A 521,094-nucleotide genomic window follows, 5' to 3' on the forward strand; every position below is an offset into this window, starting at 1 on the left:
TTGAGAATCTCACGTTAAAAGTGTCATAACAATGAATAAGATTTTGCACGAGAGGAAGAACAACGCACAACTGATCCTGAGATTCGTTTTGGGCCAGGCTGATAAGAGAAAGCCCATTAAAGAAACATATTGGGCTGAGATTTTATAAAAACCCATTAAAGGAAAAAGTTAAACCAACTAATCTAATACTAATCTCATCACTTAATTTATTAAATCTAACACTTGTTTGATTATTTTATTTATATACTCTTCTACTTAATTAACTAACATATCATTTATTCAATCTTGCTTATGTGTTTTCATCCTACGATAATTCCCAAGTTTTCTTTCCAATTTTTTAATGTTCAACACTTTCAAATTGTATTCAACACAACAACACATACTTTATTTAATTTCATAATACTTTTATAAACTACTTACATGGCTTATCTTAGCTTAATCAGATATAATTGTTACTAAATTATTTAACCAACATTGAATAATGATAGTTAGTTGTTATTACAGGACTTAGAAACAATTAACTTTTTCTTTTTCTCCTCCTCTCAAATTCTCGATCTTTTACTGATGACTTGGACTTTCGGTTCCTGGATTAGTAGCTAGTTTGGACTCTTTATTACATGGACTTGAGCTTGCTTTCAGCTATTAGATCTAGATCAACTCTCGGCTTCTAGATCCAAGATCACTCTCAAATGTGTGTACCTGCAAGGTACTCGGATGATAAAGTCATAATCAGTTTGTTTATTTATTAAATAAAATACACTCTACTTACCTACGTGCTAAACAAATTACAGTGGTTGTTGTTGAACTTTAACTTTTCACCTCTTACCGTTACTAAATATGTGTTTAGTGTTTTAAGACTATTTATTAAATTTTTGACACAATGTTATTTTATTTTATTATTTATTTATATTATTTTATCTTTTAATCATTAAACCACTCGACATAATCAATACATTAACTAAATTAAAACAACATACCAATTTCTTGAATAATTATAAGTAAAGAAAACCAGACAAAAATAAGATGCTACACTATGCATGTCAGAAAAAAAAGCCATTACAAAATAGTATAAAACTACTTTTATCCAAAAATGAGTAGTTAGAGTTTGTAGTTTTTTTTTGAATAAAATGGTAAATAGTTGGGAAGTTGTAGATGAAGTGGGAGAGATATGAGACAATAAGTGTAGAGTTGAATGGAAATCCATAATGTTAGGTGGGAACAGCCTATGGAAACTGTTTGAAACTTGCCTGGAACATGATTTGTGGTTGAGTTTGGTGGTGTTATTGGTCCAAGACAAAACATATCTGCTAAAAGCTGCTCCTTCACTTCTTCTGCCCAACTCATGCTCTTTTCCATTAAGCTCTTTCACTTCCCTCCCTTTCTTCAAAATCTTAAAACCATGCTTATTTTAAACTTAGTCAATTATATGTGTACCAGGTGCAGAAACAAAATTGAAAATGCAGAATAATGAAGTGTAAGAGAAAACAGAGGAAGAGACAAAGTAGCACTATAAGGTGTGTTTAAAGACTGGTGATATTCAGTGAATGTTGGAAGCAATACAGTTTTTGTAACACATAATGAAAACAAAGTAGCAGGAAGTGATGTGAAGGGTGCTACTCACATTCCCCTCCAATTACAACTATCTCAAGCTTGTTCACCAAACCAAAATCTCATCTTCACTTTAATCATCCCCAATCTCTTTTCTTTTCCAGTAATATAAATTCATGTCCCATTCATGTCCCAAATAGGAAATGAAAAGAAAACCATACTTCATAGTGGTCCCCTTTCTCAATTTTCAATTTTTTGAAACTTGTTTTCAATTGGGTAATGAGAACGATTGTCTTCCTTCTTGGTAAATCGGCCTATCTATTCTCTTTCTAAAAATGATTTCGGTGTTCTCCTTTTACTTCACTACTCCAAATTTAGAGAGTACCTGCAAAAGACAATTCGACGTTCAAGTATTGGATGATGACGTACTTCATTTTTAAAATCTGTACCTATTTATATGGTTATTATGAACTTTTCATTATTAGACCGAATTAAGATTTTGAATCATGATTAAAAGTATATTACATAATGTTTAACCACTTATTAATTTTATTAATCTTCTATTTAAATATCGCCAATCTCCTTTCTTTTCCAGTAATATAAATTTAATGTTCCAAATAGAAAAAGAAAAGAAAACCATACTTTCATGGCCAACCCCCTTCTCAATTTTCAATTTTTTAAAACTTATTTTCAAACGGTATTAAAACCAATAGAACTATTGTCCTTTTTTTGTCACTCGGCCTAATTCTCTTTCTTTTATAAATGATCTTCGTTCTCTCCTTTTAGTTCTTTATTCCTCGTCTGTGAACTTTAAGCTTAGAAGTACCTACAAAAGACACTCCAACATTTAAGTATTGGATGATGTCATACTTAATTTTTGAAATTTGAATTTATTTATATGATTATTATGAATTTTTAATTATTAGTTCGGATTAAGATTTTGAATCATGACTAAAAATTTATTACAAAATGTTTATCACTTATTGATCTTCTATTTAAACATAATAATTTTAGTTATCTCAATTGATGAAATGTTAAACCTTCCAATATCATAGGAACCTATCAATTACAAAACTCAACTAAAAAAACAAAGAAAAGGAGCACCCATATCTCTACTCTAGGTATCTAGTATTGCACTTGTATTTGGTATGTATAAATAAGTGTAATGATAATATAGGGAAGGACCATATAATATTCCCTATAAAATCCCGAAACTACCCCTAGGGTTGGTTTTCCCGCGCAAAGGATGAGGAAATCCGAATTCAGATGACGACAACCACCACCATCATCATCATCAATGTAAATGATGCCTCTCTCCCTCTCACTCCCTTGGGCCCCACACCCTTCTTCACTTTAAGAATCTAACTGTCCTCCATTACCCGCAAATCAATGTCACCAAAATTACCAACAATTTTCTTCTTTTTTCTTTTCCATTTTCCAAATCACAACCTTCTAATTTCCCTAATAAAAATTATTTTAAATTAAATACGCCGTTCAGTTAATCACTTTCACACTGTTCTTTTCCTTTCACAGAGTTCAATATGTTAAAAAAAAAAAAAAAAAACCTTTTTTGAATGTATAATATAAAGAACCTTCACCCACTCAAAAAACCACCACGTTTCGTACTTCGGAGCTCTCTCCTCACACACTACTTCCAAAATGTGCCTGGGCCTCTCCGCCCCAGCGCCGCCGTCCACGGTGGTTTTGTTTTTCTCCCTCTTCCTTTTCGTCCTCCTCGCCGGGGGGCCCGTCGCGGCATGGCGGCCCTGGCCGCAGACCGCCCAAATGAACGTCACGGACTACGCCTTCGGGGACTCCAAGAAATACGAGGGGTCCTCGGAGTTCGTGAAGCTCCGGTACCACATGGGGCCGGTTCTCACCACCAAAATCACCGTCCACACAATCTGGTACGGCAAGTGGGAGCGGTCCCAGAAGAAGATAATCCGCGAGTTCATAAACTCAATCTCCGCCGCGAACTCGCCGCACCCCTCCGTGGCGGGGTGGTGGAGGACCGTGCAGCTCTACACGGACCAGACCGGCGCCAACATTTCGAAAACGGTTCGGCTCGGGGAGGAGAAAAACGACCGTTTGTATTCTCACGGGAAGTCGCTGACCCGGTTATCCATTCAGTCCGTGATAAAAAGCGCCATCACGGCGAGGACTCGGCCGTTACCGATCAACCCCAGAAGCGGGTTGTATCTGCTGCTGACCGCCGATGACGTGTACGTTCAGGATTTCTGCACTTCGGTGTGTGGGTTCCACTACTTCACGTTTCCCTCGTTGGTTGGGTACACTCTTCCGTACGCTTGGGTGGGTAACTCCGCCAAGCTCTGCCCCGGGCAGTGTGCTTATCCCTTCGCCGTGCCCGCGTACATCCCTAACCTGAAACCGTTCAAGTCCCCAAACGGCGACGTTGGGGTGGACGGCATGATAAGCGTGATTGGCCACGAGATGGCGGAGCTGACCACCAACCCCTTGGCCAATGCCTGGTACGCCGGTCAGGACCCCTCTTTCCCGGTGGAGATCGCCGATCTCTGCGAGGGCATTTACGGCACCGGCGGCGGTGGGTCCTACACCGGTCAGGTTCTGGACGCTCGTGATGGTGCCACGTATAACATGAACGGGATCAGACGGCGGTTCCTTGTTCAGTGGCTCTGGAGCCACGTTCTGAATTACTGCACTGGACCCAATGCGCTTGATCACTGATCAACTTGTCTTCTACGATCACCACCGTTTTTTTTTTTTTTCCTTTCTGTTTTTCTTTGCTCCGTTCGTTCTGGGGTTTGTGGGAATCTGCTAATTTTGTTAAGGTAGTTAAGTTTGTTGATTAATGCAAATAATGTAATTTTATTATTGTTATATGATAGTATATGGATTATGAAGGTGTTTTTTTGGGTAAATTGAAGAGAGTAGGAGTAGTCGCTAACAATATTAATGGAATTAAATAGAATTAGGTGAATATTTGATTGATGAATGAAGATTTAATTTGGTAGATCCTATGATTGAATGCGATGGAAACTAGGATGTTTAGCTGCTGATGTTTGTGTAGCACCCCACTTTTGCCCATTCTCATGTCCTTCGAAACCTACCATGGACCCTTGTTACACACAAGAACAAAATAACTGAAATACGAATATTGCAATTATTACACCTTATCAGTGTAGGGTCCCATGCTATATATATATAAGATAAACTCAAATTGGTTTGTAGTTCATCTTTTTACAGAGTTATGAGTGGTTTGATTGAGTGGAGTGAAGAGGAAGAGATGAGAAAGAGTTGATCTTGGTGGGAAGAGGATAACGAATAAATCATGTTAAGGATGTCTTATTTGAAGTTTAGAATGTTATTAGTAGAAGCACTTCTGAGGCCCCTTTTCATACTTTAATTTGAAGTTCGGAGCTTTTCATACTTTAATTTGAAGTTCAGAGAAGAGTAAAAACTTTCTCTTTTGCATTCTGGTCTCGTAGAGGTAGCACTCGACTTTCTTTCTTCTTTTTTCACCTCTTTCACTCGTCTCTCATCTTTTGTTCACTCTTGCTTTCAACTTTCAAACAATTTTCAAATAGGTTTAGGGTTTAGGATTCGGTGATCAGTTGCGATGATTTTAACATTGACTTAGATGAAATTAACATCTAATTCATTGTTTACATTTTATTCTTTTACTCAGCTTAATACATAATCGATTTGTATATTGTTAATCCAAATGAAAAAAAAGAAAAAAAGTAATTGAATCTCTTCCAATCAATACATATTCGATTTGTATATTGTTAATCCAAATGAAAAAAAAAAAAAATATTATTGACATTATTAAAAGTGAGAAAATTAACACAACCTTCAAAAAAAAATAACACAATATAAAAAAAATTAGTAAAAAAACAACTAATAAAGGAAAAAAACACAAAATAACCACATGATCTGCATGGATAAAAGATAGAGTAACTAATCGATTATGTGATTCACTATAATCAATTATTTTAGAATCGTATGTGATTCTTCTGCTATTGGTGCATCTTAAAAAGAAAAATAAAAAACATCAAACATCATCGATAAATGATTATTTATTGTACATTATATATTTAGTTTAACTAATCAATTATATATATATATATATAACATAATCGATAATAGATTATGATGATGATGTATGTATAATATAACATAATATTAGTAAAATAAAATTACAAATAATAATTAAATAGTATGGGTAATAAGTTTCTAGGGTTTCTTCCATTTATCACAATATTCAAATATATTTTCATAATGTAGAACAAGAAATCTCAATTAAATGAGTCACATGTTTTTTTTTCATATTTCACTTAAAATATCATACACTTATTTTTTTTTCCCTTTCGTACGTCTCGTCTATTTTTTCTCCTCAAGAAAATAGAATTATCTCATAACTTTCTTCATCTTCAGTATGTCTTCAATAAATCATATATTTGTATAGTTTATTATAAATTTTGAAAAGAATATAGTGCTCACTTCTTCTCCATTCTCTTCTCTTTACATTAGAACAAAATGATTATCAATTCTTCATTCATTCAATTATCCTATTTATGTTTCTCTCTTTGCCTTTTAATTATTTTAAGCCAATTCTTAAATTTTTTCCAAATTCACTACATAAAGGACTGGTATAAAATCTTCAAAAGTTATTTCAATTTTTTTTATATTAATCCTATATTTCAAACATCTTACGTTTTTAAGAGATTATCTATTAAAAAAGTGAATTACAGAATATTAATAAGTATTATAAAAAAAATCATTCTTTCTTGTGTTTGTTATTAGATACGTATTAAAACAAATGTTAATCTTGTTAAGAAATTTTGCGATTACAATACTGATTTAGATTTATTTTATTATTTGCCTCTGTAAATATTATGAATATCTATATTTTATATTAATAAATAATGGGAAGAGAATTTTAGAACCATTAGCAATAAAAGTTAAGGTGATGCTTGGTAATAAATTTATTTAAAGGTAAAGATATGTTAATATATTAAAATATTCTCATTCGCTCTTTTAAAATTTATAAACTTTTACGTGAATAATATTTTAAAACCCTATCTTTTACACTGAATATTACTTTTTAAGAAATTAGGTAAAAAATAATTAAGTAACTCATCATATAACCTCTTAAATGTGACAACGATGGTGTTTTGTCTTGAGGAAATTATCATTAAAATCACTTTTGGAATCTTTAAAACTAAAACGAGTGTGTGGAGGACTTACATTGGAATCATCAATAATGCTTTGCTACTTTACTTTAATTAAACATCACTGCTTAATCGTTTTGGAAAAGAAGGCATCAATTATTGACATCGATGCATTACTATTTCACTGTTTGCTAATTCATTTGCATCCAATACTTGTTCCATTATTTCACTTTCACTCAGATAATTCCATTTCTCATATTAATTATTAAAATAGATAATGTACCGGTCGAACCTGAACGATAGACCGACACCATCGAACCTAAAGAGGATTAACAAGACTAATCAATAATCAGACACTATATAATATATTATTCATTAGGAATCACGTCTTTAATCCGATCCAATAACAAATGATACATTATAATCATATAAATAGACACAAATTTTAATAATAAGGTGCGTCATCATTCTGAATGCCGAATACCAAAATCTCACTTGAGCGTCCAAGTACCTTTTGCTGGTACTTTCTGAGTCCGGAATTTACAAAGATAAGTAGAGAGGTGGAAGGAGTGCAAGAGGTTCATTCGAAGGAATAAATAACAGACCGACCGTTCGAGGAGGAATATAACCGTTCTCTTGATTCTAACATGAGAAGAAATAATTTTAAAAAATTATCGAAATTGGTAAAATGTGTTAACATGTTAAAATTATCAAGATCAGTAATGTGTATCAACATGATACATTTTTATTAAAAAAAATCATATTAAAATGATTCGATTTCAATAAATATAATACGATTTTAGTGTAATTAGATTTCAATAGAAATCTTGTTATCTCAGTTTTAATAAAATTTTACTCAGTTTTAATAAAATTTTAAAATTTTACATCTTTCAATAATTATTGTGTGAAATTGAACTTAATTAATAAAAAAATCATAAATATAAGATAATAACATTAGTATTATAACTTATGTTAACAACTATTCCTTCATGTCCTATAATTTCAGAAAATATTCCCCACGTATAAAAGTTATGTGGAAAGGTAAGAAATTAAAATGTATTTGAACCTAAAAAATAAATGATTCCCATATTTATCATCTTCATAAAGTTCGATCGAATCAATGTAAATTCTAAATAATGAAACACCTAACTTTTGTCACGGAAAATTTGCAATACAAACACTTGAATTTGTACTTAACGTATTTGTACATTTCTACTCTCCATTGCCTACACTTATACGCAACATCTCTCAAAATGTACTTTAAATATCTTAATAAAAAATCAAATATACTTATAAGTTTTATGAGTTATCAATATTTTACAATTATTAACTTGGATAAATATTTCTTTGTTAAGATTGTTTAGAATTAAAGAAAAACAACCAAATTTAGTAGTTAATTTATTATTATAAAAACTCCATCATTATGATAAAAAAAATTAAGATTTGAAGAATAAAAAGTTTCAACTAAAAACTAGAGAAATCAAAATAAATATTAGGGATTGATTAAAATAACTTGATTAAAAGAGTAATAACAGTAAATACCGTGTACAAATCCAAACCAACGGAAAAAGCAATTTAAAAAATTGAAGAAGTTAAAATTGCTCATAAATGATTGAAAATGATAAATAATTTGGAAAAATAAATTAATAAAAGGTAAATGTAATTTAAATTCAATCAAAGAAAGAAAAAATAAATGTTGAGTAAAACAAAGAACTAAAAATATCATACATATCAAACAAGGTAAAGATCGTAAAAAAAACATATAAAAGATAAAAATGGTGATAATATAAAAGGAGAAATTCATTTTTATCTTTTTTATTCGTAACACAAGTGTATAGTATTTGTGTATTGCATTCTTTTACATCGAATGTAATTTTGTTTGCGTATTTGTAACAATGTATTATATATATATATATATATATATATATATATAAATTTGTATTCAATGTGTTTTATATATTATTTTATTTTTCTTATTAATTATTATATATTGTATAAGAATTAGATCATCTTTGAAGTGATTCATATTTATTTATTATTTTTTTGCTTACAGACAAGAATATTAACGATTTCAAATTTAAAACATTCAATGTAGTCAAGAGTAACTTTACATTTAGCTAGTGTGTATTTGTTTCTTCCTTGCACCTCTTGATACATATATACTAGTTCCTTTCGATCATGTATCTAGCTTATTACTGACATTCATTCATAATAAATACTATCATTTATTTACAAACTAGTAATTTGGGATTCCTCCAATTCGTGTTGGCATGAAATCTGTTCTAGACAAATCGATAGACGACCTGAGATTTAGAACATTCAATGATAAAAAACAAGTGTGTTCTCGACCTAGTGTGTTATTTTTTTTTTCATTGAATTTGGCTTTATTTATTTCTGATCATGCTATGCTATAAATGCTTTTTACTATTATGCTGAGAATCTAAACTTTTTCTAATTTGTCTCTAGTGAAATAAAACCTCTTAAATACCCAAATCAACGGACAATTATTATACCTTATATTTTGAACAAGACCCAATACTCTACTAATCAAAACTTTAAATACTAGATGAAATGAAAACCTATTAACAAACCATGAGACTCATTAGCCATGACACTAATGAAACAACTTTAAAATCTTTGACCTAATCTATGTTATGGATGATGTCTCCTTCATAAATTTTGATATGTAAAGTGAATAATTTTTTATATATATTGTATGAAAAAATGGTATTTGATTAATGGGATGATAAGAGAACACAAAAACCAAGAAATGATGAGGCGTGGGCAGGGCCCCCACGACAGGACCTACTACCCTTGGCCCCTTTCTTAAAAAATTGAAGATAACTTTATGGGGATTTGTGAGCCAAGGCTTATGATGTTCTCCTTTTTCTTTTTTTTCTTTTTTTTTTCAAATTCAATCTTCAATATCTCTTTTTCTTAAAAGTGGGACACGTTTTGTTCTGTACTAGACAAAAAAGCACCCTGTTGCTCCTTACAAACCCAACCATAAAACCTAAACACTCTCTTTTTTACACTACCACATCACCAATTACAATTGCATTTCTTTTTTATTTTTTAAATTAAAATAGGATAATTTTATTAGATGATTTATCCAAATGGATAAAATTTTAAAAGTTTATTAAAATTGATAAATCATATTAAATTATCACAATTTTATTATTAAATTTCAGTATATTAGTATTAAAATTATATAATTTGAGTATAATTAAATTTTAATTGAAGTCATTACATTTTAATATAATTTTGATAGTATTTAAATTTTGAAAATAGTAAATTCGTGTCAATCTAGTTTTAAAATAACACGATTTACGATAATTTTTAATTTTTTTTATCAATTTTAATAATTGATCTATAAAATTATAGTAGTTTGTTAAAAAGACATTTTTCTAACACACCCTTTTCTTTTCCTATCTTATTTTTCTTATGAAAACTTGACTCCACACACCACACATCAAATCTTTACCATACCACTATGTCCATTACATTTAAGTTTTGGTTTCTGTTTTTGCAAAAACTCCATTTTACAAAAGAATTTGTGAAACGAACCAACCTTATTTACCATAATAAACTTATTAATTATTCATATTAAGAATTTTACCATCTAGTAACCGACTTTACAGTGTGAAATAGGTGACAAGTTTGAAGATGTGACAAAAATTTGATTGTGAAAAATGTAATGAAATAAGAGAGTAGATAAAAATGAAAGGAAAGTTTGAGTTGATTGAGTAGTTGGTGATGAGAGCATTAAATACGAAAGGTTGACTGAAAAGAGTGAGAAATTAAGAGACCATTGGTCACGAAATGACGCAATTTCCGGAAGCCAAGCTGGATTTCACTTCTGCATTTGACTGCAATCTGAGACAAAGAACACAACAGTTATAGAATAGAGAAGAGAGATAGAGTAGGTGTAAGAGTCTATGTGTCTTATGCCTCTTAAGTCAAACAACACCAAAACCACTTCTTATCACACACAAAAACCTTCATCATCTCATAACTCATACCATTTTATCTTTTTACTTCTGCCTAAAATATAACACTATTTGATTCTTTTTTACATGTGGATGGATTATTGAAAAAAAATCACCAATGCTATCAACATTTGTAATAGTAGTTACGTGACTCGTTCACTAAAAAAAAATATCACGTGATCAACTTATAAATATTCATTTTTGAGTAAGTACAATTTATCTTATATCATATCTTTTAACTTTCATCTTATAAAAAACTTGTTATATTTGTACTCTTACAATCGAAAAGTCATTTTCAGATAGACTTTTCATTTCACATTGGAGACCAATTGGAGCTCGACATCTAAGGACAACCTAATTTTCATGAAATTGCACTCTCGAGCTCATTTTCGATAGAATAGTGTATAACTTGTTTATGATTGCGGCGTCATGGGCCGAGCCGATGTGACACACTAATGGCTCGTTCGAAGTTAGTCATGCGGGTAAAAGTTTTTTAACCTCATTGGCTTACGCCTGAGGCTAAGTAGGTGTAATGTTATGGGTTGAGCCCGATGCAGCATGTTGAATAATCATGTGTCGATCTTGTTTTAAAGGGGTTTTTATTCGTTCCAAGCATGAATAGTGAGAATCCCAAAAAATCAGCATATAAATAAAGGAGAGCGTTTATTATGAAGGAGGATCAGACATAAGATCGGATACAGTGAAAGTAAAGAGGAAAAATAATATATATACCAAAGAAGTCATAAGAAAAAGACATAAAACATATTTGACTGAAAATACACTTATTTTTAATTACATTGAAAATTTTAAATTTGTGATCGTCAATACTCAATTACGTGAACACTTGGAGAAAAAAAAAATCAAATCGAATAAATTCCTTTATGATGTTCTCGAAACCCCTGCTTATGAAATCTGGAGAAGACAATAAGTTGGAGATTAATACTTTAATTATTAGTAAATTGATGTTAATGGAATAGTTACTATGATAAAACAATATATAAACTATGAAATTTGAGGAGCATAGAATAAGCGAAACCAACATGCATCTTGAAGCGTCCCAAAATCATTGGAAAAAACACCCTAAACCATGAAAACATGCACAATTTCAACACACTCACTCACACTGCCCAATTCCACACCATCAGCCATCTAATATAAAATATCTTTCTTCCATAACTTTTCTATGAACCTTTTAGTCATATTTTTTTTATTATTATTTGGTTTTATAATTTTTTATTTTTCCTAAATTTTACCTCAAGTACCTAATTTTGTATTTTGTAACAAAGCAATAGAAGCTAATTCATTTGAAAGACAAAAGGCATAAAAGTCATAATTTTTTTAACTAAAATCAAGATATTTACGTTGTATTTTCAAGTGACAATAAAGGATTAATTCATCATGCCTCAAGCTATTAGGATTAGGGTGGAAAGAACATGATTGGTGGTGATCACGCAATTAGGGTTTTCGGTGTAAAGATAAAACAAACGAACTCCTTTTTATATGGTATTATTCATTTCATATTTTCACTTTTTCTTAAAATATTTTTATTCTTCTATGTGTTGGAAGTTTTAAATTTCTATCAAGTTTTTTTTTTTATGATCTTATAGTTATCTTTCTAGGTTTGAAATGAGTGAGGTCATATTTGTAAATGGTAGTTTAACACTTAAGTAAATTTTGAATAGTTGAGAATGATAAATATTATTCAATATCTTTAGATATCCAAATTATTTAATTTCGTAATAATTTCAAATCAAAATAGATACAAAGTTTTTCACGTCTATTTAAGATATAGTTTTACCTATATTTGCTTATATTGATAAATTAATTATTTTTTAAACCAGTTAAATTTAATTTAATTTTTTAACCATTATAAAATTCTTTTGGTAAACAATTTGATAGAGCAAGAGGTAATTATAGGTCTATATTGTAGTTTTATGGGAAACAAACGCATATATACAAAGAAGGTGAAGTAATTCCTCAGTGATCACAAAATCGACTCAAATTAATTATTTTTTATTAAATTTATTTTTTTTTAAATGATTTTCTTTGTAGTGATAGAATTAATATCTAACTCAAACTTTAAACAAAAGTTTAAATATTTTAAGATAACAAGTTGAAGATTCTATTTCAACAAAAATTAAAATCACCTAATAATATATAAATAAATGTAAATTTTCTTTTACATACTCTATCAAAATTTGTTAATATCAATCTATTATTTCAGTTTAATGTTAAATTAAATGAAACTTCATTAAACGAAGAAGTTAAATTTCCTGTGGCACTACAAGAAAAACACGAAATAAAAACTAATTTTTATAGATTAAAATAATTAGTTACAATAGTAACTAAATTAGAGACCATTTTAGAAACTAAAAAAATTTGATTTCTAAATTAGTTTCTACTATTGTTAAATAATTTCTAAATTGGTATCTAATTAGCAACCAAACTTTTAACTATCAATTATTTAGTTTTTAAATTTAGTCTCTAAAACCTTGGTTATTAATTAGATATCAATTTAAAAACTATTTAACAATAATAGAAACTAATATAGAAACCATTTTTTTTTCTAAAATAGTCTCTAATTTAGTTACTATTATAACTAATTACTTTGATTTCTATTTCATTCTATTTCATGATTTTTTTTTTGTATGTAGTGTATCTTATATTAACCATTTTACATCTTAGATTGCAAACTTTGATTTTGTTGATATAAATTTGAATGTTGTTGAAATATTGTAATCGATAATGATTTAGAATTGTTGAAATTGAAGGCAACAAAAGCAATGGCATTTGAAAAGTGGTTTTAGCGGCGCCTGAATTTTTGGGTTTGATTTGACCTTCGATTTTTTTATGCAAAACTGTTTTGAGTCCTGTGACTTACTTCTTATCATTATTACAATTATTCATTATTGCACGCCTATGCAATCTCCTTTATTCAACCTTCTCCACTTCTTCATGCTTAATCACTCTTTATTATAAAGTTTTTAATAAAATATATCATTAATCTCTTATCATATAATATATTCTAACATTCACATGTCAAAATTAGTGTAGTTAAAACTGATTTTAAGTTTTGGGTATTTATAATATTTTCAAACCAACTAGTTAAAATCAAGAGAATTATTGTATAATTTCTCGGTGAATCATTTGGTCTGCATCTTTTTTATTTTGGACAACTCTTGTTACTCTCGTTCCTCTTCTTCTTGAATTTTGGATCCGGATAGTATCTGTAAAAGATACTCCGACGTTAGTTAAACTTTGACACTCGACACTCAGTATTTAATATTAAATGATTGTGTGTTTGATTATTTGATATTTGTGTTTATTTATATAATTACCATAGAACCTTTGTTCTTATTGAACATAATAAAAACATATTAACTAATGTTGGTTCATTGATTAGTTTCGTTGATCATGTCAGTCAGTCTCAAACGAATACCGAGTCTCTAACTTAGTCGTACAGACCTACCAATATATATACTTTAATTTTTTTTATTAAAGTGGCATGAGATGAAGACGTACTCTGAACATTTTGATTTAGGATATTCTGACAATTTTGGTTTAGGATATTCTTGTTTTGTGTACATGTTGATAAAGAAAAAAAAGGTTCAACTATGTTGTTTCCTTTACCAATGATGAAATGAATAGACTTTTTTTTTGAGAGAAATTTACTTAGGTGAAAATTTTCTTGAATAATTTTTCCAAAAAAGTTCTCCTAGGTAAAAACTTTATTGATATAGATAAAGTAAATGAAGGTCCAAAAGTCATTTACCTGTTGAATCATGTCTTATTTATATTATTTTATATAAAAAATCACCTATGCTCTATAAAGACCTAAATTTATCGAAAGCCCATTATTTAATGTGGTAGTTCTATGACAATAAAAGTAATAATTAAAATTAATATCCTTAATTATTCTTCGTGATCAATGAACATTTACTATGCCACCAGTGACAACTACCAAGATGTATTCTAGCTGATTAATACTTTGTCTTATATTGTCCACCTAATAATTCCTCTAACTCTAACATAAATTTCATAAAAAACAGAATAAAATAAATAAATTGTGGTGTTAGAGTTACTTTTGATTTTAATTTGGTGTTCGTGTTAACGTTACAATGACACAACAGTGCATTAATTAGATCAAAATTGTAGGGTCAAGTGTACTTATGAGTGCCTTTATTAAGATATCTATTAATGGTAATCGTTTATTAACCAAATGATTGATCCTTATAATTTGTATGGTAAAATATTGTTATCTTGCTAAAATATCATATTTCCATAAATATTTCCATCCATATATGTTCAGTAAACACATCAGGTTCTCAAACTAAACATAGGGAAATTTTTTGCTATTTTGTTAAGGAATCAAAAGTATTTATTATTAATGTCATGTTTATTATAACTTCCAACACACCTTATTTGCTTGCGAATTCTTTAATTAATGCACTATAAGAACCAATCAGTTTGTTGACTTTCATCTATACTTATATATACCTATATAAGAAAGATTTATTTTATAAAAATATTTAGTGTATACAAATTTGTTCTGATTCTACCATTATTTTATATATATATATATATATAATTTTATTAGTATCATGGATGCTTTTGTTATTTTATATAATTTACTTAAAAAATAAAGAAAGAAGAGCATACTTCACCTTTATTCACCTTTATTCCGTTCCAACACCAATTCTTACATAAAATAAAATAACCTTCATTTTCAATCAGTTTCTCCACTTCATTTCAAACAACTTTATTTTTTGGTAAAATCATCATTCTTTTTTATCTACCATCAAATGAATCATAATTTTACGTGAATATCATCACACTCTCTGATATCAAAACCACTAATGGAAGAAGAGAAAAACTTGAAGAAGTAGAGAAACTTAAACCATAAGAGAAGAAAAAAGAAGTTAATTAATCAATTTATCAATTTTCTTTTACATGTTATTTTTTTTTTCAATTTCAACTCATCCAAAGTTATTTAGGTAGGTATGTATGTTAAATTTTTATTATCATGAACTTGAGAAAAAAAATGCTGATAGACAGACGATGTTGCATCTGTGTTTCCACTAGTTATTTCTCCTAGTCATATATAAAAAGAATGGTTTTTGGTTAGGAAAATACTTTTGTACAAGTGTGTTTGATTATATTTGTAAAATTACTTCAAAAATAGCTTTTAAAGAGTAGTTTTCAGAAATGAAAAAAAAACAGAAATCAGAAAAAAGAGAGTAAAAGTAGTGGTTGAAAGTCAGAAGAGTTTAGTTTTAGAAGGTGTGGGAGTTGGTAAAAGTAATTAAATCCATCACTCTAAGCTAATATTATTATGGGCCATTTCTTTTCATTGATGGGGACAACAGCCCACTGCTACTGCAACTTATTACACCATAAATACACTCACCATATGTTCCAAATCCAACATACTAGTACTGGAGTAGCATATAAAAAAAAAATCAGAGATATCTTGAATCTATAATATTAATATTATGCATGCATACTCCATCAACATTGCTAGATGATAAATATAAACTCATGAATATTTTAATTAAACTATTATTTTTTATGCACTTTATAAATAGATTACTCAATAATGTGAATAAGTATGCAACATTTATTTGTTTAATAAAATATATATTTCATTTTATCGTCTTTGTTGTTCCTTTCTTTATATGAGATATATAGAACTAATATTATACCAGAGTCATTTAAAACATATCCTAATAAAAGTTTGTTGAGTTTATCAGGTCACTCGTTATCATATCGATATCATAAATTTTTAACACACGAATTGTCAGGTCTCGACGTAATAATGTATGTTGAAACTCTCATATCGACTAATAAAAAGAACATTTCATAATATATAAGTCGATGTAAACTTCACCTGTAAACCTAAAGTTTTTATAAATTGATTGTGATGAAGGGGTAAATATTAGGAGTGGGGGGTTAAAAGAATGTGGGAGCAGTGAAAGGTGTGTTGTAGTAATTAGTAAGTGTGACCCACCTAAAGGTAGAGACATGAAGAAGGAGTTACTTTAGTGCGAGTATTTTGGCGTGAGTTGAGGAGGAACTGCTTCACCTGAAACTTCACAACACACCTCTTTCTTTCAATTTCATTCATGGATACACGCAATGCAAAATTTAATGCCTTTTCTTTTGTTTTCTTTTGCCATCACAGCTGCTACTCAAACCATCTTTACCTAAGTTTCAGTGGTCCTCTTTACAAAACCTCATCAACAACGACACATCGCATCCCAATGCATTGCATTGCATTTCCTTGTCCTATTATTTCAAACAAAATTTTACACAGTGTTGCGTAAATTACCGTATCTGTTCTTACTAAATGTTTTCTGTCTTTTCTTTCTTTTCTTCTTCTATTCCTCGTTAACTATATTCGAGAGGTGAGATGTGAGATATCTGTAAAAACACTATGACGCTAAGTTTGATTAAATGAGTGTTTAGTGAGTTTAGAATCGGAAAAGTCAATATTCTTTAGAGTAATGATATATTGACAACCTACATGTTTTATACAACCATGTTACAACTACCAATATTATTATTTTAATATTTTTTCATATCATTTAATTCCAAACTTATTCTTTGTTATATATATTTATTTTTAAACTCATTACATCAAGAGTTGTATACAACTTTCACGATTGTGAAACTATTATTTTCCTTATCCTTTATTATGAGAATCCAGACTTATTTATAATCTTCTATTGAGTCTTTTGACTTAATCACGCTAACCCAAACCCAATCATTCTTAATGATATTTAGTTATTCACTAATTTTAAATTAATTTAATTAATTAACTAGACAATTAATCATAAACCCTAAACTATATACCACTATTCGCGGATTTTTAACCGGATGTGATAATTTCTTTTCATTAGATTTAAAGCTTTATTCCAAGCAAGTCATCAACCATAGTTGATGTGATAAGTGAAAAACAAACTTAGCTCAATTTTCACCATCAATAGTGCCAAAGTAATTATTATGCTAGAAATAGTGCGAGTTTACATAATTGTGAGATAACTTTACCCCTTTAATCTATTGAAAGAGGTAAAGTTCTTATCTGGATTCAAGTAAAGTTCATCTTTGTCTTTTAACTATAAAATATTCTAACTTCACCACAGAATCAATTATCATACTTTACTTTTAAATTGCCAAATCAAGGTCAAGTAAATAAATTTAAAATTTATAAAGTAAACTATTTTAGAGTTCTGATATGCTTTAAAAAGATTAAACCTAGAATGATAATTATTAATTAGTTGTATTAATTATAAACATAGAATGGGATATAGGTATATAATTAAATTTAAATTAAAAGTTATCATTTTGCATTTAAAGCTCTAAAGAGCATATCATATACATTAAATTTTCTTATTAATTAGGTTTAATTACTTATTTATTTTTTATAATTACAGAAAGTTTTCTCTTTAGTTATACACCTAAAAATAATTTCTTATAGTCTTATATTATTTTTAATTTCCTATAAGAACTACAAAGATACGTTTAAGGATTAAAATGAATTGAGAATGAGACGTGTAGGAATTAAATTGACGCGTTGTAAGCATATAATAAGTTAAAAGAGTACTTTTTTAATTATAATAACCAAACTAGTAGTAATTAAGTCTATTATTTTTTATGAAATGAGAACTTTTTTACCTCACTTTTTTTTATCAGTAATAAAAACTAAATAAATGGGAACCACTTCAGGGGTGATTCAATCCTTATACATAAAGAGCAAAATACCTTATCATACTCCTACCACGCCTACCTGATTATCTAAGGAACAACCAAACTAATCACATGAAAACATTAAATTACCATCTTCATACAATCCATTGGGTTCAAAACCCAATTAGAGTACCCAAAGGAAGCACAATGAGACTTTGCGTAAATCCACTACCAAACCTTTACCTGTACTAAGGCGAATACTTCGAGTGCATCTATCACCCCCTATCGAAGGACACGCAGTTCCTATGATTCCAAATACCACTCACAATTCCAACCCAAATTGCACCCCAAACGTCATTAACCGAATCTGAAGTCTGACTTAACCTGAACTGTAGAAAGTTTGCCAAAGGATCATCCTTATGAATAACGAAGGAAACGCCTAGCCACTTAAAACAAAGACACCAAACACGCCAAGCGAAATCGCAGACGGAAAACAGATGACTGGACGACTCTTCCACCATCCCACACATACAACACAAGGGATTCTCAATCACCACCCCGCGTCTTTCCAGATTTATCCTAAATACTTTTTCTGTTATGGTTATACTATATCTTTCTCGGTAATTTATAGCTTTTCAACTTCATTATTATTTTATCTTTAAAAGACATATCGATAGATTAAGAGAGAAAGATGTATTTAAATGGTTATTAAACTGATTTTTTTATGATTGGTACTTTAGAGTTTTTGAACGCTACCATTGTTTTATCTTAAAAAGATGTTTCGATAGATTAAGAGAGAAAAATGTATTTAAACGTTTCGATATTTTTTTATTGTTGTTAAAAAAAAAAGAGTAAGAAAAGAATAGGTGAATATGAGAGAGGAGAGGACCACAGGGTTGCTTGCATAGGAGAGTAATGTTGTACCAACATGTCGTTTGTCCTTCTCATGTTTTGTTCTACATCTACGTCGAATACTTCAAATTTATAACATTTTCTTTTTAGTTTCTCAACTTGCATTTCATTAGTCATCTCCCATTCAAGAATCTGGAACACACACTGCTGCTTTGTCTGCTTCTCAAACTGAAAAGGATGGATGAACATCAAAATAAATTCCAATATTTTCTGTTTTTTACTTTTACTCTTTTCTTTTTCTAATTTCACAAACAATCCTTCCATTGTTGTTTTTTTACTTCCCATTATTGTTGTTATTAACAGAATCTTTTTCTAAATCGAGAATGTTTTCAGTTCAAGAATAATTTATACATATGCAATTATGAGTTTAGTTATAAAAAGAACAAGTACCACTTTGTTCGGAACGATAGATGAACTCGTACTCTTGGATATTTTTCTAATTTATTCTGATTTTGTTATAAATCCTTATATTAATTGGATACATGTATGGTAATATTTAATTTTTTAAATTTAGTGTATGGGCGAGAATGGATATGTATATATTAATCTCAATTTTATATTCATTTTCATTCCTCTCTAAATATTTAAAATACTTCAAATTTATTAGATAACTTCAAATTAAAATACTTCAAATTAAAATAATTTAAAATTTATATTAATTTTTTTTAATTCTTAGTTTTGTAACTTACTTTTAAGTCATACATTTGATTATTATTATTTTTAATAATTATTTGATACAATAATAGAGTATACGAGTTTCTTTATAAGAATGAGAATGAGACGAAAAATTTATACTCATTGAGTTTGAGGATAAGAATGAAGATAAAATTTTACTTAGAAAATAAATGAGATAATGAAATTTCTATGTACATCTTTTAGGGTGACCAAATTTACGTCAAAAGAGAAAATCACAAGGTGTCCGAGTTGAGGGATGACGATTTCTTCCTGCACCCCATACTTTATATTCAACTTGTTTTTTGATATATTTTATTAAACGTTTTTTTTAATTGTAGAATGTGAAATCGAGAGATTTTTCAGATTGTAAAATTTAAAATAAATTTTTGTATTACAGAATTTGTATTCCAAATTGTAGAATCTAAAATGGATGTCTTCATATTTTTGAAAATATGGAGAAAATATGGAGGTGCAGGAAGAAATGATGGGAGGTGGAGGAAGGAATAGGGGGTGCAGAAAGAAATGGCTTGAGAGATTAATAATAAATTGCAATAAAAGTGTGAAGAATTTGAGGCCTAAGCCCACGGCCGTCAAAAGTTGGAACTGAAATTGCTGATCGCAAGTTTCCACTAGGAGAAATAACGTGTGATACATTATTAGTAAAGTAAACAAAGAGGGTTCAATAAACAAAAAGAAATTATCTTGTGATGGAAAGAGGAGATTGAGAAGCATACGACCAAACCTATGCTTTCTCTTTTATTTTAGCACAATCAGTCAAACAAAGGCCCAATTTAACGAGGGCGATGCCAAAAAGTATATGAGGTTTGGACACACTTCTTAAATGTTGTGTTCGTGTCAGATATACGTATTGATTATCTATCCTCTTATAACACATGTCGGTGAAATTTTTAATTTAAAAAACATTTAGTGGATATCTAACCATTATAGCACAATTCTAACACAATTTTAAAAAAGAGAAATACATTAATTTTCTAAAGACTTAAACTTATTGTACAATTTTTTATTATGATTATAAAAACAAGAACAAATCTTTTTGAATCAGTCATTAGAAACATTTTTCTGCTAAAAAAAATTGGAATATAATTATGCACATAAATCTTTATTGTCAATTTATATAATTCATAATTATAAAATATATAAATTTGTGTGTACGTGTCATACATTTTAAAAATTATATGTAATTTCGTGTCATACATTTTTAAAATTATATGTAATTTCATGTCATACATTTTAGATATTATACATATTTCTTTGTCCGTATCGTATCACTCTCCGCGTCGATGCTATATTATACTAGTAACCTACCTTAGAAAAGTTCAAAATCCAATGCAAAGATAGATTTCATAGCTAAAATGACGTTTAATTACAAGAACGAATCCATTTCAAAACTCTGTTACTTGGCCCCATGATTCAATGTTTATGTTGCTACTAGGGATCCAATACAAATGCTTCTTAGAAGAGTTTTTCAGAAGTTCTTCACACAGCCTTCTTCCCATCTTTCATCTCAGCAACAAAGCCGAATAGAATGAAACCGAAACCAGGGTATGATTCCGATCGCTGTCCCTTCTAAGGCATTGGACTTTTTACATTATACATGTGACATTATTTCTGCTCTGTGATTTTTTCATTCTGCAAATACTTAAACACCCCATATGAAACTGTTCCAGCAACAAACAAGAAAACTTCAGGGGTAAACGATGGATAGAGATACTTCACAAAAATCTTGTCCCACTCTTCTGGTAGGAAGCCTGCAAATACAGATTTTAAATTCAGTCTCCATATTTTAGCTGTATCGAGACACAAATTTCCAACTACAAAAAAATTACAGTCCCCTAGTTCCCTATATCTATGGTACCACATAAAAACTACATAGGAAGAGGTTTTCCAAATTGCATTTGAATTACATATCCAACACTTAGGCACTTTGGTCATAGGAAGTTCTCAATTTTGATTTCCACAACCAGATTTTTGTAAAGGATTTAACCAAGTATTAAGAAATGGATTATAATCCTACTTCACCCTCATAAAATTCAACATACAAAGTAAAATTTGCACTAGTTATATGCTATAAAATACACTAATTTTTAGTCGTTGTGCACCACTTGCAAACAGAATACACGAATTGCTTTCTAATACAGATAAAACCATTGTCATTAATCAAAAGTGTTTGAAAGTTAAGCCCTTCAAGCAATGGTCACAGAATTCAGTTTGATAGCTTGAATTGAATCTACTACTGACACACTCACAGTTATTTGTTGTTTAAAATTCTGAAGCTAAGGTTAATAAAAAAAGTGAATAATAAGATAACTTTTACCTGATGCTGCAAGACCAATACCCTCAACGAAAATCACGATGCCAAAACCAAGCATTGCAAGAAGAAAAGCGCTTTCATTCTTGCCCTCTTCTTGGGGCTTACCCTTTTGTTCCTCCGAAGCAAAATTGGGTTTTTCAAGTGGAGTTCGCCGAATTACAGAGGCCCTTTCTCTCTGTCCTTTCGGTTTCTGCTTCTGATTCTTTCTAGCGTTTGCAGTGCTGGCCGTGTCCGATAAGCCAAAACCCTTCGGAGCAGAATCATCATCGGAAGAGGAATCGGAGGAAGATTTTTGGGATCTAACAGCAATTCTGAAGGTGGGTTTGATGAGAATGGGAGAGAAGACGAAGAGGGTGTGTTGAACTGAAGAGAGAAATCGCGTTTGCAGCAACATCTTCATGTGGCTGGAAATGTTTCTGATAATCTCACCCACATCTCTTCTTTCTTCAAACTTACTACAAAAAATTAACACATCAATTTCATTTCAAAAATATCATGACGTTTAACAAAATCATTGTTTTCTAATTAAATAGTGTATGCCATTTTGTTTTAATTTAGTTCATAAAACATTGAGACTTATTATTATAATTTTTTTTAACTCTTCAAAGAAAAGCTGATAAATGTTGGAAAAATGTAATCAAAATAAAATTAAAAATATTTTTAATTTCTATAACTATAATTTAATTTCTTTTTGTCTTTAAAATAATATTATATTTTGGCATTTTCTAACATTATTTTTTAGTCTTTATATATTTAGAGGGGATTAGTTTAACATTAGAATAAAAATTATCAACGAACAAAATTAAAATAATAAAAAATAAAAACTTAAAATCGTTAATTTTTTAGATAGATCATTTAAATATAAATATATTTTTATTTAATGTAAACAAAATAATTATATACACTAATTTTTTATTTTTTTGAAACATACATAAAGCTTGTAATTTAAATTTTAACTTATAATTTATTTTAGTATGTTAATTATGATATTATAGTTCTGAATTACGGTTAAATAATTTATTTTCTAATGCATAAAAAACAAATATTTTATCTTTAAAACAAAAGTTATAATTATTTTTGATATTTTTTTAAGATAATAAAATATATTAAAAGTATATGTCATTTTTAAAAATAATTATTATTCTTTCTTTTCCTTTTTTAATTTGTTTTGGAAGATGATATAAAATAAATTTAGATTAATTATTTTTAAATTAACTATTCTAAAATCTAAGTCTTTGTTTTTTTGTTAATTTGTCCGGTAATACCTGTATTCCAATATCTGGGGTGCAAATATGAAGAACTAGAGCTAGCCTCGAGTAGTTTTTATTGGGCTGGTGATAATAAAAGAGGATTTTCTTCATGTACGCCATAATTCTTAAAATTCTAAAACTAGTCTTGACTTTTTATTTGAAATAGGTATCTGCATTTTTTGAATTACGAGTTTGTGAATCCATGCATTTTTTGCATTATGAATTCTGAAATCTGGAAACATCCATAAATCTACAAGATTACCAGACTGATCAATCCAGAAGATTTATGGATGCACCAATTTAGGAGTTATGTGAATTCAATATTTAAAAAACAAAGTTCGAATTTCCTATTCTTTAAACCTAATAGACTATATTATTTGGAATCACACATATGTACTTAAAAAAATAAATCCATAATAAAAACAAAACTATAGATCCAGAAAAAAAAAAAAAATACTTACCTTCTTCTCCTAGTAGAGAATCACCAAGAGAAACCATCGAATCACCACCAAGTCGTCAGAGACACCAGTAAGAGAAACACTTTCCTATGTCTGTCTGCGTTCAGCTTGTGTGCAAAGGAAGAAGAAAGAGTAGATTGTGCGTGTTGTATGCATTTTAGGATTTTTAGAAAATATTAGGGATATGTCTGTCTTTGCACATTATTGAGGGGCAGAAAGAAAAACGTAGGGGGTGTAGGAAGAAACTTCCTAATAAAAGAGCTTGTTGGGCCTTCTTGGGCTTTGGGCCCTGAGTTCAGTTCTGTGTTGAATAAACTTCGCCTGTATGTCTTCTTGCTTTTTTTCTTTTTCTTTTCGTTTTCCTTTCATTCAACCTAAACGACGACCACCGCGTCTTCCTCTGTATCGCAACCATGGTACGGTGAACATGTTTCTCGATCCCTTTCCCTTACTTCTTCTGCCTTATTCCATTTCATTACTCCGTTTTTCTCGTCCTCGCATTTTATATCGAAATTAGATCCTTCTTCGGAATAATCGACCATGTAATCATTCGCACTATCAACTCCAAATTTCAACATCCTGTTACGCAATTTCTGTTAGTGTAGCCGTAATGTTATTTTTGGTATTTTAATTTTAGAAAGTTTGGACTAGAATTCAACTAGTGTTGTCGTGATCTATAATTTGGTAGTATTATTGTTTCAGTGGTTTGGGGAATGTGTAGTGTTGCTCATTTCTAGAGAAATGAATGATTTCGGATAATTCTGACTCCATCTATTTGCTGTTTTCCGATTTTACTAGGTTCTTCTGCAGCTAGATCCGTTTCTCAATGAGCTCACCAGCATGTTTGAGCGTAGCACTGAGAAGCGCTCCGTTTGGGTTACTCTTAAACGATGTTGGTGTTGATTGTTCTCTTCTTGGTTAGTTTGGGTTAAACTTCTGTGTTTAATGTGCCTGCAAACTTATTTCGTTTCTGTCTCTTTTAGCTTCTTTGAAATCTAAGTCGCAAAGGAATAAACTGGTGACTGCTGGGGAAGCAATTGAGTATAGATGCCTTATACGCGCCACTGATGGAAAAAAGACTATATCTACTTCTGTACGTATCTGAGTATAATAAACCTAAAACTTCCCTTATTTGTATACTCTTTTCTGTTTTTATATTTTTTCTAGATTTTAAAACAGATTCACTAAGATTTTTTAATCAATATTTGATACTAAAATGGTTCAAAAAAACCCAATCTAGACTGATTTATATGGTTTTATGAGACTGGTATTAAATTAAACACTGATTTAGGTCAAGATCATACTCCTATCAATCTCTCCTGTACAGTTCTTTTGAAGATTATCCTTTCTCTTTTACTTTTAGATTGGACAATACAGTTGCAATTTGCAAATGTTATTATTTGTTAGCGGGGGGTTTCTCTGTTGTGGAACTTGCTTAATCCATTATAGTACAATTTGCTAGTGTGGAAAGCTCTGTAGTTTGCTCAGTAGTCAAACGTGTTGTTCTAAATCCTGCTAGACTTTTTGTTGTTAAATCTTTATGTTGTTTGTGCCAAGGTTATCCAATAGTTATTCAAATTATGATTGTTGAGTTATTTTTTGAATCGTGTATTGTAAGTTTGTATCGAATTGTAAGATTTAGATACAATAGAACAATTACTTATAGATGATATATAGTGTTCAACACAATTTAAACTAGAAATGGATAAAACAACTTAAGCAGAAGTCATTGAAAACAAAACAAGTGTTTTTTGAAATTCCTTTTCATTTAAAATTTAAGCTTACATTACTGTTTTTCCCTATGAGTTGGTATAAATATAAAGCATTTGAATTGTTGAATCTAATTGGTGATAGAAAATTGCATAGATTCACTCACGTCTCTATGAAGTCATTTAAGACTTGTCAAGTAAGGGAAAATATGAAATTATAGTAACTTGTGAAAAATGTCGATTGATTTGAAGGCGAGGGAAAATTCTAGTTATTCTGTTACGCTCTAGCGATTGCTTATTCCAGGTTCTTCTTTCTAATGAATTGCCATGTCTGTCTGCCCCAGCTGATTTTCCAGTCTTAGGCAAAAAAATAAAAATAAAAATATTTGCATGTGATTAATGAAGTTTATTGGTGCAAGTCTTCATATTTATCAATAAAAGACATGTTGCTATCTGAAACATCAGTGAAGTATTATTTCTTATAGACTATCAGGCATTTCAAGACTTGTGTGTATATTTATGTGTGTGTGTGTGTGTTTGTTGTGTTACTTGTAGAAATTTGAGTTCGCCTAGACCTTCCTGGTTATACTGCTTCCCCCTTATTTTCATGTTCATATAAATGGTTTCCACTTGTAATATTTTATATTATTGGGTTTTCATTGCAAAGGTTGGACAGAAGGATCACCAACGCTTTCAAGCTTCTTATGCAACTATATTGAAAGCCCACATGACTGCTCTAAAGAAGAGAGAAAGAAAAGACAAGAAGAAGCCTGCAGAGGCTGATAAAAGAGAAGGGAGTTCGAAGAGATCGAAGAAGTCTTAAGATAATCTGCTGACATTCTGTGCAAACTTCGTTTCCTGCTGACTCTGTTTTTTGTTTACCCCCAGTTTTTTTGCTTTGTTTTCATTACTAGAGTGAGAGTGAAGGAGAAGGGAAGGGAAAAGGATAGAAGGAGAGACAAAGATAAGTGAATGATTCTTGCACTTAATCTTTAGATAAATATTCATTCAGTGACAATTTGTGAAAATTTCCTCAGTTCCCCAGGAGGTTATCAAATGAATCTTTAGGACAGATTTCTTTTCTATTGCACCGTTCAACTCATTCCGAATAATTTTTGCAGTCGCGTCACGTCCCCTTATTTCTACTTTCTACTTTCCGAATATTCATTAAGTCATTTGGCTTGTGGATGATCCAACCAACTTAACCAATTTGGCTTGTGTTTTTTTAGAGGACTAGTGGGGCAACCATGTGATTCTTTTTGTTATCAAACTTCACAAATTCGAGGTTGCAGGGAAGAGTTTCCATGTTTGTCAGAGGGTATTGGCTGAAATCCAAGTTCTAAAAGTTAAAAACTAAGTAAAGGACTTTTCAGTGGGAGGAACAATGAGATGTAAGTTTATTTATGCAAAAAGTTGAACTTTTGAGCTGTGACTTCAATGTTGTGCAGATGCAAATTGGTAATTCATGAAATGAGGGGAAAAAACAGAGCTTACGCGGATCCACTATTATTACATAGTCTGGGTTGTCCTATTGTGATTTGCGTATCATGGTTTGTAAAATAATAATTTTGTATAGGAAGAAAATATAGATACATTAAAATAATAATTGTGAATACGTACATGTAAGTTCCTGCCAAACCCTTATCGTGGTTTCAATATGGATTTTATAATTTATATACTAAGCTGCAATGCCACTGTAATAAGAGAAATTGTAACATTTTATCTAAAATGTGACCGTGACCTATGATTATTTTTAAACAAAGTTGTTTTTATGTAAAGTTTTATGCTTCGATTATTACAATAGTTATCAGAATTTATGTAGTAAAAACGTTGATATGAAACGAACACAGAGATACGTATAATATTTGAAATGTATATTTAATTTTTGTTAGCAGAAAGATGTTCAAAATGATTTGTTCTTTATTTTTATAATTCTAATAAAAATTTATACAATAAATTTGAGTTTTTAGAAAATTAATGTATCTCTTCTGTTTAAGATAGTATTAGTGTTCGATACGCGTGTCAAACACAAACACATCATTTAAAAACGTGTCTTACGAGTATCGTGTTTGATAAAAGAATGTCCGAGCCTGAATTGACTTTTAGATTTTTTTTTATATAGAAAGTTGTGATGAAAAATGCAAGATGAAGTATGTAAAATTCTCTTGAAATTAAATAAATAAATAAATATAAAAAAAAAAATTGGGAATAGGGAGGGGTAAATATTGGGTATGGAACGGGGACGGTTAAGGAAGTTGGAGCGGTCTTGTTCCCTCCCACGCGCACAGAGCACATGACACGTAATATTGAACAAACTTGGTTCGCGGGAAGCACGATTGACATTGCTCTTCCTTCTTTATTCTTCAACGAACTGGGCTTAACTGAAAATCCCGCTTCGCTGTCTCCATCTTCTGGTTCCGCTTCCCTTGAATTTCTCATCTCATCCTTCAATTCATCTTTTCTTCATTCAAATCTCTCTCTTCACTCACACCACACACGCACACACTCACAATGCCATGAAGAATCCCAAATTCATCAGCCTCCATGTCGTCCAACCCTCCGCCGCCGTATTCTTCGCACAAACCCGCCAAAGACCATTCCGCCACGGCGATACCGTCGTCGCCTTCCACCAGAGCTAAACTCCGCAAGATCCCGCCCATTCCGATTCGACGGAGTAAGTTAGGCAATGAGGAGCAGGAAGAAGAGGAAGACGATGAACGCTCTGATTCTTCTTGCATCTTGCTCGCGTCCTCTTTAGGGCTGAATAACATTCGAACACGTTCTTCCTCTTCGCCTCTTCGCTATTCCTCCTCCGTTGGCGCTCCTTCCTTCATCACACAGAATGCTATCGCCATCAATGAGGCCGGATTTAGATCCAGATCCAATTCCCATCCAAAAAGAGACCTAGGTCTGCGTTTCTCCTTTTCTTAGGTTTCAAAATCCAATTATTGTTACTTTCATTTCCTATTTGGGACTTTGCAGTGATTTTTTATTTCGTGCTGGCTTTTGCTAATGTAGTTGTCATTCTTTTAGGGGGGATTATTCATTTGAATAAATCCAAATCGCTCAAAGCTCATTCGCAGCTCATTCCTGTGCTAGAGGTGATAGACATGATGTATTATTGTGCATGATCATATTTACTGAATTAGTGGATTTTCTTATTTAATTGTTTCGTTTTTATGATCGATAGTTGGAGAAATGTAGGTTGCTCAGGTTCATTGCATGTGTTTTGCACAGGGTCATCATGCAGCTTTCGCCAAAGAAATGCAATCCCCACGTTTTCAGGAAATTCTGCGACTTACTAGTGGACGCAAAAAGAGAAACCCTGATATCAAAAGCTTTTCCCATGAGCTCAACTCCAAGGGAGTTAAACCATTTCCAATCTGGAAACATCGTGCCTTTGGCCACTTGGAGGTATTCTTCTTTTAACTTGTTCAGGTTTGGTGTTACTGTTCATTAATTTAAAATATATAAAATTCTTCAACACTTGTTTTCCCGCAAAATCAAATATTGCAGGAAGTAATGTCGGCGATTAGAGCTAAGTTTGAAAAATTTAAGGAAGAAGTTGATTCTGACTTGGGTGGTTTCGCTGGAGATTTGGTGGGTATTCTTGAAAAAAACTTAGTGTGTGATCGTGAATGGAGAGAGAAGTTGGAGGATCTGTTGGTTATTGCTCAACAATGTGCAAAGATGTCTCCTACCCAGTTTTGGATCAAATGCGAATCTATTGTTCAAAATCTAGATGACAAACGTCAAGAATTACCAGTGGGGATACTCAAGCAAGCTCATACACGCCTACTGTTTATTCTCACTCGTTGCACTCGATTAGTGCAATTTCAGAAGGAAAGCGGATTTGAACAAGACCACATTCTGGGTCTTCACCAACTCAGCGACCTGGGGGTCTATCCTGAGCAAATTTTGAAGGCTGCACAGCAGAATTCAAGTATTCCACTCGCTGTACACGAGACGGCTGAGAAACAGTTAAAAATGTCACATAGTAAAGAGAAAGAAAAACCGAAAACAACAAAGAGTAAAGCTGATCAACAAGTAAGTGTTGTGATTGACAACCCGGAGGTTGCTTCGGTCAAGAGTGTTGAATCAACTTCTGGCACCTATAGGATGTCTTCTTGGAAAAAGTTTCCATCTGCTGCTGAGAGAAAGCGAAAAGATCAAGATGCTGTAGATACCCCATCCAAAGGTGAAATGAACCACTTGCTAGTCAAAGATGAAAATGCTGAAAATTTGGATACTTCCTCTTGTCATCCTGAACATTCACAATCATCATCAAGAACACGAAAGGTTTCTTGGGGATTCTGGGGAGACCAGCAAAATCTTACATACGAGGATTCAATGATATGCAGGATTTGTGAGGTTGAAATACCGATTGTACATGTGGAGGAGCATTCAAGAATATGCACAATTGCGGATAGATGTGATTTGAAAGGTTTAACTGTAAACGAGCGGCTTGAAAGAGTTTCTGAAACCATTGAAAGGATACTAGAATCATGGACACCAAAAAGCACACCGAAAAGCACTGATACTCCTGGAGAAAGCTTTGACCTTGCCGCTTCAAATGTGCTTGAAGAGTTCAGCGATTTATCTCTAGAGGGAAATAACATGAGTTCTAGATGCTCTGAAGACATGCTCGACTCTACTACGGAGCCTGACAATACTTTTGTCATGGACGATCTGAACTTTTCACCCAGAATATCATGCGAAGCACGCATCTTCGTAAAACCTGATCATGGAACAAAGGTATCTTCAGCTGGGAGCTTGACACCGAGATCACCATTGGTAACACCACGAACCACTCAAGTGGAAATGTTACTTAGTGGACGGAGAACACTTTCTGAACTTGAAAGTTGTGACCAGGTATACACTTATCATAGTTGTAATTCTTCATTTATATCATTGCACAAGAAACATTAAATTAGATGAAAACGTATTATCAATATGTATAATCTGTGAAGTCTTCTCTCATACGGATAAGGAACCTTAATATCTTCACCATTATATTAATATTTTAATATTTTTTTAAACTTATATTAATATATATTATTAAAATAAAGTTGTCGGGTAAATTTTTTTATAATGGTGTGAAAAGTGTAATTTTTCTATTTTCTTTACATTTATTTTTGGAATTTTATATTGATAACTAGACTGTCAAATGATAGATAAGCAAGCTAGTTGAAATAGCCCGTGCTGTTGCAAATGTGAGCAACTGTGACTACAGTGCTCTGGAGTATATGCTTGATCGCTTAGAAGACCTGAAATATGCCATCCAAGACAGAAAAGTGGATGCACTTATTGTGGAGACTTTTGGACGACGAATAGAGAACCTTTTGCAGTGAGCCCCTGTGACTTTTTTTGTTTTGCTCTAGTACAGCCACTTATTTTTTTATTCTATTTCAAAAGTTTCTGTAAGATTTTGCTAGCATTTTTATAGAGCCACTGTTTTGCTCTAGCGTTTCTAATTTATTTTTTGGTACTGGCATGGTGCTTAAACCTAACCTTGAATTTGCTACTTCATTTTGCAGGGAGAAATATATAGCTCTTTGCGGGCAGATAGAAGATGAAAAGGTGGACTCATCAACTAGCGTTGCTGATGAAGAGAGTTCAGTGGAAGATGATACAGTTCGTAGCCTTCGTGCTAGCCCTATTAATGCTTGTTCCAAGGACCGGACCACTATTGCGGACTTTAAAATAATAAAACCCATAAGTAGGGGTGCATTTGGGCGAGTTTTTCTTACCCGAAAAAGAGTAACTGGTGATTTTTTTGCTATAAAGGTTTGTTTCCTTATCAAATAGAACGATTTCTTTGCAGAGAGTTAAAAGATGATTGAGATAAATAGATTCATAATAAACGGTACACAGTAGCATCTATTCTTAGGCGGCCAACTAGATTATCAAGACAGAAATTAACATTAAATTATAACATTTAAATAAGAAATTATGACTAAATGAGAAGACATATAAGTAACATACATGTGATTTCCCTAGTACTAAATTAAAGAATTAAAAATTATATGCCAACTTCTCATAAACTTCAAGTTTTGTGTTTTAAGATTAGTTTTGTTTATTAATTTTATTTGTTCACACACAATAAATTAAAGAATTAAAGTTTTAATCTATCAATGTCTTTGCCATTATTTGATTTTTTCAATCTTTTTAGGTTAGTTGGTGGGTCAATCCAGCCCAATCCAAATTCAATAGTGGGCTAGGTATAATGTGAGTGGGCTAAGTATAACTTTTTGATGGTAAATTCTCCCTCACCCTTCATACTTTCCTCTTCCAGTGAAAAGTCAGTCTTAACCTTTTTAATATTTTTAAATAATCCTAAATGTAATATTTTTCACATTTTTTTTAGATAATCTCAGTTGTACCCCATATCTTCCTCAGAGTTACAATACTTCCATTATTCTCTAGTTGTTTGAGAGAACAATTTCATTATTTGAGCGTATGTGAGAGGGTTGACGATAAGATTCCTTGCACCTTGCTGGGTTTTTTTGGGTTTTGTGTCTTCCAAAAAAATGAAAAAAAATAAAATGAACGAAAGCAAACACATCACCGATAAAAGCACCACAAAACTTACCTTAACCATCAACTTTCACCATCACTCACCACAAACAACCACTGTCACTTGAAAAAGAATATACCACACTTTTCACCTTACTCAAAAGGGTATTATTGAAATATTAAAAAGTATGGAAGTGAAGGGAGAAAGTATGGTGGGAGAATTTGCCTTTATCAATTGTAAAACTAGTTTAGCTTTTACTCACCCAATTTCACCCGATTTAAACCCATAATAGACGGAGTGATATTGAATCTCATTGTATTTTACCACTCTACTAATAACATTGAAATCTTGGTGTTACTCAATCAAAATTTTTAAAACTTATAAAATTTAAGTATTTAAAAATATATACAGTTGAATTATTTTATAAGAAAGATTTTTGATGAATTTTATGTGATATTTTAATAAAATGTATAAATATCACACCTTTCAAACAATCTCATCCAAAGTCTTTAGACTTTCTTCATTCTTTATCTTGTCAGGTTATTCTCGGGCTTTTTCTTTTACATAACATAATTTATTCTCTCATAGTTGAAGGCGGTAAAGGCATTGATCTGTAGTGGTTAATAATTTTCTTCATAAGAAATGTTATTATGATGAATTTTCATTTTCAATATTATTAGTTAACTTGCTTTCATTACCGTTTGGAAATTTGTATTGCCTTTCCCAACATAAATCTCTAAAGTCCTTTCCAATCTTTTAATTCTTACAATGTAAATCTGCTAAAATTCAAACTACAAATTTTTAATCATAATAGTCTTTAAAAATATTAGAATATTATCCGTTTTAAGTTGTAAAATTGTAAGAGCATTCTTTTTTGTGGACCACTGCCAATTGGCTATTAAGTGATGGCTAAAGAAACTACTAAAAACTCTTGTTAAATTGACTAACTGATTACTTTGAATGAGTTGGAACCATTTTTTGATATTTTGTAGGTTCTGAAAAAGGCAGATATGATCCGTAAAAATGCAGTTCAAAGTATTTTGGCAGAGCGAGACATACTTATATCTGTTCGAAATCCTTTTGTGGTAAGCAGACCTGCAATATACTGCTCAATTATGAAGTTGTTGCATATTGACACACTTCTCTAATTTTCATGTAACTCTGATGAACAGGTCCGATTTTTCTACTCTTTCACATGTCGGGAAAATCTTTATCTAGTTATGGAGTATTTGAATGGTGGAGATCTTTATTCAATGTTGAGAAATCTAGGTTGCTTAGATGAAAATATGGCTCGAGTATATATTGCAGAAGTTGTAAGCATACTAACTACATTAGTTTTTCACCAGGATACTAATAAGTTCTCTCTACAATTGTGTTTATGTTCTTTATTCTTTTCCTCCTATCCTCTTGGTCGCTCTACAGGTTCTTGCATTGGAGTATTTGCATTCCTTAAATGTGATTCACAGAGACTTGAAGCCAGATAACTTACTGATTGGTCAAGATGGCCATATTAAGGTCAGCATTATTAATTGAAATTACCTCTTCTCTTCCTTATTTCTCCAATTAATAAAGGACACCTCAACACAAAATTTCTCTTAGTTGCTGATCTTTTTTACCCATTTAAATTGAATCAAACTCTCCTCATGTCCTTTCACATTGCATTTTTTATCAGAAAGTAGAACTTCAAAGAACCATTTTATTAAGCTCTTAATAATGTTGATAAAATAGTGTATAAAATTTTAGTTCTTCCTGAACTTGTATATTTCAATTTCTAGGAATGGATTGGATGAATGGACTTAGATTAAGCTAACTTAAGGGGAGAGAATTGTCTAACACTAGTTCAGGACCACAAAGTTCATAGACATTTGGGGTGTTTTCGCCGTCCTTCATGTCTACGACATAAAGTATATGGGATTACAAACAATTTATAACCTATGGACACACTAGTTAAGACTAAAATACGCTTTGCTATATATTTAAATAATGAAGATAGCTAAATTCACTTCCATAAATTAGAAACTTGAGGGAGTTGAATAAGTTCAAGCTCACAGTGATCAATTCAATCTCATTGAAGAAAAAGAGACTGATTCAAGAAGTTTTTGCTTATTCATAAGGATCACAAAATGATAGCTAAATTTTCCTCCCAAAATTAGCTTGAAGGAAGATAACGTTTAATTACTTCATTACAACGGGGTACTTTACTCATACAGCAAGTTACGCTGGGATGCTAATATACCCTTCCTCGGCTCTAACCACGTGTGGAACGTCTGTTTCCCTCATGCTAATAGACTCATCTTTATGTCATTCCTAAGGCATCATGATCTCGAGAACTTCATTCCACCAAGCTTATATCACTCCAGGAGTTTTAATCTACGACAGTTACACACTTTTTTTTTATAGGCAGAGACACATAACACCCATAACACACTTTATTCGATGACACTTGAAAAGTAAAACACTTAAAAAATTTACCTTCGAAAGCTAACTGTTAAAGGATAAGAAACAAAGATCATCTGTGATATGAAACTTAGACACCCCATAATACATAGACTTTATTCTAAAAGCTTAATTTCTGTTATTACAGTTGACAGATTTCGGGCTCTCTAAGGTTGGTCTTATTAACAGCACAGATGATTTATCAGCGCCATCATTTTCGGCCATCCTAGAAGACGATGAACCAAAACCTACACATTCTTTCAAACGGGAAGAGCGTCAAAGACAATCAGTGGTTGGCACTCCGGATTACTTGGCACCTGAAATACTTCTTGGCATGGGACATGGTTTGCAGTTTATCCGCTGATTAAACAGTACATCTTATACGAAAAATGCTTTTATTTAATAATTTTTTTGTATAAATAAATTTACTGTGCTTTCAAAACCATTTTGTGATTTACATTTTTTTACACGATTGCTCTCTTTGTAGGTGTAACTGCTGATTGGTGGTCTGTGGGTGTCATACTGTATGAGCTTCTTGTGGGTATTCCACCATTTAATGCTGAACATCCACAGGTAGCTTCTTGTGATATCTTGAGTCCTTAACTCTGATAACTAGAAAGAATGATTTGGACGACATTCTTCATTAAGATTTCTAGAAGAGAAAAACAATGAAAAATTGAAATTGACTTTTTCACTAATTTAGACAGGTCAGTTTCATTTTTTCTTTTTCTCAACTTAGAAGTTCTTATAAAATAATTTGTTGAAACTGAACTTATGATGAAAGAATACCATCTATGATAGCATTCACTTTCTTCTCGTTTTCTTTTGCTGTTGGAATCACATTTAAAATACTTCTAGGCTCAAATTGGAGCATACTGTAGCTCAATTGTTCTCCTCTCATCTTTAACAGGGAGTTGTGTTTATACGGTGGACTGTTATTCCTCTTAGATCTAACACAACATCCTTATAAATCTTCTAGCCTTGCCGAATCATTTTCAAGTCAATTCCCTGCAATCTGCTTACTTTTATAACCACCATATTTGTCAATTGATATATGGCACATATTTTATGCTAGTTAATAGAGGAGCTTTCTAAATTTTGTCAATCACCTCGGATTTTTGTGAAGTTATTTTTTTGGTTAACTTGCGTTATCTACACCATTTGTATTGTTGTGGCTACTTACGTTTTAATATAATAATAAATAATGCATTTTTGAATTTTTCAAAATTTGCCAATTGAATAAGCTCGTTGTTGTGGTAACGTGACAAAAGGGAAATGAATGAAAAGAGTAACCTAGTGCAAGAGGCGAAGACTTATTAGGGTCTGAAGAAGGTAAATGTATTTAGCCTTACTGCTTCAAGAGAATAAGATGTTTCTAGGATTTGAACTTGTGACCTCAGATCATAAGGCAGCAACCTTAACTTTGGCCACAATAATTAAAGCACTCGTGCTCCTATCTCACATGAATTTGTCATAGAAGTTTTACACCTATCTCCCTATAGGAAATTTTAGCATCCCAATAACATACAATAACCTTATGGTTTGATAGGAATCCGGGCAAATTCCTAGGCGAATGGTTTTGGGTTTCAGCAATATGTCAATTTTATGATGTCCAGTCTGGTGTGTACAGATCTGGTGATGAATGGGGATTTCAAAGAGAAGTAATCATAATGCATAAGATGGAGATAAAGACAGGGGCCCGGATTTAAATTTTTTATTATGTGGGAATCTTGCTGATCTATTGTTTTGTAAAAACTTGTGTTTGTATCACAAACAGTGACTATATCACTAGGATCAAAACCAGTTGGGTTGCTTAAATGCGAAAATCTATTGGTAAGATCTGATGAGGTCCTGTCTGTCTGTTGTTATTTGCATTTACTTCCATGGTTTTCAGCTTCATTGTGTACCAGTTGCTACATCTTTTTTATCAGGTCATTACTCATGGACATCCAATTTTGCTTTTTTGCTCAATGTTCTTTGCATGGTTATGTTTTTGTGGATTTTAAGTTCATCATATGTATTCCTGTGAATTTGTTGGAACTTAAAGAGGTTGATGTATATTTTTTTTTAATTATTTGGAAATTGGATGCATATCTGAACACTTTCACACGGATGCTTGTTTTGCAGCAAATTTTTGATAACATAATTAACAGAGACATACAATGGCCCAAGATTCCTGATGAGATGAGCTTTGAAGCATATGATTTGATAAATAAGTAAGCATTAACAAAGTAGAGGTGTCTTGTAACAAGGCCACAAAGTAGTTTTTTTGGGTATGCTATGCAAAGTTTCTTTAAAGCTAATCGACTTACAAATGGAAAATATCCCTGCATGAAACTTGCACATGGACCAAATCGTGTAAAACACGCATTAGAAGCCAACATATATGGAAGAAGTAACGAAACAGGATAGACAATTTTTTCTAGTGTTTTGACTTTCATGATACCTCCAAACGCTTTATGCAATAGTTGGAAAAAGTTGTCCTTTTTAACTTTGTGATGTTGTGATTCTTTCATGTTGGTTATGGCTGACAGTGTATTCTCTTTTAGATTATTGAACGAAAATCCAGTCCAAAGATTAGGCGCAACAGGAGCTACAGAAGTGAGTTATTTATTGCTTAGTAAAGCTGCAAATCATGGTAAAAGGCAACCATAAACATACTTTTTTCTGGCAGGTTAAACGCCACGCCTTCTTCAAAGATATTAATTGGGATACACTAGCAAGGCAGAAGGTTCTTTCTAATTCTATAAGAGCTTTGGTATGTTTGTGCCATATCTTTTGTTTTGTCACACTGTATCTCCTCTGATTTTCTGCAGGCTATGTTTATTCCATCGGCTGAAGCTCTTGATACAAGTTATTTTATGAGCCGGTACATATGGAATCCTGAGGACGAACATTGTCTCGGAGTTAGTGATTTTGATGAGATTACTGAAACATGCAGCAGTGGTTCAGGCAGCGATATGCTAGATGAAGATGTAAGAATACTTTCTACTTTCAGAGTATAGATGCGCTATAAACTACTTTAGCTTTTGAAATGCTTGCTTCATAAGTAGCTCAGATGTTTCCATTCCTTTGATCATAAAATAAGAAGTTAGATTAGTTAACCGTACATGCAATTTTTATCCTTTTAAATTAAATTTCTAATTTGTGGTGTAACAGCAATTTTATCTATTATACTTTTCTAGCAGCCTTGTTTGACCATAATTTTTCTGAGTATTGATACTTGGAACTTGTTAAGCAGGGTGACGAGTGTGGTAGTTTAGCAGAGTTCGGTGGTCCAGCTCTTGAAGTGCAGTACTCATTTAGTAATTTCTCATTTAAGGTAATACTTGCCGTGCCTCATGTTCTTTTTTCTCCATATAAATAATTCCACTCAACTATCCTAAATTGGTGTGCTTATTGGGTGAAGAAATGCCTCTTTTGTCTCTTTTTTCCCCACCCTGCCCTTTAATGTTACCTATCCTCAATTTGTTACTGCTAGAAATGTAAGGCTTTGCCATGGGATGTTGGTTTAGATTGTAAGGGAAAAGTAGTGGTTGCTCATTTGCTTTCTTAAGTTCAAATTCTCACGAATAGGCTAAAAGTTGAGCATTGAAATCTGACCCTAAAGTAAAACATTAATGGATAGCAATAAATTTTACCTAGATTTTCGCATCACATTACTTTTGGCCAAATACCATATATTCCAACCTCAAGTTCTAAGATCAATCACCATACCTGAGCGTTTTGGAGGTTAGTGCTCTATCACGGTTTTGTCTTTAAAAAATGTTTCTTAAAGACAAAATCGTGATAAAACACCGATTTCCAAAGCAGACGATATCTCAAATACAGTAATTGACTCTAACTATGATATCTCTCACTTGAGATCTGAACATTATATAAAGTTAATTTTGTACTTTTCCATGTGGATTAAAGAAAATTCTTTTTTCTTGTTTTCTTACAGAACTTGTCTCAGCTAGCTTCTATCAATTACGATTTGGTGATCAAGAACTCCAGGGAATCAACTCAATGACTCCAGGGAATCACATAATTATAATTTCATGAACATTGGCAATGAGGATTATAAGATTCTGTATAGATATATTACCAAGGGCATGCTTCAAATAGTTGGATTTCCAGACATGTTTAGGACTCATTCTACTGTCCTGCATCTATCACCACTGTATTCATATGATTTTAGATGCACTGCGACATGGTCCGATAGTTGGTTTTTCTTGTCTTTTGTCACTTTCAGTTTAGAATGACAATTATTTATTTATTTATTTTAGGATTTGATAGATTGATTGTAGTATTCTTCTATCTTTTTCCCTCAGTAAATAGTGTCTTGTTACCTAATAGAGAAACCACGACCATTCAAATTGTGGGTTATTAATGACTATATTTCATTTTCTTTGCCTAATATCTTTTTATCTCTTTTTTATCATCACACCATATTTATTATTACTTTTTCTTTCTACCTTTTATTTATTCCTCCTATGACTATTCTGCGCACAATGGGCTGAATGTTTAGTTTTTTTACAGGGTCTTATTAACTGTTCTTTGCAGTTTAATAGTTAACGTTTCAAACATTGCTGATGACACGATGTAGTAGTACTGCTAGAAAATTAAAAATTATAATGAGAAAATCTTATGTACTTTTACACTAAACTTTCTTATTTTAGTATTCTCTATTAAACTTTGCTCTACAGTACTTTATTTACAATAATTACTTATTTGCTTTCTATAATAATTTTTTTTTGTATATTACAAATTTATTCCTTTCTATTGTATGCGTTGTTTTCGATTTCTTTTATTTCTTTCATATTATACGATAGAGACTAAAAAACAAAAAGAAAATAATGAACCCTTTAAAAATAATGAAAGCATACAAATAACCCTAGTAAGAAATAAAATAGTTTGAAATCAGAAGATATAGTGTGATGGATCCCATCTGATCTCATTAGTATTTCTAATAAGTTGTTAAGCAATTTGAGAATCATTCTTCACGTACACACCACCCAAGTGCCACACATGCTCATGGATTGGATTCACAAAGAAGTGCCATAATATTAATATCTACATATCGCTTCGCACGTTTTCCTGCTTTATTTATTATAGAACAACTCACAAAAATAATAACTTTCTTAGGTTGTTTGATACAGTTTGAAAAATAAAAGTTGAAACAAAAAGAATTAGTTGCATGTTTTATGCGCAGAAAAAAGAATTACACTTAAAAGTAATTTTAGAAAAAATAATGTACATAAATGTGGAAATTTTCATATTAAAAAAAGAAATAATATTAGGAGAGTAAAAAGAAGGAAAACGAGAGAGGGGAGGGAGGGAAAGCGTTGTCCATTCCTCCAGCATCCCATGTGTATTGTAACTCCTCCGCCCTGCACCCAGCAACCACCCTATCGCAACCGTAACCTTCAAATTCAAACCGTCGTTTAAGAAACCCTCATCACTCATCTCACTCACTTCAATAACAATCAAATACGAAATCAGAAACAGAAATGTGGAGACGCGCAGCCAAATCATCCTCTTTTCTTCCTCTTCTGCTGGTAACAATCTTCTTCTTTCTCTCTTCATATATTCATACTCTCACACTCACTACTTTGTTTTGATTTGCGTTTGGATGTTATCCTCCACTCAGCAACTTCCTAAACACGACGCTTCTCTTCCCCAAAGATTCACCACTGGATTTCCCTTCCACGCGCCCTTCCAGGTATTTATAATCAACTCTTCTACTTTTAGGGTTCATTGTTTTTCTTACGCACACATATCACAGCCTAACACTTCTGCTTCTGGATCGCCAATTTCCTCTAACTCCTTTTTCTTCTCTCTCTCTCTCTCTCTCTCTCTCTCTCTCTCTATATATATATATATATATATATATATATATATATATATATAACATCACTGTGCCGCTTCAGTTACTTGTATCGCTTTCTCTCGTTCATATTTACTCTTCCTTTCCGATTAGCTACACATGCTTCTTATTTTACCGTTGCTATTTGCTGTTTGTATAACCATGCTACCGGAGGCCTTACAGTTTTTACACATTGTATGTCTCTGGAGTATAATATTTGATGATCACCGTGTTTCTTTGTTCCCTTCAATGCAGGAAAAGGGTGGGATTTCCCCCAAGCAAGTAGCTCCACTTATAACTTTTGTTTTAGGTAATCACACGTTTATTAAATTGTTCACTAAATTGCTGTCAAATCATTATGTAAGTCTTGTGCCATCACAACTGCGGTAATCGAGGTGATAACTAAATACTGATTTTGTGAATGCCTCAACGTTTGAATTACACGATTCTCTGCATATCTCGTGTTTCTATGCTTACAGATTGCAGTGTATATGGATGGCTCTTGTTGTACAATTTTATGGAATCTCAACACCCATATATGTTTATGCATGTTATTTGTGTGACTGGATTTTACTATCAATGAAACAAGGGTGTTGAAAAGTATAATCACGGATGGTTAGTATTGGAATTGAAGCTTTACGGATGTTTGAACGTTAAGCTATTTGTCTCTATTATCCTTAAAAGCTTATTAATGGTCAAAAGTAAGTGGAAGAAGCACATAAAAAAATTGAAATTGTTCAAACTAATTACTTGATTGATTGTTCTCATGATCTAGCTAGATATTGGCCCATCTTGAAGCTTGAAAGAAAACTGTATTAACCTAAATGAATCTGTCGAGTGCTAGAATGTGAACCTTAAAACACCACATATACTTTGATAGACTTTCTATATTTCTGTTGGAAATTGCATACTCTTATTTGGCAGAAAGGATAGAACATGCAGATAAACTTGGTGACAATTGCCAAGTTGAGAATCTAAACCATCACTCTTTTTCTCATGTTATGTAACTGAGTAAAACTGTTTGGGCTCTATTACTTTAATAATTGATATAATGTATTTAAAGAAATGCATAAAGTTCTTAATGATGCTATCCATGCCTTTTTACTTTTTTGAGGTTTCCTTAAATAAATGATAATTAAAATTGTTCTTTCGCACTCAGGAGGTCCTGGTAGTGGAAAAGGTACACAATGTGCAAAAATTGTTGAAACCTTTGGATTTAAGCATCTGAGTGCTGGAGACCTTTTGAGAAGGGAGATGATTTCTGACAGTGAATATGGGTGATGTTGTCTTATCCTAATTTTGATTTTGTTTTGTTGGTGTATCTTTGGGATTTTAGCATTAAAAATAAAAACTCCAAAACAACTATAATTCTGAATACAATTAGTGAATGAAAATGATTTGTGATAGGGAATGGGTGACGTTGTCTTATCCTAATTTTGTTTTTATTTTGTTGGTGCTTCTTTGGGACTTTTACTTTAAAAACACCAAAACAGCTCATCGATTCTGAATACAATTAGTGAAGGAAAAATTGTTCCATCAGAAGTTACTGTCAAATTGATTTTAAGAGAGATGGAAGCTAGTGACAACCAGAAGTTTCTTATTGATGGTTTCCCTAGAAGTGAGGAGAACCGTGCAGCTTTTGAACAAATTGTAAGTTTGACTGTTAACCTTGCTACTCTTCAATTTGAGCTGAAGGAAGTTCAAACCCCCCTCCTTCTACCTCTTCTTTCTAGTTTTAAGTTGATATATATGCATTTAATTTACTATATATTTGCCTCATTATGTGCATTGAATATGTTTTCAAATGACAATATCTATGGATTTACAACGTAAATTGTCATGGTTGAAAACTGTATTCAAGGGTAATCCCATGTAAATTCTTTTGTGTATTCTTTTGACTAAATAAACACACTCTTCACTATGCAGGTTGGAGCAGAACCACGTTTTGTACTTTTCTTTGATTGCCCTGAAGAAGAGATGGTGAAACGTGTGCTAAGCCGGAATGAGGTTCCTATTAAATCCGTGGAGATTTAACTTCAGCAGCTGATTACAATCTGCTGTCTTACATATTTTTATTGCAGGGTCGAATTGATGACAACATAGATACAATGAGGAATCGTCTTAAAGTGTTTGAGGCTTTAAATCTTCCCGTTATTGATTATTATTCTAAGAAGGGGAAACTTTACAGGGTAACTATATTTAGTTTCAATGTTCAATTGGATCTAGGAGAACTGACCTTATTTAAGAATTGCACCATGACAACTTACACACAAAAATTGAAATGGTTTCTGTTTACCATTTTTTAGAGGTCTTTTATTTACTTACCTTCAAAGTGTGATACTAGTTCTTCTGAGTGGGAAAATTTCACAGTATAGCGTTTTTCTTGAATGATGATTGGCCTTTGGATTTACTTCTCTGATTGTATAATTTATACAAGGATAGGATTTGCATGCAATGGAAATTATTTGAGAAAAGTTAGCCTCAGGTCAAAGTATTTTATGCCTTTCTTGCTAAACGCACCGATTTTGGTTTCGACCTCACTTTGTACCCCTACATGGATTATACCGTAATTATATGACAAACTAATCTCTGCAGATCAACGCAGTAGGTACAGTGGATGAAATATTTGAGCAAGTTCGGCCAGTTTTTGAGGCGTGTGAGGTATTGATTTATTTATTATTTCTATAACCGTTAGTTAAATGCTTAGGAAACAGTTCCTTATTTATTTTATTTGATCAGCAAGAAAACAGTTCTTTATTGGTATGTTGTGTTTAGTTAAACATGACTTTATTTATTTCAGTTTGAGCTTTTTAACTAGGAGAATTTTAAAACACCATATTTGTTGAGTAGATGTAATTTGAATTTCATGTCCACCTTGGCTTCTCTCTATCTGGATTAAAATGATGTATTTTGTTTTTTTATTGCTCTAATGACTTGCCTCATTCTATGCAGCAGGAGGCTAAATGAAAGCTGTTTGATTTGGCTGAGAGCACTCTCAAGTTGACTAAATTTTGGATTTAGTGGTAACCCAACATTGTTACCAGTTGATTACGAGATCTGTCAAAATTCCTGGCGCTTGTCTTTTGGGATTTGGTAGCTCTAAACTCATCCGCTGAGGAGATGGTTCTCGTTACCTTTTTTTTATTTCCTCGTTATAATGCCTAATGGCCAATAAACAGCTTATAGCGTTATGTCTTCCAGAGAAATGCCTAAAATATTATTCTCTCTTAAATAGTCTTTAAGCTAAACAAATTATATAGGTAATCATCGAGTATTTAATGTGCTTGAAGATTATTTGTATATCTTAATTATTTTTAAGGGATCATTGGGATACTACCACAAGCGTGCCCTACTAAATACCGAGTTTAAGTGATAAAATCAATACTTTTGGACATGACATAATCTCCTCAATTAATTTAAGGATCCTAACATCATAATTCGACAAAATTCGTTGTTACTGTTGTAAGTGACGCTTCTTAGGTCAAGAAACATGATCAAATTGCAGTGGTAATAATTACATCTCACGTTGTTATCCCTATATCGTGGAAATTTCAATACATTCTTCTTGTTCATGTAACTTCATCTCTTGTTCATGTAACTTCATCCTAATCCTAAAAGAGAAGGAACTACATCTTTGGGGAGAGTAATCTCTATTTTAATGACTTTCTTTAACGTCTTGTCTTGTGTTACTTGACAATATATATATATATATATATATATATATATATATATATATATATTATTCCCGTCTGACTGCGTGACATTAATCCTTATCTTCTATCTCGAAAATACTATGGGGACTGTATAACAAGGTCTCCAATTTGCTGAATGTTTACTAATAAATTTGTTAGAGAAGTATTTTCGTCGCAGTGTATCAGTGTATCTGAATAGGAGAATCTATTCTCCATTAAGACCTCCAAAGTGTGCAGCTCTATCTATGTTTCAGATGGAAATTATATAAATCTTGTCAAATAACAAAATATGTCAAAAGATGACTATCCTCCTCCACAAATGAAGTTCATTCGTTTTTAAAATTACATATACTGTGATTATGACATCCAAATGCCCAATTTGTGATCCAAGAAATTAGAATGATAAGCATGCTAGTAAGGTTCCCTCCAAATGCCATGAGCTTGTGCTCCCGGAAGAAGAATAAGAACAAAAACAAAACTTGGAAAGAAAGATGCTTGGAAAGACAAGAAAGAAGAAACGTTCTTCGTTTCCCCAAACCCAAATCAACCCCACTCCTTATCCATCGCCGACCTCCTCCCCAAACCCAATCGGAAGCACTTGAACAAGTCATCACAGACCTTGAAGACTCTCTTGAGAAGGGCATCAGAATCGACCCTGAAATATATGCCTCTTTATTAGAAATCTGCTATCGCTTGCAAGCCATTCGTCCCGGTATCAGACTCCACCGCCTTATCCCAACATCCCTCTTGCATAGAAATTTTGGCATCTCTTCCAAGCTTCTCAGGTTGTATGCTGCATGTGGGCTTGTGGATGACGCCCACGAGCTGTTTGATCAAATGGCTAAGAGGGACACGTCTGCATTTCCCTGGAATTCACTCATCTCAGGATATGCCCAAATGGGCCTCTACGACGATGCCATTGCACTCTACTTCCAAATGGTGGAAGAGGGTGTTGAACCTGACTTGTTCACTTTCCCGAGGGTTCTCAAAGTTTGCGCGGGAATTGGGTCTGTTCGAGTGGGGGAAGAAGTGCATCGCCATTTGGTTCGTGCTGGATTTGCCACTGATGGGTTTGTCCTTAACGCACTTGTTGACATGTATTCTAAGTGCGGTGACATTGTAAAGGCTCAAAAGATCTTTGACAAGATGCCTCATAGAGACTCCATTTCGTGGAATTCCATGCTCACTGCTTATGTTCATCATGGTCTTGAGGTTGGGGCAGTGAACATTTTCCGCCAAATGATTTTGGAAGGGTGTGAACCTGATTCTGTTAGCGTATCCACCATTCTTACAGGTGTGTCATCTCCATGTCTAGGCGTCCAAATTCATGGATGGGTAATTCGGCGAGGTCTTGACTGGAACTTGTCCATTGCTAATTCCTTGATGGTGATGTACTCTAGTCATGGTAGGTTAGAAAAGGCACGTTGGATATTCAATCTAATGCCAGAGAGGGATGTTGTTTCGTGGAATTCTATAATATCTGCACATTGCAAACGCCGAGAAGCCCTTGAGTTTTTTGAGCAAATGGAGGAAGCTGGTGTCGAGCCTGATAAAATAACGTTTGTTTCAACATTATCAGCCTGTGCCTACTTAGGATTGGTGAAGGAGGGAGAGAGAGTGTTTGCTCTAATGTCTGCAAAACATAAAATAAAACCAATTATGGAACATTATGGTTGTATGGTTAACCTTTATGGAAGAGCAGGACTGATTAAAAAGGCTTATAGCATCATAGTGGATGGAATGGGCTCTGAGGCTGCTGGTCCAACTCTTTGGGGAGCTTTATTGTATGCTTGCTTTTTGCATGGAGATGCAACTATTGGGGAGATTGCTGCAAACAGGCTCTTTGATTTGGAGCCAGACAACGAGCATAACTTCGTACTTCTTATGGGGATTTATGAAAATGCAGGCAGATTAGAGGACATGGAGAGAGTTAGAATGATGATGGTTGACAGAGGATTGGACTATTAGGCAGCTGTACATCCTAATCATATGTTTTTCTTGAGTCACCGGAAATGTTTGATGCTTGATTCATTCAGTTTCCATTTGGTCCCACAAAATGTGATTATGGTAGACATTCTTTGATGTATACAGCATCAGCACATAACATGCTTGATCAAATTCCAACTTGGCTCTGTCTTCCTCGTACACCAGAAAATATATTATTTTTCACCTGTGCATCTTCACACCACACGTAATTACTGGGTTGAGTACCTTGGCAGCTAGAACAAGAGATTAAATAAAAGTTCTTCCATTCGTAGAAGTTGATTTTGTGATGCCTTTCTCGATTGTATCGTCTGGACTTATAACACCAGAAATAGTAAATTCTTTGACATTTTATGTTTTGAAGCAAGGAATTGAGTAAGACATGCTTAAACGTAACACTGTACAAAACTCTGTTCATCAACTAACACTCCATCCAATAAACTGATCCTTGCAGCAGCAACTTGCACATGCTGCAGCCAAGGACAGGTAAAATAATATTTTTTGTTGACTAATATACGTGCATACTACTGATATTAATATTTTATCTGACTCTGCACCAGCCTTCTTGGGGTGAAAATGGAGACCCTAAATTTATGGGCAAGTTGTTTTGTAGTTAATTGGAATTGTTAAAGAAAAAGAATAAATGAAGTCTGAAATGGTACTTGTGGCCTCAGTTTAAGATTCCTTGCTACCCTCAACTCAACTCTTCCGTACGCCAAATAAGTAATCCTACTACCATTTAAGCAACTTATTTCTTTTTTCTGTGTACAACTATAACGCCATCATTCACAAATAATCTCTTTCTTTTCTTATGCTTTGATTTGAAGCCAAGTACCTGTTGCCCCTTTTTTTAACAGTGAGACTTAAGAAAGTATACAAACAGCGCAGCACAGAACGGTTGGAGTGTTGTGGGGACTTTGCAAACAGAGATTTTGTCAACGCGGTGTATGCACTTTTGGCTCCCTTTAGAGCCAATTAAACACACATTTTGGTGAGTCTTACATCATTTCTTCTCATTTTTTTATGCCTAAGGCCGAAGAGATTGTGGCAAGCATTGAACTAGTGAACAACTATCTAGGATTGCACAGACACAAACACTTATACTGTTTAATATGTATAATCTCTAAAATGAAATCTAAGACATAAGAATACCAAGAACTATGTTAAAATTTTCAGAAATTCAAAAATTAAATATTTTTTGAATTTACACTTCACCGATACACCTAGATATACCTAGGAAAACAAGGCGTGTCTAAAGAATGCCATTTTTGTGGCTTTTCATAGCAAATCATCCAATGAGTAGTAATTCCACTAAGCCCATAAGCAATTCCTTAAACCGTGGAAAGATGGGATGACACATGCCACGTGCTCACTCCGCAGCACTCTCTAAATGCACGTGATTCCGTATCCATGAAGAAAATCAAGATCGCGTTGCGTCTACTGTAACATCAAACATAAAAAACTAAACACAAAAATGGTCGGCACTTGCACATGATTAAGAAACTCCCACTCTAAGCTACTACGAGGGTGCATGAAAGACATGAATATATAACTGCTGGGCACCCGAAACAAGAAAAACAGCACCAAAATGACAATGATGCCAAAGACATTGTTCACTCTGTTATTACTTTCCTCTGCTTTCTCAATAACCACATCAAGAAAACATTCCCACACCAACAACATAGATTGGTGGTGCAGCCAAACCCCGTACCCCGACCCATGCAAATACTACATGCAACAAACCCACCACCATCACAAACTCAAACACAAATCCGAATTCAGGGCAATTCTCATTCACTTGGCGTTGAACAGAGCAATGATCATGCGAAGGAAAGCACGCGAATTTGGGCACAAGGGGATCACCAAGAAGCAGAAATCAGTGCTCCGTGATTGTTTGAAGCTCTACGACAACACCGTTTTCCATCTCAACCGCACCATCGAAGGCCTTCACCAGAAAAAAAGCTGTTCACCCTTTGATGCACAAACGTGGCTCAGCACAGCTCGCACAAACATCGAAACATGTCAGAACGGGGCACTCGAACTTGGAGTTCAAGATTTCATGGCCCCCACCGAGAGATGCAACGTGACCGAGATCATAAGCAATGGCTTATTCGTGAACTGGGCATTCCTGAAGTACGAAAAGGTTCATTACACGGAAGATGCAGAGGCTGAATTTCCAAGTTGGTTTTCCACGCATGAGAGGAAGTTGTTGCAGTCTTCTTCGGTGAGGGCGCATCTTGTGGTGGCCAAAGATGGTTCGGGGCATTTCAAGAGTGTTCAAGCTGCTATCAATGCCGCTGCAAAGAGAAGGTTGAAGAGCAGATTTATCATACACGTGAAGAGAGGAGTTTACAGAGAGAATATTGAGGTTGACAAGACCAATGACAACATCATGTTGTTCGGTGATGGCATGAGAAACACCATCATAACAAGTGGCAGAAGCGTTAATGCCGGCTTCACCACCTATAGCTCCGCCACAGCAGGTCACTGCTCTCAACCACTATTTCATCTTTTTCTCTCCTTTTATTTTCTAAAGAAAGTGCACTTTTTGATTTCTTCACTATTATACGTATGAAAATTTCAGGCTTTCCCTTTTCGAATACTTATGATTCCTCTTCAAATCTATATGCAAGTCTTGTTTTGTTTTGGTATGCTTTTCTGCAGTGTGAATTCTTTGTGCTTCGTTTCATCTGATGAATATAATATGCTAGAAAAACTTAAACCCTCAAAATGTATTCATGTGAATAAATTTATATGTTTGTAAGATTTTGAGTCATAAGAATATGTTGAATACTTGAGCTTGTACACGAAGTTAAATGATGCCTTTGAATGAGTGGCGATGCGTGTAACTTTTGGCATGTAGAGACTTGGCAGCATAATGACATGGAGAAATGCTTGCGATTTAAGCATATGTATATAGATAGATTGAGGTTTTAGTAATGTTTAAAGTATGTGAAAAGTAGCAGTTTTTTTGCAATAAAAAAAATCTAATAATTAAGAATTTGCACTAAAAAAATCATGAAATAGAAACCAATTTTAGAGATAAAAAATAATTAGTTGCTATAATGACTAAATTAAAGACAAAAAAAATTTTTAGTTTCTAAATTAGTTTATATTATTGTTAAATAGTTTCTACATTTGTATTTAATTAGTTACCAAAGTTTTAACTATCAATTATTTAGATTTTAAATTTGGTAGAAAAACCTTAGTAGCTAATTAGATAGCAATTTAGAAACCATTTAACAATAATATAAACTAATTTAGAAACTATTTTTTTTTTAGTTTTTATAATGGTATCTAATTTAGTCACTATAACAACTAATTATTTTTTAGTCTTTAAAATTGATTGATTTTCTTGTAGTGAATGTCTCTTTATTAGAACATACAATTAAGACAGAAAAAAGTAGTTTTTAGTCCTAAACCGTTGTTTTGTCATGTCATCTTATTTTCCTTATATAGGATAGTATTTTTCCTTTTTTTCTGTATTTAGTCTTGTTTTGAATTATATTTACAAATGGATTAGAATCTGCATATACAATCAATCTCTATAATTAACATCTTCCTCCTATCCTTACGAGAAATAAATAAGATTTTTTTCATTAACTTCATAGATCAACATTAAGACTATTATCGAATTCCGTCCATAACCTAACAGTGAATTATTATAAAATATCAGGAATTGATGGGCTTCACTTCATTGCAAGAGACATTACCTTCAGAAACACTGCGGGTCCTCTAAAGGGTCAAGCAGTGGCACTTCGATCAGCCTCTGATCTCTCTGTGTTCTATCGATGTGCCATAGAAGGTTATCAAGACACACTCATGGTCCATGCACAACGACAATTTTACAGAGGATGTTACATCTACGGCACAGTTGACTTCATTTTCGGAAATGCCGCTGTTGTTTTTCAAAACTGTGTCATTCTTGTAAGAAGGCCGTTAAATGGCCAAGCAAACATGATCACGGCCCAAGGTCGAGACGACCCATTTCAAAACACTGGGTTTTCAATCCACAACTCTCAGATCCGGGCTGCCCCAGATCTCAGGCCCGTTGTTGGCAAGTTCAACACCTTCTTGGGCCGGCCCTGGCAACGTTACTCTAGAGTTGTGGTAATGAAATCATTCCTAGATAGCATGGTGAGCCCAATGGGCTGGTCTCCATGGGGGGACTCTAATTTTGCTTTGGATACTCTGTATTATGGAGAGTACAAGAACTTTGGGCCCGGTTCATCCACCAGAAACAGGGTACTGTGGCCCGGTTTTCATAGCATAAAAAGCCCAAATGAGGCATCGCGATTCACAGTTGCTAACCTTCTTGCTGGGCGCACGTGGTTGCCAGCCACTGGTGTGCCATTCACTTCTGGGCTTTGATCTTCTTCATCATACTCAATTGGTTGGAATTAAGTTATGTTGTAGTTTGTGTCTGCAAACAACACAATATTCTTTTGTACATTCCAAGACAAAAACAATAACTTATAAATAAATAATACATGCATCACCGTGTAAAAACTCTCTTCCATTATCATACACTCACAAATTTTCTCTTTTTTTTTTTATGATAAGTAACATAAAGTTATATAGTTTTGAAATTGTTAGCTTTAGGGTTTTTTTAGATAATCATCTCTCAACAAATTTTTAAGAGTAAAAAATAGAATAAAATAAAATTAACATCTTTGAATAACATACTACCTTTTCATTTACATATCAACCAAAAAGACCTCATACTCTCTATCCCATCTCTACCAATAATAAAAGAGAATAGCGAGGATCAATCTTTATAAAATAAAACTACTAAATTAAATGCATACATTCCAAGGGTTCTAGACACCAATAAGAGAATGAGAAATTAGCTGACGGTATCTTTGATAAGATCCATAACCAAACCTTAACCTGTGTCCGAGAGAAAACTTCAGTATGATCAACCACTCCACCTTTAAATAAACACTTCCGTGTCTCCAAATCTCACTAACCACCGCAATCCACATGTTGTCCATAATAAAATTAACTGAAGTAGGTGCATCCAAAATCTTGAATCCAAAATCTTGAGAAACCCATATGCTGTGTGTATTTTCTTGTCTCACCAGATATGCTTGATGAATGATTCATTCACTGCATTTTGTTCCAAAGATGTGATCACGATAAGGATTCTTTGATGTACAACATTGCACTACCACGTAACTTGTTTAATCAAATTCCAACTTGTCATCCCCAGTGTCAAATACAGGAACTACATGCTTAAACGTAAGATGGAACAAAACTCTGTTGATCAGCTAACACTTCATCTAATAATTGATTCTTGCCGCAACCTGCACATGTTGCATTAAGCAAATCTAAAAATACTGATATTTCTAAGTTAATGTGGGGCTCGAGGCGTGCATAAATAACATAAATACTGTTACTCTCTCTAAAAAATACGATTTCTTGAGATGAAATAAAGATCCTAAACGTAAAGTTCAACTTGTATTATAGTTAACTGGAAATTGTGAAAGGAGAAATAGTATAAGTTTAGTTTGAAAACCCGGTGCCTTGACGATAGAGTTTTAGATGTCTTGCTATTTCCTTGTCTTTTTTCTTTTTTTACAACTAATTGTGTTACCTTTAACCAATAATTTCTTTATTGATCCTTTGTTTTTGAAACCTTATATCGGAAAATGGAGTCTAGATAATACTTGTGAGCGGACAATTGCTGACAGCTGATGTGTCGTTAATATTTTATTTGTTTCCTTCAAAACTCATTCCTTAAATGCTCACGCTCAATTGAGATGATCTGTAAAAGATACTCTGATCATCAAGTAAGTACTTTTGTGGAGAGTGTATTCTGGTCAATGGTAAAAAAACGTACTTTATTTATAACACTGGTTATGGGTCTTGATCATGATGGATCAGACCTTAGTTACTTACTGACCTGCATTGTGGTCCCATACTAATAGGGATGTATATTTTTTCGTTAATCAATTACTTAGCTGATTTATCGGATAAACCTTTCACAGTATTTTGGAACACTAGTTATGATTCCTTAAGTATCATTGTAACTATCATTACTATCTTTTATTGTGTGTCTTAATACGTTCTTTCACTTGGTCAGTCAATAACCAAAACTGACTCGTCCAATACCGACTAATATAAGTTACTTTTCACTCGCAGCACAAAATGTTTGGAGTAATGGGGGTGACTAAAAGAAACAGTTAGAAAGTTCATAACCCTGATAATAACTTACTTTGTAGCAAATGAACAAAATGATAGATATGATTAACGAAGTTTGCAAGACGAAATGAGTTCGTGATTCTAATCTCTTGTTGATAAAACATGTCAATCAAAAGATCATCAGAAAGGGACACAGTTTGTGAAGTTTGCGATGAGGAGCCTTTGTCACAGGTCAACGCTGAAAAAGTATTGCAACCACGTTCAGACATGCATTTTTATATTACCTTTCATTTTGATATTGCTTTCGATTTAAGAATCCACAAAATAAACATAAGAAGATTCCAAATATGCTGACTTGGAAACTGTGCTTCACCAACGAACGAATCAATCACAAAAATTCAATGCTAATTGAGATATAACAATGTGATCATAACTATCTCTGGTTTTCAACTTTAATAAATGTAAATTATAAGATCCAAGTTATGTTTTAAGATGTACATAAGCATATTGGGAACGTTGACTTGAATAATAAATAAAATGTTGAACTAAATAATATTGGCATCTTCAGAGTAAATCACGTACTTACATAATTAATAATTTTATGGTCTACATGATCTTGACCAAACTGTTACATCAGAAGGTCAAAGAAGATAACTGATATGATATCAGTGGAGAAACACCACCATCTAAGGTGCAATGAATCAGGAATTCAAAATGCAACCTCTTCCCTAGTTTTTATTTTTTAAAAGCAAGGAGGTACTAAAAAGTGAAAAAAATAAAATAAAAGTATTATTAATTTAGATAAGTATTTTAACGAACACAATCTAATCTAATTTTTTCATAAATAGGAAATTAATCCATTATAATTAAGTTCATCTAGTAAATAATATACTTCGTAAATGCATTATGCATGAGTCTCTTTTTTCATTAATTAAGACCATACATATTTATATATCAAATAAGATCAACATAAATAATGAAATTAATTTGAACTTTTCAATCAAATTCTATTCCCACTATTCGGTCATTTTTTTCTAAATGATGATTAAAATTAAAGATAAATTAAAGATAGATTAAAGATAATAAGGCACGATTAAAGGGTATTGGACCTGCGTTAATCTTTGTAGAATACAAAGTTCAATAAAAAAGTATAAATAGAGGTAAAAGGTAATAATGATACTTTTAGTTCTGAATCCAAATAAAGTTCAATAAAAAAGTATAAACCTCGTGATAAAAGGTAATAATGATACTTTTAGTTCTGAATCCAAATAGATATATCACTACTTTCAACTGACTTGAGTGTTGGAGTGTCTTTACAGATAACTCATCCATTAAACTTGATGGGCTGACAGTAGTAGAAAACTAGGAGGAGATATTCGATCTCTCATTTACAAGGAGATTGAGTTTTTTTTTTATTTCTCGAGCATTTGACCTTATAAAACATTTGTTAATGCACTAAAATATACTTATGTTCGTTTCCATTTGATTTTTTAACATTATAAAACAAGTTTCTCTTAAGTAATGTATAACATAAGAAATCACACTCTGAAAGTCACAATTTTACAACAATGTGGGTGATGAAACAAGCAACGCAAGCACAGGTATATATCCCCAGAAGAAGGAAAAGATTGTGTTTGTTTACAGTTCTTGTGATATATATTGAAGAAACACAGATTGAAGGAGTATATATCAGAAAAGGGTGTTGACGAATGCCAATGCAATGCTAATCAAGGAAGAAACATTATAAATGGTGGTTTTGATCTTCTTCTGCAGTGAAGAACGCACTTGAATTTCATCAAACTCATCGATGCATGTAGATTCATCTGTTATGGAACCACTCACCCAAGTCTTTATGTTGTCCCATTGAAACCTCTCATCAGCAGTGGAGTTTCCGTTCAAATGTGCCAACGCATCAGAAGATTGCTGAAGCAGATCCAACGTGTCGTCTATGTTCTCTCTGCAGTCATCAATCACAGACGTTTCTCCATCTGATAGCTTCCCCTTCGACAACTTTTTCAACGTGCTTTTTGCTATCTTGGCTTCTTTTAGAGCCACGTTGATGGAGAGTTTGGTGAGTGTTACGTGGTTTCTTTTGATTTTTGATGCATATGGGGAGAGAGCCTTGTAGCATTCTATTGGATAAGTGGTGGAATTGCATTGATCTTTTATGAACTTTTTGTAGGTTTTGAGGGAATCGTTGGTGGTTGTGGATTGTGCTAGTTGGAGAAAGGTTGAGAGGAATAGAAGTGATAGAAGTGTTCTAAAGAGAGCCATTTTGTGTCTTTGTATTGCATTGGTACAACTCCAATGAGGCTTTTATAAGAAAACTAAGTGATCACTATTTGAAGCTATCAATGTGAATGCTTAAAGGAAATGGGAAATGATTCAAAGAATGTGCTGAGTATGTATTTGATAAATCCACTCTGTTCATAAGCAAATCAAACCGTACAAGATGGGATGGCACATGCCACACCCACATGCTGCTTTTTTCTACACTTTGTATCAAAGATTAAGGGAAAAAAAGTTCACCACATGATTCTATAATTCATTTTTGAAACATAAATAATAAATTAAGTTTTGCTTTCTTCTCCTCATTTTGTTACTAACATTTTTTTTAATTTTTAGATTTATGGTCATGATCGAGTTCGGTAGTTTCTTGAGTGAATCAGTCTTATCATGACATTTACAAGATCTATTGTTTACTCTCATACAAGAAAAATGGGGCGGAGATCATGAAAGTTAGCAGATATGCAGGATCAGAGTCGTCTTATTAAATATAATTAGGAAACGAAAATGAATGAGACCAAAATAAAAGGAAGAAGAGATCAAGTCATAGAATAACATTTCGTAAGGACTATACTTAACTGTATGTTCTAGTAAGGAAACATCTCTCTTGGCTAGAACAAGATTAAATATGTTTTTTCTTTTATTTTCACATGAAGTTTGTTTTCGTCTTTAGTTTAAATTTTAGATATTCTGTATTATTTTTAAGAAAATTATTGAAATGAGTCATTGTCAAAATTTCAACAAGATGTTAAAATATTTCAGACTAACTCATCATTAACGTAAATGTTATAATATTATAATATAGTTTTGGATGTCTAAAGTATCATTTCATTTTTTTTATTACAAATAAATATTTAAGAATCTAAATTTTAGATTCTAGATTAGAGATAAAAACAAATTTTGGGAAATGTAACACATATTCAAACTTTTATGTTTTTATACATGGTGATATTCTTGTAAGTTCAAATTTTTGGAGATATAAAATATTGACTTCCGTAATTTAAATGTAGAAAGTGAACATTTTTATGCAATTTAAAAATCAGCCTCCAAAATTGAGATGCAAGAAAAGTTGCCATTGTCAAAGGGTCGTAGAAAACACCTACGAATTTTTATGCAATTTTTATTGTAATTTTTAATTTGAAATAATAATAAATATATTAATAGTGTTCGTTAATATAGAAAACACATATATTGACGAGTTTTTGAAAACTAAAATATTTAATTAAACTTTACTAATACAAAAACTTAATTAAAAAGATAAAAAATAACTAAACCTTAAATTTCCTTTTAGAAACAGAACGCATAAGAAAAAGGAAAAGTAGATAAAGGCTTGTTATTCTACGATATTAATTAAGGACCATAAGTTTATGAAGTGATATACATATAAACTATGCATGATAATGACAAATACCAAAAACATCGTATCGTGGCATTTGTAATATCAATTTTCTGTCAAATGCATTGGTTTCCTACCTTAGTTCGAAATAATGAAATAGAGAGGTTTTATGGATTCTAAGTTGTATGGTCACAATCTCTCAATTAATTTTTGTAAGTTTAATGAAAACATCTTATATAATATATATTATTTATATGTACTTACAAAAAGAAAGGTCAGAATGGTCTCAAACTTTCTTTAAGTTTATTTATTTTTTATCAGTAAAAAAAATTAATAAATATTAATCACTTCAAGGGGTGATCCAACCTTTATACAATTACACTTTAACTTCGTCTACCCTCCCAAGAAACACCTATCAAACAGACAAAACCACTAATACTAAGAAAAACAAAATCTCCGAAGAACATCAACAAACCAACCTCATGCAAGCCAAAGAGTTCAAACACCAATTAGGATAAGAGAACGACCTAAAACGAGACTTAGAATAAAATCAAGACCAAACCTTGACTTGGACCATTGCAAACACTTCTGACACATCCCTTATTAAAAATTACGTTGTTCCTGTGTTTCCAAATTTCACTCACAACTCCAACCAGATTGCTCCCCAAAATTTGTTAACCAAACCTAAAGCATTACACATCCAGACTAAGAAAAATTTGACACAGGATCAATGTGAATCACAGACGTCACGCCAAGCCACTCAAAACAAAAACACCAAACAAGCCAAGCAAATCTCTTAAGTTCTTTAAATCGCTAATTCTAATTAGAGATGTTGTGTGATCTTCAATATTCCGTCAGTGTAGGTGATGTACTTGCAAAAGGTATTCTTATATCTAACTCGGTAAGAGGTAATTGGAAGTAATAAATATTATTTAATGAATATCTTTATCTTGGTTAATGTGTTTATTTATAGGGTTGTAATGAACTTCTAGCACTGGATCGAGAATAAGATAAATTTTCAGATTAACCTTTGGATTTTATTTATACGGTAATTACATTAATCATTTTTTGTTAAATGATGTATGTCAAGACCATGTTCGAGAAGTATTTAGTCAACGATCTTGATTGAAATCCTCTCTCAGAATCGTACGATACACTATATAATTAATAATATATATATATATATATATATTAATTTTACTATAATATATTCATTTCATTTATATATGTGTATATTTTTTGGGCCTTTATGATCACAATAAATATTTCCAATTGATCATACACACGTGTATTACGTACCTTCCTCCAGTCTTAGTATTCGAAACATAGCTAGTTCAAAATCTTTATATTTTCATAGGAACCTCACTCTATTACAATTATACAAATAATTCACCAAGAAAAGAGAAAGAAGAAACAGACAATATAACAACCCAATTCACATTCACTAGAACTATCCAGCCACTGGTTGGCACAAACCACTCACACTTAGTAGCTGTCACATAAATCTCATAACTAAATACTCTAATTGTGCAACTCGATTACTGATTTATAAAATAAAATTTATATTCACATATATACTATAAATTTTTTTAATTTTTAATCGACGAGAGAAACGAGTTTGAACATATATATTATAAAATGTTTTAATTTTTAGTCGATGACGACGGAGACGAGTTTGAAGGTGATGATGAGGTAGTTAAGCATGATTGGCCAGCTGATTAATCAAAGCCAAGGCATTGCTGGTCAATTGGGCTACCTGCACAACGAGTCCTCTGACACGGCTCTTAGTGTTCGTACCATCAATGCTCATCTCACTCTCTTCGAACCCATCCATGCAAGTGCTCTCATCCGTCAAAGCAGCACTCACCCACGTTTGCACGTCACTCATCGTCATCTCAAAATTCGACCTTCTCAGATCACTCATCCCATTAATCGACCTTCTCAGTTCCTCCACCGACTCATTCAGCACCTCCACGCAGTCCTTCATCGCCGCAACCTCTCTCGGCTTCAGCCCCCGCCGCTTTGCCATCGCCGACATCACGGCGGAGGTCGATTTCGCCGATGCAAGAGTCACGTTGAGCGCTGCGCCCGTTAAAACCACGCGGTTTGTTTGGATCAGCTCTGCATGCTTCACCAAGGAGCTGTAGCAGAGTCTCGGATAAGTTGTGGAACTGCACGATGTTCTGATGAACACTGTGTTAGCTTCTTTGTATGGTGTTTCGATGCCTTTGTTGGCACTGTGTGTGGTGAAAGTTGAAGCAATAATCACGAGAAGATTTGTGAGAAGACGCTTGGAAGAAATGAGTTCCATTGTTTTGAAATTGGATTAATTTTGTTGGGTGAGGAAAAATGGGAAGGAAGGTAACCTATATATAGGACTCTAAATTCTACCTTAATTTTACTATTGTAGGGTCATAAACAGAGCCGGTTAGTGTTTATGGTTATGGTATTTATGAGTGATTGGGTGAAGATTATGATGATTGGAAATACACAGATTAGAATTATTGAAACTTAACACAATTAGGAGAACAGAAATAAACGACTCAGCATAAAACAGAGACGATTATTCTGTTTCTGAAACCTTAAAGGTGTTGGACTTTTGCCTTTGACAATCTAGATAGTCTTTCATCCGGGATAACCAGACATTTTCTATTGTTAGCCAAAACAAGTATTGAAACTAAACACTAAAAAGCAACATATTCTCAAGCTACGTGCTTGACACCAAAGTAGTATGACATTTTAGTCTTTCTTTGTAAAGATGATAAAATTGTCTTTGGTCATGTAATGTATTTAAGTAACCATAAATCTATAGCTTTCGAATTAGGAGACGCGTTTATAAACAAATCACAAAAAAAAATACGGGAAAGAAAAGATAAAGAAAATACAGAACGTTTTGTTTTCGGAAAACCAGTTTTGTTCATTCTCTCTGTCTGGGACTTACTACACCTTACTCAGGTATACTAGACATTCGTCATTGTGTCTATTGAATTTTGACTGAGATTTGAGCCACAAATTCGTCACACCACAAGATTTGCAATAAATTTTTTATTTATCACTGTCAGGATTGAAAGAAAGGTTCGTTTGTGTGTGAAACTGTTTGATTTTTTTCGTGGGTGAATACTTATCCTTACCTAAAATTTGTTGTGTTTTTTTCCAAATTCAGTCGAGATTCTTACGTGAAATTTCTGGAAAAAAAACTATTTTGAAAGAATTTTAAAAAAATTTGTGTAAATCAAGGCTATTATCTTCTAGGAAAAAGACTTTTCTCTTAACTAAATAACTACGCATCATAATTAAAGTGAAATGATATAATTTTCTAAACATGGCCGAAACTAAGAAATTCGGTTTTTTATGAAGAGTGTGTGGTTTTTCTGTTCAAGAAATTAGTACCCTCCAATAATTGAAAAGTAGTGGGGTTACCTGTTCCCTCAAAATTTAAAGTTCAAACTATGACTACCACGCGAATGAAGTCGCTTTCCTCAACCAAAATTCATGTATGACATTTCATTCAACGTGACATTGTTTTTTACATGAGTGAAAATCCTTGTATCACTTACATCCATGATGAAACGTGACATTTTGTTTGTTTTGAAGCCTTGAAGATGAGTGATAAATAAAAAGTTTGTATAATTTTGTTCTTTCGCATGTTAAGTTAAATAAATATACTCCCATTTGTTGTTTTGTGTGGGTTATCTGAAGTTTAAGCAAAATATAAGAGAAAGAAGGGGCAAATGCAATTGGGTCTTCATCATTACCTTTATGCTACCAAAAATGTTTTATCAAAATTGTTGAACGAATTATAAGTAAATATATTATTATATCAATTTATACAACTTTAATCATCATATATTTTAATTATCTTTATGATTTTCTGTCTAAATATAACATATTTTGGGTGGTGGCCTGATAAACCCAATAAATACTCGCTAGGATACATTCGAAAATGGTTCTGATACCATGTTACAAAGTGTACTTTAAACCTAACTCAATCCCATAAAACCGGTTCATTGAGGTGAGGTTTGCACCCACTTATATATTATTGATCCTGCCTGTTGACCAGAACGTTGGAACTTGCCTCGTCAATGGATCGACGTGTGCACCGCTTCAACCTCCGTCCTTCGTCACGATCCACCTCAAGAACCTGCAAAAGAACAGAGCGGCGCCGCTGCGGCCGATCGCACTCCAACGCCCAAGTCAGTGACTGAACCACCAAATACTTCAAGAGTAACACTCAAGAACTCTCAAGGAACCGTGAACCAGTTCTCTCTCTCTCACAGTATGCTCAAGAACTCGTAAGCGTAAAGAAGACAATCTGAACGTGCGTACCTCAGAAGTTCGTTGGGAAACCCTTTTATACCTGTCCACTTTCTCTCTCCTGGCAGTTACACATCTGGACACATGGCTCGCATCCAGTCGTACACGTGCCATCATCTGGAGCCTCCTTGACTTGGGCGCTGCTTCTGACTCTCTTTTGGCTACGTTACTTATGCATGGTACTGCCCAGTGCACAGCTAACTTGGAGCGCGATCTCTACTGGGATTGGCGAGCTAGGGTGCCTTCGTACACCTTCCCTGTGGTCTCGCCGACCGCCTTCATAATCTGCACCACCTTCATCTTCGGCGATGTGCTTACTCCGGCGATCTCTAATCTAGATGAGTTTACATCTGGCGACTTCATCTTTAACCCGGTGACCGCCGGTTCTGGTATACTGGAGATCGGAGCACGCCAACTTAATAACTGGCGATTTCACGAGCCCCCGACTTCCTTCCCTTCTGCCAACCTGGCGTCTTGTCAACACGCCTATACTGTAGCTTGATGCCACGTCATCACTTCCGACTACCAGGGCGGTACAATTATGAAAAAACTCTAATGTTTAATCGATGTGGGATCCCCAACACTCATAATAATCTTGATATACTTACAACACACTTTATTTGAGCACCTAGTTGTATATGTATTTGAGAGCATATTCATGTGAATTACTACTTTTAAGATACCCAATTAAGAGGTTATTTAATAATTGAGACGACAAATCAGGGATTTTAGAAGTTTAGACGACAGTACTTTGATTTGCTGTTGGAGACATTAACATTATCACAATATACTTATATTGCTGTTTGATTTGTGATTGTTTCTTTTGTCACTCTGTTATATGTTGGAGAATTTATATAAGATTAAGGTATTTATGAAATATTTTTATTATTTAATTTTTTTATATATAAAAAGAATATACTTATATTGCATAGCAGCCCATTACACCTTCAATGATTAGAGTAAACACAAAGGAAATTTTTGTATGGTTGATAATCACAGTATTAAGGTTCTCACACTATCATAAATCAATGTAAGTTATAGGTTGAGATTAGTTTTCAGTCACACATTCCAATTGGTAAAACTCCACCTTACATAGTGTATATATAGTGTATATATAAGTGGTGGAGAAGGTTCGTGATTATATATATATATATATATATATATATATTGAATTAAAAATTAAAATTAATCTTATTAAAACGGACTTAAGTTTTAACATATATATTTTATTTTTTCACTTAAAATTATATTTCTACTTTTCAAAAATAAAATAAAAATAGTTTTGATTGCCGAAGATAAGACTAGACTTACTAGACTTAAAAATTATAATCGTAACATCAAGGATCGAATACGATATTGTATATAAATGATTGTCTATCGAGATGTATAATAGAAAATATTAATATTGTATCAGCGGAAACTACGGAGTTCTGGATAATCGATCTTTAAAAGAGGGTAACATTTATTATTGAATTATGCCAATAACAAAACCAAATACAAAGAATATATAGTAGAAATTTTAATATATATTAAAAAATACAAAGAGAAAAACAAATTGCACACTAACTAAAAATATACCCTATTTTTTACTATACTTAATGTTTTAAGTCTGAGTTCCCTAAAACTTAAAAACAATCTGTACAAAATATAAATGAAATGAATAAAAATTTATTAGACAAAACATATATAAGAAACATGTGGCAAACAATAATTGATTAATGAAAAGGGAGAGATTATAGAATGAATAGTAGAAGATATTATATGCAAAATGAAAGTCTGAAATTAAGATAGTACAATGTGAATTGACAGGGGCAACGTTAGGCTGAAATGAATCTATAGAATGTGAAGCTACATTAGTGTTTGTGTTTGGAGATTATGATGGGTCTTCAAAAATCTTATTATAAATTAATGCCTTCCTAATACTCATCACATGAAATAATAGGTACTAGCCCTTCGTGTGGCTACCCTTTCAACTTATTATATTATTCAAATTCCCTTCAATTATTTCATTAAAATGCCCCTCAACTTCCTATCCACCTAATCAAAGGTTCTCACTAAGAAGACATGCTTCATCAACAACTCTTCCCACATAATCATAACTCTATATTATATTAAATTATAATTTTTTTTTATTAAAATGTACATTCATTTAAAGAGGTTAAATAATTTTAGAATTAAAAGACATGTTTCATCCACAACTCTTATATCATTATAATAAAAAAATCATTAAATAGAAATTAATTTTGAAAAAATAATAATTAATTGTTATATTGATTAAACTAGAGACCATTTTAAAACTAAATTTTTTTTTAGTTTCTAAATTAGTTTTTTTTATTATTATTAAATAATTTTTAAATTGATATCTAGTTAGCTACCAAATTTTTCTATCAAATTTAGAATCTAAATAATTAGTAGTTAAAACCTTGGTAGTTAATTAGATACTAATTTATAAACTACTTAACAATAATAGAAACTAATTTAGAGGTAAATTTTTTTTTAGTCTCTAAAATTATTTTTAATTTAGTCAATATATAACAATTAATTATTTTTTGTCTCTAAATTTTCTATTCAATGATTTTATTGTAATATATACAATCATGATGATAATTGAGTGTTAATATATTGACAATTCTGTATTAAATTATAATTAAAAAAATTCATTTTACTTTAAACAATTTTAAAATTACATTATTTCATATAATAATTGTTGGGTTATGGGCTTTGGGTCGACCTTTTTTCATTTAGGTAGGAAGCCGATGTAAATGAATGTAAAGAAAATAGTATAGGATGAGGATTTTGATTAATTAGCATTAACCAGACAGTAAAGAGAGAATCATAACGACAAACAAAGGGTTAAGACTTACTCTATATATACTAAGTAAAACCTCACATATAGACAGATCATAAATTAGGTTAAGAGCACACTTGTTCTTTACTACCTTAAATGTTCTAAATTTAGGTCTCCAATTGGCTTGTCTCGAACAATAATTATAAATTTGTGTACTTGTAAAAGTAATTTTTTTTTTTATATTATGGGTATACCGAAGTTGTAGAGAGGAAAAAATGGGATAATATTGAATAAGCCATTATTCACAGTCCCTGGCCTCCTTTGTCTCCTCCTAGGCACAATTTGTTATTCTATGTCACATCTTACTTTTTTCAATACACCATTATTCGAGATATTTAGTAACCATTTTGCATTATCTTTTATTTAGTGGTTTATTTAAATTTTTCAAAGAAATATAATTATTAGTAGTGTGATTTGACAAAATAAGTGACATTATATTAGGTTAGAGATCGGTTTGCTTTATTTTTCTTTCAAGTCTTTTAATTTTTGTTTGATATGTTGTTGATCCGTACGAAAGCAAATTCTCCAAATAGCTATGTATTTTCACATTTTTTTATTTATTTTCAACAATATTTTTTTAGTATAATGAAAGATATTGTGTCTCTTTTTTTTCCAGTGTTGATGACTGTTCTAAAATAAATAAAAAAGTAATTAAAGATTAAAATAAATAAGAAAACATTTATCAGAAATTATTTTGCAGCATGTTCTCTATTCCTAAATCTGGCATTAATTTATTTCTTACCATAGTATCCTTTGTTAGCAGTAATAAATTAAAATAAACTGCATGTTCAATTATTGTTATTGTTTTATTTTATTAATCCTTAATTTTCAATTCTAAGACAATTGTTAAGATATTTATGTTCAATAGTTTTCATTGTTGGTTATGAATTTAATAAGATAGGACCCACCAACTACTTATGGGACATGTATAACTAATTCAAGTCGGTTACTTGCTTTGTGTGGTATTTTATAAACGTTGAAGCATTTTGAAATGTTTGGTTCTATTTATTTATTTATTTTTTAATAACAAAATTATAAATAAACGAAAAATTATATCCACAACTTTTATTTTCAATGTTTCATGAGACATAATTTAATTTTAAAATTAAACATATAAAAGTCATCTAATGGTAAAGATTAACAAATATATTGAGAATTTTTGCCACCGACTAAACAAAACAACCTGGTTTAATAGCATATGTTTCAAAATAACGCTACTTTATTATTTTATTTACAATTTCACACCACTTCAATAAATCACTCATATCAGTTTATTAATTTTTTTTATTTAACTATATTTTTGGAATCCACCTCAAACAGAAACAATGTTAAATTTATATATACAAATCAATTATACGAAGATAAGTTAAATTTATATTATTTTTAATATAATATTAGAAAATTGTTCTAAAAAAGTTTGTTAGTTTGTATTATTCATTGGTAGACTGCATAAATATTTAATTTTATTCATAAGATATTTATTTAGAATGTATATTAAAAAATTTACATTAATTAAAAATAAATTAAATTTAAAATTACTTTGAAAAAATCTCTTCCACATTTATCTAGGGGTGGCAAAGTGGGGTGGACCGTGCAGGCCGGCCCGCGATCTGCTGAAAAAAACGTGGGGCGGGTTGCTTATTTCAACCCGCTGGTCCGCTTAGGCCCGTCCCGCATAACCCGCAGCCCGCGCGGGCGGGGCGGGTTGGCCCGCATAAGTTTAAAATGTATAATTTTTTTTTCACACCCCTATATTTTCTTCATGTAGCCTTATATTTTACATCCCAAAATTTTTAATAACATCTTACTACGCATGTTTCATAAAAATAATATTATGAGATCATCTACCAAATGCATCTAAATTAAAAAAAAAATCAAAATTTTTATTTAAAAAATTATTATTTTTAATAAATATTTCTTATGCGGGCTGGCTCGCGGACCAATCCTTATGCGGAGCGGGTTGGAAAAATCAGCCTACAAATTCTATGCAGGACGGGCCAACCCGACTCACTTTTTGCGAGCCAAATACAAGACAGGCCTATACGGGACAGGTCAGCCCGCATTGCCACCCCTACATTATATGATGATAATTTCTATAATAATCTTAACGTAGATATTTTAAATCTAAAAATTAGTTGTACATATACTGTTCTATCTCTATCCTCAATTAAGAATATAGAAAAGGCTAGGCTATTTTTAAAAAATTTACGAAAATGTCATATACCAGGTCCTAGATTTCTCCCTAAAATTATAATGTCTTGTTATTAGAAAAATATTTTTGATTTGATATTGTATTGTATCTACCCGTAACGAATTATACTGATATATATTGTAATAATAAAAATTTAAATCAAATGCAATTTTATAAATTAGACATAATTTAATTAAATCTCCCTTATGGTATAACTCATATGATTATACAGTAAAAAGTTCATCAAATTATATAACTTGGATGTCTAGTAATTGTTAATTGAATTATATGTTTTATAATATGTTTTAATTTATTTTAAATAATTTTCCAACAGCACATCTAAATTTATTTTTTAAGTGAATCTCCTTCTATCATCTTCATCTAATCTAAGTCACAAAAGCTCAAACAAGGTTAATTATCATCTTTTACTCTCTTTTTTATCAGTAATGATTATTAAAAGGGAAGATTTTAAGAGTGTTCTAATCTTTATATAAGTAAAAAAAAATTCACACCACTTAACTACAATCCAACACAAAGCAACAAACATAGGCTTGTGTTTTATATGGCATGTTGTAGTTGGTTTTGATTTATGGTTAGTCTCCTTAGAATGTGTTCTTTTGATGCTGCAGTCATGGAATCTTTGTACCTATGCAATTTGGATTGCTCTAATGGACTTAGGTTGTTATGTTTTGTTATGGACTTAGGTTAGGTTGGTATGTTTTGTTGAATGTGTGGAAGGTATAAATTAAGAAGCCTAAGTTTACAAGAAGTTTGGTTCTCTTATTAATAAAAAAATATAGAATAATTATGCAGTAAAAATCTGCATAATTTCCAGCATTAGCAATACAAGTAGCAACATGGCTTTACAAGCATTACCATGCCATTACAGCAATATAACACCACTTCGGAATTCCAGCACTGCATTCGCATGAGAACATATAAAAGAAAAAAGTGATTCAACAACAAAAAAATAAAAGACAACATAAGAGTCTAACTAAAGCACTGAAATGGTCGAACCAGGTAGCAGCAGGGACAGTAACAGTTGAACATTAGGGAGACATAAACCAGAACATTTTTTGACAGTTGATTGGGTAGCTGGTGTGTGTGAGTTAACCATGGGAATTGGCTAACTGATTTATCAGAGCCAATGCATTGCTGGTCAATTGGGCTATCTGCACAACTTCCCCTCTCACAGTGCTCTTAATATTGGTAGCACCAGTAGCTGTCTCTTGGAACCCATCGCTGCAGGTACTCTCATCAGTCAAAGCAGCACTCACCCACGTTTGCACGTCGCTCATTGTCATCTCGAAGTTGGAGCTTCTCAGATTACTCATCTCATCGATGGACCTTCTCAGTTCATCCACGGAGTCTCTCAGCTCCTCCACACAGTCCTTCATGGCTGCAACCTCTCTTGGCTTCAGCCCCTGTCTCTTTCCCAGTGCCAACATCATTGCTGCTGTCGATTTCGCCGATGCAAGAGTCACGTTAAGGGCCGTGCCAGTCAACACCATGCGATTTGTTTGGATCAGGTCTGCATGCTTCACCAGGGAGCTGTAGCAGAGTGTTGGATATGTTGTGGAACTGCACGATGTTCTGATGAACACTATGCTCGCTTCTTGGTATGGTCTTTCGCTGACTTTTCTGGCACTGTGTGCGGTGAAACTAGAAGCGATGATTATGAAAAGGGACGTGATGAGGTGCTTGGAAGATATGGCCTCCATTGTTTCCTACCTCGATTATGATTAGTTTGGTTGGGTGAGAAAAATGGGAAGGAAGATGACCCATATATATAGGATTCAAATGTATGTTCTATCTTGCACACTTTTACCATTAGTCTTTGGATTTGTTTTTAACGGAAAAAAAAGAATAAATTAATTGTAAGTATTTTAGGTATAATTAACTCTTATACAAAATCAATCATTTCTCAAAACTCTAAACACACTTAAACACTATGACACATTAGACTTAGAGTCATAACTGAAAAAACTAAACAATCTCACAACTAAATATAAACACCTAATATTTTTTAACCGAATTCATACATAAATCCAATTCATACATACCAAAGGTGAAAAACACTAATTACAACATGATTCCATAAGTTTTGGAATTCACTCATCATCGTACATTCACTTAAAAAATTCAATATAATTTATTCGGTCACTCTATAAATCTTCTTATTCTTATGTTTTGACAACTCTCTTACTTGAGTTGTTTAGATATTATATACAATTCAAATGAGATTACCATAGGAAGATATTTTTAGGAAGAAAAGAAAGATTTTTAAAACGTGACCCAACTAGAAAGATCGATTTTTATGAAGAAAATACTCAGCCATTAAGAGAGACGTGATTTATCTACTTGCTCCAATAATTGGGACCAGTGGGATTCTCTTGGTTCCCCTCAGTTTAAAGTTTAAAAAATGAGTAGCATGTGAGTGGGTCACTCTATATATGAACCCAAATTGGGTGCAACATCTCTTATTGAATTGAAGTTGAGCTTGTGATTTTCTTCCCATGTTTGTGCATATTATAGTTGCATACACTTCATGCATAGTACGTAGTAATAAAAACTTGCAATTTTCAAAATCCAGCATTAAATCATCTCCTTAACATAGACCAAATCCAACATTATGTTCTGTGCCTGTCTCCTTCTTGCTACTGGCGTTTAGCACAGAAGTAGTAAAACATGTATATGTACTATCTTAGGGTTCAAAAACATTGTCGTACGTAGTACAGTTGACTCACAAGTGGCGGCGGCTAAACGTTTTGCATGGTGGCTGCTTCCTAAGCTATGCATCCTTCCCCCTTACCGTTCATGACCATCTTGGTTAATATTATTTTTTTATTAAAAAAAATAAAATAAATAAATTTTAGAAATAACTCAACTCTTATACAAGAGTTTGTAGACATTTTGAAATTTGTAATAGCCTCTACCCTTAAGCAAAACTATTATTCTCACCCTCACCAGTAATCTTTAAACTTTTTAATGGATCTCATGCATACCAAAAATTTTAGACACCAATCAGAATAAGAAAAACATGTTAAACGTATCTTCGATGTTATCCAGTTGTGTTGTCTTTCCTTACTCTACGTGGGTGATGAATCCTTTGGATTGTATGAGGATGATTCATTAAGACTGTTTGGGCCTCTGGTAGGTGTCTTTTGTTAGGAGGTTGGTAAGGTAATTTTTTTAAAGGTTGGACCATCCCTGAAGTGATTCCCATTTATTTATTTTTTATTGCTGATAAAAAAAAAAATGACCACACCTTCAACTGCACCATCAAGAATCATTGAGAAAATTTTCCATGTGATGAATCTTTTTATTGTTTTGCTTCCATAATTCACCTATGAATTGCTATCCACACAACCAGATTAATAGCTTCATTTTCGGCTCCTGATTTACTGCAGATGACAAATCTACCCACTACTAAAATATTATTACTCTTTGTTGATGTATTATAGACCCCTCACTTCCTGTTACATATTAATACAAATTAATTAACGTTATTTAATTTAACTAACTATAATTAAATACAACCTTTTCGTTTTTCTTTTATTAAAAATTGAATCAGGAATAAGAAAAGAATTAATAAACTTTTAAACAAATGAAAATATTTAAAAAACAACTAAAGATGATAGAATTAGTTAAAACTTGTAATTCATGATATTTTTATATATTTAAATAAATAATAATAAGTGCTCACTATCAGATCCTATCAATAATGTATCGCATTGCAGAAGATATTTTGTGAATATTTTGTAGTTTGTGAATTGATGTGGGGTACATCACCATACTTTCTTTTTCAGAAGAAGTTAGAACGTCACATTTTTAATAATACACTCCAATTGTTCATGATGCAGACAATTGCAATTGAAATTGAGAAGAAACAAAGACGCCATTGACGAAAATAGACGTTGTAAGGTTAAATTATTTTGGTCAAAATTATTAAGAGAATCTATTCTCATCATTTTATTTTATATATGTGCTGTTAATTTGAGAGTTTAATTTGATGGATATTAATTCATTTAAGCATGAATGCAAAGTAGTAGAATTTGTAATTAAGAAGAGAAAGTAATGTTTGAAAGGAAAAGGAGATAAAAACAAAATAGAAAGGAACAAAAATTGGGTTTGGTTCATTCCTATCTCAAATTTGAATAAAAAAATGTATATGAAGGAGGCTGCTGCAATGCAATCATGAAAATGAGAAAGAGAATTTCAATTTCTTAGTTTTTTTTTTATCAACAATAAGAAATAAATAAATAGGGATCACTTTAGGAATGGTCCAACCAGAAAAACAAGACATCAAACACCTAAAAACGCTCTACCAACCCGACACACCAGCACCCAAACCAACTCTAACCATAATCAATGAAACAGCCTCATACAAGCCAAAGGATTTAGAACCCAACTAGAATAAGAGAAATAAACTCTCACAGTTATATTGCTTTTAAATTTTTTTATAATTTTTACTCTAATAAAATAATTATATTTTAATTAATGATTTATTTAATTGTTGATTTTTTAATATTTTTTTTATAATATGTGAACCTATTTCATTTTTTTTTTTCAATATTTTTGAGCCAATTGGATTACAATAAAATCCAATTATACACGTCGTATAAATCATAAAAAATATTATAGAAAATTAAATAAAGTTTCGATTAAATGAATATTATTAAAATATTCATATATCATTATTCTAATTCAACTGGATATTTATTTTGCGCTGATATTGAGAGGTATGTATACTGCTTTCTAAGAAAATTTTCATATTATTAGGTTATTCGGAATAGGAACGAAAACTTTATAAGGAAATTAATATAGCATTAATTAAATAAATTTAGTGGTATTGATTTTAATATTTTACAATTTTCACTAATACTTGTAATTTTAAATTTTTTCCAAAATTTAACAATGTTTTTTTATATCTTTCTATTTAAAAATTATTTTCAAATATTTTTAATTTTATTTTATGATACATATATATTAAAATTCAAATTATAAAGTTCTGACTGTAATTGTTTTAAAATATGAAAGATTTGATGAGTGAAAAATTATCTTTTAAAGTTTTAATTTCATACATTCTTGTAAACGTGACATATACATCATAATTTTTTAAGTCGATTATAGAAAAAAAAATTAATTATGGATACAAATATTAAAACAGTTACGTATTTTGACAATTAATTATATTAGTTTCATTTTTTATTATAGAAAATATTAAGTTATTATTCGGATGAGGAAGGAGATTAAGTAAATTTCTCACGAAATTTTATTTTAGGTATTATTATTACTACTACTAATAATAATAATACTAATAATAATATATTGTTATTAACATACAACTTGTCTACCAACTAACCATAGATGAAAAATATTTAATGATTCAAGTTATGTTTTTATTACATTTATTAGTTAAAGTTTAATTTTTCAATATATAGTTATTATAAAATAAATTTTTATTATTACTCAATTAGATATTATATTAGATCTAGTTTGAATGGTATATAAAATTAAGATATTATTAAAGTCTATCTTAATAGAGTGCGTTAATACAGTCTGTCTTAATTAAGTTTATTGAAGTTATTTAAACTATAATATTTATTTGTCACTTTCACCCAACTAAACTATTAACTAATTATTCAAAAAATAATTATTATATATAATGTCTAATTAAAGATTTTTAAAAGGAATTTTTCTTATCTAAATTGAGAAAACTTATTATATTAAATCATGTTGTTGGGCTTGATTGCATCCTATGGGTGGGGTGGGTGGGGTTTTTGTTGATAATAATTTAGTTCTACAGTTTCTTTTGTGTGGGGGTGGATGTCTTTGAGAATGGTATTTTTGGGGATAATTATGATGTTAATGATGATTTTCTATATATAATTTGTCTTTTTATAATAAAGTTGATATATTTCTAAAATATTTTATATTTATTAATTAATTTTTTATTAAAAAATATTAAACTTGATTTGATAAAAAAAGTTTAAAATCACATATCAAGTTCTCTGAATAAGTTAGTTGTCTAAGTTTTGTTTTCTCATCCATCTTAAATTCTCATTTTTTAGAATAAGATCAGGTCTTCAATAATATGAGTTATGGATAATCTTACATGATTAGGTTTCATTTCAGAGGAAATATCTTGTTGCTATGAAAATCTTTCAATTTGAGTTCAACATTAATTTGGTTGGTTAGAAAAAAATGATTTTTTTAATTGCTTGATTCTTGATTTGCAAATAAATAAAAAAAGTAATTTGCAATATTTTGTATTAAGTTTTTTTATTTATTTCTCAGCTGTTGTATTAAGTATGTATTTGGGAAGTGATTAACTATGAAAACTCATGTTTCCCTGAAGTGGGAAATTTGAATCTTGGGTAGGTATTTTTTCTTTATATATTGAGTTTTATGTGGTCAAGTTTTGTTATAGTGGTATGAATATGGAAGTAATCTAAAGCAATTGTATTTGGACATTTTAAATCTTCCAAAATGTGTAAAGTGGTTAAGTTTAATCATAGAACTAGATTTTAAAAATGATGCAAAATGCATAATTCATTTCAACAAATGGAATTTTGCTAAGAAAATTATATTTGAAGAACCAACTTTACTCTAAAATATTGGCTTAATTAACTTTTATAAAATTGATTTAATAAATTTAAATCCAATAGCAATGAGGTAAAACTTTTGTTTTAATTTCGCTTAATTTATTTTATTATTAGCATATTTTCCTCAAGCTATATGATTTCTTTCTCTAAATTATTCATATTTATATCTTTTTTTCATTGCCCATCTCTTAAAAAGTATTGACACATCATAATTCGTTTTATATCTTTAAATTTAAGACAACAAGATTTGTTTTTCATATATGATCTTCATAATTTTATCTTTCAATATAGAAAGAAAGAAAGAAATTAAAAATTTGTAAGAAATAGATTGACATCAATGATTTATTGAAAATTGTATACAATATGCTAGTTTTGGTTTAGACATATCCTTATTAATGTTTTGCAAGAATCAAGTAAGAGTGGGTTTGTTAAGGTAAGCCAAAACACCAACAAAAGGAGCGTTGATGTAGGTGGTTGGTTCTGATTGGGTGCAATTGTAACGAGAATCCTGAAAGGAATCATCGAATGCTGGTCCTCCAACAACAGCACCTGTGAGAACGTTGGGATTGGGTTCATCTGATTTGAAGAATTCATCTCCATCTCTGCACCCAATGTGTGCTGGGTGTGCATCCAAAGATGCTATCACTGAACCACGATGGTGAATCTTCTCAGGAAACTTGCTTCCAAACCCCACCATGAATGACATTCCCAGTGGATTTTTCCCCAGAATGTAATCAGCCTGCAATCATCACATCATACGCATAATCAAACATGTAATCCAATTCAAGAAGTAGGCTTAACCGTAACTCAACCTTAAGCTTATAAAATGAGGTATTATACCTGACTTTTTGCAATGTTTATCAGGGTATTCGGATACACAACTTCTTGCCCACATGGTATTGTTTTATTCACAGCATTCATGTAACGTGCATAAACAATTGAGAGAAATGACAGAGCTGTTGCGTGTTGTAGATTACTTCCTCCAGGTTTGAATAGAAGACCACCTAATCAAAATAGTTTGATAAGTGTCAATATTATACTACAACATTATTAACATTTTTACTCTTTCAGTTTGATACCTTTGGAGTAGGACACTGATTTGGTAGGTGAATTCGGCAGAAAAGAACACATAAGTTTATCTGCATTAGGAATGAAAAGGTTTGCACTGCTTGAATCACCCATCGCCCACTGCAAAAATTCCAAGGATTGAAAATTTATTTAGATCAAAATAAAAAATCTTGTGAAAACCTGAGTCAGAAGTTACACCAAAAAAGATTATGAAAGATAACTAACCTGAGAAACAAGCACATTTATCCCAGCCTGTTTGCTATCCCATCCAAAATCAAAAAGACCAGCGTCCATAGTTTGAATGTTTGATTTTACAAAATCCCAATAACTGGCTGTGTTTGTGGCTTTATACAACCATGATGCTCCCCAAATCAACTCATCCTGGTTTTTGCATGATAATGGTAATGACTTGTATTTGGTTCTTGGTGAAACAATTATGAATATCATGAGAGTGAAACATTAACACAAACACATACCATGTAGCCGTTAAAATCACAGTAGAAGGGGCATGCTCCCTCACCTACGCTGGTATTATAAGATCCACGATATTTGTTTCCAAAGTCAAACACCTAAAGAAAGACAAGTTTCTAGAAGGAATTAGTATTAATAACAGTTGGTGAGTATGTATTTAGTGTAAAATTGAAATAATACCTGGATAGCTCTATCAAGAAGAATTTTGGAATAGGAAGCATCGGTTGCCCTAAATGCCATGGAAGATGCTGCAAGTGCTGCTGCAATCTCACCAGCGAGTTCTGAACCTGGCTTCTGAGGAGTGAGAAAGTACGAGGTTCGAGGAGTGTCCATGTCTTCTGGTCTCTCCCAACAGTCATGGTCGGCATTTGGATCTCCAACTTGTGCCACAATAATATTAGGAGACTTTGTGGCTTTAAGGAAATAGTCTGTTCCCCACCTGATTGCATCTAATGCATTGTTCAGCTCCGAACCCATCAGATCTCCAAATTCCACCACACTCCATGATAGCATAGTCGTTGTGAATGCCATTGGAAAATTGAATTTGACATTGTCGCCAGCATCATAGTATCCACCCACCATGTCTATCTGAAACCATTCAGTTTATAGAATGAAACATATATGCACTCTTCAATTACCAACACACATGTTATATTATAGCATAATCATGTAATGAATACTTTCATTCAGTTAATTCATTTATAAAAGTTAAGGAAATGTGTTATTTAGGCTAATTAGTAGTACAAATTTATGTATAATTTATAACATTAAATATATATATATATATATGCTTAACTTTTATATATATATGTACGACAGTCAGAAGTCTCAGCACTAACAATCGTCACACGACCAAATTCATTATGCTTAAACAGAAGATTAATAAGACTAATAAGTGATCAAACATTAGGTAATACACTCTTAATCATGGTTCAAAGTCTTAATCTGACCTAATAACAAAAGACTCATGATAATCATATAAATAGGTACAAATTTTGAGAATAAGGTACATCTTTATTTAGTACTAATAGTACTGCATATCGAATACTGAATACCGAGATTTCACTAAAGCGTCAGAAAACCTTTTGCAGGTACCATTTGAACTAAGAGTTCCCGATGACGAAAAGTAGAGGAGTGAAAGGAGAACGCTTAACCCATTTCAAGAAGAAGGAAGGAGTACTAAATGGACCAACCAAAAATAAAGACAATCATTCTACTTCCAATCTTGTTTGAAAATTATTAATATGTTTATGATTTTAATTTTTTGTTAAAAACAAATAATAGGAAGGTGACTTAGAGTAAAAAGGTAAAAATAGAGAAATAAAATGAGGAATTAATTACACGAATATCCGAGCCATCAGAAAGTGCTGAATCTTTCCGCCATTTCATGCGCTGAGAAGGTGGCAACTTGCCTGACCTCTGACCTTCGAAGAACAAAATGCTCTTTCCTAATGCTTCTTCATAGTTTATCGAATCTTCACTTTTCACTGTAATAATCATCATCATCATCATCACCATAACTGTAATTCCTACTAGCCATGATGTTTTCGACATTGCTACTCTGCAATCTCACCATTCACCTCTTCAACACTATAAATAACAATACACACATATAGAACAACATAAATCTATGTATGGAAAAAATAATTAGTGCTAATTAGTATCTGAAATATTGAAATATTTCTGACAAATAATTACTTAAATTTGTTGTCTTTGAATAGCGGTTGACAACTGTGAAGAACACTTTCTATTTTTTACATCTTTTTTATTACGATTTTAAATTCAATATTTATGTTAACCGTTATTAAAAATTCTGTAATGTTTCAATCACTTCGAGTTTACAGAAGTTTTGCAAAATCAATTATAAAATTTGGAATGTAATAAGCGAATATAGAAAATCAATTATCAATTAAAAGAATTTTTGGAATATTAAAGTATCATGCACCATTTCTGACAGTTAATTACGTTTATTTGCGGTGATAAATATTGTAAGTTAAGTATATATAGTAATTTTCAAGTGTCATAACTTTTTATTTCTTTCTGTATCAATGGATGTTTTGTCAAATAACTACCCTCCTTTATATTTTCTCATTTTCTCACATATTTTACTCACTCTAAATCATACACATTTTTACTGCATAAAAATCATTAAATAAAAATTAATTTAAAAAAAAATAAAAATAATTAGTTACTATATTGATTAAGTTAGATGCTATCTTAGAGACTTAAAAAATATTTTATTATTGATAAATAGTTTTTAAATTGATATTTAATTAGCTAATAAGATTTTTGCTATCAAATTTAGAATCTAAATAATTGGTAGTTAAAACCAAAACTTTGGTAACTAATTAGATATCAATTTAGAAACTATTTATTAATAATAAAAACTAATTTAGAAACTAATAATTTTTTTATTCTTTAAAATAGTATCTAATTTAGTTAATATATAACACATAATTATTTTTAGTCTCTAAAATTGGTTTCTATTTAATGATTTTTTAGTAGTACTATTTTTAATATATATTTAAGACATTACATTTATACATTATTTTCTATACATTTAAAATAATTATTTTAAGTTATCTCTCTTCATAAATCAAATGTCGTGGGGTTCACCCGAAGGTGTCAAAAAGAAAGTACTATATATACTCCTTCATCTTTTTAAAATATTTTTTTATAAAAGTTGATGTTCTTTAACCCATTCCTAACTATTTTTAGTGTTCAAGAATTTTTCAAATAAATAAAAAAGTAATTTGCAATATTGTTGTATTAAGTTTTTTTTTTTTATTTATCAGCTGTTGTATTACGTATGTATTTGGGAAGTGATTAACTATGAAATCTCATGTTTCGCTGAAGTGGGAAATTTGAGTCTTGGGTAGGTATTTTTTCTTTATATATTGAGTTTTATATGGTCAAGTTTTGTTATAGTGGTATGAATATGGAAGTAATGTAATGTAATTGTATTTGGACATTTTAAATCTGCTAAAATGTGTAAAGTGGTTAAGTTTAATCTTAGAACTAGTTTTTAAAAATGATGCAAAATGCATAATTCATTTCAACAAATGGAATTTTGTTTAAAAAATTATATTTGAAGAACCAACTTACTCTGAAATATTGGGTTAATTAACTTTTATAAATTTAGGTAATAAATTTAAACCCAAATGCATATATTAACTTTTGTTTTAATTTCGCTTAATTTATTTTAATTCGCTCAGAAAATTTCTAAAAAAATAACAAAAAAACTAAAATTTTATTATTTGCATATTTTTTTTGAAATATATGATTTCTTTCTCTAAATTATTCATGTTTATAATTTTTTTTTCATTTCCCATCTCTTAAAAAGTATTGACACTTTATAATTAGTCTTATATCTTTAAATTTAAGACAACAAATTTGTTTTTCATATATCATTTATAATTTTATCTTTCATCATACCTTCCTTTCACAATTTCATATATAGTAGACCATTTTTCAACTACTTTTAACATAATAGTTAATATATATATATATTTTAGCAAAGAGGAAAGTCACCTTCCTACAACATACAATTGAACTAGCAACTTAGTCTTTATTTCCTTTTAATCTTAGTTGTTTCCTTTCGTTTTTTACTCGCATTTATCTCGAATGATTTGAATTTTGAATATCCACCTAATTCCATGATTCCCATTTCATCACTCCTATTGGAGTAAATACATGTTTTCATAAATATCGTGATCAATAACAGATGTTCTTAACAGTATTATTGAACTTGATCCATGACCACACAAAATAAATATATATATATATATATATATATATTATTTTAAAAATTATAATGAAATGATTATTTGTATTAAGAAACATTAAAAAGACAATGGAACATTGAAAATTATTGAATAAGAATTATCCATCTTAGGTATAAGAGATATATATATAAGAAGAGGAGAGACAGAAAACAAACATAAGTAGGAGGTATGGTGAGAAAGAAAGAAAGTGAAAGAACAAAATTGAAGATTTGTAAGAAATAAATTGATATCAATGATTTATTGAAAATTATATACAATATGTTTGTTTTGTTTTACACATATACTTATTAATAATGTTTTGCAAGGATAAAGTAATAGTGGGTTTGTTGAGGTAAGCCAAAACACCAACAAAAGGAGCGTTGATGTAAGTGGTTGGTTCTGATTGGGTGATAATGGAACGGGAATCCTGAAAGGAATCATCGAATGCTGGTCCTCCAACAACAGCACCTGTGAGAACGTTGGGATTGGGTTCATCTGATTTGAAGAATTTATCTCCATCTCTACACCCAATGTGTTGTGGGTGTGTATCCAAAGATGGTATCACTGAACCACGATGGTGTATCTTCTTAGGAAACTTGCTTCCAAACCCCACCATGTATGACATTCCCATTGGATTTTTCCCCAGAATGTAATCAGCCTGCAATCATATCATATGCATAATCAAACAAGTCATCGTATTATTTCATATAAGAGGATTACTGATCTCAAACCTAAAACATTCAGTATAGTCAAAATATGTGAACTCTTAGTTAGTGTGTAATCTGTCTTTCTTTCTTTCTGAGGTATTCTCTTGTATATATATTAAAGTTTCTATCCTATCTCTTTTGTATCTGATCTTATTATTGACATAATTCAATAATTAAATATTGTGATTATTCAGAATTCTTTGATTTACACTGATACGATATTAATGTCCTTAAATATGAATATCGGTAGGATGATCTGTTTATACATAATATTGAACTCGACCCATGACGTACACATATATATAATCCAATTTTAAATTTTAGTTATAACTTAACTTTATAAAATTTGCTAATAAGTTACCTGATGTTTTGCAATATTTATCAGGGTATTTGGATTCACAATTTGTTGACCACAGGGTATTGTTTTCTTCACAGCATTCATGTACCGTGCATAAACAATTAAGAGAAATGACATAGATGTTGCATGTTGTAGATTACTTCCTCCAGGTTTGAATAGAAGACCACCTAATCATGTGTGAATTTAGCAATATTATACAACAATATTATAAACATTTTTACTCTTTCATTAATTCTTAATGATGTTATTTGATACCTTTAGAGTAGGAGACTGATTTGGTAGGTGAATTCGGCAGAAAAGAACACATAAGTTTATCTGCATTAGGGATGAAAAGGTGTGCAGTGGCTGAATCACCCATCGCCCACTGCCAAGATTCCAAAATTTATTTAGATCAAAATAAAAAATCTTGTAAGAACTTGAATCAAAAGTTACACCAAAGAAAAACTATGAAAGATAACTAACCTGAGAAACAAGCACATTTATGCCAGCATGTTTTCCATCCCATCCAAAATCGAAAAGACCAGCGTCCAATGTTTGAATGTTTGATTTTACAAAATCCCAATAATTGGCTGTTTTTGTGGCTTTATACAACCATGATGCTCCCCAAATCAACTCATCCTGGTTTTTGCATGATAATGGTAATGATTTGTATTCGGTTCTTTGTGAAACAATTATGAATATCATACGAGAGTGAAACACTAACACAAACACATACCATGTAGCCGTTAAAATCACAGTAGAAGGGGCATGCACCCTCACCTACGCTGGTATTATAAGATCCACGAAATTTGTTTCCAAAGTCAAACACCTAACAAAGACAAGTTTTCAAAAGGACTTAGTATTCATTTATATAGTATAGATATTAACATGGGCACTGATCCAATATGAACACGAAGATACGTATAATCTTTAAAATGTAGGACACAGAAATACGAATCTATATATTATATAATTAGAAATTATATAAATTAATGATAAAAATTTATGTATACAAATATGTTTTAGATTTTTTAATAGAAAAATGCTTTTCATTACTGTTTTAAAAGAATTTGTTCCTTATTTTTATAATCATAATAAAAGTTTATACAATAAATTTGAGTTTTTAAAAAATTAATTGTGTTAGAATCGTGCTTGAATTGTCATAAATTTAACAAATATTTTTTAAATAAGACATTTCACCAATACATATCGTACAAGTATCATATGAATGTTGATGTCCAATACGTATGTTCAACATAGACACACCATTTAAGAGACGTGTTCGAGTTAATAATAGTTGGTGAGTATGTAAAATTGAAATAATACCTGGATAGCTCTACTAAGAAGAATTTTGGAATAGGAAGCATCGGTTGTCCTAAATGCCATGGAAGATGCTGCAAGTGCAGCTGCAATCTCACCAGCGAGTTCCGAACCTGGCTTTTTAGGAGTGAGAAAGTACGAGGTTCGAGGAGTGTCCATGTCTTCTGGTCTCTCCCAACAGTCATGGTCGGCATTTGGATTTCCAACTTGTGCCACAACAATATTAGGAAACTTTGTGGATTTAAGGAAATAGTCTGTTCCCCACCTGATTGCGTCTAACGCATTTTTTTGCTCCGAACCCATCAGACCTCCAAATTCTACCACACTCCATGCTAGCATAGTCGTTGTGAATGCCATTGGAAAATTGAATTTTACGTTGTCGCCAGCATCATAGTATCCACCCACCATGTCTATCTGAAACCATTCAGTTTATAGAATGATACATATATGCACTCTTCAATTACCAACACACATGTTTAATTATAGTGATAATCATGTAATGAATACGTTCATTCAGTTAACTCATTTATAAAAGCTAAGCAAATGTGTTGTTTAGGCTGTTTAGTAGTATAATTTTATAAAAAAAATCTATAACATTACCATATTCTTAAACCTTTTAAAAATATTTTAATTAATTGTATTAACTATTTATATATATATATATATAGTATCGGTCGGATCCATACGACAACTGGAAGCCTCAACAGTCAGTCAGGACCGATTGACATGACCAAATTCATAAACAGATGATTAATAAGACTATTTAGTGATCAAACATTAGGTAATGCACTATTAATCATGGTTCAAATTCATAATTCGGTCCAATAATAAAAGGTTTATGATAATCATATGAATAAGCACAGATTTCAAGAATAAGATATATCTTTATTTAGTACTAATAACACTGAATATCGAATACTGAGTATCAAGAATTTACTTGAGTGCAAGAGTTTCTTTTGCAGGTACCATTCGAACTAAGAGTTCACGAGAAAGAAAAGTATATGAGTGAAAGAAGAACGCTAAGACCATTTCAAGAAGAACGAAGAAGAGATATATCCACCCAGAAGAAAAACAATCATAATCTTAGTTTCAACCCCGTTGAATATATATATATATATATATATATATATATATATATATATATATTTCATTATTGATATGTTTATTATTTCAAATTTTTTGTTAAGCAATAAAATAGAGAAATAAAATGAGAAATTAATTACACGAATATCCGAGCCATCAGAAAGTGCTGAATCTTTCCGCCATTTGATGCGCTGGGAAGGTGGCAACTTGCCAGACCTCTGACCTTCGAAGAACAGAATGCTCTTTCCTAATGCTTCTTCATAGTTTATTGAATTTTCACTTTTCACTGTAATAATCATCATCATCATCACCATAACTGTAATTCCTACTACCCACGATGCTTTCGACATTGCTACTCTGCAATCTCACCATTCACCTCTTCAACGCTATAAATAACAACATAAATCTATGTATGGAAAAAATAATTAGTGCTAATTAGTATCTGAAATATTGAAATATTTCTTACCAATAATTACTTCAATTTGTTGCCTTTAAATAGCGGTTGACAACTGTCCCTGGTGAACACTTTCTATTTTTTACATCTTTGTTTATTACGATTTTAAATTCAATCTTTATGTTAACCGTTATTAAAATTGTGTAATGTTTCAATCTTCGAGTTTACAGAAGTTTTACAAAATCAATTACAAAATTTGGAATGTAATAAGCGAATATAGAAAGTCAATTATCAATTAAAAGAAATTTTGTAATGTTAAAGTATCATGCACGATTCTTCTGACAATTAATTACATTTATTTGCGGTGATAAAATAGTATTTTATTTAGATAATATAACACCTAATTATTTTTAATCTTTAAAATTGATTTATATTTAATAATTTTTTAATATTGCTATTTTTCGTAAATATTTAAAACATTTCATTTATACATTACATTCCATATATATAGTCCTTCATCTTTTTAAAATATTCTTTATAAGAAGTAATTACTATACAAGGGAATAATGAATGAAATATAAGAGCATAAAATAGTTTTATGAAATTTTTAGAATGAGGTCATCTATGATGTATATTATTTTATTAGAGAGAGTTAACTTCTTGCTTTCCTAAATTAAAATTAATTAATACCGAAGTTAAATTTTTAAAACATCTTATTTAAGTTTTACTGAGTATTATGTTGTATATAAATTAAGTTTACAAAATAAAAGCTTATTTTCTACTTAAATTAAAATCTAAAATAAATAAAATTTCTATGTTTTTTAAAATTCTAAATAAATACAAATTTTAAATTATTTAATTTTCTACTTAAATAAAAAAACTAAAATATATAAACTTTTAAATTGTTTAAAATGTTAAATAAATACAAATGTAAAATTATTTAATGACCTACATAAATAAAAATATGAAACATTGTAAGCTATTCAAAATCTTAATAAATTTTTTAATGTTCTATTTAAATAAAAGTCTGAAACAAATAAAAGTTATAAATCATTCCAAATTTTAAATAAACATAAATCCTTAATTATTTTATATCCTACTTAAATAAAAATATAAAATAAATTAAATTTCTGAGTTTTTCAAAATCTTAAATAAATACAAATTTTAAATTATTTTATTTTTTACTTAAATAGAATCTAAAATATATTAAATTTTTAAAAATCTTAAACAAATACAAATTCTAAATTATTTAATTTTCTGTTTAAATAAAAATATAAAATAAATAAAATTTATTTAATTTTATGTTTAAATAAAAATATAAAATAAATAAAATTCCTAAATTATTGATTTGTTAGTATGCTTACTTTTTATTATTATCCACAGTTTGACTTATAAACTAAAAGATTAGATATCTACCCAAAGTTAAAGAGTTAACCCTACGACATCCTTGAAAACATTCCTTACAGAACTCATCTAAATGATTTTGTTCATATTTTTTTAAACTTTTTTTTACTCTTTCTTTTAGTCACTTAAGAATAAAGATGTTTGATGGCTGTTGAAATTTTATTGAGTGTTGATTTGTCTTTTTCCTTTTCAAAAAGACAGTCCGGTATAGTGATGTTTCTATAGTAAACAAATGAAAAGAAAACAGAGAAGGAACAGGGAAATTAAGCTAAATAATAATTGTTCAAGATAAGATAAGAGTATAAGCGATTTCGTATTCTTTCATATATATTAAAATCTTTTCACTACCTCTTCTATATCCGGTTTTGTTACTAGTTTGATTCTATAATAAATGTTTGTTTTCTACTATTCGGGATTTTCTGATTTTCACGGACAATGCCCTTAATCACATAACTAGTCAGACGACCGTTATTCTTAGAGTCGGGCTCGATCCACGATGCTATAGTCCTCTAACCTCATACATAAGTCAATGAAACTAAACTTAAGTTGATTCGGTAATCATGATCACCAACCGACTCACCTCTTTTTTAGTCGGATTCAAGCCACGATGCTACATTAATAATAAAAAATAGAAAGTAAGTAAGATAGAGATTCTCTTTTGTTTCCTTTTAATATTACTCCCTTGAGAATAGTTGAAATTTGGGTGTTAGAGACATACCAGCATAAAAACTTTATTGAAAAAAAGAAGTAAAAAGGAGTTTGTATGGAGAATGAAGTCTGAAAAGTTTAGGGTGAATGTGACTTGAAGTAGGCGAAAACACCCACAAGAGGTGCATTGATGTATGTTGTAGGTTCAGAGTGTACAAAATCTGCTCGATGATCTGCGTATGAATCATTGAGATAAGGTCCCCCCACAACAGCTCCTGTGAGCAAGTTGGGGTTTGGATTTTGGCTTTCAAAATAAAATGATCCTTCTTTGCAACCAACGTGAGGAGGGTACTCATCCATCGAAGGCAATGACGACGCTCGATGATGTATTCTTTCAGGATATTTTGCTCCATATCCTACCATGTATGACATATTCAGTGGATTGCTTCCTAGTATGTAATCCACCTGCACCATCAAATGTATAATACAAAACAACATTAGATGTTAAGATACCATGTTAAATTTTTTTATGCATATGATTCTGTTAGGGATCCATGTCGATTAGAGATTAAGACATTTCATAGTATATAGGTGAAAGTAAAATCTTATAAAACCAGTTTATAAAGTGAGATTTGCACTCACTTATATACTATGAAATGTTATAATCTCTAGTCGATATGAGATATCCAACAAATTTCTCTCACGCTGAGGTTACCAACTCACGCATGAGACTATATATTATGGATGATTCGATAACGGTCCGATAGCGGGTGACCTAATAAACCCAACAAAGTTAGGATAGACTCAAAATAACTCTGATACCATATTAACTATCTTCTTTTTCTAAATGAGATATATAAAACTAATAGATTGTTATTGTGAGATCATGGACCGATCCATATACGAGTCGAATGAGGGGGACCCAATCAGGTCAGGTGAAAGGATGAGGCGGTTTGTTAAGCCTCATTGGCTCACGCGAGGTTAAGAGGATGTAAGGTCATGGATCGATCCAGTCAAACATGCCATAATGCTCCGACATCGAAGGGTCAATAACGTTACAGAACCTTCGTAACTCGGTAAAACAACCGATTCAAGTTATCTTTAATGTTCTAGAAGAGGGTTATCTGTCTTCGCCACAAAAGCTATATTTCATAGATTATATTCACAAAAATATGTACCTGGCCTCTTGCTATTTGTCTAAGTCGGGTTGGAGAAGCAAAAACATTACCACCACAGTCAATCTCTGTATTTGTCTTCTTCAAATAGCCAGCATAAACCAGAAACAGGAATGAGATTGCTGTTGTATGCTGTAGGTTACTCCCCCCAGGCTTGAATAGAAGCCCACCTAATTTCTCAAAAGTGTAATTAACCGGGTCAAATCATCAACACCAAATGAGAGTTTGGAAAGGCTCTGAATCCAACAATGCAAACTTGCCCATAATTCAAGTGATTATATACTTTTGGACTTATGTGTAACTAATCTACCTGGAGAGTATTTGACTGATACTGATGGTGATTCAGGCAGCACAGCACAGACAAACTTCTCCGCATTGAAGATGAAAGGCTTAGAATCTGAGCTGGTATTATTAACTAGAAGCTGCCAGTGATCATGGTCAGAAAAACTAAAGAATCATCACCCAGAACACAAACTCACCATGTAGTAAAATATGAACAAATGTAAAAATAAGGTAGCTGCAAAAAAGAAACAACGGTTAATGTTCAAAACAAGAAAAATAGTGTTATGTACCTTTGAAAGGAGCACGTTGATGCCAGCATCCTTTGAGTCCCATCCAAATTCAGCAAAGTTTGTGAGATTATGAATATTTTGGTCAATGTAATCCAAGTAATAAGGGCGTTTAGTAGCCTTCAACAACCATGCTGCTCCCCACACCAATTCATCCTATATTTATAGACATCATTGACATTCTATATAAGTATTTTCCTTCTGATACCATTGGCAATGTTTGTAAAACTAGAATCCACTTTAATCTTGGTGTACCTGGTAGCCGCTAAAATCACAATAGAAGGGGCATACCCACGGTCCAAGGCTGTCATTGTATGATCCTCTATATTTATCAGCAAAGTCGAACACCTAATTTCAAAATTGAACCAGATTATATGATTGTGAGAAGAAAATGAAGGTGTATGAAGCAGCATATATAAATATATTTATAGACTTTTCTCTTATATATATATATATACCATGATGGCCCTTCGGAGAAGTCTTGAAGCATAAGCAAGGTGATATTTCCTGAAGACAATAGAAGATGCTGCAAGTGCTGCTGCAATCTCTGCAGAGAGTTCAGAAGCAGGGTGGTCCCTGCTAACAGCATAGGCTGTTCTGGGAGTGTCCATGTCTTCAGGTCTCTGCCAGCAGCTATGATCAGCATAAGGGTCACCAACTTGTGCAAACACTATTCCAGGGATGCTTGTGGCTTTCAGAAAATAGTCACTGCCCCAACGAACAGCGTCTAGCGCATGTTTAAGATCTGCACCCATGAATTTTCCGAACTCTATAACACTCCACGCCAGCATGGTCGTTGAATACGCCATTGGAAAGTTGAATTTCACGTTGTCACCAGCATCGTAGTAACCCCCCACCAAGTCAACCTATTTCATGGCTCATTGCATTGCCCAATCGTCTTCCTCATCAGTTCATTTATTCATATTTCCAAACCCAATACCATTGCTTCAAAAACATCAATTTTCCTAAAGCTATATCTAACTTTAAATGTCGTATGAGAAAACAAAGAGCCATTACTTTCAACTACACACATGCATATCAAAACCAGTAAAATAAGAGTAAAACTGAAAATTATATATTACTATTAGGGTGAAGTTACGTATTATAATTGTGTCTTTTGTGTATTGAGAAAGAGCACAACGTGGCATTGCAATAGAAGATGAAGAGCATATGTTGTAAATAAAGAAATGGAAGCATGAAACAATGGAGGAAGTGAAAGGTTGAAGTGAGTACTTTGGGAAGGAAAGGAAATGCAGTAGTAGTAGTGTGTGGAGGGAGAAGATAGAGATCTTGAAGTGCAGAATCCTTCCTCCAAGTCATTCTCTGTGTTGGTGGCAGCTTCCCTGATCTCTGCCCTTCAAAGAATAATATGCTCTTTGACAACGCTTCTCCATAATTATGCTGCAAACCCCTCGCATTCACACAACTCATCAATGGTAGCATGGTGCAGACCAACGCTCTTATCATCAACACTAACCTTAACCTTTGTCGGAAACCCATGTTTTCTCTATTTTTTTTATACAAAAAATATATAAATAATAGAAATATTTCAGGAATATCTCGATTTTTATACAAACAGAAGAACCTAAATTTCCTACAAATACAAACACATCCAGCCGAATCACTTCTTACACGAAAAAGATAATGAGCAAAACACCTATTACAAAACTATACTATATGCAGAAGTCTACCAACAAACCCCACAACCTCACAACCTGATAATGTTTTTTAATAGATTTCTTATAAATCAACGGCTTAAAACACCGGTTAGAATAAAAAAAAATTGTAAATCAAAATTTAAATGAGACTCAAGATCAAACTTTTAATTGTAACATTTAATTGTAACATTGTGAAAATATCGATACAATGATGTTCTCTATGTGTATACTGATTTCTTGGAAGAAGGGAAAGGACTAACTAACTCATCATACATACATATGCATGAATATATATGATGCAAATGGACGTTAAATAAACAACCTTAAAGAAGCGTATATCCATGAAAAAGTTTAAGAAAGTTAAGCGTATGGATTATGTTTATCTTAAAAAGGCAGCAAGAAAGCATTTGCATGAGTAAGGAAAGGGAACTGACAGAGAAGATACATAGGAAAAGAAAAAGAGAAATGTTGACACAAATGGAGGAATAAAGCATGCACTTGGGAACTTGCGTATGAAGTGGGTGTCTGTAATGTTAGCTACTTCCAAATTAATAAAGTTTTGCAAACAAGAGAGAAATAGGATTTTTTTTATATAAATAATGCAAAAAAAAAAGTAATAAAAACATTATATAATTGTGATGTTCGATCTATTATTAAATAAAAATAATTATTCAACTTGGAGCAAAGACAAAGGAGAACGGTTTTCTTGAAAATAGGATAAAAAAACTAAAAGTATCAAAGAGAAAGAGGAGGATTTTTGGGGAACGTAAAGAAAGAGAAAAAAAAAACTAAAGATTATGATAATTTGTAGATTGATCATTGTAACGGATAGAAAAAATATTTCTAAGCTTTCGATGAGAGATTCGGCTGAGAACAATAATTATATTATATGAATTACATTTTTTTTTATTTTTGCTCTTCTACGTTTCATAGTTATGTTCAATGTAAGTACTATCTTCTTTTGGAGACAAAATTGAATATGAGTTTTTTTTTAAAATGGATAGTTCCCAAATGGTTGTTTTAATAATATGATATGTATATATTATTTATTGACAATATAAAAAACTATTATGTTGTCGGCACATTATAATTAAAATTTAAATAAAAACAATTTAATCTCTTGAAATTTTATTTAATTTTAAAATATCCGTACATTACTTTAAAAACACTAAAATCCAAAACAATGAACAAAGCCTTATTGGTTTTTAGTTTTTTTTATAGTAATAAATAAATAAATTAAATTATTTGAAGTACGTGAGAGATACTCCATAAAAATAGAAAACAAATCTTATTTTTTAAAATCAAAATCTAAAATATACTCTTTCTAAAAAAAAAACCTATTTTTATTTCCAAATATATCTGATATGAAAGTTGAGGTATCTCTAAAATATCTATATTTTTTTATCAATAAAAAAAAACTCCAAAAGAAATTCCAAATTTTATATGAACAATTCATTATAGTTTTCCACATATTTATGAAAGTTTAAGGGTTTCATGGAAAATATAGTGAAACTGAATATGGTATTCAGAACTAAGACTTAAAACGTGTACATTAATATGAAAACGATGTCCTTATTAACTACTCAATTTGATTAGAGGAAAACGATGTCCTCATTAATTCAAGGAAACGTAAAATCTTTAAACTCATCACAGTTGGGCTTATATTTATTAGGGTGTAAAAAAATTAAACTAAACTAAAATATAAAAAAAAACTTAACTGTTTTATTAAAAAAAAAAATTAAACTAATTTTTGGTTAATTTTTTAAAAAACTTAACTATTAAAAAAATAATTTAGTGCACTACTTAAAAACTTCAAGAAAAATATTCACATAATCATTTATGGTCTATTCTTAAAGTCACTCATTCTTTTAGGTGAATTTTTAATTATAAACTTTCATCAGTAATTAAAATATATATTACTATTTCTTTTATGAGCAAAAATATCATTAGAAAATCATGAAATAGAAAGTAATTTTAAAGATAAAAAAATAATTAATTGTTATATTAGTCTTTAATTTAATTAGTATAGTAACTAATTATTTTTTGTGTCTTGTAATGTATATTGCTAAAAATTGTATTGCACTTTGAAAAAAAACATTACATCATATGGTGAAAAAGTTACCATTATTGAAAAAAAATCATCCATATTAAAGCTTTAGTATTACGTTGGTTTATTAGATATAAGGTTGGTATACATCTTGAATAATTAAATAAATTTATGTACGAATTTGAGTTAAAATAAATATAGTGATAATTTTTCTTTATTTTTCTCTTTCCTTATATAATAATAATATAATTTAGACAATTAAATCAATTTAATTTTTAAAGAAAAAGTATTCCCTTAAAAGACCTATATAGTCAACTAAACTAAAATAATAGTGTAGTTCAAAAATGTAAAATGTAATTTATTAAATTAAAAAATAGTGTAGTTGGGTCTGCTTGAATGAGTGTTTTAGTTTCAAATTGGTTTGCATAAATTATTTTTAATTTAATTTAGTTTTTCTATAATTAATTTCGTTGAACTAGTTTGAGCACCCGTGATATTTATTTTAAAAAACGTTTGAGATTTTGAACTTGTAGAATTAATTTTAGTGTCCTTTAGTTGAGACTATCGATAATAATTTTTAGGTAAACGTTGACTAACACGAGTTATGATATTTGATAAAGTATGTGATAGAGTGGTGCATGGGAATTAATTAATCAAATGATTCTAACAATTTTTCTAATCTTTAGTTGAAAGGGCATAACTATTAAAGTGGGTCATTTTTTTTGGTTGTGTTAACTTTAAAAATAGCTTCAATTTAGAAGTCATAGATCATAGACCGATGAACATTAATAAATTTATGTATGTGACTGACCATTCTTATTATGTAGCACTTCAAATTAAGAAGGGTTGTTGTATGCTTGATTTGAGTTTTAACCTTCTTCTCCAATTTATTTCTATTAGTAAAATAGTTTTTTGAAAATATGTTTTTAATTTATGTGAATAAAGTTAAATTTGTTTTTGTTGGGTCAAGTCTGATATTTTGCCTATTGATATTTATATTTAAAGACATTAATATCGTATCAGTTAAATCAAAAACTATTAAATAATCAATCTTATTTATTATTGAATTAGACCAATAACAAAGTCAGAAAAGAATTAGGATAAAAATTTTAGTATATATCAAAGAATACACCAGAAAGAAAGACACGTTACACACTAGTTCAAATTTTATACATTCTTAGATATACTAAATATTTTAAGTTTGACATCGTGAATACTTTTGTCTGAATTATTTTTTATTTTTTTATCACTATTTATTTTTAATTCTCATAAATTATAATTTATTTATTTATTTGCAGTATTACTTATTAACAATAGCTAGAATTGGAGCTTTAAAAATAATGCTTCAAATAATATATCAATAAATATGTTTATCTTAATAATATAAGGTTGGTATACAACTAGAGAAAATATACAATTAGAGAAAATGTTAATATTTAAGACCTCTTACAAATTATTTTTAAAAATATTATTAATTAATAAGTAAAAAAAAATCCAAAAGCAGTTTTACTAACCATATGGGATTGGGATCATGACCTTTAATTCATTATATATGATAGAGAAAATTCAAATCTTATATAACCATTTGCATTTTACTACGAGAGCATGACATAATGAAGAGCTCATACATATCCATGTTCTTTCTGGCGTGTGAAAACAAAATAAAATACAAGTGTCTTGTGATTAATATGAAGTAGTTTATTGCATAAAGTTAGTGAATATGATCATTCTAAACACATTTCTTCTAATCCTATCCATATCGTATTCATATTATTACGGTTATAATTGGTTTTATCATTTTTAAGGTGCCACACATAAATCAACATGTAATCATCTACATTTCCATGTTTTTGTTATCATCTAATAACTTTAGGTATTTCTGAAAACAAGGTCATGACACAATGGAAACTGCAAAATTAACACAATTATTAAAATCATTAACCCCAGAGGTTCATTGATGAAACAAGTTGACAAAACATGGATACACATACATACACATAATGTTTCTTGTTCTCTTTTAAGAACTTACTGATGTTTTTCTGGGCTCACTTTGATGCGAGGATCATTAATATCATATAAAAAAATGATGACTTTTTTTGATTCACATGGAGCTTGATCTTCTTGTGAATGAGTAATGGCCTCCATGTTCCCCCACAGAAAATAAAATAAACTAGTCTCCACCCTTCTTTGTTTCCTAGAACCATGTCAATAGTCTCATATTTTCATGTTTGTCTCACCCAACAAAAACCACCTGATGCTTCTCTTGCTTTCAGTTTTCTTCCAAAGATCCTTCTCCCTCAATTTTGGCTGGCAGAACAGGGTAAAAGTTTATATATAGAGTATATGACAGTGACTTACATCATTACAAATTATATTTCTGATAACACATTTGTACCATACCTGTATGTATTAATACTCACAGCTTTACCATTTCATGCTCACCTCACTTACATTATACTCTCTTTTTGAGAATATTTTAAAAGATTATATATTTACTGGTAGTTTGATAACAGTTTGACACTGGATGTTTAAATATAATAAACTTTAAATAACTCTATATTATATTTAGAAGTGAATTTTAAACTTAATTTAATCATATAAAACTGATTTATAAGATAAAATTTGTATATATTTATAATGTTCTTATCTTTGAATCACATGTGATTTCCAAAACTCATATTCCTATTTTATCGTGATTGAATGTGTAGTGTTATGGGCCGAGTATGATGGAAAGACTGATAGTCTCGTTGGATCAGGTTCGAGATTGGGGGATGTAGCATCATGGATCGAACCCAATATAATGTAAAAGCATATTGTCTTTCGATCTCTTTTTATAAACTCATTTAATATTGTATCAGATCGAGAGTTTCTTGGTTGTCAGTTGTAAATGGATAATGACGTTTATTACTGAACAAGATTGACAAGAAAGACAGAGGATTCTTGTCTAAATAAGAGAAGACACAAGAAACTAAGTGAGTGGTTCAGATCTTTAATTATAAATACACTTATTCTTATTAAACTGAATATTCTAAAATGAACAAAGTCTTTTTTTATCTAGAAGAGAATGGTACAAAACTTGAGGAGGGTCCTTGGAAAGAAAGGGTGGTGTAAAGGGCAACATTGTCTTGTGGAAGTATAAAAGTGTAGGGGAGAAGCAAGCAATAGCAACCCTAGACATGGAACCCTACGATGCTGCACAAAATGGGAGGAACATCCATAATGTAAACGAGATAGTGATATCAGAGGTGGGGCCCCATCTGCATTTCAGAAGCCGCATCCACTCCCATTTGTTGCCTTGCCACGTCACCAACAAGTGATGATTCATCACTAGGGCCCACTTCATTCAATCACAACCCCACATCCAAAGGTCAACTACATTTTCTTTTTTTATTTATTTGAAACATTGATTAATGGGTGATTCCTTCAATCCTTCGTTATTGGTGCTGTTCCTATTATTATTGTGAGGTGCAAATAATACCCACGCTCACACAAAACCCAATTATATCACAACCTTTTCCAAAATTAATACTACGAGGATCAGACCCTCTTATTAAATGATGTATCTGTATTAGACTCATATATCGAATATCGATATTTGTAACACATATCTCACTAAAGTGCTCAATTTAAAAAATATTTATTTTATATATACTTTTGTTATGATTGTAAAAATAAGAAACAAATTCTTTTGAATTAATCATAAAAAATATTTTTTTATTATAAATAAATATATATCTATATCTCTGTATCCGTATCATATTCGTGTCAAAAAGTCTGTCTTAACCAATATTGGTTTATGTTGAATAAAAACAACTCAATGCTTCACTTTTTGTCCTTAAGTTTTACACAATTATTATATTGGTGAACAACCATTTCTTTTGGTGCTAAAAAGACAAAGTAATATTTGGGTTCAAGAAAACAGGCACAAGAATAATTAGGTTGTGAGTAATAAGTTTGTACTGCTATAATGACTCGCACTGCCCACTCGGCTAAAATTGCACGTGTTGTTGCACTAAAGTGTGTGTGAAGTGTTGAACATCAATTTCCCAATTCCCAACAGAAAAAGCCCGTCATGGACCACGTCTTGGGCCCACGTACCCTAGTGGGCTCCGCACAACTCAGCCCAACTTGCAATGCTAATCATATAGGCTAGCTCACGCCGGACCACAAGCCGCTACGTACACTCAGCCATCAAACTTAGGTGGGTCCCACATTCCACCACACTGCTCACTCATCGGCTCGGCTTCCTCGGCTTAGCCGCTTTGCAATTGGCTTTACTTTTACAATTACAATTAAAAAACTTCATAATATATTTGTAAAATGGTTAAATATATTTTTGTCGCCGTTTTTATTTTTAATTTAAATTTCAAAAAATTTAGATACTTATGAAAAATAAACTATTAAAATAATTTGTTGTTAATTTTTTTATATAACAAATGGATTTCATACGTGAATTAAGATGTTAAAATATTTTATGTTGATTTATCATTGACATGAATTTTATGATATAGTTCACAGCTGAAAAAGCTAACATAAATATTGTAATATTATAATATAGTTCACTCTAAAAAAATTGTTTTTTATATCAGAAAAATAAATTGTAAAGACTCATTTCAATAGTTTCTTTATTACAAAATATTCAAGAGGTATAAAGTTTAGAATAAAAACAAAAATTAATTTCGCGTTATAGTATAGGGACGAAAAACATATTTAATCATTTCTAAAATAATAACTATAATTTTTTTTGAATTAATGTGCATAGTTTGTAATATTTTTTTAATAAGCTGTTAAGTTTTATGATGTACTTTGCTCAAACTAATTCTCTCACATGGACCTTTAATCAGTTTTTTTTTTTTTTTGCAATCTCTACTGCAAATAAAACCTAATATATACCTTCTAAAAGAATGTTATTTCATTCTCCATGCGGTATATTTAATTAATTCAATAATGAGATTACAAAAGTATGACACTGTTTTATGTATACAAAGTAATGACGATGTATATTGCTTTTGAAGTACAACATATTAAAGATCTCAAAACACCAGACATGAATATAAAAGTAAGTAGTGTGAGAATCTACACAAACTACAACAAGAAATCAATCCATAACTGGTGAAAAAACATTCAATTTTAACTTATCTCGTGTCAAACATCACAAACACGTGATCGATATTCTAATAAAATCTCAACCAAATGATTATATACACAATGTACCCAAATTAAAATTAAACAGTTATTTTTCTATGTACATATATATAAATAAAAGTAATTACACGTGCAGACTAAAATGGTTATGTTAAAATGTAGTACCCAAATGCAAAGAAGTGGGGATTCATACATGCATAACTAGCCTTAGGTTCTTAGAAAAAAACACTTGTTAAATTTTAAGATGACTATGGAAAATGAGGTTGTGTGTGAATAAGAGTCAATTGTGAAGATATAGAAATTAGAAGATTTTCAAGAAGGAGGATAAAATGCATAGAAATCTTCACTATACTGCCGTGGAAGGTATGGTTGTGGATTTCTTTGAAGTTCGTTTAGTTAGTTTTTTTATTTTGATTGGTGTTTAAGGTCGTTGTTTTGTATGAAATCTATTAAAAAGTATTTGGTGGGGTAGGGACAATTTTGGATTGTTGTTTTGCTTTGAATCTTTTTTTTTTATCAGTAATAAAAAATTAATAAATGTGAATCACTTCAGAGATAATTCAACCCTTATACATGGTACACCAAAAAAGATAAACTTCATACGATTACCAACGACTAACTAAAAAAAAAAAACCTTGCCCACACCAAACCCTGAAAAAACAAACTTCAAGACATCATCCTCATACATACTATAGGTTTTTTTTTATCAGCAAGAAACAACTAAAATAAAACGGCCTACTTAAGGGATGGTTCAACCCTCATACAAAACAAGAATGAACAGAAATACCTTTCCACCTATACATTTAAATCATAAGGAATTTCCTACTACCTTTCCCTACACTACCAGCTAAAGAAAGAATATTAAAGCGAATACATACATACCAAGGGTTCAAGACACCATTCAGAGAACGAAAAATTCACTGACGATATCTTTGAAACAATCCATGACCAAACCTTAAGTTGTGCTAGGGAAAAAACTTCAGAATCATTCGTACTATAGGTTCCAAACACCAATTAAAAAAGGAATACAAAGCAGAGCGAATTTTTACTGTAGTAGTGTTAGTAGGTTTAGACCAACATGTTTATCTGAAATACTTATATTATTTATTATTTTTTTCCTTATAAAAGAAAAGGTAACCTTAAGTAGATGAAACATGTGAAGTCTCTGAGAACGGGACGGGGGGGCTGAATTCCGTAATGAGTTCACCACCTGTGAGAACTATAGATATATAACATCAATTATGACCCTCGATAGTGTGATGGAAACGCATTGTTCTCAACAAAATTAGTTACATCTAATTGTAATAATGAAATCATGCCATACCAATATATATGGGATTCATTATACACTAATACAAATTTTTTAAAATTAAAACCATCATTGTGTCCTAACTGCTATTTTTCTGAACTAACAATAAATATTAATGCAGTTTAATAAAAATTACATTGGTCAAAATGAGTTGCACAGTGCCTTCTATTTCCTTTTGACTTTAAGTCCCTGCAATGAGCATTGCATAATCATCTATTTTTGTGCATTTGGGAAGAAAGCAGATTAATTGTATCTCACAGTACTGAGAAAGATTATCCTCACAGTACACATATTTGACTAATATTTAAGAAGTACCTATTGAATAAAGTTTACTTCAAGAAATTGTAGTTAATTTTACTCAATAAGGAAAAGAAAGTGTTTGCTTCAAACAACTAATTTATATATTCTGTTCTTTTGTCTGGTTCAAGACAAATGAAATAATTATCACTTTAAAGACATTAACTTTTCCACATTTACTCTGATATAATTATTAGAGGAACAGCCATTGTGAGGGAACAACTTTGACATTAATGAGGTAATATGTTCTAACTACTACCATATATGGTTAATGGTCATTTGAGATTAATGCAAGGCCTGCAAGAATTGTATCATTAGACTAATTATAAGGCAAACAACCATCACTGGTGTTTTTTTATCATAAAAAAAAAAATCAGCTATAGAGAGTTAACAAAAAAAGAGATATAGGTTTTTCTTTATCAACAATAAATAAATAAATAATAGAAATATTACAGAGATACCACAATCCTGATACAAACAGGAGAGCTTAAATTCCTTACAAATACAAACACATTTTTTTATTAGCAAGAAAAGATATAATAAATGTCACCTACATTAGGGATGGTCCAACCCTCTTACTCTTACAAAGCAAAAGAGACATACACCTCAAAAAAACCCTCTGACGGTCTATCCTGGTACAACTAGCTAAAAAATGACTTAGAATTTAAAGACCGACTCTACCACCGTATCAACAACTATTAATTGAGAGAGACTCGCTGAAGATACCTTTGACAAGCACAAACACATCTAGTCGAATCAGAATTCCAACCACACCAAACTATTACAAGCTTGACGTCCTAAGACTTTTTATACAGAAAAATACAATAAATAGAATACCTTGTAGAAGCCTAACAACAAACCACACAACCTGTTAATGTTTTTTAATAGATTTGAGACAAGATAAGCTAGGTATATGTGTTGGTTTTGTTTTGAAGATTTGGCATATATGAGAGAGGGCAATGTCCCATAGAACATCCATGGGATCCAGTGTCACTTCCAATTGAGAGCATGATGACAATTTAATTACAGTTGAGAATCGAAGGTAGTGGAAATGGTAGGGACTAAGAATGAAGGAGGGGGCCACCATGCCTCATTTGTGTGTGAGGGAATGCATATGCATGCCTTTTTCTCAAAAGCCAGAGCCTTGGCTGTTCCATTACGTCACCACCAATGCCCCCCTTACTCTTTTTAGTGCCTTGTGGCAACCCTTTAAGATTCGTGATTGGTCTGAGATGCTACTTCCTCTCTTCCTTCACCGTTTCACCTTCCTCTCTACACTCTTTACACTACAAAGCTTCCTCACAGATACATAGAAACACAACCATTTCCTTGCACCTCTTCCATTTTTCTGCCACCTTTTCTCCCTCAGAAACCTTTCCCACCAATTCAGCCAAACCGACACTGAGATCTTCTTCATCATACACATATATATACCGCATATTGTTTGCCAGAAACCAAAGAGAAGCATGTATATCGTTAGGGTTTTATTTTTTCATGCTACTTTTTTCCTTCTTAGTTAACCTACTTTTTCCAGAAACAAAGACAACTATTTCCGCCGTTGATCCTTTCAGTTCTTCTTTTATGCCTTTTCCTCCTCGGGATCCGATCCCACAAGTAAAACACAGGTTGTTTCTTGTGAGAGAACAAAAAGCTCACAGAAAAAGTCGAGGTTCTATTCCCGAGGACTTGTGTTTGTTACTGTTTCAACCTTTTTCAGTGCTTTTATTGCGTTGAAAATCTTTGTCTGGTTTAGGAGCTTCCTCAATATATCACCACAGCACCATTTCTTCTCACTTTGAAGGAAGATTCGTGACAGAATACCAGATCTGTGAAGACTGCTGTTGCTAGCTTGATCTGTGAGCTCTCTTACACTTTCTGTCTAAATTCTTTTTTTAATTTTCTTTGCTTTGTCTTCAAGACTAAACATAAGATGTAGAAGTGGCATGACATAACCCAAAAATAGAAGTGTGAGAGTTCTGAAATTGCAGATCTTAAACTCAACATATGTATCCTTAATGTGAGCAAATTCAAAGGGGTTTTTTCATTCGTTTGATTTGCACCTCCTTTTCTCCAACCCCGAAGGAGGGTATTTTCTATATGATCTTGTTTAAGTTTAAGCATATATACTGTTGGACATTATAAGAAGGTTCATGAACTTTATCCCTTTATAAGCATGGGTCATATATTAGTGGCTATCACAATGAGTGACACTCACTTGTATGTTCATCTAGGACTAGTAAGTCTTGTGCGTGTCTCCTATCGCATGTGTGTTGACTATGTGAGTATTTCACACTCATAATCATCATGCTCATGCCTTTTCTCCATATATATTATATTACAATTCTATCATATACTCACTCTCTCATCGATAATCTTTAACACATTGTAGACATTTTGTTCACATGTATAGCTAAGTATATGATTATTCTCTCATTTGCATGTATCTGATTTAGTCTTGTTTGTTTTTTTAGTGTTAGTTTTTTGTTTTAGTGTTTGGTTAAATGTTGGTTGTTGTGTTCTAGGTGTTTTTAGTTTTTGGTTTGGTTTTAGGAGATGTGTTATTGTTATGTAAAAAAAATATAATTTATTTTTTTTCCAACTTTTTGACAGGAAAAGAGGAGGAAAAAGGGGAGATAATTCAGGTAATTTGACAGTGAAAGATAGAAAGAAAAACGAGTTACATAAAAAAAAAAGTATATAATTCATATAAATCCATTAAAATTAGTGAGAGTAATTAATTTGGGTTATAAAAAGTAATTAAATTGGGATTAGTGATAAACTTGATGATTGTTATTGAGTTTATGGACTGAAGTCGATTACTGGGTAGCTAATTTATGCGCAAAAGTTTGTTATTTGTCGTACGGGAACCTCATTCACTAATTTTCAAAAAGTTACTATTATATGCTTTACTAATGAGTGGAAAACTACTTTTAACTCACTCTAATCATGGTTACTGTCAATAAGTTCGGGGAAAACATTATTAAACCAAAACGAAAGAAAAGGAACTGAACAATGCCTCACTACTTCTTTTAATGATCAAATTTGCCTTATCAAAACAGTTATTTGTCCTTCCAATTTGAATGGCTCAAGTGAGATATTTGGTGGCGATGCATTGATTATAATAGTGAATCCAGATGTTAATGATCCTTTCACCTGGTTTAAAGTGGAAATTAATTTTATAACTTTATTTGGAAAATGAATTTCCCTCAGTTTCCAATCTGCTAATAACTTTCTGTTGCTTGCATATAACAAATGATTTGATTGTATATACAGTGTACTGTTACATTTTAATGAGACTTTCTCTTTGGCTCATTAAAGATTTTTTCTTGAACCTATGTTTGTCTAAATTCTATTTAGATTTAGTTTTTAGTTTGCTGGTTTCTGGTTTTAGAATAGTTTGGTTGATTTTAAAATGTATTTCCTGAGTTGTATAAGGATTAATTCCTATGAAGCGATATATATTTATTTATTCATTATTAATGATAAAAAAAAAGTTACAATTGCAATATTTAGTATCATACTTATTTGATCCAATTTAATTTGCAGGAGTGAGGGAGAACATGGATACTTTCACTCATGTACCCCCCGGTTTTAGGTTCCATCCAACAGATGAAGAACTTGTTGATTACTACCTTCGGAAGAAAATGGCTTCAAGGAGGATTGACTTGGATGTCATAAAAGATGTTGACCTCTACAAAATAGAGCCATGGGATCTTCAAGGTAGCACTACTCCATCTAGTTCATTCGTTTTTTTTATTGGAATTGAAGTATCTCTCAAATACTTCTCTTACTTATTCATTCGTTTTTTTCATTTTTTTTTATCAGCAGAAACATTGTTAATTAACTTCTTCATTGTTTTTCCTTTTTTGTTTAAAATTTTAAAGAGATTTGCAGAATAGGAACGGAAGAGCAAAATGAATGGTACTTCTTTAGCCATAAAGATAAGAAGTATCCAACTGGAACTCGCACAAATAGAGCAACTGCAGCAGGGTTTTGGAAAGCAACTGGAAGAGACAAAGCAATCTATTCAAAACATGAGTTGATAGGGATGAGGAAAACCTTAGTCTTTTACAAAGGTCGAGCTCCAAATGGACAAAAGTCAGATTGGATAATGCATGAATATCGCCTTGAAACAGATGAAAATGGCACTCCACAGGCAAGTTCATTTCTGCAATCACAAGCTTTTCACACAGAAAAATAAACTGTTTCTCAATATTTAGCTCATGTTAATTCAAAGAAGATGATACTTTGACACTGTTTCAGTTTTTTATATTCGTTGAACAGTGGTTTTGGTATGATTTGTCCGTAGAGAGAAAAAAAAAGTATGATAGAAATTTGTCTTAAAAACTCAGACTCTATAAAATATAAATAACCCTTTTATTCATCTTCAATTATAAGCATCACCATATAGAAAAATAAAGAGCAACATTGAGTTCATTTTACAGTTATAGCGTGTTACAATAAACTACTGAAGATTTAATGTGTGCAGCAGAGACTCTCACGAGCTATTAAACCTTATTGGGAACTATTAATCCAACGATAAAAGGAAAGAACATAAAATCATGCATGCATGCATATGCATGTAGCATTTATAGTATAGTTCACCTTCCTTGTTGATGAAACACTGATAGATTTGATAATGAGCTAAAAATGTGGAGGGAGACTTGAAATTTTGTATGATTGAAGCAGGAAGAAGGATGGGTTGTGTGTAGAGTATTCAAGAAGAGAGTAACAACGATGCGTAAAGTGAATGAACAAGATTCTCCTGGTTGGTACGATGATCAAGTATCTTTCATTCAAGACATGGACTCACCCAACAACACCTCTCAATCTAACTTGGTCTACCAGCTTCCCTATCCTTGCAAGAAAGAGCTAGATTTGCCCTATCAGGTCCCTCGCGACCACTTTCTCCAGCTTCCACTTCTAGAGACCCCAAAACTGCTTCAATCTGCTTCAGCCATAACTCCTAATCCCATGCCACCATATCTTCTAGATCATGTGAACCACTCCACTTCTCTACTTCCCTCATTACTCATACAAGAAGAACAGGTTATTACTCATCATTTTGCTCGTTTCTCTAATTGGTGTTTTGTTCTCCTCACTTGTTTGTTTCTGCTAGTCTCTCGTTGTATGTCTTGTGTGAGTTGAGTATTGGTTGTTTGGGATGTTGAATTACGCGTCTCTTTCAAGTACTTTTTGTTTTGTTTTGTTTAATTAGGTTGTTAGTTATGTTATTTTTAGTTGAGACTGCGTATGTTAGTGCTCTGATTTCTCTTGTTAGGTGGTAGTTTTTTTTTCTCTATTGGAAGTGATGTGTTGGAAGTGATGTGTGTGTTTTATTTTCATTGTCTGTATAAGGATTGGATTTGGATCACTCATAAAGTGTTTCTATTTATTCATTCTTTCTCGCTGATAAAAAAAAACTCAGCAAATAAACTTTCAGGCAACTTATGGCAACAACAACTCCAATGAAGCAGCACTGGATCAAGTAACTGATTGGAGAGTGCTTGACAAGTTTGTTGCTTCACAACTCAGTCAAGATGCATCCAAACTCAATACCTACACAAACTCCACAGCCAATATCTTTCACAGCACAGACAATGGCAATTGCAATGTACAGTTCAGACATTTGGAGAAACAAGAGATAGTGATGCCTCAAGAAAATGCCTCAACATCAAACTCCAGCTGCCCAATTGCATTGTGGAAATAGTGAATGCTTTATAAATTGGTTTGGGTACATACTAATTATAGGTACTTAGCTAAAACATCACTTGCAAGAACTGTTAAGTGCCTGTACATAATAAACGTAATGGGCAAAACCTTAACTATTGTGCTACTACTTCTATCTAGCTTCTATCATATTCAATTGAAAAGAGAGAAAAAAAAATTAATGGGACATGAAATAGTTAGTAAAAAACCATATATCTATATATTTCCCTGAAGATGGAAAGGTTTGTTAGGTTAAAGATTGCATGTTGGGTACGCATGCATGATGAGCTCTACTATATGTAAACCAAGGTCCACATATATATCATTCTATGTCTCTTTGTTACAATTAAATCAAATAGTTATAGAACAAATTGTTCTTTTTTCTTTTTTTACTTTCTTTGTTAATTTTGGACATCTATTTAACAAGCTATGTTTTTCTACGTTGATGATGCCACATAAACACTTTTTTTTGCTAAACGTCATCAAACATGAAAATATAAATAACTTAAAATGAATCAACTATGAAAGTAAATATATTATTATTTGATGGGTTATGAAAATAAAAAAGTATATATGTAATATTGTTAAAAACTATCAAACATTAAAATATAAATAATTTAAGATGAATCAACTGTGAAAGTATAAGTGTTATAACTCTATTAGATATTTAAAGGGTGTTTTTTTTATCAAAAAAAATGAATGAAAAAATACATCAATTCTTATACAAAAATTTTATACCTAAGTCTGTCTCTTTCCAACCTCGTTATAAAAGCAAAAACTTTAAATGTAACCTCTTATATAAAACCTAATTGATAAAGCATTAAAACTAACACCACTAAAGTCCCTCTACTAAACAACTAGACCTACTAAAAAAATTTGACAGACTTCATAGAAACCAATGACTCAAGACATCAATCAGAAAATGAGAAACATATCCTGCGGACTTTGAACTTTATCCAAGACCATGTCTTTAGTTACACCAAAGTAAAAATCTCATTATGATTTATTCTGTCACCTCTAAAAATCCTTTTATTCCTGTGTTTTCATAATTCTCCTACAACTGTTATCTACACACAACCTCAAATCTGATTAACACTTTCTTTCACTCAATCCTTTTGTAGCGAATCATTTATTAAGAAAAATAAATAAGCTTAACACAAAAGCGGAAAAAGATATAATATTAACTTGGTCCAGAGCATCTACCATTATACCTACAATGATTGGTCATACCATTGTTATCCATAATGGAAAAGAACATTTACCTATTTATATAACAGATCGTATGGTAGGCCATAAATTAGGAGAATTTTACCAAAATGCTTTTTTGCCTCCCAATTATCCGTCAATGTCAACTTTCAACTTTAAAGGGTGTAGTAAAATTAAAGAATGTATATGTACTATTTTTCTAAAATTAAACAACTTGTTCTTCTACCGAGAGAGAAAGCCAAGAAAAATAGAATAAGTCTTATATAACTTGTATAATTTTTGTTTATAAACATTGTATCTCTTTTTTCTAAATAAATTTGGACAGGGTTTTGTATAATTCTCTTTTAATTTCTTTATGCTAAAAGTTATTATAAACTTATATAGTAAAAAGCGAGATCCGAATGTAAAATCTTAACAAATATAGTTTTACTTGTTTTGACACCTCTCTCTATATATATATATATATGATCTTCTCCTTCAAAAAATAGTCTTAGCCTTTTATGTGTCATGCTCTCTTTCCTTGGAAACAAAGATTAATTTTTTTTTTATAATGATTCACTATGGTCCATCGAGGATCAAGCTTAAATACTAAGACAAATCAAGGGTTAAAGATATTCTCAAAAGTTAATTAGAAATCTAATTAAAAGTGTCCAATTCCCTACATCTATATGGGGTGATCTTGATTTGGCTTGTGTGATAATATTTGATGATGAAGCAACAAAAGAAATAAGTACTTAACACACACAAGACAACAGATGGTATCACATATTCTTTGCTCCTAAGTTTCGCAATATATACCCCATATGCATCAAAATCTACTTGAGGTTTAGAAGGCAAGCAAAAGATACACCTAGAACCTATGCTTCATATTGGGAATGCAAGAAGGTACCTATTTAATTACTTATTCCAAGTGGCAACTAATCATGGAAGAAAATTATTACAGCCATGATAAATATCACAAGTGTCATATGATATAATACGTAACTTCAACGCCTTCTAGTAGACTCAAACTGATTTTAAACAAATGCCAATATGTATGGGATATGGCACTATGTGCTAATAATGCAAGCAAACTCCAATTCTAATAATATAAGTAAGGCTATGTAATTGAATAAGAAAGAATCAAAGTGCAAAAGAAACAACTAGTTTGAAGCAACTTTGACTGCAAAAAAAGATTTTTTTTTTCAAAAGTAATTAAGTAGACTGGAGATCCCACTAGATATTAGAACATTTAATAGTATATAAAGTTGGTGCAAGTTAATTTTATGAGATTGAGTTATGTTTAAAGTTTACTTCTTAGTATGATATCATAGTCATTTCGAATCTATTATATCAAGAGTTTGTTGAGTCTATCGTATCATCCGCTATTAAACCGTTAACAAACTATGCATAATATATTGTCTCACGAGCTATCACTCTTCTTATAAGCCTTAAATTAGACTTAAAAGTTGATTTCTTAATATAAATTCTTATTTTTGGTAAAAAGATTGTTATTGTTTCGGAAATTTGTATCAAAACTTATTTGTACTGAATTAAACATCAGCAAACTGCTATACCTTGCAAATCAGCCACTTTTGTACTAATTAAACATTCAAACTAAATGAGGTAGAGAGAGAATCGCATCACAATCTTATATATAATAAACTTCAAAAAAAGAAGCTTTTCACAACAAATTCAGAATGTATGATGATGAAGTTTCGGATGAAAGAGTACGATATGCAACAAAACAGTAACTGTGTCTCGGAACAAAAAAAAACTGTGGCAATTGTAAAACTTACAGACAAAGTAAGCTATGGCAACATGATATAAAAACAACGTAAGATAATGTTTTTTTAATCAGAAAAAAAAAACAATATATACATATAAACTATTTCAAGAATAATCTAACTCGTGTAAAAAAACAAAGGCATCCAAATAACACAACTATTTACAACGAACCTGCCAAAAACTATAACCACATGCAATCTAAAGCCAAAAAAAACAACGTAAGAAGCATGAAACCAAAGTTTTTTTGGATGGAACTGAGAAGTAATCCTGATAGGGTATACCTACCCAGAAGAACAAATGGCCTAGTAGAAGTGGATGCAAAACATAATGAAGCTAGCTAGCTCGAAAGAATGAAGGAAAAAATATAAGAAGTACCCTAGTAGAGTTCTATATAAGGTGTTAGAGCTATGAGTTTAATATATACGCAAGAGAAGAGAAGAAGAAGAAGCAGAATGTTAGAGTTTATTGATTATTAATATACATGGCTATGACATTTATTTGTTGTGAAGTGAAGGTTGATCTTGTAGTGTCTTCTTCACTTTTAAGCAATTATGTTCCCAGACGACACACTCATGAACCATGGTGTAGGTGGAAGGAGATAAAGAGGCATAAAAATGGAGGCATAGTGATGAAGTTGTGGATTCCAAGGTTGTAAAAGAAGGTGAAAGTGAGAGGTGTTTTGTGACTTTGCTTTGGCGTGTTGATTCCTTGATGTTATTAAGTTTGTGACAGAGAGAGAAAGCATGTGCATGCGTTTAAAAATTAGGCAGAAGAAGAAGAGCATGGCGTAGCAATAAGAGTGGGTGAATAATTAGAGTTTACAGTGAGACATTTTTTTAGTGCATATTTATGTTATTTGTGATGGAAGGAACGATAAAGTAAGATTGGTTCACACATAGGAACATGTCCATGTGAATGCTATTATGTGCTCTCATCCACTACATACACAAATCTAATTTCTGTCCCACCATGCATCAATATCATAAAAGCAACACCCACTCCATCGGCATATGCTATAGTATTTCATACTAAGTATGACAAATTTCTACCATGGAAAAAAAATATAAATGTTTATACATGAAAACCATTAAATAGAAACTAATTTTAGAGAAAAAATAATAATTAGTTGTTGTAGTGAGTAAATTAAAGATATTTTAGAAACTAAAAAAATTATTGATTTTTAAATTAATTTTTATTATTGATAAATAGTTTGTAAATTGGTATCTAATCAGCTATCAAGTCTTTTGCTACCAAATTTAAAATCTTAATAATTTGTAGTTAAAATTTTGGTAGTTAATTAATTAGATACAAATTTAGAAATTATTTATCAATAATAGAAATTAATTTAGAAATCAATAATTTTTTTAGTCTCTAATTTAGTCAATATAACAACTAATTATTTTTTGTCTTTTAAATTAATTTTTATTTAATAATTTTCTTATAGTGATATAATTATAATGTGATTCGAGTGAAATGAATTGTGACATTTTTTTACTGATAATAAATAAATTAAATTAAAATAATATTTAAGGTACATAAAAAAAAATCAATAAATCTTATAAACTTCGTCTCAAAAGGACCCATTACATAGCAATGGGCACACTATTCTTCCTAATATATTTAACTTATAAAAAAAAACTAGGCAATTAAAAAAAAACAAGCAAAACTGGATCAAAAGTCTTTGGCATTTTTGGATCCACTACAAGAAAATCATGAAATAGAAACTAATTTTTAGAGACCAAAATAATTAGTTGCAATAGTAACTAAAATAGAGACCATTTTGGAAACTAAAACAAAAATTGGTTTCTAAATTAGTTTCTATTATTTTATATTATTGTTAAATAGTTTCTAAATTGGTATCTAATTAGCAACCAAGGTTTTTGAGACTAAATTTAAAAACTAAATAATTGGTAGTTAAAACCTAATTTAGAAACCAATTTTTTTTTTAATTTCTAAAATTGTCTCTATTTTAGTTCCTCTTGTAACTAATTACTTTGGTCTCTAAAAAATGATTTCTATTTCATGATTTTCTTGTAGGGTCTAATTTAGTCAATATATCAATAATATAACCATTGTTTATATATTTTATTTTCTTTGTATATAAGTTAAGATATTTAGGTGTCTTTCATAGTATTTATTTTACACATAAAAACATAACACTTTGCCAATACAACATACAAAATTATTACATACAATATCATCGTTACTCGTAAACTATTTTACATTATTGTCAATGACATGGAAAAGATACTAGTCAGAATTCACACCTTTCTGACTTTTACATTATAAACTATAAACTTATTCGGAAAATATTGGAATAACACAATATTCATGTTACAAATTATTGTATAGTTTGCACACCATTTGGTAATAGCACAAGTACAATGTTCATACTTTACTTTTAATGTTGTGAAACACAACACAGTCACCATATTTTTTTGCTTTTATTAAAGCTATAATTAAAACATTATAGAACAACTCATTAATAGAGTTGAAAACTCCCATCTTGTATAATCAGTGGGTATGAAGCATCTGTGGCAAATTGAACAAAGTTATGAATTGCAGAATTCTCCACAATCTGTAAAATGTAAACTTATATTAGAATGATTTTTTTGGAACAAAGTATAACTTTTCAACTTGTTTTTAAGCAAAATATGTACTTAAACTTGTTTTTAAGGAAAATGTGTACTTAATAAATAGAAATAAGGTATTACCTTAGCATGGAGATATTTATTTGCCTCTGTAAGTGTTCCCTCCTACAGTCCAAAAAGGTAAAAAGTTGGTTTTTGATAATATAAAAATATTAAGAATTACCCAAATACAAAAAAAATAAAAATTAACATTCTAACAAAAATTGAACTTCCTTCTATTATATATTTTATCATGTTTGTTTAATTAGTTTTATACGTAGTTGTGTGTTTTGAAAGGTTTAAGTCGTTAATTATTTATTTTAATTTTTTAAGGTCTTATATATCGGTTATTTTTATCAGATAATACTAGTTTCACTTTTATTTTTTCATCTATTATTTTTTATTATTTTTCTATCTAATACTTTTTTGTTTTTATTTTTTTATCTAACATTATTTCAAAAGTAAAAAAAGAATTAATAAATTAAAAAAAATTATAATTTTAACTTTGGATGCATTAAAAAATAAATGTATTAGTTGTAAAAAAATATTTTTAATGTTTAAAATAGTTGGAAATATAATTATTAAAAAAAGAAATAAGTTTTTATAAAATAAAAATAATAAATAATAACTTAAGAATGTTTAGTTTAAAATTTATTTATTTTTTATAAAAAAGAAAATAAAAAATTAAACCTACAACAACGTAAAATTGAATTTATAAAAATAAATTGTATTTATTTTTATTATTATTGATGATCTAATTATATTAATTTTAAATAAAAAATATAATATATAACTTATGACATATATTTATATATAATTCATTATTTACATAATCTTTCACTTTAAATATAATTTGTTTCTTAATTTTTATTTTAAAAGTATAATTTATACATTTATTTTTTTGAAAGGTTTAATTCGCTAATTATTTTATTTTACATTTTGTAAGGCTTCATAAATCACTTTTTGTTTTAGATTTTCAAAAAAGTTAGTAAAAGAAAAGAAAGTTCTTTTACACTAGTTTTTTTTTCCACTTCCACGTTTTTTTTTAAATTAATATATACAAAATTGTAAAATAGAATAATAATATATTTAATTTTCAAGTGATTGTAGATTTTGTTTAAAAATATCATTGCTCTTAGTAGAAAGGGTTTTCTTTTCGTGAGATTTGCTTGTATGAATCTAGTATAAAATAGGTTGAACCTATACGAAGCAAAAGAAATTGAATTAAGCTCATTATTTGTATGAAAACATTTGTATAATCTTCTATTCGTGGATTACCATATAATTAATCTTAAAGTGTATTAAATACTAAGATGGTAAACTTGAATATATTTAAGAATTTTTTTATAAAAATAAAATAATTAAGCTAAACAATATGGTCTTAAAAAAATTAACAAGTAAAAGTTAAGTTTTTTAATATTAGATTAGTTTAAATCAAACTTAAAGGATTCACCTTTTTATAAGCCAAGTTTAAAATTCAAATATTTCGGTTTGTTTGGATTTATTTACACTCTATAGAAATATATAACTTAAATCACTTTAAATATTTAAGGAATATTCAAATTTTTATCTAACAAGAATTAATTAAATATCCCAAAAACCAAGGGAGTAACTTTTTTATTGTATCAATTTGTATTCATTTTCTTTTGTTCTTTTAGATACCTATATTTTATTTTTATTATTTACCTCCTTTTTTCTAATAGTATATTCCAAATTCAATTTGTGTATAAAGTGGTGGAATGACTAATTAGTGTGTTTATTTTAACTTATCTGTTTATTTAAAAATAGTTTAACTTAAAATGTTTGAATACTGTTTTTGGTTTAGGGATCAAAGTATTTAATTAACTACTAAAATTTTAGCTACTAATTATTTTAGATTTTCAAATTAGTTGTTAAAATTGGAGTAACTAATTAGATAACAATTTAAAAATTAATTTATAAATTTTATAAATAATAGAAATTATTTTAGATACAAATGATTTTTTTAGTGTTTAATTTAATTAATATAATAACTAATTATTTTTTTTCTAAAATTATTTTTTATTTAATAATTTTTTTGTAGTGATAATTTATGATACACCGAAATTAATTTATAAACATAATAGCAAGGATAGAAGTATGAGAAGTAAAATATTTAGAAATATGAAAATTGAATAATAAATTTATGCTAACCTTGTCTTTCAATGCTTCAATTTCTTGTAACATGATGTTCGTCTGTTGTTCATCATATATACGTATACCAGTTAATCATCCATGTATAATACACAAATAATATACAAATATTTTTATTATATAATAAAATATTTTTCACTACCTTCATTGAGCGAATATGATATATCCAAGTTTCCAAATTCTTCTCTAGCACTTCTAGTTCATCCATCGTCGAAGTCTTGTTTCCAACTCCAAACAAATACCTAAATAATATATTTTTTACCAAACAAATATTTGTATAAGTCTAAATCTCATCTTATTTTATTATAAATTTTATAAAATTAATTAAACTTAAAATTTATTTTTAATATAAAAAATGGTATGATTTTATATTTATTTGGTAAAACTGATTCACCTTTTAAAAGAAAACTAGATAATTGTGTTATTCCAAGAACCAACTAAACATACCAAAAAACCATTTCATTTATATTGCTTCTCTAAACATAGTAAAATGTACTTTAAAAAAATCAAATCCCGATGAAAAACAAAATTAAGAAACTATTCTAAAAAAAATTTATTACATTGTGTACACAGAATTGTAGTATTCAGTTGGAAGATAAAAATAATATAATAAAATAAAATAATATTCGATATTGTGTACCTGATACTCTTTTGCAGTTTTTGGATTTCTTGTTTCAGCACATTAGATTCCTCTTTTGCATCCTATATAACAATTAAGATCGTTAATAAACATTACAAGAAAATTATTAAATAAAAATTAATTTTAAAAACAAAAAATAATTAATTGTTATAATAATTAAATTATATACTTTTTAAGAACTAAAAAAATTATTGGTTTCTAAATTAATTTCTATTATTGATAAATAATTTATAAATTGGTATCTAATTAGTTATTAACGTTTTTGCTACCAATTGGTAAATAATTGGTAGTTAAAACTTTAGTAACTAATTAAATACTAAATTGTTTATCAATAATATAAACTAATTTAGAAACCAATACTTTTTTTGTCTATAAAATAGGTTTCCAATTTAGTCAATATAGTAACTAAATTTAAATTTATATATTAAATTTATGTTTATTTCATATGCTTCCTTGGTACATATGTCTTTTTATGATAGAATCTAATAAAAAATTATTTTCTATATTTTGATATGGATGGATGAGAACTAACACTACAAGAAAATCATCAAATAGAAACTAATTTTTAGAAACCAAAATAATTAGTTACAATAGTAACTAAACTAGAGACCATTTTAGAAACTAAAACAAAAATTTGGTTTTTAAATTAGTTTCTATTATTTTCTATTATTGTTAAATAGTTTCTAAATTAGTATCTAATTAGCAACCAAGTTTTATCTACTAATTATTTAGTTTCTAAATTTAGTCTCTAAAACTGGTTGTTAATTAGAGACCAATTTAGAAACTATTTAACAATAATAGAAACTAATTTAGTTACTATTGTAACTAATTATTTTAGTCTCTAAAAATTGATTTTAATTTATGATTTTTTTTGTAGTGTAATATGCGTAAGTAATTCAAATGTACATGAAAGTTAGATTCAAATGTTTAATTTCAGGACTCTAACTTATTGATATTTTCTTAAATTATATTTATTCTAGTAGCTTAAATTGTAGCTTTTACATTTCAATCAAACTAATTTTAAATCAAAATGGATCAATATATGTGCAAAATTTCTATTATTTGAATAAATATCACTGTAAAAACAACCTATTTAACTCTTGTAGATATGATAGTCTCATTTATCATTGTTTGCTACGAACTTCAAGGAAAGGTTGGAAGAATGAAGAATAAAATAACAAATGACAACAAAAACAAACAAAAAATTACAAGTGAAAAAACACTTAAATAAAGTTGTTCTGAGAGCACGACATATTTCATTATTTTTGTGATAGAATCTATATTTAAAATTGACTATTATAAAAAAATATAATATATATGATAATTTTTATGTCAATTATAATAGAAAATAACCTAATATTGAGTTTTTTATTTATAAAAAAAGTCATTATCTTTCTTTCAATCATAGTTTCTAACTAAAACTATGCATTGTAATTTTTTGTTAGCAGTATCAAGTGAGAAAGAGGAGAAATTCGCATGAATAGTAAACACTTAATTTATTTAATTTTCTTGGCATAAATATTTTTTTATCTTTTATTAATAGTGTAAAAATTTGGTTTTAAGAAAATATTTTTCTTTAAATATATACATAGACGATGTTTAGACAATTTTCATCCCGTGATGACAAGTACACTAGTTAAATAATTAATTGTTAAAGCATTATCTAATTCAAGGAATATTTACATGTTTGCTTGAAATTAAAATTAATTACTACATTTTTATATTTTTATCTCTAATCAATTTTAAATAGTTTACATGTTATAAAATGAAAAAAACGGTAATAAATATCATAAAAGTGAAAAAACATTTTTAATATAAAAACTGTTTCACATATGCAAACTCTATGACTTTTTTCACATGTCTTTTCTTAGTGTTAATGAATTCTCAGTCAAATTAATTACAGTGAAACTTAATTTTTTTAAAATAAACACTTTTACGAAAATACAAAATATAATAGTTTTTAAAGATTAAGATGTGTTAATGCAGTTCATAAACAGTGTTAATGTAGTATTTTAAACTAATTAAAAGGTTTCTGTAAATACAAAAAAAAAAAAAAATTGTGGAAGGAAATATAAGAAAACAGAGGAGTGTGACTTACTCAAATAATTAAAAAAAATTGTGAAGTTTAACAGAGGAGGAGTGTTGTGGTTACTGTTGATAAGGCATAATTAAGTGCAATGTAGTGTATGACACTTATACCCCTCTAATGAAATTTCTAAGGGAACAAAAAAATTGAAGAATCTAACCTTGTATGCGACAAAATTTAGTGGACAGGGAACAAAACATTGGGTGATTCCTTTGCATATTATAATGAGGACGACAATTAATGTTCCATTTTTTTTTATGAGAAAATGGTTAACTATTTATTTTGTTGATTCTCCAATGGTGGTTGGAAATGATTGCAAGAAAAAAAAAAAAAACAGAAAGAGAAATCTGTTGTGTACCAGAAGAAGTGGATGGGGTGGTGCTTCAGGAAGAGCCCCTCGTGTGAACTTCATGTACCTCTCAATCAGCCCTTGCATGGTTCTTTCATTTACACAAAAAGAAATAAAGTAAAAAGTGAAATAACCGAAAATTAAACTTTAAATCTAATTCAACCTTATAAAATTAATTTATAAAAAAAATTTGTATTTATTTTTATATTATAAAATATCATAATTTCTAGTTGATTACCTATTTCATTATACAACACCTAAGTAATGATATAAAATAAATATATTTTTGTTATCTAATAAAAAATTAAAATTTAAGATAAAGAAAAAAAATTGTATGTTTGTTATTTTTCTAACATAAATGTTAACTTATAAATAAAATTTACATTCATTTATATACTATAAAATATCATAATCTTTATTAATATGTAATGTTTAATAAAAAAAATTAACTTATAAGTAAGATTTGTATTCATTTATATACCATAAAATATCATAATTTTTAGTTGACGTGAGATTTTAAAAAAAAATTAAAAAATTAAATTAAATTTAAAGTTTACATATAGAAAGAGAGAAAGAAAAGAACCCTTTGGTGGCTAATTCGGTGAGTTTTCCATGGGCGGAGAAAATGAAAAGAGCAATTTCAGCATCGCACAGCACAGAGAGCTCCTTAGCCTTTTTAAGAAGCCCAGCTCGGCGCTTACAGAAGGTGACTTGTCTGTGCACTGGGTTCTCGATTCTCTTCAGCTGAACCTTTCCGCGAGCCATCGATCTTCCTCAGATCTCTCTATCAATCAATTCTTGTTTTCTTCTTTCTGTGCGCTTATGCACACAACCTCCCACTAGTTTGAACTAGCTTCGAGGTTGCTGCAGCAGGTACGCAGTACCCTTTCTCAGTCTTTCTCTCCCAATTTTGCTTCAGTTTCTGCGATTCAACACCTTATATAACAAACCACACTATATTCTAGTATTTCGCCTTCCACGTAGCAGCGGAATCACCACTTGTTCTTAATTACAATTAGTTTATTCTAACCAAACTTTACACCACACTAACTTTTTGTTTACTCTCTAATATCCATCACTTCCAAGTCTATGGATTCCAATTAATTTCATCATAAATCAAATCAAAGCATGTGATTCTAAAGCTGCTTCCGCCCATAGAATTTGGTTCATTTTATTAAAATATTTATGCACAAAGCTTTATTCCTCATTTTCTATGCGCGGAACTCTATATAGATTATACATATCCTGCTTCTTATGTTATAAATGCTACTCTGTTATGCACTACACTGCTTTTCAATGTCTACTACTCAATACATCAAATATAGTGATTTATAATATTTCATATGCTACGGGATGAGAATTATTAAATGACAGTTTACTTTATCGTTTAACATTAACTACACACATTATTGTTATCTTTTAATTGTCAAATAACTATAAAAATAACTTTAATAATATATAGTTACTTCATAAGGTCTTTATCTAAAATAAATAGTTAATAATATTCTTTAATACTCTCGTGAAGTAGAATTGTCTTACTATTTATTTACTCATTGTATTCTTTTGAATTTGATCGGACATATACTCATCAAGTCAAAGTCAAATGTATCTCATTCTGGTCTAAATTGTGAGAAAATTCAAAGTAAATTAACCATGATGATATTTTAGACTATTATTATAAATCCCTACATAATTATGTTAGTGTAATAATGTAAATTTAGATAAATATATTATGAAGATCAATCTTATTAATGCACTATTAAAGTGATTTTAACTCACCGAATCCCTACCTCTTTGACTGCTCTAATTTACATTCACAATGTCTTTGATTATATTGCTTAAATATTCTGAATATATTACAGAATACTCTGATTTATATACATGATACCATAAAATGTTACATTAAAACCTAAGAAAGCAGTGTCAAAGATCCAAGTTCATGAAGACTTATAAATAGATGACCACTCACAAGGAGTATCCCAACTCAAATTTTAGCATTATATTCACTATATACACAAAATTTGATGTTTTTACTGACTTGAAAGAAGATCATTCAGAACTCATCCAGATTCCGACCAACTTCATCTTGACGAAAACATTAACTTATTAAATTATCAATATTCTTACTGACTTGAATATCGAAAAATGAAACCATTAAATAAAACAATTGAGAGAATTTACACCACTCAGAAACACCCGAAAAGAAAGAAAAGTAAAAATATCATGTTTCAATAATACATTAAATTACTAATGTCTATCCAGGTGGATCCTATGGTGTGCTAGCTCTCAGCTGCCAAAACTTAGAACTTTGTCATTCCCATCATTCCAAAGCTGCAAACATAGAAGAAATGGGGTTGGAAATAAAACCAGGAATCAAGTAAAGCAGAAGAAAGTTAATGAAAAAATGGTATTGAGCTAAACTATTATTATATCACATCAAATCCAGAAACAATTCCCCTGATAGGCTCATATATATTCTCGTTATCACGTTATTCTCGTTTCACGTTAACTATAGTACAGAACGAGGAATCATATGAAATGAATATCAATTTCTATAGTCAAAATCAGAATTTTCTTGCATTCGTCAAATCATTCAATCTAATTTATATAATTTGTGATGGATGGCTTCAATCAAAATTGATGTAGGAATGTTTCTGAAAGAAAGCTGAGTGCCATTCGGTCTAATGAAACTCAATTTTATTTTATTTTTAATTCTTCCTCGTTGCCATTGCCCATTGCTTCTCTTGCTTGTTAGTTTATAAATAAATTATATTTGAAAATACTTAGAGTTCTATATAACTTTTAAAAATTAAATGATATAAAAAATATTAAAATAATAGTAATGAGAATTATAATCTGATGGTATAAAAAAATAAGTATCAATCATTAAGCGGATAAATAGGAATTTAAGAATTGCACCTATGTGGGAAAAATAATGATGCATGGTGTACTATACATATGTGAACAATTTATTTTTTCAAAAATACTTTTATAAGAAATTAAAATTAAATTATGTACTAATTTATTAGAAAAACCATTAAATTTGTATTACTTTTTAAACAGTGAATTGAAGTGTAAGTTAAGAGTCTCGTACTTTAATGAAAATGAAAAATATATAATATATAAAAAATAAAGAAAAACATAAATTTATTGTCTTTAAGATATTTAGATTATAAGAGAGAAAGTGATTCTTTATTTTTATTTTGTTTTTAATGTGAATTGGTTCATGATTTATGCATATCAAACTTTTTCAACATGTTCCTTCAAAAAAATTTAAAATATATATATATATCAAACCAAACATAAAAAATAAAAGAAAAAATATCTTTAGAAAGATCTCCGTATATAATTCCTAGACTTTAATTACTTGAATAATCTCAAATAATGGGGCTATTAGGCCCTAACATTATATGGGAACTCAAGGTAAAACTTATAATTTTAATATAGAAAAAAGTTTCTTTCATATCGTGAACAATAAACTACATACATTTAACACTGTTAATAATAATATAATAATATATGGTATATGTCACAAGATTTTTCATTGTTATTTTTTCCTAAGGAGGAATTATAGTTTTCACTTTCACAACTAGTGAAAGGGAAAGGGACGTATAAAAGCTGAATTCAATTGCCAAATCTTGAGTGAGGCCTTGATGTTTATGTCTGTTGCATTGTTGAACACAAACAATCTTGCAGCTTCGTATATTGCTTCTGTTGGATAAACCCTAGATGAGATCACAGTTCTTCCTCCTTGAGCAAAACTCTCAATGATTGAATGGTCCACCTGAGATCCTCATGTTCAAATTTAAGTGTCATCAACTTCCATAGTAATAATGGTAACCAACAAAACTATTCATGTGTAAGTATTCTTTGGTTCAAAAACCAAATTTATAGTTAGTGAAAATAAAAACTACAATATGCATTAAGAAATAATTTTAAGTTTGACTCAATTTTATAAAATCGGTCCAACAAAACAATTCATGTGTAGAGATTCTTTATAGTGATCAAAATAAAAGCGCAAAACAAATATATTTTATTAAGAAGTGAACTTTAAGTAACTCAATCTCATAAAATCAACTTACAAGATAAGATTTGCACTCACTTATATATTATGAAATGTTTATGCCTTAATCTCTAGTCGATTTGATATATCCAAACATATATCTTATTGACACTTACCAATACTCTCATCGATAATCTTTCATCGCCGACCACTGGTACTTCGCTTCCAAAAACGAGTTTTGAAACATCAGAAGCCTTTGAAGATCTACATTATCCAACAACATTTCATAGTATATAAATGAGACTTTTGGAACGAGATGGTTTTTTTTAATGCAAGTAAGCAGATGAAAAGTGTAGTACCTGGTTTCATCAACACAGAAGAAAGATGTGTTAGAAAGATGGAAATAAATTGGTGTCAGCTCAGAAAGTTTGTCATCTGCAATAGCCAGAATGCCAAATGGTCCCAAACTACTTCTGTCAAAAGCTCCATTTCCACACCCTACATTTTCCTTCTTCCCGGTCCCTTTCGATGCTAAATATTCGATTTCGAATTCAGCAAATATGTCCAACTGAGAATATTTTAAGAAAATTTTGTATTGGTTTGCTATTCACAATTTATTATCATGCAGCAAAAACTAAGTGATTTGCTTAAATGGTATTAGCAAACCTGTGTGGCTGGGCCTATCTCCAGTGGTACAACTGAGCCAGGCTTAACCACAACTTCTTCAAATTCATAACTTCTAAGCCTTAAGCTCTCTATTTCTTCCACTGGCCACTGAACCAAATGAGTTCTAGTCTTCTTGTCAAACACCACTGTTCTTGGAATACTCTGATTTCCATAACAAAATCCTGATTCAAATCTAACGTAGCATACACGGACACTGATACGATACGGATTTGGATAAAAAATAAGTATAATTTTTAAAATGTAGAATATGAAAACACGAATATATATATTATATAATTATAAATTATATAAATTAATAATTAAGATTTATGTGCATAAGTATGTTTCACTCTTCTTAGCAGAAAGATATTTCTCATGACTATTCAAAATGATTTGTTTCTTATTCTTGTAATCATATTAAAAATTTGTACAATAAATTTGAATTTTTTTGAAAGTCAATCTATTTTTTCATTTTAAAATTGTGTTAAAATCGTGTTATAGTGGTAAAAAATTCAACAAATATTTTTTAAATTGGACACTCCACCGATACATGTCCTATGAGTATCGATGTCCGATACGCGTGTTCAACACAGATACATCATTCAAGAGGCGTATCTAAGTCTGATAGGATCAAACTCATAACCTTAAATAGTTAAAAGAGTAAATTTAAATTAGATTCCTTTAAGTAAATTGGTGTGGAAATTACCTTAATTTTGATAGCAAAAACGTTATTGGTTATATGTTTGGGGCAAAAAAGAGTGTTCCATACCTGAAGAGATGCCCAACCCTTTTTGAGGTCAGCGGTTTCGCTGTCTGATTCGTTGATCCAACCCCACAGGACCCTTCTCTTTTTGTTTTGGTCATAAAATGTCTTTGACGCATAGAATCTTCCATAGTCCAACTTCAACCCGATACCCACATCCTTATTCGGGTCATCGGGCACCCATGTATCATTTTCAATGAAGTACCTCCCAATCGCATAATGATCCCCCCTAGTGTCATCCAAACTGGACTTCAACACATGTTTCACACCCGGCCCATTTACAGATGTATCCAGCCCATCAGGCCCATTTACTGAAACCGGGTAAAAGTCCACGCACTCCCACATACCCGTACCCGGAACTTCATGCATATACTCATCATTGAGTTCGTAGTGGATGAAATCTTGGGTTTTATACACCAACGAAAGCCCTGTCTGGTTCACCTTTGACCCAATAAGGACCCTCCATTTGTGATCTGGCCCAACCCACGCCGTTGTTGGGTCACGAAAATCCTTCGGCCCAATTCCTGGTGGGGGCAACACGACCGGGTTATCCGCGTATTTGACCCAATGAAGGAGGAGGGGATCGGATAGGTTGGCGGGGTACGCAAGATTTTGGACTTGCACGTTCTGATGAGTGTTACCGGTGTAGAGCATTACGATTCTGCCATCTGGCAAAAGCGTGGCTGATCCTGACCATACACCTTTTGCATCATACCAGGAATCTCGAAGCATCGCAATGGGAAGGTAGAGCCAGTGAATCAAGTCCGTTGATACAGCGTGGCCCCACGTTATGTTGCCAAACACAGCTGACTCAGGATTGTATTGGTAAAATATATGGTACCACCCCTTGTAAAACAATGGACCTGCATTGTTAAAAATTATTATTTTCACTGTCATATTAACCTAATAATTTCTTTAATTTTTTTCGCATTTCTAATAATAATATTGGTCATCTCAAATCTAAAACTTTCAGTGTAGTTAAAAATATGAAAACTCTTAGTTAATGTGTAATTTGTCTTACTTTTTATGTATTATTTGATATATATTAATATTTTCACTCTATCTTCTTTATATTTGGTCTTGTTATTTGTTTAATTTAATAATAAATATTGTTGTCTCTTATTTAAGACTTATTATTCATAATTTCTTGATTTATGCTGATACGACATTAATGTTCTTAAATATGAATATCAACGCAATATCGGACTCAGTCCATAATGCTACAGCCTCCTAACTTCAGACATAAATCAACAAAACTAAACGTCAAATTTACTCTAACGATCTCCAATCAACTTACATATCTCTTAACATCGAACTTGACCCATGACACTAAACTAACTTTGTCCAGTTAAGAGTCACAAATTTCAAATTTCATAATTTTAAGGTAAAAGTGAAAGCATGCATAAGTTATAAACTTTTTCCGTGACTAATCTTGGTGACTAAAAATAAAGAAGCAAAATGATAAATATAAAGAGTAATTCCCAAATGAAAAGAACGTACCATTAGGATCTGAAGCAGATACAACCGAACATAGCAACCCAACACGACAAGAACACAGTGTTGGTTAGTTATAGAAAATAAAAACGAAAGGAATCAAAGAAATGAATAAAGTGGATCTTAGGTTTATATTGAAATAACTAGTAATTTACCCTACACTTATTTGCATTTGTAACTAAAAGGAGTTTTAACTGATTTAAAGACAATAGTAAAAGATAGAATAGATTACTAAGAAGTGAACTTAATTTTCAATAAATTTTCGTTATAATAAATTTAATATTATATTATAAAATAAAATTTTCATTAAATTATGTATTTTCAAAATGTCATTATCTCTAGTGAAAAATATTTTTTTTTGATAAACTAAAAATATATATATATACGTAATTTTTTTAATGAAAGTCTTCATGTTAGGCATCACTATGCAACTTACATCTCAGCTAAGCTGACACCTCAAGTAACAACAATCATCTGTCATCACATAAAAGAAGTATTATTTAAAAAAAGGAAAAAGAAAGAAAATACAAAAATATGGGGAGACTAGACCAAAATCCAAATGTTAACAAAAACAATACATAGGTAGACTATACTTATTCATAAAGAATTCTAAAAACAAGATGAAAGTCTATTATATCAATATAATGATTCTCTATGAATGAACCCTAAATTAGCTAACTTATCAGCACATTCATTCTCTCACGTAATTGAACAAAGGTTTAGGTACTATAAATATTACCGTTCATCCAGTTTTTTTGAGGTTGAAAATGAAAAGCTGTTCTTTGCCACGATAGCATGGCATTTGTCCAATTATATGAACCTTTCTGCCACAGATAAGGATTTGACTTGGCTGAAACTCCTTCTGCAACACCTCTGGGAAACAATGGCAGGGAATTTTCCTCCCTTCTGAAAGCCTTCTGAAGATTATGGATATGCAGGCTTATGAAGAGTGCAGCCAATGGCAAGAGAAAAAGCACTGAAGCAATGAAAAGAAGGGTACCCTTTTGTGGTCTTCCCCCACTTTCCATTGTTGGGGAAGTTGGAGGAATGAGCAATGGAATTTGTGAATCAGGGTTCATTGTCTTTGTCTTCTTCATATCATATGTGTAGCTGAAATCAGACCAAATATATTTATGATGATGAAGCTTATATATTTATACACATATACACACAACTGTACCAAAACCATGGACAGCTAGGCTTCTTTATTTCTTATGGATATGCCTTTATATATTATTTTATGCCAACTTAAAAAGTACACACTGGTTTTTATCATAAATGCACACTTTTATTCACTTTTCTTCATTTCTAAGAGTATTTTTTTTTTCAGCCATTCACAAAATTTAAATTTAATTTTTTTTATACAAACGTGTTAGATATTATTATATAATTTAACATCTCAGTAAACTTATATATCAAATAACAACAATTATATATCATTACATGAAAAATATTATTAAAAAAATATAAAAAATAAAAAATTAAATCAAAATTTATATATTAAAAGAAATAATAAAAAAAACTATATATATTTTTAAAGAATTCTAAAAATAAACTAAACAAAAATCTATTATATCAATATAATAATTATTTATGAATAAAGAAAGACAGCACGTAACTTCATTTTCTTGGACGGCTATACTGAAAATTAAAATAATACTATATGCTTGTGTAGGTCAAATAATTGGTTGAAAATAGCTTATCATAAGTTCAAATGTAAACAGTTTTTCTGCTTTGGATTGCAAAATGGGAACACATGTTTGCTTCTTTCCAGAGTTTTTCTTTTCCATTTAAATCTATCACGAATATTTATTTTATAATTATTTGGGAGTAAAGATTAATAACAGTTTAAATTCACTTTTTTTTCTTACTTTCTTCTTTAAGAACAAAATCATGATAAAATATCTATTTTCAAAATAGATAATATGTCAGATTGACCTTATCAATGTTATCTCGAATTTGTTTATGAAAATGAAGATTTGATTTTTTTTATCAAATAAAGTATAAATAAAATTAATTCATTTGAGTTTCCATTCATCTTTTAGAATAAAACTGTTTATTAAACCTATATTAGTCAATTTAAAAATAATTGTATCAGTGGTTGGCAATAAAATTAAATCATAACCTAGTTAAGTGAGTTGAACTCAAATTATAATACTTTTATAAATCAAAACTCAACTTTCTATTTAACCTTTTTTTTGTTCAAATTATAAATTTAAATGGGGTGGTGACAGTTTGGCTAGCACGTAGGCTTCATAGTTTTAGATTTAATATGTTAAAGCATGTTTAAATTAAAATATTATTGTTAATTATTTTTAAAACATAAGACATTTAGATGTTTGAATACTTTTTTTTCTGTTTCTTAACACGTATCCTTATAATACGTTTATTTTAATAGGCCTTAAGAATTCATAGAAACAAATATTATTAGTATTAAAATAATATTTGTCTAATGAAAATTAAACTGTTGGTAATGTGAAAGTCGATACTAATAATATTATTATATTGATCATAAAAAAACAATGTGATCTTATAAGATAAGGTCGGTTTACTCATAAAGTGACTTCTTTTATCTTTTGCTTCCGGTCTTCACGGTCTTTAGGTGCGGTGATCTTTGATTGGTTCTTTCTTTTATCGAATAAGTGAAGGAACTTGTAAAGGCACTCTAACAATCAAGTTAGTCCGAGTACAATGTGCAGTTGAATCGAAAGAAAAAAAATTACCTCTGACGTTTAGCTTCCTCTGATATTTATAACTTTTTATGGACCTCGATTGTCATTTGGATCCAAAAGAAGACTCAATCATGCCTTAATCACCATTTACAACTAAACTGACTTAATTATAATTAACTATAGATTTACCGACTGTATTTTGATTAAGAGAGGCATTCGACCTTACCATTCAGCCATATCGACCTTTTTAACCATTCAGTCATGTCGACCTTCTCGACTATCCCGTAGTAAAAAAGCAATATATATAATTAGACTGGATTACAGTATAAAAATTTACTCTATATAAAGTTATTTGTGTTAATGCGATTTTTAATATAATATATAATATTTTTCTACCTTTCTACTGTTCAACTTATAGCATGTAATTTATCGTACAAACTATATATAACTTAGCTAGTTATGGCCAATACAGTGTACAGTTATATTATTTGACAGTTACTACAGTTATAATAATTGTGTTGTCTGAAATTCCAAAACTATCTATTTTTACAAAAGAAAACATTTGAAAATTGAAGCTCAAAATGCTGAAACAAAATTTCTTAATTTAAATCATGGATGGTTCTCGATAAATACGTAACGTAGAAACGTACACTATATTGTTGAAAAATATGTATACCTAATCCCATAACTTTAGTTAATACCAATTTTGACTGTTTTGATAACTACATTATTGATATCGTAAATTGCACTAATACGCCAAGTTGCTACCAATTTCTGTACGTATTTAATTTGTATACGTGTCTGATATCACAGTACAGTAAATATGGTGGAAACATTTTGACTCAGGACGTGTCATACTTTAATTTTACACTCCATCTTACATTTTTTTCAATTCATATGTTTCGTGCAAGAATACCATTTTCTATAAATTATCTAACATATATGTTTGGAGATTCACTATAAATTCCTTAGAAAAAATTATATTTCATAATATATAAATGAATATAAATAGGTATAAATCTATATACCACAGACATTAACATGGATACTGGTATGATACGGACACAGATACATAAACACAAAAATACGTATAATTTTTTAAATGTAAGACACGGGAATACAAATTTATATATTATATAATTATAAATTATATAAATTGACAATAAAGATTTATGTGTATAAATATGTTTCAAATTTTTTTAACAAAAAGATGTTTATCATGGCTTTTTCAAAATGATTTCTTTCTTATTTTTGTAATCATAATAAAAATTTATACAATGAGTTTGAATTTTTAGAAAATTAATGTATTTCTCTTTTTTAAAATTGTATTAGAATCGTACTAGAGTTGTCAAAAATTCAATGAATATTTTTTTGAATTGAACACTTTGCCGATATGTGTCATACGAGTGTTGGCGTCCGACACAGACACGTCATTTAAGAGGAGTATCTGAGCCTCATAACCTTATCTTAGATGTTTGTTTTACAAGGTTGAGTTAAACTTAAAATCCACTTATTAATATGGTATTAGAGTTATTTCGAGTTTATCTTAACGAAAATTTATTGGTCTTATTAGAGCATCCAATATCGAACTACTATCGAACCATCCATAAATATATAGTTTCGTGCAAAATTGGTAGCATAATAAGAGTGTTTAGATTATGTTTGAACATGATTTTCTTTATCTTTAATTGCACATTTAAGAGATTAGAAAAGAAGCAGAGAATATGGTGTGGATTTAATGGGTGAGAAGATTGGAGAAGAAGGGAAATTAAAGGGCTATCAGGTAGTTCTTGTGATTTAACAACCTTTCCTCCTAAATTTATGCACCAATCTCGTGCATCTTTTTAAAGCTCTTCTATCTCAAAAACTAGAACACTCTCCTAAATTCGAGGTTACTTTTGTTCTCACCAACCAAACTACAATAATTTATTTGATACTCAAATGTTACTGCTACAATTCATCTTTAAAAAGCTCACAGTTTCACAAAGACATTTTTTTCCTTTCCATGACTCGTCATGTACTTTTCCATATCTCAATTCAAATAATAATTGTCTTTGAAAATCGGGTTTCATATCTAAGATAAGATATTAAAAAAATATAACACACACACATATATATTAACATTTATATAAAAAAGTTAAATTAAAAATACATAAGAAAATACTAATGAACTAAATTTTCAATTTACTGTAGTTTCAAGTTGGATTTGGTCGAAAATAAGATAAATTTCATAATAGATTAAAAAAATATCCGAGTTTACCTACCATCACTCACAAATCCAAAAAAAAAAAGATGAAAAAAATTCACCTAATTGCTAAGATAAGGTGAAATAAAAAAATTAATTCATTATATATGAAAGCTTGGAGTTCTTTGCAATTGAAAAGTGGGTTATTGTTACATTTTTAATTTTATGCATTAAGTGAAATTTTAAATTCTTAATTATAAAGCCTTAATTTTTGTGTATACATTTTCTTAAATAAAGAAAAAGTATATTTCATTTTTTAATTTTTTTTTATAATATTCATTTAATTTACCCATCCCTATGAAATCGAGTTATACCAATACCTTTTTAGATTCAATACTGAACAAATAAACCCTTGTAACTCGTTTACCAAGTGTTAAATCTAACTATAACTATAATAAAAATTATTGTGTATACTAATTTAATAAATTTGCATGGATAAAATTAAATTACATGTTTACCTTATTCTTAAAAAATAATATTTAAAAGGATATTTTTATAGTTTAATCTGCAAAAACCATTCTCAATTCGTTCAGTCCATACTTCTTTCACCTCTTTTATTTAACTGAAATAAAATTTTAATTGTTTGAGGCATAGATATTTAACTCCAGATTCCAAGCATTTTTTTTTATCATAAATTAAAATTATTGGACTGAAATAAAAGCTAATACCCTTTTTCTTTTTTCTTTCAATGGGCAAAAAGGGCAATAGCAGATATAGAAATAAAAGCTACAACAGCTATATTATATGATTCCAAAAGTCACAGTACATGCAAAAAGAATTAACAAATGAATGATGTCGCATGTGTAACCCCCATTTTAGTGGTTAGATATAGTGATCAAAACTGAAGCAGCAATGATTACATACCAGTACATTTTGTAATGAGAGGAGGAAAAAACAAAAAAACTCAGCACAGTTTCTTAATTCTTGAAGATATTTATAATTATGAGGCAGGAATTTACAGCTAGCACAGAAGGATTGAGCAAAACAAGTGGGTAGCGACAGACAGGGCTGTTGGTACCATACGAGGTCTTCTGTGTGTAAAACTGCTCAAGGAAACCTCTTCCAATGTTTTCAGAGAAAATAAAAATCCAAAAAGCTGTTTTTTTTTTACCATGTACTATATATATTATAGTATAGCAGAGTATATTCTCCTCTATAATCTATATAAGACTTTTTAAGCAGCTTGACTTCCATAACACTAGTGACTTGAGAAATTCCATGACCTGTGCATATATAACCAAATGACACCAACATGCGCAAGCACAACGAATTAGTACAGAGAAATTGAACAAGGAACAAGAAGAAATGTTTCAGTTAAAAGTGAGATTTACCTCTGATGGATCACGAAGAGAGTAAATTGCGTTGCTTTCTTTTGGTGATGAAGACACCAAGATCCCATAACCTTTATTCCCCTCTCTCAAAACCTGTAACAGATTGTTTGGAATCAGATTGTTTGGAATCAGATTTAAAGTAATCAACAGAACAAAAGGAAAGAGAAAGTGAAAATACAGGAAATAGAGAAAGCTAAATACTACCTTAAATGCATCTTCGTCTGTTCGATCATCTCCAATATATATAGGAAGCACATCATCACAATTGTTTAGCCCTGAAAAACAAAATTTCTATATCACTTATTACTGCAACACAAAGAACTGAGATCGTTAAAGGAAAAAACCATATCAATAAAAGCAGAAAATGAACTCACCAAGTGACTCAAGTAAAAACGTGACAGCTTTTCCCTTATCCCAGTTAATCACAGGTCGGATCTCTAAAACCTGGAAAATAGTAGACAGAAATTAATTTATAAACGAGAAAACATGCTTTTGAAAGCATTGAATAGTAGATTCTCCAAAATAATTAGTCAAAAGGTTGGCTTTGGCCATACAAACAGTACCTTCCGCCCATGAGTTAACCGCAAACGCGGATATCCCTTCAGAACATCATGAACACGTTGCCCCACCACATCCCAATACTGTATCATTAAATTGAAAAGAAAAATAATTACACACACAGAACAGGTAATAAGTTTGGAAAAAGGCAAATCAACTTAGCAGAAAATTATTAAGCATAAGAGCAGAAGCCTATACCTTTTCATCAACATTCCGGTAGTGCACAGATACGCAAAATTTATTGTTCTCTACTTTAGCACCTTTAATGTCTTTGGTACACTCATCAAGAGACTTGAGGACCTGCCCAAGCATGGGCTAATCAGGATATCAAGTGTCAATGAAGAAAAAATATTGAAAGATGATGATTCGTGGTAGATTATCAAAAGCTTACCTCATTAATCATGGGCAGAAATTCCGCAGCAGGTTGGAATAAATTTACTTCCTTACCCTGTAAGTTTTAGAACAAATAAAAGATGAAAAAAAAACCTTTTAGAGGTTGAAAAGTGAGAGAAAGATTCATAAAACAGGTGACAAACTTCAACCCCTAGTACCTGCTTGTCTGTAGACCTAATACAATTTGGGTGATTATCAGATTCAGATTGTCTAACAGGGCCAATGATGTCCATCCCGTGACTACCAGCGTAGTAGAGTTCGGTTAGTCCTACAAATTTATATACCTGAGCCCAAGAAGTTAGAACCAGCAACCGACAAGGAAGCTTTTTTTGAGCAGGAGTATGTGCAGGCGCAGTTACATTCAGATAGATGAGCGAATTTGAAGATAGATAGAAAATTGTTTGTAATTTCTAAAAACTGCTCAACTACCTTGTCACGACTTCTTCCACTAATTATTGCTGTTGGAAAATATTCCGCCACCTTTTTAACAGAAGCCCGCATCTGAGGAGTTTACAGGATCATAATTAGCCAAAGAAGGATGAAAAATAATTAAAACCAAATGATGTTATGGATAGTAAGCCCAAGGAGAGTGCCATACATTGTCCGACATGAACGCACAGTCAGGATTATCCACAATTGGGGAAAGAGTTCCGTCATAATCCATAAACAATGCAATTCTTTTCCCTTTTGCAAAGTTTGTGATTTGATCAAAACATGTAAGCGCAGATGGGTATTTTAGCTGTGAAATTAACACATTGAAGGAAAAAAAGAAAGAATAAATAACCACCTTACACCTATGAAATTCAGGAACTAACCAAAAGGGGATGTATGTAATACCAGCCAGCTAAAATAAGCACCAGCAGTATCAGAATCAGATGATGCAAACCCATGGCTAACATCCTTTGTTATCTTTCTGGCTGGAGGCGAAGATGATTTCATGGCATCCAACCAACCACTAGAACGAACATCTTCAAGAATTCCTGTCTTCTTCCTCGGGATAGTCAGTAACATTCCATGCGTAAAGGCTGCCCCGGAATGGGTGTAAGGCAACAAACTGGAATGCACGCACAGCCTAGACTTTGTTACGGGTGCAGAATCGGTGAGAACAGGGGTATGATTTGACTTCAAGTCCATGGGATCCAGGTTTCAGACCACTTTACGGTCCAGTAACAATGTAAGAACTTTAAGGAGTATTGAGCACTGATCAAACTAATTTCTATCAGATGTCCACTTCACCCAACTCTTTTATCAATAAAAAACCACCTCTTTAATGTGTTCTTGTCACTGCTCTTGGGGTAACAGTCCATCAACTGCCGAGCTCCTGAAAATAATGATCATAAAATTGATTTACTTTGAAGTACTTGAACATCAGGTGAAAAGAATAATTTAAACAAAAGGAAATCCTGAGTTTTAGTCCACTTGTTCATCTTATCAACCAGCAAAGTAATAAAAGAGTTGAAGGCATGTATTGGAAAACATTTAAAAATGAAAACAAAAAATTGTAGGTCTAATGGATGTGAGAGAAAAAAAGGCACAGCAAAATGCTATGATCAATATTCAATCAATAAATACCAAAGATGCTTCAGATGTATAGAAGTTATACTATGAAACACATGAAGCAAGCAAATGCAAGAATGGGGAGCAGGAAGCGGAATAGTGAAGGCAAACAGCTTCAGGAACCGATGGTTATCAAAAGCATAATTATATAATACATTTAATAACCATTTAAAAAATAAAAAGAAAGCAAGTATTATTGATTATTTTATTCCTATCATTTATTTATTCAATAGAAGGATTATTCTTATCAATGATTGGTCCAAAAATGCAATTCGCTAAAATCCAAATAAAGACGTTAAAGGGTCCATCCTACTTGTAGTGATCTGCATACATACATACACAAAGCACAAGTTGGCCTTAATTGACAGCTAAACATTATTGAGGTTACCTTGAACTATGGTTGAGTAATACATAGGTGTTAGGATCATGTACATTCAAGTAACTTGTATAAGAAAAGGTTGAAAGAGTAAAGGCATCTATTGCAATTGTATGCACTTACACTCTTTCTTACTTTTGTAATTAGAATATAAAAAAGGAAATAATTTAGCCAAATGGAAAAAGGAAAAGATTAACAATTCTTGGACTATATTCTCGATTGTTGCTTATAAAGTAGTACAGCAACAGCAGCTAATGAACAGAAGAAATAGCATATTTTCCCACCATATTGACAAAAACAGACACTCATATGATCAAATGCCAAGTCCTCTTCCAGATTCGAATCTTTCCATATAAACTCAATTTCCCAAACTTTACAGGGATAATAAAAGAACCCCGTTTTAAGAAAATCAAAACCCAAAATATTGTTCCACGCTTGATTACAAAAGGGTACTCCACTCCTGGAAAGGTTTCAATCAGTGCGAAATGAACATGACAACGACGAATGCTGTAGATATTTATCAAAGAATGGACAAACTACTTATATCTACTACAGAGTAACAACTAGATAAATATGACAAATGATAGAAATCACTAATGATGACTACAACATGACGCAGAATAAATATGAAAACAAACTAAACACTGAAAAAAATCGGGAATGAAAAAATCCAACTACCACTACTATCAACATAAAGGAAGGTAAAATATTTCAACAGTTCAAGTGTGCTAAGCTGTCAATGATTAATGAAACAATTAAGAAAATACTGATTTTCTGTCTAATGTAAAGTTCTACTACCCCACTCAGTGGACAAGGAAGAAAACAATACCATATGCAACCACACAACTTGGGCCTACAAAGAGTGGGAGTCAATAATACAAATGGACCCAACACATAAAGATTCTGCGATGAAATAGACAAACTGACACAGAATATCAATAAACAATGACAAAGAATAAAAAATTTCCCAAACTCTATAAGGTACATCTCCTTCAAAACCAAACGTAAATTACAAGTATTTCCACGGTTTAAGTTTAAAAATACTTCGAAAGACAACCCAAGACCGGGAAATCAAACACAGAGTGATGTAGACTTGAGAATTTGACATTTTCCTTCATATTTTGCATTCTTTTAAGTGGTTCACATTAGTTTACACGATGAGGACAATAAACAATTAGACTTAAAAAAATCAAGGGTGTAACCAAAGAACATCACATCAGCACAATCAAAAACAACTCCAGGGAAGACAAATCAGAATCAATAGTCGACAGCACCCATCTCACGGTCGGGGAAAAACTCAAAACTGAAAAAACCGAATTAACCAATCACTCCAGGATCGGTCAAAGTAGAATACGATTAACTAGAAAAAAAAAATATAAAAAAAAAACATTTTTTCAATCAAAATAAGTTCAAAAGAGAAAATGAAAAGCTGGCTTGCAACGCTAGATTCTAACCACCACCTCCCAAAACTTTGCACCATGTTGAATATTAATATTAATAATAACTACAAGAGAGAGTAACACGAAACATTCCCAAGTCAAAACGGCACCGACCCTTTTGAATGTCAAACGTTTCACCAATCGGAACCGAAGCAGAAAAGAGAAAGCAGCACTGAAAACAAATTGGAAGGCAGAGGAAGAAAGAATGGAAAAAGGGGGAAGAAAAAGATGAAAAATTTTACCTAAAAAACGAGCTCCAACCACGGGTAGAAAGAAATTAGATTGGTCATGAATCTTCAGAATGCAGTTTCTGGTCGAATAATCTTCAAAAGCGAAAAGGAACAGTCAGAAGAGGAAAAGCAAAACAAAACACACGCGCACACTGATATTTTTCGTTTGGCGGCCAGCAAATAAATAAGCTACAATTTTTCTATACAAAAAGAAAAATAAAGAGAAAGTGGTAGAAAACCCAGAAAGGAGACAAAACGCACAAGTTGTTGTTTGGCAGAAGCTAAAAATGGGGTAAAATTATGGGCAGCCAAACAGGGACAAAGAGACAATAGGGAAGGCAATGCTTTATTTGTACTTTCGGAGAGAAACACGAAAGAGCGATAATATTCACCTGAGAAAATAATAATAAACAAAACGAACGAACCAAAACGGTGCGTATAGAGCGAAGCAGCTAAGAGAAGAAGAAAGAAAATGGTAGGTACCAAACGGGGTATTTATAGCGTTTCGCTTCTCACAAAACGTGCTTTACAAGAAAAACCTTCGCTTCGGATGTGTTGAATTCGGAAGCACCACCAATAAAAAACCTCCCACTCCATTCCCCTTCTCGCCGCCGCGCGTGCTCTCCACTCCCGCACTCTAGAGGCGCAGCGCGTCACCCCGACGACGGCGCGTGGGTTTTTATGATTAAGCATGAGCGAAGTACGAAAAGGGAAGATTTGAGCTCATTGGTTCGCGAACCTTTTTTAATTAAATAAATAAAGGGAAATTGGGAGAGTGGGTCCCGCGGAGTATGTGGAGACACGTGGCCGAGGGAAAGCGCGTGGAGACACGTGTGCATGAGACGAGGTCGACGTGGCCACGTTGCAGGTGGGGCCCGCCACGTACGTGGGGACGACGTGTGCGAGCGTGGTGTCGCTCTCGGGGAACGAGTGGTAGTCGTCGGTGACGGTGGGGGTTGTCGGAAACAGCCAGTGAGGTGGTCCCACGTGGCATGGGTGGGACCCACGTTGGGAGAAATGATGGCCTCATAATGAGGTGACGTGGCATGGGATGGGGCTTCATGCAGTGGCCGATATTATCAACCTCAATCCGAACAACGCGTGTCTATAGTAACATTAAATAATGCTGTCACTTTTTCAAACTTCACACCTTTTTTTTTTTTCTTTCTTTTTTCATTTTTTTTATTTCACTCATTTTTGTTTCGTTTAGGAAGTAACCAACAAAATCAATAAATGATATTAGTTGGATTATATTACAACACAATTTATTGCTTTTATTAATATAATAGAATAAAAGGTACATAACTTTATTTTATAATTTTTTATAACAGTTATTCTTCTTGTGGAAAATTATAAATGCAAACTAGGATTGTTTGAATATCATACCAAAGGAGAGAAGTTCTTCAATACTTTGAAAATCAAGTATTGAGAATATAAAAAATATTAGTGTAATATGTATTGCATAAAATAATCTGTTTCTTGGATTGGGAATTTTTAGTCGTTTTTGTAACATTCAATCTCTTCTAAAAAAATTGTAACAACTATCTCAACTGTCTTTCATATTTCCTGTTACTCAAGAATGATGGTATACAAAATATCTTTTTTTTTTATGTTTTGTTAGATGTATGTTTAAAAAAACGTGAATAAATTCACTATTTCTTTCTTTTTCGATCGTTTGAAAAGAGCAAAATGTTTCTTTTGTTCCTTTTTTAACAATTTATGGTTTCTAGTAGACCAATCAGCAGGATTTGAACCAGATGAAGTTCTGACCATCTGCCAGAAAAAAAAAAATGAGTGATTCTGGTAGAATTCTCAAAAGTGTCTCCACAAACTTTAGTAACAAGACTAACAAGTTTGACTTGGATTTTAACTTCATCTTAACCAAATAATACAGTTATAAATAGAAAAGAAAACTTTATTTATAAAAGACTCTCAATAAGAAAGTATGGAAAGTTTGGTGTGTATTTTTTTTTGGGAGTTAGATCTTTGGTTGTTAGAGATGGAAGTTTCCTTCTTCCATTTTGAGTATTTGAGAGACATGCAATCCAATGCAAGCATGACATCAGAAATCCAACCCACAAGTTTTTTCTTTGATTGTGTTGTGTGTGAAAGCTCTCCTAATTTAGTCAATTGTCTCCATCAATTAGGGTTGCCTTCTCTCTTATTTCAATGCAAAAGTTGGAAACACACACTTTCCACATATAAAGGCCACAAGGTGTTATGTAGTTTTTTCAACTTACCTAAATTTAGTGAATCTTAGATTTAATTCAACAATAACAAAACACTTTGGGCATAGATGCATGTTATAGTCAAATAAATAATTTTTACGACAAATAAACTAATACACCAATCAAAGATATTTTCTTTTAATTACAATTGCTATATACTGCAATCTAATATGTTTTTATAATTATTTAAAATGTATGTTTAAGAATATTTTTAATTAATTTTTATTTTGCAATACCAACTTCAAAATTTTTTATAAAATTAAATTAATAAAAAATAATAATAATAATAAAAAAAAAATAAATATATATATATATATATATATATATATATCATACCCACATTGAAATTCTAAATTTTGCTTGAATCCGAAACATCCTTCGATAACTTCAGTATCGGACATTACTATTTTTATGATTTTATGCAAATGAAGATTGATTCATAATCGTTCATGCGTTAAAAAGAAAATGTAATTCTCAAATTATCTCTCTTTCTTTGACCAAACACATAGTTAAAACAAATAATTTTATTTCTACTACACTTCATACTAATTTTTTATTATGTTTAATAATTTCACATCACTTAATGATAATATATATATATAATATATATAATATATATTTTAACTCATGATACGTATTTTAAAAATAAAATCGTAACGGAGTTTAAATTCTAAAGCGGATAATAATTCAAATATGATGATTGATCTAGTAGTTTCATGAACTTCAAATTTGAACACGGATGTCGTGCAGGCAAAAACGGGAATCTGAATACAAATCACCGTTCATTTAATTCTCAATTAAGAGAAATTCGTTTCCTTTATATCTTGATTGGAGAATTTATTCTAGTTAAAAAAAAATATCTCAGATTGGATAATTGATCTTAGTAATAATGAATATAATGTCAGAGGAATTTAAATTTAAATTTATATATAAGTTACAAAGATCAGCTTGAATGTCATCTAATATCAATTATCAATGTTAATCTTCTATTTTTATCCATTAAACACACAACATTACTCAATAAATGACACCATTTTTAGTGAAATGAATCTTAGAAAATTATATAAGTTTGAAGGAAAAAATTAAAAGAGCAACGAATTTGCATATTGAAGCCTTGAATCTGATTTGATCTGATCTGAGGTTGGTAAAAAGTCCACCATTGTTGAAGCTATGGCTTACTTGAAGACGATGAAATAATGTTTAATCACGTTACCTCACACGTGGTGGTTGTAACATTATACTAACATTTAATTAATGTATCGATGTTAATTATAAACTTTATATACATTATTAATGTTAATTAGCATGATACTTATATTTGAAGATATACTTTTTTAAATGGATATATGTGTTATTTATGAACATGAGTTTTCATGTATGACAATGGATATTATGTATCCATTATTTATAAAATTACATAAATAGTTTATATTAAAACAATTCATATAATTTTTAATAGAAATATTATATTAATAAATATTTAATTTTTTCGATTAACATGATAACATCTTATTAAAAAATAAAGCAAAAAAAAAGGATAAATAAAATTAACCTTATAGAAAAAGAAAAAAAAATGTGAAGCTCAAAATTCAAAACATAACACTAGTTGAAAAAGTATCTAACAGAAATGGTATTAAAATAAACTCATTGTCAAACGCAACTAATAGAGATTTAATAATGTTTATAATTAAAATATTCGTGAAACATATTAAAAAAACAAATCTGAAAAGGTGCAAAATAATAAAAATGACTTAGAAAGTGAAAAGGTTATGGGTCAATAAAGCATCTCTCTCTCTCTCTCTCTCTCTCTCTCTCTCTCTCTATATATATATATATATATATACACACACACTCACTGCCAGCTAGCTTCTGCAGAATTGTGTAGTACCTTACATGGGAAAGAGATTATAGAAATATTATTATTTAATTATATTAATGATTTACAAACTATGAGATCTATATATAGTTCTAAAGTTATCAGAAAAAAGGAATACTTTGATATGAAAGGGAAAAAAGGTAACTTAAAAAGTGTTGTTGTAGGCCCAGAAAAAGATTTTGTAGCCGAATAGCAAGGAAATTTTTCACTGGCATTATCATAATCCACTCTGTTTTTTAGGTATGACTTTATTATCAACTTCAAAAATAATAAATTTACATTGTTACAAGTTTGAAAAAATATACTTTTAAAGAAAACATATTATGCTTGTTCTAATCTTTTCAGTCTACCAATCTAATAATAGATTCACCCAAACAGAGAGATATAACAGTATAACACAGCTCAACACTTTCCATTCAGAATGTGCAAAAAGTTCAGCAAAACAAATACCATTCGATGAAAAGCCTTAGTTTAGAAGTCTTTCAAACATAAACTAAAATACGTCTAACAACAAATTACAACAGCAGAAGGAAAGCATGGAATACTAGGTTAATATTACGTTTTTGATCTCACAGTTATGGTTCATAGGTGTTGCTGCTATTCTCTGCTTCTTCAAGCATTTGCACAACCTGTGCAACCCCTTCTTCAATTTCCTTCCGAATGACTCCATCAGGCATATCAAATGTCCTTCTTTTGAAGGAGAGTGATGCTGATCTTCCACCAGGCTGGGGATCTACCACATCAAGCATTGCTTCTAGCTCATCCACCATTGACCTCTTCGCTGATCTTACCATAATATCAGCTCCCTACAAAACAGAATATGAACAAACCTGTTAAATAGACCAGTAAATGGCGATTCCAGATCCAGAACTTATATTTTATAATGATTTAGAGTCACTATTAAAATTTATAGAAATAATGAGAACTTCCATTCCTAAATCCTAAACCAAACATAGATAGAGGCATGTAGATGAGACACAGCGTCCAGTAAAATTCTCCGACGATTAAACAAGGCAGTAAGGATTATGTTTAACACAATATGAGCTACCTTTGAATATTCAAACTTGTATATACATGTTTTTCTTCTAGGTTATATTCTGCCGTCTGGACTACAAAATTAAATTACAGACTTACTACTAAATTAACATCTGGTATGATGTTTAGCAGAGTTCAAAATTGTGGAAAAAGTTAAGTTGAATCTAATAAAAAAAAGAGATCTATCACTACCTCAATGGCATCAACAGTGAGGAGCAAGACGATTATTTTCTCAGAGAATCGCTGGCGCTCCTCTGCATCACGAGCTATATGACGTCGGTAAGAAAAGTTATTGAACTGGGCTCTGATTTCCTTTAATTTAGATTTTGCAACAGCCAGTTCTCTAAGGGCACGGAGAGCTTTTGACCTACGGATCAAGTAAGCTCTAAAGCTGATCTGGATCAACAAAGCAGCATCTTGAGGAGACCAGTCCTTCTTTTTGCCCCTATTATTTTGCACAGCTCCAAACCTCTTGGCAAATGCCTTCCCCAACAAGAAGTTGGATACAAAAAGAACAACTCAGCATACTGATAATCTTTCAAATTATAAATATAATAGCATTTATGAGTATGAATGTACAATTCATAAAAAAGAAATCAAAGATAAAGGTCTAAAGCAGCTAATATTTCTCTGACTAAAAGTCCGACGTTTACAGACATGTTTATTTGATAAGGCAACACCGTTTATTAGAAGAATATGTATTGAAACATACATTTCATCCATGGAATTTGGTTGTAAACATCAATTCGGTCTGCTGGCTGATAAATTTTTTTAACAAAGCATCTCCTATGCCAGAGCACAACTAGGAAGAATGAGCAACCACTAATAAGAAAGAAACTCATACTCAATAAGATGTGAAGTTAATGTTTATGAACAAGAATTTGGCCATGACTCAAGCTTTTGGGTTTTACTTTCACCTGCATATCTTCAATCCCCCCCTCCCATTTTTTATTATTATTTTGGATAATAAAAAACAACAAACAAAAGTCAAGACATTGAATAAAAATAGAATTACATTAGTAAACTCGTATAATAAATACTAATTCAAACATGTTGTCAGAAGCAGTACATATTATCCCAGGTAGAACTACAACGTGAGCAGATTCAGGCATAGATAAATACGTGCAAATTGTTTCCATAATACACAGTTTATGATAAAAGCAATCTTCTGAACAGATCAACAAAATTTACGAAATATAAGCTTGCATGTTATTTTGATTTTAAATGGGACATATGCAAGGTCTTAGGAATGAACTCTAGTTCTTGAAAGAGAAATGTGAAAGCGTGAAAGTAGTTAAATAGACAGCAAATGCGTGTTAGCAAACTTTCAAATGGGGGCACACCTTCCATAGCTGGGGTTCGAGCTTCTGATGCTATAGTTAGTAGTTACCAATTTCCACTTACTATGTATTCCATTAAACTATGAATGCAAAGTACATAGGTAACCAGTAATGTTAATTTAACTAGATCTGTCCATATACATTGACCATTTAATCTTATCTAGTCATACAATGGGCTTGAAAGAAAGCATTACATTTCCAATAATCAAAATGTTGAACTAAGCCTTGACTATTTTCCATTTATGCAATCCTTATTGTTTTCTAAAAAGGCATCAGTTAGATTATTCAGACTGGATAAAAATTTGTATTACCTTACTCCTGTTTACTCAATAGTGGCATTTTAACTTTTACACCCTCCCCCCACCCGAGTCCAGTCTCTGAACCCCAGCCATATAAGGGACTTTCAGAGTTTAACTCTGTAACTTGCACTTTATTCATAAGCACAAATCATATTTCACCTCAAGTAATGCTTCAAGTTAAACATGTTTCCTACTTCCTACTGATTTGTCTCCTTAGATTCACACCCAAAAGAAATTAGACCCAAAAAAAGATTACACGCAACTTAACAGTCTAAATCCAAATGCATCACTGTCACATAACCCTGATATTGACCCCAACACTAGCTCACCCACCAACAACCAAATTATTGATCTACCAATTAAAAGTCACAAATTTAAAGCTACGAAAACAAACAAGATCACACGTCAAAATTTAAAGAGTGTTAAAGGCTACCCAACCTGTCTCAAAACCTCATCTCTATGATTACTTGGCTCGTGAATCTCCACAATGCGCAACCCATTTCCCTTCTTCTTTTCCTTCACATTCTCCTTCTCCTTCTTCTTCTTCTCAGCATCTCCACTTTCCACCTGAAACGTGTACTTCCTAGAGCTCCCACTGTTTTCCCCTTTCCCCGAGATCTCAGCCGTCCACTTAACGTTCTTCGCAACACCCTTCACCAACTTCTTCTTCTTCTTCTTCTCTTCCTCCTCACCCTCACTCTCCACCTGAATTGTCCACGTCACATTCTTATCCTTCACCACCTTCTTCACCTGCTTCTTCTTCTTCTCTTCCTCAACAATCTCCGCAACCCACTTGTACTTCCTGTCAAACCCATTCTTCTCCGCTCCCTTGATCTCCGCCGTCCAAGTGTACTTCCGATCGCCGGCGAGCAGACGGTCGAACCGCGACTCCAGCTCCGCCACCCGGTCGCCGAGGCTCTGCAGGCGCAACTCGCTCTCCGCGCGGCGGTAGGCCAACGCCGGCGCGTGAAGCAGATCCGCGACGGCGTCGAAGTGGCTCGGAGCCAGAAACAGGTCGAGATCGAGGTCAAGAGAGTCTCCGGGAAAAGACGGAAAAGGTAGGGTTTGGAAGGGGGAGGAGTAGCACAATGGGAACGGTTGTTCGATGAGCTCAAATCGCCTGAATCGGCTCATGGTGAGTGAGTGGACTCGGTGTGAACTCGGTTGGAATTGAATAACGAATATTATAGTGAACGATCAGTATCAGCGATGATTCAGTGTGATGTTGAAAGGGAATGAATGGGTTTAAAGAAAGAGGGGAATGAAGATGACGACAAAGAAATGAGGGGTACGAGGACGCAGTGCAACGGAAATGATGAGGGTAAATCGGGAAATTCATCATGGATTTTCGAAGTGGGTCCCGCTTTGGATCAAATCACGGGAACACTGAAAATCAGTGGGTGCGTATTCATCTGTAACTCTGGTTTGGTTTGCCATGTGAAGTGACCTTTTTACCCTTTTCTGATTTCTGCACCCACCATCACCTGCCACATCGCCACCACGTTCTCTTTTATCTATTTCTTATATTATTAGTTTCGGACACTGTTTAATTTAAAAAATATTTATTGTATTTTAATATAATTTTAAAATAAAAAATACTAATTTTTTAAAATATAATTTTTATTATGATTAAAAAATAAATAGCAGATTTTATTGTCATTTTATGTACTGGTATGATCGGACGATGTGAGTCAGCACTCAGTCTATGCCGCCACCTAAACATTAAAGAGGCGATCACATTGTACACGATCGACCAATCCATAACGTTTATATCAAAAGTTGTCCAGATCAGCAAAGTTAATCTATGGTCAAGGGTGGTTTAACACAACCCTAAACCCAAACAAACTTCCTTAACCTGACCCAACAGTAAAAGTCCATTAAGGTAATATAACTAACATGCATTTTAAGGACAAATGTACATCATTATCTATAGTACTCTGACAATCGAGTGTCGACACTCCGACTGACTTGAGCGTTTGAGTGTCTTCTGCAGGTACTATCCTCGCCTGAAGAGCAGAACAGCCGAGAAGAAGGAAGCATAATAGGGAGCACAAATGCATTAAGGAGTTCCAAGAGTACCAGACCGATCGGACGCAACATAGGAGCAATTGTTTTCTAGACTAAAAACTCGTTCGAGAACAATATATATAATTTATAATTATATAATATATAAATTTGTGTTTTATTTTATACTTTAAATATTATACTATCTTTATGTTTGTGTTGTATTGACGTTTATGTTACATAGGTTATACTGATAAGTATGTATCATATTATAATATTTTTTTTTTAATTTTTAATTTTTAATTGAGTGTTAATAGGTTGATAATCTTACATTAAATTATAATTAAAAAAATTCTCAATTCTTATTTCCTAATTTAATATTAATGTGTTAAGAATCCTGGACCAAATTATGCTAAACAGCAAAATAACTAGCATAATAATTTTTTATTCATAGCAAATAATTTTAAAATTATATTAATCCAATTATATTTATAAACTAATGATTTCACATGTCAAAAGTAACATTTTACTTATTTTAAAGAAAGTTCACTTTTCAATGCTTTTTTCTTGAATCTCTATAAGGCCAAAAAGTCTCCCTCCATTACGCACAAAGTTACTGTCTATTTGTCAACATTGTTAAAAGAAAATTAAATGATTCAAAACATCAAACATAATTTCATCACCTTTGCGGTTGATCCAATAATCACTCAAATATAGGTTGCCTTAAATATTAAAATTCAAATTTTGTAAATAAATAAAAATGTGTTATTCGAGACTAATACTAATACAATACAGACATAAAGATATATGTATAATCTCTAAAATATAAAACACGAAGATATATGTATAATCTCTAAAATATAGAACACGATGACAGAAATTTATATATTATATAATTATGAATTATATAAATTGATAATAAAAGATTATGTATATAAGTATGTTTCAATTTTTTTAGAAAAAAATATTTCTCCATTCAAAATGATTTGTTAATTATTTTTTAATCATAATAAAAATATATACAATAAATTTAAATTTTTAAAAAGTTAATATATTTTTTTATTTTTAAAATTATGTTAGAAACCGTATTAAAATTGTCAAAACTTTAATAAATATTTTTTAATTAAACACTTCATTCAACAGTACTTATCTTACAAATATCATATAAGTGTCTCTGAACCTTTTGTATTATTAGCCAACTTTATTAAATATCACTAAAGTGGATGGATATCGTGTACTAATAAAACGGCTAACACAAGATTTTAGTTTTTTCTTTTAATGAAAGAAATATTTGTAATTTCAGTGTATTCGTGGATGGTACTTTTTTTCACATTAAAATTTATATTATAAATTAATCAAAATGTTATAAATAACAATAATTAAAGTAAACAGAATTATCCTGTGCAACGGAAAGATATCCTTATTACAGGACTTGAATTAATTGAATTCATAATGATTTTGACTGATAACAGTTATAACAATAATAGAATGAGTTCGGTAATCGTAATTAATGTTTAGGTCCGGCCCAAAGAAAGCAAGGAGTAGAAGGACGGTTTCTTCCTGCACCTCCATATCTTCTTTTGGCACCTCCATATACAACATGAAAATACAATTTTATCCTTCTTGTGCCACCCCATAGAATAGTTTATGAATTATGTAATCCGGAAACACATTTGAAAAAAGAATTCCGGATTACATAATCCAAAAGTTAAAAAAGACTTCCGAATTATATAATCTGGAAGCTAATTACAAATTTGAAAAATGAATTTCAGATTATGTAATCCGGAATATTACAGAGGGTATGTTTGGAGGTGCAGGAAGAAGCGGCCAAGTAGAAGAAGATGCAGGCCCAAGAAAACTAGTGTCGGAAGTTTGTTTGGGTCAATTGAACCGTGTGGAACAGTTTCATTACCAATTAGACAATTTACGAGAAGGTGAAAGGGTTGAGTTCAGAGTTCAAATCCGAGAGATTGTCGTTGATTCCAATTCACGACGGAGGAGTGAGGAATCACAACCTCCACCGGCCGAACACTAACTGTCGGCGACGCTCAACCTTCCTAAAACGCCGATAGGTAAACCGATTTCACTCTCCGCTGCGCAAACACTATATTTTCAGCGCTTATTTATTTACGTGTTTTTGTTTGGTGTTTTTATTTTATCTGTGAATTGCTTGAAATATTGAAGAATCGGAAGTTTTACACTAGTTTTTCTTAATTTAGGTTTTATAGATTTGGTTGCGTTGTGTTGATGAATGTTAACGTGCAACAGTGATGGAGAGTGCTTTTGCAAGCGCTTCTGCGATTACAGACCAGAGGCAAAAAATAGAGCAGTATAAGAGCATACTCGCTGCTGTCATTTCGTCTAATGACATTGCTCAGTCTAGGAAATTCATAGATCACAGTTAAGTATCTTTTTTCTCATCTAGGGTTTCTTTGTGGTTGGTGTTCCTCCATTTCAAGCTCTCAGACCTTCGTATTTCGTATTTCAGTGTTATCAGATGATGTTCCATTGGTAGTGTCGCGGCAGCTTTTACAGACTTTTGCTCAAGAGTTGGGAAGATTGGAGCCTGAGATACAGAAAGAGATTGCTCATTACACCCTCGCCCAAATTCAGCCCCGTGTTGTGTCGTTTGAAGAGCAGGTTTAATTTTTGTGTGTTCAACTGAAATACTATATAATTGTTTTGTTTTGTTTCAGCAAATAGGAAAGTTTAGTTATTACTACTTAATTGCAATTGGGATTTTGTCTTTTGAGAAAAAGAACGAAAAATTACAATATATGTACACCACTTTGAAAACATTCTTTTCATTTTCTTGACTAACTCTGCCCTCACTTTTCTAATATTCAATTATCATTTAGTTAGCTATTTGCTTATTTAGGGATTAAATTATGTGATGCTAAAGATAAACGGAAAAAAAGTTAGATTTAGTAATTTTGAACACAACTTTTGCGTTATTGATTGTATAAATTGTAGTGAGGCAGTGGCTGGGAGAGGAAAGAATCATTCTTTTCTATCAGAATCACAAATTAGCTTTACATGCAAAGACTTTATCAAAAATGTATTTCTGCTTCTATGCCAGTCAAAAGGGTTTTTGATGTGTGGAGAAGTTGAAAGATAAAGTGAAGTTAGATTTTAAGGAAAACAAATAAAATTCATTTTTGCCAAAATAAAATTCTATTAGGAAACTAGTTACCTGTAATTGTGAATGCTCCTTGCTTCCAAGCAAAAAGTGTCTCTCATCATCTCTTCATATATTTTTGTTTTGATCCATCATCCTATTATGGTGAAGTATACATTTTTCCTTCCTCTTGTATTCTGTCTACTCAATTTAATTACTCTAATGGCCACTTGTTATTTTATTATAGGTTTTAGTTATTAGAGAAAAACTCGCTGAGCTTTATGAATCTGAGAAGCAATGGTCGAAAGCAGCTCAAATGCTCAGTGGTATTGACCTAGATTCGGGAATGAGGTCTCAGAATTTCTTACCTTCCATATTTATTTGCTTGTGTAAACTATTATATTCTGCCGAAATTGAGAATGTCACTTTTACTTATTTGTACTTTGATTTATTTTATCAGGGTGATTGATGATGCATTCAGGTTGTCAAAGTGTGTCCAAATTGCTTGTTTATACCTTGAGGTATCGACTTTGTGCACTGAAATTTATGTTTGATTTGAAGTAGTGGCTAAGACCAAAATGAGAGTCATTACAAGTGACACGCATGAGTATCTATTTCTGTGATTTTTTTAGAGTCTCAAAGCATGTCCTACCTATTCTTCTTCTACATCCTCGTATTCAAGAAGACAATGCTTTTATAACTAAAACATTCACGTTCCTCATACTCTTATGCACACACATAAGGAATAATTTTAATTTTGTAACTATGGGGACATCTGGTCCCTTTTTAAAAACATGATTGGTATACTTGCTATTAATGCCAGACTGGAGTCATAATTTTTTTTAAGCAAATTTTGTTTTGCAGGATGATGATGCTGTCAATGCTGAGGCTTTTATTAATAAAGCATCATTCTTGGTCAGCAGCAGTCAGCATGAAGTACTCAATTTAAAGTACAAGGTTTGAAAATTATAGCTGCTTAGGGGTAACTGAGCCAAAGGAGGGATGCTTGAGCCTAGCCTGATCTGTTTTTCCCTTTTTTCCCTATTTGTTTTCAGGTTTGCTATGCAAGGATCTTAGATTTGAAGAGAAAATTTTTAGAAGCAGCATTACGGTATTATGATATATCTCAAATTGAGAAAAGGAAAATAGGAGACGAGTACGTATCTTCATTGTTATCTTTTCCTTGCTATAGTTTTTTCATAATCTTTTTTGTGAGTGAAGGGAATCTGTTTGCATGTATCTGAATTCTGTGTCACTCTATGGCTCCCTTTTTTGTAGTTGGAATAGTATCTGGTGTTTGCTTATATATTCTTCAGCTTAGATTTTCTTTTGTAATAACTATTGTTGCAGATCCCATAATTTAAAATTTCAAATCCTAGCTCATTCTAATTCAGTAAATAAGGGATTTAGTTTCATAAAATGTTCTGTATTCATTCTTTGAATTTACTTCTAATTACAAAAAATAGCTCATTCTAAGATTCTGACTAACAACTAAACATGGGATGCTCGATAGAATGCTCAATGCTTGTATACCTGATAGTTGTGTCAGTATGAAAATCTTTGACATTGTAAACAAAACTGTGTAGTGTGTTTGGAAGCAGTCACAAACAGTGTTCAATGGCAATCTGCCAATGGAACGTGGGACAATGCATATACAAACACACACTGTCTTCGTGTGAAGTTTTGGTAAACTACGTTTATTTGTTAATACTGTACACTTCAAAAAATCATTAAAATTAGTTAGTGGGGGCCTTCTTTAATTCTTATGATAATTATCACATTTTTTTGTGATCCGTAATGAATCTAATTCCTAAACTGCATTTCAGTTTGGTTAGCAAACGGTATTACTTCATGTAATTAACATTCTATATTTCAATGTTGTATCTCAGCATTTATTAAACCAAATTATGAACTTAACATGTGAGTGAGGGTCTAATGATGATAAATGTTGTACATGACAGGATCCTTGACCTTCAACTTTACTGTCCCCTGATCTGAAATGCAACCTATATTTGTTATATCTTTTGCACGTGTCCATTGTGGTTTGTGTTTAGCCTGTATTACTTATAATTATTTCTTGAATGGTATGACTCTTAGGCAGTTATCACATGTGGTTTAATTATAATGTTATAGGGAGATTAATGAAGAAGCACTTGAACAAGCTTTATCTGCTGCTGTCACATGCACGATATTGGCAGCTGCAGGACCTCAGCGTTCCCGTGTTCTTGCCACTCTGTACAAGGTGAATGCTTCACTCATTAAACATTTTAAAAGTCCTGTTTGCAAAGGTCAAATTTCATCACATTAAGGTTTGTGGGCTTGGATTAGGATGAGCGGTGTTCGAAGTTGAAGATCTATCCAATATTGCAGAAGGTATTTCTCCCCCACTAGCCCTCTCTTTTATGGCTTTCCACAAGGACCATATAATCTGAACCTCTTCTACATCAGGTGTATTTGGAGAGAATTCTAAGAAAACCAGAAATTGAGGCTTTTTCAGAAGAATTGAAACCACATCAGGTTATATAAGTCTATATTGTATCTTCATAGTTTTGGAAGTCATAGCAGGCACGCCTCATCTTTTACTTTTTCCCACAGAAAGCTCTTCTTCCAGACAATTTCACTGTGTTAGACCGGGCTATGATTGAGCATAATCTTCTTAGTGCAAGCAAACTTTATACTAATATCAGGTTTGGGAAATTATACTATCTGCTTACTTCTTTCTTATAACTGCATTATTTTAACATTATTATTGTTGTGTTTCATGCATCTTAATCTTTGTATGCCTCTGTTGCAGCTTTGGTGAGCTAGGCACTCTGTTGGGGATCCCACCTCACAAGGTATAGAACTATTGATAATGGTTCATTTGGTAGAAAGAAACACCCTTCTCTATTGAATTTACCTTTTTCATGTATCTTGGGTATTTTTTTAGGAGTGCTTTGTACGCATTCTAACACACTCTAAAGTAAGTTACAAAATCATGGTTGAGACCATCAGAATTTGTAAATTAATGAAGTGTGGTAGAGGGTGTGTAAATAATATTTCTCTCTTTAATGTCAGTGGGTGTAGAGTTTGTTCGATTTTATCTATGTTATTTTTCTCTCTTAACAGTTATTTTTCTCAGGCTGAGAAGATAGCATCAAGAATGATTTATGAGGATAGGATGAGGGGATCTATCGATCAGGTATAAATAGCCATTGACCTCTTTATGAAAATACTATAAGGAAATAGAAATAATTATTAAAGGAATCTTCGTGTCGGACTGCTGGATGGTAATTAGGAAAAAGGTTTGGGGTATGATGCAGGGGGAGAGCCATTAGCTGTTCTGATAGCGAGGAAAACATTATTGCAAGGTTTTCTTTATTAACCTCTTTAACGAGCAGTGGCCAATTTTTGTATGATTTATTGCAGGTTGAAGCAGTCATACATTTTGATGACGACACTGAAGAGTTGCAGAGATGGGACCAGCAGGTAATTTTGTTATAAAGATCTTATATCTCCGGGTGAAGTGGTTATAGGTGAACTAAATAATAATCAGGGAATCTCAACCGCACTTGCTGCGGCTACCTGAATTCTAGTGAAATATTACAGCGCACATTTGGATTTTTAAAAAAAAACTATATGAATTGCTAAAACTCTGAAGAATTGAAGCATTCTTTCCAATTTTAATCGTTTTCTTGATCAACGAATCTCAAATGAAATATTTCGTTGAGTTTAAGTTGTTTATATATACCAATTCCTATGAGCCTGAAGAAAGGAGGATTAGAAAACTAATTGTATAGTGGTTAAGTATGCTACATTTTTTGCTTAAATGTTGTTATAGGATGAACCGTTGTGTTGTATGTGTGCACCTATACATTCACTGGCACATATTCTTTGAGGACCATATTGTTTAATTCACTAGCGTGTTGTGCCACTTTAGTAACCTTCAACGGTTCAATTTCCTCAAGCTTTTACTAATGGTGGTTTTGGTTGCAGATTGTAGGCCTATGTCAGGCCCTCAACGATGTTTTGGATAGCATGGCCAAGAAGGGTGTTCCGGTTCCTGTTTAACATGGATGATTTTCACAATTTCTTTGTTTATACATTCTTAGTAAAGCATCTTTTTTTTTTCTTGTTGATTTTTTGTGAACTTCACTATACAAAATATACAATTAATTTCCTCATATATTAGATTCCAAATTCGGTTTATGGGCATGTTTATTTACTGCTAACTACAACTTGGTTTTCATAAGTATTTTATTTGGGGGAGAATTTTATTCAAGAAATGTTTTGTTGTTAAATGGCGATATCTACTTATTTCTTGTCTACTGCATTTTATCACCAACTTTATTTATTATCGAAAAGGATTTTGTTCCATTAATTTTGATAAAAACATTAGTTGGATGAAAGTTATATTTTCCATGATGAAAGGAAATGTGTCGATTTTATAAGATGCAGGAAAGAACGTCCACTGTAGGTGGATGAATCAACTCTTGCACTTATGTCAAAGGAATAAAATATTATATATATTAGTATAGTATCAATGTAAAAACAAGAATCTTGCATCAAAATAACCACAATATTTCATAAATCACAAGTTAACTAGTGTAGTTATAGCAAATTTTCATTTCTTTAACTAATTTGATATTGCATTCTTATTTCTATATTAGTACTAGGATATGTTTAGCTGAGTTAGTTCACAAGAGCTTTTAAAAAACAAAATATAAAAAACACTGAAATTATTTTTTTAGTAAACTATAATTTTTTATATATAAATAAACTTTTACAAAATTTTTTCTAAATATTCTTATAGAAAAGTTGGTTCAAACAGTTCTCTCTTATCACAAATTTCTCCCATTCTTCACTTTCCCCCGTACAACATATTGTAAGAAAAAATGAACAACATCTCTCATTCAGTATTTGCTTAAAAAAATTCTAACAATGCATTTTAATATATTTATTACGAATTAAAATGAATCTGAAATAAAAAATATTTGTTTTTCTTTTTTTGTTCCTCGACTTCCACATCCACTCCTTTTAACTGCAGATCAAGAATATATTAATAGAAATATATCGCTATCATAAAGAATATATAAATAGAATCATATCGCTATCACACCCTTTATTTTGCAGTTTCAGTGTTTCTTAGTAATCAAACACATAGTTTTGGGGATAAGAAAAAACATTCAACATTCCTCCACTCAAGTCACAGTCAGTTTCAATTTACACAATAGATCTTATAAACTGTGTGTAAGTTGAACGAGTTTTGGAAGTAAAAATTGTATAGAAGAAGCATAGAAGCAAATTTTAGCATTCAATAGCTCATACTTCTAAGTTGGAACTGCAAAACTCAGGTCTTCTGCATAATGAAACCAGTGAGAAGCATTTAGCATGAAGATAATGAAGATGATGAAGGCCATGAGTATCATCCCAATCACAACCCCACAAGCCAGTGCACCACATCTCTTCCCAAACCTTCTCTCTTCTCCTTCCAAATCACCACCTTCCAATACCACAACCTCCTTCTCTCCTTCAAACTCCTCAAAAAACTCCTCTGCCTCTTCATAATCAGAAGTTACCAACTTCTCAGACCCATTCTTCACTTCTCCCCTCTCTTTCTCTTCCTCATCACAGTCAGCTACATCTTCCACCATACCCTTCTCACAATCAGAACGAACACAACCCTTTTCTGGTACTTCAAAAACCACCAAACCAGTTTCATCATTGACCAAAGTGGAATCTTTGTCCATATCATGACCGGGGAGTTCTGATCTGAAAGAATCCCAGTTATTAAAATCCATCTCCAATGTGGATAACCGCTCTGAAATCTGCTGCAAGTCATGGGGTTGTGAGCCATGAGAAGAAGCTTCAGCATATAGAATGGTGTTGATGAAAGCGAGTTTCTGTTTGATGCCGCTTGAGATGGAGTGGTGGGAGTGAGTCTCAGGGCCAAGCAGCAAAGCTTCATCCAGCATACACTGCAGTTCTTCTAGCTTATCCTGCAATTTTTTGTAACTCTTTGTCATCTTCCTTCTCTCTCCCTTCACTCTTCAAACACTTCCCATTGTGTTTCTGGAAACCGTTCCACTCTTATACATCGTAACTGCTGTCACCTCATTTACTCAACCGTTTTCGTCTTCGAAAACCTCAATAATCATTTCCTAAACATAATTTCATGTTCTAGATATGCTAAATAATTTCATAAAGGCCTCAATTTTTTTAAAAAATTTCTCTCGTTACACAAATTTATATATTATATAATTATAATATATATTACATAATTATAATATAAATATGTTTTGGTTTTTTTTTTTAAAATATTTTTTATTATTAGTTGAAAATGATTTGATTTTTATTTATACAATAAATTTAAATTTTTAATAAATAAATATATTTTTATTTTAAAAATTATCAAAAATTAAATAAATATTTTTAAAATTGAACATTTCACCACCGATATTTCACCATCGATATGATATGTGTGCCTATATTCGTAGAGTTTCAATATGTTGACACTCTCTCCACATGACACACATTTGACATTGCACACGTGACAATGATGTGACAGAGTGAGATTGAGCACGAATGAGCAGCGCGAACTTTAAAATAGGGTAAAAAATAGTATATTATATCGATTATTAAAAACAACTGGTGTAATATGTTTTTTTTACTCAGAATGACTCATATTACATCGGTTAAGTCATTTAACAAATGTAATATATGATCCATATTTGCGTGTGTCAGTATATGTGGAGGAACCTGTGGCTGGATAACCAGTTCTGGTAGGACATCGGTTAAGTCATCTAATTGATGTAATATATGTTTTTTTACATCGGTTAACCGATGTAATACATGATTTGTTTAAAAAAAGTTGATTTTTTTTTTTCATGAAGAGTGGATGACTATAAACATAGATATAAACACACGAGTAACCAATTTTGAGTGTACTATATGTCATATATTATAATATAGAGTCAATATTACTTAGTTACCAAATGTCACTTAGTAAAAGAGAGTCTTAATAAAACATTTTTCTTCGTAAGAGTATTGGATACGTGTTGATCCACCGAAAACACCATTTAAGATACTTCTCCAAATGTTTGTTGTTTGGTTGGTATGAGCTTAACCTCAGAAAAACACAACCTTGTTCGTCTTCTGGAACAATGTTCAAGCATGAGAGAGATGAAGCAAATCCACGCCTACGCCATCACCACCTCCCTCGCTCGCTTCACCTTCATCTCAAGCAAACTCTTGGCCTTCTGCGCCCTCTCTCCCCACGCCGATCTCCGCCACGCCCACACCCTCTTCTCCGCCATTCCTTTCCCCACTCTCTTCCACTACAACACCATCATCGCCGCCTTCTCCCGCCACTCCTCCTCCCTCTTCCTCCGAATGCTAAACGACACCGTTCGCCCCAACGCCCGCACCTTCACCCTCCTCCTCTCCAAAGCCTCCCCTTCTCTCTCCTTCCTCCACCAGCTCCACTCCCTCACCCTCCGACTCGGCCACCTCGCCGACTCCTACGTCACCACCTCCCTCGTCGCCGCCTACTCCAACCACTCCCGCACAAGCGCCGCGCGCCACGTGTTCGACGAAAGTCCCCACCCAAACGTCGCGTGCTGCACAAGCCTCCTCACCGGCTACTGCAACAACGGCCTGGTAAACGACGCCAGGGAGGTGTTCGACGCAATGCCCGACAAAAACGATGTTTCATACAGCGCCATGGTCTCCGGCTACGTCAGAAACGGGTTTTTCCGCGAGGCCATTGAGCTTTTTCGTGACCTCAGGAAAAACTGTTTCGCAACCGTGAAGCCCAATAACTCTCTTCTGGTGAGCGTTCTCGGCGCGTGTGCTGCCGTTGGCGCGTTCGAAGAAGGGAAGTGGATTCACTCCTACGTCCACCGAAGTGGGGAGTTGGAATATCACGAAGTTGAGCTCGGAACGGCGTTGATCGATTTCTACGCAAAATGCGGCTGCGTGGAGCCTGCTGAGCGGTTGTTCGGGAAGATAAAAAGCAGAGACGTGGCGGCGTGGAGCGCCATGATACTGGGCATGGCCATGAACGGGAAGAATGGTGGGGCACTTGAGGTGTTTGAGGAAATGGAGAAGGTGGGGCCCAGACCCAATGGGGTTACCTTCATCGGCGTTCTGGCGGCGTGCAATGACAGAGAGCTGTGTGGTAGAGCAGTTGGGTTGTTGGAATGCATGAGGGAGAAACATGGGATTGCGGCGTGGATTGAGCACTATGGGTGCGTGGTGGATGTGTTGGCTCGTGCAGGGAAGATCGAGGAGGCGTTGGAGGTGATGAAGGGCATGGAAATGGAAGCTGACGGAGCCATGTGGGGGTGTTTGGTGAATGGGTGTTTGATGCATGGCTACGATGAGTTGGGACACAGAATTGGGAGGTATTTGGTGGAGTTTGAATCTGGGCACAGTGGAAGGTACGTTGTCCTCTCCGAGCTCTACGCCAGAATGGGAAGGTGGGAGGCTGTTTTGGACACCAGGAATTTGATGAAACAGAGAGCTGTGACTCCTGTTACTGCCTCCAGTTTCATAGAGATTCGCCATTTCTGATTATCCACTGTTCAACCACTGATGCAAATCATTGTACTTTTTACACTGTTTCTCTTGGTGGTGAACTTCAATCAATGTAATTTAGCACTTCATTTCACGTTGTAAATAGAACAAGAGAAAGAGGAGACAACATGGAAGAAGACAACACCATCAAAACAGTTAGATAATTTACATTTTGTGGCTATATTCTCCTATTAATCAATTATTTTTATTTTTTTTATATACATAATTCATTGTGTGCATAGTTATAATCGATTATGCCCTAATTGTAATTATTATGTGAAATGCTTTTAAATTTGTTGGTTCATATGAACACGGAGATATATAAAATTTTCTAAAATTTAGGACACGAAACACGTATTTATATATTATATAATTATTTGTTTCTTATTTTTATAATCATAATAATAATTTATACAATAAAATTTGAATTTTTAGAAAATTAATGTATTTTTTCTTTTTAAAATTATGTTAGAACTGTACTAGAATTATAAAAAATCTAACAAATACTTTACCGGTATGGACGAGGCCGAGACCCACCTAGCTGCCCGAGGCCGAGCCTGACTAAGATCAGAGGAACCTAGCCACCCATTTGGGCGAGACCTTAGAAGACTTGGCCGAGATGACTGAGACCATGGGAATTTGGCCGATGGCCAACTCATACTAGGGGAACTTGGCCGACGGCCAACCCCTATCACCGTTAAAGCTCAAACCAAGATCAGTGAAGTTAATCTATCATTAAGAATTAGGTAATACAACCCTAGCACGCATCTCAAGGAGTAAGGTATGTCATTTATTACTGTTCACCTACCTGAGAGCTGACCACCCGCTTTACTGACTTGAGCGTCGGAGTGCATTCGCAGGTACCACACCATCCGGTGTTCACCCGAGATCGAGTGCCGAAGGAGAAGTAGGAGGACGAAAGGAATCTCAGTTCATCACCCAGTAAGCTGACCGACCGAAGGAAGGAGAAGAAGACTTCAATGGTTCTCTAGGTCACATCTCCCTAACAATAACAAATACTTTTTGAATTAACATTTCACGGATATATGTCTTACAAAAGTCAGTATCTGATACGAGTATCGACACCGACACGCAATTTAAGAGGACCGTGCTAACTTTATAGCTTGTGTACTTACTCTCTCCACTCATATTGTTGTTTATTTATGAATTTGAACATACCAATCGCATTAACTTGTTTTCCTATCAAGTTATGCGCATGTGATGACTCAAATCTCTGGAAAAAAGCATATTTTGTCAACGTTTTATGCAGAGTGAAAAACAGTGGTTAAATGGAAAATGTTCACCATGTTACGTAGTTTTTTTCCCTCAAATCCTTACATATCGAGAGACAGAGTAATCACTATTCGGGTGGATCACTCTCCTTCCCTTTCATGCAGAACCCTTGTACAAATCATGCACAATCCTTATCCAAATCATGGATATATCTTAACATTTATCTTTCTCAATAGTAAAAAGTCTTGACAAATACAACCTTAAACTACACGACTTCAATCAAAACACGTTTCAAATGTTCAAATTTAGAGAACATCATCCTTAGTATATGCATAAATATATATTATTTTACCAAAACAATAACTCATATAAAACAATTGAGAAATTATAGTAATATTCCCTAAGGTTTTATCAAGTTAGATTTACACTCTTCCTTTTTTTTTATTCTTACAATAACTTATCTTAAAAGTTAAAACTATAATGTTCTTTTAAACCTAAGGGTTAGATTTATAATATAAAAAAATATCAATTTTATGCTTTTTAAAAAAAGTTGAAGTATATGTATAAACTTTTAATCTAGAATTTGAGTGAATTTAATCCACAATATCTTAATTTAATAAAATATAAATATATACTTAAAAAATTGGATAATTTTATACAGACCTTTATATATTTTTATAGGAAGTTGTTTTTCTCCATTTATATATATATATATATATCTATTTAATTTAATGTATGTAATTATTTATTTTCAAAAAAATCTAATGATGTATATTATAGTCATTGATTTATATCACCAATATTAAAGTTTTCCTTTCACCACCACGGAAGCAGTTTACTAAGAAAAATAATAAATATTCAAAGACTAAATCAGTGCTATTACATAAACCATAACAAAAGAAAATCAAGAAACCTCCTAAAACGATTAAACTCACCATCTAAATAAATTATCATTTTATTACAATATAATATTTTATTTTAAAAATGGTTATATAAATTGTTATTTTATTATATATTTTATTTTAAAAAATAGTTGTTTTTAATAATATGAAACCAACTTTATCCTCCTTTGTTTGATGTTATTATAAATATACATTTTCAGCAGTATTATATTATTGGATGAGGTGTTGACAAAGAGAAGGGGCAATTTCCAAAACCTTTCTTTCTCGTACCATCACCTCTTCCTCCTTCAATCTCTTTCCCAATTCCCCAAAATCCACAGTGGGAGGAAGAGATGGTTCTGTCTCAGAAGCTTCACGAAGCTTTCAAAGGCACCGTCGAAAGGATCACTGGCCCCCGAACCGTTTCCGCCTTCAAAGAAAAGGGTGTTCTCAGTGTCTCCGAGTTTGTCACCGCCGGCGATAATCTCGTTGCCAAATGCCCCACCTGGTCCTGGTAATTCTAATTCCTCCCTTTTTCTTATTTCCTCTTCGTTTCTGATAATGGGTATTGGGTATTTAATTTCAACCTGCGTTCTTGTTTTTTATCCCAAAAGTTGCTTTTTTTCGAAAGGATTTCGACTACACTGCTTTAATGGTGTTATTTGAGAATCTTTTGTAACAAAGGGTTATCTTTTTTCATCACGTATTAGTAAATGTGGATTTTACTGCAGTATGTAGGCTCTTACCTGCTGTTGATTTGTGTGGTTCTGTTTTGCTATAGGGAATCGGGTGAGCCAGGGAAGAGGAAGCCATACTTGCCACCTGATAAACAGTTATTGATTACAAGAAACGGTATGATTAAGATCTGAGTATAGTGTGCCTCTATATCATGCGTGTTCTTTGTCTCTGATGTTTGTTTTCCTCTACTAAAAGCAAGCAGTTTGATCTAGAAAGTTCTGTTTCATTGTCATGCTGATTTTTGGAGTTGCTTAATACTTAACAGTGCCTTGTCTTCGGAGGGCTGCATCTGTTGAAGAAGAATACGAAGCTGCCGGAGGGGAAGTTCTACTTGATGGTGATGATAATGATGGCTGGTTAGCAACTCATGGGAAACCTAAAGGTATATATTGCTGTTGGACTGGGGGCTTGTACACTTTGCTTTGGTTTTAATCCTCATAGCTTATGCTTTTACATTTTCTTTTCAAGAAAACAAATCTGATGAGGATGACAATTTACCTTCGATGGAAAGCCTGGAAATCAGCAAAAAGAGTTCTATTAAGCGAATTTCTTCTTACATGGGACCCGAGGATGACGAAGATATTCCAGATATGGCCGAGTTTGATGATAATTGCAATCTTATTGAAAATGACCCTGTAAGTTGATACTGCTTTTTCAGAAGAGGGGTTGTGTTTCCTAACCGTTGTACATCTATTTGGGACTTGATGTTTAAATTTTACTGAATCAAATGAAAGACAATAGAAATATATAGTCTGCTATTTCAGATGTAGTAGTGTCAAAGAAATAGATATATAGGAAAAGAAGTTGGGAGGAGAGGTTCTTATAGCAGTTACGCGGCTGCTGCTGCGATACATTTGAGATTTTTGGTGTCATTACTTTTTCAGAATAATTTTCATGCATATGATCAAGGGACCTACCACTGTGTCTATTTTTATTGCCTCCTTGATACATTGAGAAGTCTACATAGTTCTCTACTGGCTGAAAGCCTTTATTCAAATTCAGTTACCATGTACTAAGAAGTGACAATCTATGAACGAGAGTGCGCAAGGCCTTTACTAACTCTTTAACTCGTAAACTGGAGGATCGTGTTACTTGACCAGGCATGGTATGCACCAAACCCAGTTGTTTCAGGGTACATCATGTCAAATAAACAGCTGAATGTGAATGCATGATTACATCCACTTTGAGCATTTAGAATGAAGCCTAGAATGACGCTAGACTAGAACCACATTTTTATTGGACCAACTTACTCAACTATTTGTTCACACTTAAAAAGTGTGATGGTTGAGGAAGATAATATGGGTTAAGTGACTGTTTCGCTATCCCTTTATAATGTTTAAGTGGATGGGTCTGGACCATGGTGCACCTTAGGGTTTATTTGGTGTCATAATATTTCATTTCATTTTCTGTTAGTTTTATTTATTTTTTAACAATGTACTTTCACTTATTCCTTCTACCTATTTGATACTGATTTAAGAAATGTGATTTCTGTTATTCTTTGTTCTTATGTTAATGGGAGGCCACTCTTCAGTCCACGTATCTAGTAGCCCATGAACCTGATGACGATAATATTCTACGAACCCGAACTTACGATGTCAGCATAACGTAAGATGAATTTCAATATGATTTTTCATGTTTGTCATTTTATGCTAGTCTATACTTTTTAGCCCTCAACTAGGCTTATTAAATGTACCCCTCTATATGATCAATGTTTTATGACTTCAATATCTTCATGTGTGTCTATGGCTTCTCTTTGATGTTCTGATTATGGTTGCTTCCACAAAATTGGTACTTATGATGATATCATGAAAATTTTGGTACCGGCAATATATAGTTAGTTTGGTTCTGCTACTTCTTTTACAAAGTTTTTGATAATTTCAAAAAAATACCAGTTATAAACAATTAATTTGGAAACAAAAAACAGAAGCGTCTTTAAACTGAATGTTATATTGTTTTTAAGAATTATAAATGTTAAACATCAAGAAACAATGTTTCTTTTTTAAATATTTCTGTATACAACAGCAGCATAAGTGGTATCAATTTCTCTTTTGGATGATATCTTATCCTATATTTTTACCTTTTTTCTCTATTATTGTTTTCTGTCTCCCTCCCCCCACCCACCCTCACCAAAAAAATAAAATATTGTGTTATAGTAGAATCAAATAGCTTTTTGACAATGATTTTTAAAGGTGGACCCTACTCATTTTGCAGGTATGATAAATATTATCAAACACCACGAGTATGGCTTACTGGGTATGATGAGGTTTGTTTCATTCACTTGATCCTTGTAACTATATTTTAGTCATGTTTGAATTATCTATAGGAGGACTACGGCAAAGCTACTTGCGCTAGAATTAACATTGCTGATACCATAGAATAGATTACCAAAAAAATGATCCAATTCTTAACATGTGGATGATCGAAAATGAATGTACTCTTCAAAGTTTTATGAGTAAGGAAGGAATTATGTACTGTCCCTCTGTTATCTATATGAAGTATTGGCACTGTAAAAATGAAGTCGCTGACATAATGCAAACTTTCAACATGTGAAATTCCGTGTCTTATGGTATTCTCATTTGACTGTTTGATGAATTATTTTTTAGTTGTACAAACATATAAACCTTTCATCATTTCCAACTATACCTTGGAATTTGTATATAATTTAGTAATTCCATCTCTTATCCTTGGCAGGCAGCAATGCTTTTGCAACCAGAACTTGTCCTTGAAGATGTTAGTCAAGATCATGCTCGTAAAACGGTGAGATATTAGACATGAATATATATATATATATATATATATATATATATATATATATATATATATATGTGTGTGTGTGTGTGTGTGTGTGTGTCTATGTGTGTGTGTGTGTGTGTGTGTGTGTGTAAGTATGTGTGCATGTATCTAAGTATGTGTATATAGAGAGAGAGATAGATGGATAGAAAGAAAGATAGATAGATGCATCTAGTGAGAAGTATGTCTTTACTGTACGACTACACATGAATGATCGAGATTAAAGGGTAGGTAAAGCCATGATTTTTGTATTCTAATCTTGAACATTCGTGATTATGTCTAATAGTCAAAGTGTATCCTTTTATAATCAGTTTCTCACATAATAAGGGCCCTCTCGTTCTAATTCTCACAATGTTTAACTAAAATTATGGCAGGTAACAATTGAAGACCATCCTCACTTGCCTGGGAAGCATGCATCTATTCATCCATGTCGACATGGAGCAGTGATGAAGAAAATCATCGATGTGTTGATGTCACGTGGTGTTGAGCCTGAAGTTGACAAGTAAACCCTTTCTTCCTAAGATATTGCTTTCATTTGTAGAAATAATTCATCCATATTATGAATACTGGTACCCCATGTTGTGGCACAAACAAACAACAACACAAATATTTCTTACCAATCAGTTTCACAGATGTATAGCCATTAGATATGGACTTTAACCCCTTGCTTCTAGTTCATGAATCTAAAGAGAAGTACCTGTTCCTAATGAGACGACATACTCACATCACATATACTTATTTCTGTAGGTACCTATTCTTATTCCTAAAATTTATGGCTTCTGTAATTCCAACAATCGAGTACGATTACACCATGGACTTTGATCTTGGTAGCTCCAGCAATTGACCAAGGTAATTGTGATTATTACTTATTATTTGTTATCATTTAAATTGCTTACTTTTCTATTATTTAAATACTTCACAAGTGATGGTGCCTCATTCCATGAGTCATGTAAATGTCAATACTCTATCATGTTCAATCCGATGCAAAACACTTTTAAACTATGAGGCTCAGACACTCCTCTTAAATGGTGTGTCCGTGTCGGACACCGACACTCTACGACACGTATTGGTGAAGTGTCCGATTAAAAAAATATTTGTTGGATTTCTAACCATTCTAACACGATTCTAATACAACTTTAATAAAGAGAAAAATATCTTAGTTTTCTAAAAACTCAAACTTATTGTATAAATTTTTATTATAATTACAAAAATAAAAAACAAATCCCTTTGAACCAGTCAAGAGAAACATCTTTCTGCTTCAAAAAAAATTTGAAACATACTTCTGCATATAAATCTTTATTGTCAATTTACATAATTCATAATTATATAATATATAGATCTGTGTCCTACATTTTAGAGATTATACGTATCTTCGTGTCCGTATCAGTGTCTGTGGGTGTCTGTGCTATGTAGCTTGTAAACTTTAATAATCATGAATCCCTTCTTCCATTTATCTTAGTTGGTGGACGCAGTGGTGGCTTTGCTAGCACACTGATATATACTCTTTTGGTGACAGATATTAGTGATTATGATGATTTGTATTGTTTGTGTTTTTCAGATGGTAGGTGCTAGTTGAAGGGGGCATATTGTCCATTGCTGGTTTTCAGTGATCCGCAGCACCAATGTTTTCTGTTTATTTCTGAGCATAATCTTTGGTTGTCACACAGTTGGTGTACATGTCATGTAAATGATGACAGTGTGAGTCATTACTATCAATATGTTGGACCAATTTCCTTCAAGATTTGTACATAACATAATTCACACACCATTCTAAATCTAACGTTATGCTTTCCCTTCTCCATCATTAAATCTATCTGATTTTGCATTTGGTTGATTAGTAGACTTTACTATTTCATTGCAAGTAATGGTCAATCATGTAATCATCAAAAGCTTCAAATGATGGAAAAAATTTGGCTTTGACATTTAAAAAGATATAGAATTATTATTATGATTTATCGAATCTCTTTGAAATATAAAAAATGGTAGTTTTTCAGCGATGAAGAAACAAAAGGGTATTTCTTGTGTTTCTCATGGGCAAAACTCAATATTCAAATCTCACATGAATCTTTCATTAAACTACTACACAAATTAATTTTCTAAATGTTGTATTATTATTTTATTATTGATTATAGTCTATTAGTCCTGAAATACATGAAATTGTTTTTATTTGTCGTCCTCTTTGATTTCGATAAATAAGCTTAAATAAAAAAAATGTTTAGAAAGGATAAAATAAGTGTTTAATAAATGTCTCTTAGGTGTGTGTGTGTATATATATATATATATATATATATATATATATATATATATATATATACTAAGTTTATAATAATAATAATGTAACGTCGGATTTATATTGGTAACTTAATTGGATATAAATTTGACGTGGTGAAATCATGAAAATGATTATTAAATTTTAGCTAAGTATGTTTATGTTTATGACGGACAAGAGAATTTTTACTCTCGTCTACATCAATTTTGTCAAAATATTATAGATTCTTTATTTTCTAGTTACATGATTTAGGTGTTTTTTATTTTTTATTCTTTATAAATTCACAAATTGATTATTATGTCGATAGAAGATAAATGGGAAGAGATCACTAAAAAAAACTCTATAAATAAAGGAGAATCTAAAAAAATAAGATAAATATTATATATGCAATACATAATGTAATAATAAATTTTATGTTCTTATTAGTTTGATGGTCAGGTCTTGAAAACCACCTCTAAATAATAATAATAATAATAATAAATAATAATAATAATAATAATAATAATAATAATAATAAGACAGTTAACATAATTAAAAAGAAATACTATTACAAGAACTATTTTATTTACCTTTTACTCAAAACATTGACAATAAAAAAAAATTACTACAATTTTAAAAAATATTGAAAAAAATTTATATACAACCAAAAACTAAAAATGATTATTATGAATGTTATGGATTATAGATGTAGAATTTGACCATTTAATCACGTTTGAATACGGGTTCTGTATCTTATGGTGCCGGAATCAATCGTGGTCTTCCTAAGCGGTGTTAGGTTAGGGCTTGCAGAGTATCACTGCGTTTCGTTACGGTACCACATTTTGCTTATTCTACTTTCTAATTTTCTATTTTCAATCAATTCCAGTGACATAACACTGGACTCCGTTACTCAATTGCAGTGTTTTTTGCTATGATATTATTATTTTCATTTTTATTTTCTTGATTGAGTTATTTACTAATTGATGTAAAAATGCAGAACCTTTATATTTTGAATTGGAGGTTATGGATCAGAAAGCAGGAGATAGCAGCTCTGTGAAGAAAATAAATTCAGCTTGTGATGTTGAGGCTTTGAAAAAGTGTTTGGAAGAGAACAAGGGAGACTATGCCAAATGTCAGACACAGATTGAGGCATTCAAGTCATCTTGCTCACTCAAAAAACCAAACCCCTCTTGATTCTGTTTCAATTAGACTAGATTAGATGGTTCTGATTCTTGAGTTGATTTGTGGGTTTACCATATTTTTTTGGTAAAGGGACGAATATGAACTGAACTTTGTGTCTGATATTCCTGAGTTGTATCACTATTTAGTAAAAATTGTGACAGAATAACATGTTCTCAGGTTGTGGTTGTGCACAGTTATTAGGTTAATGAGTTGTCATTCATAGCAGATTGATTAGAATTATAATGGACACTGCTGAAGGTTTCTGATGCTGTTGCCACACTTTTGTGGCATTGAAGTTTTCAATTGCTTTGTGTGGCATTTAAGTTTCTAGTTGTTTTGCCCCCTTGCAAATGATAGTATGACATTTTTAATGGTTACAACATGTGAAGTGTTGATCTTATACTTCATTGACTTGGTTGAACTCTATATGTTCCTCTTCTATTTTCTTATAAATTGTGTTTTTCTTGGCTTCTTTGTCTATTCTGTTGCTACATTTTTAGGACGTTAGCTTGAGATTTGCTTCATATTCAAGAGTTTTTACTGTTATTAGGCAATCAAGTATGCTATATTATTTCAGAGAAAAGTTTAGACTAATAGATTTTTTTGAGGGGAAATGGGTTATTGTTGAATAAACTTTAATGTAATTTGTGGGTTTTAAAGTTAGAAGTTACTAGAAAAGAGTAGAATGGGAGTTTGGATATGTAAAAGGTCAAAAGTTGTGAGTGGGATTTTAATTGTGTTGTTAGTGGGGTTTTAAGGCCATAATGAAGACTTTTCTAGAAGAGCTTCCTAAAGCCTATAAATAGAATGCTCTCTCAATTGTAAGATACACCACCGAAAGAAATACAATAGAGAGATTTACAAAGAAGAGTGTTTCTTTTAGAGAGAATTTAAGTGTGAGTGAGTGTTTATTTTTTTACAATTTGGTATCAAGAGCCAATGGCGAATGTGACGGGTCAAATACCGCTACCACGGTTAACGAAGGCGACCAGATATGACAATTGGAGCATTCAAATGAAAGCTCTTCTCGATTCTCAGGATTCATGGGAGGTGGTCGAAGAAGGTTTTGAAGAACCGACCAATACCACGGGTTATACGGCAGCTCAAACCAAGGCATTGAAAGAGATGCGATCGAAAGATAAGGCAGCTTTGTACATGTTGTATAGAGCTGTTGATGAGGCAATTTTTGAGAAGATTGCTGGTGCGTCCACTTCAAAGGAAGCATGGGACATATTGGAGAAGGTGTTCAAAGGAGCTGACCGAGTTAAGCAAGTGCGTCTACAAACTCTGCGTGGCGAGTTGGAGAACATGAAGATGATGGAGTCAGAAAGTGTATCTGACTACATCACGCGTGTACAGGCTGTGGTGAATCAACTCAACCGAAACGGTGAAACTCTAACCGATGCACGAGTTGTGGAGAAGATTTTGAGAACATTAACAGACAATTTTGAGAGTATTGTGTGTGCGATAGAAGAGTCAAAGGACCTTGCGACGCTCATAGTCGACGAGCTCGCCGGTTCTCTCGAGGCACACGAGCAACGAAAGAAGAAGAAGAAGGAGGAAACACTCGAGCAAGCACTTCAAACCAAGGCGTCAATCAAAGACGAAAAGGTACTCTATCATCAAAATTCTCAATATAGAGGGCGTGGTCGTGGAAGTCGTGGAAACGGTCGTGGTGGAAAAGGCAGCAACCATGAAGGGTACTATAAGGAGAAGGAACAGTCGAGCCAACCAAATTGGCGTGGAAGAGGACGTGGTAGAGGAAGAGGCGGCCGATCGAATTATTCCAACATCGAGTGCTACAAATGTCACAAATATGGTCACTATGCGAAGGATTGTAACTCTGACAAATGTTACAATTGTGGTAAAGTGGGGCATTTTGCAAAAGATTGTCGTGCTGATATAAAGATAGAAGAAACAACCAACCTAGCCTTGGAAGTCGAAACGAATGAAGGTGTTCTCTTGATGGCTCAAGATGAAGTCAACATTAACAATGACACTCTGTGGTACCTCGACTCTGGAGCAAGCAACCATATGTGCGGTCATGAGTACCTATTCAAAGATATGCAAAAGATTGAAGATGGTCATGTTTCATTTGGAGATGCATCAAAGGTGGAGGTCAAAGGGCGAGGTACGATTTGCTACTTACAAAAGGATGGCTTAATTGGGTCACTCTAAGATGTTTATTACGTACCAGACCTCAAGACCAACATTTTGAGTATGAGGCAACTCATGGAGAAAGGTTACTCGATATTTTTGAAAGATCGACTCCTACACTTGAAGAACAAGCAAGGGCGTTTGGTTGCCCGAATTGAGATGGCAAGAAATCGGATGTACAAGCTGAATTTGAGAAGCATACGAGAAAAATGTTTGCAAGTCAACATAGAAGATAAGGCATCGTTGTGGCATCTCCGTTTTGGTCACCTACATCATGGTGGACTAAAAGAGTTAGCGAAGAAGAATATGGTGCACGGGCTACCCAACATGGACTACGAGGGAAAATTTTGTGAAGAATGTGTGCTCAGCAAGCATGTGAGAACCTCGTTTCCAAAAAAGGCTCAATATTGGGCTAAGCAACCTCTCGAATTGATTCATACCGACATATGTGGACCAATTACTCCAGAGTCCTTCAGTGGTAAAAGGTATTTCATTACCTTCATTGATGATTTCTCACGGAAAACTTGGGTTTACTTTCTGAAAGAAAAATCCGAGGCATTTGAGGTGTTCAAAAAGTTCAAGGTGATGGTGGAGAGGACAACTGATAAACAGATCAAAGCTGTACGATCTGATAGAGGTGGCGAGTATACTTCAACGACTTTCATGGAGTATTGTGAGGAGCAAGGCATAAGGCGATTTCTAACTGCACCATACACTCCTCAACAAAATGGTGTGGCCGAGAGGAAGAATCGGACCATTCTCGACATGGTTCGATCAATGCTTAAGAGCAAAAAGATGCCAAAGGAATTTTGGGCGGAAGCTGTGCAATGCGCCATCTATGTGCAAAATCGATGTCCACATGTGAAGTTAGATGATCAAACACCACAAGAGGCATGGAGCGGACAAAAGCCAACAGTTTCTCATCTCAAAGTGTTTGGTAGTGTGGCTTATGCACACGTACCAGATCAACGAAGAACGAAGCTCGAAGACAAAAGCAAAAGGTATGTTTTTATTGGGTATGATGAGAAGACAAAAGGGTACAAGCTACTTGATCCAATAAGCAAGAAGGTGACGGTGAGTCGTGATGTGCAAATAAATGAAGCAAGCGAGTGGGATTGGAACAATTCTTCAGAGGTTATGATTGAAGTTGGAGAATCATCACCGACAAGTATAAATTCCGAAACAACCGATGATGAAGATGAACCACGACAACCTAAAATTCGAAGTTTGCATGATTTGTATGATTCGACAAATGAGGTACACCTAGTATGTCTTTTGGCAGATGCTGAAAATATCAGCTTTGAAGAGGCGGTGCGAGACAAGAAGTGGCAAACTGCCATGGATGAGGAGATTAAAGCGATTGACCGCAACAACACATGGGAGCTAACAGAATTGCCAGAGGGAAGTCAGCCCATTGGTGTGAAGTGGATATTCAAGAAAAAGATGAATGCTCAAGGTGAGATTGAGAGGTACAAGGCGCGACTCGTTGCGAAGGGATACAAACAAAAGGAGGGAATTGACTACGATGAGGTGTTTGCTCCCGTTGTAAGAATGGAGACAATTCGATTGCTCATTTCCCAAGCGGCTCAATTTAAATGGCCGATATTTCAAATGGATGTCAAGTCGGCATTCTTGAATGGTGTGCTTGAAGAAGAAGTTTACATCGAACAACCACCTGGGTACATGAAAATCGGAAAGGAGAAGAAGGTGCTAAAATTGAAGAAGGCACTTTACGGGTTGAAGCAAGCACCGCGGGCATGGAATACTCGTATCGATACATACTTCAAGGAGAACGGGTTCAAGCAATGTCCTTACGAGCATGCTCTTTACGCAAAGAACAATGGAGGTAACATGATATTTGTTGCTCTTTATGTTGATGATCTCATTTTTATGGGTAACAATAATGATATGATAGAAGAGTTTAAGGGCACAATGAGACGGGAATTTGAGATGACAGATTTGGGATTGATGAAGTTTTTCCTTGGCTTGGAAGTTAGACAAAAAGAGACAGGTATTTTTGTATCACAGGAGAAATATGCAAAGGAGATTTTGAAGAAGTACAAGATGGAAAATTGCAACCCAGTATCAATACCAATGGAACCAGGTGCAAAACTCTCAAAGTTCGATGGAGGAGAACGTGTCGATGCAAGTAGATACCGGAGTTTGGTAGGAAGCCTTCGTTATCTCACATGCACAAGGCCGGATCTTTCATTAAGTGTCGGCATCATAAGTCGATTCATGGAGGAACCGGTTTACTCACATTGGAAGGCGTTGAAGCGAGTCCTACGGTACATCCAAGGTACTGTATCACTCGGATTGTTCTACTCAAAAGCAGAAGATTACAAGTTGGTGGGTTACTCTGACAGCGATTGGTGCGGAGACATAGATGATCGGAAAAGTACATCGGGATATGTATTCTTTATGGGCAACACAACATTTTCTTGGCTTTCAAAGAAGCAACCGATCGTGACGCTATCGACGTGTGAAGCTGAATATGTGGCAGCATCTTGGTGTGTATGTCATGCGATATGGCTAAGAAACTTGTTGAGTAAGATGGAGCTAAAGCAACTAGAGGCAACTGTGATTCAAGTTGACAACAAATCAGCAATTGAGTTGGCAAAGAACCCAGTGAACCATGAAAGAAGCAAACATATTGACGTTCGTTTTCACTTTATTCGTGATCATGTGAAGAAAGGAAGTGTGGAATTGGTGCATGTGGCAAGTCAAGATCAAGTTGCTGATATCTTCACAAAACCGCTACCGAAAGTCTTTTTCGACAAATTCAAGAAGATGATTGGCATGATGGATGGTAGAAACATTTAAGTTTATGGGGGAGTTTTGTTGAATAAACTTTAATGTAATTTGTGGGTTTTAAAGTTAGAAGTTACTAGAAAAGAGTAGAATGGGAGTTTGGATATGTAAAAGGTCAAAAGTTGTGAGTGGGATTTTAATTGTGTTGTTAGTGGGGTTTTAAGGCCATAATGAAGACTTTTCTAGAAGAGCTTCCTAAAGCCTATAAATAGGATGCTCTCTCAATTGTAAGATACACCACAGAAAGAAATACAATAGAGAGATTTACAAAGAAGAGTGTTTCTTTTAGAGAGAATTTAAGTGTGAGTGAGTGTTTATTTTTTTACAGTTATTAGCTTTAAATTTGCTTCATATTCATGAGCTATTACTGTTATTATTAGGCAATCAAGTATGCTATATTATTTCAGGGAAAAGTGTAGACTATAGATTTCATTTTGCTTTGATTTTTTGGAGGGGAAATGGGTTAAAAATGAGATATCATAACTTGAAAAAAGAAGCAGAAGCTATAGGCAAGAGGTTACCTAACACATAAATAAATGTCATAGATTGATAGCAGCACTAATTCATGATGAAATGAGAACATGACTGTACATAGAATTCTCATGTACTTCTCCCAATGACTTAAACATTGTATCATTGCTGCAAACAGGACAAAGCTCATTCACACCATCTAAGTTCTATGCTGCTGTGTCTAATCCATTTGGAAACTTATAAAAATATGGGAACAATGGACATTGAGGCAAATGTGAAGTAATGGAAGAACATTGTGACATCAGAGTTTGGTATACTACTTATTTAGCTCTAATTTGTAGTGTAGCCCTTTCTTCTTCAGCACTCTGTATGATTGTTTGTTTTAATCCATATCTGAGATTGCAATTAGTTAATGCATTGTACTGTGTTGTGTTTTTACTACACATTTTTAAATGCCATTTTTTAAGTCTGCATATGTTTATGAGGTTTAACCAGCAGAGACAGCTAGCTATGAACTTAACAGTAAATTTTAAGTTTTTTAAGATGATTGTTTGCATTTTAGATGAAATGTTGAAGATTTAAACAGAATTAGTTATAAGAAACTATACAATGAAACTTTACAAGTTTAAGAAAAAAAAAACTGATGTCATTTTACTGCAAATTTGAACTGGATTGTCTACTCCATCATGGATTATTTTATCCAGACACCATGATTAGAAAAAGCTAACAAAAATATGATATTTCCTAAAGAATTAAACAAATCAAATCTATTATAAAGATCAAAAGTCTGAAAAAAACAGAGTGTTTTTAATTCCTCTTGCAAAATGAATTTTAAGGACCAAAAGACTTTTCTTGCAATGAAAGTGAGGAGAATAGTATTTAGCTTAAAAAAAATCATTTATCATACCATTTTATCTGAGAAAGTCATGCCATTAGGTGTGCATATAAATGCATACATGTGTATATGTAACTTGATAAGGCAAGAACAATCTACCTTTAGATTTTTTTTTTATAAATTATGAAAAAAAATCTTGAAAGTAATTATTCAAAAATTAAAATTATGAAAGGAAAAATAATTAATAAATTCAAAAACTCTTATATACCTTAAACCCCATGATTTCATTGTTTTAAGTAAAACATGATTGATATCTTCTTTTTAGAGTGTACATATTTATATACTATTTCAAGATCCAAGGGAAATTTTATTAATATCTCTCCATACTTGATGACTCTCTTTTGTATTTTTATTTTATTTTTATCTCTAAATTTAATTTTAATAGTATTTTTAAAATAATATATTTATTTATATATCTCAAACTAATATTAAATATTTTTATTTTATATAATTGTCTTTCTCTATAAGTTAGAATAACTACTTTGAATGAGAGTATTTTTAAGAATTATCCTTCAACCAAATGATCGTTACATTTTTTTAATCAGAACAAATTTAGATATGTTTATTAATCTTTAAAATCTTGAATCATTTTATGTTTTTTTTAATAATTAAAAATAGAAAACCCGATTATCAGATTCGGGTTTGACATACCCGTTGATTTGGGCTCCAAATCCATTCGGGTCGCCTATTTATAGCGGCTCTGTCACGTGGACACTTCACAAGTCATCACAATCTTCATCTTCATTCTCTACTCTTCTCGTTTTTTGTTGGTGTTTTCACTGAGCACATTAAAACCCTAACCCTAATCTTATCTTCCTTCTCAATCCATGGACGCTCTCGATTCAACCCCAAATCTCCCTCCCCTCCATCCCTATGATCCTTCCCCGCCGAACCACGCGCCATCGGAGTATCACAACTCCTCACAACACCAATTGGAAACCGGCCAAAACGGTAACGGTACCGGCGATGGAAGACTGTCGGAGAACGGTCAGGGACCTTTGGATAACAACGGCTTGCATCCTCAGATTTCGAAGCCATTGCTCTCTGAAGGATTGACGCGTAGCGGCACCGACAGGGATCAATCCGGCGGCGAAGAGGAGACCACGAGCAAGCGCCGCCGCCGGAGCAGGTGGGATCCGCAACCGGAATCGAATGACCAGAGCGGCCAGAGTGGCGGGGAATTGGGGTCCGGGCCGAAGAAGAGGAAGTCTCGCTGGGCCGACGACGAGCCCAAGCCGGTGATTCAACTTCCTGATTTCATGGGCGGTATTGAATTCGATCCCGAGATTCAGGCTTTGAACAGTAGGCTTCTTGAGATTAGTCGAATGTTACAGTCAGGTTTACCCTTAGATGATCGCCCCGAAGGTGCTCGATCTCCTTCGCCTGAGCCGATATATGATAACATGGGCATTAGGATTAACACTAGGGAATACCGGGCGCGTGAGAGATTGCAAAAAGAGAGGCAGGAGATTATATCTCAGATTATAAAGAAGAACCCCGCGTTTAAGCCACCAGCAGATTATAGGCCGCCCAAGCTTCAGAAGAAGCTTTATATACCGATGAAAGAATACCCTGGTTACAATTTTATTGGGCTTATTATTGGTCCCAGAGGTAACACTCAGAAGCGGATGGAGAAAGAAACTGGTGCTAAAATTGTGATTCGAGGTAAAGGATCAGTGAAAGAGGGTAGGCTACAGCAGAAGAGGGATTTGAAGCCTGATCCATCGGAGAATGAAGATTTGCATGTTTTGGTAGAGGCTGAGACGCCGGAGTCGCTTGAGGCCGCTGCGGGTATGGTGGAGAAGCTCTTGCAGCCTGTGGATGAGGTATTGAATGAGCACAAGAGGCAACAGCTTAGGGAACTTGCTGCATTGAATGGGACGATCAGGGATGAAGAGTACTGCAGGCTTTGTGGTGAACCTGGTCATCGCCAATATGCTTGTCCTACCAGGACTTCCACTTTTAAGAGTGAAGTTGTCTGTAAACATTGTGGGGATGGTGGTCATCCAAGCATAGATTGTCCGGTGAAGGGTGCTACTGGAAAGAAGATGGATGATGAGTATCAGAATTTCCTAGCAGAGTTGGGTGGTTCGGTTCCTGAATCTGCAACTAAGCAAACCAGTACCTTGGCGATTGGAGCAGGCACTTCTGGAAGCAATCCTCCTTGGGCTAACAATTCCGCTACGGCTGGTGGTTTGGCTCAAGCTGGCTTAGGGGCTGCTGCAGTTAAAAAGGAAATCGATGATACAAATTTGTACATAGGATATTTGCCGCCCAGTCTTGACGATGATGGCTTAATCCAATTATTTCAACAATTTGGTGAGATTGTTATGGCAAAAGTGATCAAGGATCGAATGTCGGGTTTAAGTAAAGGATACGGTTTTGTGAAGTATGCTGATATCACAATGGCAAACAATGCAATCTTGGCCATGAACGGTTACCGCCTCGAGGGTCGAACAATTGCAGTGAGAGTTGCTGGTAAGCCTCCTCAGCCTGTTGTGCCTCCTGGCCCACCAGCATCTGCTGTGCCCACTTATCCTGTTCCAAGCCAGCCACTCGGTGGTTATCCATCCCAACAGTATGCTGGTGGTGGCCCCCTTGGGACTGCTCCTCCTGGGAGTTACGGTGGTACTCCAGTTCCATGGGGACCCTCTGTTCCTCCTCCATATGCTCCTTATGCTCCTCCTCCTCCTGGGTCAACCATGTATCCACCTATGCAAGGTCAACCTATGCCTCCATATGGGGTTCAATATCCTCCTCCTGTGCAGACTGGCCCTCCTGGTGCCCCATCCCAGCCTGCAACTTCTAGTGAATTGCAGCAGAGTTACCCACCCGGAGTGCAGTCTGACAATAGTACCTCAACTCAGTCTGTAGCAGTAAATGTATATGGTAACTCGGTACCTTCAATGCCACCTGCAGCCCAACCTACATATCCTGCATCTTATGGATATCCACCTTACTATAACGCAGTTCCTCCTCCACCTCCCCCTCCCGCCCCCATTCCTGTTTCAACTTCAGACCAATCTCACAATATTGCTAATGTTCCTTGGGCCAATACTTCTCTTGTTCCACCACATACTTCATCGGCAGACAAGACAACATATGGTACAGATCAATCCCTTAGCATTGGAAATGTGCCTAGGACCACAAATCCTTCAGTGCCTCCTCCTCCTTCATCAGCTGAGAAGACTTCATATGGTACTGATTCAGAGTATGAGAAGTTCATGGCAGAGATGAAATGATTTTGTTCACTTGTGTTTCGGTGTTCCAAAAGGTGCGTTTGTCATCTTGATTTCATTTTTTGTAACAGCTCGTATACATGTTTTACTTTGATACGATCTAGCATTACATTGCTTACTTATTTTCACAACTGTAAGGCTTATACTTTTTATGTTGAACTATGGGGCCCTCATTAGTTATTTAGAATTGTCTGAGATTAGATTTGTTCCTGAAAAATAACTTATCACCCTTGGAAATCTTTATCTGAAATTCATTTCAGCAGATGAGCATCCCATGAAAACGTGAGCTTTTTCTGACATTTCTAATTGGAGACAGGTGGGACCATGAAATTTTTTAATTTGGATCCTTCCTAGTACATTAATGATTTTAAAATTAACTTTTACGGTCATAGTTAAATTTTGTGTGGCCTCATTCAAGTTGGGATTTTCATCTGCAAGTTGATGGTTAACAAGTATTCATTTTCCCTGTAGTTTATTATTTTTCTGTAAAATAGAAAGGAATGTTAGCTGCAAAAGCCTCTCTATTACCAACTGACCCCCAAACAAAACTATTTTGGCTTATAAAATAATGTCTTAACTGTTCTTTGTTAATTTTCTTGCACGTAAGTTCCACCTTATTTTCTGTATCGAAGGGTCCTTACAGAAGAAAGGGCAAACTGGTATATGACTGTGTAAGTATTTGATATCTGCAAAAAAAAAATCTTGGATATATTTTCTCCTGCTAATGTATGAATGTGATGGTATCTGGCCTCCTTCATAATTTTTTGGTGCATTGGAGCAGAAACTAAAAGCCGCATCTTGGTATGAATTAAAATTGAAGAAACCTTTGTTGCATTTTATGGGTTGGGTGATTGATTGATTGACATCTATACAGCAATGTGTATGTTTGATTGCATTGCTTTCCAGATTACATCTGTAAATTCCTTTTATCGTTTTCAAAGATCTATTGTCTCTGTTTATGCTTCTTGATGATGGTGTTCATACTGAAGCTTTGTAATCATGCATAAAACCAACAATGGCCTTTTGCATGTTTATTTGATATTTCATCATGATTTTACCTCTCTTAACTTTCATTATTATGATGTAACGTTGTGACAGGCCTGATGTTTCTTGGAGCTCTTGTGAACCTGATTTCTTAACCTCTTGCCATGTCTTTCTTCGAAGTTTGGGACTCACTTCTTTAACCTTGCTGTACTGTTATGAAATTTGCAGAGATTTGGGCTAGAAGTTGATAGCAGTCTTCATACGGCAGAAGTCAAAAGAATATTATAGTCATGATATTATCATTAATCATTTCTTGTCGTGTAGGACTTAATAGTGTCTGAATTATTTTCTGTGGCATTTTATTGATTTACACAGTAATGTCTGGTTGCTAATGTTTCCTTTTGAAAGTTTGTCTGAACTTTTATGGCAGCTGGTTCCTGATGTTTCATGTTAATACTGTTCTGTTGTCACATTCAGTATTTTAGATTTTTAGTTCATTGACAACTGATTCTAACTTATTTATAGTTTTGGTGATGAGCTTAAGTTTTTTTGTTTGAGGACTATAGTTCTCTTAATCGCTTGGTGCTGAAGCTGCGTTTTAGATGCCTTTAATCATACATCTCTCATCACGAAGGTAATCAGACCTTGCCATTTGCTTTAGGCTTTCTGGGTTGGTAGAAAGAGATTCTTATTAAATGGTTAGATCATGCAACTATAAAATGTATTAACATTTCCAAGTGTGACAGGTAAAAAGAGTTGAAACGTTTTCTGTTCCTGGCATGATAAATGTCAGACATTGGCATTGTTTCATTTTGCCTCAAATTAAAAGTTTAGCTGACATGGTGTTATCAACACCAAGTTCTTGTATCATGACACAGGCAATTATCAAGTTTCTCATTTGTTTCTGAAGTGATCATGTGATACGGTTGACACAGCCAATATTATTTGGCATAAGGGGAAGGCTGAGGTGAAAATGATAGTGTTTGAGTGTTCTGCACATGCTTGGTGAAGATAGAGTAAATGATCAAAGAATTGGAGTTGTAGATTTTTTCTATATTTTCCTGCTTCATATCTGCCTTTCTGAAATTAGATCATCTTTGTATTGTCATTAGGGATATATAAAGTTTTCTAATTCAACTGTGCAATATTAGGTCATGGCCATCAATCAAATCACGAATCTTGCTAGTTTGCTGGTATGCTTGTTTAGGCGCTGTTTGCTAAAAAAATGTTATTTAAGCACTTAACGAGTGGATATGTTGTTTACTTACATGGTTTGATAACAAATAGGAAGTGAATATAAGTTTAGATAGACTACCTAAGCACTGAAAAAAGTTGTTTATAAACAATTGTTATGGTTCTGACCCACGATTTTCTGAAGGCAGGAGGAACCTGATAACCTATCATTGTAAATCGGTTTTAAGGTTGTATGTCTTCGTCTATGCCTGAAATTGTGATTCGTTTTTGTCCATGAGGTGGGTTAATGCATTTGTGGCACATTTAGAAAGACATTTTTCTTCACTCATTAGGTGCAAGTTGAAACATGCAATTGATGGCTGTTGTTTCTAGTTATAATCCTCATTTTATCTAAGTTTGCTGCTGTATGCGTTCGATATTGAGGGGCAATTCCATGTGGTATTGAATAATATATTTTATGAAGACGTTGTATATACATGGAGTAGATACAGGAGGTTTTTTGGTTTTAGTTGTTGTAGTGACTTATTTTTTCTACTGGTGTGAGTAGTTGATAATGGAAATATTGAAAAAGAGAAATAGAGATGAGTGAGAAGTAAAGGTTGGGATGACTAAAAATTCAGAAATAGAGGGATGAGTGAATATAGATGAAAAATGGGGTAGAAGTTGTCAGCTTCACAGAGAAGTTGAATAACAATCTATGAGGGTAGAACACTTTTTTTAAATGGTGTCCGACACGTATTGAACTGGATATTGACACTAGTATGATAGTTATAGGATAATATGTATCGGTTAATTGATTAATTCAAAAAATATTTATTAGATTTTTGATAATTTTAACATGGTTTTAATATGATTTAAGAAAAAAATACATGAATTTTTTTATATAAATTTATTATAGAAGTAAGGAATAAATTTTTGAACTAATTGAGAGAAATATTATTTTACTAGAAAAATTGAAACGTCTTCGTATTAGTGTTAGATTGTATTGTATGTTTGTGTGGTATTAGTGTTAGATTGTATCGTATCATATTGGACATTTGACACTTTATGATACATATAAGACATTTGATAAATTTTTAATAATTTTAAAATGAGAAATATATTTATATATATTAATTTTTATTATTAATTAAAATAATTGAATTATATAATATTCGTGTTTCCGTATTCTAATTTTTAAAAGTTACACATATTTTTATATGTGTGATACCAGTGTCTCGGTTATATTGAGTCTTAACAGTGCGTCTTTGCTATAGCAGTGTCTAGAAGTTGTATAACAATACGATGACTTTTTAGGTGTGTATTTTTACAAAGTTGTGTGACTTTTTACTGTGATTCAATTGCATGAGATTAATTATTGTTAAACTGTGGTAGTGTTTACCTAGTACCAACAAGAGGACAACTTAACCTAAATGAGAACAAAACAAAGGAAGTTGTTTCACTATAAATTTAGAAGAAACACTTATAGTATAGTTGGAAAGAGAGACATTAGATATAAAGGGATGTGAATTTTCTCTATTTTAAATTTAAATGTAGGATATAAACTAGTTATATTACCTAATATAGGTAATTTACAAAAAATCCTCAACATAGAATTAGCAGAGTGGAATAAGAATTTCCATTCATAATTTTTTTTGGTAAAAAAATAATTTAAAATAATACAAGGAGGGACATTAAATGAGAGAGATTTCTGTAATCTTGAAATGGTTATTAAAAATATTAATATAGTTTTTAATCTATTTGTAGCATACTTTTTTTATAGGGGTTAAATAAAATTAGTCACGGAAGAATTCCACGTCATCCAACGTATGGGAAATTTACCTCCAATAATTTTAAACATTTCTTTAACAAAATAAAATTAGAACAAAAAAATGTAATCATATTAAATTTTATAAAATAGTTTTAACAGTCAAATTTTCAATTTATATATGGAAATAAATTTTAACTTCTAAAAAAAATTATAAGTGTTTATAAAAAATTTACCCAGGCAGACTTTATATACTATGTTCGAGGTAGAACATGTGCTTTCACGTAAGATTTCTTCTAATAGAAAAAACCATGAAAAAAAAAATGTAAATTGAATTTTCTTTGCAAATTAAAAAGAATCACAAAATTTTAATTCTAATTTATTAATTCTTTAAAGGTAAATATAGAATTAAAGGAATACGGAATTTATAATATAAAGTGGAATCGGAGGACATAAATCGTCACGCTAGTGAAGTGGTTGAGCCGTTGAAGTTTCTAAGTTAGGGTACGGGTTCGAAACTAAATTTCGTCAAAATTGTTGAGTTTTTTTGAGTTGATCGTTTCGTTGTTGGTCCTACCGAAGTCCAACGCCATGGATCCAGATCAGGGCTCTTCAAGAACCAGAAAGGTACTCACATACACCAAATCCCTCATTTCTCTGAATGCTTTTGGGTCGAAATTGAAGTTTGTTGTGTGTGTGTTTTCAGCACAAGTTCACTCCCAGGCCGCCCAAACCCCATGCTCCCAAAACGTAATTCAACAAATCCACTCTGAATTCCTCATATCATTCAATGCAATATTCCAAACACTGTTCTCTGATTCTATAAAGAATTTGCTTCGATGCAGCGAAAAGGACGATAAACAAGACGAAGATAGCGCACCTGCTCGACTTCTCTCGCGTCGATACGTAAGTCTCTTCACTCCTCATTTTTCCAGTTCTTCATCTTCTTTTCATTATTCATTCTGCTCTGATTTTTACTTTTTGTAATTTCTTCTAAACTTTTCTTTCGAAATCGAAATCAATTGCTGTTCAAATAATTTCTCTCTTAGATCCGTTAGCTAAAACTATGAATTGTAATGTTCTGCTTGCTGTTGAAGACAAGCTGAGGGTTTATCTGTTCTCATTCTTTTGAAAAAAAGTGTTATAGTAAAAAAAATTCAGAATGTTTATACGTGTGAAGTATTCAGTCAAAACTAGTTCTCTTCTTTAACTACAACTTTAGCATTAACCAGAACTACACTGATATGACTTCAAAGGATTTTTTTCAGTAGAAAGATATTTCTTATTCAAAAAGAATTTGTTATTTATTTTTTATAATTATAATAAAAATATATACAATAAATTTAAATTTTTAAAAAATTAATGTATTTTTTTTAAATTATGGTAGATTTTTCATAAATCTAATAAATATATTTTTTAAAACGACAATTACTCAATTAATTATTTTCTTTTAAAATATAAAGATCGCATCTTTGATAGTAGTTGGCAAAGAGTGTAAATAAGTAATAAAAAAGGTTAACAATACTCATTATAAAATTTTACATTGAAAACAGTGTAGATAAAAGTTTAAGAACAGAACTTTAAAATAAAAGAAGTAGTTTTTAAAAAAAATAACAAATACCAAATACATGCGAATGAGATTTTCAAACGGACAGTGTTATACTAATGGTGTGCTTGCGATGACGAAAAGGGAATAAAAGTTTTAAATTATTGAAAGTACAAGGAAAAAAAAGAGTCAACTTTGTTTCCTTATTCTTTTACTTTCTCTTTAATAAAAGAAATCATAACTTCATAATTATTATAGTTAGCTCATTTTATGGTCTTTCATGCTCGATATATTAAATTATAAACTATAACTATCAAACATCGATTTTATAAAATTAAATTATTTATACTTTTATTAATCTTAACTAAGTTGTCAAGAATAATGTCAATTGCCATTGTAACAAACTCTATGTCAAAGAGGTTGCCACAAAGACTTCATGGATTTAACTCTTTTAAATATATCTCACAAGGAACAATTGTTACGTTAAGCTTTTCCTTTTAGTTGTGCTTTTTTAATTCCCTTAATGCTAAAGTGTCACTAATTTACTTTTTTTCTACCTTTGCAGGAGAATTCTGCGAGACGGGAGCCTAAAGTCGAAACAAAATGTAAATTTTCATTAGTTTAACCTTGCATGCCAAAAGACATGGTTGAAAATACGTAAAATATTGTAGAACATTATCAGTAAATCTTTCAGGATAGTTCATTGCTTTTAGGAAATGTTTGTGGTTGATGATGAAGTTTTTTAAATTGAAGATAGTTGCTTTGTATGGAGAGGTAATATATTTAGTATCTGGGTAAAGGGAAAAACCTGGTTATAGTTTCAAACGAGTTTATAGTACATTTAAATGAAAGATGTTATCTTTTTTATCAAAGAAGTTTCTTATTGGGTTCTTACATTTGTCTAAATCATATTAACATGGAAAATATTAGTGGAAAATTTTGTCTAAAGCTACTTAGTTGACTGTGTGATCTCATACTTTAAGTTTAACTCAATCTCATAAAATCAGTTTATGAAGGGAGTATTAAGGGAGTATTGCATTCACTTGATTTGGGATATTTGGGATATCGTCTTCCCCTTCATAGTTAATATTTTATTCATCTTGTTTGCTGCTTATTTTCTGTGTTTAACCTGCAGCTAGCGTGGAAGTTGCATTTAGTCCTGGAGTTTCATCAACCTCCCTCAGGACATATGGCACGAGCAAAGCTGTAGATAATGGCACAAACAGTGGCTCACCATCAAAATCTTTTGCTAAAGAGCAAATTCGTTCAAGACGTTCTTCTGCTGCTACTGGGGATCAAAATGATACCAGCACGATAGATGTTACTGATAATACCACCAATGAAACTGCCAGGAAAATCAAAAGAGAGTACAAGGAACCATGGGTGAGAATGTGTGATCATGTCATGTATTCTATTGTTATCTGTATCTTTCTCAAGCATCTAACCTTTTGAATATTTATCTGCAGGATTATACCAACTCTTATTACCCTATTACTCTTCCTCTAAGGAAGCCAAATTCTGGAAATCCAGGTTTGCTCTAATATATATCAATAAATGATCTATTAATAGAATTAATATATATTCGTGAACTACATACACTGATAAAAGTTTGAAGAATAACTTTTTACACAGTGGAGTAGTCTAGAAGATATATTTTTAGCAGAAGTCTCCAAAGGATGCTTTTTTAAACATTGACAGATGTGACTTTTTAATCTGGTAGAAATTCTTGATGAAGAAGAATTTGGGGAAGCTGCTACTAGTTCGAAGTATGATGAGAATGCTGTTATTTCTGCTGCAGAACTCAAGCTCTTGGTTAGTAGTCATCATGGAATATAATAAATTGTACAAGCATTATACAGCTGAAAACAGATATAATAATGCTCAGATGATTTTTTCACAGGAGAAGAGTGAGCAACATAAGATGTTTTTATTTCAGTTTCCTAAAAAATTTCCTTTTAACGTGGGGAGTAATAAGGAGAAGGGGCAAATTGGTGCAACAACAGTATCAGGAAAGGCTGGTGCTTTGGAAGAGTTGCCAAGCGGATATATGGGCAAAATGCAGATCTACAAGAGTGGAGCAATCAAACTTAAACTAGGAGAAACTCTCTTCGACGTAAGAAACTAAGAATTTTTTTTTTATATATATATAAAGTTTTCATGTTAGGTAATACTATGTAACTTGAATCTTAGTTAATCTGACACTCCAAGTAACAACAATTATCTGTCATCGCATGAAAAAAAAATTATTAAAAGAAAATACAAAAAAATATGGAAAGATTATACCAAAACTCATATGTTAACATAAATGATATATATATATATATATATATAAACTATACCTATTCATAAAGAACTCTAAAAATAGACTAGATTGAAGCCTATTATACCAATAAAATGAGTCTCTATGAATAAATCTTAAGTTAGCCAGTTTATTCACACATGCATTCCCTTCATAAGAAATATGAGTAATCTTAAACCTTATTTTTCCAAAACAATTAAGACAAGTGTTCACGAAACCTTAGTCCTAGCACTAAATGCACCACTAACCAAGACAAAATCACATTCAAGCCATATAAAAACTCAGTAACCAAAGCAATATGAACGTCAATAAACGTAGAAAAACCACTAATAAACTCTCTCACACTCCCATGAAAAATACTTACACAAATAGCAAGACCAGGATAATCCGTAGTTGCACCATCAGTATTAATTTTAGCTCATCTTGGTGAGAAATGTTTTTTTGCCCACACCATGCTTTTGAAATTAAAAATACCTTTATTTCTTTGCCCATCTCCGTTTTTAAAACCAAGTGCTTAGTTTATTTTTCCCTTGTGGTTCCAATTAAATTGCAGAATGTTTCAGGTAGTAGATCCCGTGTAAAAGTTTATTCTATATTTTAGTTCTTTTACTTTGCAACTACAACTATTGGATATATATAATCTTTTGTTCTCTTACAGGTTTCTCCGGGTACAAAATGTGGATTTGCTCAAGATGTTGTAGCGGTGAACATTGCACAGAAACAGATCTGCAATCTTGGCGAGGTTAACAATAAGGTTGTTGTAGTTCCTGAGCTTGATTCAATTGATCAGATAAACACCCAAGGCAAAAATGACTAATGCGCCAGCAGGAATAGTACAGTACCTTTTTGGCTCATGTGAATATGTGATTAAAAAGTCAGCGCCAATGGGCAAGTGCAATTGATACTAGAACAAGCATCTGACTAATGACATATCAAGTGTAAAATTGAACACATTTTTTTTGTAATTGCTTGGTTACAAGACTGATTCTGACAAAATTGACTAGTATGGATAATATTTCACTTGCTTCAATGGATTTGATCTTTTAAACAAAATTGCCAGCAATGACTATTTTGAACACTTTCCATCATTGAGTATAATCTCTTAACTACAGATTAAAATTTATTAGAAATCACAAGTCATAGGGAATCTCAATTCTATTCTGAGTTTGTCTCTAGTATGTTAGATAGTATTTTACTAAAACTTCTTGTTTTTTAATTGTATGCAGACTGTAGATACTCTTTCATCCTTAGTGCTGATTATTTTTACTAGTGAACCTCTCAAAATCTCCATTCTACCTTATTTCCACTGCTACTGACATTCAAATTTGAATTAGCATAATCCTACATCGAAAGTTAAGAAAAGGATTGAATTGTTAGTAAGGAAGAAAATTAGAAGGCCCTACCAATCAATTATGATATAAATAATCACAAACAAATTTTTCAATCAAAACAATTTTACTTGACATATAGAGAAAGCAAAGTCAAGCTCATTAAGGTCAAATCACAACATGCCTGTAAACAATCTCAAAAATAGATTGTAAAGAACAAGTAAAATTCATGTATACAAATGATAGCTTTTACTCCTTATCTTGTCTAAAAAGAAGCAAAATGTATTCCTTTTTAGTTTGGGAAGACGCAAAAAGGGACAAATAGGTAAACATCCCAATACCAAAGTCTTACCCACAGAAAACAATGTCAGAGAATCAATGAGAACTGTCAACACTTTGTTGATTTATCCCATGGATTAGCTTCTCATTGAATGAATTAGATTAACAAACGTTCCACCACCACAAATAGGAAGATCATTATGGAAAGCATGACCGAAACTCTCAGCTTTATTTTGAATGAATTACATTTTCCTGCAAATGCAGCTTTCTTGTGACGTGCACTTTGAAACAAGTTCTTCACAATCTCGGTAATAGTCTCAATTGCTTCCATGAGTTTGGCTTTTACAGCATGCGACATCCGCAGTATCACATTTTTTGTGTCAGGGGAGTCATTGTTAACTGTTCCATCCGAGCTCTCATCTCTTTCTGAAAATTTCAAGTCCAAATTAATCAAAATGAAATACCTACATAAACGTGTAAAGTGTCAGTGACATGCCTAACATGCAACAAATGTAAAAATGAAATCATATCTCTACAATAAGATATCATGTTTTTAGTTATCAGTAGAAATACCAGATGATTATTACAGTGATAGTCTAGTATGAACAAATTCTAAGAAAAATCACCGAGGTCTTTAATAAGAAAATAAGAATTCACTTCTTCAATAAGAATTCATCCCATTTGAAACCAATCTCTTTATTCTTGACATCTAGTATGAACAAATTCTAAGAAAATTCCACCTGTTAAACTATTTCCATATACAATAACACTTAACCAACCTGCATTTAGGGCGTTCCTTAAGTCCTTTACAGCTTGATTCTTTTGTACAGCATCCCAAACAGATTTATCTGATGATAATGATCTTACCATCCTCTGCAATAAGACAAACAATTTTTTAAAATTAATGAAAATGATCTTTCCCCAAAGACTTGTATATTTATTTTGTGTCAATGGCAACAGATTTATCATCCGATCATTTTCACTAATTTTCTTTATATGTACAAACAGAATACACAAAAATCTACTGTCCAGTAATTTTCTACCAATATCAAAATAACTCTAAAAATTCAACAACTAGAGGTAATGAAAATCTTATTCATGTTTATATACAATCATCTGAGTTATTTTATTAAAATGAGAGTAAGGTATCATAAACTACACCTCAACACATGCATCAGTCTGCAATAAATGAATTGCAAAAGAAGCTCTATCAAAAAGATCAGCTTGTAACATGCTTGGATTATATGAACAGAGAGAAGGTTCTTCCCAGTCTGTCACAGACTGATCTGAATCTACTTGATCAACCAAAGGAGTATCTTTGACATGACCTACTTCCATGTCCAATTGGTAATAATATCTGTCCCTAACATGCTGAACAGGCGAAGAAGACCCAAAGACCCTGCAAGTACATAAAATATATATTTAAAAGATACATATAAAGACTAAATCATATAAATATCACTCACCATAATAATAAAATGAATAACTAAACTCAAATATCAAAATAATTAAATATTTCACTTTCTAAAAAAAAAAAAAAACCAAAGTATCAATTTCGAAAATTTACCAGATATGCATAATTTGGCATGGATTGTAGCAGAACAAAGAATAGTAAATTACACCTTTCTTTTTACAATTAACATGTGTACATGGCCCTTGTCGATTGAAACAGATTGCAATAACAGACTCTAAGATATCAAAAAAGAGAGCACTGCGTGTTTCCTTGGTAAAAAATGGTTTAACCTAGTGTTCAGGATTGTGTGCAGTTTGAAGAAAACTGAAGGGTGTGAGTGTGATTTGCTGAAGAAATGATTATATGAAAAAAAAAAAATTGCTTACTGTTTGAGTGAAGTGAGAGCAGTTTGAATCTGAGTGGGAGAAGGAACGGCACCAAAAAGAGACTCATCATCATCATCATGTGTCCGAGTAATCGGCATCGCTGTGAGACCAAAAGGATGAAACGGGCATCTCAGAGGCACAGAGAATATTTTTACACACAAAAATACAATCTTTATTGTTAATGTTTGTAACGATAGAAAAAGTAAAAATAAAATAAAATAATATATATATATATATATATAAACCCTAAACCCTAATCAATAATTTATATATATATATTCCAAAGGAGATACCGAACACATAGTAATAGATGATTATAGATTGTATTTTTTTTTTTATCAAAATAAATAGGCGTATATAATAATTTTAATATTAAATAGTAATGCTGAATACTATGTTGTCATTTATACTTATATCTATTTTTTTTACTTTAAATATATTTAACGAATAATCATCCCTTAATAAAAATGTAGTTGATTTTTCAAAATAGTTTATATGTTATTTTAATCACTTATTATAAATATGATGATGAACGAATACATTATTATATTTTTTTTTTCTTAATGTAGTCATGAAGCATATTTTACAAGATAATAATTAATTTTTTATCTTTATATTAACAAAAATAAAGAAATTAAGTCCATATTTTTTTTAAAGATGGGCTTGGTAGATATAAAATAATTTATATAAACAAGTATAATAGAGACTTATAAAATATTATGTATTAATGGATGACATTTCGTCTTATAGTTCGATTAAAACTACTAACTTTTTTTGTTTAAAACTATTTACTTTGTATGATGTTCGTCCTTAACTATCAAGTCATCTTAATATGACACACTTAAGAAAAAACGTGACCTAAACGTGTACAGTAAAATAGTCACTTTATTAAATCTCTATTTAAGTTCACGAGTCTATAAATATTCCAATCCTCTTAGGAGGTAGATTTATTTTATTTATCTTTACTTACATATGAGATTATTTGTATTCTTACTAACTTGAGTGTTGAAAAATTTTTTATAAATATATCAGTATAGTTGAATAAACTTTGAAACTCTTATCATACTTACATATATATTGAAAGAACAACAAGTAATCCTCAATAAGAACACTTGTCAAAGTGAGTTTTTTAAGATTAAATTAAACATAAAGTTTAATTTTTAAGAGAGAGTTTCCTAAAATATTTTTCACCATTTAATTTTATTTTTCTTAACTATATTATATGACATGGTAAATTTCTCAAATGTAATACATTTTACTTAAAAATAGTCAATTTATTTTCTTCTCTAATCAACTATTGAAGTATTGTGACACATAATATATTATTTATTTATTGTTATGAATTTGATAATTTAAACTTCAACATTTATTTTGAGATAATAACATGTCATATATTTTGTGATATGCTTTTATTTTTTTCTGTACGTTTATTATGTATTTGAAATTTAACATTTGTTGTGTAAAAGAAATGACGTTTTTTTATCTCCTATTATTTTATTCATTTTTTTAACTAAAACTTCTATACATTAAATTTTGTTGCACTTTTATTGGTCTAATCTACTTATTAAATTATTACATTTTGATGGTAATTTATTACGTTTTAAAAACATGTTAAATCGTCACTTTGTAAATCAAATATATAAAATTTAGTTAGATACTGAAATAGAAGATTTTGGTGCATTAATTCAAAGTGTTTTAACAGTGACACAACAATAAATTTTTGCCAAGAAACTTGAGTGAAGCAAGAATCAAGATTTAATACAAAAACAACTTTATTTCTTACAAATTTGCTGAACAAATTCAGTCCATTATGTAAAAACTAAGCATAATACAAAAAATATTTATGGTTGAAAGTAATTTCTTGAGTGAATGGGAAAATTATTAAATAAATTATATCTGCTCAACAAATCTTGAAGGAAAAATTATAACAGAATTCATTAATATTGTTAGAAAACTTGAAAATCATAAATCTTTCTTAAATCATCCATAATTATTTTGTCCTTTATTGTACTAATTTTCTTTTAATTGAAAAACCAGTTAACATAATTATATATTTATATATTCTTGATTTTGGAACAAAACAGAAAAGCAATGAGTGGCTGAAGATTTTGGTTGAAACTTGTGTTCCTGTTTTGTACAAGGAAAATATCAAGAAATTAGTGGTAGCAGTAGCAAGAGAATCTTTTGGTTTTGGATTTATTATATTTATTTATTATATTCAAGAAAATTTCAATCAATATTTCTTGTTATAATTTGTTATTTTAAAGAAAAACTATTTAATGCACATTTTAATTTTCAAATTTAATTTAATGATTATGCTATTTAATTAACTGCAGTGACTCATTTCTTTTCATTTTCCTCATGGCTCTTCTCACTTTCCCTCTCTTTTCTTCCCATTTTCCATCGTTTTCTTCGCATTTTCCATCGCTTTCTTCCTTCCCAAACGCTCCTTCTTTCTCTCCAACACGACGCTACTCTTTGACGAAGGCAACTGGAACGGCGATTCTGTGGTTCAAGCACGATCTCCGAACCGATGACCACCCCGCGCTTCTCGCTGCCTCCACCTTTCCCTCGCTCCTTCCTATATATGTCTTCGATCACCGCATTCTTTCCCGTCAGTAACCGAATTTAATGCGCTGCGATTTCTTTCACTATCGCAGTTTAATCTTACTCCGGCGATTGTTTTTGCAGGTTTCTCCGACGAGACGCTGGAGCTGCTTCTGCTTGCTCTGCAAGATTTGAGGAAGGCGCTGAAGGATCGCGGTTCCGATTTGATGATCAGATTCGGCAATGCGGATAGCGTCGTGCAGCAACTTGCAACCGAGGTTGTTACTTTGTTAGTTAGCGTTTGCTCGCTTAATCTGTAATGCGTTTTCATGCCATTTAAGTAAATTCATCGCTCAGGACGGAACAGGTCAAAGCCACTTGTGTGTTCGCGGAACAAGAGGTGGAGTATGAGCTGCGCCTCATCGTAGATGCGCTCAAACAGCGATTGAAGTCCATCGCTGTTCCGCAAGGGAGTCCTGGGATTGAGTTGTGGCAAACTCCATTTTATGAAGTGAAGGTAGGTGGCAGATTGTTAGAGACTCATTAGCTGTGTTTGTTACGTTACATGTGGATTTTTTTGACTTGGTTGCGTTGATTATGTTACTGTTACATAGGATGTGCAGAATCTTCCTGCGTCATATGATGAGTTTAAGAAACATCGTCTCCCTGTGACTACACCACTTCAGCTGTCAGTGTCAACTTTACCTGGTGTAGAGATAGAACTGGAGTGGGGTGAGTTCCGTTCTTTTCAGGATGTTTTGTTTTATTATTATTATTATTATTATTATTATTATTATTATTATTATTATCTTTTTCACTGCATGTGTTACTTTTTTTCATTGGATTCATTTAATGTTGCCAAAAGTTATGCAATAATTGTTCATTGAATTAGGTGTTCTCCCCTCGTATGATGATATAAAGGGATTTATGAGCAGCAGCGAACGTAAATCAGGAGAGAATTGGAGTTTAATCAGGGAGGTCTCAGCTGAAACCGTTTTACGCAGAAAAGCATTGGAATATGGCGATAGAATTGAAAGAAGTTCTAGCTTTGGGCAAACACTGTCCAGGGAGCGTAGTGGATCTGTTTTTGTGACAAAAGAAGGAAATATTGTAGGAGGTGGTACAGACAGTGTACTGAATGCACTAGCTGCATATCTAAGATATTTGGAAGGAACAGCTCGTGATGACTGGCAAGAGTACGTACACAACTTACCTTTTGAAGTTTTTGTTTTTTGGTAAATTTCTTGAAAGTATGGAGGCTGTGAAAGTAATTTTGTATAGTTGGATTCTCATTATTCTCTTTCTTTTAAGGAAAATAATGTTCTATTATAAACAGAGTCATAATATTTCCCCATTTTGGTTTTCTATTTCTGTTTCGGTGTTTTGTCGGCATTTCGTTCATTCTTTCTTTTATTACATTCTGTTTCCCCTGTATGGTAAGAAGGGATAAAAAGTGTTGTGAGTAGCAGTGTTTACCTCGCATGCAGCAATGTTCATACTCTACTGTTTTGGTCAGTTTCTCTTGAGTGATTAATTCATTAACGCTCACAAGGTGTTCTTTCTCAGTGAGCTCTATAATAGTCATTTAATCGACATTTCATTCACTAAGTTTCTAAAATTTCGTGGTTGAAGGCATAATGTAAAAATTACATGTTATGAAATGTATTTAAATTTGTGCAGGGTGCATGAAAGAGTGCGTGCTTCTGAAAGTCGGAATGGAGCATCATTTATTGGTCTATTCGGTCCTGCCCTGTCTCTTGGCATTATATCTAGAAGAAGAGTATATTATGAAGCTATCAAATATGAGCAAGAAAGAAATGCAGGTTTTTTATCACCCTTTGGTTATTCAGCTGCCACAATTGCAGCAGCAGTTGATGCTGTGTGCTCAAAGGAGGTGCTAGTTATAACTGTTATGCACCTTATTTTATTTTGTCTTATGTGTAATACCATGGTACTTGCCATGAACTTTCTCTTTTTTTCTTTTATCAAATGATTCTTTTTATATGTTTTTGTGGTGTCGTAGTGGTATTGGCTTTTGGCTTTGAGAAATCAGAAAAACAATGACACAGGATACTCAACAAGGATATGGAAATGGAAAGGATTTCTTATCGAGGTATTCAATTGATTGGTTCATGGTCATTGTTTGATTTTTCATGAAGTTCACTTCGCAAGAGCCCACTCAATTTTCTTTTCTCAGTTAAATGAGTTAAGATCTGAAATACTTAATTAATTAGTACAACTTAAGTAAAATATTTATAAACTTTCCTGCTAATTTCTTGTTTAAATTGGTTTTCTCAGTATACAGTTGCTGGTGAAGATGGTCCTGCCGTTCTTCTTGTGCATGGTTTTGGTGCCTTTTGGGAGCATTACCGTGACAACATACGTGGTTTAGCTGAATCTAGAAATCGAGTTTGGGCAATTACTATTTTAGGATTTGGCAAATCAGAAAAGCCAAATGTGGTATATACTGAACTCTTGTGGGCTGAACTATTGAGAGATTTTATTGTTGCTGTTGTGGGTGAACCAGTTCATATTGTTGGCAACTCAATTGGCGGTATGACTAAAACATGATTGGGTATCTTGCACCAAAAAAACGTGTCCTTTGCACACATATGCAGTAACTTGTTCCCTGTGTGTATGTGTGTGTGTGTATATATATATATATATATATATTACCAGTTTATTCTTGCTTCTGTTAATGGTTTGACAATTTAACAATTACTTTTCCCTTATTTTAGGTTATCTTGTTGCTATTGTTGCTGGTATTTGGAGTGATTTGATCAAATCCCTTGTCTTGATCAACAGTGCGGGCAATGTCATCCCAAGTTATTCATTCATACCACTGTCTAGAGTAAGTGTAACTGAGAACAACTCAAGTTCATACAATATTTGTAAGATATTGTGTTTTTTCTATTGGCTATGCCCGAAAAAGGCAATTTGCTTCTTGTCGTAAACTTTTGCTGCCATTGATATGTGATACCATCTTGTTATAACAGTACAAATGTTTCCATTATACGTAATGTATCATCATTTGTTTATTCCCTGCGTTAGGAATTAGATCCCTAGATCTTAAAATATCTAGTCTTCACAATGTACCATGGGTGGATAGTTTTTATGAATAGAGACAAACATCTAAAAGTGCGAATATAGTCGTAAATGAATCTTAAAAGTTGGGTTATGTTAATTTCTTCGAACCTTAATGTGACATTGTTTTATTGAGAGAACAACATAACTAGTTTGTTCAATTTAAAAGTTCATTTTTATTTTTGTGTACTTGTAAAGGTTCAGGATAGGCAAACTTCAGGGGCTTCCTGGTTGGGGTCTCGCATTCTTCTATTCTACTTGAGGCTAAGAACTCAGGAGTTAGTTAAGAAATGTTATCCAACTGTAAGTGTAATTTCTGTTGCTAATTTTCAAATCTCATATATTTGTTATACATTTGTTTTGATGGTGGCTGATTGTTTTTGCTTTGCAGAGGGTTGAAAGAGCAGATGATCGGCTCATAAATGAAATGCTAAGAGCAGTATCCTCTACTTTTAGAATCTAAATTATTTGTATTGCATCAGCAGGTTTCATATTCTGATACACAGTTCTTTCTGACACTTCCTTTACACATTAAAAGTCATACGATCCTGGTGTGCTTGTGGTGTTGGAAAGCATCTTTAGCTTTAATCTTTCCATACCTGTAAACTTTCTTCTCGAAGATGTCAAGGGAAAGGTCCTAATTATACAGGTATTATAACGGGGACATCAGCTTTTATGGGCGAAAAAGGATGGATTAATATGTTTTGAGAATGACTCTGATACTCATAACTTGTTATTTTTTGTTAGGGGATGAAAGATCCGATTTCTGACTCCAACTCCAAGGTGGCTATGCTTAAAGAACACTGTGATGGAGTTTTAATTAAGGAGTTAGATGCTGGTAGGCAGAGTTTTTTATATCTGTACTTTTATATAACAAGGTACTCGGGCTTTGTTTCATGACCATTTTTTTCTTGACATTTACACAGGCCATTGTCCACACGATGAGGTGCCAGAACGAGTGAATACTATCATTTGTGAGTGGATAATTGGTGTAGAAAGTAACATTTTGGTAGAATCTCCGGTGTAAAATTGATTAGTATCAAGGAACTGCCAACTGCACACAACAACCATTCATCTGGTAATTCTAATACACCACTACTGCCTTGTTGCCACTTGATTGGTAACTGGATCCACCACAAAACTTCAAACAACACATGTATAGCTTCCTGCATTTTTCTTACATTCCAACTTCACTGTAATCATTTTAGTTTTATTTATTATTTTAATTATTGTAAATTTTAAAAAGTTTTTCAACAAGTAACAAAAGTTAACCAAACATATTTTTAAACATGTTTAATAATAATATTTTCAAGAATTCACATTTTTAGGATTATAACATCGTAACTGACAAAAAATTGCCTCTTATTTTTTGGTTCTTCGCCTCTTTTGTCCTCCTGTATAATCATTGTTATTTGTTTGATACCTTATGATCATTGTATAATCATTGTACGAAGTCATTGTATGACAATTGAGCCTGTTTAGCCGATCTGGAAGAGACCCCACACCTTCAACAGTACTTCCTTCTGGGATTTGATTGTTCCTTGCTGCTTCCGTTGCATGTATTTTTCATAAGTTTCTGTTTGGGGAACAGCGCAATGACCAAATATATGATAAACGAGACTCTACACGTAACATGCAACACAACACAACAGGTCAATAAACTCAAACCACCTACTATTTCGTCTATTTGATATTATAAACTGTAATATGAAAAATACATACTTTTGAACCTTGTAATTTTACCAATTTTTTTAAAAATAGTTTAATGAAATATTATTTTATTGGAAATTTCTTAATATTATTTTACAATCAGTGTTATCTGAAGAAATATAAATGTTTATTAAAATAGTTAAGAAAGTATTTTTATTGAATAAATAATTAAAGAAGAAATGGATTTGATATAAAGTTGTATAAGATTTGCATTATGAAGTAAAAAATACGTGTGGGTGCCTGAAAGTATACATGGAGAGTATCCTGTTTTATACATAAAAGGGTAATATTTAGTTTTAAAAATAAAAAAGTTAAACTTACAATGCAAATGGACTATAAAAAACTGCATGAGAATTGAGATGCACACATAAAACAAGTTGCTTTGTGTATTAGTTGACTCAATATTTTATTCACATAATTTTTTTCAATAATATTCATTTGCGAAGTCTAAGTAAACGTTGGATAGCCTTTTACGTTATACTGAGACCCGGAATGAAGTAATGAATACAAAACAAGAAAAGAAAAAGAAGGGGAAATAGATTAATTTTAGTTTATTTATATTGAAAGACAAGATTTTTCTCTCTTTTTCTTGTGAACTACCTCATTTTAAAATATTTTATCTCTAATTCTCACTACCGTAAATAATTATGCATTCAATTTTATTTTATTTTTTTCTCAATTTTTCAATATTTTTCTATTTCCTCAAAATGCACGAGAAGAGAGATTAAATTTACTGCGAGCCGCAAAAGTTTGGCCATCTTGAAAGGTGACTTTTCTATTTTCTCTGTCACTTCTCTTGCTTCCACGTCTACAAACAATACGTTACTCGAATTTCATTAGAGGCAATAAACTACATCATATAGTATCAATGTTCGTAAAAAATAAATAAAAATAGATGTTTATACTGTGAGCTGAATAAAATAAGTTTATCTTCAAAACAGTAAATTAAAATTAGAATTGAAGTAAGGCAAACATTTCACAGCAGAAGACTCGCATCGTACCGAATGTAGTAGCAGCGTGGCTTAGTACTTTCGTCAAACACCCTGCAGTAAAATTGGAAGCCGCTTCAAATATTCTTAAAACCTTGAGTTCAGGACTTAATATAATTCCTCAAAACTTAATCCATAATCAAACGCTTCCGAGTTCCCAAGGCGCAACTCATAACTTCTTCCTCGCCCTCGCCGGAATTCAACAGAATCGCTTATTCATCGTCCACCTTCTGCCAAACCTAAACCAGCTAAGCCAGGTATTTCACTCTGTTACATTCACTCTCTGTCTCTCAAGCCGTATCCAAAATCCTGTGCATTGCCAATTCTCACAGATGATGTATTCGAGTAATTGATCCAGGAATCTTTTCATTTCCGCAGGTGCGATGTCAAAGGATAAAGACGCTACCAATCTCTCACGCACCTTTAAATACCTATTAGGTCAGTTCATTCTTTTCATCTGTTTTAGCAGCATGACAATCGTCTCGCTGGTTCACATTTCTTATATATTAGACCTGATTCAAAAATTAGTTATGTTCTGCAGTTTATAATTTTGGATTATTACTAAGATAGCTTTATACCCTGCATTGCGAGTTAGCTCATTGATATTTCCCCCATTTCATTTTTGCTTTTTTGGGATATCATGAATCCAGCTACCCAGTTCTTGTCAAGAGGGATTCCTTTTATATTCAATACATGGATTGTAAGGCATCTCACACAAGAGGATTATGCGGTAATTGTTTTTTCATACTCTCATTAACTTTGATTGCTGTCTCTATCTTTCGAGTGCATGATCGTTATTTCACAGTTAAGATATGTGTTTTCCAGTTGTGCTGTCTCTTTTAATTTCTTAGAATTGATTTACTTTTTTGTCTCTTGCTTTAGTTCTTAATTTTTTTATTGGGTGTCAAATTTTTTTAATGTTTTTTTGTGTCATTTTGACCTGCATCATAAGATTTGATTTACCATCTTGACACATTTTTTGATGCAGCTGTATGCAGTGCAGTTTCATCTGTTAGTCACATGTATTTTATTTCTTAGCCGGGAGGGCTTTCGGCGAGCATGCTTGCGAATGGACCTGAAATGGTGATCCCTTTATTCTCTTTCTATTTCTGTTATGTAGGAAGAAGTGTATTTAAAGAAATTGGGCTCCACACATCTTGTCAAACGTTAAATGTATAGTAAAAACAAATAAGAACAGTTTTCAGTTAGTTCATTAGTTAGAGGGAATGCTTGTCAGTTAGAATTGGTTACATAAATAGTGGAAATCTGATTGTGAGTGGGCATTCAGTGTATTTGACAGGTTTGTGAGCGAATAGACAGATCCTTTGTGAAAGGGAAACCTTTGGGGAGAATTCTACTCTACATTTTCTGTTCTCTTTCAATAATACAGTTCTTCTCTTAAATGATTTTTTCTATCTGATTTCCATTTTATTTTCTGACTTCATATGATCTTATCATCAAGTTAATTCAGTTTAATTTTGATCCTAGTGATTGGGCTTCTTCCACGCTTGATGATGAGGGATTTGTTAGCTCTTTTGATGCCTCTTGATTGTGTGTATGACTTGTTTATGGGTCATCTTTTGCATCATGCTTCAAAAGAAAATGAGTTATGTGTTAGGTTTATAGATACTGCTTCATAGGAGAGTGCTGATTGTTTAATGATGCTTTGGAATAAACTATGCTACTTGCCAGAGAAAGAATGAGTACTGGAATTATATTTAAAAATATATTTATAGTTTGGTTGAAAGATCTTGTAAAAAGTTGAATTGAGTGTCTCAATTCAATCCTTCGATAGTTAAGAATATTATGAATTTAAAAGGTATTATTATTCAAATAATGTGAACTAAGGGTTTATATCTTTCATTTATTTTATTTTTAATTCAATTATTCCTAAACTTGAGTGAGCTCCATTTATAAATGTAATTTTTTATGTTATAGTGATGGCACTTCAATGGGAGATGTTGTGAAGCTGATGAAAGTAGTGTGGATGAGTTTCCCACTTGGTCTGTTTTTTACGATTGTAGTATGCCTTTTTGTCTTCTGGTGGCAACAAATAAGTTATTGTAGTCCACATGGGCAAGCTATCTTGATCAATGGTAATCTAATGTAGCTTTTTGTCATCTATACATTTTTTTTTTTACTTTCTTGGGTTATCAATGTTTTTCCCATAATCTTATCTCCCTTCACATCCTTAAATAACTCCCCGAAATAAATTGATTGAAAATTTATGAGTAAGGTTCACTTGTTATGCCAGGTTTTGCATGTATTTTGGAGCTATTGGCTGAGCCTGTGTACATTCTCTCACAAAGCATGGTGTTACTTAAATTGCGGCTGATGGTTGAGACTATAGCCACTCTGTTACGGTGCTTGACAATGTATTTTCTAATCATCAAGCAAACTGGAATCGTGAGTGTAGTTATACTGAGCCACAGATATTTACTTTTACTTTTATTAAGCAAACAGTCAGTGCTTTTTCTGTTATGATTATAGATGCATGGCATTGATTCTTGTTAAGCCTGTTATTTGTTATTGACCCTGTTATTATTTTCATCTATAAATAAACACTTTTGTGTGTATTTTACACAAGGGATGTCAATCCTATATTTATTTTCTTTATTCTTAATATAAACCAAACAGCCCCTAATATTAGGACTACTAAAATTTCATTTTGAATTTTTGCTAATATATATATGTGTGTTGTGAGTGATAAACGAGTCCAGATAAAAAACCTGTGAAAAAGAATAATAATACAGATTTTGAAACCCAAGAATAATATCTGTCATTATGCTGTAAGTGTTGCTTGTTTTAAAGCATTTTATTTCATCAATTTTAGGGTGTCTGCCACGTTATTTCACTCACAAGAGTTCCAAGAACTTTTTTCTGCAGAGTGCATTTTTTTTTATGCACTCACAATTTGGATTCTAGACAATAGAGTATGATGTACTGATATGATAATGCTGTTGTAGATCAATTCTCTAATAAACTTATGCTATTAGAGTACCCAAAAATTGTTTTATATTTCTGAGATATCTCTGTAAATGCAACTGATTCTGAGTTGAATGACCATTTCCAGGAAAAATCAATCATATTTGCTTTGTCACAGTCTGCATATGGAGCCTGCTTATTTCTTGGTTATTGGGGCTATCTTTTGCTTTTCCAAAAATTTAAGGTTTCATACCTCTTTCCATTCAGGTATAGTTATTTATTTCCATATAGTTAACTATATGGAAAATAATTTTCTTCTCTAAGATGCTCTAAGCAGTGGTCTGATGAACCTGCTTAAAATGAGAGATATGACTTGATCTTCTGAGGTCATTGTGGAGGGATCATTTGTAATATTTATCGATCATAGTGATTTTTTTTTGTTTCTGCTGTGGAGATATATAATTATATATGCCTCAAGTTTGGTGTAGGTTGAACCATGTTTAAGTTCATGTCTATTTCTTTCCTCCTTTTTTCTGATGCACAGTTGGTTATAACTACCTCTATTTTGTGATGGCTGAGTTAATGTTATTCCGAATCCTAACAGGCATTATCATCTGATTGTTTTACATGTTAAGATACTGCAATTTTATCCTGATGTAATGCATGGTATATAAAACATGCTTTGCAAGGAGAAGTGGAAACTGTAAATCATTCATTGACCAACATAATTTTGTTTGATGTCTGCTTATTTATGATCAATGTATGATTTATTAGTAACAATTTTTGCAGAAAGGGAAAACTGATTGATTTTGACAAGCAGCTGTCCAAGATGTGTATCCTGTTTACCTTTCAATCATTTCGAAAATTGATCCTTCAAGAAGGAGAAAAGATAGTACTTGTATGGTTGGATACACCATATAATCAGGCAGTATACGGCCTGGTGGACAAATTGGGTTGGTATTTGGTTGGGTAATTTGCTTCAGAAAGCTTAATTATTATATTATAAGTTTAATTGAATCAGGAGTGTTTCCTATTTTATTGAGAAACCGATAAATGTTTCTTACGTGAACATGTTTGTCTTCCTTTTTTTATTTTCTTGAAAAAAAAAATTCATCACCTTTCAGGTAGCTTAGTGGTGAGACTTGTCTTTTTACCTTTTGAAGAAAGTTCTTATGCAACATTTGCAAGGTCTGCTTCAGGTTCTATTTCTCTCTTGTTTACTTTATGCTTGAACCAGAAAATCTGAATAGCTTTCATATAACTATTATTTGGTTCTACTGTAGTGTTGCTTCTTCCTTTGTTTGCCTCTTTGTGTTGTGTTGCATATTTCTTTTGAGGTGCAATTGCTAATTTGCCCCTCATTCTCTCTTCATTCTTTACCTGGGTAGTTGTGTTTGTCTATTAGGTTTAAGTATCAGTTTTCTCATATTCATAGACACATTAAAAATATAATGCTTTTAAAAAATTGTCAACCAAAGTCAATTTATTAATGAAACAATAACGTCGGACGGGCTCCAGCTTATGCTAGCACTATATAACTTATATCACACCATACGGAAATATATCTATTTCCATATAGTATTTGTATGCCATTCATTTAGTTTACATGCCGTAAGGTCTTAGTCTCCTTTAGTGTTCTATTATAAGCATATGATACTGAGTTCCTTTCTTATTAATAATAAATTTTAAGTGTTTTTTTGTGGTCATTCCTGACAGGAGAATATCCAGGAAAAAGCAAGAAATTGGGAAATGGCTTGATGGAATCCCTTAAGTTAGTTTTTTTGATTGGTAAGTCTTTTCATTTAATTTTATATTTTAACTCAATACATAGTTCTTAGTTTTCCTATTATTCAGTCAAAAGGAGTTGTCTCTGGTCCTTGTTTGAAGAAAGATGCATTTTTACCTGTATCTTTGTTTGACTATGAATAATCAATGGTTCTGCAGAGATTGCCAAAGTAAGAAATGTTGATGTTGAGTCTAACTCAGAATAGTTCACTTAAGTTGCATCTAGACATATACTACTTAATAAGCATATTTGATGGTATGTTGCGTCATTGCCTAATATTCAATTTGCTGTAAAATGTTGTATTGACTATTGACCAATATTGTTCTGTCTTGTATGAATAAGAAAACTTAAACCTAGATGTTTCTCTTTTTCCCCTGTTTGAATTTCTTTTGTGAGAATTGATGAAAACAATGAAAAGCTTGAATCTAACTTTTTGAGACCGTTGCCCTTCCCCTTGAATGAGCATTGAGTGGACATAATAGAGAAGATGAATTAAGAATGTATGCATTAGAGAGAAAGTTGAGTAGCACCTGCCGTGAAAAAAAAATGGTAGAATTTCTTGTGTTTGCTTGTGTAAAGAAAACAGAGAGTACCACATGGAAGGTAATCCTAATGCTAATGCTGGATGTAGAATCATAGAACAAGACTGAGTAAAACTATTTTCCAAACTATTAAGAAGGATTTAGAAGTCAACAATTTGCCTTTGTAAATGAATCACCTTAGAATACTATGGCGATGTTTGATTCATGTAGGGAACCTCATGTGTAATAGGGAAAAGACTTGTTTGTGGTTGTTGTTGACCCTTCCCTTTGGAAAAAAGTAAAAATAAAAGAGGGATATCACTCTGTGAAACGAGTTCCTTTTAGCTTGACCTCTGTTACAAGTACCGCATTCCACAGGGAAGAGCCTTTGCATGAGAATTTTGGACATGTTTTGTTTTACCTTATATTGATTTTTTTTTTGTTTCTTTTGTGGTACAATATCCAACCTTTATTTTTTGCAGGCCTTGTTTTTATGGCATTTGGTCCAAGTTATTCTTATTCACTCATTAGATTGCTTTATGGTGAAAAATGGAGTGATGGAGAAGCGTCAACTGCCCTTCGTTGTTACTGCTTTTATGTCATTGTTTTGGCCATGAATGGTAATCTACCTTGTCTCTTGTTACTATTTATTTTTATTGTAAGTACATTGATCGTTTGCAGAGTACAACAATAACATCTCATGTTTATTATTCTTCATATAATCTAAATTTTTTGCATACGTTGTTTTATGGGCTCTCTATTTTCTAAATTTAATAACATCTAATGGAATTAGTAAATGTGTTGCATATGCTCTATTAGCAGTTAGATTTTGTCTAGATAAACTTCATAATTATCTATAGGGAAAGATAAAAAAGAAGTTAAAATGCAATGAACTTCTTCATAAGCTAACATCAATGTGTCTGCCTTTGTACTAATTGGAGTTTAGTCCCCTTGAGTGTTCTGGGAATCAATTTTACTCTTTTATGTTAATAGAAACTTTTCATTCTATAATGGGATAACTGAAAATGGGATAACTTTCAAGCTTTGGGAGGGGGTATACTTAAATTTGGATATGGCTGGAATAAAGTGGGAAACCTACTTATATATTTCATACACTTGAATGAAGATCGTTTCTTATTAGATTAATGTATTCTAATTCAAATTATCAATTACCGTTTCTGCTTGTAGATTTGATTTACTTGAATGCCCAATACCTTCTGATAAAATAAGTTTTTGGTGAACTGTTAGGGTCTTTGACTGACTAGCATTAATTAAAAACTCATTTTACATTTACTTAATTTCCTTGTTTATGACTTGTTAAATGGTGGATCAAATTCTTTAATCTCGTTATTATAATGTTCCTTGCTTGCTTCAGGAACCTCTGAAGCCTTTATGCATGCAGTTGCAACCGAGAGCCAACTCAAGCGTTCAAATGATTCACTACTTATTTTCTCGTTGATCTATATTATTTTGAATGTCCTGCTAATAAGATTAGTTGGGGCAGTTGGTTTGATAATGGCAAATTCCCTCAGTATCCTTTCTACCTTACCGTTATTTATTTCATGCTATTTCACAATTTACGTTTGTTCCTTCCATATGGAAAACGAAGTGGATACTCAAACATTTTAGTTATTACAAGTGAAAATAATAAAAGGCATCCATCACCAAAAAGATAAAGATAAATTGAAAGAGAACCAAGTAAGGTTAAAATTCTATCTCTTGGGTTAATTGTGTATTTTATTCCCATAATTATTATTTTTAAGATATTTATCAACATGCTGAATTGAATTCTAAATAATCCTCCTCATATTCCAAAAAGTAAATAGGAGCATAAGCTATTACTTGATTATTTTGTGCCTGCGAGAAACAATGATTAGGAATTTGTGTATTCTGGTATTAGCATTGGCTTTTGAGCTCTTGATTATGGTTGATTGGGAACTTTGCGTAGGTGATGATATTAGCCGTTGCTACATTTTTATGGCTCCATGTTCTATAATGGAACGGCCGCTGTATTGTCTAATAGCTTGTTTCTGAATCTTATGTAATGTTTTGCCTAGATAAGTAATGATGATTGCATACCAATTTGTTATTTTACAGCTGGACTCAGATACTTGTGTTATAAGCTGCTAAAATCTAATGTCATTGTAAGCTCAACTATTACTAGCATAGAGATACTGTTGGATTTCTACAAATGATCCCTGCGTTAATTTCCTATGTGGTTCCTGTCAGTTCAAACCTATGGTTTCCCTATTTAATTTTCATAATTTGTTGAAAAGAAAAAGTTGTGTTTGGTTACTTAACTTGACAAAAGATATGACCCTGAGGATTTTATACTCTGCTATATTCATAAAGAATTACTTCCAGGTATGGTGGCTACTAGCATTGGTTGGCTGACTGTAATTTGATGCTAATTCCTCTGACCTCGTATTTTGTTTTTGTCCACAGGGATCTTCCTCATTTTCTTTCTATGGATGTTTGCCGTCGGGATGGATTATTCTGTTACTTTCAGGCATAATCACTCTAATTTCTGAGAATGTACTTTTGGACAGAGATCATTTCTGGCCATCATTCATGGTCCATTTCTCTGTTGGGCTCGGTTGCTTCTGTGTGTCATCATACGTGATGTATATTCATATTTCCTCGACTTTGTTTACTTCAAAGATCTTGTGCTGAATATATTAGTTTTTTTTTCTTGTTTCCTTCTTTTGTTAAAATGCTTTTGTTTTTGTCATTTAGCTATTGCCGGGAAAAACCTTTCATCAGAAGACTTGTTCGCTTTAATGACCATGTGGACTGAAGACTTCTGCAATATAACTTGGAGGTGAGTTTTATTTCTTTGAAAAAACAGTTAGTTTTTTTAAGATTTATTTTTGGACATGATAAATGACAATTTTGGTGCAGCTAGTGGAAGATGATGGAATGTCAGTTAGTTTTCTATAGGCTATATCCCAAGCAGCAGAATAGTGTCAGACATAACCTCACCGGTTCCATTTTTGGTATATGTATAGTATTTACTAAAGCCATGTTTTTTCTATAAACTACTGACATAATGAATTCAAAATGACAGTTTACTGAGGTTTCTGCTGTGTCTAATTGTTCAAATTCTTGTCGGAGTTAAGCAGCATGTATGGTGTAACATAAAAAAATATTGTTTTCTATTATTTCCAAAATTCTTACATATTTCGTGGAAGGTTTCGTATTTCATCTTACGATATATGAATTTTGAAATAAAGGAGATTCCGCATGCGCGCTTCGTGCTGGTGGTCATAATGTTTAAAGTTGAAAAGTTGATTGGATTTTCCTCGTTGCTTTTTGTATAAATAGAGATTCGGCATAATTGCTTTTCATTATGATTTTGTAGCTTAAAAATATTCATAATCTCTTCGAAGGACAAAGGTGGTGCTCTTTGGTCCAGCATTTTGATTTCCAAATTGTAAATTTTGGACCAAACACTTTGTTTATAACACCAGCAGCATCAAAAAGGTATTATAACAGTCTTTGTTCTGTGATTGATTTATTACTTTTATATAGAGTATGAGATACTTGTACTTTTCTTTATAAGGGTTTTTTTTATAAGGGTTGAGACATTCTCAAATATGTCATTTTATTTTATTTATTCATTACTGAAAAAAAAAAGCTAACATAAAATGTTATCAAACATTTCAGGATACGAGGGAGGGGTTGTCAAATTTTGAAGGTTTTATGAACTTTAAATTGTTAGATTTGGTATCTTGGGATTACGAAACACCTTTCTAATGACCATATAATCAGAATATTCATTTCAAATGCTTTTGATTCTTGAATTTCAACTCACTAAAGATAATGGAGAGAAGGTAATATCCAAAATGATAAAATAAAATAAAATAAAAATCCTCTTGTAAAAAGTTATAGCACAAGTTCACTGGGGGATAACATTGCTCCGACTATAATTAAATACAATGAATAAAGTAATTTCTTTTATATAACTATTACTGCAATGCAAATAATCACTAAAATTTAAAAAGTATAATTATAATAAAATATGTATAAAGGATAGTTCTTTCTTTTTTTTCTTATTTGTCTTTTCAGAAATCAATATGCATACATAGTGCTAAATGAAATAAGAGTTTAGTTTCCATAATCCCTTGTGAAAATAGTTAAATTATTCTTAATCATCATTACTATTATTATTGCTAAAATGAAAATTAAGATAGAAGATTATGTGGTTAAGGTACGTTGTAGATGATTTTTTCGTAAGTTATTTTTAAAAGACACAAACAAACAAAAAATTAAAATCAATTTTTCATAAATTAAAACTAGTTACATGAGTTAATTTGTAGTCATAGTTTTTCTAATTTTTATAAAAATACATGTATAGATAAGTTATTTTTAGTTTATGAAATTAATTACAGTAATTTACAGATAAACTTCTCCAAACATGTATAATATTAACAGGGATCTTCATAAAGTTTCATATTAACTTAATTTTTAAATATACTTTAAAAATTAAAAATTAAACTATCTTCTGAAAATAAAATTTAACAAGGGAAGTTTCATATTGTTAGGTTGCTAGAAAAATCAAGGGAAATTTCACTGTGTAGAATCTAAAAAGAGTTAGCTAGTACAATTTTTTTACAGGGTACCAGTAAAAAATAAGTGACATCAAAGGTGTGGCTTCCCATTCACTAAATGGAGTTTCTTGAGACAATACTTTTAAAACTAGAAATTGATAAATTCTTATATCTTAATTGAAAAAATTGAAAAGAAAAAAACAAATTGGTAAGACTTATGAGGAGCATAGATTTGTATCTGTCAGTGAATCTGTCATATGGGTGAGGCAGAAATTTCAAAAGTCAACACCAACCCACCAAAAAGCAAAGCAGTGATGAAGAAAATGGCTAGAAAGAAAGAAAGGTGATGATTCATAGGACACCCTCCTCCACGGGTATGTTTGTTGGCCTCCAATGTCACTACCAATTATCAACAATGGTAATTATAATCTTTGAAAGCTTAGAAAAAAAAAGTAGAAAGAGCAGATGAAGCTTATGATTAAAATGCAGACTAGGATTTAGACTACCATCCAACCATCAAAATGAGTATAAAGTGAGTTTGTCTAAGTTTGTTTGAGATTTTACATCGAGAAAAGATTAAGATATTTTAGGTGCAATGTAAAACAGGTTTATGAGGTTGAGATAAACTTAATGTTCAATTTTTTAACATAATATAAGAGTCATTTAAAGTCTATCTTAATAAGAGTTTGTTGAAACTATTGTGACATCCATTATGTACTGTTATCGGATCAACCCATAACATATATTTTCATTAATGAATTGGTAGCATCAGGGTGAGGGATTGTGTTGAGTTAGGTTTAAATCCTTCTTAAGAGAGTTTCATCTTCTAAACAAAATGATGTCATTTTTTGAGTTTTGCTTAAGAGGTTGGATTCTTTGGTTTTCTGCTTTCCATTGCATGGCTGCCCCTGACACATGATCAGGGATGATACAAACACCAAGATTCAAATCCAACCCAGAAAAGATTACTAAACTTTTGGTGCCAATTCTTCAACTTTATCTGATGAATATTTTGGAAGATATGCTTAGACATATATTCATGTCGTTGATTAAGAAAGTGTGTGAACATTTTTAGTGGCATAAGGATGAAATGGTAAAGTACATTTAGTTCATGCAATTATTTAATCAAAGAAAACAAAAATAAAAGGAAAGAATCACACTCTTTGGTCAATGAAGTCAAGCCTTGTCAATTCTCAAAGATATCAGAATCAGAACAACTCAAATAAAACAATCCAAGTCTTAGTGCCAATCTGAACATTTTCCCTTTTCCCCAGCAATATTAATTGTTTGCATTTTAATTAACATCTATTCTACCCAAATTTTGTGCATTGAAAATGGAGAAGGGGAAAAAATTGAAAATTCTGGTATCAAAAATGTTGTTTTGAGCAAGATTGATGCATGCAAAGATAAATGAGGGTAGTGTTAATAAACTGCTGAAGTTAAGAAAATGATTCATTGTGTTACTATGCAAACACTGGCCCAGGTGTAGACATTATTGACCAAATATTATACAAACATGAAAAGGAAAGTTGAAGAATGTGACAATTTTTTTAACTTCATTGAGATATTGAGGTCTGTTTTTCTTTAAAAAAAAGTCTAAATTCCATTAGCATTATGCTTTGTGACATTACTTTAGAAGGTATAAATCATTTGGCTGTCTATTCATCTCTTCTCACACTCTCAAATAACTAAGGGTGCTCTCTCATATCTCATGTTAAAGCATCTTTTTTTGCAACAAACACCATATGAATATGATAAAACATGACATGCAATCATTATAAGGCTACCCCACACTCTTAAGTTCTCTTCATAACTTTGCTTTAGTTAAATTCTCCTAAGCCTCCATAAAGCTTCACCAACAACCAAATCAAACCTTTCAAAATCCTCATCACACATGGATCTATCATCTATCTCCTAATTATCCTCTCTAACTTTCCTAATTTCCCAATTAAAACTTTGGTTTATTTTTGTGTTACATACGACTAACACTACTAAAAAATCACTAAATAGAAACTAATTTTAGATACTAAAGATAATTAATTATTATATTAATTAAATTATATACTATTTTAGAGACTAAAAAAATAATTAATTTTTAGATTGATTTCTATTATTGATAAATAGTTTATAAATTAGTATCTAATTAGCTACCAAGATCTTATCTACCAATTATTTAGATTCTAGATTTGGTAACAAAAACTTTAATAGTTAATTAGATATCAATTTAGAAACTATTTATCAATAATATAAACTAATTTAAAAACCAATAATTTTTCTAGTTTCTAAAATAGTATCTAATTTAGTCAATATAACCAACTAATTATTTTTTTCTCTAAAATTAGTTTTTATTTAATGGTTTTCTTTTTACCGTAAACTTTAATTTATTTTTGTGTTATATACAACTAATCTCTCCTCCTTTTTCTTTGCTTTCTATTATTCTAAGCTAAGTTGGGTGTTGTTAGCTTCCATCCTTTTCATTGTGATCTCTATTTTTGTTTCTCTCTTCTTCATTCTTTCCTTGTCTTATTTTAATGTTTTCGATGTGGGCCTTCTACAAGTCTCTCATTATTTTGTTTATGCGCCAATCTAGTCTCAATTAATTCCTCTTTAAGTTACAATGATTTTATAAGCACAACTCACTAAACTGTACAAATGCTAAATTGCTCTCTGAATTTCATTTGACTTGATTAAATTACTTCTATTCGCCATATTTATCAGGGAGCATGTATTAAAATAGATCAAAGTTTCAAGACAAAAATGATTAGACAATCTGAATCAACATGAACATGTATTCAAATGTGTTAATTCCATGTTATATAAAATAGTTTTAAACCAGTAAAAAAGAGTGTAAAATTTACTGTCATGTAATGGTCTCTGGCTGAGAAACTAAATTTTGTGATAATCAATGATTGAAATTGAGGAGTGTATAACAGATAAAGTTTTTTGGTTAAACTAAGAGTGATGAATCTTGACTTATAGGAAAGGTGTCACATGGTGTTCTTCAAACCCTCATAATTCTGTTCTCCACTTTGATTAGAAATTATGATAATTAAAAAAAGTTGAAAGAAGATTGAGAGAAGGAGAAGGGTGAAAAGTGATAAGTGAAAGAGTAATATTTAGGAGTGGAATGAAAGGAGTGTTACTCTCTGCAAAAAGAATGTAAGTGGGACTGTGGTTGGACCCCAAACCCACTTTTTCCACCCTCTTCTCCTCTCTTCACTGTGCCTTTCAAACTTTTTCATCATTCCTTTGTGGACCTCTCTTCTCTATTCATTCCCATAACAGTTTCTCTTTTCTCTCTCTCTGCATTCTGTCTTCTCCTTTTACAGCTTTGGCCCTTCTTTCATACCTTGACATGCTTTCATTCTATAAGGAAAATGTTATTTTGGCAAACTGAAAATTGAAATCTATCAGTTTTAAAATGTATCATTTAAGGTTTAAAATTTAGGGTTTAAGGTTGAACAATACAAATTTGAAATGGTTCCATTTTAACAAAAGTTATTCTTTTCAGTTATAATCTGATGTATGATTGTCAACGTATCATTACTGCTTCTATAATTCTACACATACAATAAACTACAAAAAGAATCACAGAATAAAATATATATTTCATACTTCATGTATTTACAAACTACAATTAGTTCTCACATGGGTGCCCTTGTAATAGTTATTCTTAATTATATATAGAGGTATAAAAAAAAAATAGTTTAAAACAGTTAAAATTACTATTATCTTAGAACAAAAACCAAAATCTAAAAAGCATTGTGCTTTTATAATTGAGTAGGTGATTAGGTTAGAGGGATATTAGTGAGTCCTTTTTATATATTCTTTTCCCGAAACACTATTTTTAATCTGTTGAAGTTTATAAGAAACCATCCATTTCAAAAGGGTTGTGTTTTAAAGTCAAAGGGAAGTTGAATGCCAAGTGAAAATCCATCCAACTTTCTTATTCTAATAAATTTCAACGAATAATAAAATAGTTTTTGGAAGAGAATGTCCTAATTATTGAAAGCATAATTTATCCAAAATGTAATACCTGACTGCCACATTAGATTAGTAATTAGAATGTTAAAATGGGTGGGTGTGGTTTAAATCTAATATAAAATAGGAATAAAAATCAATGTTTTACATAAAAAAAAAATACTATATAATTTTAAGAAACTTGAGGGACTTGCTAAAAAAAAATATTTCTATTAATAACAGATTATGTAAAGAATTTATGTGGAATATAAGTATCTATCATGCAATCTTATAAAAAAAATTCGGGAGCTTTATTTTATTTTAAATTGGTTTACTACATTACCCTTAATTAAATATATGCATTGGTGATCTAAGATTGATTAAATTTTTATTTATAAATTAAAAAAAAAATCATGAAATGAACAACATATACGATACTAATATAAAATATTGTGGAAAGGTGTTTAATTTGATTCATGAGAATGTTCTTACACCTCTAAAGTGCAATTTATAGAAAGTGGCAGACATTCCACTATTAATTAAAGTTAATTGGAGACTGCAAAATGATAAGTAACATTCATTAAATTTATTAGGATCATTAAATTTATAGAATTGAGTAATTCCTAATAATTTTTGGTAGATAATAAAGAATGTGAGTGAAAGAGTCTGTCTCCATCGCATCTATGAGGTTCAAATATACTTCTTAAATGATATATCTATGTCGGCCGGACACATGTATCGGATACTCGTACGATACGTATTGACAGTGAATTGTTTAATTTAAAAAATATTTGTTGAAATTTCTGACACAATCTTAAAAAGGAAAAATACATTAACTTTCTAAAAATTCAAACTTGTTGTATAAATTTGTATTATGATTATAAAAATAAAGAACAAATACTTTTGAACCAGTTATAAGAAACACCTTCTGTTAAAAAAAAGTGAAATATATTTGTGTGTATAAATCTTTATTTTCAACTTATATAATTCATAATTATATAATATATAAATTTATATCTTTGCGTCCTACATTTTAGAGATTATATGTATCTCCGTGTTTGTGTTGTATCAGTGTTCGTGTCCATCTCCATGCTACATAGGTTTGCATTACTGTTGCTGAAATGAATAATTTGGATGCATATGTTTGGAAGAGTAACATTTTGGACATTCTTATTCACTTTCTATATATATTTTGTGAAATATGAATCAAATACTAATATGAAACAATTTGGTGTTGGAATGTTACTAGAGTGAGATAAGTATGGGGAATAGTAAACATGAGAAACTTCATAAATCACAGAGAGCAGCACAAAACCAGGGAAGTCACGTCATGAAGTTTCTATAGCAGAAAGAAAGGCAGCATCAGAAAAACTTTGTGGTGATGTCAGGGCAGTAACTAAACACTGTTGCAGTTTCAACTCACAACAAACACTGTTGCATAGGTCATTGTATTTTCACATATTTTGTCATCAACAACACTGTATTTTAACATATGGTTGGAAAGAGTGGAGACAAAGTTGAAATTGGTAGTGAGTGAAGTGAAGAGAAAAGGTAATAATAAGAGGGTGAAAGAGTTGAAGAAATTGAGAGGGAATCACGCGTCTCATAACCATCATGGCATGTCACATGAGACAATCAAAATGGTAGGGCCATGAGCATGAGTCATGCGAGCAAGGGTCATTGATGGATCATTCATGCTCACCATAGCCATTGAGTGTGCCTCTTTCCATCATGCCTATGCAAAATGCATGTTTCAATTGCTCAGTAATGATTCAAAATCATGCATGGAGTGCAAAAACTCTGAAGCTTGCATGAGAGAAAGAATTGTAGAGTTGTGTTCATATATAGGGGGCTATATTGTTTTTGGCTGGATGCATTTGAGAGGATAGTCACCATTCAGATTCAGACAGTTCCTATAATGGGGGCAAAATCATACTACTAAGTTGCAAGTACTTACCACCTATATTTGAATACTTAAACTAATTCCTCTCCAAGGTGGTTTTATGTTTCATTTTTGTTTATATAAAAGGAAATCTACATTTTTGTCACAAAATGACACATTTTGAACAAGAAATACATTTTATAATGCTTGGACATTCCTCTTAAACTGACATGTTCGAGTCATACACACGTATCGGACACCAACAATTGTACGACACTCGTAAGACATGTATCGGTGAAGTATCCAATTCAAAAAAAAATTATTGGATTTCTGAAAATTCTAACACAATTTTAAAAAAAATGCATTAATTTTTTGAAAACTCAAATTTATTGTATAAATTTTTAAATAAAGAACAAATATTTTTGAACCAGTCATGAAAAAATATCTTTTTTGTTAAAAAAAATTAAAACATACTTGTGTATATAAATATTTATTATCAATTTATATAATTCATAATTAATATAGATCTTTGTTCTACATTTTAAAGATGATACGTATTTTCATGTCCGTGTCGTATTAATTTTCGTATCAGTGTGAGTGTTATATAGCATGCTCCCAATACATCACTTATCATCAATAAACAGAAAATAAGCATTTATCACACTACTAGTTCTGATAAAAGAAAAACACATATGAGTAACATGAAGTAAAGTAGAAGTTTTGACAGAAAATTATTTATGAGGGTTGTAATAAATGAAGAAAAAAGAGAGATGAAGCATGATCGTGTAACATCGTAGGGAGAAAGTGTGAAGGGTATAAGGGAGACAGATGAAAGGGGTTGTGGTGCCCACGAGAGCACTCTCTACCAAACCAATGCTCCAAATGGGTCCCAATTCCCTCTGCAAATGTTGTTAGCCCCACTCCACACATCACACACATGTGCCTATCTCAACCTCACTTTTCTTTCCTATTACCTCTTTTCCTCATTTCACCCAACCTTTCAACTCATTTTTCAAGTTTCCAAATCTCCCAACATCTCAACTCTATACTCTACTTCATACGCTCCCTTTCTTCTAAGATTCCTACTTTCATACGTATATACGTATATGAAATGTGTTCTCGAGCAGGGTTGGAATCAAGAGAACAATTGAATCACTTCTTGCTCAGCCGGGTTGGAATCAAGAGAACAATTGAATCACTTCTTGCTCGGTCGGTCAGCACCTCACTTTTTTTGTCAGACGAATTCTTGTTACTATCGCTCTTCCACTCCTTCTCTTTGCTAGTTTTGGACTCTGACGCTTAAGTCAAACTTCAACACTCGGCACTTAATATTTAGAATTAGATTATTACATATCCGATCCTTTGGGATATGTGCTTATTTATATAATTATTGTGGGTTTATTAATAAATTTATAAAAAAAATTAACAAACATTGAGTCATTAATCAGTCTCGATGCAGGTCATGTCGGTCTGTTTAGACCGAATACGACCGGATACCGATTTAGAGTCTCAATCATGCAGGTTGTAAAAAAAAATGTACGTGAATACTTTAGAATCCCCTTTATCTACTCAAAAAAGTGACCATACATACATGTACATACATAGTATACGAGTACGTATAGGTAGCTTTCCTCCTTGCATGCATGACGTCAAGAGTGTTGTTTTTTTGTTAGAAGGTGTTCCTGTTGTTGTTTTGATTTCATTCTCCATTATCGCTTTCATGTGCATATTTAGTTAGGAAAAGACATGCACGGACACGTGGTCTCTGGTGAGGCTAAGAGCAGTGGATGACGAAAGCTCTTCCATGTAGATTTCTTGAACCGTGAAAGTATCCCTCTCACCCTACAAATTGAATCTGCTGCTAAATCAAAGAGAGAAAAACACAAGTCTCAGAAGGAATAAGCATGTAGCTTTTAATCCAAATTGCTCCCTATCATTTTATGACTCCAATGTTAGCACATTTCATACAGATTCTACAGAATCAACAGCTATTAAAGGTGTGTAAAGAGGAATGTGAACTGTGACCATTTCCAGGTGTAAAATGATGTATGGATACTTCTTGCATACTGTCAAACACCTACTAAGACCAATACACAGACAAGAAAGAGATGAAAAGTGGTATATATGATGTGATAAGAAAATAACGTATTAAAAAATATTTTAAACCTAACTCAATCTCATAAAAAATTTCTCACACCGAAAGTGACAGTTCGTGTGTGAGACAATACATTATAGGTGGTTCGATAACGGGTGACCTAATAAAATCCAACAAACACTTGCTAGAATATGCTTAAAATAATTCATATTATGGATGGTCCGATAACGATCGATAGTGAATGGTCTGATAAGTCCAACAAACAATTACTAAAATAGACTTAAAATAATTTTGATATCACTTTAAACCTAACTCAACCTTATAAAATCGGGTAATAAAATGAGGTTTGTATCCACTTCACTACAAGAAAATCATCAAATAGAAACCAATTTTTAGAGACCAAAATAATTAGTTGCAATAGTAACTAAATTAGAGACCATTTTAGAAACTAAAAGAAAATTAGTTTCCAAATTAGTTTATATTATTGTTAGATAGTTTTTAAATTGGTATCTAATTAGCAAGTTTTAACTACAAATTATTTAGATTCTAAATTTTGTAGAAAAACATTGGTTACTAATTAGATACCAATTTAGAAACCATTTAGAAACCAAAAAATTATTTAGTCTCTATAATGGTCTCTAATTTAGTTAGCAACTAATTATATTTTGTTTTTAAAATTAGTTTTTATTTCATGATTTTCTTACTATGCTTATAAATGATAAAATATTTTAATCTCTATCCAATATAATAAAAACATTAATTAAAAGAGTTACACATTACAATTTTACAAATATCCTTATACAATGTTTAAGAATGAACATATTGAAACTTATTTTCTTATATGTTTTTGAGAATGTACTTTTGTGTAAAACAAGAAAGAAACATTTTCCCTTTTCTCTGCAAATTTAAAGAAAAATGTTTCGTGATACGTCACGCTAGGACTTGCAATTTTCCAAAAGTCGTAACCTCTGTTCAAAATACCCTGTTTCTCTACATGGATGAAGTGCAGTACGTTAATTTCAGCTTTTATGAGTAAAATCTGATTCATTTTTTTATTAGGGCAGGTTGAAAACGTGCACTGTTGTCCCCTTAAACATGTTCATGTATCATATGATCAACAAATTCTGCATCATTAGTTAAAAATGGTTCTTTTTCTGACATCACTCATGTTCTGTTCGCAAAACTATGCATGAAAATCCTCCAACTAGTACGCCACAATTACCCTTTTTGCCGTTCTTACGCTTATTCTTATAATAATCACCATTTTCTGCTCCCTTCTACATCTCAGCTCTGATTCTTAAATTTTCTGTCTAATGAGTTTTGAAAGCACACATGGATAAGTTGAAATGGGTGTTTTGGGTGTAAAATAATTTTTATTCAAAATTTATTTGTGATGTGTTATGTAGTATAGACACGGGCACGCACATATACCGATACAACACGGACACGGAGATACGTATAATCTCTAAAATGTAAGATATGGAGACATTGATCTATATATTATATAATTATAAATTATATAAATTAACAATAAAATTTACGTGCATAAGTATGTTTCAGATTTTGTTTGAAGCAGAAATATGTTTTTCAATGCTGGTTCAAAAAGATTTGTTTCTTATTTTCATAATCTTAATAAAAAATTATACAATAAATTTGAATTTTTAAAAAATTAATGTATTTCTTTTTTTCAAAACTGTGTTAGAATAGTGCTAGAATTGTTATAAATCCAATAAATATTTTTTAAAATTGGACACTTCACTTATCAAATGAGCGTCGTATAAATATTGATATTCGATATGTGTGTCCGACAGAGACACATCATTTAAGAGGAATTATCGATCCTCATAGTATAGTAGGATATAGATATAGGTAGATGCCAAAATGGTTATTGATTAATTTGGTGGTATGCATAATTGATTAATGTACATAATGGTAAGAGTGAGAAGAATAAAGATAATGAGACATGCATTTTAGCAGAAGAAAAAGATGTTGGATGGCAGTATGCATGTAGGTGAAGTCTTAAGAAATTGGGATGAGGATGATTGTGTTTGAAGCTTTATTCTTATCTTAACAAATACTTTAATGAAGTTAATGATACAAAGTAGTAATTGCTCATCATAGTATTGCTTTAGTGAAGTCAAACTCTGCAAAAGCGACAAAATTTAAGCATATTCTGTATTTAATATAGTAGCATTATTAGTTAAGCATCACCAATGAACCCATCATTCTTCACATTCTTTTTCATTAATGCTTTCAATATCTTGAATTTCAAACACCCGCGCCAATTCACCTCAGAGAATATGCTGCATTTTATTTTTCATTTCTTAGTCTCTAAGAACTATTTCCACAAAACAATCACCAATTCCTCTCACCAACCACACTTCTTTTTAATAAATGCATATAAAATAGTGTCAGGTGTAACTGCTACCATGTTAGATTCGTTTGTGAAAGAACTCATGGTGTTTTGTAACATTTTCAGTAACGATAAATTGGGTTCTAACTTTAGTAAGGGTACCACACAAAAAAAGGTATTACATATTATCTTTTTTTATTTGGGCATAAATTTTGGGAAAAATAACAATATTAATGTATCGATAGAGTCCACATCACCCAACAAGAGACTCAGCATTCGATCTAAACTGATCTATATGACTAAATAACAGAACTAATCAATAACTCAAGATTAGTTAATCTGCTTTTATTAGGTTCAATAATGACAAATAATCTACGATAATGATATAAATAAACACAGATTCTAAATGATCAGGTACTTTATCATCTAGTACTAAATATTGAGCGTCGAGTGTCGAAGTTTAACTTGAGCGTCGGAATATCTTTTACCAGTATCATCTGAGTCCAAAAATCACATAGACGAGGAGTGAAAGAACAAAAGTTACAGGAATTCATTCAAGAGAATAAATGAGGTGCAGACTAACCGACTGACCGAAAAAAAGTTCAATAGTTCTCTTGATTTCAATCCCGTTTGAGAAGAATTAAAAAAATGTAACTAATTGATAGTATAAAATAGACCAGGGTCATACATGGACTACTGCATTCGGAATTTGTTTGATGTGTTTTGGGATGGAAAATGCAGTGGTAACATATTTGCACAAGTTTGTTAGAACCAGTTATAAGGACAAAAAGGAGATTGGGCAATAAGATGATCTGTGTTGTGTTGGTTATCATTGTTTGGGTGGTTCAAGATTTTGATTTGTTTAAAACTGAGAAAGTTTGGTAAGTTGGTTCTCCTTGCGTCTAATACGTCCAAAGAAGGGTCTAATGATCATCCAAATCTGGTCCCAAAATGTTGTCACTATTATGAATGGGTGAAGGGTTCATTTATACAGGTAGATCATTCCGTGATTGGGATCATGCAGACATGCTGGAATAGCCAATTTAGAATATTTGTGGTCCATACTTAACTGCTTTGGACAAGGTTCTCACCTGAATCTCCATGCTGGAGCCAAGGAATATAAGATTGAAGCAAGCCCCAAAATAGCACACTAAAGGAAAAGAATGACTATGCATAAAGAAAAAGAAAAAATGAGCTTGTTTTAAACAATGGTTTGGAGGAATATGGTGGGAAATTGAGATGGCTTTCTTGGATCCTGCGAGAGACAATGTCACTGTTCCACGTATTTATCAATTTGTTAGCCAAAGATAAAGGAAACAAGGGAATGATGAAAAGTGGGAGCAAAAGAAAAGGAGAAAAGAATTCCAAGAAAATGAAAAGTATGAGTGGAGATAGCAGACAAAGGTAGAATACTGAGGTATGAAAGAATGGTGCTGTGGTGTGGTGTGGTATAATAGAACATCATCAACTACTGCTAACTCTCTCTCTCTCTTTCTCTCAACCATGTCTTGCAGTACTACCACCAACAAAACCCACTGAACCAAATTATCATGATGAAACTCCCTCTGCACCCTGCACTCCCAAAAAGCTATTCTCATCCTCATCAAAACCTTCCTTCCCTTAAATTTACCACTTTCAACACCACCACCTTCTCATCCACAACTTCCACCACCCCAAAACCATGAAACCTTTTCTTCTCTTTCTCACATTCTCCTTCCTCTGCCAAACACACCAACTCCCACTTCTCTCTGCCACAACCCTCCCTCTCCCTCTCATCTCCCTCCTCTCCATAAAATCATCCCTCCAAGACCCTCTCAACAACCTCCATGACTGGAACCCCTCCACCTCCAATCCCCAACTCCCAATATGGTGCTCATGGAGAGCCATCACCTGCCACTCCAAAACCTCACAAATCACCACCCTCGACCTCTCCCACCTCAACCTCTCCGGCACAATCTCCCCCCAAATCCGCCACCTTTCCTCCTTGAACCACCTTAACCTCAGTGGAAATGACTTCAGTGGGAGTTTTCAGTACGCCATTTTCGAACTACCAGAACTGAGAACACTAGACATCAGCCACAACTTCTTCAACTCTACCTTCCCACCCGGCACCTCAAAGCTCAGGTTCCTCAGGCATTTCAACGCCTACAGCAACAGCTTCACTGGACCCCTCCCCCAAGAGTTAACCAGCCTCCGTTTTCTGGAACACCTCAACCTCGGTGGAAGCTACTTCAGTGACGGGATTCCACCAAGCTACGGCACTTTCCCGAGACTCAAGTTTCTGGACTTAGCCGGCAACAGCTTGGGAGGTTTTCTTCCACCCCAATTGGGTCACTTGGCTGAACTTGAACACTTGGAAATTGGATACAACAATTTCTCGGGAACACTTCCTTCTGAACTCTCATTGCTCTCTAATCTCATATACTTGGACATCTCAAGTGCTAACATCTCCGGCAACGTGATTCCGGAGCTGGGAGAGCTCACCCACCTGGAGACACTTCTGCTGTTCAAGAACAGGTTAACAGGGGAAATCCCACCAACCATAGGAGCATTGAAGAAGCTGAAAAGCCTTGATCTTTCAGATAACGAACTCACAGGGTCAATCCCAACCCAACTCACCATGCTAACGGAACTAACCACGCTCAACCTCATGGAAAACAACCTCACCGGAGAAATACCACAGGGTATCGGAGACCTCCCAAAGCTAGAGACTTTGTTCCTCTTCAACAACTCACTCACCGGAATCCTCCCTCAGCAACTAGGCTCCAATGGGTTACTGCTGAAACTAGACGTTTCCACAAACTCACTCGAAGGTCCCATCCCTGAAAATGTCTGCAAAGGTAACAGGCTCGTGAGACTCATACTCTTTCTCAACAACTTCAGTCACACCCTTCCACCATCTCTTGCCACCTGCACCTCACTCGCGAGGGTTCGCATCCAGAACAATTTCCTCAACGGTTCAATCCCCGAAGGCCTCACGCTCCTCCCTAACCTTACATACCTAGATATCAGCAGCAACAACTTCCATGGTCAAATTCCGGCGAGCTTGGGTAACTTGCATTACTTCAACATCTCCGGAAACTCGTTCGGAAGCTCCTTGCCTGCATCCATTTGGAATGCAACTAATCTCGAGATCTTCTCTGCGGCTTCGTCGAACATCATTGGTGAAATTCCGGATTTCATTGGGTGTCAGCAGCTGTATAAGCTCGAATTGCAGGGGAATTTCATCAACGGTACGATTCCGTGGGACATTGGGCACTGTCAAAAACTGATTTTGCTCAATCTGAGTCGAAACTCGCTCACCGGAATAATCCCCTGGGAAATCTCTGCTCTCCCTTCCATCACCGGCGTTGATCTCTCTCACAATTCCCTCACCGGAACCATTCCCTCGAACTTCAACAACTGCTCCACGCTCGAGAATTTCAACGTCAGTTTCAACTCGCTCACCGGTCCAATTCCATCCTCCGGCATCTTCCCAAACCTCCACCCTTCTTCATACTCCGGGAACCAGGGCCTCTGCGGCGGGGTGTTGGCCAAACCCTGCGCTGCGGACGCCCTCGCCGCCGCCACCGCCGACCAGGTCGACGTCCGCCGCCAGCAACCGAAGCGAACGGCCGGTGCAATCGTGTGGATCGTGGCCGCCGCGTTCGGCATCGGGCTCTTCGTGCTGGTGGCCGGCACGCGGTGCTTCCACGCAAACTACAACCGGCGGTTCGGCGAGGAGGTCGGGCCGTGGAAGCTAACGGCGTTCCAGCGGCTGAATTTCACGGCGGAAGACGTGCTGGAGTGTTTGTCGATCTCCGACAAGATACTAGGAATGGGATCGACCGGAACAGTTTACCGCGCCGAAATGGCTGGCGGCGAGATCATAGCCGTTAAGAAGCTGTGGGGAAAACAGAAGGAGAATATCCGCCGGAGAAGAGGCGTTCTGGCGGAGGTGGAGGTGTTGGGAAACGTGAGGCACAGAAACATCGTGAGGTTGTTGGGGTGCTGCAGCAACAGAGAGTGCACAATGCTGCTTTACGAGTACATGCCCAATGGCAACTTGGATGATTTGTTGCATGCCAAGAACAAAGGTGATAATCTCGTCGCTGATTGGTTCACCAGGTACAAGATCGCCCTGGGCGTTGCTCAGGGAATCTCCTACCTCCACCACGACTGCGACCCCGTCATCGTCCACCGTGATCTCAAACCCAGTAACATTCTACTGGACGCAGAGATGGAGGCAAGAGTCGCCGATTTCGGCGTCGCCAAGTTGATTCAGACCGACGAATCCATGTCTGTCATCGCCGGATCCTACGGCTACATTGCTCCAGGTGACCACCTCCACCACCCCATTACCCCATTATTATTATCATTCATCTTCCTGCATTTTCTCAGTTTCTTCTCTTTTTTCACTGTTCAAAAAACCATTCATTTTAGCTTAATTAGTCGACCCAGAACAAAAAAAAAAACTGTATTTTCAATTTTTCATCATCAAATTTACTGGGTGCTCCATTGGGTGGTGTGAACACAAGTTTGAATGACGAAAGGAGGCAACTTTAATGTCAAGGTCTGAGAGGGGTGCATGGGTGCGCATGGAGGGAGAAGAAGGCTTTTTCTTGTTTTTTTTTTAAATCTTGATGGGGCCCACTGAGAATATTGTCTGATATAACTCCTTTGAATGATGAGGATGTTGACTTTTGGTGGAACTATTTTAATGGTGTTTGTTTTGTAGCTGTCTGATTGAAGCAGTAGTTAATTGTTGTCCCTGTTATGTGTTCTTTTTTGCAGAATATGCTTACACCCTTCAGGTGGATGAGAAGAGTGACATTTACAGCTATGGGGTGGTGTTGATGGAGATTCTGAGCGGAAAACGTTCTGTGGAAGCAGCTTTTGGAGATGGGAACAGCATAGTGGATTGGGTGAGGTCAAAGATAAAGTCAAAAGATGGGATTGATGAGGTACTGGACAAGAATGCAGGAGCAGGGTGCAGATCAGTGAGAGAAGAGATGATTCAGATGCTCAGAATTGCATTGAACTGCACCAGTAGAAACCCTGCAGATAGACCTTCCATGAGGGATGTTGTGTTGATGCTGCAGGAGGCAAAGCCAAAGAGGAAGTTGCAGGATGGTGTTGCAGGTGGTGGTTGTAGAGGAGACACTGTTCTTGCTGCTCCTCACATTCCCTTCCCACAAAAACCAGTTGCAGACCAATGCTAATGTGTTCATATCATTCAAATGTTTTGGATTTTTTTTCTTTTTTTGTTCTTATTGTGGGGGATTGGTATAGGAGAAACTCATTTTCTACTTTATTTTACTTCCAATGGAATTTCAACTGTTACTTCTTCTTTCTTCTCCTGTTATGTATATGTTCATCACTCTTGTTTGCTAATTAATGCTTATATATTCCAAATTTCTGCCTAATTTTCTTTTTAATTTAAGAAAAAAAAATGGATGCTTCAGTTGTAATTTTCATAAATAATTCTGATTATTTTGATTTTCTAAAATAACTAAAATATGCTGTAAAATATTTATATAATAAGTTTTATTACATAGATAATAATATTTTTTACTAATTTTTTTAATTTATTATCATGCTAAATAAATTTAATTAGATAACATAGTGTTATTTTTAGAGTGAAGAATGAATTTAACAAATACATAAAAAAAATACCAATCAAACCCTAGTGTGATGGAATAACATATTACAAGCTTTGCTTCATAGCTTGTTTAAATTGAAAGTGTTAGAAACTTTAAATATTTATCTCATTATCGTCCGAATGAGAATGGTTCAGGTAAGAGATTTACACAAGAAGAAAACCCCTTTATAGATTCATATTGAGAACTTTAAATTTGTTTTGGTTCAAAGATTTTTTGGATTATATGATGTTTAAAGAATTCATCTTTTTCTTTAAATCAGTTGAAATAAAATAGATTGCTTGTATTTTTTTAGATAATTGTAGATTTTTACTAAAATTTTGATATTATTAAATTGTCATGTCACGAATATAGTTGAGATTGAGTGGAATCTTCTTGTAACTAACTGTGTTATTGTATATCGGATAGTGACAACCGTTGTAATATATTTTAGTTTTAGGTCAAATTAAGTCTTGTTGTCTTTTCTCTTGGAGAATGAAAAACAAGAAGGAGTCATAACAACGTCGAAGAAAGGATCGTCGCGGAGTATTGGTGACCTCGTGATGGTTAATGATGAGAGGGACACATTTAACTTGAAAATATATCTAATTCAAGTCATAATATATGAGATTTTCTAAGTTATTAATAGAAATAAGTAGCATAAAATTGAAGAATTACATATGAATATGAAAAAAAACACAAAATTGTATGAATAAAACATTACCTAGAAGTGACAAATGCTTATAAACACCCTACTATTTTTACAGAATTTATAAACACCCTATTATTCTTATAGTTGGACAATTAAAGAATAGAGTTTCATTTCGTAATGAAAAAGCTATTTTTTTAAAGTTGAACTTTTAAATGAAATTTTATTTAGACTGTTTTAAAGAAAGAGATAAATTCTTTAAATGTTTCATAAAAAAAAATCTTTGAACCAAAACAAATTTCAAAGTTCTGATTATTGATATGGAAAGGGTTTTGTTCTTGAGTAAATTTGTAGCCATAACAAAAATAAACATTAAGTGTACTTATGGATAATGATTTTGTAGATTGCAAACATGCCAAATTAACACCATGGATCCAAATCTAAAACTCACTCCTTTAAGATTGAGAACTTTTACCTAATCCTTTGTTCTACCGCAAAATGGCTGGAATACTATTAATGTATCTAACAATTTGTAACCCTAATATAAGTTTTTTGACCATAAATTAAGTTATTACATGCTACAATATCACATTCCTCACTTGTTGAAACATTATGGTGAAGGATTAGTGTTCCTTACTTTGAATAAGAAAACCCAATCAGTTAGAAATTCACTCAACATCAAACCAAACCAACAGGGAAACATCAGTGTAAAATGCTATTGCTTAATTATCATTTCATTCATGGCTTCGTTCATTTCAATCATATTAAATTGATTGATCACACACACATTCAATTAGTTAGTTCGTTTTACTTTAATTTTTTTGATTTACTAGTATTATATTATTGTACTACCGGATAGGCGAAAAGACAACCGAATAATCGAGAATGTCAAATGATCCACTTAATCTCAATAGATTCGGTAAAACCTCAGTTAATCATAATCAAGTCAGTTTATTTATAAAACGTGATTAAGACACAATTAGACTATCTTTTGGATCCACGAGTGGGTTCATAACAGTTGAGACTCATAAAAAGGACACAATATATATATTAAATTAATTACATTTGAGGTATTGTTCACTTCGAAGCGGAAAGTTCCGTCACTTGTGTCGATTTCAGAGAGTTAAGAGAGAAATGTGTATATAAATTATTATTTATTTCGACTCTAAATAATATGAGACTATATTATATATATATATAACAAAAAAATTATTAAATATAAATTAATTTTAGAAATAAAAAATAATTAGTTACTATATTTAATAAATTAGATACTATGGTAGAGAATAAAAAAATGTTGGTATCTAAATTGATTTCTATTATTAATTTATTAATAATAGCATTTACGAATAATTTTTTTAGTCTAAAAAATAATAAATAATATATAATATAATCAATATAGTAATTAATTATTTTTTATGTCTGAAATTAATTTTTATTAGTAATTTTTTTAATTACTATGCATTGAAATTACATTAGGTACTTAAAAAATTAAAACAAAAATCATGGTATCATAACAATCAAATTAAGAAACTAGAGAAACACGCTCCTGTTGTGACTATGTGGACTATGGGGTGCTGAAAGTAGAGCCCAAAAAATGGGGGAGTGCAAATAAGAATTTGAAGAGCGAAAGCCCAGCCCACCTAACTCCCTTTTTTCCTTCCCGCCATTAAGAGTTTTGCTCCCATTATTTTCTTCTGCTTTTCTTGCAGTGTTCCTAAGTGGCGAGTTTTCTTCTCCCACTTGAGTTGATTTGAATTCAATAAAATTGAGTTAAGGCACAGCGCTAGCAATCCATTGCACAGCAGCAATGAAACGGGGAAGAGAAGAGAGCATGGAGGAATCGAGTTCTAGGGTTTCGCCCACTCTTCACCATCCCACAGCAGGCATCATCAAGCGACTTCGCCTCGAGAATTTCATGTGTCATTCCAAACACGAGACCGAGTTCGGAAACCATGTCAATTTCATCACCGGCCAAAACGGAAGTCAGTTTCCCTTTCTATTCAGTATTCATATATGTGTGTGTTTGTTTTTCTTATGAATTCAAGATTCAGTGTTTGGCAAATCTGTGTCATGTATGAAGGAAAAGTATACGGTGTTTGTTTTGTTTGGGATTTTGCAGGTGGTAAGAGTGCAATCCTAACTGCACTGTGTGTTGCATTTGGCTGTCGGGCCAAAGGAACTCAAAGAGCATCCTCTTTGAAGGATTTCATTAAAACTGGTGCCAGGTAAGTGTGCTGTTTTCTATCTCTTTGTATGAAGAATTTGACCTTAGATGGATTACACCACTGGGGTTCCGAATGAATAGAGTTATCTACAAGGTTATTATTCTTAGTAAGAAGATGGGCTGGGATAAAATATTCTTAGTAAGAAGATGGGTTGGGATAAAATATTCTTAGTAAGGTTCTTGATTCTAAGTTCAGTACATTGGTCTCCTATAATAGGAAGGACCCTGAAGAATTGAGAATCTTGCATCCAAACTAGATGATAAATGAATGGAGCTAATTGTGGTTTGAGTCTAGTGATAATCAACATTTCTGTTTTTATAGTTTATTTGTAATTCTTAAATAAGAAAATATGCGAAGTGATTTATATTATATTAGGGGGGTGAATTAGGATACATTGTTTTCTCTTCTTTTGTTCATATTGTTGATATAGTTGCTATTGGACATACCCAATATAATGTTTTTACGCAATTCTTTGTCATTCTATTCTCTCTTTGTAGTAATGCTGTCATCCAAGTTGAAATTCAAAATGAAGGAGAGGATGCTTTCAAGCCTGAAATATATGGTGACGTTATCAATGTAGAACGTAGGATATCTGAATCCACAAGTTCTACTACATTAAAAGATCACCAAGGTGTGCTTCCATTCCATGTGTTTGTTGTTTTTTTCAGTACAAAGCCTATTACTGCTATGATGTTTTAGTTTACAACAGATTAATTTTCATAAGATATAGGGCCCACTCGTACGCTTATCAAATTTTATTGAGATACAGGGCCCATGTGTGTATGTTTCCTGATTTAATAGAAGCCGAAATTCCTTGTTTTGGGAGATTTCTTCTAGGGATCATGGCCGAAAATCTGTCTTCATTTGTTTAGTGTCCTGATTTATTATTAGTATAATTTTAGAATAATAAAATGATATTTCTTCTTCATGATTGATTAGAATTACATGTGCTTTTATATTGGAAAAGATGACTAGGGGAGATCCTAACCTAACCATCTGATTACAGAATAAATACAAGGATATGACAGGGAGAAAATAAATGACAATAAAATAAAGTCATATTTGAATAATCTTGTATTGATCCTAACTATCTAAATCTTTAGAATAAAGGAGAATAAAATAAATTCGGATCTAAATGATCTTATTTTGGTCTTAGCTACCTACATCTTCCAAAATCCTTAATTGAACTTAAATTTAACATAAAGACACATCAAATGGTCATTCCCCTCACGTTGATTCATGGATGTCCAGGATGCCCAACTTGCATACAAAGAATTTATAATCAGGTCTTGAGAATCCTTGTGTAAGAATTGTTATGACTTGCTACGAAGTGGAAAACAATGACATACTAATTAGGCCTACATCTGCCCTCTCTTTTATAAAATATTTGTCAATTTCAATATGCTTTGTCTGATCATGTTGAATTGGGTTTAGGAAAATGCTATTTGCAGCCTTGTTATCTCAGTAGAACTTCATGGGAGAGTCATAGCAAGTTGTAACTAAATTCTTGAATAACAAACTTATTCAACCTTTTTGTGCCATTGCCCTATATTCATGATTTGCATTACTTCTAGCCACAATGTTTTGTATTTTGCATCTTTAAGTGACCAAATTTCCCCAAAACAAATATACTGTAGCCAAATGTTAACTTTCAGTCAGCAGCTCTGTCCATATTTTGAGAACAGTTAAAGTCCTTGTTGCGTAATTTTCTTGAAAAGTAGTCTTTGCCAGGGAGCACCTTTTAAACTCCCCAGAATCCAGCAAACTGCCTCAAGATGTTCTTCATGTCAAGCTTACTGTGAAGGCTATATTTGGTCAGATATAAGATAAATAAATCCATGTTCTCATTAATTATTATTGAATGTCTAATGATGATTAACTGTGCGTTAAATAGGGTTAATTTTCTGGTGGATAATTCCCAGAGAGATGAGTTTTCTTTATAAATAAAATGTTACATTACAGTAATTAATCAACCCCTTGGATAAGAACTTTTTTTTTATAAATGATTGTTAAGGATGCTTTTTTCACCATTATGTTCTATATCTGGGGTTTGTTGACAGGAAGGAAAGTTGTTAGTCGAAAAGCAGAGCTTCTAGAAATCGTTGAACATTTTAATGTAGGCTTTCTCTCCTGGAGCACTTATTTTTTTAATGTTCTATCTTGTAGTAATGTGACATCCTTTGAACCTGTTCTTATGCTTTGCTTAATTGTTGTATGATGTATTTAAAAAGCATTATTATTGACATGCTTGATTCCCATTTTATCTTTTGAAGGGGGATGTCTGAGAATAATTAATGTACTTGAGTAGGTCAGGATTAGTAATATATTTTATTTGATTGTTTTTGTTAGAGTTCCCATGTCAACTAATGACATGGATAGGGTGGAGTATATAGGTGAGATGCAATCTTCAACTTACAAGCTAATTTTGTAAATATGAGTCAGAGTTTTGATTGAATTCTTTGGGCAAAATTCTTTGTGCATAAGTAGGGTTAAATGTTAGATTTCCTATCATTGCATTCGCCTAAATAACCAATAATAACATGTTTGAATTTTCTCTTAAAAGCTTCCAAATACTTTTGAGTCTAAAGTAACAAGACACTGTCTTATTTTGAACCAAAACTTTCAATTAATACTCCACAATATTCACCCGAACATGCATTAAATCTTCAGCAATGCCTTTATTTTCTTTTTCAGTGATTTCTTTCTTGCAACTTTTTGTGAATCTCTTCATTTGCAGATTGATGTGGAGAATCCATGTGTAATTATGACTCAAGACAAAAGCAGGGAATTTTTGCATTCTGGGAATAACAAAGATAAATTTAAGGTTAGTTCTTAATTTTTTTTTTTTGATCAGCAATAGTTAGTTCTTAAAGTTGGTGTTATTGTTTCAATAAACCTTACTAGAAGCAACACTGACACTTTATTAATCAGTTCTTTTACAAGGCCACACTTCTTCAGCAAGTCAATGATCTGCTGGAAAGCATTTTCAAGGAAATTACTATGGCATATGAAGTAATTAAAGAGTTAGAGACTGCAATAAGGCCCATAGAGAATGAACTTAATGAGCTGCAAGTTAAAATTAGAAACATGGAACATGTTGAACAAATATCCATACAGGTTCAGCAGTTAAAGAAGAAACTTGCATGGTCGTGGGTTTATGATGTGGACAAGCAACTAGAGGAACAAAATATAAAGATTGAAAAGTTGAAGAACCGGATACCTACTTGCCAGGCTAAGATTGATCAACAACTGGTATGTTAGCCTATGTGCTTAGCACTCAGTAGTTTTCATTTTGTCAATACAATATGAACTTTTCTTTGCGGTTTGACTTCACAAAATTGACTTGCAAGTGGAGATATACACCCTTATATACTATAATATAACCTTCTCCTTAGTCGATGTGGAATCTTCCACATACTCTATCACATCACAATGATAGCTGGACATTTCAAGTGTGGGAAGAAATATTTGTGAGAGGTTCAAAAATAACAGTTTGATAGCAGGTGACATGTAGACCTACCAAACCTTACTACAATAAACCTGATATCATTTTAGAAACTGATTTTTAAGCTTAATTCAACCTCACAACTTATTTACACCCACTTATATATTATATTTTGGCTATATCTTTAGTCAACATGGGATCTCTGACATTAACATTAAGCAAAGATTGTTTACAGTAGAACATAAAAGATAGGATTAGGAATTTCATTGGCTGTTTGTGTATAATTCTCAGTTTTTGCCAGAATTGCTAGTGCCTTCTACATTTAAAATCTAGATGGGTACATAATGGAAAATTATTTAATGCATTTTCACACGGGATAAAATTTAACATATAATTTGGTCTTGCTAAATATGTGATTACTCATAGTATGATAATTTGTTTGGTTTGCATTTTCATTGATACTAGTGTTTGTTAGGACCTTGAATGGGGATATGGTAATTTGTCAGACTGCAGACCAGCCAGCATAAGCCCATTGTGTGGAGGGTCTACCCGGAAGGAAAAGAAGTTGCAGGGAAAGAATGTTGAGGTGGCAGAAAGAGAAAGGGGTGAGGCAATCATGTGAGAGGAATTTTCTTCTATGGGGATTGTGTAGGGAGAGACTGGGTATGCAGAGAGAGTCATTTTCAGTTAGGGTCAGAGAAATTTCCATTCCCTAAAAGAATTTAGCTCTATGGGCCATGGGGATATTCACTCCTCTGCATTTTCCTTCTACACCAGAAATAATACATTGCGTATTTTCTTCCATTGTTGATCCATTTTCCTGTTTTTTGTTATTCTTGTTTGCATCCATGTTGTAATGAAATATTTCAAAAACAATAAAGGTCATGAATTTATAGTAGGTTTATCTTGTGTCAAAATCAAAATACATTGGGTTAACAACATTGTACTCTCTCAGTAAGATGCTGAGGTGGTAAGGTAGGATTGGCCAAAAAGCAAGAAGCTTGTGACCAATTCGTTCTACTTGCTGTTTCCACGACAGAAAGTTCTTGGAATCAAGTTGAATGAAGATTGGATGTGAGAAAGTGTTGGCTACGTGAAGTTCTTGATTGAACGAAGAACTTTCTGCAAAAGCCATGCTTTGGGTCAGTTACAAGCTTATGATAGCGTTATAGAATTCCCAGGAAAACAAAAGAGTGTAAGATAAAGTGAACTAGAAAATTATCTTTAGTTCAAAATTTAGAGACTGAAATCTTAAATGTCTACGCAATATGACTCATTCCAAAGTTAGCAAATAACTGAATACTTGACAAACTAACTAATGGATGAAATGTAAAGGATATTACAATGAAATGAAAATGTAATGCAAACTCGAATGGGCATCTTAACATAAAGTAAATATCTCTAGTACAAGATAGTATTGGATAGTTTTCATATATTTTAACTTAAAATGTTATTTGCTAAGGCTTGCCTACAAATATGATATAATACATCATTATTAACTTTTGTTGCTATCTTCACTGTTTCTTTTTCTGTGCTTATTTTATCTCTAATAGTGTTAAGTTGGACTCTAATTTCTTTTGCAGCATTTGGTTGAAAAGTTGAAGGAAAGCTGCTCCAAGAAGAGGGATGAAATTGCAAGAATGTTGGAGAAGACATCACAAGTTAAGCAAATGAAGGAAAATTTAAACCAATCTGTGTCCATGGTATGTTAGAAGTGGGTGGTCTTACTCCCAGTTCCTCTTTTGCCAAATGCTTTGTTTGAACTATATGTGGATCAAAGTTTCATACTGCATTAGTCCTTATTCAGCTATATGATTGTCATTTACTTGAATTAGGTGATTTGAATATTTCATACTGCACTACTCCTTTTTCAGCTATATGCTTGTCATTTTACTTGAACTAGGTGATCTGGAAGACTTTCCCCTTTTTAATGTGTTAGGTTATTTTTTTCGGATGTGGTGATATCAGTTTCTTCCTGCCAGAAAATATTAACCCCCAAACAAGGAAAAAAAATATTGAATATGCTTCTTTATTGCTGAAAGAAAGGCTAGAATCACCCTAGAGCAAAGGTATATGAGTATACCCCCAAAGGAGCTCCCCTCCTGCCCTTTACACACAAAAAGATCTACCTATATGAATTACAATAAAATAAATAACAGAAAAATAACAAAACCAACTAACATGTTACAACTTTGACCCTTTGCTTTTCCTATGATAAACCTGCAGAGCCTTTATAGATTTCTCTTGGACTCTGTACTATAGTATGACTAATTTTATGCATCAATCATTTTCATGCTTTTGATTTTTATTAATATTTCTTCATATTCTGTCTGTTGCAAATTCATCTTTCTCCTTAAAGGCAAAGAAAGATGCTTTAGAACTCAAGGGAGACTACAGATGATTATTTTATATTTCAATAATTATCTTGCTTTTGATTTTCATTACTCGTACTTCATATTCTGTCTGTTGCAAATGCATATTCCTCCATGAAGGCAAAGAAAGAGGCATTTGAACTTGAGCGAGACTGCAAAAGCAAAACTAGCAACATACAGAAGATGGTACGGCAACTTAAAATGCTTGAACAACAAGTACAGGACATTCGCGAGCAGCATGCAAAAAATACTCAGGTTCTCCAAGTGATACTTTTTTCAGTTTATTGTTCTCGTTCCTTACTCTATATCTATGCTAATACTTTTTTTTATTTAATTTTGTTCAAGTTTCAGCTCGTTTCTTTTTTTCAGTGAAACACTTTGCTTTGTTCATTGGTTCCTTCGATTCTTTTTGACATCTTTTTATTTAAATCTGGATATTGTTCTGAAGTTGTTGTGGTTGGTGGTCACTTCTGACGTGCTTTAATTGCGACCTCTCTGGGATGCCTTCATTGGATCCTCACCTTACTACCTTGTAAGCCAGCTTTTGGGGTTGAGTTTAGGCTCTAAGCCCAAATTATTAGATGATATTAGAGTCTGTTGTATGTCTATTCTTGGGTCACCTGCATTGCCATGTTCTTGTCCCATAGCCCTAGATGTGAGAGAGTGTGTTGGAAAGTTGCTCTAGTTGTGGTCACCCTTAGCCTGCCTTAACTGTGGCTCCTTGGGCTTTCTTCTTTTCAGCCGGAGGGGTTGGATTGGGGGAAAACTGTGTGGTGTTTTTTGGTTGGCACTTTGTTATGGCTTATAATATATTTAATTATTGATTATTGACACATGTCATATTCAACTTAAACTACCTATTTGTTAGTTGTTACTTTTCAATTTCTTTTCAGTATCATTTTCTGTAATGTTTATCACTTTTCCTTTTGGTTGTACTTTGGTTTTAACTTTTGATCTGCTTCATCAATTTGAATTGCTCGTATTTGATAGCAATGCCATTTTTTTTTATAAATAAGCTTCAGTTCCTATTATTTTTCATAATAATGTAGGCTGAAGAATCTAACGTGGAGGAGAAACTGAAGGTGCTTAAAGATGAGGTTCATGCAGCTGAGTTAAAGCTTAAGGGGTTATAATTTTACTTGTGTGGTTTTTCATATTTGTGTTTTACTTGGGATTTGAAGTTCTAGTTTTTAATTATCCTTGGTCATTTCAGATTGAAAGAAGAAGATGCTTCTTTAATGGAGAGCATACGTAGGCAAAATGATGAAATCCAAAAGATAGCTGATAAGGTGTGCTGTTTACTAATGCTTTTAAATTGTGTTGTAATCCTTATTCTCTCTTTGGTTGCTCGTCAACACATTTTTTTTACGGTTTTGATTTTCTAATTTCAATTAAATTTTCAGAATTTTTACATGTTCTTTACCTTTTCTTGTAACACTAAACTTTCTGTAATGTGTGCCTTTTAATGGGCTTTTTTTATTTAGGGAGCTGATAAAAAGTTATTGTTTCCTTAAAATAAGATAAACCAAGCATGCAATAAATCTGATTATGAATTTGTCTGAAAGCTGTTACTTTGTCAGAGTGCTAGTCAGTCGGAGGGGGTTCTTTGGAATTCTAAATATTGGAAATTAGTAAATGCACTTAGGGGATAGTATGTAATGTTAGAATTTGTTCAGTGTTCATGGAAATTAGTATACGAAGTTGGACTCATTTAATATAGCCTTGCAAATTGTCTCCAGCCACTAAGTCTATCAAGAGTCTATATATATGGATGGATGTCATGCATGTACTCATTTTCTTGAGTAAGAAAGCTGATTCCTTGTGTATAATTCATTTCCTTTTCATAGATTCATGATCATGAAAAAAATCACCATGCTATCATGTGTCGAATCCGTGATCTTCAACAACATCAAAACAATAAGGTATAACAAATATTGCAGTTCTTTATGAAGCTTAAAATGTTGCTTTTAGTTTTTGCTTTTGTGTATTTTGTTCATTTCCATCAGATGTAATAGACTGAATAAATTTTTGTAAAATTCCTTGCTTTAATGTTGATAAGAACAGTATTTCATGGCTTTGACAATCTTTTTGGAAGCAGATTACTGTTTTTGGAGGAGGCAAAGTAATCAATTTGTTACAAATAATTGAGAGGCACCACCAAAGGTTTAAGATGCCTCCAATTGGTCCAATTGGTGCCCATTTGGTAATATAACATGTAATCCCTTTTGTCATATATTACATATTGCTTTCCCGGCATATGCAGAGTCTTTTGGTTTGAATGAAATTAAGCGTCTTTCTTTGGTTAGCTGTGTTGCCTTCTTCTCAGTGGAAGAAATAAATGAAGACACTGATATAATATAACTATATAATTTTAATCTCATTTGTCAATATTTTTCTCTTGGTTTCTCATATTTGGATAAGATGGTTTATTTGCTTCATTTTGGGTTTATGCACCTGGTTTTTCTGTGGGGTTTATAGGTATCAGGTTTGGTATTTTTCTCTTTTCCTTGATACAGTTAGGACATGGGGGACTCCTGCTCTGTAATTCTATTTTATTTCCTTCTAAATTCTTATATATTCTCAGTTCCCTGGTTGTTAGTTAATCTTTACAAAGGTGTGACTACATGCTTAATGCTATCTATCCCAAGTTTTCTCATTGATGTAATGCCATTTTCAAGTTTATTTCTTAGCCTTGTCAATTAATTAAATTGTGGTTGGTTTCGCAGTTAATAAGCCATACTAGATTGTATTACTTGGCATTGCTTTTTATTATTTAGCAGAGTTGCTTAATATTGATAAATAGGTGTTGCATGTCAATTACTTATTCAAATTATTATGTTGGATTGTTTTTATGGTTTAACAGAAGCTTCTTCATGGCAATAAATGGGCACTTGCCCTTGAATATGCTATTGGGAGATTGCTCAATTCTTTTATAGTGACTAATCATGCGGATTGTCGTCTTTTGAAACAATGTGCGAAGGAAGCAAACTATGGTCACCTTCAAATTATTATTTATGATTTTTCAATCCCAAGGTACATTGTTAGCTCCATATCCGTTTGCCTGTTCCTGTCTTAGTTTGTGTTTCATATTTTTGGTTGTGGTCATATTCTTTTACTTTCTGGTGCATAGGTTGACGATACCACAACATCTGCTTCCTGATACAGAACATCCATCAATTCTTTCTGTCTTACAATGTGAGAATCACACTGTGATTAATGTCCTAGTGGATCAGGTAATTGACTAATATTTGCTTCCTGAAAATAATGTTCTATCTCAATGAATATTGATTGCTTATTTAAAGGAAATCACAGTTCATTTGGTTTATATTTTCCTTATTTTGTTCTTTCCCATTCTTTCCTACATGTTATTCTGGGAGTGGGAGGATATCTTATCCTTGTTTTAAATCTTTTCAGTTATAAACTCTTCTATCTGAAGTTATCTTTTCTAAGCTCTCCATCAATCATTTCCAAAATTAATTATTCTTGCATATTAAATATATCCCCAGTTAGCCACATTTTTTCGTAGATTGTTCTATAACTGTTTTTTTTGTGTGTGTGGAATTCTTTCTTTTGCATGTTCAGAGTGTTGGGTTTTCCCTTTTGTTATTGGCTGGTGTTTGTTGACTATCTTTACTATATGTGAGAGATGAAAAAGAAGCCAAATTCTTGTTGCAATTATGTCTGGCTTTGGTGCATGTGTGGGCAATATGCAATTCACAAATCTTTATAAGAGATTTTTTTGGATGAGCAGTTGCTTCATAACTTTATGCTCCTGGCTTTTACTTGGTGTAAAGGACTGTTTTTATTGGTTTCTTTTAAAGAAGTGTTACATATTGGGTGGCTAAGAGAGAAAAATAGATGCACGGGATTCTGAAAACTGTGTATATGGACTTCAGTCTATTTGATATTAGTTGACTTCAATAAATACAAATAGTTCTAGGATATTTTATTCATATATACATGATATGACATACCTATAAATCATATTCTAATGCTAATTCGATATCCCTGTAATTATAAAGATTCTAATTAAATAAGGAAACAATTTATAAAATGTAAAAGAAAAATGCATCCTAAGATATCGTCTATAAGATACTCTAATTTTTTTTTATGATAATATCATAAGATATTTCTCATATTTTTAACTCTCCTCCTCAAGTTTATGCTAACTAAGATTTAGCTTGTCACAACAAAATAATTCACTGCAAATTAAAAAAAACACAAAAATTGAGCTCCACTATAGTCAATAATAGGTGGAGAGAAAAATAACTTAGTCAGAGTCAGATTGATGGAATGTTTATTAGCTTGAGAGAAATTCATGGCGAGCAAACCAGACCCGTCCTTCTCAAAACCACATTTGGAAACATCAACCTAATATTATTGGAGACTCAAACTTGAAACTAAGTTTGATAACGAATTTTGGGATAGAAACAAGGTTAGGGCATATAAGGTGAAGTCAGGGTTAGTGCATCTGGTACAAATTTGGTGCCACTGCATCTTGGACATAGATAGAGTCTGGGCATTTGAAAGGTGGAGTGTAGGGTGTGTCACAAAAAAAGTCAGCGATGTTGTATGACAGTTGCGAATCAAAGTGAAAAGCTAGACCAGGACACAATAGAGATGTGTCAGTGCCACTTTTTTCTTTTTTGGGAACTCAACAGCGCAATAGTAATAAAACAGGTCATGGAGGATGACACCACTTTGATAAAATGTTGAAAGAGAGAAAAATAAATGCAAGTTGATAACTGTGTATGGGTCCTTTTTTGTATAAGCTAATTGAAATAAATACAAATAATTATAGGAGATTTTTTTCTTGTATATATGATAAAATAATGCATATAAATCATATTCTATTCAATGTGATTGTAATAAGATATTTTGTATAATTATAAAGATCCTAATTAAATATGGAAACAAATTATAAAGTATAAAAGAAGAATAAATCTTAACTGATTATCTAAGATACTGTAAAATATTCTGAGATAAAATCATTAAATATTTCTCATATTTTTAACAATAGTGATTAGGTACTAAAGAATTTTTAGATTCAGAGAAAATGAGACAGAAAATAAAACTGCTAAATGATTATTGAAGTTCTGATTCCTTAAACTAAAAGCTCAGTGTATGTAGTACAATGTAGTTGTAACAGAGAGAGACAGGTGGTAGTAGCCAGAGTAATTAGCTCCGCTGAGTTGTAAGCTACTTAATGAACAAATACATATAGAGAGAGATATTAAAGCATGTGCTCAAACATAAGCTGTATGTATACTGTCATTCCTCCTCCAAATTAGAGTGAGAGGTGAGAAGTGCTGAGAACCCGGACTATAATAAACTGAGCCTGGTTTTGTAAGGATGTCAGCCTACTGCTCTTAAGCATGAATGTAGGAAACAAGAGCTTTTGGTAGGGACTTGGTTATTGTGGGGTGCCTTAGTTCACATTTAGTAGTATGAGATGCTTGGTGGAGTTCACTAAGTGCTTGAAACATTTAAATACTCTACCAAACATCCCATACTATTTGATGCGGGGCTTAGGCATCTATAATACTAGGTCCCTATCACAGCACTGCTCCTAAGCATCGACAACCAGCTCTAATACCAATAAATAAGCAGCGCTTGGGGGACCCCCACCCTAAAAATGTAGCTCTTAAGCGGAAGAATCAATGCTTAAATACTCCACCAAGCATCTTATAGTGCTTGATGTGGGATTTGGACACTATAATACCTGAGTCTGTATCATTTTTATTGTTTTTCTTTTGGATTTAATATAGTCCACTGAAGAATAATGTCCTTAACACAGTGAAAGTTTTATGAAATAGTATGAAGAAGAAAGAACTTAAACAATGATGGAATGGAGCACTGCTCCTTGCAATATGAAAACTGAAAGATAGTATACTAAGTATGATAACTGCTCTGCCACTGATAGAACCAACTTCTCTCTTTACCCTGAAACCACCATGTACCCTCTCGATTATTTTTTTGTCTTCCACTTAATATGTTTATTGCTTCTCTAGGGAAGTGTTGAGAGACAAGTTCTAGTCAAGGATTATGAAGTTGGGAAAGTGATTGCCTTTGAACGAAGGATCCACAATTTGAAGGAGGTCTACACAGCAAATGGATGTAGAATGTAAGTCACTACTAATTGACATTGCAATTCAGTGTCCTGCATGCACAACTTCTTCTGTAAATAGATACTGTTATTTACTAGCAATTCATATTTATACAACACATTTGAGTGAAATGGCTTGGTATATGGATAACATGGTGAGTGACCCTTTCAATGAATCTAGGATAGGCTCTGATATCATTTTACAAAGTGGTTTAGACCTAACTCAACTCTACAAAACTAGCTTGTGGTGAGGGTTTTTCTCACTTATATACTGTGTTTTGTCACTATTTCTAGTTAATGTGGAACTTGGGTTTTCCTCATTGTGAACTCGAGTCCTTGGCAGGAGAGTTCTTGCATTCACCTCTCAGTGTTTGGGGTTCCTTTTCCAATCTTTTAACCCTCTACTCCTTTATATGAAAAAGACAAGATTATTTATCTTGGATATTATATAGCTGCTGTCTTTCTAGTAAAACGTGTGATCAGTCAGTGTTCCTTGATATTGTCTTAGAACCTCAATAAGAAAAGCTTTTTGGGATTCAGTCCTGTTACAGCCATGCTCCTAGGCCCTTCTAACATGTTGAAATACAATACTTATCTGTGATGATATGTTCCATTTTCTTTCAACCAAATGCTTCAGCATGAGTTCCAACCCCTGTTGTCAATTCAGTACAGAAGTTTTAGTACGTAGCAGTATGGATCAAAGCTTCAGACTGATGAAAATTTCTTGTGTACGTGTGTATCTTCAAGCCATGGCCCACAAGTTGGAACTGTGTTTCCTAATCTAAGTTCTTTTTAGGTTTTCTCGAGGTCCAGTGCAGACTGTTCTTCATCCAAATAAGAGGCAAAGAACTGGTCGTCTTTGTGGTTCTTTTGAAGATGAGATTGAGAAACTTCATGCTGAAGCATCTGATGAACAAAGGGTTGCCAATGAATGTAAAAGAAATAAAAGAGTGGCAGAAGTCAAGCTGGAGGAACTTGACAAAAATATGAGTTCTATTAAGGTAAATTTTTGTATTATTAGATTATATTTTTCTTCAAAAACCTTCTATTTTTTTGCAATATCATATTGCTTGAAGGAAAGAATTGATAACACCACATGATAAAACTCTGCTTCATGCTTAAATAAATCGCTGAGAACTAACTCCAATGGTAAGCTACAACCATGACTGCTACATGACCACAAAAAGAACATATCTTGAGAAGAGGACTTAAAAATCTTCCTTGTGTAAAATTCTAAATCCTCTAAAATGTAAATAATATTTTAAAAAAAATACTAAAATGGATAAGATAAAACTATGTTTTATTTTTTAAGAAAAGAATCATTAACTTCATTATTACCTTTTAACATGTACCGGTGATGTGTGCTTGATCTGATGCCTTTTTGTTTTTGTTTTCTTTCTTTGTAGAGACAATGTGTAATTGCTGGTAAAAGTTTTACTTCGAAGAAGCTAGCTCTGGAGGAAGAAATGCATTTGCACACCGCTGAAAATAGTGCAACACCTTTGTCCTCTGTTGATGAGCTTGTTGAAGAGATTTCAGTTTGTTCTCTATCATCCATTCCATTCTTCAACTAGACATTCTACTTGTTCTAAGCAGTAGTGTTAATAATTTTGTGAAGGCACAAACATGCAGTGAAAACTATTTTTTTTTCCTTTTCATACTTTTTTTGGTTGGGTGTGGGATGGGGGATGCAACTTTAAGGAGGTTGTGTCCTTTGCCCTACACCTCTGCTAACAGCAGGTAACAAGAAGAACAGAGGGCCAGAGAGAGTTGAAACCCCAAGGCAAACTGATCTCAAGTCATTTGTTAATATAGACAATAATCAATTTTTATATTAGAAAGAGACTTATAATTGAATCCATCAAATGTTAAGAATGAGTTGTGCTGTAAATTTTAACAAAGCTTCATAAGGCTGATTGATTCAAGTTTATTAGAGACACGATAGGGTGCAAAACTTTTAAAACCTGCTACTGGTTCCTAAGACATTGCAAATTTGATATTTTGTTTCTCAGTTGAAATGATGTTTTATTCTTACTGAACACCAGGAGATCCGGAAAAAAATAGAAGAAGAACAAGTTTTGCTAGAGGGCCATCAGCAAAAGGGGCTTGAAGCAGCAGGAAAAGCAGATGATCTTAAAGTAAAATTTGACAAACTGTGTGGTATGATATAATACGAGTTATTCGTTTCATGTCAGTGAGATCATCTGCAGTTCTGTTTATTGAATTGTAGAAAGGTTATGTGATGCATATTCTATTGGATGCCATAAAATGTAGAATCAGCGAATGGTGAAATTGCTGCCCTGGAGAAAGCTGAGAGTGAACTTGTAGAAATTGAAAAAGAAATGGGTTCTGCAAAAAAGGTTTTTTTTTTTGTTATTGAATACCTGAAAATATCTTCTACCCATTTATTTTTTAAATTGCGTTGTCTTTTTTTCTTCTTAAAAACATTTTACAGGCAAAGGATCATTACGAGGGTGTCATGAAAAACAAGGTCCTACTTGATATTGAGGAGGCAGAGAACCACTCTCAGGAGCTTACAAAGAAGCGCGAGGTGCATATTGGTTAAGATTAGTGATGTAAATATTTTAGACTGAACTATCATTATATGCTTATCACTTTTTCTATTAGATGCGAAAGCAAGTATGTGGTCAATGAACTGGACCATTTAGCATCTTAAAACTAAAATGTTTCTCTTTAGATACTAGGAGATACTATTGATTACTGTGAATATTCAGATATTGTAGGGTTACAAGTACAATAAGTTATTATTAATTATTGTATTTATTTCAATAATTTATTTCTAGGGTGTACATTAAGAATTTCTTTCCTATTTTAATTTCTTCTCTAACTTATTTCAAGTGTTTTAAAATGAGAAGAATTCAATTACTTACAGTTTTTTCCACTATATAAATTTGAAGTAGAAATTAACTAAAAGTTATGCAGGATTGCATTCTGCTTAATTCTTTTTTTTCTTGTGTTGATAGCACCTTATCTAGGAAATATTTGGACATCAGAAAACCTGAAAATCCACTTGATATTGCATGTGTCATGGAAACTGCCACTGCCTAGCTAACCCATATTGACAGCCTTGTAATCCTAAAGTATGAAATTATTAAAAATCCCCAAATTAGCTACAAATACCAAAATGTAAACAAATCCCAATTCATATAAATATTGTTTTATTCCTCATGCTGTAATGCAAGCCCTATTCTTATTCATATGTCATTATCCATGAGAAGATCAATGTTCTTCCTGTAGCAACTGAGAGAAAGAGAAGTGTTGGAAAAAATATTGTGAAAGCTCAGAAGAGCAAGGCATTCCCATTGCATATTGGTCAAGAAAGGACCCTTGAGAAACCCAATAAATCAAAACCTTTTTGGAAGATAAGGAAACAAACCTGCCCAATGTTAGTTGTGTAGGGAGAAATATGGCTATATTTTTGGGGATTTTGCTCCAGCTGGATACTCGAAACTTCCATAAGAAGTGTACTTTTCAAACGTTTCTAATAGATAGAGAAAAAAAGCAAGCATCTTAGACATATGTACTGCCATCTCCAATCTGCACTAGAGCTTTTTTTTGTACTATCCTTTAGATTCTTTTCTGTAGATCCCGGATTTTATACTTTATATTTTGCTTAACCGTTAATAAACAAGATTATGTGATGAATGGAAAGATTACCTTGCTTATTATTACAAGTGTTGTGTGCATGAAAAAAATCTGCTGTTAACTTCACTAATCCTATGTGTTCTGGGATTTACTCATGCATTATTGGATAACTCAGTAATCTAAATCATAAAAGATATATTAGTATCTATATCTTGCTGATACCAACCTTGGTTCAAACTGCAGGAAAGCGTTGAAAAGGCTTCCATAATATGCTCTCAGAATGAACTTGATTCATTAGGAGGTTGTGATGGGAATACCCCGGAGCAAATCAGTTCTCAATTAGGAAGACTTAATCAGACACTTATGCGCGAGAGTCAAAGGTTTGACATTAATATATTTATTTATTTTGTCAGGTTGCTATGCTCGAGCAGGAGTTCTGTTTGTATGTCTGCATTATGATTTTCTCTCATTTTGGTTTCCCTATTTAGGTACTCTGAATCAATCGATGATCTTAGGATGCTGTATAAGAAAAAAGAGCGTAAGATTATGAAAAGGCAGCAAGTTTACAAAACCCTTCAACAGAAATTGGATGTATGTATTTTTTGGTTTTATTTATTCTTTTCCATAAATGCAATTTTGTGGGCATTTGTTAGGTATAAATAAAGCCACCTGTTTGCATTCACCCAAAATATTTATCTTTTGGATTAGTTTGTTCTTTTGATGGATACCGATCCTTGCTATCCTATTCTTCTACTATATAAATTAAATTTCAGCACAAATAAGGTCCACCAGGCATTGTCCCACGTGATGGGACCCAAAATTATGAATAGAACAACTGCGAGACAAAATTGTTGAATGAGCTAAAACAGAGAGATAAATCCCTGTTACAGGACTATTGTTGGGAAGCAATGATGATATATGAACAATGGTTGGAGCACATCTCCTTGCAGAAATGGAAAACAAGAAATATAGACTATTGAACTCCCCCTGCCCCCGGAACCCCATTTTCTTGAGGAGGACCCATTTCTTCACTTGTCCCAGCCAACCAAATTATTCTTCAAAAGAATGATGACCCAATCGGTTACCTCCGACACATCCATCTTTCTCATCTTGCTGCCTGATTGCCAAATTATTTTTAACTGTAATCATGATAGATTAATTTCCCCTTTTTTCTAACTGCACTTATGAAAGCTAGATTATAGCCTTAAGTATTATGATTAGTGTCCCTATATAGTATATATACACTTAATCCACCTTCTTATTATCAGAAAATAGCTTTTAGTTTTTCAATATCCCTTTTCAAGTGTGATAGAATTCTTTTACTTGTTCATTCTTCATTTGATGCAGACATTTGATGAGGTGACGTTCTTGGTTAATGCTTTTTAGGGAGTAAGTTTTTCTATATTGTTGCAGGCTTGCCAGAGAGCTTTGGAGTTACGAACGAGAAAGTTTCAGAGAAATGCAACATATCTGAAGCACCAACTTTCTTGGAAGTATGCCTTGTTGTTACTGTCACAAGATTTTTTTTTTCCTTTTAACCTTGACTTCTTTAAATCATCCTCAGATTTAATGGCCATTTGAGAAAGAAGGGGATTAGTGGACTTATCAAAGTTAATTATGAACAGAAAACCTTAATGATTGAGGTAAAATTACTTTGTGATATATATATTTCTTTGCAGTATCCTTTACCCTCCCTTTTCAAATAAGCAAAATTTTTATAGTTATTATTTTTTTTGTGAAGTGAACAAATACTAATTCGTGTTATGTCAACCTTCAGTTTGTACCTGTATAAATGTGTTTCTCGGACTTCAGTGCGTGTGACCTAAATTGTTTCCTTTGTTTATTTTAATTTATTTATTATTTTTAGGTACAAATGCCACAAGATGCATCAAACAGAGCCGTTCGAGATACTAGGGGGCTTTCAGGTTCGATATAGGATAGTGATGAATATGCTGCCATCATAGGATGAAATATATATATATATATATATATATATATATATATATTGGTTTATTTGTTGTCGTTTAATTTCAAGGCAGATGATTGAGGGAAACAGTTATGTGTTGATGTTGAAACTTTAGGGTTTAGCCCAGGAAAAGGGAAAATAAAGATGAAGGGTACCAACAAATTAGATATTAAGATGTTTCTATCAATTACTATTACCCCATTCACGTGTTTGTATGGATTTCATTCATTACTACTACTAGTACTACTTGTTCAGGCCCAAACTCACTGCTAGTAAAACTTGTTACCCTAATATCTTCTAATAGATTGCATAAGTTTATATCTTTTATGCCAGGGGAAATTATAGTCTTTGCATTTGGGCTTAACTTAACTCTACAAAAGTGAGAGTTGTCCCTCACATCCGAGCTCTGCTTTAGCTTAATCTCTTGTCAATGTTGGACTTCAGTTTTTCTTCTATACATCCTCTCACGGCCAACACTAACGGGTTTAGTGTTTGTATAAAATGATAGGTGACCTAATAACAGATTTAGGATAAACTTTTCTTAACATTTGAGTTTGAGTGTTAACCTTACAAAATTAGCATGTGAGGTGAGAGTATTTCCCACTTATATTCACTACTTCAGTCTTATTTGTAACTAATGCAATGTAAATAAATGATCTGTTTGCATGATTGGTACAGGTTGTAGTGCTAACCTGGTTAGGTTGCAACCTGTATAGTGATGCAATAGCATTATTTCTTTGGTTAAAAAAAAGTTATCTGTTTACATATGCATTGCTTTGTTTTTGTACATGATTTAGTCATCCATTCCACTAGTGATTTTACTTAGTATTTGTATATTTTTTTATATATTTTTTTATAATTAGGTGGGGAGCGTTCTTTTTCAACATTGTGCTTTGCGTTGGCGCTTCATGAAATGACAGAGGCCCCTTTTAGGGCAATGGACGAATTTGATGTCTTCATGGTAAAATTGTTTGTTGCTACTAATCTAGGATTATTACTTTTAACCTTCATATAGTTAATAATAGTGCTATAATTTGGTTGCTTACTTGGCCATTTTTAGATGTATGTAGTTTTGTTTTTTTTTTTATTAGCAAAAGAATAAATAAAATAAAATGAGACACTTCAGGGTGTCTCAACCATTATACAAATAATCTCAACACAAACTTCTTATCTTCCAACCAGTTGGGCAACACAAGCTTCATATAGTTGTTTGACGATTTGCATCCGGTTTGTACTAGACCCATACCCATTGATCCCCCATTTTTTTTCTCCATGTCTTATATTATTCACGACATTCTTTGTTTCTATTTACCTGTATGCTTACTTAGTACCAAAACCTTGAACTTTTTATCGTTATTGAGAAACACAGATTTTTTAGTATTTTTTTAATCTTTGCGCAGTTATTTGTATTTAGTATTTAATATTTAATTATATAAGCTATGCACCATACTGCTATAGTGTTTGAGGTTAGCTACCTTCCATGATTGATAAATATGCTTTATACTTTGTTTTATATAAAATTTAGAAATCTGTTGAGTTTTCTAAGGTGGAATTTGGATTTAATCTTCAGGATGCAGTAAGCAGAAAAATCAGCTTGGACACTCTAGTTGATTTTGCGGAGGCGCATGGATCACAGTGGATATTCATCACTCCGCATGATACTAGGTATTTCTTTCAACAATAGACCTAGATTATTATCATTTCAGCAATCAGCTTCCAAGAACTGCACTATACTAAAGTATAAATAGGTTTTATGAACTCAAAGTATAATCAAAGAAAATATAGGAAAGAAAGGAAATTCTTTTATTGATGACTGTAAACCCTAAAATATCTCAAAATTGGATAAAATGGATGAACAACCTAGATCCCCAATCTTGACTATATTATTGGAAAAATGATGGTTTGACGAATCCAAGAGTTATATATTACTCTTCATGGGATGAATTTAGAAATAAATATATATAATAAAAGATAAATTTGTAATTAAATGATATGAAAAATTATTAAAATAATAGTATTGAGAGTTGTAATGTGGTTATATAAAAATGGTGGATTCTCAATGTATCATTATTCATTATTGATATCTGAATGTGCAGCATGGTGAGGACGGGAGACAGGATAAAAAAGATGCAGATGGCTGCTCCTCGTTCTTGATCCTTTGTAATTTGCTTTATTTATGGCAGCTGCAAACCCTATGAAACTGTATTTTTTTTATTCTTTGTTTAATCATGTCCATTATCTGATAATTATATGCTTTAAATTTTATTTTGTTGTATGGTGTTTGAGGGGCAAGTTTAACCCTGATCTATACATTTTCAGTTAAATATTTTATTTAATTGATGTAAATAAGTAGATAAGGTTGTGTCTGGAACTATTCCTTAAATATATTCCAATTTTATCTGAGTGAGAGATAAAATTTATGAAGCTACAATAAAATTGTCTCATTTTTTATTTCGGAAAGTAGACTATTTTCAATGTTAAGAAAGTAAATAGAAATGCCCTTAATTTTGTGAAAAAAAGAATTGATGAATAAAATGTAGTAAATCTGTTGTCTCTAAGTTAAATCGAATTATGTATTGTTTCAAGTAATTTAATTGATAACTAATTAAATTTCTTTTCACTAAGCCAAATATTATCTCAAATATAGGTGTGTTAGCTCATGAATGGTTTTTAAATATCTTTATCAGCAATTAATTTGTTAAATATTTAAATTTAAATTTCACTACTTTATGAAAAATTAATAAACAATTTATTTTATAATTCTTAGGAACTATATAAGTGAAATTAGCTCCAAAATGAAAATTCTAGGGTTTAGTCATTGATTTTTAGCTAGGAAACAGTGGCATGACTTGTTGAACAGATGTGATAAGAGTTAAAATGCTTATTTATATTAAATATACACAACTTATATATAATATTGAATATAAATATGTTTTGCCACCAATCTATTAAAAAACGTATTATAATTATTGAGGGAATAGTCAAATTCATCTGATGTTTAAAATAATGAATTCATTAGGTTTTACAAGCAATTTTAATAACATAAAATAATCGAACAACTTACTCAAACAAAATTTACCATTGGAAAAACTTTAGCATCTCTTATATTTTTTATACAAAATATCTATAAGGAACTCAATTTTATTTAATCTAAACAGAGTCTATAAAACCTTAGTTAATCATAATTAAACCAGTTTATTTTGTAAAACGTGATTAAAGTTACAATTGGGCCCTTTTTTAGACTCACGAGCGGATCCATAACAATTGAGGCTCATCCAAAATGTATAAATACAAGAGGAAGTCAAACATCTGAAGTAATTTTTCTCTCTCGACTCATCGGCATATTACACTCGGACTAACTTGATTTGTCAGAGTGCCTTTACAAGTTCTCCTCATTTAATCAGAAATCACCACACCTAGAGATCGTGAAGACCGGAAGCAAAAACAAAAGAAGTCACTCTAAAAGAAATCCGATTTGTAAGAACATTAATATTTTAGAATATTTTAATGTTTAAATTTGAAATAAATAATAGATGTAATTTAAAAATGTATTGTGTGGATTATATTTATTGATTTGGTTGGGAAAATTAGAGTAGGAGAAAACAGCATGGTTAATAAAAAGAAGAAGAAGAAGGGTGAATTATAAAGAAGTAACAAGAGTTAGTTGTGAAGTGAAAAGGCCTTACTTGGTTATTACTCCTCCATTGGTGGCTTCTGTGACCCATTCAATTGAATCCGAATTTTAAATGCCGTTAGAACAAGACAAACACACATAACCAATCTTCTCTTCTCTTCTCTTCACTTTCTCTACACATATTCTTCATTCCTTCATTCATTACCGTTGTGGCCTTCCAAAAAGCACCAAACAAAACAGAACGATGCCGTTTCGATCGGAGAACGATAACCCTAACCCTACCACTCCCACTCCGCCATTGAAGAAGCCATGGTCGGAGCTATGGACCAAATCCAAACCCATAAACCAAATGGTCATGGCAATGAAGCTTCACTCTCTCTCTCCTCGCCTCGCCGCCAAACACAACCCCACTCTCTCTCCTTTCCCCGCCGTCGCCGACCGAACTCTTCTCTTCTCCGACGAGATTCTCCTCAAAATCCTCGCACTCCTCTCCGACTCCCCTGCTCAGCGAAACTCCAATGCTCTGGTCTGCAAGCGCTGGCTCAATCTCCAAGGCCGTCTCATCCGCTCCCTCGCAATCTCCGACTGGAACTTCCTCCTCTCCGGTAGACTCATCCACCGCTTCCCCAACCTCAACCACGTCGATTTGCTCTCCGCCGCCTTCATTTTCCCTCGCAATTCCGCCGTTCTTCTCAGCCACCGCCTCCTCTCCGTGCACCTCCATTCCGACCTCTCCCCCAATTGGTGCTTCTGCGAGGAAAACATGCTCCCCGTCGAAGTCATCGACAACGGCCTCGCCACCCTCGCCGCCGGGTGCCCTAACTTGCGCCGCCTCCACGTCATCGGCGCCAGCGAAATGGGGCTGCTGAGCGTCGCGGAGGAGTGCCCCACTCTGCAGGAACTCGAACTGCAGTGCTGCAGCGACAACGTTTTGCGCGGGATCGCGGCCTGTACGAATCTTCAGATTCTGAAACTCGTTGGGCATGTTGATGGGCTCTACAGTTCGGTGGTTTCTGATATTGGGTTGACGATTCTGGCTCAGGGGTGCAAGAGGCTGGTGAGGTTGGAGCTTTGTGGGTGCGAAGGGAGTTTTGATGGTGTTAAGGCCATTGGGAAGTGTTGTTTGATGTTGGAGGAGTTGACGTTTTCTGATCATAGGATGGATGGTGGTTGGCTTGCTGCTATCTCCTTTTGTGAAAATTTGAAGACTTTGAGGTTTCAGTCTTGTAAGAGGATTGATTCCAGTCCTGGGATGGAGGAGTATTTGGGTTCTTGCCCTGCTCTTGAACGGTTGCATTTGCAGAAATGTCAACTTCGGGATAAGAAGAGTGTTTCGGCTTTGTTTTCGGTGTGCAGGGCTGTCAGGGAGATTGTTCTTCAGGACTGTTGGGGATTGGATAATAGCATCTTCTGTTTTGCAATGATGTGCAGGTAATCTTCATCTTCTCTTCTACATACAACTTGTTATGGTTTGCATAAAGTTCTTGTAGAGATGAAAATGGAATAAGCTTCTTCCACTAGCTAAAATTGGTACATGTAATTTGTAGAAGTCTATTTGAAAGCTCAATTCATTCCAAGTTCTTGTTTTGTAACTGCTTATTTAGAAGCTTCTCCAAACAGAGCATACACTTTTACTTTCTTCCTTCTCCTGTTTTGGCAATATTGGATTTGAGCACTATGTCTTTCAAACAGGTTTAGCTTCATTTTGTGAAATGCAACTAACTTTTGAATTCAATGTTGTTGGAGTGGTTCTGTTCTTCTATGTTATTGTGCTGCTCTTTCCACTCACAATATATATGAAACTTATGGTGCAACAAATTAAGAATGAACTTGAATGACTTGAAACTTATTTGAAACCACCGGTTTGTTATCTTTTTTCTTATTGTTTTGCTGTTGTTATTATTTCTCTGGGGTTATGTATGACCCAATGGTTGTTTTGTTGCTGTTTTCAGGCGGGTAAAGTTGTTTTATTTGGAAGGGTGTTCATTACTAACTACAGAAGGTTTGGAGTTAGTAGTTCATTCATGGAAGGAGCTTCAGAGCCTGAGAGTAGTGTCATGTAAGAACATAAAGGATTCTGAGATCTCTACTGCACTAGCAACCTTGTTTATCACTCTGAAAGAGTTGAGATGGAGCCCTGATACCAAATCACTTCTTTCATCCAGTGTTACAGGGATAACCATGGTGAAAAAAGGTGGTAAATTTTTCAAAAGGGCACGATAACTAAATCTTGAATCTAGGCCATTATGTTAGAATCAGGTTATTTTCACTGACATTAGTGAAGATTTGTACCAAATTATTTGTATTCACTTTATAACGGTTAACTTAGATGTTGACAGTGCAAATTTGTTCTTTTCTTTATTGTTTTCGGTCATTCCGAGGAAGAAAGGTTGTAATGTAATAATAATAATAATAATAACAACGTTTTTTTTTTCCTCTTCAAGAAGAAACCATGCTACCGTTATCTGTGGTGGGCCTTGCACTAAATCAAGTTTAAACTCTTTTTCTTATGATTGTTCACATGTCAATGTCGTGGAGCAGTTAAAGTTGTTAATGAATGCACTTTTGATGTCTTTTGTTCTTCATACGTTATTTCTGCACAGACATAATAATACACCGACAAATGCTGTTCTTTTTAATAAAAAATAACTCCTATTGTAGGGAAATTGATACAGAATTTTATCATTTTTAATGTTAAAAATTATGTATTGGGAACTGAGAGTAAACCCAGCAATACGATCAATTGGCTTTGGCCTGAAAACTTAATATTAAATAAATATTTTCCTAGAAATTTAAATATATATATATATATATAATATCTATAAATATCATGATTAATGATTAATGATCAATAATTTGTATTTAAATATTTTTTTAATACCAACCTAATGTTCCTGAATACAAAAATTAAGTAATCTCAATTAATTAAAGCAATTTTGATGAAGACAACTAACTAAGGTGGGTTTAGGTGAGGATAACGGACGATTCGTTTTTGGAAAATCAGTTTTATTCATTTTCGGTCTAGAATTTACTACGCCTTATTCCTTAAGTAATTTGGTATGAATTTTTTGTCATACATTCGTCATTGTGTCTACTGAGTTTTGGCTGAGATTTGAGCCCCAATTCGTTCAACAAGATTCGCAATAAATTTTTTATTCATCATTGTTAGACTCAAAGGAATGTTCGTTTGTGAAACTGTTTGATTTTTTTCTATGTGAATACTCATTCGTTTGACCTGAAATTTATCGCGTTTTGTCCAAAATTCAGCCGAGATTCTTATGGGGAATTTTAGGAAAAAACTATTTCGGGAAAAGTTTTTAGAAATTTTGTGCAAACCAAGGCTATCATCTACCAAGAGTTGCGAAATTTCGCCTTACATTCTTCAATTTTATTCTGGGTCCGTATTGCGTTGAAAAAACCAAAAAAATTTACACAAGTACTTTCATATGTTGTTTGCATCCAAGTAAGGAGACACATCCATAAACAAATAACAAAAAGATGCGTGGAACAAAAGCATATGTTGGTCTGAAATTTTTACCAGACGTTCGTCACTGTGTCTATCGAGTTTTGGCTGAGATTTGAGCCCCAGATTCGTCCCACAGGATTGGCAATAAATTTTTTATTCATCACTGCCAGAGCTGAAAGGAAGGTTCGTTTGTGTGCGAAACTGTTTGATTTTTTTCGTGGGTGAATACTCATCCGTTTGACCTGAAATTTGTCGCGTTTTGTCCCAAATTCAGTGGAGATTCTTACGTGGATTTTCAGGAAAAAACTAATTTGGGAGAATTTTTCAGAAATTTTGTGCAAACCAAGGCTATCCTCTACCGAAACTTGTGAAATTTCGCCCTAGTTTCTGCAATTTTATTATGGGTCCGTACTGCGCTGGAAAAATTCACACAAGTACTTTCACATGTTGTTTGCACCCGGATAAGGAGGCACGTCCATAAACAAATCACAAAAAGAAGATACGGGGAAGAAAAGCCAGGACGTTTTGCTTTCGGAAAACCAGTTTTGTTCACTCTCGGTCTGGGACTTACCACGCCTTACTCCTTGGGTATTTTGGTCTGAAATTTTTACCAGACGTTCGTCACTGTGTCTGTCGAGTTTTGGCTAAGATTTGAGCCCCAGATTCGTCCCACAGGATTGACAATAAATTTTTTATTCATCACTGCCAGGGCTGAGAGGAAGGTTTGTTTTTGTGCGAAACTGTTTGATTTTTTTCGTGGGTGAATACTCATCCGTTTGACCTGAAATTTGTCGCGTTTTGTCCCAAATTCAGTGGAGATTCTTACGTGGATTTTCAGGAAAAAACTAATTCCGGAGAATTTTTCAGAAATTTTGTGCAAACCAAGGCTATCCTCTACCGAAACTTGTGAAGTTTCGCCCTACTTTCTGCAATTTTATTATGGGTCCGTACTGCGCTTAAAAAATTCACACTAGTACTTTCACATGTTGTTTTCACCCGGATAAGGAGGCACGTCCATAAACAAATCACAAAAAGAAGATACGGGAAAGAAAAGCCAGGACGTTTTGCTTTCGGAAAACCAGTTTTGTTCACTCTCGGTCTGGGACTTACCACGCCTTATTCCTTGGGTATTTTGGTCTGAAATTTTTACCAGACGTTCGTCACTGTGTCTGTCGAGTTTTGGCTGAGATTTGAGCCCCAAATTCGTCCCACAGGATTGGAAATAAATTTTTTATTCATCACTGCCAGGGCTGAAAGGAAGGTTCGTTTGTGTGCGAAACTGTTTGATTTTTTTCGTGGGTGAATACTCATCCGTTTGACCTGAAATTTGTCGCGTTTTGTCCCAAATTCAGTGGAGATTCTTACGTGGATTTTCAGGAAAAAACTAATTCGGGAGAATTTTTCAGAAATTTTGTGCAAACCAAGGCTATCCCTCTACCGAAACTTGTGAAATTTCGTCCTACTTTCTGCAATTTTATTCTGGGTCCGTACTGCGCTGAAAAAATTCACACAAGTACTTTCACATGTTGTTTGCACCCGGATAAGGAGGCACGTCCATAAACAAATCACAAAAAGAAGATACGGGGAAGGAAAGCCAGGACGTTTTGCTTTCGGAAAACATGTTTTGTTCACTCTCGATCTGGGACTTACCACGCCTTACTCCTTGGGTATTTTGGTCTGAAATTTTTACCAGACGTTCGTCACTGTGTCTGTCGAGTTTTGGCTGAGATTTGAGCCCCAGATTCGTCCCACAAGATTGACAATAAATTTTTTATTCATCACTGCCAGGGCTGAGAGGAAGGTTCGTTTGTGTGCGAAACTGTTTGATTCTTTTCGTGGATGAATACTCATCCGTTTGACCTGAAATTTGTCGCGTTTTGTCCCAAATTCAGTGGAGATTCTTACGTGGATTTTCAGGAAAAAACTAATTCGGGAGAATTTTTCAGAAATTTTGTGCAAACCAAGACTATCCTCGACCGAAACTTGTGAAGTTTCGCCCTACTTTCTGCAAATTTATTATGGGTCCGTACTGCGCTGGAAAAATTCACACAAGTACTTTCACATGTTGTTTGCACCCGGATAAGGAGGCACATCCATAAACAAATCACAAAAAGAAGATACGGGGAAGAAAAGCCAGGACGTTTTGCTTTCGGAAAACCAGTTTTGTTCACTCTCGGTCTGGGAATTACCACGCCTTACTCCTTGGGTATTTTGGTCTGAAATTTTTACAAGACGTTCGTCATTGTGTCTGTCGAGTTTTGGCTGAGATTTGAGCCCCAGATTCGTCCCACAGGATTGGCAATAAATTTTTTATTCATCACTGCCAGGGCTGAAGGGAAGGTTCGGTTGTGTGCGAAACTGTTTGATTTTTTTCGTGGGTGAATACTCATCCGTTTGACCTTAAATTTGTCGCTTTTAGTCCCAAATTCAGTGGAGATTCTTACGTGGATTTTCAGGAAAATACTATTTCGGGAGAATTTCTCAGAAATTTTGTGCAAACCAGTTTTGTTCATTCTCGGTCTGGGACTTACCACGCCTTATTCGTTGGGTATTTTCGTCTAAAACTTTTACCAAACGTTCGTCACTGAGTCTATCGAGTTTTGGCTAAGATTTGAGCCCCAGATTCGTCCCACAGGATTGACAATAAATTTTTTATTCATCACTGCCAGGGCTGAAAGGAAGGTTCGTTTGAGTGCAAAACTGTTTGATTTTTTTCGTGGGTGAATACTCATCCGTTTTACCTGAAATTTGTCGCGTTTTGTCCCAAATTCAGTGGAGATTCTTACGTGGATTTTCAGGAAAAAACTAATTTGGGAGAATTTTTCAGAAATTTTGTGCAAACCAAGGCTATCATCTACCGAAACTTGTGAAATTTCGTCCTACTTTCTGCAATTTTATTCTGGGTCCGTACTGCGCTGAAAAAATTCACACAAGTACTTTCACATGTTGTTTGCACCCGGATAAGGAGGCATGTCCACAAACCAATCACAAAAATAAGGTACAGGGAAGAAAAGTCATGACGCTTTGTTTTCAGAAAACCAGTTTTGTTTACTCCCGGTGTGGGACTTACTACGCCTTAATTCTTAGGTATTTTCGTCTGAAATTTTTACCAGACATTCGCCATTGTGTCTACTGAATTTTGGTTGTGATTTAAGCCCCAAATTCGTCCCACAGGATTCACAATAAATGTTTTATTCATCAATGTCAAGACTGAAAGGAATGTTCGTTTGTGTGTGAAACTGTTTATTGTTTTCGTAGATGAATACTCATCTTTCTGACGTGAAATTTGTCGTGTTTTATCCCAAATTCAGTCGAGATTCTTACGTTGAATTTCAAGAAAAAAAACTATTTCGGGAGAATTTTTCAGAAATTTTGTTAAAATTCTAGGCTATTCTCTATCAAAACTTGCGAACTTTCGCCCTAGTTTCTACAATTTTATTCTGCGTTTGTATTGCATTGAAAAAATTCAAAAAAAAATCACTCAAGTACTTTCATATGTATTTTGCACCCAGGTAAGGAGGCATGTCTTCAAACCAATCACAAAAATAAGGTACAGGGAAGAAAAGTCAGGACGCTTTGTTTTCGGAAAACCAATTTTGTTCAATCCCGGTCTGGGACTTACTACGCCTTACTCCTTAGGTATTTTGGTATGAAATTTTTACTAGACATTCGCCATTGTGTCTACTGAGTTTTGGCTGTGATTTAAGACCCAAATTCGTCCCACAAGATTCTTAATAAATGTTTTATTCATCAATGTTAGGACTGAAAGGAATGTTCGTTTGTGTGTGAAACTGTTGATTTTTTTCGTAGGTGAATAGTGATCCGTTTGACCTGAAATTTGTCGCGTTTTGTCCCAAATTTAGTCGAGATTCTTACGTGAAATTTCAGGAAAAACTATTTCGGGAGAATTTTTTAGAAATTTTTTGAAAATCAAGGTTATCCTCTATCAAACTTGCGAACTTTTGCCCTTTTTTCTGCAATTTTATTCTGCGTCTGTATTGCATTGAAAAAATCCGAAAAAATTCACACAAGTATCATATGTTGTTTTCACTTAGGTAAGGAGACACGTCCATAAACCAATCACAAAAATAAGATACAGGGAAGAAAAGCAAGGACGTTTTGTTTTCGGAAAACAAGTTTTCTTCACTTCTGGTCTGCGAATTAGTACACCTTACTCATTGGGTATTTCGGTATGAAATTTTTACCAAACATTCTTCATTGTGTCTACTAAGTTTTGGCTGCAATTTGAGCCCCAAATTCGTCCCACAAGATTCGCAATAAATGTTTTTATTAATCTCTGTCAAGGCTGATAGGAAGGTGTGTGGAACTGTTTGATTTTTGAAAACCAAGGCTATCCTCTGTCAAAAGTTGTGAAATTTTGTCATACTTTCTATAATTTTATTTTGGATCTGTATTGTGTTGAAAATTTTTTAAAAAAAAAGCACTCAAGTACTTTCACATGTTGTTTGCACACAGGTAACGAGGTACGTTCATAAACAAATAAAAAAAAAAAAACTTCTGAAAATAAAGGAAGTCCACAACAAAATTAACAAAATTCATATATTGATTAGAGCAATATCTGGAAAATATGATAGAAGATTAGAGCAATATCTTAAAAATATGATAGAAATTTGTTTTGATCACTGTTGGAATTTAAAAAACAAGTAAGTAATGTCTCTGTAAGATGAATGTGTATATTATTAAAAAAAATGGAGTTAATTGAATACAATAATATTTGATAATATTTTGATTGTAAAAGTGAGAGAAGAGTAAGAGAATAGTTGATCGATTCGATGAAGAAGGAGAAAGAAAAGGAAGTGGTTGTGGGTTCCCCTGCCAGTGGCGAAGACAGCGATGATAAGCAACGCTCTTCCTTTCCCTCTGCCAGATTCTCCACCCGCAACGCTTCCTCCAAATACGATTTCGTCAAGGTCTCGCTCTCAATTTCACCGTTTTTCTCTCTTTTTCTCTCTTTTCCTTTCTCTTCCTTTCTCTCTTTCAATTTCTTTTCTGCTCAAATTTAGGTCAAGGTGTGGCTGGGTGATAATGCCGATCACTACTACGTTCTCTCCAGATTTTTGCTCAGCAGGATGCTAACGGTCACCAAGGTATCCGATCACTACTCTTTCTCTTTCTCTTTCATTCATTCATGTTTCTTTTCGTTCAAGTTTAGCTTCTATGTTTCAGATTCCAAATCATGTAGCTATCAAAATTGCTCTCGAGCTGAAGAAGCTGCTCATAGACAACAGCCTTCTAGATGTGTATGTTGTTTCGCATCTCTTATTTTTCAGTTGTTGCTTTTCTTTATTTGTTTTTTCTCTCCGACTGAATTTTGATAGAATTATTAGTTTTATGAAAAACAATTCACTGTTTCTTTGCCGCAGCTCTCAATCTGATTTGGAGGTTAACCTATTTAAGGTATGACCAGCTAGCTTCTCGTTTTATCTGTCCATCACACACCATGTTCCATTTTTTGTTACTACTGCTATCTTTTTGTAAGCTGTGTTACAACTTCAGGAAATATTGGATAAACTTTCATGGTTAAGTTTTCATGTTTGAATTGAACTCATTGCCAATATTAAACATTTTGTGGACAGGACAATTACTATTTGTAGAGTAAAGTGGTGTACAGATATTTTCATTGTATTCCCCTTGATATTTCACTTAGATATTTATTTATACAGGAAAGTTGTGTAAAAAGAATGTAGTCGATTGATTCTTTGGATAGGTCTGTCCAGATACAAATATCATCAGAATTGTTGGTTAGATGGTTTTGAATTTTGAAATCAAGCGGAGCTGAAATTTCTTAGTACTGCCGCTTAATAAGAGGAAGTTGGATATGTATGTTGGGATGAAGTAACAATGGCTGAAATTCCTCACATTTTAAAATCTGAGTCATTTATAATGTATAGATATGTTCTAAGAGAGTTCTATACATGCAGCTTATGGAGCGGCGCGGATATGGAGACGAGTACATAAATCGTTATAAGATGATGACGGGGTAACTGTGCATTCTTTCTGTCGAGACAATTGTTTTTCTTCCAAAACATGTGGCTGTGTCAATATATTGTCCTCATTTTCTAACCAGGACCAAATTTTTCTTTATTTCCTACCTTTGGTAAAAGATGATGATTAGATTAGAATTCACGCTTGTATGTCAATTCCATCTACTTGTATATATGTATGCATAGATATTTCGTCTTTATATATGTAATATGTAAAACGTGTGTATGCAAGCAAGGTTGACAAACTCTCAAGTAAACTCTTAACCCTTATGAGTTTATGATTTGAGATAGGAAAAATGAGTTAACTTACTATTTTATATATGATTAATTCATCTATGTAGTTTAATTTTGTCTAGCACTGATGAACTATCACACTTTATTATTGTGATTTGCTACTTTTCTTTACTGTGATGTATTAAGAGTAATATGTTATGCGTACATGTCATTAATAGATTTCTAATATTAGGTAACTCTTTTAGTTTACGAGTTAAATCTATGAGTTGAATTGAGTTAAATCTCAAATATGACAACCTTATAATATAAGTATTATCGAATTAGCATCTGTTTGTCCAAACTTATGTGCATAAATTTTGTCTATGTGCATGCACATATTTCTTGTCTTTCTAGCTGTAATAAGGAATTGGAAAAAAATTCATATTCATGTTTTCTGGAGATAGAAAAAGAAATTACTTTATGGGGTTATGTTTTATAGTAATATTGAGGTGTCTTTTCCATTTTCCTGCTTTCCCTTTATCCAGATTTCACCACCAAAGAGTTCCATTAGTAATCCTTGTCTGTGGAACTGCTTGTGTTGGGAAGTCTACTATTGCCACTCAGCTTGCACAGAGGCTAAATTTACCAAATGTATTACAGGTAGGCTTTGAATGTCTAATATAACTGCATCTTTGTTTCATGTAAAATGAGGGCTTTCAGTTTGGTGCTAGTTAAACAAAGTATCTCCAATTCGGTGTATCTAGCTAACCAAACTGGATTGTTTTTCCCTGGATAACTGGCACCTAATGGGAGTTGTCCCTGTATTTTGTTTCGCTTATTTAAATTTATGTGCAATTAATTTTGACGTTTTTCTTGTTGACTTTGATAGACAGATATGGTTTATGAACTGTTGCGCACATCAACAGAGTATGTCTGGAACCTCTTTATTTCTACCTAACTTGAGTAATATTTTTGTTTTGGTTGGAAGTTCTGTTTGTCTGAACTGTTATTTATTCAAGTGTTTTCGTAAGGGGTGATACTAAGGCTACTTTTGGCCTAAAATTATTTGCTTTTGAAATCAAGTTCTTCGATACACTCAACATAATGTTATTATTGCTCAACAAAACCCATGTCTCTTGATATATACAGTCAATTACATGTTGATTCTATAAGCATAAATGTTCAATACTATGTTTCACCGTTTCCCCTTATATAGATCAAGGGCCAACATAGTCATACTCAACAGAAATTGACAAATCTTACTTGATTTTGATATTTTCATTTCTTTGCCTGACAGTTCTCATTTCTTTGATAACTGAAGTGATTAATACTTATATAATGATTTTGTTTACAGTGCACCATTGGCATCAATTCCTGTATGGGCTAGAGAATTTGGTTCATCAGAGGAGTTAATAACTGAATTTTGCCGAGAATGCAGGGTTGTTCGCAAAGGTCTTCTTAGTTGTTTTTAACTTGATATATCTGTCATTTATAAATTGAATATGGTTTTCAACTAATGCTATGAATATTTTATACTTGGTTGTTTTCATGCATTAAGTTGGCATTTGGTTTCTAGGTTTGGCCGGTGATCTGAAAAAGGCAATGAAAGATGGGAAGCCAATTATAATTGAGGTATGTATAGACATGTATTTAGTGACAGGTTCCATGTATTGTTTTTGTTATTTGTGCTTTTGTATTCTTTGTTTTCGTTGCTTAGGGATATTTTGTCCCCCTCTTTTTGCACTCCTTTCATATCTTTTATTAGGAAAACTCAAGTCTCTCACTGACTAAAATTAGTATCAAAATATACTATATAAGTGAGAACAATCCTTATCTTACAAACCGATGTTAGGCCTAACCCACTTTATAGGATGGTATCTAGCCTATTCTAGATCATTAAAAGGGTAACTCACCAATAGTGTTGGAGATGAGTCTCACATTGATTAGAAATAATGTCAAAATATAATATATAAGTGGGAATAAACCTCATTTTATAGGCCGATTTTGTCTAGTTGAGTTTCTAAACCACTTTGTAAGATCTTTAATACTATTTTATCTTTTATCTATAGAAATAAAAAGCACAATTTGAAGATACAAAGAGGAAATCAAATACTGAAAAGATAAATGATAATTTCATTTGTAACTTTGGTCTCACATAAATGTCCAATTAAATTTTGTTTTATTAATTTGATATTCTTTTTTCTTATTTGGTCAAAATATTTCTCTAGGTGTGGGCTGAATTTCGTTATTTATATTTTCATTATGACAGGGAATACATTTGGATCCTAGCATTTATTTAGTGGACGATGACAATAAATCACCTTCAGGTGTATATTCAGAAAACAAAGAGATAAATCCAGTCGTTATGACATTGGATGATAATGCTACCATACAAATAAAAGATATACCTGTGGGTAGCAGTAATGAGAGCAGCGGTGACTCCTTGATTTTGAGCTCTAATGAAGGAGTATCTGCTGATCAGGTTGAAGCAGTATCAAATTCTATAAAATCCATGGGCCTTACTGCAAGTATCCCTGGGCATAAAGGTTTGTCTCTTTTATTTGCCATATTATAGTGCTGATTAGTTTCTTACTAGGAGATAAGGCATAATATGGATAATGATCGCAGGTGCTTCTCTTAGGGAACTGGAGACTGAGAAAACTACTATTAGTAAGATGAAGTCAGGTCCCAAACCAATAATTGTGCCTATTGTGTTGAAGATGGCTGAATTTGATCACAAGGTTTTGTCGATTTTTCCAATAATTTGATCATATACTTTAAAATGTCAAAACATCCGAAGATATTTGTCTTACCTTCTTTTCAGGCATTACTTGAGGAATGGATCTCCTCGCGAACATTTTATGACAAATGTCCAGATCTGGTACAGTAACTTCTACACTTAAAACCCCATTCCCTGACCTTGGTGTTTTACTTTGGGCCACTATATAGCTCCTGTGTTTGAGTTTCAAGGGAATTTATTTTGTTATAATGAAAAAAGGTATATGTATAAGAAATTATATAAGTGATGAAGCCAAAGAAATTATCTTGTAACACAAGTCAACAAAGGCCTCTACAGTGTTTGTGGACAAACCACCTAACAATCATATCATATAGAAGAGTAAAAGAATCTCTCATTCATGTAGAAAAATTTGTTAAGAAAGGCATCTATAACAATTAATTGAAGAAAGAATCTCAGCTTTCAGTTTGATTAACAAGAGGAGAATGACTGGAAATAAGTAAATGAACAAGAAGTGTTAGGTTATTTTACAAAAGGATTCTGAGCTATCAACAGAAGCAAAAAGTTTGAGGGTATTGACTAGCAGCTTTATCCAAGGTTTCTTTTTATATCAAGTAGATTCTTGTAGATTGAGAGTAATCTGAATTTTTTCATTTACAGGATAATGAGAAGCTTATGGCCAACTTGAAAACCATACAGGATTATCTGTGCTCGTTCACATCACAGGTATGTTTAAAAGATATACTGTGATATTATTCATTACTGGAAATGTTAGTGGAAAATCCTTCTTTCTGGTATGTTGATGGTTGTTTTCTTTGATGATAACCATGACAATTACTGAACATTTTTCCAATTGAAATTGTTCTATATCTATCTACTTCTGCTGTAGTTTTTTCCCCACTGTTTCCATTTATGAAGTATTAATTAATGAACGGGAAACTGTTGATACAAAATCTTATTCACTAACTGTAGGATTACCTAAAGACCCATAACTTACAGATTTTAAACTTTTATCATGTGATTATTTTTCTTAAAGTTTTGCCATTTGATGTTACAGGGGTTGACTGTGGTCAACGTATCGGCAACAACGTTTCCTCAAACATTGGATTGGTTGCATGGTTACCTTCTTCAGGTAAAAAAATTATTAGATGCGACATTCGGATTTTTGTTAATCTTAGAGTATATTTATATTCTAGTCAATACTCAGTATTGGTTTATGATGATTGACGAAAGAAGTTTATTAAAAAAGAGAAAAAGAGTGCAGAGAAAGAGGATCACTCCTGAACCAAAATGATAAAGAAATAGCGCAATGATCCATGATAAGATATCATCCTGAATCAAATTTATGCCTTAAATCCCTTTACATTTGTCTCATGAACATGTTTTGGTGTAAAAAAACCTTTAGACTATTCTTATCTGATGATGGTAGCATGCAAGGACTAAAAAGCTAGCGACTTTAATTACTCTTCCCTACTCAAAATGCATAGCATTTTTTTCTTAGTAATATCTATCGCAAATTGGAGTTACACAATAAAAGGTTTGATATTTTTTACATGGCGTTTTGTTGACGTCATAAGATTAGTCCTCTATTCCTTTTCTTCAGAAATGACTTTAAATTTCTTTCAGTGCATCGAGCAAGGTATCAATGAAAGTGGTACAGCACCAGTAGCTGCAGCATAGTCCATGTATAATGAATGCTTCCAATTTTGACAGGTATGAAATTGACGGCCATAAAATTTAACTTTTGTTGTAGTCTTCTCCAAAGTATTTGTGCAGTTTGAGAGTCTTTGATCAAAGGGTCAATGGTTTAAAATACAATTCTAGTTCCAAGGCTTGATGAAGCACAAAGTGATAAATTGCCCGTTTATGAATTTGACCTTTTCTAATTTAACAATATTGGAGAATTGTTTTCCCATTTCTTATTTACTTCATCAATTTCTCAGAGATGCTTTGGAGAATAATAACTTATGAAATGAGAAGGGAATCAGGGACATTTTCAAGCTAGCTACCTACTCATCTCATCGCCATTACAGTCTTTCTTTGTGATATCTGATTTTGCAAGATCTGGCATGGGGAGAGCATATATCAACGTAATTATTGCATTATCAACATTTGCTACCAAATTAATTGTACGATCATGTGTTGTGATGATGAATTTCATGGTTCCTTTGCGTTGTGAGTAACCGCCGCTGAAATGAAACAGCGGTTAGGGTTCTGCCTTTTGCTGGGCATTCTCTGAATCCTTTTATGTGGTATTTGATTTTATATAATGCTTTTCCCTTTTCAAATTATTTATCCCAACAAAATGTTCCATAACAGAAATTCTGCTATAGAAAGTGTGCTTATGATTGTCAAATTGTTACAACATTTATCTTCTTTAATTTTATCCTTTTGGTACTTCTTTATACGCATTAACAATTCGCTGATTCATGTGAGAAGGTAACAGTTCCTTTATTATAAACTAGTGAAAATATAATTCTCTTAATAAAGAAAAACAAGAACGATTATATTTCTACAACAAAGGAAACTGCTATGAGTTTCGGATACGTCCTTTAAATAGTGTATTGGACACATATATCGAATACTAATACTCGTAGAACACTTATAAGATATACATTAGTGAAGTGTCTAATTCAAAAAATAAGATATACATTAGTGAAGTGTCTAATTCAAAAAATATGTGCTGGATTTCTGACAATTCTAGTATGGTTTTAACACAATTTTAAAAAGAAGAAATACATTAATTTTCAAATATATTATATAAATTTTTATTATGATTATAAAAATAAGGAATAAATCATTTTGAATCAGTCATGAAAAACATCTTAAATATAGATTTAAATATAGATTTATGTTCTATATTTTAGAAATTATATGTATTTTCGTATTTGTGTTTGTGCTAACAAAGGTTATAGGTTGCAACAATTTTAAGGAAATTGTGTACATAAAGAGGAACTATAAAAAATAGTATTTCTTCATATATTAGTGTAGATGATGTAGCTCAAAGAGGAAAAAAAGTTGTTGCACGTTTGATAAATGTCTTTTTCGATTTTAAAAAAATAAAAAATATAGATACACTACCCAGAATTGCTCTAAATTCATGGTGAGGTGTATGAAAAGAAAATAAGAATATATGATGTGTAATGTAATGTTAAAAAAAAGAGAAAAATGGTAACAAAGAGTGCAATGTAAAAAGGAACATACTGCGAAACATAATAATACAGTGTCTCCCACAGCTGGAGTGTGGCGCTTGATAGGGTGGTTTGATTAGAGAATAGAGAAGTTTATGGTATTATTTTCCAATGTTGAGATTAAAAAATGGAAAATGTAAAAGCCTAAATCAAACTCAAGTCCAAGATATAGCAATCTGAGACTATATTGATCCGAACAAATCCTTTAATCGAAATTTCAGGTGAGAATTTTCAATCAATGTTTCGTCACGATTTTGTTAAAAAAATTTCGATAGGTCCAGAAGAAATATATTAATTCTATGGGTTATTTAGTTTTCTTGTTTCGGTGATTACAAATAGTGAAGTAGTTATTTGTCATATATGATGTATTAGTTCGTATTTTGTTGTTTCATGCACGAACTTAGTAATCAATACTTGGGCTTCATACACTTAAAATTTTAAATATGCAATTGCAGCAAAAGAAAGCAAAATATAGTTACAGTAAATTTAATTTACTTTTGCTTTTGTTATGATCATTCTAAACCATCAGCATAAAATGTTTCAGTGAAAACAATTTTTTCTTCAATTCTGTTCTTCCCCAGTGGAGCAAATGATTACAACCCTGTCTCTGGCTTCAAATTTCACCGTCCCAAAGTTCTTCAATTGTTTTGTAGGGACTTGTGGTTCCATTAACATGAAACTCCCCCTTCATAATCTTCATTTCCTCCAATTTCTCAATCTCAAACATATCTTCATCATCCAATCTCAGATCAAAAGATCCAATATTTTCCTTCATTCTTTCTTGGTTGAAGCTTTTCACAATCACACTTGAGCCCTTTGATAGTCCCCACTTCAACGCAACCTTAAAAAATGAAATGGAAAAGTTATTACTAAGAACTGGACCTTAACTAATTTAAGCTCATAAAATCGTTTTTATTTTATATGAGATTTGTCTCACTTATATCTGATCTCTAGTCGATGGATTCGAACAGTTATAAAACTAAGATGTGAGATATGATGGTTGAGTTTGGAGTTGAGTTTCACCTGTGCTGGAGTTGCTCTGTGTTTGAAGGCAATTGATCTGATGATGGGGTGATCAACCACAGCTGTTGATCCCCATGCATTTCCTGGTCCTCCAAGTGGTGAATAAGCACTCACATGGATCTTGTGGTCCCCACAGATCTTTCTAAGCCTTCCTTGTCTCCACATTGGATGCATTTCCACCTATGTTCCAATATATTGGGGGACTTCAATTATTGTACTGTCTTGTCAATAATGAATACTAGAAAAATGTCCCAAAAGATTTAACTCACCTGATTTACAGCTGGAGTTGTAGAACCATAATCCAATAAGGACTCAATCTTCTTGCTAGAAAAATTGCTAACTCCAATGCATCTACACAACCCCATTTCCAGGCATTTCTCCATCCCTGCCCATGTGCTCTCAAGATCCAATTTTTCAAAGTCATCTTCATTTGGGACAGGGTAGTTAACCCATGGCTTCAACTTCACTGGCCAGTGCACTAGGTACATGTCTAGGTACTCCATGCCCAGATTCCTGTTTTGCATCAATTAAACAAACCAACAAAATCAACATTAGATTTCCAACACAGATTTCCTCCCATGCTTCAAAATCAAGTAATTGGCTCTGATATTTAAAAAGATTCTGTCTTTCACATATTTGTTTCCTATCTCCCCTTGTGGGGCATCACAAGATTCACTGTTCATTTATTCTTTGCCACAACCCTACTCCATTGTTTTTGTTATCCCTTCAGATTTTGATTTTGGTAATCATGATAGACCACATGTGTTTTAGCTTTCATTTGCTTTAGAAAAATCATGAAAAAGGCAAAGCTTGATATGTTGGTGTATCAGAAAATTTCCCTCAAGATAGTTGTAAAGCCAAAGTCATGCAATTTACATCTTCAAAGATTCTGTTTACTTACTTTAGAGTTTGTTTCAATGCAGAAACAGGATCATGGTGATCACTCCCCCACAGTTTGGACGTTAAGAAAATGTCTTCTCTCTCCACTTCTCCCTCGCAGATTGCCTCATTCAAGGCTTTTCCCACTGCTGCCTCAGAACCATATATTTTTGCTGTGTCAAAATGCCTATAACCCATCTGCATATGTTCATGCACATGTGCATTGCATCAATAACAAGCTCAAGAAAGCATAAAAAACCATCAAGTTTCTTTCCCTTTATCTAACACCAAGCAACAGATTCAGTGAAATAGGGGACAGAAAACTGAAAAAAAGAGAAAATCCCGAGGCAAATGCCAAAGGGGTTCCACAAGGCACAATATATATAAATATACATGTGTGTGTGTTTGTATATATATAGATATATATATATATATATATATATATATATATATGTATAAAGTATATGATTAGTACCTCAAGTGCATTGTGGACAGCAACTTCTGTTGTGTTCCTATCATTTGGGAAGGAATAAGTGCCAAATCCTAGAAGGGGCACTGTAATGCCGCAGTTCAAACGCACATGATTGCTCCTCATTGTGTCTGTCTTTTTCTGTGTTTGTGTTTTTCTAACTTTTGCCACAATGCTAATGTCTCCAACTTTGGCTATATATATAGATTCTAGGAGTCAAGCCATGCTAAGTAGTGTTAGTTTATAGTTTAGGTTTGAGGCTTTAGGAGCATCTGAATTAATCATATAATACACAAATATATTATTTGTGGAAGAGATAACAGATATGTCTCAGAGTTAAACTGCATTATTGAGGAATGCAAATCAAAGCATGGAGGATCTTCCCTGTCTCATGGGATTTTATTAATGACCCTATCCACCCTCCAAAAGCAACTTAGTACCTTAATCCTCATGCCAACTTAATACCATATTTTTATGAAAAATGATACACTGACAACCTTGTTTCAGTATACAACCCTCTTTCTTTGTCTAAAATTTTAATTTTTGTAAGAAATTAATGATAAAAATATCTTTTTTAAATCATTAATTAAAGGTTGTATAGTAGAGCAAGTTGTCAATATATCATCACTCTATTTTTATTTGGGTATGATACATTGACAACCCACATTTTTTATACAACCACATTACAACTTTCAATATTATTATTTTAATATTTTTTATTATATATATTTATTTCTAAATTCATCACATCAAAAGTTGTATACAACTCCAAAGGTATGAGGCTCAAACACTTCTTCTTAAATGGCGTATCCGTGTCGGACACACGTATCCGTGTCGACACTCGTAGGATACTTATCGGTGAAGTGTTCAATTCAAAAAAATGTTTATTGGATTTTTGAAAATTCTAGCACGGTTCTAACACAATTTTAAAATGTATAAATACAATAACTTTCTAAAAACTCAAATTTATTGTATAAATTTTTATTATGATTATAAAAATAAGAACAAATTCTTTTGAACCAGTCATGAAAAATATTTTCCTGCTCCCAAAAGAATCTGAAACATACTTTTGCACATAAATATTTATTTTCAATCTATATAATTCAAAATTATATAATATATAGATTTGTGTCTCCGTATCTTATATTTTAGAGATTTTATCTATCTTCATGTCCGTATATGTGTTACATTGAAAGTATCATTTTCCTTTTTATTTTTATAATACAAAAGATTGTAACGTGCATAGTCTCATCTATGAGGGTCGGTCACTGAGTTGTCACTTCAACCATTTCATTATCCTGAAAATAGCCAAAGTCTTCTCCAGAATGCATGATTTTCATAATAATCAAAACCATTAAATGTGATGTTCTACCCTGTGGGGCTGTGGGTGCATGAAACTCAACTTTCTTCAACATTGGGTTTTGTGGGCACCCAATATGTTCAACAAATAAACTATTTTTTGACATGCAAAATTGTCAAACCATGCCATATTTAATTCACTCACAAAGTCATCCACACAGTTTTCTTTCATCTGTCACTTTCAAACTTCATTTTGTATATAATCTCTAGTTCAGTTGACTTTGCTGAGCAAAATATATAAAAGTGCATTGTGATTTATATATGTTTCTGTTGCTTAGCACTATCTCAAACATGGCTGAATGGAATAGTTTCTTTCACTTAACATTCGTCTTCATTCTCTTCAAAGATGCTTTCTCAGCCACCCTTAGCCACATTATATATCAACTCAAAAGTCTAAAATCCTTGGGTTGGCATAATTAATTCATGTTTGTTTCATAATTAATTCAGTGAATAACATTGTAAGATTTGAATGGAGTTTTATAGAATTTTCTTAGTTTATTTTCTTCTTAATTCTTTTGTTTTGACTCTGTATGAAAGGCTAAAGTTTTTAAAAAAAATTATAAAATTTGAATAACCAGTTGAAGATCCCAGATTATAACATTTAATAATATATGTGGGTGTAAACCTTACTTTACAAGTGATTTTATAATGTTGAATTAGGCTTAAATCTACTTTTTCATATGCTAGCAGAGTCATTTTCGAGCTTATCTTAGCGAGAATTTGTTGACCTAATTAGACTACTTCCTATCATACCGTTATCGAATCATCTATAAATACACCGTCTCATGTACGAGTTGACAATCTCGATTTACAGTTTATTTATTTATTTTTTAATTATTTACAATAATAATAGTAGTAGTACTTAAAAGTGATTAATAATAATAACAATGAAAATTTTATAAGTATTTCATGAAAATTATAGTTGAAGATTATTATTTTTAAATATGTAACTACTAATTAATGTGTCAACCAATTAAGTTGATACATTTATTTACGAAGTTAGGTATGTGTTGGCAACAGAAAAAATATGAACATGATAACTTAAAGTATTTTCCAATCATTGTGTGAATATTGTGAATGTTATACTATATATTTTAATAAAGATAACTTACAAATTTAAAATTTGAATTAGGCACAAGTGCATTGCTTACGATTATGTGTTCTTTTTTATATTACCCTGCTCTCTGTTTAAGCCAAAAGTCTGAAAGAATTGTCATAACTTCTCTTTTATATAAAACAATTTATATAAAAAAATTTAAATTTTCTTATTGGTCAATGTATGATAGCCTTTTTGAAAATTATTTATTGATATGTTTTCGCCCTCTAAAATGAATGCATTTTAATTTTGGTTTCTGTAAATTTTTAATTTTTTTTAATCTCTCGAGAATGAATGTGTTTTCTTCTTTCAAAAAATTAAAATAAATAATTCTGGTACCTAACATTTATTTTTTAAGAACTAATATAATTTTTTCGATCTTAAAAGGGTTTTTTATTCACATTGACTTTTTCATTCAACTTATAGTTAGAGTGTTCCATAATGCTATAAATGCTTTTAACTCAAGAGGAATAAAAAAATTGTTTTTCAGCGACAAAATCAAAACAAAACCTTAACTTAAATAAATCCAAGGTAAACAAGTAAAAAGAATTAGTGGTAAACTAAATATTGTACCACACATTTTTTAGTCTTCCTTTTTTTTTCTATCTGACTTTTTTTCTTTAAGAATATTGATTTTTAAGAATGAGTGATTGTCCTTCTTCGACCCTTATTGTCCAATTTGAGAACGGATAACTAATGTGTTTCTTTTTTTAACAGGATTTTATGATCAATTTACAACCCGTTGAAGACGTCTTTGGAGTAATCTCGTAGTTCCTACAAAGTGGAGACATGAAAGACATTTTGACACTATTATATATTAACGTCTTTTACTTTGTGTTTTGATTTTCGATCGAAGGTCAAATCATCGAAAAAATATTTATAAAAAATTCTAGAACAATCATATTAATATTCGATATAAAATAATTATTTATAATAAATACATGTCTTGACATGATGTTTATGTTTTATGGAACTCTATTAACATAACTTTTATAGTTAATGTTGTGACATTATATATAATTTTATTTTTAATATTCTTTTAATCTTGCATTACAATATTAAAATAAAAATTTTATCAATATAATTATTTTAACCTAGTGATCTCAACCATGTGTTACACACAGTTATTGTTTTCAATTTTATAATCACATCACAACAACACACATGAAATTCACATTAACCATTGAGACATTGCTAGAGATAATTTAAGATTTGAAGCAGAAAAAAAGTTAGAGAAAGAGTTAAAAGGTAGATTGAGTAGTGATATATTTTGAGGTTATGTGTGTCCGTGGTACGTGGAAAACAAAAATTAAGAACATTAAAATCACCGCCACAATAGGTGTTAAAATCATATCATGTGAGACCAAAGATTTTGTTCTTTCGTCACTTTTCTTTCACTTTTTTTTAACATTTCCATAGTCAACCCTTTTATTAATCATTTATCTTCAAAGTCAACCTCTGAGTTGACCCAAATTTTCTTCATAAATCTATCTTAGTTCATGCCATCACAGCTCTGAGCTGTTGAATCCCCAAATATATTTTTGGTTAATTCCAAGACAGAACACAATCTCATGAGAAATGGGCATTGCAAATCTAAAATCTAAGTAAGTGAAATTTAAAAACAGAATAATTGGAACCAAATTTGATGTTTGATAGTGTACGAAATAAATGTACTTGTGTCGGTGAGTTTGTGTTCTATGATTCGTGGCACGTGCATTGGATAGTGTGTTATGTGATAACATGTTTTATTGTTATTTTCCTGATACTGTAAATCATGTAGGGATATTCAGCCACCATGAACGATCTTTGAAGCTTTTGTTCTTGATTTGTTTCAGAACACTCTTACACACTCTCTCTCTCTCTTGTTCTCTTTCATATTCATATATAAACACCTTCTCAGTTTCATCACCTAATCAAAATGACAGCTGTGGAGAGAGATATTGTTTTTGTGTATGCTTCTTCTTTGCTTCCTTTTAATGGAGAAATTATTACATTCTTCAATATTATAATAGTCTAAATTTTTTTCTTAAAAAAAATCTGAATCATATAATTACTAAAAAAATACTTCAAATATAATTCAATCTTATAAAACTAACTTATAAAATAAAATTTACATTCACTTACATATTATAAAATATTTGTATTTTTAGTTTATCAATTTATAAAATGAGATTCGAATCTACTAATATCACTACAAGAAAATCATCAAATTGTAACTAATTTTAGAAACCAAACTAAATTAGAGACATTTTAAATACTAAAAAAATTATTAGTATCTAAAGTAATTTCTATTATTAATAGAGATTTAACATTATCTACCAAGGTTTTAGCTACTAATATTTTAGATTTTAAACTAGTATCTAAAAGACTAATTGAGACTAATTTATTAAAATCTAAAATAATAGTAACTAAAATCCTGGTAACTAATTTAGATACCATTTTATAAATTTTTATTAATAATAGAAATCATTTTAGATATAAATAATTTTGTTAGTCTCTAAAATAATATCTAATTAGTTAATATAGTGATTTTTTTATCTCTAATTTTCATTACTGTTTAATGAATTTCTTGTTGTAGTATATATTCATCATATCTGTATTTTTAGTCCGTATATCATTTTGAACAATATTACATAAATAGTGAATATGTAGAAATATATGTTATGGTTGAAAAATTATAATAATGTGTGATGAAGTCAATGGAAGCCATAAATAACAACTACAATATTATTAATTAAAATAATGTATATAATAAATGTGTTGAATTATTATATGTGCTATATTTTCTTCTTCAATTCTTATGTCATACATTTTTCCATTATTTAGGTTGATGGGAGAGTTGGGTATGGAGACATAATTGAAGCTACCAATGTGTCACATCATCAATTTTCTTCTTTGATATATTTATTAATATTGAGAGACCAATTTAAAGAATTTTTAAATATTCGAGAGACTATATAGCATGACTTTTAATGTTTTAAGAACTATTAATGTAATTTTATTAGTTTATCATAATTAATTAATTTAGTTAGAAATATTAAATTTATATGTAATAGTGATAATTTCTTGAAATCATCTTAAGCTATTATGGAGAGAAAATATTAGTGGAGAAATTTTAATTTTTAAAATTAAACTCTTTAAGTTTTCAAATTTCAGAAGAGAGAAAGAGATAATACGTAATATTTATCATTTGTGGACTAAAAATACTTAATAATATTTTTGTGAAGAGTGGATTTTGAACAGAAACGAAAGATAAAGGTCCTCTAAATCTCACTCACTAATTCTAAACCCTATTTTCAATTTTCAACGGCCGAAATTATTGATTTTCTAATGGGCCTGGCTAAATTCTTGATTTTCGAATGGGCCAATGGCGGACCAAAACAAACAATGGGCCTAAAGTAAGAATATATAGGCAACTTCTTTTTGCACCATATCAATTTTAACCTGTACCTATATTTTTTGAAATTTTCAAAATTATCCTTATTTCAGATTTAAAAAAAATACATTATACAAAAAAAATCTTAAACACAAAATTGAAAATGCATTCTGAATAAGAATTTATGAAATTCAAAAATGTGTTTCAGAAATTCAAATCCAGAATATTTCCAAAAAAAGGTTTTCGAAAGTAATTTTTTTATCTGCATCCTCTTTTTATTTAAAGTTATTTTCGTTATTTTGAAGAAGATTGACATATATATATATATATAATTATTTTTATTTAGAAAGTTGAATATGCAAATAACATTAAAATATTTGATCTTTGTATCATCTTTGTTTTCTACCTTTATGAATCTCACCGTATTTTAAGTCTGAAGTGTATTAAGTCTTATGCATTATATAAATATTAGAAAAACAAATTAATATTTAACATTTTATTTTCTAGTTACAATCTTCTAATATATATTCTCTTTTTCCATTTTCCAAATTTTTTAGGTGAATTGTTAGTTACTATTGTCTTAAAATATAATCTAATAAATAATGTAACTTACTATAGTTTAATTGATTTTAGAGTATAATTAAAAAGAATCGTCGAAAAAAATATAATTTATAGATTTTAATCCTACATATATTAACCTTTAGCTCCCGCTCATTAGATTCTGGTTCTGTCATTCAATTCAATGGAGTATGAGTAATAGAAATGGGAAACTTTCTCTTTCACTAGAAGTGAATATTAGAAGAAATGAAATAAAATAAAATAATAAAACTTTTAATACTAATTTAAAAAATTAATATTTTTCCAGAGATTTTACAAATTATGACATTTTATGACATTTCATAATATATAAGTGGGTGTAAATCTTATATTATAAACAGATTTTATAAAGTTGAATTAGACTTAAAATCCATATTTTAATATGATACCAAAGTTTTTTCGAACCTATTCTAACGAAAGTTTTTTCTTACTTTTTTAGGTTACACGTTATTGAGTTGCTATTGGATCACCTATAAATGTATAGTCTCACGCACATGTTGTCAATCTTATTGTGAGTGGTATATGTTAGAGATTCAACATCGACTAGAAATTAAAATATATTATAGTATATAAGTGATATATAACTGAGGTGTAATTCTCACCTTATAAACTATTTTATAAGGTTGAACTAAACTTAAAGTTCACTTCTTAATAATTTTACTTTTTAATTATTTGTTTAAAAATTAAAACAACTAAAAAGAAAAATTAAATATTCCTCTCAATTTTGTGAAATTTTAGGGGGCATGCATAAAAAAAACTATAAAAAAAAAGTAGTGTTTTCATCGTATTTTTGTTCTTTCAATGTTCTTACACCCAAACAAAATTGAAAAAAAGATTTTTTCCTAAAATTACCTAGAAATATAAAAAAAAAAATCATTTTAAAATTTGAAATATTGTCCAAGCAAATTAAGTGTTGACACCTAAGAATGAACATATCTTTGACATTTATTGAATCTCCCGAATCCTGTTACACAGTGGTCTGAGAAACCTTATAATATCTTCATTTGGGAGACAATTTGTTGTGTAAAGTTAAACAGACAAAAGCTTACAATATAAGGATTAAGTCTGAGCTTATCTGAAATCAGAGAAATTACATTAAGAGAAATTGCATGAAAGTAAAAGAAAGATCACAGATAATTGTGGCATTGTGGTTTATCCTTGGAGTGATCTTGGGTGCTTTTTTTCCCCTTACATTTTGGACGCTGTTCTCTACCTGTTCCAAGGAGTTTCCTACTCTCACTCATTTCACCTGATCCTACAACATATAACTCTAATCATTTTCTGACATATCTATATAAACCTGAAGATAGTTACATAGAGATATATAAGTATACAACAGTTTTACATGTAATTATGTTTTACATACGAATTTATCGTCTTACATAAATACCAATTTTTCTTGTAGTGTGGTGTGTAAATTAAGAAAAGGTAGAGAGGTTGATCATCACTTACCTGCATTCTGTTCAGAAGGAGAAGCAAGAGCAAGGTTGTTTGTTGCTGATATTGTTTTGGCAGAAAAAATGAAGATGAAAGAAAGAAAGAGAAGCAGGCAAATATTGGTTTTAGAAGCCATGAAGGTTCGTTGGAATGCTTTGCTTTGCTACCTTTCTTATAATGCAGAAATGGTGGTGTTTGCTTTGTTTTTCAACAACATTATTTAGACGCAGTTTTTGACTTTCTGTATCCAACTTGTGTCAGTAGTAGAATACAGGTATAGTGCAGGAAAATTTGTGTGCATTAAGCTACTTCCGCGTTGTAGACTTAGTCATTTCAAATGCTGCCATCAAATCAGAACCAGTGTAAATCGCATTCTCATCATGCATGCAATAATATATATATATATATATATATATATATATATATAAAAGACAAATCTTCCATTTTATATTAACAAATAAATTTTCTAAAAGATTAAGATACAATAATTTTTTTTACTTATTTATATATTATAATTATTTTTTTATAGATGTAAGATTTTCAATAATAACTCGCATAAAATTCTAATATATTCAACAAGAAAATCATGAAATAAAAACTAAATTTTAGAGACCAAAATAATTAATTGCAATAGTAACTAAATTAGAGACCATTTTAGAAACTAAAAAAAAATGTTTCTAAATTAATTTCTATTATTATTAAATAGTTTCTAAATTGGTATTTAATTAGAGACCAAATTTAGAAACTAAATAACACTAATAGAAACTAATTTATATACCAATTTTTTATTTAATTTCTAAAATGGTCTCTAATTTAGTTACTATTGCAACTAATTATTTTGAGCTCTAAAAATTAATTTCTATTTGATGATTTTTTTTTTAATGATCGTGATTCGTAAAATTTTAATGTATTTGTCATGGATGTTCAGCACGATCTTTATATCAACTTAGTAAATAATAAATTAATTTTTCATTTTAATAGGAAATAATCTACTTATATAATATTTACAATCACCTTCTTTTGAAAGAATTATATTAAAAAATCTTAATATATATAAGAGTTAATATCAATAAATTAACTTTTGAAGTCTTTTCAAAATATATATATATATATATATGTTATATCATGAAATTTTACTTTACTTTATATGCGTATGCACTACATCACTTTCCATGTTTTCATTCAATTTATAATTAATTCAGGACATATTATAATAATTAATGTTAGATTAGATTATATATATATGTTTTATTTTAAATTTAATTTCCGAAATTTTGCAATCCATATATTCTCCATTTCACATACAATATGAACAAGTCTTTAGTTAGATTTGGACTTTATATCCCTTGACAATTCCAAGTTCATTGTTAGTTAGTTATAGCATAAATTTGGAAAGATTTTTTGCAGAAAAAACTTTTTCCTTCATAGTTTAATCCAAAACTTACAAACCAAACTATAGTTTAATCCACACACTCTCTCTGCATATTCTTCTGAAACTTGTTTAACAAACTAAAACTTCACCTGATACAAGCCACTGATATTCAAAGCACAACTCACATATAAAACCACTCTAATTTATACTAAGTTGTTTCTTCAATCTCCATAGATAGAAAAGAACTTATATTTCTGCAGTTCCCATTTGAAGCAATTGAACTATGGTTCGCATAGTTGGTCGAGATTGAGGATTTGTGTTCAAACATGAAAGAGCAATGTTGGCAATCAAATCCACTTGCTTCAAAACATGCTTCTTGGAAGGAGCCAAAACACGAGGGTCTAAAATCTCTTTCATATTTACCTTCTGTTCATCACTACAACTTTGCATGTAGGAAACAAGCTCACCAGGGTGCTTCCCCGTAAGAACCTCCAAAACCAAAACACCAAAGCTGAACACATCACATTTCTCAGTCACTGCCATTGTGTAAGCTAGCTCTGCACCACACTCAATATTAGTCCATTTTTCCAACAAGAACACTAGAAAGTTTCAAAATGTACTAAACAAAAAAGAGTTAGCCAAATTCACCTGGAGCAGCATAACCATATGTGCCTGCAAATGATGTCCAAATAGGAGAATCCGGCTTCAGAAACCTTGCAGTTCCAAAATCTGAGACATAAGCTGAAAGATCGAAGGACAGCAAAATGTTCTTGCTTGATATGTCTCTGTGAATTAAAGGTGAAGCACATTCATGATGCATGTAGGACAAAGCGCTTGCTACACTCTTGATAATATCAACCCTTTTGTGCCAATTCAGTTTCAATGCTCCCTTGTCATCTCTCAGCATCTCAGCTAAGTTGCCACCCTCCATGTACTCATAAATCAGAAAGGTGTGCATCCCTTGAGAGCAAAATCCATAAAGCTTCACAATGTTTCTGTGGCGTGTTTCTGTCATGATTTCTACCTCATTCTCAAAGGATTTTATTCTCTCCATGTCTAAGTTCTCTGAATCACACTTAAACTTTTTCACAGCAAATACTTCACCTCCTGACATCTCAGCTTTGTAAACTTTTCCCAGTGCTCCTTCCCCAATGCAATATTGGCTGTCAAAGTTCTTGGTAGCTTCAATTATGTCTCTATACACAACTCTCCCATTGAAGAACCAAATTGAAAATGGATTCGGTCTACTGAACGAGTTTCTTTGACTTGGAGCTCTTGATTTTCTCTTGTAGATAAAGAAAAAAATCCCAACTAACACCAGAGAAATAAAAAAAGCACCTCCCAGGGAAGCCCCAATAAGGATCACAACCTTGTTTTTGTTACTTGATCCACCATCACCAGGTTTAGTGAGAGAGACATTACAGGGTTGCAAACCTTGAATATTCCCACATAGATCTTTGTTGTTGCTCAAATCCAGGGGATAAGAAGAGTTGAATATGCCACCATTGGGAACTGGACCCTCCAAATTATTGTTGGAGAGGTTGATGACTGACAAACTCAGCAGTTCACCAAGGGAGTGAGGGATTGAACCTGACAGATTGTTGTGAGAGATGTTCAAGGTTATCAAATTTGAAAGCCTCCCAAGATCACTTGGAATATCTCCTGAAAGTGAATTGTAACTCAAATCCAAAAAATATTGTAAATCTGCCAGGTTTCCAATTTGGTAGGGGATTGTGCCATTAAACTTGTTCTTGCTTAGATTTAAATTCTGCAAGTTGGAGAGCTCCCCTATCTGATTGGGGATTGGTCCCAGTAGCATGTTCATAGAAAGGTCTAAGGATCGCAAATTAGAAAGCTTTCCAATTTCTGCTGGTACCATGCCAGAGAATTTGTTTTCACTCAAATTTAATTCATACAAGGTTGAGTTTCCTATCTGTGGAGGAATCTCTCCTGATAGTTGGTTGGAGGATAGATCAAGCTCTTGTAGTTGTTCCAACTGAAAAATCTCACTTGGAATGTTGCCACTTACTCCATTCCCAGCCATGCTCAGATATTGCAAGTTTTTGCAGGCACCCCAATTTGCAGTGAGGTTACCTTCCACCCTGTTATAGCTGAAGTCCATGTAAGTGAGGTTGGGATAAACTCCAAAATCCTGATCAGCAAAACCTGTGAGCATGTTGTATTCAAGTCGAACCCTGTACAAGGAAGGACAGTCTCTGAGGCTTCTTGGAATTGGGCCAGTGAAGCTATTAAAGGCTGCACTAAAATTTACAAGTTTCCCACTTTTGCACACCTGTGGTGGTAATTCACCAACGAAGTTGTTCTCAGCAAGATGCAACACAATCAAGGAAGACAAGTTTCCAAATTCTTGGGGAACACTACCATTTAATTTGTTGGAGAAAAGGCGCACATCGGTTAGATTGGTTAGTTTACCAATACTTGGAGGTATTGGACCTGAGAGTTGGTTTTGAGGCATTCTAAGAATGCTTAAATGTGTGCAGTTTCCTAGAGATGAGGGAATAGGACCATGGAAGTAGTTTCCATCTAGAGCTAGCAGAGTCAAGTTTCTAATGTTCCCTATTTCATTTGGGATTGTTCCACCTAGCAAGGTGTCTTGGAAAAGAAGGTTCCTGATACCAATGAGACCAGTTTTGGGGGTGTGAGATCCATCAGGAAAAAGGGTAGGGTCTAATACCCCTGATATATTATTTCTTGAAACATCAAGCTCAAAAACTTGAGTCAGATTGGCAATGGAAAGAGGCAGAGTGCCAATGAGATAGTTTTGGGAAAGGTCAAGAAACTGGAGGTTTGAGAGCACCCCAATGTTTTGTGGTATGAAGTCACTGAGGCTGTTTACTTTGAGGTCAAGACGAAGAAGGTTTGGAAAAACAGAAAAGTTGAGATTGTGAAGGGTACCTGCAAGTCCAGTATAAGCCAAGTTGATTATAGTGACAGTGCCTTGGGAATCACAGGTGATACCTCGCCATGAACATGGAGTTCGAGTTGTCGCAGTGGAGTTGATGACCCAGGAATCCAGAATTGGTTGGTGAGGTAGACTTTGTTTCCACCTAAGAAGTGCATCAGCTTGAGTGAGTCCTGAAGTGGCTTCACACATAGCCAGCAAAAGCAGCAACGTAGTGACATAACACATACTGTTATTCATTGTAATGTTGTGAAAGTGTTTATTTTTGTTTTGGAATAGTTGCATTTGATCACTCCCATCATATAAATAGCCATTAACATCATTTTTCTCTTGCTTTTTGTCATGTGATATATGATTATCGTTTACATGTGTTTCATGAAAATATTAATGACGTTTGTTTGGTCCTTCCAGGAAGTGGCACCCCCGAAGACTTGTGGCGTAGTTGACAATATATGAGAACAGGAACGTGTTTATCGGTCTGCAGAGAAAATGTGGATGAAAATGTAGTGTGTGTCCCTCCACCAACCTTTGTCTCTTAAATCTTCATATTCAACGGGCTTTTGAACAGAAAATAAAGCCACCAAAACTCACTTCCACCCCAACTCGGTATTTGTATGCATATTCACTTTCCTCGTATCATTTAGTAGTCACTTCTTTATCACTTCTACTATTTACTTCTCTTACATATCACTTTCACATACTACTTAAAAAAAACGCATATTACTATTTGATTCTCTTATATATCACTTTCAGAGACTACTTAAAGAAAAACGCGTAGACTACTTAAAGAAAAAAAAAACGCATATTACACCGTGTACTTGTATAGATAAAGTGGATGTAGATAATGTCTGAAACTGGTTGTATAATTAGTGTTGTTTCGGTTGCTTTGGTGCTTCTCATTCTATATCTCCTTCTTGAGTTGTTGGTGTTTAGTCGGGGTTGACTTTAAAAAAGTATTCTGACAATCAAGTAAATACTCAGTATACGGAGTGTATATTAACCCTAATTAAGAGCGTACCTTAGTTGTATAAGGTTTATTTATAGTGTTTAATCACGAGCCATCTGTTGTAATGTGAGCGAAATCTATCATGTATCAGTTTTAGCTTATTTTTAAGGAGGTTCCTTGATTTTTTGGGATGTTACCTAGATTTGGTAGATCGTGTCTCGTATTTTGCAACTTGCTTAATTGTAATTGTTTCAAATGTATCGTCAATCGATCGGTGGATCACCAAGGCCGAGTGACATGATTCATCCGGTGCTGACCGGTACACATCGGTTCTATGAGATATATTACACAGATTCTATCACAAGTGTAGATTTTAATGATGTAAAATATCAATCACATAATACATCAGTTTTTAAAACCAATATAAAGTACCGAAATTTGAGTAAAATAATTTAAAAATACAACTTTCAGAAGAGACATATTTCACCGGTTGGTTAGTACTAAAGTAAAATTTATTAATTTTTACTATAAAAAGGACATATTACACAGAGTCAACCCGTTGTAGGATGCATTATTTTCACTAGTGACAAAAAATTATGCTTTTATCTTTTTTTTTAACAACCCATTTTAAAATAACATACACTAGTATTTAAAAGTAAAAAGTATAAAAACTAATTAAAATATATTAATATCTTAAATTGTTAAAGTAGGTGTATTTTTCTTGCTAAGTGTCAGTAATTATCATGCAAAAAGATACTTTATACAAAAGATTTCAGCTAAAACTTAAAAAAGTTGAGTTTACGCAATCTTTATATTAGTGTCTTTTTATTTCAAATAAATAATTAATCTTCCTATCTGTGCGATATTATAAGCTTTTTTGAGCTAGACCTTAGAGGCAGATTCTACTAATTGTTGAATTAATTTTTTTACTTATAAGATGCATACGTAACCATGTATATAATAAGCTAAAACATTTTCTGTAGACATAATAAAGTATATTGAATTAAAAGTGTAAAAAAATTCACAATAATTTCAATAAAAAATATAATGAAATTATTTAAATCATATTGTACCCAAAAAAAATATACACATGAAATAATTTTAATACCAATTATATCAAAGTACAAAATATACGGAGTTCTTATAAATAAGGAAAATAGCAAAAATCCACCTCATTTTTTAGTGAATTGAGATATAAAGAAAATAGAGATACTCTAAAAAGAAAATAGAAAAAGAATGTAATTTATTCCTCCACCTCAATATTTTTTTCTTAACATCCATAAATTTTTTAATTCTAAAACTACCTTAAGTATATTTTTGAATTGTATAATTAGTAGACTTTCATTTCAAATTTTAGAATTTGAAAATATCTTTTGAATTCAAATTAAAAAATGTATTTTTAAACATAAAAAATACCTTCTCAACTCTAGAATTTGAGAAATAAAACTGTATTTTAAGTTTTAAAATTCAGAATTTTTAAAAAAAAAGAGAGAAAGAATGTGAAAAAAATGAAGAAAAGAGCAAAAATTGTCATTTCACGTCTTTTACTTGTCAAATATATTATCAACTTTTTTTCAAAAATATTAATTATTGTTAAAAACTAAGAAATATTTCGTAACAATAACATATACAATAATTAATCCAGTAAAAAAAAATTGCTATGAACAAAAAGACAACATTATGGTATTCTAATTATTTGACTTCAGCAACAATATACACTTTCCACCACCAAAGTAAATAAAATGTCCAAAACATGAAATAACTTTTTAAAATTCACAATATAACAACTACAACTTTAACCAATTTTTCACATTACAACTTAGTTTTAAACCATTCCACCAATATTTTCACAACATACTTATGAATATCCTACAAATTAAATCATGTGACAGAAATCACATTTATTTACAAACATGTATCTCTGTGTTTTATTTTTTGGAATAATTATAACCCTAAATCTTAAATCCTAAATCATATCGAATAATAACTTATAGATAATTGTGGCAACGTGGATTATCTTTTGCCTGCTTCCTGCTACTTTCACCCACTTCAGAAGTCTCTCTTCTCTTACATGGAGGACTCCCAAGAACTCTCCTACTCACACTCCTTTCATCATCTGAACCTACAAAATTACATACATCATATTTATAAACACTACTATTTTTCTTCATGGATCCATATATATACTTGTGTAAATCTAACCATCTATATATAATTATATTTCTAGATTAATTACAATTATAACTTAAACACAAGAAATCTATCTGAACACTGGTTGACCTACCTAAAAGCAAAGTTACTTCATTACAAGAAAAAATGGTTTTAACATATTTATTTATCAGAGTTAAAACTTCAGGTTGCAGTTTTCAGGTTAAATCATCTCTGGAGAACGTGTCCTTCATACGTAATTTTTTTAAATCTCAGGAAAAGTCTATCAGAGTACAAGTTGGCTTACCTGCATAATTAGCAGCAAGGTTCCTTGTTGCAATTGCTTTGGCAGAAAAACTGAAGAACAAAGAAATAAAGAGAAGCAGAAGCCAAGTAAGGGAGGTGCAACTCTTAGTCTTGGAAGCCATTACTGTGGATGTGATGCACACAACAATGTGAGCTTTGTATTAATCTAAATCAGTGTTAGTTGCTTCCTTTTCAAGCATTTTATTTAACTATTTGCTTGACTTTGCTACCTCTATTTCTGCAGTTTTACTAATCTCTTGTATTAAATTGATCATTCTGAGTGCATTATGCTTGGTTGTTTCCGCGTTTGCAGAGTCAACGAGTGCCATAAACGATAGAATCACATTGTTATCCATTAAAATAACCATTCTGGTTTCATCATGCCATAAAATATATATGAAACCAGATCTGCTATGAAAATGAAAAAGAATTGAATCCACCGGACCAGTTCTTCCATTTTGAAAAGGTCTTATTAGGATCTGTATTGATTTACTCATAAAAGATAATTTAATTTATGTCTTTATCTACTAGACATTTCTCAATCCTTGAATATGCAATTCCTTATTTTACAAAAACTAGATAAAGAAAATTTTTCTGTAAGTTGAAAAAAATTACTGTAATGTACCAGTTGTATCTTTATGTTTGTTGTGAAATTTAGGATTGAACCCTGACTCGGTATTCCATAAATTGCAGTTCAAATATTTTATTTTCTCATTCTTCATTCCTCCATTAGTGTGGACTTGTTTCATTTCACATTGTCATTCATCTCATACCAACGTTATCCTTACAAAAAATAGATACAAGTGGGTTGTTCCTAACTTATATTATCCTACTTTTGATTTGTCAAGTTCTAGAAATGAAGAGAAGAACATAGAAAGTGTAAACCAATGCTTTATAATGCTTTTACAAACATTGTCAGAAAGATCTAATAATTGACAAGAATCAAGCAATGCTCAAGAATAATTGACAAAATATTCTAACCATTTCATTCAATAAATTGCTAGGTATATGATACAAGACAAGTGTCTACATAGACAAATACAAAACATGTGCACCAAAGTTGTCTATTTCTATGACAGAAAAGAAAGAAAAAACATAAACCATGAGTTATCTCATATCAGCACGTATCCATTTCAAGTAATTGAGCTATGTATCGCATAGTTGGTCGAGATTGAGCATTGGTTTGTAAACATGAAAGAGCAAGGTTCGCAATCAATGCCAAATCCTTCAAAATATTGCTCTTAGAAGGAGGCAAGAGACGAGGGTCCAAAATCTCTTTGAAGATTATTTTCTGTTCACTCGAAGTTTGTATGTAGGAAACAAGTTCACCAGGGTGCTTCCCCGTAAGAACCTCAAAAGCCAAAACTCCAAAGCTGAACACATCACATTTCTCAGTCACTGCCATTGTGTAAGCTAGCTCTGCACCACACTCCAAATATTAGTCAATTTTTCCAACAAAAACACTAGAAAGTTTCAAAATGTACTAAACAGAAAAGAGTTAGCCAAATTCACCTGGAGCAGCATAACCATATGTGCCGGCAAATGATGTCCAAATAGGTGAATCTGGCTTCAGAAACCTTGCAGTTCCAAAATCTGAGACGTGAGCTGAAAGATTGGAAGAGAGTAAAATGTTCTTGCTTGATATGTCTCTGTGAATCAAAGGTGGAGCACAATCATGATGCATATAGGACAAAGCACTTGCTACACCTTTCACAATGTCAATCCTCTTGGACCAATCTAGTTCTAATGCATTCTTTTCATCTTTCAGCATGTCTGCTAAGTTCCCTCTATTCATATACTCATAAATTAAAAATGTATGCATCCCTTCAGAGCAAAATCCATAAAGCTTCACAATGTTTCGATGGCGTGTTTCTGACATTGCTTCTACCTCATTCTGAAAGCTTTTTATACTCTCAATGTCTATGTTTTCTGCATCACACTTCAGCTTTTTTACAGCATATACTTGGCCTTTCATCTCTGCTTTATACACTTTTCCCAGTGCTCCTTCCCCAATGCAATAGTGGGGGTCAAAGTTCTTGGTAGCTTCAATTATGTCTCCATACACAACTCTGCCATTGAAGTACCAAATGGAAAATGGATTCAGTTTTTTTATTGAACTTTTTTGTCTTCGAGCTTTTGATTTTCTCTTGCAGCAGAAAAACACAATCCCAACACACACCAGAGAAATAATAAGAGCACCTCCCAAGGATGTAACTATTGGGATCACAACCTTGTTTTTGTTACTTGATCCACCACCATCAGGTTTAGTGAGAGAGACATTACAGGGTTGCAAACCTTGAATATTCCCACATAAATTTTTGTTGTTGCTCAAATCCACGGGATGAGAAGAGTTGAATATACCACCTTCAGGAACTGGACCCCCTAAATTGTTGTTGGATAGGTTGATGGCTGACAAACTCACCATTTTACTAAGGGAGTCAGGGATTGGACCTGACAGATTGTTGTGAGAGATATTCAAGCTTACCAAATTTGAAAGCTTCCCAAGATCAGAAGGAATTTCTCCTGAAAGTTCATTGTAACTCAAGTCCAAAAAATCTTGCAAAGATGCAAGATTTCCAACTTGGTAGGGGATTGAGCCATTAAAGTTATTGTTGCTAAGATTTAAATTCTGCAAGTTGAAGATGCCCCCTATCTGTTTGGGGATTGGTCCCAGTAGCATGTTCATAGAAAGGTCTAAGGATCGCAAATTGGAAAGCTTTCCAATTTCTGCTGGTAGCATGCCAGAGAGTTTGTTTTCACTCAAATTTAATTCATACAAGGTTGAGTTTCCTATCTGTGGAGGAATCTTTCCTGATAGTTGGTTGGAGGATAGATCAAGCTCTTGTAGTTGTTCCAACTGAAAAATCTCACTTGGAATGTTGCCACTTACTCCATTCCCAGCCATGCTGAGATATTGCAAGTTTTTGCAGGCACCCCATTTTGCAGTGAGGTCACCTTCCACCTTGTTATGGCTAAAGTCCATGTAAGTGAGGTTGGGATACACTCCAAAATCCTGATCCGCAAAACCTGTCAGACTGTTGTATTCAAGTCGAACCCTGTACAAGGAAGGACAGTCTCTGAGGCTTCTTGGAATTGGGCCAGTGAAGCTATTAAAGGCTGCACTAAAATTTACAAGTTTTCCACTTTTGCACACTTGTGGTGGTAATTCACCAACGAAGTTGTTTTCAGCAAGATGCAGCACAATCAAGGAAGACAAGTTTCCAAATTCTTGGGGAACACTACCATTTAAGTTGTTGGAGAAAAGGCGCACATCGGTTAGATTGGTTAATTTACCAATACTTGGAGGTATTGACCCTGAGAGTTGGTTTTGAGGCATTCTAAGAATGCTTAAATGTGTGCAGTTGCCTAGAGATGGAGGAATGGGACCATGGAAGTTGTTTCCATCTAGAGCTAGCAGAGTCAAGTTTCTAATGTTCCCTATTTCATTTGGGATTGTGCCACCTAGCAAGGTGTCCTGGAAGAGAAGGTTCCTGATGCCAATGAGGCCACTTTTGGGGGTGGGAGATCCATCAGGAAAAAGGGCAGGGTCTAACACCCCTGATATATCATTTCTTGAAACATCAAGCTCAAAAACTTGACTCAGATTGGCCATGGAAAGAGGCAGAGTGCCATTGAGATAGTTGGTGGAAAGGTCAAGGAACTGGAGGTTTGAGAGCACCCCAATGGTTTGTGGTATGGAGCCAGTGAGGTTGTTTACTTTGAGGTCAAGACGAAGAAGGTTTGGAAAAACAGAAAAGTTGAGATTGTGAAGGGTACCTGCAAGTCCAGTATAAGCCAAGTTGACTATAGTGACAGTGCCTTGGGAATCACAAGTGATACCTCGCCATGAACATGGAGTTTGAGTTGTTGCAGTGGAGTTCATCACCCAGGAATCCAGAATTGGTTGGTCAGGTAGACTTTGCTTCCATCTAAGAAGTGCCTCAGCTTGTGTGAGTCCTGAAGTGCCCTCAGACATAGCCAGCAAAAGCACCAACGTAGCTGGAATTACCTTTGCAAGGCAGGTATAAGATGTATGGAAGATCATATTGTAATGTCCAAAACTGAAACTAGTTTTGTTGTTTGTGTTTTTTATTGAAAACTTTCTATGTATCTATCTTAACTTGCATATGAATTTGATTTGTGTCGAAAACAATCCAAACCCCATAGACTTTTATGGCATAGGAGACAAGGATAGTTAGTTGAATATAAATGGGAACATAATTAGTTGAATATAAGAAAAAAGTGTTGTCATATGTTGTTGTAGGAGGAATGGTGTGCGCAGTGATAACTGTTTTATTATGGAGAAATAAGAATGTTCTTAGAAGAGAGTTGTTAAGGTAATTTAGCACATTCACACACGCAAAAGGAAAGTTGAGTTGTTGAATTGTGATTTTATATTTGAATGAGATCTTTTCTAATTGTTACTCAACTAAATTTTGATTGAGACTATTAGTTACTTTATGGGAACTAAATAAATTAAATTATAAATAACTCAGATTAAATAAATACATTCATTAAACAAGTTAACCTTTTAAACTCAATTTCAAATAATTAAGTGCAAGGAGTAAACTGTTTTCAAAGTATTTTTTAATTGATTTGATTCCCGGATAATCCTGTTTAACTGTTAATTAATGAATTATCTTAATACATAATTATTTCTTATACTCTCGTGTTAAACAAGTGGGTGCATAAAATGCTAATTAATTACTCTATTTTGAAGAGTTGACTAAAGCAATTATAATATTTGTGATGACTATAGAATAATATTAATGGGTTGGTGGCACAGAACATAACTTCCCCAGAACACATAATTATTAAAATCACCAATTAATATGTAATGTCACTTACTATATTAATAAAAATGTGACGAAGGGTGCAGAGAAAGTTATATATTGAATTGGTTGTTCATCAATGTGATGATATTAACATTGGTCTATAATGAAATTTTGCATGTGCATGGTTTGTGTAGAAAAAAAAAATCCAATAACTAAGTGTCTACTATTTGCCCATGAATATCAACTAATTTTTATTTTCACCGATTTATATAATTATTTTAAGCTCAATAATACTTAATACAAATTGTTCTCGTTCGGGTATTGGAGCGATTGTTAGACACACTTTGTCGGTCGGTCTCTCCTGCCTTCAATCATCTTCTCTTACCACTTTTCTTCTTTCTCTCGTTTTCTTTCGCGGTCGTCCGGTAGCACAGGCTCGGATGGTACGTGCAAAAGATACTCCGATGATCATGACAATAAAAGACTCAGCTCTCGGTTGTTAGAGCACTGTAGATAATGACGTACCCGATTCTTGAAATCTGCGCTATTTATATTACCTTAATGGACATTTGCTGATGGGTCGGATTAGGAGATTGGTTTGTGTTTAGGATTGCAATAAATGGGCTTTAATCGTGGGTTAACCTTGTTGACTTGGTCAACCCATGACTCGTCAATGTGGGTCGGTCAGTCGCATAAGGACTCATGGTCCCCGTTATTGTAAGCAAACGATCGAATAATCTGTGTTCCTGACCGAATCAAGGTACATGACCAACAGTACACAAATTATTTACCATTACAATATTCTATAATATATATATATATATATATATATAAATTTAGGAAATGTCATACTATTCTTTATTTCCTTCACTACTATAAAATAATCCAGACTAATTGGATTGGATATATCTGAAATACTCTTATTATTAATTTTATTTTTATGGATAAAAAAATCGAAACTAATTAAAATTTATTTACTTTATACTTAAAGCATAGAAACTAACTTAGTAGTGCTGGGTTTTACACACGCAAATGTTAGAAGCGACACTAAATACGAAATGATATAATATTAGTTAAACATGATACTGTTTTAGCTTAAAATAATTTATTAAAATTTAATTATTGGTAATGTAAGATGATTAAAGATGTTTTGATGGTAAGATCTGGACATTAATTTTGATTATTATTAATAATAATAATACTGGTAAAGTCGATAGATGTATTATGATTATTTAATAGACAGTAGTTTAACACTAACCAATTAATTTTTTTTTATATTTATCAACTTTCACTTGTGTTTTAATTACAAGTATGTATATTAAAAATATTAAAATATTTAAAAAATAACATTCAGACAAGTTTGATGCAGTATATTAAGATTTAATAAAGACAATAAAAAATACTATATATTATATTTGTATATGGTATAGATATTATTTGCTACTGTTAAATAGTTGATGATCATTCATCGGGTGGCGCTTTCTATTTTTGTGTTCTTTTCATATTTTTAGTTCTCATTTAAAAAACACTTGAAAAATGATTTTCCGACTTGAATGTGGTTAGTATATATAGTGATAAAAAATATACCTTAATAGTAATTGACTATCTCGTTTATGTGCTGTATTTGATGTATATTATTATTAAAATGACATTACTTGATTTGTCATATCTTTTTATTTTACCAGAATATATATATATATATATATATATATATATATATATATATTTTTTTTTTTAAAAAATTGTTACATGTAGATAGCAACAGGAGTATAGTCGCAATCACGTATGACACGACATCTTAAAAATCATACTCACCAACTTATTAATTTGCTTTAAAAATGTCATGTGGTGATGATATTAAGAATGCATATTTTATGGTAGAAGAAGTTGAGAGAGTAAAGTAAGGAAATTAATGGTTGAAGATCCCACGTTGACAAGATATTAGAGTCTTTCATAGTATATAAGTGGGTGAATTAGGCTTAAAGTTCATTTCTTAATATGGTATCAGAACTATTTTGAGTCTGTTCTAGCGAGTTGACAGTCTCAGCGTGAGGGATGTGTTGGAGATCCCACATCGACTAGAAATTAGAACCTTTCATAATATATAAGTGGGTGCAAACCTCACCTCATTGAGTGGGAGATTGCACTGTGTTTCCTGACATCTCATTCTACCATAACATATTAGGTTGGTTAATTGAGAAGAAAGGTGGTGGTACTTTTGTAAATATTTGACATGTAAGGAGCAACTGGTGTAATATGTTCTTTTTAAAATAATTTTTTTTTTTAATTTGACACTAACCAACGATATAATATGTCATGGATGCTATATATTTAAATTATTTTACTCAAATTTTGGTATTTTACCTCGGTTTTTAAAACCGATATTATATGTGATTTATATTTTACATACATCGGTAGTAGAATCGATGTAATATGTCTCCTAAAATCAGTGTGTACACTGGTCAATACTGGACAAGCCATATTACTCGACATCGGTGACTGACCGACCAGTTGAAGACACATTATAACAGTTCAGGCAGTTGCAAGAACTCTCTAAAAATTGGGACTCGATAAATCAGGAAACCTCCCTAAAAATAAGTTAACATATACACTGTATACTGAGTACTTACTTGATCGTTAGAGTATCTTTTTCAGTTCAATCCTCATCCAACACCAATAATAATAATAAAGAAAGAAAATTTAGAATGAGGAGCAAGGAAGCAACAAATCACCCACGTATCAACAGTACAACCAGTATTATCTGCATCCACTTCGTCCACTGTATAAGTATATTTGTAATATGGATACACTATATAAGTATACTGTGTAATATGTGTTTTTTTTAAGTAGTGTGTGAAAGTGATATATAAGAGAAGAAAATAGTAGAAGTGATAACGAAGTGAGTACTACGAGACATGCGGAACGTGGATATGCATGCAAACACAGTGTTGGTGGAAGTCAGTTTTGGTGGCTTTGTTTTCTCTTCAAAAGCCCGTTGAAGATGAAGGTTGGTGGAGGGAGACACACTACATTTTCGTCCACAATTTTCTCTGCAGAACGATAAACATGTTCTTGTTCTCATATATTGTCAACTACGCCACAAAGTCTTCGGGGGTGCCACTTGCTGGAGGGACCAAACAAACGTCATTAATATTTTCATGAAACACCAGGTAAATGATAATCATGTATGACAAAAAGCAAGAGAAAAATGATGTTAATGGCTATTTATATGATGGGAGTGATCAAATGCAACTATTCCAAAACAAAAATAAACACTTTCACAACATTACAATGAATAACAGTATGTGTTATGTCACTACGTTGCTGCTTTTGCTGGCTATGTGTGAAGCCACTTCAGGACTCACTCAAGCTGATGCACTTCTTAGGTGGAAACAAAGTCTACCTCACCAACCAATTCTGGATTCCTGGGTCATCAACTCCACTGCGACAACTCGAACTCCATGTTCATGGCGAGGTATCACCTGTGATTCCCAAGGCACTGTCACTATAATCAACTTGGCTTATACTGGACTTGCAGGTACCCTTCACAATCTCAACTTTTCTGTTTTTCCAAACCTTCTTCGTCTTGACCTCAAAGTAAACAGCCTCAGTGACTTCATACCACAAAACATTGGGGTGCTCTCAAACCTCCAGTTTCTTGACCTTTCCCAAAACTATCTCATTGGCACTCTGCCTCTTTCCATTGCCAATCTGACTCAAGTTTTTGAGCTTGATGTTTCAAGAAATAATATATCAGGGGTATTAGACCCTACCCTTTTTCCTGATGGATCTCACACCCCCAAAACTGGTCTCATTGGTATCAGGAACCTTCTTTTCCAAGACACCTTGCTAGGTGGAACAATCCCAAATGAAATAGGGAACATTAGAAACTTGACTCTGCTAGCTCTAGATGGAAACTACTTCCATGGTCCTATTCCCTCATCTCTAGGAAACTGCACACATTTAAGCATTCTTAGAATGCCTCAAAACCAACTCTCAGGTCCAATACCTCCAAGTATTGGTAAACTAACCAATCTAACCGATGTGCGCCTTTTCTCCAACAAATTAAATGGTAGTGTTCCCCAAGAATTTGGAAACTTGTCTTCCTTGATTGTGTTGCATCTTGCTGAGAACAACTTCGTTGGTGAATTACCACCACAGGTGTGCAAAAGTGGGAAACTTGTAAATTTTAGTGCAGCCTTTAATAGCTTCACTGGCCCAATTCCAAGAAGCCTCAGAGACTGTCCTTCCTTGTACAGGGTTCGACTTGAATACAACATGCTCACAGGTTTTGCTGATCAGGATTTTGGAGTTTATCCCAACCTCACTTACATGGACTTCAGCTATAACAGGGTGGAAGGTAACCTCACTGCAAATTGGGGTGCCTGCAAAAACTTGCAATATCTGAGCATGGCTGGGAATGGAGTAAGTGGCAACATTCCAAGTGAGATTTTTCAGTTGGAACAACTACAAGAGCTTGATCTATCCTCCAACCAACTATCAGGAGAGATTCCTCCACAGATAGGAAACTCAACCTTGTATGAATTAAATTTGAGTGAAAACAAATTCTCTGGCATGGTACCAGCAGAAATTGGAAAGCTTTCTAATTTGCGATCCTTAGACCTTTCTATGAACATGCTACTGGGACCAATCCCCAATCAGATAGGGGAGCTCTCCAACTTGCAGAATTTAAATCTAAGCAAGAACAAGTTTAATGGCACAATCCCCTACCAAATTGGAAACCTGGCAGATTTACAATATTTTTTGGATTTGAGTTACAATTCACTTTCAGGAGATATTCCAAGTGATCTTGGGAGGCTTTCAAATTTGATAACCTTGAACATCTCTCACAACAATCTGTCAGGTTCAATCCCTCACTCCCTTGGTGAACTGCTGAGTTTGTCAGTCATCAACCTCTCCAACAATAATTTGGAGGGTCCAGTTCCCAATGGTGGCATATTCAACTCTTCTTATCCCCTGGATTTGAGCAACAACAAAGATCTATGTGGGAATATTCAAGGTTTGCAACCCTGTAATGTCTCTCTCACTAAACCTGGTGATGGTGGATCAAGTAACAAAAACAAGGTTGTGATCCTTATTGGGGCTTCCCTGGGAGGTGCTTTTTTTATTTCTCTGGTGTTAGTTGGGATTTTTTTCTTTATCTACAAGAGAAAATCAAGAGCTCCAAGTCAAAGAAACTCGTTCAGTAGACCGAATCCATTTTCAATTTGGTTCTTCAATGGGAGAGTTGTGTATAGAGACATAATTGAAGCTACCAAGAACTTTGACAGCCAATATTGCATTGGGGAAGGAGCACTGGGAAAAGTTTACAAAGCTGAGATGTCAGGAGGTGAAGTATTTGCTGTGAAAAAGTTTAAGTGTGATTCAGAGAACTTAGACATGGAGAGAATAAAATCCTTTGAGAATGAGGTAGAAATCATGACAGAAACACGCCACAGAAACATTGTGAAGCTTTATGGATTTTGCTCTCAAGGGATGCACACCTTTCTGATTTATGAGTACATGGAGGGTGGCAACTTAGCTGAGATGCTGAGAGATGACAAGGGAGCATTGAAACTGAATTGGCACAAAAGGGTTGATATTATCAAGAGTGTAGCAAGCGCTTTGTCCTACATGCATCATGAATGTGCTTCACCTTTAATTCACAGAGACATATCAAGCAAGAACATTTTGCTGTCCTTCGATCTTTCAGCTTATGTCTCAGATTTTGGAACTGCAAGGTTTCTGAAGCCGGATTCTCCTATTTGGACATCATTTGCAGGCACATATGGTTATGCTGCTCCAGGTGAATTTGGCTAACTCTTTTTTGTTTAGTACATTTTGAAACTTTCTAGTGTTCTTGTTGGAAAAATGGACTAATATTGAGTGTGGTGCAGAGCTAGCTTACACAATGGCAGTGACTGAGAAATGTGATGTGTTCAGCTTTGGTGTTTTGGTTTTGGAGGTTCTTACGGGGAAGCACCCTGGTGAGCTTGTTTCCTACATGCAAAGTTGTAGTGATGAACAGAAGGTAAATATGAAAGAGATTTTAGACCCTCGTGTTTTGGCTCCTTCCAAGAAGCATGTTTTGAAGCAAGTGGATTTGATTGCCAACATTGCTCTTTCATGTTTGAACACAAATCCTCAATCTCGACCAACTATGCGAACCATAGTTCAATTGCTTCAAATGGGAACTGCAGAAATATAAGTTCTTTTCTATCTATGGAGATTGAAGAAACAACTTAGTATAAATTAGAGTGGTTTTATATGTGAGTTGTGCTTTGAATATCAGTGGCTTGTATCAGGTGAAGTTTTAGTTTGTTAAACAAGTTTCAGAAGAATATGCAGAGAGAGTGTGTGGATTAAACTATAGTTTGGTTTGTAAGTTTTGGATTAAACTATGAAGGAAATATCCCCCAAAAAATTAAAGAAATGAAAAAGTTTACTCTATATGTAATTTTCTAGATAAGATATTTAAGGTTGAATTGACTTGTTCATAATTACTTTCTTTTACACCTTCAACCGAATCGTTGTAATGAGATGAAAATGATTTGAATGAATCTAACGTATCTTTTGTTCATAATTTATAGAGATTTTTACGGCATTTCCAATGCATGAACTTAATGTTGGAATCTTACAACACATTTTTTAATAAAATATACTAATGGGATATGTAATTTAAAGTTTTAGAGTTTAATAATACTTTGGATTCTAAATAAAATATATAAAAAAATATTTTTAAAATTTTGAAAAATTAAAATATAGTATCATAAGATTTTTGCATTAAAGAACAAAATTTTTTAAGTGATGTAATACAATCATACCCATATAAAAAGTAAAATAAAATTTCATGATTAACTCATATATATTGAAAAGTCTTCAATGTTAATTTATTAATATTAACTCATATGTATTAACATTTTTTATATAAGTCTTTCAAAAACCTATTTAATAACAAAAGGAGGTGATTGTAAATATTTGAAGATATATAAGTAGATTATTTATTATTAAAATGAAAAAGTAATTTATTATTAACTAAGTCTTGGTAACATAAAACATACTATGTATCAAATACATTAAAACTTTACAGAACTTATTTTTGAAATCCTACCCGTACATCATAAATATTTTATAATATATATAATGAGTATAAACTTTAATTTATATTAACTTTATAATTGAATTGTTGTTTGGTACCTGGAGAATGATTGCTCCTGCTTCCACCTTTTGTCGGTTTGCAATGCTTCAGACTCTTTATTGCACCTTTCTCTTCTCGGTCGCCTGGTTCCCCAGGTGGGAACGGTATTTGCAAAAGGCACTCCAACACCCTAAGTCAGCCGGGGTGTTAGCACTCAGATATCAGAGTACAATAGATAATGACGTACCTTTCTCCTTGAAATGTGTACTATTTATATTACCTTAATGGGTCTTCATTGATAAGTCTAATTAAGGGATTGACTCGTGTTTGGAATTAAACTAAACAACTCTTAACCACAGGTTAATCTTACTGACTTGGTCAACCCTTGATTCAGCGTCAAAGGTTGATCGGTCACGCAACTCTCCCGCGATGGTCTAGGTGGTGACTCAGTCTGAGTCCTGACCGACGATTGTCCGATCGTACCAGTACACGAATTAAATTTAAAATTTATTTATGATTGAAAATTTTCTTGCACAAAAAGATTATTGACCAAGTCTACAACGGGGAAATAGCCTAATGCCCAACACTGACACAAGAAAAATTGACAGTCAAAAAGTGTAATATAGTTGAAAAGTGTCTAACACACTGAAGTGGTAAACATGGAAGATTTATAAAAAAATATAGTTGAAAAGCAAAGCAAAGAGCACCATTTATGCATTATAAAAAAGGTATCAAAGCAAAGCAAAGCATGCCAAGGAACCTTCATGGCTTCTAAAACCAATATTTGCCTCCTTTTCTTTCTCTCTTTCATCTTCATTTTTTCTACCAAATCAGTATCAGCAACAAACAATCTTGTTCTTGCTTCTGCTGCTTCTGAACAGAATGCTGGTAAGTCATGAACAATCTCTCTACCTTTTCTCAATTTACACACACCACTAAAAGAAAAAACTGATATTACCTATACAAGACAATAAATTCGTATTCACATACAGATTATATATAAAAAAAAATTATATGTAAAACTGTCGTAGATAACATTTACCTATAAATTCGAAATTCGGATATAAGAAAATGATTAGTTTTATATGTTGTAGGATCAGGTGAAATGAGTGAGGGTAGGAAACTCCTTGGAATAGTTTGTAACAGAAAAAGCACCAAAAAGCGATGGGAGGCTTCCTTCGAGATTCACCGAATTAGTAAGAATGATCCAGAATGCCACAATTATCTGTGATCTTCAATGTGTTCCACTTCTCTGGATGAAGCACAGAAAGATACAAAATATATATAATTTTTGTTCATGCAATTTCTCTGATTTCAGATAAGCTCAAACTTAATCCTTATATTGTAAGCTTTTGTCTCTTAATTTTATTAAACAGCACACTGTCTCCCAAGTAAAGATGTAATAAGGTTTCTGACACCACTGTGTAACAAGATTCGGGAGATTCAATAAATGTCAAAGATCTGTTCATTCTTAGGTGTCAACACTTCATTTGCTTGGACAATATTTCAAATTTTAAATGATTTTTTTTTATTTCTATGTAATTTCAGGAAAACAATCTTTTTCAACTTTGTTTGGTGCAAGAACATTGATGAAGGACCGAATATACGATGAAAAAAAGTATTTTTCTTTATAGTTTTTTTAGGCATGCCCCCTAAAATTTCTCAAAATTGAGAGAAATAATTAATTTTTCCTTTTGTTTGTTTTAATTTTTAAACAAATAGCTAAATAGTGAAATTATTAAAAAGTAAACTTTAAACTTAATTCAACTTTATAAATTAACAGGTAAGTGGATCGAGGAGCTTCTCGAAGCCTTATAGGCTTGTCGATGTACGCCCCAATCCACCATGCAAGAAACCCGTATAGTTTGATCTATGGGACGAAAGCTATGATTTCCGTAGGAGAGCCCTCTCTATGACCACAAACAATGAATTTGGATTTGAATAAATAAAGTTTGTTGGTCGGTCTTGACCTTATCAACGGAACTCAAAGACAAGAGCAGAATAAGAGAAGAAGTTTACAAAGTTTGATTGTGCATATTCCAATGCTTTTGCTTTTACTTAAAATTAACATGATTACATCATCAATAATAATAAAAATAAATATTAATTTATGTTTATATATTCAACTTTTATGTTGTTTTAGGATTTAACTTTTTATTTTCTTCATTCTAAAAAAATTAAACTAAACATTTTTAATTTATTACTTTTTTTTATTTCGTAAAAACTCATTTCTTTATTCATTAATAACTATTTTAAACATTAAAATATTTATTTTTTTAATGCATTTAAAATTAAAATTATTAATTTTTATAATTTATTAAGTTTTTTTCACTTTTAAAATTGTGGTACATGTAGAAATAAAAACAAAAGAATGCTAGATAAAAAAATAAAAATAATAAAAAAATAAAAGTGTGAAAAAAGATAGCCATTTGTGCTGATAAAAACAAAACCACTTACTTCTCACTCATGTTTATACATTTAGCATATAAGACATAAAAAAGGTTATTTAGAAGTTTAAATTACTCATATAATTGTGAAAAAAACATTAAGACTAAAATGTATATTCCATTTACACCTCACCACATCCATCACATAATCACATATTAATAAACTCTCAAGTAATTGAAACAAAAAAAATAAAAAAGGTATAGTTTTGAAATTTAAACAATAAAAATTACAAAGTAGAATGCATTTGTTGTTGCTGTTGCTGCTGCTGCAATGTGTCATTGTTTCTCTGCAGCATAGCTTGATTCTCAGCAAACACTGGATTATATGAAGACCATACTCCATGTGTAGATGCATCATTCAGAGTCCCAATGGAGTGTGGAAAATTCTGGGGAATAACAGTGTTGGAATAGGTAGTGAAAGGGTAACCATGTGCCAAAACCAGACCTTGTTCTGCATGAAAATGGTTACCCTGTTGCATGTTTGAGAGAGATTGGTGCTCTATTTTTGGGACCAAACCTGTGATACCAGGATAAAGATCTGCTCTTGTAGATGTTATAGTCCTTGAAACCTCATTCTGTAGCAGTTGTTGTTGACTATCTGTTTCTTTATCAGATCTTGCCTTCAAAACATTTCTATATTTCTGCAGAACAATGTTGCAATCACATTCACAAAGTAATGTTAATTATTATTCATTAAAAAAACAATAACATTACTAATAATGAACCATTAGGTTGTTTTACTAAAATAAGTTAATTTTGTAGGTTAATTATCTAAATGGATAAATTTTAAGAAATTATCGGGATGAGTTTTTAACTAATAATAAAGTTGACACAAGTTTTTGGTTAAATTCGATCTCACTAAAATCATGTCACCTTCCTATGATTTTAATTCAAATACATGAGAAAAAAAGAACGAGTGGCTCTTGCAGGATTCCCAAGAAATTCTTCGATTTCTTTCGGAAGCATATGATTATTCATCTGCTTCTCACGTTCCATGAATAGTCGGCATATTGAGGAATATCCAGAAAGGTTTTTAAAGAATCGTTCTGATTCTATCTCTGTTCGTTCCGTTTGAAGAAAGGAAGGATCTCAACAAAGAATCGATCCTCTCTTTGATTGATGAATGATAACTCAACTTCTTCCTAATCGTGTCAACTTGATATGGCTAATCTAATTCGATAAGTTTTTCAAATTTTACTCATTTGATGATTAGCCTTCAATCAAACTATAAATTAATCTACTTTTGAACAAGTGCAAGTATGTAAAATGAAATGAATGTAAAAAACTAACCTGCAAATGACTAGCAACATTGTTTCTTGTCAAACCAGGAACATTCATGAGTTCAAGAATTTTGTTTGGCACAACATCTAAAAGATAATAATCAAGGAACAAAAAAAAACTGTCAGATTATACATATCTCATACATGAACTGCATCAAATCCAGAATAACAAAAGAATGGTTAAAGAATCATACTAGCAGGTCCAATTTGATCCACAACTTCAACAAATTTACGATGCAGTTCTGATGTCCACACTATTCGAGCCTTTTTTCTGCCACAGTTCTCAGATTCACCAACATTATCAACTTCTCTTGGAATTTCAACAGTGGAAGAAAAAACAAATGTAGAATCATCACTGATCACTCTTCTCTGATCATCACCATCATCTTCCAAGTTGCCAACAATGTTTTTCTGCATCTCGTTCTCACTCAAGGACTTCCTAACAATATGTGTCCACATATTCTTGATTCGATCCTCATGCAAAGGCTTGATCCAATAATCACAAGCTCCAAGTTTAACAGCCTTCATCACAGATTTCTTATCACCATCAGAAGACATCACTGCAAAACCAAACTTTATCAGCAAAACAAGTTCAAGATTGAAGTGAAAACATGGAGATTGACTAGTTCTACATACTGATGACATGAACATCCATTTTCTGGTTCACAAGGAACTCATATCCATCCATGTTTGGCATATGAACCTCCATCAGCACCAAATTAAAACTCACTTTTCTGTCCCTGAAGATTTCAGCAGCACGTAACGATTCTGTGCATGTCATAACTGCAGCACAACCTTAAAAATATCATGAACCAAACAAAAGAATATGAATCTTTCTTCAAGAAATAGTTTGCAATTAAACATTGTATATCTAACCTTCATAGCCACATTCATTGCAGATTTTCTTGATGAATTCAAGAACTGAAGGGTCAGTGTCAATGGCAAGAACCCTTAGATTTGATGTAAATTGACAAAAAATCTTATCATCCGAAGAAACTGTGGCCATTTTGTTCTTTAATGTCTAGAAAAGTGAAGAAAACATGTGAGGGTTAGAATGACACAGTTTTGCATAGTCTAGCACTGCTTTAATATTTGTTACATAGTAGTTAATTGAGGAAATAGGGAAACTGGGTAATTAAAAAATTTATTAATGGATTAACGATCTAAATGAGATTAAAATATTAAAAATTATTTTATTGGAAAATCAAGTAAAAAAAGAGTAACTTATTATACAATCAATCAGTAATGGTACCTATAAATTTAATGAATATGGATTTGGATTGATTGAATGACCATATATTATGATTTTAAAGTACCCATTTTAGATTTTCACAAAAGAAAACAAGATTTTGATCAAATTTTAACTAAAGTTAAAGAAAAATATACCTTTTAGATATGGGATTTAGGTTTAGATGAAATTTGAATTAAAGTTAAAGAAAATTATACAGCTACCGATTTAATATATAGAAAAACAGATCTTTATATTATTGTGACAATATTTTCTTAACAATATACTTTTATTAAATAAGATAAACCTGACATATTTAGAATATTAATAAAATAAATATAGAAATTGTTCCTAACAAAAACAAAGGCATGAGTGAAGTAATGGTGAGTAATAAGATTCACCAGCTATAATTGGCAAAGTAGTTAAATAATCTATATCAATAATATAAATTAATTTAAAACTAGAAAGTCAAGAGTGATTTAAGTAAAATATTAAAAGAAACTAAGAACATTACAACGTTAAAAAATTTATATACAAGAAATTTATGCATGTAGCACAATTTCTAACTTCTTTTTTATGTTTTTATCTCTTTATTTATTCAAGTATTAAGCATTATATAACCTATAATTTAGTCTACATTAGCTCAAATCAAACTATATTTTTGACAAAATTAACTGGGTCTTATTTTTACAAAACGTCTATACATTTAGTTGAAAAAAAAAAAATCTAATACAAATATTTAAAATATAAGTATAATGGAGAAGAATGAAGAATGGATGCATTTGATGGCATGGCCATAATCATTGAAGTATGGTAACTATGGTTGTCACTCAAAACTTTCCTTCTATAACGAAGCCCTGTTTCTATTATTATTATAACTATTTTAATTATTATTACTACTATTATTAATATTTCTATTATTATTATTATTATTATAAAATACGAGTTAAAAATATTATATTTGACTGATTTTAATTGTGCATCAATAATAATAATTATTATTTTATTATTATTACTATCTACTACCGTCATTATTATTACAAATATTTAAATTTCTCATTAATTGCACTTCAAAAAATCAATAATTACTTACACTTAACCATTGTTATGAACACAATATTTAATCTAATATATATATTTTCACAAAGGAATATAAAAAATTCTACACTCAATAATCAAGGATTCAACTCCTTTAATATACTTTTTCAACTCGCTCAATATAAATTTAAATTAGAAGTCTTAATAGCGAAATAAAAAATAAACAATATTAATACTTTTGATAAACATTTATTATGATCACATAAATGTTATGAATATATATATATATATATTATAATACAGGAATAATTAATGATTGTACATAATTTCAGCTAAATTTCTGTCAAAAATAATTTACTTTGTCCCGCTCAATAAATTGTTCCCGCAATAAATCTTATAATGTACGCAAATTATACAAGTAATCTTAGATAACAAAAATCATAATAAATATTTAAAATTTTATTCAATGAGAAATTTTAAAATATTCAACAATAAAAAAATTTAAAAAGACCGCATTCTTAAAAACAAATTTAAACAAAACATATACTTGGAAAATATATTGAGAATATCGATGATAATCAATAAAACAATACAGCATAATTACGCAATGTTTCCAGATTATGAGAAAATAAGGAGAAAAAAATAGCTATACATTTTAAAAGTATTCCATACAAAACATTAGATGCAGACATTAATAGGTTACATAAAAGATCAGGAAATTGGTATAAATGTTGAGGGACTTCCTCTGCCAATGTCTCAACAAATAAATTTGAATGGCCAGCAGAATGTCTATACATATGGTTGTCAAGAATTTTAAGATGTGAGAAAATGGCAAATACTACAGAATCATCATCCCCTTCTACAAGATGATTGCAGAATCTCATTTGGGGTTCCTAAGAACAATGATGACAGAATCTCCACGGAGGAACATTTTGCTGATGAATCTATCCTTGTTCACTGGCTGGGCCTTTTTCTTTCCTTTACCAGTCTTGGGCACCTGATTGTACACAGATCAATTAGCTCTTGTGTAACAAATGCAATGGAAGTTATCTTTTAAAAGAAAAACCATACCTCAGTCCACATCTCCCTCACATTTTCAAGAACCATGTTGCAGTGCCTATCAAAAGCTCTTACTCGACCCAAAAGCTTTTTGTTGTTCCGACAATTTATCAATACCTACATAAGTAAAGTTGAGTTAGAAAGAATAAACTAGTAGGAATGCCTCAGAAAATAGTACATAATATTTAAAAATAAACATTTACCTGGGTATTATTTTTAACGCTCATCATTAGTACAGATAGTGGTCCAGTGTTGAACTCTTCTTCCTCATTCTTAGCCGCCGCAGTCTGTAAAAAAAGGTATGTTAGCCACATCATGAAAGTCAATTTCTTGCAAAAATGAAAAGGAACAGGCAAAATAATTTTAGCACAGAAGACATTGTTTGATCCATATTAACATCACAAGTAATACAATACTAAGGAAACATGGCTATTAAATTTGAAGCTTCAAAATGCAACAGATTATCATTTTACTAGTTAACAAGAAATCCAACTTATCATTATCAAACAAAATTGAAAGGTTATCATGAGCTAATCATCATCACAGATATTCAATTCCCATACACATAATTAGTGAAATAAATGCAATCAAAGCAAAACATTTCCTTGCAGAGAAATATAGAGAACAAAACAACTTGAGATTTCAAGGATCATACAGCCATATAGCCAAACATGCATGATTAAAAGAACTTACATCTTCCTCCATTGGCCGGCTTGAGAAGAGAAGAAAAAAGGAAAAGAAAACAGAAATTGTTAGCAATTGAGAAAAAATGTAATAAAAATCCATAGTAATAATGATGATGATAATTAGAGAACCATTACCTCATTTTGGAAGGAATGGCAGATAAGAAACTCTTCAAATGAAGTCAAAACTAAAATAAGAGAAAAATATATAAATCAAATGATTAATTAAAATGGTAACATAAACATAAAATAAATAGCAGAGAATAAGAAATACTGTAACGAAATAACAATAAAAAGCATTAGCAAGCCTCTTCAGTTCAGGTCTCCATATGTTTTCCTCATGAACAACTCGGAAAATATATTTTATGATCATCCTCAGAGACTAATTTGGTTGATTTCAACTATCAAAGCAGATTACTGAACTGAAAATTGCTAACAAAAAACTATTCTCTTTAACATTACAGAAACATCCGAATATTGAGAACATATATTAGACAACAAACATTAGAAAGCCTCTTCAGTTCAGGTCTCCATATATTTTCCACATAGAAAATTCAGAAGAACGAAAGTAAAAAATTTCATCATCATCAGAGGCTAATTGACTGTTTTCAAATATGGAACAACAGACTCAAAGATTACAGGATAAGCAATATACATACAAGAAAATATACAGTCCATAAATGAAACTGGGAGAAAAACAACAATTTGTCCTCTGCTACCAGGTTTAATTAAAAACAACTGCAGAATGTGCACGAAAGACAGTTCACCCTCAACGGGTCTGATACGAAATATCGAGAGAAAAAAACATTAGAAAACCTCCTCAGTTCAGGTCTCCATACATTTTCCGCATAGAAAACTCAGTAGAACGAAAGTTATACTTTTCATCATCCTCGGAGGCCAATAACATGAACTCACATTCAACGCGCACGCACTTCAAAATTGCACCACAATGTGTATGCAACTAAAAGGGTTGATTCATATATGATACTTGTGAGCAAACAATAAACTAAATTCCATTATCAGGTTTGATTAAAACAACTGGATATTGTGAACAGAAGATAATCCTCCTGGACGGGTCAGAGAGGAAAAATGAAGTCATACACAATAAGAAAGTGTCTTCAGTTCAGGTCTCCGTATATTAATATTCACCATGGAAAACTCGGAAGAAAGAATGTTATTTTTTCTCATCATCCTCAGGGAAACTCTTACTAGCTAAATCGACATCAAATTGAGATAACAGCAGAAAGAGAAAAAAAGTCATAAAATTAAAGAAAAAATGCAAACACCAGGTGCTGCTTCGAGAGAAAATTTCAGCACAAACCTTGAAAAAATTGACAAATGATTTTTCAAAAGCCCTAGAAGCTACGGCAGATAAATGTACAGAAAAATGAAACGATGAAACAAATAGAATGATGAAACACGAACGGTTACAAAAACGATGATTTCAGCTGAATCAATTACAGAAATACACATAGTAGAACGCATTCAGACACAGAAGCACGAATCTCGAAGAAACGAAGAGGAGAAGCAAAAACAGCATACCTTGATTAAGAATAAGATCTGAATGTGAAAATGGAGAGTGGAGTCAGTTACTTCATACTGAAAGCGTTAAACCCTAACTTTATTTATTCCCTCTATTTTTGGGGGGAGGGTTTCAGTTCAAAACCAAACACAGTTGTGTAAGCCCATTTTCTTTGGGCCCGCTTTAACTGGATAAGTCTTTTTTGGTGGTTACTATTTACACTTCCTTTTATACTAGCGCACCCCCACGTTTTCTTTTCTTCCCAACTGTCTTAATAAACACACTCTACCTAAATTGGTAGTTCCAATCAATTTCAATCAATAGTAAATATATTAAAGATAAATTATGCATTCTATGTCTTTTCACATAGATATAATAAACTAATTAATTAATTGTTAAGAACAGAATTATAAAATAAAGTTTAATTAGGAAAAGTTAAATAAATGGATTTAATTTGAAGTGATGAAAAAATAATGGATCTAGGTCCATTAGTAAATAGTATAAATAGTAGTATATTTAATTCAGTAGTAGATAGATTTGGATGAACCAGTGTTAATAAAACTTTTTCCCAGCTGAAAATACTCTCACTTATAAGGTGTGTAAGAATTTTTTGAACTTTGATGTGATAGTTTTAGGGAGAAAAAATATAATAAAAGATAAACTTATAATTAAATTATATAAAAAAAGTATTAAAATAATATTATTATTAATTGCAAAATGAAACCATTTTTAAAATTTTATTGATGAACTTATAGTTATAGAAGTAACCTATGTAACTCACACGATACGGATATAGATATGGAAATACGTATAATCTCTAAAATGTAGGATACGGGGACACGATCTATATATTATATAATTTTGAATTATATAAATTAAAAATAAATATTTATGTGTAAAAGTATATTCAGATTATTTTGAGATCATGAAGATATTTTTCATGACTGGTTGTTCCTTATTTTTATAATCATAATAAAAAATTATACAATAAACTTAGAGTTTTTAGAAAATTGTTGTATTAATACCTTTTAAAAATGTATTAGAATCATGCTAGAATTTTAAAAAATTCAACAAATATTTTTTTTTTAATTGAACACTTCATCGATAAGTGTCGTACGAGTATCGACACTGACACGTGTGTCTGACACCGACACGTCATTTAAGATAAGTGTAGGCTCATAAAAAATAACTTTTGTGATTATAAACAAAATATGCCTGCCACGTGTCCCTTGTGAAGTGGGAGTTATTTGGCAAGCGGTGTGAAAGAAACAAACCTTTCAAAATAAGGTTTTGATAAACATGAGAAACTGCTACATGGAAGTTACAGTAACCGTCTGCATGTGTAGATAGATACATAAGGCAAGGAGACTCCGTTGGAAAAGGTTTTGCATTTCCTTCAATTCTCACTGCGGCGGTGAAGAAGCACATAAGAAACTTGAACACTGTCAATGGAAGAGGAGGGGTGGAACGGGAAGAGACCCTCCGACCCACGTCCCTGCACGGAGTGCGGCAAGAAGTTCTGGTCTTGGAAGGCCCTCTTCGGCCACATGCGGTGCCACCCAGAGCGTCACTGGAGAGGGATCAACCCTCCCCCCAATGCAAGAAGACATCAGCAGCAGCATCATCATCAGCATCCACAACAACAGCAGCAACACACCATGATAATGACCCAGGAAGACCACGAGGTCGCTGCATGTTTGCTTCTACTTGCCAATTCGAACAAAGAGAGAGAGAAAGGGAAAGAGAAAGAGGAAGAGTTTCATCAGTGGCAGTTCGAGTGCTCGAGTTGCAACAGGGTGTTCGGATCGCACCAGGCTCTGGGAGGGCACCGTGCGAGTCACAAGAACGTGAAGGGGTGTTTTGCAAACACTGGTAATGCAGGCATAGGCATAGGGTTAAGCATAGGAAGTAGTGGGAAGTGTGATGAGGAGAATGTGAACATGAGTGGTGGTGATGGACACAAGTGCAGCATATGCATGAGGGTGTTCTCCACAGGGCAAGCACTTGGTGGGCACAAGAGGTGCCATTGGGAGAATCAGAAAGGTGATAACCTTCTTCTTCTTCACTCACCCAAGTCCTCCATAGACTTGAACTCTCCTCCTCTCACTCTCGATTTGAGGTTGGGACTCTAGTCTCTTTTCTCTTCAAATTCATATGGTTTGTATCAAACTGTGACATGATTATATAATGGATATATACCTAAGAAGTTGCTATGCTTATGCTTATCTTCCAAGCACCCTTCATGATAGAGGTGAAGTGGGGTGGGACAATAGATTCTAAATAGCATGATATATCAACAACTTGGTCCACTATACAATTCTTCATTTATGATGTAAAAAATGGGTATTTTTGTCAGGTAAAGAAAGAGAGTTGTATACCGGATAAGGTTGTCATTACGAGAAATGTGATTATAAAAAGATAAACCTGCAAGAGACTTTCACAACTTGCACAAGTCTACATCTAAAACTTGCACCACAACAACCCTTTTCTGCCTAAAACTTGCACCAGTTTATGAAATAATAATTGCTAGTGAGTTTTACTTAAGAATGTTCTCTTAAGATTCTTCTTATTTTAAGTAGTGTGTCATGTTATTGATACCAGATCTTAGTACAATTTTAAAAGATGTTCTCTCACATCGAACCACTACTGTTAGGCTTGGATGATAAGGAAACAACTTATTGTATATTAGTTCAATCAGTCAATGATTACAAATAGGAAAATCATAAAATGACAATCTTGCTCCATATACAACTCTCTTTCTTTACCTAAAATTTTAACTTTTATATAAAATGATAAAAATACATTTTCTTTATATCATAAATGAAGAGTGGTACTGTGGAGCAAGTTGTCCATATATCATTGCTCTTACAAATAAGTAACTTCTATGTCATTTTTTAGTTGCAGTAAAGTATTGTTTATGTCACTACTTTTGGTCTATAATCAATATACCTTTGAGAACTTTAACTAACCAACCTTTCACTTTCAACCCTTTTAAATATTCTTTTAATTTTTGTCTTTCAATGATTAAAGATGTTTGAAAAGGATCCAGTTTGCAAAGTAAGGATTGAACATAAGATTATACTTATGTTCTAGCTAGTAGTAGACCCTCAAAGTGTTGAGATAGTTTTTTCTTGATTCTGATTGCTTTGTTTCTGTTCATAGTAATTGTTTTGTTACTGTTCATAGTTCTTATGCCTATCTCTTAAAAGGGTTTTTGGTATAGGAAAATGTTATTCTCACAACTACACAAATTGAAAATGTTATTCTCACCACTACAAATTGTATTTGACCAATACAATTTAAAAATTATTTTATTTTAAGAAAAAAATTATTTCTCTTTCCATTATAATTAGGTGTATAGTTACTTATATGTTATGTTGGTATATATAAGATCTGTGAATAACACAGTAAGAAGTCCATAAAGGATCATCTTATTGGGGACATTCAATTTGACTTAAGATAAAAAGGTGGATGAAGATTTTGCAAATTTGACTATATATACATGTGTTTCTTTATGTAAAATATCTTAAATCAATATGATATTAGGTGAATATGAAATTCAAAATATATGTTTAGTCTACATAAAAGAACATGTGTAAAATACTTTTTCAATGGAAGAACCTACTTGAATGATGGAATATCTTCTATCCATTATAGTTCATAATATCACGAACTACATAAGATTGGGAATAATCTAACAACTTCAAGCCATCATTAAATCCTTTTGATGGAAGCAATGGAAGGATCAACACGATATTAAACAAGGATAAAAGAAAAAGAAAAAGTTAAACCAGTAAAGGAGAAGAGAATGAGAATTATGTCACCTCCAACAAACGATAAGTGTCATGAAAATTCTTCACTTATATTATAATTTTTATACAATCACATTACAACTTTTAATACTATTATTTCATATTATTTAATTATAAAATTATCTTTTATTATATATATTTATTTCTAAACTTATCTTATATCTATCCTTGTGTCTTGGAATTCTTTAATTATAATAGTAATTATGCTCAAAACAATAATTGTTGAAGCATTGTTAGAAAATGGGATTAGACTAAAAATGGTTATTTTCAGTGATAGAAAATAATTAAACACATGATTTACTTTGAGGTCTTAGATGCGCATAATTCTTCCAAGAACTCTTTCCAAAAAAATTCCATTCTAGTTTCTCCTGAAACTCCATCATCACTTCATTGTAGATCACATATTCATGCTAAAATAGTATTCAATTACTAGTTTCTTCCTTTTTCTAAGTCTCTTTATTCCTCACATTTAACATATTTATTTTCTTTTCAAAGTAGGAAACCAAAAAAGTCATTTTAGTACTCTCTAAAAATAAATACATAAAAATTGTAATGTAAAAAAGTTTAAAAATAGAATATGCATTTGGAATTTTAAATTATATTAATAAAGTTAATTTTAATTTTTAAATATAGTTATTTGATATAAAAAAAATATAATACATATATATGTTTTAATAAAATATAATTACTTTAACTTTTAAAAAGGAGATTAGTCCTTATGTTTATTTGTAAGGTGGACATGAGATTATTTAAATTGCGAGTTAAGTGAACAATTAATTCAATTTAAGTCAAAAATTCTTTGTATTATAATTTTTTTTATATCAACCCACTATTGCACCAACTTATTTTCTAACCTTTATTATGACTTTTTAAAAAATTTACCAATTTAATGTTAATAAAAAAATCATAGGTTATTTTTTTTACCGAATATTGCAAATCCAATTCTGATGTCTCTACCTTTTTTTAAAATAATTATATTATACACATACATATATAAAGATAATAATAATAATGCAACAATTTGAAGACTCAACCGAAATTGGTAGTTCCAATCAATTTCGATCTGTAGTAAAAAAGGGTTTTATAAAAAACATGTCAAATTATTTTTATACAAACATAAAAAACCCAATTTTTTTATATAATTACATTACAATTTTCAATGCTATTATTTTAATATTTTTTCATATCATTTAATTATAAATTTACTTTTTATAATATATATTTATTTCTACATATATCATTTAATTATAAATTTACTCTTATAATATATATTTATTTCTAAATATATCTAAGAATGATATACAACTCTAAAAACTATAACTATCAAACTATCATTTTCATAAAAAACATCTCAGCCAGAATACTATACCTGTATTTTAAGAATTTGGTGTTCTGTATTAGATATCCAAAAGATTGGTAATAAATAAATAAAGCTTTTAGAACATTTACGGAAAATAGTTTCTCTGGGAATTGATCAAATTTCTGATTAGGAAAAATAAACGAATTACACTGATATATACATAGATAAACACACAGCACAACAGCATTCTTTCTTCCTTTCTTGAATTTACTGGTGAGAAAATTCAACACTGGAAAACTTTTGGACCTTATTGGGGAAAACAAGTTGGAAGACCTAACATGCTATTTCTGGGATGAACATGCTTGGTTTTCTTTAGTCCAGTGAAAATGCTCCATCGCAATACCTGCCATGCTCAACCAAGAAACAAAAATTACAATTAGTGTTTTCAGACAGTTTTGGATGCTCAGATATGCAGGTTTGGTTTAGTAGGATTTTGTTGGTATTATCAAACTTTTCATAATCTGAAGATGAATATCTAACAGAAAGTGAAAAATAATACCAGTGAAAAATATTTTTCATCCAGGTAATAAAAAAAAATGAAAATTTAAAAGATTTCATGCTAGTATATTCATATTAGAGCTTAAACTCTAAAGTTTAAATTAAATTTGGAATTATATGATGATTTTAAGCTTAGGAGTTACTTCTAAGCTAAAGGTTTTTCGGTAGTGAAGTTTTGGATTCTGAAATAAAAAAGGAACAAGCATACACAAAAATCTTCTAACTAGCTTTCTTAAAAACTCCCTCAATAGAACATTTTTTTCATTTAAAACAAAAAATATTGCTTGTTTTATAAAGATTTTCCAAAATTCTGTTGGGGTCACACTTCCTTTTTAAGAGAAGTTTAGTTTGAGAAATTTTTTCCTTTTTCTAGGTTTTTTCCTTTTATAAAACTTTTATGTTAGACATCATTATTAGACTTGATATCTCAATTATGCTAACACCTCAAGTAACAATAATCATTTGTCATCACACGAATAAAAAGTTTGAATATGAAAAGATTTTTTTATAAAAAGTTATTTTCACCTTTAACTAAATGAAACTTTGAAAACAGTCCCATTTTTGTAAATAAAAGCGAAAATGCAAACATAGAATGCAACAAAAAAATGTTTTCTCAATGAGGATAGCAATTTGACCATACCTGTCGCTAAACTTCTGAATTGCATCTGAGGCATATAGAAGGGTTTCATTAGCTTTCTCTAGAACCATATGAAGCTCCTTCCCTCTTGTGACTCGAGAAATAACCCATGCATTATTTTTTGTTCTAATGCACATCTCTAAATCTTTTTCAAAATTACACCCATCCAGTTTCGCTCTACTCTTTTCCAACTCCACCTCTTGCCTAAGCTTATTCATAGCAAGCAAGGACTCCTGCACCAGCCACAAAAACGAACTCAAGTTTAAAATTTTTGCAAGTCAATTAGCTCACAGGCAATGAGAGCTCTGGTGACAGACATGCCCACTATAGTGACGAACACAATAAAGTGTCCTGAGATGTTAAGTTGTATAGTAATGTCTAACATGAAAGTTTTTATATAAAAAAAAATAGAAAAGGAAATCAGAACACCGTCACATGCCAATACACACCTTTGTTAAAGTTGTTACTTTTGTAGCTGGAGAAGCCCTGGATATATTTCTATCACCATCTACTAGTAAGTAGCGGTACCCACCAACGTGATATGCATTCTCACCACCCCATCCTTTGGATAGCTTCTCTTCGACTTTCAATATCTTAAGTGATGCCTGATGTATTCAGCCAAAAAAGGAAAAAAGATTATGATCACAGAAAACGATACATTTGTTAAACATCTCAGTTCAATTTCATGTGCTTTCCAACTGAAGTTGCACAGTGCATTGTCAAACAGAGATTTTCAGATCATCAAGCAGGTCAAAGTAGAGTCCTGTTCAGTGATGAGTATTTAGCAACAGATGAAAAAAGAGCATTCAAAAATATTAAATACAAGTGATTGTTTTAAAATAGCCATATAAGTACTCTGCTTGACGAGCACATGATAATACATGTCTCAACGCCATATTACTTGAGTAAGGCACCAGAAATTTTGGAGTTCAATTAATGATTAGTACAATAAAAACAAGTACATACAAATTCTTTTCAGAAGAGGTATGTTACCAACTTACCACCCTTATATACTCTAGAATGTTGAGTTTCAGTTGATATTACGTGCAAAAAGCTTAACAGAATAATAGGAAACAAAAAATTAACCATATTAGAAGACTAACATTTTCAATAATTTGTTGCCTCACTTCCGACACACCTTGCTCCCCATTAGGTACAGCTGATACAGGAATCATAAGCATCAAAGTAAGGCTTCTATGCTGGTAAACACACAGATACATTTTCTCTCCTGTCTGTTGAAGCCAAACTGTGGGAGTGGCAAACACCCACGTACCAATTTCTGCACCCCATAAATCAGTGACAAGATAACCATCTTTTCCTTTAGACCATTTGTCACCCTGTAAGGGCCTCACAACATGATAGTGGTTATCTTCACCAGAGGATATATCAGATGTGCCATAAAAACTATCAGACATAGAATTTGGATGGGCCATGTTAAACTCAGTGGCAACATTGGATGCAGTACTTCCTTTCCTTAAGTAGGACCAGGAACTTGATCCAGAAGATAGAGCATGAGGAGTCAACCTTAGCACCGCATATGTGAATAAATTTACAGTGTCATCCTGATAACATAGTCAAGGATAATTAAGTAACTTAATGAATGACCAATCCTTCTGCCCAATCTAGTTTAGTAAAAAAGTTGTACTTATAAACCATACAGGAGATAGAGTTGTTGAGACTAGCAGGTCTTGAAATAAAATCAAAGAGTGGCAGAGAGTGTTCCCAGCAGAAGATTCAAGCACCCTGACAAGAGACTGCAAAAACAAGATAGAAAAACATCAACAAACATTCAAAACTTCCCTTTTCATCAAAACTAGCTGCAAATAGTCAATAGCTTAAGTGGCCACCAGATCCTGAGGGTGAAATGACAACGTACAACATTCATAACTCTTGAAAAGTTAAAAACACTTATGTACCACAAACATATACATCAAATATAAATATGCAAGTATGTTTCATCTTAATAGACCAATCATTCATGGGTAATTGTTTAACATGAACTCAACCAATCTAATTGTTTTGATCACATAATATTATTTTGACGATCATGTACATAAAAATTTAGATAAATTGGGCATTAATAGGTATTTAGTATAATAATCAAAATTAACTTATAACAAGACTGGTTACATATTTACACTTAAAATTGTTACTATTTATTAACAAGACTGGTTATGATTTTGCATCCTAATTAGGAAGTTGACGAAAAGATAAAAGGGTCAGTGGAATAAAAAGAATTTGTATAATCCCAAAACTTATGCACTAACAATTTTGTTCTTTGTATAACTCATAATCCTGTTATTTTAAGAATTGCTGTGATCCAGAAACAGCATTGCCAAGTTAAATCAGACAAAAAGACACCAACTCAGACTCTCCCATATATAGTTGAGTATAGTATAAAATTAAAACACCATATTTTCCCCTCTTCCAACTGAAAATCCAAATTCCGAAGAAGGTTGTAATACTAAACCCAAATGTGTGTCATTCCCAAAGCATAATAACATAAAATAAAAAGCATCACAATATATATAATATATATATGGAAACAGACTCTACAAGCAACCAGGAAAATAAGATGAGAAAGAGTGAAACAGAGAGACCGAGAGGAAAATTACAATATTTGATATACAAATCACCCGCACACCTAAGGCCAAGGCAATAGGAACACGTGAAATAACCATCAAAACCATGCATCTCTTAAAAGCTCTGAAGCTCTACTGCCCCCAGTTTTAGAGAATTTCTGTAGTTTGTCAAACCACAACTTTAACATATCTAACCTGAACCTCAATTGCAGCCTCCCGACCAATTGTTAGCATCTGCACAGTTCCACGTTCCTTAAGGCAATCACGGAAGGATGGTAAAAGAAGCTTTCTCCCAGCAAGAAAATCTGGCTCAAAGAGAAAATTCACAATTATGGTTTGAGAGACAGCTACTTCAGCATCAGTCAGGTAGCACAGAGCCAAAGGAAAACATTTGATACAGCAACTTCACCATTACCACAGCAGCAATTATCCCACGGAGACGGCTTTTTACATGCTGACAATTATGACTTACAATGAAATATTTTGAATCATAACTCTAATGAAAATATAATGACTTGTCAATTTCATAGGCAAGCAATTGTGTGATGACTTACCCCTCAAATAATCCATGATAAAGGAATATAAATGTCGTCTTGCTAGTCCTCCACCAGGTTCTTTCTCCAGCATTGCTCTAACAGATCCATGAAACATAACAAAAAGTGAGTGAATTTCCTTGAGAACTTTTCTTAATGCATCATCTCTCCAGATAGGCTCTGAGTCATTGCTTTTCTCCACCAACTACAAGGTAACAACCTCATATCACTGTAAATTGCACATAGATGAAGCAACGTTGATGTAAATGACAACATCTGCACTTCAGTAACCTAGTCCTCAAAAATTGAATTCCCTCCAATTAAATATTTAACCGAGGAAACAAAAATGTAATGAAAGAAATAGTCCTAAAAAGTATGAAATGCATTAACCAGGAAAAGGTTTTCTATACTTTCATTCAATCACACCATATATGATAAATTTGTCAATTTTTTATATTAATGACCTTAAAATTCATTCCAAAGTTGAATTATAAATGGTTGACAGTGTTAAAAAAATTACATTAATACAACAGTTAAACTCAAAAGGTATACAATGAATTACATCTCTGACATTGTGAAACTTGTTCAGATAATGAAGAACTACATCAGATTGGAGCAATATCCCACTATTTGCATTGACAAAATTGCTCATTTGGGATTGAGTTTTGGTCTAATGATGACAAGTTTCTGTAGCTAGCTTCATAGGCGCTGTAGCGTAAGAAGCAATAAGTATTTCGTATGTACAGTGCAGCAACAGATGTAAGCACAGAATAAAACTCAAATCAGTGATTGATTTGAAGAGACTTAGATGTGAGCTCTGTTGCGACCTTATCATTAATAACAAAAGATGTCCCACAAAGTTTCAAAACTATTATCTCTTGAATATTGTAGAAAAACAAAAATAAAAATCTATTTTTTGGTGTATAAAATTATTAACATATATTTATTCATTTGGGCAATGCATCGAATTGCATGCTTTTACTCACTAATGCTGATAAATCTATTGTTAGAGTAGCTACGTTTAGTAGTTAGTTAAGTACTTGTAAGTTGCAACCAAATTAGTTAGCTGATGACAGCTAACTACTAGTTAACTGAATCTATATAAATAGTTTGCCTGGGCATGAAGTAAGGCACTTCTCACTTTTGATAGACATTTGTAATTCTCCTTCTCTGTGTTTTTCTATATCAAGAAAGTCTCAAGGTTCTTTCTAATACAGAGCTTCCTTCAATTTGAGATTCTTTGATCTCTTTAGTTCCTAGTATCTTGTGTTTTATTAACTACCATATCAACTATCTCACAGTATAAATAATTAGTCTACCCTTTGAGGCTAGGGCTTGGGCTGGGCTACTAGTACTGAATTAGAGTCTTCTAATCAAGTGAATGAACAGAATACATACACACATACATGCATATACTCGAATTTCAACCAATGTGAATGAAAAGAAAAGAGGAAAAATGGAAAAATAAAATAAAATAAACGGACCATGACCATCCAGATATCAGGTTCGGCCTCGTGGAAAACATGAGAATGGCGCTCAGCTTCGATGACCTCACAAGCAGCCTCAGGAGAGAAGATTCTGCAAATTGAGCGGAGAAACGAACGAATCAACAAATCATCAATTAACTAATGTCTTGAATAGTTTGAGAAGGAAATAGATTGAGTGATAGATAGATAACCAAACCTTGTGAAGGTGATGAGTCCTTCGCTGAGGCCAATGACGGAGAGTTGCTTGGAGAAGGGCAAGTCTGCGGGGAAGAAGAAGAGGATCTTATCAAGCTCTTGGCCCTCATTTTGGCCTCTTCTCAAATCAAACATGCATAATTGTATCGATTCGTTCAAAGACACGCCCATCGCCAACGCAATTCAATGTCCTCCAACAACTTCGCTTTCCCCTTTTTCACACTTCCTTCAAATCAACAACTAAGACTCAACTCAACTGAATTAACCACTACCACTACGTCTTCAACAATGAATTATCTTAAGTTTAATTCAAAATTAAGTGCAGTTATATGTTTAATTAAAAATATAACACAAAAATCTTATGTATGAAAAATTATGTATTTTCTCAACATTTTTTAATTTTTTCAACACCATATTACATAATCATAATCTGCAGGAATGGGTACACTGAAAACTTTGTTAAGCGATGGGTGTTTCTTCTTACACCCTACATCTAAGTTCAGGTCTCCATATATTTTCCACATAGGAAATTCAGAAGAACGAAAGTAAAAAATTTCATCATCATCAGAGGCTAAGTGAGTGTTTTCAAATATGGGACAAAAGTCTCAAAGATTACAGGATATGCAATATAATACAAGAAAATATACACTCCATAAATGAAACTGGGAGAAAAACAACATTTTTTCCTCTGCTACCAGGTTTAATTAAAAACAACTGCAGAATGTGCACGAAAGACAGTTCATGATACAAAATATCGAGAAAAAACACATTATCTCTAATCCAACAAAACAGAACCCTAAATCTACCAAACCCATTCAATCCAACCCACAACAGCCACCCCCAACGAAACACACACCCACCATGCAAATCCACCAACGAATTTCACCCACAAAAAACCCACAACACAACATCAATCTTTACATCAACAAAAAAATGTTACCTTTACTTGAACGTCTTCCACGATCTCGCTACCCCTAATGTCTCAGCCAACAAACCTTCCAATAACAATCCCAAACCGTCACCAACATTTTTATGTATTTTCTCAACATTTTTTAATTTTTTCAACACCATATTACATAAACATATTCTGCAGGAATGGGTACACTGAAAACTTTCTTAAGCGATGGGTGTTTCTTCTTACACCCTACATTTTTCATTCATGCACCCCTAATTTTTTTAAAATATTTATATTATCTTTTACAGTTTTGGTTGATTCTGGAATAAAAAGTGTTTCATAAGTAAAAAAAAATGGAATAAAAAATCTGAAAAATAAAAAATTATTTTAAAATATCCTTTTTTTAGAACACATCTTTTTACTACTACTATAATAAATCCAGAATCTACAAAATATATTATGGAAAAAGTATTTCTAAATGATTAAAGAAAACAGGTTATGGTGGCTTTATGATTTTTAAAACTCCCAAATTAATTTTGTAAATTTACATTAATGCAAGAAACACCCTAATATTAATTCAAAATGTTTGAATTTTTTATGTTATAAAACATGCTTTATTATACTTTTAAATTGACTCAAATATTAAATTTAAATAATAAAGAAAAACACATCGTTTTTTAGTTTAATATACTTTAGTTTTTAAAATTGCATATTATTAAACCCTAATTATAAGTTATATAAAGATTTTGTAGTGTTAATCATACCATAATTATAACACTAATATGAATCCATCACTCTCTTTTTTCACTCAACATTGTTACATATTTATATTTTTTTACACTCTCTTGTTGCTTTTATCACCATTCATAATTAATACCTAACCTATTTTGACCAACTAATTAAAAAAAAATATGTTTTTCTTTTTTTAAGAACCTTTTTAAGTGAAAAAAAAATCTAATATCTTTATTTGTCATGAGTGCGTAATTTTGTTAATTTAACTCAAATATAGAAAAATGCATGTTTAGTGTGTATGCATTTTGTTAAGTTAATTTTTCATTTCCAAATTTTTTTTTTTTTTTGCTTAATGGTTGAGTTACATATTAATCAAAACAAGACCATGATTTTTTTGAGGCTGGTATTATTTTGGCTATTTAAAATATTGAAATTGAATTTAAATATTTCTATTTTATATTCTAAATGTAAACTTATTAATAATAATAAATATTGATATATATTGTTGATATTTTGACTTAATTTTTTGGAACTATGAAAAAATATATCGATGTAACTTTAAATGTTGGCTTCGTGCAAAGGATTAGGGGTTCATAGAAAGGATTGAAGATTCAAAACATTTATAAGATTTTTCTATTTTATAATATTTCATTATATCTAAAGTTAATTACCGATATACAAATTCTATAGAATAAAAATATATTTTTAATATTTTTAATTTTTAATTTCTTAAAAATATATTTTTTACCTGATTTTGGAATCAGTCAAGTCAAATATAATTACGTCACATTTTAGTGGACTAAGTTTTTTAAGCTAATTCATCTTTTTCTTCTCTTTTTTGTAGTTCTTTCAGATAAACACCCACAATATATTTTTTCTTTCTTTGAAATGTGTTAAACTGTGATAATCTTATATAATATTGTATATAATCGACCTACTTAATGTCTATAATCTTTTATTTTAATTCTAAATTTAATACCAATACCATTTTTCAAGAAATTTTCAATAATTAAACTATATGATAAAAAAATTTACGAATATATTGTAATTGCATAAATGATCGAATAATTATAATATGTATAATTTATAAACAAATTAATTAGCTCAAAATATTTTTTTAAAGAAAGCATATATATATATATTACTTTTTATTTTTTATGGAAAGATTCAATATCAATAAAATTATATAAGAGATAAGGTTTTTATTTATTTATATGTGATTCCTCTAAGTTATTTTTATCTCATTAAGACTTTCATATTTCATATCATTCAAATTTTTGTCACGAATATTGAATTTACTGTTTTTTTTTATCAACAATAAGGATTGAATAACAAGAATCACTTAAGGTAGTTCAACCCTTATACATATTTATACATTATAACTCAACTTCTCAGACCAGCATAATGAAATGGTCCAAATTAATTTAACACTATAAACTCAGTAAAAACACACTTCAAATATATCAAGGAACAATACAACAACAAACCTTAGCCACCAATCCAATAACTTTCAAAAACCAACCTCCACTAAAATAAAGATACTTGTCAACTTAAATCATTGAAGATCTCCCGCAACAACTTTTTTTTTAGGATAACAAAAAGTTAAAACACAAAGTAAAAGTACATTTTTATATTCATTTATCTCTTGTAACTTTGAATTCTCTTTTCTTGTAGTCTTCCATCAACAATTTTAGGGTAAAATTGTTTATTTCAATATAAAAATTATTCAACACAAAATTTAAAGTATCTATAAATCAACAGATTTATGATACATTTTTCTGGAGCAGGTATTTATGCTACACTGTGTTAGTTGCATATAATATAAAATTGTCCCATGTGGTTGGTTCTATTTTATTATTTATTCATAAAACATTTTTCAATTGAGGGTTTCAGTTTAATTATTGAATGAAGCATCTTTTAGCTACCCATTTCACAAGTATTGTCTCCCTAGTTTTAATTAACTCAAATACTAAAAATATATATATAAAAAAAAGCATAATATAGTTAACTTTATTATTAAGAAAATATAGTTAGCTTTATTATTAATAAATAAAATTTAAACTTAACTCGATTAAATAAATAATTATATTTTCTTATTTTATAAAATATTTTTCAATTGAGGATTTCAGTTTCATTATTGAATAAAGCATCTTTTACCTAACCTTACTCTTATAAACGATTCATAATACATAAAATAAGGTTTGCGTTTAAAAATATACTGTGACTCCCACAATTATAACTAGATATATTCAGATAATAATTATTTATTTAATATTATATTTAAAATAAATAAATTAGACCATTGGTTATATGTTAGTAATTTTTTTTTATAAAATTTATTTATATCTCATTATAATTATTTATTGTTTTTTCTCAATAATGTCAAGTAAAACCTATATGACTTTCGGGAAGAAACACTTTTACTCTTATGTTATTAAAAATTTATCAGTATTTTTTATTTTTACTGATATAAGCATTCAATATTCTTTTTCGGATAAATTGTTCTTAACGAACATCCTATCCTCGTTAAGTTACACTTTCCAAATTCATTTCCAATAAAAATATTATAAAATACCTTTATTTATAGTCGATATAAAATTAATACTTCAAAAATCTAACAATCTAATTACGTCAGAAGCTAAAACACAAAATACGATCCAACAATTTAATTACAACTTTTATACATCAGAATCTAAAACAAAACACGACACAACTTTCATAGTTAACTAAGCTAAATCTTCTGCAAAATAGATACTAAAACTTAAAAAGAAGAAGATAGAAGCTAAAACTAAAGTATCACATATAACTCTAAAACATATCACAGTAACTGTGTCTTACTGCTACATCTGCTGCTGCATATTACGACTAGTAATTAAATCCTCGAGGATCGTCTCGTTCTAAAATTGTAATTTCTGCACAAAACCAAACAAATTTCAATTTCTAATTCATTTCATATGAACATCAACCTTCTGGGTGCTTTACTTTAGGTGAATAAAGTATAAAAAGCATGAACATAAATCAAAAGAGTTTCATATGTCAAAAAGTAATGCACTGGTTTCACGTATTTTCGATAGTTGAAGACCTGATAAGCCTAACCAACAATAGAATCAAAATAACTCTGATACTTTATCACAGATTTTCGATAGTTGATGACCTGACAAGCCTAACCAACAATAGAATCAAAATAACTCTGATACTATATCACAGATTTTCGATAATTGATGACCTGATAAACCTAACCAACAATAGAATCAAAATAATTCTGATACCATATTAAAAAATGAATTCTAATCATAACTCAATCCCTCATAAAACTAACTTATAAAATAAAATTTACACTGTTTATATATTATGAAATATTCTAATTTTTAGTCCATGATTTTAACGGCAAATAGACTTACGAGATTTTGATGGCTGAGGCAGAGCTTCATTGTTATGAGTCCACCAAACGAGACTCTTTGCCATTTTGCCAAATTTGAGTGAAAGAAAAAACTCAAAACATGAACCCATCTTCTTCAAAACTTCTATGTTTTTTTCTACTTTGAAACTGAATTGCTTCTCTGTTGCGTGATTATTTATAATGTTTCACAACTTGCTTTCTTCACGTGGTTTTTGCTTATAATAATGCCAACAGTAATAATATGATAAAATATTGATGCGATCAACATTATTGACACGTTCATGCATGAGTTTAGCTCTTCCCCTACCATTATTTTATTCAGTATATATATCACCACAACCACTGTGCTAGTGACATGACAAACAAATAAAATATATTTTTTATTCAAAACATTGGATGTTGTAACATTTATATCTAAATTAAAAATACTACTTTGATAACTTCAAAAATCAAATGTAAGAATTTTCAACTTTTCAAAAATTTATTTTATCTTTCATATGGCTCCAAAATTTTAATAAAACATTTTATTTTTTTAATCGTTGTAATATGATATTAAAGTAATTTAGAATGTGTTTATTGGATTGATCAGGTCGTTTGCTATCGGGTCACAATCGAATCACACATAATATATAGTCTCATGCACAAGTTAACAGTCTTGCCGTGAAGATGATGTGCTGGAGATGTGATATCGACTAGAAATTAGAATATTTCATAGTATATAAGTGTTGGAGATCTCTCATCGACTAAAGAGTATGATTTTTATTTTTTTATAAATGAATGCAAATCTCACTTTATAAGTAGATTTTACGAGATTAACTTAAATTTAAAGTTAATTTTTTAATATAAATGAGTACAAACCTAATGTATCTAAAATTATGACTTTATGTGGATATATGAAAGAAGAATATGTATGTGGACTTCTCTAAATCTCTTTTAAAAAATACTTTACCAAACACTTTGCATACTGTTAAATGTTGAACTGATTTTTTTATTTTTTTTTATGTGTGTGTTCTTATTCGCAAGAAAACTCTCATTGTGCTGGTGAATACCATGATTAATATTTTCTTATTCGGGTTTTAGGGCAGAATATTAATCGGTTTAAGAATAATAAATTTATATTTTTCATATTCTAATTGAATTACGTAGGCGTGTTGCATGTGAACATATAAAATATGCACCTATGACTAAACTTCCTTTGTCTTTTTTTCATTAAGTAAACTTTGTTTGTCTTACTATATTAACTATATAGATGCTGAAAAACTTATGGATATAAAAAAAAAAAAACAACGTATAAGAAGAAAAACCATCTTAATTTTTTTAGTTAAAACCTCTCCTATAAAAACTTAACAAATATAGTTTCTTTTAAATAATATTCTTATCTAAACAAATTAGAATACCATGAGGAAGGAATTAAATATTTATGTAATATAAAACCTAAAGCTATTATGAAAATAATTAGTGCATTTCTGTGGGACAATCAGGTTTAGGGTTACTCATATTTTTCGTGAGGGGAATGCATGGGCTGATAAGTTGGCTAATTTAGGGTTCATTCATAGAGAATCATTTCATTGGTATAATAGACTTCCTTCTAGTATGTTCTTAGGATTCTTTATGAATAGGTATAGTCTACCTATGTATCCCATATTTGTTAACATGTGAGTTTTGGTCTAGTCTCCCATATTTTTGTATTTTCTTTCTTTTTCTTTTTTTAATTATACTTTTTTCATGTGATGACAGATGATTGTTGTTACTTGAAGTGTCAGTCTAGTTGAAAGGTCAAGTTGCACAGTGATGCCTAACATTAAAACTTTTATAAAAAAATAAAATAAAAATAATAATAATTACTGCATTCTTAATTTTAAAAATTAAAATATTTTAACACAAGTTAAAATTATTAAAGGGGTACATGATGTAACCCCAAAAAAAGTTTTATATATATATATATATATATATTTATATTTATTTGAGACTTAGGAATTTTGAAGTCAAATAAGGACTTCTTCTTGTTGGGTTGTTGGTTAATGGTTTCACACTATCCATTTGCAGCACTCGTTCTTTGACAAACGACTTGACTTCTCTCTTTTTATTGGGACCAATTCAATATTTTTTAACTTTTTTTATTTATTTTTAACATATTTCTCAAATTCTCACCTACACCACTATTACTATCAATATTAATATTATAGTTTTTAAGAAACTATAGTTAAAACTTTATTTATATTTCTATTCTATCATTTATCTTATGGTAACATTTTACCATATATGTAGTTATTAAGAAAACCCTATTTCATTAATTTATTGCTGATTATTACTAAGATTAATGAAACTAAATAAGACATTTAGTCCCAATTTACATCTAATACAAAATCATACATAAAAATTAATATAAAAATATAAATGTACCATATAATACATCATCGGTATCAAAATACAGGATTTTTTTAATTAAAAACATGTGTTTTTTATTTTTATTTTATTTTATCCCATAACTATTTTTTTCTTTCAAGGTAATACATTTCTACTTTTTTCTATATTTTATTTTTTTATAATAAACCTCACATATTTCATATATGACAAGATTATACCATATACATCCTTGTTCCTTTAAATTTATAGGTTTAATTTAGTAGAAAATGGGAGTTAGAATTAAAAAACAATTAATAGAGCAATATAATAAACCATAACCCCCTTAATCATTATCAATTATAGATAAAAAACAACATCGATTTTTTTTATATATTTTTTTAATGTTTTAAAGACAAAGTTATAAATTAAAGAATGACAGAAACTCCAAAGAAAAAAAACATTAAAAATAATTAAAATGCGGTGACACGTAAATTGATAAATGAACAAAAAGTCATACTTTGATGGAAGAAAATATAACACCATAGAGACATTTTTAATATCTCATGAATGTCATATATATCATTAAAATAAAGAAAAAAAAACAAGCATAATATAATAGAAGATAAATATAGTAAAAATGATGTAATGTTTGGATGAATAAAAGTAAAAAATAAAATAAAATTTCCAATTATATATTTGAATAAATAGAAAGAAAGTGAATTTTTTTTATAAGAAACCTCTTTATAAAAATAAAAAAATTATTTTATTCTAAAAATATCAACTTTTTATTATTATATTATCTTAACATCATATTACATAGTTTTACGTGGTTAGAAATATTATTTTAAACATTTTAAACAAAAAACACCATCAATTTTTCTCTCGTATTTAATGTCTTAGGAGAAGAAAATTATTTTTGTATATCGAGTCTAAAATTTGATTCTCGTTTCCCTTAAATTTTGCACACCCAAATCAGGAAAAAATATTTCATTTACTTTATTTTTTTTAAAATACTAATCCAAACTAGGGTTATAGAGATTAAGGGTGATTAAAATTTAATTGATATAAAAAATAGTAATCGAAAATCAATAAACAAAACTAATAACTTATTAAAATACAAAATATTGGAATATACTTGAATATTTTTTTTCAAAATCGAGTACTTTGAATTAATTTGTGATTTGATACATTTTTTTTATCAACAATAAAAAAATAATAAATAGGAACTATTTCAGGAGTGGTTCAACCCTTATGCAAAATCTACCAAAATCAACCTTCAAAAATATAATTTAATGTACCAAATTTATTTAATACATAAATCTTTGATAATAATGAGATGTAAGAAGAGTTGTTTTGGTGATATCAACATTACATTATTAGCCAAAGAGAATAAATTAATTAAAGCAAAGTAAGGGCAATTACTTCCTTTTTCATATTACTACACTCTATTTTAATGTGAATTTACAAAAATATATTTGAATAAAATAGAAATACAAGTTAAAATACCGATTTCAGTGTGAAACTACGAAAATGTTGTTAAATAGGATGGAAATATAGATAAAAATACATTCTAGATATTTTTTTTCAAAATATGATTTTGACTTTTTTTTAAATGATTTTTTTATTGCAAAAGTAAAAAAAAAGCTTCTGTTTTATTGCTACTGGATTAGCCGTAGGATTTGTTTCTATTGCACCCCATATTTTTCTTTCTGCACCCTTACAAATTTTTTGAAGTACCAGAATTGTCAAAGATAATTTTAGGTGGTTTCATAATAAGAATTATGTAAGTAAAAGGTGTTTTCAAAATAGGGGTTCATAATCAAAGTGTGTTTCTAGAAAAAAAAATTATGGAATATCTTTCCAAAACACATTTTTTTTAATTTCTGAAATAATAAAACCATAATTCATAAATATATGTTTTGGAAAGTATCTTTTATAAATATTCCAAAAAAAGTAATTTAAAGTCATTTTTAAAAGGGTAAAATAGTCTTTTTGGAAAATGATGAGGTGCACGGAAAAACACCGAATCAGAAATCACCTAAAGAAATTGAATTTGGGCAATTTCTCCCAGCACCATAACATTTTTTATATGCATCCAACACAACTTTTTAAATCCAATTCTACCCTTGTCTTCTTCCTTCTGAAAAAGGTTGCATAAGAATTTGGTGTCCATTTTAGCTACAAAGTTTTTTCATAAGAATTTGGTATCCATTTTAGCTACAAAGGAGTTGGTGTTGGTGTGGTGGTGAAGGGAATGTTTAACTCTTAGTTGTAGTGCACATTGTTTTGAGGTAAGAAAACACATTGCATTTTCGTTTTTGCCATTTTTTTGGTGAGTTGTTCTTGGATGACAATATCCAAAAGCCTGGATATAGGCTTACAGATGCATGAATCCGGAAGGCAATGTAAGTACCTCCGGATATAAAATTTCACTAGGTAATTTGATTTCCAGTTTAAGGTTCCGAATGCGCATGTCCGAAAATGTAATATGAATTTCGGATACCTATATCCAATTTGAGTTTCAAATATGAATATTTTCGAATGGTTTTTTAGACTTCCAAATATTAATATCCGAAAGATAATTGATATTCGCTGGTGGGTGCACTTAAATATAACCTAGTTTTTACTTCATTAAGAGTATTAAAGCAATTTCACAAGAACATGTTGGGTACCTATCTAAAATATATGGTGTAGCGAGAATCAGCCCTGAATTTGATCTATTTTGCAAGCCCAATTTCCATTCAAACTGGGTTGTTTCTTCCTGCACCTCCATATATTCTTCTCCCACCTCCATACATTTTTATATTTCCAAAAATATCCCTCTGTAATATTTCGAATTACGTAATTCGGAAGTCTTTTTTAAATTCATAATTAACTTCCGGATTACATAATCCATAACTTTTTTTTCAGATGCATGATTAGTTTCCAAATTATGTAATCCAGAAGGTTTTTTTAACTTCCGGATTACATAATCCGGAAGTCTCTTTTAAATGTATGTATGGATTACATAATCCGAAAACTATTTTATGGGGGTGGCACAAGAAAGTTAAAAAGGTATTTTCATATTGTGTATGGGGTGGCAGAAGAACCTATGGAGGTGCAGGAAGAAACAGTCTTCGAACTGTTTAGGGCCCATAACAATTAACAACTCTTTCAGCCCAAGCTATATTTTTTTTTTCAAAAGAAATACTCGGTTTCTAAAAGTTATAGGAATAAAAGTTTATCAATTGGTTTATGCAAAAATTAATATTGCATGTCTACCCCTAAAATATTATTCTGTTGGACAAATTCATTTCTAAATGTCACTATTGAAGTAAATAATCAAAGACTACACAAATGATAAATATTTAGAAGATTTTTAACTTTAAAAAAGACCAACAATTTCTCTTTATCACAAACTTTACCAAAAAATTATTTTATTAATGTAAATACATTTTTATACTAATAATTAATAATGCAGTATACTATTGTGTTATATACCATTAATAATTCAATTTAATTTTTGTATTAACATATATCTTTTAAATTACTAATATCAATTGTTAATATCCAAAAAAATCATTCAAATAACATTTTCAACTTTACAATTCACTATATAATAATTTTCAACCACATCTTAAATTTCATACTAAAACAATTATCAAGTATAATTTAAATTAATAATCATTTCCATCTGTATATTTACTATATAATAATTTAAATCACCATTTCAAAACTTGTAATAAAAATTTAATCTTTCATATTATAAATATTTTTATTTTTACTATTTTTATGATAGCATAATTTAAAAATAAGTATTAATTATTTTTATTACTCATAATTATATTTTATAACACTTTTAATATAATAGTCACAAATTAAAGTTATAATTAATAATTATTAACTATTAATGCAAGAAATCGAGTCTCCAGTACTAATTTATCAACGTGACTATTTAGGTAAATAAATTATAGAAAGATTTATTCTGTAATCATAAGTTTCCAATAACACTATAACACTATTCAATAACAGTTAATAATAAGATTGGATCAATATCATTGTTATTTTCAATTATTGAATAAAAATTTGTATGTTCTGAAGAATTGAATGCAGTGTGGGAGGGTTCAGGAAAATTAATTGGTGATTTGAATTTTGTGCGTAACAGTGTATGATTTGATTTGGTACGAACCTTTGTGTTTTCAGAATGCATTGAAATTGAAAAATGCAATGAATGAATGAATCTAAACGAGTGAAAAAAGATTCAAAAACAAAAGTTTGATGCCAAATTTAGAACAGTGTTTCATGCTGAGTGGGGTTCTCCGGTCAATTCGGGCAACTTGAATGGTGTGAACGCCATTTTCCCAATCTTCAAAGTCAACTTTTTCAGATATCATCAACATCATCAATGCACAAAAAATCTTGTGAACAATTTCTCTTGCACGTGAGAAGGAAGAAAGAGAGAGAGAGAGAAGAAAAGAGAAAAGATGAATAAGCGTGTGAGTGTGAGGGAGACAGAGAGAGAAGAGATATACATGCATGATGTGACCTGATATAGGAAGAAGAATCCATGAGTATTATTGTTATTGATATTGACATTGATATTTTATCATCATCACTTTATTATTACTGTTACTACCAGTCACTGCTTTCAATAAATCCAACTCATTGGTTCGATTTTCGGTCATTGCAGTTATCGCAGACTACACCATTTTTTGTGTGTCTTTTTGTGAAGAAAACTATGGGCAATGATGCAAACTTAATGGCCCCATTGTCTCGTTGACCCTTATTCTGAATATTCCTTGTTATATGCTGTTCATAGCAATTAGTAAACCGTTTTTATTATTATTATTATTGCACTGGTTGCTTTGGATTGAAACAATAAATAGGTCATCGAGTGTTGGGGTTTGGATCAGTAGAATCACAGGGTTTGAGCAAAATGGGTGTTGTGGAGGGTCTCTTAGCTTTAGCTTTGGTTCTGAATGTGGTTGTGGTGAGTAATGGAGGCAAAAGCAGCCTCTTTATCAGGAAAACCAAGAAGACTGTGGATATGCCACTTGGAAGTGATGTGTTTTCTGTTCCTCGTGGTTATAATGCTCCTCAGCAGGTACACATTCTACCCTTTTCTTCCCTTTGTACCTTGTCTGGGTTTGCATTGATTTTTAATTCTGTTTATATGTTAATGTAAGGTAGGAGAGGACTTACACTAGAGTTGAGAAAAATGGTGGATGATTCTTCTTTCTTTGCTTAGTTAATCAGTTTCTGTGCTGCTCTACTTGCATTGCTTTTTGTGTTTCAGAATTGGAATTTCACTTTATGATACAGATTTTTCAATGTCCTTTGAAATGTTTTTTGCATTCTGTTACCCTTTAGGAGTTTTTTTTCCTTTCTTTGAATTGAATCAATGACAATGGCTGGTATGCAATAAGGTTCATATAACGCAAGGTGACCTTGTGGGGAGGGGAATGATCGTATCATGGGTGACTATGGATGAACCAGGGTCGAGTGCAGTGCGATATTGGAGAGGGAAAAATGGCAAAAAGAAGACTGCAGAAGGAAAAATGGTTACTTATAGGTTCTTCAATTACTCATCTGGGTTTATTCATCACGCCACCATCAGAAATTTGGAGGTAATACCTTTCTCTTTTCCATTATTTAAATGTTATGTTATATGCCAAGGTAGAGAAGCTTGTGAGGAAAAAAAGAAAAACAGGCATTTTGGTTTGTGAATCAAATGTTGATGTGTGTGCTTCTTTTGGGGCAGTACAACACCAAATACTACTATGAAGTTGGACTTGGAAACACAACACGCCAGTTTTGGTTTGTAACACCACCTGAAATTGGCCCTGATGTACCATATACATTTGGTCTCATTGGTAAGTGTCTTATTGGGTGGTTGGATATATAGTTACTTTTTTTTGCCAAGATTTACATATCTTTTAATTTAACTTATAATGTAGACACTGGTAGCAGCTATGTGGTCTTTTGAGAAGAAAAAAGTGCTATATGTTTGTGTCTAATAGGCCAATATGTTTGTTGTAAACTGGTGTGGCATTATTTGTAGGGGATCTTGGTCAGAGTTTTGATTCAAATATAACGCTTTCTCACTATGAATTGAGTCCAAAAAAAGGAGAAACAGTACTGTTTGTTGGAGACCTCTCTTATGCTGATAACTACCCGAATCATGATAATGTTAGGTGGGATACTTGGGGAAGGTTTACAGAAAGAAGTGTTGCATATCAACCATGGATATGGACTGCAGGGAACCATGAAATTGACTTTGCTCCAGAAATTGTAACTTCTCTTTGTTTTTTTTTTCAATTTTAAGTTTGGTGCAATGCATTTTCCCAGTCCAAATCTTGGTAAGAAGTGAGTTTTCAACATGGATCAACACTTTTTTTGCAGGGTGAAACCGAACCTTTCAAGCCTTTTAGCCACCGTTACCACGTTCCTTACGAAGCATCTCAGAGCACTTCACCCTTCTGGTATTCTATCAAGAGAGCTTCAGCACACATCATTGTCTTGTCCTCATATTCAGCATATGGTAATAATCTGTGTGTGCATGTCTATTCAAACATATAAAGTTAAACTGTTGTAATAATCTTGGTTATTCTCAGGCAAATATACGCCACAATATACATGGCTAGAACAGGAGCTACCGAAAGTTAACAGGTCAGAGACTCCTTGGTTGATTGTTCTGATGCATTCACCTTGGTACAATAGCTACAATTATCACTACATGGAAGGGGAAACAATGAGAGTAATGTACGAAGCCTGGTTTGTGAAGTACAAGGTTGATGTTGTGTTTGCTGGTCATGTTCATGCCTATGAACGATCTGTAAGTGCTAAAACTTGACTTCCTAAACTACTCTTTTTCCATTCTTCATCTGAAATTTCCAATGCTTCTGAAAGCCACCAGAATCAATCATGTATCATTAGGCTTGCATTGAAACACTACTCAACTAAATGTCAGCTTCTGTTCCTAAACTTTATAGGACAAAAATATTGCACAAATGAACTTCAATAATCTCTTTGGAATAGTATCTGATTGATGGGCTGCTATATATATCAGGAACGTGTTTCCAACATTGCATACAACATTATAAATGGTCATTGCATTCCTGTAAAAGATCAATCAGCTCCTGTATACATCACCATTGGTGATGGAGGAAACCTTGAAGGTTTAGCAACCAAGTAAGCTCTTTATACGTAACATGATGATTCTTGTCACATTTCTCCTTACTGTTATGCTATTAAGTTTGAACAAGTGAAGACTTTTGCAAAAGAACAGATAAGATGAATTTATGTGTAAGTTAGAGTTAAAATCAATTCATGTATGCTGAGGAAAAACTTATTTTATTTGTTGTTTTTATTTCTCCCTCTAAAAGACCTTGTGGGGGAAAGTGTGTTCAAACATTTACCAAGTCTGATATGAACAACATTTGAACTGCAGCATGACACAACCACAACCAGCATATTCTGCATTCCGAGAGGCCAGTTTTGGACATGCCATATTTGACATAAGGAACAGAACTCATGCTCACTATAGCTGGAACAGAAATCAAGATGGTGCTGCAGTGGAGGCTGATTACATTTGGTTTTTCAACCGATTCTGGTACCCAGTTGATGATTCCACAGTTTATGTTTCACATTAATGCTCACATTCACTGATCTTCATAGAAGAATGCATAATGTGATGCCAATAAATTCAGCACTCGGCAACTAAAGAGTGCCAATTCCACCAACATGGATTATCAATGTCACTGAATCTCTGTCACCGTTTATAAATTCAAATTGCCTGCTTCTGTTCTGAAACACTTTACACTTTTATCATATATTTAAGGGGCAAATTCTTTCTACACCCAATCTGCAATCTGTTTGAACCTGTACCCACAGATTTAAATTTCCAAAAATGCTCATCATTCCGAAAATTAAAATTCGAAATTTAAAATAATAAACTCTAGAAAAGTAAATCCGTAAGAGATTATTGTGTTCCAAAAATAAAAAACCGAAAATAAAAAAGAAGATCCTATTCTGGATAAGAAAATCCGCAATAAAAAAAAATTCATTTTGAGAAAAAAACTGAAACATATTCCGAAAAAGGGTCTAAAATGCATTACCCCAGTTTATTTAAGGGTATTTTCGTCTTTTCATACTGAAATTAAGTGTACTGATATGGTGCAGGGAGCAATTGCCCAAGTTCCGTATCAAATCCATCATTTAATTTGGGCCTAAAGATGTAGCCTACGTAGCCTATTAGTTTTTAGGTAAATTCTTTCTACACCCAACATTTTTAACCTTACACCCAACCCAACACAATTTTAAAATTTCAAAAATATCTTTTATAAATGCCACTATTGAATTAAATAATCAAAGACTACACAAATGATAAATACTCAGAATTTTTGAACTTAAAAAAAGACCAACAATTTCTCTCTATCCCAAACTTTACAAAAAAAATTAATTTTTCATACTAATAATCAATAATTTAGGATAATATTTTGTTTATACCATTAAACTGTTATTAATAAATCTAACAGTAAGATTAACAATTCAATTTAGTTTTTTTATTAACATATATTTAAATTACTAATATCAATTGTTAAAATCCAAAAAAAAAACATTTTTAATTTTATAATTCTCTAAATAATAATTTTCAACCACACTTAAATTTCATACTAAAATATAGTTTTCAACTTTACAATGTACTATAATATTATTGTTATGTTCAATGATTAAATAAACATTTGTACGCTTTGAAGAATTAAATGCAGTGTGAAAGGGTTCAAGAAAATTAATTGGTGATTTGAATTTTGTGCGTAACAGTGTATGATTTGATTTGGCAAGAACCTTTGGGTTCTCAGAATGAGATTGAAATTGAAAAATGCAATGAATGAATTCAAAAACAAAAGTTTGATGCCAGTTATCACAAACTCCACCGCTTCGTGTGTGTTCTTTTGTGAAGAAAACTGTGTACAATTTTTCTTCCACCTGATATAGGAAGAAGAATCCATGAATGTTATTGTTATTCATATTGATATTCTATCATTATCATCATCATCATCACTCTATTCTTCCTATTATTACCAGTCACCGCTTTAAGTAAATCCAACTCAGTTCGATTTTCGGTCATTGCACAGACTCCACCGTTTCGTGTGTGTTTTTTTGTGAAGAAAACTATGGGCAATGTTGCAAGCTTCATGGTCCAATTGTCTTGTTATATGCTGTTCATAGCAATTAATAAACCCTTATTATTATTATTATTATTATTATTATTATTATTACTGCACCGGTTGCTTTGGATTGAAATTATAAATAGGTCATCGAGTATTGGGGTATGGATCAGTAGAATCACAGGGTTTGAGCAAAATGGGTGTTGTGAAGGGTCTCTTAGCTTTAGCTTTGGTTCTGAATGTGGTTGTGGTGAGTAATGGAGGCAAAAGCAGCAACTTTGTGAGGAAAACCAACAAGAATAGGGATATGCCACTTGACAGTGATGTGTTTAGGGTTCCTCCTGGTTATAATGCTCCTCAGCAGGTACATACTCTACCCTTTTCTTCCTTTTGTACCTTATCTGGGTTTCCATTGATTTTTAATTCTGTTTATATGTTAATGTAAGGTAGGAGAGGACTTACACTAGAGTTGAGAAAAATGGTGGATGATTCTTCTTTCTTTGCTTAGTTAATCAGTTTCTGTGCTGCTCTACTTGCATTGCTTTTTGTGTTTCAGAATTGGAATTTCACTTTATGATACAGATTATTTATTTGCTTAGTTAATCAGTTTCTCTGCTGCTGCTTGATCCACTACTTGCATTGCTTTTTGTGTTTTAGAATTGGAATTTCACTTATGATACAGATTTTAGAGAGGGAATTCCATTGTTCTTTGAAATGTTCTTGCATTTTGTTACCCTTTAGCAGTTTTTTTTCCTTTCTTTGAATTGATTCAATGACAATGGCTGGTATGCAATAAGGTTCATATAACGCAAGGTGACCTTGTGGGGAGGGCAATGATAATATCATGGGTGACTATGGATGAACCGGGGTCGAGTGCAGTGCGTTATTGGAGTGAGAAAAATGGCAGGAAGAGGATTGCAAAAGGAAAAATGAGTACTTATAGGTTCTTCAATTACTCATCTGGGTTTATTCATCACACCACCATCAGAAAATTGAAGGTACTTCTCTTTTCCATTATTTAAATTTCATGTTGTTTGTTTTCCAGATACATGCCAAGGCAGAGTAGCTTGTGAGAAGAAAAAAAAAGGCCATTTTGATTTGTGAATCAATTGTTGATGTGTGTTCTTCTTTTGGGGGCAGTACAACACCAAATACTACTATGAAGTTGGACTTAGAAACACAACACGCCGGTTTTCGTTCATAACTCCACCTCAAACAGGCCTTGATGTACCATATACATTTGGTCTCATAGGTAAGTGTGTTATTGGGTAGTTGGATCATATAATTACTTTTTCTTAACAAGATTTACATATATTTTAATTTAATTCATAATGGTAGCAGCTATGTGGTCTTTTATTACCATGAATGGTATAACATTCACCATTAATTTGAGAAGAAAAAGTGCTATATGTTTGTTGTAAACTGATGTGGCATTATTTGTAGGGGATCTTGGTCAGAGTTTTGATTCAAATACAACGCTTTCTCACTATGAGTTGAGTCCAAAAAAGGGACAAACAGTACTGTTTGTTGGAGACCTCTCTTATGCTGATAGGTACCCGAATCATGATAATGTTAGGTGGGATACTTGGGGAAGGTTTACAGAAAGGAGTGTTGCATATCAGCCATGGATATGGACTGCAGGGAACCATGAAATTGAGTTTGCTCCAGAAATTGTAAGTTTATAGTACGAATTGACTTTATTTGCATTTAACTATCTGAAAAAATTCTTTCTTTTTTTCAATAAATTTTATCTTTGGTGTAATGCATTTTCCCAGTCCAAATCTTGGTAAGAAGTGAGTTTTCAACATAGATATCAACACTTTTTTGCAGAATGAAACAGAACCTTTCAAGCCTTTTAGCTACCGTTACCATGTTCCTTACGAAGCATCTCAGAGCACTTCACCCTTCTGGTATTCTATCAAGAGAGCTTCAGCACACATCATTGTCTTGTCCTCGTATTCAGCATATGGTAAAAATATGTGCATGTCTGTTTCAAAAACATATAAAGTTAAATTGTTTAATTGGGTTAAATGCACACCTTTTTGTTGTAATAATATTCGTTATTCTCAGGCAGAGGAACGCCACAATATACATGGCTTAAAAAGGAGCTACGGAAAGTTAAAAGGTCAGAGACTCCTTGGTTGATTGTTCTCATGCATTCACCTTTATATAATAGCTACAATCATCACTTCATGGAAGGGGAAGCAATGAGAACAAAGTTTGAAGCCTGGTTTGTGAAGTACAAGGTTGATGTTGTGTTTGCTGGTCATGTTCATGCCTATGAAAGATCTGTAAGTGCTAAAACTTGACTTCTTAAACTACTCTTCTTCCATTACTCATTTGAAATTTCTAATGCTTCTGAAAGCCACCAGAATCAATCATGAATCATTAGGCTTGCGTTCAAACTTGGAAACATAGCTACTGAACTAAATCACAGCTTCTGTTCCTAAAATATAGAGGAAAAAAGGCAACAAAAATATTGCACAAATGCACTTCAATAATCTGACTGATGGGCTGCTATGTATATCAGGAACGTGTTTCTAACATTGCATACAAGATTACAAATGGTCTTTGCACTCCTGTAAAAGATCAATCAGCTCCTGTATATATCACCATTGGTGATGCAGGAAACTATGGAGTTATAGATTCCAAGTAAGCTCTTTATACGTAACTTGAGGAAAAACTTATTTTATTTGTCGTTTTTACTTCTCTCTCTAAAAGATCCTGTGGGGAAAGTGTGTTCAAACATTTACCAAGTCTGATATGAACAACATTTGAACTGCAGCATGATACAACCACAACCAGAGTATTCTGCATTTCGAGAGGCCAGCTTTGGACATGGCATGTTTGACATAAAGAACCGAACACATGCTCACTTCAGCTGGAACAGAAATCAAGATGGAGTTGCAGTGGAGGCTGATTCCGTTTGGTTTTTCAACCGACACTGGTACCCAGTTGATGATTCCACATAATGCTCACATTCACTGATCTTAATATAAGAATGCATAGTGTGATGCCAATAAATTCAGCACTCTGCAACTATAAAGAGTGCCAATACCACTATTATGAATTATCTATGTCTCTGAATCTCTGCACAGTTAATAAATCCAAATTGCCTGCTTCTATTCTGAAACACTTTACACTTTTATCATATCATCTTAGGTAGCTCATAAAATAGTTCCCTATCAAATCCATCATCCAATATGCTTTCCAAATCTCATAATGCTTCACTACAGTACCATTTTGATGCAAAAAACTTAAATCAAATCAGCTTGAGGTTGAATTACCCTTAAATGACTGGTTCTGGCTTTTGTGTGTTTCTTTATTCTCCAGGAAGTGTAGTCATCTTCTGGAGTTAAAAAGATTAGAAAAAGAAAACAAAGATCGATTGAATTTATTGTGAAAATCTACAAAATGCTACATTTAAATTTTTAGAATAAAATTGTAAAGTAAATAATGTTATTTATCTTGGAATTTATTAATTCTTTGTCTTCAACAATAGAATGATTTTTGAAGAAGCTCAAAAAGAGACTTTATCTTCCTTCACCCCCATAATTTCTAACTACACCCTCATAATTTTGAAAATAACCCTTTTTTGAACATGTTTTTAGAAACAGCTCTTTTTAAAGATGATTAGTTTCAAAGATTTTTCCTTTACTTAAAATCATCCACAATTTGCATTAATTCATACGACAATGCTACCCACATGAATAAACATTGTCCATGAACTTTGAATGAACTAGTCACCACTTTGTAAGTAGATAACAACAAAGATGTATTGGTCAAATCTGGTTTAATGACCAACTTGGTCATTAATCAAACAAAAGATTATTACTTTTCTTAAATATAATTAGTATTTTAAAAAGGAGATTCGTTCTTAAGTTTATTTGTAAGGTGAACACGAGATTATTTAAATTACAAGTTAAGTGAATAAAACAAAAATTAATTTAATTTAAGTTACATCTTCTCCTAGTTTAATTAAACTTTTTAGATCAAGTCACTATTGTAGCAATTCATTTTCCTAGTCTACTATGATTTTCTTTGTAATTTATTAAATTAATATTAAAAAAAATCACTATTTATTTTTATCACAGACAGTGTTGATAACAAGACATCAGTATTTTTGTTCCTCATTTCTTTACAACTGCACCCTTCTTTAGGCAAGCATTTCATACAATGCAACTTATAATTTTATATCAACATTATATAATAAACAAAAGAAGAATTATAACACGATAAAGAATAAGATGGAGAATGCAACCAAACAGTGTGACAAAGATGATGAGAAAATGCAAAAATTAGAATGAAGTAAATCACAAGTAATCTCAAACACTTCATAATATCAAATTTAGACAAGTTTATTCACACGAGTAATAGTATTTTTCCATTGAATCCTAATAATATATAATTGTCTTACCTTTCAGCCTCAATAATGACTTAAAGAATGTATCAATCTGACTTAAAGAATGTTAACAATATTATTTCCACTTGAGTCATTTCATAGACTTCTTTACCAATGTTCAACCCTATTAATAATGTATTCAACAAACATGAATAACACGAGTTGCAACTACTGTATTGTCCATAAATTTTCTAGCAATAGACATTCTTTAATCCATGAGTTGCAACTACTGTATTGTCCATAAATTTTCTAGCAATAGACATTCTTTAATCCATAATTTTGAACAGGGTGAAAATTCTAAGACAAGCAATGGACATTCTTCCAAACAAAGTTCTACAAGAGAAGGAAAGACCCTTCTCTAAACTTTTATATGCAATAATTGCTTACACTTATTCAGGTATTCAAATTTAGAAAATGTCAATAACGTGAATGACGCTATAACCATTATGTCATATAATTATGTACCAATGGACTTCAATTTAGTAAAATTGTTATTAAATTATTTAAATACAGCCAATTAAAAGAATACAACTATCTTAAAGAGAGGAGGGGAAAGTTAAGCAATTACCTCACTCAATAATTTCTAAAACGACTAATTGAGACAATGAATCATTTTGTAGTTACTAAGGAAATAAGTCACCACCAAAGTTTTCATTTTTCCTTTCAAATATTTGTGTGACTGTAACTTATCAAGCACATTTGTGTTTTTCTGTATATGTATGTCTTGATGCACCGTTCTTGTCCAACTCTGACTTTTTAAGGTGTTTTTTTGTTCTTCAATTATTCCCTAGAAGGAAAATGCAGAAATTTTTTACAACCGCGCCATAGAAGATTTTTTAAGTTGATCAAAGAATCGAGAAACTTATCAATTATTGAACTTGCTTTAGCTTTATTATTGAATCTAGAAGACTTTAACATGCTTCTTTAATTGCTCTAATCAATCAAAACCCACCAAAGTCTGATACTTCAGACATTTGTGCATAACTGAATTTTTAAGTCATCCTTTGAGCAAACCCATTCTTAATGTGAAGAATTAAAAGACTAGAACTCTCATCTTCTTCTATTAAGGATATTGAGACTAACTTTTAGATACATTAGTTATCAACATTTTCAAAACATGGAGAAGACTTTCTACCCTCCATAATCATATTAATTGTCACATCTCTATACAAAGCAAAATTGCAAGTACCAAGGTAAGAATAAGAGGTGATACTTGTATATCTCATTAGCGGACTCATATCGTCTACTAAGTATAAGTGATCCAGGAATGAAATATACGTTAAGAAAGCACGGAGAGCTGCAACACTTGAATAGCGTGACATCACTATTAGTGTACTCTTAGAATCTCATGCACTAAAAGAAATTTAAAGGATATCTCACGCAAGGAGTATTCCATCTAATACAATGAGGAATCTTCTGTCATGTATTTATTACTTTAATTTGATCTGGAATACATTCAAATTTATTATATTACAATAACTAACAGTCATACACTTGTAAATTTTTTCTGATCTCCAATATAACTTATCTTTCTGAGATGTAAACTCATGATCTTAACCAGGTCATCATTAAATAAAATTCAAAGCAAAGGTGGTTTTTTTCCAATTTTCAATACACCAATAAAAGCAAATATAAGAATCACTTTTTACTTGTCTAAGACTGTCCTGTAATAAGAATTCTTCTCAAATTCTTTCTTTGTTAAACTCGCTCCCATATACTTCAAATTCATCAACCAAAGAAGTTGTGGATACAAAAAAGGCGGGCAACATGTCTACCATATTTATACGACAAAATAGAACAGATCGTTTCGTTAGAGTAACTATTGAAGCAGATCTACCATTTCGAGCATCCTTGGGTGCATTCCATTTGGATATAAAAAAGAGAACACCTTGTTGAAACAGTTAGACTCAAATTTCATCTCATCTAATATTTCGTTTGCATCATATATAATATGATTTAGTTTTTCTAATTACTTAAGAAAGCATGAGACAATTCTTTTTTCTTTTTTACACGGAATTTACAACTTCTAGGCTCAGTAACAACATTTTCAATCTATGTATCAGTTTACGTCCTCTCCACTAAGTATGTCTCTTAGCATGCTCACTCACGCTGAAGAATAAAAATGTTAGTACTTGTAAATGACGACAAAGAAAAAGAATTGGGTGATGCATTCGTGAGTACTTGACTAGAAAATATAAAACATATCATGTATGATGCAGAACAAATATTAGACAAAATGGAATTTGAGTCTAACTGGTCCACCAATGTATTCTCTTCTTTAAATCCAAATGGGATACACTCAACGATGATATTAAAATAGTAGATCCGCTGGAACAGTTAGTCCAAGGTTTTTGCATGCCTTCTTTGTAACCACAAGGTTTTTGGTTGATGAAATCTAAATTATATGGGAGAGAATTTGATAAATAAAGAATTTTAGATAAATTCTTATTACAAGACAATCTAAATAAGAAAAAATAATTTATATACTTGTCATGGTTGGTGTTTCGGAAATTGGAAAAAGCATCATTACTTGAATTTTGCTCAATGATGACCAGCTTAAGGTCATGAGTTTACATATCACAGGAACAAGTTGTATTAAAGATCACACAAAAAATTTATGTGTATGATAATTAATCGTTATTACTTAACAAATTAGAATATACTCCAGATAAAATTAAAGGAAATAATACATAACAAACCTTATTGTATAGGACCATATATGGAACAATGAGTTTTTTTTGTTGAGATATACTATAAATTCTCTTTAGGGCACGAGATTCTACAAGTAGACTAATATAGTAATGTTATTGAAGTTTTTTATGCCTCTATTTCATACCTATCAATTGAAAATAATTGCTTATGATTCAATAGGTATGCATCCACACCCAAGATACAATGTCTGATCTTAAAATGAAGAATTGTGAAGAACTACTTTGGTCTCCATTTAACATAAAGATGATCATTAATTACTTATACTTAGTAGACGATATTCAAAGATGAGATATACCAAGTTTCAATACGCAGTCCGTTATCATCTCTTATAGTCACTGATCTTTATACATGAAATCTTGCTTTGAATATTGTTCTACATTTCCTCTTCTCCCATGTTTTTAAAATGCTAAAATGATTAAAGAGATAAAGAATGTATCAAAAGCTAGTCTCAATATCCTTAATGGAAGAAGATGTGGATTTTATCCTTTTAATTCTTAACATTGTGCATGGGTTTGCACAAAGAATGACTGGAAAATTTAGTTATGCACAAATGGATTGTCAACTATTAATGTATCTCAAGAAAATATCAAATATTTGGTGGGTTTTGATTAGAGCAATTGAGGACCATATTGACATTTGACATTTTAAGCATGATTTCCCGTCTAAAGTACCATGCTAACTTATTGGTTAGGAGTTAGGGGTGGGCAAGGTAAAACGGGGTGGTGTGGTTATTGGTGGATTGTAATTGAGCATTCACATTTGAACATATGGAGGTGCTAGAAGAAGCTGGAAATATATATGGAGTGGAAATGGGTATTGGGCTTGGTGCGGTATTTTGGGTCATGTTCTGGGAATGGATTACTTCTTCCTGCACCTCCATATATTCTTGTGCCATCCCCATACAAAACAAAACGTTGTGAAAATACATTTTTATCCCTTTTATGTCATCTCCTTATACTTGTAACAATTTAAAAAAATTATATATATTTCAGATTACATAATATATTGAATTTGAAAATAGCTTCCGGATTATGTAATCCATAATATATTTTTAAAAAGTAGTATTTTGTATTACATAATCTAGCTTCTGAATTATGTAACTCAAAAACTAATCTCATTAAAAAAGACTTTCAAATTATGTAATCCAAAAATTAATCGCGTATCTGAAAATAGTATTTTAGATTACATGTGGAAACATAATTTGAAAACTATGTAAACATAATTTGAAAACACATGATAAATTTTTAGTTTTCAAATTATGTTTACATAGTTTTCAAATTATAATCTGAAAGCTTTTCTTATATTAGAAAAAACTTTTGAATTATATAATTTGAAAATTAATAATGCATCTCAAAAAACTTTTAAATTACATAATCTATCTGAAAACTAATTATGAATTTAAGAAAAAATTTCCAATTACGTAATTTGAAGAATTACATTTTTGAAATACTGAAAAGCATTGGGTTGGAGAAGAACGTATGGAGGTCCAGAAAGACATAGTCGTGAGAGTGGGCTGCCGGGAACAAGTGGGTGCGTGCCAGCTGCAATTTTTAAATTCTGGACAGAATCACGTGTAATAAAAAGCCTGAAAATAGGAAAATCAAACACTGGAAAGCTTGTGATAGCATCAGGAATGCACTCATATTAAATCTGCTTAGTGATTCAAACATTTTGTGTGTTTTTAACTTCTTTTTGTACCATTTTTTTAGGAATACAAAAAAAAATGTTTTAAGATTCTTTTTTAAAGATTTTTCTTTTTTTTCACAAATTTATTTATCCCGGTGTTGACTATTATCATACTTTATAATAGAATATTTAAGTCATGTAATGTTATTTTTATCCAAAGAAAAATTTATGTAAAGTTTTTAGTGTGATTTGTTATGTCCCTTTAGTGTAGTATATTTTTCATTTACTTTTTATGTGTAATTTAATAATAAAAAATTAATTTGTACTAAAATATGAATTATTGTTTACAAATTTAACTTAACTACTATTTTTAATAAATAAATTTAAATATTTAAAACGATTAAAATAATTGTTAAAGAGAATACTTAATAGATTAAGTTGCTACCTGTGATATTTTATATCTTTGTTTTAAATGATAAATTTATTACATATTTCGACTGAAGTATGAAATATTGAGTCATATAAATAAAATTATAATTTTTCCTTTAAATTAGCAGATAATATGACAGTTTTGCAGTTAGAAGAATCTTCGTACCTGCATATCTTTTCATCAAGAGGCACCAAAACTGAAATAACGAAATTGTCAGAAAAGAGAGTATAAAAGAATTATAGAAAAGGCAAAAGAAAAAAAAAACTGAACGCAGAAAATTTTGTTTTTATCAGATGTAAAATTGTCAAAATCATTTTAATTTTTAACTATATATACACAATTTAGAGTTTATGAATATTATTCAATACTTTTTTTTATTATTTTAATTAAAAAAAAAGAGTAACGTAACATTACAATATAATTTTTACAAATGCATTTTTGTGAGTTTGAATCCTTTAGGCCGATTATTGTTACAGCAATTTTAAGTTTAGATGACCTGATTCATAATAATTCACATATTAAAACAATCATATTATATTGTATCACAAATTTAATTATTTGATAGACATAATTAGTTATATAATTGCACTTATTATATCAATATTCCTGTAATTAAAACTATAAAAATAAATTATTAATGATAGTAAGAACAACTTTCTTTGCCTGTTTATTCTTTATGGATAAAACAGATTAAATTAAATTTTAATTTTCAATTCAAAACTTAGATGTCTAATTATTTTGTTAGATGACAGTTTCTTCCTGCACCTTTCTTCTGGCACCTCCATAAAATTTTAAAATACCAAAATTATACTTCAGTAAAAAGATAAAAAATAAAACACCAATATTACAATCGGAACCTAATAAAACAATACACACCGAAAATCATTGAACCCTAAACTAATCACCGATTACCTAATAGAACATACATGCATTTCAAATGCTTCCCAGATTACATTTCAAAATTAAAATTAGTAAAATTTGTGAAGAGCAGTGTTGTTAAAATCGCGATTTAGATCGAAAAAATCGCGATTTTACGATCTTTCATGCTAAAAACGTGCTGGATCGGTGCCTGACTCGTTTTCTCAACGGATCGGAGCGATCCGACGATCCAGGATTGGATCGGCGATCCATGACGCGGCCCAAAAAACCCTAATTTTTAAAAAAACCTAAAACCCCTAATTTTAGTTCAGAAACCCTAATCCCAAAACGCAACCCTAATTTTTGAAGAACCTGTGCCTCTGTCGCGCCGTTTGGCCGCCGTCCACGCTACCTGTCGTCGCCGCCGTCGTCCACGCTACTTGTCGTCGTCGCCGCCGTCCACGCTACGCGTCGCCGCCGCCGTCGATCGTGCCTTCGTCATTTGCCTTCGCCATTCGCGTCGCACTGCCTCCGCCACTGTCCACTTGTTCTGCTCCGCCACTGTTCAGACGCAATTTTCTTTGTTCCGCCACTGTTCACGGGTTATAAGTTATAACTTATAATGGCAAGTGGAAGAACTGATCAGCTTGGAAACATTATGGATAGTTTAAGAATGATGTGGAAGAATGATTTAATTGGATAGTTTATTGGTATTAAACATTATGTTGAATATACTTTTAATTATGTTATGTATTTGGACCATTTAGTTATTTTATATATTTGAACCATTTCATGAATTATGAGTCTATTTTTAATTATCTTATGTATAGTAACTCGGATAGTAACTCTTCCGAGTAGAGTTACGATCCCCGAGTTACGATCTTTTTTTCCCTCTCCGATCCGTCTACGAGTTACGATTTTAACAACATTGGTGAAGAGAGCACTGTGCATCGTTAATGATGGAGAATGAGAACTTTAACAGAGATGGAATGGAAGTGTGAAGGAAAACGTATTGGGGAAGGAGAAAGGTGAAAGAGGTGGGAGGGGGTGGGAGCGGCACTAGGGCTGCGGCTGCTGAGAAGTGAAATGAAAGAAGGTAAGAAATAGAAAGAGAAAGTGAGATTGAAGTAGGTTAAATTAATATTTTAATATTTTTACTGAAGGGTATAAAAGTAAATGTTCATTTAGTATGGGGTGCCGGAAGAAGCCATGGAGGTGCAGGAAGAAGCTGTCTTGTTAGAGATATAGGCCCATTAGAAGATTAGAATTAAAAAAGTATCTAGGCCTACTTGTTAAATGACTACATCTAGACCTTCACCTAGATAAACTCACGTGACCATTCACTTAGATAAACTCACCTATCCGTCAGAGCACGGCACCCAACCTCCATCAATGGCCCACAATGCGCCACGTCACGCACAATCTGCTGCACCTTCACGTGATTCTGTCCAGAATTTAAAAATTGCAGCTAGCACGCACCCACTTGTTCCCGGCAGCCCACTCTCACGACTATGTCTTTCTGGACCTCCATACGTTCTTCTCCAACCCAATGCTTTTCAGTATTTCAAAAATGTAATTCTTCAAATTACGTAATTGGAAATTTTTTCTTAAATTCATAATTAGTTTTCAGATAGATTATGTAATTTAAAAGTTTTTTGAGATGCATTATTAATTTTCAAATTATATAATTCAAAAGTTTTTTCTAATATAAGAAAAGCTTTCAGATTATAATTTGAAAACTATGTAAACATAATTTGAAAACTAAAAATTTATCATGTGTTTTCAAATTATGTTTACATAGTTTTCAAATTATGTTTCCATATGTAATCTAAAATACTATTTTCAGATACGCGATTAATTTTTAGATTACATAATTTGAAAGTCTTTTTTAATGAGATTAGTTTTTGAGTTACATAATTCAGAAGCTAGATTATGTAATACAAAATACTACTTTTTAAAAATATATTATGGATTACATAATCCGGAAGCTATTTTCAAATTCAATATATTATGTAATCTGAAATATATATAATTTTTTTAAATTGTTACAATTATAAGGAGATGACATAAAAGGGATAAAAATGTATTTTCACAACGTTTTGTTTTGTATGGGGATGGCACAAGAATATATGGAGGTGCAGGAAGAAGTAATCCATTCCCAGAACATGACCCAAAATACCGCACCAAGCCCAATACCCATTTCCACTCCATATATATTTCCAGCTTCTTCTAGCACCTCCATATGTTCAAATGTGAATGCTCAATTACAATCCACCAATAACCACACCACCCCGTTTTACCTTGCCCACCCCTAACTCCTATCCAACTGCATCATCAACCATGTCTCCTTTACCAAGTTCATCCAACCAAAACCTTGAAGACAAGATTATTCTGCAAGGACCAACTATTGATACTGAACTCACACATTAGAAGTATATTTAGGTCCACTTGGTTAAATAACTCTACTGTTTTTACACAATTACTTATATCAATTCTAGCCTACTCCCTATCATTTTTTGAAATTTTCAAAATTACCCTTATTCCGGATTTAAAAATCCAAAATAATAAATATAACTCAAAACTACATTCTGAAAAAAAAATCCAGAATACAAAATTAAAAATGTATTCCGGATAAAAAATTCCATAATTTAAAAATGTGTTCTAAAAATCTAAATTCAGAATATTCCAAAAACGAGGTTTTTGAGTAATTTTTATCCACACCCTCCTTTTGTTCGAGGTTATTTTCGTAATTGAAATGTTTCAGCCCAGCTGTCTATTAGGAGAAGTTGGATGACTTTTCAAGAGAGTGGAGGGTGCATTTTTTTATCTTCTCTTCTTTCTATCTTAAACGTTGTTTATATCCTCACTTTTGTTTCATTTTTTCAGTCTTCTTTTCCTTTGTTTTGGTGTTCTTCCCCATCCCATATTTAATCTTTGTATCAAACATGCATACCTTCATTAAGCCAATCTAACAATCTCATTTGACAGCACTTTTGCATGAAACCACAGTCACGTGAAAGTTAACAGCTGTGGTACTGCAGTTAGGATGGGAAAGTTGATAGAAGACTTGCATGTAATTTTCCTTTCAAACTATCATAGGAGCAAGGGATTCTGCTAGAAGGGATCTAGAAGGGATGTAGCTAGTAGCTAGTAGCCACAGCCCACAAGGTTACAAAGAAACCACATTATAAAAGATATGCAAGCTCTCACATATACATTTCTGAGGTACAACGGAAATCTTCTACTGCTACTTAGTAACTCATGAATGATGAGAAGAATTTTTTTGGTGGGGAGTAAGAGTGACAAGATTACCTTAATGGAGATGCCACAGCTTTTTTTTGGTGGGGAGAAAGAGTGATAAGATTACCTTAATGGAGATTACTACGGCTTTTACAATTGTACACACACATGGACATCTAGCATTTAAAATCTACAGGTTATGACATGTTACATTACCAGTACAAGCAGAGGAATAAACAATACTTTCAGAAGCACTTCCGGTGAACAATGGAAGGTCCGGTTTCATCATAATCAGCCTTGGTTATATGCTGATTTTGAGGGAAAACCACTTTGGCAAGTATTGCACCTCCCACCCATGCAGAATAAATATTTAAATTTTCTGGCATGTATTCTGGAGGCTGCAGTAAGCCAGAGATTATCCACCAGCGGAAAGATTACTTAAAACAAGAATAATAAATCTGAAGTTACTTTAAAAGATAACCAAATTACCTTAACAAGGGTAGGTTGAACAGCAGATGAACTTAAGCTAGATTCTTTCTGAAATCTCTCTTCAAAACCTGCCAATGAAAAGTAGCATTGGCATAGAAAAGAAATCTAAGTGTTGTGAGATAAAGCCAATATTATCAGTAGAAACATGAATATCTTGATTTAAAACATAATTAGTGTTCGCTTGCAAAAAAAAACCTTGATCTGCAACTAAATCTAAAACTTAAACTCCATAGAATAACTATTTATATAAGTAGGGAAGTAAATCCAGGTCGAGTGAAATAAAGAAAAATATTAAGCGTACAGATTTAGAGATGTTTATTATATTTTATTGTGGCCTAAAGGAAATTCCACCAGAAAAGTTCATATTAGAGCTTCCATCCATAAATATTATTAAAAAAATACTTTAGGAATCCCTATGCAGCTTTGGTGGACAGTGCAGGACCAACTGAGAAATGTGATGGATGAGAGGAAGAGGAGAACAACAACCTTGTGAGAAGAAGTTTACATATCCAAATCCTAGAAACAGCCATTCCACTTGCCAAGGTAATACTATGTTCATCTATCCTCGCAAAAACCCAGCTTAGTGGGAGTCTCGTGCACTAGGTTACCTTTATATTCAGTAATTTCTATCTGTCTTTGGAATTCCTGAGTCTAATTACTAATTTCTGTGATTTGAGAGGTTTATTGAATTTTAAACTTTATTGGCTCCTATCCAGGTTTCTAACTAAATAATATGAATTTATTAACCAAATGTTAGGTATATTCTACTCTAATCTAAAAGAAAGTAGGATCCCCTACATTCAAAGTAGAAGATATAACACTTTAAAAATATTGATGGATAAACCAAATATAAGCACATTGTCTTTGGATGGGAAAAACAACAAAAAGTATAACAAATTAGAACTTCATATCAAGCTTATCCTAAATTCACCGGAACTAATGAAGACAAGGATATACCTGCCATAGATGAAGTGCCACCACAAACCACAGTATTTTCCAGCAGCTGCCGTTGATTATCAGATGACACGGTTGAAATAGCACGGACAAGCTGATCAACAATGCCATGAGCCTCTAAACCCAATAGACATGGCTGGAATAAAGCTTCCCCAACTGTATATCTTTCTCTCCCAATTTTTATCACCTTTAATATAATTCAACTTTCAGATGAGTAATAAGTTATTGAAGATCCATTTACAGAACTTAAATATAAACACATTGTTGACAGTGGGGTGAAGAAAACAAATGTTGTTGAGTTGTTGGCAATTTTTATCCCAGCAAACCAGCCTGTTTGTCTAAAAAATGAAATAACCTTCAGGCTGGTCCAGAATTTTGAAACACAAAAGCAGCTGAACCATTAAATAGAGCCAATTTAACGTCCTTAGGGAGACATACTGTTACACAGCCTCTCCTGGTGGAATGTGAAAATTACTGATACAACTTTTAACAGTTTGAGCATGCAGAGAACTTACAAAGGGCTTCCTCAAAAGGCTGACTAAAATATATAATAACACAGTAAAAGAAAGCTCCTTGAAAAGCTAAAAATATCAGATTTTAATTGGTAAATCACAGAAAGTTGAAAACAGAATGTATTCCAAACAAACATCAGTCACCCCCTCATAAGTTTTGCTGAAATCAATCAATTCTATGCTTACTGATTCTTAATCTCACCTTTCCTTTCATTTTCATTTCCTTCCCCCTCTATCAATCAGTATTGCTAGTCAAAACTATCAGAGGAATTAAGAAAGCAGACCTGTCCATCAGGAAGGGTATGCTCCTCCACAGGACAAAAATATTGGGTCTTTTGATAAGCTAACTCATCTACAGCACAGCATGAGTACTGCTCTTTTATTTGCTCCACATCAGTCATGCTGATATTTACTTGTGGATTGGACTTGCCTAGTTCTTGAGCCAGGAAATTAGATAGATCAATGCCTCCAAACTCAAATCTTCTGGAGGCAATATGTTGAACAGCACCCTCAATTACAGGTGCAATATCTAGTCACAAAGCCAAAGAAATCATGATACAAAACATATAACAAGTAAGCTCAAAAACATGTTCATATTTGAAGACAAACACTCAGACATCTATTCATTTACTCCAATTGTGCATGCAATATTTACTGGAACACTATCTAGTTTAGTTTAAAAAATAGAAAGTATCAGAAAAATAGTAATTGAAATGTATTAATCTTGGGAGAATTCAACTTTTTTTCCAACAAATTTTAAATAATATTTTCCTTGTTCCATTTACAAGCGACACTCATGATCAAAAGTTATTCATGATCTTGTGTGAAAGTTAAAATATTGCAATTCCTTACACTTATCTACAGAAAAGAAAAATACGGAAAACTACTTGCTTCGTCTTTCAATTTGATTCCATTACAAAAACAAGATGTACAAAAAATAATCATTGGCTCAATGGAACAATGAAAGTTCAATAAATTCATTCTAGGAGCCTAAGTTGTGTTATTTGATAAAGATCCTAAGTACATGATTCCTTCCATTCAAACATGAAGCTAGTAACACAGAAGGAATATTGCACAAAAAGGTGGTATATAGAATGGGCAACACATGAGAAATATAGACCTGTTGGAATATAAGAAATGGAGAAAATTTGTTTCATCATTTTGAATCTGTTCAATTTCAAGTGGACTAGACAAACCATATGAAAATGATATTTAATTTTACTATTGACATCAGATAAAGAAAATTAATAAATCATTATTTCTTTACTCTGTAGCAAAAATAAAAAACAGGACATCAGATAACCTGTTGCCACAGAACCTGTTGTTCATCAACACATCATGCTAAGTGCAAGAGATAGCATACTCACACATAAAAAACAGACAGCTTGATTCACTCAGCATGCAGCTGAAACAATCCATCTATTCAATGTAGAACCTATTTGCATAATTCAAATAAAGTTTCTATTGCTTCAGGCGTGGATACCTATTTTTCCATGTCCAATATCAACAGTGCAGCCTGAGATACGTCCCACAGCATACAGTGATAACACTGCTTGTTCTGAAGCATAAAACCCTGATATGTTGAATGTTTCAAACATTAATTGCACCAACTGTTCTTTGTTGGCCTGGAAAATTGGAAAACAACATATATACTAATTAAGAGAAGATATATATATATAACACTAACTAACAAAACAATAATACTAACTTATTAGTGGCAATTCCATTTAATAAAAGGTTGCCCAATTAGTTCAAGTAGATAAAAAGGAAACAAAAACCTAGCAAAGAATAACACATATGCATACACAGAAAAGGGTATCTAGGAATAAATGTGTACAGGAAAAGAGAAAGCAGGCAAGTTTGAGAAACCTTTGGGGTACAAAGTGGATCCGTAAAGAGTATTTGACCTTCATTGCCAATTTCCCATCCGAGTCCAGTATATAAAACATGCTGCAACAAATCCTCAATAGCATCCCAATCTCTAATAAATCCCCGCTCAACTGGATCAACCGTGACATTGTCAGCCAGTGAATTATCAGTAACCGATCCCTCATCAAGCAGTTGTTTCATTTTAGTGGGAATTATCTGAGTCATATAAAAAGAGGCTCAATGAGGCATTCTGAAATAGTTGAGAACTAAAATTGAGGTGATGGTTGTGAAGTCAAATGTTATACTTGAGAATTGCTGAGTGGATTAGAATTATGCATTAAAGGAAATTAAACCTCTCTAACCGTGTACAATTTCCATGTATAGTCTAGTTTATGATAGATAAGAACAATAATGTATACACTCACACGTAGAAACAATACTATAATAGGCTAGATGGTTGCATTAATAATTAAAGAGATTTGAATGCAAACCTTAATTCACAACTTATTAGTCTTCAGAGCTTTCTGCCACTTTCTATGAAGTTATTTTGTGAGTGGGAGTAAGTAAATTTGTTAAATGGGATAGCAAATTTATAACCCTAGCTATAATAAGAACCTCTGGATGAGCTATTAACTATATATATCTTAAATCTCTGCCTTCACACTTTGATATCATAAAAGACCTCATATAATATTCTTAAACATTACTGATCGTTGGATAAAAGATTGTTATAGCCACTCAAGAGTAGAAGTCAACGAAGAAAGCTAATACCCATATCATCCAATTTGATGCTTCCACCTAACCTCAAGTGTTGTGCTACCTTTTTTTCATCCTTTTTCTTCTTTTCCTTTCAAATTGAAATTCTTAGCACCTTTTTAGAGCCTAAAGTAGAGCAGAAAAATTGACTATATAGGTTACAGCTTTCTTAATTGACTCCTCTTGAGTTACTATAGCAATCGGTTCATCCCTGACTACTTGTATCTCTGAATATTATACAAATTCTTCATGATAGTAAGAGATTCGTGAACTATAACCAAGAGCCCACTGAGAGGTCCTATATAAAGCTGGATATTATAAATTTTCTATCTCATTAAGCAAATTCACTTTTCTCGCCCTCACAAAATAATTGCATAGGAAGTGAGCCGCAAGCTCTCAGAGATAATCAGGTTCAATTACCGTCAAACTGTTCCTACTGGAAGACGGTAATTCAAATCTCCATAACTATTATGGCAAGTACACATGATTACGTATATATATATATATATATATATATATATATATATATATATATAGAGAGAGAGAGAGAGAGAGAGAGAGAGAGAGAGAGAGAGAGAGAGGAGTAAGAGGAAACCATGGCCGGAGTCTGGTCAGGAATTGCAAAACCGGCTTTGAGAAGCTTAGAGCCGACGTCCACCACCGCCGCTTCCATCGCTTCCTTAACTGAAACAAAACGAAACGAAACGAAACCCTAATCTCTATCTTCTCTCTTTAACAAACCACCTTCTTCACTTCTTCCATCACTTCAAGCTCTCTTACTTCTGAGCCTCACAGTAACACACTCAATTATATCAACACTCTAATTTCTTAAACATGTATGTTTTTTTAATATAAACTATTTTAAAAAATAACTTCTTTCAGAAAACTAATACTGAATAACTATTTTAAAAAAATCAAAGGACGTAATTAGAGGTGGTGGGTGGGCGCCTATATACCACTTCAAACGGTGTTTGTTTGGTTGCCGAATGAGAACATAAGCAGCACAGGGGATCTAAATTCCTTCTCTCAGGTGAAAGTAGGTACTACAAAGTCTAATTCAACATCAAAGAAGGCCGAGGACGCATTTGTTTCTATGAATTGTCACAACTCCGCTCAACAGGTTAAGCCTGCCCTAATCTGGAGAAAAAAAATACAACTTATAAACATAACCCATGATCCTTTATAAAAAATAAAAAATAATATGCAAACTTTTAAGTGTGTTTCGTAAATGGATTTCTAAATTCATAAAACTAAGAATTAGTTCAATTCACATAATATTTTAACATTCATATGCTAAGAAATTCGTAGATAAATCACCACCAGGCAAGTACTAGTCTCAAAAGTCTTTTATCCAATTTTATCCGATCGATATTTTAAAATACATTAAGGGAAGAAGATGATTAACAAACTTAAGTTATACAGAATATCAAGTTATACACTTTTAACAACTTCATACATTAATTTCGGTACAACATTAGTAGGATCCATTACAAACATATAAATAGACATAACTTTCAAGAAGAAGGTACATCATTATTACACATTTACTGTATTGAATACCAAACACCAACTTGAGTGTCGAAACATCTTTTGCAGGTGTCCTTCCAACCGAGAGCAAACGAGAAAAGAAGAGTTTGACTGAAGGTGAGGAACTAGAACTGAGAAAAAAGAGTGTATTGACCGGGTTTAAGGAGTAGAAGAATGACTCTATACCGATCGATCAAAGCAGAAAAGTGAATTGTTCAACCGGTAAAAACTCTCAGTTTTTTTTAAACATGCAAAAATGAGACATGTCGAAAAAAAATCAATAACAAAAACTTTTGTCTGTAAATTAAAAAAAAAGCTCCTAAATAAACTTAATTTACTCTATCTCTTTATCAGATATTTGGATATTGTATATAAAGTGTTTAAGTATTTATTGTTTCCTGATATAGCAATTAGAGATTTTTATTTTATTGGAGGTTTATATCGTGAAAAATGATTAGTTTCTAAGATTTTTCCATTACTTAAAATCATCCACAATTTACATTAATTCATACGACAATGCTACTTTGTAAGTAGATAATAACAAAGATGGATTGGTCAAATCTGGTTTTATGACCAACTTAGTCATTAATCAAACAAAATATTATTACTTTAAGCATCGAATGCAAGAAAAGAAGAATGTTTTTCCTTAAGGACTGCCACTTCAAGAGTTTTCTATATCTAATTATCTCCCTCTGGTGCCTAGGATTTTGCCTCACACCTTCTATTTAACCTAATTTGATGTAGGTTAAGTTACATATCACTCAAGCAAAATATCATTTGCTTAAGCGAGTTTCACGAGAAAAAATCAAAATTCATTGGACTGAACTAACTTAAGTGAGCCTTGGTGATGACTTATTTTTTATGACAAGTGTACAAAGTAAGAAATAATAATTTGTTCCTAAGGATGGATATCAAACTCATAAGGAACAATTATTTAAAATTCCTAATAGTAACATTCAATATAAGAATATGTACAATAATTTGATTTGAAAGATATTGACATAAATTTGTATGAAAAATAAATTAAAACAAAATAAATAAGTAAAAGATTTCAATTAAGAAGATTGGAAATGAGATTAATTGTTCTCCCTCGTCTGTAATTTTAAACATATAACAATTCATCTTGATTGACATTGATGGACATATAAAAATCATTAATATCAGTTCCTCGCATACAAAATTATTAAGAGAGTTTCCTAAATACTAATTCCTCGCATATTTATAAAACAATTAACATTTCGAATTTATTTCTGACATTCAAATATGTTAAGCATTATCATTTAGTTTATATGCTTATAAGTACTTTATAGTCAAATCTAAAGATCAAAATCATTAATAGTTTAAAGCTTTGAGAATAAAATGATAATACCAATCATCAATCATGAACTTAATATCATAGATAAATATCACCTCAATACATAAAAATTTGAACAAATTATTCTCAATTCCAAATAAAAGAATTAGCCACTCATGGTGACTATTACAAGCATGGATAACACGAAAAGAAGATCAAAAGCGTTTCTCTTTGACCATTGTCTTCTTTGGTTCCTCCAACGATGTTTAGGGTTATGCCCTCACGTCTTCTATTTAACCTAATTGGGCTTGGGTTAAGTGACATCTCGCTTAAGTGAGATATTACTTGTTTAAGCGAGTTTTACAAGAAAAAAAACCCAACTTCATTAGAGTAAACTCGCTTAAGTAAGCCTGGGGCAAGTCTTGGACGAGTTCCTATGAAGTGAGGCAGATTCTCCCTGCACCAGATCATTTTAGACTGCACCTAATATACATAAAGAAAAAGACCAAAATACCCTTACTGAAATGAAAATTAGGGTTTTCTAAAATGTGCACCCAACCCACACCAAACCCAGTAGCATTGCACCCTTTTTTTTTTCTGTGATCACTGTGAGGAGGCAGCGTGCGGAGAAGGAGACGAAGTCACCAAAGAAGGATTGAAGCCGTCGGAGAAGGATTTAGCCGTCGGAGAAGGATTTAGCCGTCGGAGAAGGATTTAGCCATCGGGGAAGGATTGAAGCCATCGAAGAAAGAGACGAATCACAGAAAGTGAGTGCAAATACTTGACATGAGTAGTATGTGAAAAAGGATAGGAACAACTAGAAGTTCTTTGACAGACTCCTTGTATTCATGCCACAACAACATGTCTGATTAATGCATGAAAACATTTTTTCCACCATTTCCTAATCCTTAATAACTGGGTGGAAACAAAACCTGGAGACTGAAATCCAGCAAAATGATCACAGAAAAAAGGGTGCAATGCTGGGTTGGGTGTGGGTTGGATGTGGGTTGAGTGTGGGTTGGATGTGTGTTGGGAGCACATTTTAGAAAATCCTAATTTTCATTTCATTAAGGGTATTTTGGTATTTTTCTTTATCTATATTGGATGCAATCCAAAATGATCTGGTGCAGGGAGAATCTGCCATGAAGTGATCTTGCTTGGGTGAGTTTGGGCAAGATTTCAATGCTCAAACTTTGTCTTTTCATCTTGTCTCTAACTTATCCATTCTCCTTTAGCTCTTTTATCCCTAAATTTCTAAAATTAACACAAATTTGGGAATAAATCGATTATTCATCTCATAATCATGAGTTTAAATTATGATACAAGTTAAACAAGTTTGTGTATGAATTAATCTATATAAGTTTTCTTATATATTTTTTATTCTTAATTTATATACATATATAAGTTTATTTTAATTTATAGATAAATTAATGTTTTAAATAATTTATTAAAATCGTCCAGAAATACCTTGAATATATTTTATGAGAGATTAGTTTTGACAGTATATTACTCAAACTACTAACATTGGATTTTTATTATATTGTGCCAACATTAATTTTTAGTCTTAAAAACTTTCTAAACTTTTGTTTTAGTTCCTGACTTTTAAAATATTGGTTAGTGGTAGTATTTTTGTTTTTTTTTAATATGTTAAAAATGTTGGTTTTAGAGACTAAAGTTAGAACATTTTTAAAAATATAATAAGAAAAAAAAGTGTTAATTTTCAAAGTGAGGGACTAAAACCAAATTAAATTTAAAAAAGAAAAAGTTAGAAACTAAAAGCATCGTTAACCTTATTATCTTTATTGTCTTTGGCAGTGCTATTTCAATGACTGATGATAGATGTAATTATGTTTTGTTAATTTAATTGGATGTTTTATTGGGATTTTGAGTAGACTAATTTTATTTTATTTTATTTTTTAAATATTAAGAAAACTTGTAACATGTATTTATAGGTGAATTTGGAACCAAACCTACTTCACCTGAGTTTTTTACTTGACAAAATGACGCTGGCACATAACAACAAATGTAATTTTTTAACTGTTTTTTTCTCCAATACTTTTTTAAATTTTATTTAGTCTTTAATAGATTAACATTTGCATCATTTTCTCTTAAATCATTTCCTATTTGATATAAAACATTATTAAGGATGAAAACAAACAAAAATAAAAGAATACACTTGTAAGTAAACCTTTGCCTCTCGCTTAACAAACAAGTTACTATTTAACATATCAAAAAGTAAAAAAATTTATTAATGAACCAAATGAGAAATTGCATTTTATTTTATTTAAGTGGAAATAAGAAAAAATAAAGTCAAATTAAAAACACTAGTGATTAAAATAGAATAAACAATTTTAATAAACGAGAAAAAGATTAAAAAAAAAGACATCAAGAGAATAATCCATTTCTTTATATTTTAGGAGAATGGTTCTTGAGTTTCTTTGTGAAAATCTCTCCATCGTTGTTGTTCCTGCTAGGGAGATGGGACCTAGAGAACTGTTGAAGTCTTCTTCTCCTTCCTTCGGAGGGGCAGCTGGGTGGGTGGTGAACTGGGATTCTTCTCGTCCTCCTGCGTATCCTTCGGCACTAGGTCGTCCGGTGAACACCGGATGGTGGGGTACCTGCGAAGGCACTCCGACGCTCAAGTCAGTAAAGCGGGTGGTCAGCTCTCGGAGTGATAAATGTCAGCTCTCGGAATGATAAATGACATACCTTACTCCTGGAAATGAGTGCTGTACCGGTAGGCACAATAAATGTAAGGGCATTTATGTGACAAGCTAAGGTGGTTAAGATACACCTCCGAAGAATAAGGAATATGCGTTTAGAGAAGATATGTTCCCCGGGTATTTCGGAGCACGACTGACAAGACATATCCATCAACCGTCCGTGCCTGGCCCCGTCTCTCCACTCAGGTACAAGTGCTATTTATACTATTCTAGTGGGCCTACCTTGTTGGGCCTGTTTATCGAGGTGGGTACCGCTTAGGGTTGCATTACCTAATTCTTGATGATGGATTAGCTTCACTGATCTCGGTTTGAGCGTTAATTGAAATGGGGTTCGGCCGTCGGCCAAATACCCGTGGTCTCGACATCTCAGTCGTTCGGCCAAGACTCCAAAGGTCTCGACATCTCTGTGTTCGGCGAAGACTCCAAAGGTCTCGACATCTCTGTCGTTCGGCCAAGACACCAAAGGTCTCGATATCTCTGTCGTTCGGCCAACTCTCCAAAGGCCTCGACATCTCTGTCGTTCGGCCAACTCTCCAAAGGTCTCGACATCTCTGTCGTTCGGCCAAGACTCCAAAGGTCTCGACATCTCTGTCGTTCGGTAAAGACTCCAAAGGTCTCGACATCTCTGTCGTTCGGATAAGACTCCAAAGGTCTCGACATCTCTGTCGTTCGGCAAAGACTCCAAAGGTCTCGACATCTCTGTCGTTTGGCCAGGTTGACTAGGCATCGGGCAGGCAAGCAGGTTCACTTTGCGTATAAGCTTGACCACTCCCTTCTCTCTCATCGAAGCAAGGTGATTTTAACTATCTTACGATTCAATTATCTGTTCAAACTAATTTAATCATTCTTCAATTTGTTCGGATTTTGGGGTTTTGAATGCAGATTGCTTCGTCTTCAAAATTATATCTGCTGAACCTCAAAGATCAGCATGACGCTTCAAGACAACCGGTCAAGCAGGAAGGAAGGAAAGTGATGGTGCATACCTTCGGCGACCACCGACTACTTAGGAAGGAAAGGAAAGTGATCGCCGCTTCATCGATCGCCGCTTCCAATGACCTTCTGTTCTTCAAGGATGGAGATCGCCGGTTCACGACAACCGACTAGGTCTAGAAAACAGTTATACAAGATCGTGCTATGTGATGGATGAAAGTGAAAACGGAGTAACTCGAAAACGGAAGGGTTATGGAGAGCACAGGGACAGAGATTGTGCAAGTTTCTTAGGAGAGAAAGATAGTACGAACGGAAGAAAGCAATTATAAAGCGCATGCGTTTTGTATTTATTAGTGAAGGATGATGGATTAAGTATATTAAAGATATTAATTGAAAAATCTTTATTAACATCTTTTTGAAAGGCATATATCAAGTCTCTAATACATTTATCATTATGCTTACTTTAACTTTATATGAATTTAGGGTAAGTTTGACACATACAACATCTCTAACCCATAGTTAAATATCTCTTTCAATATTCAAATACATAGCACAAACATAAATTCATGACTTTAATTCACACACAAACACCTCATTTGCATCTTCATTATTTTCACAATTCTAACAAAATTAAATCAATAAATAGTTCAATCACCAAATTTAATAATTTATACAAATTAACATATATATGTACATAATATAAATATTCACCAAAACTTGAAAAACTATTTAAATATTGAATATTGACTTCAGACCATATCTTCACTTGAATAAAGATGGTTATGTCGAACGAATTCATCACATAATACACTTTCTATAGTGACGTCTCAAATTATACATTTGTTTAAGCACTTATGTCTCCACTACTGATAGAGGATACCAAACGAGACACTCACAATAGTGATTTAGACTACCTTGCTAGTGTGGATGCTTTCACTTGAACGAGAATGTAGACAACACACTTATTGGAGTAACTCAAACAATGCATAATGCTTTCACGTAAGCGAGACCAAAACCTCTCATACTATCACGCAAACACTTACACAAACGAAAAACTTCCTTAAGCTTCAAACACATTCTTATTTCACTTCATAAGATTATTCATTTCAAAATACAAAAAGAAGAATTTCCTTAACCTCTAGACTAATAAACAAAAACTCTAAATATACCGTTAAAGATCAACTATCTCTTGATCACCATGTTCGTTCTTCTTGTGGGTGGGCTATTCAGCTGATATCACCAAACTCAAACCTCTAGACCCTGTAACTTGGATAAGGCATTTTGTACCCATTCTCACACAGATAAAGTTATTGGCACACTTATTGCTCCTCGACACCAAGGGCCATTTTCAAATCTACATGGCAATCAAAGTGGCAAGTATTTTCCTTATTACCTATTACTTGCATTGCATTGCATTGCATGTCCCTTTCTAGCACTAGTGAGTGAGCTAAGTGGTAGTTTTTATCATGTTCACTTTTCCAAGTGATTTCAATCAACTGCCAAAATGAATGTATAAGAATAGAGATGAGTAATGAGACCAATGATGCAAAATGCAGAAGCAGCACTAATAATGTAGTGTACAGACTCACTTATATTTGTTAGGAAAAAGCATGACACTAGTTAAGAAATCAAAAGTGAAACTTTTTTAACTGAAAAGTATGACAATACTCTGCATCCTTGATTTACAAATTAAAATGCAACTCTATTTTTTCATAATTCTAACAGAAATCATCTCGTGACTTGATTATGATTCTCCAGTATTATCAGCTGAATTGTAACCACTCCGATGGTTCCTCCAGTGGTGCATGCCGCAATAATTGTGGGACATATCATCAAACGTGCCAGAAAAAGGGCACCTACACCAACGCCCTCCAATTGCTGCAGCCATCAAGTGAGTTAAGAATATTCTTGTGCCTTCACGGACTTGAGAATGTTCCTGCTTCCATCAACTTCATGGAGATCTCAAGAGGGATATTAGACCCTGGCATTCTAATATATGTGGCAGAAATTATTGAATTAACTGAACATATAGCAGCAACAATGGAGAGAGAGTGGTGAAGGAGTACAAACTAATACTATAAAAGAGAAGGCCGTGATAGAGATGAGTGAGCAAATAACCAACTCGTTACAAGCCTGTGTAGATAATGATGGCGATGGTATTACTCTCAAAAGAACATTGTCACTGTCAACAATCAATAATATGGCACAGAACATCTGCATTTTAGCAGAGGACTTGATGATTGCCCTCATTATACTTCCATTCCACAGGACCCAGCGTCAGGATGGAGAATTGGATGCTGGAAATCAAGGCTTCAGATATGTGAACCGAAAGGTAATGTTATTGTCAGGGAAAATAAATACTTTTTAATATTAGCTCGGAGAGCTTGTAGTTTCTGCACTAATAGACATTTTGTTAAACAGTTATTAATGAATTCTCCTTGCTCAGTGGGAATTCTAGTGAACAGAGGTTTTGGATCCATTGAGAAAATATCAAGGTCTGATATCACTTAAAGTAGCAGCAATATTCATTGGCAGAAGAGATGATAGAGAGGCACTTTGTTATGCTGGTCGGGTGGCATGGCATCAGGGAGTAAAAGTGACAGTGGTAAGATTTCTGGTAGATACCAGTGCAGAATAAGACTTGCTGCTTATAGGGTCAGCCTCCCAGAGAAGGAGGAGGAAATGGTGAATGTTTTGCACAGTTCTTGACAGCATATAGTTGGAGGACGCATTGCCTATTTGGAGAAGCATCTTGCAAATGCATGGGAGACCTTCTCTACTCTTAGATCATTTGAAGGGGAATACTCACTGGTGATTGTAGGAAGAGAAGGTGGAGCAAACTCCATATTGACAAAGGGTATAAATGATTGGCAACAATGTAATAGGGGATGTTCTTTCCGGACCAGACTTTTCAAAGTCGGTGTCTGTATTGATAATTCAACAGCACAAACTTAGAGGAGAAATAGATGGCCTAGATGAGGACTTCACTGTCATGTAGTAGTACATGTGATGTAAATGGATAGGTAATGTAGGAACAGATAAAACTGTAGAAGAGAAACCGAAAATCGCAAGAAACCACTGTGAAAATTGCATAGATAAATGTACAATTTGATAGTTTTAATCAGAATGTTACAATCAATACAAATTGCTTGCATTCAGAGTACATGTGTACTAAGCATTCCACAAATTAAAGCTAACTCCAAGAACTAGTTGCTTCTAAATATATGAATTCTTAAATAGACTACAACAAGAGGAAGAGAACAAAAGAATATCTCACTTCAAGTAATTCTACACTAGAATTCACGGAAAGTCCTCGTCAGAATATATTTGGAACAGAAAATAATTTCATTATTCCATACCAAGTCCTTTATAATAAACATCATGTAGATATTTACTAATGATTTCTCGCATAAACTATCTCCAACTCATTCCATCAAAGTGGTAAAGAAGATCAAATTTACTCATGTCCCGAACTTCACACCTTGGGCGATGACCTTAGCCAACTCGAGAAACTTGAAATAATTAGGATTCATTCATGTCCTAAACTCCACTCCTTGCCGCTTCTACCTTCTTCCTTAACTTTTCTTCGCATTGAGGAATGTCCCATACTGGCAAAAAAACTCTTGGAAGAAGAACGCATATCTTCGTCGCTCAAGATAGATATATATACTTAAATGTACAAATATAATGTATTTTTCCTCATTTTAGCAAAATATTTCAGTTCATGCTTCTTGACCTTCTCATTTTTGTTCAGGCACAAGGGAGTGGTTACTGACGTAGTTGAAGGCACTTCAAAGTTATATGTTGCATTAGACGATGGGAAAGTGAAGACCTTGGATCTCAGGAAACAGGGGGTAACCATTTACATCAGTCCTCTTTCTAGGCTTTAGGTTCTCTCTATTGCGAGTTAGATTTTTGTTGCTTTTCTACATGTATCTGATTTCAAAGTAGATTCTACCTATGGTGTATAGGTAATCATTTCTGTAGAATAGATAAGTAAAGGCGAAGGTGTTAGCTGTATGATTAGTGTTACCAGTTGTTTTTGTGAGTTCAAGGCTTTATGAATTGAGATATTTGCCTTGAAAGATGAAACTGTTGTCATTTTGTTAAAGTAGATGGTAGTTTACTTCTACCTTTTCGCCCTTCATACTTGCACATGCATCAACTAAGATTCAAATAGAAACAGGTGCTTGGGTAGGAACAAAACACGAACATGTGTTCAAATAAATCGATAATCAAGCACAGGTGAAGACTATCCTTAAAATTTAGGATGATTTTACTGTATCGCTCATCCGTAAATGTCTTCAAATTTAGGATGACTTAGGATGATATATATATATAAAGAGATGAAGTTCTATTTGAAACTTTCATTTTTTTTTTCTCTTTTTTTACATAAATGAAATGGATAAAAATTTCTCATATAATTCACATATTAGAAAGATTACCATATATAACATAACATAAAATTTCGCTGACAATTTTTTCTAATCGAGTCTCTCGACCTATCATTATACCTCTAGAAGTTGAAAAAATAACAATAAAAATAACAATCCACATGTCCCCTAAAATTCGATGGATTTTTTGATAATTGTAATATATTCGAAAATCGGATGTAATTATTTGTTTTAAATTTTTTAAAAAATTATATGATTCATTTCTATTTCTTCTATACCTAGAGTTAAAACTAAAAAACATTTGCCGTTTTCTCTATGTTTTCTGATTTTTAAAACAAAACCCTCTTGTAAAAGTATTTTTATAGTTTTTTCTCTAAGGTAATTGAACCATTCATTTTTTTATTAATGTCAGCATTTCGTATATTATGCTAGTGATAGTATCCTTCCTCATAGTAAACGAAAATTAATTAAATGAACATTATTGTTGTCTCTGACTTTTTATATAATCAACATACTCTTTACCTAAAATGTTCTTATCTTATTTGTGTCTTTTTTATCTATACATATATCTTTATAATTCATTATAGCTCATCGACTAAGTTCTTTGAAATTTCTAAAGAGAGTGCAAAGGTAGCTATTACGCCAATTTAGGTTGGTGTAATGTCAAATTTGTAGAATAATAAATATGAACACAATTAAAATTATAACTTTTGGTATCAAAATTGTATTGAAAGAAAAAATCAATTATATAAAAAGTCAACATGTAAAAAAAAATCTAGGGTATCTTTCTTACAAGATAGATAATATGTAAAACATTGATGTTTGCCAATTTAGGTTGGTGTAATGTCAAATTTGTAGAATAATAAATATAAACATAATTAAAATTATAACTTTTGGTATCAAAATTGTATTGAAAGAAAAAATCAATTATATAAAAAGTCAACATGTAAAAAAAAATGCTAGGGTATCTTTCTTACAAGATAGATAATATGTAAAACATTGATGTTTAGTTTGGACTAGGAAGTGAATTTCAGGAAGATAAGATGTAAATCATTGATGTTATTGAAGTTTTGTTTAGATTGGAATATATGTAGTAATATGTATTCACATGTAAACTCTACTATATTATAAGAATGGGGGCATTTAGACATGTAGGTAATATGTATTTACATGTATGACAATACTCTGCATCCTTGATTTACAATGCAACTCCATTTTTTCATAATTTTAACAGAAATCATGTTTAGCAATGAAGATCATCTCGTGACTTGATCAACTTCATGGAGATCTCAAGAGGGATATCAGACTCTACCACATGCTTTGTAATCTTTGCATGCATGATCCCAGACCCAGATATATGGTAGGTGGTCAAAAGCTAACATAAACGATGGATGTGTGTCATATGGATCAATGATACAAAAGTTATTAGGCATTTTTTAAATAAAACATGTATAAAACAATTTTGGTACACCAATTCTATCATTATTTACATATAAAATTTTCCAAGGAACAGAGATATTGAGGCACTACAAGGACTTGGTGGACCAATGACAAGGATATGTGCTAAGAAATCAAAAGCCTTAAACCAAATGATGGCATCCTCATGACCAAGGATGAACTGCATAAATGTAGTGAGTGATAATGAACAGCTATAGCTCATAACCAATAACCTCCTCAGTGCTCAAATGTGAGAGGTAATGCCAAAACTATGGTGACATACTTTTCTACTTCATCCATCAATTAAAATGAAATATTGCTTCATATAAAAGTCAGACGGGGCCAAGTTTTAATAAATTATCACACAGATTTGCTTTGATCATTTACCCTACATTGACAGTTGCTCGTAAGATGAAACTACAATGTACTAGTTACTCCAATCTAACAGTATCCCACCTAGTACAAAAGAATCTTAGGATATGTCTGGATACTGATGACAATATTGGTCAAAGTAATTCCCCCAACATTCCTATATTGGGAAAGTTCAAATGAAGTGCGAAATACCCAACCAAAAATTACAATTATGTTGGAATTAAAGAATAGAAGATATGCTATACATTACACCTTTTTGTTATAAGAAATCCATAACAGTGAAAGGTGAAAGTCATTAGATCCTCAAATGCTGAGGTAAGAGGTACCAAAAAAAAAGAAGGAAACTATGGTGGCAGTTGGCTGCGGTAGAGCCAAAAAATAGCCTACAACTTCTGTTTCTTCTTCGCATTTTGTTTGATTGTCTTAACCATATCCATAGCCATCTTCTGGTGCTCCTTGGTTTGTGACATGTTCAACTGCTCTCATATGACCAGGATTCAAAAGAGAAATTATTTTTTTTATCAATGATCGAAACAAATAAAAAAATATTGACGACATATGCAAAATTCACACATTTTTAAAGTGATAAAAAATTGTTAAGTTGTTTTAATCATTGATATTTTTTTTTACTTTTTGTTTTGGTGGTGTAATGAATTAAACTACCACATGTATTCTTCTTTTTCATTTGCTTTTAGTCATTAATTTACAAATTTGTATTTATTTTGTTTATTTTATTTTATTATATATTTGATTTGATTTTAATTTGTAGATATGCTGTTTTAAAAAGAAAGTTTTTGTTTTTCTTTTTTTACCGTATTTATTCTATTTAGTTTTAGTTTTTATTTTAGTTTGATTTTGTTATGTTTTTTTATTTTATTTTTTATTTTTAGGTTTAGTTTACGTACTTTTTTTTTTAAAGTTTACGTAGTTTTTTTTTAGAGTTTACTTAATTTTATTTATTTCTTTTAATTAGTTATTTATCATTACTAGTTTCTGTTTTATTTTTGTGTTGGTTTTTTTTTTTTTTCTTAGTAATTTTTATTTTAAGTAAGGTTTTTTTTTAATTTCTTATTTTATTTTTATTTTGTCTTCAAATTTATTTTGTTTGATCTGTTTTTAATTTTTTTTAAAAAGAAAAAGAAAAAGAAAAAAGTACTTTATTTTTTTTCCCACTAATATCTTTCATGAAGATTACATGGCAGAAGAACAAACACCACTTCCTAAGAGAACACTTGGAGATTATATCAAATATCAAGGACCAAGGCATTTTTCTAGTATTGTCATACTTGTTACCGCCAAGGCCTTGGAAATAAATCCCGATTTTCTCACTGTCATCAGTGCCTATCAATTTACAGCAATGGAACATGAGGATCCATATTCACATTTGGATACATTTTATGAATTGGTAGGAACAATGGACTTTCAAACAGGTGATCTTGAAAATGTTTATATGCGCTTGTTTTCTTTTTCATTGACAGGAAAGGCTAAGGAATGACTCAAATCACTTCCAAATCAGAGCCTCACTAGTTGGAAGGATGTAGAGGATAAAATTTTGCAAAGATTTTTTTCCAATCTCTCGCTACATCAAAGCAAAGTATGAAATTTCTATGTTCAGACAAGGAGTAGAAGAGTCATTCTGTGAGACATGGGAAAGATTTAAGATGATGTTGAGAAAATGTCCAAATCATGGGTTTGAAGATATTGCTCAACTAAGCATATTCCTGAATGGTCTCATGACATAAAGATGCTTCTAGATGCTGCAGTTGGTGGCACAATGATGACTCTTGATGTAGAACAAGCGACAATAATTATTGATGCATTGACATCAACTGATTATAAAGCCCAACATGATGGACAAGATCTTCATAATAAAGGGTTGTTAGAAGATGCACCCTTGGCTAAAAATAAGATTCTAACACAGCAATTGAGCAACTAACTGCACAAATGGTTAAATTGCCTTAACAATTATATGTTGTTCATTCATCTCAAAGCCAAAGTCAGTCAATCAGGTGTGATTTTTGTGGAGGTGTTCATCCTAATGGTCATTGTTTTTATCAGAACAATTCACCTGAAGTTGATGATCCATCCATGCTTGAAAGAATGAGTAAAGTTGAAGACACTCTGACAAAGATTATGAACGCGGACAATAGCATGGCCATGATTAGGAGTATAGAGATCCAAATGGGACAACTGACCAAACAAATTGCACAAATTACAGAGGAACAAAATGGTCAGTTTTCAGTCAATAGCCAAACCAATTCAAAAGAGCATTACGATAATGTAGTGGCTGAAAAAGAAGAAAAAGATGAGACAAAGGGGAAGAGAGATGAGAAAGAGAGAAGTGAGGAGGAAAAATTAAAGAGGAAAAGTGAAAATAAGGAGAGAGGAGTTCTTGAAAAAGATTTATCATATCATCATTCTCCTTAAAAAAAAGAGAAGGAAAGAAGATTTATGGCAAGTACACATGATTACGTATGTATATATATAGAGAGAGAGAGGAGTAAGAGAAAACCATGGCCGGAGTCTGATCAGGAATTGCAAAACCGGCTTTGAGAAGCTTAGAGCCGACGTCCACCACCGCCGCTTCCATCGCTTCCTTAACTGAAACAAAACGAAACGAAACCCTAATCTCTATCTTCTCTCTTTAACAAACCACCTTCTTCACTTCTTCCATCACTTCAAGCTCTCTTCCTTCTGAGCCTCACAGTAACACACTCAATTATCGTACTCTCATTTCTTAAACATGGATGTTTTTTTAATATAAACTATTTTTAAAAAAAATAACTTCTTTCAGAAAACTAATACTGAATAATTATTTTAAAAAAATAATCAAACAAATCTGGAGAAAAAAAATACAACTTATAAACATAACCCATGATCCTTTATAAAAAATAAAAAATAATATGCAAACTTTTAGGTGTGTTTCGTAAATGAATTTCTAAATTCATAAAACTAAGAATTAGTTAAATTCACATAATATTTTAACATTTATACGGTAAGAAATTCGTAGATAAATCACCACCATGCAAGTACTAGTTCTAAAAGTCTTGGTATCCAATTTTATCCAATCGATATTTTAAAATACATTATCGATATTTTAAAATACATTATGGAAAGAAGATGATTAACAAAACTAAGTCATACACTTTTAACAACTTCATATATTAATATCGGTCCAACAGTAGTAGGGTTCATTACAAACATATAAATAAACATAATTTTCAAGAAAAATGTACATCATTATTACACATTTACTGTATTGAATAACGAGCACCAACTTGAGCGTCGAAACATTTTTTTGCAGATGTCCTCCCGATCGAGAGAAAACGAGAAGAGAAGAGTTTGACTGAAGGTGAAAAACGAGAGTTGAGGAAAGAAGAGTGTACCGACAAGTATAGGAATGAAAGAATGACTATACCAACCGATGGAAGCATATTGTCCTTTTACTCAAGCTTCTGTGTTGTTACATTCCATCATATATCACTGTGGATGACGTCCGTGGTATGTATGAATTTTCACATCCCACTTTGAAGGCCACCATGATTGATCTTGGATGTGATAAATAACATTTCATAATCTGGCGATTTATAAGATTGAGTTTTATTTAAAGTTTATTTTTTAATATGGTATAAGAATCATTTAAAATTTATAAAATTCTAACGAAAATATGACACTCTCCTCCAGAGGTTGTAAAAGAATTTAAACATGTCCTAGATGCAAAACCAGAGGTTGGGTGAATCTTATTTTCTTTTCGTTTTTTACTGTCATTTTATGGAAATTAACTACTGTAATTAATTTTGTCATAATTGGTAACCAACACATACATAGTTAATTAAATGTTTTTTTTTTTTATAAACAAGTTGAAGTTATCCGTGTCAATTTCACATTTAACATCACAATTTTTTTTATATCAAAATTGGTTAATTATCATTTTTTTTTCTATTTTAGGGACATATACCTAACTTATCTATATTTATATGGTATGGGAATGAGTGTTCTAAAGAAACTAGTTAAAAAAAATGATTTTGGAGGTATTTCAAATGATATAGGTTGGTTTTTAACACTCAAAAAATTAAGTATTAAGATAAACAACAGCTACTACAAATTCTGTAGAAAATTTAGAATTAAAAAGATAATTTAGGGTTGAATAACTCTCTACTTTGATGATCATTTTCTTACTTTCTGTGGTATATTCATATATGTTTAAAATAAATAACAACACTAGTAGTTATGAGTACAAATGACTCAATATTCTTCATCTAATGTGTTCTTTCTGAATTCCTAAAACTTTCTTTTTAATTTGTCACTGGACAAAGTCATTATGAAAATATCAACAATTTGATTATTAAACTTGAAAAACTCTAATGTTATCTCTTCTTCTTCAATTGCTTCTTGAATAAAATGATGCTTGATAACTATGTAATTTGTTTATGATAAACTAGAGTATACAACAAAGATTGAGTTATAGTATCATGATAATGGATAGTTATAGTATCTTCTTTCTCACTAAAATTTTGAAGCATTTTCTCCAAAGCTTGCTAAGTTGGCCTAATTATATTCAACCTCTATAAAACATTGAGACAACTTGTTGCTTTTTGCTCATCACAAAAATTCACCTAACTAAATGAAAAAAAATAGGAGTACTTTTATATCATCCATGCCTCATGCTCAATCATTCTCACAAAAGTTTACTAAGAATGCTTCTATTTTATAGTTTAAAATATCTGGTATCTTAACACTTTAATCTTTCACGAGTTTAAAAAAAAAAATCACTGAAACTTCTAAATCGTACTTTTCACAACTTCATCTCTTTTCTCTCATCCTCAACCACATAGGAATAAACATGTACATAAGCTGGAAATAGTTCCTGTGTACTGCATTGTATAGTTGCTGCCACTTAGGTTTTTCATTCCACTACTAAAGACTAATTTTGGGTCTGATAAATTGGTTAAAAGCTTTTTTTTTTATATTCCCATTATGGTAAACATCCATTAATTGCTAGGGTATCACCATGATTGTTATCTTTTTGCTGTTATAAAAGCTTGGTTAGCTTTTACACCTTTTTTTCTTCAGGAAATACTTTACATACAAATTAAAATTGTGCATTGGACAAATCAGAACAATTAAATAACAATTTTAAGTTATATCCTCCGGTTGTATTTGCCAAAGTAGTTTCTTTTTCATGATCATTAATGAACAAAATTTCTCAAATGTGCCGATTTTTGGTTTGTGCAGGTTGAAAGTTTTGTAAAAATATTTCCGAACGCCTCACATGGTTTGTTGAATCATGATAGATTGGTTTGATAAACATCTAAAGAAGTGAGAAATTCTGTATGTGATTTTGATCGTATCATTGTGTCTCTGTTGGAGGATTGAGAATGCTACGGATTCCACACTGCATTACTTTTGAAAAATTAAATTGTTAGGACCTATGTTAAGGTAGTGACATTATGGAACTATGAATGAGAAATAATATGGTGGAATGACAAAACAAATAGGATTATTATATTTTTTTTGTAGAATGCAAGAACAAATAGGAATATATTTTGTTATACCAGAATATTAGAGTATGAATGGGGTTATTGTGATAACAGAAAAATAAGACAAGTGAGTTTTTGTTTCTTTTCTATTCCATTACCATTTCCTTATAATAGCTACTTCTTCAACAAGATATCAGCTTCTATTAGTTCTTACTGCTTGACTCCTTACAGTCTCCATCAAGTTATGATGATTTATGCACTAATCAAGTTGAACACACAAGTATAAAAATAAACACCTTCAATTAACATTAATACAGTACTTCGTAAATCAAAACATAATGATGATGAAATTATAGTCTCATCATTCTGCCTTATCTTTCACACTTTGTTAGAGATCCCACATCGATTAGAGATTAGAGCCTTTTATTTTATATAAGTGGGTGCAAACCTCACTCCATGAGTCTATTTTATGCGGTTGAGTTAGATTTAAAGTTCAATTCGTAATATGGTATCAGAAACTATCCATTGTAAGACAAATGAATGCCCTCAATTTCTTTCCACGCATTAGCTCTGAAAGAGAAAAACTCCACTCGGGTTGCAACTTCTGAGTCAAAGTTGTAGGAGGCTTGCACCACCAAGTAGTCATCTGTTGAAGGGTCATAACCAAAACCATAGAGAAACACGAAAAGCCTGGCATCCATATCCCGATGCAATAGGTGACTCACACACTTGTTTGTGGATACCTGTTGCGGGATTCCACAAACACAGACTTTGGCTACAGTCCAAAAGCACAAACCCCCTACAACAACCTAGGATTAGATCAGAATGGGATTCTGGGGACAGAAAGTTGAGGTTTAATGCCAGCCGAAGCAGAATCATCGTTAAGGGGTGCATTGAAGTCTATGGATCGGACTTCATGAACAGTAGGTCCCAAGAACAAAAGTCTCTCCCGTGCATGCTGCAGCAAGTTCAAAATGTGAAATTGCAAAGTGGGGATCAGAGATTACAGAAAACCATGATTTACAGACACTTTTGAAACGAGCAAGAGACTTAACCGGCAACCTCAACAAGATTTGAATGATCAAATTCCTCGGCAGAAGCACACTGATCCTGTTCCTTCTCCTTACTCTTCTACTCTTGGCTCTCTTCATTTTACTTTCCTTCTTTATTGTGCATGCACCAAATGACTCAATACATAGAGATGAGCTTCTTCCTTCTCCAGTACTCTTCCCAAGCTTCTTCCTTCTCCAGTACTTTTCCTGTATGACCAGTTTGTCCTTTGAGTACATCATTCCACAAAGAAATGCTTGAATGGTCAACTAATAATCAATACCTTTTTAACACTACCTTAATTATCAGCATCCATTTCTATAAAATCTCAACCGAATAAAAAAAATTAAAAAAAGAAAAAATAAACTTGTATCTATTGATGTGTGTTTTGTTAAATTCTTTTTGTTTTAAAAAAATTAAAATTTATTAACCATTTCTGTTATTATACAATAATTGAAGGTCAACTCAAAGATAATGTATTTTTAAAAAAGATTGATATAGTTATAGATGTTTATATATATATATATATATATATATATATATTATTTATATTTATTAAAATAAATTACAAATTTATAATGTAAGTGCGCGAATACATGTATTTATATTTTATTTAACTAAATTTAGATACGCTTATATGATAATATTATAAATAGAAAATCAAATATATGCAGTAGTAATATTATAAAAAGTTTACGCATGATATTTTTTTTATATGTGATCCTAAGTAAACAATTTAAGTAGAACTGTGTTTTTTATTTGCTATTGGTACGAATTTGAAATCTAAATTATTTAATTAAATCACACAATTGAATAAACTTTGTAATTAAAATTGATATAGTTTTAAATAATCGTTTCTTTTAATTATTAACCATTTTAAAAATAACACATGTTAATTTAAGCATTCAATAAATGTAGCATTCCAGAGATTTATGTAAAAAAAAGAATAAGATATTATATGTTATCATTATCAGCTTCAAAGAGACTTTTCTTTCTTTCTTTTTTTTCTTTTCTTTTCTCCAAATGGTGATAAACACCCTCCCTCCCTTAACATAGAATCATTGAATTCACACCAATAAATTTGATATATTCAAACACCATAACCAACATTGTCTCCTCAATGAGTTCAGTTTCTTCCCATTTATGAAGCTGAAGCACTGCACTGTTCACATTTTTTTCCCAGTAAACACCCAGACTGCATGTTGCGTTGTCTTTGTCTCTTCTTGAAAACTAAATCCACAAAAAGTGCAGCCACAGAACCAAAGCATAACAACTTTTCCACAACTTTGAGTATAGATAAAGCTAATAGTTTGCTTCTTGCATCGGTAGTAATCCAGATGGAGATATGTTATGAATGGTCGTAAGCTTTACATTCTCTTAAGCCAAAAGATTTAGTAAAATGGAAGAATTAAAAATGAATAAAATTGAACTTAGAAGAAGTAAACCAATTCGTACCAATATCATCAAGGAAAAGAATGATAGATTGAATACAACGTTCATTATCGATTATCGAGAGGCTTGAGAACCTCAATTGCTACCACAATTGTGGCCACATCTAATGCATTTGTCCATAATTTGGTACCCACAATGCAAACAATTTAAAATCACGATATTAAATAACCGCATGCATACTTGTCAACCAGGCGATATGCCTCCCAACATGGATGGAGGGTTGTTGCTGTCTCATCCATGCATTGTTCCTTTTCCATATGTAACTAAGATTACAACACCAATTATAGGTATAAGTAAACAGTGCATGTCTCATAACATAGGACCTCTAACTCTGCGTTTGATCCAACTCCAACAATATTTTCAACCTCAATTTTAGAAATAGAATCCTCATTGTCATTCTCATGACCATTTTGAAAAGGGTGCTCAATCTTGGATCGTGGTAATATTACCTGAAGAAAATATTACCATGTACCATGCAAATGGTCACAAAAATAGTCACAAACCAATTACATTTGTCATTTTATATCCTTTCACTGAGAGGATACTTGTTGGAATAGAAATTGTCTGGAGTTAACTCTGCCTAGAAATCAAGTAATGGAAGTCAGTATTTAAAGTAACAACAATCACCTTTTTAAAAGGGTTTAAACCCAACAACCGAAATCGTGTTGGTAGTGAACGAAACACTGATTCATTAGTCGAGTTGGCAACATCCTTAAGAGAAACCTGGTGATGCTTACCAAACATTGAACTATTGATAAATACATTGAAAGAGATACGAAAACTAGACAAAAGTCAGTTTTCACCATAAAAAGACATTAACGACAAATAGCAAAGGCCTCAAGTTAAAAAATGTGAGCATTCATTGTAGACATGGCAAACAACCCCTAACAATTTAATTTCTTTAAAGGGGTGAAGATGATAAGAAGGAAAATCTAAAACTGGAAATCAAGAAAGAGAAATTGAACCTATAATATCTTTTTAGCAACACTCCCTTGCTATCTTCTACAATATTTTCCTAATATTTTTCTCTCTCTCAAATTTGAAGAGACATTCCCTCTTTCTATGCAACGGTTTTTTAAAATTAACCACTCTCTCAATTCAAAACCGCCAATCTTCTCCAGTATTTCCACTAATATTTTTCTTTTTCTCAAATTTGAAGAGACATTCTTCTTTCTATGCAACTGTTTTTAAAAAGTAACCACTCTTTCAATTCAAAACTGCCCCAACCTCTATTTCACTTTAAAACTGTTCCTCCACATACAATAAATATTTTAGAAAAAATAAGAAATAACACAATGACCAAGTTATCTAATGAACGTCATATTGTCTTAAGACAACATGATAAATGTCATCTGCTAAGTGATAAGTGATGTATGTCGAAATTATTAAAACTTATCATTAAATATGAATTTGTGTCATTAATGTTTATAGAGATTCGTACAATTTCAAAAAGTTCTAATTACATTAAATTTGACCCATCGAGTTGTCAGAAAGTACAAACCCAAATCGAATTGTTAAAATAATTGAGCTAACTAAAGCCTGAATCACCCTACAAATTGGGTTCCCGCAGGGCTTGTATACTATTCAAAACTGAAAATTAATAATATAATATTATTCCTTTTGTAAATTTGAGTAAAACCACCTACAAATCCAAATAACTCTTCACTTAAAAATTGATTTCTATTGTTACAAAGTAACCATTTTATTGGATTCACTTAAAAATTAATTTCTATTAAAAATTGATTTCTATTAAAAATTGATTTCTATTGTAATCAGGTAACCATTTTATTGGATTCACTTAAAAATTGATTTTTATTGTATCAAGGTAACCATTTTTATTGGATATTAACATAGACCCAAAAGTCTATAAATATAATTTTATACTACATACTCACTCAAGCTTATATGAACACTATATTTTGTTAAGAATAATCAAAAAGTCAAACCCTTCAACAAAGCAACAAAGCCCTAACCCTTCAACAAATAATCAACTAGTCCAAAAACTCAATTATCCACTTCGGACAGTTCTAGTCCAGCTTCAGTAAGAACAATGCATATAAGAAATATGTATCACCTTGGACTAATTCTCCAGCAACTACAACCAAAAAGTGAATTACTATTTACAATTGATAATCTGTCATGCAAGCAACCACGCCACAAAGCAACAAAAAAAACTAAAGATTATTGTAGGAAAGTTAAAGAAAGAAGAAGATGGTATTCACGAAAATTTATACACAGTACCTAAAGATCTATTCATGAACGGGAACAAGGACTAGAAACCAATTCATGTGCAACTTGACCAAGTTACTTGATCACGTTTTCGTTTATGATCCTCAGACAGTGGCAGATTATCGCTATCGATGTTCACTGGTATCGAAGAACACACGTCTTTGTCCACAGAAAAATGGCTGTCGCTAACTAGATTTGCAGGTTCCCCATCTATTGAAATCAAATTTGACTGCTGCTCAACTGAGACATCGCCATTGCTTTTCAGTTGTTCCTCAACGGAAAGATCAACATTGCTTTCCTTGACAGATGGGTCTATTGAACTGGTGGTTTCTTGTGTATCAACTTGAAGAAGGTCTTCAAGGAAACGCTCTGTGGCAGGACTTGTGTGAGAAATAAATTTCACGTCCAAGATTGGGTTTTCAAAATCTACAACAGAGGAACCTACTGAAAATCCAAGAACGTTCTCTAAGATGTTCTCGTGGAAGGTCTTTTTAGGGACCTCTGTTGCCACAGTATGTTCAGTTCGTGAAGACTGCCCTTCCTCGGTGATACTATCACCTTTCTGACCATTGATTTTCCCATTATCATCTTCTTCAGAGTTGTCAATAAAACCTGTTTCTGGATTGAGTTCAGCTAAACTATTAGTTTTCACATTCACCTCTTCTTGATCTCCTTTAGCAATGCAAAGTTGGTCATCTTCTTCAGCTTCCTGGGCAATCTTTTCAGATGGTTTATAATTAGAATCTGGGTTTATCTTCTCACCATTTTCCAAAGTATTAGATGAAGCCAACACTTGGATGTGACTAAATTCCTCACTGACTGCAAGACGAACTGAGCCATTTTTTGCTATCTCGCTATTGCTCCCATGGTCATCATCATCATCATCTTCATTTGAAAACTCAGGGGCTGTAACAGTTAGACTTTTCGTATACTTTGGAGAGTTTACGGACATAGAAGATAAAAAATTAGCTAATGCAGAAGATAAAGCATCATCAATTGTGTGCTTTCCTTTATCTTTCAAAGAACTTGTTTCTTGCTCTGATGCATTTCCTTCTTCATCCTCGCCATCAGGAAACTCTGGGGCCGTAACTACAAGACCTGGGAGCAATTGAGTAATATTTCCTGAATCAGACCTATGAGGAGAGACATATGGTATCTCTGCGTGTAAATGTTTCTCATCTGGTTCACTTTCCCTAGTGACAATATAATCAGGACAACTGTCACTGGTGTTGGCATCTGATACAATACAAGAAGCATCAGGAGAAGAAATTCTACAATGAGATGGCGATGCAGAGTTCTGCAAATTCTTAGTCAATGTATCCAGTTGCTGCTCAACTCTCTGAAGTCTTGCCTCCATGCTGCTCATGGGCACTACCATTTTCTCTTGAAAGCCCAAACAGATTTCTTCTATCCTGTCCATGCGTGATACAAGCTGTTCCAGGACCCTTTCAACATTGCCACCCAAAGAAAAACCACCTTTACTCTCAGAAATACCAACTTGTGAGGGGAGAGCACTACGGTTGCACTCTATTTTAGCAAATTGAAAGGGAACGGCACTATGGTTGTTCTCCATTTCAGCAATTTTTGAGGGTACAACAGTGCTGTCCATTTTAGCAGTTTGTGAGGGTACTGCAACAGGGTTACTCTCAATTTTAGCATTTTGTGAGACTGCATCTGGCTGGGATGGACCCACCCAACTTCCTTTTACCTCCTTCAACTTCACTTCTTGGGGATCAGTTATGCTGGTGTTTCCTATCAGCTGGGTTTTAATTATCGAATCACTAGCGGGAGTTGCTTGCAAATCATCCCCCAGAACAAGTGATTTTTCCTTTTTGAGAGCATTTAGATTGCTGAGCCCTGTTGTCTTAGATAATTGCATTAAAGTGGGTATAAACATAGCCATGAGGGAACTGCCAGATGAGTTTTCATGAGGCTTTTCTTGGCTTTCTGAATCGACTGAATCAACAGGATCAGCAAACACATAAATTTCATCAACATAAACACAGCCTTTATTCTGAAGCGAGAGCAGCCGAATAGTAACAGAAATGCAAGGATTTGTGTCGTCAATCTCTGCTGTAGCCTCATAAAGATCCTGGAGACAGGAAAAGAGCAACTGAAATCAGAAAACCAAACACATTGGTATGGTGCCCCATCTAATATGGCACCTCGTGAATCTAAGTCAAGAGAAGAATGTATTGTTTATTAAAAAGAAAACTATAGTTCCTCGCCTGAATTATGCTTTTGTACTCTTTCCTACTCCTAATTATTAAAAAAACACGCTCCCCTGTATCCCTAAGAGATGGAGTGCGTTAGTTTCTCTCCATTCAGATAAAATGAACCTTCAGGAACAAGACTAACAAATAATTTATCCTGGCTCTGTTAAAATAACCAATAGCTAATTTTGAATAACCCACTATAAGTTATAGCATTTAAAAGATAATTTTTGCAGAAAGTACTAGACGAAAAAGAGAATAAGAAGATTAGATGAATTATGTTCTCCCATAAGCCAAAATCAACTTAGTATTTAAGTTCTATAAAAACACTCTGATAGATCTTCTCCAAAATCTTAAAAATAAGCTGATTTTAGTTCATGAGAAAAACACAATTCATTAGTATTTAAGTTCTACAAAAACACTCTGATAGATCTTCTCCAAAATCTTAAAAAGAAGCTGATTTTAGTTCATGAGAAAAACACAATTCCTTTTTTCCTTTTCTTCCTCCAGTAAGTGTGCACGAAAAAAGTTTATCCGATGTTCATACAAAACCAGAGTAATGTTTCAAAGACACTTCTATCATCTCATGTCACGGAGTTTAAAAGTCAATACTAGTAGGGGTTAAAATCAAACTGGTGCTAACGATGTATAGAGTAAAAAAAAAGAAACTTTGCATGCAACCAGTTCAAGCTACAAAAACTTCGCATGCATCATCAGTCTCTCCTGAATGGAGGAGCAGTGTAATTTAAGCATGAACCTTCACCAAATTGATGCTACAACAGTTTGTTCCACATCCACCTTAACAAAGCACATCAATTCAGTTGTTCTTACTATTTATTTACGAATCTAAACGAAAACCAACAAAATTGGGAAAACACTTATAGGAACACCTGCTGAGACTGATATGTTTTGGTGGAATTGAGGTAGGGCTTTGTTTGCAAATCGATGTTGGGAGAATCAGGAGCTTTGACCTCAACCCAATCATCTTCAGTTTTAACACTATCGTCACCGAGATTTTGGACAGCGGGCGAACGAAGCACGTGATCGTCTCTAACAGCAAGACCGCATCGAACAGTGCAGAGATAGTCGTTGTTACTGCGGGCGTTGGGCGCAAAGTAAATCTCGTAGACGCGAGCACTGCTCCGAACGTAGATTTGCCTGAGCTCGTGTTTCTCCGCAAAAGTAACTGCACACGAAATAATGAATTAATCGAAAGCGTTAGTGTAATTGAAGTACAGTTAGGGGAAAACGAGGTTACTCTTGATCTCGCAAGGAGGAGAATCTGGCGATGGGGAATGAAGAAGAAGAGGAGTGGGATCAGTTTGGCCATCGTCGCTGAGAAGAGAGGAAGAGGATTGGAAAGTGATGCAGTCGCTGATAGAGGCGGAGGAAGGAATGGTCCAGTTGCATTGCGAATTCCAATCTCCCTCCATAACTATACGCAGAAGAAGAAAAGAGAAGAAGAAGAAGAAGAAGAAGAAGAAGATGAAGAAGAAGAAGAGAAGAAGAAGATGATGATGATGATGAATCAACGGTTGCGATGGTTGCTGGCGGATAAATCAAGCAACCTAATGCATCTCACTCTTTATATCTACTTCTTCAACAAATGTTCTTCATGTATTTTACTTTTTTTCATGAAGATAAAGTGTAACAATAATGATTTTTACATTTATGAAATTATTAAAATAATTTTTATTAACTAAAATAGAAACAAACTTATGGAAAATTAATAATTGAAGCAAAATTATGAATATTTTAAAAACCTATGATAGGAACTGCAAGGAAAAAAACAAAATTGGGAATAAAAATTAAAAGACTAAATTCATTTTCTTCTTTTATATATATATATATATATATATATATATATATATTTACCAATTTTTTATTTATTCTACAACTCATTATTTGTATAAGTATTTTAAAACTTTTAAGTATTTCTTTATTGAAAACCAGCTTTGCACAGTGATTACACAATTTGGGAAAAAACAAAAAAAAAATCCAAGCATTTTCACTGCAACTTTTATCATTCAATTTAAGAAATAATATGAAACTAAGATACCGAGCATTCTATTAGTAATAGTTATGTCCCAAAAGTTTAAATGATCTGAAACTATAATATTTTTTTTCTGTTAATCATGATATTTATAAATCTTAGTTAATTATTAATTATTTTTAAAATTTTAACTAATATTATATAATTTTATAAATCCTTTTTTTTAATTTCAACTAATATTATTTATTTTTTAGAAAAAAATTCAATTGATTTCTACAAAGATATATAATCATGACTAATTATTTTTAATATCTTTTATACTTTAAAACTTACCTAATATTATTTAATCCTTCAATTTTTTTCTCAACCAATTTTAATTACCACAAAAATATATCTTTATATATAAATTATATTTTCTTTTAATATGTCATGTATATAAATTTTAAAACATGTAACCTAAAAACCTTATATTAACTAGTTACTAAAACAACATACGAATTATAGTTATTTTATTTCATCTCAATTTTTATTTACCAAAACAGATTAAATTATATTATTATGCTATAATTACATTATTTCATCTTAAACTAATGAAATATTAATAATAAATCCAATTCTTAACACGTAAGAAAAAGCCATACCAAATTGGAGTCTCAAATAAGACGTGGTCTTGTATCATAAAAATGAAATACTATTTTTTTAACTTATACACCACCAATTAAATAAAACATCAATAAAAGTGTTATTTGTACAAGTTGAAAAAAATAAACTAAAATATAAAAAATAGTAACAATTTAATATTAATATAATTTATTATTATTAATGATTTGTGTTATCAAATTGGTGTTAGGGCCTAAAGAACGATTGTTCTCTACTCCCTTCGGTCGGTCAATGTCACTGCTAACTTCCTGTTTCGCCCTCCTCCTCTCGGTCGTCTGGTCTCACAAGCTGGGATGGTACCTGTAGAAAGTACTCCAACGCTCAAGTCAGTCAGGGTGTTGACACTCAGGTGTCTGAGTACTGTAGATAATGACGTACCTGATTCTTTGAATTTGTGTTATTTATATTACCTTAATGGACCTTCGTTGGTGGGTCAAATTAAGAGATTGGTTCGTGTTTATGATTGTATTAAACAACTTTTAATTATGGATTAACCCTGCTGACTTGGTCAACCCATAGCTCGTCGTCATGGATCGGTCAATCACGTGTCATCACATGACCTTTTCATAGTGGTTAAGTGGTTAGATGGTTCGAGTGCTGACCGACTCACTAAGTCGTCTGGTCGTGCCAGTACAATTTGAAAATAAATATCAAAATTCACTCAAATTTAAGGGATATGGTTATGTAATTGCTACAAATCTCATCATTTACTAATCAATATCATATTTTTACCAGATGTAATATAGGTCATAGTGAGAAAACAAGACTAAAGAACACAAAACCTTGAATTTGGGTTACAATAATGGGAAAAAAAATTCTTTTAAAGGTTTTTTTTTCATTTTCTTCTAAAACAAACACATTTTTTTGCTATATATTTACTTATTTTCTCCTCTACCAACAAAAAAAACAACACAAGAAAATGTTTAGTATAATATTTTCATATCTAAAAATCAATGGGAATCATGAATCGTACAAAATTACGAATATAAGGAAAATATATTGTTTGTCATAAATATTTATAAGAATGTTTATTTAATTTTCTCAATAATTAAAGAATAAAGTTATTTTTTTAAAAAAAATAATTAAAGAAAAAATTATGGATTTTAAAACAATGATCTTTGAGTTAGTCAAATGAGACTCAGACACTCCTCTTAAATAGTGTGTCCGTGTCGGACACACATATCAGACATTGACATTTGTAAGACACGTATTGGTGAAGTATTCAATTTAAAAAATATTTGTTGGATTTCAGACAATTTGTTCTGACACAATTTTAAAAAGGATAAATACATTAATTTTTTAAAAACTCAAACTTATTGTATAAATTTTTATTATGATTGTAAAAATAAGGAACAAAATATTTTGAACCAGACATGAAAAACATTTTTCTGCTAAAAACTAAAATATACTTATGTACATAAATCTTTATTGTCAATTTATATAATTCATAGTTATATAATATATAAATTTGTTATTCCATATCCTACCGTTTATAAAATATACGTATTTTCGTGTTCGTGTAGTATCATGTTATTTGTGTTTCATATCAAAAGTTTCAATTATGGTGATACGACTTTAAACATGAAATATATTATGTCAAAAAAATACCCATATTATATATTGAAGGTACACAAACACGACCATACATGAATAATCTGAATAATCATAAAGTATTGAATTAACACACTTTTTTATAAAGTAATAATGAGTTGAGATAAGATTGAAATTGAGTTGAGATAAATAAAGTTTATTTTAGTTCAACTTCATACAAATGTAGTTTATTCGAACTCAACTCAATTTATGGAATGCTTCTTCCTCCACCTTCATTACTTCTTCAACCATCTATCATAAATTTTAAAATTTTCAAAATTACTCTTCGTCCAAAAATAAAATATTACAATTTATAGATTATGTAATCTAGAAGTCAAAAATTACAATTTCAAAGTAATCCAAAATATATTTAACAGCTCACAACATCGGATTACATAATTCATAACTTAGTAAGAAAATAAACCTACCAGATCATGTAATTCGAAAGTAAAAAATTACCACTTTTAGGTTACGTAATCCGGAACCTATTTAACAACTAACAATATTAGATTACATAATCCAAAATTTATTTAAGAAAATAAGGTCCGGATTACTAATCCAGGTAATTTTTGTCTTTCAGATTACATAGAAGGTTTATTTTCTTAAATAAGTTCCGGATTATATAATTCAACATTGTGAGTTCTTAAATAGGTTATGGATTACGTAATTTGAAAATTGTAATTTTTTACTTTCAACGTAATCTATAGTGTAAAACATTGTTTCTATTATTATTATTTTCCTGAAGGGTAATTTTGTTAATTTTAAAATTTATGGAGGTAAGAATAATTTTGGAAATTTTAAAATTTATGGAAGTGGTCGAAGAAGTGATGGAAGTGCAGGAAGAAGCAGCCCAATTTATGTTAGATTAAGTTTAAAGTATATTACAATGCGATCCCATTTGGTAATTTTTAATTTAAATTCAACCAATTTAGCTTATAAACTAAATTTACCAAATCAACTGTTGCAATTTTACAAACTAATATTCGAGTTTTCTTCAATTACTAAAGGCTGAAACATCTGTCTTAATAAACTATGTCATTCTCTTGTGTAGGCTGAGTAAAATAATGCTAATTTTCTTGTCAGTGGGTTGAAGTTAATGTAGTTTTTGATGAATGGCTTCAAGTTAAACCTACTCAAGCTTGTTTCTTTCATCATTGTAGTGCAAATCTAATATTTTTCTTCCACTCTCTAAAGAAAATTTGGGTTAGAGATCGTTCAACATTTCAACATAAAACGATCTTAGCTAAGGGGAAAAAACAGAAGTATACACAAGACAAAAGGCAAAGTAGATTGTTTCATGAACAAATAGTACAGAGAGACGAAAGATCATCATATGAAAAGGAAAACATTACATTGCCGTTGTTCTTTTGGTAGATACAGCCTAAGGCCTCATTTGTGACAAATCCTGGCTGTTGGCATGGTGACACAAATAGGATAATAGATTTTCTTAGCTTCAGGAGTGCCACGTTTGGGCTCATCAGCCATGGACATCCCAGCAACAGAGCAAACAGCTGCTGCAGCAGCTGCAAACATCATGTTCCTCCTTCCATTGTTGCCCTCCTTGTCATTCTCACTACTGAACTTTGTCTTCTCTCCTTCAACTGCTTTGGAAGCATTTGCCACCACCAGCCTCCTTGGGGATGCAACCGGGGACCGGTGGCTGATGACTGAGCTGCCAATGAGTGATGCTGCCATGGTGATTGATGCCATCTCTGCTATGTGATATCAGTCTTGAACTAACCCCAAAACTAGTCCTTCTATGTTGCAAGTAGAAGGAGTTAAGTTTGATAAAAGAATATATTGGATGAGGAACTGGCTGGGGACCCAATTATCTTATCTCATTTTTGAAATCTCCAATGAACCATTGCCACGTAGAATAAGTGATTATCTTGAACCAGTGGCCATTGAATGTGCTATATGTTATATGAATAGCTACCAAAGAAAAAAAAATCTCTCATTGAACTTTTAATTTTCATGTGGGCCAGGCTTATCTTATGCAGAGTTATGTGAGCCACCCATGACCCAACACATAGCAGGGTTTTTTGTGTTAATAGTTACTTCACAATCTTAACACCCACTACAAGATTCCGCGGCCCAAACAAGAATGAAAGAATTTCATTCACCTATATCTTTTATCAAGAGTGCTACATAGAATGGATTACATTTCAAAGACAATTACTTACAAAAAGATAATTAAGCATTCTTGTATTATTAATATTAGCTGTTACATGAGATCTATCACTTGATTTAAAAAAAAAAAATCAAAAATCAAAAATCAAAAAGGCAATGAGCTCAACTTGGTTTTGCAGAGAACATGCGAACTTAAGCGCAAATGACTACTGCTTCTTCTCCTGTTGTGTATGGCGGAGGCAATAAATTGTGTATGTTGGCAAAAAGATCTCTACGGCCAGGTGGTAGTTTGGTAACAGGCGAATCCAATACTGAGTCGGGAATTGCCACAAGGGTTTCTTCAAAAAATGATTCCACAGTCTACATGGTTAAAGAATGCAGTTAGCATTTCAATCAGTTCATATAATAAATGAAGTTTTAAACAGCTTACACTAAACAAATTATGTAACACAAAATCTTCACCTGACTAACCCAAATAACAAGGGAATGAAATGAAAGAACTAGCCATCTTATCTCTGTTCATGTAAGCCACTAATTTCCACAACAGAATTGTAGGATACATGATCGCAATATAAGCAATTGTTTGGAGTCAACTTCACTCTAAACAGTAGCCATTGATTCTGGGATAACCACTCATGTCCCAATTTATTTACATAGTTTTGTTTGTGTACAATCTAAAAGCTAATAATGTAGCTTGGTGAGATTATTTGTACTTATTTTTTAAAAGAGTGCTTACCAAATAAAATATTTCAGCTTTTTTGTGTATTTGTTTAATCTGTTTATATTAAAAATGAACAGTCTTCTTCTTATTTTAATAAGCAAATCCAATCCACTTCTTAAACAAGTGATCATATTAAAAATTACTTATTTAAAAAACAATTTTTTGTTTGTCTACTTGCTTCGTTTAAGAATAAGGAGTTTTCTGCTTTTTTCAGAAACAAAGTGATTTTGTTTTGAAAAAATACTTATTTCAAAGCATTATTTTTAAATTTCCGGAGAAATGAAGACAGCTCCAGTAAACCCATCATAGAAAATAACAGTAAACATAGAAGACCACGTATATAACCTTTGCTCAATCAAAAAGTTTGTGCGTCCTTTAGTCGATAGCTTCATTTAAAGTCCTATTATACAGTATAAACGAATCTTCTAGGCAATCAAATAATAGGTTTCACCATACAAAATCTTACCGAGCAATTTTTGAAAGCAGCATCAGCTTTGCGCTTCCAGAGTCCATTCCCAGGTTCTGAATGGAAAAGATTGAGTAAAGGCTGCAGCAACATAACAGACAATTGCCGCATAATATCAGAAAATTGAATGTCATTACTAGATACATAATTTGCCTCATGCAAATAAAAAGGAGGTGGGACAAAAAAGCCTCCAATCTTCTAAAACAAAATACAAAAAAAACAGAGTTAATGGATTAGACTGCAAGGAATCAAAAAATTCTGTGTTGTGTATATATACTAAAAAGTCATAATACGTAGTGAAAATGTGTATACCACATAACAACTTAAAGCTACTTCTACATATAAAGAATACAGCATTATATATCAGCTATTCGATACTACATACAATGCTACATAGGAATTCACAGCGAATGGAAGAATGAAAATAGAAAATCAAGTACTAGAGTTATTATTTTTGTTCCCACCTTTACAATATCTCGCATAGTTGGCCTACGTCCATATTTTCCCATGACCGACTCCCCATAGGCCAGATATCTTTTGAGGACCTTAATTAGACGAGAAATAAAAAATTAAAACCAAAAATGGTAAACTCTGAGTAATATGAAAGTTAACCCAGAATTGGTACAGAAAAATCCATGGAAAGCCAAACATTCTGCAAATGAACCTGACGACGTGTAAGACCACTGCTTGGTGTACCATAAATTGCAGAATCTACGTGTCCCAAAATATGCCAAGGGCTGTTAAGATTATCAACAATGGTTACTCAAGCCACCGCATATTAATTAATACAAACAACGTTAAGAAGGTTCAAACAAAACGCATTGTAATAAACAGGAATCTCTATGTCCCCACAAAACACTGCAGTTTTTAGGATATATTTTCAGAAAAGCAGAATCCCGATACATAACACAGACAAAAGGAAACATTATTGTATTTGAAACTTACTTGTTGTAGGCTGCACGTCCAACCATAACACCATGAGCCCCAGCTTCTTGAGACGCAATGACCTATAATTAATGTCCCCACAAAAACAGGTAAAAGTAGAAGTGTCCAGAGTCAGGACAGTGTGTAGATATTAATGACTATGGACAGTTTATGCATGGAAAACTCCTAAATCTGATATGAATATTAGGATTCAATACACAAAAAATAATTATAATGACAGCAGTTCACCTCTTCAACACTAGTAATGCCGCCATTGATTGTAAATGTAAGGTCAGGAAAGTCACGTAGGAGGCCGTAGAAGTATTCATATCTATATTTTAAAAAGATGAGAGATATCACATGAATTCTATACATTATGTAACTATAAAAACAATTTTTACTAGCACATACTTTAGCGGAGGAATGCTCCTATTCTCAGCAGGGCTAATACCATTGAGGAGTGCCTTCCGTGAGTGAATTATAAAATGCTTAGTAGGTGATAAAGAAGAAACCTGGTATATGAAATCACCTGACAGACAATATAATGTTCAATAAGTAGCCCTGAAAACCATGGCACAAGTATTTGCAGAAGTCATATAACCAAAGATCTAAACAACATCAATGGCAACGTATGGTGTACAATAGAGATCCATTATATTTTATTTAGGACAATGAAACCCAAAACACCAGATAAATTCCAAGTAACAAGGGGTATATAAAAAGTACAAATTGTTATTTCTTTTGAGTTAAGATCAAAATCAAAGGTGGAAGAAACCAAAATGGGAATGATTTGTTTCTGGAATAAATGGAAACTCAACTTCATAACTATGTATCATCACTCATCTTCACAAATGCAAAAAACTGATATCGTAAAAAAAATGAAACGCTTGCAATTCCAAGCCTAACAAGTAGTGTCCAAAACAAAACAAAAGGCGGTCCCCCAAAAAACCCATCACAAATTTTTTTGTGATTGATTCTGCATATTTCTACAATCATTATTTTCCAGTAACAGTTGGTTAAAAACCAAATTCATAACCCTGTCCCAAAATCTGGCTCCTACTAGCATGTCACAATTTAACTCCATTAATTAAGTAGTATTTTTGAGTTAGTGGCAACAAGTAACCTGGGGATTTTGAAATAATAAACACCTAGTATATATGGATGTACTGTACCCAATCACTGAAACCCTTTTCACTGCTTACTAAATGCAAGACGTTTGATATCAGTTTATAAAATGTTTCAGATACTAACGTATACATGGCAAACTGTAATACCTTTTTCGCAAATTTTATAAAAAGAGGAGAGAACCTATTCATCGAATCCAAACTTTGCAACCTTTCAACTTAAAATGGAAAGATATTGCAGACAGAAGAACCTTACAAAGCTCATTATACGAATCATGATCATCCACGCCAATTCGACATTTGACACTGACAGGTACATTTGTGCTGGCAGCAATTGCTGACATGGCCTCAGCAACAAACTTTCCTTGTATACATTAGATTTCCATATCAATTTTCATTGACAATTACACTTATATATTTATCTGTTTGCATATATTCATATTTAATTAAGGATCAAGAATGGTTTTCTAACCTTGGGGTTAAGCATAAGACTCACACCGAAACAACCATGCCCAGCAACTTTTGGACTAGGGCATCCACAGCTGGTAGAAATTTTGGAAAAAGAAATGTACTTCAAATTACCAATAGCAGAAAAGCGAAACTTTAAGGTTTAAGATGATTGAAAATATACAAACTTTAAGTTGATCTCGTCATAGCAATAAGCATTAGCAAGCTCAGTTGCTTTAGCCAAATTTTTTATATTACTCCCTCCGATTTGAAGCACGATGGGATGTTGGTCTGGAGAATATGCCAAGAATCTGTCCTGAACAAAATAGACAAAATAAAAAGAATAAACAGTTTTTCAATACCAACACCGCGTCACTTTGAGCTCTTGTGCACTGGCGTATGCACACTAAAATGAGATAAACAATTGGTTCGGAATGATAACCAATCAATACAACTTACTATATAAGATATATTTTATCACAGAAAACCCCAGAAAACTGCAATTATGATCTTAGTTATTCATACAAGCAAAACCCTTTTGACTCCATAGTACCCATTTGATTTCATTTTTTTGTTTTCTTTCAGCAAGCAGAATTATATATCTACCAGATTGTCCTTTTGATGAACAATTGTTTCAGCTGCAACCATCTCCGTGTAAAGCCAAGCATGTTTTGATATGAGGCGTGCTAGAGTCCTATAGTGATTGTCCGTCCATTCCATCATAGGAGCAACACTGAAATTCAGCCAACAAAAAACCATGCCAAACGACTGATATAATCAGCATACTTTATAATACATACAGGCACACGACACCAAAACCAAAAAAAAAACAGTGCAGAGATACCATTACCAGACACACACCTAAACCAAGGAGGAAGATAGTATCTGGAAACCGCTCCAGGCTTATCATGTAACTGTGCTTTCAGAGCATGAGTAGAAAATAACCTACAGCGGAACTTATTCCTGCGAGATATAACTAATGGGAATCTACAATTGTTTTTAAGGATATTGCAACTTATGGGAGCAAATGAAACAGCCAGGGAATATCCTGCAAGCTTCGTCATTTCATCCCTCTCAGCAAACCATGACCTATCCATCAAAAGAAACAAAATTTTCATGCTGTGACACTGATACATGCGACCAATTACATGGAATGAGAATTTTCACTTGAAGGGAACAATTTGTGAAGTGAGCTAATCGTTTAAAAACAGTAACAAAGAATTCAGGGTGGCATAGTCAGAGAAGCATTTCATCGAACAGAATATATGCAGAGTGATAAAATGGCCAACAGAAAGTAGCATTTAGAAGCAAAAAAACTTACGCCGGCGTCGGATTCTATAATGGGTTCCGTTGGTGAAGTTGGCCACTGCGCTGCTTATCCAGATTCCAGAGAAACAGTGGAAAACTAAGAAACAAATATTGAAAAGATTCGATTGAAATTTCAAAAATGTAAAAATAAAATAAATATATATATATATAACTTTTTTTAAATGTAAAGAAATGAGATAAAGAAAAGGTAAATGATACAAATAAGTATTAAAATTATATCACATTTGTTTAGAAGGTTAACAAAATTCAGTGATATTCAATTAAATTTTCTTTCAATTTACAAGGTTGACCTTGACCTCGCTTACATGATAGTATTGTCAAATACTCTTTAGTCACTCCAATAAGTGTTTTGTCTATACTCTTGCTTGAGTGAAAGCATCCGCATTCAAACGAGGTAGTCTAAATTACTATAATGAGTGTTTTGTTTGGTATTCTCTCCCAAGGGAAGCATAAGTGTTTAAACAAATGTATTATTTGAGTCATCATTGTAGATAGTGCATTTTTTTATGTCTTTGTTTCACATAACCATCTTTATTCAAATGGAGATATTGTCATGAGTCATTTGTATAAATTATTGAATTCGGTGATTGAATTATTTATTGGTTTAATTTTGTTGAATTGTGAAAATTACACATAATATGTGTATGGAGTGAAAATGCGAATGACGTATTTATGTGTGAATTAAAGTCATGAATTTATGATGACTTATGTTATGTATTTGAATATTTAAAGATATATTTAACATTAATGGTCCAAATAACGTATAATAAGACATGAGGTGATGAAAAACTAAATTATAATTTTATTGCAAATCTGACATACTATGAGATCCAAATATTGGATGCCTTAAACTTACATAAATCTATAAAGTTGAAGTATGCTTTAATGGTAAAGGTGCTAGTATCTTGTGAAACTTGTTTGATAAGTGTCTTTCAGAAGGTGTTAATAGTCACTAAACTACAAGGCATCATGCAGTGAGAAATTAGAGTGAAATTTATTGCACATCTAACACGTTATGAATTCCAAATGTTGGATACCTTAAACTTATGTAATTAAAGGTGTAAAATAATAAATGTATAATCATTAGTGAGATTTTCTGTAACTTTCAAATGGTATTAATAAACATTTTTAATTAATATTCTTATAAATTACATATTTTTTTATATCATCATGGTCTACATGAATTCTAATACTATATTTGAAAAGATTCAAAGACCTTGATTTTTTTAAAAAAATTATTTAAAATTACTGGTTTTTTTTTTACAAATTCAAACATTGGGTTCCAAATTTTGTACAACGGATTTTCATCTTATATTTGAAAATGAAATCTCATTTGACACTATTGATTAAACCTAAAATATACTTCATAGCCCTCCAATGCATAATATTGATTAAATTTTAATTATCTTCAACTAAGAGATAAATATTGATTAAGAAAAAAGAGGTATAATGTTAGAGTTGGTTCATACATTAGTACAAGACCCAAAAAGCAACTCAATTGGATGAAGGATTTTATAATTGGATAGGCCCATGAAGCTTAGGAATGCCTGCCATTATTATGTTGTTGATTTTACAATTAAGTTATTCTCTTATCTTTAAAGAACTGTAAGGCCCATGGCCATCTTATGCCCTTAAAAGGGGCTAACACTATGAATGAAGGTAGATGAATTTTTGGTTAACCCTAAATTTTAGCATCACAGTAGCAAAGACCTAATAAATTGGTGCTTTCATTGTTCCTACCATGGCTCCCCACCCTCCATCCAAAGATATGGAAGCGGTCTTAACCAGCATCCAAGCAACCCTCACATACATGAAAAGCCAACTTGAGGACAACACTAGTAGACAATCTACACCTTCAATCCACCTTCACGTCCATCCTGGACCAGGTAGCACTCTTAACTCACACAGAAAATAGAACCCCAAATATGAACCAGCAACACAACCCTCATTCCACTCAATCTCACTCCCACCATCAACAATTTCCCACCCCTGCCCTACGACCACCAACACTTAGCCTACCCTTCTTTGCCGATACAAACCCTTTGGATTGGTTGTTTCAAGCTGATCAATATTTCTCCTTCTACCAAATTCAGCTGGACCAACGCATTCCCATAGTGGGATTTCATATGCAGGGAGAAGCTCTCTCCTGGTTTAAGTGGCTGCACAATAACAACCTCCTCACTAATTGGCATTCCTTCACAAGAGCTTTGGAGCTCCGTTTTGGCCCATCCACATATATTAATCATCAAGTTGAGTTGTTCAAACTTCAGCAAACCACTTCAGTCATGGAATACCAGAGTAGGTTTGAACGATTATGCAACTGTGTTGTGGGTCTCACTCCTGAGACCATTCTTAATTGTTTCATTTATGGATTGAATATTGAAATCCGTAGAGAGCTCACCATATTGAACCCATATTTTATAGCCCAGGACATTGGTCTAGCTAAGCTTATTGAAGACAAACTTAGGGACTTTAAACCTAAACAACATCGTTTTTAGGTACAACCCTACCACCACCCTACCTCCACTCCCCCTTTCACTAATCCAACCAAAACCAGTAACCCTACACCTCCAACACCTCATATGTCCATTAAACGTTTATCCTCCTCCCAACTGCAAGAAAGACGAGCCCTAGGTTTATGTTACAACTGTGACGAAAAATTCTTCCCATGCCATAGATGCACTTCATCTCGGTTTTTACTTCTTTTAGATGACCCAAAAATTGAAATTCAACCCACGGAGGATATTTCCCCTTCTGATGACTACCCCAACACTATTCGCTTTCACCTTTCACCTCAAGCCCTCCCAGGTTCTGTTTCCCCCAAAACCCTAAAATTCTCAGGTTTAATTCATAACTTCCCTGTTACAGTTTTTATTGACTCAGGCAGCTCTCACAATATCCTTCAACCACGTATAGCCCACCATTTAAACTTAGCCATATCTCCCAGCCCACCCCTCTCTGTAATGGTTGGAAATGGGGTTCATTAAGTGTCAAGGTATTTGTCAATTAGTGGACATCTCTCTCCATAACTCCACTTTCACCATTAGTGGATCATGGCATTTATGTGTGGATTACAGGGCCCTGGATGCAGCCACCATTCGTGACCACTTCCTCATTCCCACCATTGATGAATTGCTAGATGAGTTAGGCTCAGGTACTGTGTTTACTAAAATAGACTTACACTTCTGGCTACCACCAAATACTTCTTATGTCAGAAGACACTTACAAAACAGATTTTCGCACTATTGATGGTCACTACGAATTGTTGGTCATGCCATTTGGTTTAACTAACGCCCCTTATACTTTTCAGGCAACAATGAATGATATTCTCAAACCATACCTCCGCCGGTTTGTCTTAGTTTTTTTTTATGATATTTTAATTTATAGCCCAAGCTTGCAGGACCATTTTGTTCATCTAAAAACAACATTGGAAGTGCTCCAAACACACACAAAAAATTGCCAAGCTTTCCAAATGCAGTTTCGCAACCGCAGAAGTAAGCTACCTCGGTCACATCATTTCTGCTCATAGGGTCCAACCAGACCCAGAGAAGATCATCGTCATTCACAACTGGCCTCAGCCATGATCACTCACGACATTAATGGGTTTCCTCGGCCTCACCGGATTCTACAAAAAATTCATAAAGCACTACGCCACTCTCGCCACTCCTCTCACCGACTTATTACAACACCACAAATTTTCATGGTCGGAGCTCGCGCAACAGGCATTTGACAAATTGAAATTACACATACCAAAATGTCTACCCTACACCTTCCAGACTTCAAGCTTCCCTTTGTGGTAGAAACCAACGCGTCTGCCGTGGCCGTTGGAGCTATCCTCAGCCAAACAGGGCATCCACTGGCCTTCTTTAGCAAAAATATGAATCTCAAGCTCCAAGCTTCCTCTGTATATGTTCGAGAGATGTATGCCATCACAGAAGCAGTCAAAAGATGGCGTCAGTACCTCCTAGGCCAACACTTCAAAATAATCACAGATCAAAAGAGTCTCAACGCCCTTCTTTCCCAAACCACACAAACTCCATAACAAAAAAAATGGACAACTAAACTACAGGGATATGATTTTCAAATTATTTACAAACCTGGATGGGAAAATGCCACGGCTGATGCTTTGTCACGATAGGGTCAAGATTCCACACTCATCATGCTTGCAGTATCATCCCCCATCCCTCAATTGATTGAAGAACTCCAAAAAAATTTTGGCACCACAGAAGGCCAGGACGTAATCCACGCGTGCACAAGCGGTCAACAGTAGCCGAGCCTCTTCTCCACCAGTCAAGGGTTATTATTTTTTCGCCACCAGATTTTTGTGCCAGCAGCAAACAACTTTCGTCAGCGTATCATGACGGAGTTCCATGCTTCTCCTTACAGCGGCCACTCCAGCATCAAACCCACTCTTAAGTGCATAGCCGCTTCATTCTACTAGCCGAAATGGACCAGAGACGTCCACCGTTTCGTCCAACAGTGTTCCATATGTCAAAAAAACAGATATATGCCAACCAAAACTCAAGGATTACTTCAGCCATTACCAATTCCAAAAAAGTATGGGAAGATATATCAATGGATTTTATTACTCACCTTCCGGTTTTCACTGGCCACTCGGTCGTTTGGATCATTTGTGACAGGCTATCAAAATATGTACACTTCATTGCTCTTCCCACGCATTTCACGGCCCAACAACTAACAAGGCGGTTCTCGGTTGAAATTTGTCGCCTCCATGGTGTACCAAAAACCATAGTTTCGGACCGCGACCCCTTGTTCGTTAGCTCTTTTTGGCAACATTTGTTTAAGGCACAAGGAACCATGTTAAAATTCAGCTCATCATACCATCCACAAACAGACGGACAAACAGAGGTACTGAATTGCGGATTAGGAGCTTACTTGAGATGCTTTGTGGGGAGTCAACCAAACAAATGGTATCAATATCTTCACTTGGCGGAGTTGTGACACAATACGACCTACCATTCGGCTATAGGAACATCCCCGTTCCATGCACTGTACGGTCGACACCCACCCACCGTCGTCGAATTCTTACACGTCCCACACGAAGGCACCACCATTTCAGCATCGCTGGCAGCGCACATCGTCATCCTCCATGAACTCCGAGAGCACTTATGTCGCACACGTCAACGCATGTGTGACCAAGCTAACCGCCACCGCACCGACCGAAGCTTTGAGCCAGACAATTGGGTGTGGGTACGCCTCCAACCCTACATGCAACGATCATTGGAACCACATACACACCAAAAGCTAGGTCCGCGTTTCTCAGATCCATACAAGGTACTTCGCCGAATCGGAGCTGTCGCGTACGAGCTCCAGCTGGTCGCATCTGCCCGCATTCACCCAATCTTCCATGTTTCCTTGCTCAAACCTTTCAAGGGGGCCCTTTGGAGCACACCCTAATTTGTCTTCAAAAACCACTGACTCCATCTCTCCAACCGCACTTAACTCATCAAGAAAAGTCACTCAAAACTGCCTGGACACACCGCAACAGGAATCTAATACCAATGCGACACGTGCCCATTGCACAGTTGGCCCTAACCAATCCTCATAAGCCCAACAGGCCTCCTGCAACCTAACTCTCTGTCGCACCCCAGTGTCACTATCGAAACACCCCACCCCATAGCCCAACAAACTCTCAAGTGCCCCAAACCCAACAAACTCTCAAATGGCCCAACTGACCCCAAGGCTTCACTTTGAGGACAAAGTGTCTTCTGAGGCGGATAGTAATGTTTGAGTTGGTCCATACATTAGTACAAGGCCCAAAAAGCAACCCAATTGGATGAAAGATTTTATAATTAGATAGGCCCATGAAGCTTATGAATGTCTGCCATTATTATGTTGTTGATTTTACAATTAAGTTGTTCTCTTATCTTTAAAGAACTGTAAGGCCCATGGCCATCTATTGCCCTTAAAATGGGCTAACACTATGAATGAAGGCAGAGAAGTTTTTGGTAAACCCTAATTTTAGCATCAGAGTAGCAAAGACCTAACATATAATATCTGAATATGCTGACAAAGAGGAGCAAGGTTTTTTTTTAATATCTGAAATGCTAGAAAAGTTGAATAAAAGAAACAAATTTCATGTTATATATTCTCTTTAATTTTTAACTTAATTACTCCATTCAATAAAAAAAATTTGATAAATCATTTAAGACAAATGTGATTTTTTTTTATCTGATTTTTCAATAATATTTTTTTTATATTTTATATTGTCTCACTTGACAAAACCTAAATATAAAGGATGAAATAAACAAACAACACAAAAGAAAGAACATAGAGAGAACTGAAAAGAGGCAACGCCGTCGTTGGGGGTGGTACTGGTGCTAGCCTACCCTTAATCGCATCATCCTTCACTAATAAATACGAAACGCATACGCTTTATAATTGCTTTCTTCCCTTCGGGCACCGCTCGCGCTATCTCTGAAACTCGCGCAAATCTTTCTCCCTGTGCTCTCCACAACCGTTCCGTTTTCGAGTTACTCCTTCTTCTGTTTTCACTTTCATCCATCACACAGCACGATCTCCTATAACTGTTTTCTGCATTTTTTGGTTTCTGCAACAGGTTTCAGCTCCGTTTCGGTTTTCATTGTCGATTCCAATTCCACTTGCTAGCGAGAATTCAGGTGCCGAATCTTTTCCGAACGAAGGCTTCTAGGTTTTGTTTATTTCATTAATTCTTAGTTTAAATCAGAATCTCCATGAATCTGTATTATCTGCTTCGCAATCTCGTTTGCGTTTGTGATAATTCGGTAGATTCAACGCATATTGGATTGTTTCGCTGTTTCTGTTGACATGCTACTGCATTGTACCGATTCCTTCTGTTTATCCTTCTGCGTGTTTATCTAAATGTCTAACCATGTTTTTCTTCATCTGTGATGTGTAACAGTGATAATAACTTCTACTTTTTTTTTATGTCTGCTGACCTACTTTCGGCCTGTATATTGTTTGAAGAAAAAATTGAAGAGTGTGGTGGAACCTAAGAAGCATTTCTGAACAGTACCAGTGTTGTGCAGTAGCCTGTCACTTGTCCGTGTTGAACATTTAATGAGCGGACACTTTGAATGTTTTTAGCTGTAATTTTATCATTGTTTACTTTTTTTTTTTTTTTTTTTTAACTTTATAGTGATACGGATTTGAACATTGTAATAGATTCGTATTTTACCATTTCATAACACGAATTATAGTTTTATGATTTAGAAGTTATATTTGATGTAAGTTTTTATACACATTGTATTATAACTGTGTCTAGTCCTTCTGTTTAATGTGTCATATCTCCATTTTTATGTCATATATATTGCATACTTGCTTTGTGTTGCATTCATACTTCCTAAAGTATTAAAACACTGTTTAACTGATTTAATCAATTGTGTTCAGGTTTATGCGGGTCTAGAGCTGAAGTCGTGAATATAGGTTAGCATGGGATTTGATAATGAGTGCATAGTGAACATTCAATCTCTTGCTGGAGAGTACTTCTGTCCTGTGTGTCGGTTGCTTGTATTTCCAAATGAAGCTTTGCAGTCACAATGTACTCATTTATACTGCAAGCCGTGTTTGACATACACTGTGAGCACTACAAAGGCTTGCCCATATGATGGTTACTTGGTCACTGAGGCAGATTCCAAGGTTCTTTTCCTATTCATTCCAGAGTGCTCACGTGCAATAATTTTTTCCCTGTGCATATATGAATGTGTATATGTATGCCTTAATTGCAGCCTCTGACAGAGTCAAATAAGACACTTGCTGAAACTATTGGAAAAATAGCAGTTCACTGCCTTTATCATAGAAGTGGGTGCACATGGCAAGGAACTTTGTCTGAGTGCACATCTCATTGTTCTGGATGTGCTTTTGGAAATTCTCCCGTAGTTTGCAATAGGTGTGGGATACAAATAGTGCATCGCCAAGTACAAGAACATGCACAAAACTGCCCTGTATGTTCCATTTATTCACACAATATAATAATGATTTCTTCTGTCTATTTCTGGCAGTCTGGTGCTTATGTTTGTTTATTGGCAGGGTGTGCAAGGTCAGGCACAACAGGTGACCACTACCCAGGATCCTTCAACTACTAGTGTTGCTGCTTCTACGGATCAGAACCAGAATGCTACCCCTGTTGCAGCAACCGCTGCACAAGCTGTCACAACTGCCATGCCTGGGCAGGTTTCAAATCACCAACCCAATCTTACGTCTCAAACACAAGCTTTAGTTCAAACTACTGGGCAGCCAGCGGCGGAGCAGTGGTATCAGCAGCAACAGTATCAACAATACTACCAGCAATACCCTGGACAAGATCCATACCAACAGCAGTATCAACATTACTATCCCTATCAACAGTCCATGGTTCCACAGTACCAGCAGGCCTATGGTCAGCCCCAACCTCAGTCTCAATCACAGCCTCAGGCCCAGCTTCAACCTCAGCCCCAGCCACAGGCCCAACACCAATCACAGCAGCCTCAACTTCAATCACAGCCTCAGGCTCAAGGACTTCCTCATCCACCTTCACATATTCAGGCTCCGGTGGTCCCACCAGCTCAGAATCAGATGCAAGTTCAACAACAACCTCAGCAACTTCAACCTGCTGTGCAGCCACATGGACAGACGAGTCATGCACCTGGTCATGCCCTCCCTCAATCTCAGACTCAGCCCTATCCATACCCACAAGTTCAGCCTCATTCTGTCCAACCTCAACCCCAACAGCCTATGCAAATTCCTCCATATCAGCAACCTCCTCCTCAAATGCAGCATTCACAACCTCAAATTCAGCAACCAGTTCAGAAGTATCCTGTTCCTCAATCTCAAGTTCATGCACAACTGCAACCTAATGCTCCAGTTCAACATCCCTCTCAGCTCCCAATGCCTCCTCACCATCATGTGACACCTAATGTCCAGCCTCAAGTGCAAAATGCAACGACACATTCAGTGACAGGGCATCACTCTTATCCACAACCTCTGCCTCACCCAAATATGCAAACGGGGGTTCCTCAACATCCTATGCACATGCATCCTCAAAATGGGCCCCAACCCCAGGCTCAACACTCTGTCCAGATGCAAAATCAATTTCCTCCTCAAATTCCAACCATGCGTCCAAATCAATCTCATGCTATATTTCCTAACCAGCAATCATCTGTTCAGGGCCAAACAACCCCTCCTTTGCAACAACAGCCTGTGTATTCCCATAATCAACAACCTGGACAAATAAACCAACGTCCTACTATGCAACCAGTTCAACAAATACCTCAGCAGCAGCCATTTGCACAGCACCAAATGTCTATGCCATCTCATTTACGACCACTGGGTCCAGCACATTCATTTCCCAAACATGTGTATTCACAGTCACAGGGTAATATTGCACCATCAAATAACATTCAGCACAGTCAATCTCAAAATGCTGGAGGAAGGCCTTTAGTTCCTAACAATGCAGGCCATCTACAGCCATTTGCGCAATCTGCCAATACTATTCCAGTTAGACATGGGCAAAATGGTGCTGGCTACTTGCATGAAAATCAGAAATCGTTGGCTGGTACCAATAATCCAGTACAGTTGCCTTCTGAATTGCAGTCTAGGGCACCAGAAACAATAGAAAGACACGGTGATGTTGGCGAACAACAAACTGAGTCTGCTGCGGGTAAACTCGGTAAAAATTTGGACATAGTGTCTGGATCAGCAAATGAGTTGAAATCTGAAAAATTCGAAGCCAGCTTGAAACCAATTGAGGTTGGGAATAAGCAAAATAAAGAAGATCCACACTCCATTAAGACTTCTGTCCCAAATGCCAATGCAGTAGAAAATGCTGATTCTGTGAATAAGAATCTAGGGATGGGGGCGGCTGCTGAAAGCAATTGGAAGCCTGCGGTTAGTAATAAATCTGGTGGTGCAATGCACGGGGTTCAAAATGACAGTAATGAACATTCTGTCCAAGGCAATGAATTTCAAGAAGGACATCCACCAAACACAGAGACAAAACTCCCTGAGTCAGAAACTGATAAATTACACAATGATGACAATCCTACCGTATCTAACTCTCAAAGCAATGGGAGTTTTGCTCAGTTGTCTCATTCAGCCACTTTCACGGATCAGAGTAAGCATCATCAACCAATGACTAATTATGCGCCTTCCGTTCAGCAGAGATCTTCTGCAATGTTAGCATCACAATCACCACACCTGACAATTCCAAACCAGCCACTCTCTTCATTGCACTCTTCAGCCCTTGTCAGGAATCATGGATCTGCCCATGATCCTCATACAGGACACGCCTCAGCAGAGAATTTTCCGCCAACCATGTTTAAGCAGCCACAAGATTCTGACATTACTCTCGGACGAGGCTTTCAACCTCAGTCTCTTGGACCCCCGCAACCATTTAACCAAGTCCACGAGCCTCCTTTCCGTGCTGGAACATCAAATTTTTCTCGTCTTGGAGGGCCTCAATTTGGTGCACCACTTCCTGGAGATATGCATGGTCGAATGGCAGCCAACTTACCACCACATGGTACTGAAGGTTTGGGTTTGCATGATGAAAGGTTCAAACCTTTCCTTGTTTCAAATCAGCAAACTATGGATAGAAGAGAGTATGACGATGATCTTAAGAAATTCTCTAGGCTGCCTATGGATGCTGAGTCAATTTCTAAATATGGAAATTATTCATTAAGTGCACATGAATCTGGAAAGAGATCAGTTGGTATTCATGACGATGTCATTAAGAAATCAGGTTCGGCACTTCATCCTGGTTATCTTGGACCAGGTCCTGGATATGGGAGACATCATATGGATGGCATGACTCCTAGAAGTCCTGTTGGTGAATATGCTGAGATGTCTTCCAGGAGATTGGGGCCCCACTCTGGTAGTCTTATTGGTAAGTCAGGTATAGATGATTTTGATGGCAGAGTTCCTCGTCATTTTGGTGGTGAGTTCCGTGATAGTCGGTTTCCTCATTTGCCTAGCCATTTGCATAGAGATGAATTTGATGGTTTTGGTAACTTCCGAATTGGTGAACACCCAAGGAGTGGTGATTTCATTGGTCAAGATGAATATGCTGGCCATTTCCGAAGGGGTGAACCTTTGGGTCCTCATAATTTTCCTAGACATTTGCAGCTTGGGGAGCCTGTTGGTTTTGGTGCCCATCCTGGTCATATGAGAGCAGTTGAACATGGCAGTTTTCGTAGTTTTGAATCATTTGCAAAAGGCAGCCGGCCAGGTCATCCGCAACTTGGTGAGCCTGGGTTCAGGAGCAGCTTTTCTCTTCCTGGATTTCCCAATGATGCTGGATTTTTAACAGTTAAGTTTTGATTACTTATATTCATTTTTGTATTTGCAATTATTCATATAAGTGTTCAAAATTGAAGTTGAGTAGGTCGAATGTGAAAGTTTTTTTTTTGTTTGGGGGGATTGGCTTCAATAATTGTTGATTTTTTTAATATTTTTGTTTTATTTATTTTACTGTTGTTTTTTCTTTTCAGGGAGATATCAGGTCGTTTGATAATTTGAGGAGAAGGAAGGTTTCCAGCATGGGGTGGTGCCGGATATGTAAAGCTGACTGTGAAACCGTTGAAGGTCTGGACTTGCATTCACAAACAAAGGAGCACCAGAAGATGGCTATGGACATGGTCAAGACAATCAAACAAAATGCGAAGAAACAGAAGTTGTAGGCTATTTTTTGGTTTGTTATTGATGCTGTAGCATACATCTGGAAAAAAAATTAACTTCTATATGGAAGATAAACCCTCTATTACTTTATGATGCTAGTGTTTTTTTGTTTTGTAGAATACCCAGTGAACAACCCACAGTTGATGAGGGAAACAAGACACACAATACTGGTTTTGAGGGTCGTGGAAATAAGCATTGAGTAGTCATGGTTTGCTGTAATTTGATATTCTGTCATGCATCAAAAGATGTTGCTATGGTATTATTGCATTTAGCAATGTTTATCATTTAATGTCCTTTCCTATTTTAAAGGTTATTTATGCTTCGCATGTTATTTCAGGTTGCTGCCATAATGGTTTTGGGAATGTTTTACGGAACTGGAGTACTGCGGCAGTTAAGTTTGTTGGCTTTTGAATTTTAAAATAGATAATTACATAACTGGAATAGCTGTCTCAACCTTGGTGCTTTGTTAACATTTTCTATTATTTCATGTTGTTTACATGCTATTGATAAGTACAATTTATCCGGATGGCAATCTTTTGACCATAGTTACTAATCCTAGATAGTGACTGACCCCAAAGTCACTATAGTAGGATGGGCGCTATTTTATTTTTCTATACAGATATATAATCCATCTCTGGTATGTACATAGTTAAAAATATAATGGTAAAATGATTTCAAAATTTGATCTATTCACTATTTTCAATAAAAAGTAGGATGTCCTAGGCAAAACATACTGGTAAAAACTGACAAAAGTGAAGGAAACAGTGACAGAGACAGAAAACGGTCTGAGAAGAGAGATGGCTGCAATGTTGCAGTTGCCAGAAAGTGGCCCGAGATGTGGTTGTTGTCACCAGTGAAGGTGGGCACATGAGAAGAGAACATCAAGGGCTATGTGTCTGGCTCCTTTTCAGCTGAATTGTGAGGGGGGATGGGGAATGTGTTTTTTCAAGAAAACAAGCATCACGGTAGTATAGCATGCAAATTGCCTGTGATTGAGCCTTGACTGCCATAACCTTGAAAATGGCTTGTAAGAGATGCTCTATAGCACACTGTCAATAGCCCTTTTTCTAACTCATCATAGAAACCTCCTATTGACGTTTGTGGATTAATTGTAATTGAATATCCTAACCCAGTTTGGTCTTTCTGGTTTTTATCTCTTGATTAACACTCAATTTTCCATTATCCGAGCTTTTATATAGCCTATCTTATAGGAAGCTAATCTCCCTAGTGTCTAGCATATTTTTCCTTAAAGCTTAGTTTTGTTTGCTCTGTAGCTAAAAAAGGGATCAAAATAACAAACTAACCCCTAAAGCCATACCATTTATACTTTAATTATTTTTTATATTATACTTTAAAAATCAATTTACACTTAGTTTTTATATTTAGAAAAATAGAAAAAAAAAATCCTTGGCTACAAAACTATATTTTCTCCACACACACATCCCTAGTGCCCATAAGTATTAGGTCTAGACTAATGTGGTTCTGGTGATCCAGATGCCTGGAACTGTTGAATCTTGGCCATCGCTTGAAATGTTCAGGAGTTGCGCTGCTTTTGTGACTCCGATTCTTAGTATGGGGCAAAGAAACTAGACAACTGATCTGGCCTGTTTGGGCATGGCACAAAATGAAAGATTGCTCAGGCCCTCCTATTTTTGCAGTTAGAAAAAATAGAAATGATGTAAACAAGTTGAAATTACTCTTCTAAATTATTCGAGTGAAATCAGCATTAGTTGCTCCCATCCTTATATAATTTAAGTTCGAAACGTATCAACGTCCTTAGCCACAGATCTTGATTAAGGAAGCTATTTTGTTTGAGGAAAGAATCCAATGAGTTCATTGGGAAAATGGTAAAAAGGTTATGGAGAAAGAGATTAAATAGTGAGAATGATAAAAAAGTTGTCTTTAAAAAAGAAAGAATACAACTATGTTCATTAAAATAGAAAAACTGATAAAGAAATAAGCTGTAGTCAAAAGAGATAGTGCATCATTAACACTTGCAAAATTGATGATGAAAATATATTCATTACCTTGCTATAGCTTTTTGGGTTGCCACATCCTTTTCTGTTTGCTGAACTGTATCTACTTGTGACCTTTTGTAAAACTTCATCATAAAAATTTAATATTTTCTGTTAAAAAAATTAAGTAATTAAACAAATTAATTTCTTTTTTTTCCTGTAGTAATTTCACTTCTCTATAATTTCCTTCTTTTTCCCCCTAGTCAGGAGAGCCTTTTAGGTACCTCTTACCTCAGCATTTGAGGATCTAATGACTTTCACCTTTCACTGTTCTGGATTTCTTATAACAAAAGGGTGTATAATGTGTAGCGTATCTTCTATTCTTTAATTCCAACATAATTGTAAATTTTGGTGGGGTATTTCGCACTTCATTTGAACTTTCCTAATATAGAAATGTTGGATAATTACTTTGACCAATATTGTCATCAGTATCCAGACATATCCTAAGATTCTTTTCTACTAGGTGGGATACTGTTTTTCTGTTAGATTGGAGTAACTAGTACATTGTAGTTTCATCTGATTTACAAGTACTCTTTAGCTTTGTTCTCAGTCAACTGTCAATGTAGGGTAAATCATCAAAGCAAATCTGTGTGATAATTTATTAAAACTTGGTCCTGTCTGACTTCTGTATATGAAGCAATATTTCATTTTAATTGATGAATGAAGTAGAAAAGGATGTGCACCATAGTTTTTGGCATTACCTCTCACATTTAGCACTGAGGTTATGAGCTATAGCTGTTCATTATCACTCACTACATTTATGCAGTTCATCCTTGGTCATGAGGATGTCATCATTTGGTTTAAGGCTTTTGATTTCTTAGCACATATCCTTGTTATTGGTCAACCAAGTCCTTGTAGTGCTTCAATATCTCTGTTCCTTGGTTAATCCTCATTACTTGGGAGTTGTAATGTTGTTTTGAGAGGACAGTAGGCATATTGAGGTTATGGTTGGCAGATCTTGTCAGTTGTTTGGTCTTTTCAAATATAAATGTCCAAAATCATTCAATTCTTACTCAACTTCTCAAAATATCTAGGGTATATTATGGCATCCTATGAAACGGAAAATTTTATATGTAAATAATGATAGAATTGGTGTACCGAAATTGTTTTATACATGTTTTATTTAAAAAATGGCTAATAACTTTTGTATCATTGATCCATGTGACGCACCTATCATATATCTGGGTCTGGGATCATGCATGCAAATATTGTTAGCAAAGCATGTGGTAGACAGTATTTAAAGGGAAAACAATTTAAATGAGGGACATAGTATAATATTGTAGCTTCAAATTCTAAATCCATTGCTGATTTTGAGACCTAGGGAACGAGACTAGGATTACATTAGGTTTAAGGTAACCTTTTGTTACAGAGGGAAAGGATGTGTTCATTTCGTTCGTAAATATCCAAGAATATTCCACTATAGTACACTGGCTTTGATTGACTAACCTGCAGTCTATATTTTGGATTTAGATAGTATGTAGTGGTAATAGTGACAATAATTTAAAATTCTTCTAATTTAGAGGTTGTTGGATTTTTTTATCATTTCCTAGAACCGCTTCTACCTAGTTAAAGATTATACCATCTTTCTATCACACAATGTTGGGAGCGCTCATTGAAGCGGTGAGATAGACTTCTTGATGGGCGATTCTGGGCTTCAATCTCTACCCTGTCCTTGTGTTTTTCTCAGGTTCGTCATTTCCGATCTTAATAATTTATGTTAACACATTCCTTCTTAACCCAAAAACAGCCTGCCCCTTAGGCTGACTGTTTAAGGTATCTATTGAATGAATAATATCTCTTGTTGTTTATTTTTTTCCTTCTCTGGTAAAATATTCCCTAGTTATTTTAATTTTCATAACAATATAGATTTTATGATCTAGGACGACTAACCCCCGTGTTATTTTGCACAAATTTGAGAGGGTGAGTCTTGCTACAATAGTGGTCTTGGGCACATTAGGTGACTTGAACTCTATTTAGGAGAAGCAATAGTTCCATCCCTAACCCTCATAATTAAGCGATCTCTTCTTCAGTTGGCCTCTTGATGAGATGTCATAATGTTGTAAATTTGTTGATTACAATAATCATAATGCCTCTCTTTGTTTGCATGTACCTTCTCAATATAGAGACAGACTGCAGGAAAACCTTGTTCCCTTTTAATGGGAACAAACACTTTAGTTGGGAATTAAATACTTCGGAAAGAAGTTGAGCGATAGTAATTAACAAATAAGTTGGTTAAGATTTGTGACTTTATAGAATGTCTGGGCTCTAAATGGTTGTAGAAATACATCAGTGGTTGCAAACGAGATGCCATTGGGAAATAGTTGGGGAGTGAAAATCATGGCTTTCCTTAAGTCTTCGAAGTTGACCGTATGTTAGATTACATAGTGTTTGACTGGACTCAGCAATATAGTCAAGGTCAACAAAAGTCAAGTTTTTTTTTCTTTTTACTTTGGGAGGCCTAGGATTAATTATATATTTTAAGAAGAAAAATAGGAGAAATATAATTATTGGGTAATTAATAGAATGTACAGTATATCATAACCAAATTTAATTCATAATCATTATGACAAATTACTAAAACACTCCAGAGTGTGCACTTTACATACATGGAGAAACACTTACCTTCATGTTCGTCTTTATTACTTTTTGCGTAATTAGGTCTTAAATTTTTCAACAATCTCTCCTCTGATGTAAATATTTTCGTTGGGTGCAAGAAAATTCGGCCTATCTTCCAGGTTTAGGGTTTAGTGTCCTAATGGAATCACCAATAAAAAATTTAAGTTGTGATTGTGCGTATGCCTGATTGTAGGTACAACGTTAAAAAAAAATCAATATCACAAAGAAAAAGACATCAATTTATAAAATAGAATTACATGAAAAAATGATAAACTTGAAAGTAAAAGAAATAAATAAATCAGAGAATTAGGATCGCTTTGTAAAAATATTAAACACAAGAAAGAACAAAGAAACCTAGACGTAAGAGTCAGTGGAAGGCAGGTACAGTCTTGAGTTGTCTAAGCAGACTTTTTTCCTCAGCTAACATTATTTTTACTTTTATTTCCCCATCCACTATCATATTGTTATTATTTTCCTATTTAGCACTTTTTGTTTTTATTTCCCAAATTAGTTTTTTCCCATGGTTTAATTTCGTATTTTGGTTTCTGGGGATGGTGTTTTTATAATTTTTGATTTCTTTGTCTAGAGTGAATGAGAAAAAAAAGGAATATAAAATAGAATAAAAGTAAATTTAAGAATCAATAAAATAACATAAAAAGTAAAAAGAATTAATAAATTAAAATGAATTTATAATTTTAATTTTGGATGCATTAAAAAAATAAATATATTGGTTGTAAAATAAAATATTTTTAATGTTTAAAATAGTTAGAAATGTAATTATTGAAGAAGGAAATTAATTTTTACAAAAAAAAAGTAATAAATTAAAGATTTAGTTTAAAAAAACTTCTCTTACGTTTTGGTTAAAAAATAAGTAGATTGAAGACAACAGCATCCCCATTTGCCTTTTGTCTCCCTCTTCACAAAGAAATGTTCCATGATGGACATCGACCAGACTTTGGGGTGTGAGGCAACCTCTGTTGATTCCATGGTACGAAGAGTTGCAAATTGAAAATTGAATAAAAGATTTTGATCTTTTTGGGTTTGAAATGGAATATTTGCTTTAATTTTGTTTATGATTGCGTATACGGTAACAAAATGTTTGAAAAACTTCCAACTTTGGTTGCATCTTTCTCAAACATTTTTGTTGCGGTCCCTAGTCACATGAACAAAACTAAAGCCTAAGCCAAAAAATCAAAACCTTTTATTTCCTCTCAATTTCCAAAACCTTCGTACCACGAGATCAAACAGAGGTTACCTCACACTCTGAAGTCTTTGTCATGTCCATCAAGCTTAAGATCTTTAATTTCTTTGGTTGAAATGGGAAAATGAGTTGAACGAATCGGAATGGCGTTCGGTCTACTTGTTTTTTTTATCCGAAACAGTGAGGAAGCTTTTATAAACTAAATATTTTTTACTTTTTATTTTGTAAAATAGTCATTTTTTTCTTCAATAATTATATTTTAAACATTAAAAATATTTTTTACAAGCAATAATTTATTTATTTTTAATGCATCCAAAGTTATTAATTCCTTTTTATTTTGTTGATTCTTCAATCTATTTATTTTTTCTTTTCCATCACTCTAGACAAAGAAATATTATCCCGAGAAACCAAAATTCTAAAAGGATAAAATCATGGAAAAACAGTGATAGATAGGAAAACAAAAAGGGTCTTATATATGAAGAAAAAAAGTAAGGATTAGAAAATAGTGCAAATCTGCTTAAGCATGTTTGGGAAGGATTTTTTCCCTTGTTGAAGAATTAATTATTCATAAAGTAGGATGCATATTTGTGACTGTTTTGAATATGCAAAGTTATGATTTATATATCTTTTTCATGTAGAAGAGTTGAATATTTTCTTGCATCTAAATAACTAATTATCTTGAATAGTTTTTAGTTAATATATCCACACATAAAATAATTCTAACTAAAATTTATAGCAATAATTGATTACATGTAATTCACTATTGGAATAATTTAAGATTTACCGTCATCAAACAAACCGAGTAAAAGCACCGCTCTTCGCACCATGAATTCATCTGGAATCTGTTGTGCGTTCTCATACAATAAAACTTCAGACTATATAAATATGTGTAGTTATGCAGTATCTATTTACTCTATATATGTGCATAATTTTATGTTTACTCCCAATTTAGTTATATATAGACTAAATGGCTAATTAAAACCTTTAAAATATATCTTCTTGCATGGATTGCATTATGAAGATGATTTTAAATCATACCATGTAATAATATATAATGAAAAATAGTATTCGTCAAAGATTTCCTTGACCAACTCATCGTTCAGTCAGGTTGGGGATCGTGTAGTCAATTTAGTTGGTTGATGTCTTGGTTTTTGTTTCATGCACCCCATTCTCTCTCCCTCTAGCAATGAAGTAAAAAATGTGGGTCTTCTACCCAAGTCATCACTCATCACATACCTCAGGTGCGATAACATCAACGAGGGATCTCCTACATGTGTCCTGTGTCCAAACCCCATAACACCTTTTATTTAGAGATGGGTGTGTAATCGAGGGACTAACTATAGGGAGTCAAAGAAAAAGTAAATATCAACGAGGGGGCCCTAATCCTCTGGTCGCAATTTAGTGCAGTCCTTGTCTTCAACACTTACCTGAAGCTCCTCGTAGCTTTTCATCTACAGTCATACGAGAATGTTTGATGATACCCAAGAACCGCCTCGTGAGGGTAATTGTCTTAAAATTCTCGTAAACCCATGGGTTTTACAACCCCAAAAAAAACACTAAACCCAGTTGTTCAATAGATAATTGGCAAAACTATATATATATATATATATATGTATAGATATATATATATATATATATATAGAGAGAGAGAGAGAGAGAGAGAGAGAGAGAGAGAGAGAAATAGATAGATAGAGAGAGATGAAATGTGATATAGACTGGTTTGTATGAGTCAATTACTGTGTCACTGGTTCAACCATCTTGTCTGGTTCAATAACTGGGCCGATTTGACACAGATCTAAAATAACACCTAGGAAAAGGGCCGAGGAGCCATTAGTAACTTTGGGATTGTGGACTTTATTATTCATGCCATTCTTTTATACCTAAAGGTTCATCAACATGTTGGTAGGTTTAATAAAAGTTTAGTGAAGTCGCACCCATTACAAGCACAATATAAGCTAGACAAATACTAAATATTGTCTTAAAAAATTTCCTATATTACACATCTAATTTAACCAAGTGCCAAAAAAATGATTCCAGATTTTAAGATAAGAACAAAGTTATTTAGATTCACAGAAAATAAAACTACATAGATGGAGATGAAAAAGAATCTCAAAGTAACTTATGTAGGTCAATTCCTATTATTTTTTTTAATTTAGAATTCTTGATTACTTTAATTATAGCAATTGAACAATTAAATCTGAATTTATTGGTTGATTGTTTTATTAGCTATTTCTATATTTTCTACTTAGGATACACATTATCATGGAGAATCCAATAATTGTCCTAAACTGGAAAAAGGTCTAATGAACAATGCAAACATTTTATGTTGGATCACAAACAGAAAAATATGCTTGAAATTCGTGAGGTGATGTAGCTCTTGAGCTTGCGAAGTTGAATAAAAAAGGTAAAATGAGTGAAAATATAGGAGAAATAAAGTAAAAATTAAATGTATTTAGTTGAAGAGAAATATAAAAGAGACAGGGAGAGATATTAGTAGAAATAAGTGAGAAAGAGTATAGCAAATCCCACTATTGTTTAAACATTATTTCTCCTTTCTTTCTCGACCACCGAAACGAAATATATAGGTAGTAATAATGTTTGTTTAAATAAGTCTTTTCAGAAAGAAAAAATGTTTTTCTACAATAAATTAAAGTATAACTAAGTTAAAATGGAATTTAGAAAAAGTGATAGATAATTTCTTCTAATTACTTAATGTGTTAATTAATTTTAATTTATGAAAAAGTTATTTTCATTTATGTTCTTTTTATTTAATATTTTCATTAAATTATTCATAAAAAAATAGGGAAACATACATGATATATGTGGCAACTTCACAAGCTCTGGATAAGGGGTGGGAAGTGGAGAGCAGGGATTATAAATGAGATGAGAGGGGTGTTTAATGTTTGGGATGGCGAAAGTTAAGGAATTTTGAATGTTTAAAAAAAAAGGGTGGTTATAGAATTAGGAAAATGATACTTTGATGATGTGATGGATTTAAAAATAAATATATATAATAAATAATAGATTTAGAATTAAATGATATAAAATAATAGTATGATGTGATGGATTTAAAAATAAATATATATAATAAATGATAGATTTAGAATTAAATGATATAAAAAAAATATTTAAATAATAATATTAGGAGTTGTAATCTATGAAGTTCAGACATTGCTCTTAAATGGCGTGTCAGTGTCGGATACTCATATCGGATACTGATACTTGTATGACACGTATCCATGAAGTGTCTAGTTCAAAAAGTATTTGTTGGATTTCCGACAATTTTTACTGTTCTAACACAATTTTAAAAAGAAAAATTACATTAATTTTTTAAAAATTTAAATTTATTGTATAAATTTTTATTATGATTATAAAAATAAAAATAAGAAACAAATCATTTTGAACCAGTCATGAAAAATATTTTTCTGTTTCAAAAGCATATTTATGCACATAAATCTTTATTGCCAATTTATATAATTCTTAATTATATAATATATACATTTATGTTTTCGTATATCTTCTATATTTTAGATATTATATCTTCTTGTCTGTTCGTGTTGTGTTTGTACTACATATATTATGTTATATTATGTTTGTAATATGAAAAATGTGTTCCATGAATCATTATCTTTTAGTAATAAAGGGTGTGGGGGAATTACAAGTGGCCGCAGCTAATGAGAAGGCAGCACACAAGTTGTTGATCAGTCCACTGTTCTATGTTACTTTCCTATCCAGTTTTATTTTTAAATAATTTCTGTATATAATTTTTAATTATATTATCATAGTTAATGCATATTTTAGTTTACAATAAATCTTTAATGATATTGTCAAGTCACGTGTAATCTGGTAAAGTTATTATAATAAAATATTGTAGGCATCAAATATCAACGCCAAACCCTCAAACATGTTAGCGATTCTAATATCAAATGGAAATAAATAATAAAAGGAAGTAAGAAAAATAGATGTTTTGATTTCGCCTTTGTTTAAGCAAATAAGAACCTATCTTATTAGGTATCTTGTTTTTTACTATTTTGTTGCATGATTTATTGTTGGATTTTTTCATTGGTTTTAGTTCAATTTTGATTAGTATGTACCAACTATTCCACTAACTCCATATTTTTTTATTACGATATAAGCTAATTTTTATGACAAAAATATTTTAAATTAAACGGATATTGTTGAAATGCTTTCTCCATTTTCATATAATGAACATAAAGGGGCTCCTTTTAAATGAGATTTGTGTTTTTTTGCATTCTAGTTTTTTTTTTCCATAATCTTTTAAAATAGATGTTATAAATGTCAATTATTTTGTTATAAGTTATGGACATTGCCGTTGTATTTAATCAACTCTGTAACTATGGGTATTATTCGTTTACAATAAAATGGTGTCGTGAATACTTCAGAGGTACAATAAAATATATTTTTCAATCAATAATAAATAATGAAATTCAAGTGTAATTATACTTTAAAAAATATTCCCTTATATTATGATGGTGATAATTCAATAACATAAATAATGATTATGAGAATAGTAATATAAGTTATTTGACCTAATACAACCTAATTATATTTGTTTGGAATTTAACTGAGTTAAGTTTTATTTACTATATTCAAATAAAATTGAATTGTACAATGAGTTCATATATTTCAAATCTAATGACCCTAATTCAACTTTTATATAATAAATGTATAACAAAAAATATAAGTATATAATAAAAATACAATTCTATTATAATTATTTTATTTTATCGTATGCATAGTATTTATAATGTATTACAAGTATTGTTATTGCTTTTGAAATTAAGAAATATTGCAAATATTTATTTTGGCATATTTTTTGTAATTTTTTTTTCAATTATTCAATTTTCATTTTAAATCAAACCTAACCCAAAATTTTAAATCAATCAAACCTAATCCAAATATTGGGGTGAAGTTGAGTTGAATTTAATATATATATATATATTCAATTGAATTAAAATTAATGAGGTTAGGATGCAAATTAAATTAAACTTTACTCAATCCGAACCACTCAAACCTATAATAATGATATTAATAAATGAATAATTATGACGATATTAGTTTTGTTATTATTAATAATTCTTATTAGATGTATCATGAGTATTCACACTCTTCAAAATGCAATGGATATGTTAAACAAACTCAATATTGCTTAAATTTGTTAAATATTATGCAATATTAAATTGACAGAACATTCTCATGCCTAGGAGATAAAAGAAAAATACTCTGTTATTTTTCACAAGGTTGAATATTTGTAGAGGTAGAGAACATTGTGCTTAACTGAGTTTTAAGTTTGGATTTATTACAAACACTATTAATAATTTATATAATTAAATACTATATTTGTATTTTTAAAAAAAATAATGTTGTCTAAAAAATAGTAAAGATCGTATAATACGTTGTAGTTATGATAATATATTAAATTCATTTTTATAAAATGAAATATTTTTTATAAAGAAGTTAAAACAATTTAACAAATATTTCCTATCTTAATTATAATTACCAATTAATCATTATGATTTATATCTGTCACAAGAATATGACAGTTACAATTACAAGTGTCATAGAAAGTTTGTTAACGTTACATTTTTTTTAATAATAATTTGGATTAACTGATATAGAAAAATATTATTTACTAGAAAATATGTATGAAAGACTATAGAATCCACACACAAAAATGTAAAAGAACTATCATAATTTTATTTTTTTTCGATAATAAAAACTAATTTCTCACAAAAACTCAACATACAAGTAAAATGAAGTTGAGAAAGAGGAGAAACAGTGAGAAAATATGAGAGGGAGTAATTTTCTTCTCTTTCTACAGTCACTTCTTATATGGTACTTTTATCTTCTTCTTTTTCCACCTAATTATTAGGTTAAAAATAACAATACCCACTTAAAACTTAATTCTTACCATTACATACAATATAATTTGATTACTTTAATTATTAGGAGAATCTTGACTTTAGTTAGTTTCTCTTAATTTAAAAACAAAATTGGAAGAACATTACATATAATTAAACTTTTGCAATTTACTAACAAAATAGTTTTATATTGTTTTAAGATTTCAAAAGTTAAAACGTTTTATATTATAATTTATACTTTTATTATACTACTAACTTTTATATCAGTGTGAGTCATTTATCTCCATTTATTTAAAATAGTTTGTCATGTTATCAAATATAAGTATATAACACTTTTTACTATCAATTTTGAAAAATTTCCATGAAATACATTTTTTTTATGAAAAAAAAAATTATTAGGTATCAACAAATATATTTATGATATTTAGAATAAATAATATAAAATTAATAAATTTTAAAATTAAATACTTATATTAACTAAGTGTAGTTCTAAAGATTATTGGAAATAGTGTAATGTATAAAAAATAGAAGATAATGAAAGATGAAATGGAGTCTCTACAAATAAATATTACTTGACAATTTATTTCAATAAAAATTAAAGAAAAAAATACATTTGCATGTAAAAATATATTTTTAGTGAAACTTAAAGCTAATAACATATATAAATCATGACTATTTATTAAATAATATATGCATATAAGTTACTTTATCCCTCAATTTTTTACCAATTATCCAAGATTAAATTTATTGTGTATTATTATATTCTTATGTCCATAATAATTAATGAAAATTAATTTTTGTAATAACTTGATGTTAAAAATGCATATGCGTTTTTTAACAAAGACTTCATAGGAAGAGTTATATATAAACTTTTCACTATGGGTCAATCGTAATGTCACAAGTAAAAAATAAGTTTTTAAGTTGAAAAGAGCAAGTAATGTCTTATAATTTGGAAAACAATCTTAATGATAAAAATTTAGTAATATAAGTCAAATAATTCAAACGAAATCTCATCAATAAATAATGTAGAATGAAAATCCTGAACCCTAAACCACTCTTGAACCCTAATCCAATAAGTCTTTAAGAATGTAAGATGATTTTTTTTTGATAACTTAAATATTTTGTAGGAATTAAGGTGACAATGTTAAAATAGAAGAACATCCTTTCAGGTTAAAAATAAGCAATATACTTTTGATCAAAACATATATATGATTGTTTATTAAAGAAGTCAAATCACATGTGTATAAATGAATTATATCTCTAATTTTATTATAGATTAAGTATTGAAATTATTATTTGCGATTGATTAATATTTTCTACAATTAATTAATATTATTTTGATAAAGATCTTTGATTTGAATGAGGAAAGACAAAGAAAGAGATAATTAAAATGAATAAAATGTATTGGATATTAATTTCATCCTCAACATAATAGTACAAATTATTTAGTAAAATTTATTAAATAATCTATATTTAGAATATGAACTTAAATTGTCATTATTTCTATATTACTCTTAGTATCTAGTGTAGTATATCTTTAGGTTATAGTAAGTTTTGACTACACTTCAACTCTCACTTTAATAAAACTTGATTTAAGTTTTTCTTTTCAACCTGTTTAGAGTGTCTGATAATATCAGTGTCGTTTGAAGACTCATGACTCTCAAGTGAGACTATTATTCGTGCAACCTCTATTTTGGTCCACTTAACTGACTACGTAGTAGTTATACAAGGAGTTAATTATCATTTAATAAAGAATAACTCTTGTGTTTTACACAAGATCAAGAATTTGTCCTATCGACTTTGATTGTCTTATATTTTGTCTGGTTGTCAATGCCGATCTCGAATATAGATGAAGTATCTACAAAAGGCACATACGTTTAATCAGTCATTGATGGTTGTGACGTTGATCAACCTATTTATAGGAATAAGTTAGCTTATGTGCTTTTGGAACTGTACTAATACGTTTTTTCGTAATTAATGTTCTGACACTATGTATGGTTTTATCTCTACTTATTTTTTAAACTTGTCGGTTAGAGTATTAAATGAACTTTAAACAATTTAACTGTTTATAACCGAAAGAATCACTATCCATGTTGTACAACTTTAATAAAAAAATTATATAATTTATTTTATAAAATAAAAATATCAACTAATTAATTTTCTTTACTAAAAAATTATTACAACAAACAAAAATATTTCAATACAAGACCCAAATTATACATATTTATTTATTGAACTTGAAAGCAATAATATAAACTTTACATACTATAATTATCAAATATATATTTATTGTAATTACTATAACGTTAATTAACTAACCTATTTTCATCTTGAAATATTTGATTTCCTTTAAAATAGAATATTTTATATTGCATAAAATGGGATTGCATATTTTATATATGAAATACGTGCATACATGTGCTACTCTCTATTAAGGTCTTTAAAAGTCAGAGTAAAAAAGTTTTTTTTATTTTAGTTAAAAAAAATTTTTTAGTTTAAATTTTTTATGTCATAAGTGTTAGACAAAAAAAACTGTGTTGGAAAAATCAAGTATTAAAAAATTAGTCAAACAAAAAAGCGTGTTGGAAAAATCGGAAGGATAATGGGCCTGGGTCTAGACTATTTAAAGGCTTAGCCGAGGCCCAGATCGGCGCATCGCAATTGAATCGAATTGAATTGATTTCCTCTCTCCTTCGATTCCTCCTTCCTCGTCTCAGCGACGCCTAGTTACAGCACTCGCTTCTCAAATCCTACCCCTTTTTTTTATTTATTTATTTTATATTTTCATTTAAAATTGCAATTCTCCAATATATATTTATTTATAAAAAAAAGGAGAAGTAATTTTAGGAGGGGGAGCGATCCCCTAAACACGAAAATTGAAATCTAAATCTACAACAGCACAACACAAAATGGCATTTCACGTAGCTTGTCCAATTACATGGTAATGCTCTATGCTATGCTAACGCTAAGCTATCTTTCTCCATTCCTTTCTTTATTTTTTTCCCCTCTTCTCTTCTCCTCCTTTTCGATTACAATAACCAGACTCTATTATATATATACACTTTCGCTTCACACTCTTGCCGTTTCGTTTTCTTTCTGTTGCGCTGTGCGTTTTCTGCAGTCGCCGAATCTGTTTCTGCGCGCTAGGGTTTCCGCGGGCGCTTCACGCACCGGGCGACGGTTCCGCTGCCAATGGCTTCGCGCACGACGTCGCCGCGCTCCGCGACTTCCTCGCCGACACATGCAGGGACGATGTCACCGTTCAGGTTTCTGTCCCCAAGGTTCTGCCGCCGCCTCCGCCGCCGCCGGACGGTCTTCCTCTCAACGCCGACGCGCTCGATGAGTCCGCCTCCATGAAGGCCAAGCGCATCGCGCTGCAGCGCAAGGGCGCCGCCGCCATGATCGCCGCCGAGGAGTACGCTCGCCGCTTTGAGTCTGGCGACGTTGTGGTGAGCCTTCTGTTCAATTTTTTGACTAGGAGTGTTTGCTGTTTTATGGAATTTAATTTCGTTGCTTCGTGTTAAATGCTGATTTTAGGTCACTGCCTGTTTGAATTTTGATGTTGAATGCATCATTGTCACTGTAGGGATTATTGTGGTTTTGGCATCTGCGTTGTGTTGAACATTGAGTACTGTTGTTGTTTTTCTGTATGTGTAGGTGTAGAAGTGATTTTAATTGTGGTGTTTTTTTTGTGTGCTGGGTCTTAATAATGTGATGCTTGATTTAGCAGAATACTCCAGGAAATGTTACCGGAGAGGAGCAGGGGCAAGCCAATAGGAGCTATTGTCGAATTTGCAAGTGCGGAGAAAATGAAGGAAGTGAGAAAGCTCAGAAGATGCTGTCCTGCAAAAGTTGTAGTAAAAAGTACCACAGGAACTGCTTGAGAAGTTGGGGTCGAAATAGAGGTGAGAAGTTGTATTTTGCTCATGTGTATGTTGGTGTGGTCTAACTGCTGTATATTCTCACGTTATGCGTTCCTTTTTGGCAGATTTATTTCATTGGAGCTCATGGACCTGTCCTCTTTGCCGAATTTGTGAGGTAAGGAGTGGTGTGTGATGCTAATGGGCTTGTACTTTTCATGTATTGTTTGTTGGAAGGGTCATGTTAGTTGTGAAAATGGTTTCTGGCTTTGTAATTGATCATACTCTCCTCTAGCTATCTATTTTGCAAAGTATGTTTGTATCGCCCTCCCTAGAATGGAAGCAGCAGTGCTCTAACACCAGTGGTAGTTCATGTTATTTCCTTGATTATGTGGTTTGCATATCATATACTTCTGTTATTGTAGCTTGACTTTAAAATTGGTATTTATTTTTTGGCAATATTTGGCGGAGTCTAAGATTTGCGTGTTTAATTGAATGAAATAGGACATTTTCTTTATCACTATAGAATGGAAAGGTTTCTATGTGTATAACTTTTGTTTTTTGTTAATTACAACAAAGTCTTATTTTATACCAGGTCCAATCATTGCCCTTGGGATGTCTGCTGCCATTTAGTTTTATGTGTATATGTTTTATATTGAAATTGTTAAGTTTGGAGATTATGGCATTATGTGGTCATACGACTGAGGCATGTATTTTAGCAGTTCACTGTGACCCTAATAATAACCTGCTTTGTGTATATACTGGTTTATTTTAATGTCTTCAGAGGGTTACAAGTTACAACCCTTCTACACCACACCGTCTAAATATCCCTGAAATTCAGCTATTATTTTCATGTGAAGTGTTAAGAATAGCTGGCTTCTCATGTGCTTCGCTTGATGTTCCATTGACACTGATGAATTTGATAAGTATCCAAGCCCAGGGAAACCCACCCTCAAAAGCTATCTATTAATGGGGAAGAACCATACGCTTAAGTACAACCACACCTGAGTATCCCGTACTACTTGCTGTGGGACTTAGGCAACCTATAATACTTAAGTTCCTATCAAAATTGAATGTCTTCATAGAAAAGTTCCATATATACCAGCTAATATTTAATTGGATTTCTGGTAGTCTAACGCTTAATTTCATTCATCCAGGCTTGCAGAAGGACTGGTGATCCTAGTAAGTTCATGTTTTGCAAAAGGTGCGATGGTGCTTACCACTGTTACTGTCTGCAACCTCCTCATAAGGTAGAGTCTGTAACACTTAATTGCAAACTTAATATTGATTTTATACATGGTATTTTATTCTTTATTGTACATAATGCAGAGTGTTTGTAATGGGCCCTATTTGTGCACAAAACATGCAAGGTGTCACAGTTGTGGATCAAATGTCCCTGGAAATGGACTAAGTGTGAGGTATGAATTCTGAATAGTTTAGCTTTTGCTTTGATGCTTACTGTTTTGCGGATTTATTGTGATATACCCTTCTGTTATGACTCTATTGATGCTTATATGAATTTGTAAGATGAAAGATAAGTTAGTTTTTTAGTCAAAGTCCATCTTCCTGGTTGAAACAAAAGAAAAAATTGACGTTTTCTTCTTCCAAGTATTACCCTCCTTTATTTTATGTTAACTGTATATCATCAGCAGTTGCCTTTTTCTCTAAGAGTTACAGAAATGATAAGTGGTGCTTTGTTTAATATTTAACTCATGAATTTAAACACTTTATCTTCCTCACTTTTGAAGTATGTGACTGGATTTTCTTTTTTTAATGTCAGACATGTGCAAGCCTAATAGGATACTCAAAAGTAGTTTAAAGTTTTCTTTGTCTTTATGTTTTACACGGCTCCATAGCAGTTGATTCCTCCCTTTCCTTGCAGATTCATATTTTAATTCAAGGATGGACTTACCATTCTTTCTTTGTTTCCTAAAAAATGTATAGGTGGTTTATGGCATACACAAACTGCGATGCATGTGGAAGATTATTTACAAAAGGGAACTACTGTCCTGTTTGCTTGAAGGTTAGCATGTTAGCATCTCTGCTAATATTCCTTTCTTGAATGGTTTGCAGAATAGAATACAACCCTGCATCATTGGGGGAAGATCCTAGAACAATCTTCGAAGAAATTTCTTTCTATCTTTGTGTGTGTATTAGTTTTTCACAGAACTTATCTGCAGCCTTTCATATTTCATTTATGATATTTTGAACCATGAACCAAATTGAAAGACAGCTTGTGCACTCACCTGTGCATGCACGTTGGGTTTTTTATTATTGTCTTGAAGTGTGATATAGGTTTGTACAAGGTCTCTTGTCTATCTCTAATATTACGCCGTACTTGTATATAAGTTAATTTCATCTTGGCCTCTCCCTTATCTCTTTTTTCACCCACCCTGAATACTACTAGGTCATATTTTGAAAAAGTAAAGAATGAGGGCCGAACAGGAGTTCTTAATGCTCACTGTATGTTTTTGATTTATTTTGTAGGTTTACAGAGATTCAGAATCAACACCTATGGTTTGTTGTGATACTTGCCAGCTCTGGGTACATTGTCAGTGTGATAATATCAGGTTAGTTTACCCCTCATATTTGTGAAGTTGGAATGCTTTTAATCTTTTATGTATCATATGGACTGTTTTTATGTGCAATTTTGGAATACGTGTTGAGGAACATTCTGCTGTTTTATTATGCTGCAGTGTAGACATTGATTACATTTTAGTTAATGCCTGCTGTAGTAATAATGCCTGGTTGATTAGTATTTGGGCTTTAATCATGCAACTGTATATCTGGAATGGAAGGTATTGTATGGTTTACTTGTTGTGCAATACACACTTAAATTGAAATTAACACTTCACTAAAGTAAGTTGCACTCTATCTATGAGTTACATACTTTGTTACACTTTTACAGATTAGTTTCTATGAATATTTCTGTTTCTAGTTTTTTATCAATATTTTTGTTTGAGTGGTGTTCTTGTTGATTTGTCACGGCCTACTCTATAATTCACGACTTCATTGGACTATGCCTGTTTTTGACAATGACATTAGTAGACTCTTGTTTTGGAATAAATGTTTTGCAGTGATGAAAAATATCACCATTTTCAAGTGGATGGGAATTTGCAGTATAAATGTCCCACATGTCGTGGGGAATGTTATCAGGTATGTGCTATATGCCTTCGATATATAATTACTTCTTTTTTGGTCCCCCATGGTAAAACTGAGAGATAAGTAAACCTTGATATTTTACTCTCTTTATCCCCCTTGTATGGATCTGTATGCTTCAGGTCAAGAATCCTGAAGATGCTGCACAAGAGATTTGGAGGAGAAGGAATGTTGCCGAGAGAGATTTGATTGCTAGCTTGAGGGCTGCAGCTGGTTTGCCTACTCAAGACGAGATATTTTCCATTTCACCATTTTCAGATGATGAGGATAGTGGGCCTTTGAAATTAAAGAGTGAATATACCCGTTCCTTTAAGTTCTCCCTGAAGAATCTGGCCAATGACTCACCAAAGAAGAAATCTTCAAGCAAAAAAACTTCTAAGAAAAAAGACTCTGAGTCATTTATGACTAATAAAATTGACACACACAATAGTTTTGAAGGACACAGTGATGTTAAATCTTTGCATAGCTTAGACGATGATAAAAATGATGATATACAATCCCAGAGAAATGATGGTCTAGATGTTTACTCATCACCTGCTACTGGAAGCTTGAGTCAAACTGAAGCATCTTGCCCTATTATTCAACCGGGAGTTTTGAAGCATAAGTTTGTTGATGAGGTGATGGTCAGTGATGAAGAGAAGAAACCTAGAGTTGTTCGAATTAAAAGCAACAAGGCACATATTCTGGATAGTGAGGAGGAAAGTGGAAAACAGAGTGTTAAAACTCAGAATGTGAAGGGGAAGAAGTTGGTTATAAATTTGGGAGCACGTAAAATTAATGTGGCCAGTTCCCCACGGTCTGATACGTCAAGCTGCCAAAAAGATCAAGATCTGGTGACTGTTAATGGTATACATTTTTATGACTTGAGAAATAGTAATTGCGTGTTTAATTTTGTAAAAGTGGTACATGGCTTATTTTCAGTCAATTCTTTCTCAAAGTCAAATCATTGACCCATTTAGACATTATCGGGGAGAAAACTTTTAATCTTCCTGTCAAATAATTGCTAATGTGTAACGACAATACAGTAACTGTTTGATTTCTATCTGTTTTTTTGTGTATATATGCATGTGCACCTGAATGGTTTGATTGCTCTCTTTTGTGCTGTTTCTTTCCTCTTTCATTTTTGTGTGATTTTTCCATTGATATTTTTTTTCAGGAAATGAAGATATAAGCCAATCCAAGAAGGGAGAAAAAATTGCGTTAGAGAGACAAGATGACACAGCTAGACATATTGATGGTAAAGGTATTCCCCCCACACCACAAACTTTGTTTATTGCCTTCCATTAATTTATCTTATGTTGACGTGGGTTCTCTTGAATACAAAATTGCCCGATGTTCATGTGATCTTCAGGAAATAGAGTTGATTCTGGACAATCAAAAATTTTCAAGGTTTCAGGAAGAGAAGGAAATTTGATTAAGCTGGGAAAAGTTAAGCCAGATGTTTCTGAATTCAACCTGACTGCCCGTAAAGGCAATATGTCTGATGGGCGTATAAAACCTAGTATTGATGGAATGATTGGTCAGGTTGGAATGAAAGCCACATCAAGAGGTGAAAAGACATATTTGGGGAAGCAATCAGAAGGTAGCTCTGATGCAAATGAGGAGATAGATGACAATAATAATCGGACACCCTCGTATTCTTTGCCAAAAGATTCTAAACCTTTACTTCGATTTAAATTCAAGAAACCCAGCATCGAAACTCAAAATTCTCCTCATAGGGAGGAGGAGAAGACAACAATCAAGGGCCAGAGGTCAAAAAGGAAGAGACCTTCACCTTTTAAAACATCATTTACTGAGTCTGAAGGAGTAAGTCAATCACATCAAGACAGTGCAATGGATGAGATCATGGATGCAAACTGGATTTTGATGAAATTGGGAAATGATGCAATTGGAAAGAGAGTTGAAGTTCATCAGACATCTGACAATTCTTGGTTAGTGCCTTCTATATGCCTTTTTGTATAGCAAACAAGTGGGATGATGCATCGTACACATTAGTTTTTTTATATTATGTATTTCCCCCCCTTAGCAATATATTTCAGTTTATGCTTACCTTCTTAGTTTTGTTCAGGCACAAGGGAGTGGTTATTGACGTAGTTGAAGGCACTTCAAAGTTATATGTTGCATTAGACGATGGGAAAGTGAAGACCTTGGATCTCAGGAAACAGGGGGTCCGTTTTGTTCCACAAAAGCAGAAGAGATCAAAGACATGAAGTACTCTTGTCCACCACCCTTAGTAATCATTTATTGTGGAGACTTTTCTTAATTGACTTTGAAGATTTTTCATCTTTGAGGCCTCTTACTGAATTTATATTCGTCGCTGCTCACATTGCCGCTGATTTTTGGGTGAAGCATTCTCGATTGGAGCAAACTTAGGTTTTCTTGAAAGAATTAACCATTTACATCAGTCCTCTTTCTGGGCTTTAGGTTCTCTCGATTGCGAGTTAGATTTTTGTTGCTTTTTCTACATGTATCTGATTTCAAAGTAGATTCTACCTATGGTGTATAGGTCATCATTTCTGTAGAATAGATAAGTAAAGGCGAAGCTGTTAGCTGTATGATTAGTGTTGCTAGTTGTTTTTGTGAGTTCAAGGCTTCATGAATTGAGATATTTGTCTTGAAAGATGAAACTGTTGTCATGTTGTTAAAGTAGATGGTAGTTTACTTCTACCTTTTCGCCCTTCATATTTGCACATGCATCCACTAAGATTCTCCTTCAAAACAAATAGAAACAGGTGCTTGGGTAGGAACAAAACTCGATAATCAAGCACAGGTGAAGACGATTCTGAAAATTTAGGATAGTGTTGAATGTCTTGTGCTTTTGTACTAACTGTCAAAGTGGCGTGTCACTGCTATTATGTTAAAACCTTGTTGAAATGTACAGCTTATATTTCTGCTGCCCTAACCTGACAAATTAGATATGTTTTTGTCATTTTTAATATTACTATTACTCGTTTGCATAAAGTAGTGAAGGAAATTATAACTACTAGGAAGTTACAATTTTGTAGCGTTAAGTTTCAATTTTTTCCCATCACATGTAAGAGTATTTTTTATGCTAAATTAAAACGAAAATTTAGATGGAAATGAATATTGTAGATTGCAATTGTTTTAATGATTAGAATTGGACAATTTCTGATTGATGGACAGTATACAAATTTGTAAATTAATAATGTGTAAACATTAAATTTCACTCTTTCTCATGTTCTTTTTGTGTGAAGTCAATCCTTTAATTAGTTTTTTATACTTATTTTTAATATCTAATGAAAACTATTTTATTTTTTATATTGATATTAATGTAAAATGGTAAATAACTATCATTCCATTTAACATGTAGGTAAAAATCCACTGGTTATGGTTAATGATGATATAGAAATCACAGACCTGAATACGTTGTCAATAAAAACAATAAAAATTACTTGTTATTTTATATTAATTGTAATTTCTTAATCCATGGAGACATAAGCAATATGGTGAGAAAGATAATAATTTCATACCCAGTTAAAAAAAATTAAACAGTAAAAATTCAATTGGAAAGCATAAGTAAAAAAGGAACTCAATTTAAATATCCAAATTATTAAGTATATGTTATATAAATAGAAACTCAATTATAAATATCCAAAGTCAATTATATAATGGAGTTTTTATTTACAATGAAAACAAAATTCACCCACTGTTGTGTGGGCATATTTGTATCAACATAAATAATATTAATCCTTGGTTAGAATAACAATGGGGTGCTTCTCTTTGCACCCCATTATTTTCGGAAAATATCGTTTTACCCTTTTAAAAATAACTTCCAAAATTTTTTTTTGGAATATCTCCAGAACATATTTTCTAAAACATTAATTTATTCTGGAAATTAAAAAATTTGTTATGAAAAGGATATTCTGAAATATTTTTTCCCCTTCCAGTTTTCCTATTCTAAAAATACACTTTACTTACAGAATCCTTATTCTGAAAACATAAAAAAATGTAGGAAATGTTCGGATGCAGGAAGAAAAATGTGGGGCTGCAGGAAGAAATACCCGTAATAATGGAGTGAGAAGTTTTGGGTTAATGTTTATGGTAGAGGTGGGCCTGGCCCGTTTGAAGTGATGGTATTTGATTTGAAGAGTGGTAGAAGGAGGAGAGAAGAAGAAGAGACATAACATACAGAGAGAAGAAGAACTGAAGCTATGAATGCCCCAGATCGTTATGAACGTTTCGTCGTACCAGAAGGCACCAAAAAGTAACTAATCATTCTCTTCCTTCCCTTCATTCACACTTTCTGATTCTCATTTCTTCACTCAATTTTCTTCATAGGGTCTCTTACGAGAGGGACACCAAGATCATCAATGCCGCGTCCTTCACCATCGAGCGAGAGGAACACACCATTGGCAACATCCTCCGCATGTAATAAACACCTTTCCCTTCACTCCTCATTTCAATTCAATCACCGCGAAACCCTAACTTTTCTTTGCTGTTGTTGTTATTGTTGTTGTTGTTGGCGATGAATTGATGTTCAGGCAACTCCACCGAGACCCTAACGTGTTATTTGCTGGGTACAAGCTTCCCCATCCTCTTCAGTACAAAATTATTATCAGGGTGAGATAACGAATTCTCTTCTCATCGTTTAGCTTCAATTTTTTCTTTCTTCATGGAGTATTTTTTTTTTTATTTCTTTTGGAAAGTTTCGCCAAGTTAGATTTCAGTTATAAGCTATTTGGACCAGATGTAGTGTAAGGGCAAAGAATAAGAAGACGCAAATTCTAGTTTAGTTGGAAATGAGGATGCACTGTGTTGTTGTGTTATGTTAGAATTTGAATGGATAACTCGTGTAAATAAACTGAACTGATGTAGTATAAACCTAAGAGGAAGATATATGACACTGGGTGTGAATATGGTGGAACTCTGGTATGGCTTGGAACATGGAGACACGAAATTTGTTAGTGATCTTAATTCACAGCATTGCTATGGTACAGAGAACTAAAATGAAAATTGGGGTTGCTGGAGAGAATTTATATTTTAAAATGAGCATGACTTATTGTACACTTGATAAAATGTTAAAAATAAAAATTTATCTAATATAAGGTAAAAGCGAAAAAAATATGAGCATGCAATTAAAAATAATCAGAGTGTGTATGCAGTGTCGGACAAAGATTGTTTACGACCTAACATGTTTATTGTTTGGAGATGGCTTTGGTTCATAGTGTTAGATCCATTTGGTTGCCTCCATCTTGCTGTATTTTAGTATTTTGATATGCAGGTATTATAGTTTGTTATTTCCAGGAACTGGGGAGTTCCCATTTTTTTATGTGAAATGATAGTTATTGAGTTGTTTTTGTTGCAGATACATACTACTAGCCAGTCTTCGCCAATGCAGGCATATAACCAGTCTATTAATGATCTAGACAGGGAACTTGATCATCTGAAGAATGCCTTTGAGGTAATTTTTGTTCTTCTTACTGCATTATATCCAAATTCTATGACCTTTTATTCAGGATCTCTTTTAACTGTTGAACAGACTATCAGCCATTGCGACCACACCTTTGTTTTACATGGGTCTCACTTCAATTTTCTTACCTAACCTAGAAAGTATTTGTAGATTTTTGAAGTTAAACTTGGATCATCTGTCTCTTTGGTGTCTCCGATGCTTACTTTGGACCTATCGATAAATTGGAGACTGACTTAGGTTTAGGGTTTAGAAATATGTATATCTAATTAAGGACATCTATGCCTCATGTGGGAATCAGACATAGATTTCTGGGAATGCAAACCTCTTCAATGTCAGATAATTACCAATGTCTCTTGATGGCTTTTATAGGGTGACCTAATAGCTTACTTCAAACATCATTTATATCATTCTAGACCGTGGAATATTGGATATAGTTTTAGTAAGCAACAACAGTACTTCTTAAAAATGATTGTATGTAGTATAAATGGATTGTATTCAGTATTCTTATTTTCTTTTTTCTTGGGCCGGTAGTAACATATTCAACAAATTTATTGCAGGCAGAGATGTTGAAGTTTTCAAGGGACTATTGATCGGAGGGTGTCACGTTACATGCCCTGACAGATATTTTTAAAATAGTGAATCACTAATGCTAAATGGAATTTTAATGGGTTGTTTTTGAGCATTTTGGGAGATTTGTTAAATATGGTTCTGTCGAAGAAATTTTAATATTTGTAAACAGTTACTTTATGCTAGTTATGTCAAAAATTGGTAGTAAATAGCTGTATGAATGATATATACAATGGACTTGGTGTGGAATTATTTACTGTGCCAAATATATTCTGCTGAGGACTTTCCGTGACGATTGATCACTTATATTGGTTGGATTATTTTGGTAAAGATTATATAGTGATGATTAATCTCACATATATATATATATATATATATATATATATATATATATAATATGTAAATGATAAAGAAAATTTTCACACAAAATGACCTCAAATAAAAAATACACTCCTGCTGCACCATCAAGCTGTTTGGCAATGCCTCACTTCGTGTAAAAAATGCTTGCTTGCTACACCAAATTTCAGCTGTTGCTTCCGAATTGTCTACCGAATGAAAAGCAAATTGACTCATTAACCTGTGACAGAAATAGCGATGGAGTTTTCGGTTGTGACTGAATTGGGAATTTTGATTTTCTTTACCACTTTGATGGAATGAGTTGGAGATAGATAGTTATGTGAGAAATCATTAGTAAATTTCTGTATGATGTTTATACATAACGGACTTGGTATGCAATTATTTTCTGAGATATTCTTTTGTTGTCTTCCTCTTGTTGTAAAGTCTATTAAAGAATTCATATTTTTAGAAGCAAGTATGTTCTTGGATTTACCTATAATTTGTGGAATGCTTAGTACCCATGTTCTGAATGCAATTTTTATTGATTGTAACATTCTGATTAAATCTATCAAATTGTACATTTATCTATACAATTTTCACAGTGGTTTCTACCAATTTTCTGTTTCTCCTATACAGTTTTATCTGTTCCTACACTACCTATCCATTTACATCACATCTACTACATGACAGTGAAGTCCTCATCAAGGCCATCTATTTCTCCTCTAATTTTGTGCTGTTGAATTATCAACACAGACACTGACTTTGAGAAGTCTGGTCCTGAAAGAACATCCCCTATTGGTCCCAGTTCTGGACATTGTTGCCAATCATTCATACCCTTTGTCAATATGGAGTTTGCTCCACCTTCTCTTCCTACAATCACCAGTGAGTATTCCCCTTCAAATGATTTAAGAGTAGAGAAAGTCTCTGATGCATTTGCAAGATGCTTCTCCAAATACGCAATGCGTCCTCCAACTATATGCTGTTCATAGAACTGTGCAAAACATTCATCGTCTAGTCCCATTTCCTCCTCCTTCTCTGGGAGGCTTACCCTATAAGCCGCAAGTCTTGTAGATTCTGCACTGGTATCTACCAGGAATCTTATCACTGTCACTTTCACTCCCTGATGCCATGCCACACGACCAGCATAACAAAGTGCCTCTCTATCATCTTTTCCTCCAATGAATATTGCTGCTACTTTAACTGATGCCTCAGCCCTTGATATTTTCTCAAGGGATCCAAAACCTCTGTTCACTAGAATTCCCACCGAGCAAGGAGAATTCTTCAATAACTGTTTAACAAAATGTCTATTAGTGCACAAACTACAAGCTCTCTGAGCTAATATAAAAAAGTATTAATTTTCCCACAAGTCAGATGATAGTTTGAAAACTTTTGGAGTTGTTTGTGATGGTTTAGAAATAAATATATATAATAAAAAGTAAATTTATAATTAAATGATATGAAAAAAAACAATGAGATATTGATAATCTGTTTCACTATACAACCTCTAATTGATGATATAAAAAAAAAGTATTTTTATCAATGTATCATTTTTCTATGAAAAATAACAGATATATTAACAACCTGTCCCATTATACTTGGTGATATAAAAAAATTATATTTTTATCATTTTATACAAAAATTGAAATTTTAGGTAAAGAAATAGAGTTGTATACTGTAACAACAAGGTCGTTAATGTATCATTTTTCTATGTAAAAATAATAATATTGAAAATTGTAATGATTGTATAAAAGATTGAGGTTATCTATGTATCATTTACCCTTACCTTTCGGTTCACATATCTGAAGCCAGGATTTCCAGCATCCAATTTTCCATCCTGACGCTGAGTCCTGTGGAATGGCAGTATAATGAGGGCAATCATCAAGTCCTCTGCTAAAACACAGATGTTCTGTGCCATGTTATGGATTGTTGACAGTGCCATTGTTCTTTTGAGAGTGATACCATCGCCATCGTTATCTACATAGGCTTGAAACGAGTTGGTTATTTGCTCTCTCATCTCTATCACGGCTTTGTCTTTTATAGTACTAGTTTGTACTCCTTCACCACTCTCCATTGTTGCTGCTATATGTTCAGTTAATTCAATAATTTCTGCCACATATATCTGAATGCCAGGGTCTGATATCCCTCTTGAGATCTCCATGAAGTTGATGGAAGCAGGAACATTCTCGAGCCCGTGAAGGCACAAGAATATTCTGAGCTCACTTGATGGCTGCAGCAATTGGAGGGCGTTGGTGTGAGTAGGTGCCCTTTTTCTGGCACGTTTGATGATATGTCCCACAACTATTGGGGCATGCACCACTGTGAAAAATAGTGTTACCACCGACGTAATGCCCGTGGAGGAAGAATCGGTGTGGTTACAGTTCAGCTGGTAATACAGGAGAATCATAATCAAGTCACGAGATGATCTTCATTGCTAAACATGATTTCTGTTAAAATTATGAAAAAAATGGAGTTGCATTGTAAATCAAGGATGCAGATGGAGTTGCATTGTCATACTTTTCAGTTAAAAACGTTTCACTTTTGATATCTTAACCAGTGTCATGCATAGCTTTGTTGAATGGTTTAGGTTGTCATTTTATTTTTTGTCAATCAAAAGAGAAAAAAAAAACGCCTTTTCCTAACCAATAATAATACATTGACAACCTTTTATATAACCTATGGTATTCTCGTCATTTCACACACAAAAGAATGGCACTCTAGACTAGTACAAGTTGTCAATATATCACGAAAGAAAAATGATACATTGACAACTTTGTATACAACCTATAATTCATGATATAAAGAAATGGTATTCTCGTCATTTCACACAAAAGAATGAGACTACAAGTTGTCAACATATCACGAAAGAAAAATGATACATTGACAACCTTGTATACAACCTATAATTCATAATATGAAGAAATGATATTCTCGTCATTTCACACAAAAGAAAGAGAGTATAAGTTGTCAATATATCACGAAAGAAAAATGATACATTGACAACCTTGTATACAACCTATAATTCATGATATGAAGAAATGGTATTATCGTCATTTCACACCGAAAAATATAAGACTACAAGTTGTCAATATATCACAAAAGAAAAATTATACATTAACAACCTTCTGTTTTTTTCTTAAAATTTCAATACTCTTTTTTATATATAGTGTCATTATATCATTGTTATCCTATAAAGGGGCATGCATGGATCATGCAATGCAATATGCAAGTAATAGGCAATGAGGAAAATACTTGCCGCTTTCATTGCCATGTAGATTTGAAAATGGCCCTTGGTGACGAGTAGCAATCCGATCAAAACAGACTCCTGCCAGTGAAAGTCAAGCATAGCCCCAGAAATAAGCGTCCCAATAACTTTCCCTGACACCACTATGAAAACCGGCACACAAAGCCTTATCCAAGTTACAGGGTCTAGAGGTTTCAGCCTCGTGATATCAGCACAATACCCCACCCACAAGAAGAAGATCGGGAAGAAGATCGTCGTCAAGAGGTAGTTGATTTTGCTGATAATCCATTTCGAAACTCTTCCCTCTCTCGGAAGACAAATCCCTGTCATGAACGCACTCAGAACCGGACTATAGTCGTACATCGTTGATGGGAAACAAATCATCGCCATGAATGCAACTGACAGCACCAGATGAGAACCTTTCATGGGTTTCCCTTCAGGATTCTCGTTGTTCACCCATTCCATGAAAATCGGCGACACCGCCGCCGTGAACACCGTCTGCACCACCACCGCAACGCACATCATTATGGTGCTCTTCACCGTCCTCAAACTCTGGTGCGCGATGCAGTATATATCGTTCGGCATGAAAATGTAGCAGAGCGAGAGAATCACCAAGCAGATCAAATCGGAGTGCATTCCCGCAGCGATCACAAGCTTTCCGATGTCCGATTTCCCTATCTTCAGGCTCGTTATCACGCGGGTCAGAACCGGAGAAGCCGAACTTGAGAGAAGCGCAGAGAGGGACATAGCAAACGCCAATCCGTTGTAGTGCGTGAAGAAACGTAGAAACGGAGTGAGTGAAAGAGATATCGCCATGGTGCTGAAAATGGCCCAATAAGCAACTTGGGCCTCCTTGTTGGGCCTTTTGAAGAGCGTGTAAGGATCCAACTCTATACCCAAAGCAAACATGTAACACATCATCCCAAAATCAATGATGAATCCAAATGTCTTGTTGAATTCTTCGTACAGTTTTCGTAAAAATGGAATGTTCCCCATCACTATCCCTACCTGCAATTCATCACAAACAGTATCAGAAACAACTTTTCGTTTTTTCTACGAAAAACGATACATTGACAACCTGTTCCAGTATACAACCTTTTATAAGAATCGACAAAAATATCATCAATTAGAGGTTGTATAGTGGAACAGGGTGTCAATATATTAGATGTTGTTGTGACAACCTTGTTCCAGTATACAACCCTTTTTGTAAGAAACGACAAAAATATATCATCAATTAAAGGTTGTATAGTGGAGCAGGGTGTCGATGTTGTTGTGACGACCTTAATCCAGTATACAACCCTTTTTGTAAGAAACGACAAAAATACCTTTTGTTTATATGATCAATTAGAGGTTGTATAGTGGAGCAGGGTATCAATATATTAGATGTGGTTGTGAGGAAGCACAAGAAGCTATCTTACAACTACGTCGGAAGTAATACGAGGTTGTGAATAGGGCTTTAGAAGGAAATGTAAACCGTTGCATGCAATCACCATGGCCATATACACCAGGAAATTTTTGCCTAACTGAAGAATGAGGTACCCTAGCTTTTCTGAGCATTGGGTTATCGCTATTGCCATAGTTGATCCAAGCTTATCTTAATTATTATTATTATTATTATGTTCTTCTTATTATCTTTTTCCTTTTCTTTTGCTTACCGTTACGTAGCAGGTTCTTTCTCATGTTGGAGCACGCGATTTTTCCTTCTCATTCTTCTTTTGTTCATTTTCATCATTTGTCGCCAATTTTTTCCCAATGTTTTTTTTTGGTAGAAGCGAGTGGTCGTGATTCATGGCTCGTTTTCAGGAGACAATGCAGGAACTCTCTTCCCAGTATCAGACATATGTAGACACTGCAATATGGTGTTGTTCATAAACCGAAAATCATGGATAAATCACAAATCTTTTGCTAAATTTTCATCACTAATTATTTCTTCATGTTCCTATAATATAGTAGAGTGAATACATATATTATAATTATGGATTTTTTCTTCGAATTATTAATTAAACCTTTTAGATCTTGTTAGATTAAAGGCAACATAATTTTTGTATTAACACTTTTTTTTTCAGAATATTACAAATTTGAAGAAAAGTAAATGTTAGAAATATAGATGAATTAATTATAAATTTATGTGATTTTTCTTCTTCACAAATTGTGTAACTTTTATGCTTTCTCTTCATAATTTAAACCTCTTGTTCTACACACTTTGTTGCCAATTAGTTTTTCAATAATTAATCTTATTTATAGTTATAAAAAATATTAATAGTATTTTAAGTTAGCAAATAATTTATGTAGATACGACAATCTATTACAATTAAGTTGGTCCTCTTGTTGAGTAAAATGGTGAAATTTATCTGAGGTTAATTGTTGCGGAGTAAAATAGTAAAATTTATCTTAGCTTAATTTATTTACGACAACTTTCATCCCTAATTATTTCTATATGTTTAAATGCCCCCATTCCTATAATATAGTAGAGTCTACATGTGAATACATATTACCTACATATAATATAATTATGGATTTTTTCTTCAAAAGTAGTCCACGTGAGTACAAAATTAAAATTTATTGTATTTTTTAATTTCCACATATATCTTTTACAATTATGTAATTAAAAATTGAAATAAATATATTTTTTGAAATTTTTTCATATTTGAACAATTTATATTTTTTAAGCAGAAACAATATTTTATAAACAACTAAAATCACTTAATTAATATTTTTTTACCCTTTTAAATTCACTTCCTAATCTAAACAAAACATCAATAACATCTTAATCTAAACAAAACATCAATAACATAAATTAACTTCCTAATCTAAACAAAACATAAATAACATCCTAATCTAAACAAAACATAAATAACATCAATGTGTTACATATCTTCTTGAAATTCACTTCCTAATCCAAACTAAACCGTATCATTTTTTTTTTTACATGTTGACTGTTTATATAATTGATTTTCTTTTTCAATACAATTTTGATACTAAAAGTTATAATTTTAATCGTGTTCATATTTATTATTTCACAAATTTAACATTACACCAAAAAATTTCAACGAACTTAACGAGTTATAAAGAAATATCTATAGATAAAAAAGACAGAACATTTTATTATATAGAAGTACGTGGATTATATAAAAAGTGAAAGACAATAGTATAAGAGCAATGATATATGGACAACTTACTCCACTATACAACTCTTTATTTATGATATAAAAAAAGAATATTTTTGTCATTTAATACAAAAGTTAAAATTTTAGGTAAAGAAAGAGAGTTGTATACTAGAACAAGGTTGTCATTGTATCCTTTTTCATAGTATAATGACAGAAATAAGGTAAATATGACAATATCTATTTCAAGTTTACCTACCAAATGATATCATTTCAGTGTGGTTAAGTATATATATCTATCTTGAGCGAAGATTTGCGTTTTTCTTCCAAGAGTTTTTTTGCCAGTATGGGACATGCCTCAATGCGAAGAAAAGTTAAGGAAGAAGGTAGATGCGGCAAGGAGTGGAGTTTAGGACATGAATGAATCCTAATTGTTTCAAGTTTCTCGAGTTGGCTAAGGTCATCGCCCAAGGAGTGAAGTTCGGGACATGAGTAAATTTGAATTGTTGTAAGTGTTGCAGTGAGGTGCTTAAGCTCATTCTCCAGACTCGAACATAACATGAATTTTGCAGCCAGAAACTCAATTTTAGTGGGCAGTGGAAGTATCTCTAGACCTGTGCATCCACCTTCCATATACAGAGAGTACAATTCCAACTCCTGGGGAATACACGTTTCACATGGATCAATTTCAATTACATGAAGTTTGGAAGGCAAATTGACATATGAGAAAAGGTCAAGTTTTGGACATCTTAGTAATCCCAAGGAATAAAGACGTGGGTAAGAGTTTGGCACTTCAGTGAGATTGCTGCAACTTTTAAGAATCAGTGATTGAAGATTCGGAATGGTTAATCCTTTGTGGAGAACTGATTTTAGATTAGGGCACTCCTCAATTTCCAACGACTTGATAGCAGGAAGACATATGGGAGACGCTTCAGGCACTGAAACCGAAAGAGAAATCAGATTGGAACAGTTACTGAGACGGAGCATTACAAGGTTAGGAAACAAGTCCATAGGGAGGGTGGTGAGAGGAGTACACTTGTTTATGATTAAGTGACGTAGGACTGTAAGTTTCTGTGGAGGAGGAAACACGAAAGAGTTACAATTAACAATACTAAGGTATTCTAAGCAGTTTGGGTAGCGATTATTACTAGTGAAAGATTTGAGAGAATAACAATCAGAAATACACAATTTTGAAATTTTTGAGACCTTGTGTAGTAACTCACTGGGAAAGGACTTCAAACCCAAATTATTGATTCTAAGGGAATAAATGGGTTTTGTGCATAAGCTCAACCACTGACAATCTGTCCTTTGTGATATTTTATAACAAATACCAATCTTTTCCATTTTCTGATTGTTGCGATAGATTTCATTTATCTGAGCTTGGGACATAGGCATAGATTCTGAAAATGGATCTGAAGAAGGATGTGAACAGAGAGAATCAAATGGCACTGACACGCTTTTAAGCAACACTGCAGCAGCCACGTTTCTCACGAAATAACGGTGATTTGTTAACCCTTCGCAGTTACTAGGCATGGTGGTGACCGGATGCAAGTGGTGTTACTAGGCACGGTGGTGTTACTAGGGTTTTTGCCTCACACCTTCTATTTAACCTAATTTGATGTAGGTTAAGTTACATCTCGCTCAAACAAAATATTATTTGTTTAAGCGAATTTCACAAGAAAAAATCAAAATTCACTAGACTGAATTAAATGAGCCTTGATGATGACTTATTTTTTATGACAAGTGTACAAAGTGAGAAGTAATAATTTGTGCATAAAGATAAAGACGGATATCAAACTCAACAAAAAAAAAAAAAAATGTTCCTTATCATTTCTAGTTAAAGGAGTGTAGTTTTCACGGTTAGTTGATATTCTATTTAAATAACTATATTTTTTTTGTTTATAATATTATTAAATATTTGTATTACATAAATCTATTCATATTTAATGTTTATTATATTATATTAAATAATCCATTATAACATATATAATAATATTAACAGTAATGATAATAATAATTAAGTTAATATATTTAACCTGTATTATTTAGTTGTGGAATTTTGGAAAAATATATAATTACAATTTTATAGCATAGAAAACACACTTAAATCAAAACAAAATTAAAATACTAACTTTTTAAATTAATTATATATTCATTAATTAGAATAAAATAATTATTAATATCAAATAATTATATATTTTCTAATATCATAAAAAAAACACAACATATATTACATATAAAATATAAAGAGAATCACTAACTAGCACGGCAACACCAACATCACCACACCACGACTATCAAGAAAATGACCAAACAAAACAATCATGCATAATCAATTATCATAAGAATGGATAATCGATTATTATGTTTTAAAAATTATGCACATAATCAATTATGTGGTAGATTTCTTAAGTATAATTGATTATGCACATGAGTAACCGATTATCCCCTTTTCCATAAACATGAAAACATCAGCTTCAAGCTCAATATCACCTTGCACCACCACTGACCTTACACATCTTAACGAACAAGCAATCTTCACACTCCAAAGTTGACCATGCACAGTTATAATGAACATTGAAAAACAATAAGACAATTCATTCTTTCTCCTTTCCCTTCATGTGAGCGAGGACACAAGAACAAGTCATCCTCTCTAATCCACACTCGCTTTTCTTTGCTCATCAACAGATGTAAACAAATTCGTCCAGTGAACAACCCGAATGCAAACAGAGCATGAAGGTTGTCAGAGAGACAATAATACATTTAAGTACAAAAGAACATAAAAGATACAAAGCAAACCAAATTGAAAAGAACACATAAGTAGAAAGCCCAAGAATAAAGATATTTATCATAAAGCACTAAAGAGACAAAGAACGAGAATTATAGAATAAATTATTAATTATTTGTAAGAATAACTTAACAATTTAACATTATTTACTCATTTTTTCTTTGCCGCCATATTTTGGAAGACTTCGTTTTCCTATCCAACGAAACATTTTCAGACTCATTCTTCCTCCAACCACACAATTATTTCAATGACTAATTCTGGTGAGCCTTACAGCTAACACCCAATAATTTGGATAGAAAATTATTCAACACAAAAAATGACTAATTCTTGTGAGCCTTACACATTCAAAAAAATAATAATTGCAAATCAATTGTGGCAAAGGACTTTGAAAACAAATTTACCCAAAAATATACATAAAAATATGGTACAAATATTCTGTCTGATCAAGAGAATGGGAAGACTGAGAGGATAGATACATGAAGAATTGAGAAATAGACAGTGGTTTGAATCACAAAACGTATGAAAAAAAAAAGAAGAAAGAAATAAGAAAAAAACTTTCCACATGGGCATGTAAACACAAACATATTATTAACCATAAGGAAATAGTAATAAATATTTTTTAATAATTGTTTATGAATATACTGATAAATTCTTTTACTCTTTTAATTATAATAAAATAATTTTAATGTTGATAAATAATAATAAATAAAATAAATTTTCTCTACATACGATGCAGCATTGGAAAACGAGTAGAAAGCAGTGGGACTGAATGACAATAGGATAAATTAAATGATGGATGATTAAATAAACATGATGCTACATTATTCACCTGTTTGACGATCAAATCAATACTTATATGGCTAGAGTGATACAAAATATTTCTTTAAAAAGAAAAAGAAAAAGAGAAAACATGGATCTAAAACTGAAGCTTGGAGCGTCAACACGGTACCAGAAGGGTCAGAGGAAAAAACCATCTGGAAGTTTAGGTCAAACAAACAGACAAAACACTGTTCTCCATATTACAAATATCGATTGAAAAACAATCTGACTAAATTTTCTGATCATTTCCTGAAAACTATCTTCAGTAACAGCTTTTTAATAACAGTCGATGTGAAAGCTGCAGACACAGCAAGAAATTGTAGAAGCATATAGAATCAAAACCCTGCACCTGAAATCTAGTGATGGCAGTAGTCTGTGTACATGGATGAGAGGATCAGCAATCACTGCTGCAAGACGCTAATCACACGAAAATTTTCCAAAATCAGCAAAATGAAATCTGTAACTTGTTTAACTTAGTCTCACGCTCTGCCTTGTCTTGATCATCCGCTTCAGTGAACCTAACCAGGACTGGCATTCATCCCACTCGGTAGTAGTAAGAAGAACCTGCAACACAAGTAAAAGAGCTACAGAATGTAAAAGGAGCCAAATACAATAATTTACACTTGCGAAATGCAATTGATACCTGAATTTGTAGGGCAGAACCGAAATCACCATTGTCTAATGACTGACAAAGCTGAAGGAGCTTATCAGAAGCATTTTTGGATATATCTCCACTATTCAACTTGGCAAACAACCCACCAAGTCTCTTTGAGTTGTCTTCTATCTCCCGCTTCTTTGCTGGGTTTGCACGGGAACCTCCCAGGGCATCTGATGTCTCGTTGAAGAGTCTTGTCAATGTTGTGACAATAGGCATTTGATGCCCTGACATAGTCAAACCAAGCAAATAATGCAACAAAGATGATGAGTGAAAAAGTAGAATTTGAGATGTTTGGTGACACAATTGTAAAATAAACACAGGAAAGTTCAGGTTTAATTTAGTCAATGTAAAATTCCCGGATACCACAGAAAAATATTACCAGGTACTTTTGAAGTATCAGCAGTCTGTAGAGTAGGAGGTGGAGCTGGTGGTGCAGCAGCTGGTTGCACAGGTTGCACTTGAGGGGGACTGGGTGGTTGTATTGATCCCGCTCCAGGTCTTTGGACACCACCAGAACTGGAGACTGGCATGAATCCCATTTGATTTGGGGTAGGGGCCGCAACTTGTGACAGGTTGTGGCCATGACCTAAGCCCACTTGTGATGTAGCAGAGGGTGTAGGCTGGTAAGGTGGATTGGTGGCTGTCTGAAATAGAGAAAGTATCTGTTTAATCCACAAGTAGCTTCAAGCACTTGATAATATCAAAATTGAAATTAAAAAGGTTGACTGACATTATACAACTGAGAACCCAATGTGGGCTGCTGATATTGTTCCACATTTCTAAGCACGGGAGGAGTTTGAGGATCAAAAGTTCTCAAAGGAGGTGGTGCAACAGCAGTATTTGAGAAATTCAACTACAAGAAATATTTAGATTTAAGAAAGCAACAACGGAAAAAGTATAATTAACTAACTACTTGAAATTTGGCAGGAATATAACATTAAATCTTATATTAGAATTTGCTACTAAAACACGCTAAACCAAGATTCAAGATTACACAAGAGTGACGGAGCATGAATTTCCCTCATTGCACCATCTAATGATAATAAAACTAAATAAGAACGTTCCAAATCAAATATTATCGACTATGTGTCATAGCAGAGGTTTACATTTCAAACATTCTTCTGGTATCTCAAAGAACTAGTTGCCACTGCTTGAATTTGAAATTACATTCTAAAACAACTTTTCTGCCATGTCTCCAAAATCAACTATTTGAAGTCAAAACTCACACTAAGTGCATGTTTGGCTCAACTAATTTAAAAGTGAAATGCAGTCTTTAAAAGAGACTTGAAGAAAATATTTACTCCCCCCAAAAAAACTATAGATTATGCATATATTTGGATTAAAAATCAAGTAGCTTTATTCTATAAACATTATCCACAAACACTACAACAGCTCTTTCTTAAGATGTAACATGATATGATAGCATACCTGGGGAGTTTGTGCAACTTGAGCAGTCTGCGGTGGAACAAACAAATTAGGCTGTTGAGGTTGCTGGGGTGGAGTAGGAGCACCATAACCTCTTCCATATCTAGGATCAAATGGCTGTTGATAGCTTTCAGGATATTGAATTCCAGAAACACCATGCTGCACTTGAGTGGATACTGACTCCTAAATGACCATTTGGCATAATTTCAAATCATAGAAAAACAGTACTTTAAGCACCAAAAGCCAAAGAACAAAGTTAAATAATCACCTGATAATAATTTCTATTATAGTTGGAATTATCAGCACCGTAATAGGACCCACCATGTGCTTGAGTATTTTCAAAAGCAGCGGTTTTGAACTCTTTCTCTGCAACCAAATAACCATTTGAAAAGGAAACAAAAAAAGGTGAAGAAAAGACAAGTACAGAGAAAGCTTCAAAATTAGAAAAAAATAGAAACACAAGAAGCTGAATTTTGTTCATAGGTCTCTTCAATCAAGAACCCTTGATTGATAACAAAACAATTATGGTGTTCCACCTTTGATGAACATTAACTTAACTGAAATGCAGCTCTACTACATGACGAAAGTGATTTGACAGAGGCCTTTTTTTAAGTAGAATAATGATAGAAATGACATTTATAAAAAAGAAACTTTTGGTAAAACCATTGAATTTATAAACAATTAAACACTCCATTGTTCACTAAGAAAGTTCAGAGAGTGGCAGATAAGTAACCACATGACGGATCAAGTCTTCCTAAAACAGGAAATATTTTTTTATCACGAACTCTTCTTTCAGTTGCTAGCAATATCACCCCACTTGTTCCCCCAAAAGCACACGGTAAATTTGGTTGGAAGTATAAAATCACATCATACTATATTAGCAAAACATAGAACTATTCTATGATAAGTTTATTCATAACAAAACTATAACGATATCACTGTTCTAGTAAAAAAGAAAGAATTCATCAAGCCAAATTTGCATGCAAAATGTCACTTGCTAACAATCAGCATCTCTTTGTGTCCAAGAATTTTTTTACCAGGTTCTGTAGAAAGTGCAATTCGATCTTTTAAAATCGTAAGTTCAGGCGACAGTTCTTCAGAACCCAAAAGTTTTAAATACTCCATCGCTGTAGTCAATAGCCCTTGACTAGCTAAAATTTCAGCATATTTCTCAACAAGCTTGCACAGAGAAGCACTAAACCGCTTCTGCCCAGTTGCCAAGGCAAGAACAATAGTCTTTTCCATTAAATCCTAACAATATATAATTTTGTCAATTCACAAGTTGTAATAATGTTAAGTGGGAATTTTGCAACAGTGACAACAAAAGTATTGACCTTACCTGAAGAAGGTCAACATAAGATTTCCCCTCGTACTCATTAGACAGGCACCTTGACCAAATTTCAACTGTTTTATCAATATTCCCAGCACATATATAACACAGGGTTGCAGCTAATGTATTGCCAGCCCCCATTAGCTTTGAAGCAAGTGTGTCACAAAGCATGGTCCATTCATCTCTCTGAGCAAACTGTTAATATTTGATAACATGAATAATATGAGTGAAATACATAGTAACTCAATCATAAAAATTAATGGCTAATATGGAGTTTTTCTAATTTGTACTACAAGAGAAATTTTGGTCTCAACTTGATCCACTCATAATATGACTGCTAGTAGCAACAATACAAAGACATTATAGTTTAAGATGAAGCCAGAAGGGGAATTGATGCAGGCTTTCAAAATTCAGCAATTCTAAAGATAGCAAAATGTTAACAAGAAACAATAAACTATTAAAGGAAACCAGGGTACATTGAGAAAGAAGAGCAAATGAGTGTGAAATGCTGGTAAAACTTCATTAGGTAACTCCAAATTCGTTTATTAAGTTAAAATGACAGGAATACTAAAAGAGATGAATGTTAGTAACTATCTCAAACAATCTCTTTCTAACACTATTATTTGCTGTAAATTGAAAATCTCAAACATTTAATGAGTCTCTATTCTCTCTGCTTATCAAGAAGTAGGACTAGCTAAAATTTGCAGTTTCCAATCAATAGAAATGAGGGTATGCTAGAATTCCTCACATTAAAATGATTTCAGCACTTCAAACTCTAACCAACAAATTTGACTGGCAGCAAGGACCGATGAGACTTACACTACAAAGAAGAGCAAGGGTTTCTTTCCAGAATTTCAGGGGCCTAGTGTTCACTAAGCTCAGTAGATCATTGCTCACCATTGCTGATACAATCTGAAAATGGTAATGACCCACAAACACACAAGATCAATAAAAACCAAAATATCAGCTAGGTATTGAATAGAATTTGTTTGATGCTGACAGTTTATATGATGTTATCATTAGCTACCTTCAAGTATGGTGATCGGACCATTTTAAGGTATTGATCACGAGTACTTTCCCACAAGGAAGCATTCCCAACATGTGCAATGACTAATGCATCTGCCCACTTATTTGCAGAAATACATTGCAAAACTGCCCCCTTGTAGTCCCCAACAACTAAAGCATGCTGAACACTGTCATCAAATGAAGGGTCACTGCTCTCCTCCATTTCTGCATCATCTTGAATTTTCTCAGAACCATTGGCATTTTCAGCAATATCAAAGTTGCCAACAGACGAAGATAAAGGAGTATCGGCTTTAGGACTGGGAAGATTGTTAAAGAAATCCTCTCCGTTATCAGTAGAGAAATTACTGGTTTCATTAGTAGCCACATGTCCAGTATTGTCAACAGTTGTGTCCTCCAGTCCAAGTGCATTTACTTCTTGGGAAAGTTCATCATTAATTGTGTCTTTTGCTTCACTAGGTACATTGAAACCAAGATGTGAGAGGAGTTTTGTCCGTGCAGTCCCATCATCTTCAAACATAACTTTTAAAAAGCCCCATGTTTCTCTTTCCTCCTCAGATCTATAACATCAAAAACTTATCAGCATTGTTCAAAAGGTCAAGAGTAAGGTTAGACATCAAAAAGAAAGATCATGAGATAATATTGCACTTAGTAAATAGAACTCACTCTGATTCCTGTGATTTTTTATCACATAAAACCCTCAACAAAGACCTTTCACCATTCTGTATGGCAGCTTCAAATTCAGAAGACCGACTCACTAGACCATTTTCAGTGACCAAATTATGCACATAAACCTAGAAAATCAGATGTAAAATGAATTCACCTAAAAGTTTTAAAAAATTTCCAAACAAATGTGATTTTAGCACCAAAACCTTACCTCAGAAGCACCAGCAGGAGAACCTGTCGATGATGCCCTGGGATGAAATGACACTAGTTTGCCTCCAAAACCAAAAGACACACCGGCAGGACGCTTGTACCATTTTGGTGCTCTCAATGGTACTGCACAGAAAGGAAATTTCAGGAAAAGATTCAAAAAAGTTGATACCAAGGTGATCACAGGAATATAAAGTCTAGCCCAACCCTCCACAACACAAAACGAACACAGATACACCCACAATATGCTTATGAAGAAAAGCAGCATATAGTTTTGAGTATGTCACATACAGTTGATATATGAAAAATTATAATAGCTAGCTTGAATTATTCCATACAAGTAAAGAAAAAATGTGTCACCTGCACCAAAATCATTTTCCCCAGCACCACTTTGACGGCAACCCTGCACACAATTACAAATATTACCATAAATAATATGGTCAATACAAAGATCTACAGTAAGAGAATCTGGAATGCAAATTATTCCTATACCAAAAGGAAATTAGAAATTGGCAAAACAAATTTAAATTTGCTAGCAGTTTTATCCTTTACCTTCTTGTCTAATTTGACTTAAAAAGGAAAAATTAAATATAAGTCTAATTCCATGCAAAATGGTTATGAATAACCAATTAAGCCAAGTCTATAAAGCAAAACAGGTTTTACAAAAGGTCCAATTCAATGTCAAAAGTTGATTATAGGAAAATGCTCACCTGCTTGAAGAATGATTTAATGAAAATAAGATCATGGGGAAAAGCTACATGAGAAAAAAAAAAGCGTTTTCCACAATGCATTCTATAATTGACAACCAGTGTCATGTTTATGAAGTCAACAAAACATACTTATTATGAGTTACAACATATTTTATTTGATAAAGAATGAGATGAACATAATGAAAAAAGACAGTAAGTTATGTAGAAAAACAAGATGAATAATGAAGAACATTGTGAATATGGTTATATTATATTATATCAAATTTTGTAAACTTTGTATTTGTAGAGTAAAATATTAATTCATAAACCATATAAAAATTTGCATTTACATGTGATATAGTAAAATATTAATTCATCATACAATTTACACCACTCCTTCATGCTGGAACAATAACTATGATATACTGTATTTATGACCAATATAAATATTGTGAATAAAATTTAGGCATAACTAATCTATGATTTCCTTATCCATGTCACTTTGTTATATCTGTCCAATTTACCTACCCCACAAATGAATTCTTTCTACTTTAAAGCAGACTTCCACATATACTTGCTAAACAAAATCAAGTGAAGATTCACCAAAACAAAAATAAACCACCAAAATCATTTGTACCTTAATATTATATATGCCAATTTTTCCATCAAAGGAAGATGCTGATATTATTCCAGGTATCTTGGGATACCAATGCACATCAAAATTCCAGTTGGTCCCAGCTGGCAATTCATAGGCTATCTGTACCACCACACCCAAAAAAGAAAAACCGTCACCACTGAGCAAAAGTTCTATAAATGTAAAGATCGATGAAATAAAGAAGCTCTGAAGTTCATCAAACAAAATATGAGATGGGTAAAAAAATGTCAAACACTACCTCTCCAGAAATCATGTCCCAGCATATAGTTCGGCTATCTTTACCACAGGTAAGCAAATAAGAGCTATCATTGGGACACCACGACATTGCAATCACACCTAACATGGGATATTTGGTCAACAAAACCAAATCAGATAAACTAAGAAAACAGTGAATGAGACTTTAACTTCATAATAAAACTACATGGACTAATAAAAATTAAGATTTTGTAGAAAGCCTATAAATGACAAATCACAACCTCACATCCATCTGCTAAAAAATTCAACAGGAATTATTGACAATCTTACAATACATTAGATTGGGTTCAAAAGCAAGAGCCAGAAAACACAGTTTTAATAAAAGAAGAGCACAGTATAGATATCAAAAAATATAAGTAAAAAAAAATGTATCACTAACCCATACAAGATGCCTACCAGGTTGTTAGCTCAATTGCCAAAATGAAAGTAAAACCGGGCTACCATCTAGTTTTTGGAGGGATTTAATAAGTATAGACTTTATTATACGTTTTTAGGTAAATTGCCAGGCATATTTGGCAACATTGGCTCTATACTATTCACTATATAATAGAAGAAAATCAACCATACAAATGTACATGATTGGATACCAGTCCAAGCGTATTAGTGAAGTGTCCTTGCAGTGTTTCCAAACAAGGAATAAAAAAGGCAAAATAGGAAGCAAGGGCACTTCCAAATAGGCATCATATTCATGCCTAACATTACCAGCATGAAATTTCAAGCATACACCAGCTTATATCTTGGAATTTTTCCACTTTGATTTTTCTGAATTTTTACTTTCAGACAAATAAAAGTGGAAATACTATATAATTAAATAAACAATAGTATTTTAATCACTCATGGAAAAAAATATTAATTCTCTTTCAATTTAAGCTTTTGTGCTTTTCAACTGATACTAATACTAGTTCCATAGATTGTACCATAACCGAGACAAGTCATGTCCCAAAGTTTCTAAAAATTGCCATTATGTCAAAGTTCTGCCCATATGGTATCCATATCTCCAGCCATATCAAAGCTTCCTAGCACTACGCCACCCTTCCTCCTCTCTATGTATAATACACACAAATTTATATAAATAAGAGAAGAAGAAGAAGATCGAGCTAAAAGTTCAATTATCTACCCTGGCCTGATTCACAGTTAACAGTACTTGCTCACTTGCTTTACATGTTTTTTTCTTTTAACTAAAAGATCAGTGAGGAAGGGAATTAAGAAAAGCATATACACAAATTAACAGGTGCCATTACCTCTAGTGTGTCCCACAAACTCCTTTATTGGTGAAATTATATTCCTCATATCCCAAAGCTGGATCAACATGCTCATATAAGGTCAATGAATACAACCCTTGAAATAAAAAGACATATAATCTGCAGTAAGTATACTGTACCCTCAAAGCAGGAGAGCCATCTTCATCTGATGCAACGACAAGTTGTGTGGCAACATCAGGATTCCACTGCAAAACAGAACACCTCCTTCTAACAGAATCTGCAAAGCTGCCAGTTCACAGATGATACATAAGGTTATATTATTTTGGATGTAATGAATACCAAACTTCTTCCTAAACGAAAGGCAAAAGATGAGCAACCGGGTTACCTTATCACTGGCTTTTGCTTCTTCAGGTCCCAGACCACTAGAAAAATAAAACCAAAATATATATAGTATTCCACCAAACATAAACTAAGAACAGAATATAAAGAGTAGATCAAATTCATGCATCACCTGTGGTCCCATTATATGAAGTAGATGCCAATATGTGCTGGACTTTACTGTTCCAAGATAAGAATGAAATTTCTCCCTGGGAAGCAGAGCCAGTACTCTGCACCATTATCATATACACTAAATGTGTGAAATTTATTAAATTAAAAAGACAAATATCTGAAGATTACAACCATTTAATCCGTCAGAGCAGGGGCAAATGTATGTAACATGCACACTCTCAAGGGAATAATCTCGAACCTTTAGTGATGGAAAAATATTAGGTTCGGAAGTATTGGTCAAATCCCATATGCAAATTTCACCATCCTCAGCCCCAGATGCAAGAAGATTTGGTGCAATGACATTAAACTCAAGACCACGAACCTGAAACATAAAATTATCCAGTATATGATTTTAAATTAAGCAAACTATAAACATAGTCAAGAACAATGAACAATTAAAACTTATCAGGTTGGCTTATAAAAGCAAAGCAGAACTTACTGGTCCTTTATGCCTGTCAAGGTGTCCAACACGAGGACTTTGATTTGACTCCGAGCTGAGAAAAGTTGACAGAATAAATAAATAAACTCATTGGATGAACAGAGTAAAAATAGTAGATGAAACCAAAATCATAACTTGAATGAATTAAGCAATGAATCAAAATATTCAAAATTACAAAATATGTTATCAGTGATGCACAGTTTGTCTACTTCAACATAAATTATTGCCTTTCTCTATTTTCGTGACAACCACTCAATAGTGTTATAATTTGAAGAGAACTTGATTTTGAGCTAGCATAGCACGATCTAAGTGATTGCCAATATAAGATCAATATTTACTTGCATCGACAGACAAGGCATCCATCTATAATTGCTCAGCTTGAAAATTTTGAAAGGCAAAGATGCCTTAAAATTGAGGGAAACACGTCAACATTGCATTTACATGAAAATACTTGAATAATTCTGCACAAAGGATGTAAAATTCAGGAATTAATTGGTCGTCAGAATTAATATATTTTTGGGAAACCTTCACGTCCTATTCTTCCACAGAGAAACCACTACACCCACTCGCCAGGAGAGTGAAGGAACAGAAACACAAAACTCTACAATTCTAACACTTCCAAAATATAATGAGCAGCATTATAAGCACTTAAATTATCTCTAACAAAAGGTTTGGAGAGCTCTTTCCACCTAATGCATCTTTTTCTTTGATGCTTTAGGAGGATACCTTACCTCCCTGCTTGTTCGCTATGATCTTCCGGAAGGAATCTTTTTTCTTTCTTCATTAAGTAGAAGACAAAAGGGGATGCAAATAGTACAGAACAGCGATATGATGCATTCATAAATTACTATTTGAACTCAATAATCTTTAAGCACCAAATGAAAATGGTAGCTGTACTATACCAAAAAGTGATAATTATAATAATAAAAATGAAAATTATCATTCATAATGAGAAAACAGCAATTCGAAATTGAATATTAATTTTAATTGCATCAAAATTGTATTATCCAATGAAAAAACTCCAGTGTTCCATCCCCTAATCACTGGTGTTGAATTGTTACTCCAATTCACGCATTAAAAAACTACTCAGCCAGTGATAGGAGGCCACCTAACCCTAGAAACTTCAATGTCCACAAACAGATATCACGCCCAATATCAAAACAAAAGCAACATGTGACAGAAAGGTTCAATTACCGGATCAGAGTGAGAGGATTCCAGATGTCAATGTGACCATCCACCAATCCGCCAGCAACGAGGCCAAGAGCGAATTCTTCGGAGCCGGAACCGTTCTTTCCCCACGTTAGACGGTTGAAGCGGTCGGTGCTCGGGCACTCGGCGACGAGTGGCAGTTCCGAATCGTCAGACTGAAAATCAAGCTTGAATATCTCAAGATTTGCGGAGGAGCTAAAGGACAGATCAACGGCGCCAGCCATGGTCCCGGCAGCCAGGTACGGCGCGTCGGGCGCCAGCGCTACCGACGCCGATCGATTCACCCCTTTTATGCACGCCATTCGATCTCCGAAAACCTAATTGCAGTGAAAACACGAAATTGAAATCACGAATCAGAAATTTCAGAGTGCGGGTGGAGAGCGGTAATAGATCTAGGAATTGTGAATGTTTGGATCTGATCTACGGAATGCGAGAGTGAGAAGAACCACTCTCTCTTTCTCTCTCCGTTGTGCTTGTTCCTCCTTTTTTCCTCTCTCACCGTTTTTTCTACAAATTTTATTTTGCGTTGTCAAAACTCGTTGTTTCAAGTTTATAGATACACTACCTGTGTGACACACTTTGGGCTTTCTAAGGGTGCTCTTGTCTCTAACTTACAACCGTTTATACCAGGTCTTGGAATGGTGTACGAGAACACGCCGCACTGGATTATTATTTCTTACCACGTACAACAAGAATCTGTGGCATCACCAATTAGGGATTGACACGTGTCGTATTTGTGAAGCAATTTATGGTGCATTTTAGCCACTGTGATGAAACTACGTGAGATTGAAATCCTCTAATCCACTCTCATCTTATAATTACTTCTACTCCCTTCCCTTCTCCTCAATCTTAATTAAATTTATCTTGGTTAAATTAAAAAAACTCATTTTATGTTTTTTTATATATTAACTAAAATTTAATATGGTATATTAAATATCCTTCACTATTACCCTAAAGTTAAGTAGTGTAAAGAAAATGAGTTATTTATATATTCAATAGAATTTTATTATTTAAATTATATAAATTTTGATTTTTTTTTCTTTTTAATTTTTTTGAATAAATTGTATATGTGTCTTTCTTTTGTTAAATGATTTGTATATGCTTCTATTACGTAGGTTATGTCTGTCTGAGTTTTTCTTTTCTTATAAATTTACTTTCAAATTAAAGATAAAATAAAAACTTGAAAAAGTGTTTAGTTTTATTTTAAAATTTTAAAATCCATTTAAATTATTTATTTGGTAAAGAGATTTAAATAATTTTAAACTAATTACACCACTGAATAAAAGATTGTGTAAACAAAATTAATCATTTCATTTGGACTTAAAAGTTAGATTATAAAAATCTATTATAATTCTTTTACAAAGAGAGTACAATTTCCCTTATTCATTATTAAAATTTAGAAAACTTTAAAAAAACTATTAAAATTGGTAAGTCATCCAAAGCTAAAATTGAGATTTGATTACACTATCAACATGATATATATTTAAAGTATGCATCACAATTTATCTATTTCTATAACTTTTTTGAAAAATTCACTATTTTGATAATTAATTTATGAAACATCTTTGTCTTTATAAATAAAATTGAGTTCATTTGAGAAATTCAAATTATGTCACCTTTAATTTATAAATTCATAAATTAAAGATATGTTTGAGATAATTAATATAAAACTTATATAATTATTTTTTTAAATAAATTTTAAGAAATTAAATTAGACTACAAATCTAAATTACAATATTATAGTTTTTAAAATTATTATTTATTTTATTGTCTTACTTTAAAGACATGGTTTAAAGATGTGAAGGGATGTGTTATAAACTGTTTTATTTGTGATAACCTTGAAGAATGTATTTTTTTAGTATTAAACTTTATTCGAAGTTTAATTTATAAGATTACAGTGCTATTATTTTATTTCATGTAATGGCCAAGTAAAATCATTAAAATAAATTAAAGAAGATTTTTAAATATCAGTATATATGACATTAAATAAATAAAATTAAGTATTAACAAAAAAAATATCAAATATTTAAAATCTTTTCAAAAGATAAAATTTAAAAAAGTTTGAGACTGAGTCATAACTACATAAATTTGTTTTGCTGAATAAAAAAAATAGACAAGATTTATAAGCTAAAATAATTAAACAGAAAACTTTCTATATAAAGAAAAGGTTTCAATTAGAATGACAAATACAATTAATTATTATATATCATTATTTTTTCTCACGAAACTAAAAATCAATATTAAAAATACCTCAATTACATAAATATAACGAAAAAATAATTAAAATAAATCCATATTTAAATTTATCAAATATAATATAAAATTTAAGCTTCATAGATTAAAAGATACATTTTAGAAAAGCTTGATTGAAAGTCATAAACTACATATTGACAATAAATATGAATTATTATATATAATAAATGTATTGCATTTTTTCTTTAATTTTGTCAAACGTTATGAATTGTTTTGATTGTATATTTCTGTTACACTTTGAACTGCGTTAATATTTAGTAATGATTTTATACTGCCAAAAAAATATATGTGTTTTAATTTTAATGTAACAGTTAAATGTGCAAAATTTAGATAAATGTGTTTTTAAATATAAATAATAATTAAAATGTCTATTAAGTTAAAAGTAATCATTCAATAACTTTTTATTAGAGGAGTTTTGAGCCCTGGGTGAGATCTAATATAGTATGAGATTGAGAAAAATATTTAGAACATAGACTTCGAAATATCTGCATAAGATAATTTAAATTGAGTTATAAAATTACTTATAAATTATCTAATTCTGACTTATGATCTAATTCAAAAGTTATTTTTTAGTTATAAATAACTTATACATTATCCAATTCAAAAGTTATTTTTAAGTTATTAAATGAATTATAGATTATCCAATCTGAAAGTTATTGTTGAGTTAGAAACTATCAATTCAAAAATTATTTTTTAATTATTAAATGAATTATGAATTATTCAATTTTTTAATTATATTTTGGATTACATAATAATCTAATATATATTTTAAAAAAATCCACTGATTTCAATTTATTTACATTTTATCCTTATTTAAGTAATCCATAATGAATAAAAATAGCAATCAAATATCACCAAACATACCTTTTGCAACCAAACATTAAAAAAATGCAAATACTTATCTTTGATAATCTAAGAAGAACTAAGAAAATTGTCAGGTGCGTCAGAGTGCAAAAGTTGTTGAGAGAGGTGGCATGAGTGATTGAAGAAACCATAGAATAAAGAATAAAGGCTAAAGTAAAGATAAAATGTGTAGGATTTTAAAAAAAAATCATTTACTAAAATAAATAATAGTAAAATATCGGTGTTGGAAGAAGTCAACAACACAAATTCATTAAAAGGAAGATTTAGGGATGACAAAAATTCATTAAAAGGAAGATCTGGGTTGATTTTTCTATTCCGTCCCGCATAATAACACATTTTTTTATATAAATTTAATAAAAATATTTGCTACTTTTTGCTACTGGAGATATTGAATATAAAAAAAATCAATCAAAATATTTACTACTTTTTGCATTACTGCTGAAAAATTAATACATCTCTCATACACGGTTACATATTTTTTTTCCTCAATTTCAAACCCACATAAATATGATAGTACATTCATCATCCATTCCAAACCGAAAAAAATAATAATAATATTTAATAATCAATAAGTGAGAGATGTAGCTAGATATATAGATTAATAAAGTTAAATATTTCATTCTTTAGTTGTTCAACTGTGTAAATTAATTAAAATTAATTATGGTTCAACCAATATGGTCACCGTACAGACTAAATGAATGATATTGTACAAACTAAACGATCATCGTACAAACTAAAATATGATCTTATCCACAATAAATAATGATGGTTCGGTAAGTTCAGTTCTATTTAAAACATAAGTGTTCGTACTCCACAATTATTTTATTGTCAATCATTCAATATGATTTATTTTGTTTCGATAAGCAATGATAGCACAAGATAAGTTGTTTTTGGAAGAACTAGGGGAGAGAAGAGAAAAAATAGTGTGGTCCATTGGGTAAGAAGAAAATCAAACAAAATAAAATATGTAATTCATGAATAACAAGCTGGCTCGAACCCCAAACAAGTTAGTTTCGTGCAGAAGTTTTGGAAGAGGAGACCAAGGTCCATTTTACAACTCTTGAAAATGGGAAAATTTAGTAAATAACTTCGTTTTAAACTTCATTATTCATATTGGGATTTGACATGTCTAAAAATGCCTTTCGTTTCTATATAGGAACATGAAAGTAAAGAGTCAAACCTCGGATAATAATTAGCGATTCTTTACAACAACTTAATAAAGATAGTGAGATAAAAATATTAAAAGCAAACAAATTGTTTTGTGAAGCACTTGATAAGGGTGACATTGAAGCAATGGAAAACATATGGACCAAAAAGGACACTATATGTTGTGTATTTCCTGATTCCCATGGAATATTTGGTTACGATGACCTATAACATTTTTTGGCCTCAAATTATACAAGATTTTACGAAAAATTAGGATAGAAAACATTAAGGTTCATTCTAGAGGAAATATAGGAGTTGTTACCTACAATTATTTTTTTTTAATATTAATAGACATGTAAAACAATTTGTAACGAATATAATCCATATATTGTGTTAAATTGGATTCAACTAGTTAAACCGACATTTCATTTATTTTTGTTGTTTATTATGTAAGTAAGATAAAATTTTATTTTGTAGGATGATTATTATTTATTTTGTCCAAGAATCATATCTCTTGAACCATTAACTTTTATTTAGATAACATCTTGGACAATATACGATTGAACAAGTTAAACCGACTTTTCATTTCTTTTTGTTGTTTATTATGTAAATAAGATAAAATTTTATTTTGTACGATGATTATTTATTTAAATCATATTTGTTGAACCACTAATTAATAATTTTACAACAACTTTATTAATAAAGGTAGTGAGATAGAAATATTAAAAGCAAACAAACTGTTTTGTGAAGCACTGGGTGACATTGAAGCCATGAAAAAACATATGGGCAAGAAAGATCAAGTTTAAATTGGATTGAACTAGTTAAACCGACATTTCATTTATTTCTGTTGTTTATTGTGTAAGTAAGATAAAATTTTATTTTGTACGATGATTATTTAAACAATATCTCAAATTTCAAAGTTAGTTGCAAAATCTTTTTTACCCAAACTGCTTATAGTACCTTAGTATTCTTAATTGCAATTTTTTTGGGTTTCTTCCTCCACACAAATTTACACGACTTAGTAATAGATAAATGTACTTCTCTCACTAATAATTAGCAATTCTTAACAACAACTTAATAAAGATAGTGAGATAGAAATATTAAAAGCAAACAAACGGCTTTAGTTTTTTTGGTGTTTCCTCCTCCACACAAATTTACACGACTTAGTAATAGACAAGTGTGCTTCTCTCAATAATAATTAACGATTCTTTACAACAACTTAATAAAGATAGTGAGATATTAAAAGCAAACAAACTGTTTTGTGAAGCACGGGAAAAGGGTGACATTGAAGCAATGAAAAACATATGGGCCAAAAAGGACATTTTATGTTGTGTATTTCCTAGTTCCAATAGGATATTTGGTTACGATACTGTCATTAGTTGCTGACCTATAGCATTTTCTGGCCTCAAATTATACAAGATTCCACTAAAAGTTAGGATAGAGAACATTAAGGTTCATGCTAGAGAAAATATAGGAGTTGTTACTTACTAAGAATTTTTAAAATTACTTAGTAGACATGTAAAACAATTTGTAACGAATATAATCGATATACTCTGTTAAATTGGATTGAACTAGTTAAATCTACATTTCATTTATTTTTGTTGTTTATTGGGTAAGTAAGATAAAATTTTATTTTGTATGATGATTATTTATTTTCTACCGTAATCATATTTGTTGAACCATTAATTTTGTTTTTACACAATATCTTAGACAATATACTCTTTTAAATATGATTGAACTAGTTAAACCGACATTTCTTTTCTTTTTGTTGTTTATTGTGTAAATAAGATAAAATTTTACTTTGTACAATGACTATTTATTTAAATCATATTTGTTGAACCACTAATTTTTATTTACATAACATCTTGGACTATCCTTGCTTATCAAAACATAATCCAATTATAATTGACACAGTTAAACAATATCTCAAATTTCAAAGTTAGTTATGCGTAATGGATGAGGAATGTACTAACATGACTCAATTATCAAGTAAAAATGTATAAAGTAACAAATATTTTAATTGAATTTTTTTACATTTAATTTTCCAGTAACAAAAAGTAACAAACATTTTTATGAATTTAAAAAAAAAAAAACAATTGTACGCGAGCTAGTCTGTAGGCTCGCGCACCGACCGGGATGTAGGACATGCCAGAGAAATTATCTCGCATGCATTACACATTACCGGCGCACATTGTCATAATGTTTAATAGTTATTCTATTTTTACTTTTTTTTAGTTAGGTGTTATCTTTCTCAAGCTCTACCTTTCCTCTTCTGTATATAAAGTGTTTGTGTAGCTTTCAAATATACACAATAATAATACTTTTGTGTCAATGTAGTAGTAACTCGTACGAGGATCGAGAAGAAGCTAAAAGATCGTAACTCAAGATTCGTAACTCGAATTGTAAGAGTCACTAATATATGAAAAATAATATTCAATATATAACACAACTGAAAATAAGTTTCATAAATCCTAAATTGTTCTTAAAAAAGCAACTAAGTTCACAAATATCTAACACAAATAAAGTATTAAAGGAAATCTTTCATATTAATTGAAGTATAATATAAACCACTGTCTTGGAGAAGAAAAAAATAGTATCGGGGGATCGAGATGGAGAATGAGAGAGAAGAGAAAAGGAGAACACGAGAGTAGTGTGCAGTCACAATCGACAACAATGAAATTTTGCGGTGCAGTGCTTTACTTTGCTCTCTATGGTTTTATTTTTTATTTTTTTAGGGTTTTTTATTTTTTAGAGTTTTTTATTTTTTAGAGTTTCTTATTTGTTACTCTTCACTCATTGGACCGCACCAGGTTAAAACATTTTAGGGTTTACTTTAGGTCAAACATTTTGTTGCGCTACAATACTAGGCGGCTCTGAGATGTCCTCCGAAGCAGATGCAGCGAGCTCCGCCGCGGCGACGTGGTGCGCTCCACTTCGGCGCTGATCCACCGATCGAGTCAACTTGTTTTTTGCGTCAAAATCATTGCATCATGCGTTTTTGCGAGTTTACTCGCGTTTTTAACTACATTGACTTTTGTTTTGATCATATCTTAACTCTCTAATATGATATTGTGAACCATATTTTTTTTCTCTTTCTTTCACTGCTTGGTCCAAGTGGTTGGTTAAGTAAGTGCGAAGGTACATTTTGAAAGTCAAAGAGGAAAATCAAGATAAGGTAATAAAGAAATGAAAGAAAACCATTAAGATGGCCATGGTCGAATGCTAAATGGAAGAACATCACAAGAACTCAAAGGAAAATCGAATTATAACAAGTATAGGAACACAAGAATAAAGTAACGTAATGAAAACGAAGGAAAAAGATAGAAGAAGAAAACTTATGGTGTGAATTGAGAAGGGACACACCACTTTGGAGTATGGTTTCCTCCAAGATGAGGGCCGCCACTTGAGAGCTCTCAAACCCACTCAAGATAAAATCTATTGCTATAGCAAAACAATCATCACACAATTTGTGCAGAGTTTTCCTTCTTCTAAACATTAGGAATACAAGGAGTAAGACATCCTATTTATAGGAGATGGTGCCTTGGAAAACAAAAAGTAAGGGTAAAATTGGAAACCTAAAAATGGGACGGCCTTAAGCATTGACTAAGGTCAATGGCACACCCTAGGCCACTTCTTATATAAATAGGTCAAAAACAAGCTAAAGTGATAAGTACACCTCCCCTATTATGCTAAAGGAAACTTATTATACTGAAATTACAAATAAAGACACTAACTGATCGTGATCCTCTGGGACAGGCTAGGTGCTAAGGCATTTAACTAAACAACTAAACATTTAACTTTATTAATCTACATACATTCCTCTCACTTATTGATTATTAAATATTATTACTATTATTATTTCTGATATGTAATACATTTTTAGATTATATGTTTATTCTATATTTTTCAAAATGATCTTAATTTGCAAATTGGATTGGAGTGGATGAGGAATGTACTAACATGTCTCTTTGTGAGTTTGAAATTTAGGAAGATGATACTGAAAAATAATATGTAGCAATGATTGAGGATTGTACTAACGTGCCTCAACTTTTCAGTAACAATGCAAAAAGTAACAAACATTTTTTATTGAAATTCTAAAAAAAAAAAGACTGTACACGGGCTGGCCTACAGACCCGCGGACTGACCCTTATGCGGGGCGAGACAGAGAAATCAACTCGCTTTCATTACGCGGAACGGGCCAACCCGATATGCATTTTATGAATCAAACATAAGACGGGCCTATGCGGGATGAGTCAACCCACATTGCAATCCCTAAGAAAATCCTATATAATGGGTATTTTACTTCTTAGTCTTTCTTTTATTAATAAGGTAATACATAGAAACACAAAGGCACCTTCTTCCTGCACCCCATCATTTTTTGAGAAGACTGTTTTGCCTCCTTTAAAAAATGACTTCCAGATTATTCTTTCGAAATAATTCTGGAAAATCTTTTCCATAACACTTTTTATGAATTTCGGATTTATCAATCTGAAAATTAAAAAAAAAATGTGTTCCAAAATGATTTTATTGTCTTCCATATTTTCTATTCCAAAAATACCCTTTGCTTTTGAAACCAATATTATGGAAACACTTGTAAAGCGGTAATTTCAGTATTTTTGCATAATGGAGGGGTGCCGGAAGAAATTGACAAACAAAAGATAAAGAGGCCCAATAATATGCATGATGCCCACAACACTAGTAAACAAAATGGTTTTTCCTATCTGCACTCCATATTTCGTAATTTTTGAGTGCATCTCATAATTGTTTAAAAATGAACAGTTTACTCTTTGCAAAACTTATTTTTGATTTAACCATTCTATAAAAATCTAAAAGAATTACCTATTCTATAAAAATCTCAGACTAAGAAGCTTTCTATAATTTATAAAACAAAATTTTCAAAATAAACATTTGAAAACATAAATAATAAACCGTAGCTTTAAAAAAAAAATCCCCTTTTCTGTAGCATTATAATCCGTCTTTCTGATTTTGTCTCCATTGGAATCTTAATCTTGCTAGGAACCACTTTCAGATTCTCGCAGTTGCAAATCTTTTTAATAACTTTTTTACAACTGGTACGTGAGTGAAGTGAAGACTAATTCTATCTCCACCAGATCAATTATGATCGAGATGTTTTGAGTGGAGGTGGTGGTTGTATTGATAATGGTGTAAAGGTGTTTTTAGATATTGATGTTTGGAAAGTACTTATGGATATAAATATAAATATTTAGTATAAATTTTGAATATTTGTATTTGAAGAGTGAAAAATGGTCTTTTAATCTCGGCTTCCGAAAATTTAATTTTCGTTTAATGTCTTGAGAAGATTATAGACTGTGAATCACTTACTTGTAAGTAGATCCAAAAATGTATCATGTGTTCCGAATTATGTAACAAATACGGATATGAGCACAGATAAAGATACAAAATACGTATAATTTTTAAAATGTAGATATGAAAATACGTATAATCTCTAAAATTTCTAAAATGTAGGATATGAAAACAGTAATCTATATATTATATAATTTTGAATTATATAAATTGAAAATAAATATTTATGTGGAAAAGTATGTTTGAGATTCTTTTGGGAGTATGAATATATTTTTCATGACGGGTTCAAAAAAATTTGCCTCTTATTTTTATAATCATAATAAAAATTTATACAATAAATTTAAATTTTTAAAAAATTATTGTATTTATACATTTTAAAATTGTGTTAGAACCGTACTATAATTTTTAAAAACCCAACAAATATTTTTTTGAATTGAACACTTCACTAATAAGTATCCTACGAGTATCGATGCATGTGTCCGACACGGATATATGTGCCTGATACGGATACGTCAGGTAAGAGAAGTGTTTGAAACTCATAGGTTTTCGAATATGATATTCAGAATATTAAGGACAAAATAGTCAATTTCTTACATGTGTCTGTCCAGTGAATCGTGAAGGAATGAATGCTGGATAAGGATCTGTACCTACACCAGAAGAGAAGGCCCACAATCAAAGGCCCACACACAAAAGGGGAAGAACTGAAAGTTCACACTTTCTTAATTATAATTTATATATATATATATATATATATATATATATATATATAGTTTAAAAATAAAAAAAAAAGAAAAGAAAGAAAATCTGGTTTTGTCGCCGCCGTGTTCCACTCCCACCACAGAGTCTCACGCACCAACCAACCACCGTAACCGATTTCTCCGTCATTCATTCAGTCACTCACTCACTCACTGTTTGAGTGTAGTAAGATAAGATAGGAAGATGTTTAGGGATGTGTCGAGCTGCAACACCTACAACTACGGCGACGCTCTGTATTGGGACGCGCGCTACATCCAAGAGGGTGGTTCCTTCGATTGGTACCAGCGTTATTCTGCTCTCAGACCTTTCGTGCGCAATTTCATCCCTTTTTCTTCCAGGATTCTCATGGTTGGTTGCGGCAATGCTGGTAACGCTTTCCCCTTTCTCTTTCTTCGCTTTGCTCTCGCACCATCACCATCATTCCGTTTCAATTCCTCTTTCCTTCTCTGCTGTAACTCCACCAACTCTACTTTTACTTTAGGGTTTTTCTCTTTTGAGAATTGCAATCTCTGGATCTTGTTTTCTCAATTAAAAATTTATTTCCCGCTTCTCTGAATGGAGAACAAATGCTGGATTACATTTTTGTTTTTAACTCATGAAGTTTAAATCTGATGGAGAAGAGGAGAAGTAGGGATTTCCTTAGCAATTAGCTTGTGGAGGATGAATCTTGTTTGTTAGTAACCATGAAATGGCTTAGGTTGGAGATAATTTGTATAGTTGATGGATTAAGCTACTTTGCATGCTGTTAATGTGTTGCTCTTGTGTAACAAGAGTCACTGCTTGGTGCTTTGTTTAAGATATTTATGGAAGAAAATAACTTCCCTGAAAAAAGAGTTTTTACAGTGTGGGAGTTACAAAGTAGTTTAGGCAAGTGTGCTAAAGCAATGAGCATAGCGGTGGTAGATTCAGTTTTCATTCTTATTCTCTGTTACTCGTTTATGTATTTGTTCCGAAAAGTCCTCCTCCGAGGCTTTTATTTTGGGGATTTGGAGGGACTATTTTTGGGATTTCAATTTTAAAAAAGGAAATCTAAAGCTATAATAGTAGTTAAAAATGACAAATTTGACTAGTTGAATTTTGAAGATGATTCTGGGAAATTTGTATCTGATTTTTTTTGTAGTATTTTACTTATATTTTGTTGAAGACACACATGGCATTTTATTGTTAATTATGAAAGTCATTAACTTTGAATATTTTGTCTTTTTTAAAAATTTATATGCATATATTAGACATGATGTAAACTATGACTGCCTTGTTGGGTAGCTTTGTAGGTGGTTTCTAAGGTTTGTTAGGAGCTTTTGAGTTGTTAGTTGGAGGTTTTTTTTGGGAGATCAAGGTTTGTTTTTCTGTATAAGGGTTAACCACACACTCGTATTTATTTATTCTTTATTGCAGGTAAAAAAACCACTATGTGCCCATAAAAAAAAGATGCAAACTTTAAAAGAAATCCAAAACAATGGCTATCATGCTATTCACTTGTTGCTATAGTAATTTTGGGACATATCTTTAAACATTGCTAGAAACAAGTTATTGATTAATTGAATTTGAGCTATTCATAGGCTTATCTGGGTATCTTGTCATTTGCCATCTTACTTGAATGAAATTTATCATGTGTGAACTATTGGATTCAGATTTTTTTGGAGAAACTTACAAGGAAAAGGATACTGTCATATTTTGCAGTTATGTCCGAGGATATGGTGAAAGATGGTTATGAGCACATCACAAATATTGATATTTCATCGGTTGCGATTGAGATGATGAGAAGAAAATATGAGTGCATCCCCCAGCTAAAATGTATCTAATTGATAACATTGTTTTGTTTATTTGTATAGTATGTTACTTTTTAAGCCCTAAACTCCTTACGTACGCTTCCTCCATGAATCTCAATAGACCTGCAGATGGATGTCAGGGATATGAGCCTTTTTCCAGATGAATCTTTTGATGGAGTTATTGATAAAGGTATCCATAACTAAATTAAATGCAAATTTTGTCAAAATTAATGAAATCGTTTTGTAATTCATATGCTGATGCTACTTTGTTGATGGTTGATCTAGGAACTCTCGATTCATTGATGGTATGTTGCTTCACTGATAGTTCTTGAATTTTACACATATTTTCTCTTCATTTCCTAATCCTCGAATTTGCTTATTTGTACTTCAGTGTGGTTCTGATGCTCCAATTAGTGCTTCTCAGATGCTTGCAGAAGTGTGTAGGTTGTATAGACTTTAATGAGAATAAATTTCTTGAGATTTGAACACAGAAGCTTTTTATACTCAAAATTCTCACTGATTATGCCTTTTTTCTTCTTTGCAGACTTCTAAAACCTGGAGGAACTTATATTTTGGTAATTTTATCTTATATTTATAAATTATAATAGCAGCCTGTCTATCATGAAAGTGTTTTCAGGAGCTAATTAAGAGTTTTACTTATCCTCTTGAATTGAATTTCAATTTTTTAAACAAATTTTCAATAGTTAAAAAGAATCAGGTATCATACTGTGAATTATTTACTGTAATATAATATAAAACTTGTTGTTCAATAATTATTATTATGAACTTAAATGATAATATAGTAATATATTAAAAAATATTTATTATAAATTTTATATATATAAAAATAATTTATCCTCTGTTTTTATTATATAGACTAAAATATTAGTTTATCAGTGTGGTATTATAATTTTTGCAATTTTGGAGAGTATAACTAATTTTTGAATGGTCACTTTGTTTCAGATCACATATGGCGATCCAACAGTAAGGATGCCTCATCTAACCAGACCCGTGTTCAATTGGAAAATTACGTTGTATAATATCCGTAAGTTTGTTTATTCCTTTTCATCTTTTCTTGAGATAGAAAAAAAAAAGTTTTCTTCACCACTAAATGTGGATTAATTGTTCTTTTATTCTTAATTTTGTTCTTCACATTGGATAATGTAGGCCAAAAGAGGATTAGAAGAAGATTTCTTTATTGTTCTTATCTGCATAATGAGCAAAGCTATGTGAAACTTCAATATTTTAGCGAGATTGAGGATCTTTGTCTTGTGTTATGTCAAATCTTGAATGCTGGAGGGGGAGAGCTTATTAGATGAAAAAAATGATTTCATATAGTATTTTAGATTTTATCAATTATAACCGTTGATAAAATTTAAAATATTAAATGAGATCATTTTTATCATCTAATAGAGTTAATACTATGCTTGTAGGCATCTTTACCAATAAACTAATTACGATTTCACTACTCTGTTAGTAGGAATGACATTTAACAAAACATCATTAGTATAAGAGCAGTTTATGGATTATTAATAGTATTGAACATGGAAAGAATAAACGAAATCGATGGTATGTTATGATTTAAGCAATGTTTTATCCAGTTGCCGAATGTAGTTTGAAAATTAAATTATTCATAAATAACACAATCAAATTGTTACAGAAGTTCATTTCTTACCTAAGATTATGTTAATTCTTCTGTGAAAAGTTATACTCATGAATTTAACAACATCATCTGTTTTATCAGTTGTAACCGTTTTATCAGTTACAACTGATAGAACAGATACAAGATACAACTGATAGAACAGATACAAGATGCAACTGATAGAACAGATAACAGATAACAACTGATAGAACAGATAACAACTGATAGAACAGGTAACAACTGATAGAACATGTAGCAACTGATAGAACAGATACAACTACAAAGGTAGTTATAACTCTAAAATATTATATGAGATCTTTTTATCATCTAATAGAAACAGTAAGAATTATAACTTGCTGAAGTTGTTGTGGTGGATCTGTAATTCAGTGTTCTTCTCATGCATATGGTCTCTAATCCCTTGCAGCAAGACCTGGATTTCAAAAGCCCGAAAGTAGTACACCATCGAGAAAATCATTCTTGGAGCCCATCCCTCTTTCAGAAAAGGGATTGCTTCCAACAGATTTCGTTTTGGAAGATCCAGATTCTCACTATATATATGTTTGTAAAAAGATAAATGACACAGAGATAGACACTATACCTGCATACCGATTGACAGCTGATGTTTTATAGTGCTGACATACTTTTATGATGTTCCACTTGGATAAGTTACCACCATCCATGTGTTTGTTGTTTGTAACAGCATTTTATTCTCATAAATTAGAGTAATCAAGTTAGCTTGTAGAGATGATTGATATTATTTCAAATCTGTGAAGAAATCAGACAAATTGACTGATTAATGGATTGTTTTGCCTGGGATTTTGTCAAGATGAATGGATTGTATGTTGTAACTAGCTACATGGCGTAGCTTGAATTCTACTGTCATATGTTCCATGGAAGATTGAGGATTTGTGGTAGCAAAATGGTTTCGGAAAGAATGTGCATGTGTGTTATGATGAGTTAGTATGAGGGATAGTGGATGAGTCTTTGGATATAGGTATAGGACACCTACACTCATACCATATTTGTAGATTGGACGTTGATATTCGCATAACACATAAATTTTTATTATGATTATAAAAATAAAGAATAAAAATCATTTTGAACTATGAAAAACATTTTTTTATTAAAAAATGTAAAATATATTTATATACATAAATCTTTATTGTTAATTAATAATTATATAATATATAAATTCGTGTTTTTATGTTTTATATTTTAGAAATAACATGTATTTTCGTGTATCAGTATTTGTGTCTTCGTGTTTAATAATTATATAATCCATATTTTTTGAATTCTATAATTTGTGTAAATTAAAGAAAATATTATTACAAAATTTGGTCAGTGAAAATATATTTTTATTCTATAATTTAAAATGTATTTTTTAAATCTGAAAGGTATTTATGGACTGGAAATACCTTGCAGATTTCACATTTTCTAAGGATAAAATAGTCATTTTGTCTAACCTATGGGGTGCCAGAAAAAGCTAGACAGGTGCAGAAAGAATGTGAAAGGTTAAAAATGAATCAGAATAAGAAGTCTAACACAGCCCAAACCGATATCTTTCACGTTTCAAATTTCAATCGCTTTGAGGATCAGAAAAAAGCGAAGTGCTTTGACGGTTTTTGATATTTTTTTTTCCTATTAGGAAACAAATAGAATGTTGATTAAGTAATGTCTTAAATTTACGTTTTGTGAATAAAAAATGCATGGTTAAGATAAGAGAATCATCTTAAGGTGATCAATTAAATTTCTGGCAAACAATTTAAATATATACTAAATGTGTTGGCTCATGTTAGTGAAAGATTTGAAAATCAACTTGATAAGCAAGTGATATGCTATTATTTTTGCCTTTTTCAAATACCAAATTGATAATCTAGTTTTCTTAAAATGTAAAATGCTTGAGATTTTTTCAGGAATAATATTAAATTAATTAATTAGAGGAGAGTTTTTATTTTTAAATAGTAAGAATGATAATTATGACTCATTAAAATATTTCATATTAGACAATAAATATACATAAAGAAAGACAAACACATACATTTATCTTCTTTCTTATGTTAACATTCACTTAAAGTTTCACATTTAAATTTCAATAAACTCAATTCGAGATCTCATATCGACAACTAGAGATCAAAACATTTCATAATGTATAAATAAGTACAAACTTCACCTTATAAATTAGTTTTATAAATTAAATTAAACTTAAAGTTTGACTTTCTAAAATATAATCATTAAAACTTCTAATACATTTTCTCTTTTAACATGGATTAAGAGATTCTTATAACCATATTTCTAAACATGCTTTTACATAGATATAGATGTGTGAAAAAAAATCACTTATAATAAAATATGACATGATATATTTTTACCATTTTATTTTATGTTCTAACTTATTAAAACACCAAACTAACATGATAACGAAATCACTTTGAGAAAATTTCCTTTTTTTTTGTTAATAACTTAAAAAAGAGGTTAGATATTTTCAAATGTTAGAAGTACTTTGTTTATTTCTCAAACTAACTTTAAAAATTTAATCCTGTGTTGACATTTTCATCAACAACATCATCTTTTAAATTTAATATAAATTATGAAAAAAAATATTTTAATCAGTAAAACAAGAACCAATGCACAAAAACATAACACAAATACAACAGTAAATTTATGATTTTGTTTTCATTTTAATAGCTCTCACTCAAAATTAAACTCCAACATAAATAATATCACACTGTTCTTTTCCTTGAACCCTAATTGAGTTTCTGATTTCTCATACTTATTAATATTATACACACTACAAGAAAATCATAAAATAAAAATCATTTTTTAGAAATCAAAATAATTAGTTACAATAGTAACTAAATTAGAGACCATTTTAGAAACTAAATAAAAATTTAGTTTTTAAATTAGTTTATATTATTGTTAAATAATTTCTAAATTGGTATCTAATTAGCAACCAAGGTTTTAGAAATCAAATTTAGAAACTAAATAATTGGTAGTTAAAACATTGGTCGCTAATTAGATACCAATTTAGAAACTATTTGACAATAATAAAACCTAATTTAGAAATCAAATTTTTATTTAGTTTTTAAAATAGTCTTTAATTTAGTTACTATTGCAACTAACTATTTTGGTATCTAAAAATTGGTTTGATGATTTTCTCGTAGTGAGATGTCGGTCACAATTTAATTACTACTCTATCATTAATAAAAAAAAGTGTACAATTCAAATTATGAATTACATTGAAACACTACGAGTCTCTTGTTTTTAGTAAAGAATGATTTGTCTTTATCCCATTAATGTCGTTTTCTCATTAATAAATCTTGGTTAGGTATATTATTATCATGGAATATTTCTTAATAAACAAAACAACGTAAAGAACACACAAAAAAAGTGTCCCATTGAAAGTGATTGCTCATAATTAATTTGAACCATTATTTTCTTCAACCCTACTACAAGCTTCAAATTAATGGACACAAAATTTCGATGCTGTGTTAAACCTTTATCTGAAGCAATTTGGGATCAAATTTTGAGAGTGATTCATAAGAAACGAATCTACGTAATTAGTAAAGAGGACTTTTATGGTTTCTTTACCTTTTCTTATTTGAAAGCGTTTATTAGTTCAAATAAAGATATTGGAATTCCAAGAAATGACAGTGAATTATCAGAAAGAAAATATTACTTATTTATAGTGTTATTTAGAATTGAGATAAAGAATATATACTCTTTTCTTCTTCAATTTATAAAATATTTTTTAAAATAAAAAAATATCAATTTTTAAAACAAATAATATCTCAAATACAATGATAGTTCTATCTCTTAAACTTTGAGTTTCAAACATTATTTTTTGTACAATTACATGTTAAAATACATCAGTTTTTCATTTATAACAGTGATTTAATAATATAATTTTAAAATTACTTTTCATTTTAAATAAAATAACTTATTTCTCCTTTATGATGAGTGAACATTGGAAAAGAAACTATCTAATGAGTTTAAATACAATAAAGAAATGCCTTAGTTTTGTGCTTTTGTATATTTATATATAACAAAGTGAAAGATGAGAAGAAAAAGCAGAGAGATACAATGATTGAGGTGACAGAGTAATAAATAAATAATATAATAAAAAATGTTAAATTAACAGTACTTTTTTTATAAATTTAAGAAACATAGAGCTGCATGTGCTTTTATGTCCATGTCTATTTTAATATTATTCATCAGTCACTGGTACAATATTTTAGTAATCTGTCTGAACTTTTAAGTTTAAACTTTAAAAGCATAAAATTTTGTAGTTAAAAACATATTTTTATATAATAAATTAAAATAATACATATCTTAAAAAAAGAAATATTTTTAAGTAAATATTCTTGAATATATTGGACCGAGAGAACTCTTATCTTTCTGCTCGGTCGGTCGGTCGGTCGTCTCCTGTTTTTGTTTATTCGTTGAATGACTTCTCTCACTTTTGTTGCTATCTTCTTTGTAATTTTCTGATCTGGATGATACTTGTAAAATGCACTTCAACATTCAAATGAGATCTTGGTATTTGGTATTTGATGGAATTAATCATGATGATGACATACATTTTTTTTCAAAACTCATGACTATTTATATGATTACTATGATCTTTGTTATTGAGTCAGATTAAATTTTTTATCATAATAATTAAAAAATGTATTATCTAATTCTTAATGACGATTTAACCAAGTTAACTTTAGGTTTGATTTAATAAATCTGAAAGTGAAGAAACCTCCATTTATCATTAGGTACCGACCAAAAGAGGTTCTTTTTAATTGGATGTGAATGATATTTAAACTCCAAAGGCCCCTAATTCCAATCTCCATTAAATTCAATTGTTTGTTTTTGAAGAAATTTGGTTGTCATGTGCTAAATTGGAGTAAAGAAATGAACCTTATCTGTGTTTTATTTTAATGGGGTTTAGTTGGCATGTGCATCACTTATGATTCACCAATTTGAATCTGTGTCTTTTCTATTCCCATTTTCATAATTTACACAAATCATGTCAAGCAAATCAGTATTATGAGACCCTTAAAAAAGTCAATAAATGGGCACAATTATTATCCTAACCCTAAATTTAATAAAGTGATTCCAAAGTTGAATAGTTATCATTAGATACCAGAAAAGGGTTAACACATTTTAATTTCTTCCTTTTGTCACTTTTGTTTCCTTTTTGACATTCTCTTGCAATAACCCAATTCTTCTCCTTGCCAAATTAACCCATAATTAGCCTTAGGGAACATACCAACATAATAATACTGATAAGAATCTTCCACTCATCAAAGTTAATCTTCTTTAGTAAAATATTTATGCAGGTAATTTTAGTGGTGTTACTAAAAAATTATTTAATTAAATTAGAGATTATTTTAAAAATTAAAAAAAAAAATAAGTATCTAAATTAGTTTTTATTATTAATAAGTAGTTTTTAAATTAGTATTTAATCAATTATTAATGTTTTAACTAACAAATTCTAAATAATTAATATCTAAAACTTAATTAGATACCAATTTAGGAACTAGTAGTAGTGTGTTATAATTTTCATTATCTAGTATAATAATTAAAATAGTTAATCAATTGTTTATTTTCAATTTTTAATTAAATAATATAATGAGCTTTAAAGTAAAAATGGAACATATGCATATAATCATATGACTATATTTTATTTTTTACTTTACTAGTAAATAGTTTAAATCTTAAGTGAATTGTTATTGTTTTATTTAATTTTTACTTTTATTTTCATTTATTATTACATCTAATTTTTAATTTTATTTCTTATTTATTGTAGATCTACCTGCAAGAATGATGTCAATCTATTTAATTTACTAATATGATAATGAATGTAATATTATAATTTTTTTATCATTATTATTTTTTCAAGTACCAATTTAGAAACTAGTAGTAGTGTGTTATAATTTTCATTCTCTAGTTTGCTTGTGCCACTGAAATAAAATTGTACTCCTAAGATCCAATCATGTGGCCTAACACAATTGGTGGCTAAGGAGAAGGAACCTCTGAAGGTTCAGTTTGGCCCACATGCTAATCATATCAATTTTGGGGTGCTCAATCTTACCCTCAACCCTTCTTTTGGTTCTTGCAACTTCAAAAATCTAAAGCACTTATTCTTCCAAGTTCAACATGATATTATAGTGACATGGTGACACAAAACAACTAGCTTCTTTTTGGCTTATTATAAGCCCATACCATTCTCAAACTCCCAATATATTTCCCACACTTCTCACTGATTCTCCACAGAAAGACACAATGGGCAAACCAAGCACCCCCAGTGTCCTTCTTCTATCCCTTCTCACTCTTTCACTCTTTGTGGCTGAAACCTCTGCAAATAGGCAACTTCAAGCTCTTAACAAACTGCAAAAGTCCAAGTTTTTGAGAGAAAATTCAGAAAGTGGTAGGAGTGAGTTTGAGGTTGAGGAGGTTGTTGTTGATGGCATTGTTGATTCTCAAGAGGGTCTGAAAGAGAAAGATAGAATTGGAAGGCTTCCAGGGCAACCCCAAGTGAGTTTTTCTCAGTATGGAGGGTATGTGACTGTGGATAAAAGTGCTGGTCGTGCCTTCTATTATTACTTTGTTGAAGCTCAACGTTCTAAACACACACTCCCTCTTCTTCTTTGGCTCAATGGAGGTAAGCAACACCAATCTTAGATCTGATTCTTTGTTGCTCACTTGTTTTCACTCATGAAGTGTGTTATGCACTCAAACATGAAAGCTCTGTTAATTTTGTATGTTACACCCTTTAGTCTAAGGTATCAAGGAAGCTTAGACACACTTATTAAATGATGTTCTGTCTGACAGACACATATCGGACACTGACACTGATACGCGTATGACATGTGTTTTTGAAGTGTCTAATTCAAAAAGTACTTTTTAATTTTTGATAATTTTAACACAGTTTCAACACAACTTAAAAAAAAAACAAATACAGTAATTTTTTAAAAACACAAATTTATTGTATAAGTTTTTATCATGATTATAAAAATAAAAAACTAATTATTTTAAACCAACTATCGAAATCATATTTATTCACGTAAATCTTAATAGTCAATTTATATAATTTATAATAATATGATATATAAATTCGTATATTTATGTCTTACATTTTAAAAATTACACATGTAAAAATAATGTTTATTTCGTGTTCGTGTCAATGTTAAATAGAGTATAAGTGTGTGTGAGTGATTGTGTATACACGCATGCACATGTAAATGTCTTTCTGCCTCCAATTCATGCTATTTTAAGGAACACATCAGTTTGCATTCAAACAAAAAATGCCAAACAAAATTCATAAGAATCTGGTTTAAGATGCTTGCTAAATTCATCCTACAAAGACTTTTCCCTCCATCACTCCCTTTTTTCTTTGCAATGAGTGTTTTCTGTGCCTTTCTTGTCAACAAATTATTGATTTTATTGAAAGTGATGTATATGAGTCAATTAAGATGACTATACCAATTGCTCCAAATGTGCCAGCAACCCTACATCAAAATACTTATAACCACACACAATATAAAAACTTCATTATTTGGAAGTTACTTTGAGCCCACTTAATTTAAGATCACGTGAACTCATTCAACAAAACATCAATATCCTTCATCACTATATATCTATATTTATAGTAGTAGTCCAAACCAAACCGAATAACATGAAACACAATAACAGATAACACGATAGATACACATTATAAATTTGTATTAAAATTTAATTTTATAAAACTGACTTATCAAATAAAATTTACAGTCTCTTATATACTAGGACATATTTTTATCTCTATACCATGAAATGATTTTATCTGTAGTCGATATTCTAAGGTTATTTAAAATTATCTTTTAAATGAAATTATCACAGTTAATTGTTTTACACGACTCCTATGTTCCTTACAATTAGATGAATTGTTATGTAAACATTAATTAGGTTATTGAACTGTTTAAATCAATGTGCCGACAAAAATTATTGTTAATGAACAGTTCGTGGAGAGAGAGAGATCTGAGCTGTCATAATTATTCTATTCACTAATTATATCATTCTGATAAATAATAAATGGTTAATATTTCTCAGTGATGATCGATCATAAACAAGTGGATTCCTTGATACAAGCTATTCAAATCCCATAATTCAAGCTTCTAGACGATTTTTGCATTTATTGTAACCATCTTAAAAACTAGCCCTACAATGATTTTTTTAGTAACATAAATATTTATTGGCTTTAAGTATAAACTAACTTAACTAGTTAAATATATTTATTTATTTTCTCAATAGAAAAATGCAAAAACTTTATTCGTTTTTCCGAAAAACTAAATTTTGAATATAAGTCAAATCCTGTTTTTGATACGAAATTTAAAATGGTAATTTCCACTTAAAAAGTATAATACCAATTTATACAAGTTAAACTATGAATAAAGTTAATTTGATACAGTAAATAATAAAAAAAATTATTTAATAATTATATTTTTAGAGTAAAATGTTATATTATATTAAAATAATAACTCATTTAAGTGTGAAGTGAGTGTAATCCATAAATATATTACTCTTAAATTATTATTATATATATATTATTGTTTTTAGAACCCATTTGCTTGTTTAGATGGTGGGGTAACATCATGCTATTTTTTTTTATGTGCTGATAAAAAAAAAAAAATGCTTTTTTGTATGTACAACAAGCATGAGTTTAAAGAAGCTAATAAGAAAATAAATTAGCCTAATTGCATATTATTTTGGTTTAATTCTTTATGATTGAACTTTTCAGGTCCTGGATGTTCATCTCTTGCCTATGGAGCAATGCAGGAACTTGGACCCTTCAGAGTAAACAGTGATGGCAAAACACTACACACAAATGTGTTTTCATGGAACAGAGGTATACCAAAATCAATTCTCTTTCTAAAGTGATGGTTATTATGAAGTTAACTTTAAGTCTAACACAACCTCATAAATCAGTTTATAACTTCATAAATCAGTTTATAAAATGAGATTTGTACCCACTTATCACTTATGTACCATGAAATGTTCTAATATCTAAAAGTTTATTTTACTTCATAATAATTTATCTCACTTGTGGCTTAATTGGATTTTGAAGTTGCCAATGTTTTGTTCCTGGAGTCACCTACTGGAGTAGGGTTTTCCTATTCAAACAAATCAACAGATTATGACACCAATGGAGATAGGAAAACAGCTGCAGATAATTATTTGTTCTTGGTGAATTGGTTGGAGAGATTTCCAGAGTATAAAAACAGAGATTTCTTCATTGCCGGAGAGAGCTATGCTGGCCATTATGTGCCTCAACTTGCACATACCATTCTTTATCATAACAAAAGACCAAATAAAGCAATCATCAACTTCAAAGGAATCTTGGTATATGCATTATTCCTCCCTTTTGTTTTTCAAATGCAAATAGTTGTTAATTGACCTGTGTGTTAATTAGGTCTAGAATATAATTGATGAGTCCTATATCTCACTTTAGTCATAGTTTTGTTGAATAGCCTTTTTCTAAATTCTTGTTACTTTGATGATGGTGAAGAAGGGTTTGGGATTAGTTGGGTTCAAAAGGTACTTTGGGTCTGGACCAACCCACTTCTCCTTGGTGGGTTTAAGTTTATGACTCTGAATGGATTGAAACTATTGAAACCACTCTAAATAGTTGGTATAATGATAAATTTAGAAATAAATATATATAAAATATAAGTTTGAATATTAAAATAATAGTTATAATGGAATTGTATAAAAAATTTGAGTTATGAATGTATCATTATCCATTAAATTTATATTGCATACTTTTTTAAGATAATGTTATCTCAATCAAGAATCCCATAATTAACTTATAAAGTTTATTCTTAGTGGAGTGAGGAGAAGATATGATTAGTGGTCCCTTAAGGCCTGACTCAGGATGGGTGGTGGTGACACTTTGTGGATTGGTCACTCAGGGCAGAGCCATTATTTGCTTCACTATGCCACCATAGCTACCATTTCTTGAAAAATGAAATATATACAATCTTAAAGTCACATAAAAAAAAGTAAAGATAAAAATTTATACTTGTGGTATCATAGTTGGGTCTGAATAATTTTTAGGTTCTTGCCAATAGGAATAAAAAGTAGATATAAAAACAATCTTAAATAATAATAAATATTCAATATAATAATTTCATTATTTTCTCTTCATGTTATTATAATAACTGAAATAATGAAAATTGATCCTAAAATGAGTTATTAACATTTAATATTTAAAAGACTGAAAACAAGATTAGATACAAAAGGATAAAAAGGTAGTAAAATATAAAAATGACACAATTTGACTGAAATCATACTATTATTTGTGATCAAACTGAATACTCTAGTTAAGAGACATCTTTGTTGACTAGAACAATATTTTATTAAGTATACTTGGTATAAAAATATATACTTATATAATTAAAAGATGTTAAGATTATCTATTATCCTTTAATTTTAGAGAATTGTAATATATTATATAGTAATTGAATTAAATCTTACATATGCTATAAAAAAACAAATAATGATAAAGGATTTGGATTGTTATTATGTTTGTTGAGAAATTGTTATTAGAATAATAGAAGAAGGCTAACATATAAGTGTTTTTTGACATTTACAGATTGGGAATGCAGTGATAAACCAAGAAACTGACTCTCAAGGACTGTATGATTATCTTGCTACCCATGCAATCATCTCAGATAAAGCAGCTTTTGTCAATAATGCTTGCGAGTCCTCACCAAAGATTCAGAAAAGTGAGTGCGAAGCAGCAGAAGAAGAAGTTGAGAATAATATTGAATACATTGATTTATACAATATTTATGCTCCAATCTGCAATAGTACCGAACTCACACCCCGCCCAAAACAATATTCTGTAAGAATTCAATTTCACTCTTTTTTTTTCTTTTTATAGTTCAAGAAATAGCATCGTTAGATCAATTACTGCATTCGAGGTATTCTCCACTTTGAAAGTTGGTGTTCTGTGATGGTTTTGTCCTTAAAAAACGTTTCGACGGGTTGAGAGAAGAGGGAGTATATAAACTGTTATTGGCGTTGACTCTTGACTCTTGAGCGATATTTACAGTACCGGAACGAACCCCCCAGTTGAGATCTCAGGGGAGTGGATTCCCCTAATTGAAGGGCTTGGGACATATTTTCGTTTCCACATACGATGCCAATATAGTTCAACATCACTCAGGAGTCAAGGCCAAATACAGTTTATATACTCCTCCTCCCTCAACCAACCAAAGTACTTTTTAAGGAAAAATCATGATGGAGCACCAACTTCCAAAACAGGCAATAGCTCAAATGCAGTGATTGACACTAGTGATATTATCACTTGGATTTGAGGTTGGAACAAAGATGATGCATGAAGTTCACTATAATAGATTCCATTTGTATTTTGTTTTGCAGATTGTGACTGATCCATGTAGCGAATATTATGTGCAAGCATATATGAATAGGAAAGATGTTCAAGAGGCTCTCCATGCCAATGTCACCAATCTCAAATATGACTGGGAACCCTGCAGCGATGTCATTACTAAGTGGGTAGATGGTGCTTCCACAGTTCTTCCAATTTTACACGAACTACTCAACAATAGCCTCAGGGTTTGGATTTTCAGGTAAGATCTTCATGCACCCTTCACATAGTTTTTCTTAAAACTTGCAATTAACTAATCCTATATCTTCTAGTAACTAATTTTCCATTTTGGTACAGTGGTGACACAGATGGAAGGGTTCCCATCACTTCAACCAAGTATTCCATTAAGAAGATGGAGCTTCCCGTTAAAACTGTTTGGCACCCTTGGTTTTCCCATGGAGAGGTAATATAGAAAGAGTTACTTACACACCCATAATATTTATTAAGAATTGAATTTTCATTCTTATAAAATCGATTTATATGATAAGATTTTGCATCCAATTATTTGTTGTCGATGTGTAATTTTCTACACATGCTCTCACATCGAGACTACAACTCATGTGTTAGTCTATGAATTCATCCTAAATCGAGATCTTTTGACTCAATTTTATTCGAGATTTGCTTAGGGAGCAACTCCATTTTTCACCTTGAATTCGTCAAAATGTGAAGAATTTCTTACTTTTCATGAAAGATTAGATCCACTAACCGGAGGCTTATGGCTGACTAATATTATACACCATCATCTAGTTATTGTAATTCTTTTCTTGATAGTGAGTCACATGTATAGGACCAACTGGGTATTGATCATACTATAAAAGACATCTAGTTATTGTAATTCTTTTCTTGATAGTGAGTCACATGTATAGGACCAACTGGGTATTGGTCATACTATAAAAGACATTTTAGAGACTCATAAAGATCCATTTACAGGGCATGATCATAAAAGTCTATATAAGATCCTAACAACGTCATGACATGCTGAATTGATAAACCCAATATACTTTTGATGGAATATATTCTAAATATTTATTATACCATATTAAAAATAAACTTTAAACTTAACTCAACTTTACAAAATAGATTTTATTTTTTTTTAATCCGTCTAAACGCATTAGAGCTAATGACTCGTATTGCATTGAAAGAATAATGATGAAGCGTGGTAGCTGCTTTAATATTTTTAATCATACTTTTATATCATAAGAAAGCATTTTGAAAAGAACTCTGGTGTGAGACAGGTTGGTGGCTATGCAGAAGTATACAAGGGAGGCTTAACATTAGCTACAGTGAGGGAAGCAGGGCATCAAGTGCCAAGTTACCAACCTGCAAGAGCCCTAACTTTGATCAAATATTTCTTAGACGGTACTCCTCTTCCAGGTCCTCCCAAAAGAAAGGCCTAGTTTATTGGAATCCCATTGTAGCAATGTTTCATTTGAAGGAAAATAAATTCAATTATAGTTGGGTTTCTTGGAGTCTATTTTTGTTGGCAATCTTTCATTGGTGAGAATCTTGTAAGGTTGTAAATATCATTATGAGCTCAAGCCAAAAGTTGAACATGGCAGGATGTAAATGGTGCAACCTCTCCGTCCTTCAAACTTCATTGCACTAAAAGAAAAAGAAAGTATATTTATTTGAGCATGTGATAAATGAAAAGACTACACTAGTCAACTTTGTGAAGAGATTATACGACTATTGCTAGGATTCTTCTGAGATTTGATACAAAATCTGAAAGATAATCTCATATTCGAAAAGACTTATGGATTATGTAATCCAGAAACTAATTGTGTATCTGAAAAAAGGCTTCCGAATTACATAATCCAGAAGCTAATTACGAATTTGGAAAAAAAACTTTTGAATTACGTAATCCAAAATACTACAGAAAGACATTTTTGGAATACCAAAAATTTATGGAGGTGAGAGAAGAACATATGAAGGTGCAAGAAGAAACAGTCAAAGTCTCACTTAAATTTCAAATAATAAAAAAAGAGATAGAGCAAAGTAAAATTTAAAAAACAAAGATGAAACAAACATGATGTTGATGTATAGCCTCCACCCTTACAGCCAAAAGCTGGTGAATAAGATAATAGTCATCATAATGGTGTTGTAAAATAAGAAAATCACAATGGTTAGCAACGTGTTAAGAAATTACCGACTGTTAAAGGCATAATAAACTCGAATTGCGGGCATTGATGAATATACAGTTACTACATGAAATCAGTTTTGTACATTTTAACAAGGTTTGGCAGTATGGTGTACTAAAACCTTAGGTAAAAAAATCATAGAAATTGCAGATTAGTTAGTTTATGTACAACTGAGTGATTGTTAAATTTCAACACAGTCATCATCCTCATCTTCCATCTCCCTGTCCCAATCCAATGACAACGAGGTGGCTGATTTCATCAACTCTGTGAGCCCAGTGAGATCCTCTAGGTAAGTAGGATGATTAATTGCTTGAAGTATGAACTCCATTCCTTTGTTTCGATATTCTGATACAACCTGAATTGAATGGTTGCAATTTAATAAAAGAAAATGATAGTTTGACAACTCATGGAGGTGTAGACAACCCTTGATGTGACGAGTTTAGAAATAAATATATATAATAAAGGATAAAATGTTGATGATGTTATACAACATACCCTCACAAACATCCATTAAACTTTGAAGCATGCACCTATCCAAATGAGAGGACAACAAGCACTAGTACTATACTAGTAAACATATTCCAGCATATTGATCATTTGAGAGTTTGTCAGTTAAATTACACAAAATATTTCAATAATTGGAACTAATAATTTTGATGATTACAATCTCAAATCCACCCTCCATTTGTCTAATTCCCTTTTCCATTTCCATATTCCACTTTTTCCTCTATGTAACTTTGCACTGATTGAATCTGACTAATGTTAATGGTTTTAAACTAAACCAGCTATTAAGCTTGAAGAAATTTGAGAAAAGGCCTTGGTCTAAATAATTCTTCTTTTAACTTTTAACAATTCAAATTTACTTAAACTAAAGTTAAGCACTAAATCTTGTTAGCACAGTTTCATGCCCAGGTTATAGGCACCACATCCTAATCACTGGAGGTAATGGAAAGCATACAAAACCTATTAATTGCAGAAGAAGCATTATCAAATAACTACTAGACTTACTGTATGACTACAGGCAGTGCAGCTGGAGGAGGAGTAACCGATAAGGGTCATTTGAGAAAACTGAGAAAGGGAGCCGCGAATCTGATGAGGTAAAATTCCGAGAGGTTGCTCGGTAGCTCGGTCGACAGCATTGTTAATGTCCCCTACTGCAAATATCCTGTAAAGGCATAGTTGATATCTGAGTTTCGTGATGGATAAATAAAGCAAAACAATTGGGATTATTCCCTCTTTGGCTCTCTATTGTAATGCTTCAAAATTCTTCTTGTATATAAAAAAATGTTTTCTGAATTACCCTTGAGGATGATGCAAAATCCCGATCAGAAGTTCGGCTGCAAGGGCCGACGCAATAGGAGCCAGCCCTGGTCGGGTCACCGTACATTGTTGGTCCAAAGTGCGGTTGGATGTTGACTGAAGAAAACCATCATGAATTAAACCATCATGAATTAAACCATCATGAATTAGTTATAATACATTTAGTTTACATTAGTTCAAATATCACACACAATGCAGCAGGAAAATTACATCGGTTGGTGCAACAACATCACTGCAGAAATAACAGCCCAATCTATGCTTTCCATTTGCATCATTTACTGGCTTATCAACACACGAAGAATTAACAATTTCAGCATTGAAGTTGTGGGCAGGACTTAAAGGACCAGCTCCATGGCGCATAACCAAGAAACTATCAAACCCTAGTGCAGCAGTAATGGTAATCTGCAAGTTGAGGAATAAAAAGATACAGAAGCATATTAGTTAAGGATACTGAATCAAACAACAGATTGGATAATGATCACAATATACGCTTCATTTTAAAATGTGAATCGTGTGTTAAGCATTGATATCATTAGTTAAATACAACCTAAACTCTAAACTTTAAACCCTAAACTGATACAACCTTGTTAGTATTGGCACAAAGAAGTGTTGGGAGCCATCGACTTTCCCTTGTATCAGTCAACAAAAAAACTGAATCGTGAGCCTCGATTAAATCTCGCAACCTTTTACAATCTTCAAGTACACTATCGTGTTCCTGACTGTGTATGGGATGTCCAGGCATTGGTATAGCCATAACAATTCCTTCTGCATCCTGAAAAAAAAAACAAAATGCATGTAGTTTAAGGGAAGAATAGGATTATCAGATTTAGTAATTTAGCATCAAATGAAGTGTTATGGGTTAATAATTTACCACAGCTGGAAATATCCGTTTGAGACTTTCCACAGCAGCTGTTGCTTTAAATTCGCCACCATTAAGACAGTCGTCCAAAGTATAAAGAGACTGCCTCAATGGGTTAGACATAGCCACCCTGCCATTGTCAACTAAAGTGATTTTTCGAACACCCCATGCCTGCAAGAGAACGATTTTTCGGTTATCACAAATTAAACCATAAACCCTCACCATAAGCATGACAATAGGATTTGTTCAACACTCACCATAAGCATGCGTGCGACCTGGCATCCAAGTGTGCCAGCTCCAAGGAGAAGACACTTCATGGAAGATAAGGCATTCAAGTCTAGAGAAGGCAAAGCACGCCACCTCATGAGCTTTAAATTCAAATCTGCAGCAGATATGGCCAATCTGAATGAAAAAAGAAATTAAAACCAATAATACAAAACAAAACGATAGAAATACACAAAAAATAAGAAGGCATTTTAGGAATGTAAAGAAGGAACAAGTGCGAGGGAAAGAGAAGAGAGATCAGGGAGAAAAATGCAGGCATTAACCTGGTTGGATCCATGGACTGTGCAAGACTTATACACCTAGAAGATTTTCTACCCTTATTAAGTTCCCATCCAACTGCACTAGGCACCGTGTCTTTCCACCCTATTTAGTTACTTCTTCCGAGTTAGAAACCGAACAAAAAAAATACAAAGGCATATCAATAAGCAATTAGTAGTTACACAATACACTATCAATGAAACTTTACCTTGTGGAACTGTTATCAATGCTTCACCAACGAGAGACAACTTCATATCTGCAAAACCACGGTTCTCTCTGTAGCAGAAAAATTGAACTGAGTTGATATTCCACCTCACAGAAATAAGTGCTAAGAAGTTGCGGAGAGGCCATCCAGGATTATTTGGGAGATGACATGGATCATAAAATCCAAAAAGGATCTGCCAATAGAAACTGGTAAATTTCATGAAAGGACATCTATGGTTTCACATTCAAAAAGAACTTTTACAAAGACTACATTTAACTATGCCTTCATTACCCTTTCGATCCTTCTAGTTTGGCTTGTATGCAATTTTGGTTCCCCAATTTTCATGCTAATGTACTCCCACTATTTATAAAACTAAGAAAATTTGGTCCCTTAGGCAACTCTATTCTACCTAAAATCATCATACTCTCATTTTTTACTTTAAGATCATTACAAATTGAATCAGTTAAATCATCTTAGTAATCAAACTTATCAACCAAACACTGCATTACACCAAAAATATAAAAATTTGCAAACAAAAACTTATCTTCATACTATAATCTTGTATCTTAAAAAATCATTTAAGTTTTACAAGTTCAACCACATTTCTTACTTCTAAACTATTAAAAACATTTCATATAAAAAGCCTTCATAAACACCCGAAATATTAAGATAAATAGTAACTTAACAATACGAGTCTTTAAAATAGAAGAAAATCACCAAGGAGACTAAATTTTCTTAACTTCAAAATTATAGACTTGATTACCTCAAAAACAAAATTGGGGGTCTAAAGTTGGGCGATGTCCAAACTAGAAGAACCAAAAATCAATTAAACTTTTAATTATCTATTATAACCGGTGTTGAAGTAGGAGACCTTGTTAGCATTGCCTTGACAAGCTTCCCAGTCCTTCAGAAGCCTGACAGTAGCACATGACTTTTGATCTATGGTGACTAAAAAGAATGGAACATCTGCCACATTTTTTTATTATTAGGCAAAGCACACCAAGTTAAAAAAAAAATGACAGAATGGATTAATTAGGTTACTTCCATGCGCTTTTTAAGAAAATTAAGAAATTTATACCTGATGTTGATTTTGAGCTTCGCCACTCGTTACAGGCTGCAGAGAGGGATTCAGCCTAGCATTCCACAAAACAAAGAAAGTTAAAATCAACAAACATAAAGTTATAATCAAACAAATGAGTTGGGTTGAGAATAATGAAACACAGATTACCTCAGCTATGCTGAACCACTGAGAAGCTGGCTTCAGATTAACCACAGTTGCAGGAGGATCAAGCATGAGAGCAGGGAAAGCAAACCAGTAGTTGAAAGTCCACTTTTTCAGGTCAGCAAAAGAAATAACCAGGAATCTCCCAAGTACCGAACAGTCCTCCACAGCTTTTCCAGTTAGAATATCATCCCATATCTAATTTAACAACAGCAAAAGGACAAACTCAAGTGAGATAAAAACATTTCAATTCAATTTATCTTCTCTAAATGACTGAAAAACTGTGTCTACCTTTGTTGCCTCTTTCTTCAAGAGCTCATGCTTATCAAGTGCATGGAAGCTCTCCACAGTATTTGTATTGTAAAGCATTCCCGGAACAGAGCACTTGTTCCGATTGCCGCGGCTCGGTTCAGGAATTAACGATGCCTCGCTCAATTCAGAAGGTAAAGACTCAGATAAAAGAGTTAAAGGATTTGATACTTGAGTGTGAGAGCAAGGTGCATAAAAGCCTGCAATCAAGAAGGGCATTGTAAGATGAATGAACCTAATGCATACAATTCATCAAACGTCACATTCACATTGAAGAAACTGATCAATACAAAATATGCATATTCTTTCACAATCTTCTAAAAACAAAGACAAAAATAACTATGTTGACGTGTAAAGATTAGAGTAAAGAGATGAACCGAATATATGAATTGGAGAATCGTCTATGCCAAGTTTGTTAAGCTTCAAAGAAGACAATCGGTGCCAAAAACCCTCGTCGACGGAGCTCTGCATCGGTGCGAATTGCAGCAAAGGCTCCATAGTTTGATCGGAGATCTGTCGCTGCTTCGTTGGTCCCACTTCAACGATTTTCTAACCGATTTCAATTCTTCAATTTTCAGCAGAACTGGTTCTGTTCAAGGATTCAATGGCGTCAAGAAAGAAACTTGGTCCATAGTTTTTTTTTTTTTCTGTTGCACCAGATGAATTCAGATTTGCACCTAATACTATGAAAAGTCTTTTTTGCCCTTAATTAATTTATTTTAAAATGTAAAAATTGGATTATGTATACATAAATTTAAAACAAAAAAAAAATAATATTAACACTAACAGAAATATAATTTATAAATTATCTAAATAAATGTAGCAAACATAATAGATATATTTCCAAATGTCATGCTAAAGGAATTTTAAATATCATGCAATATAGTCTTGTCTCTTTTATTTAATTACAATAAAAAATATATATTAAATACATTTATATTTATAACATAATAAATATAATTATATTAAAACAATTACGTTATTTGTTTCTTTATAAATCACTAATTTTAATTTGTTGTTATGATATAAAACTAAGAAAACAGGAATATAAATAATAAATTTTTGAATAAAAAGAAGTTGTGTTTTTTTCAATAAATTTTGGTAACTGTTTTTTTTAAACTAATATATGTAGAAATCAGTTATCAAGTTCAAATTTTAAATGTAACGGTTTATTATAGGTTGAACTCTCCTTAACACGTGAAGATTTTTTTTTTTCATATCTTCATCTCTAAAATTATAGTTTTTATTCTTTCATATTTTCTTATTACAGTAAATGTCATGCAATATATTATATTTTTATTATTTATATATAACAAAAATTTAAGTAAAATTCCATAAATATCTATCAATATAATTTATTATTTTATAAAATTTGTAAATTTAAAATTTAGTTTTAGTAATATGAATAGTTAAATTTGCATGATTTATTATTTGAAGTTTAAATTGGAAAGTGGTGTGGTAGATAATTACTTTCATTCTTTGGGATTTAAGTAAAACTCCATAAATATCTCATTATCAATGTAATTTATTTTTTTATAAAATTAATAAATTTAAAATTTTATTTTATTAATATTAATGGTTAAATTACATTATTTTTTTTCTTAAAAATAGAAAATTTGGATCATATATAATACTTAATATCCATTAATAATCTATACATATACTTATATAAGAAGATTTTTCTTTTTTAAAACCGTTTTTTAGTAAAAAATGTTTTTCCATTTTATTCTTACATTAACATTTTATTTTATTTGGATTATTCCATCATTTGGTAATTACTAAAACAATTTTCAGATCACTAAATATTTTAACTTCATTCTGGTTAACCTTTCTTTAATTGTTCTCCCCGTTAACTCTTTAATTTAAGTACAGAATCGTCTGAGAATAAATATTTATTGGAAAATGAAAAGAAGGCAAAAGAAAGATAAATTTTACCAGATTTTAAATTTTTTAAAACAAAAAGAATTTGACAAAAAAAAGAATAAACTAATAGACAAGTTTATTGTTTGTTTGTTTTTTTTAGTTTGGAATTTTATAGAAAAAGGTTAATTATTAAGGTAGTGTTTTTAACACGTTAAAATAAATAATTAATATTAATTTAAAATATAAGTTGTTGAAACATTTATTTTCAGATAAAAATGATATTTTAATGTAATATATTTAATATGATAAAAGAAATAATTAATACTATTTTGACAAATTAATATATTTTGATGTCACTATTTACTTTTTTTTGTGTGTATCATTTGAAAGTAAAATTCAAAATAAAAGGTAATGAAATATATTTTTAATTTAATTAAGTGAATAAAAATGTATTTAATTCTTTAATGAAAAAACATTAATCCAATACAATAAAAGTGATTTCTCTTCGTTTTTTTTTTATATTTAGCTAAATCAACTTTTTTCTTTTATTAGTTGCAAGTTCAAACTCCTGATATTATGAAGAGAAGATACGAGCAAAGCTGAATTTATTTACTTTTTTATTTTATGATTAAGATTTATTTTAAATCCAAAATCCAAAAAAGCTATGTGTCTTATGGAGCAGATTGAATTTATTTTAAGAAAAAGAAATGTTGGATTCATGCTGTTGAATTTTTTATTATATAATTCTATTATTTTTTAACTTCAAATAAAAAATGCTGTAATCCAAATTAGATCAAAGTAGATAACTTTTTTCACCAATAATCTCAGTGTATTAACCTCTTATTTATTTTCCTCTCCACAGTCACATTACCTATCTAAATTCTTGTTACTTTCATGATGGTGAAGAAAGGTTTGGGATTAACAACTAAAATAAATCAAATTTCACATTTTAAGCAAGTTAACATTAAATCCTTTTTTTTAATTTTTCAAATTCATGCAAAAGATCATACATAATCTCTCAGTCACCAAATTAAGCAACCAAGAAATTCCCCATCAATGAGGTTTTGATCAATAAAAGTTTCATTTTTCAAACAAAATTAAACAACCAAGAATCTTAAATAAATAAAAAATTACACAAGAGCCAACCAGTCCACCATGAAACCTTCTTCCTCCTTTTCTTTCAGAACTTAAGTTCACATGCTACTTTTACAATCATCAACTTGTATGAATGTAGCTTTCATATAATAGGTTAAATGGAAGTCATCACCTTTGTTGAATTGATAAAAGTAAAACTTCCTCAGTTACCACAGACATGAAATCTAATGATCACTACAATTTCCCAAATTACCAGTAACCAGCAACCAACTAGCAAAAGAATGGAAAAAAGACAGAGCAATTCACACACACCCAAAAGTACTCCAGCAAGGTGAAACTATCAAAATTGATTTTACAATTTATAACTAAAAAAGACTCTAAGACAATGCACCATACATAAGATACATTCAGCTATGACAAGAATCTGTGTTTCACTCATAATTACCAATTCATTTAGCACCACTTGGTTGCTCTGATGGATGCTTAATGATGCCTAGTTGGCCACCATCCTTTGTTGCCAGAGTTGCAGCTTTGATCTCATTGCACTGATTAATGAATTTGCTAACCTCCTAGATTAACACAAATTGAACCCAACTTAGTAAAGAAATTCAACATTTACCAACAATTTCCCAGAAGATAAACACACCAAAATGCCCATTAAACTATCCCAAGAAACAGTATAAAAAAGGTCCATCCACAAAAACCATCAAAGTGTGATATAATCGTTCTAATGATCACTTAGAAACAGAGAAAAATTATGAAAAGCAATTTCGAGAAAACCCTAATTTGCTGTTAAACAAGCATCCTCACCCCAGCACAAAGCATACCATTCAGAACATAAAGTTCTCAGAACTATGAACACCAAGAAGATAAAAACTGAGATGAGTAAAGAGGCTTACACGATCAGCATCCATTTCCTTTGTGACCTTGGATGGCTTCACGAATCTCTTTCCTGCGAAGAAAAACGGTAAGAGATTATTGCAAAAGATCTTACACTAGAAGGGGGAAAAAATCAAACGTGGGAAACGGTAAAACCTTTGCGATTAACAGGAGCTTTCCCATGACGATTGGGAGGAATCGATTTTTTCTTGGCTTTACCCTTGAAAAGATTCGCCTTCTGCGTCATTTTTCTCAGCGTCTGATTTTAGGGTTAGGGTTTTAAGTGCAATTGGTTTGGGAATTTTTTTTATGGCTGTGACACTGCATACACATTTTAAATTTGATTTTCGGGAATCTGAACTTTTCACGCTAATCTAAAATGCTGATAAAATTGGTTATTTTTCAAATAATTATTTTTTAATCTTAAAAATTATAAAATTAATTATGTTTTATCGCTTAAAAATTTAGGAATTAGTCATTAAAAAAATATTAATTTCTTTTCATTAATATCGTTCTTTGATAAAAAAAAAATACCGCAAAAAATTAGCACGTTATGAATTAATTTACATAATACATATTCAATTCAAAACATTCAAACAATAAATTTATTAATCTTTCTTTTTATATAGTTTATTTTCATCTAGTATAAAAACTTAATTCATACTTAAACTTTTAAAATTTCCTATTTAAATGTGAAACATTACCACTCATGATAAATTTTCATTTAAATCTAAGTATTTTACTCGTAATTACTTTACTATATTTTTTTACCTGATGATTAATATTATTGACTTTTTTGTCACAATATATCTTATACACCACCAAGTATTACATTTAATTTATTGATATATAATAAAATAAAACAATTATAACTGAATGTATAAGATTTTATTTTTATAGATTCTTACCAAATTTATAATCTTTCCTTGTCAATATTATGAATTTAATAGAAATTCATAAAAATAAATCAACAAATAAAAGTTGGCAGGTGATATATGTTTTATTTTATTCTAGATTTATTATTAATTATATATAAACTTTATTCGAGTGTCATATATTTAAGACACGGAACGATAATGATAAATTGAAATGAATTAATAGTTACTAAATAATAAATAATAATTGTATATATTTTGAAAATCACTATTAATCTTAGTACTGATTCACGTAAATAAAAAAATAATAATTATTTTTTAAAAAAAAAAACATACCTCACTTATTCATTAATGTAATGTGATATTTATTTTATTTTATTCTATTTAAAAGAAAAATTAATGTAAGAATGACCTTGCAGGGCGAATCATATTGACTGGCTCACAGTCCTCAATAATTCAACTAACCGACTCGCTTAAGCTCACCCCGCGTAAACTGTGATGATGCAGAAGATTAATGTTTTTTTAAATTGAGCTAGTTTTCTTCCTTCTAGATTATTGTGGTAGGTCATATTTTATTTTATACTATATAATTTATTTTGTATGATAATCATATTGGTTGAACAATTAATTTTAATTATATGTTTATTCTATCTTATTTATTATTTAAATAAAATCAAAGTCATCAAAAAATATGAATACAAGAAAAAAAAAAAAAAAAAAAAATAAATATATATATATATATATATATATATATATATATATATATATATATATATATATAAAAAGATGATATGATGTTGTGAGAGTATTTTTTTTTAAAGACGTAAAATGTAAAATTATAAATTTATCCTTATTTTTAAGGAAATAAAGTAATCAAACATTAAGTATTCTTGTCTAAATTTGGATGAATTAAAATTATTACTAATATAATCCGATATAGTTAAATAATTAGTTTTGAAAATTACAAGTTACTTCATAAAAAATAATTTACATGTAATTTTGAATATATATAAAAATAAATAATTTAAATATTCATAAATTTAAATATTCTAATTAGAAAATTATTTTCTATTAAATATAAATAGTATTATTATATCTATAATAATAATTATTATTATATAATTTATTTATTATAAATAAATGTATATTTTTTTATTAAAATTTGGTTTTATTATTAAATATTATTTTATTTTATTAAAATATTTGTATAGGTTAAATTTATTCAATAATTAATATTTGCAATAAAGTTTACTTTTTTATTAATAAAATATATAAAAAAGTCAAACCCTAAAATAAAAATCCATATATACTCCACATCTTTGCTGGTGAAAGACTAATTCACCAAATTACAACTTAAGTATGTAGTGATCCACTAATCATAATTAAAAGATTATATCATTATCAAATTAACTACTAATATTTGCGTACAATTTTTTTTTATCAGAATTAATGAATAAAAATGGGACACGTGTCCCAACCGTTATACAAATTTCAATTACACAATTACAAACAAGAAAACTAAAAGCATAGAATTACTCAACTAAAAGCATACAATTCTGAATCTTCATAGGTGATGTCCTCCCTATCAAGCAAACCACGGCTGTTATAGAACTTGCCTCACCATTCCGCTAGTCATGGAAATAAGACATTCAAGTTTAGAGAAGGCAAATCATGCATAATACTCCACATCTCTGGTTGTAAGACTAAATCATATAAAATCTTTATATCCAAGAATTAATTATGTATAATGACGTACAATAATTGAATTGTGTATAATTTAATAATCATTATTTTCTCAATAACGAGAAATTGACCTAGCATTCCACAAAACAAAGAAGGTTAAAATCAACAAAAATAAGGTTATAACCTAAACACGATTATCTCGACTTCATTTAAAAATGTGAATCAAAACCATAAACCTTCACCATAAGCATGACAATAGGATTTGCTTAACACTCACCATAAGCATGCGTGCGACACTTCATGGAAATAAGGCATTCAAGTTTAGAAAAGGCAAAGTATGCATAATACTCCTGATGATGCAAAAGGCAAGGGTCATTTGAGAAAATTGAGAAAGGGAGCCGCGAATCTGATGAGGTAAAATTCCGAGAGGTTGTTCGGTAGCTATACGCTGTTGTTCGGTAGCAAATATCCTGTAAAGGTATAGTTGATATCTGAGTTTCGTTACGGATAAATAAAGCAAAACACTTAGAATTATTTCTTCTTTGACTCTATTGTAATGCTTCAAAATTCTCCTTGTATATAAAAAAATGTTTTCTGAATTACCCTTGAGGATGATGCAAAATCCCAATCAGAAGTTCGGCTGCAAGGGCCGACGCAATAGGAGCCAGCCCTGGTTGGGTCACCGTACATTGTTGGTCCAAAGTGCGGTTGGATGTTGACTGCAGAAAGCCATTATGAATTAGTTATAATACTTTTAGTTTACATTAGTTCAAATATTACACCCAATACAACACGAAAATTACGTCGGTTGGCGCAACAACATCACTGCAGAAATAACAGTACAATCTATGCTTTCCATTTGCATCATTTACTGGCTTATCAACAGATGAAGAATTAACAATTTCAGCATTGAAGTTGTGGCTTGTATGTCTTCAAGAGAACTTTTTTTTGTTTATCACAAATTAAACCTTAAACCATAAACCATAAACCTTCACCATAAGCATGAGAATAGGATTTGCTTAACACTCCCCATAAGCATGCGTGCTACCTAGCATCCAACTGTGCCAGCTCCAAGAAGAAGACACTTCATGGAAATAAGACATTCAAGTTTAGAAAAGGCAAAGCATGCATAATACTCCACATCTTTCTTTGGTTGTAAGACTAATCCATATAAAATTCTTAACTTTATATCCAAGAATTAATTACGTATAATGACGTACAATAACGTACAATAATTGAATTGTGTATAATTTAATAATCATTATTTTCTCAATAACGAGAAATTGACCTAGCATTCCGCAAAACAAAGAAGGTTAAAATTAACAAAAATAACGTTATAACCCTAAACATGATTATCTCGGCTTCATTTAAAAATGTGAATAACGTGTTAAGCATTGATATAAATAGTTAAATACAATTTAAACCAATCAAACCTTGTTAGTATTGGCACATAACAATACCTTTTGCGTCTTGAAAACGAATAAGGTAGGTTAAGGAAAAAATAAGATCATCAAATATAGCAATTTGACAAAACATACTGTCTCGTTTTATTTTGTTTATTCTTTACTGATAAAAATAATAATTTGTCATCAAAAGAAGTCTTGTGAGTTAATAATTTATCACTGCTAAAAATATCTGTTTGAGACTTTTCACAGCAATTGTAAGCTTTAAATTCACCACCATTAAGACAGTCATTCAATTAAGACAGTCATTCAAAGTATAAAGAGGCTGACTCAATGGGTTAGACATAGCCACCCTGTCATTGTCAACTAGAGTTATTTTTCGAACACCCCATGTTTTGAAGAGAACTTTTTTTTGGTTATGACAAATTAAACCTTAAATCATAAATCTTAAACCTTCACCATAAGCATGACAATAATATTTGCTTAACACTCACCATAAGCATACATGCAACCTGTCATCCAAGTGTGCCAACTAGAGTTATTTTTCGAACATCCCATGTTTTGAAGAGAACTTTTTTTTGGTTATGACAAATTAAACCTTAAATCATAAATCCTAAACCTTCACCATAAGCATGACAATAAGATTTGCTTAACCTTCACCATAAGCATGACAATAAGATTTGCTTAACACTCACCATAAGTATGCATGCAACCTGTCATCCAAGTGTGCTAGTTCCAAGGATAAGACATTTCATGGAAATAAGGCATTCAAGTTTAGAGAAGGCAAAACACGCATAATACTCCACGTCTTTGGTTGTTGTAAGACTATTCCATATAAAATTCTTAACTTTATATCCAAGAATTAATTACGTATAATGACGTACAATAATTGAATTGTGTATAATTTAATAATCATTATTTTCTCAATAACGAGGAATTAGCCTAGCATTCCTCAAAACAAAGAAGGTTAAAATTAACAAAAATAAGATTATAACCTAAACACGATTATCTCGGCTTCATTTAAAAATGTGGATCACGTGTTAAGCATTGATATAAATAGTTAAATACAATTTAAACCAATCAAACCTTGTTAGTATTGGCACATAGAAGTGTTGAGAGCCATCGACTTTCCTTTGTATGGGTAAAAAAAACTGAACTGTGAACCTCAATTAAATCATGCAACCTTTTACCATCATCAAGTACACTATCGTGTTCCTGACTATGTATGGATGTCCAAGAATTAGTGACAGCCAAAGTTTTCCCCTCTCCATGTCCCTGTTTATCTCCATGCCCAGAATCTTCTTGGCTTCCCCCCAAATCCTTTATCTCGAACTCTTTACTCAACTGAGCCTTTAACTTGTCAATCTCAACTTGGCTCTTTGCTGCAATCAGCATATCATCAACATATAAGAGTAAGTAAATGTAGGAACCATCTTCAAGTCTGCGCAAATACACACAGTGATCATATTTGCTTCTCTTGTACTTCTGATCCTTCATGAACTTATCAAATCGTTTGCACCACTATCTCGGAGATTGTTTCAGTCCGTACAACGATTTGCTAAGTTTACAAACCCAATCTTCTTTACTATCAACCTTGTATCCTTCTGGTTGAGTCATATAGATTTCCTCCTTTAAATCACCGGGTAGGAACGCGGTCTTTACATCAAGTTGAGCAAGCTCCAAATTCAACTATGCTACCAAGGCCAACAAAATTCGAATGGAGAAATGTTTAACAATTGGAGAAAATACCTCATTATAATTAATTCTCTCCCTCTGAGCAAAGCCTTTAGCAACCAACCTTGCCTTGTAGTGAACATCTTCTTTATTAGGAAATCATTCTTTCTTTGCAAATACCCATTTGCACCCAATTGCCTTCTTACCTTTTGGTAATTGTGTCAGCTTCCACATCTTGTTCTTCTTCAAAGACTGCATCTCCTCTTCCATCGCACCTGCCCAATTACCACTCTCCGAACTCAGACTAGCTTCTGGGTAAGTGGATGGAATGTCATCAATAACTGGAAGTGCATAGGCAACCATATCCATGACACGAGCAGGCTTATGAATATCTCGTCTCTGTCTTCTAACTGCAATTGGCGCTGATTGCTGTTGAGATTCTTGGGTAGGAACCTCTTCCTCATCTGACTCTTCTTCTGCCATAGGAGAGTCACTTGTGGTATTTCGTGTTGGGATCACTACTGTCGGCTCAAACTCCACCTGCTTCCGGGCACACTCCACCTGTTGTGGAGAAGATTCATCAAAGGTAACATCCATGCTGATAATCGTCTTTTTTGCCTCTAGACACCACAAACGGTATCCCTTCATTCCAGGACTAAAGCCCATGAAAAGAGCCTTCTTTTCCCGTGGATCCAACTTTGATTCAATCACATGATAATATGCAATAAAACCAAAAACATGCAAAGAATCATAATCAGTTGCAGGTTTTCCAAACCATACCTCTAACGGGGTTTTGGCATCTATAGCAGATGATGGCAAACGATTGACGAGATGTTGAGCGTATGTCACAGCCTCAGCCCAAAACTCTCTGCCTAACTCAGCATTAGACAACATACAACGAACTTTCTCCACAAGTGTCTTGTTCATACGCTCTGACACCCCATTCTGTTGTGGTGTTTTCCTAACAATGAAGTGCCGAACTATGCCACAATCTTGGCATACCTTCAGGAACGGATCATTCTTGTATTCTCCTCTATTGTCTGTTCGGAGAACCTTAATCTTCCTTCTTGTCTGGTTTTCAACTTGAGCTTTCCACTTAAGGAAAATTTCAAGCACATCATTTTTGTTCTTCATAGTAAACACTCAAACTCTCCTGGAAAAATCATCCACAAAAGTGACAAAATAATAATGCCTACCTTCGATTGACGGAGTCTTGCCAGGTCCCCACACATCTGAATGCACATAATCCAGAATACCCTTGGTATTGTGAATTGCAGTGCCAAACTTCACTCTTCGTTGTTTTCCCAGAACACAATGCTCACAAAATTCAAGTTTGCAAGCCTTCGTACCTTTCAACAATCCCTGCTTGGTAAGAACTTGCAAGGATTTCTCTCCAGCATGTCCCAACCTCATATGCCACAACTTCATTGCCTCAACATCCTTCTTAGAGCTAGAAGTTGTTGTCGCTACTGTCCCCACCACTGTACTACATTGATAGTAATACAGACTGTTCGTCCTCACGCCTTTCAACATCACCCGTGCTCCTAAAGTTGCTTTAAGAATTTCATATCGCATCGTCACAACTAGGCCTTTAGATTCTAAAGCCCCCAATGAGATGAGATTCTTCTTCAACTTTGGCACGTACCGTACATCCCGCAAAATTATGGTGGATCCATCATGATTCCGCAACTTGATTGAACCTATCCCAGCTGTCTTACATGGATTATCATTACCAATGTAAACAACCCCGCCATCAAGTTCTTAAAATTCAAAGAACCAATCCCCGAATGGGACACATATGATAGATACAACCTGAATCCAATATCCACTCATCTGGATACGATGATGCTGAAAGCGAGACAATTAAAGAGATATCTGATTCCACATCACTTTTGCCTTCTGCAACATTTGCATCTTGCAGAACCTTCCCTTTCTTCTGCAGTTTTGGACAGTATTTCTTCCAATGTCCTTTCTCATGACAGAAAGCACACTCATCTTTGGCAATGGCTCGACCTTTATACTTAGACCTCCCTCTTCTCCCCTTTGTCTGACTTTGCTGACAACCTCTTGCCATAAAAAACTCAAAATATTGTATTTAATATTACAAACAATTTCAAACAACCCAAGGGCGAACCTTCGGCTCTGATACCACTTGTTGGAAAAAACGGGTAATTTTCCCACTAAAACAGAACCCTAACAGAGTTACCCAACAAATAATATTGAATAAACAGAACGGAATAACAAAAGAGATAAAGAGGAAAAAAACACACCAGAAAATTGTTAACGGAGTTCGGCCAATTTAGCCTAATCTCCGAGCACAACTGCAACAACTCCTCACTTTTATTATTATGGGAGAAGATATTACAAATTGGGATATATAACAGTGAAGGAGGAGACTTTAATTTATAACCCTCAAATCTCCTTCTCAAACAATGAACTCACCGATGTGGGACATGGGATTAAGTCAAAATCAACAATTGGAATAGGCCGTTATGATGCAAAAGATTTTGGTAGTGAATGATGTCAAGCACCTATGCTTGAATGGGTTCAAAAAATATCGAAAGAAAAAAAACCCAATAATGTTTCTTCAAATTGGACTAGGATCATATTTTATTGTGGTAGATCATATTTTATTTTGTAACAATGATAATTTATTTTGTACGATAATCATATTGGTTGAACCATTAATTTTAATTATATATTTATTCTATCTTATTTATTATTTAAATGAAATCAAACATTTCAAGTCATAAAAGAATATGCATGCAAGAACTTCGTCAAAAAAACAAACTAAATTTGGAGAAGAGTAACCTATATAAAGATAACGTCCTCGTTACATTATGGCATTATGGGTAAGGACCTTCTTACACTATTCTACTACTTTTTTTTATAATTATTAAATTTTATTCTTCAATTTTTCAATAGCAATGCAAAAAAAGTAGCAAATATTTTGATTTAATCTTTTTATATTCATTTTTTCAGTAACAAACTTTTTATTGAATTTTTTTTTTAAAAAATAAATATACGTGGGATGTTCGTAAACCCGCGAGCTGACCCTTATGCAGGGCGGGGTAGAGAAATCAGCTTGCGTCACTACATGGGGCTGACCAAACGCGAGACGTGTCAACCTACATTGTCATCCCTAATTTAATGTACTAAAAAATGTTTTGTTAAGTTAATATTAAGAGTATATTAGTTTTTAAGTAAAGTTTTATATTTAAAATTTGTTACAAAAAATAATATATTTCAATAAGATACTAGTTAAAAAATTAGTCATCTTCATTAAAATATTTTATAGCAAAACTTTGATAAGATATTCTGATACATTTAGATACTATAGATGAAAGATAGATGCAAAACAAAACTTTAATTATTTTTAATCAAACCTTCTAACAACCATCATACTTTGAAGTCCTTTATATTCTTATCTTAATTAAATGAATTGAAACAAGGATGAAATTTTATTTTTTCAGCAACAAAAATAGGTTTTAATTAATGAAATTTTAAATAACAGCTCAATAGTGGGTGACATGATAAGCCGAACAAACAATCGCTTGGATAGGCTCGAAAATGGCTTTGATACCATATTAAGAATGAATAAAATAAACATATGATTGATCTCTTGTGTAAAATACACACATAAGGGTCTTTATTTATACATGAGAATAATAACAACATCAATAACATAATAACATAATAATATAAAGTATGGGTTAAGCCCGTCACATGCAACAAATTGCAAGTTGAAACTCATGATATTATGAAGAGAAAATACAAGCAAAACTGAGTTTATTTACTTTTTTCTTTATTTTATGATTAAGATATATTAAAAATTCAAAATGGTGAAATATGTTTTTCTCCTTATACTATAATAAATAATTGATTTTTGTCACTAGTCTAAACTTTAGACTTGTAATAAAAAAATTATTGGAATGAGTCTTAGTAGTGTTTTTTTTATACGTAACAATGTACTATTAGTCTAAACTTTAGACTTGTAATAAAAAAACTATTGGAATGAGTCTTAGTAGTGTTTTTTTTATACGTAACAATGTATTATAATATTATAACATTAACGTGAATTACCAATAAATATTTTAATATCCTAATGAATTTTGTGGGCAAGGAGAGGAACACAAAACATGTTTAATCTAATCCAAAAAAGTAGTGTGTCTTATATAGCAGATTGAATTGATTTTAAGAAGAAAAAAAATGTTGGAATTAATGCTGTCGAATTTTTTTATTATATAATTGAATTAATTTTTAACTTCAAATAAAAAAATGCTGTAATCCAAATTAGATCAAAGCGGATAAGTTTTCACCAATAATTTCTACGCATTAACCTTTTCTTTCTTTTCCTCTCCACAATCACATTACCTATCTTATGTATCTCTTAGTAAAATGAGAAGTTTTTGGGGTATAATTAAGTTACTTGTGAGAAATTCACTGTACTGGTAAATACACAAATACAATAAGCATCTAGATATAATTTTACCAATAATCTCTGCAAGAACATACACCTTCTTTAAATCTGTGAAATCTGGCTCGATCACGCACAATAATCTCCCTGTTATAAACAATTGATACAATTTTTATCACAGCATGACAATCCACACATATTCTAAGGTTCTTTATGACTTGAATAGGTGTTCCATCACATGTACTAATTAAACCATAAGCCACAGCCAACTTCTCACTGTGATAATTAAGCGCATTCTCCTTGTCTTCCTCCCCAATATCATGCAGCACAAGATCAGTCTCTGCTGAATATCTATAAGCTTTAATCCTGAAGTTCATCTCATCAAGTTTTGCATATATCTCTTTGGAACAAGGATGACTCTGATCACCATTCACAAACTTGTGTATCTTGCAATCAATCTCTGTGTAACTAAACCCTGGCACCTTCCTCACATCCCTAATCTTCATGGCCTCCCTCACCCTCCCAACATCACACCATCTCTGTTGTGCTGCATAAACATTTGATAACAGCACAAAATCCCCACAATTGTTAGATCCCATCTCCACCAGCTTCCTAGATGCCATCTCAGCCACTTCCACGTTCCCATGAATCTTACTAGCCCCAAGCAAACTCTGCCAGAGCACCACATCAGGCAACATAGGCATTGAGTTTATGATATCAAACGCCTCTTTTATCCTCCCTGCTCGACCCAACAAATCCACCACACTCCCATAATGCTTCACATTATGTTTCACTCCACACCCCTTCATCGTATCAAACAACTTAACCCCTTCTTCCACCAAGCCAGCATGGTTGCATGCACACAATGCACCCAGATACGACACCGCATCCGGAACCACTCCATCCACAACCATCTTATCCAAAAGCTCAAGCGCCTGATTGCCATCACCATTCATGGCAAGCGCCATGATCATAGTATTCCACGTGACAAGACTCTTCTTGCAGGTCATACTAACAAACACGGAATAAGCTTTATCAACAAAACCGCATTTTGCATACATATCAATAACCGCGTTACAAACAATCACGTTGGTGTCTAGCTTCTCGTCCACAACATAGGCATGAATAATCTGGCCATGTTTCAAAGCACCCAATTGCGAACAAGCGGACAGTGCACCAAGAACAGTTACCTCATTAGGCCGCCAGCCCTCTTCCTTCATTCTGTTGAACAGAGCTATAGCCTCATTGGGTTGGCTTCCTTGAGCCAACCCAGAAATCATGGCATTCCACGAAGCAATATCTCGCTTTTGCATATTATCAAACACCTTATGAGCAGCATCAAGATCACCGGTTTTGGCGTACACATCCAACAAAGTGGTCAGCAACAATATATCAGCCTCGAACCCAAAACGCAGAAGCTGAGAATGAATCTGGGTGGCTTCGGAGAAAGCCAATGCGCGCGCACAGCCCTTGAGGGCGAAGGAGCACGTCAAAGCGTCCACCTTTTGGGGACTGCGTGACATGGCGCGGTACCATGAGAGGGCCTGCATGGGTTCTGGGCTTTGGGCCAGGCCTCGGAGAACGGCGTTCCAGTCGTTGGTGGAAGGGGTTTGGATTCGCCGGAAAATTTGGCCTGCGAAGGAGAGGTCGCCGGCGGGGGAGATGGAGCAGAGCTCGAGGAGCTTTGCGCGGGAAGGGTGGAATTGGAATTTGCCCGTTGTTATGAGATGGGCTTGGAGCTGCTTCATGCTAATCAGAGAGGTGCATTTCTGCAACAATGAATCCAATTGATACTGAGAGCTCATACTATCGACTAAGCAGGAATCACATCTGAATTTAAAATCTTCTGTAATTATATTACTTTTGAGTTATATTATTTGTATGTTTTATAAATATGTTAATGAAAAAGGCGAGCTTATCATTGGTGTTAGATTTTTTTTTAATCTAGAAACAATAAATTAAATAGAAAGGGAATATAAAGGGTTTCCAACCCTTATAAAAAAGATATAGAACAGCTTCTCTAGGAATCCTAAAATGACAGCAAACTTAAACAAACATTTGAACAGATAACTACCTTGTTAACCACACAAATATCAACAATACTCTAGCATGTTAATATAAATAATTAGATATTTAACATTCGATCAAAATTCTAATATTGATACTATTTTTTTAAGAATTTTTGTGCTGGTTTGGGTGATAGTATATCAATTATGCAGAAAAAATGTGTTACATGTTGTTCAGTTAAAGTGTTGGGTTCTGAGTAATTGCAGACAAAGCATGCACATTACGAAGCATTTTATTGCCTATTGCCCATCTGTTTGATAATCAATACATTTTTTGTGATTTTTGTCAAATTAGACTGCCTTGTTCAAAATGAGATTCAAATCAAAGGCCGTGAGTTGGAAATTAAATCATATAACGCTTTATATTTTGTGTGGTTTTACATAATTTCTTCACCTTGATCCCGGTTCGATTGTCACATAGAATGACTAAAACTCGATCATAGTTTTAAACATTTTTCTTGTTCCAGCAATTACAAGGAGATCATCTTTCTTTCTCTAGTTGGTTAATGCTCAAATGACAACAAATAAGGAAGTGGTATGGTTAAGCAACCAACATAACAGAAGCAAATAGATGACTAATGAGAAAAGAAATAAAGTTACGCAACAGATTACCAATTTGAATTTGTTTTTCTATTCAATTCAACTTCAGATGCAAAACACACCAGAACAAAAGAGGAATTACCCCCAGAAATGTCTAGCAAAGATATGACTGAATTTTATCTCATAGTGCAGCTTTCTGGTAGCTACGAGAGATGGATCTTGTACCTTCACTGGCCACCCAAACGATCATAATTGGAGACTCGTGGTGCTTGCAGACCTCCGTTATTGCTCAATGTACAATATTGCTTTCAGGAGGAATAAAACAAATACAACATACCAACTTTACTTGCAACAATGAATCAAAGACAAGATTTGTAAATGAAGAACCATTATGCCAATATCTTGAGACTGAAGAACCATTATGCCAATATCTTGTGACTGAAGAACCGTTATGCCTAATCCCGAGTCTTCTGGACTCCAACCCAGCGAGCATAATCCACCCACCTGTAAGATACATGCATGTAACAAATTATAAGAAGTGGAAAAGAGCGAATTTAGTAAAATATATAAAGACATATCAAGATAAAGTGACAATCTTACAATAGTGAGCCCAGGAAAGTGTTTCCAGTTCTAACAGCAAAGCAAATTGCACTCAGCACAAGCTTGTGCTGGTGTAGCAAAGGTTCTAGAATCCGTTGTTCAATAACTCCAGCTAGTACTTGGTACCTGGAAGAAGACAAAGATTTCCTCTTAGATTCTGCTTTATGCATGCAAAGGGTGATTCATTACTGTTAGGATGCGCTCCCTCACTCAATCCAAGAGAATAATTACCTTAAGTTGCTAGATACTGACATGTAAACCCCATAGGCAACACTTGTCGATAATATCGGTACACTCTCAGCTTCAGCCTCAACCTCAGCAGCAAAAGATTTATCAACAACTTTTCTTGCATTGATCAGTGCATTTGTTACACCTGTACCAATCTAAAAACGCAGTGCAATTACTCATCCATACAGCACAACTTCACGATCATATATCAATTACATGGGACCCATGAGTTAGTCTATTTGGTGGGAGGTTTAGATAATCCTATTAGAGAGTTGTATTCGTCTTGTGGACAAAAAAAATGCAGGGAACAAGTACTCAAAGGATGGTAATCCATGTTCTCTAATCAAACTTCATAAAATATGTATTGTAAAGTATTCCTTTTTTAATTTTCTCACTTTCCACATCTTCTAACTATACATGGTGTACTCATGGACTCCAGCTGTAAAAAACTTAATTCCAGCACGTCAAATAAACTAAGATAAATTTAGTAGTCAATTTCCATATAATGACCATAAACTAGAAGAAGCTGACACATGTATTTCAAAACATCTAAGAAGTTAAATTACCAGTGATGCACTAGTCCCAACTGCAAATAGCTTTGCACCGTTACGCTGCATAAGAAATGTTGTTAAAACCTTCATGTGACAAAAAAAAAATAACTTCTTGAATTTCTTAGGATCCAACACGTACCACTATAGCACCTATTCTCTGAATGAGTGTATATGAGGTTCCAGCCAGAGCCACCTGTTGAGTGTTTACAAAAAATTAAACCCAATCACTCAACGAGTGTATAATTAAAAAAAAAACAATATTTATCAAGACCAAATATAATAAAATAAACAAAAGCAGATGAAGAGCAGTTTGAAAGTGTTAACCTGAAAAGCATTTTCAGGGCAGCCATAGAATAATTTAGCAATAGTTCCAGCACTAACAGCAAGTGGTGGTCGGAGAGAAACTGTGGGAGCGGGAAGCCACACAAGCATAAAATCCGCTACAAGGGCCATTATCTGTTAATAATTAAATGAAATAATGATTAATGCCTTATTTATAGTGCACAGAAAACTCAGTTTTACAGAAGATAAATGTAGTGTACTAAGCATGTTCTAGGAATGGAAGAGACACGCCTACCACATCGGCACAAACAAAATCAAGCTCCTTACTAAAATTGTCTCTGCGCTTCTCCAACTCCGCAGCAGTCTGAAACGCAAAAGTGATGATTGTTACAAGCAGTGAACCAGATTATATGCATCAGAGATGCTTCACTGAAACAGTCAAATGCATAAAATGGTGAGAATAACAAAGAAATCACTACAAGCTCCCTACTCTGTCACAAGAATTAGTCGAGTAGGAAAGTTCTATTGATTTGTTGGATATTGGGTCCTCTGATCCAGAACCTAATTCAGGGCATCCGAAACTTTAGTTGTCAACTACTATTATTTTACTATGCCATCTCTGTTTGGTTCAGTAAATTGACAGTGACAATAATATTAGACGAGTGATAACAATATACTATTAGAACATTGGAGAATAAAAAATCCAATAAGCAAATGGACCAAGAATAATGCGTGTTCATCAAAATAAAAATGAATTAGAAACCTTCATGGAATACTCTATCTAGCACAGAGCACATTATAACATCTGGTTGTTTTGGTCCATCTCATCTCATATCTAATGGATAATATAGCTAAAAAATGTAATAGTATACAAATGGTGCAAAGCCTCACTGATTTTACGATGTGGAATTAAGCTTAAAGTTTACATAAAAAGGTGAAATTAAGAAAATGAACCTTTGTAAAGATGCCAACACCGCATTCCATGGCAACCTTGGCGAGGAACAAATCATCCGCCAGCAACCTCTCCTTAAACCCTCCGAAATTCAACAGCCACCGGAACACCGCCGATTTTTCCAGCTCGAGGAACCTCTTCAGAATCGATCCCGGAACTCGCCCAGCCTCAACCGCCGCAGCTAAATCCGCCGGCAATTTCTCCAGCGGCCGCCCTGCCTCCGCGAGAACCAGGAGCGCCTCCTCTCTGTTCCGGTCCCTGTCTTCCGATTCCCCGTCGCCTCCTCCTCCTCCTCCACCACCTCCTCCTCCTCCATGCCCTCCTCCGCTCCCTCCGCCGTGTGCCGATGCAGTAATGGCGTGCGTGGGAGATCGAAGAGACGTGAATAGCGGAGCGTAGGCAGAAGAGCTTGTGGTACGGAATGAGAGAGTGAAGGAAGGTAGCGGCAGAGAATAACGGTTTTGGAGAGAGAAAGAGCGCGCTGAGAAGTTGGAGAAGGAAGCCACAGCCATTGCAGTTGCAGTTGCAGGAAGAAGAGAGAGAGTGACGGTTAAAGGTAGGAGTCTGGTGGTGGAGTGGAAAAGCCATGACTTTTTGTCAGACACACACTCTTCTCACGCTCCACTGGTTGCCGTATACCCCACGCGCTTTCCTCTATCCTCAAATTTCCCCTAATATACATATAATATAATATTTGAACTTCTCTTTCTAAATAAGTACTACATTGTTTGTGGAAAACAAACTTAAACTACTTTTGATGATTTAATTAAATTTTGATCATTAAATACTTTTTAATAGAAAAAAAAATATTATTTCATGTTTTATAATAATGAGAACCACAACAACAACAAAAATGTTTTGCAATGAGAGATATGCATAATTATAAATATACTATAAAATTAATTAAATAAAAAATATGGTTTCAAAATATATATATATATATAACTATTATTTTTTTATATACTAAAGCCTATAACTCTATGTGTTGCCTATATTTATATATGGCTCTATGTGCCCATGTAACTAGCACATGAGTTATTCTAAATATGTAGAAATAACGACATTTTATTGTATATAAGTGGGTGCAAATCTCATTTCATGAGTTGGTTTTATGGAATTGAGTTAGACTTAAAGTCCACTAGTCGACGTGGAATCTCCAACATTTATTACCAATTATATTTAGTATATTTTCATAAAATATAAATTCACAATATATCTAAACACGGATAAACATAAAATATAAAAAAAATTAGACAAATGGGTTTTTAGATGATTATATTAAGCATATCTTATATGAGACAACCTTTGGTCTAATTTAATATTTTGATATAAAACAACTATTAAATTTATTTAATATAAATGTAAGTTTATTGTACTCTAAGTGAGTATCAATGTAGGAAACTCTTCATTGCTTCTCATTATCTGAATTTTTTAATATGCATAGTTTATGCAATGAATGAAAGAAACGATAATTACATTAATATATGAATTTGCACTCAATCAATGTGATATGACAAATTAGTTAATATGCCCTAACTTAATATCAGTAAAAAATATAGCATTTAATTAACATATTTACTATTTAAATTGAACAATAGTTTGAACTGTAAATAAAAAAAAGTCACTTAAGCTACATACATCAAAACACATGAAAATATGTTATTAGAGCTTTTTTTTATGTGGTGTTTTTTAAGGGATAACTTGTTTCAACATCGAATTTCTATCACATACTCACCAAAATATATAAAAGTATACCATTTGAGTGAAAAGTTTGTAGAAAATAAATTATATTTTTTTTTATATTCGAATTTTTTAATTGATAATCTTATATACTAAACATTAAAGTTATTGTTTGAGTATTGTCTAAGATTAAATGATTAAACAAAATATGCAAAAAGTCCAATTTTTTCGAAAGAAAAAACTAAAATTTTGATAAAAACTACTTTTCTACCAATTAAATGATCCCATAAAGAGAACACTTAATTTACTCAAAATAACTAGCAACAATCATTTTAACTCTTTTAAGTCACTCTCACAGCTTAATTTAATTTTAATACACAAAACACTAATTTAATTTAATAGCAATGACAATCATATACAAAATAATTCAATTTCAATTTGAAATAGTTTTTCTTGCTTAAAAGTTGTTTGTCATCTATGTACCAGTCACATATGGTTATAAATTTTGTAGAGTATGAAAGACCTAAGAAAAAAAAAACAAACCATAAAAAATCAATAAAGAAGAGAATAATTGAAATAATCACTTTTTAACTAACAAAACTAATAATAAACACAAATATTCCTAAAAAAATAGAAGAGATTTTAAAGAAAATACTGAAATTTAATCGGATGGTACGACAATTGGTTGCTTTTGTTTAAAAAAAAAACATTTTTCTCATTTATTTTTGTCTCTCATAACATGAAACTGATTTTGAAAATAAATTATAATTAAACAATCCTTTTAGTTCAAAGTAATTATATTATATATAAATATAACAGATAAAAGGAGAATTATATTATGTATACATTTATAAACAAAATTTGTTGTTAAATTATAACAATAATCAAATAACATATTATTCATAATTCTTTTAATTTTAAAAAATTACAAATTTTATTTATTATTTTCTTATTTTTGTATTATTATTAAGTTTTTTTAAAAAAAAAAAAGTAGATTGCTAAGTATTATTTTTTATTTGATTTTCACAAGAAAAATAAAAATCAAATTACAATGTAAAATAAATAAATAAAAGTAACAAAAGACATAATAAAAGTAAAAGAAGAAGAAACAGAAAGTTGTTTGGTAAGCTACAAAATCTGGAGGAGAAACAGAAAAGCTAAATAATTTATATATAATTATTTATATTATTTGTCTAAGAAAAAAAATTTCAAAACCAAACTAAACAATAATATCATTCTAAAAAAAAAGCAGAGAAATCATTTTTATAAATGAATATAATATATTCATATTTATTAAAATAAATTATAAATCTATACTTTTAATATAAATATGCGATTAATAATATTTTATTTTATTTTAATTATTAATTTATATTTACAATTTGTTGTTTATTTATATTATCAAATTAAATATGTTAATTAAAGTAAATTAGTAAATTAGTTATATCCATTAATATATATATAATTGAAATATTTCTTTCAAAATTAAAAATTCAAACAAAAGAATAAGGGTAATATTATAAAATTTATTTTAAAGTTTAAGAAAATTCTCATTTTTAAGATCTTTAGACTCAATATTAAAGAAATAAAAATTTTAAAAATTATGATTTAAGAAAATCAGATAAACGTAAAACAATTATTAATATTTATTTATTATGACATATTTTTTTAAAAAAACTTATAAAAGGAAACGAAATGTTTATTCCATTAAATCATTCAAAATGTAGTTATTTGTTTTGGATATTCTCCTGTATGTTTAAACTTTCAACAGATTTTGATATTCATTGACACAGATTGTTTCCTTTTATAATACATAGAGTTTACTTTTTTTTTAAATATAATTTTCTTAAAGAGTACAGATTCGAAAAACATAAAATATTTATATTCTAAAATTGTAAAATAAAATAGTAATAATTTGTTTAATACAATTAAAAAATAATTGAAGCAATCTATACTTCAATCAGCAATATCGTAAATTTATATAAATATTTTAAAATAATTTTAAGAGAAATTCCTTATATTAATGTATACTAAAAGTTCAGAAAATAAAAAGATTTGAAGTTGTGCAATATCACAGGAACTTTAGGTTTAGCAGTAAACGTTTTAGTTTTTCTTTTTAGTTCATATTTGAAACTCTGATGCTTTAAGAAATTAGGTTTCGTATTTTTGGAAACAAGTATTAATGAAGTGTTAATTTAAAAAAAAATTGTTGAGACAATTATAATATGATTCTGTCACAACACAAATTTAAAAAACTATATATATTTTAATTATTTTTTAAAATTATTATATAAATTATAACTTTAAAAATAAAAAATAAATCATTTGAATCAGTTTATTTTTTAAAAAAAAAACTAAAAACATACTTACATTATATAAATCTTTATTATCAATTTATTGAGTTTATAATTATATAATATATAAATATATATATCTTTTTATCATATATTTTAAATATTATATGTTTTGCCTCAGTGATATTATATTTACTCCTAAAAAATAAATAAAAAATTAACTATGCATGTGTATCTTAATATCAAGTAACTCATAATACTTGGTCACTAAAAAAACAGTGGATCATGAATCTCAATACATAAAAGAACAAAATTTCATGTTTACTCATATTCATTTTTAGTATATATATATATATATATATATATATATATTTTATTTTTATTTTTTTTAACTATGTACAAAACCATTAATATCAGTAACCATTCCTAGGGCCAAAATTAGTGAGGGTGTATAATTAAATTTAAAACAACAAAGAAAATAGAAAAATACCTTTTACAATAGAGTATATTGATAGTCTAAAAAGGGATTTCAGCCAAGAAAAATAAATAAATATGAAGTAGACAGATAATAGGTTTATATTATCTCAACCTACAAAAATAGAAAACACCATTCAATCTGCTGCCTTCCCTCTAGTGTCTCTGGACTTAGAAATATAATTCAGACTAGTATCCTGCATATCAAATTACAAATTAGTAAAATACATTATTTAAATGAAATCAAATATTTTAAGTCATAAAAGAATATATATATATAACATAACACTTACTAGAGGTAGAAACTTCGTCTAAAAAAACTAAACTTGGATAATAGTAACCTATATAAAGATCTTTGGACCTCCTCCTTATATTATGAATAAGGATAGTAAAAGTTCCATGACTTATATCCAAGCAACGAAGTGAGGATTGTCCGTTGAATTCCACCTCAAACAACAACGTACCGTCACTTCTGTGAAACAAGAGTAAAGGAGGAAATCCTACATGCATATGAATGTCAGGATTGAAGCCAAACAAAGTTGAAGAGATATAATTGTTGGTACAATTAAAGGTGAAGATTTGATTCCAGGACTCAGTTATCCCATATCTATCCATCACCCATACAGATGCGGTACGGTAGCCTTCATCCAAAAAAAATCAAGGAATACACGGTTAAGGGTTTAGTACTATTTTGAACAACAAATACCCCGTTTTTATCATTGACAGGATGATAAAGAGCCTGAAAACTATCAGCAAGTAAAAGCTCTACAAAAACTTCACTTTGAGGATCAAATGTCAGAATGAAATAATACCATCTGTTTCTTTGCACCCAGTGCAAAAGTCCATTGTAAACCACACCATTACAACCAATACTTGTAGTCGTAGTACAGACGGAACAATCAGGAATTTCCAGATGTCTCCAATCATCTTCTACATAGGTATAGACCCAAGCATTGCGCGACGAAGAAATGTAGGTATGGAACTCACCTCCATCACTATCGTAATAACAATAGTTTGCTTCTGAATTAATTTTAACAACTAAATAATCGAATAATCCGCGACTAATAAAGCCATAAGAGTAAATGAATTCATCATCATCATGTAAGGGAAGATCAAAACAATAACAAATCATTGGATTGATAAACAAGATATCACGATTTGTTTGCATGCATATAATACCATTACATATACCGATAACGATGTTACCAAAATTACGATGCACGAACGGAAACATCAAGTTCTGAAACAGAGTTAGATGATCGTCATCCTTGTAGAGAGAGGTGATGGAGGAAGACAGAAAAACAAAAGACTTGTTGCAAGACTTGTTGTGATGTCTAGAGATAAAATAGGGTGAGATGAGTAAGGAACGATGTAAATGGGAGAGAACCATGAATCTCACTATTGTCTTGCATGGAAGGTATGAAAATATCTCCAATTGAAGATCAATTGAAAGGATCGGAAGAGATATCGACATGGTTCTTCAGTGAGTGTGTGAGTATACTGAAAGTAATAGGTATACATTTGCATACTTATAGAAAAAAATTTGTTGTTCAGAAATATCTTTATTAATTAAATTATAACAAAAAAATGACATATTATTCATAATTCTTTTAATTTTAAAAATTTAAAATTTTTGTTATTTGTGTATTCTTATCAAGATTAAAAACAATTGCTAATTATTATGATTTATTTGATTTTCATAAGAAAAATAAAAATCGAATTACAATGTAAAATAATTAAAAAAATAACCAAACGCATAATGAAAGTGAGAGAAAATCAAACTACACTATAATATCATTCTTAAAAATAAGGAAGAATCATTTTTATATATAAATATAATATATTCGTATTTACAAAAATAAATAATAAATTTATAGTCTTAATATAAATATGCAAATAATAATATTTGATTTGATTTTAAATATTAGTTTATTTACAATTTCTCATTTGTTTATATTACTAACAGATCATAAGATCAAAATTCTCTAAACTTTTTTTAAAAATAATGTAATTTAACTATAAATATTAATAAAAATAAAACCAAATTTTAAATTTACTAATTTTATAAAAATTAAATTACATTAATGAAATGTCAATGAAGTTTTACTTAAATCTCTATTATATTTTAAAAAAATTAATAAAATTTAATAATAATAAAACAATTTAATAATAATAGTATCCTAAAAATAGTATAGTTAAAAACCTTTATAGATATATAATAGAAATAGTTATTTCAAAATTAAATATTAAAAAAAAGTAAACGTAAGATTATCAAAAATTATTTTCAAGTTTAAGAAATTCTCATTTCTAAGATCTTTAGAGTCAATATTAAAAAAATAAAACTCTTAAAAATTAAGATTTAGAAAAATCAGATAGACGTAAAACAATTATTAATATTTATTTATTATTTATTATGACATTTTTTTAAAAACATTATAAAATAGGAAACGAAATGTTTATTCCATTAAATCATTCAGATGCAGTTTTTTTTTTCCACCCAGGGTATTTTTTACATTAAATTAAATATTAAATATAAGATATATTTAAACTTTCAACAGAATTTGATATTCATAGAGTTTACGTATTTTCTTAAGAGTATAGATTCGAGAAACATTAAATATTTATATTCTAAAATTGTAAAATAAAATAATAATATTTTTTCTAATACAATTGAAAAGTAATTGAAGCAATCTATATTTCAATCAGCAATATCAAAATATATATAATTGAAGCAATTATTTAGATTCTAAAAATATATATATATATATTGTTTTCCTATTCATTTAGCTTAAAAATTATAATTTCCAAATTATAACTTTTTAAAATTTTTAAAATAAAAACAGTATGTTTTTTTTATAATTACTTCATATTTGCAATTTTAATTTGATAGATAAATTACTAATTTCACCATTAGAAACTATATAATATTTATATTTTTGTTACCATGTTTTCAAAATTATAATATAATACAATTAAATATAAAAAAAATGTTAATAAATATATTTTTTAGTTATTAACTAACTCTAAATGTACAATATATAGTTTAATGTAATAAATAATTTAATTTGGTTTGCTTAAAAAAACTAATATAAAATTTGAACTAAACTAACTAATTAAGAAACGAATAAAATATAAAATTGATAAATAAAATAAATTTAATAGATTGATGAGTATTTAAAATGGTTTAAAAATATTTATCTTTTTGAATTTATTCAATTTTGAATATTTTACTTATTTTGTAGTTTTCAATCATAGTTAAATATTCACAGTTTATAAAGGAGAGAGTTAAATCAACTTTTCTTATAACATTCAAATTAAATATTAGATCTTTTAAATTTCTTGAATAAAACACGTCCCTTTTCTAAAATTCACAATAATAACCATAAAAAAAATACACACATAAAATTATTATTTCAAAATTCAAACAAAAAATAAGAAAAACAACATTAGAAACTCCTTACAAGTTTAAGAAATCTTTTCAAATCTTTTCACCCAAGAATAAAATTCTAAAATCAAAAATATATTCTCAAGTAAAAACAAATTCAATAAAAAAATTATAATATAAAATATTTAAAAAATAATCATATTCTCAAATATCTAACAAATTTACCAAAATGGTCAAAACAATAATTACAAATATATATATTTTATATTCTCTACTTACATTAAAAATAAGATATATTTTGATATATATTTACACAGATGGTTTCCTGATAGACTTTACGTTTTTTTTAAATATAATTTTTTTAAGAGTATAGATTCAAGAAATTCTAAAATTGTTAAATAAAATAATAACAATTTTACTAATATAATTGAAAAATAATTGAAGCAATCTATATTTAAATTAGCAATCTCGTAAATAAAAAATAAAATAAACCATGCATGTGTAAGTGTATTATATCATCATAAATTTTATATTTATTAAAAAAAATTATATCAACATAGTAAATTTAGAAATGTCGTCTTAAACTATAACATATATGTCTATATAACTACTATGTTGATGTGTTGTAATCAATATAATTTTTTTAATAAAAATAAAGTTTATTATAGTATTAAAAAATAAAAATACAGTTTATAATAAACTAAAATATTATCATATACATTTATAATTCATTTTAATTATAAATACACATAAATATCAACATTGTCAAAAGTATAAAATATAATAAGTTAATATAATACGTAATTTTGAGTTTTAGTGTAAAAATATATATTTATGATATATTAATATTATATAATTTATAATAAATAAATAAATTCAATAAATAATAAGAATCACAAATACAAATATTTTATTTTGAAAAAAATTATTAGTATTGGGACTGTGAAAATTATAATTTCGTGTACAATTAATGATCCACAATTAATGATCCAATATATTACTAAGTATAATAATGTATCAAATATATATATATATATATAAAATTCCTTTATTATAAAAGTAATTTTCAATAAACCGTGTTCACACTTTATAAATATTAATTTTATTATAATTTATAGTAAAATATTTAAATATCGAATTTAATATAAACACTAATTTCTAATTGTAAAAAATATATGACGTATATTCATACCATTTTAGTTCATCATAATATAAGAACTTGTATTATCTATCATATATTTTTTCATATTCATTTAGCTTAAAATTTATAATTAGCAATTTTATAGTCACCAAATTATTACTTTTTTAAAAAAGTTCTAAAATAAAAATTTAGTATTTTTTTTTATAATTATTTCATATATGGAATTTTAATTTGATAGATAAATTACTAATCTCACCCTTAGACACTATATAGATATTTACATTTTTGTTACCATGTTTTCAAAATTATAAATATAATACAATTAAAAAATGTTAATAAATATATCTTTTAGTTGTTAACTAACTCTAAATAATGTACGATATATAGTTTAATGTAATAAATAGTTTAATTTAGGTTGCTTAAAAAATTATTATAAAAATTGAACTAAACTAATTAATTAAGAAACGAATAAAATATAAAATTCATCACAAATTCCATTTTAATTGATTTGTGAGTATTTAAAATGGTTTTAAAATATTCCTCTTTTTGAACTGATTCAATTTTGAATATTTTACTACCTTTTGTAGTTTTCAATCATAGTTAAATATTCACCTTAAAACCTAATATAGCTTTTAAATGAGAGAGTTAAATAAACATTTCTTATAACATTCAAATTAAAAATTAGATCTTTTAAATTTCTTAATAAAACACGTCCCCTTTCTAAAATTCACAAAAAATAGCCATAATAAAAAGATATACACATAAAATTACTATTTCAAAATTCAAACAAAAAAATAAAGAAAATAACATTAGCAAAAATCCTTACAAGTTTAAGATTTTTTTTTTAAATCTTCTCACCCAAAATAAAAAACATATTCTCAAATATCTGTTTGTTGCATGACAAACTTACAAAAACATGTAAACACTAAACCTTAAAGTCTAAATTCCAAACCCTAAAACATAAAACATAAATTCTAAATCATAAATTAAGAGTAAACACCATTCAATCTACTGTCTGCCTCTCTGGAGGGATGGGGATAGAAAAGAATCCATACTAGTATCCTGCACATCAAATCAGTAAAAAAACATTATTTAAATGAAATAAAGTATTTAAAGTCATAAAAGAATATGCATAACATAACACTTACTAGATGCGGAAACATTGTCTAAAAGAACTAAACTTGGAGGAGAGTAACCTATATAAAAGCTTGGACGAGAATAATCTATGTCACGATCTTCAAAATTCCTAGTAACATTATCTATAAGCACGGTAGAAGTTTCATGACTTAGATCCAAAGAACGAATCGAGTATTTTCCGTTGAATTCCACACCAAACAACAACTACGATTCCCCATACAGATTTGATTCCAAGACTCAATTATCCCATATCTATCCATCACCCATACAGATGCGGTACATCTGAGGAAATCAAAGAGTACACGGTCAAGGGTTTAGTACTAGTTTGAACAACAAATACCCCAAATTCCCCGCTTAGATAGTCATCATCAGGATAATAAAGAACTGTCGCCAAACTATCAGGGAGTAAAAGCTCCCCAAAAACTTCAGTTTTTGGATCAAATGTCAGAATGAAATAATACCATGCCTTTTCAAGGCATTTCATTGCACCCCAGTGCAAAAGTCCATTGTAAACCACACCATTATAAGCCGTCGTAGTTGTAGTACAAAATGAACAATCAGGAATTTTCAAAGGTCTCCAATCATTTTCTATATAAGTATAGACCCAAGCACTGCGCGGAGAATAGGACTCATCGGGTCCATCTTTATTACGAAGTTTAGAAGAGCAATACTTCTCATCCGAATCAATTTTAACAACTAAATAATCGGATAATCCACGACTAATAAAGCCGTAAGAGCAGATGGATTTATCTTCATGTGACGGAAGATCAAAACAATAACGAATCATTGGATTGATGAAGCAGATATCACCATCCTTTTTCATGAATATAATACCATTACATATACCCATAATGCTATCAAAATCGATGATAATATCGATAAAGCGGTTGTCAAGACTACGACTACGATGCGGCAACATCAAGTTGTTTTGTACCAGAGTTAGATGATCGTCATCCTGACAGAGACAGGTGATGGAGGATGGCAGAAGAACAAAAAACTTGTTGCGAGACTTGCTATAATGTCTAGAGATAAAATCCGATGAAATGAGAAAGAACCATGAATCTCACTATTACCTTGCATGGAAGGTATGAAAATATCTCCAGCTGAAGATCAATGGGGAGAATTGGAAGAGACATTCTTGGGTGAGTGTGTGAGTTTAGTAAGAATATTATTATTATGTATACATTTATAGACACCAAATTTTCAATAGAAGAAACAGAAAAGCTAAATAATTTATATATATTTATTTATATTATTTTGTTTTGTTTTGGAAAAACAGTTTTCAAAATTAAATTAAACTATAATATCATTCTTAAAAATCAGTTATAAGGAAAATCATTTTTATATATAGAAATGATATATTCATATTTATTGAAATAAATTATAAATCTATACTCTTAATATAAATATGTGAATAATAATATGTTATTTGATTTTAAATATTATTTTACTTACAAATTCTCATTTATTCATATTATTGACAGATTATAAATACTATATAGAATCAAAATTCTCTAAAATTTTAAGAAAAATAATGTAATTTAACTATAAATATTAATAAAACAAATTTTAAATTTACTAATTTTATAAAAAATAAAATACAGATATCAATGAAATTTTACCTAAATCTCTACCATATTTTAAAAGAATTAAAAATAATAAAACTAAATATATTAACAAAAGTAAAATCAGTAATTAATTGTATAATAGAAACCGTTATAGATATATAATAGAAATAATTCTTTCAAAACTAAAAATTAAAACAAAAAAGTAATATTAATTCCAAATTTAAAAAAAAATTCTCATGATCTTTAGACTGAATATTAAAAAAATAAAACTTTTAAAAATTAAGATTTAAGAAAATCTAGTAACACAAAAATTAATATTTATTTATTATGTCATGTTTTTAAAAACATTATAAAAGAGGAAACGAAATGTTTATTCCATTAAATCATTCAGCAGTTTTTTTTTTGGGATATTCTCCACCGAGGATATTGTTTAAGTAATTCTAACAGCCTTATGGGTGAAAATTAATTTTTATTAAATTTTTTTTTAATAAAGGAAAAGAATGCGGGGAATTAACAAAAGAAAAGGGAAAAAATAAAAATAAAATAAAGTAAAATAAAATCATATCTTTTAGAAGAACTTATATTTAAGAAATTCTCCGTTGTCCTCCTTATTTTAGAATAAATACTAAAAAAAATCAATTTTACTGAGTTTTTTATTAAATGTTAATTTTTTATAACCAATTGAATCGATCAATCAATTAGTTGATAATTTTATTTTTAACTTCATTATAATTAATTTTTTTTTTTAAATATTAGAAATTTTTTTAATTTTTAAACAATGAAAATAACTAAAATAAACTATAAAGATACAAGGAAGGGATGTCTACATTTTATATATAAAAAAAAAACAAAGAATAAAGATGGTTTATATTGTATTTATACATTATGAATTATTTGATAACTTCTAAGATTTACTTTTGTAAGTCTACGAGACCTTCTCCACACACATTTACAATATTATATGAAATTCAAAATATATATCAAATTCAGTTTTTTTTTTATGATTTCTTACTTTGCTTTAAGAAATTTATTCTCTTTGACTAATAATATAATGTTGGTACCATCAAAGCAATTCTTCTTCCATCTTATTGATGAGTATAATGTGTTAGTCTAATATCAAGATTTATGTATATAAAACACAAATCTTTTCACATGATTGAAATATAAGAAGTAAGGTTAATTCTTCCTACTCCCAATATTTTTTATTTTTTATTTTTCTTTCTTTTTTAAATTTTTTTTTTTTATGTTAAACGTCATTATGCAACTTGACATTTCAGATAGGCTGACACCTAAAGCAACAACAACATGAAAAAAATATTATTAAAAAAATACAAAAATATGTGAGACTAGACCGAAACCTATATGCTAACAAAAACGATACCTAGGTAGACTATACATATTCAAAAATAATTCTAAGAATAAACTAGATGGAAATCTATTATACCAATGAAAATATTCTCTATGAATAAATCATAAATTAGTCAACTTATCACCACACGCATTCCCTTCACGAAAAATATGAATAACCCTAAACCTGATTTTCCCACAGTAATTAAGACAAATATTCCATAGATTCTGAAACATCTAAGGAACATTTTTCCTAATAGTAAACGTAACACAAACTAAAGCAGAATCACATTACAACCAAACATTAGTAAGCTCCCTCTTTTGAGCTTCCTCCATAACATGTATAACCCCATAAAACTCAACAACCAAAGCAGTTTGAACTTCAAGAAATGCAGGGAAAGAAAGCTCCAATAAATTTCTCCATACTCTCACAGAAAATACCTTATTGACTAAAATGCACCATGAATTGCATCACAAATACGACACGTGTCAATCCCTAATTGGCGATACCACATATTCTTCTTGTTGTACGTGGTAAGAAATAATAATCCAGTGCGGCGTGTACTCCTATACCACTCCAAGCATTCAAACATTCACAATCACAATCCCTAGATCTATTATCGCTCTCCACCCGCACTCTTAAATGTATATAAATAAATCCTAAATTAGTCAACTCATCACCACACGCATTCCCTTCACGAAATCACAAACGCAACATAAAACAAAGCAGAATCACATTACAACCAGACATTAGTAAGCCCCCTCTTTTGAGTTTCCTCCATAACATGTATAACCCCATAAAACTCAGCAATCAGAGCAATTTGAACTTCAAGAAACACAAAGAAAACTAAAAATAAATTTTCTCATACTCTCACGAAAAATACCTCCACAAGTAGCAAAACCAGGATATCCCCTAGCAGCCAAGTCAGTGTTAATTTTAACCCAGTCTAGTGAAGGAAACTCCCATCTCACAAGAAGAGGACAAAGAACTTTACTACTACGAGTATTAATACCAAAAAACTTGATCACTTTGAAATCAAACATATAATTTTCCATATAAGCTTTAAACGAGTTATCCACCAGACAAGTTAAATTTTTAATAACCGAAATAGCTTGAGAAACCTCAATCTTATCATGAAAACGAGCAAATCAAACAGTTTTTTAACACACCCCTTCACATTTTTAAACTATGTCTTTAAAGTAAGACAATACAGTAAATTTGATAATAATTTCAAAAAACTATAATATCGTCATTTAGATTTGTAGTTTAATTTAATTTCATAAAATTGATTTAAAAAAATAATTATATAAGTTTTATATTAGTTATCTCAAACATATCTATAATTTATGAATTTATAAATTAAAGGTGACATAATTTGAATTCCTAAAATCAACTCAATTTTGCTAGTAAAGATGTTTTATAAGTTAATTAACAAAATGAGTAAATTTTTTAAAAGTTATCGAAATAGATAAGTTGCATAAGGTGGTACGATTTTATAAGTTAATTATCAAAATGAGTAAATTTTTTAAAAGTTATCGAAATATATAAGTTGTATCAAGATGATACGATTTTAGTTGAAATATGATTTTTCTAAAGTCATGCACAGTTCAAATATACTGAAGTCATGTTACCTGGACACGATTTAAGTGTAATTAGATTTCAACTATATCACCTTCGCATTTTAATAATTTTTTAAAGTTTTACCAATTTTAATAATTAATCAGTGAAATTGTACTCTCTTTTTGTAAAAGAAAAAAAAAAGAAAAGAATCTTCAAAGTTTTTAGACCTTGGTTTCTAAGTCCAAATGAAATGACTAATTTTTTTTTACATAATTTTGTGTAATTATTTAAATCTCTTTACCAAATAAATAATTTAAATGAATTTTAAAATTTTAAAATAAAACTAAACACTTTTTAAAGTGTTTATTTTATCTTTAATTCGAAAGTATTTTATAAGAAAAGAAAAACTCAGACTGACATAACCTACGCAATAGAAACATATACAAATCATTTAACAAAAGAAAGACACCTATACAATTTATTCAAAAAAAATTAAAACGAAAAATTCAAAATTTATATAATTTAAATAACAAAAATTCTATTGAGTATATAAATAACTCAGTTTATTTATATTCTTACTTAACTTTAGGGTAATAGTCAAGAATACTTAATATACCATATTAAATTTTAGTTAATATATAAAAAAAATAAAATGAGTTTTTTTAATTTAACCAAGATTAATTTAATTAAAATTGAAGAGATGGGAAGGGACTAGAAGTAATTATAAGATGAGTTCAATCTCACGTACACAGTAGCTAAAATGCATCACAAATACGACACGTGTCAATCCCTAATTGGCGATGCCGCAGATTCTTGTTCTACGTGGTAAGAAATAATAATCCAGTGCGGCGTGTACTCCTACACCACTCCAAGCATGCAAACATTCACAATCACAATCCCTAGGTCTATTACCGCACTCTGAAATTTCTCATTCGTGATTTCAATTTCGTGTTTTCACTGCAATTAGGTTTTCGGCGATCGAATGGCGTGCGTAAAAGGGGTGAATCGATCGGCGTCGGTTGCAGAAAAACCCATCGTCGTTTTGGGTTTTTTCTAATGTCCAATTGAGCTCGCTGAAGGTTGTAGGTGAACAAATTAATCTTTGTGGATGATGAAAGAGGATGAAGCAAAAGATAACAGCAACTTGCATGGAAGGAAATCAATCCCACCCTACATGAAGGCTATTTCTGGCTCAGTTGGAGGAATTATGGAGGCTTCTTGCCTGCAACCCATTGATGTGATCAAGACCAGATTGCAGCTTGATAGGTCAGGGAATTACAAGGGAATATTGCACTGTGGTGCCACAATTTCACAAACAGAAGGTGTGCGGGCTTTGTGGAAAGGATTGACACCTTTTGCCACGCATTTGACCTTGAAGTATGCACTTCGAATGGGTTCAAATGCTGTGCTTCAATCGGCGTTTAAGGACCCTGAGACTGGCAAGCTCAGTGGTTATGGGCGCTTGCTTTCTGGTTTTGGTGCTGGAGTGCTTGAGGCTATTGTTATTGTCACACCATTTGAGGTCTCCTTTTATCTTCTTTAATATGCTATTATGTTGCATTTGTGCTATACTTAATAATCAAGCAAAAACAATGAGGAAAAATGCACACCATAACACTGCTTTCTTCTGAAATAATTTGGTGGCATTCTTTGCATAAAGAATAATTTATAGAAAAACAATTTAATCTGATTTCCTCTTTGATTGTAGAAACAACTTATACATATGTGCTTACATTGATTAGTGTTAAAAGCTCTGGTTTCGAGGATAGAGAATGCCTCCAATGCAAATTGGATTGAATTCTGATTCATTACTGCATAATTGGTAATGTATAACCATATAAACTACATAATACCAAAGATTCTCCTTACTAACCTCATCTAGAACTATCTGAGTCCTTAATTATTTAATTCATTTATAATAAACAAAATCAGTCCACTGGTTAGGCTTAATTTTAGATTTTCGAGTACACACTTACACCCACAGAGGGCCTAACGACATGAATTCATGCAGTGCAAGTATTTTTTGTGGGTTTGCAAAGCGGAAAAGGTATTGGGTTTGTAATCCTCAACTTACAAGAGTTGATTCAATTGGTTGGATCAATGGCACTGAGGAAAAGGTCTTGCCTTTGATTACAGCTAGTGAACTCCCAGTGGCAGATAATTTGTAAGCACATTTTAAGGCCTTGAAGCATAGTGTGACCTTGCATTAAGGCAGCTCCTCTCCCCAAACCTCTATGCATAAAAAATTAAATAAAATAAAGTCTTCTAAATTCTAATTACTTTAATTAGTCTTGTCAGATTATATTTTTACTGCTAAGTTTATCTCAATGTTTATCTTGTTCAGATGTTGCTTACTTTCCATTGTTTATCTAAATTGATTGCAGCAGTGGATGATACTGTTTTGTTATTACTATACTAGTAGCCTAGTAGTGTGGCTGTTCAGCATATAACATACCTATCATAGCAAACATCTGCGCATAGTTTGGTTTTTGCCAAGGTGAGGCTGATGTTGGTATCGTGTCTTGTTGCAGGTTGTGAAGATAAGATTGCAGCAGCAGAAAGGTCTAAGCCCTGAGCTTTTGAAGTATAAAGGTCCTGTTCACTGTGCTGGAATGATTATTAGAGAAGAAGGATTTCGGGGTCTCTGGGCAGGTGTTGCTCCTACTGTGATGCGTAATGGGACAAACCAATCTGCCATGTTTACTGCCAAAAATGCTTTTGATGTGCTTTTGTGGAAGAAGCATGAAGGGGATGGGAAAGTCCTCCAACCATGGCAATCTATGATTTCTGGATTTCTTGCAGGCACAGCAGGTCCTATTTGTACTGGTCCATTTGATGTAGTGAAAACAAGGTTGATGGCTCAAAGCCGAGAAGGGGGTGAACTGAAATACAAGGGTATGACACATGCCATTAGAACAATATATGCAGAAGAAGGACTTCTGGCCTTATGGAAAGGTCTGTTGCCTAGACTCATGAGGATCCCTCCTGGACAGGCCATTATGTGGGCTGTGGCTGATCAACTAATTGGTTTGTATGAGAGGAGATATATTCAAACAGCATTATAATTTTTTCCATTGCATTATTTTTTTCTTGAGCCAGACATTGGCTCCATTGCAAGGCTACAAAAATCTTCATTTAAACCTCTTGTTAATTTTATTCCTTTGAATCTGTTGAGTGGGCCATTAGGGTCCACACTTGCATTTAATATTTCACATCACATTATTGCATCTGTCTAGACTAGACAAGAAGTACCCTCACTCTTTCAATATTAATTTTTTTAATTTTAAATTTAAGTAACTATAAAATAACAAAATAACCAAAATAAAGCAAATATAAAGATAAAAAAGGAAAAATAATGTATACACCAAAAGAATTTATTACAAGAAATTCCTTTATATATAATTATGGATAACTGTTTTATTAGTCTCTATCACTTATAACTATTATAACTATATAAGTTTTATAACTATATAAGTTTTATAACTGTTCTATAATGTAAGTGTGTAACAATTTTTTATTAATAATCAAATTGTATACTCCAAAACTCGTTATTATGAGGAATTCCTAATTATATAGATATAGGTAATTGTTTTATCAGTTATAACCACTTTATCCGTTATAACTATTCTATCAGTTATAACTATAAATTATAACTGCTTTTATCATAAATTATAACTGCTTTTATCAGTTTCAAGTTATAACTATTCTATCAGTTTTGTTTTTTTTTTTATAAACGTAATATTCAATAATGTAAGTGTGTAACAATTCTTGATTAATAAAATATATAATTTTCTTTTCTTCTTTTTATCTTCTTCTCCTACCTCAGATATACAAAACCAATATTTGTGAAAAACGTACGAAAACAATTCACATTCTCTTGGTTCAAGACAAATATTCTAACAATATTATGATAAATAATTTTATTATTAACTTCTTTATAATTAAATACTATTTTTCTATAAATATTAGCAATTTTTTATTTTTAATCAATAAAAATAACTAGAATAAACTATAAAGATACAAGAAAAGGGATGTCTAAACAAAGAATAAAGATGATTATATTGTATTTATACATTATGACTTAAACATTTGATAACTTCTAAAAATATTAATTAATACGAGAATAAATGAGAAAGTAATTATATATATATATATATATATATATATATAAGTATGAAATAAGAGTATTTTAGAAGGAAGACAATATTTGATTTCAGCCATAAATAAATAAATATGTATAAAGATTATTATGAGATAACTTTTTATTTTTTTTTGTGTAGTTATGAAATATTTCTTAAAACATTATAAAAGAGGAAACGAAATGTTTATTCCATTGAATCATTCATAATTCTGTTATTTTGTTTGGATATTCTTCACCCAGGGTTGTTTACATTAGATAAAAGATATGTTTAAACAGATTTTGATATTCATTAACACATTGTTTCCTTTTATGACTAGGTTGGTATTTAAAATGTGTTTGCATATAATGATTAGAATTAGAAGGTAATAGGAAAGAAGGGGAAGAGAAGGCAAATATTTAAAGCTATTGAAGGAGGAACATGTTACAAGGAAGTAGTTGATTAAGGGGTAGTATGTCAAACGGGAGAATGGGGAAATGTAGTGTTGGATCACTTGTTGGGAATGTTCAAAAGGGAAGTATGAGATAAAAAATTAATTATAGAGTGTTTTAGTAACGAAATGAATTCTTTTTTATAATATATAATAAATAAATTATTTCCTTTGTCTGAATGTACTTTTAAATTTTCAAAATTATTCATTTTGGAAAAAAAAATACATCAGAAAAACAATTCCAAGATATAAAAAATACATTCAGACAAAACAATTCCAGAAAATAAAATCTGAAAACATATTTAAAAAAGTAAATTTTAAAAATGTTCCATAAATACAAATCCGAAAACATATTTTGAAAATGAATTTTCTAATATATTTTAATAACAACCCTCTTATTTGAAAAAATATTTTAATAATATATTTCATTTGACTTAAATAATTGGTTATGATTTGGTTATAATTTGTCAAATCACAAATTGATCAAACTACTAAATTTTTAGAACAAAATATTCAAACTACCAAAAACAAAGTATAAATTTTTTATAAGGGACTACCCTGAAACATATTTACTAGGATTACCTAAGTTTTAATTCTTCCAAACATAAACTTAAGGACTAGTATCCGAAATTTCACATAAATTTGTTTTTATACAGACACAATTTAGCCCCATCTCTCTATATCTATATGACAAAAAAGTACTCATGTCAATTCCACAGACTCCCTACAACAAGGCTGTACTCATGGGATTGGGGAAGAAATGCTCTCGGCAAATCAACTTCGGTTGGCTGGATTTGCTTCCAATAAGATACTGAAGAACAGTGGGGCCCCCATCAAATATATTTTGATGCATCTTCCTCACAACTAGATGTTTATCTAGAACCATCATTTCCAAGAGAGTTCTACAACTCTGTCAGAAACTCAAATCAGCATATACACTTAAAACCAACATACAAACACAGGGTAAGACAAGCAGTGACAACATACAAAACCATATCCACGTTTAGGATCACAGTCACAAAATGAAAAATAAAAGAGTAGATTACAGCTACACTGAGATTTTTTCAAATTACACTTACATACTGTTTTCACCATAACACGGAACTCCTTTACCAAGGACTACCAGTAATGCAAGTGTAATATTTTTAAAATATAAGGAGGTAAATGTATAATGTGAAAATGGACAACAATATAATTCTTTAAAACGAAAGGAAGGTTTGTGGAGAATTTTCATAAAAAAAACTGGAGTTCCAATGTAACTAGAGAAAACCACGAGGGGGTGTTAGTGTCATCAACCAAGACCTCTTGAGAGACTTAGTAAACATGTCAACCAATTGGTAGTCGAGGCTGACAAACTAAATAATAACAAAGCTAATAGATATTTTCTAGACATGAATTTCTCTCTAGTCAAAGTAACAATCAATCTTAAATATGTTTCATCCTTTCCAATCATATCTTTAACAGTAATAAATTGAGTTATGCATTAAGAAACTTCTCTATTTTCATATTTTACACAGATCATCCCTTGTCAGCTTCTTTTTACCTAGTATGGAATAAAATCTGTGATTGCAAAATACACATGCGCACACACCGGGTGCACGTAGATATAGATTTTGCAAGTCATCGGAGTTTATTGCATAATTTTAATCTAGAGGGGTGGAGGCATATTTCAATAATACCTTGGGAAAAGGATTATTGACTCAAACTTGTCTTAACATTATTCTCTAAGGAAAAAAAATGGAGATAAGAGTCCAGAGATATTTCAGAATAGAAGCGCAGAATTTTGAAAATTTAGTAGAATACCTGCGGATTCAACACGTGCATGTGACGTAGAATATCATCCTAACATTCAAATGAAATTGTCAGTAGATTTTAAAGAAACTACATACTCAACCTTTTTTAAAGAAACAGGTATATTGGTGTGTGAAACAATTGGAGTTACCATTCAGCATAACTCTATAAAGCACGTACACAGACACTAGTAATGCTTAAAAGTACAAGACACTGTAACACATCTACACTCACAAGACACCATACATCATAAAACATAAATAATCTACTATATCTATATTATATAATAAAGAAACTACTGGTCTCTATGCATTGAAATAAAAACACCTATATATAATAGGGTAGTGTGAAATCGAAACAAAACAAGTCACTGGAATGCAACCAAAATCGATAATGTATCACTGAGACTTTGTCGAGCTGTAAATCTTACACCAAAGATGAAGAACTGAGAAGTTGGATGCCAAATCTCACACCAGAGATGAAGGAAATAAGGATGAAGGCATACACAAGAAGTATTTTAAGCAATCTGTCTCTTTCGAAAAATTTGAAATTTGTTAAATTTTTAAATTAAAATTAGATAGTGTTGTAGTGATGCCTTCTTTTCATTAAAGCCAAAAAATATTTTTTTAAATCGGACACTACAAGTGTGTCTAACATGTGTTGTGCGGCTGTTAGTGTCTAATACTTGAAGATGCCTGTGAATAGCAATGTCCGTGTTTCTGAGGCAGAACGATAAGATTGAAATTGATGAAGAAAGCCCAGCAGTAGAGGAGGCTGTGTACTAACATGAAGTAGATATAATCCTCCAATATTCATCGTAACAACCTTTATTGCTGTTTTTCTCTCTTCTTTGTAAAATCACCCATCAGACAGTAAGTTGCTGATGTCTGATCCAAAATCAACAAAAGATTCAAGTTTTTCACAAAAGATTCAAGTTTTTCACAAAAGACTGTTGAACTCCAAGGCCTTAAAACTTCGTACAGATTAAATGGGAAAAACATTCTCAAACAGTCCCAAGCTGTGTGGACCTATCTCAAGGGAAACGGGTGCCTTTGTCATATCCTTGAAAAGGGTTCAAGTAAGGAGAATCCAACGTTTTCTTCATGGGATGAAAAAGATTCCATGGAGCCCAACATCACTGACACATGTATGTTTCATAATACAAAGAAGGATACAAGGGTTCTCGCACATATTTTAAGGCAAATGGTGCAGCTCAAGTGTTTTGAGATAAAAGTAAAAGTTGTTGCTGTTAAACAAAGAACCAAAGGGGTAACAGAGTATGCCACTTGACTGCAGAATTTCTGGCAAGAGTTTATCCATTATCGAGTCTTTGGAATGAAGTATACAGAGGATGCAACCCTTTTAAAGAACATCACAGAAAAGGATTGGTTGGGTATATGATTTTTTGGCTGGATAAACCTAGAAATTGATCAGGTCAGGGTTCAAATTCTTGGACAAAGGGAAACACCATCCCTAGAGGGAACCATTTCCATTGTTTGTGCAAAAGAAAGTAGGAGAAATATCACGCTTGAGATCCAAGTTGTGGATGTGTCTGCTTTGGTTGCTAAACCAGAAAGGAAAGAGACAAAACATCAAACTCAGTGGAAAGAAAACAAAGATAATATATGGTACACTTATTGTAAGAAGCCAAGACACAAAAAGGAGAAATGTTGGAAGCTGCATGGCAAACCTCCATGAAAGCAACAGGTGGACATGGACGGATAAAAAAACCTCAAGCTCACATGGTAAAACAATCAGAGAATGAAGAAAATTCAAGGGAGGATTCAATAATGAGGAGACAAAAAGACCTATTAGGAACTACTAGACAAAAAGAAACTCTCTGAATTGTGCTCTTGCTCTATCAGGTAATGTTTCTTGTATGAGTGTCTCAAATAGTGGTAACTATTGGATTGTGGATTTGAGAGCTATGGATCATATGGCATACTCGTATAAACTTTTGTCCATCCTTTTGTCTTTCTTCGGTGAAATGAAGAATCAAATTGGAAAATTTGATACAATTCTTTGTAGTGACAAGCCCAAAGAATATTATTACCCTAATTTCTCCTCTTTTGGAAATGATGGAAACATTTGTATAGAAGGTTATGAGTGGCAGGATGACTTAAGTGGAGAAATGCATAGAAAGTAATTAGTGATCGCATAATACCCGACAGGGTGAAATACAAGTTTTATTGGATGGCTATGTCTAACTACACTATATGGCAGTGAATTCTAAGCTTTAAAGGGACACTAGAGAAAAGTAGTTCTAGCCAGTACGTATGATGGTGAATGAGTGATTTGGGGTTGATTTCTACACTGCCATCTTTGACATTGCGGTCACTGATGTGAAGCGCAGCTCTTGGCCCACCAACAGCCTCAACAATGGCAATGTTGACAATAGGGAGGGTGGTAACACCTATGTATGGCAGCTGAAGAAAACAGGCAAAGCTATGTCGGATCAGGTGCTCCGTGCCAAGTTGAATTGAAAGGGAACAGTGATCTTATTAATTTTTTAACCTAATTACATGATTCAATCTCCTTTTACATAAAGGCTGATAAATAAGAAAATAAGGCAAAACTTCTCAAGATATTTTATTATTACAATATGTTGCAACCAAAAAAATAAGTTAGAGGACCAAATTGAATAAGAGCACAAGGTTAAGGAAGGAATTGAAGCTTTAAATAAACAGACAAAGAGTATATTTTAGTTTTAAATAGATCATTATGATAAAAATGATAACATCATACTCCAAATTATTGCAACTAAAGAAATTGAATTAGTCTCAATCCCTACAAATTGAGTTAATAGGAGAAAGAAAGTATGCAGGAAGAATGTTAAGACCTAAGATGTTGCTAGTGTACCATGTCAATAAAATAAAGTCCCATATTTTCTGAATAAGTTAACCTAATTCGTTTGTAAAGGATAAAAACTCAGGTTGTAAATAAGAAAAAAACAAATCATTTTTCATTGGCCCCTCTTAATATTTATATGAAAGAACACTCACAGCAGAGCTGATCACGTTTCAAAGTTTAATGAAATATTAAATATATTAAATAAAAAAGCATTGCAGTGTTTGCATACCTCCAACATCCCTGGGTTTTGCATCACTATCCCAAGAACACGACGTCTAAGTCCTCTGTAAACAATGTTGTTGATGGTCCCATTTCCATTGATCCATGGTAATATTGGCATGCACGATTCACCCAAAGAAAATTTTAGAGTTTCTTTCTGATGATTGACTCTGGATAAGCCAAGTCTATCTTGCTTACAGCTTTCATTCCTATCACAAGCTTGATTTATTGTCACTCCGTCCACGTTATCAATAGTAATCTTTCTATCGCTCAGAGTATGAACAGAAGAAGTATCCCTTTTATCTGATTCATAATGCTCACATGTGAGATCACTCTTCTCAATAGTTTTTCTTGAGGAAGGTTGTACATCGTGACGAAAATGAGATGGCAAAAAATACTTGTGACGGTATAGGACATCAACAACACATACAGTATCATAAGCATTAACCTATACAGTAAAGAGAATATTGTTATAGAAAATGGTGGGAAAGAAACAAATTAGAAAAATAAAATGAAGGATTTTAAACCAGTCTGAGAATAAGTTATTATGAATTTCTGCAAAAACCTTTCAATTTCAGAGGGAAAAGTCTCAAATTACTACTACTTCAGCAATATATATACATGTGCATACACCTGCATGCGTGTGGGTGTGCACATGGAATCTGGTAGAAGAGTATGATCACATTTATTTTATATATTTTATAGCAACAAATTTTGAATTAATTAATTCATATACATCAAGAATTATGTGCATTTATTTCTATTATAGGAAATTAATTTTTCTGTTTATTTCCATATTTGTAGCAGAATCAGTATTTTAATTCTGCATAAGTATTTCCTATTGTTCATTAGTAAATTGACCTGTGACATGGATTGTCGTGTTACTTTTGACTCCTCTAGTTGCAAGTTTCAGGAATTAACATTGGGAAGGATCATTGGCAGTTCTAAAGAATTTGGTGGTCTCTACTTCTTTGAAGATGGATCTAACTCATGTGGACAAACTCAGCAAGTCATATAGAGACTTGCGTAGGTGACATACCATATTAGATGACTCCCCGTAAGCAACAAATCCAGGAGGTTTCTTCATGTAGACATTTTCGTCAAGGTCTCCATGTAGAAATGCATGATGTTAAGCTTAAACAAATTTCAGTGGTGAATAGTAGCAACGGAAAGAGAAGTTGAATAGGTGTCATTTTGGCAACAGGGGAGAAAGTGTCAATATAATCTTAGTTGTGCATTTTTGTGAATCCTTTGGCAACCAAATGAACTTTATAACAACCAATGTGATCATCGGGTCTTGTTTTAAGATTATACAACAATTGATTGGCCAGTTGGAAGAGGAACTAATTATCAAGTCCCACTACTATGAAGGATGCATGTATCATCAATCATCGTTTGTAGCCACTCCAAGTGAGGCAAAACTTCACCTGAAGACTTAGGAGTAGGAATAGAAGATAATGAAGACAAACAAGTATATTGTATAAGGGAAGGCCATGATAATTGAATATAGAAAACACTTCCAATGGACTCTTCATTAACCAAATCCAAGTACATTTCGAACAATCATCAATAAAGGTAAGAAAATATTTAAAACCAAAAGGAGTAAAAGTACACGCAGGACCCCAGATATCAGAGTGAACTAAAAAAAGGGAGACAAAAATCATTTATTAAGACTAATAGTACAAGAATGACAAACATGTTTTCCTAATTGACATGACTCAATCCAAAGTAGACAAACATTTTAAACTTGGAACTATCTTCAAAAATTTCCTCAGCTTATTCCCTATTTATAACATAATCAATATTTTAATTCTCCATAAATACCCAATGTACTATGATTCTGAACAATTTAGAAGAATAAAAATATACTTTAATCATCTAATATATATACCACATTCAACAAACTAAGAAAGATACAAAGATTCAATAAAGGCATATGATAACAATATTAGGAAATATATAAAATAAACAATCTATCAATGCATAAAGAAGCACACCTACATAGCCCAACAGTTTCTAAAAGTTCAGAAATATTTTAGTCCACGTGTGTTTATATTGACTCAGAACATATATCACAAACCCCAAATCCTAGATCTGGTTTTAAATTGAAATTGAAGAACAAATCACAAGTTACATTAAATAATGGGTTGTGTTTGAACATGATTTTGGGTCTCAAACCCTTGTTTGAGTAGAAAGGGGAAATAGTTGTTTTTCATTGGGTCAAACCATGAGTGAAAGCAGACAGGCATTCTTTAAACTATTGAAACAAGGAAAGAGGGAGGAACCTTTAACGTTTTCCCAAATGCTTGTAGAGCATCAACAATCAAGCCATCTACCTTAGCTCCTGAAAGACACCCAAAGAAAAATAAACAATCTCAAGTTTAAGTAATTGAAAAACTTTATATATTTTAGTAGATTTCAAGTCAATTTATACACCGCTAAATCTCTGTATATATACCTGGAAGGTTTATAATCTTGGAAATTTCTCCCATGCTTAATCCTTGGTCACCAGCCTTTTGAATGGCAGCATAAACAACCTTGAAGACCTCTGCACAAATGCCATATCCATGTTCTTGATTGGAATACTCTAACAGCAATCGTCGTGCATAACCTGCCATAGCTTCCCAGGGTGATTCAGTGTGATTTTCTTCCAGAGGTTTGGAGTCACAAGATTTAACTATTTCCAACATATAGTCACAAAGAAAATAATCGCAACTTTGGCCAATGTTTAATTGTAAATGACCTCTAAAAGGTTGGCCATTGTTATCATTATCCTTGAAAAAATTTAAAATATCAGCTTTGGATATTGTTGTTTGGTATGCAGAAATGGCGATACCAGGAAAACCTTTTTCCCGACGAGAAATAATTTCACCTTCTACACCAAACAAGGATTTTGATTTTTTAGCTTTATCACCATATGAAGACTCAATAGCATCAAATTTACGCTTTGCACTTCTCAAATCCTCAGCCTCTCCAACACCGTTATCTGGTAGGCTTGGCAAAATTAAAATGTCACCTGAAGAGACTAAAGCAAACAAATGAAAAATGTCCCCACATTTTAAATCTTCAGAAATATTGGCACCCCCTTCTGTGAGGTCTTCGCCTCTTTCCTTCAGCCACGCAGCAAATTTAACAGCTTGCTTTCCAGTATTAAATGGAAACGGTGACTTCGAAACACTTTGCAAGAACTGCTGTGAAAGTTCAAAACGTTCACTGCCAGTGCCCCCAACCTGTCAAATGATGATGTAATTAAACTTGTAGAGAAACATGCTTAGGCACACACACGACTAAAAGAATTCCATATCAAAAAGAAGTCAGAGCAAGAAATTTTCTGAAAACTATAAATATTGTGTTTATTTCTTGTCATTCTCAACCTGATAGAATCAGTTTACATACTTCAATCAAACTTGCAATGAAAGATAACCTAACTAATTGACTAATAGAAAACCAGTAGTAAGACTATGAAGAAGTGTACAAGTAGTCCCAAAAGATGTTTCTTTTAGTATTCCACTACTCTATTTTGTTGATTGGTATTAAGGACATTAAGTTTGATGAACAAGAAATACTATTGGAGATGCCATTACCAGCTAGAATTGGTGAGACAATTATTCACAGGCATTGTCCCTAAAATAGAGAACTTTATAAGGTATAGCAAAATTATGAAAACTTGATATACTGCCATATGAATACTACTTTTCTTTATTACTCTATTACAAACACATTTAATTTGTTTTTACAAATTAGTAACTAGTAAAAGAGAGGAGAAAGAGAAAAACAATTTGAGTAATATAGAATCCTAAGAGTGAAGTGTCAAATTAAATAAATGGGAACAATACCAGAAAAATATCATAAAATTTTAGGCCGCTCATGGAACAAGGAATGACCAAGGGGGGTTGCTTGAAATAGTTTTACCGTCTCCAGAAGTCTAGAGCAACATCCATAAAAATGTCAAGATCACATCAGAGAACACCTATTCCACTCATGGCTACACTTGCAAAGAAATGATTTGGCCACAGCCCTAACATACCAAATCTAAACGACATTGTTTTATTTATTTATTAGTTTAGCAACTTGTATTTTAGTTTCAACACAGACTATTCAACTTTGACTTCAGACCATCATTTTAACCTTGATATTTAAGTAATTCCTAGTATCAAATAAAAAATATTCATTTGTTATGATTATTACATATATTCCAACCGACGTTTAATATCTTTTTATTACAATATCTATTATAAAAATAGTAAAACATGTTCTAGTTTTTCAAATACAAATATTTATTTAATATATATAGTAAATTTAATAGAAGAATATTTATTAAAATAATTTTAGTATATAACAGTTTAATAGCATAATATTTATAGTAAATTTAAATATTATTCTCATAACAATTTCTAACTAAACTTGTACATTTCATGTTCTAAGTTAATTTTTTAGTTATTGATCATAGATATGTTCTTTAATGTCTTAGTTTACATATGCTACACCTTATTACTGATCATGAATCTTATGGTTCACGATTTTATTTGCAATCCAAATAATGGGTCATTTGATTCATGATTTGAATCCTTATTCAACTATCTTGAACCTAAAAATTAAGAACAGTGACCCTGATAAGATTTATCTTCATTGGGATTTAATTGAGTATGTGACTACCAATCAATGACTTTGATATGAATTCCATAGCTCAAATAAGTATTATTTCAAATATACAAGCACGTTTCACCTAGCTTGGGGGAATGTAGGAACTTTTAACTTGGTATAAATATAAACATATTTTAATCCATACTCTATATTTTAGGAAACCTTTGTACACGTGGAAAGAATTTGGTGAATCATGGTACTAATAGTAATAATCAGTCTACATGTGAATATTTATAACCTGTACAGCCTTCAACAGAATGGAATCCGATTCTAAGGCTAACATACACGATTTAATTTCTTAATCAGCTATAAATCAGTAACAGTATCTCTCATTCACATGGGCTTAATTATAATACTAACAACAAGAATACAAACATTTTCTCACCAAGTTGAGTTAACATTGACACAAGATTATCTTGGAAGCGACCCTATAACCACATGGCATATCCTTTTCAACAGGTTAAGCTGCAACTTTCTTGTAAGATAAAGACTACTTCATTTACAAAAACTATACACACCCAGAAATAGTTTGATATTGCATTCCAGAGACAATTCGTAAAATATGGGCAAAATTATATGGAAACATAATAATCAGTGTATGCATTACCAGGCGTATGGAAACATAATAATCAGTATATGCATTACCAGCCTTCTCGCTATTTCACAAGATGACAAATGTAAAGATGACTATATTAACTAACAGCACAAAGACAAGTTAAGCACATAACAAATCAAATCAAATCCTTTTATGATGCATTTAATAAAACCAATGAGATTGGGAACACCTTACCATAATTTTTTTCTCTCTAAGATAGTTAAAAGCAGCAAATAGATCATGTTCTGAGTATCGGTGAAGAATATCTGCTAGTAAATTTGGTGGCTGAGGACCAGTTGAGGTGCTTAAAAAAACAAGTTTAAATAGCTCTACAGCATTTGAAATAGCTAATGATTCGTTTACTTGTCCATAAACATTAGCCATGTTCTTCAGAAACCCGGTAAATTTTTTATCAAGTCGCTGCCGACGTGATCTTTGGGAGGACAACGAATGGGCCTTCCCACGATGACTCCGAACAATTTCACAAGGGATAGCTGATGTAATTTCTGCATTTTCTTGAGATTCCTGTCAAAGAAGATTTTTGTAGTCATTGTGTCAGACATTTTTCAGAATACCTGAAGACTATGGAACATAAATTGTAAAAAAAAGGAAAAAATTCCTCTGAGAAGGATAAAGAGAAGAGAGCAAAATGAAAATTTAGAAATTCAAACTTAAAACACAAGATTCAGCAAGAAATATGTTAAGTCTTCTTTAGATACTCAGAAACAATGACTTCACACAACTGTTGTTAAAATCTTAGAGAATTACATAGCCATCAGCATTCAGACTTGCATCTGAGCACCCTTCATATTGCATTTGACCCTTTTGGGAGGAGGCATCCAGCTTAGCTATAATCTTGCAGCGAAGAATCTCCTCAAGGGCTGTCTTGATAGTTTTGTTCTCAAAGTCATCCCAAGCTTCTCTGTTTAGACTTCTCGTTTGAATTTCAACATCTGGACTATTATTTGAGATACCTTCGTAGGGCTGGGAACGCACAAACTGTTTGCATTCATCTGAGTTTAATGACATGTTCTGATACTTCTGCAGATGTTTTGCATATCGTTCACTAAGTATGTTACAGAGTTTATTCACTGCTGTCCGAAATCTCAAGTTACCATTCAACAAAGTCATTCTTTCCATACAAGCAGTTGGAGAAGTTGGTAGATCAGAAATTGACTTCCAATATACACGACTTTTGGCACCAAGAACAGCACGGTGTTTAACATATTGGATCACCAACTGCCTGAAATGATATAAAATCATGCATACTCAGACCACAAAAATAATAATATATTCATGGCCTTACAGGAGAGACAGACAACTAGTAATCTGAATTACAACAAATATGCCTCAACTTACACAATAATAGAATGGACACAGACAGGGAGGAAAAGTACTTGTTATCTTATTAAATACTAATCCTTGACACTCTTAAGCTATTTATACATTATAATTCAAGCCAATATTTTAAAAAAAATCTGGTTAATGAAAAATTGTTTCATTAAATCGGCATTCATATCAATTAAAAGTAATTTATTTAGCTTTTATCCTTTCTTTGCAAGTTAATCACAATTCTTAAAATAACTATTCGACATCAATTAGAGTCACAATAGTTTTTGTCAGAAGTTATCACAAAAATATGCATGACAAAAAACTCTTGATTTAAGTTTGCATTACAGGTTCCACTAATAATGCTAACAAAATAAGCAAGAAAAAGAGATGAATTATTTAATTCAATTTGGCTTTAATATATAAATGGTTCATGTTCAGAGAGTCGTCATTTCCATACCTAATCTAAAATAAAATAATTATGTCACTTGAGATTTAGCATGTTCCTAAAACTTCTGTTACCTCTCAGTTTTGTTTGACCAACTGAATCTTCTACGACGTGTAGGCTTCATTTTCTTTAAGACACCCTGGTTAATGAGGGGGGTACAGTCTTCAGGTGTACTTCCCTCAAATTCTTCCATGCCTGTGGCACAGTCTCCTGACTGCACATCCAAATTATGTGATTGTTCAATGTGCATATCCACAACATCAGTTAATGCATCAATTCTGGCATGTTTTGCGGGCCTGAGCTCGGTGAATTTATTTTTCCTACGACAAGATGAATCACCCATGCCTTCAGGTGAATTATCCTGTTTCTCCTCATCTTTGAACTGACTAACAAAATGGCGACGGCGCTTACAAGAATACATGCTAAGTACCTATAAGTGGCATTAATAGGAAAGAATTGCAAGAGTCACTCATTTTGAAATCGTGCAACTTAAACTTTTATTAAAATAAAAAATAAAAAACACTTTTCTCATTTAGAAATTTTAAATTATGAGAGTTCATTTCCATTTACATTTCTCAGTATAGTCTCAAACTATAAGCAGCAACAAGTTCAAAAAACGAAGTGTACGAGAAATTTCATCCAATATTAAAGCCATTAATTTCCTTCCATAAATAAGGTTTCTTGTGAACTACAACTACACAATCATGCTTTCTTAGAAAAATGTAAAAAAATAATAATATTATTTTGGGGGAAACATATTTAAAACGACTAACCTGCCCATCTGGAACTATAACACTTTGATTTTTCTGAATATCCTCCATTACAAGTATCAATTCATCATTTTTCTGATGTGAAGTACTTTTCCTGGGAATAAATGTTCGTATCCTATCTTCAATTTCATCAAATAACTCTGGAGATAGACTCGTGGATGGACGCACTACCACACAAACTTTTGTGCTCAAATATTCAAAAATAACAGGTGAATATACTTTTATGCATTTGACCAGCACTTGTTTTTTAAGTATGCTTAATATTCCATCAATAGTGTTGGGATCCACTTTTGTAGGCTTATCCTTCTCAAAGCTACTAAGCCACCTGTTTAGTTCAGGTTTCAAAATGAACCTTTCATCCTGCATGCCGAAAAATGCAAAAAAAATGACTTAGGGAAGTCGAATATAAATTTTAAGGAAAACAATATTTAGTTTATTTGCAATATGATTAGGAACGGGAAGAAAGACAGACCTTTAGTCTTTCAAGTATCCTATTTGCCCTTTGAGTGTCATCCACACTTAAAGAAAAATTTGCATGGCCAGCAAGTTCCTCACTGGCAGTCGAAGCCACAAGTTCGGGTTTAAGTTCAATTTCTGGTTCAAGTTTGAAATTAGAAGACCAAACTCGATATGTCTTAGATTTTAGGCATTGTTCTTCCCTCACTATCATTTTAAATCTACCGCAAAAATCTACAAATGGAATGGTGCTTTTTTTCAGTTCAATCCCAAGTCTCTCACATATCTGTTTACAAAAAACACCCAATATATTCTAAATGAAAAGGCAACAATATTCAAATTTAAGGAATCATCAGGAAGAAGCAACACTAATAAACAAATCTTCACTTGAAGCCAGAAAGATTAAAAAAAATGGAGCTCATTTTAGTCAAAAGAGTTCACAAGTGAATACAGGAGACAAATGAGAAAGCAGGTCCAGAGGTAGATATAATGTATTACATGTAAAATATTTGTGGTATAGCAAATTTAAATCCCACACCTCTTCTTCATCTTAATTCATCAATTTCATGAACAACATAAATTAACTCTAACTTTTGTTTATTCTTTCTTTTCTCCTGCAATTGACATATGTTCATGTCTTACCAAAGAGCATAATATAAGAATAAAAATAGTACCTCCTTCAAAGTAATGCCACAAGATCCTGCAGCATCAATAATATCAAAAATTTGATGCTCCGTGGGAAGCTCCACAAGCTGATCAATAACTTGACATGTTTTTCCAGAGTTCAACTTTTTATCTTCATTTCCAGATCCAGCAGTTATTGGGTCAAGAAGCTGCAGGCAAGTTTCAATCTGCAAACACATAAAAACTTACATTTAGATTACAAACAGAACAAAGTTATGCCTAAGAGGTGGGAGGGGGGAATTGGCTGGCTGACCCACTGAAAGTACAAAATGTTCAATTGATATGAAGTGTACCACTGTAATCATGAGATTATCAATCTATATTAATCTAAAAGATTGAGACTAGGAGCTAAAAAAAGAGATTTGGTTACTCAGACAATAAATAATATTAATCTCATGCCATAAATAAGGGAGAATTTGTCATCGCTGACATGTTTTTTGAAAGGATTGTGTTAAAGCCCATAACCAACACAACCAAGTTTTATGTTTTCAGGCAATCTTGCAACAGTAAAAATGTCATACTTAGAAATTAAATGGAAAAAATGATACATTGCAAACCCTAACAATCTGTTTTTACCCTTAATGTGACTGTTTATTTATTAGTTATTTTTCACATAATAATGTGATGGAAAAGTTGAATCTCCTTCCCATGAGAAGAAGATGATTTGTAATGCTTGCCAAGAAAGACAATGCAAAGACAATTGTAATATACAGCTGAGACTAAAAATTCATCAAAATGAGACGTAAAAGTAATGATACAGTGTAAGCTAACCAACCTTGCCATTCACCTTAGCAAAAAACTGCTCCACAATACCATCTGCATTCAACCTTTGAGTAATCTGGTTGCACAAGAGCAATAAGGCAAATCTGAAAATAGCTGAATACATAATTATAATTTGGTAAGTTCAAAGTCAGAAAAGCAATACTTGATTCCAAGCCCTTCGTTTTGGACGAAATCCACAGTAACCAAGATCCTTCCTAATATCCGACACAAGAAGAACCTTGAAGAAAAAGATAACAGTAAAAACGTGAGCATAAATGATGATATTAGCTGGTCTGGTTGGTAACTTCAAAGAGAATTGAAGGAAAATGAACCTTGCCTTTGGCTTTTGCAAGTTTGTCACAAACAGCTTTCATTTGAGGTGAGTAATCATCCTTTAGATGAACGTCTGTTTGAAACGTGGTTCCATCTGCAAGATGTTTCGCATAGCAACGAAGGAACACTAAATTGGTAGTTACAGATGAATAATTTTCAGACTCACCAAAACTGGAGATTCGCTTCTTCCTCTCAATCGCAGAACGCTTGACGATTAAACCTCGACACTCAAGACTCCTCAACACATAGTGGAATTTATTGGCATCGATGTTCAACCGTTTAGCAAGCCGAGTTTGAGTAATACCATTTCTTCTAGCTTTAGCGAGAAGGTGAAGCACGCGCGTTTGAGCATGTTGAATTGATTGCGATTCGTATAGACCGAGAAAGTTGTGAACAAGGCTCGATTGAGGAAATACCTTCAAATTGAGGTTCTCAGCATCCTCCAATTCCGATGAAGATGGCGGTGGTTCAAAACGGAGAACCGGAATGCGGAGCAGGTTCGTCCATAAGGCTCTTTTCACGTTGCGATTGAGATTGAGATTGGTGGAAGAGAGACTCGGTGAGCCTTCCAGTTTCTCCCATAAGCCTGCAAGAGTTACGCCATCTTCAATCCCACCACAGATCTCTTCCACCGCCGCATTCACGACGGAGTCCATTATCTTCTCCACACTCTAGTTACTCGTCTGATAACATCAAACAATGCCCAATTCCACACTCTAGTCCATTAATGGAGTTTGATTTAAATCTCTATTATATTTTAAAAAAATTACAACAGTTTTTAAACGTATAACAATTTTAAATTTTAAATATATTTTCATCTCTTTAGTTCTAGAACGATTATTTTCCTTTTTGAAATATTTTTATTCTTAACTTTACATCTTCAATCAATCACACTATAATATTAAATTGATTAAGTTATTTTATCATTATAAAATTATTTTTAATTCTAGATACCTATATAATAATTATAAAAATAATATCTATACCTTTATACCTATTAATTGCTTTTAATTTTTTTATTTATTTTATCTTTATATTAATATTTAATTTTATTATTGTATTATGGTTATTGTGTCATTTCTTATTCTCCTCTTAAATGTTTTTAATTTTTTTTTTCATTTTATCTTTATTTAATAATTTATTTTATTAATTTATTTTATTTTGGTTATTTGTACATTTTATAATTTTAAAAATTAATAAAATAATTTTTTAATTTATTTTATTTGTTATTATTTAACTAGAGGGTGGGGAGAAGGGAGAGAGTGAAGAGATTGATTAGTTACTTTTCTTCTCTATTAAATAATGTAATATTTTGTGGACCACTTTAGCAGGAGGGTGAAAATTTGGTACGTTACTTTTCTGATTTAAACTAATATTTTTCTCTCTCCTATATAGGTACCTTCTACCCACTTTCTCTCTCCACTACTCTTTAACTTCTCATTTTAATGTTATTAAGAAAAAATGTTTTTAAAAAATAAAAAAAATACTAAAAAAATAAAAAATCAGATACACAGGCACGTTGTTCCCGCTAGTAAATATATAATAGAAATAATTATTTCAAAATTAAAAATTAAAAAAAAAATAAGGGTAACATTATCGAAAAATTATTTACAAAGTTTAAGAAAAATTCTATCTTTAGACTCAGAAAAATAAAACTTTCAAAAATTAAGGTTTAGAAAGATCAGATACATATTTTTTTTTAAACATTATAAAAGAGGAAACGAAATGTTTAGATATGTTTAAACTTTCAACAGATTTTTTTATATTCATTTACCATATTGTTTTCTTTTATGATACAAGTAGAATTTACTTTTTTTTTAGAACTTACGTTTTTTTTTTTAAATATAATTTTCTTAAGAATATAGATTCGAGAAATATAAAATATTTATATTCTAAAATTGTAAAATAAAATAATAATAAATTTTCTAATACAATTGAAAAATAATTGAAGCAATCTATATTTTAATAAGTAATATTGTAAATTTATATAAATTATTCACGTGTAACTACCTAGTGTTCCTACTTTGTTATGCGAAACATCTTGCGGATGGAGACCTTCATCTAAAGATGATTCACCAATGAAACTTGCGAAAGCAAGGACAAGGTTCATTTTCCTTCAATTCTCTTTGAAGTTACCAACCATCCTTATAGGTATATACATCCTTCTGCACACACATCTACAATATTATATGATATTCAAAATATATATAAATCAAATTCAGTTTTTTTTTTTATGATTTCTTACTTTCCTCTGATAAATTTATGTTAATTTTTCCTACTTTCAATTTTTGTAATTTTTGTTTGAACATGCATTGTATTTACTTTTAAATTTTCAAAATTATTCATTTTGGAAAAAAAATACATAAAAAAACAATTCCAAGATATAAAAAATACATTTAGACAAAACAATTCCAGAAAATAAAATCTGAAAACATATTTAAAAAAATAAATTTTAAAAATGTTCCATAAATACAAATCCGAAAATATATTTTCAAAATGAATTTTCTAATATATTTTAATAACAACCCTCTTATTTGAAAAGATATTTTAATAATTTTATTTGACTTAAATAATTGGTTATGATTTGGTTATAATTTGTTAAATCACAAATTTATTTCTAACCTTTTGTATTTTAATAAGTTATTAGGTTTTTTTTTGGATTTTCAAATAACAGTTCAATTATAAACATCCTTAATCTTTATAACCTAATCAGGATGAGTATTTTAGAAAAAGAAAGAATAGAGTGAAATATATATTTTTTCATGATTTGGGTGTGTAAAAATTAAGGGAAACGGTAATCAAATTTTTAACTCCATATACCAAAATAATTTTCTTCTCGTAAGACATAAAATACGAGAGGAAAAAAATGATTTTTCTTTTCAAATATTGAAAATAATATTTTTAAGAATGTAAAATAGTATTAGGATAAAAAAATTTGATGTTTTTAGAATAAAAAGTGAGATTTATAGATAACAACTTACTATACAAATGATACTTAAAAAAAAAAGCAAACGAATAATAAAACAAGAGTATGGTTTATATTGTCCTCAACTATGTATTACATTTAAAAAAAAATAGAAAACATATCTATTGTCTTTATACATGTGTATGTGTATCCTGTTTCAGTCCTACTAGATTGTGCATACAAAAATAAAAAACATATTCAATTGTTTCAACTATTACAATTTACGTAAAAAAAATAGAAAACATATTCAATATATTGCCTTTATACATGTGTATGTGTATCGTGTTTTCAGTCTTCAACTGTTACATTGTGCATACAAAAATAGAAAACATATTCAATCTATTGCTTCAACGATTACATTACAAAAATAGAAAACATATTCAATTTATTGTTTTTATATTGTCCTCAACTATTCATGTGTGTATTTTGTTTCTAGTCTTCACCTATTACATTATATTGTATGTACAAAAATATAAAACATATTCAATCTATTATCTTTATATTGTCCTCAACAATGCGTGTATGTGTATTATGTTTCCAGTCTTCAACTATGGCATATAAAAGTAGAAAACATATTCAATCTATTGTCATTGCCCTAAACTATGCATGTGTATCCTATTTTCAGTCTTCATATTACATCGTACATACAAAAATAGAAAACATATTCAATTTATTGTATTTGTATTGTTCTCAATTATGCATGTGTATTTGTATCATGTTTCTAGTCTTCAACTATATTACATTGCCGTGGATACAGCTAGTATCTTGCACATCAAATTAAAATACATTATTTAAATCAAATCAAACATTTTAAGTAAAAAAAATATGCATAACATAAGACTTATTAGATAGACAATCTGCTTCGACTTCGTTTACAATAACTAAGCTTTCAGAAAAGTAACCCATATAGAAAGTTTCAATCGCCCTACATAAATTTCCATACAAAAATATAAAACATATTCAATCTATTGCCTTATATTGTCCTCAACTATGCATGCATATGTATCTGTATCATGTTTCAAGTCTTCAACTATTACATTAGATTGTACATACAAAAATATAAAACATATTCAATCTATGGTCTTTATATTGTCCTCAACAATGCTTGTATGTGTATTATGTTTCAATCTTCAACTATTACATTGTATTGTACGTATAAAAATAGAAAAAAGTATTCAATCTATTGCCTTTGTATTGTCCTCAATTATGCATGTGTATTTGTATCATGTTTCTAGTCTTCAACTATATTACATTGTACATACAAAAATAGAAAATATATTCAATATATTGCCTCTTATTGCCAGTGGATACAGCTAGTATCCTGCCCATCAAAGTAAAATACATTATTTAAATCAAATCAAACCTTTTAAGTAAAAAAAAAAAATGCATAACATAAGACTTACTAGATAGACAATCTGCTTCGACTTCGTTTACAATAACTAAGCTTTCAGAAAAGTAACCTATATAAAAAGTTTCAATCGTCCTGCTTACTAAAAGTTTCATTGTTTATGTCCAAGCAACGAAGCGATAAATCTACATTTAATTCCATATGACACAACAATGTAAGGGTCGGTCCAATCAAAACTGAAAATTTGATTCCAAGATTCTTTTATCCCATACC

The 521,094-nt window shown here is 32.0% G+C and overlaps 59 protein-coding genes, 6 long non-coding RNA genes, 3 other non-coding genes and 6 pseudogenes across 131 annotated transcripts; 34 read left to right on the forward strand and 40 right to left on the reverse strand.

Moving 5' to 3' along the window:
* Positions 1 to 2,937: 2,937 nt before the first annotated feature.
* On the forward strand, positions 2,938 to 4,430 carry EXL3 (EXORDIUM like 3). Its single transcript, XM_068624627.2, has one exon. It carries the CDS (start codon positions 3,208 to 3,210, stop codon positions 4,252 to 4,254), a length of 1,047 nt encoding a protein of 348 aa, XP_068480728.2. The 5' UTR covers positions 2,938 to 3,207; the 3' UTR covers positions 4,255 to 4,430.
* A 16,869-nt stretch (positions 4,431 to 21,299) lies between these two features.
* LPA2 (low psii accumulation2) lies at positions 21,300 to 22,818 on the reverse strand. Its single transcript, XM_068627788.2, has 2 exons — positions 22,299 to 22,818; positions 21,300 to 21,732 (listed from the first exon to the last, which is right to left on the reverse strand). The coding sequence occupies exons 1-2, from the start codon at positions 22,693 to 22,695 to the stop codon at positions 21,587 to 21,589; spliced, it is 543 nt and encodes a 180-aa protein (XP_068483889.2). The 5' UTR covers positions 22,696 to 22,818; the 3' UTR covers positions 21,300 to 21,586.
* Positions 22,819 to 24,292: 1,474 nt separating this feature from the next.
* On the forward strand, positions 24,293 to 26,797 carry LOC137825334 (Signal recognition particle, SRP9/SRP14 subunit). Its single transcript, XM_068631009.2, has 4 exons — positions 24,293 to 24,419; positions 24,802 to 24,895; positions 24,987 to 25,096; positions 26,380 to 26,797. Exons 1-4 carry the CDS (start codon positions 24,417 to 24,419, stop codon positions 26,533 to 26,535), a joined length of 363 nt encoding a protein of 120 aa, XP_068487110.1. The 5' UTR covers positions 24,293 to 24,416; the 3' UTR covers positions 26,536 to 26,797.
* A 1,213-nt stretch (positions 26,798 to 28,010) lies between these two features.
* IRE (AGC (cAMP-dependent, cGMP-dependent and protein kinase C) kinase family protein) lies at positions 28,011 to 38,942 on the forward strand. 2 transcript variants are annotated; one of them, XR_011084028.2, is made up of 17 exons: positions 28,011 to 28,620; positions 28,746 to 28,813; positions 28,950 to 29,126; positions 29,229 to 30,584; positions 30,887 to 31,059; positions 31,250 to 31,499; positions 33,222 to 33,314; positions 33,402 to 33,542; positions 33,652 to 33,744; positions 34,814 to 35,036; positions 35,153 to 35,238; positions 36,793 to 36,881; positions 37,215 to 37,266; positions 37,340 to 37,396; positions 37,482 to 37,640; positions 37,907 to 37,987; positions 38,609 to 38,942. XR_011084028.2 is itself a non-coding variant. In XM_068636362.2 (17 exons), exons 1-17 carry the CDS (start codon positions 28,257 to 28,259, stop codon positions 38,675 to 38,677), a joined length of 3,504 nt encoding a protein of 1,167 aa, XP_068492463.2. In that variant the 5' UTR covers positions 28,011 to 28,256; the 3' UTR covers positions 38,678 to 38,942. The 2 variants fall into 2 exon arrangements, 1 of the variants encoding a protein (XP_068492463.2); XM_068636362.2 differs by having other exon boundaries at positions 34,814 to 35,009.
* An 842-nt stretch (positions 38,943 to 39,784) lies between these two features.
* On the forward strand, positions 39,785 to 43,849 carry LOC137820587 (P-loop containing nucleoside triphosphate hydrolases superfamily protein). 3 transcript variants are annotated; one of them, XM_068624737.2, is made up of 9 exons: positions 39,785 to 40,205; positions 40,298 to 40,369; positions 40,769 to 40,823; positions 41,673 to 41,790; positions 42,007 to 42,163; positions 42,440 to 42,520; positions 42,595 to 42,702; positions 43,109 to 43,174; positions 43,466 to 43,849. In XM_068624737.2, the coding sequence occupies exons 1-9, from the start codon at positions 40,158 to 40,160 to the stop codon at positions 43,478 to 43,480; spliced, it is 720 nt and encodes a 239-aa protein (XP_068480838.1). In that variant the 5' UTR covers positions 39,785 to 40,157; the 3' UTR covers positions 43,481 to 43,849. The 3 variants fall into 3 exon arrangements, with proteins under 3 accessions (XP_068480838.1, XP_068480845.1, XP_090153271.1); XM_068624744.2 differs by having other exon boundaries at positions 43,469 to 43,849; XM_090297145.1 differs by lacking the exon at positions 43,466 to 43,849 and having other exon boundaries at positions 43,109 to 43,216.
* Positions 43,850 to 44,278: 429 nt separating this feature from the next.
* On the forward strand, positions 44,279 to 46,683 carry OTP70 (Tetratricopeptide repeat (TPR)-like superfamily protein). The gene has a single exon (XM_068624730.2). It carries the CDS (start codon positions 44,605 to 44,607, stop codon positions 46,171 to 46,173), a length of 1,569 nt encoding a protein of 522 aa, XP_068480831.2. The 5' UTR covers positions 44,279 to 44,604; the 3' UTR covers positions 46,174 to 46,683.
* Positions 46,684 to 47,776: 1,093 nt separating this feature from the next.
* On the forward strand, positions 47,777 to 50,677 carry LOC137831604 (putative pectinesterase/pectinesterase inhibitor 59). The gene is made up of 2 exons (XM_068639352.2): positions 47,777 to 48,671; positions 49,865 to 50,677. Exons 1-2 carry the CDS (start codon positions 47,777 to 47,779, stop codon positions 50,557 to 50,559), a joined length of 1,590 nt encoding a protein of 529 aa, XP_068495453.2. The 3' UTR covers positions 50,560 to 50,677.
* A 3,136-nt stretch (positions 50,678 to 53,813) lies between these two features.
* Positions 53,814 to 54,641, reverse strand: LOC137822879 (pectinesterase inhibitor 4). Its single transcript, XM_068627897.2, has one exon. The coding sequence runs from the start codon at positions 54,604 to 54,606 to the stop codon at positions 54,022 to 54,024; it is 585 nt and encodes a 194-aa protein (XP_068483998.2). The 5' UTR covers positions 54,607 to 54,641; the 3' UTR covers positions 53,814 to 54,021.
* Positions 54,642 to 57,284: 2,643 nt separating this feature from the next.
* LOC137818552 (21 kDa protein) lies at positions 57,285 to 58,675 on the reverse strand. The gene has a single exon (XM_068622052.2). The coding sequence runs from the start codon at positions 58,263 to 58,265 to the stop codon at positions 57,651 to 57,653; it is 615 nt and encodes a 204-aa protein (XP_068478153.2). The 5' UTR covers positions 58,266 to 58,675; the 3' UTR covers positions 57,285 to 57,650.
* A 7,391-nt stretch (positions 58,676 to 66,066) lies between these two features.
* Positions 66,067 to 67,109, reverse strand: LOC137823950 (21 kDa protein). The gene has a single exon (XM_068629330.2). The coding sequence runs from the start codon at positions 67,026 to 67,028 to the stop codon at positions 66,417 to 66,419; it is 612 nt and encodes a 203-aa protein (XP_068485431.2). The 5' UTR covers positions 67,029 to 67,109; the 3' UTR covers positions 66,067 to 66,416.
* A 5,142-nt stretch (positions 67,110 to 72,251) lies between these two features.
* On the reverse strand, positions 72,252 to 75,008 carry LOC137821842 (endoglucanase 8). The gene is made up of 7 exons (XM_068626621.2): positions 74,796 to 75,008; positions 73,635 to 74,042; positions 73,460 to 73,552; positions 73,209 to 73,364; positions 72,995 to 73,103; positions 72,756 to 72,919; positions 72,252 to 72,654 (listed from the first exon to the last, which is right to left on the reverse strand). The coding sequence occupies exons 1-7, from the start codon at positions 75,006 to 75,008 to the stop codon at positions 72,325 to 72,327; spliced, it is 1,473 nt and encodes a 490-aa protein (XP_068482722.2). The 3' UTR covers positions 72,252 to 72,324.
* A 2,478-nt stretch (positions 75,009 to 77,486) lies between these two features.
* Positions 77,487 to 81,015, reverse strand: LOC137824071 (endoglucanase 8). The gene is made up of 7 exons (XM_068629519.2): positions 80,806 to 81,015; positions 79,589 to 79,996; positions 78,999 to 79,091; positions 78,746 to 78,901; positions 78,539 to 78,647; positions 78,287 to 78,450; positions 77,487 to 77,876 (listed from the first exon to the last, which is right to left on the reverse strand). The coding sequence occupies exons 1-7, from the start codon at positions 81,013 to 81,015 to the stop codon at positions 77,487 to 77,489; spliced, it is 1,530 nt and encodes a 509-aa protein (XP_068485620.2).
* A 2,165-nt stretch (positions 81,016 to 83,180) lies between these two features.
* Positions 83,181 to 87,080, reverse strand: LOC137832626 (endoglucanase 8). 2 transcript variants are annotated; one of them, XM_090297493.1, is made up of 7 exons: positions 86,089 to 87,080; positions 85,314 to 85,721; positions 85,111 to 85,203; positions 84,859 to 85,011; positions 84,597 to 84,708; positions 84,290 to 84,456; positions 83,181 to 83,576 (listed from the first exon to the last, which is right to left on the reverse strand). In XM_090297493.1, exons 1-7 carry the CDS (start codon positions 86,353 to 86,355, stop codon positions 83,250 to 83,252), a joined length of 1,527 nt encoding a protein of 508 aa, XP_090153619.1. In that variant the 5' UTR covers positions 86,356 to 87,080; the 3' UTR covers positions 83,181 to 83,249. The 2 variants fall into 2 exon arrangements, with proteins under 2 accessions (XP_090153619.1, XP_090153620.1); XM_090297494.1 differs by having other exon boundaries at positions 84,340 to 84,456; positions 86,089 to 87,036.
* Positions 87,081 to 96,504: 9,424 nt separating this feature from the next.
* On the forward strand, positions 96,505 to 101,412 carry LOC137830747 (NAC domain-containing protein 7). 4 transcript variants are annotated; one of them, XM_090297495.1, is made up of 7 exons: positions 96,845 to 96,980; positions 97,065 to 97,167; positions 97,922 to 97,953; positions 98,858 to 99,031; positions 99,196 to 99,471; positions 100,005 to 100,360; positions 100,740 to 101,412. In XM_090297495.1, exons 4-7 carry the CDS (start codon positions 98,872 to 98,874, stop codon positions 101,019 to 101,021), a joined length of 1,074 nt encoding a protein of 357 aa, XP_090153621.1. In that variant the 5' UTR covers positions 96,845 to 96,980; positions 97,065 to 97,167; positions 97,922 to 97,953; positions 98,858 to 98,871; the 3' UTR covers positions 101,022 to 101,412. The 4 variants fall into 4 exon arrangements, with proteins under 4 accessions (XP_068494364.2, XP_068494384.2, XP_068494372.2 ...); XM_068638263.2 differs by having other exon boundaries at positions 96,505 to 97,167; XM_068638283.2 differs by having other exon boundaries at positions 96,505 to 97,167; positions 100,755 to 101,412.
* A 4,752-nt stretch (positions 101,413 to 106,164) lies between these two features.
* Positions 106,165 to 114,524, reverse strand: AGL12 (AGAMOUS-like 12). The gene is made up of 7 exons (XM_068633856.2): positions 112,454 to 114,524; positions 111,880 to 111,961; positions 109,436 to 109,497; positions 108,938 to 109,037; positions 108,796 to 108,837; positions 106,708 to 106,749; positions 106,165 to 106,571 (listed from the first exon to the last, which is right to left on the reverse strand). The coding sequence occupies exons 1-7, from the start codon at positions 112,633 to 112,635 to the stop codon at positions 106,476 to 106,478; spliced, it is 606 nt and encodes a 201-aa protein (XP_068489957.2). The 5' UTR covers positions 112,636 to 114,524; the 3' UTR covers positions 106,165 to 106,475.
* A 687-nt stretch (positions 114,525 to 115,211) lies between these two features.
* LOC137831549 (beta-fructofuranosidase, soluble isoenzyme I) lies at positions 115,212 to 119,935 on the reverse strand. Its single transcript, XM_090297496.1, has 7 exons — positions 119,536 to 119,935; positions 118,803 to 118,811; positions 117,309 to 118,165; positions 116,540 to 116,701; positions 116,233 to 116,441; positions 116,050 to 116,137; positions 115,212 to 115,654 (listed from the first exon to the last, which is right to left on the reverse strand). The coding sequence occupies exons 1-7, from the start codon at positions 119,891 to 119,893 to the stop codon at positions 115,460 to 115,462; spliced, it is 1,878 nt and encodes a 625-aa protein (XP_090153622.1). The 5' UTR covers positions 119,894 to 119,935; the 3' UTR covers positions 115,212 to 115,459.
* Positions 119,936 to 124,427: 4,492 nt separating this feature from the next.
* LOC137811266 (trehalose-phosphate phosphatase A) lies at positions 124,428 to 130,325 on the reverse strand. Of its 12 annotated transcripts, none has more exons than XM_068613569.2 (13): positions 130,081 to 130,325; positions 129,610 to 129,690; positions 126,833 to 127,316; positions 126,594 to 126,734; positions 126,425 to 126,496; positions 126,154 to 126,279; positions 125,994 to 126,050; positions 125,801 to 125,902; positions 125,608 to 125,685; positions 125,419 to 125,488; positions 125,249 to 125,319; positions 125,045 to 125,137; positions 124,428 to 124,936 (listed from the first exon to the last, which is right to left on the reverse strand). In XM_068613569.2, the coding sequence occupies exons 3-13, from the start codon at positions 127,127 to 127,129 to the stop codon at positions 124,874 to 124,876; spliced, it is 1,170 nt and encodes a 389-aa protein (XP_068469670.1). In that variant the 5' UTR covers positions 127,130 to 127,316; positions 129,610 to 129,690; positions 130,081 to 130,325; the 3' UTR covers positions 124,428 to 124,873. The 12 variants fall into 12 exon arrangements, with proteins under 12 accessions (XP_068469670.1, XP_068469149.1, XP_068469521.1 ...); XM_068613048.2 differs by having other exon boundaries at positions 125,801 to 125,917; XM_068613420.2 differs by having other exon boundaries at positions 129,990 to 130,325.
* A 3,761-nt stretch (positions 130,326 to 134,086) lies between these two features.
* Positions 134,087 to 138,234, reverse strand: BAG7 (BCL-2-associated athanogene 7). The gene is made up of 3 exons (XM_068630707.2): positions 136,814 to 138,234; positions 134,929 to 135,219; positions 134,087 to 134,507 (listed from the first exon to the last, which is right to left on the reverse strand). The coding sequence occupies exons 1-3, from the start codon at positions 137,507 to 137,509 to the stop codon at positions 134,277 to 134,279; spliced, it is 1,218 nt and encodes a 405-aa protein (XP_068486808.2). The 5' UTR covers positions 137,510 to 138,234; the 3' UTR covers positions 134,087 to 134,276.
* On the forward strand, positions 137,637 to 138,603 carry LOC137825078 (uncharacterized). Its single transcript, XR_016517238.1, has 2 exons — positions 137,637 to 137,775; positions 138,369 to 138,603. It is a non-coding gene; the product is annotated as an uncharacterized LOC137825078 (long non-coding RNA).
* Positions 138,604 to 140,054: 1,451 nt separating this feature from the next.
* On the forward strand, positions 140,055 to 145,685 carry COP8 (Proteasome component (PCI) domain protein). Of its 3 annotated transcripts, XR_016517213.1 has the most exons (16): positions 140,243 to 140,451; positions 140,648 to 140,779; positions 140,868 to 141,019; positions 141,745 to 141,848; positions 141,958 to 142,018; positions 142,362 to 142,454; positions 142,553 to 142,653; positions 143,459 to 143,539; positions 143,631 to 143,739; positions 143,826 to 143,870; positions 143,946 to 144,014; positions 144,093 to 144,184; positions 144,292 to 144,334; positions 144,619 to 144,678; positions 144,906 to 144,965; positions 145,473 to 145,685. XR_016517213.1 is itself a non-coding variant. In XM_068627127.2 (15 exons), exons 2-15 carry the CDS (start codon positions 140,650 to 140,652, stop codon positions 145,545 to 145,547), a joined length of 1,194 nt encoding a protein of 397 aa, XP_068483228.1. In that variant the 5' UTR covers positions 140,055 to 140,451; positions 140,648 to 140,649; the 3' UTR covers positions 145,548 to 145,685. The 3 variants fall into 3 exon arrangements, 2 of the variants coding, with proteins under 2 accessions (XP_068483228.1, XP_068483232.1); XM_068627127.2 differs by lacking the exon at positions 143,459 to 143,539 and having other exon boundaries at positions 140,055 to 140,451; XM_068627131.2 differs by lacking the exon at positions 143,459 to 143,539 and having other exon boundaries at positions 140,143 to 140,451; positions 140,599 to 140,779.
* A 2,863-nt stretch (positions 145,686 to 148,548) lies between these two features.
* Positions 148,549 to 150,242, forward strand: LOC137831821 (pentatricopeptide repeat-containing protein At5g66520). Its single transcript, XM_068639659.2, has one exon. The coding sequence runs from the start codon at positions 148,593 to 148,595 to the stop codon at positions 150,048 to 150,050; it is 1,458 nt and encodes a 485-aa protein (XP_068495760.2). The 5' UTR covers positions 148,549 to 148,592; the 3' UTR covers positions 150,051 to 150,242.
* Positions 150,243 to 152,357: 2,115 nt separating this feature from the next.
* ATG3 (autophagy 3 (APG3)) lies at positions 152,358 to 157,504 on the forward strand. 2 transcript variants are annotated; one of them, XM_068623738.2, is made up of 10 exons: positions 152,358 to 152,681; positions 152,949 to 153,019; positions 153,171 to 153,287; positions 153,374 to 153,540; positions 154,437 to 154,510; positions 155,117 to 155,168; positions 155,597 to 155,662; positions 156,070 to 156,197; positions 156,443 to 156,544; positions 157,254 to 157,504. In XM_068623738.2, exons 1-9 carry the CDS (start codon positions 152,521 to 152,523, stop codon positions 156,537 to 156,539), a joined length of 933 nt encoding a protein of 310 aa, XP_068479839.1. In that variant the 5' UTR covers positions 152,358 to 152,520; the 3' UTR covers positions 156,540 to 156,544; positions 157,254 to 157,504. The 2 variants fall into 2 exon arrangements, with proteins under 2 accessions (XP_068479839.1, XP_068479829.1); XM_068623728.2 differs by having other exon boundaries at positions 152,396 to 152,681; positions 154,425 to 154,510.
* Positions 157,505 to 158,642: 1,138 nt separating this feature from the next.
* LOC137810430 (uncharacterized) lies at positions 158,643 to 159,532 on the forward strand. The gene is made up of 2 exons (XR_011080903.2): positions 158,643 to 158,775; positions 158,941 to 159,532. It is a non-coding gene; the product is annotated as an uncharacterized LOC137810430 (long non-coding RNA).
* A 492-nt stretch (positions 159,533 to 160,024) lies between these two features.
* LOC150022937 (uncharacterized) lies at positions 160,025 to 161,363 on the forward strand. Its single transcript, XM_090297118.1, has one exon. It carries the CDS (start codon positions 160,065 to 160,067, stop codon positions 161,301 to 161,303), a length of 1,239 nt encoding a protein of 412 aa, XP_090153244.1. The 5' UTR covers positions 160,025 to 160,064; the 3' UTR covers positions 161,304 to 161,363.
* Positions 161,364 to 164,428: 3,065 nt separating this feature from the next.
* Positions 164,429 to 170,136, forward strand: LOC137810422 (splicing factor-like protein). Its single transcript, XM_068611664.2, has 2 exons — positions 164,429 to 168,733; positions 169,797 to 170,136. The coding sequence occupies exon 1, from the start codon at positions 166,287 to 166,289 to the stop codon at positions 168,699 to 168,701; it is 2,415 nt and encodes an 804-aa protein (XP_068467765.2). The 5' UTR covers positions 164,429 to 166,286; the 3' UTR covers positions 168,702 to 168,733; positions 169,797 to 170,136.
* A 2,949-nt stretch (positions 170,137 to 173,085) lies between these two features.
* LOC137823606 (RNA polymerase III RPC4) lies at positions 173,086 to 177,521 on the forward strand. The gene is made up of 9 exons (XM_068628816.2): positions 173,086 to 173,250; positions 173,330 to 173,373; positions 173,469 to 173,529; positions 174,735 to 174,774; positions 175,305 to 175,552; positions 175,636 to 175,699; positions 175,890 to 175,981; positions 176,070 to 176,282; positions 177,127 to 177,521. Exons 1-9 carry the CDS (start codon positions 173,215 to 173,217, stop codon positions 177,283 to 177,285), a joined length of 957 nt encoding a protein of 318 aa, XP_068484917.2. The 5' UTR covers positions 173,086 to 173,214; the 3' UTR covers positions 177,286 to 177,521.
* A 507-nt stretch (positions 177,522 to 178,028) lies between these two features.
* LOC137823622 (uncharacterized) lies at positions 178,029 to 180,193 on the reverse strand. The gene is made up of 4 exons (XM_068628833.2): positions 179,915 to 180,193; positions 179,237 to 179,474; positions 178,855 to 178,948; positions 178,029 to 178,501 (listed from the first exon to the last, which is right to left on the reverse strand). The coding sequence occupies exons 1-4, from the start codon at positions 180,010 to 180,012 to the stop codon at positions 178,233 to 178,235; spliced, it is 699 nt and encodes a 232-aa protein (XP_068484934.2). The 5' UTR covers positions 180,013 to 180,193; the 3' UTR covers positions 178,029 to 178,232.
* Positions 180,194 to 182,050: 1,857 nt separating this feature from the next.
* On the forward strand, positions 182,051 to 186,790 carry LOC137830046 (DNA photolyase). Of its 4 annotated transcripts, none has more exons than XM_068637182.2 (14): positions 182,051 to 182,528; positions 182,606 to 182,739; positions 182,829 to 182,978; positions 183,076 to 183,193; positions 183,354 to 183,657; positions 184,142 to 184,355; positions 184,485 to 184,574; positions 184,760 to 185,015; positions 185,200 to 185,312; positions 185,744 to 185,848; positions 185,937 to 185,984; positions 186,084 to 186,194; positions 186,293 to 186,383; positions 186,472 to 186,790. In XM_068637182.2, the coding sequence occupies exons 1-14, from the start codon at positions 182,276 to 182,278 to the stop codon at positions 186,570 to 186,572; spliced, it is 2,088 nt and encodes a 695-aa protein (XP_068493283.2). In that variant the 5' UTR covers positions 182,051 to 182,275; the 3' UTR covers positions 186,573 to 186,790. The 4 variants fall into 4 exon arrangements, 2 of the variants coding, with proteins under 2 accessions (XP_068493283.2, XP_068493362.2); XM_068637261.2 differs by having other exon boundaries at positions 182,154 to 182,528; positions 182,819 to 182,978; XR_016517183.1 differs by having other exon boundaries at positions 182,237 to 182,528; positions 184,760 to 185,092.
* Positions 186,791 to 187,017: 227 nt separating this feature from the next.
* On the forward strand, positions 187,018 to 197,266 carry LOC137830166 (lipid transporter). Of its 7 annotated transcripts, none has more exons than XR_016517187.1 (18): positions 187,018 to 188,501; positions 188,623 to 188,682; positions 188,895 to 188,974; positions 189,233 to 189,327; positions 190,183 to 190,340; positions 190,499 to 190,650; positions 191,318 to 191,436; positions 191,959 to 192,138; positions 192,294 to 192,368; positions 192,886 to 192,957; positions 193,959 to 194,096; positions 194,852 to 195,007; positions 195,788 to 195,840; positions 195,922 to 196,100; positions 196,213 to 196,297; positions 196,378 to 196,472; positions 196,838 to 196,959; positions 197,143 to 197,266. XR_016517187.1 is itself a non-coding variant. In XM_068637378.2 (17 exons), exons 3-16 carry the CDS (start codon positions 188,628 to 188,630, stop codon positions 196,271 to 196,273), a joined length of 1,557 nt encoding a protein of 518 aa, XP_068493479.1. In that variant the 5' UTR covers positions 187,987 to 188,021; positions 188,241 to 188,501; positions 188,623 to 188,627; the 3' UTR covers positions 196,274 to 196,297; positions 196,378 to 196,660. The 7 variants fall into 7 exon arrangements, 1 of the variants encoding a protein (XP_068493479.1); XR_011084171.2 differs by having other exon boundaries at positions 191,959 to 192,122; XR_011084175.2 differs by lacking the exon at positions 196,378 to 196,472 and having other exon boundaries at positions 191,959 to 192,122.
* A 12,199-nt stretch (positions 197,267 to 209,465) lies between these two features.
* On the forward strand, positions 209,466 to 213,710 carry PXY (Leucine-rich repeat protein kinase family protein). The gene is made up of 2 exons (XM_068626702.2): positions 209,466 to 212,632; positions 213,090 to 213,710. Exons 1-2 carry the CDS (start codon positions 209,998 to 210,000, stop codon positions 213,515 to 213,517), a joined length of 3,063 nt encoding a protein of 1,020 aa, XP_068482803.2. The 5' UTR covers positions 209,466 to 209,997; the 3' UTR covers positions 213,518 to 213,710.
* Positions 213,711 to 216,196: 2,486 nt separating this feature from the next.
* LOC137824751 (structural maintenance of chromosomes protein 6B) lies at positions 216,197 to 236,737 on the forward strand. Of its 3 annotated transcripts, none has more exons than XR_016517381.1 (28): positions 216,197 to 216,568; positions 216,706 to 216,811; positions 217,309 to 217,442; positions 218,872 to 218,927; positions 219,549 to 219,635; positions 219,743 to 220,063; positions 221,840 to 221,959; positions 222,749 to 222,883; positions 223,678 to 223,754; positions 223,842 to 223,917; positions 224,476 to 224,550; positions 224,727 to 224,831; positions 225,492 to 225,661; positions 225,759 to 225,861; positions 228,640 to 228,752; positions 229,531 to 229,735; positions 230,141 to 230,272; positions 230,780 to 230,894; positions 231,009 to 231,094; positions 231,190 to 231,310; positions 232,584 to 232,720; positions 232,829 to 232,931; positions 233,754 to 233,833; positions 233,905 to 233,983; positions 234,208 to 234,265; positions 235,170 to 235,267; positions 235,877 to 235,971; positions 236,403 to 236,737. XR_016517381.1 is itself a non-coding variant. In XM_068630426.2 (28 exons), exons 1-28 carry the CDS (start codon positions 216,394 to 216,396, stop codon positions 236,458 to 236,460), a joined length of 3,195 nt encoding a protein of 1,064 aa, XP_068486527.2. In that variant the 5' UTR covers positions 216,197 to 216,393; the 3' UTR covers positions 236,461 to 236,737. The 3 variants fall into 3 exon arrangements, 2 of the variants coding, with proteins under 2 accessions (XP_068486527.2, XP_090153479.1); XM_068630426.2 differs by having other exon boundaries at positions 231,190 to 231,285; XM_090297353.1 differs by lacking the exon at positions 218,872 to 218,927 and having other exon boundaries at positions 216,270 to 216,568; positions 231,190 to 231,285.
* A 1,292-nt stretch (positions 236,738 to 238,029) lies between these two features.
* On the forward strand, positions 238,030 to 240,384 carry LOC137831050 (RNI-like superfamily protein). Its single transcript, XM_068638562.2, has 2 exons — positions 238,030 to 239,371; positions 239,893 to 240,384. The coding sequence occupies exons 1-2, from the start codon at positions 238,185 to 238,187 to the stop codon at positions 240,161 to 240,163; spliced, it is 1,458 nt and encodes a 485-aa protein (XP_068494663.2). The 5' UTR covers positions 238,030 to 238,184; the 3' UTR covers positions 240,164 to 240,384.
* Positions 240,385 to 246,044: 5,660 nt separating this feature from the next.
* LOC137820876 (P-loop containing nucleoside triphosphate hydrolases superfamily protein) lies at positions 246,045 to 252,649 on the forward strand. The gene is made up of 16 exons (XM_090297108.1): positions 246,045 to 246,337; positions 246,431 to 246,514; positions 246,594 to 246,667; positions 246,791 to 246,824; positions 247,349 to 247,407; positions 248,170 to 248,284; positions 248,514 to 248,551; positions 248,979 to 249,076; positions 249,201 to 249,256; positions 249,894 to 250,170; positions 250,253 to 250,365; positions 250,449 to 250,505; positions 251,022 to 251,087; positions 251,419 to 251,493; positions 251,988 to 252,074; positions 252,305 to 252,649. The coding sequence occupies exons 1-15, from the start codon at positions 246,200 to 246,202 to the stop codon at positions 252,039 to 252,041; spliced, it is 1,338 nt and encodes a 445-aa protein (XP_090153234.1). The 5' UTR covers positions 246,045 to 246,199; the 3' UTR covers positions 252,042 to 252,074; positions 252,305 to 252,649.
* A 1,323-nt stretch (positions 252,650 to 253,972) lies between these two features.
* LOC137820888 (NAD(P)-linked oxidoreductase superfamily protein) lies at positions 253,973 to 256,138 on the reverse strand. Its single transcript, XM_068625200.2, has 5 exons — positions 255,930 to 256,138; positions 255,477 to 255,652; positions 254,845 to 255,088; positions 254,576 to 254,755; positions 253,973 to 254,393 (listed from the first exon to the last, which is right to left on the reverse strand). Exons 1-5 carry the CDS (start codon positions 256,047 to 256,049, stop codon positions 254,166 to 254,168), a joined length of 948 nt encoding a protein of 315 aa, XP_068481301.2. The 5' UTR covers positions 256,050 to 256,138; the 3' UTR covers positions 253,973 to 254,165.
* A 7,140-nt stretch (positions 256,139 to 263,278) lies between these two features.
* On the reverse strand, positions 263,279 to 263,953 carry LOC137822703 (uncharacterized). The gene is made up of 2 exons (XR_011082968.2): positions 263,804 to 263,953; positions 263,279 to 263,606 (listed from the first exon to the last, which is right to left on the reverse strand). It is a non-coding gene; the product is annotated as an uncharacterized LOC137822703 (long non-coding RNA).
* A 1,279-nt stretch (positions 263,954 to 265,232) lies between these two features.
* LOC137828205 (uncharacterized) lies at positions 265,233 to 268,746 on the reverse strand. Its single transcript, XM_068634679.2, has 2 exons — positions 265,809 to 268,746; positions 265,233 to 265,717 (listed from the first exon to the last, which is right to left on the reverse strand). Exons 1-2 carry the CDS (start codon positions 268,366 to 268,368, stop codon positions 265,407 to 265,409), a joined length of 2,871 nt encoding a protein of 956 aa, XP_068490780.2. The 5' UTR covers positions 268,369 to 268,746; the 3' UTR covers positions 265,233 to 265,406.
* A 2,017-nt stretch (positions 268,747 to 270,763) lies between these two features.
* On the reverse strand, positions 270,764 to 271,632 carry LOC137828209 (uncharacterized). Its single transcript, XR_016517417.1, has 2 exons — positions 271,485 to 271,632; positions 270,764 to 271,151 (listed from the first exon to the last, which is right to left on the reverse strand). It is a non-coding gene; the product is annotated as an uncharacterized LOC137828209 (long non-coding RNA).
* An 814-nt stretch (positions 271,633 to 272,446) lies between these two features.
* On the reverse strand, positions 272,447 to 275,773 carry LOC150022938 (uncharacterized). Its single transcript, XM_090297395.1, has 2 exons — positions 272,996 to 275,773; positions 272,447 to 272,902 (listed from the first exon to the last, which is right to left on the reverse strand). Exons 1-2 carry the CDS (start codon positions 275,526 to 275,528, stop codon positions 272,601 to 272,603), a joined length of 2,835 nt encoding a protein of 944 aa, XP_090153521.1. The 5' UTR covers positions 275,529 to 275,773; the 3' UTR covers positions 272,447 to 272,600.
* Positions 275,774 to 279,456: 3,683 nt separating this feature from the next.
* LOC137821525 (uncharacterized) lies at positions 279,457 to 282,708 on the forward strand. The gene is made up of 2 exons (XM_068626156.2): positions 279,457 to 282,064; positions 282,156 to 282,708. Exons 1-2 carry the CDS (start codon positions 279,505 to 279,507, stop codon positions 282,464 to 282,466), a joined length of 2,871 nt encoding a protein of 956 aa, XP_068482257.2. The 5' UTR covers positions 279,457 to 279,504; the 3' UTR covers positions 282,467 to 282,708.
* A 1,428-nt stretch (positions 282,709 to 284,136) lies between these two features.
* On the forward strand, positions 284,137 to 285,459 carry LOC150022939 (uncharacterized). 3 transcript variants are annotated; one of them, XR_016517419.1, is made up of 3 exons: positions 284,137 to 284,284; positions 284,491 to 285,014; positions 285,180 to 285,459. It is a non-coding gene; the product is annotated as an uncharacterized LOC150022939 (long non-coding RNA). The 3 variants fall into 3 exon arrangements; XR_016517418.1 differs by having other exon boundaries at positions 284,491 to 284,592; XR_016517420.1 differs by having other exon boundaries at positions 284,497 to 285,014.
* Positions 285,460 to 286,070: 611 nt separating this feature from the next.
* LOC137821531 (two-component response regulator ORR21) lies at positions 286,071 to 288,129 on the reverse strand. The gene is made up of 5 exons (XM_090297246.1): positions 288,000 to 288,129; positions 287,760 to 287,918; positions 287,318 to 287,683; positions 287,134 to 287,210; positions 286,071 to 286,484 (listed from the first exon to the last, which is right to left on the reverse strand). Exons 1-5 carry the CDS (start codon positions 288,127 to 288,129, stop codon positions 286,071 to 286,073), a joined length of 1,146 nt encoding a protein of 381 aa, XP_090153372.1.
* A 1,959-nt stretch (positions 288,130 to 290,088) lies between these two features.
* LOC137829041 (uncharacterized) lies at positions 290,089 to 292,776 on the reverse strand. Its single transcript, XM_068635839.2, has 6 exons — positions 292,674 to 292,776; positions 291,270 to 291,319; positions 291,142 to 291,160; positions 290,652 to 290,735; positions 290,461 to 290,565; positions 290,089 to 290,386 (listed from the first exon to the last, which is right to left on the reverse strand). Exons 2-6 carry the CDS (start codon positions 291,272 to 291,274, stop codon positions 290,270 to 290,272), a joined length of 330 nt encoding a protein of 109 aa, XP_068491940.1. The 5' UTR covers positions 291,275 to 291,319; positions 292,674 to 292,776; the 3' UTR covers positions 290,089 to 290,269.
* Positions 291,438 to 291,514, reverse strand: LOC137811681 (small nucleolar RNA Z159/U59; annotated as a pseudogene).
* Positions 291,643 to 291,726, reverse strand: LOC137811663 (small nucleolar RNA Z159/U59). Its single transcript, XR_011081112.2, has one exon. It is a non-coding gene; the product is annotated as a small nucleolar RNA Z159/U59 (small nucleolar RNA).
* On the reverse strand, positions 291,946 to 292,029 carry LOC137811671 (small nucleolar RNA Z159/U59). Its single transcript, XR_011081114.1, has one exon. It is a non-coding gene; the product is annotated as a small nucleolar RNA Z159/U59 (small nucleolar RNA).
* On the reverse strand, positions 292,244 to 292,332 carry LOC137811686 (small nucleolar RNA Z159/U59; annotated as a pseudogene).
* Positions 292,777 to 293,953: 1,177 nt separating the features above from the next.
* On the forward strand, positions 293,954 to 294,785 carry LOC137821547 (zinc finger protein ZAT3). The gene has a single exon (XM_068626195.2). It carries the CDS (start codon positions 294,102 to 294,104, stop codon positions 294,783 to 294,785), a length of 684 nt encoding a protein of 227 aa, XP_068482296.2. The 5' UTR covers positions 293,954 to 294,101.
* A 3,014-nt stretch (positions 294,786 to 297,799) lies between these two features.
* LOC137818753 (vacuolar fusion protein CCZ1 homolog B) lies at positions 297,800 to 304,852 on the reverse strand. Of its 9 annotated transcripts, none has more exons than XM_068622370.2 (11): positions 304,698 to 304,852; positions 303,759 to 303,983; positions 303,560 to 303,653; positions 302,097 to 302,280; positions 301,958 to 301,996; positions 301,738 to 301,847; positions 300,619 to 300,714; positions 300,064 to 300,522; positions 299,410 to 299,565; positions 298,964 to 299,193; positions 297,800 to 298,168 (listed from the first exon to the last, which is right to left on the reverse strand). In XM_068622370.2, the coding sequence occupies exons 2-11, from the start codon at positions 303,926 to 303,928 to the stop codon at positions 298,138 to 298,140; spliced, it is 1,569 nt and encodes a 522-aa protein (XP_068478471.2). In that variant the 5' UTR covers positions 303,929 to 303,983; positions 304,698 to 304,852; the 3' UTR covers positions 297,800 to 298,137. The 9 variants fall into 9 exon arrangements, with proteins under 9 accessions (XP_068478471.2, XP_068478453.2, XP_068478479.2 ...); XM_068622352.2 differs by having other exon boundaries at positions 301,952 to 301,996; XM_068622378.2 differs by having other exon boundaries at positions 303,759 to 303,979; positions 304,698 to 304,846.
* LOC137811667 (small nucleolar RNA Z159/U59) lies at positions 304,241 to 304,329 on the reverse strand (annotated as a pseudogene).
* A 3,171-nt stretch (positions 304,853 to 308,023) lies between the features above and the next one.
* LOC137829782 (uncharacterized) lies at positions 308,024 to 308,934 on the reverse strand. The gene is made up of 2 exons (XR_011084084.2): positions 308,786 to 308,934; positions 308,024 to 308,296 (listed from the first exon to the last, which is right to left on the reverse strand). It is a non-coding gene; the product is annotated as an uncharacterized LOC137829782 (long non-coding RNA).
* Positions 308,935 to 315,494: 6,560 nt separating this feature from the next.
* Positions 315,495 to 318,923, forward strand: LOC137825223 (purple acid phosphatase). Of its 2 annotated transcripts, none has more exons than XM_068630899.2 (8): positions 315,495 to 316,213; positions 316,536 to 316,736; positions 316,871 to 316,982; positions 317,171 to 317,400; positions 317,512 to 317,650; positions 317,724 to 317,944; positions 318,179 to 318,300; positions 318,560 to 318,923. In XM_068630899.2, exons 1-8 carry the CDS (start codon positions 316,046 to 316,048, stop codon positions 318,759 to 318,761), a joined length of 1,395 nt encoding a protein of 464 aa, XP_068487000.1. In that variant the 5' UTR covers positions 315,495 to 316,045; the 3' UTR covers positions 318,762 to 318,923. The 2 variants fall into 2 exon arrangements, 1 of the variants encoding a protein (XP_068487000.1); XR_016517326.1 differs by having other exon boundaries at positions 315,531 to 316,213; positions 317,304 to 317,400.
* An 845-nt stretch (positions 318,924 to 319,768) lies between these two features.
* On the forward strand, positions 319,769 to 323,402 carry LOC137825229 (fe(3+)-Zn(2+) purple acid phosphatase). Its single transcript, XM_068630903.2, has 8 exons — positions 319,769 to 320,643; positions 321,077 to 321,277; positions 321,420 to 321,531; positions 321,723 to 321,952; positions 322,110 to 322,248; positions 322,350 to 322,570; positions 322,810 to 322,931; positions 323,065 to 323,402. Exons 1-8 carry the CDS (start codon positions 320,476 to 320,478, stop codon positions 323,249 to 323,251), a joined length of 1,380 nt encoding a protein of 459 aa, XP_068487004.2. The 5' UTR covers positions 319,769 to 320,475; the 3' UTR covers positions 323,252 to 323,402.
* A 9,960-nt stretch (positions 323,403 to 333,362) lies between these two features.
* Positions 333,363 to 338,990, reverse strand: LOC137825241 (actin-related protein 7). The gene is made up of 7 exons (XM_068630916.2): positions 338,723 to 338,990; positions 337,372 to 337,587; positions 336,986 to 337,127; positions 335,787 to 336,031; positions 334,994 to 335,177; positions 334,037 to 334,104; positions 333,363 to 333,945 (listed from the first exon to the last, which is right to left on the reverse strand). The coding sequence occupies exons 1-7, from the start codon at positions 338,798 to 338,800 to the stop codon at positions 333,793 to 333,795; spliced, it is 1,086 nt and encodes a 361-aa protein (XP_068487017.2). The 5' UTR covers positions 338,801 to 338,990; the 3' UTR covers positions 333,363 to 333,792.
* Positions 338,991 to 346,387: 7,397 nt separating this feature from the next.
* On the forward strand, positions 346,388 to 347,599 carry LOC150022940 (cation/H(+) antiporter 28 pseudogene; annotated as a pseudogene).
* Positions 347,600 to 348,052: 453 nt separating this feature from the next.
* LOC137825256 (uncharacterized) lies at positions 348,053 to 348,744 on the forward strand. The gene is made up of 2 exons (XR_016517327.1): positions 348,053 to 348,277; positions 348,356 to 348,744. It is a non-coding gene; the product is annotated as an uncharacterized LOC137825256 (transcript).
* Positions 348,745 to 352,391: 3,647 nt separating this feature from the next.
* On the reverse strand, positions 352,392 to 352,497 carry LOC137812054 (small nucleolar RNA R71; annotated as a pseudogene).
* Positions 352,498 to 356,802: 4,305 nt separating this feature from the next.
* On the reverse strand, positions 356,803 to 357,566 carry LOC137821593 (F-box/kelch-repeat protein At3g23880-like; annotated as a pseudogene).
* Positions 357,567 to 360,843: 3,277 nt separating this feature from the next.
* Positions 360,844 to 364,895, reverse strand: LOC137819732 (40S ribosomal protein S27). Its single transcript, XM_068623690.2, has 3 exons — positions 364,487 to 364,895; positions 364,119 to 364,414; positions 360,844 to 363,107 (listed from the first exon to the last, which is right to left on the reverse strand). The coding sequence occupies exons 1-3, from the start codon at positions 364,659 to 364,661 to the stop codon at positions 361,071 to 361,073; spliced, it is 2,508 nt and encodes an 835-aa protein (XP_068479791.2). The 5' UTR covers positions 364,662 to 364,895; the 3' UTR covers positions 360,844 to 361,070.
* A 3,841-nt stretch (positions 364,896 to 368,736) lies between these two features.
* On the reverse strand, positions 368,737 to 369,258 carry LOC137825271 (photosystem II 5 kDa protein, chloroplastic). The gene has a single exon (XM_068630946.2). It carries the CDS (start codon positions 369,179 to 369,181, stop codon positions 368,861 to 368,863), a length of 321 nt encoding a protein of 106 aa, XP_068487047.1. The 5' UTR covers positions 369,182 to 369,258; the 3' UTR covers positions 368,737 to 368,860.
* On the reverse strand, positions 368,737 to 375,088 carry LOC137825261 (uncharacterized). Of its 7 annotated transcripts, none has more exons than XM_090297273.1 (14): positions 374,918 to 375,088; positions 374,605 to 374,688; positions 374,145 to 374,372; positions 373,890 to 374,016; positions 373,472 to 373,599; positions 373,309 to 373,378; positions 373,093 to 373,200; positions 372,124 to 372,241; positions 371,962 to 372,043; positions 371,734 to 371,795; positions 371,453 to 371,525; positions 371,253 to 371,333; positions 370,789 to 370,869; positions 368,737 to 369,961 (listed from the first exon to the last, which is right to left on the reverse strand). In XM_090297273.1, exons 7-14 carry the CDS (start codon positions 373,178 to 373,180, stop codon positions 369,794 to 369,796), a joined length of 753 nt encoding a protein of 250 aa, XP_090153399.1. In that variant the 5' UTR covers positions 373,181 to 373,200; positions 373,309 to 373,378; positions 373,472 to 373,599; positions 373,890 to 374,016; positions 374,145 to 374,372; positions 374,605 to 374,688; positions 374,918 to 375,088; the 3' UTR covers positions 368,737 to 369,793. The 7 variants fall into 7 exon arrangements, 6 of the variants coding, with proteins under 6 accessions (XP_090153399.1, XP_068487035.2, XP_090153397.1 ...); XM_068630934.2 differs by having other exon boundaries at positions 373,093 to 373,195; positions 374,918 to 375,054; XM_090297271.1 differs by lacking the exon at positions 374,918 to 375,088 and having other exon boundaries at positions 373,093 to 373,195; positions 374,605 to 374,726.
* A 5,538-nt stretch (positions 375,089 to 380,626) lies between these two features.
* Positions 380,627 to 395,918, forward strand: LOC137825279 (uncharacterized). 5 transcript variants are annotated; one of them, XM_068630968.2, is made up of 10 exons: positions 380,627 to 381,105; positions 381,193 to 381,253; positions 382,005 to 382,253; positions 382,343 to 382,558; positions 382,644 to 385,898; positions 386,081 to 386,280; positions 386,385 to 386,523; positions 386,605 to 386,657; positions 389,833 to 389,969; positions 395,735 to 395,918. In XM_068630968.2, exons 3-6 carry the CDS (start codon positions 382,047 to 382,049, stop codon positions 386,267 to 386,269), a joined length of 3,867 nt encoding a protein of 1,288 aa, XP_068487069.2. In that variant the 5' UTR covers positions 380,627 to 381,105; positions 381,193 to 381,253; positions 382,005 to 382,046; the 3' UTR covers positions 386,270 to 386,280; positions 386,385 to 386,523; positions 386,605 to 386,657; positions 389,833 to 389,969; positions 395,735 to 395,918. The 5 variants fall into 5 exon arrangements, with proteins under 5 accessions (XP_068487069.2, XP_068487057.2, XP_090153401.1 ...); XM_068630956.2 differs by having other exon boundaries at positions 386,081 to 386,265; XM_090297275.1 differs by lacking the exon at positions 395,735 to 395,918 and having other exon boundaries at positions 386,081 to 386,265; positions 389,833 to 390,099.
* A 4,715-nt stretch (positions 395,919 to 400,633) lies between these two features.
* LOC137825294 (PHD finger family protein) lies at positions 400,634 to 407,682 on the forward strand. 2 transcript variants are annotated; one of them, XM_068630972.2, is made up of 13 exons: positions 400,634 to 400,922; positions 401,103 to 401,430; positions 401,709 to 401,886; positions 401,970 to 402,019; positions 402,999 to 403,091; positions 403,171 to 403,259; positions 403,786 to 403,864; positions 404,329 to 404,411; positions 404,919 to 404,997; positions 405,123 to 405,846; positions 406,157 to 406,243; positions 406,352 to 406,931; positions 407,069 to 407,682. In XM_068630972.2, the coding sequence occupies exons 1-13, from the start codon at positions 400,891 to 400,893 to the stop codon at positions 407,208 to 407,210; spliced, it is 2,544 nt and encodes an 847-aa protein (XP_068487073.2). In that variant the 5' UTR covers positions 400,634 to 400,890; the 3' UTR covers positions 407,211 to 407,682. The 2 variants fall into 2 exon arrangements, with proteins under 2 accessions (XP_068487073.2, XP_068487076.2); XM_068630975.2 differs by having other exon boundaries at positions 401,712 to 401,886.
* A 1,329-nt stretch (positions 407,683 to 409,011) lies between these two features.
* On the forward strand, positions 409,012 to 411,290 carry NRPB11 (DNA-directed RNA polymerase, RBP11-like protein). Its single transcript, XM_068630978.2, has 5 exons — positions 409,012 to 409,225; positions 409,300 to 409,389; positions 409,503 to 409,581; positions 410,327 to 410,422; positions 410,989 to 411,290. The coding sequence occupies exons 1-5, from the start codon at positions 409,173 to 409,175 to the stop codon at positions 411,019 to 411,021; spliced, it is 351 nt and encodes a 116-aa protein (XP_068487079.1). The 5' UTR covers positions 409,012 to 409,172; the 3' UTR covers positions 411,022 to 411,290.
* Positions 411,291 to 411,855: 565 nt separating this feature from the next.
* Positions 411,856 to 416,152, reverse strand: CHX28 (cation/hydrogen exchanger 28). Its single transcript, XM_068630982.2, has 4 exons — positions 415,994 to 416,152; positions 414,588 to 415,583; positions 413,118 to 413,717; positions 411,856 to 412,622 (listed from the first exon to the last, which is right to left on the reverse strand). The coding sequence occupies exons 1-4, from the start codon at positions 416,150 to 416,152 to the stop codon at positions 412,014 to 412,016; spliced, it is 2,364 nt and encodes a 787-aa protein (XP_068487083.2). The 3' UTR covers positions 411,856 to 412,013.
* A 1,809-nt stretch (positions 416,153 to 417,961) lies between these two features.
* Positions 417,962 to 419,212, reverse strand: LOC137825315 (putative disease resistance protein At3g14460). The gene has a single exon (XM_090297247.1). The coding sequence runs from the start codon at positions 419,210 to 419,212 to the stop codon at positions 417,962 to 417,964; it is 1,251 nt and encodes a 416-aa protein (XP_090153373.1).
* Positions 419,213 to 421,248: 2,036 nt separating this feature from the next.
* LOC137825322 (transducin family protein / WD-40 repeat family protein) lies at positions 421,249 to 432,233 on the reverse strand. Its single transcript, XM_068630996.2, has 22 exons — positions 431,579 to 432,233; positions 430,385 to 430,439; positions 430,145 to 430,267; positions 429,908 to 430,004; positions 429,782 to 429,818; positions 429,576 to 429,681; positions 429,436 to 429,493; positions 428,178 to 428,275; positions 427,922 to 428,041; positions 426,956 to 426,998; positions 426,600 to 426,721; positions 426,389 to 426,516; positions 425,727 to 426,282; positions 425,519 to 425,611; positions 424,709 to 424,894; positions 424,407 to 424,620; positions 423,638 to 423,735; positions 423,373 to 423,552; positions 422,675 to 422,797; positions 422,324 to 422,588; positions 421,930 to 422,168; positions 421,249 to 421,850 (listed from the first exon to the last, which is right to left on the reverse strand). Exons 1-22 carry the CDS (start codon positions 431,893 to 431,895, stop codon positions 421,755 to 421,757), a joined length of 3,354 nt encoding a protein of 1,117 aa, XP_068487097.2. The 5' UTR covers positions 431,896 to 432,233; the 3' UTR covers positions 421,249 to 421,754.
* Positions 432,234 to 441,928: 9,695 nt separating this feature from the next.
* LOC137828477 (S-adenosyl-L-methionine-dependent methyltransferases superfamily protein) lies at positions 441,929 to 446,199 on the forward strand. Of its 2 annotated transcripts, none has more exons than XM_068635084.2 (8): positions 441,929 to 442,304; positions 443,618 to 443,731; positions 443,828 to 443,896; positions 443,992 to 444,011; positions 444,098 to 444,150; positions 444,251 to 444,281; positions 444,670 to 444,751; positions 445,773 to 446,199. In XM_068635084.2, the coding sequence occupies exons 1-8, from the start codon at positions 442,121 to 442,123 to the stop codon at positions 445,976 to 445,978; spliced, it is 759 nt and encodes a 252-aa protein (XP_068491185.2). In that variant the 5' UTR covers positions 441,929 to 442,120; the 3' UTR covers positions 445,979 to 446,199. The 2 variants fall into 2 exon arrangements, with proteins under 2 accessions (XP_068491185.2, XP_068491193.1); XM_068635092.2 differs by having other exon boundaries at positions 441,973 to 442,304; positions 445,736 to 446,199.
* A 5,085-nt stretch (positions 446,200 to 451,284) lies between these two features.
* SCPL40 (serine carboxypeptidase-like 40) lies at positions 451,285 to 458,443 on the forward strand. Its single transcript, XM_068628790.2, has 7 exons — positions 451,285 to 452,000; positions 454,116 to 454,223; positions 454,443 to 454,717; positions 455,970 to 456,221; positions 456,761 to 456,969; positions 457,065 to 457,170; positions 458,003 to 458,443. The coding sequence occupies exons 1-7, from the start codon at positions 451,622 to 451,624 to the stop codon at positions 458,162 to 458,164; spliced, it is 1,491 nt and encodes a 496-aa protein (XP_068484891.1). The 5' UTR covers positions 451,285 to 451,621; the 3' UTR covers positions 458,165 to 458,443.
* Positions 458,444 to 458,919: 476 nt separating this feature from the next.
* Positions 458,920 to 464,050, reverse strand: APG7 (ThiF family protein). 4 transcript variants are annotated; one of them, XM_068628686.2, is made up of 14 exons: positions 463,741 to 464,050; positions 463,346 to 463,563; positions 463,061 to 463,252; positions 462,911 to 462,965; positions 462,704 to 462,798; positions 461,836 to 462,025; positions 461,633 to 461,732; positions 461,342 to 461,486; positions 461,097 to 461,255; positions 460,809 to 460,997; positions 460,436 to 460,627; positions 460,206 to 460,321; positions 459,914 to 460,070; positions 458,920 to 459,260 (listed from the first exon to the last, which is right to left on the reverse strand). In XM_068628686.2, the coding sequence occupies exons 1-14, from the start codon at positions 463,859 to 463,861 to the stop codon at positions 459,087 to 459,089; spliced, it is 2,103 nt and encodes a 700-aa protein (XP_068484787.2). In that variant the 5' UTR covers positions 463,862 to 464,050; the 3' UTR covers positions 458,920 to 459,086. The 4 variants fall into 4 exon arrangements, with proteins under 4 accessions (XP_068484787.2, XP_090153394.1, XP_090153393.1 ...); XM_090297268.1 differs by having other exon boundaries at positions 461,342 to 461,466; positions 463,741 to 463,995; XM_090297267.1 differs by lacking the exon at positions 462,704 to 462,798 and having other exon boundaries at positions 463,741 to 464,002.
* A 2,425-nt stretch (positions 464,051 to 466,475) lies between these two features.
* On the reverse strand, positions 466,476 to 467,552 carry LOC137826733 (uncharacterized). The gene is made up of 3 exons (XM_068632846.2): positions 467,357 to 467,552; positions 467,221 to 467,273; positions 466,476 to 466,890 (listed from the first exon to the last, which is right to left on the reverse strand). Exons 1-3 carry the CDS (start codon positions 467,445 to 467,447, stop codon positions 466,771 to 466,773), a joined length of 264 nt encoding a protein of 87 aa, XP_068488947.1. The 5' UTR covers positions 467,448 to 467,552; the 3' UTR covers positions 466,476 to 466,770.
* A 9,677-nt stretch (positions 467,553 to 477,229) lies between these two features.
* On the reverse strand, positions 477,230 to 479,255 carry LOC137819716 (Tetratricopeptide repeat (TPR)-like superfamily protein). The gene has a single exon (XM_068623668.2). It carries the CDS (start codon positions 479,055 to 479,057, stop codon positions 477,324 to 477,326), a length of 1,734 nt encoding a protein of 577 aa, XP_068479769.2. The 5' UTR covers positions 479,058 to 479,255; the 3' UTR covers positions 477,230 to 477,323.
* Positions 479,256 to 479,926: 671 nt separating this feature from the next.
* LOC137819724 (protein RETICULATA-RELATED 4, chloroplastic) lies at positions 479,927 to 483,054 on the reverse strand. The gene is made up of 8 exons (XM_068623677.1): positions 482,474 to 483,054; positions 481,815 to 481,883; positions 481,562 to 481,693; positions 481,377 to 481,430; positions 481,253 to 481,297; positions 480,690 to 480,841; positions 480,459 to 480,584; positions 479,927 to 480,362 (listed from the first exon to the last, which is right to left on the reverse strand). Exons 1-8 carry the CDS (start codon positions 482,981 to 482,983, stop codon positions 480,314 to 480,316), a joined length of 1,137 nt encoding a protein of 378 aa, XP_068479778.1. The 5' UTR covers positions 482,984 to 483,054; the 3' UTR covers positions 479,927 to 480,313.
* Positions 483,055 to 497,854: 14,800 nt separating this feature from the next.
* On the forward strand, positions 497,855 to 500,198 carry LOC137825328 (mitochondrial succinate-fumarate transporter 1). Its single transcript, XM_068631002.2, has 2 exons — positions 497,855 to 498,580; positions 499,590 to 500,198. Exons 1-2 carry the CDS (start codon positions 498,167 to 498,169, stop codon positions 500,121 to 500,123), a joined length of 948 nt encoding a protein of 315 aa, XP_068487103.1. The 5' UTR covers positions 497,855 to 498,166; the 3' UTR covers positions 500,124 to 500,198.
* Positions 500,199 to 502,146: 1,948 nt separating this feature from the next.
* LOC137819376 (uncharacterized) lies at positions 502,147 to 517,260 on the reverse strand. 6 transcript variants are annotated; one of them, XM_068623315.2, is made up of 15 exons: positions 516,508 to 517,260; positions 516,339 to 516,413; positions 516,189 to 516,251; positions 515,404 to 515,580; positions 514,746 to 515,015; positions 514,277 to 514,633; positions 513,578 to 513,933; positions 512,495 to 512,969; positions 511,922 to 512,251; positions 509,543 to 509,717; positions 508,946 to 509,098; positions 508,773 to 508,831; positions 506,498 to 506,935; positions 503,431 to 503,469; positions 502,147 to 502,537 (listed from the first exon to the last, which is right to left on the reverse strand). In XM_068623315.2, exons 1-15 carry the CDS (start codon positions 517,162 to 517,164, stop codon positions 502,352 to 502,354), a joined length of 3,810 nt encoding a protein of 1,269 aa, XP_068479416.2. In that variant the 5' UTR covers positions 517,165 to 517,260; the 3' UTR covers positions 502,147 to 502,351. The 6 variants fall into 6 exon arrangements, with proteins under 6 accessions (XP_068479416.2, XP_090153403.1, XP_068479341.2 ...); XM_090297277.1 differs by having other exon boundaries at positions 516,513 to 517,234; XM_068623240.2 differs by having other exon boundaries at positions 508,946 to 509,717.
* Between the last annotated feature and the right edge of the window lie 3,834 nt (positions 517,261 to 521,094).

This window comes from Phaseolus vulgaris, chromosome 11 (assembly GCF_051622355.1).
Source record: "Phaseolus vulgaris cultivar YP4 chromosome 11, ASM5162235v1, whole genome shotgun sequence".
NCBI lineage: Eukaryota > Viridiplantae > Streptophyta > Magnoliopsida > Fabales > Fabaceae > Phaseolus > Phaseolus vulgaris.

Excerpts from the sequence above, each read along its gene's own strand:
- EXL3 (XM_068624627.2), top strand. The coding sequence starts at position 3,208 with ATGTGCCTGGGCCTCTCCGCCCCAGCGCCGCCGTCCACGGTGGTTTTG.
- LPA2 (XM_068627788.2), bottom strand. The coding sequence starts at position 22,695 with ATGAAGATGTTGCTGCAAACGCGATTTCTCTCTTCAGTTCAACACACC. Across the intron at positions 21,733-22,298 it reads TATTGGTCTTGCAGCATCAG|GCTTCCTACCAGAAGAGTGG; the intron begins GTAAAAGTTATC and ends CTGTATTTGCAG.
- LOC137825334 (XM_068631009.2), top strand. Across the intron at positions 24,896-24,986 it reads TTGGGTTACTCTTAAACGAT|CTTCTTTGAAATCTAAGTCG; the intron begins GTTGGTGTTGAT and ends TGTCTCTTTTAG. Across the intron at positions 25,097-26,379 it reads AAAAGACTATATCTACTTCT|GTTGGACAGAAGGATCACCA; the intron begins GTACGTATCTGA and ends TTCATTGCAAAG.
- IRE (XM_068636362.2), top strand. The coding sequence starts at position 28,257 with ATGTCGTCCAACCCTCCGCCGCCGTATTCTTCGCACAAACCCGCCAAA. Across the intron at positions 35,010-35,152 it reads ACTTCTTGGCATGGGACATG|GTGTAACTGCTGATTGGTGG; the intron begins GTTTGCAGTTTA and ends CTCTCTTTGTAG. Across the intron at positions 35,239-36,792 it reads TTAATGCTGAACATCCACAG|CAAATTTTTGATAACATAAT; the intron begins GTAGCTTCTTGT and ends CTTGTTTTGCAG.
- LOC137820587 (XM_090297145.1), top strand. The coding sequence starts at position 40,158 with ATGTGGAGACGCGCAGCCAAATCATCCTCTTTTCTTCCTCTTCTGCTG. Across the intron at positions 40,206-40,297 it reads CTTTTCTTCCTCTTCTGCTG|CAACTTCCTAAACACGACGC; the intron begins GTAACAATCTTC and ends TCCTCCACTCAG. Across the intron at positions 40,370-40,768 it reads CCTTCCACGCGCCCTTCCAG|GAAAAGGGTGGGATTTCCCC; the intron begins GTATTTATAATC and ends CCTTCAATGCAG.
- OTP70 (XM_068624730.2), top strand. The coding sequence starts at position 44,605 with ATGATAAGCATGCTAGTAAGGTTCCCTCCAAATGCCATGAGCTTGTGC.
- LOC137831604 (XM_068639352.2), top strand. The coding sequence starts at position 47,777 with ATGACAATGATGCCAAAGACATTGTTCACTCTGTTATTACTTTCCTCT. Across the intron at positions 48,672-49,864 it reads CTATAGCTCCGCCACAGCAG|GAATTGATGGGCTTCACTTC; the intron begins GTCACTGCTCTC and ends ATAAAATATCAG.
- LOC137822879 (XM_068627897.2), bottom strand. The coding sequence starts at position 54,606 with ATGGCTCTCTTTAGAACACTTCTATCACTTCTATTCCTCTCAACCTTT.
- LOC137818552 (XM_068622052.2), bottom strand. The coding sequence starts at position 58,265 with ATGGAACTCATTTCTTCCAAGCGTCTTCTCACAAATCTTCTCGTGATT.
- LOC137823950 (XM_068629330.2), bottom strand. The coding sequence starts at position 67,028 with ATGGAGGCCATATCTTCCAAGCACCTCATCACGTCCCTTTTCATAATC.
- LOC137821842 (XM_068626621.2), bottom strand. The coding sequence starts at position 75,008 with ATGTCGAAAACATCATGGCTAGTAGGAATTACAGTTATGGTGATGATG. Across the intron at positions 72,920-72,994 it reads ATCAGTGTCCTACTCCAAAG|GTGGTCTTCTATTCAAACCT; the intron begins GTATCAAACTGA and ends TATTTTGATTAG. Across the intron at positions 72,655-72,755 it reads TAAACATTGCAAAAAGTCAG|GCTGATTACATTCTGGGGAA; the intron begins GTATAATACCTC and ends TGATGATTGCAG.
- LOC137824071 (XM_068629519.2), bottom strand. The coding sequence starts at position 81,015 with ATGTCGAAAGCATCGTGGGTAGTAGGAATTACAGTTATGGTGATGATG. Across the intron at positions 78,902-78,998 it reads GTGATTTTAACGGCTACATG|GATGAGTTGATTTGGGGAGC; the intron begins GTATGTGTTTGT and ends TGCAAAAACCAG. Across the intron at positions 78,451-78,538 it reads ATCAGTCTCCTACTCTAAAG|GTGGTCTTCTATTCAAACCT; the intron begins GTATCAAATAAC and ends ACACATGATTAG.
- LOC137832626 (XM_090297493.1), bottom strand. The coding sequence starts at position 86,355 with ATGGGTTTCCGACAAAGGTTAAGGTTAGTGTTGATGATAAGAGCGTTG. Across the intron at positions 85,722-86,088 it reads CATTTCCTTTCCTTCCCAAA|GTTGACTTGGTGGGGGGTTA; the intron begins GTACTCACTTCA and ends GCCATGAAATAG. Across the intron at positions 84,457-84,596 it reads ATCAGTCAAATACTCTCCAG|GTGGGCTTCTATTCAAGCCT; the intron begins GTAGATTAGTTA and ends TTGAGAAATTAG.
- LOC137830747 (XM_068638263.2), top strand. The coding sequence starts at position 98,872 with ATGGATACTTTCACTCATGTACCCCCCGGTTTTAGGTTCCATCCAACA. Across the intron at positions 99,472-100,004 it reads AAATGGCACTCCACAGGCAA|AAGGATGGGTTGTGTGTAGA; the intron begins GTTCATTTCTGC and ends TGAAGCAGGAAG. Across the intron at positions 100,361-100,739 it reads TACTCATACAAGAAGAACAG|CAAATAAACTTTCAGGCAAC; the intron begins GTTATTACTCAT and ends AAAAAAACTCAG.
- AGL12 (XM_068633856.2), bottom strand. The coding sequence starts at position 112,635 with ATGGCTCGCGGAAAGGTTCAGCTGAAGAGAATCGAGAACCCAGTGCAC. Across the intron at positions 109,498-111,879 it reads CACCCCATCCACTTCTTCTG|GATGCAAAAGAGGAATCTAA; the intron begins GTACACAACAGA and ends ATTGTTATATAG. Across the intron at positions 108,838-108,937 it reads ATCATATTCGCTCAATGAAG|ACGAACATCATGTTACAAGA; the intron begins GTAGTGAAAAAT and ends GATGAACAACAG.
- LOC137831549 (XM_090297496.1), bottom strand. The coding sequence starts at position 119,893 with ATGAAGAAGACAAAGACAATGAACCCTGATTCACAAATTCCATTGCTC. Across the intron at positions 116,442-116,539 it reads AGATAGGCCCAGCCACACAG|TTGGACATATTTGCTGAATT; the intron begins GTTTGCTAATAC and ends AAATATTCTCAG. Across the intron at positions 115,655-116,049 it reads GATTATCGATGAGAGTATTG|GTGGACCATTCAATCATTGA; the intron begins GTAAGTGTCAAT and ends TGAGGATCTCAG.
- LOC137811266 (XM_068613048.2), bottom strand. The coding sequence starts at position 127,129 with ATGGACTTGAAGTCAAATCATACCCCTGTTCTCACCGATTCTGCACCC. Across the intron at positions 126,280-126,424 it reads GTGGAAGAAGTCGTGACAAG|GTATATAAATTTGTAGGACT; the intron begins GTAGTTGAGCAG and ends TCTTGGGCTCAG. Across the intron at positions 125,138-125,248 it reads CAGACGAAGATGCATTTAAG|GTTTTGAGAGAGGGGAATAA; the intron begins GTAGTATTTAGC and ends AATCTGTTACAG.
- BAG7 (XM_068630707.2), bottom strand. The coding sequence starts at position 137,509 with ATGAGCCGATTCAGGCGATTTGAGCTCATCGAACAACCGTTCCCATTG. Across the intron at positions 135,220-136,813 it reads GAGATGAGGTTTTGAGACAG|GCATTTGCCAAGAGGTTTGG; the intron begins GTTGGGTAGCCT and ends TTGTTGGGGAAG. Across the intron at positions 134,508-134,928 it reads TCACTGTTGATGCCATTGAG|GGAGCTGATATTATGGTAAG; the intron begins GTAGTGATAGAT and ends TCTGTTTTGTAG.
- COP8 (XM_068627127.2), top strand. The coding sequence starts at position 140,650 with ATGGAGAGTGCTTTTGCAAGCGCTTCTGCGATTACAGACCAGAGGCAA. Across the intron at positions 141,849-141,957 it reads GACCTAGATTCGGGAATGAG|GGTGATTGATGATGCATTCA; the intron begins GTCTCAGAATTT and ends TTATTTTATCAG. Across the intron at positions 144,185-144,291 it reads AAACTTTATACTAATATCAG|CTTTGGTGAGCTAGGCACTC; the intron begins GTTTGGGAAATT and ends CCTCTGTTGCAG.
- LOC137831821 (XM_068639659.2), top strand. The coding sequence starts at position 148,593 with ATGAGCTTAACCTCAGAAAAACACAACCTTGTTCGTCTTCTGGAACAA.
- ATG3 (XM_068623728.2), top strand. The coding sequence starts at position 152,521 with ATGGTTCTGTCTCAGAAGCTTCACGAAGCTTTCAAAGGCACCGTCGAA. Across the intron at positions 152,682-152,948 it reads AAATGCCCCACCTGGTCCTG|GGAATCGGGTGAGCCAGGGA; the intron begins GTAATTCTAATT and ends GTTTTGCTATAG. Across the intron at positions 155,169-155,596 it reads GGCTTACTGGGTATGATGAG|GCAGCAATGCTTTTGCAACC; the intron begins GTTTGTTTCATT and ends TATCCTTGGCAG.
- LOC150022937 (XM_090297118.1), top strand. The coding sequence starts at position 160,065 with ATGGCGAATGTGACGGGTCAAATACCGCTACCACGGTTAACGAAGGCG.
- LOC137810422 (XM_068611664.2), top strand. The coding sequence starts at position 166,287 with ATGGACGCTCTCGATTCAACCCCAAATCTCCCTCCCCTCCATCCCTAT.
- LOC137823606 (XM_068628816.2), top strand. The coding sequence starts at position 173,215 with ATGGATCCAGATCAGGGCTCTTCAAGAACCAGAAAG. Across the intron at positions 173,374-173,468 it reads AAACCCCATGCTCCCAAAAC|CGAAAAGGACGATAAACAAG; the intron begins GTAATTCAACAA and ends GCTTCGATGCAG. Across the intron at positions 174,775-175,304 it reads GCCTAAAGTCGAAACAAAAT|CTAGCGTGGAAGTTGCATTT; the intron begins GTAAATTTTCAT and ends TTTAACCTGCAG.
- LOC137823622 (XM_068628833.2), bottom strand. The coding sequence starts at position 180,012 with ATGCCGATTACTCGGACACATGATGATGATGATGAGTCTCTTTTTGGT. Across the intron at positions 179,475-179,914 it reads GCTCTCACTTCACTCAAACA|GGTCTTTGGGTCTTCTTCGC; the intron begins GTAAGCAATTTT and ends ATGTACTTGCAG. Across the intron at positions 178,502-178,854 it reads AAGGAACGCCCTAAATGCAG|AAAGAGATGAGAGCTCGGAT; the intron begins GTTGGTTAAGTG and ends TGAAATTTTCAG.
- LOC137830046 (XM_068637182.2), top strand. The coding sequence starts at position 182,276 with ATGGCTCTTCTCACTTTCCCTCTCTTTTCTTCCCATTTTCCATCGTTT. Across the intron at positions 185,985-186,083 it reads TAAATGAAATGCTAAGAGCA|TCATACGATCCTGGTGTGCT; the intron begins GTATCCTCTACT and ends ACACATTAAAAG. Across the intron at positions 186,384-186,471 it reads AATTAAGGAGTTAGATGCTG|GCCATTGTCCACACGATGAG; the intron begins GTAGGCAGAGTT and ends ACATTTACACAG.
- LOC137830166 (XM_068637378.2), top strand. The coding sequence starts at position 188,628 with ATGTCAAAGGATAAAGACGCTACCAATCTCTCACGCACCTTTAAATAC. Across the intron at positions 190,651-191,317 it reads TCATCAAGCAAACTGGAATC|GAAAAATCAATCATATTTGC; the intron begins GTGAGTGTAGTT and ends GACCATTTCCAG. Across the intron at positions 192,958-193,958 it reads TAAGTTAGTTTTTTTGATTG|GCCTTGTTTTTATGGCATTT; the intron begins GTAAGTCTTTTC and ends TATTTTTTGCAG.
- PXY (XM_068626702.2), top strand. The coding sequence starts at position 209,998 with ATGAAACCTTTTCTTCTCTTTCTCACATTCTCCTTCCTCTGCCAAACA. Across the intron at positions 212,633-213,089 it reads CTACGGCTACATTGCTCCAG|AATATGCTTACACCCTTCAG; the intron begins GTGACCACCTCC and ends TCTTTTTTGCAG.
- LOC137824751 (XM_068630426.2), top strand. The coding sequence starts at position 216,394 with ATGAAACGGGGAAGAGAAGAGAGCATGGAGGAATCGAGTTCTAGGGTT. Across the intron at positions 231,286-232,583 it reads AGCTTACAAAGAAGCGCGAG|GAAAGCGTTGAAAAGGCTTC; the intron begins GTGCATATTGGT and ends TTCAAACTGCAG. Across the intron at positions 233,834-233,904 it reads AAGCACCAACTTTCTTGGAA|ATTTAATGGCCATTTGAGAA; the intron begins GTATGCCTTGTT and ends AATCATCCTCAG.
- LOC137831050 (XM_068638562.2), top strand. The coding sequence starts at position 238,185 with ATGCCGTTTCGATCGGAGAACGATAACCCTAACCCTACCACTCCCACT. Across the intron at positions 239,372-239,892 it reads TGTTTTGCAATGATGTGCAG|GCGGGTAAAGTTGTTTTATT; the intron begins GTAATCTTCATC and ends TGCTGTTTTCAG.
- LOC137820876 (XM_090297108.1), top strand. The coding sequence starts at position 246,200 with ATGAAGAAGGAGAAAGAAAAGGAAGTGGTTGTGGGTTCCCCTGCCAGT. Across the intron at positions 246,515-246,593 it reads GGATGCTAACGGTCACCAAG|ATTCCAAATCATGTAGCTAT; the intron begins GTATCCGATCAC and ends TCTATGTTTCAG. Across the intron at positions 250,366-250,448 it reads TGGCTGAATTTGATCACAAG|GCATTACTTGAGGAATGGAT; the intron begins GTTTTGTCGATT and ends CCTTCTTTTCAG.
- LOC137820888 (XM_068625200.2), bottom strand. The coding sequence starts at position 256,049 with ATGAGGAGCAATCATGTGCGTTTGAACTGCGGCATTACAGTGCCCCTT. Across the intron at positions 254,756-254,844 it reads CAACTCCAGCTGTAAATCAG|GTGGAAATGCATCCAATGTG; the intron begins GTGAGTTAAATC and ends ATTGGAACATAG. Across the intron at positions 254,394-254,575 it reads ACAGAGCAACTCCAGCACAG|GTTGCGTTGAAGTGGGGACT; the intron begins GTGAAACTCAAC and ends TCATTTTTTAAG.
- LOC137828205 (XM_068634679.2), bottom strand. The coding sequence starts at position 268,368 with ATGCAACTATTCCAAAACAAAAATAAACACTTTCACAACATTACAATG. Across the intron at positions 265,718-265,808 it reads ATATGGTTATGCTGCTCCAG|AGCTAGCTTACACAATGGCA; the intron begins GTGAATTTGGCT and ends AGTGTGGTGCAG.
- LOC150022938 (XM_090297395.1), bottom strand. The coding sequence starts at position 275,528 with ATGATCTTCCATACATCTTATACCTGCCTTGCAAAGGTAATTCCAGCT. Across the intron at positions 272,903-272,995 it reads ATATGGTTATGCTGCTCCAG|AGCTAGCTTACACAATGGCA; the intron begins GTGAATTTGGCT and ends AGTGTGGTGCAG.
- LOC137821525 (XM_068626156.2), top strand. The coding sequence starts at position 279,505 with ATGCAACTATTCCAAAACAAAAATAAACACTTTCACAACATTACAATG. Across the intron at positions 282,065-282,155 it reads ATATGGTTATGCTGCTCCAG|AGCTAGCTTACACAATGGCA; the intron begins GTGAATTTGGCT and ends AGTGTGGTGCAG.
- LOC137821531 (XM_090297246.1), bottom strand. The coding sequence starts at position 288,129 with ATGGCCACAGTTTCTTCGGATGATAAGATTTTTTGTCAATTTACATCA. Across the intron at positions 287,919-287,999 it reads CAATGAATGTGGCTATGAAG|GTTGTGCTGCAGTTATGACA; the intron begins GTTAGATATACA and ends GATATTTTTAAG. Across the intron at positions 287,211-287,317 it reads GGATCAAATTGGACCTGCTA|ATGTTGTGCCAAACAAAATT; the intron begins GTATGATTCTTT and ends ATTATCTTTTAG.
- LOC137829041 (XM_068635839.2), bottom strand. Across the intron at positions 290,566-290,651 it reads GCGTTAAAAATAATACCCAG|GTATTGATAAATTGTCGGAA; the intron begins GTAAATGTTTAT and ends TTACTTATGTAG. Across the intron at positions 290,387-290,460 it reads TGAGGGAGATGTGGACTGAG|GTGCCCAAGACTGGTAAAGG; the intron begins GTATGGTTTTTC and ends GTGTACAATCAG.
- LOC137821547 (XM_068626195.2), top strand. The coding sequence starts at position 294,102 with ATGGAAGAGGAGGGGTGGAACGGGAAGAGACCCTCCGACCCACGTCCC.
- LOC137818753 (XM_068622352.2), bottom strand. The coding sequence starts at position 303,928 with ATGGGCGTGTCTTTGAACGAATCGATACAATTATGCATGTTTGATTTG. Across the intron at positions 300,715-301,737 it reads AGGCTGCAATTGAGGTTCAG|TCTCTTGTCAGGGTGCTTGA; the intron begins GTTAGATATGTT and ends TTGTTTTTGCAG. Across the intron at positions 298,169-298,963 it reads ATTCAGAAGTTTAGCGACAG|GTATTGCGATGGAGCATTTT; the intron begins GTATGGTCAAAT and ends TGAGCATGGCAG.
- LOC137825223 (XM_068630899.2), top strand. The coding sequence starts at position 316,046 with ATGGGTGTTGTGGAGGGTCTCTTAGCTTTAGCTTTGGTTCTGAATGTG. Across the intron at positions 317,651-317,723 it reads GTCCTCATATTCAGCATATG|GCAAATATACGCCACAATAT; the intron begins GTAATAATCTGT and ends GGTTATTCTCAG. Across the intron at positions 318,301-318,559 it reads CTTGAAGGTTTAGCAACCAA|CATGACACAACCACAACCAG; the intron begins GTAAGCTCTTTA and ends TTTGAACTGCAG.
- LOC137825229 (XM_068630903.2), top strand. The coding sequence starts at position 320,476 with ATGGGTGTTGTGAAGGGTCTCTTAGCTTTAGCTTTGGTTCTGAATGTG. Across the intron at positions 321,532-321,722 it reads ATATACATTTGGTCTCATAG|GGGATCTTGGTCAGAGTTTT; the intron begins GTAAGTGTGTTA and ends CATTATTTGTAG. Across the intron at positions 322,932-323,064 it reads TATGGAGTTATAGATTCCAA|CATGATACAACCACAACCAG; the intron begins GTAAGCTCTTTA and ends TTTGAACTGCAG.
- LOC137825241 (XM_068630916.2), bottom strand. The coding sequence starts at position 338,800 with ATGGAAGCGGCGGTGGTGGACGTCGGCTCTAAGCTTCTCAAAGCCGGT. Across the intron at positions 335,178-335,786 it reads ATACCCTTCCTGATGGACAG|GTGATAAAAATTGGGAGAGA; the intron begins GTCTGCTTTCTT and ends ATTATATTAAAG. Across the intron at positions 333,946-334,036 it reads TTCAACCTACCCTTGTTAAG|CCTCCAGAATACATGCCAGA; the intron begins GTAATTTGGTTA and ends GGCTTACTGCAG.
- LOC137819732 (XM_068623690.2), bottom strand. The coding sequence starts at position 364,661 with ATGGAGGGAGATTGGAATTCGCAATGCAACTGGACCATTCCTTCCTCC. Across the intron at positions 364,415-364,486 it reads TCCTCCTTGCGAGATCAAGA|TTACTTTTGCGGAGAAACAC; the intron begins GTAACCTCGTTT and ends TTTCGTGTGCAG. Across the intron at positions 363,108-364,118 it reads AAACATATCAGTCTCAGCAG|GATCTTTATGAGGCTACAGC; the intron begins GTGTTCCTATAA and ends TCCTGTCTCCAG.
- LOC137825271 (XM_068630946.2), bottom strand. The coding sequence starts at position 369,181 with ATGGCATCAATCACCATGGCAGCATCACTCATTGGCAGCTCAGTCATC.
- LOC137825261 (XM_068630934.2), bottom strand. The coding sequence starts at position 374,347 with ATGACGAAGCTTGCAGGATATTCCCTGGCTGTTTCATTTGCTCCCATA. Across the intron at positions 374,017-374,144 it reads TATCTTCCTCCTTGGTTTAG|TGTTGCTCCTATGATGGAAT; the intron begins GTGTGTGTCTGG and ends GCTGAATTTCAG. Across the intron at positions 373,196-373,308 it reads GTCTTATGCTTAACCCCAAG|TTTGTTGCTGAGGCCATGTC; the intron begins GTTAGAAAACCA and ends ATACAAGGAAAG.
- LOC137825279 (XM_068630956.2), top strand. The coding sequence starts at position 382,047 with ATGGGATTTGATAATGAGTGCATAGTGAACATTCAATCTCTTGCTGGA. Across the intron at positions 382,254-382,342 it reads TCACTGAGGCAGATTCCAAG|CCTCTGACAGAGTCAAATAA; the intron begins GTTCTTTTCCTA and ends CCTTAATTGCAG. Across the intron at positions 385,899-386,080 it reads ATGATGCTGGATTTTTAACA|GGAGATATCAGGTCGTTTGA; the intron begins GTTAAGTTTTGA and ends TTTTCTTTTCAG.
- LOC137825294 (XM_068630972.2), top strand. The coding sequence starts at position 400,891 with ATGGCATTTCACGTAGCTTGTCCAATTACATG. Across the intron at positions 401,431-401,708 it reads TTGAGTCTGGCGACGTTGTG|CAGAATACTCCAGGAAATGT; the intron begins GTGAGCCTTCTG and ends TGCTTGATTTAG. Across the intron at positions 403,260-403,785 it reads GGAAATGGACTAAGTGTGAG|GTGGTTTATGGCATACACAA; the intron begins GTATGAATTCTG and ends AAAAATGTATAG.
- NRPB11 (XM_068630978.2), top strand. The coding sequence starts at position 409,173 with ATGAATGCCCCAGATCGTTATGAACGTTTCGTCGTACCAGAAGGCACC. Across the intron at positions 409,390-409,502 it reads ATTGGCAACATCCTCCGCAT|GCAACTCCACCGAGACCCTA; the intron begins GTAATAAACACC and ends ATTGATGTTCAG. Across the intron at positions 409,582-410,326 it reads AGTACAAAATTATTATCAGG|ATACATACTACTAGCCAGTC; the intron begins GTGAGATAACGA and ends TTTTTGTTGCAG.
- CHX28 (XM_068630982.2), bottom strand. The coding sequence starts at position 416,152 with ATGGCAATAGCGATAACCCAATGCTCAGAAAAGCTAGGGTACCTCATT. Across the intron at positions 413,718-414,587 it reads TCTACATGGCAATGAAAGCG|CTGAACTGTAACCACACCGA; the intron begins GCAAGTATTTTC and ends CTGTATTACCAG. Across the intron at positions 412,623-413,117 it reads TCAGATATGTGAACCGAAAG|TTATTGAAGAATTCTCCTTG; the intron begins GTAAGGGTAAAT and ends TTTGTTAAACAG.
- LOC137825315 (XM_090297247.1), bottom strand. The coding sequence starts at position 419,212 with ATGCCTAGTAACTGCGAAGGGTTAACAAATCACCGTTATTTCGTGAGA.
- LOC137825322 (XM_068630996.2), bottom strand. The coding sequence starts at position 431,895 with ATGGCGTGCATAAAAGGGGTGAATCGATCGGCGTCGGTAGCGCTGGCG. Across the intron at positions 428,042-428,177 it reads GGGACATGATTTCTGGAGAG|ATAGCCTATGAATTGCCAGC; the intron begins GTAGTGTTTGAC and ends GTGGTGGTACAG. Across the intron at positions 426,722-426,955 it reads GGAAAATGATTTTGGTGCAG|TACCATTGAGAGCACCAAAA; the intron begins GTGACACATTTT and ends CTTTCTGTGCAG.
- LOC137828477 (XM_068635084.2), top strand. The coding sequence starts at position 442,121 with ATGTTTAGGGATGTGTCGAGCTGCAACACCTACAACTACGGCGACGCT. Across the intron at positions 443,897-443,991 it reads TGATGGAGTTATTGATAAAG|GAACTCTCGATTCATTGATG; the intron begins GTATCCATAACT and ends TGGTTGATCTAG. Across the intron at positions 444,282-444,669 it reads CTGGAGGAACTTATATTTTG|ATCACATATGGCGATCCAAC; the intron begins GTAATTTTATCT and ends ACTTTGTTTCAG.
- SCPL40 (XM_068628790.2), top strand. The coding sequence starts at position 451,622 with ATGGGCAAACCAAGCACCCCCAGTGTCCTTCTTCTATCCCTTCTCACT. Across the intron at positions 456,222-456,760 it reads CCCGCCCAAAACAATATTCT|ATTGTGACTGATCCATGTAG; the intron begins GTAAGAATTCAA and ends TTTGTTTTGCAG. Across the intron at positions 456,970-457,064 it reads CTCAGGGTTTGGATTTTCAG|TGGTGACACAGATGGAAGGG; the intron begins GTAAGATCTTCA and ends ATTTTGGTACAG.
- APG7 (XM_068628686.2), bottom strand. The coding sequence starts at position 463,861 with ATGGAGCCTTTGCTGCAATTCGCACCGATGCAGAGCTCCGTCGACGAG. Across the intron at positions 462,966-463,060 it reads AGTGGTTCAGCATAGCTGAG|GCTGAATCCCTCTCTGCAGC; the intron begins GTAATCTGTGTT and ends GTGGAATGCTAG. Across the intron at positions 461,256-461,341 it reads AGGTCGCACGCATGCTTATG|GCATGGGGTGTTCGAAAAAT; the intron begins GTGAGTGTTGAA and ends GTTCTCTTGCAG.
- LOC137826733 (XM_068632846.2), bottom strand. The coding sequence starts at position 467,447 with ATGACGCAGAAGGCGAATCTTTTCAAGGGTAAAGCCAAGAAAAAATCG. Across the intron at positions 467,274-467,356 it reads AGCTCCTGTTAATCGCAAAG|GAAAGAGATTCGTGAAGCCA; the intron begins GTTTTACCGTTT and ends TTTTCTTCGCAG. Across the intron at positions 466,891-467,220 it reads AGGAAATGGATGCTGATCGT|GAGGTTAGCAAATTCATTAA; the intron begins GTAAGCCTCTTT and ends GTGTTAATCTAG.
- LOC137819716 (XM_068623668.2), bottom strand. The coding sequence starts at position 479,057 with ATGAGCTCTCAGTATCAATTGGATTCATTGTTGCAGAAATGCACCTCT.
- LOC137819724 (XM_068623677.1), bottom strand. The coding sequence starts at position 482,983 with ATGGCTGTGGCTTCCTTCTCCAACTTCTCAGCGCGCTCTTTCTCTCTC. Across the intron at positions 481,431-481,561 it reads GCCCTGAAAATGCTTTTCAG|GTGGCTCTGGCTGGAACCTC; the intron begins GTTAACACTTTC and ends AACACTCAACAG. Across the intron at positions 481,298-481,376 it reads AGAGAATAGGTGCTATAGTG|CGTAACGGTGCAAAGCTATT; the intron begins GTACGTGTTGGA and ends TTTCTTATGCAG.
- LOC137825328 (XM_068631002.2), top strand. The coding sequence starts at position 498,167 with ATGATGAAAGAGGATGAAGCAAAAGATAACAGCAACTTGCATGGAAGG. Across the intron at positions 498,581-499,589 it reads TTATTGTCACACCATTTGAG|GTTGTGAAGATAAGATTGCA; the intron begins GTCTCCTTTTAT and ends GTCTTGTTGCAG.
- LOC137819376 (XM_068623240.2), bottom strand. The coding sequence starts at position 517,164 with ATGGACTCCGTCGTGAATGCGGCGGTGGAAGAGATCTGTGGTGGGATT. Across the intron at positions 509,718-511,921 it reads TTAGAGAGAAAAAAATTATG|GTTGGGGGCACTGGCAGTGA; the intron begins GTAAGGTGTTCC and ends ATCATTTGACAG. Across the intron at positions 503,470-506,497 it reads AAAACCCAGGGATGTTGGAG|GATGATATTCTACGTCACAT; the intron begins GTATGCAAACAC and ends TTTGAATGTTAG.